The sequence below is a fragment of the Salmo salar genome, chromosome ssa06 (assembly GCF_905237065.1).
Source record: "Salmo salar chromosome ssa06, Ssal_v3.1, whole genome shotgun sequence".
NCBI lineage: Eukaryota > Metazoa > Chordata > Actinopteri > Salmoniformes > Salmonidae > Salmo > Salmo salar.
This window is the reverse complement of record NC_059447.1, coordinates 63307480-63884195: the sequence shown is the minus strand read 5'-3', so window position 1 is coordinate 63884195 and position 576716 is coordinate 63307480. Positions and strand designations below refer to the sequence as shown.

Below are 576716 nucleotides of genomic sequence, written 5' to 3'. Positions count from 1 at the left end.
ATGGTTGTATCTCCATATAGATACACTGCTCAAAAAAATAAAGGGAACACTTAAACAACACAATGTAACTCCAAGTCAATCACACTTCTGTGAAATCAAACTGTCCACTTAGGAAGCAACACTGATTGACAATACATTTCACATGCTGTTGTGCAAATGGAATAGACAACAGGTGGAAATTATAGGCAATTAGCAAGACACCCCCAATAAAGGAGTGGTTCGGCAGGTGGTGACCACTTCTCAGTTCCTATGCTTCCTGGCTGATGTTTTGGTCACTTTTGAATGCTGGCGGTGCTTTCACTCTAGTGGTAGCATGAGACGGAGTCTACAACCCACACAAGTGGCTCAGGTAGTGCAGCTCATCCAGGATGGCACATCAATGCGAGCTGTGGCAAGAAGGTTTGCTGTGTCTGTCAGCGTAGTGTCCAGAGCATGGAGGCGCTACCAGGAGACAGGCCAGTACATCAGGAGACGTGGAGGAGGCCGTAGGAGGGCAACAACCCAGCAGCAGGACCGCTACCTCCACCTTTGTGCAAGGAGGAGCAGGAGGAGCACTGCCAGAGCCCTGCATAATGACCTCCAGCCGGCCACAAATGTGCATGTGTCTGCTCAAACGGTCAGAAACAGACTCCATGAGGGTGGTATGAGGGCCCGACGTCCACAGGTGGGGGTTGTGCTTACAGCCCAACACCGTGCAGGACGTTTGGCATTTGCCAGAGAACACCAAGATTGGCAAATTCGCCACTGGCGCCCTGTGCTCTTCACAGATGAAAGCAGGTTCACACTGAGCACATGACAGACGTGACAGAGTCTGGAGATGCCGTGGAGAACGTTCTGCTGCCTGCAACATCCTCCAGCATGACCGGTTTGGCGGTGGGTCAGTCATGGTGTGGGGTGGCATTTCTTTGGGGGGCCGCACAGCCCTCCATGTGCTCGCCAGAGGTAGCCTAACTGCCATTAGGTACCAAGATGAGCTCCTCAGACCCCTTGTGAGACCATATGCTGGTGCGGTTGGCCCTGGGTTCCTCCTAATGCAAGACAATGCTAGACCTCATGTGGCTGGAGTGTGTCAGCAGTTCCTGCAAGAGGAAGGCATTGATGCTATGGACTGGCCCGCCCGTTCCCCAGACCTGAATCCAATTGAGCACATCTGGGACATCATGTCTCGCTCCATCCACCAATGCCACATTGCACCACAGACTGTCCAGGAGTTGGCGGATGCTTTAGTCCAGGTCTGGGAGGAGATCCCTCAGGAGACCACCCACCACCTCATCAGGAGCATGCCCAGGCGTTGCAGGGAGGTCATACAGGCACGTGGAGGCCACACACACTACTGAGCCTCATTTTGACTTGTTTTAAGGACATTACATCAAAGTTGGATCAGCCTGTAGTGTGGTTTTCCACTTTAATTTTGAGTGTGACTCCAAATCCAGACCTCCATGGGTTGATAAATTGGATTTCCATTGATTATTTTTGTGTGATTTTGTTGTCAGCACATTCAACTATGTAAAGAAAAAAGTATTTAATAAGATTATTTCTTTCATTCAGATCTAGGATGTGTTGTTTAAGTGTTCCCTTTATTTTTTTGAGCAGTATATATATATATATACAGCATTCTATTGGTTGCAAGAATTTTGTATAATAATTTAAATTGAAAAATTCAAAGTTTTGAATCTGGCATCATTTTGCGTAACAGTTCATAAACCATGTGTCATGGAATTGGTATATCGAAAATCTAATCCCAACTATTTTGCAATCTATATGGCACAGCTGGCATTTTTTTTGGTCCTTCAATTAAACTGGTACACTTTTTTATTTATCACAATTTTCTTTTACCAATTTTGGTCTTGAATGCAGGGCTGACAGACAAGTTCCTTACTTTTTCCCCCTTCCACTTACCTCTTCTTTTTTTGCGGTAATGCTGCAATTAGTTGGTTTTAATTTTGGGTAGAGCACATGCTTTTGTTAGCTGCATGTGTGACATAATTCCCCCAGTCCTATTTATGATATAATTTACAAACATACCGTTTTACATTTTTTGTTGTTGTAAAATAACAGTTTTTTATCAATTAGTGTAGTTGAGTTTAACCGCAATATTTGTTGTATTATTTGTTCTGTCTTTTCTGGTGGATTAAACTGAAATTGCAACCAACTTTTTATGGCTTGTTTTAAAAATAGCAATATTTTGGAGATGATTTCATCTTAAAATAACCGCTAGTGAGAGGTTGTAATCTGAATAAAGGGGAAAAGGCCATTCTTAACCTCTATGGGTTAGGTGGGACGCTTGCGTCCCACCTACTCAACAGTCAGTGTAATCCCGTGGCGCGATATTCAATTACCTCAAAAATGCAAAAACTTCAATTTTTCAAACATATGACTATTTTACAGCATTTTAAAGACAAGATTCTCGTTAATCTAACCACACTGTCCGATTTCAAAAAGGCTTTACAACGAAAGCAAAGTACCCAGCCAGAAATAATCAGACACCCATTTTTCAAGCTAGCATATAATGTCACATAAACCCAAACCACAGATAAATGCAGCACTAACCTTTGATGATCTTCATCAGATGACAACCCTAGGACATTATGTTATACAATACATGCATGTTTTGTTCAATCAAGTTCATATTTATATCAAAAACCAGCTTTTTACATTAGCATGTGACTAGCATGTGACTAGCATTCCCACCGAACACTGCCGGTGAATTTACTAAATTACTCACGATAAACGTTCACAAAAAACATAACAATTATTTTAAGAATTATAGATACAGAACTCCTCTATGCACTCGATATGTCCGATTTTAAAATATATTTTCGGTGAAAGCACATTTTGCAATATTCTCAGTAGATAGCCCGGCATCACAGGGCTAGCTATTTAGACACCCAGCAAGTTTAGCACTCACCAAAGTCAGATTTACTATAAGAAAAATGTTATTACCTTTGCTGTTCTTCGTCAGAATGCACTCCCAGGACTTCTACTTCAATAACAAATGTTGGTTTGGTCCCAAATAATAAATTGTTATATCCAAATAGCGGCGTTTTGTTCATGCGTTCAAGACACTATCCGAAAGGGTAAATAAGGGTGACGAGCATGGCGCATTTCGTGACAAAGAATTTCTAAATATTCCATTACCGTACTTCGAAGCATGTCAACCGCTGTTTAAAATCAATTTTTATGCCATTTTTCTCGTAAAAAAGCGATAATATTCCGACCGGGAATCTGCGTTTAGGTAAAAAGAGGAAAGAAAATAAAGCACGGGGTCGACTCGTGCACGCGCCTAAGCCCATTGTCCTCTGATTGGCCACTTGCCAAACGCGATAATGTGTTTCAGCCAGAGGCTGCCTCGATATCATTCAGCTTTTTCCCGGGCTCTGAGAGCCTATGGGAGCCGTAGGAAGTGTCACGTTACAGCAAAGATCCTCAGTCTTCAATAAAAAGAGCCAAGATGAACAACAACTTGTCAGACAGGCCACTTCCTGTTCAGAATCTTCTCAGGTTTTTGCCTGCCATATGAGTTCTGTTATACTCACAGACACCATTCAAACAGTTTTAGAAACTTTAGGGTGTTTTCTATCCAAAGCCAATAATTATATGCATATTCTAGTTACTGGGCAGGAGTAGCAACCAGATTAAATCGGGTACATTTTTTATCCGGCCGTGTCAATACTGCCCCCTAGCCCTAACAGGTTAAACATGGGGGGAGACATTCTTACTAATCTGCCAGAGAACCAGTTTGGACTTAAGTATAACTTTTGTATGACTGACTTTTTTAGTGAGAGGTCTAATTCTTTAATATTTAATCATTTCTGCCCTTTTAATTCATATTCATTATATAAATAGGCCCGTAAAATTTTGTCTCGCTTCCAAATAAAACTGAATAATCTTTGCTCATATAATTTAAAAAACAGGTCGCTAGGTGTAGGCAAGACCATAAGCAAATAGGTAAACTGAGATACGACTAAAGAGTTAAACAGGGTATTTTTCCACAAGTAGACAGGTATTTTCCTTTCCATGGTTTCAAGATCGTATCTATTTTTGCTTTCCACACTATTAAAATGTATTGCAGTGAGTTCATTTCTTTCTTTTGGGATATGTATACCGAGTATGTCCACATCACCGTCAGACCATTTTATTGGTAAACTACACGGTAATGTAAAAGTTGTATTTTTAGTGATCCAACATGTAATATAGTACACTTAATTGATTGTAATCCAGAGAGGTTAGAAAACGTATCTAGATTCTCTATAAGGCTGTGGCGGGATCCCAATTGTGGATTTAAATGAAAACATGAATCATCAACATACAATGACACCTTTGTTTTTAAGCCCTGCATTTCTAACCCCTTGATAATACTGTTGGATTTGATTTCAATAGCTAACATTTCGATGGCCATAATAAATAGAAATGCCGATAGTGGACAACCTTGTTTTACTCCTCTTGACAGTTTAATACTTTCTGAGAAGTAGCCATTATTTACTATTTTACGCCTAGGGTTACTATACATAACTTTAAACTATTTTATAAGAGATTCTCCAAAAGTGAAATATTCCAGGCATTTATATATAAATTCCAGTCGTACCTTATCAAAAGTATTTTCAAAGTCAGCTATGAATACCAGGCCGGGTGTCCCAAATTGTTGATAGTGTCTTATTGTTTCCAGTACTTATATTATCTTCAATGTATCATCCATGTAAAAAACCTGTCTGATTAGGATGAATAATAACCGACAATACCTTTTTAATTCTATGTGCCATGCATTTTGCTAGAATATTTGTATCACAACTCTAAAGTAGAAGGGGCCTCCAATTATTTTAAATGGACTTGATCTTAACATTTTCCACTTGGATCCTGTTTCAATAATAATGAAATCAGACCTTCTTGTTGAGTATCGGATAATCTACCATTTTTATAGGAGTGGTTAAAACATGCTAATAACTGTCCTCTGAGTATATCAAAAAGGTTTGGTGTACCTCCACTGGTATGTCATTCAGCCCTGGAGTTTTAGGTTAAAAGGCTTTAATTGCATCAATAAGTTCCACCTCTGTAATTTGGCCTTCACATGAGTCTTTCTGTACAACTGTTAATTTTTTTTATAAATTAGGAAACTACATGTGGGCCTAATCCGCGACCCTCTAGCAATCCAAAGGTTGCGTGTTCAAGTCACGTTGGGGACAACTATAGCATTTTAGCTAACCCTTCCCCTAACCCATATTCTACACATAACTCAATTCACCTAACCTGCTATGTAAATTCACCTAACCTTTGTCATTTTAGTTCTCCTAACCTTTTACTTAAATTATCCTAACCTTTTTTGTTAGTTCCCCTAAGCGCCAACATAAATTCTCCTCGTAATTCTCCTTTGTTATTATGGTGCAACAAGCAACCTGGTCTCAGAGAAAGATGTATAATACCATACATCCTCCAAGATGTATGATAAGTGATGTTCATAGGCTATTGTAGGACCGGGTAAGACATATGATACTATGCGTCCTATAATTCATATGATATTGTAGGACCAATATTCCATTCATAATGTAACCTAACATAACGTAGTATATCATACTAAAATTGTCACAGATTTACGAACAGAATAATCCGAATTGCCCTGAGACCGCGTTGCAAATTGATTGTGATAAATTGTTAATTAAGCTGATGTTTGTCTTTTAAAGTGGTCTATAACCATCTAACTACATGTTTTCTGAAATGACTTTAGGTATGCCTATTGAATTAGCCCTGATATATCATACATGGAGGAAAGTATTTCCTTTTGAAAAGTGGAGGAAGTCCATAGATAGTAAAGGTGCCCATTTGATCCATTTTCAAACATTTGTTAGTAATTAGCCCGAGCCGCAGACCGGACATTCTACAACATATGCACCCTCCGTCCCTCCCTCTTCTTTCCATCTCTTAGTCCCCCTCCCATCTCTCTCTCTCTCTCTCTCTCTCTCTCTCTCTCTCTCTCCCGCTCGCCCAGTCATGTTTCCCCATGCTGCACATGGTTACTGTCCAAGGTATAAGTTTCCTCTGGCTCTGAGGGAGAGGAGCAGCAGCCTTTCGCAGACTAACTGTAGCATGTAGCCAGGAATTTGTTCTTCACACACTAATAGACCTAGACTGTTTTATGTATGTGAGCTGCAGTTCAGTTGCTGGTGAGCGAGAGAGAGCCCATGGGCTGCCTGAAGAATTCCTACTGTAGTTGTTTGGAGAAAAGTCTGGCTGGATATACAGCATTCGTAAATTAACAAGTAAGTCCTGTCTCCTGCTCAGTGCTCTGGACACCCTGAACCATTTACAAGAGGGACCTGTTGCCTATGGATGAGTGTATACATTGTAAATTAGACACTGTTTTTCTGTCACTTCTGCTGTAGGAGACTGTACTGCAGAGAAGAGGACTGGGACAGTCAGAGGCTTTTGTCCAGACAAGTTCTTCACATCGTCACCAGAGCTGCCTTGAAGAATCACCATGAAAGGTTAGACGACTGTTGATGACTCTCTGTTGATGCTGTATTCAAATTCTACTGCTTACTGTGCAGGAATATAATATATTATGTAGGAGACGTGAAAGTGCACCGGTGGCACACAAATGTGCAGACAGCTCACTTTTAAGACCAGTACCTCACAGCGTCCAGAGAAAACGTTGGTTTGTTGATCTTGGATGTGGGACATCCACCCCTTTTGCTTTGAAAGATCCGTATTTCAAAAGCATGCTGTTTTCAGAAGCCACACGTTTGCTTTTTGGCTTACTTTAAGGATCTTATATGAGCCCTATTGAAAGGATAACATTTAAAGACTAACTTTTGTCAACTTTGCATGATGTATAAGTCTTCAGAGACTCTGAAGAGGCTTTCGAAATCTGAGGAGTCCTCTTGGAGGAGGAATTGAGTAGCGACATGTGGCTTTAGCTTTGGAAGGTGTTATAAAGTGTTGTGGTATTTACAGGGGAACACACAGGCAGGAGGTCTCCTCATCTCTTGTTTGGAGTGTGCTCCATTGAAGCCGGGCTACTAAACATGTAGACTAACACATTCCTAATGTGAAACAGGAAAGAGGCACCTCAGTAGGGGAAGCAGCAGGTGTGTGATTGGCACATACAGTACAGTAGAGAGAACTCTGACTGGAGACACAGACTGCCTTACAAGAACTTGAATAACTGTTCAACACAGTTCTCTTCTTTGGAAAGACAAATGCATTCCTTCGACAGGCATTCAATCATAAATCTTTGGCACGTGACAGTTATCAGATTAAATTGAAAGGTTGTAATTATACAAAACTACTGGGATTGCAAGAGAGAAGTTTGTGAGATTACAGAACAAGACCCTTGCTAGTATTGCCAGACATGCCAGGCTATTTCTATCACGAGATGTGCAAAGTGTTTTCCTGGAGAAAACGAGGGCATGTTTAGGGTAACATTTGATTTCAAGTCTAGACTCTCTCACTCCACCAAGAAGGGCTGCTTGAGATCCTTTGGAGCAAGACCATTTGGATCAACACATTCCAGGCATTTCACTGCTTTGAAAGCAACTACACATTCCCTTTTAAGTGCATCTAAAACAGTTGGTTGTCAACAGGGGCTTGGGGAGACACTAGTCTTTATCAGTTGCAGTTGGGGCCCTTTGTTGTTAGAGAAATCTTGTCTCTGTTTTCAAATTGGAGATTCAGGTATCCATGTTAAAAGCTTTAAGTCAACACCAATCAGGTGGACATTTCAAACAGTACAGTATAGTTGGTTGTCAGTCTTGGTATTTGTTTGGTTTGGAGAATGGATTGCCAGTTGCTTCTGTTATAAGACAAGAAAACATAACCTCTTGACCCAAAGCTTATACTATAGTTCAATAGTCAAACATAACTGGATATTCCCTGCTCCACATTTGAATGTGTGTGAAATCCAAACAGTGGTTTACATATTCATCAGCTTTTGTAGGTTGATAGGGAGAGATTAAGTTTAACATTTGAAAATCCTCTGCCAAGTGTAAATCAAAAAGGAACACAATAGGGTAACCACAAGCATTGACAAATCATGAGGTTTGTGGACATGAAGGGAGTTGACTGGTGTCATGTTCTTGCTCAGTGTGGCCCAAAGTTCACAATAACAATGAGGGTGGGAGGACTTAGACTTCATGTTGCCAATGAGAGACCACTAACATTCTCTTTGTTCACTGTGTGTTGTACATGCATATTGGCGATTGTTTGATACTTGAAACAAATGCAATGTGAATAGAAACACTGGGTTGTTGATTTACATTTACATTTAAGTCATTTAGCAGACGCTCTTATCCAGAGCGACTTACAAATTGGTGCATTCACCTTATAATATCCAGTGGAACAACCACTTTACAATAGTGCATCTAAATCTTTTAAGGGGGGGTTAGAAGGATTACTTTATCCTATCCCAGGTATTCCTTAAAGAGGTGGGGTTTCAGGTGTCTCCGGAAGGTGGTGATTGACTCCGCTGTCCTGGCGTCGTGAGGGAGCTTGTTCCACCATTGGGGTGCCAGAGCAGCGAACAGTTTTGACTGGGCTGAGCGGGAACTGTGCTTCCTCAGAGGTAGGGAGGCGAGCAGGCCAGAGGTGGATGAACGCAGTGCCCTTGTTTGGGTGTAGGGCCTGATCAGAGCCTGAAGGTACGGAGGTGCCGTTCCCCTCACAGCTCCGTAGGCAAGCACCATGGTCTTGTAGCGGATGCGAACTTCGACTGGAAGCCAGTGGAGAGAGCGGAGGAGCGGGGTGACGTGAGAGAACTTGGGAAGGTTGAACACCAGACGGGCTGCGGCGTTCTGGATGAGTTGTTGGGGTTTAATGGCACAAGCAGGGAGCCCAGCCAACAACGAGTTGCAGTAATCCAGACGGGAGATGACAAGTGCCTGGATTAGGACCTGCGCCGCTTCCTGTGTGAGGCAGGGTCGTACTCTGCGAATGTTGTAGAGCATGAACCTACAGGATCGGGTCACCGCCTTGATGTAGGTGTTAGGTCAGAGTAGTCTCCTAGAGTAGTCTCCTAGAGTAGTCTCCTAGAGTTATCTCCTAGATTAGTCTCCTAAGGGAAGGCTTCATGCCCAGGGCATTACACAGCAATGCCATCATTAGAAATGGGTCCGCTTACTAGGTGGCTGTCCTTTTGTGGAAACAGAAAGGAACCTTTTTTACTGACTCCAGTTTCTCTCCCTAGGGTGTCGTCATTTGGCCACTATTGGCAGTCAACAATGTCCTTGCCCTATCAGCAGTTCTGTATGGACCTTTCTTCCAGCCCAATGATGGCCCTTTCTTATGTAATAGGTTACAGAATTAAATAATTATTCTATTTAGCCTAATGTGCGATAGCTAGATTATTAGCCAACTTGTCAAACTTACCCTCATACCTACATAGGTATTCATATGGATGTGGTTACAAATAATCAACTATGTTTAGAGTAGCACCAAAGAGTACTATGTAACGCAATTGCTACCTCTAATGTTCTTGCTGAGATGTTTTAACAGAGCTCAAGGTGTGTTTTCATATGTGGCTGCGTACTGTAAGACATCTGGCCAAGAGACAAATGAACTGTATTGCTTCGGAGAGTCAAAGCTCTTCTTTCATACCCTAGAACTGAAACATTGTCAATGTTTTTCATCTTGAATCCTCTCCATACAGTACCATCACTGTATCAATCTTTTCTCACCACGTACATGTTTGTCAACTGTTGAAATGCAATCATCTCCATAGCTTTAGATGAGTCATGACAGAAGTATTTGGATGAACAACAAAGATTATTTTCATTACTATCAGGAATTGAAAAGTTTTAACACATTATGACAGTACCTGAGAGGTATTTTTGGCAAGTTCTATAGTGGACAGAGGTCTACATGGTTGTTGCCTTATACACTGTTAAAACAGAAAACATATCATCAAATTCACATTCCAAATAATCTATTATAAAAACTAATGATAGGTAGGGGTTATTCTGTTTTCAGTGCAATAACATTTATGTTTTTACCAGGCACATTAGACTCTTTAGCAATGCAAGAATGACACACCCTCTAATCAAGGAAATCTGCTGGACATACAGTACCTGCTGGATATACCATATAGACATTTCACTCCCCTGCTGGCATATACGTTATTGGATTACAAAGTTATCTAAATATTTAAAGATTTTTGGAGTGGACACTCGATTCATGAAGTGTTTGATGAAATATAAATGTTAGTTTTGTCCATTAGAATTTGCAGAAGTTTTTTTCTTCCGTTTCCTCCAAATGCACACGGAACACTGGTTCTACTTCAAACACCCACCACATTTAAATATCTTACATTCTAAAGACCACTGACCAATAGAGGCCTCACCTGAGTGCCTGATTCTATCTTAAAAACATGTCTAGTGATTATGCTGGTGAAGTGCCCCTGATTGATGTGAGGTGCTGATGAAGTTCCTGGTTGACGTAAGAGGCATGTTTTATACAGGGAAGGCAGGGCAGACCACTTCTTTCCTCCGTTGGCAGAGCCGGGAGAGCAGTGGAGGGCAGGCCCGGGTTTAGCTTACAGCCACCGGTATGGCTGACTGGATAATGTAAAGTCTAAGATCTGCAGCAGGCAGCTGGGCCCATTCCAGACCCCTTCCCTCTCTCTCTCTCTTCCACTGGTCTGCACATCTCAGCATTTCAGTCAGAGCCTTGGCCTTCAACAGTCTGACTTCAGCTGCTCCAACAGGCTGACTTCACATAAACACCCTCACCTCAGAGTTCCTCTCCCCGTGCACAAAAAGCACAGCCCAGCCCAGCAGAGGTGAAAACACCAGGGCTGCCTGAAAGCAATATAAAGGGGAAAAGACGGTGAAGGAAAAAACTCAACAGAGACTGTTCTTTACTTTTGTGGATGTTGTACCTTAGTAAGAGAGTTGTTGACATAACTCAGATGAGATTCTGAAGGATTACCTCACAAGAAATACTGAGGTTTGTAGCCTAAAATTGCATATGCCATTAATCAGTTGAAAGGCCTGTGTACATCTCTATTGCATCACAATGGTACAGTAAAGTAAGCTTTTCACGGTAATGTCTACACCTGTTGTATTCGGCATATTCGGAAAAATATAGTTGATTTGGTTTGATTAAATCACATAGATTATAAGTTATAGCTCTATTAGGTAAGCATTACTAGTTAATTTAGTAGTTAGAGCGTTGGGCCAGTAAACAAAAGGTTGCTGGATCGAATCCCCAAGCTGACAAGGTAAAAATCTGTCATTCTGCCCCTGAGCAAGGCAGTTAACCCACTGTTCCCCGGGCGCCGAAGACGTGGATGTCGATTTAAGGCAGCCCACGTACCTCTCTGTTTCAGAGGGGTTGGTTTAAATGCGGAAGACACATTTCAGTTGAATGCATTCAGTTGTACAACTGACTAGGTATCCCCCTTTCCCTTTCATTTGTGCCCAGCAATAAGCCATTTAAACCCAAGTTGAATCCAAATTCAGGTCTTGGCTTGAAGCTGCTTCTCTTTACCATCAGTGTACCATGTCCCCCTGGCCCCTCTACCACATAGAGCTGGAACCACAGCCAGCCCAGCTAGCATCACACACAATCCGCCTTACTATAGTGTTTCATATTAGGCTGCAATGGGGCCCTTTATCTGACAGCACATACATTTTCATTCCAGCCCACCATACTTAGAGAAGTGAATGATATATTGGTCAGAGACACAGATTAAACACTAGGAAAACAATCCCGTTTCCAATTTGCGTAATTGTGTTTCTGTGGCTGAAGGTGGCTGAAGGGGCTTATTGCATTTCACCTCGTACTTTGTGATTTATGACCACTTTAATAAAACGTGTGAGTTGTTCCTTCAAGTTTCATACTATTGACCTTCATCTGTGAACACGCATTTCAAGTCTCTCCATCTGTTTTTCAGAAATCTATTGCGGATACGAGAACCAGCTCTTTAAAGGTGAGGACAAACATGCGTGTTGGTTTTCTAAATTATCCTCTGGTTCTTGGACAGAATGGTGTGACAAATCTGTTTGTTGCTGTCCTGGCTTTGTCAAATCTAGTAGGCCTACTATTGCACGCTTGCATGGTGGGAGTAGTCAGATTAAGGACAGGGTTAAGGTGCCTAATGGGAAGCTGAGTTTAAGTAAAAAGTCAATGAATGCTGGCATGACCTGAACTTCTGTGTGCTATCAGATGTTTCCATAACAGTGACACATTTTTCTTTGCCGCCTTTCAGAGGAGGATCTTAGTGGGGAGGAGGAAGAGATGACTTCCTTTAGAGGTGAGAAACATGGTTCCAAATCTACAACCCACAGGCTTTCTTTCTTGCTGTCCACTTTTGTTAATTTTGCTTGTTATGTGGATAGACAAGCAGGTTCTATGACGTGTCCTTCGTTTTGATATTGTTTTGATATGTCGGTCATGAATCTCTCAGACGAAGAACCCAACAATACAATAACCCTTTGAAAAATAGCATCAGAATATCCATCAAGGGCGTATTGTGTACACATTTGGGCTACGTGTGTACAGTGTTTGTGTGCGTGAGGGCCTGCGTGTGTCTGCATACATCTGCCATCATTGTTTTGTTTGTGTGCGTGCATTGTACATCTGTTTCAGATATCCCTCCTTAATCCTTCTCTTTCCTCCGTCTGACCACCATGCTCACTCTACACAGCCTCTGCTGACCAAAGCCAGCCACTAGTCTGGTAGTTAGTCATGCACAGTCCACACAGTGTCAGGGTTAAGACAGGTATTTCCCCTCCTATCTGTTCTCTAACCACCTGATGTTATGGTAGAGAGACTAAAGCCCCATGCTTCTGATTGCAGGAAGAACCAGAGGTGGCTGTGTGAAATGCCAGCAGACACGTTCTCTGCAGCTGGCCGTTAAAGTGCTGTACAGTTTCTTTGCCTTCCTCATCATAGCAGTGGCAGTGCTGGCATCACTTGGTGAGTAACAATGATATTATACCAAATCTGGCGGCAGGCAGCAGGTAGCCTAGCGGTTAGAGTGTTGAGCCAGTAACTGAAAAGTCACTAGTTTGAATCCCCGAGCCGACGAGGTGTAAAAACTTTCAATGTGCTCTTAACTTCTGATATTGTTCTAATCATGTCAGCTAGCTACACACAGAGAGTGGGGTCACAGCCAGGGTCATAATTTCTCCAGCGTTGCTGTTGATAATGGCTGACCCTGGTTGTGACCCCACTCTCTGTTGGTGTCTCAGGGGATTTTGAGCTGTTAGGCCCACTTTTACACCACCACTTTGGTTGGGTTTGATGATATATAATAACTAAACTCATAAAGCCGTATTAAATCCAGATTATTGTATGAGTAGATTAAAGTCTGGGACTTGGTGTTTCTGCAGGTATCGTGTGTGCACAGACCTCAAGCTTCACAACAGCAGGCATTCTTCCCCAATCAGGACCTCCTCTCTTTTGTCATGCTTGACTTAACAATGTGCTCCACACTGTACAATAACAGATGAGAGGGAGATCTGGTTCAAGCCTACAGGGTTTCTGTTGTAAAAAATAAGGGACCTTTAATTTCCGACAAGGATCGATTGAACATACGACTTCAAACCGATTTGCCAGGTCTTACCTGACTGACAACTTTTTCAGTGCTTACAGATGTTACTTGCATTTAGGCAAAAATATTATTGCGATTCAAAAAGATAAATCTCATTTTCACAGCAGCTCAGAGCTCCCGGAGGGCCATTGTGTAATTCCAAGAGCGCTGATACAGAGGGTTGGGATTCCAACACTGCAGTGGCACTGCATTTTATTGGCGGGGTCTGCTTGAGTTTAAGTCAACGCAGAGCACAGCAATAATGAGGCGAAACAAGAGCAAAGCACTGTAAACCTTATATCGTGAAATGTCTGAAATGTTGTTTGGCTAAAACTCCCCAAACGTCGAGCGAGAACTAAAACATGAAGTCATAAATATAGAAATGTCCATATCATGCAGCACATCTGTTTTACATTGTTCAGAGTCCCCAATAATTAGTGTTATATAACAGGCATTCTGGTGGGGGAAAAACATCATATTAGAACCTAACCAACCTCTGTGTAGCTAGCTGACATGATTAGAACAATATCAGTAGTTAATGTCCACCAGTACACCATGATAATGTAAATGAATGTTGAGAAGCTGTGTAGAATCAACATCCCTGAGACCCAATGCAGCATAACTGGTGGTATGTAAATGACATCGTTAGTGAGTGCAAATATACTATGGTGAGCCAGTTATTAATCCCCAGAATCAAGGATTAGGAAATTATATGCAAGTATAAGTCCTTAAAAGTGTGCTTTAAGCACTGTTGTTCTTCTACTGGGGAACATAAACAACTGGGAAGTAACCAGCTGTACAAACCAATAGCATTTTTTGTGCAGTACTTTGTAATAGAAAGAAACTGTCTTGTTGTTATCGTACAAGAAGGTTCAAGGCGGCAACTTAATTCTGTTCACTGATGTGTATTGTCAAAGAACTGTTGTTGTTACTCTATAACTTCATTTGCATCCCAGTTTCTCAACACATGTATCATGTCTGTTTCAATCTCTATAGAGGAACCTCCATTCCCGTTATTCTGAAAGTCTAATTTACATAATTATCTAATTGTCTCATCATAATTGTCTCATCAGTATTTAGGAAGGTCGACAACTTATCAGAAAAGGAATCCTTTTATCATAAGAAGATTACCAAGGTCCAGGAAAGTATACAAGGTGAGAGAGTATGATTAATCACGTGACAAAATGTGCTATGCAAGCAGAGCCTCCCAATGTGGCTGCTGACAGAGAAGTCAAGAAGTAAACAATGACTAGTAGAGCATACTGGACATTTCTGCAGATTTCCAAAATGTATTTTGTCGAAAGAGGACCCCTCTGTTTAAAATAGGTCACCCATTGAGTGTAACTGCATGGGTGACTGAGTATGAAGTCTGGGCCAGTGAGGATCCACTCTTCAAGCTTCATGGCCTGCCTCTTCTGGGGTGTCAACTCCCTGAAGAGACATAATTTGCAGAGTCTACGACAACTGCCTCCATTGGCCCATTTATGAAAGCACTGCATCCGTCAGTCGACTACAATTTACAAATGGGAACTCTGATCATGATTAAATGATACATAAACAGATCACCATAATATTGTTGTCTATTCTTTCACAGATCTTAGCACTGTCAGCAACTGCTCGGACTGCTTCAATGTGGCCCACTTCAGCGAGGAGATCAGTAGGCTGAAGGGGGAGTTTGAGGACCTCCAGAAGATGATCCTGGGTCAGGAGCAGGTCCTGGACCAGGCCTCCCAGACCCAGCAGACCCTGAAGTCAACCAGCAGCAGGATGACCCGAGACATGCAGAACTACTCCCTGTCCATCAGGCTCATCAACCAGTCCCTGGAGCGTTACGTACACCAGGTGGACGGATGGAAGGTGGTCATCACCGAGACGGACGAGAGCATGAAGACTCTGTCTCAGGATCAGTATGACCTCAAGGCCACGGTGAATCAGGTCAACACCTCGGTGGCCCTCAGCTCCTTGTGGATGGACGCCCTGCAGAGGAAGACCGACGAGGAGACGCTGGTCCTGCAGAAGATGACCGCTGACTGGCAGAACTACAGCCGGGTGTTGAGCGGTCTGAAGTCTAACTCCAGCACCACCACTCAGATGGTGAGGAGCATCCAGAGCGGCATCTCGGCCACGCACCAGAGGATCAGCATGAGCTCGGAGATAGTGCACGACCTTACCCTGCAGGTGATGAACCTGCAGATGCAGCTAGACAACGTCACCTCCTTCATGGACGAGCACGAGGAGAACATGCACGACCTCCACTACCACTCCAAGTACTACGAGAACCGGACGGGCGAGAGGTTCATCACCATGGACGCCCGCATGAACTCCATCGAGATGGAGATCGACACCATCTCGTCCAGCATCAATGCCACAGTGAGCCACGTGCAGAGCATGTACAAGTACATCAACATCGAGAGCACTTCGTGCCAGACGCGGCTTGGTGGCCACACGGAGGACCTGCACAACCTGAACACAACGGTGCTACTGCTGATGCACCTGGCTGACACTCTGAGGCAGCAGTACATGCTGCTGAGCGTCCGTCTAGACGTGGACGTCAGGAATCTGTTCATGGTCATGGAGGAGATGAAGCTAGTAGACACTCACCACACCCATGTCATCCAGAACTTCACCATTCTGAAAGGTACAGCAAGAGATGTTCTTGATGTTTTCGCCAAAGGCACTTTTGTTTACGAGATCTTCATTTAGCGGTGTTGCTGTTGGCTGGTTTCATTAGTGCTCACTTGACTCTTCTCTTCCCCAAATGCACTTCTATTACTGTTTATACTTGCTAATATTGCTACTATCACCTGTGCTCACTCACACTACTCTTCTCTTCACAGGTGCACCTGGCCCACCAGGTCCAAAGGGCAACAGAGGGGAAGGAGGGGCCAAAGGTCCAGTTGGCCTGACAGGAAACAAAGGAGACAAAGGCCCAGCAGGGAACCGTGGCCCTCTGGGAGAGAAGGGCTTCATCGGGCCAGAAGGAGCTCAGGGGGAGCCAGGACCAATAGGAGCCAGAGGCGGAGTGGGGATCAAAGGGGCGAATGGTTCTGTGGGCCAGCCTGGCCCCCGTGGAGAAAGAGGAGAGAAGGGAGATATAGGTACTGTTGGTAAGGATGGACTGCCAGGCCCCAAAGGGCCAATGGGAATACAGGGCCAAGCAGGGCTCCCAGGGGTGCATGGGCTACCCGGTCCAAGAGGAAAGCCTGGGCCTGTTGGTCCACACGGAGCCCCTGGCCCACCAGGCCTACCAGCTTACCCAGCCACAGTGTCTTGAGGGGCCCATAAGGTCTGATCACTACAAGGGCAGGATTAGATGTACTGTAGTGATGTACTGGCAGCCTGACAAAGGGGTGGAGTGTAATTGAAGAGGATGGAATGGATGGATGGAGCATGGGAAAGCTCATTCTCAAACTTTCTGCTTCATGTTAGTCCATTGTTTTCATTGGACACTCAATGGACAACCCATGCTCTTGAGCATATACTGTACAGTACACATAGCCCTAAATGCATGTTCAGGTATGAAGGGTGAAGAGGAGACTGCAAAATTGAAGATAACATAAAGACTGCAAAAGTATGAGTTAAAAAAATGCATTGTAAGTTTTCAGTATTATATACAGCTGAATGTATGCTTGAAGGAACCACAAAACCCTCATGGGGGCTTCATAAAGATCTAGGTTTACATTGCCATGCAGTTTCATGAGGGTACACTTAAATAGCGATTATTTTGTACACACATTTGTGAAACATTGACACGTGAAGTTCTGTTTGATGGCACTTGACTGGTTTTATAAAGTATAGAAACTACAGTCTGTTTTTATGTGTTTGCTTTTGCATCTTTTATGTTTCGGAGCAGGTTCTCTGAATACTGACTGAAGTTGAGATGATTAAACAGGTCATAGTCATAATGGTAAGGGATGAATGAAATTGCTGAATAACCAAAGGAATCTGCTTGGGTAGCGCAACTCTGGATGTATTGTGTTTTAGTCAGCAATTGAACATTTCCTGAAATACTTAAAATGTATGGTTTTTGAATAAATATCTTTTTACAAGACATATTTGGGGTTTTATGCCAATATTTTGCTAAGTTACATTCAGTGTTTTCAGATTTTAAAGTGTATATAATATACATCATGTTTGTTGTGTGTTCTTGTTTACATTGTGACTATTCATATGAATCTCTGCACATAATCAGAGTTGTGTGATGATATGTGTATTTTAACAGTAAATAGAACATGTTAAAAAAAAAGGTGTAATGATAAGAGACAGACGCTGCGTACCGGGCACACACTAGTTGAATCAACGTTGTATAGACGTTGAATTGACGTCTGTGCCCAGTGGGTATTTTTGTAAACCTGTGTCATTCTTATAAACATTTGACTGGCTTGAATAGATGTTCAATAAATGCTACCATTCTACTTCACCAAAGTGTATTGACATCACATATTCACAAGTTCTGCTATTCTTCACATATCTGAACCTATTTTGAACTCCCGTTTGTGTCTGGTAGAATGCTCGGATGTAGCTGCCGGGAGAGTCAATCAGAGTTCTACTCAGTCCAAAACCCTGAACGGAAAAAGGAGTGGTTTTGCTGATTAATTAAGAACATGCAGTTTTCTCCCTCCAATAAAGTATCTTAGGATTTAGTGACTCAAACAGTCTTTAATTTCCTGTGTTACTCAATTGTTTTTTAATACAACTCATGCCTTAGATGTTTCAGCTATATTCCACATAGAATATTAGCTGTGGATATTATGGCTTCAAATTACGTGCTGATATCATGCAGTCTCATGAGATCTGAGGGACACGAACTCTAACAAAAACTTCCCCTAAAATCCACTCAAATCCCATATTTTTTTGGTCATATGGATTTGCAATGTGTGGAGGGATTCGACCACTTTATATTTTCACCTAAGCAATATTACAGAGGAAAACAGATTGTAAAATTAAATGGCTTTCAGACTGAAGATACACTATCAAATTATTCTTCAAAAGAAGGAAAAGACTGCAGTGTTTAAATTTGAGAAGGTGTGTCTGATTTCAGTGGCTGGCTGTGTAAAGATACTCTGTTAAAATGGCCTGAGCTTCTCCTTCACATGTGGTGTGCAAGCCGCCGCAAGATATCTGACCTCCAGCAGCTTTCCAAAAAAACATTACCACATGTGCAACCATAAATCACTCACAGCTCGTGTGTAGGGAGATATTTTGGCTTGATGCATTATTACAAATGGCACATTTAGGCAGAAACAGTGTTATTGACAGTCAATGTGGAGCCAGCATTATCGTTGTAGTTTTACAATAACAAAAAATGACGTTTTCCATTGTTATTGCTGCAATAACTAACTGCTACTGTAAATTAAACACATTGCGCGTTGAGCAAACATACACTCGAACATGTAATGACACTTGTTATTAGATGGTTACACTGAGTGTACTGTATACTCCAATGACATACACTGTAGATCCATTTTAATGTGAAGCACAGTAAATGATGAAGTCTGCGGAGAATACCTGCTCCATATAATATCTATTGTATTGGCGCCAGGCATATTGTTGGGGTCACAGATGCTGTCTGTTGCTGACGCACTCATATTTCACAGCAAAGACACATCTATACCACTGAACACCAGATGTACTCTGTTCTTCAAGAATATACCCCAAAATATATGAGGGAAGATTAGTGGCCGGAGGTCAACATGTCTTTTGAGCCCAATATCCCTGGTTTCAGTTTCCCTTGTACTGTAAGAGTTGCACAAAACTGCTATTTTGCTCCATTGAATATACATAACTCTAAACCCGCAGATTCAAATGATGGAGAAAAAAAGAGATCCTACACCTTTGTACTCAAGCCACCTCAATTACCATCATCTATTGCCTTATTTTTCACCAAAATACACGACAGCATTCACTAATGAGTAATGACTAAGTGAAACTTGTGTTTGGTTGTCTGGGTGTCGTTATGTGGCCGCTGTTGGCTGGGAAAACAGGCGTGGGGATTGTTTGGCCTCTTTATGAGCTCATGGCTGTTGCCCTCCTTTACCTTCAGTGTGTGCTAACTGCATGGTGAAAAAAAGGCCCCTAGTCTGGGTGTCTACAGCTGGCAGACAGGCCTGTAGCCTGCAGCAGGTCCATGCCACCACCGCCATCACCACCAACACACCATGTCACGCTGCTGTCCTGGCTGACAACTAGACCGGACTCCCCCTCCAAACCCAGACATACAGACACATGACGCTCCATGGATACGATCACCAGCCATGCAAAACACTCTGAGCCCACATGGAGGCAAAAGTAAAAGTCCACAATGAAAAGTTAGTGAGAAAAAGGACTAGTACTAGTGATGGAAGATTAGATAATGTGTACGTCTATAAATGTAAACATGGAGCTCATGTGATGCACCACAGCCATGTGTTGGTCTGAGCTGTCAGCTGCCAGGTGATTGTTGACTAAAAAAGAGCTGGATTTTAACCCTCATACTACCAACATATTTTACATACATGGATTGATTACCAACTAGGGTAATTTTGACCCCAAGAATAAACTATTGGAAAGAGCAACAATCATAGCAAAATACCAACTTAATCCTTGATAAAACATGCTCAGACATGTAAATAATGTTATCAGAATTCTTTTTTTTTTTTTTTCCAGAACACTGTTATTTTAGCAACAAAAATGTTCCCTTAAATAACATGCAGCTTTTTTCCGAAGTACAATCCACATTAGTACAAACAATCTTATTTACCATAATTTGATTGTAGTATGATTTTTTTTTTTGAATTTTTAAGTAAATATGAATTTTGTCATATTTATGTGGAAATAACGACTGCCGTTTAAAGGGGCGGTACACCAAAATTTGAAATATAATTAATTTTATTGACAAAAAATGATTCATCCATTGATGCTGAGAGACAATAGCTAGGTTTCCATCCAATTGGCAGCAGATTTTCATGTGAATATTCTAAAATCAGCATACAAACAATATGCGCATTTTCTCACCAGTGATGTGTTTCCATCAAAATGACCTATTGCGGATAAAAGGCTGTGCCTGATGAAGTAGTGCATATAAAAAAAAGTTTTGGTGGTAAATTCCCATGTACCGAATAAAGAATACAAGTTAAATGGGTTTCCATCGCATTTTCAACTCTAATGATGGTTTTGTAAAACAATGTATTGCGTTGTATTGCAATGTGCCCACTCTGGTTTTGGCATGTGCGCTCTAGCCAACAGCTTGCAGATACAGTGTGGGTAGGATATCCTACATAATGAGATTGTTATGGACAGATTATTTGTCAAAAGGAAGCCAAGCATCGATCATCATGTCTTAAGAATAAGACCCTCGATATTTGGATGAAATTGGATGCAGTCTATCACAGTGCCATCCGTTTTGTCACCAAAGCCCCATATACTACCCATCACTGCGACCTGTACGCTCTCGTTGGCTGGCCCTCGCTTCATACTCGTCGCCAAACCCACTGGCTCCAGGGCATCTACAAGACCCTGCTAGGTAAAGTCCCCCTTTATCTCAGCTCGCTGGTCACCATAGCAGCACCCACCCGTAGCACGCGCTCCAGGACGTATATCTCACTGGTCACCCTCAAAGCCAATTCCTCCTTTGGCCGCCTCTCCTTCAAGTTCTCTGCTGCCAATGACTGGAACGAACTACAAAAATCTCTGAAACTGAAAACACTTATCTCCCTCTCTAACTTTAAGCACCATCTGTCAGAGCAGCTCACAGATTACTGCACCTGTACATAGCCCATCTATAACTAGCCCAAACAACTACCTCTTCCCCTACTGTATTTATTTATTTTGCTCCTTTGCACCCCAGTATTTCTACTTTGCACATTCATTCACTGCATATCTACCATTCCAGTGTTTTACTTGCTATATTGTATTTACTTCGCCACCATGGCCTATTTATTGCCTTGACCTCCCTTATCTCACCTCATTTGCTCACATTGTATATAGACTTATTTTTCTACTGTATTATTGATTATGTTTGTTTTACTCCATGTGTAACTCTGTGTTGTTGTATGTTGTCGAACTGCTTTGCTTTATCTTGGCCAGGTCGCAGTTGTAAATGAGAACTTGTTCTCAACTTGCCTACCTGGTTAAATAAAGGTGAAATAAAATAAAATAAATAAAATGTATTGAAAAGGACCATCAATCACCACTTGCACTTTCACCACCCAGTGAAGTTCATCATAACTTAATGAATCTGTAGCCTAATAAACTGCATTCCTTCCCAAGTCGTACGGGAGGACCATACAATATATAGTATCATTTGGAATGTTTACAGACAAATGTGCTGTTTCCATCAGGCCTGTCATGACATTTCTTATCTGACAGGTACTTTACTCACATAAAAAGGTTGGATGGAATCCGGGTTAGTGACCATTTCCAATGCAATGTTTCACAGCATATCAAAGTTTCCCTTCTCACACTACAGTACATGGGGGATGAGAGATCGGAAAACATTGCCATGACAGGGGGATAATTAGACAGATAAATATAGATTATATTTACATTAGTGTTTCTAACCCACTGGTTAACCTTTTCTTGCAGAAGCAGGTCATACATTTTTGCTGCTGGGATTGCACACTGCAGAATTTTGCCTAACAGACACGGAAGTTAGTCAAAATTTGATAGGTGTTCGAATTCTTTGTGGGTTTGTGTTATTTGAGGGAAATATGTCTCTTATGTGGTCATACGTTTGGTAGGAGGTTAGAACGTGCATCTCTGTTTTCACCAGTGGAGGCTCCTCAGAGGAGGAAGGGGAGGACCATCCACAGTGAATTGCAAAAACATTAAAATTGTAAAACACTGAAAAGTTATCCTTTTTAGATAAAACTATACTAAATAGATTCAGGTTACCAAATAATTGATTAAAACACACTGTTTTGAAATAAAGGTCTACAGTAGCCTCAACAGCATTCTGTAGGGTAGCACTATGGTGTAGCCGGAGGACAGCAAGCTTCCGTCCTCCTCTTTGTACATTGACTTCAATACAAAACCTAGGAGGCTCTTGGTTTTTACCCCCTTCCATAGACTTGGATAGTAATTATAACAACTTCCGGAGGACGTCCTCCAACCTATCAGAGCTCTTGCAGCATGAACTAACATGTTGTCCCCTCAATCAAAGGATCAGAGAATTAATCTAGTCCTGGAAGCTTAAGCTACACCTAGCTAGCACTGCAGTGCATAACATGTGGTGAGTAGTTGACTCAAATAGAGAGAAAGACAATACTTTAACAGTTTTGAACAAATTAATTTCTTCAAAAATGAAGGAGAAGCAAGAGAGAGAGAGAGAGATTTTGTCATTATCTTTGTTACTTTCAGTTTCACTTACTTAGCTAGCAAATGCAGCTGGCTAGTTTAGTTACTCAAACACCTGGCTCAAATAAAGGGATGCTATGTTAGCTAGCTGGCTATGACTATCAAACACAATACTGGAGCTCTTCCAAATCAAGGTAAGCTTTTGGTTTTACTAATTTATTGCCACCGGGGCCCGTAACTGCTAACTGATTATACACTGTAACATTACTGCATGATTGTAGCAGGTTTACTAACGCATTAGTTCTATTAGCTATGTTGACTATGAAGTTACTTTAGATAATATGGGGACCATGATGTGGGCTGTGTTCCGGTTATGACATGGTTTGGCTTGGAAAAGTTTTTTGGCTTGGTCACACACACGTGTTGTGCATTGAAGTCCACAAGTGAAGGGAAGAGAACAAAGTTGTTGTTATGAGATTGAACACGTGACCAGGGGTGTATTCATTCCCACTGATTCTGTTGAAAAACATCTCTTAAACGGAAGCAAATGGAACAAAACGGTCAATAAACATACCTGAATTTGTCCAATAGAAACTCTCGTTTGCAACTGTCAGCTAGATGCAGGCAAGAGTATGCAAGGCAGTATTGAATGTCATTGTCTGTCCATGTGTCACTGTCTGTCACCTCAAATGTGTCTCTCAACCTGTGTGCACCTATGTTCTAAACTTTCATTCATAGGCTAGGTTGTAGCAACCTCATGATGGGTATAGGGAAAATTTGAGGATCATGTAGTAGCCTAAACCTATCGCTGTTACGTTGAACTTGGTGAATGGAATATGAATGAGAGTAATCCAATATGCTGTAATAGAAATAAGGCCATGCTCACGAAAATTAATTGTACTCCCTCATCTTAAACGGCACTGACCGCCACTGGTTTCCACCTCATTAATGAAAGTAGCGTCGGAGGGGATGGCTACTGTTTTACAGGCTCCTAACCAACTGTGCTATTTTGTTAATTTTTTCACATTACTTGTAACTTATTTTGTACATAATGTTGCTGCTACCGTCTCTTATGACCGAAAAGAGCTTCTGGATATCAGAACAGCGACTATTCACCTCGAATTGGACAAATATTTTTTCTTTAATGAGTCCAACGCAAAGGATATACTGCTCCTCCGAGACCAGGCCCAAATCCCCATCATTCGCGTGAAGAAAAGATGGAAATACAAGGGGCGGAGATCGGGGTGCCTTGTGAGAATTTGTCAGTGAGTGGGTAACCTGCCTCTACCATCCGTTCTCTTGGCCAACGTGCAATCACTGGAAAATAAACTGGATGATCTCAGTTCGAGACTATCCTACCAACGGGACATTAAAAACTAATATCTTATGTTTCACCAAGTCATGGCTGAACGACAAAACGGATAATATAGAGCTGGCTGGGTTTTCCGTGCATCGGCAGGACAGAACAGCTACGTCTGCTAAGACGAGGGGTGGTGGTGTGTGTCTATTTGTCAATAACAGCTGGTGCGCGATCTCTAATATTACAGAAATCTCGAGGTAGTACTCGCCTGAGGTAGAGTACCTCATGATAAGCTGTAGACCACACTATCTACCAAGATAGTTTTCATCTATAGTATTCGAAGCCGTCTATTTACCACCACAAATCAATGCTGGCACTAAAACGGCACTCAACGAGCTGTATAAGGCCATGCTCTCTCTAATTTTCTCTCTCTTCTTTCTTTCTTTCTTTCTTTCTTTCTTTCTTTCTTTCTTTCTCTCGGAGGACCTGAGCCCTAGGACCATGCCTCAGGACTACCTGGCCTGATGACTCCTTGCTGTCCCCAGTCCACCTGGCCGTGCTGCTGCTCCAGTTTCAACTGTTCTGCCTGCGGCTATGGAACCCTGACCTGTTCACCGGACGTGCTACCTGTCCCAGACCTGCTGTTTTCAACTCTAGAGAGAAAGCAGGAGCGGTAGAGATACTGTGAATGATCAGCTATGAAAAGCCAACTGACATTTACTCCTGAGGTGCTGACCTGTTGCACCCTTGACAACCACTGTGATTATTATTATTTGACCCTGCTGGTCATCTATGAACATTTGAACATCTTGGCCATGTTCTGTTATAATCTCCACCCGGCACAGCCAAAAGAGGACTGGTCACCCATCATAGCCTGGTTCCTCTCTAGGTTTCTTCCTAGGTTCTGGCCTTTCCAGGGAGGTTTTCCTAGCCACCGTGCTTCTACACCTGCATTGCTTGCTGTTTGGGGTTTTAGGCTGGGTTTCTGTACAGCACTTTGAGACATCAGCTGATGTAAGAAGGGCTTTAAAAAATACATTTAATTTGATTTGATGATAAGCAAACAAGAAAATGCTCATCCAGAAGCAGCCTCCTCGTGGCCGGAGACTTTAACGCAGGCAAACTTAAATCCGTTTTACCTCATTTCTACCAGCATGTCACATGTGCAACCACAGGGGGAAAAAACTCTTACTCCACACACAGAGACGCATACAAAGCTCTCCCTCACCCTCCATTTGGCAAATCTGACCATCATTCTATCCTCCTGATTCCTGCTTACAAGCAAAAACTAAAGCAGGAAGTACCAGTGACTCGCTCAATACGGAAGTGGTCAGATGACGCAGATGCTACGCTACAGGACTCTTTTGCTAGCACAGATTGGAATATGTTCCCGGGATTCATCCAATGGCATTGAGGAGTAGACCACCTCAGTCACCGGCTTCATCAATAAGTACATTGACGACGTCGTCCTTAGAGTGTCCGTGCGTACATATCCCAACCAGAAGCCATGGATGACAGGCAACAACCGCAGGGAGCTAATGGCTAGAGCTGCCGCTTTCAAGGAGCGGGACACTAATCCAGACACTTATAAGAAATCCTGCTATGCCCTCAGACGAACCATCAAACATGCAAAGCTGTCACGTCCTGACCATAGAGAGCTTGTATTTTTCTATGGTAGAGTAGGTCAGGGCGTGACTGGGGGTTTTGTCTAGTTTATTTATTTCTATGTTTGGTTCTAGTTTCTTTTTTCCTATGTTGGGGTTTTTGTCTAGTTTAAATGTTCTATGTTGTGTACTAGGTTATTTTTTCTAATTGGGGATCATATTTAAGTTGTTGTTTTTCCCACTAGTGTTTGTGGGAGATTATTATGAGTTAGTGCTTGTAGCACCTCTTCGTCACGGTTTGTTGTTTTGTTTATGGTTTATTGTATGTCTTGCATAGTTTCACATTATAATAAAATATGTGGAAGGATATTCACGCTGCGCCTTGGTCCGTTCCTACACACAATCGTTACAAAAGCATCAATACAGGACTAAGATTGAATCCTACTAAACCAGTTCTGACGCTCATCAGATGTGGCAGGGCTTGCAAACTATTATGGACTACAAAGGAAAACCCAGCTGCGAGCTGCCCAGTAACACAAGCCAACCAGACGAACTAAATGCCTTTCATGCTCGCTTTGAGGCAAGCAACACTGAAGCATGCATGAGCGCACCAGCTCTTCCGGACAACAGTGTAATCACGCTGTCTGTAACCGATGTGAGTAAGCCCTTTCAACAGGTCAACATTCACAAGGCCGCGGAGCCAGACTGATTACCAGGACATGTACTCAGAGCATGCGCGGACCAACTGGCAAGTGTCTTCACTGATATTTTCAACCGCTCCTTGCCGGGTCTGTAATACCTACATGTTTCAAGCAGACCACCATAGTCCCTGTGCACAAGAAAGTGAATGTAACCTGCCTAAATGACTACCGCCCCAGCACTCTCGTCGGTACCCATGAAGTGCTTTGAAAGGCTGGTCATGTCTCACATCAACAGCATCCCGGAAACCCTAGACCCACTCCAATTCACATACCTCCCCAACAGATCCACAGATGACGCAATCTCAATCGCACCCCACACTGCCCTTTCCCACCTGGACAAAAGGAACACCTATGTGAGAATGCTGTTCATTGACTTCAACTACATAGTGCCCACAAAGTTCATCACTAAGCTAAGGACCCTGGGACGAAACACCTCCCTATGCAACTGGATCCTGGACTTCCTGACGGGCCTCCCCAGGTGGTAAGGGTAGCAACAACACATCTGCAATGCTGATCCTCAACACAGGGGCCCCTCAGACTCCAACACCATCATTAAGTTTGCTGACGACACAACAGTGATAAGCCTGATCACCGACAATGATGAGACAGCCTATAGGGAGGAGGTGAGAGACCTGGCAGTGTGGTACCAGGCCAACAACCTCTCCCTCAACATGAGCAAGACAAAGGAGCTGATCGTGGACTACAGAAAAAGAAGGGCCAAACATGCCCCAATTAACATTGACGGGGCTGTAGTGGAGCGGGTCGAGAGTTTCAAGTTCCTTGGTGTCCACATCACCAACAAACTATCATGGTCCAAAAACACCAAGACGGTCATGAAGAGGGCATGACAACACCTTTTCCCCCCCAGGAGACTGAAAAGATTTGGCATGGGTCCTCAAATCCTTAAAAAGTTCTACAGCTGCACCATCGAGAGCATCCTGACCGGTTTCATCACCGCCTGGTATGGCATCTGCCCAGTACATCACTGGGGTCAAGCTTCCTGCCATCCAGGACCTATATACTAGGCGTGTCAGAGGTTTTGTGTTGTACTCTGAGGATATTTTTGCAGAATTCTGCATGCAGTATCAATTGGGTGTTTGCTCCTTTTTCTGAATTCTTGGTTGGTGAGTGGACTCCAGACCTCACAATCTGATTGGAGTATTTTTTGCCAGATCCTAATTGGGATGTGAAATTGTATGTTCTTTTGATGGCGTAGAAGGCTCTCAGATCGTTCACAGCCTTATGGAAGTTACCTGTGGTGCTGTTGATTATGCCGAAGTATGTGTAATTCTTTGTGTGTTCTAGGGCAAGGGTGTCAAGATAGAATTAATGTTCGTGGTCCTGTGTGCAGGGTGTATATGTGGTCTGTCATACTGTATTTTGGTAAGAAGCCAATTTGACATTTGGTCAGGACATTGTTTTCACTGAGGAAATGTTGGAGTCTGCTGTTTATGACACTGCAGAGGATTTTCCAGAGGTAACTGTTAACACAGATTCCGCAGTAATCATTGGGGTGAAATTTATCTCCACTTTTGTGGATTGGGGTGATTAGACCTTAGTTCCAAACATTAGGGAAGATGCCAGAGCTGAAGATAATATTGAACATTTTGAGTGTAGCCAACTTGAATTTGTGGTCTGTATATATTATAATTTCATTTAGGATACCATCAACACCTCAGGCCTTTTTGGGTTGGAAGGGTGTATTTTGTCCTGCATTTCATTCATTGTAATTGGAGAATCTGAAATTGTCATGTACTGTATATGTTTTTGCTGTTGGTGCTTTGTTTTATTGCCAAAAAGGTTGGAGAAGTGGTTTATCCATACATCTCCATTTTGGATAGCTAGCTCTTCGTACTGTTGTTTGTTCAGTGTTTTCCAGTTTTCCCTGAAGTGACTTGATTCTATGGATTCTTCAGTAACATTGAGCTGTTTTCTGACGGGTTGTTGCTTCTTTTTTCTGAGTGTATTTCTGTACTGTTTTAGTGTTTTCCCGTAGTGAAAGCATATGTTCTGGTTTTCTGGGTTTTGGTTGGACACGTTTCTCAATTTCTTTCTTAGGTTTTTGCACTCTTCATCAAACCATTTTTCATTGCAGTTCATTTTCTTAGGTCTTTTGCTTGAATGTTTTTAATTTCATATGTTAGCTGATATGTCAAATATACTGTTCAGGCTTTCTACTGCTAAGTTTACACTTTCACTATTGCAGGGAACCATTTTGTCCAGGAAGTTGTCGAGGAGGGATTGGATTTGTATTTGGCCAATTGTTCTTTGGTAGGTTTTTACACTATCTTCCTTCCATCTATAGTATATCCTAATAGCATGCAGTTTTTTGGGCTTTGATGCCTCATGGTTGAGCATTGCTCTGTTCAAGTAGGCTGTGATTTTTCTGCGATCTGATAGGGGTGTCAGTGGACTGACTGTGAATGCTCTGAAAGACTCTAGGTTGAGGTCTGTGATAAATTAGTCAACATTACTGCTGCCAAGGGATGAGCTGTAGGATTACCTACCTTAGGAGTCCCCTCAAAGCTTACCATTGACTATGTACAGACCCAGCATGCGACAAAGCTGCAGAAGTTGTGACCCGTTTTTGTTGGTTATGTTGTCGTAGTTGTGTCTAGGGTGTATATGGGGGAGGGAATGCTGTCACATCCAGGTAGGTGTTTGCCCCCCTGTGTGCTGAAAGTGTCAGCTTCTTGTCTAGTTCTGACGTTTAGGTCACCACAGCTTAGTACATGTCCCTGGGCCTGGAAATGGTTAAACTCCCCCTCTAGGATGGAGAAACTGCGTTCATTCAAGTATGGGGATATTATAGGTGGGTTATACAGTGCCTTCAGAAAATATTCACACCAATTGACTTTTTTCACATTTAGTTGTGTTAAAAAGTGGAATTAAAACTAATGTAATTGTCGTTTTTGTGCTGAAGATCTACACAGAATACTCTATAATGTCAAGGTGGAAGAAAAATTTGAACATTTGTAAATACAATAATGAAAAATAAAACACTAATATATCTTGCTTAGATATAGAATCCCCTTACCCAGAAAGGTTGGTATTCAACCAACCTTTCTGGGTAAGTCTCCAAGAGTTTTCAATCCTGGATTGTGCAACATTTGCCAATTATTATTTTTTTAATTCCTCAAGCTCTGTCAAATTGGTTGTTGATCATTGCTAGACAACCATTTTCAGGTTTTGCGTGAACTATTATGTGTGACCCTATAGGGTCCTCAGACAGCAGATCTAGGACGCGCTGAGTGTTGGGACACCAGAGTTTAGCCACTGTGTGTTTGGGGAAAAGTAAATCTTCTTGTATGTATTTCCCGTATGAGTCCATATGGAGTACAATCTGTGGTCTAACTCGCTTATGGGGGGTGGAGGGGGGGTAGTGTGTTAATATAGCACTGCGCCCTGCCAGGGGATGGTCTGTGTGGAAGATGAAGTTGCTTACGTTCCCATTTTTGTAGCAGTCAGCAAAAGGTGTCTCTGGATTGTCCATGGGGAGCTTATTTTTGTACTCTGTCCATGCCTTCTCATCTCTCTCTCTGATTATCTCTCTCTCTATGTATTTTTCTCTCCTATCTCTCTATTAGAGTACATACAATTCGCACCTGATGCTATTATTGTCTTTTGTCATAGAGACTCCAGGGATTGACTCCCTCCATAATGTCATATCCAGTCTGACCATTGAGGTAGGTGACAGAGACATCAGGAGACATTACCTAACTTGGAATCTGTCCACACCAATGGAAACCCATTACAGTTGCAGCTGTATAAATAGACTGTTCTGAGACCTGCATTAAAGGTGACCAAATTATTATTATTGTATATTCAGCTATGTAAACAGTGGTTGCACTTGCACCTGCCTTTCTATGTAGAGTATAGTGAGTCAACACTTTTAGAAAGTCTGTACATTGTGGTAAAATTACAGTATGGTAAAGACATTACAGAGGTTGAGAACATAATTCTACTGTATGGTGAGTTTTTGTAAGTGCAATGGGACCACTATTGTAGTCTATAATATATGGTTTAGATGTTCTTATTGGAAGTAACTTCATGGGGGAGGGAAACAATCCCTCAAGAATTTTCACGAGGATCGACTCTGATTGCAGTGTCCAATACTATTTCTCCAAGCTGTAGAAAAAGCTACGGCCGCAGAATGTCCACAGAGATTCTAATGTGCTCTTCAGTCTTGTTTTTTCAATCTGTAATGAAATATATAAATGGAGAACTAAATTCAAGTATTATCTATTTATTTGCTTTCCATGACAGAGAGAACAATATAGGTCCCTAGTTATTAAAACAATATGTTTGGAGAGAGGTCTATAGGCCAAATAAGGCTGATCCATTTTGTCTTTGGCAGTGCTATACTGTACGTATGCTGACAATTCTTTTTCTCCCTGTGTATTTTTGGGAAATTTTTTCAAAATTCCAATTTGGCACCAGGGATTTATATAGAGTGTTTCAATTTCAATGCTTATTTTAATTAAGTACATTCTAATAAGCAATGTGTCAAACATTATTAATTAGGATGTAATGGAGATTAATGCTCTGCAAAATAAGTGTTGGAAAACTTTTGCAGTTATGTTAGATTTGTTTCTGGCCATTTTGAGCCTGTAATCGAACCCACAAATGCTGATGATCCAAATACTCAACTAGTCTAAAGAAGGCCAGTTTTATTGTTTTCTTTAATCAGAACAACAGTTTTCAGCTGTTCTAACATAATTGCAAAAGGGTTTTCTAATGATCAATTAGCCTTTTAAAATGATAAACTTGGATTAGCTAACACAACATGCCATTGGAACATAGGAGTGATGGTTGCTGAAAATGGGCCTCTGTACGCCTATGTAGATATTCCATAAAAAATCTGCCATTTCCAGCTACAATAGTCGTTTACAACATTAACAATGTCTACACTGTATTTCTGATCAATTTGATTGTATTTTAATTGACAAAAAAAAATTTTTCTTTCAAAAACAAGGACATTTCTAAGTGACCACAAACTCTTGAACGGTAGTATACGTTGTTATGATCTGTGTGCTAAGGCACCCACTCATCCTCAACAAGAAATTCTGAATTAACCTATTTTCATTGTAATTTTGCAGTAACATGTTTTCAGCTAAACAGGTGGTCTTAAGGGGTCTCTAGTTATCCGCTTTGATCTGGATCCACATGGCTAACAGGTGCTCTGCAATCTGGGAGACATCTTGGAAGTGTCTTCCCTTGGTCAGGTCATATTGATGACCATACTCCACAATTCAGCTACAAAACATTGACTTTGAACCATTCTAACCTTACCCATTCTTAAATGCTATAGTTTCCAAGTTCCCTTCCTTTCAATAACAAATGTATTCACAGAGGATGCACAGAATTCCACAATAGAAGGGGGGCAAATGAGAGTGAGACGTGGAACTATAATATGCATTACTGTCCAACAATGTGGTATATTGCGAAACAATATCAAAGTATCATGTGAGGACAGTAAAAGTTAAACAAAGAATGATTCACATTTTCCCCCAGCTCTCAAAATGGTTCTGAATCCACCAAAACCAACCAGAGTTCATGGGAGGAGTACTGTAAATTGCTTTTTCATTTCCTTGTCTTAAGAATAACAATGTCTTTCCAGCAAACCTTACAAAGTCCAGCTCAGCTTCTTAGACAGACAACTCCCTGTTTTACAGTGAAGCAGTGGCACCTTGATTCAATATGGCAACTCAATCAAAGGGGGATGTTAGCAATTATATAAACAACCCCTGCAGGTTACGTAACAAGAATCAGACAATTAGATGAACATAACACCACCACAGAGGAAGTGGTAATCTGATGTTAACTAGCAGTTAGTGCTTTGTGATATCTGCTTGTCTTTGTGCCATTCCTGATCCTAGAGATTTGGTTGGTAGATTTTCAATACTATACACACTACAACTATAGGAACCCTAATCGGCGAGGCGTCCTCCTCACAGCAATTTAGGAAGAATGGAAGTGTGGGATGGAGCATTGGGGTATGGGCCTCTCCCCCCTCCTCCCAGGCATTTTCTGCTAAATTCATCATCTGTGGTTGCCTGTTTAGAGCCTTCGGGGAGGGCCAGGACATGACTGGCAAGGCAGGCTAACGCCATCCAGATGGAGCCACAGCAGCAGGAAGGGGGTCAGGAGTTGTTAAGACAGCTGCCTGTTTCTCTGGACTATTATGGATGGTGGAAACACCATATTATCATAGGAGCCAGTCAGCAGAGACAAAGGGGGAATGACTGGGCCGGAGGAGGTTGGTGGGAGGAGTTATAGGAGGACGGGCTCATTGTAATGGCTGGGATGGAATCAATGGAACAGAGTGAAACATTTTGTTTCCATGTGTTTGATGTGTTCGGTACCATTCCATTGATTCCAATCCAGCCTTTACAATGAGCCCATCCTCCTATTGCTCCTCTCACCAGCCTGCTCTAGACTAAGCACTTACGATTCCATTTGTAAAGTTGTTGCAAAACATTTTAACCTCTACGGAATCGGTGTCCCTATACCCGGACGGTTGAGCTAACGTGCGCTAATGTGATTAGCATGACAGTTGTTAGTAACAGCAAACTTTCCAGGACATAGACATGTCTTATATGGGCAGAAAGCTTAAATTCTTGTTAATCTAACGGCACTGTCCAATTTACAGTAGCTATTACAGAGGAAAAAAGACCATGCTATTGTTTGAGGAGAGTGAACAACAACAACAAAAAAGTATCACAGCAACTGGTTTGATACATTCACCTCTGAAGGTAAATCATGTACTTACATTCAGTAATCTTGCTGATTTGTCATCCTGAGGGTCCCAGAGATAAAATGTAGCATAGTTTTGTTTGATAAGATACACATATTGCAATACTGGACAATATTTTGTATCAAGTCTGCCCTAATGTGCCGAATTGATACAAAATATTGTCCAGTATTGCAATGCTTCACTAGATCAAGTTGAAACTTTACACACTAAATTGCACCTAAACTGCAATATTATATTTTGGTCATTCTCTTGCATAAAAAAAAAAATGAAAACGCATGTTTTTTGTTTGTATTATATTTTACCAGATCTAATGTGTTAAATTCTCCTACATTAAAAAAATCATAAATACATCATCAACAATAAGATGAATAAATATTTTGTTATTTAACAAACACTTCACAGAGATAGAACTACAGTATATACTGTACCTTGTGCAGCATTTTTAACACCGTAATAGTGAGGGATTAGGGGGAGGATCAAGAGTGAAAACCATGACATTAACCTGAGAATGATGCCAGAACACAAATCCCTAGACAATTTAGTGTAAAAGTATTTCAACTTCAGGCCACCAAGAAAAGTTATGACATGACACAAATGATAATAGTTACAAATAAATAAGCTCTCTTCCACAAAGATAATTGTTTCCAGGGAGAAACGATTATAACGAAGCGCCTCTAAATATGACAGACAGTTTCACCACAATGATAGCTGCGCAGCTGTGACTTTCTTGGAGTCTAGGGTCCCCAGGCATTTCACTTAATTGTGATTTATTTATAATGTCATTGGGTAAAACATGCAAACACAGCCAGTTTAGAGTTTGCTTTCCTTTGGCATGTAGATGATCTTTAGTATGCAGTATGTGGGTCCCAACTCATTAACTTAAAGGCCCAATGCAGGCATTTTTATCTTAATGTCAAATCCTTTCTGGGTAAAGTACCTTACTGTGATTGTTTTCAATCAAAATGGTCTAAAATAAAGAAAAATGCAATTTCTCAAGCAACAATTTTGCTAGGAATGTCTGGGAGTGGTCTGAGTGGGGAGGGGAAAACCGAAAAATATCCGCTATTGGCAGAGAGATTTGGAATTCACTTTCTTATTGGTCTATTAACTAATTTACCGGAGGCCAAAACTCCATCCCACCAAAACAGGCTGAAATTTCATGTGGTATTTTTAAACCGCTCTTACACTACAAGGGCATTATCCTCATTTTCACAATTTCACATGCTCCATGTGGTAAATGAGCATTCAGTTGTGCAAAAAAAGTGTTTTATAACTTGTAAAACAGTCCGGTTGTTTCCAACTATTCCCTCTGGCTCCACACCAATCCACAGATGCAGAGCAGCCCTGCCAAAAGGATGTCAGGGTGAAAGGCAGGAGATTGTGGATGAGCCAAGTGATCTTGGATAGAAGAAGGGCATCACATGGCTGGAATCTATTGTGGATTCCTGTGGCCGGGACTCACTCCTAACCCAGATGAGCACCCGCGCCATCCAAACTAAACAGTCATTATTCCAATATGCACTCATGCATAATCAGACAGGATCCTGGGGGTTGTTGCACAGCATCAGATCTCATTATTCTGGCCCGGTGGGAGAGCGATTAGTATTGTCCCAAAATGTGCAAATGTGTGAATGAATGCATCTACTTACGAACCATGCGCTGACGTGAGTTTATGAGCTCATTTGATCCAGAAAGACAATGTTCCAGACAAAGTCTGAGAGATGACACTAACAGAGTGTCTCATAAGAAGCCAGGCAGATCCAAGTATTTATTGAAGGAGGATGGAAAACATAAATGCCTTTGTCTCCAGTGCCATAATTGTGTTTTACTGAGGATAATTTCACTCTTGGCTCAGAAAAGCCTATTGGATGGGTCAGAGGAGCTGGAGGAATCCTTGTTGTTGTCCTGTGAGTGGAGCAGGTTGGGCAGAGGCCCGTCCTGCTGGTGCACAGATTAAGGACGTCTGTGTTCTCCTGCTGGGTCTGGGTGACTCAGCGGGGTGAAATATGCTGAAGGTAAATCCACAGGGAACTCTGGGCCCTTTCAGGGATGACTAATGTTATGAAACCTGATGCCTAGATACAGTACAATGAGATGTAACCCTTTGAGAGAATCATGGGTGTTCAATTATGAAGTGGGTTCTGTTTGATAGCAGCTGTGCAGGCAAAATATTTTGCAATGTATGGATAACAAGTCAAACACAATATCATGTAGGAACTATCTTTATGTGCAGTAAGTGAAAGCATTACCATGTTTATCTGTCAATACCACAAGGATGACGCAAGTGAAGTTAAGTTTAGTGCTGTAGGTTGGTTATCTTTGAATGCAGGTAATCATTCTCAATTAATTAGAGGCTAATTCGTTGAGTCTACATACCAAATCTGGAGTCAATCTGACTTATAGTTCATGAGAAGAAGATATTAAGTATTTTTAGCATTAGCATATGTGCTAACAGCCATATTTGAATGCAGTCTTTTTTTAATATCTCAAAACCATTAAAAACTTATGTAATAAGTCTAAATACAAAATCTGGATATGATGTATGGTTCATTAGAAGATGATTTTGAGCATTAGCGTTACATATTTAATAGTTTCCTTTTTTTACACAGCCCTTAGCTTTTCTCAAATTAAGTAAAAACAGGCACCATGGGCCTACATTCCAAATGTGGTGTCATTTGGTCATATGGTTCATGAAAAGATTTTGGAAGTACTTTTAGCATATTAACGTAAGTGCTAATGCATCAATGTTATTTTCTCAAACTCTTTAGGGACTATTGTGATGAGTCCAAAGAGCACATTTGGAGGGAATCTGACATTTAGTCCATGAGAAGAAGATTTTTTTATTATTATTTTCAGGATTAGCATTACATAGTCAAAAAAATGATTTGTTAATAGTTTATTTCTTAAGATATCAATGTCAAACTTAACATGGTTCATCATGGTAAGGTCTTTGATGACCCTAACAAGATTCAAATTGATAGGGCATTGTGGAGTGGATTTATAAAGGACACATAAAATCTGATTTCCTGATTTATCAATAACCGATTGATCACCAATCCCTTAGCTTAGAAAGTTTCAAGTTTCTAGGTCAAATGGGGCAGATTTAAGGGGTTTAAGTGAAACTGCTTATAACAGCGCCAGCTATAGGCCAATCGGCTCAATTTTTCAACCAAGTTACTCATGGCCTCGAGTTTCTGTGTGCCAAATTAGAAAAAAGTTACCGATCTATGCTTCAGTTATTTGACGAGGTTCAGAGGGAAAACAATTGAAACAGGTTTCACAGCTGTGCTGTGAACCCTTAATTAAGATTTTAAAAAGTCCTATCATATCTAAAGTCCTATAAGGCAGATAAACCAAAAAGAATCATGGTTTGGTAAAATATACTCAAGCGCTGGCACATCTAAGAGCAGAGGTTTAGTGATCCTGGTCAATAAATATCCTAACTTCACTGACACAAAAGTGATATGTGACCCAGGGAGCAGATTCATTGTAGTGAGGGGAAAGTTGATAGGTGTCCCAGTTCAGTGGCGATATTAGCATGTAAATCTTTGTGGGCACTGTTTGTCACCGTTATAGTGCTTCAAAGCTTCATGATGACAGTGGCAATTTTACCATGTAAATCTTGGTGGGGCAAACCATTTTTTTGATGCATGCCAGCAAAGCCACAACACAACACAACACTAAACAATACATTCATTGCACTATAACGGTGACAAACGGTGCCCACAAACTGTTAGGGCCTACATAAAGCTGTCCCAACAGCAGAGCTTTCTTTTCAGCACCATGGAGTGAATTCTTACCACCGCTACAACTGGCTATCAGCGGAGCCTCGTCTGGCAGCGAAACAGTTCATTTTGATGTCTTCACTATTATTCTACAATGTAGAAAATAGAAAAATAAAGAAAAACCCTTGAATGAGTAGGTGTGTCCAAACTTTTGACTTGTACTGTATATATATTTTTTCGTTTTCGTTGCATGTTATTTTGTCATTAATACGTGTCACATATCTGTTTTCAAGCAATGTAAAAAAAAAATATATATATATATATATATATATATATATAATCTTTTAGTTAATAAAGCCAAGTAAGTCTAGTGTAGTAAGCTGTTAGTAGCCCATGTGTCTCACCCTAATAATTTGGTCCCTTTCCCCCTCAGAACTTAGCCGACTTGGTGGTGCACATGTAGCCTGTAGCCTGTTTTAGAGAAATGTAATCATTGAATATTGTAAGAGCTTTCATTATCTGCTTATATGCCCCCTTTATTTATCCTGCAGTTCTGACTTGGTGTACAGGGAGAATACTGTAAGAACGGCCCATGTTCTGAGTTCTGTCGCTGTACATTTCAAAAGTGCTGAACAAATAATTATATTGACTACGTCAAACCTAGCTCGCTCATTAATGGCTTAATCGAACTTACGGATTGCCTCTTATCTGCTCGCTGTTCCCTTATTGTCACGTCCTGACCCTAGTAAGAAGATCATTTTCTGTAGTAGAGTAGGTCAGGGCGTGACAGGGGGTGTTTTGGGTTGTTCTATGTTTTCTATTTCTATGTTTAAGTTCTAGTTTTTCTATTTCTATGTTGGGGTTGTTTGGGTTGATCTCCAATTGGAGGCAGCTGATCCTCGTTGCCTCAGATTGGAGATCAGATTTAAGTAGGGGTTTTTCTTCCTGAGTTTTGTGGGTAGTTGATTTCTGTTTAGTGTATGTCACCTGACGGAACTGTTGTCGGTCGTTTTGTCGTTTTGTTGTTTTGTTTAAGTATATTCATTAAAGTAAATATGAGCACTCTACACGCTGCGCCTTGGTCCCCTTTATACGACCCATGTTACACTTATGCCATAGTTTGTACATCTCAATTGTCAGTAGAAACCACATTTGTATAAGAAAGTAGCCATATCAGCTATGTTTTTTAAAAAAGGCAGTAAATGGGGCTAAATTAACTGTTTCGCTGCCAGACAAGGCTCCGCTGACAGCCAGGTGTAGAGGTGGTAAGAATTCACTCCATGGTGCTGAAAAGAAAGCTCTGCTGTTGGGACAGCTTTATGTAGGCACTAACAGTTTGTGGGCATCATTTGTCACCGTTATAGTGCAAAGAATGTATTGTTTAGTGTTGTGTTGTGTTGTGGCTTTGCTGGCATGCATCAAAAAAATGGTTTGCCCCACCAAGATTTACATGCTACATTTTTATTTTTATTTGGATTTCATGTAATGGACATACACAAAATAGTCCAAATTGGTGAAGTGAAATTTAAAAAACAGTTGTTTCAAAAAATTCTAAATAAATAAAATAAAACGGAAAAGTGGTGCGTGCATATGCATTCACCCCCTCTACTATGAAGCCTATAAATAAGATCTGGTGCAACCAATTACCTTCAGAAGTCACATAATTAGTTAAATAAAGTCCACCTGTGTGCAATCTAAGTGTCACATGATCTGTCACATGATCTCAGTATATATATACCTGGTCTGAAAGGCCCCAGAGTCTGCAACACCACTAAGCAAGGGGCACCACCAAGCAAGCGGCACCATGACGACCAAGGAGCTCTCCTAACAGGTCAGGGGACAAAATTGTGAAGAAGATCAGGGTTGGGTTAAAAAAAAAATATCCTAAACTTTTAACATCCTACGGAGCACCGTTAAATCCATTATTAAAAAATGGAAAGAATATGCCACCACAACAAACCTGCCAAGAGAGGGCTGCCCACCAAAACTCACGAACCAGGCAAGGAGGGCATTAATCAGAGAGGCAACAAAGAGACCAAAGATAACCCTGAAGGAGCTGCAAAGCTCCACAGTGGAGATTGGAGTATCTGTCCATAGAACCACTTTAAGCCGTACACTCCACAGAGCTGGGCTTTACAGAAGAGTGGCCAGAAAAAAGCCATTGCTTAAATAAAAAATAAGCAAACACGTTTGGTGTTCGCCAAAAGGCATGTGGGAGACTCCCCAAACATATGGAAGAAGGTACTCTGGTCAGATGAGACTAAAATTGAGCTTTTTGGCCATCAAGGAAAATGTCTGGCGCAAACCCAACACCTCTCATCACCCCGAGAAAACCATCCCCACAGTGAAGCATGGTGGTGGCAGCATCATGCTGTGGGGATGTTTTTCGTCGGCAGGGACTAGGAAACTAGTCAGAATTGAAGGAATGACGGATGGCGCTAAATACAGGGAAATTCCAGAGGGAAACCTGTTTCAGTCTTCCAGAGATTTGAGACTGGGACGGAGGTGCACCTTCCAGCAGGACAATGACCCTAAGCATACTGCTAAAGCAACACTCAAGTGATTTATGGAAAAACATTTAAATGTCTTGGAATGGCCTAGTCAAAGCCCAGACCTCAATCCAGTTCAGAATCTGTGGTATAACTTAAAGATTGCTGTACACCAGCGGAACCCATCCAACTTGAAGGAGCTGGAGCAGTTTTGCCTTGAAGAATGGGCAAAAATCCCAGTGACTAGATGTACCAAGTGTATAGAGACATACCCCAAGAGACTTGCAGCTGTAATTGCTGCAAAAGGTGGCTCTACAAAGTATTGACTTTGGGGGGGGGGTGAATAGTTATGCATGCTCAAGTTTTCAGTTTTTTGTCTTATTTCTTGTTGGTTTCACAAGAAAAAATGTTTTGCATCTTCAAAGTGGTAAGCATGTTGTGCAAATCAAATGATACAAACCCCCCAAAAATCTATTTTAATTCCAGGTTGTAAGGCAACAAAATAAGAAAAATGCCAAGGGGGGTGAATACTTTCGCAAGCAACTGTATATTTAGACCTGTTGTGACATATATTGCATTATTTTATGGCTGATTAAGACACCTACATAAGAGTGTCAAAACCCACAAAACCTACCACACAAGGCAAAAGATTCCATTAAATTATCATTTTAATTGCGCACAAATTGATGTCAGGCATGCACATACCCCAATTCTCTGTTGCTGATGACTGGAATGAATGCAGGAGCAGATTTCAGGAGCAGGACAAGATACCCTCTTTTTGACTGATTACTGACATAAGGGCATGTACGTGATAGGCTTATCTGGCTTATATGATTATGATGGTCATAATGCTTCTTGACAGTGTCATAAAATTCATTTTCTTAGTCCAAGTAAAGTGACACAGGATGGTCATAATGCTTCATGATCAGCATTTGTGGGTTCAATTACAGGCTCAAAATGGCCAGAAACGAATGACTTTGTTCTGAAACTCATCAGTCAGCATCCCGGAGTCGCCTCTTCACTGTTGACGTTGAGACTGGTGTTTTGCGGGTACTATTTAAGGAAGCTGCCAGTTGAGGACTTGTGAGGTATCTGTTTCTAAAACTAAACACTATAATGTACTTGTCCTCTTGCTCAGTTGTGCACCAGGGCCTCCCACTACTCTTTCTATTCTGGTTAGAGCCAGTTTGCGCTGTTCTGTGAAGGGAGTAGTACATAGAGTTGTACGAGATCTTCAGTTTTTTGGCAATTTCTCACATAGAATCGTCTTCATTTCTCAGAACAAGAATAGACTGATGAGTTTCAGAAGAAAGTTCATTGTTTCTGGACATTTTGAGCCTGTAATCAAACCCACAAATGCTGATGTTCCAGATGCTCAACTAGTCTAAAGAAGGCCAGTTTTATTGCTTCTTTAATCAGAACAACAGTTTTCAGCTGTGCTAACATAATTGCAAAAGTTTTCTAATGATCAATTAGCCTTTTAAAATGATAAACTTGGATTAGCTAACACAACGTGCCATTGGAACACAGGAGAGTGATGGTTGCTGATAAAGGGCCTCTGTACACCTATGTAGATATTCCACATAAAATAAGTTGTTTCCAGCTACAATAGTCGTTTACAACATTAGCAATGTCTACACTCTATTTCTGATCAATTTTATGTTATTTTAATGGACAAAAAAATGAGCTTTTCTTTCAAAAACAAGGACATTTCTAAGTGACCCCAAACTTTTGAACGGTAGTGTATATTGTCCAATGTATAATAATGAATATGTGATTATTATTTATTTATTTACTTGGGGCAGAGGATGATGGTCCATATGTATCTGATGACCATCTTAACATTTATTTTGAAAGAATGACCTGTAAAAATTCTAGGCGCATCTCCCATGCATAGTTTTTTTCTATAGTTTTTTTCCCTGTTGTGTTGCTGATGTATGCACCTTCATCATTCAGTAGATCTATTGGCAGATTCATAAAATACTTTAGACCAGATTATGAACTGACGATTCATGAAATTGTCTCCCTTAATTGTAGGCCTGCCTACCTCTGGAGGGGATGGGGTGGGTGAGAATGTAAATAGTCTTGTTGATGTTAGGCTGCATATGTCTGTGTGTGTATCTTGTTTGTTTCTTTTTATCTCGTCTGAATAAAGAAAGAAACGATATATAAAAAAAGAGAAGCACAGTCCATTTTGTTGTGGGGGGTGCTCTCTATCACCCCCATGTGCAAGCCATATTTCCTTACATCAGAAGGAGGCCTTTCCAAGGACAGCACCCCGACTCTGCATTTTCCGACCTTGTTTGCTTTTGTTGGAGGCTTCAGCTGGTCAGGCTGGACACGGGGACCACAGCAGAGCAGGTGGGTCTGTTGGTCGGTGGGTCGGCACTACTGCTCAGTCTGCCCTCCAGAGCCAGACCCTCCATACGTGGCGGTGTGTGGTCCTCCTGCCTATGTCAGCCACAGGCAGATGTTATTATAACCAGCACAGGGGTAAAGCATAGCTGAAAGAAGCCACAGTTAGGGAAACTTTCCTCCTCTCTCTCTAAACAGGAAATTACAGGACTGCCTAGCTATAGATGACAATACATCCATATAGCAGAAATGTTTTGGGTACAATGGGCCACAAGTTGGGGGCACCATCGTTAGACTAGGTGGTACCCCACTGTGGTAAAGCAGTATCTGATACATGTTGTACTGCAGGGAAAGGGGGATACCTAGTTGTAACTGCCTTGCTCAAGGGCAGAACGGCAGATTTTTCCCACCTAACTGTCTCTGGGATTCCAACCATCTTTTGGTTACTGGCCTAACGCTCTTAACCACTAGGCTACCTGCCACCCTGAATGGGCTGGTTTCCTGGACCCAGAATAAGAGAATCCCCATTGAAAATACTATTTCTGTTCATGAACAGGGTTAATCTGGGTCCGGGAAACCACCAGCCCTAAATCTCAGCCATAAAGCATGTAAGCATCTGCCTCAATAGTGTACTGCACCGAAGCAAATGAACAACAATTTGCTCCCACGCTCTCTCTAGTCATTTCCACTCTCCACCCCACTGCTGCACTGTGCTTGGGTTCTGTGAGAATTGGGCTGGGATGAAGCTGAAGCTCTGGCAGGGTCATGGGCTTCTGGAGGAGATGACTGCATATTTCCAATAAACACATAAACCTGCCTTCTCCACATGGAGAGAAGAGGACCATCAGAGGTGGCAGCATTAAGAGGTCATTCTTTCCACAGGACCTTACGTCCTGCCAGCATGGCTGACGCCCTCCTCTGCAGAATAACTCCTTTCTCAGGCTTCCATTACTGTGTGTGCCATCTCTATGTTGTGTAGACCAGCTCTTCTGAAATGTACCCTCTTTAATGTACTGTGGGAGAAACAGTCAATTCAGAGCTGTAAAAGCTTTGTAAGGGATTAAACGGGGCTACCTTCAGGTCTCTGAAGCAAAAGTTCTGAGCACTGAGTTCAAAGTTATGGGAAACATAGGGCTTTTTGGCAGGATATTCACTCGTAAATATGAAATTAAACTATTGTGACAGAGCTGGAAATGATCCCTAGTAGAGGCCTGTCCGTATTTGTCCTGGTTAAGTGCTTTACTTTTGGAATGTCACTGCCAAACTATTATTTTGTGTGATTTGGGTAACCGTTGCCTCCCGCTGCAAATTACATATGGCCCACCAATTTTTTTATTCTTCCACAAATACAGGCTCCTGACACCAAATTCCAGGTTTTGTCAAACCCCCCCCCACAATTATTTTTTTTTAAGTTAAAAATATATTTTAAAAAATGGCACCAATTTGCTTTCATCTTCCTGTCCCAATTAACACAACATATTAATTTATGACAAAACAAGACAAAGGTGTAAAAATAGAGACGCTGACTTGCAGTATATGAGGAAAACATAGGCCTATAGCTTTGTCTCTGTGAGATCATATTGAAGAGACACTTCGAAAGAAACAAATCTGTAGTCGACATCAAGTTTGATTATTGATCAAATCAATCAATGAATGACAAATTGCACCATTTACCATGTCAGTGACCAACTCTGGCGTGATATTGAGTAAATGTGCACCTCAGGAAATAAAGCAATAACCTGCCATCTAGTGGTCCTAAAGAAAATGGATTCTCAAAATGTGAAATAAAGCAACAGTAAATATTTTTCAGACTTAGTACAAAGTACATGTTGTTACAATGGGTGTAGCATAAGTTCTTGACTCTGCACTCATAGCTGTAAATTTATGTAGATCTCATTATAAAAAGAACTGGGACGTCTTCTCAGTTCTGGAACTGACTCATACAACAGGACTAATAAAACGAGACAAGAATTACAAATTCTGGCTGAACTCTTAATGACTCCCTTGCAAAGGAATAACTGAACTGCCACAATACTATAGAGTGGTACCACTCAAGAAGTACATCTCTTTAGAACAATACAATGCAGGCTACTTCTAGTCAGCACTGAAACATGACAGATTCAAAGGAAATCTCTAGCCACCTTAATAATTGGATGTAATAAATTGATCACTAGCCACTTTAAACAATGCCACTTTATATAATGTTTACATACCCTACATTACTCATCTCATATGTATATACTGTACTCTATACCATCTACTGCATCTTGCCTATGCCGTTCGGCCATCGCTCATCCATATATTTTTATGTGAAATTGTTAGATTACTTGTTAGATATTGCTGCATGGTCGGAACTAGAAGCACAAGCATTTCGCTACACTCGCATTAACATCTGCTAACTATGTGTATGTGACAAATAAAATTTTATTTGATTCCCATGTAGGCCTGTCGTGATAAGAGCAATTTAAACACACAACCAACTGTCAGATCAGCTATAACTTCAATATCATGCCTTTGTCCAGCAGTTCATGTCTTGAAAATGTTTTAAATAAATGCCTCAACCATGAAACAACTTTCATAAAAACAATTATTGAAGGTGTACGCAATATTCCAGTCAGCTTGAAATCATACTTGCATGTGACAAATATGCATATTCACAGTTAGTTGTTGAAGTCAGAAGTTTATACACCTTAGCCAAATACATTTAAACTCCGTTTTTCACAATTCTTGACATTTAATCAGAGTAAAAATTCCCTGTCTTAGGTCAGTTAGGATCACCACTTTATTTTAAGAATGTGAAATGTCAGAATAATATTAGAGAGAATGATTTATTTCAGCTCCAGTAGGTCAGAAGTTTACATACACTCAGTTAGTATTTGGTAGCATTGCCTTTAAATTGTTTAACTTGGGTAAAACCTTGCAGGTAGTCTTCCACAAGCTTCCCACAATACGTTGGGTGAATTTTGGCCCATTACTCCTGACAGAGCTGGTGTAACTGAGTCAGGTTTGTTGGCCTCCTTGCTCGCACACACTTTTTCAGTTCTGCCCACATATTTTCTATAGGATTGAGGTCATGGCTTTGTGATGGCCACTCCAATACCTTGACTTTGTTGCCCTTAAGCCATTTTGCCACAACTTTGGAAGAATGCTTGGGGTCATTGTCCATTTGGAAGACCCATTTGCGACCAAGCTTTAACTTCCTGACTGATGTCTTGAGATGTTGCTTCAATATATCCACATAATTGTCCTTCTCATGATGCCATCTATTCTGTGAAGTGCACCAGTCCCTCCTGCAGCAAAGCACCCAAACAATATGATGCTGCCACCCCCGTGCTTCACGGTTGGGATGGTGTTCTTCGGCTTGCAAGCCTCCCCCTTTTTCCTCCAAATATAACGATGATCATTATGGCCAAACCGTTCTATTTTTGTTTCATCAGACCAGAGGACATTTCTCCAAAAAGTACGATCTTCGTCCCCATGTGCAGTTGCAAACCGTAGTCTGGCTTTTTTATGCCGGTTTTGGAGCAGTGGCTTCTTCCTTTCTGAGCGGCCTTTCAGGTTATGTTGATATAGGACTCGTTTTCCTGTGGATATAGATACTTTTGTACCCGTTTCCTCCAGCATCTTCACAAGGACCTTTGCTGTTGTTCTGGGATTGATTTGCACTTTTCACACCAAAGTATGTTCATCTCTAGGAGACAGAACGCATCTTGTTCCTGAGCGGTATGATGGCTGCTTGCGTTCTATTATTTCTACAGATGAACGTGGTACCTTCAGGCATTCGGAAATTGCTCCCATGGATGAACCAGACTTGTGGTCTACAATTATTAGGTCGGCTGATTTCTTTTGATTTTCCCATGATGTCAAGCAGAGGCATGGAGTTTGAAGGTAGGCCTTGAAATACATCCACAGATACCTCCAAATGACTCAAATGATGTCAATTAGCCTATCAGAAGCTTCTAAAGCCATGACATTTTCTGGAATTTTCCAAGCCGTTTAAAGGCAGTCAACTTAGTGTATGGAAACTTCTGACCCACTGGAATTGTGATACAGTGAATTATAAGTGAAATAATCTGTCTGTAAACAATTGTTGGAAAAATTGTCATGCACAAAGTAGATCTAACCGACTTGCCAAAACTATAGTTTGTTAACAAGAAATTTGTGGAATGGTTGAAAAACAAGTTTTAATGACTCCAGCCTAAGTGTATGTAAACTTCCGACTTCAACTGTATGCCATCCTGTCAATGAGAATAACCCACTTTTATTCATGTAGTGTGGAGCAAATCACATGCAGAGTGAAACAAAGGCCTTTTCTTCTGCTTTTCACGGTTGTTTGGAGTGAAATTGTTTATGCAGATGTGAAATGAAATGCAAGTCTTCTTGGAGAAGAATTAATTTGGACGCGCTCCTCATACCTTAACCTGCTCCACGCGTTTCAGTCTGTGTGATGTGGACCAGAGGTCAGCCACAGCTGCTTTCCATTCATACATACACAGCATTGAGAAATGAAGAGATGTCACGCTTTGTACTGAAAATCCAGCATGTTAAATCCTAGCTCTGATCATGACCCAGGAAAGAGAAACCTGATCCGTTACCCTGACAAAAAGCACTTGGAATAGGTAGGGGAGAGAATGGTACCCATATGACTAACAAAGGACCAAGTAACTCAAACCATTCAAATGTCTCACTCTTCATTAGCAAAGCTATGTCAACATGTTTTCTAAATAATGACCTGGGCAACTACTCTACCTTCTGGGCAGTTCAATTTAAAACAAAATGGAACTTTGCTTGGATAAACAAGGGGAGTTTTTATTAATAACGTCAGCTCTCTTTCGGCTATTACAAAGAAACATTGAAGATAAAACTTATTTTGCATGGCCTCATGGGGACACAATTACTAGGCTCCAGTCTCTGGACAGGACAAAGTCTGCACCATCAGCCAGGTAAATTATAATAGATGTAAAGTACATATTCATTTCACCCATAGCTAGACATACTGGTCAGGAGATCATATATTCATTCATATCATTAGGTCAACATGCACCAATACTGAATTAGATCATAGAGCGTGTAAGGAATAGCAGTCCCAAGACTAAATCCTTGACAGCACTTGTCTGAGGAATCTGGAATTGCCGTTACCCTCGTCAGTCAAGCAGAGGATGTAAAGTACAAGATACCAATGATGTTTGAATTTTTCCTTTGAAATTCAAGAAGCGTAGGGAAAACAAGCAGTTCACTATGGTCCTGAAATTGTGCATAATTGGCACGAGTACTGTTCCAAAAATACAGTAGCAAGTTTATCGATCTATACACACAATGTCAAAGCACTGTCCGGTATAACAGTGTGTATAACAGTGCAATCCAACAACGTTACATTTCAGGGGATGGTGTCTCTCCGATGTCCCATATTCTCCTTTTACATGAAGTCATCTGAATCATTTCCGTCCTGAAAAAGACTCCATTATCCATTTCTGACATAATGAATGGTCGTATTGCAACAACAAGTCATATAACCAATTAACAGGCCAGTCTATTTCTGAAAGAAACAGATTAATAACTCTGTTCGGATTTTGTTAATCAACTCACCTCATTTGTTGTCATATTGTCACTCGTCATCAGCGAAGAATAACTTCTGTTTAGGAACAATTACTGTGTAAGTTCATATCATTCACATAAGTGACTATTCACATGGTGTTTTGGGATGCCAGTCGAACATAGATGATGTAGCTAGGGAGATAACTTACTTGAGCTCCTCCAGCTCTCTTTTCTTTTTTATGTCATCTTTCTCTTTCTTTTTCAGATCTTGTATCTGGGCCTTCTTCTCGTTTCTCTCCTCCCTGTCTCTCGACTCTTTCTCTGCTGCTAGATCAGGGTATCGCTCGTCCTTTGTTTTCTCCACCCTGTTCACTATCTCATTGACCTTTTTCTCTACTGCCACAACCTTCACCTACAAAACAGTTGACAAAACAGGTCTAAATTATCGTTTCATAGAAATGACCAAAACATCACAATACGGTGCAGTGTTGGATTTGGCTGCTGGGGGGCAAGGAGACCCCCAGCTCTGCTAAAACCATTGACAACTATGTGCCGTTTTCAAAGGATTGTTAAATAAATGTTATAACCATTTGGTTTTAATGTCATCACCTCTTGAAGAGCATAGTCAGAACTACACATGTCCAATTATTCCACATTTAGCTCTATAATTAGACTTATACAGCATGTAACTGCATGCCTTTCATGATCAGTAAACATCAATTGACAATATATTTTCAGATATTTCAGGGTAGTCTATCCATTTGGCATGTAGCTAGCTACAACATGTGTCATTTAGCTTGCTTCATCAGAGATTAGGCTTTTGGAAAGAGCTCGACATCGGCAAATCCTCGTCCTGGTAAAGTTCTCAGTCGGACTACTGTCATCACCACTGAAAGTTAGCTCGTTAACTAGCCATATTGACGTGATCTGTTACTAGCTAGCTAGCCAATTTGACATGGTCCATCAATCAATGTAGCCTATCATGTCTGTCATGATAGGCTATAATAGGCTAAACACTCTTAAAAACAATGTTGAAGAGAATAATTTGTATGTGTTCTGCTGCTTCACAGGCAGAGCACACAAATTAACCTAAACCACACATACTTGTCAGGTATAGTTCACTTTAATCCAATTAATGGAGGACAATATTGAGAGATATCGTGAGTCTACCCTCAGGTATCTGAAATTACATGATCAATTGATGTTTACTGAACATGAAATCATGCAGTTACTTGCTGTATAACTCTGATGACAGAGCTAAATGTGGAATAATTGGACATTTGTAGTTCTGACTATGCTCTTCAAGAGGTGATGATATTATAACCAAATAGTTCACATTTATTTAACAATCCCTTGAAAACGACACGCAGTTGTCAATGGTTTTAGCAGAGCTGGGGTTCTCCTTGCAACCCAGCAGGCAAATCGAACGCTCTGCACCTTATTGTGACATTTTATTGATAACAACCTATAGAAACAAAGAACATATGAACAATAAAAGATGAGACACGTATAAAAGTGACAAATCTGAAAGTAACACAGATTCATTATGCCAGAGAGAGATCACTGACCTCCTTGTGTCGATGGAAACCTATTTGGCCTACATCCATGTCTCCTGTTTTCTTTAGGTTAGCCCATGGTGTGTAGACAACATTGATGTTGTTCATTTTACAACCTGTTAAAGAGTAATTAAGAGTTAAAAGGCTATCACCAAGTTTCCTGGAAATGCTTGTGATATTGTATTAACTACTCTATTATTTGTATCAAACTCACCAGGAAACTCAATGTATTACCTTGGATGCTGTTGTTTTTCACAAGCTGTGCACAGTCAATCAAGACTTCCTTGGGAATATCCTCTATTGTCAGTCCCTTAGGCATTCGCAGGTACACATGGGCAGAAGAGAGTTTATCCACATGAAACCTGTGGACACAATTATGATATAATTATTATAACAGCTTTAAGGCACACATACTAATATAATCAATGCCATACAGTACCCGTCAAATGTTTGGACACACCTACTCATTCAAGAATTTCTTTATTTTTACTATTTTTGACCGCTGGCTACGTCCCTTCCGTCTTCAAGAGAGCGAGAGTTGCACCCCTTCTGAAAAAACCTACACTCGATCCCTCCGATGTCAACAACTACAGACCAGTATCCCTTCTTTCTTTTCTCTCCAAAACTCTTGAACGTGCCGTCCTTGGCCAGCTCTCCTGCTATCTCTCTCAGAATGACCTTCTTGATCCTAATCAGTCAGGTTTCAAGACTGGGCATTCAACTGAGACTGCTCTTCTCTGTGTCACGGAGGCTCTCCGCACTGCTAAAGCTAACTCTCTCTCCTCTGCTCTCATCCTTCTAGACCTATCTGCTGCCTTTGATACTGTGAACCATCAGATCCTCCTCTCCACCCTCTCCGAGTTGGGCATCTCCGCGCGGCCCACGCTTGGATTGCGTCCTACCTGACAGGTCGCTCCTACCAGGTGGCGTGGCGAGAATCTGTCTCCGCACCATGCGCTCTCACCACTGGTGTCCCCCAGGGCTCTGTTCTAGGCCCTCTCCTATTCTCGCTATACACCAAGTCACTTGGCTCTGTCATATCCTCACATGGTCTCTCCTATCATTGCTATGCAGACGACACACAATTAATCTTCTCCTTTCCCCCTTCTGATAACCAGGTGGCGAATCGCATCTCTGCATGTCTGTCAGACATATCAGTGGGGATGACGGATCACCAGCTCAAGCTGAACCTCGGCAAGACGGAGCTGCTCTTCCTCCCGGGGAAGGACTGCCCGTTCCATGATCTCGCCATCACGGTTGACAACTCCCTTGTGTCCTCCTCCTAGAGTGCTAAGAACCTTGGCGTGATCCTGGACAACACCCTGTCGTTCTCCACTAACATCAAGGCGGTGACCCGATCCTGTAGGTTCATGCTCTACAACATTCGCAGAGTACGACCCTGCCTCACACAGGAAGCGGCGCAGGTCCTAATCCAGGCACTTGTCATCTCCCGTCTGGATTACTGCAACTCGCTGTTGGCTGGGCTCCCTGCCTGTGCCATTAAACCCCTACAACTCATCCAGAACGCCGCAGCCCGTCTGGTGTTCAACCTTCCCAAGTTCTCTCACGTCACCCCGCTCCTCCGCTCTCTCCACTGGCTTCCAGTTGAAGCTCGCATCCGCTACAAGACCATGGTGATTGCCTACGGAGCTGTGAAGGGAACGGCACCTCCATACCTTCAGGCTCTGATCAGGCCCTACACCCAAACAAGGGCACTGCGTTCATCCACCACTGGCCTGCTGGCCCCCCTACCTCTGAGGAAGCACAGTTCCCGCTCAGCCCAGTCAAAACTGTTCGCTGCTCTGGCACCCCAATGGTGGAACAAGCTCCCTCACGACGCCAGGACAGCGGAGTCAATCACCACCTTCCGGAGACACCTGAAACCCCACCTCTTTAAGGAATACCTAGGATAGGATAAAGTAATCCTTCTAACCCCCCCCCTTAAAAGATGTAGATGCACTATTGTAAAGTGGTTGTTCCACTGGATATCATAAGGTGAATGCACCATTTTGTAAGTCGCTCTGGATAAGAGCGTCTGCTAAATGACTTAAATGTAAATGTAAATGTATTTTCTACATTGTAGAATAATAGTGACGACATCAAAACTATGAAATAACACATATGGAATCATGTAGTAACCAAAAAAAGTGTGAAACAAATAATAAAAAATCTTATATTTGAAATTCTTCAAAATAGCCACCCTTTGCCTTGAAGACAGCTTTGCACACTCTTGGCATTCACTCAACCAGCTTCATGAGGTAGTCATCTGGAATGCATTTCAATTAACAAGTGTGCCATGTTAAAAGTACATTTGTGGAATTTCTTTCCTTCTTAATGCGTCTGAGCCAATCAGTTGTGTTGTGACAAGGTAGGGGTGGAATACAGAAGATAGCCCTATTTGGTAAAATACCAAGTCCATATCATGGCAAGAACTGCTCAAATAAGCATAGAGAAATGACAGTCCATCATTACTTTAAGACATGAAGGTCAGTCAATGAGGAACATTTCAAGAACTTTGAATGTTTCTTCAAGTGCAGTCGCAAAAACCATCAATCGCTATGATGAAACTGGCTCTCATGAGGACCGCCACAGGAAAGGCAGACCCAAAGTTACCTCTGCTGCAGAGGATAAGTTCATTCGAGTTACCAGCCTCAGTAATTGCAACCCAAATAAATGCTTCACAGAGTTCAAGTAACAGCACATCTCAACATCAACTGTTCAGAGGAGACTGTGTGAATCAGGCCTTCATGGTCAAATTGCTGCAAAGAAACCACTACTAAAGGACACCAATAATAAGAAGAGACTTGCTTGAGCCAAGAAACACAAGCAATGGACATTAGACCTGTGGAAATTTGTATTTTGGTCTGATGAGTCCAAATTTGAGATTTTTGGTTCCAACCGCCATGTCTTTGTGAGACGCAGATTAGGTGAACGGATGATCGCCACATGTGTGGTTCCCACCGTGAAGCATGGAGGAGGAGGTGTGATGGTGCTTTGCTGGTGACATGTCAGTGATTTACTTAGAATTCAAGGCACACTTAACCAGCATGGCTACCACAGCATTCTGGAGCAGAATGGACAATAACCCAACACAATCCCCCGACCTCAACCTAATTGAGATGGTTTGGGATGAGTTGGACCGTAGCGTGTAGGAAAAGCAGCCAACAAGTGCTCAGCATGTGGGAACTCCTTCAAGACTGTTGGATGGAAAATCATTCCAGGTGAAGCTGGTTGAGAGAATGCCAAAAGTGTGCAAAGCGGTCATCAAGGAAAAGGGTGGCTACTTTTTTGGTTACTACATGATTCCTTGTGTGTTATTTCATAGTTTGTCTTCACTATTATTCTACAATGTAGAAAATAGTAAAAAATAAATAAAAACCCTAGAATGAGTAGATGGGTCCAAACGTTTCACTGGTACTGTACATACTACCACAGCCCTATTAGCTGATATAGGACTACTGTACCTTTGCTTAGCTCTAGGTGCCACCATGTGGATATTTTTCAGTACTGCATAGAGTAATGTATCAGACAAATGTTCAGACTCAATGGTCAAATCCCAATAAGAGGCTCATGGTTTCAGTTATAAGCAGAGAGAGATATGAGTTTCTCACCAAATGTCTTCAGGCCATCCATATTTGATGAGATCTTCATCTAATTGTGAGAAAGAAGCAGACAGTTAGCTGGGTAGGCATCTTTACTGCCGCTAACAACATGAATCATGGTTTGTTAGAAAACAACACTTTAAATGACCAGCTACCTACTTTCATATTTGTCTTTCCCCATGTAGATAGTGTAGGGAGGTGTAACAACTGTACAATAAAAAACAAAACAAAGCAAAGGTTAATAGTTTTAGTTAGCTATATCAACAAGGCTTTGGGGCTAAATAAACACGAATAATATGATAATTTGCCTAGCTACACATAACTCCATTCTCAGAACAGGACAATAACTCTGCCATCATCCACTCCACATGATAATTATTCCTAATTAAATGCCTAGCTTCATCTGCTGACCTGAATATGACGAATGACAACTCGTGATTATATTTGTCAAGAAAACCTTCTAGCTAGAAATCAAACGTAGCTATCTAACAAAATGATTCAAGAAGATTCTCTAGGCTAGCTAGTTCAGCTGCTAACTATGGGCGGGATAGCAAGCTAAAGAAAAGCTCACTTACTCACCGGCACTCGTGAAGTAAAACACCATCTTGCATAAATCGAAGAAACTGTTTTAAACTTTAGAAACAAAATATGAATGGAGTACTTTACACACTTGCCAAATAACTAAATTTTCCTCATAACGAGATGATAACTGTGCTGACAGTCAATTTCGCATGGAAAGTTGACCCGGAAGTTGGCGGCGGTCACAAACCAACTGTTTCCGCTTAGGTCATGCTGCTCATCTTTTTTTTCAAAGTGGGACGCGCTCATATAGTCATTGGGCGCGCTGTTCAAAAACAGTCTGCACAGGAACCGCGGGGAAAACAAGCCACATTCCAGAACTTTGCTACATATTGGATCACTTCGGATTTGGTATGCATTTGTGAAGAACGATTTATTTGAACAAAGTTAGCTAACTGTTTAGATGGCATTTTACATTTTGTTTTTCCTGTCAGCTGTTTGTTTGCACCAGAACGTTGCAAGCTAAAATAGTTAGCTAGCTAACAAGCCAATAATCATTTCAACCACAATAATAACAACTTAGCTAAAGTTAATTTTTAAATTAGTAACTTGTTTAGTGAAAAGTTGCCGGCAAGTTTTCACACAAAGGACATTCCCACAAACGTTTCGTTAACTTTGTATGCCACACAGTGTATTTGTGTCAGATCCATCCCGCCAATAATTATTCACTCAGACACTCAACTAACGTTAGCGCAGTCTTTGCCAGCTGGCTGTCTACATAATACATTTATTTTCAAGATCTTAACCTTTTCATGTTGAAATGTTACCATTACGTTTGCATTGCAAGTATCTATTATTATAGCTAGATATGCTAGCTAGCTGATTATGCGTGGTTAATTTAACTATCTATTGATTATCCAATGCGGGGCCTAGCTAGTTAACATTTAATACTTCTATTTATTCTTCCAGTGAAGTTACAAACATGATGCCCAATACTACAAGGAAGAGGAAGCACTCTTCAGTTGATTCTGACAGGTGAGTGAAAATATGTGTATTAGTAAGTCATGTGTTTAAATCAGTTACTAATCAATCATTCATGCATATAACATTGAGTAGTGCTTAACATCCTTATAATTCTCCAACATTTTTAGTAACTCAACCAAAAGGCCTGTTACAGATGGAGGATCTCCCCTAAAAAGGAAGTCATCTCGGTTGCCCCAGTCTCCACTAAAGATGTCAGTCAAACACCAGGAGAAGGAGAACTGCCCATCTCCCCAGAGATCCCCAGCTCCATCTCCCCTAAAGATTGCTCTGAAGAGAGCCTCTCCGTTCAAGGCTGCTGTGGTAACAGGGTCCTTCTATGGTAAACGCAAACCTTTGTACCTGACACCCCTGGAGAGGAAGATGCTGAATGAGACCAAATCCCCCCCAAGGCTGACCAGTGTGGATCCTTATGGAATGCCGACCGCTGCTGAGAAGAAGAGGATGAAGATTAAAAGTACCAAGGCCAAAAAGGTGGCCACTGTACACGGAATGAAGACTGGCGTAACAGGAAACGCCAACTCCAAGTCAAGCCTGATCAATTCCTCAAAGCCTAAAGCACCCACCAGCACAGAGCAAGTGGAGCTGAAAAAAGGCATCACCTTGACCTTTGGCGGTTTAAAGCCTAAGCCTAAAATCTTCATTGGGGCTGCCTTTTTCAGCACAGGGAAAAAACCTTCCTCCATGTACAAAAGGTCTGCCCCAAAATCTACCAAGCCAGCTTTGAGATTTGCGAAAACAAAGGCAATGGTTCCTGCCTCAGAGGGAAAGCAAGAAAAAGTACAAGCCCCCTTTCTACAGCGATGTGCTGTTGTAGTGAAGACACTGAAGGAAGAGCCAGAGTTAACGCCCAGTGTGCAGGATGTACCAAAGAGTCCAGAGTCACTCGAGGCCCTGTCACCCAGCGCTATAGCAGAGAAATACGGCATGACCAAGGAAGTCAGGATTGTGTTAAGCCGATCTCCGTCTCCCGCATGTCCAGCATCCCCAGAAATAAACACTCAGGTGAGCTGTGTGTCACTGGAATAGCGTTTAGCGTTTTTCTCACTGTCTGTAAGCATAGTGTCTCTGTACTACATTTAGGATATTGTTCTTTCTGTTTGTAGGGGGACTTTATCACAGATACAGGTTCTGATGCAGTGTTTGATCTCAGTGATATTAGCCCATTAAACAGCATCACCAGTCCAGTCAAAGGTTGGTTGTTTATTGTTGGTCAATTAGCATAAATGTTTTTACTTAATGTCTTAATTTTCATTCATGGTTTCTCTCTCCCCTTTATGGAATCCTCAGCCGATGCTGTGTATCCAATCTTTGGATCTGGATCAAAGAGGTAGGCAATAACACTTCCGTAAAAATTTTTATATAGCTAGAATGGTTTACTGCCCTCCAGGGATGGTATTATTTTCGGTCTTGCATATGGACAAATAGTAGTAACTCCACACACTGTCAACAGATGTGTATATGCATTTATCACTGTCTCTTTTCTGCCTTTAGGCCCCAGAGGAAGGCAGCTCTGGACTCTCCAGTGAACTGCAGCACCCCCTCGGCCCTTAGTCACCCCCTTCCCTCTGCTGCCAGGAAGAAGAGGGAGACTAACAAACAGGCTGAGGCTGATGATCAACTCATCATCGTAAGTAAATCCTCTGGAAGATGATGGATGGAAACACTGATGACCGTTGACTGCCTCTCACTGTCATCTGTGAGCTTTGCTAATGCTCTTTGTTCTGTTCTGTTTACCTCAGGATGCTGGCCAGAAGCAGTTTGGTGCCACCGTGTGTGGGTCCTGTGGCATGATCTACAGTGCAGACAGCCTGGAAGACAACTTCCAGCACACACAGTTTCACCAGAGTTTTCTGGACGGAATTAAGTTTGTGGTACGTATGCCTAGGCATTTCCTCCCTCTCACCGACGCGTACAAGTTGCCCTAAGCATGTTGCTTTTAGAGTGGCTCCTTATTTTTTTTTTTCCCCCACAAAAGCTTAGCCAAAACCGTTGACGTGGTTTAGCGAAAAAAGTTCAACTGACCACTCACTCCTGATTTCTGACGGTTGCTTAATCAGGGTTTCCTTCTCGTCCCCAGGGCTGGAAGAAAGAGCGGGTGGTAGCAGAGTTCTGGGATGGAAAAATCATTCTGGTTCTACCTGATGATCCAAAATACGCTGTCAAAAAGGTTTATCAATCATATCAGTGCCTGGGTCTGAAATAGCACCCTATTCCTTTCATAGTGCACTACTTTAGGCCCATAGGGTGTGTTTATGCATTTTGTGTGAATGGAATCGTGAACGCACTTGCTCATGCTTAATGTTTTTTTTTTTTATCAGGCAGAAGATGTGAGGCGACTTGCTGACAACGAGTTGGGCTTCCAACAAGTGTCCCTCCGCTGCCCCAGCCAAGTTAAAACCTACCTGTATGTGAACAGTGACAGAATGGTGGTCGGCTGCCTCATTGCCGAGCACATACGACAGGTAACTTCTCTCTCCTCCTGTGCTGCTAATCCTTTGCACTCTGCTCCGATGTGTAACGCGCCAAACAAATGGTGGGTTTTTCAGGAATGGATCAGGAGTCTTACCACAATATGCTGATGTAAAGGCCTGTGATAATGTACTTTTTTTTTTTGGTGGTGTGCACGTGAAAGATTGTCTGCTTGGTCAGGACATTAACAAATATACGCTCAGTCAAATATGATTAATCGGACGTTAGCTTTTGCGGCCAGTGACGGGGTGGTCATCACAGAGCGTGTACAACATGTAACTACCAAGGGTCTCCTTCAGAGGTAGAAAGGTTGCACACCGGAGGTGACTGTCAGATCTTTGTAAACACTGGGTGTAGTTAACGAGTGAATTGCTATCTTACAGGGGTATTTAGCGGAGTGACTGAGTGATTAGTCTATCTTGCCCTTTGTTTCCAGGGCTTCAGAGTGCTGGAGCAGCCAGAGCAGACCAAGGACATGACCAGGGAGGACTTCATGGAGCACCACAGAGCCTGGTGCTGCTCTACCACGCCAGAAAAGGCCATCTGTGGGGTCAGCCGCATCTGGGTGTTCAGCCTGGCCCGGAGGAAGGGCATTGCCACACGCATGCTCGACACAGTCAGGTTAGGAAATTATTACAGCTTAGGTAGTGCAAACTTACTTTTGATTTGTTAAACCGAGAAGTGAGGAGCACAACAATTAAAATCAGCCAAACAGGCATACTGGTTTGAGGGCCAATATCAGGGATGTATAGCTAAATGGAAGATGTCATGTATGGCTTTTTTTTTATATATATATATATATACTTTTTTAATCGAATGTATTTGTCATTTTCAGAAACTCCTTCATGTATGGGGGCCACCTGACCAAGGAGGAAATAGCCTTCTCTGACCCCACCCCAGATGGCAAACTGTTCGCCACAAAGTACTGCGAGAAGCCTGCATTTATGGTCTACAATTTCATTGGTTAACTTAAAGCACAAGTTCAGATTTTATTTTTATGCTTTGAGTTTGATCAATGTTTTCCCCTTTTTTGAGAAGTTTAATTTAAGTCAGAAAGTTGAAGGTTTGTTGAACATGCAAGTTATGGCTGTTGCAGTCACGTTCCGTTAGTGTTGAACTCAAGTATATTCTCTTCTACAGCTTGTATAGTTTAAATAAAATTTTACTCACACTTCAAAGCCCAACTTCTTGACAAAATACATCATGGTCCATCAACACTAAATGGGTTTTTTTCTCCCCAAAATACACCCATTTCACTAGTAGTTTAATAACAGTTGTCCCACTGCTTTTCACAGAAATGCAGTGGGAGCTAAATATAAACAGTTAAAATAAAGATGAGTATGGCAGAGCATCTGAGCAATTTGTTTAATCACATGATTGGCATTCATGACACTTTACAGCCTTAATGTTCCAGCATAGAATGAATCTACACTACACATTCCATTTCAGATTATGCAGCACAAACCATGTATGCCCACAGGACGCTACTAAAATGCTCAAGTATCAGTCAACTCTAGTTTAAATAACCGGAAGAGAACCTGCTTCTTTGAATTCCTTCTGTTTTCATAGCAGCATACTGAAATACAAATCATTTTATTTACAAGTTTCACCTGACAAAGGAGTACAGGCCTAGAGAAGAGTACAGGACAGAATAATACAACAAAGGTCAAGGTTTCCAGACACTGGTCTAGTCATTACAGTATGGCTTGATGACTGGTCAGTCTATGACAATTACCTCGCTATTTTTGTTGTCCGTCTGCATGTTGGACTCCAGAACCTGAACTATTTGGGTAGCTGAGGGGCGTTTCTGTGGATTCTCCTCCGTGCAGAGCCAGAAAAGCTCCACCATTCTCTGGTAGGCTCCCCCAAGACTGTTAGAGTCCAGCACTGGCCGGGTGCCCAACTTCTCATAGTAGGCATCCTCATCAAAGTCGTCCTCCATTGAATCATCTGAGAATATAATGTTTGCACAATTATTTAAAACCATTATTGAGCTAATTCTTGTATGGGACAGAAGTCTTACATAAATCCAAAACAAGTGAAATTGCCTTTTAAATGAGCTCTAGACATATAGAACTCTCCTTACCCCCTCCTCCTCCTCCTCACTGTCCAAAATCTCCAGGTGAGGCATGGCCAGAGTCATCATCTCCCACAGGGTCAGTCCGTAGGCAAAGATGTCTGCCTTGTCTGTGATCACTCCTCCCTCCAGAGCTTCCTTGGGCATCCAGGGCTCAGTGCCAACATACTCTGCTTTGGGGTTACTCACTGAGAGAGGAGCAGAAACAGGAAGGGGTTTAAACATGTCATACAGTGATTAAAGCATGGGTATATTTGAGTATTGGTGGTTCTCAGAAAATCCAAAAGTAGAATTTAAAGATCTGAAAGTTGGGAACATATGTAAGAAACACTAAGAAAATATTTATTTAAATGTATTATTTATTTCACCTTTATTTAACCAGGTAGGCCAGTTGAACAAGTTCTCATTTACAACTGCGACCTGGCCAAGATAAAGCGAAGCAGTTCGACACATACAACAACACAGTTACACATGGAATAGACAAACATACAGTAGAAAAAGTCTATATACAAATGAGGTAGGATAAGGGAGGTAAGGCAATAAATAGGCCATGGTGGTGAAGTAATTACAATATAGCAATTAAAACGCTGGAATGGTAGATGTGCAGAAGATGAATGTACAAGTAGAGATACTGAGGTGCAAAGGAGCAAGGTAAATAAATACAGTATGGGGATGAGGTAGTTAGATGGGCTATGTACAGGTGCAGTGATCTGACAGCTGGTGCTTAAAGCTACTGAGGGAGATATGAGTCTCCAGCTTCAGTGATTTTTGCAGTTCGTTCCAGTCATTGGCAGCAGAGAACTAGAAGGAAAGGCGGCCAAAGAGGAATTGGCTTTGGGGGTGACCAGTGAGATATACCTGCTGGAGCGCGTGCTACGGGTGGGTGCTGCTATGGTGACCAGTGAGCTGAGATAAGACAGGGCTTTACCTAGCAAAGACTTGTAGATGACATGGAGCCAGTGGGTGTGGCGACGAGTATGAAGCGAGGGCCAGCCAACGAGAGCGTACAGGTCGCAGTGGTGGGTAGTTTATGGGGCTTTGGTGACAAAACGGATGGCACTGTGATAGACTGCATCCAATTTGCAGAGTAGAGTGTTGGAGGCTATTTTGTAAATGACATCGCCGAAGTCGAGGATCGGTAGGATGGTCAGTTTTACGAGGGTATGTTTGGCAGCATGAGTGAAGGATGCTTTGTTGTGAAATAGGAAGCCGATTCTAGATTTAATTTTGGATTGGAGATGCTTAATGTGAGTCTGGAAGGAGAGTTTACAGTCTAACCAGACACCAAGGTATTTGTAGTTATCCACATATTCTAAGTCAGAACCGTCCAGAGTAGTGATGCTGGACGTGCGGGCAACGATCGGTTGAAGAGCATGCATTTAGTTTTACTTGCATTTAAGAGTAGTTGGAGGCCACGGAAGGAGAGTTGTATGGCATTGAAGCTCGTCTGGAGGTTAGTTAACACAGTGTCCAAAGAAGGGCCAGAGGTATACAGAATGGTGTCGTCTGCGTAGAGGTAGATCAGAGAATCACCAGCAGCAAGAGCGACATCATTGATGTATACAGAGAAGAGTCGGCCCGAGAATTGAACCCTGTGGCACCCCCATAGAGACTGCCAGAGGTCCGGACAACAGGCCCTCCGATTTGACACACTAAACTCTATCAGAGAAGTAGTTGGTGAACCAGGCGAGGCAATCATTTGAGAAACCAAGGCTGTTGAGTCTGCCGATAAGAATGTAGTGATTGACAGAGTCAAAAGCCTTGGCCAGGTCGATGAATACGGCTGCACATTAATGTCTCTTATCGATGGCAGTTATGATATCGTTTAGGACCTTGAGCGTGGCTGAGGTGCACCCATGACCAGCTCTGAAACCAGACTGCATAGCGGAGAAGGTACGGTGGGATTCGAAATGGTCGGTAATCTGTTTGTTAACTTGGCTTTCGAAGACCTTAGAAAAGCAGGGTAGGATAGATATAGGTCTGTAGCAGTTTGGGTCTAGAGTGTCTCCCCCTTTGAAGAGGGGGATGACCGCGGCAGCTTTCCAATCTTTGGGAATCTCAGACGATACGAAAGAGAGGTTGAACAGGCTAGTAATAGGGGTTGCAACAATTTCAGCAGATCATTTTAGAAAGAGAGGGTCCAGATTGTCTAGCCCAGCTGATTTGTAGGGGTCCAGATTTTGCCGCTCTTTCAAAACATCAGCTATCTGGATTTGGATGAAGGAGAAATGGGGGAGGCTTGGGCGAGTTGCTATGGGGGGTGCAGGGCTGTTGACCGGGGTAGGGGTAGCCAGGTGGAAAGCATGGCCAGCCGTAGAAAAAATGCTTATTGAAATTCTCAATTATAGTGGATTTATCGTGGACAGTGTTTCCTAGCCTCAATGTAGTGGGCAGCTGGGAGGAGGTGCTCTCCAGATGAGGAATTGATGTGCTTAAAAGCCCAATTATATAATACATTGAGGTATTGTAAACTTTTTTTAAACCCTTTTTGTTCCTGCCCATGTTAATGTTTATAACTATAATTAATCACACACACATTGCTCAAAATATTTACCAAAAAAAAAGCATTAAAGTTACCATGATAGGATCGAAACTATTAGCAATTTTACTCTAAATACAAGTATCAATATGCAAACAAAGCTTTTCTGCATTTGGTTTGAGGTTAACAAAACTCTTATTGCATTTCACTTGACAGTTCAAATGATTCACTATTGTGTCTTGACATATGTATAGGCCTACAGCCTATTTCTGAAATACAAGAATATATAGACTTGTATTGTCCTGCCTTTTTCTTTGAGAGGTTCAACCTCATGGACAAGAGGAACACTTATGTGAGAATGCTGTTCATGGACTACAGCTCAGTGTTCAACACCATGGTGCCCACAAAGCTCATCACTAAGCTAAGGACCCTGGGACTAAACACCTCCCTCTGCAACTGGATCTTGGACTTCCTGACGGGCCGCCCACATCTGCTACGCTGATCCTCAACATGGGGGCCCCTCAGGGGTGCGTGCTTAGTCCTCTCCTGTACTCCCTGTTCACCCACGACTGTGTGGCCAAGCACGACTCCAACACCATCATTAATTTTGCTGAAGACAATGGTAGTAGGCCTGATCACAGACAAATATGAGACTGCCTATGGGGAGGAGGTCAGAGACCTGGCATTGTGGTGCCAGGACAACAACCTCTCCCTCAACGTGAGCAAGACAAAGGAGCTGATTGTGGATTACAGGAAAATGCGGGACGAACACGCCCCCATTCCTTGGTGTCAACATCACCAACAAACGAACACACCAAGACAGTCGTGAAGAGAGCATGACAACACCTTTTCCCCCACAGGAGACTGAAAAGATTTGGCATGGGTCCCCAGATTCTCACAAAGTTCTACCTCTGCACCATCGAGAGCATCCTGACCTGTTCCATCACCGCCTATTACGGCAACTGCTCGGCATCCGACTAAGGCACTACAGAGGGTAGTGCGTACGACCCAGTACATCACTGGGGCCAAGCTTCCTGCCATCCAGAACCTACAGCGGATTCGGAAAGTATTCAGAACTCTTGACTTTTTCCACATTTTGTTACATTATAGCCTCTGATTCAGAGCGGTTTGGTTAAATGCAGAAGACATTTCAGTTGAAGGCATTCAGTTGTACAACTGACTAGGTATCCCCCTTTCCTTATTATAAAATAGATTACATGTTTTTTTCCCCCCTCATCAATCTACACACAATACCCCATAATGACAAAGCAAAAACAGGATTTTAGAAATCTTTGCAAATGTATAAAAAAAAAATGTATTACATTTACATAAGTATTCAGACCCTTTACTCATTACTTTGTTGAAGCACCTTTGGCAGTGATTATAGCCTTGAGTCTTCTTGGGTATAATGCTACAAGCTTGGCACACCAGTATTTGTGGAGTTTCTCCCATTCTTCTCCGCAGATCCTCTCAAGCTCTGCCAGGTTGGATGGGGAGCATCGTTGCACAGCTATTTTCATGTCTGTCCAGAGATGTTTGATCGGGTTCAAGTCCGGGCCCTGGCTGGGCAACTCAAGGACATTCAGAGACTTGTCCCGAAGCCACTCCGGCGTTGTCTTTGCTGTGTGCTTAGGATCGTTGTCCTGTTGGAAGGTGAACCTTCGCCCCAGTCGGAGGTCCTGAGCGCTCTGGAGCAGGTTTCATCAAGGATCTCTCTGTACTTTGCTCCTTTCATCTTTCCCTTGATCCTGCAGCTGAAAAACATCCCCACAGCATGCTGCAACCACCACCATGCTTCAAAGTAGGGCTGTTGCCAGGTTTCCTCCAGACGTGAGACTTGGTATTCAGGCCAGAGTTCAATTGTGGTTTCATCAGACCAGAGAATCTTGTTTCTCATGGTCAGTCTTTAGGTGCCTTTTGGCAAACTCTAAGTGGGCTGTCATGTGCCTTTTACTGAGGAGTAGTTTCCATCTGGCCACTCTACCATAAAGGCCTGATTGGTGGAGTGCTGCAGAGATGGTTGTCCTTCTGGGAGGTTCTCCCATCTCCACCGAGGAATTCTGGAGCTCTTTCAGAGTGACCATCGGGTTCTCTGTCACCTCCCTGACCAAGGCCCTTCTCCCTTGATTGCTCAGTTTGGCTGAGCGGCCAGCTCTAGGAAGAGTCTTGGTGGTTCCAAACTTCTTCCATTTAAGAATGATGAGGCCACTGTGTTCCTGGGGACCTTCAATGCTGCAGAAACGTTTTGGTACTCTTCCCCAGATGTGTGCCTCGACACAATCCTGTCTCGGAGCTCTACAGACAATTCCTTCGACCTCATGACTTGGGTTTTGCTCTGACATGCACTGTCAACTGTGGGACCTTATATAGGTGTGTGCCTTTCCAAATTATGTCCAATCATTTGAATTTACCCAAGGTAGACTCCAATCAAGTTGTAGAAAGATCTCAAGGATGATCAATGGAAACAGGATGCACCTGAGCTCAATTTCGAGTCTCATAGCAAAGGGTCTGACTACTTATGTAAATAAGGCATTTCAGTTTTTTATGTTTAATACATTTGCAAACATTTCTAAAAAACTGTTTTATGGTTGTCATTATGGTGTATTGTATGTCGATTGATGAGGAAGAAAAGTTAAGTAATCAATTTTAGAATAAGGCTGTAACGTAACAAAATGTGGAAAAAGTCAAGGAGTCTGAATACTCTCCGAATGCACTGTATATACCAGGCGGTGTCAGAGGAAGGCCCAAAAAATGTTCAGACTCAAGTCAGCCAAGTCAGACTGTTCTCTCTGCTACCGCACGGCAAGCAGTACCGGAGCGCCAAGTCTAGGTCCAAAAGGCTCCTTAACAGCTTCTAACCCCAAGCCATAAGACTGCTGAACAATTAATAAAATGGCCACCCGGACTATTTACATTGACACCCCCTCCCCTTTCTTTTAACACTGCTGCTACTCACTGTTTATTATCTATGCATAGTCACTTTACCCCTACCTACTGCACATGTACTAATGACCTCGACTAACGGGTACCCCTGCACATTGACTCTGTACAGGTACCCCCTGTATATAGTCTCGTTATTGTTATTGTTTTACTTTTTATAGAATTTTTTTAAACTTTTGTTTATTTAGTAAATATTTTCTTAACTATTTCTTGAACTGCATTGTTGGTTAAGGGCTTGTAAGTAAACTTTTCACGGTAAGGTTGTATTCGGTGCATGTGACAAATACAATTTGATGAATAAAATAGATTGTTTACATAGCAAACCACCTGCACATTGTTTGTTACTCTATACCCTTCCCTACAGCATCCCTACTATGAATTGAAACGCTGTGTTTCCGAGAAAGCATGAGCATGATGTAAACACTGGACATGTGTTCCATTAGGCTCATGGCATGAGTGCGCGCAACACTGTGAAAATCATCAACAGCTATGTCGCAAGAACAACAGATGTTTGGCATTACACCCCAAGATCTAAACTAAAGAGGGCTAGGAATGCATTTTGTTCAGGTCCTAATCAGTGTTTATATCCAGCTAATTTCTCAGGTTCACACTTTCTAAACAGAGACAAAGACAGGTTGTCTAACAGCAGCAACAGATGGAGAAAAGAGACCAAAATACCAAGTTCTGCCTATTTTATTGTATTGAGCTCAGATGGTGATATCTACCTTTCATATTCTCATCCAACTGCAAGGAGACTCCCACATCACAGATTTTGACAGTCTCAAAGTTTCCCTTGATGACAACATTGCAAGACTTCATGTCGCCATGTAGTAGCTTCTTCGCGTTGTGAAGGTACTGAAGGTGAAACAAATATACATTTCAAGCGTTTCCTTAATATATTTTTTATACCAATTGTACACAGTCATATGCGTTTGATTCACATTAAAACATTTAATAACATGAAGCATCTGGTAAATGACAGTGAAAGAGAAAACAGGAAAATCATTTCCATTTAAGAGGGGCGTTTCATGGTGTTTTTTCAGTTTATTTGGTCATAGCTAGGCCATGAATCAAATATTCCTACACTCAGCAATGATGCTGTTTAAAAACTGCTGCATAAAGCAACACCCCCTCAGGGGATTACAGAACATTTGAAATCCTAAACCTGAAATGGTTGATGTAATGACACTAATGGAGGAGAAACTCAAATACCCTTCATCACCACGTATTATTCACGTCAGATGATTGAGTAGGGGAAATGTATAACTGCAATCTTGAATTACATTTGCTTACATGACCTCTCTGCCCCAAAGCATGAGAATAGAGCCAATCCATATCGATGAGCTGGATGATCACATCCAGTCTACACTACAGTACTCCTGGTATTACAGCTTTATGTTACAAGCAATATCTCCATTCCTCCCCCTGTAACCCAATCCAGATCAATACCAGGTGAAAACTGGATTCAAAAGATGAGTAGGATGTTACCTGTAGGCCACGCGCCACATGTAAGGCCACTTTGTCAATGGTGGCGGCTGGAAAAGCCTTCAGGCCCTCCTCTCTCCTCCTCTCGATCAGATCGTTCAGGGACTGCTCCCCACCATACTCCATGGCCAGGCACTTGGAGCCATCCTTGGCAGTGGTGAAGGCACGGAATCCAACAATGTTTGGGTGGTGCAGGTCTTTCAGGATCTTTGCCTCGTCACTGAGTCTTCTCTGGTATACACCCACCTGTTTTAAGGCACATTTGCTGTTGATCTTTTTGACAGCCCATGGAGACTGGTTAAATGTACCAAGTCTGCAAAAGAGCACATAGGAACATGACATACCAACACCATAGGTAATATTGAGAAGCTAAATGACAGAATATACTGTAAAGAGATGTATAGGAAAGATATACTAATGATGTGTATTTAACATATGGAAATATGTCTATAGTTGGCTGGGATTAAGGATAAATTACATAAAGGTTATCCCACAAAACAAACCTGTTCATGAGATAAACATTCACCCCAGTTCCACATCCCAGTTTCTTCATGAAAGGGGAGGCAGGGATGGTTATGGGGGTTCTAGGACTGGGTGCCCCATCAGAGAGCGGGCTTTTAATCTTGTCTGGTTTGCAGGGCGTCTTAAATGCATTCACGTCACTGGCAATAGAAGAGTCCATTCTTTAATCGATCTGTGAACACATAAGACAGAATCAAAGTACCTCAATGCTTGCAAAGCTGGCAGCTAACTTCAATAACAGTCAGTGATCTATCGCAAGGACCCAAAGTTAGCGATCAACGACCTAATTTATTCAAGTGCGATTATTATAATTTCACGTAACTAACGTTTCAGCATAATGTGATAAAGGTTTATGAACAGATTCAGTGATTATTCTTACCAATATTTATGTCTTGTATGTCTTGATCACAAAAGAAGCAGTAGAAAAGGCGCCCAACTTTTAAAAATCCAAAATGTTTTCGTACGTCAAATACAGGCGCCTTAGAAGGACAAACTGCAATCTGTCAAAATTACTGAAAAAAAGCGTTTCTAAAATATGTAGCCTCCAAACTATCTGAAATACAGTTCAGGGGCATAAACACATTGTTTGGTGTATAATATTAAGTACTGATGTAGCTAATGGTGTTTCTGGTTTGATTAAAACTCTGTTTATGCTTGTAGAAAATATTTGTAAAGTAAAATACGTTGATTACACCACCAGAGAGCAGACTTAGGCGCTAAATAGAGAGGAAAGTTGTATGTGGACTGTGGACACGTCTATACTGAGTGTACAAAACATTAAGAACATCTTCACTACGGAACATTTCAAGAACTTTGAAAGTTTCTTCAAGTGCAGTCGCAAAAACCATCAAGCGCTACAATGAAACGTCCTTTTTCTTACATTTTTATCTTTGGGGCTGAATCCTGGATTCCAGTAGTTTACAGATATCCATAATTTCAGATATTCTGCAGATCCAGGAACAAATTCCGTGTTTCATTTGTTATTTATCCAGCCACATTTGAGCAGATGTCTGCTGCAGCCTGCATGTGTGTCTAAAATCATCCCAAGCACAGTTGGGGCCCATTGATTGTGTCTCGCCACATTTCTCCACATAGCGATGGGCAGACCATGCCCAAGCCATATTGCACTTCCAGGTGGTACCGCATGATGTTTAATCCTTGGTAAAAACAGATATCAATTGGGACATACCTAATAAATTGTACAACTGAATGCATTTAACTGAAATGTCTTCTACATTTCACTTCTACAAGACACTTCTAAATGTCTTCTACATTTCAGAGTGGTGCCTTAATCAACATCTACGTCATCAGCATCCAGGGAACAGTGGGTTCACTGCCTTTCTCCGAGCAACAGATGTTTACCTTGTCAGCTCAGGGATTCGATCCAGCAACCTTTCTGTTACTGGCACAACTCTCCTACCCGCCAGGCTACATGTAGTTTCCTCTCTTTCCTTCAACCTGATATAGCAGAAACATAGTGTAAAATGAAGAACACAGTACCTTGGTTAGAAAACAAATGTTCAAATAAACCTCAGAGGGAAATTAGCAAATTTTTCTGTGCTTGCTACATGTTGTGGTTGGTTTTATAGAAAAGTAGAGTGTGTTCCTTGGTCAAACCTCAGCATGGGCTCTGGTTGGGGAGAAGGAGCTGTCCCCAGCTCTGCTCAAATTAGGTAGACTTGGGGAAATCCACAATTTAATAATTTTATGCATGTTTTCAATGTCAAACATTGTTCTGTAGACATGATTTATTTGTCCATTGTTTTACTTGAATAATCAACTGCATTTTGACCATGTATGGCTTATTGTTTAGCTTTACAGTATTTTGGATCATATCCAGTGTACATACAGTACCAGTCAAAGGTTTGGACACACCTACTCATTCAAGGGTTTTTCATTATTTGTACTATTTTCTACATTGTAGAATAATAGTGAAGACATCAAAACTATGAAATAACACATGGAATCATGTAGTAACCAAAAAAGTGTTAAACAAATCCAAATATATTTGAGATTCTTCAAAATAGCCACCATTTGCCTTGATGACAGCTTGCACATTCTTGGCATTCTCTCAACCAGCTTCATGAGCTAGTCACCTGGAATGCATTTCAATTAACAGGTGTGCCTTGTCAAAAGTACATTTGTGGAATTTCTTTCCTTCTTAATGCATTTGAGCCAATCAGTTGTGTTGTGACAAGGTAGGGGTGGTATACAGAAGATAGCCCTTTATGGTAAAAGACCAAGTCCATATTATGGCAAGAACTGCTCAAATAAGCAAAGAGAAACGACAGTCCATCATTACTTTAAGACATGAAGGTCAGTCACTACAGAACATTTCAAGAACTTTGAAAGTTTCTTCAAGTGCAGTCGCAAAAATCATCAGGCACTATAATGAAACTGGCTCTTATGAGGACCGCCACAGGAAAGGCAGACCCAGAGTTACCTCTGCTGCAGAGGATAAGTTCATTAGAGTTAACAGCCTCAGAAATTGCAGTTCAAGTAACAGACACATCACAACATCAACTGTTCAAAGGAGACTGCTTGGATCAGGCCTTCATGGTCGGATTGCTGCAAAGAAACCACTACTAAAGGACACCAATAACAAGAAGAGACTTGCTTTGACCAAGAAACACGAGCAATGGACATTAGACCGGTGGAAATCTGTCCTTTGGTCTGATGAGTCCAAATTTGAGATTTTTGGTTCTAACCGCTGTGTCTTTGTGAGACACAGAGTAGGTGAATGGATAATCTCTGCATGTGTGATTCCCACCATGAAGCATGGAGGAGGAGGTGTGATGGTGGTTTGCTGGTGACACTGTTAGTGATTTATTTAGATTTCAAGGCACACTTAACCAGCATGGCTACAACGGCATTCTGCAGTGATACGCCATCTATCTGGTTTGCGCTTAGTGGTACTATCATTTGTTTTTCAACAGGACAATGACCCAACACACCTCTAGGCTGTGTAAGGTCTATTTGACCAAGAAGGAGTGCTGCATCAGATGACCTGAACCTCCAAAACACCCGACCTCAACCCAATTGAGATGGTTTGGGACGAGTTGGACCACAGAGTGAAGGAAAAGCAGCAAACAAGTGCTCAACATATGTGGGAACTCCTTCAAGACTTGGAAAAGCATTCCTCGTGAAGCTGGTTGAGAGAATGCCAAGAGTGTGCAAAGCTGTCATCAAGGCAAAGGGTGGCTACTTTGAAGAATCTAAAATATTTTTGGCTTACCACATGATTCCATATGTGTTATTTCATAGTTTGATGTCTTCACTATCGTTCTACAATGTAGAAAATAGTAAAAAATAAAGTAAAACCCTTGAATGAGTAGGTGTCCAAACTTTTGACTGGTACTGTATATTCATCAATTCTGTAGCTATATGGACATGTTGACAGAATGTGTGTTCCAACACAGCTCTCAGCAGCATCTTCATCTGAACATTCAATCATTCATCCTCCCAGACACAGGAGACGGAAGATTGTTCAGGAAATCCAGGCCAACAGCCACCGATAACTCTCTCTAGTTTACAATAGCAAACAGCCTTTGTCGAATCTCAAGGGAGGACTCTTTCTTATAGAACCTATCCTGTCCAGAATACACATGGGCACATGGGGGAGTTCAGGAGGGCTCTGGGGTAGCTTACACTTCTAGCAGTGCTGATTACTGGAACTGCTCTTTCTCCCGCTGAGTTCTGTGACGTGCTCGTGCTAAACTGCTCTGAACAATGTAGTTTCTTTCTATAAATGGACTGAAGAGGTATAGTTATTGAGCCCACTACCCCTTGCACAAAATCTCTATACATGGTTGCACTGTTATTTCAAACCCCTCTTACAGAGCTGACTCAATGTGACAGTCATGGATGTTAATGCCAGAGAGAGGTCCTCTCGGAACTATAGAGGATAATGGAGTCCAACGTTTCCTGTGTCCATCTGTGACTTCCCCTGAATTATTGCTTCAAAAAAATTGTCCTCAAATAAAATACTTGTTGTTTGTCTGCGTTTGACATAAAACTGAGGGTAGAAAATAATTTGAGACCGTTCCAGATGCTAAGGACTTTTCACAATGGGAGTGTATGAAACAGATTAACCCAAACATTTCACAAACCAAAATGAAATATGTTCTATTACCTTCCAAAGAAATGTTTCCTCCAATAAAAGTTCAAACATTGATTCAAGCATCTTTCCCTCAGCCGTAATTCAGGGTCTTTGTTCTCCCTGGGCTCACCATATGCTGAGGTGATCAGGTGATTCTCCAGCAATCATTTCTATTTTCGTCCTTCATGTGGAACCACTTTTAAGGTAATTGCTTCTCATTTGTCAAACCAGAGATGACATACCCAACTTCCTCTATCTCTCCTCACCTGTTCTCTTGATGTACTGTATCTAGGGTATGGGCTAGGATTACTTAGCTTTCTACTGAACTGCCTCAACCATTTTCATCTTCATCAGAAAATAATCAAGTCCACATGTATAAACAAATGTATATTTTATTATTTCCATGGTACATGAACAATTTAAAAATCGGAAAAATCTAGTAAAAAGTATTGTCTAATGGACATATGAAATATTCTTGTCACATATTCACTGTATTTATTTATCTATTTCATACTACTTCAGGTATTGTTGTCTGGGTGTTATGACCAGAACAATCGATAAGCAGACATTTACATTCCTCAGCAGTCCCTTTGTCCAATAAAAGTGGTGATTAGGGCCACAGTACAACCAAGTATAACCATAGTATAACAAATCAACCAATCTCGACTTCACATACCAATCATACTATCCTGGCATTTGATAGTATGTTCCTAAAGTGGGAACCTGGGTTTGTGGTCCCTATTATACAAAGCAAATGTGTGCAGTCTGCTCCCTTAAATGTATGCGAAAAAGCATTGCATGACAGTGATTCATTTCCAGCACAGTTGAAGATCCATGCAATAATAACCTCTGCTATGTTCACAGACTAACTGCACCCTGGTTGAATATTTGAGACAGGATTATAATAGAGATGATCACGTACTGTAGGAATATATATCTCTACAAAACCAGAATAGATGTTTTGTATGAAAATATTTTAAATTGTTCTCCTTTCTTTTCTGTTGAAGGACCTTTCCCAAGAGGGAAGCATGATCAGTCTGAGTGAAAATATATAGAGATTGTAAGGTAGTCTCCTTGGCTGTTGGCTTAGAAAATGAGTGCATTGCAACACCTCTATGGCGCTTGTCTGCGCGTGAACCTAAGTTGATAAAAGTGAGGATCATTTCTGAGGGGAGCTGTTCCACTGCTCCAGATGAAATACTGAGGTAGTCCAGATTCTGAGAGTCTGAGAGTGGATCAAACCTAGTCCTCAGGACCTCAGCACATTTCATTGTTTATCCCAAATCAATATTTGGCAAGGGATCATCTACAGAAATATTTTTCTTACAGCCATCATATCATGTCAACACGTGATTTACATGTGAAAGTATCTTACATCAGGGCTTGGTTTTGTTTATTTCACACAATAATACATATTTCCCTGTTTCATTTCCTGTGAGAAACCTCAATTCATTGTGCATGTTTTACCATTTCACTTTATTTTCCCCAAACTGTAACTTGCCCTCTTAGGCTGTAATTTGTCTTACTTATCGTTAGAGTCATGGTTTCCATACATAAACCAAGCGTCAATCTTCAAACCGCCCATGCAATTATCGATGAAGAGGGTGACATTTTTGGCTGCGCTCTAACAATAAAAAACTGTTGGAGGGAGAAGCAAAAACGAGAGAGAGAGAGAGACTCTCATTCATGATGATAAAAACAATGCTTGGCTCTACAGGCAGAAATAGTAAAATTGTCAGACACAAACCAATAAATCATACTAGGGCCAAGTCATACATCCATTTAAAATGGCATCTCTTCCCCTTTCTTTTCTTTGTAATCGCTTTATCTATCAAAAATTTGACAAACATTTGTGACTGACCATTTTTTAAGTTGGTCCATTTTTGGCACTGAATCTAGTTCAGCTAAGAAGTATCTGCTATTGATAAACCTACTTTACATGAACAATAGCCATCCAAGAGGCCCTAAGGGGTCTGAAATCAAAGCATGTTTGCACATAACTGTCAAATCAGTTGCCCACAGCGGTGGGTGGGTGTAGGACAGCAGGATACAGCTCCTCTGCTCTACCTCACGCTGCCTGTCAACTGCAACTAATCTCAGCAGTTTGTAACTGAACTCGGTGGGGGTTCAAGTGGTGGGTGTTAGGTGTTGCATGTCACCCCCGCATCCTCCACGTGCCCACAGTTTGTCTTACCCCAGCCTGAGAACTTGCACTGGTGAATGGTGTCCTCGTTCCCAACGCAGGCCACATCATCCATCCAGATGAGCCCAGTACCTGTAGAGATAGAGATAGAGAGAGAGAGAGAGAGAGAGAGAGAGAGAGAGAGAGAGAGAGAGAGAGGGAGAGGGAGAGAGAGACACAGAAAGAAGGAAAGAAAGAAAGTGAGAGAGAGAAAGAAAGAAAGTGAGAGAGAGAAAGAAAGAAAGAAAGAAAGAAAGAAAGAAAGAAAGAAAGAAAGAAAGAAAGAAAGAAAGAAAGAAAGAAAGAAAGAAAGTGTGAGAGAGAGAGAGAGCGAGAGAAATGGAGAGGACAGAAATTCTTTAGTCAAGATTAACCTAGCAGTGCACATATGTCCTCTCAGCCTCCCACTGTTATTAATAAAAAAAACTTCCAGATCGACTCCAGTATTCAGGACTTACAGAAAAGTATGGTTTACAGCTAAGATGATAAAGGAGGGATATACAGGGAGGGAATATAGGGGCGGCCAAGTATCAGGCTCTGCTATTCTATTGTTTTTCTTCTTAAATCACAGCCTTTATCTGAATGAAAGAGAGTGTGATAGCAGAGTCTGGTCTGGTCATACTCAGGATCCTCTTATTCATCACACCACTCTCCTCTGAGAGCCCTTGGAAGCGTTAATGTGAGGCAGATATCTGGCAGAGGGATGAGAGCATGTCATGGCTCCACAAACACAGAGACTCTGGAGACTGGCGCAAGCCTCTCCTCTCTCCTCTCCCCTGTCCACAGGCACCAGGCAGGGTAGCCAAGAGCCACCAGAGGGGACCACTGGCATGGAATCTCTGTCTGAAATTGGGTTTATTGTGGTATCAATTACATTGAAGACAGAACTGAGAGGCCGACAAACATACGAGACAGCCCCCTCCAGTGCCTGTTTCTCGGTCCAAATTAAAATAATTTCAAGACCCAGTCTAAATCTCTCGATGGCTTAAATAATAATTGCTGTCTGAAGAATGATGTGCAAAATGAATGTCCAACGTATGAACACAAACTTAGGAACTCCATTGTTCATGATAATGAGTTGTGACTTACAATGGTAGACGTGGGACACTGAATTCATCATTGGGTTTGAGAAAAAAATTCACTTTCAATCGTTATGTATAGGTTTCAGAACATTTGTGAAACAGCACAGTTAAAAATATACGGCAAATAGAAAACAAAACTGCATGGTCTTCAGAGATAGATGGGAGGGGTTGAGGGTAATTGAAGGATTGGATTCAAAACAAACAAAAGATAACTAACGTAAAATACACTGTGTCCAATCTAATTTACCTACTTGCCAAATAAGCAGGTTTGAGAAAGACATAGGACCTTAAATATACAGTGCATTCGGAAAGTATTCAGACCCCTTGACTTTTTCCACATTTTGCTACGTTACAGCCTTATTCTAAAATGTATTAAATAGTGTTTTTCCTTATCAATCTGCACACAATAGCCCATAATGACAAAGCAGAAACAGATTTTGGAAACATTTTGCTAATGTATAAATATAAAAAAACTGAAATATCACATTTACATAAGTATTCAAACCCTTTACTCAGTACTTTGTTGAAGCACCTTTGGCAGCGATTACAGCAACGAGTCTTCTTGGGTATGATGATACAAGCTTGACACACCTGTATTTGGGGAGTTTCTCCCATTCTTCTCTGCAGATCCTCTCAAGCTCTGTCAGGTTGGATGGGGAGCATCGCTTCACAGCTATTTTCAGGTCTCTCCAGAGAGGTCAAAGTCCTGTTGGAAGGTGAACCTTCACCCCAGTCTGAGGTCCTGAGCCCTCTGGAGCAGTTTTTCATCAAGGATCTCTCTGTCCTTTGCTCCGTTCATCTTTCCCTCAATCCTGACTAGTCTCCCAGTTCCTTCCGCTGAAAAACATCACCACAGCATTATGCTGCCACCACAATGCTTCACCGTAGGGATGTTGCCAGGTTTCCTCCAGACGTGAGACTTGGCATTCAGGCCAAATAGTTCAATCTTGGTTTCATCAGACCAGAGAATCTTGTTTCTCATGGTCTGATAGTCCTTTAGGTGCCCTTTGGCAAACTCCAAGTGGGCTGTCATGTGCCTTTTACTGAGGAGTGGCGTCCGTCTGGCCACCCTACCATGATTGGTGGAGTGCTGCAGAGATGGCAGTCCTTCTGGAAGGTTCTCCCATCTCCACAGAGGAACTCTGGAGTTCTGTCAGAATGACCATTGGATTCTTGGTCACCTCCCTGACCAAGGCCCTTCTCCCCTGATTGCTCAGTTTGGCCGGGCGGCCATCTCTAGGAAGAGTCTTGGTGGTTCCAAACTTCTTCCATTTAAGAATGATGGAGGCCACTGTGTTCTTGGGGACCTTCAATGCTGCAGACATTTTTTGGTACCCTTCCCCAGATGTGTGCCTTGACACAATCCTGTCTCTGAGCTCTACGGACAATTCCGTTGACCTCATGGCTTGGTTTTTGCTCTGACATGCACTGTTAACTGTGGGACCATACATAGACAGGTGTGTGCCTTTCCAAATCATGTCCAATCAATTGAATTTATCCCAGGTGGACTCCAATCAATTTGTAGAAACATCTGTGGTGGCTAATTTCTGCATTACCAAATGAGGAGAGTTACAAACTTCACACACCAGTCAGAGTTATACTTAAACTACATCTTTAATAATAAGAGCTTTCCAAATCACTTTGACTTTCAATGATGAGCTATCTCTAATGAACCATTGAAAAGTGTCAACACAAAAGTACAAAGATCTTTTATAGCCAAGATACACCCCTCTCAACCTACATGACGAACCACAGATGTTAGAAACAGTTCACAAAGGGACTTTATAATTGAGAAAGGAGTATCCCTTAGCCAGATAGCATTCACTATAAATTATCGTTCAGTTTGGTCCCTATGACGAGGTTCTAATCCTGTTCCTGGTACGGTATAGCACAAAAACACCATCTTATCCAATGGCATAAATCAATTTACAACTCTAGATACTCCCATCTCAAGTAAACCCCCTCTTGACTCCACTCCTGGACAAGCTCACTGAGGGGAGTGAGCCTCTAGGTCATACACTATCCCAAGATAAGTGCAACATCAGAGGGGACATACAATGGTTCCAGACACTACCATACACCTTCCCCCAATGCCACAGGAGGGAGTGACTTGCGCACAGACATTGTGGAGACAAGTAATTGGTTTCCCATTAATCATGCCATCCCTTCACATGGTTTAAGAATAGGTAAAGACACATTCACATATGAAGACAATGTTCCATTCTGTCCTCTTCCCTTTCTGATATTCTGCATAGCACCAGGGACATGTAAAAGACAAGCCTGACCTCTCCCCTCTCTGGGCCCCAAGTGACTGAGCCCTAGCTAAGGGAAGACGTGCAACTGCCAACACCATAGTCCAAAGTGATACATTCTAATGACAAGTATCTCACATATGCATATTATGCAAATAAAACATCTTAATTATCTATGTTACCCAACTAATTCTGATTCATCCGCCACACATCTCAAGAATGATCAATGCAAACAGGATGCACCTGAGCTCAATTTTGAGGCTCATAGCAAAGGGGCTGAATACTTATGTAAATAAGGTATTTCTGTTTTTTTTATTTTTAATACATTTTCCAAAATGTCTAAAAAACATGTTTTCGCTTTGTCATTATAGGGTATTGTCTGTAGATTGATTTACATTTTTTTATCAATTTTAGAGTAAGGCTGTAACAAAATGTGGAAAAAGTCAAGGGGTCTAAATACTTTCCGAATGCACTGTATGCCTAACATAACTACAACTTTGTTTGATTTATAACAACAAGGGATAATATACATGCAGGAAAACCACAGTGAATCCAGGTGAAAGCTATGATCCTTTATTGATGTCACTTGTTAAATCCACTTCAATCAGTGTAGATGAAGGGGAGGAAACAGGTTAAAGAATGATTTACAAGTCTTGGAGACATGGATTGGGTATGTGTGCCATTGAGTGGGTGATTAGGCAAGACAAAAAATGTAAGTTCCTTTGAACGGGCTTTGATAGTGGGTGCCAGGCACATTGGTTTGTGTCAACAACTGCAACGCTGATGGGTTTTTCTCGCTCAACAGTTTCCCGTGTGTATCAAGAACGGTCCACCATCCAAAGGACATCCAGCCAACATGGGCCAGCAACCCTGACACCTTGTAGAGTCCATGCCCAGACGAATTGAGGCTGTTCTGAGGGCAAAAGGGGGTGCAACTCAATATTAGGAAGGTGTTCTTAATGTTTTTTATGCTCACTGTATACAGTTTATCAAACCAATCCAGAATAATATATGTTTTAAATGCAACATGTCATAAGGATATCACTCTCCCCACAAAAGGTTCCCACAAAGTTAACATTAGCATAAGCATGTCTGTCTTATCCCACATTTGAATCAGATTTCACGTTATAATTCCTGGTCTTCGTTTGCTTCAAGGTTATATTCGAATGCTGGCAACATAACGAGCACAAAAAGCACAATATGCTTTTTATATCCTGAATCAGACATTCATTTCTTTCACTCTAAGATGACAGTTTACAGATGTGCATGTGGGCCTCATTCCCATGGGCCTATCAGGGGCTGTGTACTGGTAAGGGGATTCATCGACAGATTTGATGAAAGATAAGAGGCCAAATATATTCTACACTGGCTGGAGGCCGCAGACTAGACCATCAACCGTTTTAATGCCAGGGCTTGTCTGATATATCGTATAAATATACGTCTAGAGTGAGAGCTATGTGTGTAGTTAGGAACTGATGTCTCCATTTCAGTTATTTTATTTGATGTATTTGTGTGTCTTCCCTCAAATGTAGTAGTATCACTAATGCTCAAAGGAGGCCCTATGTGTGTATGGAAATATCGTTCCATATTGTTTTCCATATACTTTATGAACAGCAGTAATGTTGAGAAGGGACCAGGACCTAGTAGGCCTACCGTCTATCTACTCTATCCGTTTGTTCACAGAAACATTTTGAACTTTGAGTGTGAGCAATATTTTCCCTCAGAATGTTGGCAAACACACTCTGTATGATCAGAGTTTCTGCTTTAAGGTCATTCTACCACATTTAGCACGATGAGAGAAGACTCCAAGTTTGAGCTCCACCAACTACATAACATTGAATAACTGAAACATCTTGAGTGCAGCATGAACTTGAAAAGGAAACTTGGCCAGGACCAGTATAGTATAGTATACATTCACCGCAGATGTTTGGACTGGGCCTAATATATCACTGTTGGGTTTATTTTAACTAGACATGCCTCCTAAACTGGTTTACCCAGCATCTCAACACTTATTTTGAGAATAATTTATTGTATTGACCATGTACAATGTCATGTCTAACATAATTATAGATACAAATATGGGTCAGGATGAGGTCAAGAATAAAGGAACAACATTTTGCTTCGCAAATGGGGTCTATGAAAGACACATTTACAACTGTTTAATTAATCCTCAAAAGTAAATGTAAATTATTGTTAATTTTAAAGAATGGTTCTTGGAATTAGATATATATTTTTTTTTTTCAGATTAATTTGAACTAGATAATATTAATACACCATAATATTTTGATTGGACCAAACATAGATGTGTGTGTATGCATGATGTAATGATGGTTGTGGAAAATAGGTCATAAGAGAGGAAACAGATGGATATTACCACTGGCACATTTTTGATGGCATCTGGCTCCTATGATGTTCCCTATAAACGTATATGAATCTCAATAGTTTTCAAATGCTTTGTGCACTAATACCCACCGTAAAAAAGTACAATTACAAAAACAAATGGTACAAATCCTAATCCGCCTCCACAAGTTTATCACAGTCTGCACTGTAGTTAGCTCAAATCTCGATAGAGATGAAAACAGCCAAAAGGCTTACCTTGTCCAAACCGGCCTGTTTTATGGATCTCGAAGGCTCCTTTGTAGCCAAGCATCCTGCAGACCACGTCGCCGTCCTTCTTGTCCCAGACGTCATCACACACCGTTCCCCAGCGTCTCTCGTGGAACACCTCCACTCTCCCCTCGTGAGGGCCTGATCCATTCACCAGCCTCACCAGTGTCTCATCCACTGAATCGCACGCACGCACACACGCACACACACACACACACACACACACACACACACACACACACACACACACACACACACACACACACACACACACACACACACACACACACACACACACACACACACACACACACACACACACACACACACACACACACAGCAGGGGAGAGAGACATGGATGGTGGTTCGAAAGGGGAAGCTGGTCATGGGCCAAACAAAACCCCTAGCCACAGACCACTGATCAGGTTGAGGTGGCTGGACTCAGTGTATTAACCTCAAAGATGGATCATAGAGTGCATTTCTGTAAAGTCATCTAAATTACAGTAATATTCAGAGGACACTGGCAAGTTGATTTGCTGTTGATTTCCCAACCAGCTTGGTTTACCAGCATGTCTTGGGTTAGTGAAGTCATACTTTTTGGATTAGTTTGTTAGTTTGTACATGAATCTGGAGGACAGACTCGAGAAGAGCACTGGAACAAGATCAGGAATTAGGTCAGAGAATGTTGTCGCAAGAAATAGAGATGCAGGGACAGGATATTAGCCATATCATCAAGTGAAATTATTACAGTTTGTCAAAATAAACTTTAATTGATCTTTTTGGTTAGGCATACGCAATCAGTGTTCTACCCTGGACTGTATGTGCCCCTGTTTCATATGCAAGACCTCACCTCCCAGAGATGGCCATCACAGGGACCAGTCTTTATGCTATCGTATCTGTGCTGAGACCATCTTCTCGATCTCAGGTCACCTCCGCTGTGTGTGTTGATGCTAGACTGCCTTGTTTAAAGAGGGTACTGGGTGGGTATTGTCATTATCCTTGTGTGTGTGTGTGTGTGTGTGTGTGTGTGTGTGTGTGTGTGTGTGTGTGTGTGTGTGTGTGTGTGTGTGTGTGTGTGTGTGTGTGTGTGTGTGTGTGTGTGTGTGTGTGTGTGTGTGTGCGCCCCACAAGACAGCAGGCGTCTCTTTCCCCCAGCACACACCATGGGAGGCTGATCCGAGGGACATCCCATCCACCATCATGTTTGGGAAGATTTAGTAAGAATAGGAAGGAGAGAAAATAGCCAGGATGTCATATTACAGCTCCCCTGCACATGAAGCCTAGTCCTGTAACGAAGCCTAGTCCTGTAATCCTGCAACAAAATACCTAATGAAAAACATGTTGCAGCCAGGTATGGACCTACCTTCAGGCCAGCATGAGGCTTGGTTTGTTCAAATAATTTTAGAAGTTCAGACAGAAACTTAAGTTAATCACACATCCAACAGAAAACCTCTTAGCAGACTTCTCCTGAGAGAAACTCATGCACAGTAATAATACAGGGCCTATTAAAGTCCAGCTAATTGATAAGATGAAAACCAGTACTTCCCATTTCTACCACCACACTCATGACATCTCTCTGTAGTTTCACAACTGAAGTATTTGTTCTAGAAAAAGAGTTGTTTAGTCTTATGGGAGAAAACACTAAAAACAGTGCTGTCAATACCTTATAAAAGTAGGCACGTTTCCAAATGTGCCTTTGACGATTGGAGCACTGGCCCACTTTGCTAGAATTTACATAATCAAAACTACAATTTGATCTAGGTCTTTTCATTATTAAAATACACTGGGGGAAAAATGATATCTGACTTGAATTTAGCATGTACTGTATGAGCAACATAATAAGGACAAAAACAATAACCGATTAAAGAACAAAAATGGCTACACTGACCTATGAAACTGTCAGTCAACCAAACTTTATACCTTCCTCTCTACTCTTAGGGGAGAGTAAGAGAGTGAATCTGAATCTTAGTGCAACAGCTTACAACATCTGGACCCTTTGCAACAACATTTCTGGACTAATGGACTAAGACAATGCTGTGCATTTTGGGGCGTGTGTGTGTGCAGGTCTAAGTGCACGTGTGAGTGTGCATATGTTCACAACTTCAGGTTGTTCATGTGTAAATGCACCTCCCATTGGAAGATTAACTCTGACTCAACTAGCCTTTATTGACCTTTTTAGGAGATGAATAGCCTGGGGCTCCAATGGCTGAACATGAATCTGGAGGATAGACTCGAGAAGAGCACAGGAACATCTTGTTAATGTGTTGCAGATTCTGCAGCCTGACCTCCGCTCTACTCTTAGCCTGAGACATGCAGCCAATCTGGCAGACTGAAACCATGTGTCTGCTGCAGATATGTAGGCATAACTTTACTCTGGTAATGGCTCAGGAAACTTCAATCTGTCCAGTGAGACGCAGACCCAGGCTATCTCTGATAGGGGTTTGATGGGGCTAGGCCAGAGCCATGGTGGTATTAACAGGGTAAATAACATGGCACAGTGGATGAGGATCTGTGTGCAGTAGGTAGCAGAACCGACATGGAGAAGCCCACGCTCTTATAAATGCCTAATTCAGCACAATGATGCATAGGTCTACTTGACTGGCACTATGTGATTGATTTAGCCTACAGAGCCAAATTAGAGATACACATACTTACTGTAGTATCACTAAAACTTAACAGTCATACAGCTGTAAGTGAATCATGAAATACTTCCTTTGGGGAAATGGGAAATGAGAAATAGAATTGAGTGCACTTTAGAGGGCCATGTTACACTGTTACAGAGAGACATTTATGACTATGTGCTGCAGTAGAAGGAAAGCCTTCCCTATCCGTTAGTGGAATTAGGTCCGAGAATGCTGTCACAAGAAATAGAGATGCAGGGACAGGATATTAGCCATATCATCAAGTGCAATGATTATCGCTTGTCAAGATAAACTGTCTAGCTGTAGCCTACTGCAGAACAAGGACAATATAACAAACAATCTCCCATGTTGAGTTTGTCTACTTGTACAGGCATTTACTCTATAATGTATCTCTGCTTGATATCTGTACGTCTGAATACAAACACCACTACATCTCTCTGGCTTTCATTGACAAAATGTGTTTGTTAGTACTTTGGTTAGGCAAACACAATCAGTGTTCTACCCTGGACTGTAGGTGCCCCTGCTCACGGTCCCTAGGGGAGTTTCATATGCAAGACCTCCTCTCCCAGAGATGGCCATCACAGGGACAGTCTATGTGATATCGTAACTGTGCTGAGGCCATCTCCTCCATACAGCAAATGATAGAGATGGAAAAGAAGTTCAAGAAATGGTCAGACAGGCCACTTCCTGTAAAGGAATCTCTCAGGTTTTGACCTGCCATTTGAGTTCTGTTATACTCACAGACACCATTCAAACAGTTTTAGAAAATTTAGGGTGTTTTCTATCCATATGTAATAAGTATATGCATATTCTAGTTACTGGGTAGGAGTGGTAACCAGATTAAATCGGGTATGTTTTTTATCCAGCCGTGTCAATACTGCCCCCTATCCTAAACAGGCTAACGTGACACTTCCTACGTCGTCCATAGGCGCTCAGAGCCCGGGAAAAACCTGAATGTCGTCATCCCAGCCCCAGGCTGAAACACATTATCGCCTTTCTCAAGTGGCCGATCAAGGGACTCTGGGCTTAGGCGCGTGACCCGACCGCCCCCGCCTTTGTGATTTTTTCCTCTGTTTGCCGAAAAGGAGATTCCCTGTCGGAATATTATCGCTTTTCTACGAGAAAAATGGCGTAAAAATTGATTTTAAACAGCGGTTGACATGCTTCGAAGTACGGTAATGGAATATTTAGAATTGTTTTGTCACGAATTGCACCATGCACGCGACCCTTCTTTACCATTTCGGATAGTGTCTGGAACGCACGAACAAAACGCCGCTATTCGGATATAACGATGGATTATTTTGGACCAAACCAACATTTGTTATTGAAGTAGCAGTCCTGGGAGTGCATTCTGATGAAGACAACAAAAGCTAATCAAACTTTTATAATAGTAAATATGATTATGGTGAGTGCTAAACTTGCCGGGTGTCTAAATAGCTAGCCCGTGATGCCTGGGCTATGTACTTAGAATATTGCAAAATGTGCTTTCACCAAAAAGCTATTTTAAAATCGGACATATCGAGTGCATATTCGGAGGTCTGTATCTATAATTCTTAAAATAATTGTTATGCTTTTTGTGAACGTTTATCGTGAGTAATTTAGTAAAATGTTAGCGAATTCCCCGGAAGTTTGCGGGGGGTATGCTAGTTCTGAACGTCACATGCTAATGTAAAAAGCTGGTTTTTGATATAAATATGAACTTGATTGAACAAAACATGCATGTATTGTATAACATAATGTCCTAGGAGTGTCATCTGATGAAGATCATCAAAGGTTAGTGCTGCATTTAGCTGTGGTTTTGGTTTTTGTGACATTATATGCTAGCTTGAAAAATGGGTGTCTGATTATTTCTGGCTGGGTACTCTGCTGACATAATCTGTTTTGCTTTCGTTGTAAAGCCTTTTTGAAATCGGACAGTGTGGTTAGATAAAGTCTTGTCTTTAAAATGGTGTAAAATAGTCATATGTTTGAAAAATGGAATTTTTCGGATTTTCGAGGAGTTTGTATTTCGCGCCACGCCTTATCATTGGATATTGGAGTGGTGTTCCGCTAGCGGAACGTCTAGATGTATTAAGTGTGCCTTGAGTTCTAAATAAATCATACAGTGTCACCAGCAAAGCAACTCCACACCATCACACCTCCTCCTCCATGCTTCACGGTGGGAATCACACATACGGAGCTCATCCATTCACCTACTCCGCGTCTCACAAAGACACAGTGGTTGGAAACCAAAAATCGTAAATTTGGACTCATCAGACCAAAGGACAGATTTCCACCGGTCTAATGTCCATTGCTCGTATTTCTTGGCCCAAACAAGTCTCTTCTAACTCTGGCTCTTCCTTTCCTGTGGCGGTCCTCATGAGAGCCAGTTTCATTATAGCGCCTGATGTTTTTTGCGACTGCACTTGAAGAAACGTTCAAAGTTCTTGAAATGTTCCGGATTGACTGACCTTCATGTCTTAAAGTAATGATGGACTATTGTTTCTCTTTGCTTATTTGAGCAGTTCTTGCCATGATATGGACTTGGTCTTTTACCAAAAAGAGCTATCTTCTGTATACCTCCCCTACCTTGTCACAACACAACTGATTGGCTCAAACGCATTAAGAAGGAAAGAAATTCCACAAATGTACTTTTAACAAGGCACACCTGTCAATTGAAATGCATTCCAGGTGACTAGCTCATGAAGCTGGTTGAGAGAATGCCAAGAATGTGCAAAGCTATCACGTTTCAGGAGAAGAACCAGATGCAGACAGTGTCAAAGTAACAAAAGTTTATTACTAGAACAGGGGGCAGGAAAAACGACATGTCAAGGGCAGGCAGAGGTCAGTAATCCAGATCAGAGTCTATAAGGTACAGTTCAGCAGGCAGTCTCAGGGTCAGGGCAGTCAGAGGTCAATAATCCAGGGTGGTGTGACAAGGTACAGAACGGCAGACAGGCTCAGGGCAGGCAGAATGGTCAAAACCGGGAAAACAAGAAAAAGACAGGAGCAAGGGGAAAACCGCTGATACGCTTGACAAACAAAACTAACTGGCAACAGACAAACAGAGAACCCAGGTACAAATACACTGGGGATAATGGGGAAGATGGGCGACACTTGGAGGGGGGTGGAGACAAGCACAAAGACAGGTGAAACAGATCAGGGTGTGACAAATGCAAAGGGTAGCTACTTTGAAGAATCTTAAATATAAAATATATTTTGATTTGTTTAACACTTTTTTGGTTACTACATGATTCCATATGTGTTATTTCATAGTTTTGTAAAGTAAAACCCTTGAATGAGTAGGTGTGTCCAAACTTTTGACTGGTACTGTATGTCCGTTAGTATTGGTATGTTATGCAGATCACATGTACCATCCTCCTCCCTTACCTCTTCAATGAAAATCACATAGGCCTCTACATTATGGACAAGGTATGTGTATGAAAACCACAATCAAAAGTTTTTTCAATCACATTTACCATAAAAACCAAAGTATGAATACGGTTGTGTTCGTGTTTTGTTAATCATCTGTATAATTACTATTTTTTGGATTAGACATCATCCTCCCTTCTGCTTTTCCACAAAATCATAATAAACACTGCCAACAAGAATACATTCATGACATCTCTCTGTAGTTTCACAACAGAAGTATTTGTTCTAGAAAAAGAGCCGTTTAGTCTTATGGGAGAAAACACTAAAAACAGTGCTCTCAATACCTTATAAAAGCAGGCACGTTTCCAACTGTGCATTTGGCGATTGGAGCACTGGCCCACTTTGCTATACTTACATAATTGAAAATCCAATTTTAACTAGGTCTTTTCATTATTAAAATATTGTAACGTCTGCTTCCAACTCACACTCTCAAACACATAGATCCCCTGAACACAGCGCACTCTCCAGCTCACACTCTCAAACACATAGATCCCCTGAACGCAGCTCACTCTCCAGATCCCAATCACCTGAATTCTGATCACCTGTTCACACACCTGTATGTCATTTACACACACTATTTAGTTCAGTTCATTGCATCCCATCATTGTGAAGTATTGTTTGTTTTTGTCCATGGTCTAGTTGGAGAGCTGTTTAGTTCCATATTAGTCCTCCTGTGTATCATAGTTCTTGGCCAGCCTCACTAACAATTTTTTTCCCCCTCTTTCCTGCCTGTACTTTTGCCTATCAGATTTCCTGTCATCAACCTCTTGCCTGATCTTCCAGACTACGTTATTAGCCTTTATCCCTGCCTGTACTGTTACCTTTTTGGAGTCCCTGTGTATGACCTTCTGCCTGTCCCTGCCCCTGGACCCAGCTACCTGCCTCCTCCTGTGGTCCTTTACAATAAACACCTGCTGTGCCCTGCGCTTGTAACAAGCACTCTGTCTCCCCTCATACTCATTACAAATACACTGGGGAAAATGATATCTGACTTGATTTTGGCATGTATGAGCAACATAATAAGGTCATAAACAATAACCGATTAAAGAACAAAAATGGCTACACTGACTTATGAAACTGTCAGTCAACCAAACTTTATACCTTCCTCTCTACTCTTAGGGAAGAGGAAGGGAGTGAATCTGAATCTTAGCGTAGCAGCTTACAACATCTGGCAGGGAACCGATGTTCGGCCCTTTGCAACAACATTTCTGGACTAATGGACTAAGACAATGCTGTACATTTTGGGGCGTGTGTGTGTGCAGTTCTGAGTGCACGCGTGAGTGTGTGTTATGTTCACAACTTCAGGTTGTTCATGTGTAAATGTGACCACTCATGCATGTGTATATGAGTAAAGTCTCAGTCAGTAACTCAGCACCAGGTTGACACTTCAAATGTGGAGAATGGAGCTTGTGCCTGTCCTGTAAAAATAATCTTTCCAATCCAAGCTGACTTCAGTTTCTGTTGGACTCTTGGGATATCGTATCAAAGTTCGGTACCCCCACCCTGAGAGGGATGTAGATGTTAGGGTGAAAGGCAACGCTATGGCAACAATTACCAAGTAAGCTTTAAAGCACCTGACATTTTACAGCTTGTCACGCTAGTTACGGTATATGGGGCTTTAGGTTCAACTGCACCCCCAACTCTCAGCCCCAACTCTCAGCCCTAACCCTCAGCCTGAGGTAAGCCCCGGCTCTCAGCCTTCTAGGAGAAGCATGGTTGTCAGTTATGACATTCTAAAAGTAAAGCGAGGTAAAGAAGATAAATGAACAAGGGGACTGGGGGAGAGCCCCACGGTGTCTGAGCTGTGACAGACCTTCCTCTCACTACGAGGACCTATACTTTGTGTGACACAACTGCTTTCCATCAACCACAAGCATGAGCGCTTGACAATTATGGAAACAAATCCAGACCAAGTAGCAGAAGAAAACCTCTTAAATCACATGGCTTTGAATGTGGAGTTCTGATCTTTTCCTGGTTGTAGCTAATGAAGAGAAATGTATTTCAGATGTTTGTAGCTGTCACTTTAAGAAGAACACCGTTCCAGCTCTCATCACACCAAAATGGGTTTAATGATGTCATAGAGAAAGAATAATATTTCCTGTGTGGGGGAAGAAATTGAGGTTTGCGGGTTTGTTTTCTTTCCCTGCTTGAAAACACATTGTGGTTTTATTGAAATTACCTGTCAGTGGGGGTGTGCGGGCATATACCGTACAACGATACGACAGGCCCACTCAGTACGACCAGGCCTACTAAACAGTTTGCCCATGCTTCAAACACTGTGAATAAATGTTTTGATACTTATTATTTGGTGAGGTAAGCCATATTGAGTGGTTTGGATACAGGAAGAAACCTGTAAAACGTCACACTAATAACTGCTTCAACATATGAGGTGACCTTTCCATGTACAAGTAGAGCAGAGATTTATGCCTGTTGTGGCTCGGTCCATAAAAATAGTTTATTTTTCTGTTTGATCTACTGGCATCCCTGTTTACAAGTGGGGTCTGCCAGGTGAGAGCCTCCAGCTACTGATGTAAATGAGTAATGAACTCACTAAACTGAGACCAGCATGTGACTTCAGCTCTGGTGCTGAGTTTTGGAATGTGTTGTGATGGAGTAAACAGCATTCCAAAGCAAAACAGAGAGGGAAAAGGCCTCAAAAGACCCTCTGCACTCCTTCACCCCCTGAAGTAGTGCAGAGGTAGTGAAAGTTGATTGGGAGGTCAGTTAGGGTTAAATTCTATAGCCTACCTGGGTTTTATAACAACCTATTCCAATAACCCATTTTACGATGCAGCAGTGTTAGCGATATGTATGCCGATAACAATGGACAACATCATCGACCAAGATCATTTGGAGGATGAGGAGGAATCAGCAATCCCATAACTCTTCACTGCTCACTGGTCTCACCTGTTTTTTCACCACGGTCACCTCGATCTCCCTTCTCGCCCTTCAGTCCTCTGTCTCCTTTGTCACCTTGGAAACGAAAGACAGACAACAAAATATTGTGTTACGCTCAGTGGCAGAAATAAGGAGTAACACAGATTAATAAATAACATCATGTAAGTACAGAATGAAACTGAACACAAGTGATCCACTTGAAGAAGAACAGTTTTACGTGTATGTCCCTAGAGAACCTTCTAGCATGCTACTTCTCCTCTGAGCGGTGCCCTCTCCGTCTGTCATGGTTGACTCTGTCATTGTTGACTTTATGTGGGTGGGCAGAGATTAGGCCTAAAGATAGGCTATGGTTTGAGGTTTCCAAATTGCCTTACTGGAATACTTGGGAGACATGAGAGGGTCTTTTTGCACTTGGTTGGGGGAACATAAAGTAGCTCTAAAATAGCCCCCCTCACCCTGAGAAGAACACCAGATATACCAACCTCAGGTCTGATATTAAACATTATCCCTCAGCTCAATTTCCCTTTGGATACCTTATTATCTTGTTAACCTGAATTGAAGCCTCACAAACGAAATGTAATCACCTTGTTATTAGACATACAAATTATAGGACAACCCCCTTGTGGACTACAGTCTCTTCGGCTTTTGGTTTTCCTAGCCAGTGCAGCGGACTAGAAACAGTACAAATAGCAAATATGTTCAGGGTGTATGTTTCCCCAAAAATCAACATGAACCCATATGTCCTTGATTCTCTGTGATCTGACGTCCATTGTTGTGGGCCATTGTTTTGTTTGTTGCTTCGCTCGCAACATCTGAGGCAACTCAGCTGTCTGTGGATTGTATGCCAAATCTTGAAAGACAAAAAGGGGTCAGGGCAAAAGACAACATCAATTTAACGATTAAAGGATATAATTAACAAAATGACTGGGATTGAGAGGCTGAAAGCACAGTTGTCCTGCATCTCCTCTTTCAGAGTGAACGGAGAGAATCGTTATGGCATCTTTCTGGCTTGTCCGATGACGTCATATGCTTTACAGACATAGAAAAGCCTCACTACTTGAGGCCAGTTAATAGTCTTATAAATGCGATTGAAAGTAGATCCTCCTTGAAGACATTTGTGTCCTGAATGAGGGCATCTGATGTTGATCTGATGAGGATCGGAGTGTGGACATTCTGGAGCCTTGCAATTTCAACTGAAATTCTTGATTTCAGATGCCAGCACCATACATGCAATTTACTGTCTGGACTTGAGAGAGGCTGTAGAAAATGAAGTAATCATTCCATTTCAATCTTTAATTCCACTCAATAAAATCTTCAGATTTGTTGTATTTTAATGTGTAATACCAGAAGTATGTCCATGATAATAGAGGACACCATGCAATAAGGCAAAAAGGAACATTATTGTACTATTTAGTAGAATATTCATAAAAATAACAAACTAAAGATATGCCTTTGATTGAGTCCTACCGCTCAGTTCTGTGGGAACATTTCTCTGTAATTACAAGTCTAAAACCCCAAGGCGTGGTTATGAGCTGTTACTGTAATAAAGTAACATTACACAATGATTATAAAGTGACCATTATCCCACGTTTACTTCCTGAATTATCATATTTAAAATCACAGGAAAGGGACCAATTGCAGTGGCGCCCAAACCGAACCACCAAGTGTCGGGTAGTGCTCTGTGCTGACCACATCCTCATCGTAGGTTGAGAAATTTTTGACACTCACTCTGGTTCAAACACCTACTGCAAACACCACTCTACCTCACAGAAAAACAGACATAATGAAACCGCCTGGCTATTCATAGGCCTGCTTTAACAAGCCCCAAAACACCTCTGCCTTTTCCACAAGGATCCTTTTGCAAGCATCACTGATATTTATCTAACCCTGTTAATTGCGTGTTGACGTCTCAGTGAGTCAGTCTAATAGAGCTAGGCCTGGGAGGCCAGGGCAGATAGACAGCACAGGGCATCCACATCCGATCTTAATGTTGTTGGCTCACAGAGGTTTGAGCCTCCAGCACCGGACAGTTCAGCCAAACTAAACTGATCCAGAACAGCTGTTTGGTTAGCATGGAGAAATAGAATAGGCCCATTGTGGAGAGTCAAATCTATGACCAATACGATAAGGTGCTGTGTCTCGAATCATGTGTGTGAGAGGAGTATCTCTCACACATATCTTTCAAAACAAGTGCTGCTTTCCAACACACAAGGTGACAAAAGGGGAAATTGCTTTCTAGAAGGCTTTGAGACATGGCTATAGACTCCTATGGTGTCGAGGCACCATAGGATTCTACAGCCAGTTCTCAGGGCTAAGGTTGGACCAATTAAAGCCCGGACCTGGCTTTCCTCTATTAGTATGGTAAGAGCAAGACATACACTATATACACTACCGTTTAAAAAGTTTGGGGTCACTTAGAAATGTCTTTGTTTTTGAAAGAAAAGCACATTTTTTGTCCTTTAAAATAACATAAAATTGATCAGAAATACAGTGTAGACATTGTTAATGTTGTAAATGACTATTGTAGCTGGAAACGGCTGATTTTTTATGGAATATCTACGTAGTCGTAAAGAGGCCCAATATCAGCAACCATCACCCCTGTGTTCCAATGGCACGATGTGTTAGCTAATCCAGGGTTATAATTTTAAAAGGCTAATTGATCATTTGAGAAGTTTGAGAAACAGGCAGCGTCATTAAATAGTACCCGCAAAACACCAGTCTCAATGTCAACAGTGAAGAGGCGACTCGGGGATGCTGGCCTTCTAGGCAGAGTTGCAAAGAAAAAGCCATATCTCAGACTGGCCAATAAAAATAAAAGATTAAGATGGGCAAAAGAACACAGACACTGGACAGAGGAACTCTGCCTAGAAGGCCAGCATCCCGGAGTCGCCTCTACACTGTTGACGTTGAGACTGGTGTTTTGAGGGTACTATTTAATGAAGCTGCCAGTTGAGGACTTGTGATCCGTCTGTTTCTCAAACTAGACAATCTAATGTACTTGTCCTCTTGCTCAGTTGTGCACCGGGGCCTCCCACTCCTCTTTATATTCTGGTTAGAGCCAGTTTGCTCTGTTCTGTGAAGAGAGTAGTACACAGCGTTGTACAAGATCTTCAGTTTCTTGGCAATTTCTCACATGAAATTGCCTTCATATCTCAGAACAAGAATAGACTGACAAGTTTCAGTAGAAAGATCTTTGTTTCTGGTCATTTTGAGCCTGTAATCGAACCCACAAATGCTGATGCTCCAGATTTAAACAGTATAACAGTTTTCAGCTGTGCTAACATAATTGCAAAATGGTTTTCTAATGATCAATTTGCCTTTTAAAATGATAATCTTGGATTAGCTAACACAACGTGTCATTGGAACACAGGAGCGATGGTTGCAGATAATAGGCCTCTGTACGCCTATGTAGATATTCCATAAAAAATCAGCCGTTTCCAGCTACAATAGTCATTTACAACATTTACCATGCCTACACTGTATTTCTGATAATTTTTTTAATTTAATGGACAAAAATGTGCTTTTCTTTCAATAACAAGGACATTTCTAAGTGACCCCTGAAGAGCTCAGTGACTTTCAACGTGGCACCGTCATAGGATGCCACCTTTCATACAAGTCAGTTCGTAAAATTTCTGCCTTGCTAGAGCTGCCACGGTCAACTGTAAGTGCTGTTATTGTGAAGTGGAAATGTCTAGGAGCAACAACGGCTCAGCCGCAAAGTGATAGGCCACGCAAGCTCACAGAATGGGACCGCCGAGTGGTGAAGTGCGTAGCGTGGAAAATTCAAACTGAATTGGCTGAATGGAAGCAAGTCCCCCTAGCAATGTTCCAGCAAAGGTGTAGGCAACTCCATATTAATGACCAAGATTTTGAAATTATACATGTGTCCACATACTTTTGGTCATGAAGTGCATTTCTATCTTCAAGGTTTTAGGTTGGCTCAGCACATCAGCTGATAAGGTAGGTCTGCTATGGGTTAGGATGGAAAGGCAGAAGGCCTGCAGATATAGTTGTCAATGAGACACAACAAATCAGACGGAATTGACCCTGATCCTCCATCCATCTGCCTTGGATTACCTTCTCTGGAGCCTGAGCCGAAGAGAGAGCACTGTGGCACAATCGGTGAGAGCACCCCTTTAAGGTTCAAAGAGACAGGTAGGTACAGATGATAGTTTAACTAATGATTCTACAGCTGTCAGACAGGAATAATATCAGACATACCTTTGGGCCCTTCGGGTCCCATATCCCCTTTCTCTCCCTGTAGGCCGTCGGGGCCGCTCGGGCCTTTTAGTCCCCTTGGACCCTGGATGCCTTTTTCTCCTGTAAAACCTGCCGGGAAGATATAGATAAAGGCATTTTCCCAAGACTTTTCAAACAGGATATCTGGCATGCATTTCGAAGAATGAAAACAACCTATCTTATCGGGATATTTGAGTACAATGGGCCCATTGCATGCCATAATAACATTTTCCAATGTTCTCTTTCTTTATTCATCATTTCATTATGTCATGAAAGACTATCAAAGGGAATGCCCTAACTCCCTTTCCCAGGATGCTTTGTGCCCAGTTTGAGGGGCTGTTATTAGGTTGTTAGCAAATAGAGTGGATTTATGGGTTTGGAACCACCAGTAGTCCTGTTCACTAGGTATTGAAGATATTGTCACTGCATTGCTCACAAGGTAATGTACTGGAGTACCCAACTCTTTAATGAGTAGGAAAGAGGAACAACTGAGATTTTGAATGTGGTAGGAGGAGTGTTTTGGGTGGCTATAACAAATGTCCCATGTTCCTAAAGGGAGGCTTGCTTTCAGCATTCTTCTTGGAAATAAGTCTTTGAGGGTCTATGAGGGTTTACATAATTCACAATTGTGACCCGGGCCAATTACAGTAAGATAAGTTTAGAAAAAATTGGTTTAAAAAATGGTTGAAGAAAGTATTGTATGTTGAAAGCTAGAATAGGACAAATGACAGTACTGTACAGTGTACGAACCTCTCATCCCTGTGAGGCCTGCCATACCAGGTGACCCAAGTGGCCCAATATCGCCCTTCTCACCCTTTGGTCCTGGAGGCCCTGTTGAAAACAACGTAATTAAAGCATTAAGTTGATCACAAGATAATATAAACAGATTAATATACTGTAATATGAAAACAATATGATTATTGAAGTTGTGTAATCCCATAAATCACTGGTTTCCTTTTGGTATGTCATTCTTGTTTCACCACACCCTCTGACTAAAGCAGAGGAGCTTAAGGCAAAATCTGAGTCTCAAACATGGTTAAGGGACATCGTTCAATGGTTTGTTGTACTTGGAACCAGTTGACTGACTTCAGACTTGTTTGTAGAATTAGCTTGGCCTTGATGGAAAGCACATGTTACACAAGGTACACCACAATGGAACCACAATGGAATAGTTAGACATTTGTCTTGTTTGTCCAACTGACATGTTCCAAAGTAACCTTTCACATAATGGTGTGATCTGATCCTCACAGATGTACGATCTTAATTTGAGACAGTTTGCTACAGCAGGAAGATAATGTGAATTATTATGTGGATTATAATGAATTTACATTTTTGTAGGGGTTGACATATTTTCCTTAAGGGAAAATCAAGTCTGACGTTTTAAAGTGGAAATTAAAAAACGTCAGAAGACTTTTTAAACCTCAAATACACGACAAGTTTTACATTTCCTGCATTGCAGGAAATTTCTCCTGCAACAGGGTGATCAAACTAAGATCCTACATCTGTCTATCCGAAGATAATGTCCTGGCCATGCTTTGAGCCACTTCCACATCCCCTGGCCTGGCCTGAAACTTTACTGGGAAAATCTTAATCTATCGGAGTGAAATAGTAACTAGTGAGAAGTCAGGTTGACTTGGAAGTCATATCACCCTGGGGGGCCTGAAGGAGAAAACACTGAATTGAATTGAGTGGTGACTGGTTTGTTTTAGTGGGATCAACGGTATCACTCATCACTTCTTATTTAGAGTCTTCTATTAATTAAATTGAGAATGTTTAACATATAATGGATCAACAAATCTGATTTGGCTGAGCAGAATCCATATGTTAGTAATGGGCTAATTGCATGTCAAGGGAAAATGTCTGCAATGCAATCAGTTTTGACACGTTTAATATCAAGCTGATAGATCGATTATTTAAAAACATTAGACTGCTTTAAAAAAAAAAGTTTAGGCTATTTTAGGAGACTGATATTGTTTTACACCAGGATGTCCATTTATCAAATTATCTAAAAGAACATTTTCCTTATTTTGTTTCACCATTTGTGAATAATGAAAACAGCGCTAGATCAATGTTATGTAATGAAAATTACATTTCCATGAGAATTAAGTCAATAGACACACTGCTCCTCCCAGCCTGAAGACACTTCACTAAAACAGCAAACAGGTCACTCCTGAGGCCATTACTGTTAATCAAGTGGCTGTGTGATGATTATAAATGTTTCCATGCTAACGCTCTCCTCAGACCAACACATCACAGTTTCTTAATCCACCTCTCAACTTTGCAAAAATGTGTGTTTTTGCAATATGTTTTTTTCCCTTCTCATTTGTCCACCGCTGCCAAATTGGAAGGTAGGCATGAAACATAAGCAAAAGGCATTGGGATGGAGGGAGGGAGAGGAGGCATCAGGCCAGAAACACCAAGTACCATGGCGAGGTGCAGCTTTCCTGGCTAAACCCACACTTAATGACAAACAAATGTGATGTGAGGGGGAACTAATGACAGGGCTGAGTTCCTTGGTTTTGGAGGCTTCTAAATGTAACCCACAATTGTTTCCAGCCTAGATAAACCACTGTCCCACCTACAAACAGTATACATCAGATACTGGTTTAAAGTCTTATTATGCAAAGATTAACATCACTCAACTCCTATCAACATGGAGGTGGACGTGCTAAGATGACATAAGGAAATGTTTAAAAATGGTCATACTATGGATAATTTAGCGATTTGATTCTGAATTTTAGGATGCCTTTAGGTATACATTTTTAATTTTTTATGTTTTCTTTTGATAAAATATTGAATTTGGCCATTGAATAGCAAATTCATAAACGGCAAAAAGGACAGTCAAAAAATGTATCATAAAAACAAGATTTGGAAGTGTCTGTCCTAAATCTAGGAGATACAGATTTAACCCCTTTTTTGGGGTAGGTACAAAACTACCATCATACTTCCGTTCGTTTTTTAAAAACTGGTACTGTGGGGGTCGTAGAGCAAGACGGAGAACACCATCATGTTTTTGACATCTTCCCCTTTCCATAGAGTGGCCATAATAGTTTGTAGGTCAAATCGTTCGGATGCTACAGACGTTTATGTGAGAAGACTGATTTTCGGGATGTGTCATGGTCTGAGAAACACTGCTCTAGCTCTGCCACCCTTTCACTGTGGAAGTGTGAGATATACAGTAACACATACTGTATCTCTAGCTTAAACTCACAGATTCTGCTGGGGATTTTTGTGTTATGTAACTTAGATTGATGCACCGGTGTGCCAATAGACTCTAGGGGGATAATAATGACATGAACTTCTAGCCAGTGATTACTGTTGGGGCCGTTATTACCTTCTAGGAAGGTGATGTTCTTGAGGATATTGGAGTGCTCCCAGTCCTTGAGCCTCAGGTCCTCTGTGATGGTGCTGAGGATCTCCACCTCGTTCTTCAGTGTCTCCTCCATTTGCACCTGTGTCTCCCTCATGTACCGTGTGTCCTGGCTCACGTTGCTGATCTGCACCTGCAGGTCCTGGATCTTCAGGTGATGGATGCTGATGTCACTCGTGAATGTGTGGTTGACCGCGTCCACCATCCAGCCCACCTCCTCGAGCCTCTCCTTGAGCTGGTCCACCTGATCCGCTGCGCTCTTCAGCAGTAGGTTGTGGTCGCGCAGCGAGACAGCGGCCTGGGCCAGCTGGTTGCTCAGCCCACTCACGTTCCTCTGGGACGATTGGTTCAGGGTAGAGACACGGTCCCCCAGCTGCTCCACTGCACTGTCTGTCGACTGGAACTGGCCCTGCAGATTCCTGATGTCCCTCTCCAGGCTGTGAAATGCCCGGCCCAGCTGCTGTAAGGACTCGCTGTGGTTCTGGAACAGGTTCTCCAGCTTCCAGATTTTCTCCAGAAGGTTTGCCTGAGAGGAGATGTCGCCCAGGGACTGCTGGAGCTCCCGGGAGCGGTCCCCCATACGGGTCATGTTCTCCATCAGTGCCTCCTGCTTCTCTGAGGACATCTGAGACCTGGACACTGAGGAGGACACATGGAGAGAGGAGAGAGAGGGGATTTTACGCTTACATAGAAAACGCTAAAGATGAACAATGCTTACTACAGTAAAAGTGTGAAAAAATTGGATCAATGTTATTTCCTGACATTTGCTGGTTGAACATACAATCTACATGATCTTCTAATCAGCAGGGTTTGAATGGGTGGAGTTTCGGCTTGCCTAAATAAGTTAATAGACCAATAACAAAGAGAGTTCCAAACCTATCTGCCAATTACAGCTAGTTTTCAGTTTTCAGGTGCCCTCCCCTTCCCATAAAAGCCATTGTGTTTCTTATTTTTTACCATTTTAATGGAAAACTATTACAGTAAGGATCTTAATTGTTACACAGAAATGATTTGACATTGATATAAAAACAGCTGCATTGGGCCTTTAAAGTTTAGGTTCTGTTGGAGGGAAGTTTCTTGGTAACAGTGCAATCAGCCAGATAGATACAGTATGTTGAAACCAAATCCTCTCAGCTCTGCAATGACAACATCCTCTCTTATACTTTCAATGTAATGTAATGTTGCTCAATGAGAGAAAAAGAGAATGTTTGAAAAATGGATGGAAATGGCTAATTCCCAGCACAGATGCTCAGAACATCTCTCATCCCTGTCCACAGCTATTATAACATTGTTGCCTATGTGTGTGTTGTGGGCCAGAACTAAATGAATTATTTCAATACGAAGGACATGTTGCCTACATGGCTGCACAAAAGGGACTTTATATTCCTTCTCATTTTATGTTGAGCACATTTCCAAAATGATAGTCTATCGTACAGTATGTTATTTCCACACGAAGATAAGCCTAATTGTTATTCATCAGGAATTCACTGACTTCGGTTCTAATGTGGCAAAAACCACAAAACCAAAACAGATGGATTTGTTTCCCAGCAGGATAAATTAAGAGGAGAAAGATGTGGGTTCCTTAACTAGACTCAGATGAATATAGAGTAGGTGAAGGTCTGCACTCATTTAGCATTCAATCACTCATCCTTGGTGACACCGAAGTCTCTGGTAACACATTGAGGCTCTTGGCGTGACCTGCTCTACCGAAGGCCAGTTGCAAGAACTCACACAAGAAAACAGACATTCCTTGAAATGCTCCAAAATGCACAAAGACTCCTATTTTTCTATTGCTCCTATTCAGGTATTTCAGTTCCAAGAATCTGGGAGCCCAATTAAGTTTCAAGCAATGCTCTGGAGGAGATCTAATGTATACATTTCAACATCGGAAACAGCCAGCAGGTGAGGTCAACAACCCCAATCCTCCACTAGACTACCTACCATGAGGACTGCGGAATCTGTAAAAGATATGGAGAGTCAATGTGTAAAACATCCCCTGTGAGAGTGTGGTGGCCGACCTGTTATTCCCAGAGTCCTCACTGTTCTGGTGCATCATGGAGTTTTACAGGATCTTACCGTGCAACACCATCTCTAGGACCAGGTGCTAGTCAGCTGTTTACTCTCAAACTAGTTTAAAAAAAAACAGGAGTCTGAAACATACAGGCCACGCTGCTCTCCTTTTCCTGTTTTTGGATTTCACATCCCCACACCCATGTTCCTGTTTATCCACTGTTGCCTCTTAACAAGCCTCTTCAAAAAAATAGTAGCCTCATACATGTTCTGTGTCCCAGGAGTTCAGTATGCAGGGGACTTTTGACCTCGTGGAAGTGTGTTATTGTCAGTAAGAACTGACATCCTCTTGTAAAATAATAACATTAATACCTCAATAAACAACCATATGTTTTTTTCAGCTACACACCTCCTCTACCAGTGGATGTACTGTAAATATAAAACCAAAACATACCCACCATAGCTCGTTATGGGTTCTATAACCAAATGACCTGGAACTAACAATAACATAACCACTATGATTGGACAGATAAAGTTGACTGGTCCCTGGAGGACCATGAGTCTGGGCGACTAGGGCTTCAACTCCTGAGGAGGGTTAGTAGAGGGAGAAGGGGGTACTTGCATTGCTAACTATCCATGGACAACCTGCTTTAAGCATGGTCCTCATTCCTGTCTCTGAGAAAAGTCCAAACAATATACAGGTTTTCGAAAAGGAGTAGTGGCAGTTTGCCAGTTTGCCAGGCTCATAGCACCTGTGTGCGCTCAGAGGCTCAAATGACCAAAGGGGGCTGAGGTTGGGGCCCCACACCCAGAGCTGGTCTGGAACCGACCTAATGGACTACACATACCAAGTGTGAGGAAGGCGATCGCCACAGCCTGCTGTGACTCATTTGTCCTGGAACAGAGCGAATGCAGCCTCAAACTGAGCGGCTTGGCCGACTAGTCTCTCTATCTAGCTCTCAGAGGATCACTGAATCTCTCCCTGAATGGGCCTTAGTTGAAGGGATAGATTACAACAGTGTCTAAAACTCTAAATATGTTATGTCACAATATTCTAACAGTACTGTCTGATGTGGCTCATGTCTCTCTTTTTGGCCTTGGGTGTTCGGGTGAAAATCAAAAGTTAAACAAAACGTGTCACTGATATTCGGTATTTTAAGAGTTAAAATATGTCAAACATCCAATTTAGAGAGTGTGCCAGTTAATGTTAGACCGCACTCTATCAACAATACATCAAGATCATAACACACTTATCTAAAGTTCAAGTCAGACGTTCAAGTTAGACAAGTTAAGCTATATCCTACAAGATCTTGTTCACAAGGACGAGTGATACATTGCTTCATTGTGTTATCAAATCAAATCCCATTTTATTTGTCGTGTACACATATTTAGCAGATGTTATTGTGGGTGTAGAGAAATGCTTATGTTCCTAGCTCCAACAGTGCGGTAATACCTAACAATACACTCAAATCCCCAAAAATGTTAAGAAAATAAGAAATATAGAAATATTAGAATGAGCAATGTCAGAGTCCAGAATATAAATATATATATACAGTATATGATGTTGTGTATAGACATTATGGACAGTATATGAATAGAAAAGGTGTGTTCAGCAGTAGTTATATAGGATGAGCCTTGACTAGAAAACAGTATATACATATGAAGTGGGTAAACAGCATGTAAACACTATTATAGTGACCAGTGTTCAATGACTATGTACATACTGTTGGGCAGCAGTGTCTAAGGTGTAGTTTGAGTACCGACTGGTAGTGTGATGTTGAGTTCTGTGTCACTGGACAACTGCTTACATTCCTGCTGCTGGAATCTTCTCATGGATTAAGTAAATTTCATTGAACCATTAAACTGCCAATATTATAATTTGCAATGCATTCCTCTACTGTCTCTGAGGACGTGTGATATTCATTCATAGTGGGATCTTTCTCAGTGGGTACCACATACAGACATGCATGACAACCATTACAAAATACACTGAGTATACAAAACATTAAGAACACCTGCTCTTTCCATGACATAGACTGATCAGGTGAATCCAGATAAAAACTATGATCCCTTATTGATGTGACTTGTTAAATCTACTTCAATCGATGTAGATGAATGGGTGGAGACGATTGAGACATGGATTGTGTGTGTGTGCCGTCAGAGGGTGAATGGGCAAGACAAAGGATTAAAGTGCCTTTGAATGGGGTATGGTAGTAGGTGCACTGGTTTGTGCCAAGAACTGCAACATTGCTGGGTTTTTCACGCTCAACAGTTTCCCGTGTGTATCAAGAATTGGCCACCACCCAAGGACATCCAGCCAACTTGACACAACTGTGGGAAGCATTGGAGTCAACATGGGCCAGCATCCCTGTGGAACGCTTTCGACACCTTGTAGAGTCTATCCCCGACAAACTGAAGCTGTGTTCCTAATGTTTGGTATACTCAGTGTACAAGTAGTAATGCAGTCAAGGAGGTTTTTCTCATCTCTATCTGAACGTGCCTAGAGGAAGGACGCAAATATATGAAGGTATCCATCACAGAATATATAATTTAATAAGTTAAAGGGAACCTTAACCTATGACCAGGTCAAATATCTCCATCATATTCCAGCATGAATCTAACACTTCAAAATATACAGCCTACAGTTCAATGTGAATATAAGGTAAACACATGGCTTCTACAAGTTTGAAACGTTCCACAGCAATGTTGGTCCATGCATACAAGATGGCATCAGCCTGTACCGTTGACACCAGGAAGGATGGGTCAATGGACTCATGTTGCTTACACCAAAACCTGACTCTGCCATCAGCATGACACAACAGGAACTGGGATTTGTCAGACCAGGCAATGTTTTTCCACTCATTCCACACCAGTGTTGGTGATCACGTGCCCACTGTGCCCACTGGAGCGGCTCCTTCTTGTTTTTAGCTGATAGAAGTGGAACCCAATAGCCCAACCGTGACAAGGATCAACGAGGTGTGCGTTTCGAGATGTCGTTCTGCACACCACAGTTGTACTGCGTAATTTTTTGTCTGTTTGTGGCCCGTTTGTTAGCTTGCACGATTCTTGCCCTTCTCCTTCGACCTCTCTCATCAACAAGCTGTTTTAGCCCACAGGACTGCCGCTGACTAGATTGTTTTGGTTTGTTTCCCCATTCTCGATAAACCCTAGACACTGTCATGCGTGAAAAGCCCAGGAGGGCAGGTGTTTCTGAGTACCTGGATCCGGCGTGCCTGGCACCACGATCATACCACACTCAAAGTTGCTTAGGTCACTCGTTTTGCCCAGTCTAACGTTCAATTAAACAGTAACTGAATGCCTTGATGCCTCTCTGCCTGCTTTATATAGCAAGCCATGGCCACGTGACTCAATGTCTGTAGGAGTTAACCATTTTCATAAACGGACGGTGTACCTAATAAGCTGGCCGGTGAGTCTATGTTCCACTGTACATCCATATGTAGAGTCTTTATCAATAAACATTCAATTACCCACATCAAAGCAACCCCACCAGCTGTTTCTCGGTCTTATCTGTTACCATTCTCCTCCTCTGACCCAAGGTCAAGGGCCCTTCAGAAGAAGGGTTAGGGCTTAGAGGCATGCATTTAAGTGAATCACCCTGATAGAGAAAGACACTGTGCAGGGCAGGACAGGGCAGGTGCTGACAGTGTTCATGCTCCAGACAGACAGACAAACAGTGCATCTGGACAGAGCAGGTTAACCTGAATCTAGGGAAGTTTAAAGGCCCATCTATCAGCCCTGACAGTTATGGCTCCCTGTCCTCACATTTATCTGTTATGTCTCTGACTGGTTCTGGGTTCTGCATAGGCTCTGTCATTAACAAAACAAATTATATATCACATTCAGATAGATTCAACATAATTTATCCTATATGAGTCATTTACTGAAAGAACTGGAATATGAGTATACTTCTGACAGTGTCTAGCTACCAATAAGCTGATTTACAGATGATCTTGCACCTGATTAAATCATTACAAATTCTTTCTCCATCATCGCTCATTGCATATGAGAAAGTTTTCTCTCCCAGTGACAGACAACGATGGAGCTTAGTTACAATCTCATGCACAGGTCTGGGTGTTTTAGACATCACTAAAGGGCTCTCTGGGGAGAATCAACAACCTCGTCCACCCAGCAATGCTCTGGAGCTCTGGTCTGGCCATGTCTTGGCAGGGACACAATAGGCCTACAACAGCGCTCTTGTTTTCTGAGGAGGACACAGTGTCACAGAATGTTTGAGTAGACACCAGGCCAGAGCCCAGTAGAAACCTGTACCACTACGTTAGCACCCAGGCCTGCACTCCCATGCTGGATCCATGGTGGCACACCCAGCCCTAGGGCTCAGCCAGCACCCACCCCATAATAGGACCATTGTCTCTGGGAGAGGAGGCCAGAGAGACGTCCATCCTAGATCCTGCTCAGACCAGCTCGGCTCTTTCATCCACAGTGTCACAGACTGGCCAAGAAGCAGCCCACTCTCAAATCAAAGGGATCTCAGATTGTTAAAGGGCTTTGAGAGAAAACATACTGATACAACCAGGCTCTTACAGTTGAACAACTTAATGTGAGCCATGGGACGCACAAACTGACATGACATTTACAGGGTGGCTCGCTGGGCTGGCTCCATCTGCGTCCACTTCACAGTGCCACTGTCAAGAAGATGCACGGAGAGGACTATTAGAGCCGCATTCCTCCGAGAGCCAATTTTGAAAGCAGTGAGTCAGTGGCATCATTTCGTTCTGGGAATGCGTGTCAGGGCCTCGTCAGTGTTGCTGAGTGCTCCTCTCGGCGCTGAGACAAGAGAGCAGCACTGAGCGCTGTCACAGGGTGCCAAGTCACTCTTTTTTTTAGCACATCAGAGTGTGTAGGCTGTGACATGACTGTCATCTGGAACACATTTCAGTTTGTGTTCTGCTCTCGGAGTCACGCGCACATTAAACAGGGCATTAACTTGTACTCAGGCTGCAGTAAAAGTGGTGGGGAGGTCAGGAAAAAGAGTCTCATCGGATTTACTCTGTATACTGCACAGTGCATGTACAGACCTGACCCTGTAGCCATAGATGCTAAGCTGGCTGTCTAGGCCTCTCAGGGTTTTCAATAAGGTAATTAAAAGGGCCTGCTGAATTTGCTGAGGTGGCCATGGAAATGTATACAAGCGTAATTTATTTTGGACTGTCTTTCCCCAACAAACAACGATATTGGACGCCTGAGTCAAGATGAATATCCCACTGGTGTCACATCTTCTCCTGCTCCTCCCCTCCCGCGTACGACGTTGCCAGAATACTAACCACCCGTCCTGGGATTCATCATTACGCACACCTGGCACTCATCATTATGCGCACCTGTTAATCATTATGATTCACACCTGGACTTCATTACTGTCACGTCCTGACCAGTAAAGAGGTTATTTTGTTATTATAGTATGGTCAGGGCGTGGCAGGGGGGTGTTTGTTTTGGGTGTTTGGGGATTTTGGGTTTGATCTATGTTATCTATTTCTATGTTTTCCTTTCTAGTTCTTCTATTTCTATGTTGTGTATGTTTGGGTTGATCTCTAATTGGAGGCAGCTGATCCTCGTTGCCTCTGATTAGAGATCATATTTAAGTAGGGGTTTTTCTTCATGGGTTTTGTGGGTAGTTGATTCCTGTTTAGACTATGCACCTTACGGGACTGTTTCGTCGTTTGTTTTGTGTAAGTGTTTTGGTTTCCTTCAATAAAAGAAGATGTTCACTATACCCGCTACAGTTTGGTCCACTACCTATAATGATGCATGTGACAATTACCTTCATCATTACCTCCCCTTTATGTCACTCCCTTAAGTTTTCTCACCAGTTGGTATTGTTCTTGTGTACCGACGTGTAGCCTTATGTAATTTGCTCGTTACTGGTTTTGTTTTATTAAATGTTTCACCTGCACTTGCTTCCCGACTCTCAGTTCCGTTATTACAACTGGAGAGATCCTTTTTGGGTCAACCGTTATCATATTGACGTTTGACTAAGCGTTCCTGTTGAAATTACCAACCTCTCCCAGGACAAAAATCCTTCGTCCAACTTTAATATCTAACAATAAACCTTCTCTAATCGCAGTGTTCGATGCCATTAAACCCTTCCCCACCCTGGAGCTTTAATTAATGATAAAAGTTCCTCTGTGTGCCCAAGTGCTCTTCAGAGTCTAAAAACATGGCCCATGCTTGGTTTACATTGGCCTTCACCAACTATGCTAAAAGCCAGTGTGTCACTTGAATGTTGACTCTGATACTGTCTACTAGCTATTTGTTATATCCACCAGCCAAATTGATGTGCATTTGAGCTGTTTGTGGGGGAGGATGAGTGAGCAGATCAAAAACAGCTGCCTGTGCTTCCAGTATGCCATCTATCCCCACGGTGTGAGTTCTGTTTGTGGTGGATACACATCAAGTAGTTCCATGTTGTGATGGCAACCTCCGAATGTAATACCCCAAACAGAGAGTCAGGTACTCCAGTGGACGTCTGCTACGAAGGGAGAAATCTCATCTGTGCACACTACTGAACTGTCCGAGCAACTAGAGCCGTTTGAGAACTATAGAGAGACCTTGACATTTTCCAGGTGGAATAATACAATTATGGGAGGTTAAATCTGTTTTGTTTCACATCGGTGAAAGCCATTATTCATACTGTCTGGACAAGACAAAGGCTCGACTTAGTCCTGTTCCTGGAACAACCTTTCTTACCCGTAAGCCTATGGGATTGAATGCGTAATTGAGGAGTGTAGGTTCGTTTGGACGGTATGTGCGCTAAACTGCTGTGGATTACATAGATCAGTCAGTGTCCCAGACAGGGAGTTACCAACTCTATCTGGACAATGTGATCCAGGAGTGGCTATGAAGGGACTGTCTGCTGGACAATGAGAAGGTCATACCTGACCAGCAGGCTGTAGCTAGCTCGGGATGTGTGGAATGGAATTTCAACCGGCTATCTGAAACCTAGCTGCTGGAATATAGAACCCAGGCTTTTGTTTGATTCTGCGTCACTTTCTCTGGTGTGAGAGGGATCAAAGCCAAGTCCTGCTGAAAGGGGGGTTGGCTGGTTGAAGGAATGCATTCTGGGACCACAGGGGGAGCTTTTCCCTGAAGCCCCTGAGGTAGAAAGCACCTGTTCTCGCTCTCTCCCGAGGGCTTTCACTATGGAAATTGAAAATGTCTTGTGCCTAAGGAAACTTAAATTAGAGTATTCTCTCTCAATTCATCTGAGCTTATCTCTGCATCTATTCATTACTACTTCTGACATTCAGGGAGGGAGGGCATTATCTACATCATTGCCTGTAGGTTTGTCAACACTACAGTTTTATGAGATACTGTGCCTTGAAGAAGCATTGAGGCAAACAACTTTGAACCACTAGTAAACCAAGTAATGAGGCAGATGAAATTTCCCTCTTCGAACTATTGTTTCCCTAGACTAAACACTATTTTTATAAGAATGCCACAAAACAACTTTTACAGCCACAATAGAAGGTAATGATGTTGATCTCAGAGGTTTACTGTAGAGTCAACACAAACAGATATCAAGTTCATGAAACTACTATTTATAACCTAGGGCTTGGACATGAGACAAACAATCCCTTCGGTTTTTGCTCTCCAATCGTTTGTTTAATTTGTCTTTGCCATCTAATCAACTCCCCATACACTGTTTGAAAGTAACAACTATGCAAACCCCTGATGGCAGCCATCATGCATTGTGTGTTTTCCCAGCAGTATAATCACTGAGGCTGGAAACCCTATGGCGGCCAAGACACAAACACAGCCCAGCATGAGGCCTCGGAATCTCTTGTGCTTAATTACCTCTTTGTAAAACAGAGAAACATTTAGAGGTTTAATTTTGTACCCTGCTGCGACCTTTGAGTGTGAAATACATTTATAGTCCTCTCCTGCAGACTTCTAGAATCACTGTAGTCATTTGTGAAAAGTTGTATCAATGACACTGCTGGTTTATTGGACGGGCAGAGCTTTGTTTTCCCGGTGTTATTTTTCTAAAACTTGTCTGTTGTGAACTACTTGAGGTCCTTGAAAGTGGAATAGTTTATATCCTATTAACCTCTTGACATGAAGGGGATTTGTCCCGCTCGGTTAGGAGGGACCACGGACCGCCAACGAAAAACTAAGATTCAAATCAACAATTCCCAACATAACTTTTTAATGAAAAGATATTATTAACATCCAGTCCAGATATGGTGTCAGAGCTAATCAGCCCTTTCGTCACTAACCCCTGACTATTTTTAATAGAACAGCTGACAAAGCTCTCTGCGTGGAATGAACTCAGCACATGGGGACAACTCATTATAACAGTCAGGAAATGCAAAGTGCACAGTCCAGCAACGGGCCAGACCAATTATGGCTACAATGTTAATTGACACGCTGTTTAGCTCTCTGTCTGAATGGGCATGTTTTTAGCATTCATGACTTCTTAGTAAGCCTATAGGGAGCAGGACTTATCCAACGGGAACCCAAGGGTTCATCCTTGTCTGTAATGAGTTCGGCACAAAGGAGCCTGAACGTCAGCTCAGAAGTTCATTAGAGGGGCTTTTCCAAAGAAGAATGGACGGAAACTGGGGCAAAAAGGGGCACTTGGAAACTAGAGAGGGTTCCAGCCAGGGCTTTAACTCTGTTGCCAAGCTACACGTGTTTGCGGAAAATCTTTGTCTTCTTCAGAATGCTTATGAAGCCCATATAAAAGTTCACTTCTCACTAATATCAAGCGTAAACACATAAAAATAAGAAATAACTTGCAAATGTGCACGGAAACCCAATAGTTTCTCAGAGTTGGGAGTGGCAGTTCTATTGATGTTCTCTTTCAGCTATGAGAAGAAAGTTATTCTATGGATGAACTGGGCATGACATGTGTTATAGATTCATGCTTTTTATCTTGTATCATGTTATATGAAATATGTAAATATGGTCATAAATAACTTCAGACATCGTAAAAAACTTGTCTGTGGTTATGCTAAGCTCAACTTCTCATTATTTTCCCAAAAACTCAGACTGGATTTGAATGTCTCCTGCCTCGCCCAAGTCCTATACTTCTAATAATTTGGCTGAGTAGTGCCTTTCTAGTTGGTCACAGATAATGAAAACGCCACAAGGTTGGCATCAGACCACAGACCTTCCTTTAATCTGTCAGTTTGTGGTTATGTTGGCCAGCAGTGTGGTTGAGAGTAAGCAGAGAGGTTTGGGACTAAGCTTTACTGCTTTACACAAACTGGGCCAAGAAAGCCCCAGTGCCAAGACCAGATCATATCCTACAAACATCATACCGAAGACAAGGAAGATGGTTTCATTGGTCCAAATTGACTTCGGCAAGGCAGGAGAAGTTCAATAGTGGACGGGTCTTTACAATCATATGACTTCACAATCACATATAAAACGAATGAAAAATTAAACCCTAGAAAGATTTTGCACCATAGAGTTGGGTGTGGTAGTGCTATTGATGTTCTCTTTGAGCTATGAGGAGCGGCTCAATTGACCATCCATGCAGAGTCGAGGTCCACCCCAAAAGGAAAACATCTAAGGAATGGCATGTCAGAAAAAAAACAAGTTAATTCGAAAACAAAATCAGTGGTCTGATTTTTCATAGCAGAAACCTACAGTATTATGGTAATTTATGCTAATCAGCAACTTGTCAGGAAAATCAGCAGCCCTCAACTTTTCCAACGATCCACTTCGGGAAAAAGCCATAAGTAAAAATGTGCACAAATTTGACTGGTTACATACAGTACATTCAAATGGAAAACATTACTCAAATGTATAGGGTAAACAGAGGCATACAGGAAATGGTTCCTGTGGTAGAGAATCATGCCACATAACATTTATTAATACACAGGGGTTGGAGGGTATTTCTAAACATTGTTTGTGGACGCCAACGATTAGCAATAGCCCAAGTCTACAGTATGTCTACAGTAAAATATTGTAGATGCCTGTATCTATAAAAGATCATTTCATCTCAACAGAAGGATGTAAGTCTCCATCCAGACAGCTTAGCGGAGAGGAGGTCCAAGAATAGGGATCCCTAAATATAGCAAAACTCTGATTCAGAAAAGCAAATAACTAGACACTGGTATCAGTGAACAGACCAATATGTTTTTTACCAAGACAATAAAAACATGGACAGTGAGTGGTGCCTTGATCTTGATCTCTCGAAACTGCTTCGACATAAAAACCAATATCATCTCAGGTCTGACTGCATTCCTTATAAAGTAGCCTCTGAGCATGTTAACCTGGTGCTGAGCCTGTAGAACTAAATCAAGTCACCATCGTTCCAACTAATAACCATCTGGGGAGAAGTGACGGTGAGGCCGTCATGACTCATGACAGAGCAGAAAGGTTTTCCTGTTGAATGTTCTCTCTCAGCAGTGCTTTTCTGTTTAACTATTTACACAGATGGATGAGGTTTAGTTCATGGAACTGGGCTTGCACAAAATTGAAACACGCCCAACAACGCTCTTTTAAATCTCTTATATTTCAAATGTATGCCAGACAGGCCTATGGAAAATGTTGTCCTACAGCTTCAAAAAAATCTGTTGCTCTCAAACCAGGGATTTGCTGGCTAAATGAGGTAAGTAAAAAAAGTCCTTATTTAATTGAATTAAGCGTGTAAGAAATACGAGAGGTAAAATACCGACGTAGTTTGGCCAAATTCGAGAACATAACATATGTCATGTCAGAAAGAAATGAGGTAAACAAAACATAAAGAGGACTTTAACCACTTCAATCAATGTGATGACATTGAATCAATGTGGAAAACTGCTTGGATTTGCAAAAAGTCATCAACTTAAGTGCATTTCGTCTTTTAACCTAAATCTAATAACATGGTGACATTTTTTATTGATTTCACGTTGAATTCACACTAGTTGAAAACTCAACCAAATGTAAATCAAAAGTACACATTGAACTGACGCCTGTGCGCAGTGGGTTATGACCGTATCAAGGAATAGGCAACTAGTCGGCCTTCAAAACAACAGATGATCTGAACAGGTCGATCTAGGTTTATTTCATATGTAGAGAGACTGTCCAGATGACCTGTAGGCATTTGGAACAGGACTATGCAGGAAAAGGTTTGGGGAGCGGTTATTACCAGCAAATCCTGGTGTTTTCACGCTTTGAAACATGAACCCACTGTAAGGGGGTAATGGCTCCCAATGCCTGAAGCTTAACTAGGCACTTGATTATGATTCATAGGGGCCATTTATACAGACTAATGTAGCCAAGTTAAAAACATTTTTTAAAGCAGCTGCAATTTGTTTAGCTATTGAAATAGGACAACTCTAACATGACACATTAGTTATGTACCTGGAATAGGAAGCTGCCTCTCTTCACGCTCACTTGTTGATAGTAGAAAAGCATGAACTCTCTGTGACATCCTCCTTCAAATTTATCCTACATACAGTTTTTGGGTTGACATTTCATTTATTTTTTTGCAGCCTTTTTCCTCTTGACTGCACCGGTTCCTTCCCATCTAAAAACACTGGTCAAACAAGTCCATTACTTTTACTCATAAACATGATCAAAACTATGAGAGACAGTAAGGATCCTAAAGGTTGCTAACTCACTGGAACACTTTCAGGCAGGGTCACTCGCTTCTCATATACTCTCAACATCATGTGCTAAGGTCAAGTAGCCATAGAACATGGAGTGCTTCAGTTTTACTTCACTGCTCTGCTAAGCTGAACTCTGAGAATTTAGACTGTTATACAGTATCCCAATTCTCTATTCTCTCCATATGTCCCTCCTTACTGTCCTTGGCACTTCCATTACATCTCAATTCCTGAGGAGGAGGGTGATAGTTACTGTGATTGTCAGAGTAATGTGTAGTTATACTAATCCTACTAAGTAGCAGATTTCTTTGATTGTACTGTATGTAAGCTGTTCAACTTTTTAACAGCTGCAACAGTCATTCTGAGCCAGTGTGCAGTGGCCAGAGGTATAGCAACAGAGGTTGTTTATGGAAAGTGTGTGAGAATCCTCTGATACAGTCCACAGGGTTCAGTTCTGTATTCACGCTGTGCCTTCTCCGACCTTACAGAGATGTAATCTCTCAGCATGGGTCAACGAGTACATCTGAAATATGGAGTGATATGACCCCTCTCTCTTACAGTATCTATCTAAAAGCATAGATTAAAGGTTCAGATGTCAGGTCTGCATATTTGTGCTGGCTAGGAGATTGAAGCCCAGGTCATATAGGGAGACCTCATAAATATTCACATATGAACGCAAAGTATATATATGAATGAAAGCAAATGTGTATTAAAAAGTGGACTGGGTGTTGTTCGTGTTCACACTGGAAACTTGGCAGGGTCCCTATGTAATTTCCCCCTCCACAGCGGTCCTCATATTATGTTAATCTCATTCAGCCTCTAATGATCCACATGTCATTTTATAGGGACTATCTGAAAGCTCTGTTTGATTACTTTTTAAATTAGCTTAAATCTAAACCACAAATGACTAAATACCTCCATGACAGTGTTTGTCTCATACAATTTTCAGGCTCCTTTTCAAATGATGTCACTGGTATTGCATGTCGGTCCCAATAATGCCTTTGCCTGTATCAACCTATAGAACTGCAGTTATTATGGTCCTGATGAAAGGAGTTGGAAAGGCCTGCATCAAATTACATAGAGATTACACAGAGTTTATCCATCCAGATTCCCGCTGTTCACCAACCCAAACGCTTAAGTCTGTGTCCGGGAACTTTCCCTCTTTACTAATAATGCAGAGGTGTGATTTACAGGGAAACACTGCAGGGTTTCACTGGGCTACAGACCTAGTATCGACCAGTGAAACATTATTCATTTGTCAGCCATGGCTACCAAGAGCCTCATTCTTTACAGATGCTTTGGATTTTTCCAAATCAATCAAAAAAGCTAAAACAAAAATGGTGCTTATGTTTGTACTATTTCACACATGTTCAAGCGTGTAATTCATTCGCATGTTGGAATTGGAAATGTGTTTTTTGCAGATCCCACTCTTCCTGAGACACCCTCGGAGAGTGGGGTCACAGCTAGTGTTAATCAATTCAAAATCGGTGTAAACGACAACAAAACACATTCACATAAATCCAACTTCAAACTTTCCACAGTTTTGCATTCATCCCACCAGAGTGGTCATTAGTTTTGAAAGACCTGTCAAAACAATGACTTCACATCACTCCCCTGTTCAAGCCCCTTTCTGTTAGTCCTGCTGCTCTTGTCTAAATAAAGCACCAAGGTGTTGCCCACGTCTGATATATCAGCATTACAGGTCACCAGGGTATTGGTTCTAACCCTGACAAGTCACGTTATAGACATCCTTCCACAGACACACGCAGACTCAGGCCTGGAGGAGGGGAGAGGCTCTGGGCACGGCTTGTCAGGAGAGTCGTTCCATATCATTTCATCAAGCCATGACACCCACCATCTCAAATTGTTCTGAAATTGTTTCCGTTTTTCGAAAAAGATAAGATTAGCATTCCTGCAACATCATTTTGTTGAAATTTAATTTGATCTGACAAATTAAGCTAATTGATTGAACCAAAATTGGCCCTTTTAATTTATAGGATTTGCATAATCAATATATATACACCCAGGGGCCAGTTTATTAGGTACATGTAGTACTGGGACAGACCCCCCTTTGCCTCCAAAACAGCCTGAATTATTCAGGGCACGGAAATGTTGCCTGTTTCAACCTAAAGAGCTTCAGTAATTATGGTCCTGATGGAAGGAGTTGGAAAGGCCTGTGTCAAATTACATTATTACATATACTAAATGAGACAGTTACTTAAATTTAAAGTGGGCTACAATTGCAAAGCACAATCCTTATGTATTACCTAAGACAGACTAACTGTTTTAATGTCGCAGTACCCATACATTTACCAATTCATTTTTAATCTTGTGGGATCACTGATGTCATTGGTTGCAAAAGGCTGAAGACCAGAGTTCTCAAGTGAAGTCAGATGGACTAACAATTTGGAATTTCACTTGAAGAACTTGAGAACTGAACACATCTGAACACAAGTCAACCAGAATACCCGCTTCAGACAGTGTACATCATTGATTTCAATCACATTTGATCCCACAAGGAAAAGTGTCAAGGATATTATTGTAACATCCACCATTCACCTCTTGGGAACTAGAATAACATCGACAGTGTCCAATATAGTCTTTTATCTTATTTTAACTACCCAGATAGGGTCGATGTGGTTGTTTATTTAAACTCACAAAGAGCCAGTTTAGCAACAACATGTTTTGTAACTCAAGTGATGGACTTACCTGCTAAACAGAGGCCAAGGATACAGAGGAGTACCAGGATGTATAGAGACATGATAGCATACTTGATGGCAGACAGGGAGTTCAGGTGGCTGCAGCAATTGTCTGACTTTCTTCTCCTCTTGGCAGAGCCGGCTGAAAAAGAAAACATCTCTTTAGAAATGGACGACAAAGATGGATATAAAGGCTCTTAGGTGAGGTCTGAAGTAGAGGATAAAAGACGTTGGATGAAATTAGGATAACATGTCATGAGGTAATAAAAATTTCCTACATGAAAATGCATGCCTGACCGTAGACTGAATTACTTATTGCATTGCTGCTGTCAGATACAATATGAGCTTCTCTCATACCATAGGACAACTTTATGAGTGCAAAAAAATCCCCCCAAATGATTGTGTTATTGCTCTATTAGTACTGACGTAGCGAGTTGGAGGCCTTGATTCTCCACTGGGCTGATATTGTAGTGAGCATGAGAGTCAAAACAAAGTCTGCAAGTCTGGCATTTGGCCTATTGGCCCCTGTTGCACCACCATACATCACAGTGCTGCCACACAGATACAGAGCAATATATACATTCATTAAACACTTATTGCACTGTCCAGGTCAAACGGATTCAGTGGAATTCATTTAGATAAAACTGTCATCGTGACATTCCAGTTGGAAGTGTGTGTGTTGTGTGTGTGAGCAAGCAAGGATTACTGAGAAGCCAAGACTCGACAGCCTTGGTTTCTCAAATGATTGCCTCGCCTGGTTTACCAACTACTTCTCTGATAGAGTTCAGTGTGTCAAATCGGAGGGCCTGCTGTCCGGACCTCTGGCAGTCTCTATGGGTGTGCCACAGGGTTCAATTCTCGGACTGACTCTCTTCTCTGTATACATCAATGATGTTGCTCTTGCTGCTGGTGATTCTCTGATCCACCTCTACGCAGACGACACCATTCTGTATACCTCTGGCCCTTCTTTGGACACTGTGTTAACTAACCTCCAGACGAGCTTCAATGCCATACAACTCTCCTTCCATGGCCTCCAACTGCACTTAAACGCAAGTAAAACTAAATGCATTCTATTCAATCGATCACTGCCCACACCTGCTCACCCGTCCAGCATCACTACTCTGGACGGCTCTGACTTAGAATACGTGGACAACTACAAATAACTGGGTGTCTGGTTAGACTGTAAACTCTCCTTCCAGACTCACATTAAGCATCTCCAATCCAAAATTAAATCTAGAATCAGCTTCCTATATCGCAACAAAGCATCCTTCACTCATGCTGCCAAACACACCCTCGTAAAACTGACCATCCTACCGATCCTCGACTTCGGTGATGTCATCTATAAAATAGCCTCCAACACTCTACTCAACAAACTGGATGCAGTCTATCACAGTGCCATCCGTTTTGTCACCAAAGCCCCATATACTACCCACCACTGCGACATGTACGCTCTCGTTGGTTGGCCCTCGCTTCATACTCGTCGCCAAACCCACTGGCTACAGGTTATCTACAAGTCTCTGCTAGGTAAAGCCCCGCCTTATCTCAGCTCACTGGTCACCATAGCAGCACCCACCTGTAGCACGCGCTCCAGCAGGTATATCTCTCTGGTCACCCCCAAAGCCAATTCCTCCTTTGGTCGTCTTTCCTTCCAGTTCTCTGCTGCCAATGACTGGAACGAACGGCAAAAATCTCTGAAGCTGGAGACTCATATCTCTCTCACTAGCTTTAAGCACCAGCTGTCAGAGCAGCTCACAGATCACTGCACCTGTACATAGCCCATCTGTAAACAGCCCATCTATCTACCTACCTCATCCCCATACTGTATTTATTTATCTTGCTCCTTTGCACCCCAGTATCTCTACTTGCACATTCATCTTCTGCACATCTACCATTCCAGTGTTTAATTGCTATATTGTAATTACTTCGCCACCATGGCCTATTTATTGCCTTAACTTACCTCATTTGCACTCACTGTATATAGACTTTTGTTTTCTTTTGTTCTACTGTATTATTGACTGTATGTTTTATTTATTCCATGTGTAACTCTGTGTTGTTGTATGTGTCGAATTGCTATGCTTTATCTTGGCCAGGTCGCAGTTGCAAATGAGAACTTGTTTTCAACTAGCCTACCTGGTTAAATAAAGGTGAAATAAATGAAATAAAAATAAATAAATAAATAAAAAAGGGAACATTCAGTGCTGGTCAAATAGGCCCAAAAAATGGTGACAGAAGACATCATTAGTCATGTTAAGAATATTTCAGTCAATAGGAATTTGGTATCAATTCCAGAGTGTATTATGCTATTAGGCCATGAAGCACATTGTCTTATTTCAAGGCGACATAAGCCCTGAGAGAGAGACCAAGGGGAAAGTATTACACACTTTGATTTTATGTTCTCCTGGCAACTCATTCCAGCCACAAGACAAAAAATGACTTGTTTTTAGAAACAGGCTGAAACATGGTTCTTCTATGTGCCTTTGGTCTTTCTCTTCCTCTCTGTGGAACATATAGCTCTGAAGTCACAGAGGAGCCTGCTTTAGAAGACAAGGCCCTCAGCCTATTTTCCATAAACAGTCTTGTGCCTGCTCTGCAGCCCGGTTTCAATTGTACTAAGACTGGTGATGTCATGTCAGTGGAGACAGGCAGTGGATCTGTGCTGCACACATGCTGTGGCTGCTGGGATTCTGTGTGAACAATAACCTTGCAGAAGAGCCACTTCACATCACATCCCACTAGGCTGAGCTCCATGATAAAGTGCCTTTTCTTAAGGCGAAATAAAAAACACAGCTGTTTAAGCGAGTCAAATATATGGAATGTATAGAAATTTAGAGGCCTTTGCATATTTGAGCTGTGCAAACGTGGACCTCAATGATACAAATACTAAGCATTTGTTTGTTGAAATGTGCCTTTTTGAATGTTAGTGTGAAAACATAAAAGTGCAAGACTTAAAATACATTTCCATTTTAGAAGGTATGTATGCTGTTCATGTAAAGGGTGACTCGTTATACATTTATCAGTAAAATTTGCCTGCTAACTAAATTTGCCTGCTAAATACAGTAGTTTTTCTGTGGAGGAGAAACACAGAAAAACACTGGTGCTTTAAAGTGTTTACTTCATGGCATCATGTGTATAATATATCCTACCATACACCCCGAGTATTTACCACATATACTGTACATTACAATATTTACTTATCTTAGACATTCATAGGGGTCAATAAGGTCTAAACACAAGCTGACATCAGGCAGCGAGACTGAATATTTATAGAGGAAGTGGAGCAGAACAGCTTCGACTTTCAAAAAATCCCTGCAAAATTAACACAGAAATTGTAATACGTTTAGACACAACACCAAAGACCACAAGTTAAAACGGCAGTACGTGGCTGCATGTACAGCCTAACTTTTTTAAAAGGGGGTGTGATGGCAACAATATCCTTCAGTGTTTACAGTGAGTATGCTTGGCAAGTTTAGGGACAAACTAGTTGACTTGGGCAAGAAGAGGCCAACAGAATTTTAACAATTTCACTGGTAACGCTCGTTAAGCCTTTCCCACCAGCATGGAATGCCGGAGGTCATAACTTGAGAACACTAAAGTAGATTTTCTCCGCTACAACTGTCCATGCCCAAAACCCTCACACATTAACACACACAACATACTATCAGCACTTAGTGTTTTTTCACCGCTCGCTGGGTGAGAGAACTCTTCAGTCCCCAGGAGGGACAGGAGTCAGATTTCTCATATTTATCTTTGCAGTTACAAGCATATCCTCTAAAAAGGTAATGACTAAGTCGGGTCAAAGCAACTCTGCATGCATCCCTTCATAAGCTGAAATATGAGCACATCACATATGGAGGCACTAAATTAATTCTTACATCAATGGCAGAATTCAAAGAGGATTCTAATATGCTGTGATTATAGGCCCATGTGTGAAAGGTCAAGGGGCAAGGATTTATATGGGACAGAAGGGAAACTGCTTCTTTACCGTTTTCACACAGGTTCAGCTTTGATAGGTTCCTGCCATCGTAGCCCTCCTCATAGAAGGATCCGTTCTCCCTCTCTTCGTATGTACTCAGGTACATGGCCTTATTCTCCATTCAGGAACTGTAGGGTGGACAAAACAGATGATTTCCATGCAATCAAAGCAATATGCAAGAGAACAATAAAAAGCTCTCTGAAATGCATGTACTTTCATAGTTATTCATGGAACAGACAATTACAGCCGAAATGTAATGTAAAGCACGTGAGCTTCATCATCTTGACATGCTGATTCTAACCCCCCTGGACAAGATGATGTATCTCCTTCAGAAATGCTTGTCTTTGGCATACAATAGCAGACACCAGACTAACCACACCACCTTCCAGTGTAATAACAGCTATTACAATCAGGCTGTAATGGGCTGGCAGTCCATAGCAGCTCAGGAGCACTAAAGAGACCAGACCACCGCTCTATTCTACTGGCCTATTTTAGATTTAGTGTGCCACTGCCATGCCCCTCCCCCCATTTGCCTGTTGTTCTGATTATGAACTACTTGGATGAAGTCACTGTCTTTGCTTTAGGGGAGAGAAAAAATACTTGCAATGAATGCACTCCAGATTGCATGAATAGATGAAATGTTCCAGTAAAACTTTTGGCAGGAGAAAGCTGACTTATTACATTCTATCAAGCTCTATTTCTCCCCACTCTTGTTTCTAACATTGATCTGAGTGATCTGTCTCTTATACGCCATGGCTGAGTGTCAATTAAAAATCTCAAGTTTTAAATCATCACCAGACCACTAATGTGGCTGGCTGTCAGTGTCAAAGCGTTCGTTATTAAGTTGAAGTTGAAGTGTGGATGTAGGGCTGTCGGTCGAGCACTGCACCTCTGTCTCTCAGACTGCTACATATTATTACAAGTATCCTTACCAATCTATTACCTTATCTTTTTAGCATGGAATACAAAACCAAGGTCATAACTTTTGTCTCTAAAGCAAACAGCAGAGAATCTAAAACATAAAGCAAGTGGCATGGGTTGAATTATAATAATCAATGACAAGAATGTAGAGGGTTCAAAGCCTCCTGTGCTGCCATCTAGTGCCATAAATCAGAATGTAGTCAGAGAGAGAGAGAGAGAGAGAGAGAGAGAGAGAGAGAGAGAGAGAGAGAGAGAGAGAGAGAGAGAGAGAGAGAGAGAGAGAGAGAGAGAGAGAGAGAGAGAGCAAACATTCCCATATGAACAGCTGTGAGAGAGAGAAGCTCCCCCACATTCCTGGGCCACAGCAGAGGCCGACCTATGGACTCCTCCCCCTATGAACAAGTAGCAGCATGAAATAAACCAGAACCTCATAAAATATTATAATAATCCACTAGATTTAGGAGAAAGGTGCATGTACATGTACAGTATGCTATGGCTGAGAAAACAGTGCCGTTTGGACTTTAGTGGGTGGGGAGTAGATCATTAATAACGCCGTAGTAGAGAATAGATAGTGAATACAGAGACGGATGTGGGACTGTTGAACAAAGCCACTGGCCTTTTTCATTACTCAGAGGGAGTGTCAGTTGTCAGTTGCCATTACCGAACCAGGCTGCTAGGAAACCTGTACAGTATGCTAACACCATCACTGATCATGGTCACCCCATGCAGGACTATGAGAATGTACATCCCTTCCATCCTGCCTTCATTCACATCTCTGTGTGTTTTTCCCCAGGGGCAGGGCACTGATATAGGTTACCACCATGGTATATTTCCTTTGCGATCGGAAGCTACAGTACAACTCCTCCATGGTATTGCTCTACCTGGCAATGAGTGAGCCTTGTGATGTCTCCTCAAATACAGAAACAAACCCTTGAGCATGCCCAATCTCCATGAGGTCATTATGTATCATGAAAAAGAAAGTCCCTATAGGCAAAGGGAGAAGATAGAGCTCTCCATCCATCATTGTGACAAAAAAGCCACACTGTGGGCTTTATATTTGCCTTCTCTCTGCCAGCCAGGTAGGTCTGAATAGACTAGACGCACTGAAAACCAGCATACATGGATAGTGATGGAATCTAAAGGAGAGAAAACAATTAAAATGTCCAATGTCCCCGGGTGCCCTTCACAGCTGAGTGGCGTCTCTCTGCAGAGTGCACGGGGTCAGCAGTACGTGTGGTCTCAGAGGTCTCACATCAGCGGAAACTTTTATAGAGACATGTCCATCCGTCCGTGGGGAATTAACCCATTTCCCAGTTAATTAAACGCGCGGACACTTCACCCATGAGTGGAGAAATATAAAACAAAAAAACGTTCAATGGTTTTGGATGTGCATTTTCTTGGCATGAAGTCAACGAGGAACACAGACCCCTTATTTTTGGGATACCAGAGCACAGGTGTAAAATAACCTGGCCATGCAATAATTTCATTCAGATGTCATTATGAAGAGGCTACAGGTGAATTGTCTCGTTTTCTTTTTTGCCATTTCAAGTCATGATGCAAAAAATACTGAAAATAATGTATCTATGGACATACATGAACGTAAGAAGGTCTGCAGGGTTAAAAGGCATTTCAGTTCCACTCTGTTGATGGTTTCAAATAACACACAGAACAGGTGTCACAATTACTCTACAGACATTAATGCAACATTTTGAAAAGTTGGTCACTCACCTTGTCAATGTTCTGACTAAAAAGTATTACAGATGCAAATCTCAAAATGTTATCTAAAAAGGGTGCATGTTTTGCCAATGAACTGACATCTCAATAAATGTTTCCTCTCAACATAAGACAATTCACTGAAGTCTCTCAGCAGATAAACGCAGGGTGGAGATCCGTGCAACAAGCCAGTCTGTGATGCTTGGGTGAATTAATCCCTGTTTAAAAATTGCAGTGGAGGCATGGAGACTACGATGTGACGAATACCGCTTCCTGGACAACTCTGATTAGATGTGTTCGTATCTCATTCTATATAGTATCTAGTTTCTCAATTCATGCGCCCGGGGCAGGGTCCAGTATAAATTATGTACCGCAGTAAAACTTTTTTACACATTTCTGAACAAATGCGCCCTCCTCTGGACATTTAAGCATGGCACGTCAGGCCTACAGAAAAGGCGCACTGTATCTCTACAGATCCTATACAAAGACTACCATCCTAATTGTTCATAAGATGCATACATTATAGATAGTTCAATATCGTCAGAGGAAAATAAACTATTCTTAATCGAAAGTAATTCGTCTGCAAAAATATTAGAATAGACTAATGTTAATTTCTGTCTTTAGGCTTATTTTGTTAACATGACTCTGTAGGCCCAGTATATAAATAGCCCATATTAAAGCATGTCCGTTATAAAATAGCCTTTATTGCCTCTGCGTGAAATGTGATTTTTATTTGGATGAATATGGCTGTGGTCCAAGATCACGTTTTAGTTAGAGTTCCTTCCACAAGAGGCCGCCCTCGAGTATCGGTTCTTCCTCCAACCAGGTGTGCACGGACCTGCACAAGCACCCACTGCAGGACGCGGGCGTCACAGGAAGGGTTGGGCAGGTAAGATATGACTGCCGATAAAACGATGAACTGTACTTGATTAAACTCTACAACAACTTTTGCTTTAACTGTTATGAATTTCTAGCCTAGTAGATAGTGAATAGTGATAGTGAAAGCAGGACATCGACAAGGACTAGTCTACTCAAGTCTGCCTTACCAGACCCAGGTTAACTTTACAAATACGACGTGGTAGGATTTACAGTAGATTGTATACTAGTGGCACTAGTAAACAAAGACTACCGATTTGGTGTCACCCTTTTTAGACCTTTGTCGGTCTTTAGTGCAGTTCAATACATTAGTGTGAATGGCATACTGTAGGCTACCATTACTGTGAATGGCATACTGTAGGCTACCATTACTGTAGAGGGAGTGGGGTAACGTTAAGTTGAGCCCTTTTTACGTTCAACGTCACTCCATCAAGGAGTAGAACTATAGTATTCTTCCAAACAATGATGTCTACATATATTTCAGGGTGTTGTGTATCCCTGAAAATATTCAGAATTCATATAAACATTACAGTTTATATGAATTTACAGTTTACATTACATTACAGTTTAACCACAAAGTTTGCCTGTATTGAATGAAATATTACCACTAAGGTTACCTTTTTAAAACCATGTTTACACCGAGCTCCAAAAGTATTGGGACAGTGACATATTTTGTTGTTGTTTTGGCACTGCACTCCAGCACTTTTTTGAAATGCTACAATGACTACGAGGTTAAAGTGCAGCTTTAATTTGAGGGTATTTTCATCCATATCGGGTGAACCGTTTAGAAATGACAGCACTTTTTGTACATAGTCCCCCCCCCCATTTTATGGGAATACATTTAAACTCTATATCTGACATGGTACAGGTGTCTTCTTTTAAACCCATAACCATGTGTGTGAGGTGTATACTTTTGTTACAAAGTAGATTTGTTTAAGACTACCAATAATCACTCTGTGTGACCCTGATTTAGCCCACTGCAATAAAAGCTTAATTCCATGTATACCTGTGTAGCGCTTGAACGTACAATATAACGTTAATGAATGACCGTCAGTACTAGAATTTGGGAGGTGAATGTTCTGTGATATTGCATATCACCACTAGGTGGTGTATTTCTCACATTGAGCCCAATGTTGTTCAGTAAAAACCCACTGGGAGTTCTGTTGGCAAAAGACTGTCCGTAATATATACTGCTCAAAAAAATAAAGGGAACACTTAAACAACACATCCTAGATCTGAATGAAAGAAATCATCTTATTAAATACTTTTTTCTTTACATAGTTGAATGTGCTGACAACAAAATCACACAAAAATAATCAATGGAAATCCAATTTATCAACCCATGGAGGTCTGGATTTGGAGTCACACTCAAAATGAAAGTGGAAAACCACACTACAGGCTGAGCCAACTTTGATGTAATGTCCTTAAAACAAGTCAAAATGAGGCTCAGTCGTGTGTGTGGCCTCCACGCGCCTGTATGACCTCCCTACAACGCCTGGGCATGCTCCTGATGAGGTGGCGGTCTGTGGTGCAACGTGGCGTTGGTGGATGGAGCGAGACATGATGTCCCAGATGTGCTCAATTGGATTCAGGTCTGGGGAACGGGCGGGCCAGTCCATAGCATCAATGCCTTCCTCTTGCAGGAACTGCTGACACACTCCAGCCACATGAGGTCTAGCATTGTCTTGCATTAGGAGGAACCCAGGGCCAACCGCACCAGCATATGGTCTCACAAGGGGTCTGAGGGTCTCATCTCGGTACCTAATGGCAGTCAGGCTACCTCTGGTGAGCACATGGAGGGCTGTGCGGCCCCCCAAAGAAATGCCACCCCACACCATGACTGACCCACCGCCAAACCGGTCATGCTGGAGGATGTTGCAGGCAGCAGAACGTTCTCCACGGCGTCTCCAGACTCTGTCACATGTGCTCAGTGTGAACCTGCTTCATCTGTGAAGAGCACAGGGCGCCAGTGGCGAATTTGCCAATCTTGGTGTTCTCTGGCAAATGCCAAATGTCCTGCACGGTGTTGGGCTGTAAGCACAACCCCCACCTGTGGACGTCGGGCCCTCATACCACCCTCATGGAGTCTGTTTCTGACCGTTTGAGCAGACACATGCACATTTGTGGCCTGCTGGAGGTCATTTTGCAGGGCTCTGGCAGTGCTTCTCCTGCTCCTCCTTGCACAAAGGCGGAGGTAGCGGTCCTGCTGCTGGGTTGTTGCCCTCCTACGGCCTCCTCCACGTCTCCTGATGTACTGGCCTGTCTCCTGGTAGCGCCTCCATGCTCTGGACACTACGCTGACAGACACAGCAAACCTTCTTGCCACAGATGTCCATCCTGGATGAGCTGCACTACCTGAGCCACTTGTGTGGGTTGTAGACTCCGTCTCGTGCTACCACTAGAGTGAAAGCACCGCCAGCATTCAAAAGTGACCAAAACATCAGCCAGGAAGCATAAGAACTGAGAAGTGGTCTGTGGTCACCACCTGCTGAACCACTCCTTTATTGGGGGTGTCTTGCTAATTGCCTATAATTTCCACCTGTTGTCTATTCCATTTGCACAACAGCATGTGAAATGTATTGTCAATCAGTGTTGCTTCCTAAGTGGACAGTTTGATTTCACAGAAGTGTGATTGACTTGGAGTTACATTGTGTTGTTTAAGTGTTCCCTTTATTTTTTTGAGCAGTGTATATACTTCTTGTATACCCAGGTCCTTCAAAACATTAAACAGCTGTTTAAGGTATGTTCAATTACTTGGCAAGTTTGATTAATTAGCTGAGCAAGGTGAACCTACTGTATGCACCTCCTCACATAGAAACGTACTGTATCATCTCCCGCTCTCATTTTCCCTCCTTCTCCTCTTACGGTCTCTCTGTGTCTTTATTCCACCAACCCATATAATGTTTATTGAACCTTTTTCCTATAACATTCCAGGCCCGCAGAGCTTTACTCTAAAATTGATATATAGTATTTGATTAGGTCAGTCTTAAGCGAAATTGACTCCAAACCTTGCCTCATACTCCATCTGGTCCGTGGTCTACTCTCCAAGAGTTTGTGAAAACAAACAGAAGGGAACTGCCCAAGGGGAGATTTGGGGTTGGGAGTAATGGTCAATATGCACAGGATGTCTTTTTCACTACTTAGATCCTATCTCTCCACTATCATGTGATTAACCTGGGTGTATTGTAAGAAATGAAATACTGTAGACTTTGAATCACACAAAACAACGAATTACACACCAGTCAGAAATGCACTGGGTCAGATTATGTGGTTTAATTCCGGTCAGATCAGGAAGATGGTGATGTAATCCTTCTGGAAAGCAGCAAGTCCGATAAAGAAAGGTGCTTCTCTGCTCAGACTGTTTCATACAGGTTGTCGTGAGGTTTGTGGACAGATGTCAAAGTCTCATCCCACTGCCCCTAGCTCCGGAGAGAAGATCTTACTGCAACATTGAACAGTGTTTAGAGCTTTCTTTATGTGGGCAGGAAGAACTCCTGCCGATACATACTATACAGATGTGGATCTTAATTTGAGCCAGTTTGCTACAGCAGGAAAATAATCCTGCAGTAACAGGAAATATTAATCATGTGGATTATAATTAATGGACACTTTTGTAGGGGTTGATACATTTTTCATAAGGGAAAATCGAGTGTGAAATGGAAATTACAAACTTCAGAAGCCTTTTTAAACCTTCAATACACTACACGTTTTAGACCCTGTAACACGGCGATCAAATTACATCTGTACAAGGAGAGAGGTTCTCACTGTCTGGTCTGGCTGTCCAGTAATTACTCATATGGGAGCTCATTCCATCATAGATCAGTCTCTTTGTTAAATCAGAAAATTACATTCCTATATATCCAACATCACAAAAACAATACTATGCCCCACAGAATGTAAAGGCCAAATAAGTATTGATGTAGTTTTAGCTCTATAAAAATGACTGGTTGAACCCTAGGTGATATGCCTGAGGAAATAGTGCTATAATGAAGATGATTTACGAAAGCAACAATCTCACTGTCATAACATTTGCGAATGCAGTATTCATTTATTTTCTTACCTTTGTTTTAGCAGGGAGTCCCATTGAGACCAAGGTCTCTTTTACAAGGGAGCCCTGCATATACACAGTTCACTAGTCCAACATAATACAAATATACACCATTTCAAAACACACTCAAGAGAAACATTCACATTCCTCAGCAAAGATGTCCCCAATCAACATTTTGAGCTGCCTGAGAGGCACCAGTACATCGAGTTGTAGGGAACTCTGTAGATTGTTTGCGCCCCATGTATGGAACAAACTAAAAGCAGATTTACCTAACTCTGTGGAGACCAAAGGAATCTCCAGAGTTAGCCATCCCTAACACCGGGTATGGTAATTTGTACGTCTAAAGACGGAGGTTTTTGTAAGAGAGCTTTATACATGAAAAGACCACAATGAATCGACCTACTGTACATGACTTCAAAGAGGACCAGCCTACTTTCTGGTATAGAATGCAGTGATCTACTGAAAGTGGGTTGCCACTTTTTGAGGAATGTATCCAAGGATCCATTGTGTGATGCTAATCTCAGATTTATACTAGTTTCTTATGCTGTTTATTCCTCACCTGGCATATACAGTGCAGCCCATGCTTGAAATCCACAATGAGCCTCCCTAAAAGGGTCTCCCTCTGGACCATGGTGGATGTGTTTGACTGGGTCAAGGAGAAGCACCCCTACCAAAAGAGTGTCCTCCAACTGGCCATTGTGAAGCATGACATATCCGGTAGCTATCTTCAGTAGCTTCTCTACTTACCAAATCTTGTCTTAGAACAAAACAACCTATGGTCATGTTTATCAGTCATAATTAATACACTGCTTTGATCTTACAAAAATGGTGAATATACGTGATATTTTATCCCTGGCCTACTCCAGCCCTGTACTGTATGCATCGGATGCCCTGCAGACAGTTCACCACAAAATGACATGGAACATTAACTGCCTCCAATGATTTCCCCAATTACTGTTAATCATACCGAAGACAGAGCTCATTCACAGTGTCAATACTGTTTTAATGTTTCATCAGCAAATCCTTCAGAGGTGCTGACCAAAAACATGCAGTAAAAACAACTGTTGCATGACAAATAAAACCTTGTGTCCTAAGGCTTGGGTCTGGGACTGTGGATTGTCCACCGTGGTTTCCTGAGTTGGGGTCAAATGCATTTGAATTGAAGTCAATTTAGGAATTTAATTTGACATGTTTGGCACCAATAAAGTATATCATGCAATTCAGCCAATGTTCAATTTCAAATCCATGCAACCAGCCTGAATTGACAGGCATAATTTTGCCCCCAACTCTAGTAGCCTCCCCTCACCACCTCTCTTGCCTCCTTGCTCTGCCCCTCCCCAGGCCGAGCTCTACTGATGATGGGTGAGCACCAGTTGGAGAGGATGGGGGTGAAGGGGGAGCATCTTCAGAACATCCTACTGGACCATCTTCGCCTCAGGGTCCAGGAGGAACTGGAGAACCTCAACAACATCTTCTCTGGTGAGTCTCCTCTTAAAGAGATAGTTAGACATGTAGGCAGTTAAGCCATTTTGTAATCTTACCCAGAGTCAAATGAACTCCTGGATAAGGGAGAGTGGGGTAAGTTGAGTCAAAAGGGTTAAGTTGAGCCATCCTTGATTCTAGGAAACCATACACAAAAGTAATAATTTGACCAAAATGTAGGAAGAGGTCATCATTTCATTGGAGTCTAAAGGAAGAAATCACATGGAAAAATTGGTAAGCAAGTTAGGTCCAAAAAACTGATTTTCAACAAGTCAAATTAATTTATTGTGTTCGATGTTTCATGATGCTTTTTATCTAAACCAAAGTAGATCATTTTAAGATCTTCTATGCATCAGTTGGGGTCTCTATAAGCTTCAATATGAGGTCCTAAACCTAGCATGAAAGTGCATCCTTGTAGCTGTGTGGGATTATAGTCAAAATGTTTTCCTTGGGGTAAGTTGAGCCAATGGTTGTGCCAATGGCAAGTTTAGAAAATGGAAGTGTTTTCTTCCCAGGCATAATACAAGGCATTATCGCTGGGATATGAGGTACCAACAGGGCCTAGCCTATATTAAACATTATTTTTTTGTTAAGTACAAAGGGTTTGGTAGTTGTTAAGCCTGTTTTAAATGATGCTTAAAATTATTAAAAGACAAAAAAATGATTGTGATTGTGTTAAATTGTGTTTGGGGGAAGTAATGATAGACATGGTTTTAAAAAGGTGGTGGTAACATTTCATTCAGTACAGAAGTTTGTAGGTGGCTTAACTTAACCTATCCCGTGGCTCAACTTAACCCGTAAGTTGTGCCAAGAGACCACTTTTTTTGGACAAGCTATGTTTTCAAAACTGTAATGTTTACATGAATTCTGATTATTTCCAGGGATACACCACAACCTGAAATATATATAGATACAGTGTCTTTGTTAGAAAGAATACTATATTTCTGTTGATGGAGTGATGCTGAATGTAAAAAAATGACTCTACTTACTCCACTCTACCATTTTTATGTCTGAGTGCAGTTTGAAGGAAGTTGAAGGTCGTTTCTGGATACATTGCTAACTAGCGTTAGCGCATTGACTGGTCCTCTACTGGAGCAGCTAGCATGATTTCATCTGACTCTGAGTAAGTCGAAAAAAGGGTTTGATTGCCAGAATGACGAACTATCCCTTTAAACTGTATCAGGAATTCAGTTGTAGCCTATATCCACGACGTCTTCTTTGATGAAGAAGTAACTACTGTATGTCTAAAACTGTATCATGAAGGGACAGACATCTACTGTGTCCTCTTAGATTGCATAAAAAAATTCATTTGTAGCCTATATCAGTTGGCTCATATAAACTCACAGTGCAAATACTGTGAGAGAGCCATACAAGGTTCCATCATCAGCCAACATGATTGACAGACATGTATTTCATCAAGAGGGTTAGCTTAGAGATACATATCTCCTGCCAAGAATAGATTGACATCGAAAGAGAAGAGAAAGCCTCTGATGGATTATTCAACAGAACTGAAAAGAAAAGACAGAACAAGTTACGTTATTTGGCGTGGATACATAAAACAAGTTCAAGTTCAATACTATAGATGAAATACGTTCACCAGGGTTTTTGTTCACAGTGGGGTATGCTTGCATTTAAAATGTTTTTTAACCAAAGGTTTCTTTATCGCTTTCTCTTTTGAGTGTTTCTCTTCATGACTAGGAGAAGATGTCTCTGATATTCTTATGTTCCCCATCTACTATGTGGAGGTCTTGAGAAGACAAAAGCATTTGCTTTCAGGAATCATTGACCTGAAGAAAAAAGGCCAGATTGGTTTTGGCACAGTGGTATTTTCATGGACACTTCTGTGAATCAAGTCCTTGCCTCTCGCTCTGTGCTGCTCTTGCAATCTTATTTTTTCACAATACTCAATACACTATGTGGCAGTTATTACAGAGGGAGAATATAATTCCTCATTGAACAGGGGATACAGTGCATCCCTCATCTGGACTAAATGTTGCCTTCCCTTACTCAGCGCTGATTTGGCTATCTAATGGCCTGTTATATTACTCCCAGGAGACCCAGTGTGAATTAGAAGTGAGAGTAAGTAAATTAGTCTTGAGTTAAATGTAGGGACACATGGCCATAATTTAAATAACATCCCAAATGCTGCTCCAAGCTATTAGGTCTTTCACAGGGAAGGTAATGGGGGATCATTTAATGGGAGGTTTCCGGCAGAGACAAAATGTCTAATGTATTTGCTTATAAGTTCGATGTTGGAGCAAAGATGTTGTGTCTTCTGACTGAAATTGGTGTCGTCATCTTTATTTGTCTTTTGTTGCTCCGAACCTCATGCTCGCTTGTAAGATGTCGGCTGTGCTTTTCTGTCGATCACATACAATGCAATCACTGACACATCTTGGAATGGAACACAATTATATATAGAAACCGTCCAGACAGAGATGTACGTATAGGCAGAGATTTCCTCTTTTTATTTGGTGCCGAATCATATTCATATTACTGTAACAGTCCGTTGTGTTATCATGTGTGTATTACATGTGCTAGTTTAAAGTGCATAGAGATACTGGTTTGGCACATTAAGGATGTTTTCAAGTTGAGCAAATAAAAGTGCGACGTTTGCAAATACTAAGTCTGTTTCTTTCAAATCCTTCTTGCTCAGAGCAATCCCTCCCCAGACTTAAATGTTCTGCCCATAGTATAATGATAACATTTGTTTGCTCCAGCTTGAAGTATTTTGGTGTATCCCTAAGGTTCTCCACATTTCACTAGACAGTATATGCACATGAAAAACTGCAGGACTGTCAAATCTGAAGCTCATACCTTAGTGTATTTTACAATGCAATCCAACTCTAAACCACTATACCTGTATTATAGTGTAGTATTTTCAAAAACAGGAAGACATCCATTTGCTATATCCAGCCTTGAACTCAGGAAAGAAACAAGGTATGGCATTTGTGAGCTCAATTTAGTGGAGGAATCTGACTTAACACCTTATTATCTAATGAAGACCAAGTCTGATCCTTGTTTGTTTGAAATAATTGTCTCCGCTGATAATTATCTAAAAATCAATATGTAGAATCAGCCAGTGGCCTAAATCTTGAGAGAGATACTGTTGCCCTAGACACACTGTCCATTTGTCTTTATTACATGACTCACAATACATCTTTCCACTTCCCCACAAACTTGTCAGACAACCCAAACTTGCAATCTCCTCGTTATTCTGAAGGGCAGACCAAAAAAATTGAGGACAGCTGAATGTAAGCAACAACATGTTGTTCAGTGAAAGTAACACCTCTACGGGAATTTCAGATTTGTTTTTCTTTGTTCAGTAATCCAGCCCCTGAAAAGTGTAGCCCAGCCCTGACGTGCTGAATCTGATGTGCCCCATAAAAGGAGTGTTTACATTTCCTCACCTTCCATGGACATTAGCAAGTGCTGAGCCTGTGGCTCTAGGGTCCCAGTGGGGGGTACACCAAATTAGATGGGCTGATTAATATCCCTCAGAGATGCATGGCATTTGATTTCTTCCATTCAGGGCAGTGGTGCATCAGGAAAGCGCTGACTCACATTAAATGTAAATATACCTCGGGGAGAGATACTAAATCATAGCTGACAGAAGGAGGGCTGGCCGAATATTCCAAAGGTTAGCAAATCGTGCCGTCGACCCAAAGAAATTAAACAAAAAATATGGAACTGGGCTGTGTATTGTTTGGCATGCAACAAATGAGGGGTTGAAAAACAAAATGTTCTGTTGTTTTGGGTCCGTACTCCAGCACTTTGGATTTGAAATGATACAATGAGGTTAAAGAGCAGACCTTAATTTGAGGGTATTTTCATCCATATCGGATTAACCGTTGAGAAATTACAGCACTTTTTGTACGTAGTCCACTCATTTTAAGGGACCTAGAGTATTGGGACACATTCACTTACAGTACCAGTCAAAAGTTTGGACACACCTACTCATTCCATTTTTTTTTTTTTTTTTGTATTTTCTACATTGTAGAATAATAGTCAATACATTACAACTATGAAATAACACATATGGAATCATGTACAGTCGTGGCCAAAAGTTTTGAGAATGACACAAATAATAATTTTCACAAAGTACGCTGCTTCAGTGTCTTTAGATATTTTTGTCAGATGTTACTATTGAACACTGAAGTATAATTACAAGCATTTCATAAGTGTCAAAGGCTTTTATTGACAATTACATGAAGTTGATGCAAAGAGTCAATATTTGCAGGGTTGACCCTTCATTTTTCAAGACCTCTGCGATCCGCCCTGGCATGCTGTCAATTAACTTCTGGGCCACATCCTGACTGATGGCAGCCCATTCTTGCATAATCAATGCTTGGAGTTTGTCAGAATTTGTGGGTTTTTGTTTGTTCACCTGCCTCTTGAGGATTGACCACAAGTTCTCAATGGGATTAAGGTCTGGGGAGTTTCCTGGCCATGGACCCAAAGTATCGATGTTTTGTTCCCCAAGCCACTTAGTTATCCCTTTTGCCTTATGGCAAGGTGCTCCATCATGCTGGAAAAGGCATTGTTCGTCACCAAACTGTTCCTGGATGGTTGGGAGAAGTTGCTCTCGGAGGATGTGTTGGTACCATTCTTTATTCATGGCTGTGTTCTTAGGCAAAATTGTGAGTGAGCCCACTCCCTTGGCTGAGAAGAAACCCTACACATGAATGGTCTCAGGATGCTTTACTGTTGGCATGACACAGGACTGATGGTAGCGCTCGCCTTGTCTTCTCCAGACAAGCTTTTTTCCGGATGCCCCAAACAATCGGAAAGGGGATTCATCAGAGAAAATGACTTTACCCCAGTCCTCAGCAGTCCAATCCCTGTACCTTTTGCAGAATATCAGTCTGTCCCTGATGTTTTTCCTGGAGAGAAGTGGCTTCTTTGCTGCCCTTGTTGACACCAGGCCATCCTCTAAAAGTCTTCGCCTCACAGTGCGTGCAGATGCACTCACACCTGCATGCTGCGATTCCTGAGCAAGCTCTGTACTGGTGGTGCCCCGATCCCGCAGCTGAATCAACTTTAGGAGACGGTCCTGGCGCTTGCTGGACTTTCTTGGGCGCCCTGAAGCCTTCTTCACAACAATTGAACCGCTCTCCTTGAAGTTCTTGATGATACGATAAATGGTTGATTTAGATGCAATCTTACTGGCAGCAATATCCTTGCCTTTGAAGCCCTTTTTGTGCAAAGCAATGATGACTGCAGGTAACCATGATTGACAGAGGAAGAACAATGATTCCAAGCACCACCCTCCTTTTGAAGCTTCCAGTCTGTTATTCGAACTCAATCAGCATGACAGAGTGATCTCCAGCCTTGTCCTCGTCAACACTCACAGCTGTGTTAACGAGAGAATCACTGACATGATGTCAGCTGGTCCTTTTGTGGCAGGGCTGAAATGCAGTGGAAATGTTTTTTTGGGGATTCAGTTTATTTGCATGGCAAAGAGGGACTTTGCAATTCATCTGATCACTCTTCATAACATTCTGGAGTATATACAAATTGAAGAAAAAAAAATATGAAAAAAAAACTGCCTAAAACCTCCCCCCATATCTAGGTCTGTTGTCACTAAGACCACCAGACCATCTCCCTGACTCATGACGCACTTTTGCGTCCTAAAGCAACCCCTTGGCCGCCAAATGGCGTTGGCCAGAGGGAAATATGGGCAGTCCCATGATAACATAATTATCTATGAGGGTGCTTATGAGAACTAACCAAATAACATGGAAAACAGTCAGGAAAAAAATAAATAGTAACAATAATATATCATATTAATATAAATAATAACAGCACAATCTTAAACATGCATGCTCATATTTAGAAGTCCTAGCAAGGCTATAAGCATGTCAGCCCAGCCTGCTCACTTCATTGGATTCAATTGTTTGTAAATGTAAAAAAAAAAAAAAAGAGAAAACAACATAAATATATCGCAAGACCAGTCCCCCTTTTTTTTTAGGTCCATTACATGCAAGACATATTTCATGTAGTACTCATTATATCCTGTTGTATTCCGACCAAAAAAGGAAGAAGGTGAAAGGACCATAGATTCTAACGGCCGCAAGTAAAAAATTTGTCTTAGGCATCACATTATATCATTGTCCTGTGGTATCGTGCCATGGCTGTGCCAGAGCCGACCGCAAGCCAACCCCGGGCACTCCCTTATGGGAAGGCATACTCAAGTTCAACTCACAATCGATTCCGACACAGCCATGGCACGACAGCCAAGAACACATGTAGTACTGACAACCCAGAGCAAGTAAACCTGTAAAACCAACCCTCTCTCCACCCTACACATAGTTTTTTATTCCAGGGTCGTTGCTCCGTCACCTCAGCTGTTTTACACCTGGGCCGATATCATTAGGATCAGGAATATAACAGGTAGCATAAATAGCTTATATAGAATATATACTATACCTTTCTCTCGCTTAGAGAAGTGCTTCCATAAGCCAATTATTGTATTAGTTCTACCTTTAACTTTAATCAGTTTATCCCAGTGTTAACCAGCCCACACACACTAGAGACAACAACCCTGTTGACAATACCTAATCCATCCATTTGCCGGTGTGCATCGGAAGAATAATCATCCTTTTCATTTTTTATATTGAGATGTATTTTTTAAATGTAAAAGGGTAATAGCAATTATTTTAGGATCGTATAAGCCTATTCCAATAGAGAACCTAGGCAGGTTTTAAATTATATAATCATTTATCCTAGCCTTATAATACATCTATACATATTTATTAGGTTTTATCTTAAAAGCTAATCATTCCGATTCACATTGGCGAACAAGGGCCGCACTATATAACATCTTTTAAGTCATAATATACCCGACCTCTTCAATTAGGACATATTATATTAAACTAAAAAAAGTACCTTGGTATTTCTGATGTACAATCTTCAAATTAAATACATAAAAAATCATGAAGAAAGAGAAGGTCAGCCATACCCATCCTCACCTTCCCCTAAATCAAAACCTGATATTACATCCATATAGTCCAAAGTTCCATATTGCCTAGATAGAAAAAGTTCATCATACCCATTCTGCATTACCACAAATCCAACCTTATTTTAAGTCCACATAGTCCACGGTTCCATAATGCATACATTTAAAACAAAACAAAAAGTACTTCATGCAAAAAAAGAGTTTTTGTAAAAAAACAATGAATCCATATTTGTACTGTGTAATGCGGTGCAAATATGTATCGGGGACTACTTCAACAGGAGGTAGCGATCACTCACAGCCACGTTGTAATCTTTGAGTCCTTGAACATTTGATTATTTACGTATAATATATCAACCACGAGACAAACATTCTGCTTCTCGGCTCGGAGCCTTATGAAAGTGGGGTACAGGGCACGTCGCCTCGCCACTATTTCATGAGGAAATTGTTAATTAACAGTGAATAAATAGAGAATGGGGTGTTCTTCAATTTCCTACCCTGTTGTAACAAGGCAATTTTCATTTTGTAGTGGGTTAGCATAGCTACGATCGGACGGGGCCTTCTCTCTGCTCTGCCACCGAAACGGTGAGCTCTTTAAAAATCAATTGTTTCCACCTGTTTGTCCGTCATCTTGAGATTACATTTCATGAACACCTTTTTCCTCCATTGACTGATACTTTTCATCCTCCTTTATTCCATTATTTATTCCCATTATTCCCATATTATTTCTCATACTTCTACACTTTAGATCAAGTAATTGGGCTTTCATTGTTTTATTGTCATACCGTAGCCTCTCTGTAGTGTCTTTTAGGGAGTCCACGGTAGTTTTCAATATCTTATTTTACGCTCGTATTATTTCCATCATTTATTACTGTAATCCATTCCTGTTTTTAAGGCCTCAACCTCCCCCAGTAGCCCAGGCAACAGCTCCAGTTTTTTGAACTGCTTGCTCATGCTTGTAAGCAATGCTCCATCTTCTGGAGAGATAGTTATAAAAACGCTCCCCTCCAATGTTAAGTTTAGAATTTTAGACTGCGGCTTTCCTCCCGTTTCGCTCACAGAACTCGAGGAAAGATCCTCTCATTCGCTTCGATGTATCCGTTTCTTTTTCGAGCATATCAAAATGCTGATCAATAAATACTTCCAGAATCTCTATATTATCCAGAATGTTTGTTTCGTAGTTATCAGCTAATCCTCTATTTTTGTGATTAATTCATGGAACAAGGTGTGCCTACCACGATGCCACCTCCCACGTCATCCACCCTGTGCTGAAATGTCTGTGCCTTGAGCCTTCTTGGATGGGCACTTCTAATGTAACTCTATGGCAGCACTTGCTTTGGCCAAGAAACACAAGCAATGGACATTAGACCGGTGGAAACCTGTCCTTTGGTCTGATGAGTCCAAATTTGAGATTTTTGGTTCCAACCAGCGTGTCTTTGTGAGACGCAGGGTAGGTCAACAGATGATCTCCGCATGTGTGGTCCCACCGTGAAGCATGGAGGAGTAGGTGTGATGGGGTGGGGGTGCTTTGCTGGTGACACTGTCAGGGATTTATTTACAATTAAAGGCACACTTAACCAGCATGGCTACAACAGCATTCTGCAGTGATATGCCATCCCATCTGGTTTGTGCTTAGTGGGTCTATCATTTGTTTTTCAACAGGACAATGACCCAAAACACACCTCCAGGCTGTGTAAGGGCTATTTGACCAAGGAGAGTGATGGAGTGCTGCATCAGATGACCTGGCCTCCACAATCACCTAACCTCAACCCAATTGAGATGTTTTGGGATGAGTTGGACCACAGAGTGAAGGAATAGCAGCCAACAAGTGCTCAGCATATGTGGGAACTCCTTCAAGACTGGTTGAAGCTGGTTGAGAGAATGCCAAGAGTGTGCAAAGCTGTCATTTTGATTTGTTTAACACTTTTTTGGTTACTACATGATTCCATATGTGTTATTTCATAGTTTTGATGTCTTCACTATTATTCTAGAATGTAGAAAATAGTAAAATAAACCCTGGAATGAGTAGGTGTGTCCAAACTTTTGACTGGTACTGTATATGAGCTACCATGATTACAGATAAATGCTAACCTCCCCTGTTATTGTAATGGTTAGAGGTTAGCATGTCTTGGGATGATGTTTGTGCATCTAACTTTCTCACACATTATTAATCATGGTAGCATCCACATTAATGTAGAAGGGTTTAGAAACATATTATATTATTATTTACAATAAAAGTGACTCCAAAATTATACAATACATTATTTACCATTCATTTATATTGGCTACAAAATAATCTGAAACACAACCAAAACAAACTGCAAATGCATCCAACAAGTTTGTAGAGTCACAAGCTTGATGCAATTATTGTGTGCTAGGAATATGGGACTAAATACAAAACCAAAGTGCTCGAGTACAGAGCCAAAACAACAACAAAATTGTCATTATCCCAATACTGTTGGAGCTCAGTGTACAGACTCGGTAGTAACAGTCTTACTGTAGTTAGACTGAAGTTTCCTGACCAACATAATGTTCCAATCATTTCTGTAACCTACAGTACTGGTCTTGTTTATTTTGGACTCAAATTTCAGTTCAAGAATGCCATCAGGGCTTTGTTGATGTGGAGTCTCTGCAAAGGCCTGACTAAAACCTATACTTCCCTCTACTAAGAGATAATGCATAAACAGTTCATTGTCTGCACCACTGGATCAATATTTAATGCAGGCAGCAAATAAAACGGGAAGCTTTGTAGCATCTACTTAATTATTAAGGGTTTGTTGAACTTTTAACATGACCTTCAGATTCTCATTTTAGTTGAACATTAACAAGATGTTTACAAAATTACTTGAACCAGGAGTCAATTAAAGGTTATACGTTACTCATTCTTCATTATGCAGCTACAAAGATATTTATTTCCTGTCTCAACTTCATGCCATGATCTTATTGGTCAGGTTCCAATCTTAATTCAGTCTGCCGTGCAGCCCGATGTAGCGGGGCTGCACGGCAGAGCAGACGACTCACAGATTATCCTCAGCCACACTGAGACAGACAGAACATCAGAGGAATGCCATTACAGATCTTTGTGCATGTTGATCATGACTGCATTGGGTCAGCACATCGCCATAGAGACGTGTTTCTAATGGGATACCTGGGGAGGTTCAGAGGAGATGGGCCTTAAATCTCAGCCTGACAGACATTGCTTTTACTCTAATGACACTACTGATGCCTATCGGTCACACAGACAGGCAGCCAGGGGTTGGGGAGACTTTAGATTGGGAAAAGGATGACAGGGCTCTTTTCAGAATAATGAACCAATTAGTCCCCTTGTCTTTGAAAGTGGGAGGAAAAAACACTGTTGCTGGACAAAGTAGTGACATTTCTCTCAGCAATTAAATCATTTGCTGCCAGTAAGGGGCTGAATGTCGTTGTTTTTCATCATAACCCTGTATTTTTCCCTCCGCTCCCTGTTTGCTGTGTTCGCATTGTAGAAATGGCAGTGCATCCCATCCCTATCACCCCCAAGTCAGCTAGCCAGCAGTACATCCATCTGATGCTACTGCAGACTGTTTGTCACTGTCTTGTAATTTATTCATAGCTGCAACTGCAAGAAAAAGAATCAATACATTCTGACAGAGAAATGAGTTAGTGGCAGGGCATGAGATGCATCCATCTTTGGATTAGAGAGAATAAACAGTTGAAGTGATATTGAGGTTGAAGAGGCCATGCCAGGAAGCTGCTTTATTTTGGCCCCCTAAAGTGGAGTGAGCAGATTTAACCTGTTCCCTGCTGATGTGTTTTATGCCAAAGAGATAACTCTGACGTTGGTGACCAATGTGTTAGTCACTCCATACACCCACAAGGCAAACCATAGAACCCAAGTGAAATTATTTTCAAATGTTCCATGGAGGAAATGTATGTGTGCATGCCCTAGTGTGTGTGTGTGTGTGTGTGTGTGTGTGTGTGTGTGTGTGTGTGTGTGTGTGTGTGTGTGTGTGTGTGTGTGTGTGTGTGTGTGTGTGTGTGTGTGTGTGTGTGTGTGTGTGTGTGTGTGTTAACATACAGAGAGAGAAGCTACATTAACATGTAGGTTTAGAGTGCAGGCAGACAGTGACGTTATAACAGAATGAACCACCATAACACGTTGTACTGCACCCAAACTGTCACTCTGAAGCAACAAGATAGGAAATCATATTTATTCGATTTTCTCTGAGTGTACCTGCTTATGAAATCAAGCTGTGTTCACTGAGGCCTGGGGGCTGGTAAACTGTAGAATTAGACTGTAAATTAATTTATTTGTGAAAAGTAACAAATATCCTCTCATATCCCCTACATGCTTCTATACGTTTGCTGTCCTCCACATGAGAGATGCATATGAAAGTATATGTATGTATGATCTACTGCATAGGAAAAATAAAGCATGGAGGTCGGTGCATCCGTATGCCTACAGACAATCTACACCTTGCAGTTTATTCATTTGGCCCTAAATATCCTATAAAAAGGAAAGCTATGGAAATGACCTCCCTTGCTATTGCTAACATGACAAATAGTTTGAAAATATCGGAATTGGAACATAAATGAAAATGATGTATGGCGTCTGTATCGATGACATCCTTTCTGGGTTTCATCCCATTAATTGTTAGATTAAGCTAGGTTGAGATAAAGCTTGAAGAATGGAAATCTTGAATCCTTAGTTCTTAAATCCATTTTTGTTACATCCGTTAATTATATACTGTATACCCATTGATTCTTGAAGAAAATAAAATGCCTCAAGAGCTTAGTTCAACTATCATACCCCATCAGAACCCCAAAAATAAGCTGGTTTTACTTCAATGTTTGTACGCACCCAAGTCATTTCAACAATAACTAAAAAAGTGATGATGTTGAATCAACGTGGAAAACTGATTGGATTTGCAAAAAGTCATCAACATAAGGGAATTTCTTTTTTTCCACTCAACATCTAACCTAAATCCAATGGCAGGGTCACATTTTTGGTTGATTTCACGTTAGTTCACAACTCAACCAAATGTAAATCAAAACTAGACATTGAAATTACGTCTGTGCCCAGTGGGAATGTAAATGTTAACAAACACTGGTTATGGTTAAAACTACGTAAAATATTTTGGTTAAAACTACAATTTTGATATCATGAATGGTCAGTCCTTGCATTCATAGCTTTTTCTGTGAATTTGAGTGCTTACATTTCTCTAGGCCCATTCCTCAGCTTTTTAACAAAACTGGGGGGTCACCGCTTTGCTATTGTTTCAATTAAGGACTCTAGCTTTAAGGTGGCATACTTAATTTTGACTGACATTAATGGTTATTAAACCGTTTTTAAAGTAAAACCCATAAAATCTTTGGAAAGTATTTGGCAGTAGGGCAGAAAAAGCTACATTAACTTGTTCCTTGTTCTGATGTTTATTAGGATTCTTGAAATTCTTATTGGATTCCTGCTGCAAGGCTGCTTGGCGATTGAATTTCTGTGGGGAGCAAATCAAGTTACTCCAGCAGACATTCTGAATGGCCTCCATATCCTCATAAGACATTGGTTCGATGGGTTCTCTGTGATTAATGTGGCGTAATTTGCAAGTCATCCATGCATTCACTCAAACCTTCACTCCAGGTGAGAGGAAAGGAGAGGGGGAAAGAATTTATGATTGAAGGAAGCAATCAAACAAGACATTGGTACTTTTATTAGCATAGAGTACACCTAGAAGCAGTCTGCACACTAACTCCAGGTTAAAGAGCACAGCCTGTTATTGAATATGTCCATTTGTCAAGACAAATGAGGTACACAGCTCTGGGTCTGATGGGCAGGCTTCTAGCAAGGCCAAACTACCATGTAGTTTATTCCCGGGGTGAGGAAAACTAGTTCTCTCAAAACACAGGCAAGGGCAATTTAGTTGCCTAACATCAATGGACCTTTGGCAGATAATTTATCTTTGGTGTATTCAAACTGATTGTGCGAGAGCATCTACAGGTGGCTTGTTGGAGAAAGGGTTTCAGGGCAGAACTGCCTTGGCTCATTTGGTTGTTGTAATTTATAGTTGCAAAGCCTTGCAAAAGTTCTGATAGAGAAATCTTCCCTTTTCATTGGCTTGGCATGTCCTGTCTATATAAAGAAGAAAGGAATGCCTCTGGTCAAGATGCTGTATATATTTGGCAAAATCTTATAAAAGTCTATCTAATAAAATAATGGCTATACAACATGTTACAAAGCTGAGCAACATGGACATCGTTTTTTTGGGGGCTTATTTTTAAAGGATGTATAGATATTCCGCTATCAAGTGTTATCATCGATCTTTACCATCATACGCATGTTTGGCTATAATATTTTCGGCAACTTGAATGCCTAATATGAATGAATGCCTAATATGAATGAATGCCTAATATGAATGAATGCCTAATATGGATATCTCCTCAATTATTCTTGTTTCCAAACTAATTTCAAATGTATGAATATGCCATTCATATGGCATTGCATAAACATTTTACAGCGGTTGGTCAGTGAAGCACATCATATGCAATACATTTTGCACATGAAGCTCAAGGGGGAAAGGAGGGTTTGAAAAATGTATGGTGGCAGGGAGACACGTTGTAAAGTGTTGGAGGTAATTGGTGCTCTGATATGGGTGCTTCATTTTCTAATTATTTTACAGTTAGTATATCAGGTCTAGTCCTTAGTGGCAAATATCTTTATGGAGATGTTTAGAAAATGCTATATCTTGTTGAATGATGATACAAAAATAGTCTGAATAGTCATAGTTCTCAAATTATATGTTTGCATCCAGTTTCTGTTTTGAGTTTTTGAGTGTTCTTGTGTTTGGGAGAATTAAAATTTCATTCCCATCAGCTTCTTGACAGCATTGACAGATTCTGTCAGTCTGAGACATGATCTTCTCCCAGTACCTCTTGTTATTGAAAATTAAACTTTAGAATCATCTCTTGTCTGATGTGAAAGAGATACTGCCTTCACAGGGCATACAAATCAAGCTTCAAGACCTGTCATACATGGGATATAGCACTTAATGTCCCTGTCAAAAGTGGGCATGCTAATGAGAATGGGTGAGTTTAATTCAAGCTGAGCTGTCAGAATGAAGATAAATATTCACGACTGGTGAAGAGGGATTGCACACTAGAGAAAGAGAGAGAGAGAGCGCGAATGAATGAGTGAGTGAGTGAGTGAGAGAGAGAGAGTTGTACTTTATTGAATACAAAACATGGATTAAATTCTCCTGCTCACATCACCCTAGTGAACGGACTGTAATAATACCAGTATAATCTTACATATCCTGTTGGAAATTCCTGTGATCATCCCACTGGAGCTCTGAGGGGATATGTGAGATCAGGATCTCTCATTTCTGTTAATTACGTAATCCCTTTGACCGAGTGTCTGGTTAAAATGAAATTAAGAAAACACAAGATGTGGTGGTCATCTGTTTTAGGTCAAGTGTCCAAATGTTTTACTTGGATTCATGCTGTGAATAAAACCAAGTGAAGTCTGAATTCTTAAGTCTTTATTTTCATGGCTTTTCATGAGTAAACTGAATTGTTACGCTGCTCTATGTTCGCTACATAAGTCAGTCTGAGACTACCATCGTTGAAGTCGTTTGGGGATGTCAAAACAAGGGCTGTTGTACAAAAGAAAGTTGTACCAATAAGAGTATATAAGCCAGTGACACATTTTAAAAACGCCGCATTACCCACGTGTTCTGGCTCTGGCCCTACGCATCAGTTTCTGGGACTAATCAAAACTGTTAGAATGTGTTTGCGTTCTAGAAATCATCAGGGAGTAATTCAGATCCAGACTCATTGCGGAGAAGAAACTAGCGTCCGTGGGCATGGTGTAGAGTTAGGCCGGAGCAAGGAGTCTGGGTAGCCAGGCAAGAGTATGAGAGCATTTCCACTGATAAGTGTCCATATCAAGCAGTGACCACACACAGAGAAGTAATACATTCTAAGGCATTTGAAACTGGGTTTCAACCAACATTTACTATAGTGCAGCACATTCAAGTCAGGATTCAATTGTAAGAAGACATCTCCACAGGTAAAAACAGCCTGACTCTAACTACCTTGTTGATGTCCCGTCAGTCCTCTGCAAAAATATAAAGTGTCACAGCACCAAACATTGGGAGTCCACCCCAACACAAAGCACTTTCTATCCTCCAGTTATGATATGAGGGGCTATGCTAGCATCCACAGCTCTCACTGTAAAACAAAATGCCTTTGTTATGAAAAACATTATCCATTCTCGGAATGTAAGACTTTCCCTGGCTTTTAAAACATGAAGAATGAATAGTTAGCTCTATCTTTGGTTCACTGCCTCACCCTTATTTTCCTCTCAAAATGTCTTCATTCAATAGCATCCAGATGGCAATGTTTGGTATATGCAGCCACTATTAGCCTCATAGAGTAAATATAACAATTATATATATGTTAAGTTCACGTTTGTCCTGACCTGAGTTTGTAGTCCCTTCCACTATTTTGTCAGAGCGCTGTCAGATGTTTGCAGGGGAGAAATGGCTATTGGTTCATCCGTAATAAATACCGTCCTACAATATGTATGTATGTTTTTGCCAGTGGTTACAAGCCTCCATTGTGATTATTTTGTGTGATACACAGTGTACAAGTAGCCCATGAGCAAAGACATCAATTTGGCTCCCCACTCCTAAGCAATGACAACACTGAAGCACAGATCATCAGCACAGGCCTGTACTCAATGCTGTGAAACATTTCAAGACAATCTTTTTCTAACACAGAATAAATATCTCAATTTCAGGAAATCCTGTCTGAGGCTCCCTGCTGAGAGTACATGCAGTTTGACCAGGTGTTTGTAGCTGTTCTGGTGCTGGTCTGGGAGTGGACCCCACAGAGCTGTACAGGCTCTCCCAGTGAGTGTGAGAGAGGGGTGTCTAGATCACGGGTGTTGGCCAGGGGTACCGCTGGCGTCTTTGCTGGCCCCGGTGCTTTTCACTGGGAAGGAGAGAGACGCGTGCTGTGGCCTTGTCTGGAGGGGCCAGATGGTCTGGCTTCAGATTTCATCTTCCTATGCTCCTGGGCAACCATACATACTTGTAGTGTGCAAAGAGCTGCATGGTAGGCTGCATGGTTTTCATAATTCAAATTGACATCCAGCATTGAAACTATATATCTACAGTATATCTTCATTCCACATATGGAATTGTTTAGTTTTTTTGCATTTTGTGTAACTTATTTTTTAACTTATTGTGTACGTAATGTTGCTGCTACCGTCTCTTATGGCCGAAAATAACTTCTGGACATCAGAAAAGTGATTACTCACCACGGACCGGAAGAAACTTTAACGAGTCCGACGAGAAGGATATCCTGCTTTCACTGGAACAGGCCCAGATCCATGCCTTTTGCGTGAAGAAAATACGCCGGAAAAGGGGACGCAGATCGGGGATCCTTCTGAGAAGCCAGAGGCGAGCGAGTAAACTCCCAATGCCTTCCATTCTCCTTGCTAACGTTCAATTGTTAGAAAATAAAATTGATGACCTACTATTAAGATTATCCTACCAACGGGACATTAAAAACTGTAACATTTTATGTTTCACCGAGACGTGGCTGAACGAAGAAACGGACAATATAGAGCTGGCGGAATTTTCCTTGTACCGGCAGAACAGAGACGTTACCTCTGGTCAGACGAGGGATGGGGGTGTGAGTCTTTTTGTCAATAACAGCTGGTGCACGATGTCTAATATTAAAGTCTCGAGGTATTGCTCGCCTGAGGTAGATTACCTTATGATAAGATGTCGACCACAATATCTACCAAGAGAGTTCTCATCTGTATTATTCGTAGCCATCTATTTACCACCACAAAGCGAAGCTGGCACTAAGACCGCTCTCAACCAACTCTATAAGGCCATAAGCAAAGAAGAAAATGCTCACCCAGAAGCGGCGCTCCTAGTGGCCGGAGACTTTAATGCAGGCAAACTTAAATCAGTTTTACCAAATTTTTACCAGCATGTCACATGTGCAAACAGGAAGGAAAGAAATCCTAGACCACCTTTACTCCACACACAGAGATGCATACAAAGCTCTCCCCCGCCCTCCATTTGGCAAATCTGACCACAATTCTATCCTCCTGATTCCGGCTTACAAGCAAAAACTAAAGCAGGAAGTACCAGTGACTCGCTCAATACGGAAGTGGTCAGATGACGCAGATGCTACGCTACAGGACTCTTTTGCTAGCACAGATTGGAATATGTTCCGGGATTCATCCAATGACATTGAGGAATAACCCACCTCAGTCATCGACTTCATCAATAAGTGCATCGATGACGTCGTCCCCACAGTGACTGTACGTACATATCCCAGCCAGAAGCCATGGAGTACAGGCAACATCCGCATCGAGCTAAAGGCTAGAGCTGCCGCTTTCAAGGAGCGGGAGACAAATCCGGACACTTATAAGAAATCCCGCTATGCCCTCAGACGAACCATGAAACAAGCAAAGCGTCAATACAGGATTAAGATTGAATCCTACTACACCGGCTCTGACGCTCGTCAGATGTGGCAGGGCTTGAAAACTATTACGGACTACAAAGGGAAACCCAGACGCGAGCTGCCCAGTGATGCGAGCCTACCAGACGAGCTAAATGCCTTTTATGCTCGCTTTGAGGCAAGCAACACTGAAGCATGCACGAGAGCACCAGCTGTTCTGGATGACTGTGTGATAATGCTCTCGGTAGCCGATGTGAACAAAACCTTTAAACAGGTCAACATTCACAAAGCCGCTGGGCCAGATGGATTACCAGGACGTGTACTCAAAGCATGCGCGGACCAACTGTCAAGTGTCTTGACATTTTCAACCTCTCCCTGACCAAGTCTGTAATACCTACATGTTTCAAGCACACCACCATAGTCCCTGTGCCCAAGGAAGCGAAGCTAACCTGCCTAAATGATTACCGCCCCGTGGCACTCACATCAGTAGCCATGAAGTGCTTTGAAAGGCTGGCCATGGCTCACATCAACAGCATCCTCCCAGACACCCTAGACCAACTCCAATTCGCATAAAGCCCCAACAGATCCACAGATGACGCAATTTCAATCGCACTCCACACCGCCCTTTCTCACCTGGACAAAAGGAACACCTATATGTGAGAATGCTGTTCATCGACTACAGCTCAGCGTTCAACACCATAGTGCCCACAAAGCTCATCACTAAGCTAAGGACTCTGGGACTAAACACCTCCCTCTGCAACTGGATCCTGGACGTCTTGATGGGCCGCCCCCAGGTGGTAAGAGAAGGCAACAACACGTCTGCGACACTGATCCTTAACACTGGGGCCCCTCAGGGGTATGTACATAGTCCCCTCCTGTATTCCCTGTTCACCCACGACTGCGTGGCCAAACACGACTCTAACACCATCATTAAGTTTGCTGACGACACAACAGTGGTAGGCCTGATCACCGACAACAATAAGACGGCCTATAGGGAGGGGTCAGAGAACTGGCAGTGTGGTGCCAGGACAATAACCTCTCCCTCAATGTGATCAAGACAAAGGAGCTGATCGTGGACTACAGGAAAAGGCGGGCCGAACAGGCCCCCATTAACATCAACGGGGTTGTAGTGGGAGCGGGTCGAGAGTTTCAAGTTCCTTGGTGTCCACATCACCAACGAACTATCATGGTCCAAACATACCAAGACAGTTGTGAAGAGGGCACGACAAAAACCTTTTCCCCCTCAGGAGACTGAAAAGATTTGGCATGGGTCCCCAGATCCTCAAAAGGTTCTACAGCTGCACCATCGAGAGTATCCTGGCCGGTTGCATCATCGCCTGGTATGAAACTGCTTGGCATCTGACCATAAGGCGCTACAGAGGGTAGTGCGAACGGCCCAGTACATCACTGGGGCCAAGCTTCCTGCCATCCAAGACCTATATAATAGGTGGTGTCAGAGGAAAGCCCATAAAATTGTCAGAGACTCCAGTCACCCAAGAAATAGACTGTTTTCTCTGCTACTGCACGGCAAGCGGTACCGGAGCGCCAAGTCTAGGACCAAAAGGCTCCTCAACAGCTTCTACCCCCAAGCCATTAGACTGCTGAACAATTCATAAAAATTGCCACCGGACAATTTACATTGACACCCCCCTCTCTTATACACTGCTGCTACTCGATGTTTGTTACCTATGCATAGTCACTTCGCCCCCACCTACATGTACAGATTACCTCAACTAGCCTGTACCCCTGCATACTGACTTGGTACCGGTGCCCCCTGTATATAGCCTCGTTATTGTTATTCTTATTGTGTTACTTTTTATTATTACTTTTTATTTTAGCCTACTTGGTAAATATTTTCTTCTTCTTGAACTGCACTGTTGGTTAAGGGCTTGTAAGTAAGCATTTCAAGGTAAAGTCTACACTTGTTGTATTTGCACGTGGAAAATAAAGTTTGATTTGATTTGGAAAATGTCTCCTTGAGATGACATTTGTATTCACACACAGAATATGTTCTAACATGGTAGTTCCCTAAAGATGATCAAACATACAGTAGCATCTCTATCTGAACAACCAGGATGACCAGACCAGCTCTTTTATAACCCAGATCTGCACCGATCATGTCATATGAATTGTTCTTTTAAATTTAGAATGACTCTTTAGACTGGCCTATGTCTCTATATTATATTGGGGAGATTACTACAACTATAATTGCCTATTACTTTTTACATTATTATCAGAGGGACCGCAGATGATTTACTCTCCAAATCAACGGTAAAAGATAATCATGCTAGGGTAGTTAGTAGAAATAACTAAGGTTCTGTTATCCGAACACCTGCAGCGTATAATTTATCTGCACCACATAAAACAAAAGAAATTAGTGACAATTAAATGTGTCTGAAGGCGCTTTGTTTTTCCAGAGCCACTTTTTCATTTTGACAGAATGCGTGTCTGTGCAAAGATGAACTCAATGACACACCACACTGGTTTTAAAAAGTAAGATAACATCTTCAGTAGGCGTTCAGTACAATTACTGAAGTGCTGCCACTACTCAGAATAAATTCATAGACTTATGAAAAGTGCAAGAGCATTTGTGACATTTACACTCACTATATACTTTATACAGACATTGTTATTGATTGATTTGGTGGTTGTCCATTTCATATTGATTAAAATCACATCCATTTTCAAATCTTAGGTTATTGCCAAAATCATGTCTAGTTTAAATGTAGCTGGACCTTGAATAATAATAATTTACTGGGTGCTTATGTCATATTTGTACAAGTGTGTATTATATGCATGTGTTTTTTTGCATTTCCCAACTCCCCCTGAGACACCCTCGGAGAGTGGGGTCACGGCCAGGGTCAGCCATTACAACAGCGACCCTGGACCCTGGATTCAAACTAGCGACCTTTCGGAGTCATCAGGCATTGAAATGTCTTGATGGTTGATATTTCACTGCACCAGCTGAGACTTCCTCGACCGAGGAACGCGCCCTGGTGTACTCTGACATTTTCTTGGGAGAGCTAAAGGACACCACTCGAGGGACAGTATTCAGAGCTGGTTCTGCTCTTTTTATTGATTGACCCAAATATGTTGTGAGTTCCTCGACATGGCGCTTCTTCTCCCCCAATGGCACCAGCGGTGGCAACACGAGAAATCAATTTACACCATGGCTGAAATGCAGCAGGCCCCTTTGCGCAACAGAGGCGAGAAGTACCCTGATCCTCCATGTAATGCAGTAACCTCACAGCTTCAGTGCATCCATACACTCTCCAAGTCCTCATAATGCAGTAAAGCTACCCTGAGAAGAGGCATGCATTTTTAGCACCAGAATAGTTTATCATTGGAAAATAATAGAGGATGTATTGTTTATGCTTGTGGTGGTTTTATTCAGTGTAAATAATATAAATCAGTTATATAACCCAACTCCCTCAAATCCAATTTTGCAAGGTTTTCAGTGACAAATGCAACACATCACATTTTCTGTCACTTTTACCTTACTTTCAGCATAATATAGTTTACTTGCTTTGCTTGTTCTTCCATTTCTGATGGCATCCATGTGGTTACGACAAAGATGTGTTGTTTTTAGTGCTATCAAACATCAGTCTTTAAAGTGCTAAATTAGCCGGCAGGGTGTACTAATGCATTCCAATCTTTTAGAGTACATTCTGGGGTTTGAACTATGAAGGTCAATTAAAGTAGAGCACTAGAGAAATGACAGTGTGGCATTACAACCAGCTTGTCAATTCTGCATGTACTGTATGTCTTCAAACCACTCTGTTCATGTAATCTGCACTCCAGTCACAGATAGGACAGACTATCGCTGGGTGTGTCCCCACTTCAGCAAGCGGTATGTCTGAGTATGAATTCATCCTTTGCCCGATAGGATGTTCTGCTACCTGTTCCACCCTACTGTTTGTTGGAAGACTCTCTGGATCAAGTGGGTTTAGCCTAGATGTTGTTGAGCTTAATTATGGGGAATATCACAACTTTGAGTACAAGCAGATGGCCGTCAAACAAAACAGCACATTATTTCACTGATGTTTACGCTCAAAAACCATTAATCAAGTATCCAAACAAAAGAAACTACCGAAGTGGCCACAGATGGCTGTTGGATATTTTCTCATTTTATGATGTGTGGCTGACTGGCTGGATGTGTCATTGAAACAAATAAACATAACTGAGAAAATGTTCTACCTGAATTCAACAGGTTGGAACATCAGATTAGACATATGTGCTACATTATTCGATTTTTGATTCAGTTAACGTCTTTGGATTTTACATCACTATTTCAAATAGAATTCTTGCAAGTCAAATTCTTTTCTGAGAGTGAAAACTATTCCTATCAGTATATCAAGAATCCCAAAACTATGTGGATCTTTTTTACAATGCACCAAATAACATGACAGGTGTATGAGTTGATCCCTTTCAGAGGACAATATCACACCTCTTAATGCAGAGGAAAATAGGGGCAGTAGCAATACTACTTTTGACCAGTCAGATACTTGTCACAGTCAGTGTAAATGACATGCCAGATACATTTAAAATGGGATACCTTACATCCTAAGGCACCATTATCAAATGAAAAAGTCCAATCATGTTGGTGTCATGAACTCATCTGGTCGAATGTGATTTTTAACAAAAAGTAGTGTTACGCGGAGTGGAACAAGGAAACCCAAGAGCAGACTCAGACAAGGAGACTGGGATGAAGTAACCGAGGTGTTTATTGAAACACGGGGGAGATGGAGTGCAGGCCAGGGGAAGCAAGGGGCGGGTTGCAGGAATCCAGGTGCGGAGGCTGAGGCTGGAGCGAGAGGGGTTGGGACAGGGTAAGCAGGTCTGGACGGGAATCCATGGGAGCAGTAGAGTGGGGAATCCAGGGCAGAGTAGCAGGATGAGGAGATGTGGGACTGGAGACAGGGACCAGAGTCAGAGCGGGCAGAACTGTAGCAGAGAGGAAAACTGTGTCAGGCAAGGAAAACAGGCACAACAGGATCTAGATAGTAACAAACAGCTACAAACGTGGACTGACTGAGCAGAGATTACAATCTGGCAGTGTGGAAGTGACAAGACTGAGTATTTGTAGAGTTCTTGATTATGGACCAGGTTGCAGCTGGTGGGGATCTGCTCTGACTCCAGCACACCTGTCTCCGCCCACACAAATCACACACACAGAGAGAGGGAGAGGAAGAGAGAACTGGGGGAGTGACGGCAGGTCAAGGAGACACAGGATGAGCAGTAGAGGGCGTGGCAGGAGCAGATGTAACAAGTAGCCGGCAAGAGATGAAATGAACATAGTGCATTAGTGAGTCAACCAGTGTTGTTTTGATGAATTCAATCTTTGTATGGAGTTTGAAGTGGTTCATCCTCACCTGACTCCAGGAGGCCTTAATGAATCAAAGACATGTTTTCTTGGAACATCTCATCAACATTCTGTCTGCTCTCTCTCAAATCGTATGTGTACTCTGATAACTTTGTGTTTCAGAAATTATTTATACAGCTAATGGGAAAGGAGTTGGGAAGGTGGATCAATATTTCATGAGGGATATTTATTTTGTCAAGACTGAGGCAGACACACAGGACCCAAATCGCTACTTTGTTTTTAATAATCTGTTAACCCAGGAGACTGCCAGAGGAATCTCAACAGAACAACCGCATTGATAAAAGGCCCCTCAATCCATATGTAATTCAGTTTAAAACATCAGTACTTTGTCTTGCTTTACAGTTTCCAAAACAGTCTAGTCTTTTGCCCCTCCATTAAATATGGGTATTGCACTGTAATACTGTGCGAGACAAGACAGCATCATTCTCAATTTATCCATTATTGTTTGCTTGACATTTTTTTCAAGACTGTAAAAAACCAAGACTCGAGCAGTGGGTTTGTGAGATCATGCTGCACTGTATTTTTTTCTTGACTTCAATATCATGTGCCTTGCAGCACATTCCATAACCATTCAAATATATATTCTAAGTTTAGGCCTATCTAAAACTTTGTGTGTAAATCCCTTTCAAAATTCTTACAAGACCCAGTCCTGCTTATCTTGAAGGTAAACACAATTTCACCGGATTGTATCAGAGCAACAAGGTCAGGTTTTAGGCCAGCAGGACTGTTTGCAGGGAAAATTGTTCTCACTGTCCCACAGAGTATATAGTTAGCAATCCAGAATCAACCGCAGGTAGACCACAGGCTAGTGTCCCTGCACCTATGGGAATCTCACTGGCAATCTGCCTCGCTTACAGCCTCCCATGACCTGATTAAACAGGACCTTCCCAGCATTACCGTTCATGGGGGACACGTTCAAAGCCCTATTCGTGTAGAGTGAAGGAGGGATGAATGTGGGCACTTTGTCACAGGTGAGAGGAAGCTTCACAAGGCTCTCTCATCCGGCAGCAGTACTGAATGTGCACTGTGCTTGGGTGATACAAAAAAAAAATAATCCCAAAGTGGATCCAAATCCTGCCTTACAGATACATTCTCATTAGGTATGTTTTAATGGTCACCCCCTAGGACATCCTTATCAGTATGGCTGGAAGACACGGGCACAGTGGGGTAGAATAATAATTTTCTTATGAACCGAGCTCCGGGTGATGTCCATCACATACAGTACCTCTGAACCTAGAGGGTGTCAATGCTTGTTCTCAGGACAGTATTAAAACCTGAAACCTTCAACTGTCACCAGGGGTTGCTGAGAAGCACCAGGAGGAAGCTGGTACAGGCTTTATCACATGATTTCCTCACCAGATGATAGAGGACTATATTTGCCAGAAAGGATACAGCGGCTGTGGAAACAGATGTATATATTATAGAATGAGCCAAATATGTGAATTGCTAATGGTGTGGTTTAATATCCTAGACAGTTGCATAAGAATTACACAATAATAACTAAAGGATTTTCAGTCAGGTAGGTAGTGCATTCCTGCAGTAAAATCTCAAAAATGAAAAAATTGTTCACAGAGCATTCTAAAGCAGAAAGAATGAGTAGCACTGAGCTGAACTTATAACATGTTGGTGAATGGACACTGCTCTACAGATTGACACACAGAGCTTGTCTAAACATGCAGGTCCAACACGGACACCAAGATGACAATGATGTATGGCCTCTGTGTAATAAACCACCCAAAAACAATGCACTGAATATTTTTCGATCAGCTCCTAAACAGCACCTGACGGCTGGCAGGCTTTCACACTGCCTTATACTGAATACACTAATGTATATGGCTCTGGGACAGACTTTCATTCGTCACTCCAATACCCTGTTGCTGTGTTTGCATTCTTGATGTATGTATACAATATTTATTCCTCTGAATTAAAAGACTTATGGAGACATTATGCCTGACGTGAATAGTTAATTGCTCTTAACCAAGACAATTCCGTCTTGTTGGATATTATTTTCATTCACAGTTGTGATCTAGATCAATGGAATCAACTCACTTGGACAAACAGCAAGTACTGTAATTGTGCACAAATACTGTGGGTATTTGTTATTTGATAGCACCTGATTTGTCTTGAAACCCACTTGCGGTTCCGCTGACCTGTAGCTGTTACTGATAGAGCTGAGATGCTCCACTGAGCTCTCTGTTGCCCTGAGGATGGTGAGCTCCCATGTGGGCTGATCCCTACTGTCCCTGGGCCACTGCTCTGCCATCAGGGCGTATAACATGCACCCCAGACGGCCAGCATATACTGTATAACCCTTGGGGCCAACCTCTGTACTATAGTTTACCTGCCACAATATATATCTTCAGGTCAGCTGATGGTCACTTAGCACCAGTTCCTGAGAGCTCTGAGGCACGGCTGATGCTATCATCCCATTGGAGGGAGATGGGGTAGTTAAGGGTCAGCTAGCAGCCACAGCTGAGACCTTTGACCAATGAGGAAATCCTGCTGGCCACACATAATGGACAGGTTGAGGAAACAGTGTGAGCATAAACAGCCTTCCAATGCAACACTACAGGGGAACATTCACAACAGTGGTGGTTGTTTAGACCCAAAGGCAGTAGTGAGTATTCCTCTCAGTAGAGCAGAACGGAGATGATTCAGCTTCTTTCTGTAAGTGTTGACAAAATGCTCCCTCATAGCATCATAGCGGTGGTGCATGGCCTACCCTTGTGCCTGTGGTCATGGCTTGATAAGCCCAATGAACCCATACGTGGGGCAGAATGCAAAAGTAAAATGGGATTTTCACTTGAGCACACAGAATATTATAAAATGTATCATTCAGGCACTAAATAGAACTCTCAAGTTACCACATTTCATGCAAAAATAATTTGCAAGTCAGTGTTATTTTATGTGGATCGATTTCAACTGAGTGTTATTACATGTTGTGAACAGATGTTCAAGTCCGCTTGTACAGATTTCAATGCATGTACATTTGATTCTGCCATACATTACCTTTGAACATAAATAAAAATAGACAATAATTAATTTACCACCTGTTGATCTCGCTTACCAACAGTTACACTCACGAGGACAGTGATCCAAGGCTTTTTGAATTATGCATAGATTTTTTTTTGCTACATCTCAGGCCACAAGATGGCATCATTTATTGCATTTGAGCTGATACGTGAAACGTACTCTTAGCACCTCTATCACTAATTGATAGAGCTTAAATGAACTGTTCTAATTATATTTCAGAATTATAATTCAGAATGACAATTTTGAATAGTTTCTTCAAAAGTACCATGCATCATGAGCAATCAATTAATCTAACAATCTTTATTTGAATCAACATTAGCAACTTCCTGTATAAACACGTTGTGTATCTAATGAAGCCAGCTGTAACAAGTTGAACTGTTAAAGTACACTTACCAATAAATCAAAAAACAATATTGAAATCCAATAAAAATTATAGAACAATATCCAGCGAGCATAACATGGCATCAAGCAAAGGTCAGCATCTCTTTAGTCATCCTTTAAGTGTCAATAATATGCTAAATAAAAACGTTTAACTTTCACTATGTTATACATGTGGCATTCCCAGATCTCCTTATGGTTTATTTAATAGACTTGCAATGAATCCCGCTGAATGTCTCGTGGCTTAAAAGATTTGGAAATGCATTATAACCTCCCTGAAAGCTTGGAGCACATACTACAAGCTGTCAAGCTTGTGACACATTTACAAGTAAATCTCTAGCATGGGGTGTTGCTAAAGTCATAGCGAACTACAACGATGACATACTGGACCATATTACAGAGTTATTACATTATTATCACACATTTCTATGCATTATCATCATCATTATGAATCAGCCATTGAATCATCTACTCAACATCTAGTTCTCAGTCTGTGCATTCCGGATTCACTCAAATAGGCTATAGCTACAGGAAGACATCATAGAATATGTTGTTAAGGTTGAGATAGAAAAACGCATGTGCAGGTGTGCATCTGCAATATTTCAAGCACACCCCTAAATAGTTAATATGGGCGACTGATACAAAAAGGGGCTCTGGGCACGTCATGAGTAGACTACCATACACCACCAACTTCTGATAGCATGCTTTCTTATCGAATAGCTATAGTTGCTGCCAACGCCTCTTGAAATGATCGACGCTTCCACCATCCATTTCCATTGCTCACCGCGCATCCTCTACCAATAACCGCGGTCGGAGGCGCAGCCTCTCGTTGTGGGAGGTTCATCGCATGGTCCTCAGCTCTGAATGAGAGTGGAGGGGGATGCAGAAGGATTCGTAAACTCCACAGGACCCGTGGAATATGTAGAATGAGCCCCTATCTGCGAACTGTGGTTGTATTCGTAGTGGTTCACAGCCCGGTGAATGAAAGACGGAGAGATTGCAGCTTGACGCACTACATTACTTTGGAGTAGATTTGACGCGTGATCGTTGCAAGATTCTGTGCTCGACTGCCGACTGTTGAGGCGCGTGTCGTTCAGGTGACACACACACGGTTAACTTTACGGACTGTGTATCATTTATCTACGATCTAATCGGGAGCAAGTGGATGTAGTCTACATGGGATCCCTAAAATGACGATCATGTGGATTTATTGAACTGTCACTCATTATTTCTGCGTGCATTTATAGAGATTGAGAAAATAACCCCATAAATAAATCTCAGTAGAAATTCATGCACGCTTTGTGAATCTGACTCAGTTGGATAGACATAATCATGGACTGTCATCAGACGAAGAATGTGCCAATGCATTGTATGATCCACAATCGTAGCGATTGGAATTGACATAGCCAGTCTACGCGGGCCGGAGAAGTATGGAGAGACGGGTCTAGATTCACTGGTTCGGATTCACGCGTTAAGAGCGCACTTTGGAAACTAGTGTTTTGCTCGGAAACTTTTATGCCGGAGTCCGACGCACACAAAGATGACAGCAAACCGCTGTAAACACCACTATAAAATTGCATGAACACAGAAAATATAGGTTTCTAAGTAAATCATATGGGGGCTTGCTTATGGAAATACACTCGATCAATTGCTTATGATAAAAACAATACCTTTTAGCGGTAAATGTAATGAGCATGGAATGAGTCTCCCATATGGGAAGGTGACCTTTATCGCAAGTGATGACATGTTCATCAAGAAGTGCGACTCAGAGGCCCTTGAGAATTAAATAACAGTATTTTGCATGATTTCTCTGGGATATGATGTAAAAGTACCACATTCTACTTTCTAGGTAAGGAAAAAAGTGACCCTTCATCGGATGGCTTCCAATGCCTCTCCAACTTTGGCTTTTATCCACACGAATAATGATTTCTGTTAGTTAAGTGGCCCCAAAGCTATTCGGATCATTTAGGATGCTGTGTTTACATCGTGTTCATCCGGGTGAGAGGGCATCAATCAACGCTGGAAGCTTCGAAAACCAACAGTATCGCAGGTGTTTGTTACAAAAGGTAGGGCACATGTTTTCACTGATACATTACTTAATTCACCAAACATTTGGTTTTCCTTCGAAGTTGAATGAAATTGATAATGAGTGACCTGAAATAATTCATTATTAGACTTTTGTCGAATTGCTTTGGCGTTAGCCTCGTCCCCGCAGGCTAATTGCGCATGGGTGGAAGTGTCTGAACAATATTGCTTTGGTGTGGCACTAGCTACAGATTGTTACATCAGATAATGTGTTAGAAGGAAACATTTTTGTGATCCATAACTGGGTGTTACAGGTTTGCCTATACAAAACATTGCCAGAGATTGTTCAACTAACCAGTTATTGGCGATTCGTTCTTGAGTCGGGCAAACATGTATCTTCTAAAATGTCCTGTCCAGTTGCAGGTGGTGCGTTTTGAATTTAGAAAATGCTCCATTATTTAAAAAAATGTATTATTATTATTATTTTTGCTCCATGAAGTAATCCGACAATGTGTACACCTCCATCTTGTCTATTTCAAATCTCATTGATTGAGACAGGTGGGTCCACCCCAAAGGGCTGCATGTCTCGATGATGGTCACCTGTCTCAGTCAATGAGAGAAGATTTGAAATAGACAAGATGGTGGCATACACATTGGACTACTTCATGAAGCACAACATTTATTTATTTGAACAGCATTTTCTAAATTCAAACGCACCATCTGCAACTGGACACTGACATTTTTGGCTGAATCGAGAATGAAGATAGTATTGCAAATACAAGGGTAGTTGAAAAATATGTGGTGAGATTTTGTATAGGCAAACCTTTAATGGCCAATAATGGATACCAACAATCTTTGTTACACCAGATAATGTGATATGACCAATCTGTAGCTAGTGTGGAACCATTGATTCTAATCATCAGACAATATGAATATTGATTTGTCTCAAATGTGCTGTAAAACAAGAAGCAAACACTGTCAGTGATACCAAATGCATCTCTTGTCTCTGCAATCCATCATAATGGTAATCTCTGATTATCTGAAACGGAGTCCAGTTATAACGTGATTTTCACGCTTTCTGTTCTATCTTGTGCACACAGTGACTCAGACCAGCAGCATGCTTACCTGTGGATAAGAGTGAGCCCCGTGGGTTGAGTGTGGACCCCCACGTCCTCCCTGCTCCTTCTCCTGCCTCGGTTCCCATCATCTTCAGCCCTACTGTCCACATGCAGGCCAAGAAGAGGTACCTGGTCGTGTCTCTAGGGGCCTGTCTTCTTCTGGTTGCCTACCTGTGGGGACTTCAGATTGGGGAGTTCCATCATCAAAACCACCACCAGTACCTCTTCAGAGTCGCCCAGAGCCCCGGCCTCAGCCTGCTCAGACAGCGTTGGCCTGAGTGGACCCACCCGCTCAACACCTACCTGGAGGACGGAGAGCAGGAGGCAGACAGCCCTCTGCTCCACCACCAGCACACCTCTCCCAGGGAGAGGCGGGAGATCCGCAACAACATCTACAAGAGCAGGAGATGCCGCATGGACACATGCTTCGACTTCAGCCGCTGCCAGAGGGGGTTCAAGGTGTACGTCTACCCCCTGCTGAAGGGGGAGACGGTGTCTGAGAGCTACCAGAAGATCCTGACAGCTGTCGAGGATTCCCGCTTCCACACCACAGACGTCAACGAGGCCTGTCTGTATGTGCTGGGCATTGACACTCTGGACCGGGACCAGCTGTCCAGCCAGTACATTCACAATGTCAAGGCTAAAGTACAGAGCCTCCCAACGTGGAATGACGGGAGGAACCACCTCATTTTCAACCTCTACTCTGGCACCTGGCCATATTACACGGAGGAGCTGGGCTTTGATATTGGCCAGGCCATTTTGGCCAAAGCCAGCATTGATATGGATAATTTTAGGCCATACTTTGATGTGTCCATTCCTTTGTTTTCAAAAGACCATTCCCAAAAAGGAGGGGACAAGGGTTATTTGACACTCAAAAATGTCCCTCCATCAAGGAAATATTTACTGGTTTTCAAAGGGAAGAGGTATCTGACTGGTATCGGTTCAGAAACCAGAAATGCTTTATATCATATTCACAATGGGGAAGATATCATTCTACTGACCACCTGCAAGCATGGGAAGGACTGGGAAAAGCATAAGGATGCAAGATGCGACCGGGACAATGAAGAATACTCCAAGTAAGTTCCCCTCTTGTATGTCCTTTCGCTGGTTTCACGTATTTCAAAATGGTATGTTTCTCACTCTACAGCACGAGATGTAGACTGACAGTCTGACACAACATATCAAGGGGTTAATCCCTATTTCTGGATGACACATTCCTAGCAGCGCTGTGGATATTATCAAAGTACAGTTGCTCATCCATGTTAGTTGGATTATCCTGACACGTTGTTTTTCCTCTCAATGTTTGCATCCAGTTTTACTTTCATATCTTTCTACAGTTTACAGTATCTACCATTATTTTAAAGCAGGTTTGTTTGTTACAGGTTGGGTGTGATGCTGTTTTAAAATAAGAAAAATACTTTAGAATACCCATGAGAGTACTGCTAGTCTGCTATAGAGTCAAACTATATTATTTTGCTCTGCAGCCTGAGTAAAAGCACAGTGCAACACACTTGAGAGATCTGTGTACAAAAAAACCCTCGCTGCATAACAACTCGGCATCAACAGCAGACAAATGAAAGGAGTTTGTAAGCAGTTGAGCAAAACGTTATGGGCCGGGTAGAGGAGTTCAGGATGACAGGAATGTACAGTACCAGTCAAAAGTTTGGACACACCTACTCGTTCAAGGGTTTTTCTTTATTTTGACTATTTTCTACATTGTAGAATAATAGTGAAGACATCAAAACTATGAAATAACGCATATGGAATCATGTAGTAACCAAAAAAGTGTTAAACAAATCAAAATGTTTGATGTTTGACATTCTTCAAAGTAGCCACCCTTTGCCTTGACAGTTTTACACACTCTTATTTTTTTTATCGGCATGTATCTAAAAACATGTTTAAAAAAAATAATCATACTCTCATATGTTGTAGCTTAGACCGTATTTCACATCATCTGAGGTTTTTGTGTTGTGCCCGCCATCAGTTCAGACACGGCGTGCTCTTGAATACAGGGTGGGTGTCACTTCAATCATGGAAATCATTTATGGAATGGACCTATCCATTTAGAGCACTGCAATTTAGCTGGTACACCATTTGACATTTTTGTTGTATTGAAACATCTAATTGCCACCACAAAGACGAGCCTCAAATGGCAACTTGAATGGTAATGCGTTTTCTATCTACATTTCAATAGGTTTCCTATGGAGGATTGACAGTATCATTTAAAACAACAGATATTCCCATTCAAGTCAACGTTATCTGATGTGTGGACATCCAACCATCTTTGTGGTACCATTTTGAAAGTTTGAAATTTCAATTTTATTCCCATTTTTAGAACATTTATCAGCCAAAACATGACACCCACCCTGTATTCAAGAGCATGTTGATTTAACCGATGGCGGGCACAAAAACCTCAGATTATGTGAAATACGGTCTAAACTACAACATATGCAAATAGGGAAAAAAATAAGTATATGTGTTTTAAGATGATTGACATTAAAGGTTTAAATATGACAGTTTCTATTACAAAACATTATTTTCAAGAAATAATACAATAGTTTGACAGCACTGTAAGCTTTTAAATTATATCAAGCTCAACCGTTTATCTTTTCCAGTGATGAAAACAACATGCATGTCTATAGGTATGGTGGGGTTTTCAAAATGGGTCAATTTTAAGCACCTTTATCTCTGGAATGTTTTGGCATTCCGGTCCAAAAAGTAAATTTCTGAGCACTCCTTCAGTGGGCAAATATGTATGGATGGTTTCATTCAAATCAACGGGGGGTGCTGTCAATAAGCTATTAAATTCCCCAAAACGAAACCATGTGACTGTTTAAACTTGCCTCATTTAACCTGGATCGACATGGGAAGCACTGACTCCCATTGTATCAGGCTCTCCTGATTTGTTTTGTATGGCTGGGTTTTTCCCCGCTTGCCATTGTTGCAGGACGGGCATGTTTGTGCAGTGAAGACAATGTTATCACTGGTAATGCTCAGTCTTACGTACATTTTTAACTTACATTCCAGCCCTCACTGTTATTTCACTGCCTGGCTCGCCCTCATTGGTTATTAGTATGAATGAATGTCCCACAGGTGTTTTTAGAATGGTCAGATAGTTGAAGTGTGGAACACATCCTGTTAGATCTTTTAGGGGGGTTTTATTACAGTTCAGGCTCTGTGCCAAATCATATCACAAAACTTTGTTTGATTTTGACAGCTGGGCTCATCTGGAAATCGGTAATATTAAACATCAGATTGCCTCCATCTTAAAAATATCTTCAAGCTCACAAAGAGAAAGATTGAATAGCACTGTTTGAAGAGAAACAGATGTGGCCTACAGTAGAAATCCAAAAGATTGATAACCAAAGATATCAAATAACACTCTGACAGTTACAAAACATTCCACAATATTTTGTATATCAATACAGATACATTGTGGGCAACACAAGGTACCCACTTGAAAATACTCACTGTGTGAATAAAATTGAAGGGGATTTCAAAGCCTCAGTCAGAAGAGTCAATAATTGGCTACCAATTGAATTAAACCAAGGCTGAGGAATCGAGGACGATCCCACCCTGTGCTGGGCAGCCATGGATTGAAGTCAGATGATTTCACTATACTGCGATAACATCCCCAAGAACCCCACACGACAGGCCCACGTGTCTCAGTCACAGTTTAGATATGAGGACGCAACGTTCCTATTTAACATGGAAGATTTACATCATGACACTTATTTCATTATCAAAATGGTGTGGAAGAAGTCATCAAAGCTTGTGCGTCTCAGAAGCCAGTCAGATTTATTTGTCTGGTCCTTGTTCTTTTCAGCCTTAGGCTAGAGAGACCCTGCTGATAAGATGTATAGATAGGCTCTAAATTAGTTTCTCACTGTTGGGTGCTTTCTGCAGATCCATCACCAGCCATGCGAGTAACGGTCCTCCGACAGTGTTTTAATTACAGACTACAATTTAACATGTTGTTCCCCAGCCTTGCTAGCAGTGAAAAGGTCTAGACTAGTTCCTGCTATTACTGTAAACACATGTTACATGACAAACCTGTTTGAATGGATTGTAAGAGGCCTTGGAAAGACTATAGACATTTAAACAAAATTGGGAACGTTAAGAAACAAATCCATAAACAAAAATCAAAAAAAATAATAAATAAAAGAAATTCTTAACAAAATCAAAACTACCACTATCAGGTCCCGATCATCATCATAAAGGGGAAAATAGGAGGAGATGTGCATCTTTCAATTTATTTGCCACGGACATAAAGCGCTCTGCACGTCATCGTCGGTGGAAAAAGGGCAGAGTATGGCAAGAGACAGCAGCGAAGTCCTGTATGCCAAATCCTTGAGAAGTTAAATGAGAAGGTGGTGAAATGCAAACTTTGCGAGTTGAAATTGAGGTACGGTAATGGTAGTACAGGTGCAATGCTTAACCATCGGAAACGGACGCACCGTGAGACCCAAACCTGTTTCTGGCAGCAACAACAGACAGACGGCTTCACACAAAAGAAGTGCGATAAGGGACAGAGTTAGAAAATCACAGCGCTCATTACAGAATCGGTTGGTATGCAGCCGTTGTCAAAGGTTGAGCATGTCGTCTTCAATGCCCTGATGGCATGTCTAGAAACAGACTACAACGTGCCATGTCGGGAAACTGTGATGGCCCGGGTGACCAAATTGTACAATGATTTCTCTGCAAGTACAAAGCGCGATCTCTCAAAAAAAAACATACACGGCGTTAACATCAGGTTGTTGGACGTCTATGAACATGCTGTCATACGTCACTGCAACGAGCCATCGTATTGATGAGAAGTTGGACATAAAGTCCCATGTACTGACCACTGAAAACATGGAGTGGCACCTAGCAGAGTGGGTGGGGGACAGCAGTAAGGTGAGCGCCATTGTCCGGAAGATAGAACTTCATTGCCCACTAGCAATCCTATGCAGTAGGTCACAGTAGGACCATATTTAGCATTGTGAATTCACGTGAAATTATCTGAATTTTTCTTAGTTTTAGCAGGAAACCGATGAAAAAAAAATTTGCAGTTTAAACATTAAGACAATTTATTAAAAAATTTTTGGTCATGTCTCTATTTCCAACTGTCTTTCATGCTGTTGAACTAACATCTCAATTTGATATAGCAGAACAATGATATTTCCTGTGGTCTAGTTTTGTCTGAGGTCCAGTTCTAACCCGATTGCAGAGGTGTACTAGATGTGCAGTAATTAACTTTCTGTCTGGTTTATCCTGAGAAAGGCAACTTAAAGACCAAGCAGGGATGCTCAATTCCCTTTCATAACAAGTTTTTTTTCCCCGGACAACTGGAGTCGACGCCTGCACTAAAATTGGCTTACATTCAATGGACAACTGCAGACTACACATTCAGTGCTCTATATTTTTGTTTTGTGCATATATCTGACACAGTAAATCTTAATATTTTAGCCAAAGATGCAGATCTTTGAGACGTAAGTTGACAGCTGAAAGAAAAACTGAGAATCTTCTATTCTGCAGAAATAGACGCAACATTTTGGGCATTAAATAAATACAGTGCCTTCAGAAAGTATTCACACCCCTTGACCTTTTCCACATTTGTTGTTACAGCCTCAATTTAAAATGGATTACATTGAGAATGTGTGTCACTGGTCTACACACAATACCCTATAATGTCAAAGTGGAAATATGGTTTTAGAAATGTGTATAAATTTTGTAAAAAATCAAAAGCTGAAATGTCTTGAATCAGTAAGTATTTAACCCCTTAGTTATGGCAAGCCTAAATAAGTTCATGAGTAAACAATTGCTTACCAAGTCACATAAGTTGTATAGACTCGCTCTGTGTGCAATAATAGTCATTCAAAAAACCTGTTAAACACTATCCCATCTCTCTACCCCACACATACAATTATCTGTAAGGTCCCTCAGCAGCAAGCATTGAATTTCAAACACCGATTCAACCACAAAGACCAGGGAGGTTTTCCAATGCCTCTCAAAAGAAGGGTGGCTATTGGTGCAGACACTGAATATCCTTTTAAGCATGGTGAAGTTATTAATGACACTTTAGATGGTGTATCAATACACCCAGTTACTACAAAAGATACAGGCGTCTTTCCTAACTCAGTTGCCAGAGAGGAAGGAAACTGCTCAGGGATTTCACCATGAGGCCAATGGTGACATTTAAAACAGTTTAATGAGCATTTGTGTTTAATGGCTGTGATGGGAGAAACCTGAGGATGGATCATCAACATTGTAGTTACTCCACAATCCTAACCTAATTGAAAGAGTGAAAAGAAGGAAACCTGTACAGAATAAAAAAAATTCAAAACCTGCATCCTGTTTGCATCAAGGCACTAAAGTAATACTGTAAAAAATGTTGCAAAGCAATTCTCAGTTTTTGTCCAGAATACAAAGTGTTATGTTTGGGGCAAATCCAATACAACACATTACTGAGTACCACTCTCCATATTTTCATGCTCTGGGTATGCTTTCATGTTATGAGTATGCTTGTAATCGTTAAGGACTGGGGAGTTTATTAGGACAAAAAAAGAAACGGAATAGAGCTAAGCACATTCAAAATACTAGAGGAAAACCTGGTTCAGTCTGCTTTACAACAGACACTGGGACCTTTCAGCAGGACAATAACCTAAAACACAAGGAACAAATCTACACTGGAGTTGTTTACCAAATAGACAGTGAATGTTCCTGAGTGGACAGTTTTCACTTAAATCTGCTGGAAAGTATATTGTTGTCTAGCAATGATCAACAATCAATTTGAGCTTGAAGAATTCTGAACTTAATAATGGGAAAATATTGTACTATCCAGGTGTGCAAAGCTCCAGAAAGACTCACAGCTGTAATCGCTGCCAAATGTGATTCTAACACGTATTGACTCAGGGTGTGAAACCTATATATTTTTTTTATTCAATAAATGTGCAAAAATGTCTAAAGGCATGTTTTTACTTCATCATTATGGGGTATTGTGTAGATGGGCGAGATTATTTTTAATATACATTTAAAAAAATATATCCATTTTGAGTTGAGGCTGTAACACAACAGAATGTGGAAGAAGTCAGGGGGTATGGCTACTTTATGAAGGCACTGTATGTTTCACAAGTTTGGATAGCGCAGTACAGGACTGAGTGTAGCACACTACAGTACACTCTACAATACAGTCGGACAGTACAGTAAAACACAGTGAGTAGAGTACAGTGTACTGTACTGAACTATACTTGAATTTACTTTACTGAACTCTGTTCTGCTGTACTGTACTCTACTGTGCTGCACTGTGATGTCAACTTATGAAACATGAGGAGAATGACATTCATATCCATAATTATGCATTTCTGTGTAGAACAGATCAGGGACCCATGATGTCATTCCATTACCGTAATTTCATTACCGTAATTCCTTACTGTATTTCAGTAACCAAAATAGATTTTTTTTCAAACTCAAGGTGTCATGTCATAGCTGACACCCCGTTTTTTCTGCAGAGATCTTTGAATCCTAATTCGGAGCGCATCTTTAAAGGGAAACTTCTCAATTTTTCAACTTCATATTCATCATCTCCAGCACCACCCCAACATCAACAAATGTGAAAATGGTTCATTTCTATGTTTTGTAGTAAAAAAGATAGAGAAAGATAAGTGTTTCCAATGACATCACTGGTGTGCAGCATGTGATTTTAGCCAATTTTGAGTAGGTATTGCTTACTAATTGGTTGATGTCATTGGAAACACTTATGATTCTTAATCTTTTTTACTACCGGACATGGAAACGTGCCATTTTCACATGTTGGGGTGGTGCTGGAGATTATGAAGTAGAACATTTTTGAAATGTCCTTAAGCGTTTTATGGAAAACGTGGTCGCATAACTTGAGAGATATTTTATTGTAGTTCTGTTACCAAAGTCTGCATCTGCACAGTTTTTCCACTAAATTCATTTTTGTAAAATGTTCAGTGGAAATTGTTAAAAGTAGTCCTTGTGCATAGTTATATGGTTTGTTAAACATTGAAATCAGTGTTTTTTTTGTTTGGCATACATAAAAGCATAATTACATTATTGTGGAATTGCCCCTTTATCAGTATGTGGGTTCATTACAGGGTCTTTAAAGACAAACTACAAGCTGCAAAGGCTTATTGGCTTAGGAGACGTCCACACTGACTGGGGTACGAATATGATTTGAGAAATTTTGGAAAGACTTATTTTGGTGCTTCCTCATGCAAGTCCTATGTACTTAATGAGACTATTGTACTGACTCAACACCTTGAAGGTAGCAAGATGATTATTATTGAGTGATTGACAATCACCTTCTACCTTTTTTAGTTGAGAATATCAGCGTCAAGATCAATACTTGATCAACAAAAACCAAGGAGTGCATGAAAAGACCTGGATTGCTTTGTACTGTAAAATTTGTAATTGCGTTTTCTGTCAAGTGGATATGATGCCATCTCGACTAACTCCATAATCTCCAAAAATTATAGTGTAGCAATTTTAACTGGATTTTGAAAGTGTTAATATGTGTTTGTTGTCTGTAACTTACGCCTGCCCATACCATAACCCCACCGCCACCATGGGGCACTCTGTTCACAACATTGACATCAGCAAACTGCTCGCCCACACGACTCCATACATGCCATCTGCCTCGTACAGTTGAAACCGGGATTCATCCATGAAGAGCACAGAATTACAGCGTGCCAGTGGCCAAGGTGAGCATTTGCTTACTGATGTCGGTTACGACGCCGAACTGCAGTCAGGTCAAGACCCTAGTGAGGACGACAAGCACGCAGATGAGCTTCCCTGAGACGGTTTCTGACATTTTGTGCAGAAATTCTTCGGTTGTGCAAACCCACAGTTTCATCAGCTGTCCAGGTGGTGGTCTGACGATCCCACAGGTGAAGAAGCCGGATGTGGAGGTCCTGGGCTGGCCGGTTGGAAGTACTGCCAAATTCTCTAAAACAACGTTGGAGGCAGAGAGAAATTAACATTAAATTCTCTGGCAAAAGCAATGGTGGATATTCCTGCAGTCTGCATGCCAATTGCACGCTCTCTCAACTTGAGACATCTGTTTTCATTGTGTTGTATAACAAAACTGCACGTTTTAGAGTGGCCTATTATTGTCCCCAGCACAAGGAGCACCTGTGTAGTGATCATGCTGTTTAATCAGATTCTTGATACGCCACAACTGTCAGGTGTATGGATTATCTTGGCAAAGGAGAAATGTTCATTTTAACAGGGATGTAAACACATTTGTGCACAACATTTGAGAGAAAAAAGCTTTTTGTGCTTATTGAACATTTTTGGGGATCTTTTTTTATTTCTGCTCATGAAACATGGGACCAACACTTTACATGTTGCATTTTATATTTTTGTTCAGTGTATATAAAGTCTAGCCAACTTGGCTCTATTTGCTTGCTAACAAATTGAACTGTTAGGAATACACCCTCCTCTGTCTCCAACTGTTTGAACAACCCAGCCTTTCAGAATGAGAACGAGTTGCCAATTACTTACATAAATGCGTCTTTTTATGCTCTTGAAAATGTATAAAACGCAAACTACTAGACAGACAGCACATAAGTCTGTGGCCAAAAAAAAGGGTATCGTTAGAGACAAAAAAGGTGTCGTTAAAAAGTTATTCATTACAGTAAAATAATGTTTCGGCGTCCATATGACTGACTCTGGACCAAACCTCAAATGAAAATAGTGAATTGAAACTGCTTGTAGTCAGAGAGGAAGTGATCTTTGTTGTAAGGGGTCTTGATTCTTGCAACAAAGGCATTTGAATGTCGTTCTAAAACATGAGTTAGAATTAATCAAATGAATTCGATATACTGTGTCGCCCAGCCCTAACCTCGACTTGACTCCAAATAAGTAATAGAGGAATGGGACTTGACTCAATCACGGGTTTTTTTTTTCTCGCTCTTTCCCATCTGGACAGCCAAGTGCCAGGCTTTTTTATATTTTTTATTTCTATGTTGTGATTGGTGAATTACTTGGGCAAGTTTGTATAATTTAGAGAACTGTCAATACCATATGCTTTATGCAATTCAATGCAAAATAATAACATACTGTAATTCCAATTCTTACTTTTGGCATTCTGAAGCACTATCCAATTAACATTTGCCAACCTTTTATGTTGATAAAATGCAAAATGCACTATCGAGTGTAATTTTAGAGCCATTTTATAAATGTTGAGAAAAGCAAACAAGCGGGATACTTTGATCCTAAACTACTTCATCAAGGCACACAAATTGGCTCCAACAATTAGTGCATGTATGCTTTCATGTCAAAATAAAGTGGGTCTAAAGAGGCAAAGCATCATGTGCCACTCACTGCAGTTAAGGTGAGCTGATTACATTTAAGGATCAAGAGGTTTGGACCTGCGAATATGTGAGTGAGTGTTTTTTGGGTTTTACTGTCCTTGTGGGGATCAGAATTCCTCACAAGGATAGTAAAACAAGAACAATTCGAACAAGTGGGGACAATTCGTCGGTCCACACAAGAAAAAGGCTATATTAGGCATAGGGGTTAGGGAAAGTAGGATTTTTAAATATAAATCAATTGTCTCCACAAGTATAGTAAAACAAATGTGTCAAATAAAATGTAATTTGCCGAATACAACAGGTGTCGAGCTTACCGTGAAGTGTGTGTGTGTGTGCACATGCGCTTGGTGTGTGTCTCTTTGTTAACATCAGCTGGGGCGTGAGCTCTGATATTAAGGAAGTCTCGAGGTTCTGCTTATCTTTTTTTATTTAACCTTTTTTTTTAACTAGGCAAGTCAGTTAAGAACAAAATATTATTTACAATGGCGGCCTACCAAAAGGCCTCCTGCAGGGATGGGGGCTGGGATTAAAAATAAATGAAATAAAAATATAGGACAAAACACACATCATGACAAGAGAGACAACACAACACAAAGAGAGACCTAAGACAACAACAAGGCATGGTAGCAACACAGCATGGTAGAAACCTAACGTGGTAGCAGCACAAAACATGGTACAAACATTATTGGGCACAGACAACAGCAAGAAGGTAGAGACAACAAAATTGTTATGCTGTCTGACTGTAGCCTAGAGCACATTCTCTATATTAGCGGGTTAGGTCCGGGTGCGTCAGATTTTCACTTATAGTATATTATCACATATAGTCGTGCGGATGGGTTATTACCAATTGCGGATGGGTGCGGGTGAATAAATGGCTGACCCGCACACAACTAAAAGGCTAGAGTTGCTGCTTTCAAGAAGCGGGACAGTAATCTGTACGCTAATGAGAAATCCCGCTACGACCTTCGATGAGCCATCATCAAAGTGTCAATACAGGACTGAGATCAAATCCTACTACGTCGGCTCTGACGATCGTTGGATGTGGCAGGGCTTGATAACTATCACGCATTATTAAGAGGAACCCAGCCGCGAGCTGCCCAGTGACGCGAGCCTACCAGACGATCTAAATGCCTTCTATGCTTGCTTCAAGGCAAGCAACATTGAACCATACATGAGTGCCAGCTGTTCCGGGCAAATGTATGATCATGCTCTCTGTAGCCAATGTGAGTAACACCTTTTAGGTTAACATTCACAAGTCCGAAGGGCCAGACGGTTTACCAGGACGCGTACTCAGAGCATGCGCTGACCAGCTGGCAAGTGGCTTCACTGACATTTTCAACCTCTCCCTAACCCTGTCTGTAATACCTACATGTTTCAAGCAGACCATCATAGTCCCTGTGCCTAAGAACGCCAATGTAACCTGTCTAAATGACAATCACCCCATAGCATCATGAAATGTTTTAAAAGCCTGGTTATGGCTCATGACCATCATCCCAGACACCATGGACCCACTCCAATTCACATACCGCCCCAACAGATCTACAGATGACGCAATCTCTCTTGCACTCCACACTGCCCTCTCCCACCTGGACAAGAGAACACCTATGTGAGAATGCTGTTCATTGCCTATAGCTCAGCGTTCTATACCATAGTGCCCTCCAAGCTCATCACTAAGCTAAGGACCATGACACTGTACACCTCCCTTTGTAACTGGATCCTGGAATTCCTGACGGGCCGCCCCTTAGGTGGTGAGGGTAGGCAACAACACACTTATGGGGGCCTCTCAGAGTTGTGTGCTTAGTCCCCTCCTGTACTCCCTGTTCACCCACAACTGAGTGGCCGCAACTCCAACACCATCATTAAGATTGCTGACAACACGACGGTGGTAGGCCTGATCACCAATGACGATGAGACGGCCTATAGGGATGTCAGAGACCTGGCAGTATGATGCCAGGACAAAAACCTCTCCCTCGTCATCAGCAAGACGAAGGAGCTGATTGTGAACCACAGGAAACGAAGGGCCGAGCACGTCCCCATCCACACATCACATTGACTGTAGTGGAGTGGGTCGAGAGCTTGAGGTTTCTCAGTGTCCACATCACTAAGGATTTATCATGGTCCACACACACCAACACAGTCATGAAGAGGGGATGACAATGCCTCTTCCTCCTCAGGAGGCTGAACAGATTTTGCATGGGCCCTCAGAGCCTTTAAAAGTTCCACAACTGCACCATTTGAGAGCATCTTGAATGGCTGCGTCACTGCTTGGTATGGCGGCAACTTGGCATCCGACCGCAAGGCGCTACAGACTGTAGTGTGTACGGCCTAGTGCATCACTGGTGCTGAGATCCCTGCCATCCAGGATAGAGGTTGGCATGGGAACAGTCCTCCTGCGTGTCCCGCAGGATTCTGTCAGGAATGGGAGTGAAGTTCTAGAGTCAAGTTCGGGACCGGATCAACAGTCCACAGGAACGGGGAGTGCAAGAATAGTTATAAACAGTGTTTTTGGGGGGCGGGAAATATGTGTGGAGCATTTCATAAAAAAAACTATTGTGTAGGTCTCATCATCCTCCCGCTTAATCAATCTACATTTAGGTCATTATCCAGAGTGACTTGGCCTACAGTCAGTGCATTTAACGAAGACCGGTAAGACAACCACATCACAGTCACATATTGCATTACTGAAGTCATTTTCAATACTTCCTAAACAAACACAATAACCTACATATTTCTGCGTGCAAAAATGAGCACAAAAAATGATTTTTATTTTAGCAATAAGACTGCTAAATAGTTAATCCAAGTAGCTATTTCGTTAACTTCTTAACTATCTGCATTGATGCTTTTGGCCCTGACTTTTTGACTGCTGTTACTTTTTATTATTTATCCTGTAGCCTAGTCACTTTATTCTTTAGTTATAAACTCAGCAAAAAAAGAAACTGTCAACTGCGTTTATTTTCAGCAAACATGACGTGTAAATATTTGTATGAACATAAGATTCAACAACTGAGACATAAACTGAACAAGTTGAACAGACATGTGACTAACAGAAATGGAATAATGTGTCCCAGAACAAAGGGGGGGGGTCAAAATCAAAAGTAACAGTCAGTATCTGGTGTGGCCACCAGCTGCATTAGGTACTGCAGTGCATCTCACCAGGGGTGAATCCGACCATCACCCCTGGTGAGACAAAACCGCGACTCGTCAAGTGAAAAGCACTTTTTGCCAGTCCTGTCTGGTCCAGTGATGGTCGGTTTGTGCCCATAGGCAATGTTTTTGTCGGTGATGTCTGGTGAGGACCTGCCTTACAACAGGCCTACAAGCCCTCAGTCCAGCCTCTCTCAGCCTATTGCGGACAGTCTGAGCACTGATGGAGGGATTGTGCGTTCCTGGTGTAACTCGGGCAGATGTTGCCATCTTGTACCTGTCCCGCAGGTGTGATATTCGGATGTACTGATCCTGTGCAAGTGTTGTTACAAGTGGTCTGCCACTGTGAGGACAATCAGCTGTCCGTCCTGTCTCCCTGTAGCGCTGTCTTAGGCGTCTCACAGTACAGACATTGCAATTTATTGCCCTGGCTACATCTGCAGTCCTCATGCCTCCATTCAGCATGCCTAAGGCACGTTCACGCAGATGAGCAGGGACCCTGGGCATCTTTCTTTTGGTGTTTTTCAGAGTCAGTAGGAAGGCCTCTTTAGTGTCCTAAGTTTTCATAACTGTGACCTTAATTGCCAACTGTCTATACGCTGTTAGTGTCTTAACTACCGTTCCACAGGTGCATGTTCATTAATTGTTTATGGTTCATTGAACAAGCATGGGAAACAGTGTTTAAACCCTTTACAATGAAGATCTGTGAAGTTATTTGGATTTTGACGAATTATCTTTGAAAGACAGGGTCCTGAAAAAGGGACATTTCTTTTTTTTACTGAGTTTATATACATATCTATCTCAATTACCTCGTACACACATTGACTCCATACTGTTACCCAGTGTATAGTGCCAAGTTTTCGTTTCTCATTGTGTGTTATTACTTTTCTATTTCTTTATTTTATTTCTCTCTGCGTTGGCGGGGAGGGCCCGCAAGTAAGCATTTCACTGTTAGTTTACACCTGTTGTTTTATGAAGCATGTGACAAATACAAATACATTTTATTTGTGTGTGAGAGTCAGACTCACCCATACTGGAGGCAGAGTGCAGCTCTGCTCTGTATGCTGGGGGGGGGGGCTACTTCTAGCTCCTCAACAGCTCTCAGTGTGGACGAGGTGAGAGCTATACAGAATCACCTGGCTCATTAAAACAACCCTTGAGCGTGTCATACTGGAATTGTTGTACTTAGCAAACCTGCGGAAGTAGTATTCCCTCTGTGTGTCAACATCTCTCCAGAGGCATTAAAAAGGCCTTGTTCTCAGGGGTCCTTGCTGGACCAGGTACAGCACAGTAAACCAATGAATGAGATGTGTAAGGAGGACAGGAGGGCAGCAGTCAGTCAGTCGGTCCTGAGAGGCCTTCAGGTGCTGGCAAGGTGAATCTCTATCTATAACCAGCCATGGTTTGAGCACTGAGTAAACATGCCAGCCTCTCCATATTTTACCAAGGCTGCTAGGTCAATCATCTTTACAGCTGCTTTATGAAGAGTGACACCTCAAGGAATAAACTCTGGCTTAATTCCTCCTGTCAATTCAAATTTATCGAACCTATCTAACATTTCATACAAGAGAAACCAAACAGCCCTTCCCTTATTTTCCCCTGAAGATGAAGGCAGTGGAGTGAAACATTTGCAGCACATTCACATTAATTGTTTTTACTGCTAAATATGAATTACTTTAAAAAACATTTGGAAAGTATTTAGCCCCCTTGACTTTTTCTACATTTTGTTACGTTACAGCCTTCTCCTAAAATTGATTTTCATCAATCTACTGTACACACAATACCCCAAAATGACAAAGTGGAAACAGGTTTTTAGAAAATTTAGCAAATGTATTAAAAATGAACTGAAATACCTTATTTACATAAGTATTCAGACCCTTTGCTATGGGACTTGAAATTGAGCTCAGTTTCTACAACTTGATTGTAGTCCACCTGTAGTAAATTCAATTGATTTGACATGATTTGTAAAGGCACACACCTGTCTAAATAAGGTCCCACAGTTGACAGTGCATGTCAGAGCAAACACCAAGCCATGAGGTCGAAGGAAATGTCTGTGGAGCTCCGAGACAGGATTGTGTTGAGGCACAGATCTGGGGAAGGGTACCCAAAAGGTCTGCAGCATTTAAGGTCCCCAAGAACTCAGTAACCGCCATCATTCTTAAATGGAAGAAGTTTGCAACCGCCAAGACTCTTCCTAGAGCTGGCCACCCGGCCAAACTGAGCAATCGGGGGGTAAGGGCCTTGGTCAGGGAGGTGACCAAGAACCCAATGGTCACTCTGACAGAGCTCCAGAGTTCCTCTGTGGAGATGGGTGAACCTTCCAGAAGGACAACCATCTCTGCAGCACTCCACCATTCAGGCCTTTATGAATAGAGTAGCCAGACAGAAGCCACTCCTCAGTAAAAGGTACATGACAGCCTGCTTGGAGTTTGCCAAAAGGCACCTAAATACTCTCAGACCATGAGAAACAAGATTCTCTGGTCTGATGAAACTAAGATGGAACTCTTTGGCCTAAATGCCAAGCGTCACGTCTGGAGGAAACCTGGCATCATCACTTCTGTGAAGTATGGTGGTGGCAGCATCATGCTGTGGGGATGTTTTTCAGCGGCAGGGACTGGGAGACTAGTCAGGATCGAGGCAAAGATGAACGGAGCAAAGAACAGAAAGACCCTTGACGAAAACCTGCTCAGGACCTCAGACTGGGGCAAAGGTTCACCTTCCAAGAGGACAACGACCCTAAGCACATAGCCAAGACAACGCAGGTGTGGCTTCGGGACAAGTCTCTGAATGTCCTTGAGTGGCCCAGCCAGAGCCCAGACTTGAACCCGATTTGAACATCTCTGGAGAGACCTGAAAATATCTGTGCAGCAATGCTCCCCATCCAATCTGACAGAGCTTGACACGATCTGCAGAGAATGGGAGAAACTCCCCAAATACAGGTGTGCCAAGCTTGTAGCATCATACCCAAGAAGACTTGATGCTGTTGTTGCTGCCAAAAATGCTTTAACAAAGTACTGATTTAAAGGGTCTGAATACTTGTGTAAATGTGATACTTCAGTTTTTTTTAAATTCTAAACCTGATTTTGCTTTGTCATTATGGGGTATTTTGTGCAGATTGAGGAAGGAAAAAAAACAATGTAATACATTTTAGAATAAGGCTGTAATGTAACACAATGTGGAAAAAGTCAAAGGGTCTGAATCCTGTCCGAAGGCACTGTATATACATGGTCTAAACAGCAATGGAATTATTGATGACAAACATATCCAGGAAAGATGCTGAATAAACAAAATAATCAATGGTTGTCGTAAAAAATCTGCAGCTTCTAATTTTGGTATGATCTGAAAACCTTGTGGCAATGTAAGTTTTGCATAATTGAAACGTGTTGGTCATAAAGTGGAGCCATAAAACATCAAGCTGCTGTTTTGGCATGGATTCAGAAACTTTCATTGTTCCACTAATGCTGTCGTGTCACAGAGCGCTTGCTTTATGTTTTCAATATAAGGTGATGAGCCGTACTAAGACCATAACTTAGTCGGAACGGATTTATTGCGCGTTGACCCTTTATTATAAAAAAAAAAGTAATATCCTCAACTACCCTCGGCCTACTATTATCCATTTACAGTGTCATGTTTTTGACTCCATGTTTCCTAATCCCTATTGTCCTCTCGCAGTATGCATTGTATGGATCATTTGAGAGCAGAATTATCTAAATGTTCCCTGAATACCCTCGTTGGTCAGATTATGAGCAGACCTCTCCAAGGCTCTATTATAGGATGTAAGTACTGAAATTGCCTCTAACTATCTCTATAATTATACACATACAAGGTTCCATATTTTTTTCCCCCCATCTGGCTGTTTCTGATACTCTGTTAGGTCATAGTCTGTCATAAAGTATGCACGGACAGGAAAGCTCTGCAGAGCAGAAAACAGGTTTGTGTAAATGCTCTTTGAGTGTGTCATCAGTGTAGATTACCTCTCATCCATTTTCACCAGTGACAAATAAAGCTTATCGTGTATTGGCACATTCAACAGCAGAGCAGAGAACTCTGTCTCTAGATCCCAGGGATATGTGTTGCCTGCTGCCTCCCAATGAACTGCTACACGATCACAACTACATATTCCCGTTCCCATAAATAGCAACTCAGGCAATCCAATATTCACCCCCGATGGACACGCATGTGTCATACGAAACCACATGAGGTGCAGAAGTTAACAGACAATGTTCATGTCACCAGTGTAGCCTACTGTGTGCACAAGTTAACAGTGGTATCGTGGAGCAGTGGAGTTGTTGCAGAGGGTGCCTTCATCCTTGTGATGGGATGTGAAAATGCCATTGTTCAACCCACAGATCTGACCTGCCTCCCCTCTGTGGGATCAGGCTTTATTAAAGTGGCTCACAGGGGGCAGGGAGGTGACAGACATCCTTCACAGGAACTCATCCCACCTCCAACCACAAAAGGAGCAATGCTCTACTCTTTCTCTCCTTTTCTCTTCCTCTTCTTTCTCCCAACTTTGACTTGCCTCAGTCTCAGGTGTGTGAAGAGGTGACGCAAAATGGTTGCCGTGCATCACCCAAGTGGGTGCTACACATTGGGGGTGGAAGTGGGGAGTTTGAAGACTTACTGTAGGCAGAAAAGCGCAATATAAATGCAATCAGTTATTATTGTTATTATTATTGGTAATTTCCATGTGAAAGGACCCATGTGAATGAACGTGAAGTCTATATTTGTGAGAAATTAAGGCATATATACATTTTTCAAACATTTTCTATGTAAAAATGTGGAATAAGCAAAGGCTTTGATTTCTGGTCAAACCGATGGAAAAGGGGTCTTAGATAACACCTACTGGAAACGTGTTAGAAATACTTTAAAACACAATAATGTTGAAGTAAAGGCACCTGCCAACTAATATCAACATTTTATATTTCACCAAATCTAAATATATTTGCCTTCTGTAAGTTGAAGAGACTTTGCCTTGTGCCTTGAAATTCCAAAAACCCACATCTTTAAGATTTTTTTTTATTTCTCTCCCTCATGAGGGAGGATAATGAAAGTTCACTGAAGTAACAAGTAAAGGTAGTTAGTCATTTTAGTGATATCAATTTTGTTTATGAATTAAGTGATTAAAACCCGAAATTCCGTTACCAAATCGGTAACGTAATTTCTGAAAAATCGGTAAGAGTTTCTGTAATTTTAATTTGCTACAATGGGAAATCATAGTAGTGAACCTGTGGTTTGTGACAAGTTTGGACAGTACAGCACAGTAGAGTACTGTAAAGAAAGGTAGAGTACAGTACACACTAGAGCACACTAATGTACTGTTGTGCTATACTCTACTGATCTCTACTGTGCTGTACTCTACTGATCTCTACTGTACTCTACTGAGCAGTACTTTGATGTCTAAACTTGTGAAACATAGATGTCTATGATTGGTTCAGATATGGTCTGGTCTGGAACAACCAAATCTGGTCTTGTTTGGGGGCAGAGCTCATTAAAATAATAGCTAGTGTGTAGAATAATACCCAAATATGCAAAGGAGGATATTGCATACAGTTGAAGTCGGAAGTTTACATACACCTTAACCAAATACATTTAAACTCAGTTTTTCACAATTCCTGACATTTAATCCTAGTAAAAAAATCCCTGTTTTAGGTCAGTTAGGATCACCACTTTTATTTTAAGAATGTGAAATGTCAGAATAATAGTAGAGAGAATGATTTATTTTATTTCTTTCATCACATTCCCAGTGGGTCAGAAGTTTACATATACTTATATTTGGTAGCGTTGCCTTTAAATTGTTTAACTTGGGTCAAATGTGTCAGTTAGCTTTCACAAGCTTCCCACAATATTTTATTTATTTTATTTCACCTTTATTTAACCAGGTAGGCAAGTTGAGAACAAGTTCTCATTTACAATTGCGACCTGGCCAAGATAAAGCAAAGCAGTTCGACACATACAACAACACAGAGTTACACATGGAGTAAAACAAACATACAGTCAATAATACAGTAGAAAAATAAGTCTATATACAATGTGAGCAAATAAGGTGAGATAAGGGAGGTAAAGGCAAAAAAAGGCCATGGTGGCAAAGTAAATACAATATTGCAAGTAAAACACTGGAATGGTAGATTTGCAGTGGAAGAAAGTGCAAAGTAGAAATAGAAATAATGAGGTGCAAAATAAATAAATACAGTAGGGGAAGAGGTAGTTGTATGGGCTAAATTATAGATGGGCTATGTACAGGTGCAGTGATCTGTGAGCTGCTCTGACAGCTGGTGCTTAAAGCTAGTGAGGGAGATAAGTGTTTCCAGTTTCAGAGATTTTTGTAGGTCGTTCCAGTCATTGGCAGCAGAGAACTGGAAGGAGAGATGGCCAAAGGAGGAAATGGCTTTGGGGATGACCAGAGAGATTTACCTGCGTGTGCTACAGGTGGGTGCTGCTATGGTGAGCGGAGATAAGGGGGGACTTTACCTAGCAGGGTCTTGTAGATGACCTGGAACTAGTGGGTTTGGCGACGAGTATGAAGCAAGGGCCAGCCAAAGAGAGCATACAGGTCGCAGTGGTGGGTAGTATATGGGGCTTTGGTGACAAAACGGATGGCACTGTGATAGACTGCATCCAGTTTATTGAGTCGGGTATTGGAGGCTATTTTGTAAATGACATCGCCGAAGTCGAGGATCGGTAGTAGGGTCAGTTTTACGAGGGTATGTTTGGCAGCATGAGTGAAGGATGCTTTGTTGCGAAAGAGGAAGCCAATTCTAGATTTAACTTTGGATTGGAGATGTTTGATGTGAGTCTGGAAGGAGAGCTTACAGTCTAACCAGACAGCTAGGTATTTGTAGTTGTCCACATATTCTAAGTCAGAACCGTCCAGAGTAGTGATGCTGGACGGGTGGGCAGGTGCAGGCAGCGATCGGTTGAAGAGCATGCATTTAGTTTTACTTGTATTTAAGAGCAGTTGGAGGCCATGGAAGGAGAGTTGTATGGCATTGAAGCTCGTCTAGAGGGTTGTTAACACAGTGTCCAAAGAAGGGCCAGAAGTATACAGAATGGTGTCGTCTGCGTAGAGGTGGATCAGAGACTCACCAGCAGCAAGAGCGACATCATTGATGTAAACAGAGAAAAGAGTTGGCCCAAGAATTGAACCCTGTGGCACCCCCATAGAGACTACCAGAGGCCCGGACAACAGGCCATCCGATTTGACACATTGAACTCTATCAGAGAAGTAGTTGGTGAACCAGGCGAGGCAATCATTTGAGAAACCAAGGCTATTGAGTCTGCCGATGAGGATGTGGTGATTGACAGAGTCGAAAGCCTTGGCCAGGTCAATGAATATGGCAGCACAGTATTGTTTCTTATCGATGGCGGTTACGATATCGTTTAGGACCTTGAGCGTGGCTGAGGTGCACCCATGACCATCTCTGAAACCAGATTGCATAGCGGAGAAGGTGCGGTGGGATTCGAAATGGTCGGTAATCTGTTTGTTGACTTGGCTTTCGAAGACTTAGAAAGGCAGGGTAGGATAGATATAGGTCTGTAGCAGTTTGGGTCAAGAGTGTCCCCTCCTTTGAAGAGGGGGATGACAGCAGCTGCTTTCCAATCTTTTGTAATCTCAGACGACACAAAAGAGAGATTGAACAGGCTAGTAATAGGGGTTGCAACAATTTCGGCAGATAATTTTAGAAAGAAAGGGTCCAGATTGTCTAGCCCGAATGATTTGTAGGGGTCCAGGTTTTACAGCTCTTTCAGAACATCAGCTGACTGGATTTGGGAGAAGGAGAAATGGGGAAGGCTTGGGCGAGTAGCTGTGGGGGGTGCAATGCTGTTGACCGCGGTATGGATAGCCAGGTGGAAAGCATGGCCAACCGTAGAAAAATGCTTATTTGAAATTCTCAATTATAGTGGATTTATCGGAGGTGACAGAGTTTCCTATCCTCAGTGCAGTGGGCAGCTGGGAGGAGGTGTTCTTATTCTCCATGGACTTTAGTGTCCCAGAACTTTTTTGAGTTTGTGTTGCAGGAAGCAAATTTCTGCTTGAAAAAGCTAGGCTTGGCTTTTCTAACCGCCTGTGTATATTGGTTTCTAACTTCCCTGAAAAGTTGCATATCACAGGGGCTGTTCGATGCTAATGCAGAACGCCACAGGATGTTTTTGTGTTGGTTAAGGGCAGTCAGGTCTGGAGAGAACCAAGGGCTATATCTGTTCCTGGTTCTAAATTTCTTGAATGGGGCATGCTTATTTAAGATGGTGAGGAAGGCATTTAAAAAAAATAACCAGGCATCCTCTACTGACGGGATGAGGTCAATATCCTTCCAGGATACCCGGGCCAGGTCGATTAGAAAGGCTTGCTCACTGAAATGTTTCAGGGAGCGTTTGACAGTGATGAGTGGAGGTCGTTTGACCGCTGACCCATTACGGATGCAGGCAATGAGGCAGTGATCGCTGAGATCTTGGTTGAAAACTGCAGCGATGTATTTAGAGGGCAAGTTGGTTAGGATGATATCTATGAGGGTGCCCGTGTTTACGGCTTTGGGGTGGTACCTGGTAGGTTCATTGATCATTTGTGTAAGATTGTGGGCATCAAGCTTAGATTGTAGGATGGCTGGGGTGTTAAGCATGTCCCAGTTTAGGTCACCTAGCAGCACGAGCTCTGAAGATAGATGGAGGGCAATCAGTTCACATATGGTGTCCAGAGCACAGCTGGGGGCAGAGGGTGGTCTATAGCAGGCGGCAACGGTGAGAGACTTGTTTTTAGAGAGATGGATTTTTAAAAGTAGAATTTCAAATTGTTTGGGTACAGACCTGGATAGTAGGACAGAACTCTGCAGGCTATCTCTGCAGTAGATTGCAACACCGCCCCCTTTGGCCGTTCTATCTTGTTTGAAAATGTTGTAGTTAGGGATGAAGATTTCAGAGTTTTTGGTGGACTTCCTAAGCCAGGATTCAGACACGGCTAGGACATACGGGTTGGTAGAGTGTGCTAAAGCAGTGAATAAAACAAACTTAGGGAGGAGGCTTGTAATGTTAACTTGCATGAATCCAAGGCTATTACGGTTACAGAAGTCATCAAAAGAGAGCGCCAGGGGAATAGGAGTGGAGCTAGGGACTGCAGGGCCTAGATTCACCTCTATATCACCAGAGGAACAGAGGAGGAGTAGGATAAGGGTACGGCTAAAAGCTATGAGAATTGGCCGTTTATGACATCCTGAATAGAGAGTAAAAGGAGCAGGTTTCTGGGGATAAAATAGCTTCAAGGTATAATGTACAGACAAAGGTATGGTAGGATGTGAGTACAGTGGAGGTAAACCTAGGCATTGAGTGATGATGAGAGAGATATTGTCTCTAGAAGCATCATTGAAACCAGAAGATGTCATAGCATGTGTGGGTGGTGGACCTGAAAGGATGGATAAGGTATAATGAGCAGGGATAGAGGCTCTACAGTGAAATAAGCCAATAAACACTAACCAGAAGAGCAATGGACAAGGCATATTGACATTAAGGAGAGGCATGCTTAGCCGAGTGATCATAAATGTCCAAGTGAGATTCAGACAGATAGCAGGGCCATAGGTAGCAAGCTGGCAGAAGATGGAGGGAGGTCTATTTTTAGTCACCTCGTGCGTTTCCGTCTGTAGATTAGTGGGGTTCCGTGTGGTAGGGGGGACCAGTCCAATTGGCAAAATAGTTAGTGGCCCAAGAAAATTGTCCGATAGACCTATTAAGATAGCAGCCGATAAGACAGCTAACGATTAGCGGGCCGCAGATGGGCGTTCAGGTTACGTCGCGACGGAGGGGCCAGTTGGATAACTCCCTCAGGCAGATAACGTCAGTAGTCCAGTCCCGATGGGGCTCCGCATCGGCAGTAAAACGGGTCCGGATAGGTGATTGTAGCCCAGGAGTGGCTGATGGAACTCTTCAGCTGGCTAGCTCCGGGAATAATTGACCGGGACCGACGTTAGCCAATAGTCACTCGGGTAGCAGCTAGCTAGCTGCAAGATCCAGGTGTAAATGTCCAGAGCCTGCGGGAGAAATCCGGTAGTTAGTCTTGTCCCATCGCTGCAAGTCCTGTATGGACTCGGGTGAGGCGAAGGTCGAGAGCCGTGCGTCCTCCGAAACACAACCTAGCCAAGCCGCACTGCATCTTGACACAATGCCCGCTTAACCCAGAAGCCAGCCACACCAATGTGTCGGAGAAAACACAATACACCTGGCGACCGTGTTAGTGTGCATGCGCCCGACCCGCCACAGGAGTTGCTAGAGCGCGATGGGACAAGGAAATCTCGGCCTGCCTACCCCTCTCCTAACCCGGATGACGCTGGGCCAATTGTGCACCGCCTCATGGGTCTTCCAGTCACAGCCAGCTGTGACACAGCCTGGGATCGAACCTGGGTCTGTAGTGACACCTCAAGCACTGCGATGCAGTGCCTTAGACCGCAGCGCCATTCGGGAGGCCTCCGCAAATTGATTTTAACAAATAATTGGTCCTCCAAAAAATGCGTCCCTCCGTTTGAATTTCAAAATCCCGATGTGGCCTCTCGAGCCAAAAAGTTTGCCCACCCCTGTCATAGACCCTTAGTAATTATGCTACATCACAGGAGAGCTTCCTGTACAGTTAAGCATGACAGTTCTCTCAGGTGGAAGGTTTTCACACGTTTCCCTGGGCCGACCAATCACTATGATGGAGACGGGAGCGTCCCCTCAGAGCCGCTGACACCATGTTGAACCTGAAAAAAAGATTGATTCCTGCCAAAATTCAGTCATTTGAAAACCTCCTGTTTCATTGACCCCTCACACATACCTCTGCATGTGTGAGTTACTGTGGCAGCCCACAGCGTGATTTGGTTTGAGGTCATCTGAAGGTTGTGGTCTGACCAGCGGATGGGGGTGTGATGCTAAGGCTCTTTGCCATCTCCACATGACACCTGTCAGTTCACTGGAGCATGCTCGGAGCCTAAAGTGCCCAAGGCGAGGAGAGAGGGCTAACCTTTTTTCTAGGTGGGTTAGAAAGAAACTTCCAGAGGAGTGAAGGTGCCAGGGGATAGCCTGAGGGTTTGATTATGGAAATGCTAAGTACTGTACCTTTTCCTCCTAATGACTAAGGTATTCTTTGAATGTCAATGGCCCTCTTCCAGCCTCAATTTGTCGGGGCATGAACTCTACAAGGGGTCGAACGCGTTCCACAGAGATGCTTGCCCATGTTGACTCCATTGCTTCCCATAGTTGTCAAGTTTGCTGGATGGCCTTTGGGGGGTGGACCATTCATGATACACACAGGAAACTGTTGAGCAGTGTTTTTAGTTCTTGACACAAACCGGTGTGCCTGGAACCTACTACCATTCCCTGTTCAAAGGCACTTAAATATTTTGTCTTGTCCATTCACCCTCTGAAAGGCACACACACAATCCCTGTATCTACACTGAATTGAAGTGGATTTAAGTGACATCAATATGGAAAGAGCAGGTATTCTTAATGGTTTTTATATACTCAGTGTACATTCTTTGGGTTGATTAGAATAATTATAATTCTGTCTCATTAGAAGAAAGATGTCTCTATCTAGACTACCTCATAACATAATTTATGAAACAAATTGGCATTTCTGTGCAGATATTATCCTGAAATGTTAAAAACGTACTGATCAAGTTGTTCACCTTGGAATTGGGAGACATCTCAGTAGATCATGCCAAAATACATTGTGTTCTCTTCAGATTTTTGGGGCTCTCTTACCCCTTTTTTACAACGTTCATTTCAAAAACACGCCGGTGTACCTGCCTTCCGTGGGAGAACACCGTGATGTACTCTGACAGAGCCGCCGCACAGAAGTTCAGAGTGAGATGATGCACAAATTGGAGCCAGTAGCACAGCGCCAGCCTGCTGGTATATAATTCAACCTCTAGTCTGTTCTCTGCAATTTGAGGCTGACAGTCTCTGTATTAGACCATGTTTCAATCAATTGTCCACTCTGAATTCAAGAACTGAAAGTGCACCGAAATTGATCACAATTGTAGTTAAGATTGGGAGGAAAATATAGCTGTGAGCTCAGATGCCACAAGATAAGAGGTTGGAGTGCAGGCAGATGTACATTCCTGTAGTCTCATCTACAAGCTTTACTTCACACTGCAACGAGTATACAATGACATGACAGATATTGATTTGTGAATTGCTTAGCACACGGTGTGTCTGTGTGGATGAGAGTGAGTGCATGCGTGTCATTGAAATGACCTTATCCATTATAAGTGGAGGTTACGTATACCCGTTTTGTAATGTGTATCCTTCTCTTCCTGTACATTAACAGACAGGCTTTACTACAGTGTTGTGGTCTCTCCTCTCCATGTCTCTCGGATGGCAGATGAGGCTCCGGAGAGCAAGAGGGCAACGTTCAGCCTTGCCAGTTAAAAAGAGATTGTTTGTTACCAGGTCAGTTCTGTCTGTCTGAGCTCAGGAACGTGCCAATGTCTACAAAGCTATGTGCATCCTAACCTGTCGGATCAATGCCAGGACACAGAGAAACAGTAAATTAGACAGACAGTGGATACAACAGGAATATGAAATGCACTGTGAGATTTCTTCTCTCCGTTGGCACTGTGCTGAGGCGGTTTTACAGGCTGTTTGATTTGATTCTGGTGCCGGCACTGGCCTTCTAATGGGTCGGAGTAGCCAGAATTTACTCTGATGTTAAATCCATCATTGTGCCAAATGTCTCCAGGACATTCCGAAGTGCAATAATGTATGTTGCATGTGTGAGATTATTTCAGGTGAAGAGCTTGTTCAGTAGCCTGAGATAATGATCCAGCCAGCAGTCTCTGCCAGCCTCACAGCATGTCACAGAAATGATGGCAGGTAGCAAGTAACAGATATGGGAGAAGCTTGTGGCGAATAGGAATATAGGTATGATTAATTCATTCTCTCTGTTGATTGCTGAGGCATCATGGTCTGCATTGTGTATTGAGAGTTTACCTTGTAGATTCTACACACATGATGTGTGAGGCTGAGGACCAGGCCTGAAGGAGTTGTAAAATATGAATGAGTTTCTCTGGCACTTGTGTTTACAGTCAACCACTGCATGTAATTTATGCAATAGAGATTTTTATGTATTCCTTTAAGTGTGGATGGTATTAATGTTGGCAAATATTAATGCACATGGCTGTACTTATATTGTGTAGTTTGCGTTATATTATTGCAAATCCTATTGCCTAAAAGGTTGTACAAATGAGAGACAGAGGGAGAGAATCAACTGGTGTGACCATTTGTATCTACGGTAAAGTACAGTTCAGTATAAATCTCAAAGCATAACATTCTACACAAGAGCCTCACAAGTGTATGGATCTCAGTGCTTTGAGGAATGTGATGACACCGCATCTTGTCCGCATCATCTGGGGAGGGGTTGGACTTATAAGAGAGGGGGGGGGGGATTACATTGTTAGCATAAGCAGATGTCTTTAAACGTTACAAGTCATCCTGGTAATCAGTGATCTAAAAGACACAACTGCTCTGTGAGGCTCACTGAGTCTCCGTGATCACAGAACAAAGGCAGTGGCTGCCATTGGAGCTTTCCTATCTCTTTTAACATCCCGCAAAGACTCAATTGCCTCTCTTACAGAGACATATCTCCCTATTTAGCCACATCAAAGACAGAAAGCTTTGACTGAAGGTGAAGCCTGTAAATCTTGTACAGTACCCAGAGGTGCTTACTGTACGTAATGTAACGGGGGGGGGGTGACAAGCTGTAGAGGATGTATAGGAGCTGTGAGTGACGCTGCCAGGGCTAGCCTGTAGAGGATGGGAAGATGGTAGAGAAAGTAGACAGTGATGGAGTGACAGGGAGCTGAACACAGGGAGATTACTGTTCAGTCCTAACAGGGCTGTGATGATACCAGTATCGCAATAATTTTTCCATGGCAAAAATGAAAACATGAAGCAGACCAAACTCTTTGGTCCTTTTTAAAAACCTGTTGTATGTAAAATATTGTCAGCTGTAGCTTTGAAAAGAAATCGATGCGACTCTGGATAACAACACAATGTTTGTCTCCAACATTAGGCATGTTTTCCTAGAGAAGTTAAATCCGCATAGTTTTTTTTCCTTAACGCGATATTCGTTAGTATGGTGGCATCGTCCTGGCGCTAGAACATATTTACTTATTTACTACTTCTCAGTTCTTAACAATGTGTATTAACCCTAGATGACTGACAGGGGGTGCTGTTTTGAAGCCGCCGAGCAGCCATTTTGGTATTCCTCCATTGTAAAAATATTTTGGAATCTATAGAAATATGAAAACATATTCCTTGAAATAATGTTTTTGTCAGAGTACTAATGTTACTGTCCCCACTAAAACAAATAGGTACTTAAATACATGTAGTTTTGTCATGAAACATTTAGGGTCTGTTTGTAAATTCAATCTGGGGTGCCAGAATGCGCTCTGAGTGTATGTAAATTAAGAGAGTTTTGCTCTCGGAGCGTTCAGAGCGCACTCTGGAGGCTCTGGGTGAAAAGTAGGGTTGATCCGAGCATTCTGACCTCACAACGGCAGTCAAGCACCCAAGCTAACTGGTTAACGTTGGCTAGCTTGCTAGCTACATCCAGACACAATGAGAGAACATCTCACTCTGACCATTTTACTAGCCCTAGCCGAGCTGGTTAGGTTGTTTTCATGTTATCTAGAGTGTTGGTGACTGTCACTGTGATGCTGGCAGCAATTGAATAATGTTTTTTTTGCCAACGTTTACAGACACCGGTCATATTCAACTGGTGTTGAGCGTTTTGTAAATTCATCAGTTATTCTGTGTTCTGGCACACTTAGACGAGAGTTCTGAAATCGGAGTAGAAAGCCAGAGTGAATTTATGAACGCGCCCTTAATTGAAATACTGTAGAATTCCATTAATTCCTATGGAGCACTGCTCCTTCTGAGTACCACCAATATGGCGGCAGGTGGCTTCAAAGCCCCTCATTGGCCAATACATAGCATCATTAATCCAGGGTTTTTACACCACTGGTTCTAACACATATTACTCAGGCCTACTGTAACACTTTTTCCACTTCCAGATAGATGATTTACCTTTTTCTGTAGGCTGAACACACACCAGGACAATGGACAGGTTTGTTCATGGGTTTTTATTACTTTCATCCCCAAACGAATCACCTCTTACAGCTCTCTCAGGAGAAAGAATTTTAAGGCCAAACTTAAGCCTGGTTCTTGTTGCCAACTGGCACAGCGCTTGAAAAGTCATCTGTTTCTCCTTGGATTTTCCAAATTTCTCTCTCTTGAGAGTAAGGCACAGTGATCTGGCTATCCAGACTCAGTCAGCCATGCATTCTTAACAAGTGAATCCCATACCTAAAGGCTGCTGCTGGTGTGAAGTCCCAGCCATGATTGTACTGTAGAGAGAAGCCCAGATTGTGTTTGCTGAAGTTGGATGCCTCAGTCAGAGGCCTCAGACCTGGCGTCTACACAGAGGGAAACACTGTGTGGTTCTGGTAGTATGTTTGAGGGGCCGCTCTTCAAACTAGCCAACAAAGGGAGACTGACAGGTGAAGAGGTGACCAGGTTTAAAGTTGACCTCTGTATGACCCCCAGTGCATTCCGGGAAGGTTTTGTTTGAACTACATAGGTTGTGTTATGAAGACAATCATTATCTTGTCTTGAGTTCTCTCTTCCTGACTGTGGTTTCATGCTGATTGGAATGAACTGCTCAACGACTTGTGTTGCTGAATTTTTACCCAGGCTTTGTCAAACTGAATATGGCTCTATACGGCCCAGCATATGGCATTGCCGGTTCCTCTCTAATCTAATCGCTTGTAATGGCGTTTTATACCGTTGTGTTTTATGTACACAGCTGTTGTTCCGCATCCCTCTGGCATGTCATCCAGCATCTGTCACTGTGCAGCCGTTTCATGCTGCTTCCTACATAGCCCTCTCTTTCTTTAACTCTCTGTCCTGTTATCTGTCTCTCTCTCATGTTCTGTCGATCTCCCTTAGGACTGGGCGATTTCTATAGAATTAGTTTTATAAATTCAAATGTATGTTTTTGCGCAATGTTCGAAATGCCTGTATGGCAAGAATCAAGGCTGACATTTCTTCAGTTTTTATTTTGTTTGTCATTTTGTCTCTCCTTCGCTCCTTCTGTGCTGTGTGCACTGTCTAACTTCGCACACAGACACCAAGCACCTCACCCAGCCACTCAAATCAAATCAAAGTTTGTCACGTGCGCCGAATACAACAGTGAAATGCTTACTTACAGGCTCTAACCAATAGTGCAAAAAAGGTATTAGGTGAACAATGGGTAAGTAAAGAAATAAAACAACAGTGAAAAGACAGGCTATAACAGTAGCGGCTATATACAGTAGCGAAACTATAAAAGTAGCGAGGCTACATACAGACACCGGTTAGTCAGGCTGATTGAGGTATTATGTAGATATGGTTAAAGTGACTATGCATATATGATGAACAGAGAGTAGCAGTACCGTAAAAGAGGGGTTGGTGGGTGGCGGGACACAATGCACATAGCCCGGTTAGCCAATGTGCGGGAGCACTGGTTGGTCGGCCCAATTGAGGTAGTATGTACATGAATGTGTAGTTAAAGTGACTATGCATATATGATAAACAGCAGTGCCGTAAAAGAGGGGTTTGGGGGAGGACAATGCAAATAGTCCGGGTAGCCATTTGATTACCTGTTTAGGAGTCTTATGGCTTAGGGATAAAAACTGTCGAGAAGCCTTTTTGTCCTAGACTTGGCACTCCGGTACCGCTTGCCGTGCGGTAATAGAGAGAACAGTCTATGACTGGGGTGGCTGGGGTCTTTGACAATTTTTAGGGCCTTCCTCTGACACCACCTGGTGTAGAGGTCCTGGATGGCAGGCGGCTTAGCCCCAGTGATGTACTGGGCCGTACGCACTACCCTCTGTAGTGCCTTGCGGTCAGAGGCCGAGCAATTGCCGTACCAGGCAGTGATGCAACCGGTCAGGATGCTCTTGATGTTGCAGCTGTAGAACCTTTTTAGGATCGCAATCTTTTTCATTTTCTGAGGGGGAATAGGCTTTGTCGTGCCCTCTTCACGACTGTCTTGGTGTGTTTGGACCATTCTAGTTTGTTGTTGATGTGGACACCAAGGAACTTGAAGCTCTCAACCTGCTTCACTACAGCCCCGTCGATGAGAATGGGGGCGTGCTCGGTGCTCCTTTTCCTGTAGTCCACAATCATCTCCTTAGTCTTGGTTACGTTGAGGGATAGGTTGTTATTCTGGCACCACCCGGCCAGGTCTCTGACCACCTCCCTATAGGCTGTCTCGTCGTTGTCGGTGATCAGGCCTACCACTGTTGTGTCGTCTGCAAACTTAATGATGCAGAGGGAGGTGTTTAGTCCCAGGATCCTTAGCTTAGTGATGAGCTTTGAGGGTACTATGGTGTTGAACGCTGAGCTGTAGTCAATGAATAGCATTCTCACGTAGGTGTTCCTTTTGTCCAGGTGGGAAAGGGCGGTGTGGAGTGCAAGGGAGATTGTATCATCTGTGGATCTGTTTGGGCGGTATGCAAATTGGAGTGGGTCTAGGGTTTCTGGGATAATGGTGTTTATGTGAGCCATAACCAACCTTTCAAAGCACTTCATGGCTACGGACATGAGTTCTACGGGTCTGTTGTCATTTAGGCAGGTTTCCTTTGTGTTCTTGGGACAGGGACTATGGTGGTCTGCTTGAAACATGTTGGTATTACAGACTCAATCAGGGACATGTTGAAGATGTCAGTGAAGACACCTGCCAGTTGGTCAGCACATGCCCGGTGCACACGTACTGGTAATCCGTCTGGCTCCGCAGCCTTGTGTATGTTGACCTGTTTAAAGGTCTTACTCACGTTGGTTACGGAGAGCGTGATCACACAGTCGTCCAGAACAGCTGATGCTCTCATGCATGCCTCAGTGTTTCTTGCCTCGAAGTGAGCATAGAAGTGATTTAGCTCATCTCGTAGGCTCGTGTCACTGGGCAGCTCACGGCTGTGCTTCCCTTTGTAGTCTGTAATAGTTTGTAAGCCCTGCCACATAAGACAAGCGTCGGAGCCGGTGTAGTAGGATTCTATCTTAGCCCTGTATTGACGCTTTGCCTGTTTGATGGTTCATCGCAGGATTTCTTGTAAGCTTCCGGGTTAGAGTCCCGCACCTTGAACTCTAACCCGGAAGCTTACAAGAAATCCTGCGACGAACCATCAAACAGGCAAAGCGTCAATACAGGGCTAAGATAGAATCCTACTACATCAGCTCTACCCTTTAGCTCAGTGCGAATGTTGCCTGTAATCCATGGCTTCTGGTTGGGGTATGTAGGTACAGTCACTGTGGGGGCGACGTCCTCGATGCACTTATTGATAAAGCCAGTGACTGATGTGGTGTCCTCCTCAATGCCATCGGAGGAATCCCAGAACATATTCCAGTCTGTGATAGCAAAACAGTCCTGTAGTTTAGCATCTGCTTCATCTGACCTCTTTTTTTTTTTTAATAGACCGAGTCACTGTTTTTTTCCCCTGCTTGTAAGCAGGAATCGGGAGGATAGAGTTGTGGTCGGGTTTACCAAATGGAGGACGAGGGAGAGCTTTGTACGCGGAGTACAGGTGATCTAGAATTTGTTTCCCTCTGGTTGCACATTTAACATGTTGATTGAAATTTGGTGAACTGATTTCAGTTTCCCTGCATTAAAGTCTCTGGCCACTAGGGGCGCCGCCTTTGGGTGAGTGGTTTCCTGTTTGCTTATTTCCTTATACAGCTGACTGAGTGTGGTCTTAGTGCCAGCATCTGTCTGTGGTGGTAAATAAACAGCCACGAAAAGTATAGCTGAAAACTCCCTAGGCAAGTAGTGTGGCCTGCAATTTATCACAATATACTCTACTTCAGGTGAGCAAAATCCAGAGACTTTCTTAGATTTCGTTTACCATCTGTTGTTTACAAACATGCACAGACCACCCCCCCTCATCTTACCGGAGTGTGCTGTTAATTCTTGCCGGTGCAGCGTATATCCCGCTAGCTGAATATCCATGTCGTCATTCAGCCACGATTCCGTGAAACAGAGGATATTACAGTTTTTGATGTCCCGTTGGTAGGATATTCGTGATCGTACCTGGTCTAATTTATTGTCCAATGATTGCACGTTGGCGAGTAGTATTGACGGTAACAGCAGCTTTCCCACTCGCCTTCTCCGGGTACTGACAAGGCATCCGGCTCTTTGTCCTTTGTACCTGCGTCGCTTCCTCTTGCAAATAACGGGGATGTCGGCCCTGTGGGGTGTTTGGAGAATGTCCTGTGCGTCCTCCTTTTGTAGAAAATATCTTAGTCTAATCCGAGTTGAGTGATCGCTGTCCTGATATCCAGAGGTTATTTTTTGCCGTAAGATACGGTTGTAGAAACATTATGTACAAAATAAGTTACAAATAATGCGAGAAAAAAAACCATAATAGCACAATTGGTTTGGCGCCTGTAAAACTGCTGCCATTTCTTCCGGCGCCATTTTAGACTAAAGATCACTTTCTCTCTGACAAAAAGCAGTTTCAACTCAATATTTGCATTTGATGTTTGTTCAACAGAATCAGTATATGGACACTGAAACAAATTGAAACATTATTTGACTGTAATCTTTCTAACAATACCCTTTGTGTCAACTCCCAAAAGTTTGAACAGAGCAGACCCTACTGAAACGGGAGTATCAATTAACATGGTTGTGGAAAATGAATGCTCAGTGTCAGTTGTGCGTGGCATTGCGGTAGCAGCATTTTAGCCACAGACTGTTGCAGTGCCTTCGGAAAGTATTCAGACCCCTTGACTTTCTCCACAGTTTGATACGTTACAGCCCTTTTCAAAAATGTATTCAATCTTTTATTTTCTTCAATCTACGCACAATATCCCTTAATGACAAAGCAAAAACAGGTTTTTAGAAAATGTTCCTGATTTCATAAAAATAAAAACACATTCACATATGTATTCAGACCCTTTACTCAGAACTTTGTTGAAGCACCTTTGGCAGAGATTACAACCTCTAGTCTTCTTGGGTATAACGCTACAAGCTTGGCACATCAGTATTTAGGAAGTTTCTCCCATTATTCTCTGCAGATCCTCTCAAGCTCTGTCAGGTTGGATGAAGAGCATTGCTGCACAGATATTCTCATGTCTCTCCAGAGATGTTCGATTGGGTTCAAGTCCGGGCTCTGGCTGGGCCACTCAAGGACATTCAGAAACTTGTCCCGAAGCCACTCCGGCGTTGTCTTGACTGTGTGCTTAGGGTCGTTGTCCTGTTGGAAGGTGAACCTTCGCCCTAGTCTGAGGTTCTGACGGCTCTGGAGCAGCTTTTCATCAAAGATCTCTATGTACTTTGCTCCGTTCACCTTTGACTCGATCCTGGCTGCTACCACCATGCTTCACCATAGGGATGGTGTCAGGTTTCCTCCAGATGTGACGCTTGGCATTCAGGCTATCTTGGTTTCATCAGACCAGAGAATCTTGTTTCTCATGGTCTGAGAGTCTTTAGGTGCCTTTTGACAAACTCCAAGCAGGCTGTCATGTGCCTTTTACTGAGGAGTGGCTTCTGTCTGGCCACTACCATAAAGACCTAATTGGTGGAGTGCTGCAGAAATGGTTGTCCTTCTGGAAGGTACTCCCATCTTCAAAGAGGAACTGTAGAGCTTTGTCAGAGTGATTTTTTATAATGTGCAAAATTTCTACAAACCTGTTTTCGCTTTGTCATTATGGAGTATTGTGTGTAAATTGCTAAGGAAATACATGTATTTAATCACTTTTAGAATAAGGCTATAAGGTAACAAAATGTGGAAAAGGTCAAGGGGTCTGAATACTTTCCGAAGGCACTGTTATGTGTTAGCTGTCTAGTCTGTGTTTTTATTCATGTGCAATGAGCATAAAAATGCACATTTTATATAAGGAATTGGCAACTTGTTCTCATTCTGAGATAAAAAGCGTCTTCTTATCCAGGTAGGCCACTTGATTTCAACGTCTAACAAAGTGAACAGGCCATGTTGTTGAAACAGTTGGAGACGGACAGGAGGGTGTGTTCATAACAGTTCAACTGTTCTGTCTCAATAAATATTGATCCATGTTGGTTAGACTTTTTAAATACACTGCTCAAAAAAATAAAGGGAACACTTAAACAACACAATGTAACTCCAAGTCAATCACACTTCTGTGAAATCAAACTGTCCACTTAGGAAGCAACACTGATTGACAATACATTTCACATGCTGTTGTGCAAATGGAATAGACAACAGGTGGAAATTATAGGCAATTAGCAAGACACCCCCAATAAAGGAGTGGTTCTGCAGGTGGGGACCACAGACCACTTCTCAGTTCCTATGCTTCCTGGCTGATGTTTTGGTCACTTTTGAATGCTGGCGGTGCTTTCACTCTAGTGGTAGCACGAGACGGAGTCTACAACCCACACAAGTGGCTCAGGTAGTGCAGCTCATCCAGGATGGCACATCAATGCGAGCTGTGGCAAGAAGGTTTGCTGTGTCTGTCAGCGTAGTGTCCAGAGCATGGAGGCGCTACCAGGAGACAGGCCAGTACATCAGGAGACGTGGAGGAGGCCGTAGGAGGGCAACAACCCAGCAGCAGGACCGCTACCTCCGCCTTTGTGCAAGGAGGAGCAGGAGGAGCACTGCCAGAGCCCTGCAAAATGACCTCCAGCAGGCCACAAATGTGCATGTGTCTGCTCAAACGGTCACAAACAGACTCCATGAGGGATGTATGAGGGCCCGACGTCCACAGGTGGGGTTGTGCTTACAGCCCAACACCGTGCAGGACGTTTGGCATTTGCCAGAGAACATCAAGATTGGCAAAATCGCCACTGGCGCCCTGTGCTCTTCACAGATGAAAGCAGGTTCACACTGAGCACATGTGACAGACGTGACAGAGTCTGGAGACGCCGTGGAGAACGTTCTGCTGCCTGCAACATCCTCCAGCATGACCGGTTTGGCGGTGGGTCAGTCATGGTGTGGGGTGGCATTTCTTTGGGGGGCCGCACAGCCCTCCATGTGCTCGCCAGAGGTAGCCTGACTGCCATTAGGTACCGAGATGAGATCCTCAGACCCCTTGTGAGACCATATGCTGGTGCGGTTGGCCCTGGGTTCCTCCTAATGCAAGACAATGCTAGACCTCATGTGGCTGGAGTGTGTCAGCAGTTCCTGCAAGAGGAAGGCATTGATGCTATGGACTGGCCCGCCCGTTCGCCAGACCTGAATCCAATTGAGCACATCTGGGACATCATGTCTCGCTCCATCCACCAACGCCACGTTGCACCACAGACTGTCCAGGAGTTGGCGGATGCTTTAGTCCAGGTCTGGGAGGAGATCCCTCAGGAGACCATCCGCCACCTCATCAGGAGCATGCCCAGGCGTTGTAGGGAGGTCATACAGGCACGTGGAGGCCACACACACTACTGAGCCTCGTTTTGACTTGTTTTAAGGACATTACATCAAAGTTGGATCAGCCTGTAGTGTGGTTTTCCACTTTAATTTTGAGTGTGACTCCAAATCCAGACCTCCATGTGTTGATAAATTGGATTTCCATTGATTATTTTTGTGTGATTTTGTTGTCAGCACATTCAACTATGTAAAGAAAAAAGTATTTAATAAGATTATTTCATTCATTCAGATCTAGGATGTGTTATTTTAGTGTTCCCTTTATTTTTTTCAGCAGTATATAAAGATTAGCTGGCTATTCACTAGCACATGGACTTGTGCTTGAGAGATTGTTTATGTCACCCGTGTTAATTTTCTATAATGCCTGCTACCAGAAGTTGGTCATTATTAGTGGATGTGCATGGTTCTGCTTAAATTTGTACCAAAAATGCCATTTTCATAGACATCACAGCCAGTGTTTATTGTAAAAAAAAAAAAAAAAAAAGATTAAATAATGTCATTGTTAGTGAGTTTTATGTTTGTGGAAGGCTTATATTTAGCCTAGGTATAATTTTACAAGCCCTGAATTCATTAGATTATTCCTGACTTTGAAATGAGGTGTACTGTCCATTGCCCCCCCCCCCCACACACACCACTGCCACTCTCTGTTGTCATCTATGCGTAGTCCCTTTAATGAACTCTACCTACATGTACATACTATCTCAACTAACCGGTGCCCCCGCACATTGACTCTGTACCGGCACCCCCCCGTATATATTGTTATTTTTTTACTGCTGCTATTTAATTACTTGTTACTTTTCTCTTATTCTTAGCTGTATTTTTTTGAAACGGCACTGTTGGTTAGGGGCTCGTAAGTAAGTTTTACTAACATCTACACCTGTTCTATTCGGCGCATGTGACAAATAAAATCTGATTTGATATAGATTTTTTTTTAAATAGAAAACCTTACAAAAAAATGGAGATATGAGCCCTAATCTCTCATGTTCTGTCCATCTCTCTCTCTCCTCCCCCTCTCCAGAAAGTCCCCATGCTACCCTATGTTATTTGGGTCCGTTGGGAAGATATGGCGCTTGGTTGGTCAGTTGGACTGTTTCTCTTGAGGCCCAGTAAAACTAGTGTAACCTCATTAAAAGAAGAGAATGAACTACAAAGGAGTTGTAAACCACAGTTTACTCTTAACGAGATGCCTCTCTATGGTATAGCTGATTTGTACACCAAAGTAAGAAGCACGTATCAGAGCAGCTCCCTTTCATTAGCTGGGGAAGTAATTAAGAGGTTTTTTTTCTCCTTTTTACCAGTGTGGCGTTCCCTGATTTATTTATGAATTCATTCAATATTTATCTTCATAATAATATTCCCACTCTGGAGCTGCCAAATAGTGTGCACAGAAGCTTTTTTACCAACCCAGGTTCCCTGTGGGGAAAGCGGGGTGAGACAAATATTTTATTAGCCAAAGATGACAGGGAGGCGCGGAGAGATGCAAGGAATACCCCCATCTACAATCTGTTCATATATACGCCGCACCATCCAATCCCTGTCATACCTGCATCTCATCACTGAAATGTACATATGCCAGCTGCTTGTCAGTCAGCTGCTCCAATGTGACTGGTTCTGTCCTTTGTGAACATGTCAGTTAGGATGACAGCTCCTTTGTTGTTGTTTATTGCCCATTATCACATCGCGCCTCTCCGAAGATCCAATTTTCCCTCCAAAAGAAGAGATGTGCATTTCCCTGAAAGTCAATGCTAGTCTAGAAAACCGAACACATTTCACTTAGTGCAACAAAAAAAAGCACCACCTTTTGACACGCTTTTCTTTTGTAAACTGAAAAACGTAACGCTGTAACTAAATTCTCCACAGTTCTGCAGCTCACCTGGAGAGAGAATGAGGAGAGAGGAGCGTTTAATCTGAAAGTCCAATCTCCATTCTTATTGCCTTCCTCCGTGCTGGCCTGTGTTGCTCCACTAAACGCTGTAGTCCTCGTCTGTCTCAGGGAGGCAGATGGACCCTGACAGCTCTGACTTGTGTTCATCACAGCTCGTCACATTTCACGCATCACAGGGATAACCCCTTGGCAGCCTCAATCACAACTTAAGCAAATCCCCTCTGCCTGTGGGCCTGGCTGCTCGGGCTGTCTGATAAAAGGGGACGGATGAAGAGATTTAAAGGCCCTATTTCTTTCTTTTTACTTGGAGATTGTAAAACCCCAAGGTCTCGCCGTAGGCGAGGAGGGGTGAAAATGGCTTGTAACGTTAGTTTATGTAGATGTGTGAGGAAAGAGATTGAAAAATACATCATGGCTTAAAGGCCTTTAAGCATTCTATCAGAGATGTAGATGGTATATACGGGTCATTAGGAGGCACTTAAGAGCGATATTAGTGATGCTAATGGTTCTGTCCTTCCACCACTGCTTCCTTCTATAGCAGTCATTTTGAACAAACCTTTGTGGCACATTGACAGCCATTCAGTAAGCATTCAGGTACAGTTGAAGTGGGAAGTTTACATACAATTAGGTTGGAGTCATTAAAACTCATTTTTCAACCACTCCACAAATTTCTTGTTAACAAACTATAGTTTTGGCAAGTCGGTTAGGAAATCTACTTTGTGCATGACACAATTCATTTTCCCAACAATTGTTTACAGACAGATTATTTCACTTATAATTCACTGTATCACAATTCCAGTGGGTCAGAAGTTTACATACACTAAGTTGACTGCCTTTAAACGGCTTGGAAAATTCCAGAAAATGTCATGGCTTTAGAAGCTTCTGATAGGCTAATTGACATCATTTGAGTCAATTGGAGGTATCTGTGGATGTATTTCAAAGCCTACCTTCAAACTCAGTGCCTCTTTGCTTGACCTCATGGGAAAATCAAAAGAAATCAGCCAAGACCTCAGAAAAAAATTGTAGACATCCACAAGTCTGGTTCATCCATGGGAGCAATTTCCAAATGCCTGAACGTACCAGTTCATCTGTACAATCAATAGTATGCAAGTATAAACACCATAGGACCACGCAGCCATCATACCGCTCAGGAAGGAGACGTGTTCTGTCTCCTACAGATGAACATACTTTGGTGCGAAAAGTGCAAATCAATCCCAGAACAACAGCAAAGGACCTTGTGAAGATGCTGGAGGAAACAGGTACAAAAGTATCTATATCCACAGTAAAACGAGTCCTATATCAACATTAACCTGAAAGGCCGCTCAGCAACGAAGAAGCCACTGCTCCAAAACCGCCATCAAAAAGCCAGACTACGGTTTGCAACTGCACATGGGGACAAAGATCGTACCTTTTGGAGAAATGTCCTTTGGTCTGATGAAACAGAAATAGAACTGTTTGGCCATAATGATCATCGTTATGTTTGGAGGAAAAAGGGGGAGGCTTGCAAGCCGGAGAACACCACCCCGACCGTGAAGCACGGGGGTGGTAGCATCATGTCTTGGGGGTGCTTTGCTGCAGGAGGGACTGGTGCACTTCACAAAATAGATGGCATCATGAGGCAGGAAAATTATGTGGATATATTGAAGCAACATCTCAAGACATCAGTCAGGAAGTTAAAGCTTGGTCGCAAATGGATCTACCAAATGGACAATGACCCCAAGCATACTTTCAAAGTTGTGGCAAAATGGCTCAAGGACAACAAAGTCAAGGTATTGGAGTGGCCATCACAAAGCCCTGACCTCAATCGTATAGAACATTTGTGGGCAGAACTGAAAAAGCGTGTGTGAGCAAGGAGGCCTACAAACCTGACTCAGTTACACCAGCTCTGTCAGGAGGAATGGGCCAAAATTCACCCAACTTATTATGGGAAGCTTGTGGAAGGCTACCTGAAATGTTTTACCCAAGTTAAACAATTTGAAGGCAATGCTACCAAATACTAATTGAGTGTATGTAAACTTCTGACCCACTGGGAATGTGATGAAAGTAATAAAAGCTGAAATAAATCATTCTCTCTAGTATTATTCTGACATTTCACATTCTAAAAATAAACTGGTGATCCTAACTGACCTAAGATAATTTTTACTAAGATTAAATGTCAGGAATTGTGAAAAACTGAGTTTAAATGTATTTGGCTAAGGTGTATGTAAACTTCCGACTTCAACTGTAGCTCTCATATGGCTGTAGCCCCCATTGCTATAGTGTCTTTTATCAGGGCAAGTGTGCATTGTGGAAATGGAAGGCCAGAGCAGACACCCAGGTTTGAGGATACAACAGTGAGTCAGTCTGCGGCTTCACATTCTTCAGGCCCTGTGTCTCCAGCTCCTTCTCCCTCCTTTTCTGCCCTCCTCCTCCTCCCTCATCCTGCTCCTCCATCCTCTTCTGCCTCCGTCCTCCTGATCCTCCTTCTCCACCACCTCCTTCCTACTCATCTGCCCTCTTCCTGCTCCTCCTCCTCCCTCTTCCTGGTCCTCCACCTCCTTCTCCAGCTCCACCACCTCCTCCTTTCTTCTTCTCCTCCTCCCTCCTCCACCTGCTCCTCCTTCTCAATGGACTGATTCTCCCTCTTCTAATCGTCAGGGTGGGGAGCGTCCAGGTATGTATCAGAGAGGAGCTCACCCACACATCTGTCCCCGGCTGCCTGGGCCGCGCTCCGCTACCGTATCACACATATTCCAATTCAAACCTGAAGATGAGAGAGACTGGATAGTGTTTCCTCCTCCCGAGCACGGTGCTGACACACTCGTATCACACACACACACACACTGTTAGTACACTGTTAATATATAATTTTGCCTGAAACGGTGTACTCAGAAGTGTCTCAACAGAGATGGAGACCAATAGAGAGACGGTGGATGAGCTTGTCATCATCCATGCTCATCAGGACTGTGTAAGTGTGCTGTTCCACATTTGTGAGCATGTTAGGGAGTGTGTTGCTTGAGAGCTCTTGCATTATTTGCCTATGGAGCTGAACATACCGTACGCTGAATGTACAAAACATTAAGAACACCTTCCTAATGTTGAGTTCCGCTTAATTTTGCCCTCCAAACAGCCTCAATTCGTCAGAGCATGGACTCTACAAGGTTTTGAAAGCGTTCCACAGGGATGCTGGCCCATGTTGGCTACAATGCTTCCCACAGTTGTGACGGGTTGGCTGGATGTTCTTTGGGTGGTGGAACATTCTTGATACACACGAGAAACTGTTGAGTATGAAAGACCCAGCAGCGTTGCAGTTCTTGACACAAACCAGTGCGCCTGGCACCTACTACTAGAGGTCAACCAATTATGATTTTTCAACGCTGATACCGATTATTGGAGGACCAAAAACAAGCCGATACCGATTAATCGGACGCTTTTTATTTATTTATTTGTAATAATGACAATTACAACAATACTGAATGAACACTTATTTTAACTTAATATAATACATCAATAAAATCAATTTAGCCTCAAATAAATAATGAAACATGTTCAATTTGGTTTAAATAATGCAAAAACAAAGTGTTGGAGAAGAAAGTAAAAGTGCAATATGTGCCATGTAAGAAAGCTAACATTTAAGTTCCTTGCTCAGAACATGAGAACATATGAAAGCTGGTGGTTCCTTTTAACATGAGTCTTCAATATTCCCAGGTAAGAAGTTTTAGGTTGTAGTTATTATAGGAATTATAGGACTATTTCTCTCTATACGATTTGTATTTCATATACCTTTTGACTATTGGATGTTCTTATAGGCACTTTAGTATTGCCGGTGTAACAGTATAGCTTCCGTCCCTCTCCTCGCTCCTACCTGGGCTCGAACCAGGAACACATCGACAACAGCCACCCTCGAAGCAGCGTTACCCATGCAGAGCAAGGGGAACAACTACTCCAAGTCTCAGAGCGAGTGACGTTTGAAACACTATTAGCGCGCACCCGCTAACTAGCTAGCCATTTCACATCGGTTACACCAGCCTAATCTTGGGAGTTGATAGGCTTGAAGTCATAAACAGCGCAATGCTTGAAGCACAGCGAAGAGCTGCTGGCAAAACGCACGAAAGTGCTGTTTGAATGAATGCTTACGACCCTACTGCTGCCTACCACCTCTCAGTCAGACTGCTCTATCAAATAGACTTAATTATAACATAACACACATAAATATGGCATCCCTAAGTCTAAATATTCCTGTTACATTGCACAACCTTCAATGTTATGTCATAATTACGTAAAATTCTGGCAAATTAGTTCGCAATGAGCCAGGCGGCCCAAACTGTTGCATATACCCTGACTCTGTGTGCAATGAACGCAAGAGAAATGACACAATTTCACCTGGTTAATATTGCCTGCTAACCTGGATTTCTTTTAGCTAAATATGCAGGTTTAAAAATATATACTTCTGTGTATTGATTTTAAGAAAGGCATTGATGTTTATGGTTAGGTACAGTCGCGCAACGATTGTGCTTTTTTCGCAAATGCGCTTTTGTTTAATCATCCCCCGTTTGGCGAAGTCGGCTGTCTTTGTTAGGAAGAAATAGTCTTCACAGTTCGCAACGAGCCAGGCGGCCCAAACTGCTGCATATACCCTGACTCTGTTGCAAGAGAAGTGACACATTTTCCCTAGTTAAAATAAATTCATGTTAGCAGGCAATATTAACTAAATATGCAGGTTTAAAAATATATACTTGTGTATTGATTTTAAGAAAGGCATTGATGTTTATGGTTGGAGCAACGTGTACCTAAGCGATTATATGTAACGCAGGACAGGCTAGATAAACTAGTAATATCATCAACCATGTGTAGTTAACTAGTGATTATGATTGATTGATTGTTTTTTATAAGATAAGTTTAATGCTAGCTAGCAACTTACCTTGGCTTCTTACTGCATTCGCATAACAGGCAGGCTCCTCGTGGAGTGCAATGTAAAGATTGAATCCCCGAGCTGACAAGGTAAAAATCTGTCATTCTGCCCCTGAACATTTACATTACATTTTACATTTGAGTCATTTAGCAGACGCTCTCATACTTTTTTTCCTAGGCCGTCATTGAAAATAAGAATGTGTTCTTAACTGACTTGCCTAGTTAAATAAAGGTCAAAAAAAAATATATATAAAAAAAAAACATTCTGCCAAATCGGCGTCCAAAAATACCGATTTACGATTGTTATGAAAACTTGAAATCGGCCCTAATTAATCGGCCATTCCGATTAATCGGTCAACCTCTACCTACTACCATACCCTGTTCAAAGGCACTTAAATACACTGCTCATAAAAATAAAGGGAACACTTAAACAACACAATGTAACTCCAAGTCAATCACACTTATGTGAAATCAAACTGTCCACTTAGGAAGCAACACTGATTGACAATAAATTTCACATGCTGTTGTGCAAATGGAATAGACAACATGTGGAAATTATAGGCAATAAGCAAGACACCCCCAATAAAGGAGTGGTTCTGCAGGTGGGGACCACAGACCACTTCTCAGTTCCTATGCTTCCTAGCTGATGTTTTGGTCACTTTTGAATGCTGCCGGTGCTTTCACTCTAGTGGTAGCATGAGACGGAGTCTACAACCCACACAAGTGGCTCAGGTAGTGCAGCTCATCCAGGATGGCACATCAAATGCGGGCTGTGGCAAGAAGGTTTGCTGTGTCTGTCAGCGTAGTGTCCAGAGCATGGAGGCGCTACCAGGAGACAAGCCAGTACATCAGGAGATGTGGAGGAGGCCGTAGGAGGAGCAGGAGAAGCACTGCCAGAGCCCTGCAAAATGACCTCCAGCAGGCCACAAATGTGCATGTGTCTGCTCAAACGGTCAGAAACAGACTCCATGAGGGTGGTATGAGGGCCCGACGTCCACAGGTGGGGGTTGTGCTTACAGCCCAACACCGTGCAGGACGTTTGGCATTTGCCAGAGAACACCAAGATTGGCAAATTCGCCACTGGCGCCCTGTGCTCTTCACAGATGAAAGCAGGTTCACACTGAGCACGTGATAGACGTGACAGAGTCTGGAGACGCCGTGGAGAACGTTCTGCTGCCTGCAACATCCTCCAGCATGACCGGTTTGGCGGTGGGTCAGTCATGGTGTGGGGTGGCATTTCTTTGGGGGGCCGCACAGCCCTGCATGTGCTCGCCAGAGGTAGCCTGACTGCCATTAGGTACCGAGATGAGATCCTCAGACCCCTTGTGAGACCATATGCTGGTGCGGTTGGCCCTGGGTTCCTCCTAATGCAAGACAAGGCTAGACCTCATGTGGCTGGAGTGTGTCAGCAGTTCCTGCAAGAGGAAGGCATTGATGCTATGGACTGGCCCGCTTGTTCCCCAGACCTGAATCCAATTGAGCACATCTGGGACATCATGTCTCGCTCCATCCACCAACGCCACGTTGCACCACAGACTGTCCAGGAGTTGGCGGATGCTTTAGTCCAGGTCTGTGAGGAGATCCCTCAGGAGACCATCCGCCACCTCATCAGGAGCATGCCCAGGCGTTGTAGGGAGGTCATACAGGCACGTGGAGGCCACACACACTACTGAGCCTCATTTTGACTTGTTTTAAGGACATTACATCAAAGTTGGATCAGCCTGTAGTGTGGTTTTCCACTTTAATTTTGAGTGGGACTCCAATTCCAGACCTCCATGGGTTGATAAATTGGATTTCCATTGATTATTTTTGTGATTTTGTTGTCAGCACATTCAACTATGTAAAGAAAAAAGTATTTAATAAGATGATTTCTTTCATTCAGATCTAGGATGTGTTGTTTAAGTGTTCCCTTTATTTTTTTGAGCAGTATATTTTGTCTTGTCCATTCACCCTCTGAATGTCACACATACACAATCTATGCCTCAAGACTTAAAAATCCTTCTTTAACCTGTCTCGTCCCCTTCATCTACGCTGTTTGAAGTGGATTTAACAAGTGACATCAATAATGAATCATTGCTTTCACCTGGATTCACCTGGTCAGTTTTTCATGGAAAGAGCAGGTGTCCTTAATGTTTTGTATACTCGATGTATGTCAACAGGTCATATGTTTTTAACTGTCAAGCTAAGCATTGTTCATTGTGCTGCAGTAGCAGTAATGTACACGGTAGCATAAACTGGAACATGCTAATACAATGTTTGTATTAGCATGTTATATTGAGTAATTATATTGATACAGCACAGGTAGGCCAAAAGAGTATAGTGTTACAAGAAATGCCTTTCAATCAGGGAGTAGACTCAATCTGGGCCTGGGAAACCAGCCCCTTAATATATAGAAACGGATTAAACTACCACGTGGCTTTTTCATCGTTTTTTTTCTTGCATCTTTGTTGACGGGTGACTCTGTTTTCTGGGTTTTTATTGGTTTGTTATTCTATTAGTGGGTTTTTACTGGTTTGTTATTCTATTAGTTGGCGCTTGTCAGCTCATCTAATAAAACGATGCAGCAGATATGGAAGAGGGAAAAATAAAAAGGCCTAAAAAAACAAATGAAGAGAGATGAACTGTCAGCAGTTTGGCTGGATTAGGATTTATGGTTAACAAGCTAGCGTTGTGGGATGGGATTGGATTGCACTACAGCAGTGTGCTGAGACAAGCAGATGTAGGGAAGGGTTAAGATTCCTCACTGTGGCATTTTGTGATCTTTATGCAGAACTAATGACTGAAATGTCCTTGAGATTCTTCTACAAATGATAGCTAGTTCCATTTTCTCCTGTGCAGCTGGAGATGCATTTTAAATGTGTCATTCCCCTTCTCCACTCCCCTCTCACTGTCACGCACGCACGCACGCGCACACACACCACACACACCTATAGACATGCACACGTGTGGTGTGTGGAATGAGGGAAATATGGTGCCTTGCAAAAGTATTCAGACCCCTTGGATTTCATCACATTTTATTGTGTTACAAAGTGGGATTAAAATTGATTTAATTTTCATGTTTTGTGAACAATGTACACAAAATACTGTCAAAGTGAATAGTGTTTTACAGATTTTATAAAAATGTAATAACTAAAATATAGTCGTTTCATAAGTATTCCGCTCCCTGGGTCAATACATGTAAGAAACACCTTTTTGGTGTCGATTACAGCTGTGAGTCTTCTTGGGTAAATCTAGAATTGAGCAATATTTTCCCATTTTATTATTTTCATAATTCTTCAAGCTCTGTCAAGATGTTGGGGATCATGGCTAGACAGACATTTTCAAGTCTTGCCATGCATACCCATAACATGATGCAACCACGTTGTCGAGGAAACAAGGAGGCAGTTACTCAGTGACGTGTTGTTGGATTTGCCCCTAACATAAGGCTTAGCATTTAAGCCAGAACGTGTATTCGTTTTGCTGTGTTTTGTTGTTCCATACATCTAAATGTATGTGAGACACCAGACCTAGTGCCCGGAGCCTTCAGAACAAAACCAAATAGTGATTTTATTATTCTATATGTCAGAGGTGCCTTGTTGCATATAAGATGCATGTTTTGGAATTGAGTATCTAGGTCATTATTGTGGAGTCACCACAATGTTGTTGATCCATCCTCAGTTTTCTCCCATCACAGGCATCTGTAGCTGTTTTTAAAATCACCAATGACCGCAGTTTCACGCTGTCATGGTGTAACAGCTCTCCCCTCCCACAGAGCGAGCGTGCGACCAGTGTCAGACCAGACAATGGAAAAGAACCAAAACAGCCACATTAAACGTTTCCCCACTTTTCCTCCTCGTTATAGCGTCGTCGTCGAGCTGTTGAGTGTGTCGGCGACGCAGAAGGCCGTAACCTTGAATTGATTTATTTACCTCTGCTGTTTTTCTACAGCATGCCACCGACCTGCAGCTCAGCCAGGTAAGGTAATCCTGCATGCCATTAGGAGCATCTTAAATGTCTCTCAAATGGCTTGTGAATCCTTGTTCCAGCGCAACCCGACCAGGCAGGGCTCCCACTGCCTCCCAGGCAGCCCAGTGATGAATAGTCTTGACCTCTTCTTGTTCCGCTCCCCAATTGGTGGCGCGGCGGCCTGTCAGGGTGGCGTGGCAAGGCCATTGATTCTGCTGTAATTGAACAGCATCAACAAAACGTCTGCAGCTACTCGGGTCATTTATTTACAGATTCTTTCATGTCCAGTTCATTTGCCCAGCTGATGGCGAGGGGTAGAGATGCTCAGCGCTCATTCTCAAACTTAGAGAGAGAGAGAAGTTCTGAACAGGGTATGGTTGGTTGGGGGGGGGGGGGCGGTTCCCCTGGATGGAGAGCCAGGTCTAACGGTGTTGGAGACCACGTTGTTTTAACGATGCACTGACGTGTGTTTAGCACTGTGTACTGTATCTGGGCTGGCGTTCTACTGTTTGAGACACATGGACTGACTGTAAGAGGCAGTGAATGATTTATGTCCTGCATGTTGTTTGTGAGAGGCACACGGACCTTTGTTATTTGTGGTAGGAGTATATCAGTGTAGGTGGGCGTTGCTAGCATATACCATAACAATGTATTACCATAACAATGTCTAGTGGCCTTTTATGTTGGGCATGTACTCATATATGGCTGTAAATACTTGTGCTCATTCGTACTCTAGATATGTTGTGTGGAAATGGAACGTCCCTCTGTAATGTACAGTAGTAGCTGGTCCATTTTTAAAGATTATAACTTTTTTTTATATAAATAATGTAAGTATTCTCTGACCTCAGGCCCATTTTGGGTGTGGTATGATGTTCCATTTGCACCTTCTTATACTGCGCTATCTGCTGCGACGATTTTATTTGCACATTGATTGACACCAATCTGGTGTAAATTGAGTGAGCAGCCGATGATGCTATGATACATGTGACTGACGTTTCATTTTAAACTAGAGACGGACCAAGTGCGCTTCTCCAGCTGAGTTGCTATGCATCTTGAATCACAAGGAGCCATTCAACCAGCAGCCTTGCTTCCATGGTGCTCCTAATCCTGGGGAGTTATTGCTCAGTCTTTGTTGCTGCTCGACACACATAGAGACATTAACATGATCCCTCTGCGTCCCCCCCCTCCCCCGCCCGCTAAAAGTCCCAAGAGTTGATAATAATGGATTGCATTAATATTGCACCTTTTCTCTCTAGATTTAACTCAGGAATGTTGATGATATTCTGCACGTTGTCGAGGAAGCAAGCCATGGCTCACTGGCAGGGTTTAATCTTCAGGAATGATGTCGAAGCAATGAATAAAGCGATAGTACAGACCTGAGCTTTGGTTGTGTTTTTAAAACTAGATATGGCCGTCATGGGATATTTATGGTACCCAGTCAGATGGGGACCGGCAGCGTAGTGGTTCCCTGTCACCTTTGACCTGCAGCTGTATAAACTTCATACCCCCAGGATAGATTGATGTATGGTGTCTAAACAGTTGGCGTGCCTTGGCCTGCCGGGAGGCGCTGGTAAGTGGTTGGTGAGTGGTTGGTGAGTGGTTGGTGAGTGGTTGTGAATAGGGCTGTGGCGGTCGTGAGCCAGTGATTGTCAAGCAAATAAATGGCGGTCTCACGGTAATTGACCGTTAATTAACAATTAGCATTTAGCATCTCCTGTCTTCCACACACAGCCTACAAGCCACTGATGCAGACCTTTTGGAACATGTACATTTTAAAAAGTCTAGTAAATCCATGTAATATAGCCCACACTATCACAATAAATCCATGTATTTATTTTAGACAGGTCTAAAGAAACATGATATGAAGAAACTGTAGTCTATTTCAGAGGAACAGAATAGCATACTCTGAGTTGTCTTTATGTTAGGCCCTGATCTGGCTATGCCATATGGCTGTGGGCTACACTAGTTCATGTAGCAGGTCCTGATCTGGCTATGCCATATGGCTGTGGGCTACACTAGTTCATGTAGCAGGTCCTGATCTGGCTATGCCATATGGCTGTGGGCTACACTAGTTCATGTAGCAGGTCCTGATCTGGCTATGCCATATGGCTGTGGGCTACACTAGTTCATGTAGCAGGTCCTGATGTGGCTATGCCATATGGCTGTGGGCTACACTAGTTCATGTAGCAGGTCCTGATCTGGCTATGCCATATGGCTGTGGGCTACACTAGTTCATGTTGCAGGTCCTGATCTGGCTATGCCATATGGCTGTGGGCTACACTAGTTCATGTAGCAGGTCCTGATGTGGCTATGCCATATGGCTGTGGGCTACACTAGTTCATGTAGCAGGTCCTGATCTGGCTATGCCATATGGCTGTGGGCTACACTAGTTCATGTAGCAGGTCCTGATCTGGCTATGCCATATGGCTGTGGGCTACGCTAGTTCATTTAGCAGAACATATTTGCTTAGAATTCCATGGCATTGTTTTATAATATTTTATAGTATAAAGAATACAATTGAACCAAGCTGAATAAAATAGAAAACATATTTTCTCTAAGATTTGAGGGAGTGTGCACATGCGGCTGTTCTGTGTCAAGTGGTTAACAAAGAAATAGGTACTCCTATGTACCTAATTTAGAGTTATTTATGTAACTTTAGTTGTAATACAAACAATGGGCTATATGTTTAGATTTTTAATACATTCTAAGGCTGCATGATGCGTGTCACATCTTTCGTAGGTATTGGACCAAGGCGCAGCGGGTTGAGTGCTCATATTTGCTTTATTGAACACGAAAACAAGAAAACGTACGAACGAACAGGATGCAGGCTAAACACAAAGCTATGCAACTACAACTACCCACAATACCCCATACAAAACAACCCCTATACATAGGACCTTCAATCAGAGGCAACGAGAAACAGCTGCCTCCAATTGAAGGTCAAATCAATAAACTGAACATAGACGTAAACAACCTAGAACTAACATAGAATACACTAACCTAGAACCTAAACCTAAAACCCCGGTACACTAAACAACACCTCTCTACATAAACACACAGCCCAAAAAACCCCGAAACACTCTAAACAAATACCCCTTCTACATAAACACATAATATAACAAACCCCTAAACACTCTAAACAAATACCCTCTGCCACGTCCTGACCAAACTACAATAACAAATAAGCCCTTTACTGGTCAGGATGTGACAATGCGACTAATGATGATTTGAAATAAGTATAATAATTATAATTCCCTTCTGCCGGATGCGTGCTCCGAAGCACCTCTCACTCGCATAACTCTCTCAGATAGCTCAATTATTATTAGCCAATGCCCGTCACGTGATCGGGTCTTTCTCACAGGCTACAAGTGAAGACAGCCACATCGGGGACGCAACTGCGCATGTCCTTATCGAATTCCGAGGCGCGTGTTGAAGATATTGGAAAACTGTCCACATTTACTTTTCATCAGCCAATAAGATGAGTAGGCCTAATGAACAGCAAAAGCACTAGCCTATGTCAATCTACTATCCCCCATAGTACAAAAGTTGACCTATTCTGTGCCAGAAATAAATATTCCAAACATAGTCTGGGACAGTTGTGGGATGCGATAGATCCCAAATGAATACATTTTAGATTACATTTGTATTGATTAGAGGGACAATAGAGTGCTGAGTACCAGGCAGTTAGAAAGTTTGGTAGGCTACTAATGACCATCAGCAGCATCAGAGCTTGGAGAATCCTAATGACCGTGACTAAATGGTAACGTGGAATTTGACTTCGGTCATGACTCGTGTCCGCTGATATGGCGGTAATACGGTGAACGTAGCAGCCCTAGTTTTGAACAGGTTTTGGATAGGGGAGGCTCATAATAAGAGAGAGCTCTTCCTCCATCTGCTCTGTGGATCTGCTGTCTGCTGATGACAGGCTACCCAGCTGCCACCACACTACACACTGCTCACTCAGGGCCCCTCTCCTCTCATTGTCTTTCTCGCTTCTCTCTCCCTCTTCTTTCTCTCTCTCTCTCTCTGACTCTATTCCCCCGATCTCATGTCTCTCTCTCCTCTCTTTCTCAACTGCAGTATCTTAGGCTCTCTTTCCCTCCTCCCCCTCCCCCTCTATTCATACCCTCCCTCTCTCTGTTGTCTATTTCTCTCTGCCAACACCCCGAGCTGATTACACCAGATATAGCAAGCAGATGGGTCAACAAGTCATTTTAACAAGGTGGGAATGTATTACTCAGGGAAAAAAAACTTGAGAGCGAGAGCTAATTAGTTGTTTTTTTTCCTATTGCTCTCCGATGACACGGCCCGTGTTTATGTTGTTCACAATAAAATAATCACAAAGGGGTGGAGATCAGATTAAGACAGAAGTCAGTGAGTGAATGCACCTGTGAACTCTGGTGTATCTCTCCAGAGTCAAATCAGCTGTGAAAGGGATTATTGGAGATGATATCAGAGGGAGTGCATAACAAATGCACATTAAAAGAGGTCGGGTATTTAGTTATTTAAACCTTGTGCTCCAGGATAAATTCTTGAGATGCTACGTTTAATTTTCCAGAGGTGCTCAGGGGATTGACGATGGTAAAACATTCATACGGCTGTGTGGATGGCCTAAATTGCACGGAGGCTTGTCTTTAAAACATGCATGACGCGCCATCACAGTTTGAAGCAGTGTCTAGCTGTGCTGTAGGTAGGTGACTCGTCTCTGAAATATGTGACGAGCAGATGAACCCTAATTATGTTGGGTGACATAAATCCAAGCATTAGGGAAAACATTTTGTCATCCTTTGATCGCACTTGGTAATGAAATTACACTGTAACGGGAGAATATAGCTTTGTTCTGTCTCTTAAGGCGCTGAGTAATTTCAGCTACCACAAGTTTATTTAGCACCATGGCCAATTTAATGGCAATTCAAAATTCTAATGATTAATTGCAGCCTCAGCGGGAGGGATAAAGACGGCGGAAGAGCGGTGTGTGTGTGTGAGAGAGCGAAGCTCTGATCCACTGTCACTTATCTATGCTAGGTGTGTTCAGTGGACCTTTAACAGTGAGCCAGCCTTTACCACTGTCACTGTTAGTGCCGCGCCACTACCTCGGTAGAAGTTAATGAAGGAATGTTAACGTGCATTCGGTCATAGCAGAGGAGGACTCCAGCTCCCATGCCCAGTGTGTTAGAGGTCCACAATACTTTACTCTTCAAACTCTTTGCCATCCACCTCTTAGGAAAACGCTTGATACGGGGTTTGTTTAACGTGATGGGGGTGTCAAAACATTTCAGATGGAAGGGTTGAAAATCCAAAATAACAGTGCTGAATTTTGTCATCTTACATTTTGTTGCTTGTTTGAAGCTTACATGGTAGACAATGAATTGGGCTCTTGAGGATTACTGTACGTGTAGCTGTCTGACAGTTTGAATGAAATCTAAGCACAATACAGTCTAGCTGAGAGATCATGGAATACTCAGCCTACATCCCTCTGCTGTCTCACCACAGCACGTCAGACACAATTACCCACAAAGCACCTCTACCTGACCCTTGTTAGCTTATCCTTCATCTTTACAGCCGGCTGGCTCACTTTTCATAACATGTACTTGTGTTCGTTAAAGCTTGCACTACTTCTACAGCACAGCAGCTGTTCAAGGGTGAGTGAGAATTAGGAGGAGGAGAGACTGATAAATAACTAATTGTGTGAAAATGAGAGGGAGAGGGATGGAGCGCGAGAGAGAGGGTTTGGATCCAGGGGTACTTTTATCTGACTCCATTTGTTGCTTTTTGAACTGTCAGGCCTATGGAGGTGAAGGCAGCTGTGTAATGAGACAATCTGACAGGCAGGAGGTTCTCTTCTTGATTCTCCCTCTGTATCTCTGGCAGTGCAACCCTGCTGTTTCGCTCCACTCCTGACAGCAGCCCCTTTGCTGTAATGCGAAAACTGAAGCTGTGCTGTATCAAAGTGTGAGGTGGAGAGTAGGACCCTTTGTGAAGTGGCAGATTCCCCTTCCAGGAGCGCGTGGCCCCTAGTACAGCAGGCCAGATGGGCCTCGCTCTTTCTGAGATTAATTTCTTCTCATCCCAAGACAGTTGTGTGAACTGAAATCAGCCTTCTAAGACATGCTCTGAGAGAACATCAATCCCGTGCAGGCAGTGCACTGACAGAACCTCAGAATGAACAGAAGAAACGAGCGTCTTACAGATTCCCAGGCCGACAGATTCATGAGCATTCAGTGGAGGAACATTTTTTTTCTTCTCCTGTTATTACCTACGTTCTTGTAGTTAATGCAATGTCAGATTCTCACTAAATCCTGTGTCCTGCATTACCTTAGCTGGTTAATGCCCGCAGCACAGATTACTCAATTCAGCTGATGACTGTATTGAATATTCAAATCCCAGTGCGACTGTTTTTCATAATAATGACTGGAAATACCATACCCCGTTATGCATCTCTGTGGTCTGTGATTGTCCTTGACCTTTTGGTTTGTGCTTTGTGTGGCTCAATTTACCTGTTGACAACCATATCTCGTCTCATACCATCACCACCTATTTCCGGGAACACAAATTTGATTGATGTTTTTAAAAGCTGGATCTGCTTGTGTTTTTGCGTATTCATTTTCAATGTCATGGCAAATGTAGGGACCCAATGGACTGATGGTTCCACTGTAAATCTATAGCCAGGAAGAAGAATTCTCAATCTAGAACCATTATCATGCCTGTTAAAGCAATATAGTGGCGGAATGGTCGGGGTGATGACATGAGTAATTGGATGTTAAATCTTTGACACGGGAGAAGGAACTCGGATCACATCCTCCTTGCAGGATAAGCCTTTTTCGAACATCTTCAAGAGGAACGTTACCCTTTCCTGTTGTAGTCCTATCTCTACCTTTCCACCAGAATTCCCTGAACATTTACACTGTAAGAGCACAATATGTGAGAGTCGTTATAGGCAGTCCTATCCAGGCCTGTTTGATGAAGTGCAGTAGTTTAGCATATTTGAAACAATAAATAGTTGTCATGGTGAGCATGCCAGGTATTGATTGTGTGTGTGTGTGTGTGTGGGGTATTGATTGTTCCCGGGCTGTACAGAAGGAGGGCCGCATAGCTAATCGAAATGGTTGCGCTTCGCGGCTGAAATGAATCAAACCCCTGAAAAGGCCAAGCTGGAAAAGTAGACTCTCCCTAATGGAGGCTTGGTAAATGTATTGATATGTTTATCTCTCCCCCCATATGCTCTCTGTCATGCAGTTTAGTAAAGGTCTATCAATGCATTTCTGCTGCTGGGTTCACTCAGTTGTAATAATAGAGGGAGAAATACTGGAATTTTTATAGAGAGCTTTTTGGATGTTATTCTATAGTCAGGATATGTCTGATAATTTTATAATACAAGTTTATTACATAGTCATAACTTTTCGGAGAAATGTATAGATTTTCCTGTGAAATAAAAATGTTTACCTGGATATGAGTTATTTTGAAAAAGGTCTGTTCAAGGCCTTCAAGGCATTAGCATTTATCTCCTTTGTTATACACAGGAAAGAGCACTTGCAGGGTTGTTGTGATCCATTTTTTACATTGAAACCCTTTGCGGGAGAGAGAGGCTGGGTTGTCACAGTTCAAGGTGGAAGTCATTAGAGACTAAAGAGCCATTCATCTGCAGCCAGGTAACCTCTGACCTCTCCATTACTCTCCTGCTCCTCCCACCAACTTCTCCCCTTGTTGATTCTGTGATTAAACGGTCTCGCCTACTGACTGGACGTGTCATCCTCTGTCTTGTCTGTGCTCCTACCGGAGAGGCCAACTCACTCTCAGCCTCTCTTTCACGACTCCAGGCAGCACGGGATAATGCTTCTGTCAAAGACGGAGAGAGTCATGACATGTTGATCACGGTGGATGACTTCACATTAGCTGTGTGCTACTTTCACAGATGTATTATATTTTGTGTCGGCGTGATGAGTGTTGCCAAGGAGAAGAGGCAGACGGGAGGCCTGGTGGACTGTGATCTATGAAAAGAGATTGCCTCTCAACTTGTAAAAGTGAGATCTTACAAGTAAGATCTGAGGTGTATTATAGTACTAGAGAAGATTACATAGGCTCAGATCTCACGAAGGAGAAAGGTCCAAGATGAACATCTGAGTAGTAGCCATAACTTAGCATCTAAAGAAAATATTTTCAAACCGACACGTTCACTATACTATCTTGCAAGAACCCACATCGTTTTATGTTTTTCCAATTGAGCTACTTGCTGAATGACTCTGTCCATTCACTACAGCCACCGGTCCCATTTGTTGTACTAAATATTAAACCTGTTCCATACCTCCTCTCCTCTAAACAATATAAATGAGGGGGTAATTGCCTGATGTAGATTTCTCTAGGCTGAAGAGCGTAACAGGAAATCAATGCGTGGGACTGTTAGTTAGCAGATGTCAATGGGAAAGTCATTATGTGAACGTGGCGATACATGGCCAGTGTTCAGTATTCATGAGGCTCTGATAGCAACACATATCAGGACATGGGAGGCCTGTCCCCTCAGCACCTGTCCCCCCGCACCAAGCCTGTGTGGCTTGGTGCGGACGCACTGATCGTTGGACACTCCTAGCAGGGAGACTAGGAGAGGAGAAAGTTTGGGGCTTGGAGCAGATTTTCCTCTTGCAAAGTTGTTTCTCTACCTTTTCGTTATTTGAGGCAGCAAGTTTCACAGTCTTCGTCAAGGTCTTTGGGTTGTCAATATGTCATAATTCTATAGCCAAAAGGTTTGAAATATTGTGTGCATGAAGTGCATTTTCTACACTTGGCTAGACTTTTCTAGAATGTAAACTGAATAGAACTTGCATTTCAAACAGTCTGTTTCTGTCTTGATAGCACCTCCACCCAGAAGTCCATATAAGGCAATATCAGCCTGTGTTATATCCAAGGACTCCAAATCTTTGGATCACTATTGGTCCTGACAAGCAAGAGTTTAGGGAAAGCCTTAATGTCCCCACAAACTGACCTTAGACTAACCTTTAGAATCCCAGGCGACTGGAGAGAGTGCTTCCACTACTTCCTTATTCCTGTATTATGCTTAGACTACCACAATATTCCAGACCCATCAGATTTAATCTGTTTTGAAATGATCTGTGATGTATGTAGGTTAATTCCCCATGTAGCTCATCGGTTAGAGGAAAGATTCACCCATTTTGAACGTTTTATATTGTTTTTGTGCATCGATTCCCGGGGTCATTTCATGTTTTCACGTGCATCTGAGCTGTTGACCAGAAATGCAGCCGTTATAACACGTTTTGCATCATTCCTTTAACAATAAAGTAGGAGAGTCATTCTGGATCAGCTAATGCATACATTTTCCCATTACATCAGCCATGTATCTCCTTTACTTTACCACTAGCTTCACACCGCGTTTTATTTTTATATAGTATAACAGATAGTTTATGTTTCTTAAAAGTTGTCATTTCCTTTTTGGAGTGTTCAGGAAATAAGAATTGTGGAGATTTCACTGAACGTCGAGTGACGTTATGTGGAGGTCTCCTCTTTCTTTATGAACCACAGTATCTCTATCTTCCCCCACCAGGTTTTATCTTACAAAGCTGGCTTAACAGGCTGAGAGAAGGATGGCATGAAGCATCTGCAGACCTCTTTAGTGCTGGCAATTAGTCGTACATACCCACAATCCTCTTCTTGGAGATGGCCTTGCAGATATGACTGTTACCATGATGGAACATTGAGACACTTCCAATTGCTGAGAAGCCTTGGTTTGTGGGAATAAACACCTGTTTGGAATTGGCAGTGCGTCGTCAGGCATGCCAATGTAAAGGTTTATCTGAAACGTACTTGCCAGCAACAGCTTTGTAGCTCAAAGAAGTAGCTTTCAGCATCTTTTTTGAAAAATCACTTGCGTATCAACTGAGAAGCAAATCTCTTAGGATTAGAGACTTTATCTTTGCAATTGCTTGCCTCCTTTGCGGTTGTTGACTGTGGTACCAGTGTGAATGTATTATTAGTCTTATTTTTGTTGTGTAGTAGTAAATAGCATTTACTGTAGGAATAGCACGAGTAGAAATCAAGCAGGGGGCTCATCCACCTCAGAGTAAGTGTTCGCTCTGTGTGGTCAGTGGCATTACTTCATTTTAAGCTTTTAAGTACCTGCCACTCCATTAACTTTAATTGGGGCGACTCTTCGCAAGCGCCTAACTTCCTCCACATCCACCAATCAATTCACCAGGGGGAGAGAAGCGTTGAGAAAACAGACCCCCCTCTCTCTTCCCAGGTTACCCTGCCATCTGTGAGCTGTTCTCTTGACGGACGGGCATAGCTGCCTGCTTGAACAGTGGCGAGCAGCGACAGGAGGAGGAGGAGGAGGAAGAAGAAGTGTGAAGACCGGCGAGCTGTGATCTCTGCTTATTAATGTAGCGGCGGTGGTGTAAGACCCCTTCACAAACACGCCATCCGTCCATTACTCTGCCATGGGAGCCAGCTGATTTAACAAATGTTTAGCAGACCCATCCAGAGCATTAATTAGCTGTACTGTACAGGTTGAGCATGCGCTGATATGTCGTGTTGGACACTCCAACCATCAAACTGAGCTGCGTGTCAGCTCGATCTGTCTCTGTAGAGGGTGCAGCCCAAGCGCAGGCCCGGGCCTATGTTTTGACAGTAGTGCTCTGTTTGGAGGGAAAGGATGAGAGGAGAACAGGATGAGGGGCGAGGGAGCGGCCTGTCCTTGTTAGAGCCAGCCCTCCTGGCAGAAGAGGTGTTCAGGATTATAGAGGCTCGCTGGTGCTCGCGCCTCTCGTACACACCGCCTGCTGCTCTCTGCACTCACCCAACCTCACCCCCTGTTTTGTGTGTGTGTGTGTCCTTGCTCCTTACATGCACAATCTGAATAATTTCAGTAATGAGAGAATGTCCTTATAAGGGTGGTAATGCATGTCTGAGTTGGCTCTAACCTGGTATTCTAATCTAACCTCATGAGTTAATGACCCCACATTAGTACTACAACAGGACAAAAACCGCATGATGGTTCCCGTCATTTGTTTACCCATATTAGCCTGTTTGTTGTGTATTGTGGTTGGTATTGTCTTGCTGTGAGAAAGCTTTTCTGCTTGCCAGTTCACCCAAGCTTGGGTTTTCTCTCTCTCCATAATTTCCCACTAGTTCCTGGCATGCACATGGGTCGACATCGCCAATGGGGAGAGTTACAAAACAATCCTCCAAATTCAGACTTTCAGTTCAGTATCTGCTCTTGTACAAACCCCAAAGCTTTGCCTTTGTGCTAGAAGCCAAAGATCACCACTCCACACTGTTGATCGTGAGGGTACCACTGATTGTGAGGGTACCACTGATTGTGAGGGTACCACTGATTGTGAGGGTACCACTGATTGTGAGGGTACCACTGATTTGTGAGGGTACCACTGATTTGTGAGGGTACCACTGATTTGTGAGGGTACCACTGATTTGTGAGGGTACCACTGATTTGTGAGGGTACCACTGATTTGTGAGGGTACCACTGATTGTGAGGGTACTATTGATTGTATTTGATGATATCTTGTCGGTCATCTGTGTGATTTTGGAGCGTCACCATGGCAGTGCTCAGGATGTCTGGACACTGAGATGGAAGACACTGGTGTGTGCAGGGTTGCTTGTGTGTGTGTGTGTGTGCTTGAGTCGTGTGTCAGCACTTAGCAGTGTGTTCCAACGCACATCGTGATGCCAGGCCTGAGAGTTGGTGGGTGAAGGGAATGCTGGGCAGCACACACACACACTCTCTCCATGGGAGCCTGACAGTGGGACAGTACTCACCTGGCAACAAAGGGACAGACCTATAACCACAGTCATTGACAATATGCTGCCATTAGAGGATTTCAACTGCACTCAGATGTAAAAATGGCTTGGATGGGACCTGGGTTTCGTTGTCTGTTTTCATTTGAGTTTTAAAGGCATTGGATTTCACTGCCACGAATTGCAATGGCAGCAAGGCAACATAAGCATTATTGGAATGTTAGGCTAAACATTGTTCTATTTTCAAAACCGCCCCTACCCAAAAAAACGAATCAAAAGAAGGGACTAAAAGAGAGAACTGGGCCCATTTTTGTGAGCAAAGCAGTGTGGATCTTGTTCAATATTACATGAAGACTCACTGCTCCCTGAGAGCCCAGGGCCGGCCGAGCTACACTATCGGTAATTCTTAAGTGTCTGCCCTCCATAATTCACACTTTGCCTCAGATAACTTCAGTTTTGGTGACGCCTCTATCAGTAGGTGATGGGAATCCCGCTGAACCCCGGTGATAATGGCACTCGCTTCTCTAATGAACCAGTTGAGAGAAGTCCAAGGGCAGACTACAGGCAGGGTTGTGATGGATTAGACGTCCTGGGCTAAGTGGAGGCAGCTTGCTCCCCTGCTCTCTCTCAATCTCCCCAGCTGGCTGCTAGCTGCTGCCCTGATAAGGACTGGTACCTTGTATCATTGGAGACGCCCAGAGGCTGGCATCAGGGGAAATCCAGGGTGAGCTGTTTTTCATCCCTGACAAATGGCAGACTTTGACATTTGACAATTTTTCTTCCTCTGCCACCCTCTTAACTCTTCCGACTGCTATACTGCAGAAAATTCATCATTAGGCAAAGCTAAGCAGAACTTGGCCAGTTTGTCCACCTGTGGTACAAAAAAAAGGAAACATTTTGAATCTCTGATTATGGTGTGATGTAATTGTTTAGATTAGAACCTACAGGGACAATCTAGATTAGAAGGTGGTCTTGCACTGCCACAAACACAGTTCATATATAAAGAGACTGTATTCATTGTATCATGCTGCTGTAATCAACCCTTTCTTTGAGTTTATGGTCTGAAAATGTCCATCAGAGAATATGATTAACAACAGAGGTGAAAGATCACTGTTGACCCTTTTTATGTAATTGAAAAAGTAAGCCACTGAGGCACTTTGCCTCCTGACATCCCCTACTGTGCTTTACAGATAACATTATATAGTCCACCGTAATTGTTTTATGTCCTCTACGACTAAAATGGCGTCATGAAGTGCTTTAATGATTGCTACATGTTTGTCTTCAGAGATTATATCATTTGTTCCAATATAACTCCTTATCCCAGTGAACCACCCCTCATCCCAATGTATTTAAATGGAGAACCTCAGTCCACTGAAACGTACTACTATGCTCGGCAACTGGTTATTAGGATTGTTCTCATTCTAAATGTCCTCAAACCAAACCTGTATCTTGTCAGGTGGGTCGTCGCTGGGCTCTACCGTTGGAGCAGAGAGCGGAGTCGCTGTTGATGTCGTGGAGTTGCAGCCAAGTGTGTTACAGCCAGCCAGTCCATCTGATGAGATTGTGGGGTCGAGGCGCTGAGACACTCGGCGTCGTGTCACAGTGTCTCTCTTCCCCTCAACAGCTGGTGCCACTAATGTATTGAGTGTGGCTTTTCCCTCGCTCGGGGTTCCACGAGAGGCTTTATCATTTTTATGGGCTTATAAAATACGCAGGACAGCCGCAAGTTTCTTTTAGGGCGGCGTAATACCATGAAATATGATGCTCATAGGACCTGACGTTTGGGGGGCAGCAGCCGGGCTTTATCTGACTATGGGTGACCGTAGAGAAAGCCTCTTTTAAAAATCACTCCTTGATGTATTACTGTCAACACAACTGATTGTTGGCAGTGGAAGATGCTCTAAGAAGAAGAGCTTTACACATGTTGGGACTGCCATTGCTCTATCTATGGAGGGACAAATGGCTTGATTACATACATACTGTTGGTTGTCAGGACATTTTTCAGAATACAGTAGTGATTTAAAATGCTGTAATTTGTCATATAGCTGTATGGCATCGAAACTGAAAATCAACATTTAGAAGAGGTATGCCATGCTTACACTAAAACATTGTAAAAAGCAGAGTGGGAACAAATAACTGTACTCATTAGCCACTACAAAGCTTAGAGTACTTATCCTATGCCAGTAGACAGCAGTGAGTACATGCATTTGCCTATGGTCAGAGGAGTGCTGGGCTGCTGTGTACCACTGTGTACCACTGTGCTCCCCAGGAAAGGCAGTCTGTCCTCCAGTGCGGGCCGGGTGCTAAGTGGCATGTGAAACAGAGTGTTAAACTCTAGTGCCCTGTAAAGACCCCTTTCATTGTGGGTGAGAGATGCATGGTCAGTTGACCAGAGTCCAGTCCATTTAAGGCCAAGCTCCTTGAGAGCACGGTGTAGCGATGGCATCGTAAAAAATGTTTTTATTATGTTTTTGTTGAGTCAAAGACCCGAAGCCAATTGGACACCTGTTACCAGGCCTTGAATTTCCCGGGCAACATCGGGTGTCAATGCCCCCTTGTGTGGACGTAATGCTGCCTTCAAAAATCCGTGTCTTGCGGCCAAAGTGTCCGTTGTGCCCTTGGGCTGAATATAATAATTATAATTAACTTCTCCCAGCTGCCAATCGCCATCCTCCGAAGCATCTCTCACTCACATGGCTCTATAAGATATCTATGCCAGTCACGTGATCTGGTCCTTCTCACAGGCATATCAGCTCCAATGTAGGCTACAAGTGAAGACGGACACATCTGGGATGAATTGAAGATGTTAGAAGAACACATTTACTTTTCGTCAGCCAACAAGATAAGTAACGAACGGCAAAACCACTAGCCTATGTCAATCCCATAGTACAAAAGCAACAAAACAAAAAATATTCAAAACATACTCTGGGCCAGTTCTGGGACGCGATAGATTCCAAATGAATACAACCACTGTACATAAAAAAATAAACATTTTAAAAGCAATGAGCCTGATGCAACAGATCAGAACCTTTTTTAAGCTTAAAATGTTAAACTATAAGGCTATTTCTTCACATTATAAGCGCAGAAATGCGCACACGGCAGTAGGCTATAAGTGTGAATGTTCCAAAATGCAATTAGCGGGAAAAGTTCACCGCAAATGCGAGTGTTTTCATGTGACAGAGATTAAAATATCCTTCAGAAATGTAGAAAGAGGGAATATCTAAAGACGCATCAACTAGCATGGGTTGTTAATATAACTACGATTGTGTCTTTGGCTGCTGGACAATGAAAGAAAGTCGAACATAGGAGAAATACTGGTTTCAATCGCATATGAGAAAGTGTTTAAAATAATCCGCTTAATATATCTGTGGTCTCAACACTGTAAAACATGCCTCATAAAATGACAAAGCTTCCAGGTTTTAAACAATTCCGTTTATGGTTAAATAGTTAAATAGGCCACTTCCACTCAGATTGCAAGGTGGGGGGTGTTGCGGTGCTCAACAGGCAGTTCTCTCCTATCTGAACGAACAGTCCCTCAAGTATGTCGACAGAATCAAGCCTTCATTAATAATGATCCTATATTATATTGGTCAAACATGACTGGTCTTTAGCCTATACGGTGCATTCGGAAAGTATTCAGACCCCTTGACTTTTTCCACATTTTGTTACGTTACAGCCTTATTCTAAATTGGATCTAAGTTTTTTTTTCTTTCTTTTTCTCACCAATCTACACACAATACCCCATATGACAAAGCGAAAACAGGTTTTTAGACATTTTTACAAATAAACTGAAATATTACATTTACATAAGTATTCAGACCCTTTACTCAGTACTTTGTTGAGGCGCCTTTGGCAGCGATTACAACCTCTAGTCTTCTTGGGTATGACGCTACAAGCTTGGCACACCTGTATTTGGGGAGTTTCTCCCATTTATTCTCTGCAGATCCTCTCAAGCTCTGTCAGGTTGGATTGGGTGTGTCGCTGCACAGCTATTTTCAGTTATCTCGAGAGATGTTCGATCAGGTTCAAGTCAGGGCTCTGGCTGGGCCATTCAAGGATATTGAGACTTATCCCAAAGCCACTCCTGCATTGTCTTGACTGTGTGCTTAGGGTCGTTGTCCTGTGGTCGTTGTCTGTAATTTGATCCGTTCATCTTTCCCTCTATCCTGACTAGTCTCCCATTCCCTGTCTCAAAAAAAACATCCCCACAGCATGGTGCAAGGTACCCTCCAAACGTGGCGCTTGGCATTCAGGTCAAAGAGTTCAATCTTGGTTTCATCAGACCAGAGAATCTTGTTTCTCATGGTCTAATAGTCATTTAGGTGACTTTTGGCAAACTCCAAGCAAACTCCAAGTGGGCTGTCATGTGCCTTTTACTGAGGAGTGGCTTCTGTCTGGCCACTCTACCAAAAAGGCCTGATTGGTGGAGATGTTTGTCCTCAGGTACTTTGTCACCTCTCTGACCAAGGCCCTTCTCACTGATCGCTCAGTTTGGCCAAGCGGGCAGCTCTAGGAAGAGTCTTGGTTCCAAACTTCTTCCATTTAAGAATGATGGAGGCCACTGTGTTCCTGGGGACCTTCAATGCTGTTTAATAATTTTTTACCCTTCCCCAGATCTGTGCCTCAACACAATCCTGTCTCTAAGCTCTACTGACAAATCCTTCAACCTCATGGCTTGGTTTTTGCTCTGACATGCGCTGTCAACTGTGGGACCTTATATAGACAGGTGTGTGCCTTTCCAAATCAATCAAATTCAAATGTATTTATAAAGCCCTTCTTACATCAGCTGATGTCACAAAGTGCTGTACAGAAACCCAGCCTAAAGCCCCAAACAGCAAGCAATGCAGGTGTAGAAGCACAGTGGCTAGGAAAAACTCCCTAGAAAGGCCAGAACCTAGGAAGAAACCTAGAGGAACCAGGCTATGAGGGCTGGCTAGTCCTCTTCTGGCTGTGCCGGGTGGAGATTATAACAGCACATGGCCAAGATGTTCAAATGTTCATAGATGACCAGCAGGGTCAAATAATAATAATCACAGTGGTTGTCGAGGGTGCAACAGGTCAGAACCTCAGGAGTAAATGTCAGTTGGCTTTTCATAGCCAATCATTCAAATTATGTCCAATCAATTTATTCCACCACAGGTGGACTCCAATCAAGTTGTAGAAACATCTCACGGATGATCAATGGAAACAGGATGTACCTGAGCTCAATTTCAAGTCTCATAGCAAAGGGTCTGAATACTTATGTAAATGAGTTATTTCAGTTTTTTTAATTTGTAATACATTTGCAAAAATGTCTAAACCTGTTTTTCGCTTTGTCTTTATGGGGTATTGTGTGTAGATTTAGGGGGGAAAAAATAATTGAATCCATTTTAGAATAAGGCTGTAACGTAACAAAATGTGGACAATACTTTCTGGATACTTTCCGAATGCACTGTATATACACTGAACAAAAATATAAATGCAACATGTAAAGTGTTGGGCTGAAATAAAAGATCCCAGTAATTTTCGATACGGACAAAAAGCTTATTTCTCACAAATTTGGTGCACAAATTTGTTTACGTCCCTGTTGGAGAGCATTTCTCGTTTGCTAAGATTATCCATCCACCTGACAGGTGTGGTATATCAAGAAGCTGATTTAAACAGCATGATCATTACACAGGTGCACCTTGTGCTGGGGACAAAAGACCACTCTAAAATATGTAGTTTTGTCACACAACACAATGCCACAGATGTCTCAAGTTTTGAGGGAGTGTGCAATTGGGATAATGACTGCAATAATGTCCACCAGAGCTATGGCCAGAGAATTGATTGTTAAATTCTCTACCGTAAGCCGCCTCAAGTTGTTTTAGATTATTTTCGTGGGCAGTTTGCTGATGTCAACGTTGTGAACAGAGTGCCCCATGGTGGGGTTATGGTATGGGCAGGCAGGAAGAAGCTACGGACAACAAACACAATTGCATTTTATCGAAGGCAATTCGAATGCAGAAAGATACCATGACAAGATCCTGAGGCCCATTGTTGTGCCATTGATCCGCCGCCATCAACCTCATGTTTCTGCATGATAATGCACGGCCCCATGTCGCAAGGATCTGTACACAATTCCTGGAAGCTGGAAATGTCCCAGTTATTCCATGGCCTGCATACTCACCGGACATGTCACCTATTGAGCATGTTTGGGATGCTCTGAATTGACGTGTACGACAGCATGTTCCAGTTCCCGCTAAAATCCAGTAACTTCCCACAACCATTTGAAGAGGAGTGGGATAACATTCCACAGGCCACAATCAACAGCCTTATCAACTCTATGCAAAGGAGATTTGTCGTGCTAGATGAGGCAAATGGTGGTCACACCAAATACTGACTGGTTTTCTGATCCACAGATGCGTATCCGTATTCCCAGTCGTGACGTCCATAGATTAAGGCCTAATACATTTATTTAAATTGACTGATTTCCTTATGAACTGTAACTCAGTAAAAGCTTTGAAATTGTTGTTTATTTTTGTTCAGTATATGAATTAAAAGTGTGGCCCCAATGTCAGCATCGGTCTGGACATGACAAACTGTAGACAATACGCATTGACTATCACCTACACTTTACATGTTGGCTAAATACTTATGTACATAGTCCTACACTTAGTTTTTCTTAACCAAAACAACACTAGATATTCAGTTTTCAAATCAATTTAATTGGCTGTTTTGGTTAATGGCCTTAGTTCCCTAACAGATGGCCTTTGTGCCCTGGCAGATTGGGCACCTCTTCAAGGCCTGCCTGTTACACTCCAGGATGTATCCTTTGCAGGAACCTTTGGAATGAGGCAAACGTCTACACTACATGGCTACGCAATCTACTCCCCCCCCCATGCAAACAACAGGTAGCCAAGTCTGGATTTTTCAGGTTTATTTACCAGGCTTAGTGCATACCATCATCCAAGGATGTGTATTCTACAAAATGCCATAAATTAGTCCTCTCTCCTCAGACATTCACAACCGTTTCCACAGTGATTCATGCCACTGCGTCGTTGTCAACACGGCCGTCATTAATATTCCACCTGTAGTTCTATTTCAGGCAAATTGCTGATTTCCTAATGTAGACCTTACACAATTAAGGGGCCTCTGGCTGAGCCGCCATGCGTAAACGATAACCTGCAGGATAGCGAGAGAGCGAGCTCACTTCCTCTCAGCAGCACAGCCGTTGCGCCCCCCCCCTGGATACAGCCCATTCAGCGTGCGTTCAACCACAGATCCCTATCTGACTTCATTATGGCAGCACCTACAACATTACAGGAGCAAGACTCTGGCTCATCAGAGACCTCCGGCGTAGTCTAGGCAACCGTCTCCATATTTATCACGTCTTCATCTGCGTGGTGGTGCTGCATCATAACAATCTTTAACCCACCGAAAACGGTCTCTCCGTCCTCAGACACTCACAAATCCGAAATCCCAGTCGTCTCACTTGAAGTTGTTGAAATGGTTCAGACATGGCTTACCTTAGAACTTTTCTAAGATATCTGCAGTATGTGGTTTAGGTGTGAGCCTCGGAGCTGGATGAAAAGTTCAGTATGCAGGCAGAGGATGGACCAGCTCTCTTACCCTCTCCTTTGAAGATGGACAGGTGTTAGAGGTTGTCCTGTAGAAGGCAGACACTAGCCCCAGGCATATCTCCTCAGGCCTCATTCTTACATGTCTTCTGGGCTTCTCCTTGTCTCTGTTATAAATCCCATACATACTCTCTCAGCTCAGTGCGCCCTCCTCTCAAGAATCCCCTCTGGCTTTAAGTTTAGCCGTAGCGCAGGAGGACAGCCAATGGACATTCTTCAAGTCCAAGGCTGTCTGTGAAGCTTCCCTTCCAAAACATACCACTAGAATCAAATCCTATGCGCTATTTTGTCATTCTATGGCTTGTGAGGAAACATGGTTTCCATTTTTCAAGGAAATTGGAATTAGGCTGGATGCAGAATGTAGCTTTCTTCAATATAATTATTTTAAAAAATCATCATCCCTTTGAATGGGATTATCTGAATCGTAGACAGGCCACATTTTTTTCAGTACAAATATTTCCCCCTTTACATAGGCTACTTTAGATAAATGGGAACAAAAATAAACAAGATTGTATTCCAAAGGCTGATGTAATTTGCACAATGCACTGAGTTTACAAAACATTAGGAACACCTTCCTAATATTGAGTTGCACCTCCTTTTGCCATCAGAACAGCCTCAATTCGTCAGGGTATGGACTCTACAAGGTGTCAAAAGTGTTCCATAGGGATGCTGACCAATGTTGACTCCAATGCTTCCCACAATTGTGTCTAGTTGACTGAATGTCCTTTGGGTGGTGGACCATTCGTGATACGCACGGGAAACTGTTGAATGGCACACATACACAATCCATGTCTTAATTGTCTCAAGGCTTAAAAATCCTTCTTTAACCTGTCTCCTCCCCTACACTGATTTGAAGTGGATTTAACACATGACATCAATAAGGGATCATAGCTGTCACCTGGTCAATCTGGCATGTTCCTAATGTTTTATACACTCTGTACAGTATATGTAGGAATATAGTTCTATAGTGTGAAGGGGACTGTGAGCAGCAGGTGAGACAGAACACATCCCAGCCTGTTTTTTTAAATGAGGGCAGTGAGCAGTGTATCTGTGATCCTCACAACAGAAGAGAGACTGGAGATGGAGGAACATGTTGACTGAGATGACACTCCTACGCAGTTGCTGCCTGGTCCCAAGTGGCACAGAGTTAAAGCACCGTTCCCAGAAGACATTCCTGAAAAAGTCCTCCCCCATACGCAATCCGCTTAAAGAAATCTGGAAAAATAAGCAAGATGCCACACCCTTGTCACCCAAACCTTCGGTACTCCAGCTTTGTACCTTGTGCTTTGTTTGTATGTGAAGACAGACTCACACAACAACTCTGACTACCAGGAAATAAAATAAGAGGTTGGTGATATGCTGACGCTAGGGTTTCTGGGCTTTTATAAAGACTTCTGCTCAGCTGTTTACTTTTATATTGGATGATGTGCAGAGAGTGAAATTATAGGTATCTCTGCCAATGTGATGACGTCTGATGTAATGGTTTAGAAACAACAGATTTAGTTTAATTAACTTTGTGCTGTGCAGATTGCTGTATGGGGGATGAAGTATAATTGGTATCATCGGGTTGATGTATGTAAACAATAGTCTTGGTGGTGAGGATGTCTAAGATCTGATGGTGCACAGGCAAAGTTTTGCTAGCAAGATCACTGCCATTCTCTCCTTAGAATGCATGCCTCTATGTGCAATACGTGAGAGCAATTAACTTGTTGTGACAAAGATATCTCAGACAAATCTTACTGCTTTACTGAATTCGACATCTAACAATGACCCATTTTGCTTCTTTAATTCTTCTGTCCCCATTAAGATGTTTACTAGCCTCTCATTCACCCCAGCCACTGCATGATAAATGGGATTGCCACACCATGTGATATAAAGGCAGATTATACGTCACCTTGCCTCGAAATATGCATATTTAATGGTATATACTTTTCCCAAAATGGGCCATTTTTAATTGTGGGTTCAGTTACAACCCATCTATACCCAGAGATACTAGCTGCTGCTGCCGTCCTATGGCAATCCTCTATCTGGCTATAATCAATCTTCCAGACGCTCCATGCCATTTACTAATGCTCTTCATGGTGCTTTACCGTAAAGGCCAGTGTGAATTAAACCTGAGTCTGATGCTTTTCATGGTGCTTTACCGTAAAGGCCAATGTAAATTAAACCTGAGTCTGGTATTTTAACCCTCTCACTGCCTGGCAGCCCGATACCTTCACATCCACCAATAGATGATGAACTGCAGCGATTCCCGTACTCTGTCAGTTTGGCTACAGTTTGTTGATTTTGTCGAAAGCTATTAGATTCTCTTTTTATTTTTTTTTACTAATCTATTTCTGTTTCTTGCGCAAAAATAGACATGAACGATTCAATGGTTCGACGTATTCAATGTAAAGTAAGGATTATTTACCATTCTTTTTATGTACTTCTCATAAAGACCCTTGAATAAAAAGTGTAACCATGGAGTAAGAAATAGACTTGACAAAGTAGATCTTCCACTTGGACCGTCTTTGGTGAAAAGTGGCCTGATATTTTAGTGCCAGCAGCTCCTTTCCTCCACTGTATTAGCAGTGATCACACTGCAGGCGTTTAGGGATTACATTTTTTTAAAGAATTTAATGCTGTAGCAGTTTTACTGCTCATACCCTTATATCATTACCTGGCTGTACTCACAAACCAGTCCCAGGAAATACTGAGCCAGGCATGAAACTGCTCCTGCTTTGGTTTTCTCCCTCCCTTGTTAGCGTTTTATAAAATGTTTCTTTGAATCAATAACTGAACATTTCTTTGGAATTCGTTGAATTAAGGATACTTATTTTCCAGCAAGAGAAGCCATACATTACTGTGATTTTTGATACAATGGATAAATATGATGGTCCTCTTCCTCATAAATCTTTGATAACTTTCCCTTTCAGTGAGTCATTATGGATGCCATGACGGTGTACTTCTCGTCCACTCCATTAGCGTAATTAGACTGTGTGTTGAGAACGCCAGTCTCTGGCCTCATGCATCCCCTGCCTGTCTGTACCAGCCCCATCATCCCTGTGTCGGAGCTGTGCTACCTTCCACTACATAGAGTACAAGTAATCGTTGTACCGGGCTGGGTGGGTGGGGACCAGCAACTTGTGTCTCACATCATTAAATTTAAAGGGAAGCCTGTCCTTAGCCAGTCTGCTGGAGTACAAGACATAGCGGGTCCCCCCCCATTAACCTTTACAGTTATTTTGTGCCCGCCTGCCCCGCCCAGCTCCAGTCTGCAGACAGAACACTAATTAAAGCACATCTCACCCAGTTCACACCAGGGAAAAAAACAAGATCTACCCTCCCACCGCCCAGTCAAATATCGACCTGACAAAAGGCCTAAAACGTAAATACTCTACATTTGTATGCGTTGTATAGGCAGTGTTCTATCTAGGTGTACAGTGCATCCGGAAAGTATTCAGACCCCTTGACTTTTTCCACATTTTGTTACGTTACACACAATACCCCATAATAACGATGTGAAAACAGGTTTTTAGACATTTTTGCAAATGAATTACAAATTAACAGATACTTTATTTACATAAGTATTCAGGTCTTTTGCTATGAGACTCGAAATTGAGATCAAGTGCATCTTGTTTCCATTGATGTTGATGTTTTACAACTTGATTGGAGTCTACCATCATTCTTAAGTGGAAGACGTTTGGAACCACCAAGACTCTCCCTAGAGCTGGCCGCCCGGCCAAACTGAGCAATCAGGGCAGGAGGGCCTTGGTCAGGGAGGTGACCAAGAACCCGATGGTCACTGACTGAGCTCCAGAGTTCCTCTGTGGAGATGGGAGAATCTTCCAGAAGGATAAACAAAGGCGTGTGAATCCTTATGTAAATGAGACATTTCTGCATTTCATTTTCAATACATTTTGGAAACATTTCTAAAAACATGTTTTCACTTTGTAATTATGGTGTATTGTGTGTAGATGGGTGAGGGAAAAAAATAATTGAATACATTTAGAATTCAGATTGTAACACAACAAAATGTGGAAGAAATCAGGGGGTGAATACTATGTGAAGGCACTGAATATGGTGGGTTCGCTTAGTACACTGAAGATTGTCTTTGAGGAGACCTTAGCTACATGCAACAATAAATCAGTGCATAGATTGCCAGCTAATCAGGGCTACGTAGCATCCTCTCTTAGGTAGGTTTTGTATTCAGTTAGCAGCCATGAAAAGAGGCCTCATTAGCAGCCCTTGTTCAGGGTGGTCATTAAGTGTGTGCTTCCTGAGTTATTTTAGAAACTACGGAGATGTGTTCGTAATTTTGTAGTGACAAAACTCCATTGACAAAGCAATTATGATCGATTTTTTTTTTTCTTCTTCTTCTTCTCACTCCCATTCTTCAACTGACAAAGAAAGGATATCTCCAAGATATCTGTGACAGCTTTGATATTGTATTGCTGTTTATCTTCATGCTCAGTAAATTACAATTAATGCTGCTGATTTGCAAGAATACAAAATCATTCGCTGGAAGAAAAATGCCTCAAATGTTTGCTGTACCACTTCAATCAGCGAGTCTTGGTGTTAGAAAGTAACACGACTATAAACGCTGCCCCTGTAAAGCCGTGTGCACGTGGATGTATATGTTGTGAATGCATTTCTCACCATGAAGAATGTCTTCTAGAACCCCCTCTCTTGACAGATTATGGAGGAGAGCGAGCCAACTGATTCATGGTGCTTCAGAGCGTTTGCTTCTATTTCGCTTCCTCTTGATTGCAGAACATTGACCACTTTTGGATTTCAGAGCAAGGAGGGCTTGACAAATGTGTCTTTTTTTATCTGTATTGTTTATTAAGGACCTGGTTGATTCTTCACAGAAAAAAAACTCACTTTGGGCTGAAATGAGTCATTTCTTACTGAATGGAATCAGCAGGCGCTCTCACTAATCTTCTCCTTACGACATCGCTGCTCGTATTAGTGGCATGAAATGATACAGCCCTGCAGTTATATCATGTGGCACTGAGAATACCTTTTTGTTCTCCCAATTCTCCACACTGCAGTAGGGAGAGAACTGATTTTCTTTTTTGCACTTTTGAAAAAGTATCCATACTTCCCGCCAGCATGCAAGTTAATTGAAATTATTCATTTGAAACCATAATGAAATCATTCCTGGACTGTTTTCAGATCTATTCCGGTCCCTGTTGTGCATTAAAGTATTATTTGTCATTACAGAACCTGTTCAAGAGCCAGTTTAATAAGATGAATGAAAAGAAAGAAGTAGCAAATGCATTATCAGTGATCACAGTTAAGTTTGTTGTGGCTTGAGTTGAATCGGATTCCATCAGTGGACACCATTATGAGCCTCACGCAAAAACAAGTTATGGACTAAAACTGTTGTGAGTTCCACGCCTTCACTAGTCCCACTCCTAAAATCACCAAGTCCCACTCCTAAAACCACCAAGTCCCACTCCTAAAACCTATAGACCATGTCATCTTTTAAGTGACTCACAGACACCGAGATGGAATGTGATTTAAGCAGTTGAGTCCCCTTTGTTCCTACAGCTGAAGGGAAGGAACATTTCCTGGAACCATGAGGCGGTCTGCTTGTATTGGCTCCACTGATCTCTGGCCCGCTGCCCACAGGGAGTGGAGTCATTAGCACAGTTCAAATCTTTTAAAGCTGATCTTACTTTTCCATTTCATATCCCTGGGCTGGCTGGCTGCGTGTCTCTGTGCCTTCCGGAGCTAGGCAGGGCCAGAGAGAGAGAGAGAGCCCTTGCTGTTGGATGTTTTATTAGCATAGCTGGGGGAATGGTAGAAATTAAGGCATCTCTGAGAGAGAGAGTGCAGGGTTAGAATGGGCTTCCTGGTGCTCCCCAGTGCTCCTCATATGTGGTTCATGGATCTTCACAGACAACATGCTGGGTCTGGGTGAGTAGGCCCCTTGCTGGGCTATATGGAAGTCCAGGGATCCCTGGTGGATAAGACACCCTGTGCTTCTTAAAGACCTGGGCCTCGTTTCCCCGAGCTTTTCTAGCGTTGAGATTGTTAGAACTATCTTATGATGGATCTTTAGTAGCCAAGGCGCTTCACAGAGCCTTCGTCAGGCCTACATTTCACATTAAATGTGGGCTATTAGTCGTGTTTGCTTATGATGCAAGCCGCATCGATTTCCGCACCAGGGAACTGGACAGCTCCCCCAACGGGATCATGTGAAATACCGAACATGCCCCAAACAACGATGTTAGCTATCGCTGTTACAGGTTCACTCTACGTGCTTGTTTGGGAAACACTCTTCCATAATTCAAATACTTTCAGAACTCATATCTCAAAATTCATAACATACCAAAATGTAAACCTTTTGGAGCGTAGGCCTATTTATCTCTGAAATAACACACTCATCACATTGTAAGCAAGCTTGTTACAGTGCCTCCTAAAGACATGATTGACATCAGGAAAAGAGGGTGGGCTATCGGCTGATCGTTGATGATTGATGTAAATTTGCTATTGGAGTTAGCTAGCTCGATTATTATTACATTTTTGTGCTGATTTTGTGATTTATCTTCAATACTCTTAAATAATAACTTAGAAGATTATGAATCTTATATTACCAACTCAAGATATATTGCTGGCTGACTAGTGGCTTGTGTCGATATTTTACTAAATGGTGCCTGTGTTGTTACCTGTGTCACTACCTGTGTTGCTGCTGTCAACTGAGGGAGTTTGGTCGGAGCAAGGGCCGTTGATGCAGCCGCTCCTCTCTGTCTTTCTGCCTCTCTTTGCTGCATGTCAACCAACAGTACCGAATATTGATGATGATGTAAATCAAGTGTTATCAAGTGTTGTGGCAGTACTGTTGATATTTTGATTTAGGTAGCTTGCTACACACACTCAACCAGTGGGCGCATCTCAAGCAATGCTTGTTTGGATACCGGGCGTGCGCATTCTCCATACAGGGCAGACCAATGGACAGGGTAGGGGTGGGAGGGTGGCGAACTTGACAGTGTCATGACAACTTTGTGGAAGTGGGTTCAGGACAACAATAACAAAATGTATACAAGATTATACAGTGCCTTCAGAAAGTATTCATACCCTATGACTTATCCCACATTTTGTGTTACAGCCTGAATTCAACATCTATTAAATATAAATGTATTTATTTTTAATCTCATCCATCTTTCCCAGTAAAGCAATGAAAACAAGTGAGCATCCCAGAAGAAAAGTGCTGAAAATAGCCCACGTTAATGTACAGTTAATTCGGCAAGTATTTAGACCCCTTGACCTTTTTACGTTACAGCCATATTCTAAAATTGATTAAATCGTTTTTTCCCCCTCATCAATCTACACACAGTGCCCCATAATTAAGCAAAAACAGGTGTTTTGACATTTTTGCAAGAATAAAATGCATATGTCACATTTATATAAGTATCCAAACCTTTTACTCAGTACTTTGTTAAAGCACCTTTGGCAGTATTTCAGCCTCGAGTTTTCTTGGGTATGACGCAACAAGCTTGGCACATCTGTATTTGGGGAGATTCTCAGATTTATTCTCTGCAGATCCTCTCAAGCTCTGTCAGGTTGGATGGGTAGCATCGCTGCACAGCTATTTTCAGGTCTCTCCAGAGATGTTGATCGGGTTCAAGTCTGGGCTCTGGCTGGGCCTTGTCCCGAAGCCACTCCTGCGTTGTCTTGGCTGTGTGCTTAATGTTGTTGTCCTGTTGGAAGGTGAACCTTCGCCACATTCTGAGGTCCTGAGCACTCTGGTTTTCATCAAGGATCTCTCTGTCCTTTGCCCCGTTCATCTTTCCCTTGGTCCTGACTAGTCTCCCAGTCCTTGCCGCTGAAAAACATCCCCACAGCATGATGTTGCCACAACCATGCTTCACCGTAGGGATGGTGCCAGGTTTCCTCTAGACGTGACGCTTGGCATTTCTGCCAAAGAGTTCAAACTTGGATTCATCAGACCAGAGAATTTTATTTCACATGGTCTGAGAGTCCTTTAGGTGCCTTTTGGCAAACTCCAAGTGGGCTGTCATGTGTCTTTTACTGATGAGTGGCTTCTGTCTGGTCGCTCTACCTAAAAGGCCTGATTGGTGGAGTGCTGCAGAGATGGTTGTCCTTCTGGAAGGTTGTCCCATCTCCACAGAGTTGGTAACAGGATGATTGGTTGTCTATTTGAGCCAGTAAATGGGGCATTACTATTCTTAGGTAATATAATTACTTTTGCTTCCCCCAAGGCCTGTGGGCACACACTTTCTAGTAGGCTTAAATTGAAAATACGGCAAATACGAGTGGCAATATCGTCCGCTATTATCCTCAGTAGTTGTCAGACTTGGATGGAAAAGACTTTCAGTACGCTTATAGGGAAGGACATTCATTAAGCACAGTAGTTAAACAAATTACTGATTGACTGAGAGAAATTGATGATAAAAAGATTGGGGGGGCTGTCCTGTTAGACTTCAGTGCGGCTTTTGACATTATCGATCATAGTCTGCTGCTGGAAAAACGTATGTGTTATGACTTTACACCTGCTGTTTTGTGGATAAAGAGTTACCTATCTAACAGAACACAGAGGGTGTACTTTAACCTGTTGGGTCTAGGGGGCAGCATTTGCACGTCTGGATAAAAAAAATGTACCCGATTTAATCTGGTTACTAATCCTACCCAGTAACTAGAATATGCATATACTTATTATATATGGATAGAAAACACTCTAAAGTTTCCAAAACTGTTTGAATGGTGTCTGTGAGTATAACAGAACTCATTTGGCAGGCAAAACCCTGAGACATTTTCTGACAGGAAGTGGATACCTGATGTGTTGTATTGACTTTAAACCTATCCCATTGAAAAACACAGGGGTTTAGGAATATTTTGGCACTTCCTATTGCTTCCACTAGATGTCACCAGCCTTTACAAAGTGTTTTGAGTCTTCTGGAGGGAGATCTGACCGAACAAGAGCCATGGAACGGTGATGTCCCATTAGACACCTGGCGCGCTACTTCATGTTGGGTACCCTCGTTCCAATACGTTATAAAAGAGTATGCATTCGTCCACCTTGAATATTATTCATGTTCTGGTTAAAAAAGGCCCTAATGATTTATGCTATACAACGTTTGACATGTTTGAACGAACGGAAATATATTTTTTCCCCTCGTTCATGACGAGAAGTCCGGCTGGCTTACATCATGTGCTAACGAGACGGAGATTTTTGGACATAAATGATGAGCTTTTTTGAACAAAACTACATTCGTTATGGACCTGTGATACCTGGAAGTGACATCTGATGAAGAGAATCAAAGGTAATGGATTATTTACATAGTATTTTCGATTTTAGATCTCCCCAACATGACGTCTAGTCTGTATCGCAACGCGTATTTTTCTGGGCGCAGTGCTCAGATTATTGCAAAGTGTGATTTCCCAGTAAGGTTATTTTTAAATCTGGCAAGTTGATTGCGTTCAAGAGATGTAAATCTATAATTCTTTAAATGACAATATAATATTTTACCAATGTTTTCTAATTTTAATTATTTAATTTCTGACGCTGACTTGACTGCCGGTTATTGGAGGGAAACGATTTCCTCAACATCAATGCCATAGTAAAACGCTGTTTTTGTATATAAATATGAACTTGATAGAACTAAAAATGCATGCATTGTCTAACATAATGTCCTAGGAGTGTCATCTGATGGAGATTGTAAAAGGTTAGTGCATCATTTTAGCTGGTTTTATGGTTTTGGTGACCCTGTCTTTGACTTGACAAAACATTACACACAACTCTTGTAAATGTACTGTCCTAACATACTCTAAATTTATGCTTTCGCCGTAAAACCTTTTTGAAATCGTAAAACGTGGTTAGATTAAGGAGATATTTATCTTTCAAATGGTGTAACATAGTTGTATTTTTGAAAAATTTGAATTTTGACATTTATTTGGATTCAAATTTGCCGCTCTTGAAATGCACCTGCTGTTGATGGAGTGCACCACGGGTGGCACGCTAGCGTCCCACCTAGCCCCAAGAGGTTAATGGAAGACTCTCTAACATAATCCAAGTAGGATCAAGAATTCCCCAGGGCAGCTGTCTAGGCCCCTTTTACTTTTTTCAATCTTTACTAAAGACATGCCACTGGTTTTGAGTAAAGCCAGTGTGTCAATGTATGTGGATGACTAAACACTATACACATCGGCTACTACAGCGACTGAAATGACTGCAACACTTAACGAAGAGCTGCAGTTCATTTCAGAGTGGGTGCAAGGAATAAGTTAGTCCTAAATATTTCTAAAACTAAAAGTATTGTATGGGACAAATGTTTGGGACAAATCATTCACTCAACCCTAAACCTCAACTAAATCTTGTAATAAATAATGTGGAAATTGAGCAAGTTGAGGTGACTAAACTGCTTGGAGTAACCCTGTGTTGTAAACTGTCTCTTTAAGGGTTGATCCAACCGTTCTGTATGAAATTGCCAGCTACTTCCAGACATCTGAGGGAGAGATCAGCTCACTGAACATTATTTGCCCTATCGCTCTGTGGTTTCGCGTTCAAAGCGCACACTGGATGCTATGGCCAATAAGTAGGGTTGTTCCGAAAGCTCTGACCTCACAACTACAGTCAAGCACCCAAGCTAACTGGCTAACATTGGCTAGCTGCTTCCAGACACATAATGAGAGAACACCCCACTCTGACCATTTTACTCGCCCTAGCAGAGCTGGTTAGACTTTTTTCATGTTATCCTGCGCGTTGGTGACTGTAACTGTGCTGCTGGCAACAATTTGAATTACGCTTTGTTGCTGATGTTTACTGACACTGGACATATTCAACAGGTGTTGAGCGTTCATAAATGCATCAGTTATTCTGCGCTCTGGCACACTAAGACGAGAAATGTAGCTAGATGGCTTGCTAGGTGAACAATGAATCCCAACGCATGATGTAACGTTAGCTAGCTAACTTGAAATTAAAATAATTTGTCAAAATTAGAGTAGAGTCTTTTAAGACATGTAGCTAGCTAGCTAAACAATGGACCATGATCACAACTTAGGATGTTACTACCTTGCATGAATCTGCAGGTTGTAACCAACCAGGTTCTATGGCTTTAACTAGTCAAGCAAATGTGTTTGAGATACGAAGAATAAGATCATGCACAACTTTAGCTAGCGACCCAGCCAGCTAATGTTAGCTAGCTAACAGTACATTTGAAATGAAACCACTTTCTGTCAAAATTAGAAATGTGTAATATCTGAAAATCTTACCAGTATACATCGTGGTTGGACGTGTCTCCTGTCTGATGCCATGCATGGTTGCCTTAGTTTTAAGATGTAATCCAGACTAGTGTTTTCTCCATCTCCTTAGCTATCATACTCAGATTCTACTGATTTCAAAACTCGGTTCTAGCGAGCCAGCCAGCTAACGTTAGCTAGCTAACAGTACACTAACTTGACATTAGGTTTATTCAGTTTTACTACGCAATAAAAAAAATTTAAAAGCCACATTTGACACGATCACTTAAACATACTGACCAGCTTCAATAGACAGACGCGTGCTATATGGTAGACCAATCCAAACTTATCTCTCTGCATATCCAGCCCACTCATTACCTCAGCCAATCATGGCTAGCGGGAAGGTTGCGACCTTTTTCTGTGGCTAAACCAACTAGGCTCGTAATGTAACAATTTTATTCGTATTTACAGATGGCATACAAGTTTGATATTAAGGCACATGAAAGTTCACATGTTCGAGAAGGCATTTCTGTCCAAAAACGCATTTTGATGAAAAAAATGTTTTACATTCAAACAGCTCTCCTGTGAAGTCGGGACTTGCAACATACGTCTAGTTTCCTGAGTTAGATCACGTATGTGGTAGTGGTAAAGTAGGGGCCTGAGGGCACACTGTGTTGTGAAAGTGTTCTGTTTTAAAAATGGTATAACTGCCTTAATTTTGCTGACCCCCAGGATAAATAATAAATACAATATAATTACACTGCACCATAATTACAAAGTTTTATTTGTATTATTATACAAGTACCTAATTTACAAAGGTATTCACATCCCTGAGTCAATACATGTTAGAATCACCTTTGGCAGCAACTACAGCCGTGAGTCTTTCTGGGTAAGTCTTTAAGAGCTTTGCATACCTGGATTGTATAATATTTGCAAATTATTGTTTTTGGTGGGTTGATCATTGCTAGACAGCCATTTTCAAGTCTTGCAATAGATTTTCAAGCCAATTTAAGTCAAAAACTGTACTAGGCCACACAGGAACATTCAATGTCGTCTAAGGTAAGCAACTCCAGTTTATATTTGGCCTTGGTGTTTTTTATATTTTTTATTTAGCCTTTATTTAACTAGGCAAGTCAGTTAAGAACAAATTCTTATTTACAATGACGGCCTACCCCGGCCAAACCCTAATCCAGACGACGCTGGGCCAATTGTGTGCCACCCTATGGGACCAATCACAGCCGGTTGTGATACAGCCTGGAATTGAACCAGGTTCTGTAGTGACGCCTCTAACACTGAGATGCAGTGCATTACATGGAACCCAACCGGCTGTGTGCGTGCGCCATTGTGCATAAATGTATTTTGTCCCCCTACACCAAACACGATCACAACACGCAGGTTAAAATATCAAAACAAACTCTGAACCAATTACATTAATTTGGGGACAGGTCGAAAAGCATTAAACATTTATGGTAGTTTAGCTAGTTAGCTTGCACTTGCCAGCTAATTTGTCCTATGTAGCTAGCTTGCTGTTGCTAGCTAAATTGACCTGGGATATAAACATGTCGTGTCTTTGGGGTACCATTAAACTGAAGACATGTTTATCAATTAACTCCCTGTAATTATTATCACGCGATCAAACTGATTCATCGTTTAATTGTAATTAACTAGGAGATCGGGGCACCAAGGAAAATATTCAGATTACAAAGTTATAATTTTCCTAATATAACTTTCCTATATTATAACATTATATATTATATTCTATTATAGTATAGGCCGATTATCTTCTGGTTTAAATGGTGTATTTTACCTCGCGTCCAGTCTCATTCCAAACATCGTAAATTGTTGTATCTGCACGAACCCAGTCTTTACTAAGAGTCATCCATACATCAATTGTCTTAAAATCATTTATTTACTAAACTAAGTAATTCACATAAAGTATACAAACAGTAATTATCATCACAAAGAATTGGTAGAGTAATGTGCCCTAGTGGTCTAAACAGGTGTGGCTGGTGTCTTGTAGAACAATGGGTCATAAAATGTTCAGCTGAGGAGGTACACAGTTCATTAATATTAACAATTGACATGCTAATCCTTTGCACATGAACGCTCACTCATTTGAGAACAATTGCAATCAATATATATTTACGCTCAGTGTGTCGTCGGGATCCTTGTTGAAGCGTCGTTCGGTTGGAGAGTTCTCTCTCTCTCTCTCTCGGTTAGAATGGATCTTTCAAAGCGACATTCATTAATGTCGTCATAGAATGGATGTTTCGTTGGTCTTCGCGTTCAATGATATAATTTACTTAGCTGCAGACTAATAATTAATATCAAAGACATGTTCTTATTCTGTCGGTATCAATAGTCTAAAATTAACCACGTGGTATAGTTCACTTTCAGTAGAGTACTTGGATGGTCAAACCTATTGGCCAACTCGCAATGGAGTGGAGGCCGGGTCTGGAGAAATGTAAATCAGGGTATAGTTTTATAGTGAACATGTCACATGACGCCTGGTCCTGTCTGTGTCCCTGGGGGCGTGCCGATGACTGAGTTAAGCTTGGTACAGAAATATAATTCTATCACATTAACATCAGTACATAGCATCTCAATGTATTACAAATAGCTTTATCCTTATTAATACATTCTATACAACCATGTGAATGCAAGTCTCAAGGCTGAGGCTATTATATAAACCGTTTTATGGTAATATGGCTATATTGTCTCTTCTGAGTATCACAAAATTGTACCAAGCGGACCAGTTCGTAGCTGGATTCTTCACCAGTCTTCCATACCTTCTCCAGAACACAAATGTCGCTTGGCTCCCCAATTCTGTGAGTTGGAAGAATTTCCTGTGTCTCTCTATGGGCCATGTGGCCAGAGACTCTCCTGGAATTTTACCACTCCTTCACACAGGGACTGGGTGGGGGAAGGTAGGTTGGGGGATGGTGCAAAGGGGGGGAGTGGGTCAACTGTCCTCCCTGTACTCAAAGAGGCCAACGTCATGACAAACATTAGGTTGTTATTTTACCTGAAATGCTCAAGGTCCTCTACTCCGACAATTAATCCACACATAAAAATGGTCAACCGAATCGTTTCTTATCATCTCTCCTCCTTCCAGGCCTTTTAATCTTTTAACTTATCTGGTGAATGGCATCTAAACTTTCATAGTATTACCACGACAACCGGCAACAGTTCGTCTTTCAATCACCCACGTGGGTATAACCAATGAGGAGATGGCACGTGGGTACCTGCTTCTATAAACCAATGAGGAGATGGGAGAGGCAGGACCTGCAGCACGATCTGAGTCAGAAATAGAAAGGACTTCTATTTTATCCCTTGGCAACGCAGACGCTCATTGACGTGCTCGAGCAGTGTGTGTGCAATAATTGAATAACATAGATTCCTAAATGTATTTTTGCAATGCTCGTGCACGCGACGCGAGCGGTGTAGTCAGGGTATTAGACCGCTGCGCCGCTCTGGAGTCCTGCTGAAAGGGGAATTTGTGTCCCAATGTCTGCTGGAAAGCAGCCTAAATCAGGTTTTCCTCTAGGATTTTGCCTGTGTGTATCTATTCTGTCTCTTTTTAACCTTAAACTCCCTAGTCCTTACTAGGGCTGTGGCAGTCACAACATTTTGTCAGCTGGTGATTGTCAAGCGAATAACTGTCGGTCTCCCGGTAATTAACATAAACACATTTAGCATCTCCCGGCGTCTACACACAGCCTACAAGCCACTGATGCAGCAGACCTTTGGAACATCTACATTTTAGAAAGTAATAAATCCATGTAATATAGCCTACACCTTCACAATAAAGCCATTATTTTAGACAGGTCTAAAGAAACATGATATGAAAATGTTTTATATTTCAGAATAGCATACTCGGAGTTGTCCTTATGTTAGGTCCTGATCTGACTATGCCATATGGCTGTGGGCTACACTAGTTAATTTAGCACACCGGATTTGGTTAGAATTCTGTGGCATTATTTTATATTATTTTATAGTATGTAGAACACAATTGAACAAAGCTGAATAAAATATAAATTATATTTTCTTAATGATTTGAGGGAGTGCACTGTCGTGTCTTTGGCATCATTAAACTAAAGACCTATTTTTATCAAATAAATTCTCTGTAATTATTATTACGTGATTAAATTAACTTAATCATGTAACTGTAATTAACTACGTAGTCTGGGCACCAAGGAAAATATTCAGATTACAAAGTTATAATTTTCCTAATATAACTTTCAGGTATTTTAATATCTGATCAATTAGTCTTCTAATTAATGAATTATTCTTTACCTCACGTTAGTCTCATTCCAAACGTCGTAAATTGTTGGTTATCTGTACAAACCCAGTCTTCACTATGAATCATCCATACATCAATTGTCTTAAATCATTTATTTACTAACTAAATAATCGCAGAAATGCACAAACAAACAATAGATATAGTTACAAGGAAATGATAGCGGATCTGCTCTAGTGGGCTAAACCGGCATGGCGGCTTGGTAGACAAAAGGGACTGAAGGGCACAAAAGATAAGAGACGCTGCAAAGATGATAATTATAACAATTGAAATGCTAATCCTTTGCACATGAACGCTCACTCATTTGGGAATAATTGCAATCAATATATATATATATATATATATATTTACGCTCAGTGTGTCGTCATGATCTCTGTTGGAAAATTTGTTTCTGTTGGAGAGTTTGTCCACCCTCTCTCTCTCTGCCATGGTTAGAATGGATAGTTCAGAGTAACATTCAGCAATGTTGTTATAGAATAGATGCTTCGGCGGTTGTCGGCCTTCGCGTTCACGGGTACATAATTCCTAGCTGCAGACTAGCAATTAGTATCAAAGATTTGTTCTTATTCTGTCGGTATAGATAGTCTCAGAGTTTAACCATGTGGTATGGTTAAGATTTCAGCAATCTACTCAAACCTTAGCCCTCGAGGTTATCGAGGTAAGCTGGTCTCTACTCAAACCTTAGCCCTCGTAATTGAGAGAAGCATGGTCTGAAGATAAATTCCCAAGGTGGGGATTATATTCGGAAGAGCAGAAAGGGGCTGTCCCATGATGCCAGATCACTGTCTGTGCATATGGGGCGGGCCAATGATTGCGTTAAACTCCAAAGGGAATTGGAGTTTCCTTCATTAAACAGTTTAAAGTCACATGACTTAATTTCACAAATAGTTTCATCTTTACTCATTCATTTTATACAACAATTAGATGCGAGCCTCACAACTGAGTGTCTTGTATAAACATGGTGATGGTAATGTGGCTGTATTGTCTCTCATGAGTTTCACAAACATTAAACGAAATGGAACGGTCATAGCTGGATTCTTCCCCGACGGTGTACACCTCCAAAACATGTACATTGTTCCGTTCTCAAGTTCTATGCTGGAGAAGAGGTTCTCCTGTGAAACCTTTTCTCTCTCTATACTGTCTGGCGATGAGGAAGAGAGTCTCTTCCAGGAATTTACGACCTGAGAAAGCAGCAGCCTGGGTGTAGGCGAGAAAGAGGGGGAAGGCACGCTATATCCAAAGAGGGCCACGTCATGACAGCACACATGCAGCTATTCTGTGTTGAGCGGTTAACAAAGAAACAGGTATTCCTACAGATGAAGTCGGAAGTTACATACACTTAGGTTGGAGTCATTAAAACTTGTTTTTCAACCACTCCACATATTTCTTGTTAACAAACTATAGTTATGGCAAGTCGGGTAGGACATCTACTTTGTGCATGACACAAGTGATTTTTCCAACAATTGTTTACAGACAGATTATTTCACTTATAATTCATGTATCACAATTCCAGTGGGTCAGAGGTTTACATGCACTAAGTTGACTGTGCCTTTAAACAGCTTGGAAAATTCCAGAAAATTATGTCATGGCTTAGAAGCTTCTGATAGGCTAATTGACATCATTAGAGTCAATTGGAGGTGTACCTGTGGATGTATTTCAAGGCCTACCTTCAAACTTAGTGCCTCTTTGCTTGACATCATGGGAAAATCAAAAGAAATCATCCAAGACCTTGTGAGCAATTTCCAAACGCCTGAAGGTACCACGTTCATCTGTACAAACAATAGTCCGCAAGTATAAACACCATGGGACCACGCAGCTGTCACACCGCTCAGGAAGGAGACGTGCTCTGTCTCCTAGATATGAATGTACTTTGGTGCGAAAAGTGCAAATCACTCCCAGAACAACAGCAAAGGACCTTGTGAAGATGCTGGAGGAAACCGGTACAAAAGTATCTATATCCACAGTAAAACGAGTCCTGTATCGACGTAACCTGAAAGGCCGCTCAGCAAGGAAGAAGCCACTGCTCCAAAACTGCCATAAAAAAATCCAGGCTATGGTTTACAATTGCACATGGGGACAAAGATTGTACTTTTTGGAGAAATGTGCTCTGGTCTGATGAAACAAAAATAGAACTGTTTGTCCATAATGACCAGCGATATGTTTGTAGGAAAAAGGGAGAGGCTTGCAAGCCGAAGAACACCATCCCAACCGTGAAGCACGGGGGTGAGCACATCATGTTGTGGGGGTGCTTTGCTGCAAGAGGGACTGGTGCGCTTCACAAAATAGATGGCATCATGAGAAAGGAAAATTATGTGGATATATTGAAGCTCAAGACATCAGTCAGGAAGTTAGGGCTTGGTCGCAAATGGGTCTTCCAAATGGACAATGACCCCAAGCATACTTCCAAATTTGTGGCAAAATGGCTTAAGGACAACAAAGTCAAGGTATTGGAGTGTCCATCACAAAGCCCTGACCTCAAGCCTATAGAATATTTGTGGGCAGAACTGAAAAAGCGTGTGCGAGCAAGGAGGCCTACAAACCTGACTCCGTTACACCAGCTCTGTCAGGAGGAATGGGACAAAATTCACCCAGCTTATTGTGGGAAGCTTGTGGAAGGCTACCTGAAACATTTGACCCAAGTTAAACAATTTAAAAGGCAATGCTACCAAATATTAATTGAGTGCATGTCAAATTCTGACCCACTGGGAATGTGATGAAAAAAATGAAATCTGAAATAAATCATTCTCTCTAATATTATTCTGACATTTCACATTCTTAAAATAAAGTGGTGATCCTAACTGACCTAAGACAGGGAATTTTTACTATGAATAAATGTCAAGAATTGTGAAAAACTGAGTTTAAATGTAATTGGCTGAGGTGTATGGAAACTTCCGACTTGAACTGTATATGCTTAATTTAGTTTAACTTTAGTTGTTTTACAAACGTTGGGCTATGTGTTTTGATTTTTAATCCATTGTAAGGCTTCATGATGCGACACTAATGATGATTTGAAAAAAGTGGCTTGAAAGGCATGAGCTTTGTTTTCTGCGCAGGCTATATATGCACACTTTGTCAGTCTCTCATTCACAATTTGACAAACACTTGATAATGCCTTGAATTTCCCGGTGGCATCCCTATTGTGTGGTCGTAATGCACCTGCCTTTTGCGGCCAGTGGCTGTTGTTCCCTTCTCCCTGAGTGCTGCTGCTCTGAAGCACCTCTCACTCACATGGCTCTCCATCACGTGATTGGGTCTTTCTCACAGGCTACAAGTGAAGACTGACACTTCGGGGATGTAACTGCTTGCATCCTTATCCAATTCTGAGGTGCATATTGAAGATATTGTAAGAACTGTCCACATTTACTTTTCGTCAGCCAACAAGATGAGTAGGTCTAACAAACAGCAAAAGCACTAGTCTATGTGTCACGGGTGTCGTAGGGTTTAGACCAAGACGCAGCGGGAAAATGTATACTCATCTTCTTTTATTAAAGGACAAAGAAGGAAAACCAAAACAAACACGTATACAAAAAACACGACGACAAAGAACAGGCCGGTAAGGCACAAAGCTATACACAGCAACAATCTCCCACAAAATCCCCTGACAAACACCCTCCTAAATATAGGACCTTCAATCAGAGGCAACGATAGACAGCTGCCTCCAATTGAAGGCCCCAATCCCCATTACCAAAACATAGAAATACAAACACCTAGACAGAACATAGAAATAAACTAACATAGAACGATTACCAAAACCCTGGACTAATAAATCAAATACCCCTCTACATACATAACCACCCCGAACCATATAAATCAAATACCCCCTCTACATGAACACATACACAAACACACCCTGAACCACATAAAACAAATACCCCCTGCCACGTCCTGACCAAACTACAAGAAGAAATAACCCCTTTACTGGTCAGGACGTGACACTATGTTGATTTACTATCTCCCGTAGTACAAAAATTGACCTATTCTGTGCAAGAAATAAATATTCTGGGACAGTTGTGGGTTGCGATAGATCCCAAATTAATAGAATCACTAGCATTTTACACAATGAGGCTGACGCAACAGATCAGAACGTTTAGCTTAAAATGTTGATAAACTATTAGGCTATTTCTTCACATTATAAGCGCAACAATGCACACACGGCAGTAGGCTATAAGCGCGATTGTTTCATTAGCGGGAAAACACCATTATCAAAAGTGACCGCAAATGGGATTATGCATGTAATGCTTTTATTATAAAGGTGTATTTTATGGTGAAAATTATCTTCCCCAAACTTGAAACTCACACTCTGCTTATGTATGCCAGTTAGGCTCTATACCCCTTGTAAAGCAGATTAATGTGCTTCATTTTTTAAGAGGTTATTTGGCCACTTTAGTTGTGATACAAACCTTATCAAAACATATAGGCCTATGGGCTAGGCTACATGAAGTGTGTGACTATGATTCGAATAAGTCACAAAAAAAAGGCATTATTTCTTGCCTTATGCTGGGCATCATTCAGAAGTGGTAATATATAATTCACAAGTGATAGGCTAATATTGTCACTCATCAGACTATTCTTGATTTAATATTCTTTACATATACTAAATAATATATGTGTGAAATCTGTTTTGATTTAGAATAGACCATTTTCATGCACCTGTCTCGAAAAGAGGAGCAGAGGAAAAAATACACGTCATCTATGAACCTAAATAGCGAATGGAGGATGCTTTTCCCCGTGGTTTATTTTCATGCCAGCCAGGTAGGCTGTACTCCTGTTGTAAAGATAAGTAATGTGCGTAATATTAGGAAAGTTGAGAAATAAATATAGTAGGCCTAGCCTATAGAAAGCTGATGAGATCCTCCTTTTTTTAATAGAGGCCATCACTCTGTTTTCTCTTGCAATTGCATGGCTTATAGACGTGTTGCGCAACATGAGCTCATGGGCTCTCATGAAGTGTTTGATTAGATTTCCGATGACATTTGCATTGATGTTAGAGTGATTATACGGACAATAGAGTGCTGAGTACCAGGCAGTTAGCACGTTTGGTAGGCTACTAATGACCATCGGCAGCATTCGAGCTTGGAGAAGCGTAATTACCGTGACTAAACGGTCACATGGAATTTGACTGCCTTCATGACTCGTGACCGCCGGTGTGGTGGTAATACGATCACTGCAACAGCCCTTGCCAATGACAAGTATACCCAAAACTTGATGCAGCCACCAACATGCTTGAAAATAAGACGAGCGGTACTCTGATGTTCTGTTGGATTGCCCGAAACAACATATGTTTGTATTCAGGACATAAAGTACATTTCTTTGCCACATTTTTTGCAGTTTTACTTTAGTGCCTTATTGCAAACAGGATGCATGTTTAGGATCTTTTTTTATTCTGTACAGGCTACCTTCTTTTCATTTAGGATCTTATTATGACATCTCAATTTAATCCATTTTTAAATTCAGGCTGCAACACAACAAAATGTGGAAAGTCAAGGGGTGTGAATTCTTTCTGAAGGCACTGTATACCACCACCCAAAAGGGCACTTGGCGAGTGGGAGGGCAAGGGGGCAGGTGCTCGGGCTACAGGGGAGTCGGGGCGCTTAATGGTCAACAGACAGCCAGGCAGCCATTTAATTTCCTAAATACCGCTTCTCAATGTATTTGACTTTATATACCCCCTGCAGTAAGAATGACATTTTGAATTCCTTAGTTCGGTTTTGAATACTCCTACAGGTATTACACCAGTATTCAAGGAGTATAATTTTTATATAAACATACTTTTTTTATAAACTGTACTTCATTATCTGTTTTAAGTGTGGTTTTCTGCCCACGCACACAGTCACCCTGTAAACATCATTACATAGTGTTCAATATAGGAGAGAGCAGCAAGTATTGTTATCTGTTGAGAAACTGTGTTTTAGTTTTCCTGGCATGACCTTTGTAAATGTCACAATTTGAGGTTTTATGGATTTCAGCAGAGAAAAGACAGAAAACATTCCTAAAATGGGAGTGTGATTGATGTCGAGTGATTATTTGTTATTTTGAAGTGAAAATATGAATGAGTCTCTCTTAAATCCACCAGCGACGCTACAGTACATATATTTTCTTGGAATGAGAGCCATGGCCGCTAACAGCAATGAAGTCATTTTTCCATTTGCTGATAACTCCACTGTACTTGGCCACTTAGGGCCACTTTTTTGGCCTTCAGAAGTTCTTAGAGTTTGATTTTCCATTCCCCACCCCCTCTCTCCCAGCAGGCAACTGTAATGTATGGAAAGCCGTTTTAACATACACCGAGTGTACAAAACATTAAGGACACCTTCCTAATATTGTGTTGCCCTCAGAACAGCCTCAATTCGTCGGGGCATGGACTCTACAAGGTGTCAAACGCATTCCACAGGGATACTGGCCCGTGTTGATTCCAATGCTTTCCACAGCTGTGTAAAGTAGGCTGGATGTCCTTTGGGGGGTGGACCATTCTTGACAAACTATTGAGCGTAAAAAACCCAGCAGTGTTGCAGTTCTTGGCACAAACCGGTGCGCCTGGCACCTACTATCATACCCCGTTCAAAGGCACTTCAATCTTTTGTCTTGCCCATTCACCCTCTGAATAGCACACATACACAATCCACGTCTCAATTGTCTCAAGGCTTAAAAATCCTTCTTTAACCTGTCTCCTCTTCATCTACACTGATTTGAAGTGGATTTAACAAGTGACATCAATAAGGGATCATAGCTTTCAAGTGGATTCACTTAGTCAGTGTGTCATGGAAAGAGCAGGTGTTCATAATGCTTTGCACACTCAGTGTATAGTCATATAATTTTGGATCATACAGTAAGCAGGCATTGGCCGAACAACACTCTTAAAGGCCCAGTGCATACAAAAACGGAATTTTCTTGTGTTTTATATACACTACCGTTCAAAAGTTTGGGGTCACTTAGAAATGTCCTTGTTTTTGAAAGAAAAGCATATTTTTTTGGTCCATTTAAAATAACATCACATTGATCAGAAATACAGTGTAGACATTGTTAATGTTGTAAATGACTACTGTAGCTAGAAACAGCTGATTGTTAATGGAATATCTACATAGGCGTACAGAGGTCCATTATCAGCAACCATCCCTCCTGTGTTCCAATGGCACGTTGTTAGCCAATCCAAGTTTATAATTTTAAAAGGCTAATTGTTCATTAGGAAACCCTTTTGCAATTATGTTAACACAGCTGAGAACTGTTGTTCTGATTTAAAGAATCAATAAAACTGGCCTTCTTTAGACTAGTTGAGTATCTGGAGGATCAGCATTTGTGGGTTCGATTACAGGCTCAAAATGGCCAAAAACAAAGCACTTTCTTCTGAAACTCGTTAGTCTATTCTTGTTCTGAGAAATTAAGGCTAGTCCATGTGAGAAAATGCCAAGAAACTGAAGATCTCGTACAACGCTGTGTACTACTCCCTTCACAGAACAGTGCAAACTGGCTTTAACCAGAATAGAAAGAGGAGTGGGAGGCCCCGGTGCACAACTGAGCAAGAGGACAAGTACATTAGAGTGTCTAGTTTGAGAAACAGACGCCTCACAAGTCCTCAACTGGCAGCTTCATTAAATAGTATCTGCAAAACACCAGTCTCAACATCAACAGTGAAGAGGCGACTCTGGGATGCTGGCCTTCGTGGCAAAGTTCCACTGTCCAGTGTTCTTTTGCCCATCTTAATCTTTTGTTTTTGTTGGCCAGTCTGAGATATGGCTTTTTCTTTGCAACTCTGCCTAGAAGGCCAGCATCCGTAGTCGCCTCTTTACTGTTGACGTTGAGACTGGTGTTTTGCGGGTACTATTTAATGAAGCTGCCAGTTGAGGACTTGTGAGGCATCTGTTTCTCAAACTAGGCACTCTAATGTACTTGTCCTCGTGCTCAGTTGTGCACCGGTGCCTCCCACTCTATTCCGGTTAGAGCCTGTTTGCGCTGTTCTGTGAAGGGAGTAGTTTTTCTTTTTTAAGAAGCTATTTTTATATGTTTTTGACCCTTTTAATTGAACTCAATCACAGTAAGGTACTTGTTACTCAGAAATGATTTGATATTGAGGTAAAAATGGCTGCATTGGACTTTTAATAGACCAATCACCACAGAGGATTGGGCAGCGAGTTCACCATGGCCATTTAGTCCATTTCTCTTTTGTATTTCTGAGTTTCTTTGTTGTGACATCGTTTATTTGGACAGTTTGTCCAGCTGCGTTAGCCCCCAGCACTACGTGTAGTTCTGACAGGCCTGGAGCGCGGCCGCCACGGCGTCATGGTGCGGACATTTCTGGCAGCCAAGTAAACCCTTTCTGACTCGTTTTCCAGTGTGAGGTCAGCTCTTTGAACCATTACAGTGTCACAGACCTCAAGTTGACGACATCTGGCTAATGCACGGTCACATACTGCAGGTATTAGTCCGTGGAGAAATGACAGTGGAAGTTGAGTGGGATAGGGTGGAGGCCTTCTATCAAATTAAACTTTATTTGTCACATGCAACGAATACAGCATGTGTAGACCTTACTGTGACATGCTTACATACAAGCCCTTAAAACCTGTTTGGGATAGGGGGTAGTATTTTCACGGCCGGATAAAAAATGATTTGGATAGATTTGGATATAAAACACTCTAAAGTTTCTAAAACTGTTTGAATGGTGTCTGTGAGTATAACAGAACTCATATGGCAGGTCAAAACCTGAGAAGATTCCATACAGGAAGTGCCCTGTCTGACCATTTGTTGTCCTTCTGTTGCATCTCTATCGAAAATACAGCATCTGTGCTGTAACGTGACATTTTCTAAGGCTTCCATTGGCTCTCAGAAGGCGCCAGAAAGTGTAATGGGGTGTCTGCTGTCTCTGGGCGAAAAACAGCAGGAGAATTTGTTAGTGGTCAGCCTGGGAACAGTGAGACTGAGAGGCGCGTTCACGAGAATTCTCAATTTTTTTCTTTCAGCCTTTGAATGAATACAACGTCGCCCGGTTGGAATATTATCGCTATTTTACGAGAAAAATAGCATAAAAATAGATTTTAAACAGCGTTTGACATGCTTCGAAGTACGGTAATGGAATATTTAGAATTTTTTTGTCACGAAATAACGCTCGCGCGTCACCCTTCGGATAGTGACCTGAACGCACGAACAAAACGGAGCTATTTGAATATAACTATGGATTATTTGGAACCAAAACAACATTTGTTGTTGAAGTAGAAGTCCTGGGAGTGCATTCTGATGAAGAACAGCAAAGGTAATCCCATTTTTCTTATAGTAATTCTGAGTTTAGTGAGCACCAAACTTGGTGGGTGTCAAATTAGCTAGCCTGTGATGGCTGAGCTATCTACTCAGAATATTGCAAAATGTGCTTTCGCCGAAAAGCTATTTTAAAATCTGACACCGCGATTGCATAAAGGAGTTCTGTATCTATAATTCTTAAATTAATTTATGTTTTTTGTGAACGTTTATCGTGAGTAATTTAGTAAATTCACCTGGAGTTTGCGGTGGGTATGCTAGTTCTGAACATCACATGCTAATGTAAAAAGCTGTTTTTTGATATAAATATGAACTTGATTGAACAAAACATGCATGTATTGTATAACATAATGTCCTAGGAGTGTCATCTGACAAAGATCATCAAAGGTTAGTGCTGCATTTAGCTGTGGTTTTGGTTTTTGTGACATGTATGCTTGCTTTGAAAATGGCTGTGTGATTATTTTTGGCAGGGTACTCTCCTGACATAATCTAATGTTTTGCTTTCGCTGTAAAGCCTTTTTGAAATCGGACAATGTGGTTAGATTAACGAGAGTCTTGTCTTTAAAATGAAATTGAAGAAATTGAGAAATTGAAGTTATAGCTTTTTTGAGGTATTTGTATTTCGCGCCACGCTCTACCATTGGATATTGGTGAGGCATTCCGCTAGCAGAACGTCTGTCCCTAAAAGGTTACCTACAGTGCAGTTCAAGAAAGGGTTAATAAAATATTTACAAAATTAAAAGTAACACAAAATAACAATAACTAGGCTATATACAGGGGGTACCGGTACCGAGTCAGTGTGCAGGGGTACAGGTTAGTCCAGATCATTTGTACATGTAGGTAGGGGTGAAATGACTATGCATAGATAATAAACAGCGAGTATCAGCAGTGTACAAAACAAATGGGGGGGGGGGGGGTCAATGTAAATATATGCCAGTTGATTAATTGTTCAGCAGTCTTATGGCTTGGGTGTAGAAGCTGTTAAGGAGCCTTATGGTCCTAGACTTGGCGCTCCGGTACCGCTTGCCGTGCGTTAGCAGAAAAAACTGTTTATGACTTGGGTGACTGGAGTCTTTGACAATTTTTTGGGCTTTCCTCTGACACCGCCTAGTATATAGGTCCTGGATGGCAGGAAGCTTGGCCCCAGTGATGTACTGGGCTGTACGCACGACCCTATGACTGGGTTACAAAGACTGAGATCCCCCTTCATACTGTCTCTGTGGCCCAGCCAAGGCTCTCTTTATGGGTATGCTGAGAGAGATTCCTGGGTGAAATACATTATTATAACACTGAGGCCCTTAATAGGATTTGCAGGTGAGGTGTTTTGAGGAGGCACCTCTCTCGGATCTAAGGCACTGGATGAGCGCTAAACCAGGTACAGTAGACCAGCAGGGCCCATATTTGTTTTTTTGGGGGGGGGGGGGGACACCAAGGAGTTTCTCTGCCGTACCTATTCATGGTTTCCTGTGAGAGGTGTGGGACAGTGACCCGTCTCTCAGCAGGCTCCGTACAACCCCAACCCCTCAGCTCACTGGGGAGAACAGGGCTTGTTTAGGCGGAAACACCCTCAAAGTCAATCAAACCATTGGGTTTCTCCTCGGTGGTTTTCTTACATTGGTTGAAAAGGTTTATGTTAACATACAGTGCTGTTGTTGAACTCATACTCTGTTGTCTACCCCAGGATATCAAAAAGACCCCCTTCTGTGAAAAGTCTTGTATAAAGTGTGAATAAAAGTGGCATTCCCATGGTCTCCCTACTTAAATTTGCTAAGGGTCAAGCACCAATATATTACACCAGAGTGGGGAATTTGAAGCATTGTCAGACCATTCTATCAAGACGTCGATTCAGCAGAGAAACACCAGAGCATCCCTGTGGCCCCAAGCAGGATGACACAGTCTAACCGAGGAATCAGCCACACCTCAGCCCAATACAACGCACACTATGTAGCCTGTGACTCAGCCAGCCCTGTTACACACACACACACACACACACACACACACACACACACACACACACACACACACACACACACACACACACACACACACACACACAGAGCGACTCACAGGACTGGGGTTAAAGCAGGATGAAATTATTCAGAAAGAAAGCCTTGTTTCAGCCAGCAACCTCACCCTCCCAATATACAGCATATGTGACTAATGCTCATCCGTTTATGTATCTGTGTGTTTGGCAGGGAAAACAGGCCCAAACCCCCACTGATCCCCCCAGCAGAAATCAATCAGTGGAGGAGCGCAGAGGCTTTAGCGATTCTCTGCCGCGATCCTCCATGTCCCATTAACAAAGGCGTGACAGACCGAGCGCTGGCAATCCCTGCTAAGACCCTGTGCCTTTCTCCTCCTCCTGTGCGAGCAGAAAAGCCTGCACCGAATACCATTGTAGGACACACAATGAGAACGTCCCCACTCGTGTCAGGAGACTGAATGCACTATAGTCAGGAAATTCACTGCTGCGAAGAGGTGACAATGACAGTTTAATTGAGTGAATCTGTGTAATCTGTGTGTGTGTGTGTGTGTGTGTGTGTGTGTGTGTGTGTGTGTGTGTGTGTGTGTGTGTGTGTGTGTGTGTGTGTGTGTGTGTGTGTGTGTGTGTGTGTGTGTGTGTGTGTGTGTGTGTGTGTGTGTGAGAGAGAGTGTGTACAACAACATATTTTCAAGGCAGGTTCAGTTCACTTGTCTACTGGCTAATTTGTCCTGCTGCCATGACGTTTGTCTAAATCTGGCTCTACAGCTGCCTGCTGAATTGAAGAGGCAGCTGTGTGTCCTTACCTGCCACAAGGGAGTTAACAATCTATCTATTTCCCTGTCTGTCTGGCAGTGGGTCTGTCTCTCCAGATGTACTGTATGTCTCTCTTTATCCACATGAAAACAGAAACATCACACACCACTCTTATGTACACCACTATACCTTGTTATTTCCCAACATGGCCAAGGATGTCTTACCTTGAAATTCCTCACTAAATTAGATTATTCTGTTTTGCACTTTGTTTCCTCTGCAAGCACTCATCATCGCTCTGCCTTCACTGTTGTAACAGACCGAAAAGAACTTCAGCTTACCTTCCGCCTTTATTTCACATTATCTCGTCTCGTCATTTGAATTGTGCACTTCCTGTGAAATAGTGACGGGCAGTAAACCAGACTTTGGTGAAGCTGTACGGGACCTACAGTATGACCTGAGTTGACATACTGTTACTGTAAAGGCCTGGGTTGGAGAGACAGCCAGCTCTCCATCACTGACACATTAGTCTCACCACAGTCTCTCTGGTTGAGACAAGTGACCAGAGACCACTAATTACCTAATTGCACTTTAACAGCTACGAGGCACCGACTCACCAACTCATACAGCGCCAATGTGTTTATGACTCAACTCCTATGAGTCTCATGTTAAATTATAATACCCTCGTATAAAAATAACTCCCCCACATGAATGTGCTAGGTTTTTATTTTAACTTCTCCATGCTTAACCGCAACCTGTGTGTCACCAGTGTTTAGTTTCAGTGCTGTATTGTTTTAGTGCCTCACACTGTTTTAGTGGCTCACACTAACCAATGCTTTAAATGTGGGCTTTGTCATGGAATCATTACCAAGTGTTCCACTGTGTTGTCCTTAATATCAGGTATTTAAACAGAGAAAAGTTACCAAGAGCAGATGGTGCAAAAGGAAGCAAGCACACACTCCACCGTTGTCACGTGCCGTACACACACACACACACACACACACACACACACACACACACACACACACACACACACACACACACACACACACACACACACACACACACACACACACACAGAGGGTGGCTAAGGGACTAGGCTCAACAGGCTCAGTAGGTGGTAGTGCACAACATTATAACGGAACTCATGGCCTGCTAACCTCTACACACGCCTCTGAGGAATACTGAGGAAAAGCTCCCAAGAGTCCTTGGGAGGCTAGAAAGAAACTAGGTGACAGCAGGGAGCCTCATTATCGTACAGAACACCATCAGCTGCAATCACACAAAGCCACATGAACCATGAGACTTGTTAAAACAGACTGTTTTTATGTTATTGTGTTTCTGATTAAACTCTTTGGCTCTTTCTGATAAAACACCCACTGTACATGTACTGTTATGTTGTTTGGCCACTTTCATTTTTCACAGGAGACTGTGGTGACCATCTGTCCTCATTACCTGCGTCTTTGTTGACATCAACCCCATCAAAAAGGTTCAGATACCATTCTTATTTTCCAAAAGATATGCACCGTATTGCTGTCGGTTTGATTATCAATTTCTGCCCCAACGGTAATGAAATTGCGAGTCAATTCTATTTATAAAAAATAAAAAAAACCTGGCTTGGGTTGACATTGGAGTGTTGAGCCCAGGCTCAGAGGGCGCCGATGGATTTGGTGAGAAAGCCGTAAATAAGAGAGAGGGAGAGGGGGAAAAAGCATAATCCTCAAGAAGCCCTCATCTGTCATTTTGGGTTTGTGCTGGCCAGATGATAGGATTACTCTGTGAACATGGCTGCCAAACGACTCTTTTCCTCTTTTGTGTTTGGAAAACAAACACATTTGCCCCGGAAGTCAGCCGTCTTAGCCCAGCAGTGCCAGGTGGGCTTGCGGTCGACTTGGCTAAGCACGTCTCCATCCTGCATCTGACACTTCAGCTACTCTTCTTCATGTCAGCGTGAGGACACATCCAGCGTCCCCCATCTAATAGCTACCTCCAGGAGGGCAGTCCCTTCTGAGTCTTCAGCTCATAGGACATGGGAAGGCTTTGATTTCAGATACTCTGTAAGGGAGTGATTTAGGGAGACTGTGTACATTTGTATGGCACACACACACACACCTTCAAGAGAGGCTTAGGGTGCAGTATCAAAATGCTAGTGCTCACTTTCGCCGTTTCAGTTGCAAATTGATCTTGAGAAATACTACATCAAAACACATGAACTACTGGCTGGTTTTAAATGATTGTGGCATCGTCATTAGGCATAGATGAAACACTGCGGATCAGTTAACCGTGTGTCTCCAAGGACTTGATTAATAATGTTGTATTCTCAGACATGCAGTAGGCCTAGCTCAAAGACATGGTTAATGTTCACTACAGAGCAGGCGCTAACAAACGGCTCCATTTCTTTTAATGAGTTATTTCATTTGATAATAGCTGACGATAGAACGATTAGTTATTTCAGCAATAGTCTATTCTACATCGAGGTCATGCTGGTTTTGCTCAAACACATAAAATACTTCCACTTTACACCCATACTCTAGAAACAGACTGAAGCTGAAATCATTTTGGGTAGTTACATCAGAAGGTCTTAGTTAGCAGTCTTATCGTCAGTTATTATAAAACGAACTCGCCCTCCCAGCCAATGTAAACCCACTGTAGAGCTATTAGTGTGGTTTTGGATGGCTGCAGCACTCGCTTGCTTTTAGCTGTCTCTCTTTCTCTGTCTCTCTCTGTCTCTCTCTGTCTGTCTGTCTGTCTGTCTGTCTGTCTGTCTGTCTGTCTGTCTGTCTGTCTGGCTGTCTGGCTGTCTCGCTCTCTCTCTGTGTCTCTCTCGCTCTCTCTCTGTGTGTCTCTCGCTCTCTCTCTGTGTGTCTCTCGCTCTCTCTCTGTGTCTCTCTCGCTCTCTCTCTGTGTCTCTCTCGCTCTCTCTCTGTGTCTCTCTCGCTCTCTCTCTGTCGCTCTGTGTCTCTGTGTGTCTGTCTCTCTCTGTGTCTCTCTCTGTGTCTCTCTCTGTGTCTCTCTCTCTGTCTCTCTCTGTCTCTGTGTCGATGATGATTTCAACAGGTTTCTCTTAAGATACGCCTCATAAAACATTTCCACAAATAGAGCTCTTGTGACTAGCTCCCTGGAAGACCCTGGCTGGCCCTGGTATCACGGCAGAAGAGCCCTGCTTTGTTTCGCCTCGCCTGGCGTAGCCGTAGATAAATAAATAAAGGGAGAGGTCACAGTACAGGTGTAGAGCTCTGTAAATCACTGCTCTTATTGTCTGCCTAGCTGCTATCTACATCCATTACAGTGTCTGGCAGCGCCCCAGGGGCCCAGAGCGGCTAGCTTGGACTGCATGTACAGATGGAATCTGACTGTGTTTCACCAAGCAGTAAATTACCTTGCTAACATTTGTGTAGGGAAAGGGCCCTCTCTAAATGGTTTGTGCGAGCTGTTAACCTCAGTGATGCATTTGAGTGACGTGACTATCCCCCTGCCAGAGTGTCCAGGGGCAGGGGCAGAGGGAGACAGAGGACATGCGGGATCACACACCAGGTCGGGGTAGCTTTGAGGGCTAAGTGGGTAGCTCTTACTGGGGGCAAAATGCGGAAGCTGTGTCTGTATACAGAGTGGCAAGGTTACAGCTGGTATGTCTATGTAACCGAAACATAAAGGAAGATTTGTAAACGTCTCCGTGGAGATAAGTCGGTGGTATAAGTACTTCGGTGGTACAGTATGTGTGTTGTTTCTGAACCGCGTACTATATACTCTCCCATTTAGAGGGGAAATATTTCCCCTGACTGTCTCAAAGATATAGTTCTGAAGAGCATAGGTTTCTAAGATCTGTGTAATCTTGTTCTGTCCGTCTTGTACGTCTAATGAAAGTGGAAGTTAGAGAAGCACCAACCTGAACCGAGTGTCTGTCTGCATTTACAGGTCTAATGGTGGTGGTTCCTCCTCACCGACTCAGACAGCTGCACTTGAATTAACATGTGGAGAATATTATGTTATTTCTTTCTCATCCATTTTGTGCAAATGGAACTGCTTAGAGTGTTTTCAACTCTGACTGTATCGCAATCAAACTGAGCACACTCTAGTTCTCGCCTGTTTCCGACCAGTCCCCATTGTAATTTCATTGACCTCAGGGATGCCAGTCACATGCTTGCTATTTGGTGGTGTTCTCAGTGTTCATCACCTTATGATAAAAATCCATCTGGGTGCTATCGTTTCCTGTTGTACTTGCAAGATTACCCAATCAAATGAAGAAAACTGGTGTTCAACTTCAAGACGAGAGTCATCAGTACACTGAGATGCAGTATTCAAATACATTTAATTAGTCATTCCTCGTTTCCAGAGTCATTCTGCTAGCAGGATATTTGAGGGATTATATTTCCACACCGTACCTTAGGTAATACACACGACTGCAGTTTTGGGGGTAATTATTGTAATTTTAGCAGCATATTCTATCATAATTTCACAGCTTGTTATCCAGGATATCCGGCTTTGCTCCGGAATCGCCAGCTGTGTTGGGTGTCGGGAGGGTCAGACAGTTTTATTTAATGGGCATCTTATTACTTCCTCTTTCCGATGACTGGATTGGGAGATAAAACACTACTGGTTGCCCACATTTGATCCAAAGTACTTTGACGTCATGCATCAAAAGACAAATAATACGGTAAGATGCTTTTCACTTCAAAAAATGTTTTTTGTCGGCATTGAAGGTGATGGAAAGAAAATAAGCTGAAAGCGGCCAAGCTTAAGTTATATCACTTTATTGAAAAGGCTTTCAACCAGAAAGCCCTCCAAAGCGGTGGCTTTTCTGTTTTCATAACTGTCAGAGTGGCAGTGGAGAGAGGTTGCCGCCTGCCTGCTAGCCACTCTGTTGGACATTTGAAATACTGGGTAATGAAGAATGAAGAAACCCTCCTTCAGTTTTGACTGAAATCAGGTGTTCTCTAGTGGCAGTAAATCAATCATACACGGGCATTGTTGTAGGAGCATAGAGTAGACCTGCTGTACACGGCGAAGTGCATATGGAAAGGACATGTTTAACGTGACAATGAAACACAGTACCTGACCTTTTTAGCTGCCTTGTAGTTACACTAGTACAGTCCTGTAGGAATGTGTTCTTATTCAGTGGTGTGCAACCAACCTGTCCAAAGAACCCTGTCACCATGTTAAATATCTGCTGTCAAATTAATTTCACGTTTCTCAGTCAGATGGGAAATCACAATGCTCCTCTCTCTTTTTGCAGCATTCCTTTTTGTTTTACCTCACTCTGTCATCATACTGTATCTGATTGCAACCATGCTTTAAGAAAGTACAAGCTGTCATTTTGCTGTGTTTGTCTCAACTTTTGTGATGGTCTTTGTTGTGTTTCCTTGGTTTACGGAGGCTTCGATTCTGCTCAAAGCCAGATCCGTGGTGATGTCCCTTTGTTGCTGCGCATAGCTGAAATTCCTCTGGGGAGAAATTGGGTGTAGCTGTGCAGGCGGTGGGCGGAAACAGGTGTGCACTGCGCAGGGCCGGCCCGCCCATTAGGTTGGATTAGTCAGCCGCCTAGAGGGCGGCATTTTCCAAGCAAAACTGACCAAGACGCACCTCCAAATTGAATTGTATGTCACATTTCACTGTTAGGTGTAAACTAACAGTGAAATGCTTACTGACGGGCCCTTCCCAACAATGCAGAGAGAATATTTTTGAAATAATAATACAGCCTGAATTTATAATATATTAAGATGAGATTTCTTGCCACTGGCCTACACACCATACCCCATAATGTCACAATTCCTGACACTTAATCCTAGTAAAAATTCCCTGTCTTAGGTCAGGTAGGATCACCACTTTATTTAAAGAATGTGAAATGTCAGAAAAATAGTAGAGAATTATTTATTTCAGCTTTTATTTATTTCATCATATTCCCAGTGGGTCAGAAGTTTACATACACTCAATTAGTATTTGGTAGCATTGCCTTTAAATTGTTTAACTTGGGTCAAACGTTTTGGGTAGCCTTCCACAAGCTTCCCACAATAAGTTGGGTGAATTTTGGCCCATTCCTCCTGACAGAGCTGGTGTAACTGAGTCAGGTTTGAAGGTCTCCTTGCTCGCACACACTTTTTCACTTCTGCCCACATATTTTCTATAGGATTGAGGTCAGGGCTTTGTGATGGCCACTCCAATACCTTGACTTTGTTGTCCTTAAGCCATTTTGCCACAACTTTGGAAGTATGCTTGGGGGTCATTGTCCATTTGGAAGACCCATTTGCGACCAAGCTTTAACTTCCTGACTGATGTCTTGAGATGTTGCTTCAATATATCCACATAATTTTCCTGCCTCATGATGCCATCTATTTTGTGAAGTGCACCAGTCCCTCCTGCAGCAAAGCACCCCCAAGACATGATGCTGCCACCCCCGTGCTTCACGGTCGGGATGGTGTTCTTCGGCTTGAAAGCCTCCCCCTTTTTCCTCCAAACATTACGATGGTCATTATGGCCAAACAGTTCTATTTTTGTTTCATCAGACCAGAGGACATTTCTCCAAAAAGTACGATCTTTGTCCTCATGTGCAGTTGCAAACCGTAGTCTGGCTTTTTTATGGCGGTTTTGGAGCAATGGCTTCTTCCTTGCTGAGCGGCCTTTCAGGTTGTGTCGATATAGGACTCGTTTTACTGTGGATATAGATACTTTTGTACCGGTTTTCTCCAGCATTTTCATTAGGTCCTTTGCTGTTTCTGGGATTGATTTGCACTTTTTGCACCAAAGTACGTTCATCTCTAGGAGACAGAGCACGTCTCCTTCCTGAGCGGTATGACAGCTGTGTGGTCCCATGGTGTTTATACTTGCATACTATTGTTTGTACAGATGAACGTGGTACCTTCAGGCGTTTGGAGATTGCTCCCAAGGATGAACCAGACTTGTGGAGGTCTACAATTTTTTTCTGAGGTCTTGGCTGATTTCTTTTGATTTTCCCATGATGTCAAGCAAAGAGGCACTGAGTTTGAAGGTAGGCCTTGAAATACATCCACAGGTACACCTCCAATTGACTCAAATAATGTCAATTAGCCTATCAGAATCCTCTAACGCCATGACAACATTTTCTGGAATTTTCCACGCCGTTTAAAGGCACAGTCAACTTAGTGTATGTAAACTTCTGATCCACTGGAATTGTGATACAGTGAATGATAAGTGAAATAATCTGTCCTAACCGACTTGCCAAAACTATAGTTTGTTAACAAGAAATTAGTGGAGTGGTTTAAAACTAGTTCTAATGACTCCAACCTAAGTGTATGTAAACTTCTGACTCCAACTGTATTTGCCATGTCTATTGGCGCAATGCGTAGGGGTTTACGCCGGAGACAAGGGATCGTTTCCCGTTCACTACATTGGTGTCAGAATTGGTATGGCGCTGTGAGGCCATCGGAACGCATGGGTGGACGTGTGAAGGGGCTTGAAAGAAAGTCGAAGCACAGGGACTTGCCTTCTTGTTCGGAGGGGGCTGTGCTATATGAACCACATAAGAATTCTCACCAAGTGGGTTAACCCTATTGGGGCGATGCGTAGGGTCTTTTGCTTTTCACGCCGGAGACCCAAGTTCGCTTCCCGCTCCCTCCGTTCGCTACAATACAAATCAGAATTAAAATTATAAATATCTAAAAGTTAAAATGTGACCGACCGCCTCGATTCGGTCTTAAATTGTGTTTTTTACATGGATAAAAGCAAAGACTCAGAGCTAGAAAATGGTGTATCATACACTGCAGTTGAGGAACAATGGGAAAGTAATTCTGCTTTGAAAGTTGATAAACTTGTAACCCTATTTTTGAGAAAATGGCACTTCAATGTTTTGGTACACCTACAGAAGAGCCCTTCTTTGTCTACACCCATTCAGCATCGCTCACACCCTCTTAAGCCTTAGCCCACCCATATCTTTAAGGATTCACGTGAGGCCGTGTTTATTTGTCACATGCACAGGATACAGAAGGTGTAAACAGTACAATGAAGTGGTTACTTGCATAGTAGCAATATCAAAAACAGAAAGTGTCCAGATGCAAATCTTTAATAAATATCTTATCATTATTAGATGATGCTTACCTGACACACTTGTCTAAATGTATGGATCATGTGAAGGAAATTCTATTACCACCCCCTCCCAGCCACATCTAACTAAGTGGATGGATCACTATTGTCTAGACATGTACACATGTTCATGAAATACAATAGTTGGGCGTAATCACCCCCAGACACAAATGGCTAATTTGATGGGTAATGTAATCATCTGGGTAAGTGGTTTAGACATGTAGCTAGACATGTTGCTAGCATGTAGCTAGCTAGCTAGATAAACAATGAACTGTCATAATCCCAATTTATACTACAACCAATACAAAAATTGTCATAGCTCTAGTATGAATCTACTGGTAGTTAAAACTAACGAACTAGGTTCAATGTTAGCTAGCTAACATTAGGCTATAACTAGCAATGCACATGGGTTTCTGATTTGAGTAATATTACTACACAGATCATACACGTAACGTTAGCTAGCGAGCCAGCATGCTAACGTTTGTTAGCTAACTAACAGTACGTTTTAGCTTGCAATAAAAATGACATTCTGACGAAATTAGAAACGTATATCTGAAAATGTAGCTGGACTGTTATATAGTACATAGATGAACGCTTCACTGCAGACTGCAACCATTTAACTTGTTTGGCCGGCGTTGTGTCAAGTCACTACGGTTCACACTGACCGTGGCGTGTGCAGAAAGTAGCCCATCACTTTTTCCAACTGATTGATCGATAGTGCCTGCTAAATTCAGGACATCAATGCTGTTGAGAAACATAGCAAAACTTTTGTAGTTCTCGATGGCTAACGTTATATCTTTCAAAAATGGTGTGGTAGCTTTTTATGAAAGATATGGCTAGCGGGAAGGTTCCACACTTTTTCCATGGCTAAACCAATTACAGTTGTATTTTTAACAATTTTTATTCGTATTTATAGATGGTATACAAGTTTGTCGGGGCGGCAGCCTATCCTAGTGGTTAGAGCATTGGACTAGTGTCATAACGTTACCCTCTTTGAGTACAGGGAGCACAGTTGACCCCCTCCCCCTTGCACCATCCCCCTACCTACCTCTCCCTACCCAGGCCCTGTGAAGGCGGTCGTAAATTCCAAAGGAAATGTCCTGCCTAACAGGCCACAGTCTTGAGACAGAGTGGGTTTTGTATAGAGAACAAAGGATTCTTCCACCTCACAGGATTGGAGAACCGAACGACATTTATGTTCTGGAGAAGGTATAAAAGATTGGTGAAGAATCCAGCTACGAACTGGTCCGCTTGGTACAATTTTGTGAGGCTCATTAGAAACAATATTGCCATATTACCATAATAATGTTAATATAATAGCCTCAGCTATGGGACTTACATCTAAATGGTTGTATCAAATGTATTAATAAGGATAAAGCTATTTGGAATATGTTGAGACGCTATGTACTGATGTTAATGGGAGAAAATTGTATTTCTGTTCAAAAGCTTAACTCAGTCATCGGCACGCCCCCAGGGACACAGACAGGACCTGGCGTCATGTGACAGGCTGTTCTATGTTAAAGTATAAAACCCCCACCCTGATTTACTTTCTTCAGACCAGGCCTCCACTCCATTACGAGTTGGCCAATAGGTTTGACCATGTATTCCTCAACTGAACTTTAACCATACCACGTGGTTAAACTATCGATACAGAATAAGAACAAGTCTTTGATATTAAGTACTAGTCTGCAGCTAGAATTCGGTATCATCGAATGCGAAGACCGACGACACATCCATTCTATAACGACATTAATGAATGTCACTTTGAAAGATCCATTCTAACCGAGAGAGAGAGAGAACGCGAAAAAAACTCTCCAACAGGACAAAAGGATCCCGACAACACACTGAGCGTAAATATATATTGATTGCAATTGTTCCCGAATGAGTGAGCGTTCATGTGCAAATGATTAGCATATCAATTGTTAATATTTATCAACTCTGTAGGGTCTTCTCAGCTGACCCCCCCTTGTTGGTTTAACAAGCCGCCATGCCGGTTTAGCCCACTAGGGCACATTACTCTACCAATTCTTTGTGACGATAACTACTGTTTGTATGCTTTATGTGAATGACTTTGTTTAGTAAATAAATGATTTTAAGACAGTTGATGTATGGATGATTTAGTAAAGACTGGGTTCGTGCAGATGCAACAATTTACGACGTTTGAAATGAGACGGACGCGAGGTAAAATACACCATTTAAACCAGAAGATAATCGGCCTATAATATAATATATAATGTTATAATATAGGAAAGTTATATTAGGAAAATTATAACTTTGTAATCTGAATATTTTCCTTGGTGCCCCGATCTCCTAGTTAATTACAGTTAAACGATTAATCAGTTTAATTGCATGATAATAATTACAGGGAGTTATTTTGATAAACATGTCTTCAGTTAATGGTGCCCAAAGACACGACACTAGTAACGAAAGGTTGCAAGATCAAATTGCCGAGCTGACAAGGCAGTTAACCCACTGTTCATAGGCCGTCATTGAAAATAAGAATTTGTTCTTAACTGACTTGCCTAGTTAAATAAAGGTTAAATAAAATTAAGGCACATGTTCCAGAAGGCATTTCTGCCAAAAAGATAAAAAATATCGATGTTTACGTTCAAATGCCGCTCCTGTGAAGTAGTGACGTGCGACATAAGCCTAATTTCCTGAAACTTATCACAAATTCAACTAATGCGAGAGCACCAGCCTCTGCCATATGGACACATTGCTAGGCCTACACCGTGAGCCGTTGGCAGCTAAATAAATGAGTGCATGAGCCAAGGCAGCAGTAGGCCTATAACTTCCATTGTAAACTAAGTTAAAAAAAATACATAAAGCCGACTAATAAAGTAGAAAATACATTCAGGTTATTTCAATCACATTCATCTCTCTACTCCGCCTGTCTGCCTCCCTTTCTATCTGCCTTGACTTGAGCTATCGCTGGTGAAGTGCTACTATTCTGGGCCCTCAATCAACTATTCGGGGCCCTCAGAGTTTCCCGCCAGTGAGCTCGGGACAGACAGCTGTTTTTACTCAAGGGAAAAGAGTTCAGGCAATTTATGACATTTCCACTGGATATATTGGATGCTCAGAGCATGACATTTTGCTTTCACACCGAGGTCTGGTGATTATCGAGGGAGAGAGTGTTGGAAAGATTTTTCAAATACTGTGAGGCGCTATTAGCCTATCACTCGCAATGGATGTTCAAAAAACACTTTGTTCACTTACTGTATAGGTGAAGAAACATTACTGAGAAGCTCAGCTTATTGTTAGTGTTGGTCAGAAATCAGGCATCCCTTGGCGCTTACCTACTTTGCGCGCAGCAGGCCAGGTAGCCTACTTTATGCTTGCTCAGGCGTGTACACATTAACAGGACAGAGAAATAAACCAGATTCCAGACACATGCTCACATGGAGCGCTCCAAACAAAAGACACTGAAATTGACAAAGCTCGTAGGGCTTTATTAAATAATCCAAAACATGGTTCTCACAAGTTTAGCAGGTTGTGAACTCTGCAAACAACGTTTCCACTCCGAGAATGAGAACGGTAAATGACTGATTAATACATGCATTCATATAAATGAATGAAGGCCTAAGCAAATGACTGGGATTAACGGTAAATTTACTACTGTTGACATATGTAATGGGGAATTGATACAAATTAACAATCAAAGGTCAAACCATTCACTCAATGAGACAATTAATGCAGCAAGAATTGGTGGGAAGACAGCTGAGCGCATTCTGGAGTGCCGAGTGCATTCTGGAGAGAGATGCGCCTTCAGAAAGTATTCATACCACTTGACTTATTATGTGTTACAGCCTGAATTCAAAATTGATTAAATAGATTTTTTTCTCACCAATCTACACACACTACCCCATAATGACAAAGGGAAAATATGTTTTTAGACGTATTCACACCCCTGAGTCAATACAGGACAGAATCACCTTTGGCAGTGATTACAGCTGTGAGTCTTTCTGGGTAAGTCTCAAAAAGCTTTGGACACCTGGATTGTCCAATATTTGTACAGTATTCTTAAAAGCTCTGTGAAGTTGGTTGTTGATCATTGCTAGCCAGCTATTTTCAATTCTTGTCATATATTTTTATAAGCCGATTTAAGTCAACTGTAACTAGGCCGCTCAGGAACATTCAATGTCGTATTGGTAAGCAACTCCAGTGTACATTTGGCCTTGTGGTTTTCGGTTATTGGTCCTGCTGAAAGGTGAATTTGTATCCTTGTGTCTGGTTTTCCTCTAGGATTTTGCCTGTGCTTAGCTCTAATCCGTTCCTACTAAAATACTCCCTGGTCTTTGTCAATTACAAGCATACCCATTACATGATGCTCCCACCAGCATGCTTGAAAATACACTACAGGCCAAATGTATATGGATACCTGCTCGTCGAACATCTCATTCCAAAAGCATGGCCATTTAATATGGAGTTGCCCCCCCCCCCCTTTACTGCTATAACAGCTTCCACTCTTCTGGGAAGGCTTTTCCACTAGATGCTGGGTCATTGCTGCGGGGACTTGCTTCCATTCAGCCACGAGCATTATTGAGGTCGGGCACTGATGATGGGCGATGTAGGCCTGGCTCACAGTCGGCATTCCAATTCATCCCAAAGGTGTTCAATGGTGTTGTCAGGGCTCTGTGCAGGCCAGTCAAGTTCTTCTACTCCGATCTCGACAAACCATTTCTGTATGGACCTCGCTTTGTGCACGTGGGCATTATCATGCTGAAACAGGAAAGGGCCTTCCCCAAACTGTTGCCACAAAGTTGGAAGCACAGAACTGTCTAGAATGTATGTTGTATGTTGTTGTATTAAGATTTCTCTTCACTGGAACTAAAGGGCCTAGCCCGGAACCATGGAAAAACAGCCCCAGACCATTATTCCTTCTCCACCAAACTTTACAGTTGGCACTATGTATTGGGGCAGGTAGCATTCTCCTGGCATCCGGCAAACCCAGATTCGTCCGTTGGATTGCCAGATGGTAAAGCGTGATGCATCACTCCAGATAATGTGTTTCCCCTGCTCCAGAGTCCATTACCAGCGAGCTTTACACCACTGTGGTGTACGGGTATGGCTGAAATAACCAAATAAACTAATTTGAAGGGGTGTTACCTACTTTTGGCCATATAGTGTAGGTAGAGTGGTACTCAGTGACGTGTTGGATTTGCCAAAAACATAGCACTTTGTATTCAAGACATAAAATAGATTTCTTTGCCACATTTTCGTCAGTTTTATTTTAGTGCCTTATTGCAAACATGGTCCATGTTTTGGAATATTTTATTCTGTACAGTCTTCCTTCTTTTTGCTCTGTCAATTAGGTTAGTGTTTTGGAGTAACTACAATGTTGTTGATCCATCCTCACTTTTCTGCTGTAACAGCCATTAAACTCTAACTGTTTCAAAGTCACCATTGGCCTCATAGTGAAATCCCTGAGCTGTTTCCTTCTTCTCCGGCAACTGAGTTAGGAAGGACGCCTGTATCTTTGTAGAATGCACAGAAAAGGTGTGTACAGCAGTAGAGCTTTGACTAGAATACAGTATATACATATAAAGTGGTAAAACAGTATGTAAACATTCTTAAAGTGACCAGGGTTTTATGACTATGTACATAGGGAAGAATAGGTCATCTATAGGTCATCGCCCACCTTTCTGGGACAGTCAGTCTGCCTCTAAAAGCATCTGTCACAGTTGGGACCATCTCAGAGGGCTGCAAAATAGAAGCGCCTGAAGTGACAATATGTCTCAAAACCTACTGTCAGTCCCCTGACGCTTCTGTGTTATTTCTGGTCTGCTCTCCAGCGTGCCTTTGTTTGGTTTTCTACAGGTGTCTCAGTCAGGAAACAAGTATTGTATTCAAAATCACTGATTAGTTAATTATATACATTCTCTTGCTTTATTGACTTGCGTTTACTTGATCTCTTTTGGAATAACAACTGGTTTTATGAATGATACCCCATTCCAGTTTGACTTCATCCGTCCATCCATCCATCCATCCATCCACAATGTAAATAGTTGCACATTCAGGCATCTGGTTAATGCTGACAGTGGTTGTGGCTGGTGGCTCTGAACTTCCATTATGAATTTAAATAGAAATCCTCAATCCCTTAGCCCCGCTCTTTTTCACCTTAAAAGGCTGCAAGGTCACAATGGCCACTGGTAATTGAGTACAGAGTAAAGTTCATTAAGCACAATACCCAATATTTTAAGGGTTTTAGGCTGCCGGCTAAGAAACGCATTTCATACATCATTTAACTAATGTTGCTCTATTAATCTATTTTGCTTCGGTGCTTCCACACATGATTTAATTCCTCTTATTTCCACAGCAAATCAGACCTTTAAAGTGCTAGTCAGTGACAACGGGCTCTCGACAACAACAGAAAGTGGGGACACGAGTGAAAAGGTTAACCAAACCCCCTCAGAGAACAGACTATGCTAAGGTAGTGACTGGTGACAGGCAGACCGATACAGGTAGATTCACATTCATACACACAGAGCATAATCCCTTTACCTCTGACAATGTCCTGGAGCACTTTTTTACAATAATCAGCAAATGGGGGGAAAAAACTAAATGACCTGCGGGGATGTGCAAAGCCCCAGGTATTAGGGAAATGGTCCCCTTTCCCCAACCCGAAAAGGTGTGGCACAGCTCGTAGCTTTGTTACCAGGGAACTGCTGTAGTCTGCTGAACGTGAGCTCTCTTGGTCCCATGCAAATGCTCTTAATAAGGAACACAAGTGTGCCAGATCTTATTTGTTAGCCCCTGGGGCGCCGGGAGACCACTACAACTTGCTGAGCTGACACTTTCCTCCCATCGTTGTAGCTTGCAGACATCTGGATGTCAGGGGCTTGTGATCGGAGTTTTATTACATTTGAGGGTTTGATTGGTCCTAGACATTCATGCAGCCTCTTGGTGAAAACACAGGGAAGAAAAACAAATATATAATATTAAACCCAAGCTGGGAATAAAATCAGGCCTTTACGTGCTTTGAAAGAGGAACTCGATTTGGGATTTGTTTCAGATGCTCTGCTTCTCGGGTTTCCCACACTTTGCAAATTATTAAAAACCAGCCATTTATTGTGACCATCAGTCTTGTAGTGTGTGTGTGTGTGTGTGTGTGTGTGTGTGTGTGTGTGTGTGTGTGTGTGTGTGGCTCAGTTGGTAGAGCATGGTGTAAGCAACGCCAGGGTTGTGGGTTTGATTCCCACGGGGGACCAGTATGGAAGAAAAAAAAAAAAATGAAATGTATGCATTCACTACTGTAAGTCGCTCTGGATAAGGGTGTCTGCTAAATGACTAAAATGTAAAAATGTGTGTGTGTGTGTGTTTTGTTTATTCCAAGCACAGAAAAGGCCTACAAGTGGCGCGATATTTTTAAGTAAGATATCATCTGTCCTTGAAATATCAAACATTTTGTATGTTAATTTTCATTGTAGATGACATTCACAGCACATAATATTCCTCCCACAGTTCTCATTTGAATACACTTCGAAAAGATTGGAATGCCTTATACGTCATGCACCAATGGAAAATAAACACTCATTCTATGTCTCGGTGACAAGGGATTTTGGATGCTTGAATATTGAAAGATTTTTAGTTTAAAAGCCTGAGGCGTGACATTGCTTTTTGGGTAATGCTGGGGGGACCTTCTTCATCCTCAGAAGGAGGTACTGTAATTTACAGCTCCAGGGTTCAAATCAAATCAGTGTTTTTGTCATGTGCGCCAAATACAACAGGTGTAGACCTTACAGTGAAATGCTTACTTACAGGCCCTAACCAACAGTGCAATTTTTAAGTAAAAAATAGGTATTAGGGGAACGATAGGTAAGTAAGGAAATAAAAAACAATAGTAAAAAGACAATGAATAATAACAGTAGCGAGGCTATATAACAGTAGCGAGGCTATATAACAGTAGCGAGGCTATATACAGTAGCGAGGCTATATAACAGTAGCGAGGCTATATAACAGTAGCGAGGCTATATAACAGTAGAGAGGCTATATACAGGCACCGGTTAGTCGGGCTTATTGAGGTAGTATGTACGTGTAGGTATGGTTAAAGTGACGATGCATATATGATAGAGTGTAGCAGTAGCGTAAAAGAGGAGTTGGTGGGTGGCGGGTGGCGGGACACAATGCAGATTGTCTGGGTAGCCAATGTGCGGTGGTACCGGTTAGTCAAGCTAATTGAGGTAGTATGTACATGAATGTATAGTTAGAGTGACTATGCATATATGATAAACAGAGAGTACCAGCGGCGTAAAAGAGGGGTTTGGGGGGGGGACAATGCAAATAGTCCGAGTAGCCATTCGATTACCTGTTCAGGAGTCTTATGGCTTGGGGGTAAAAACTGTTGAGAAGCCTTTTGGTCCTAGACTTGGTGCTCCGGTACCGCTTGCCATGCGGTAGTAGAGAGAACAGTCTATGACTGGGGTGGCTGGGGTCTTTGACAATTGTTAGTGCCTTCCTCTGACACCGCCTGGTGTAGAGGTCCTGGATGACAGGAAACTTGGCCCCAGTGATGTACTGGGCCGTACGCACTACCTCCTTCATGGGCCTATAGGGCAACAGGTTAAGGCAGGGGGCAACAGGGTGAGACTGGAGTGAAGTAGTCATAGATGACAGTTGAACACTACACAAAAAAATCAACCAGAAGCAGTGACGACAGAACATTAACCACAGATCAATATAAAATATCAAAGCTACAGTAGTCCATTCATTTGGTTCATGTGCGAACAAAACGATCACAGTCATTTGTATGCAAGTACGTATTCATATGTATGTTCACACATGGTGGTTCTCAGTGCAACCTATGCCAGCCCCAACCTGTTCTGTGAAGAAATGGTAGAGGTAAACACATGGCTTTAAGTAATTAATATCACTGTAATTAGTTCCAGATTATTGTCATTAGCAGGTGGTGAATCTGGATGCTATAAATGTCTGTGCGTATTTACCTCTGGGATTGAAAACACTGGAGTGTGACCACCATCGCTGTTACAACAGAGTGAACATGCAGTTGTGTTTGAGCTACACACTGTTGCACTGTTTCAGGTCTGTAGAATGAGAGATGCATCTCATTTAGTGCTACTGTATGTTCTTTGGCACCATTAACTGTACTCTAGTCATCTGTAACAAGCCAATGGAATGTGACCACCCTCCAAAACAGAAAGACAGTACTGTGTCCAATAGGTTAAGATGGACCAACGTTCCATTCACACGTCACCTCAGCACCTCAGACCGGTTCTGACTGTGATAGCTGTTGGCATGGAGAACTGCGTTGTCCCTTCCTGTCTAAGCCTACTGCTGCCACCTCACACAAATTGACAAGCACCTCCTCCCTGTCACAGCATGGATCACAAACAAAATCATACTATGTTCTGATGTCATGTGTGGCTTGACGCACCACTTATATAAAATATAAATTCTGTAGGAATACATTTCCTGGAAAAAGTGCCAGTGTTGTTTTTTTAGTAATGAAAGGGTTAATGTTGCATTGTATTTCATGCTGTCTGTGTATAAATTTTTTTTGGAATGATTTATGAGGTGATGAAAAGTTTTCTAAGCGTTTGTGAAACGGCGCCATAGCTGACACAGATGCTGTTTTCATATCATCGGGACAGCCTATCATTAGGCACGTTAGTGATCAGTTAGATTGAGCCACAATGTCAGGAAAATCAATGAAGCCATTATTACCGTGGCACATCGGTTCCCAGTCGGAAGCTGATCAGTCGACAAAACACAGAGCACATATGGACTCAAATGTCCAACCCTCTCTGCCTTTACTCAAGCATAGAAAAACAATTTATTGTGTGCACAGTTCATTGTTTGGAACATATTGTGAGTATAGGACAAGGGAAATGAGAGACGGGGAGAGAGAGAAAGGGAGAGTGATGGGAAGAGAGACGGGAAGGGAGACGAGGGTGGAGAGCGAGATACATACATACATACATACATACATACATACATACATACATACATACATACATACATACAGTTGAAGTCGGAAGTTTACATACACTTAGGTTGGCGTCATTAAAACTTGTTTTACATACACTTAGGTTGGCGTCATTAATTTCTTGTTAACAAGCTATGGTTTGGGCAAGTCGGTTAGGACATCTACTTTGCATGACACACAAGTCATTTTTCCAACAATTGTTTACAGACAGATTATTTCACTTATCATTCACTGTTCCAGTGGGTCAGAAGTTTGCATACACTAAGTTGACTGTGCCTTTAAACAGCTTGAAAATTGCATAAAATGATGTCATGGCTTTAGAAGCTTCTGATAGGCTAATTGACATCATTTGAGTCAATTGGAGGTGTACCTGTGGATGTATTTCAAGGCCTACCTTCAAACTCAGTGCCTCTTTGCTTGACATCATAGGAAAATCAAAAAAAATCAGCCTAGACCTCCACAAGTCTGGTTCATCCTTGGGAGCAATTTCCAAACACCTGAAGGTACCACATTCATCTGTACAAACAAAAGTGAGCAAGTATAAACACCATGGGACCACGCAGCCATCATACCGCTCAATAAGGAGACACATTCTGTCTCCTAGAGATGAACGTACTTTGGTGCGAAAAGTGCAAATCCATCCCAGAACAACAGCAAATGACCTTGTGAAAATGCTGGAGGAAACCGGTACAAAAGTATCTATATCCACAGTAAAACGAGTCCGATATTGACATAACCTGAAAGGCCGCTCAGCAAGGAAGAAGCCACTGCTCCAAAACCGGCATTAAAAAAGCCAGACTACGGTTTGCAACTGCACATGGGGACAAAGATTGTACTTTTTGGAGAAATGTCTGTTTGGAAAATAGGACTGTTTGGCCATAATGACCATCATTATGTTTGGAGGAAAAAGGGGGATGCTTGCAAGCTGAAGAACACCATCCCGACCATGAAGCACGGTGGTGGCAGCATCATGTTGTGGGGGTGCTTTGCTGCAGGAGGGACTGGTGCACGTAACATAATAGATGGCATCATGAGGCAGGAAAATTATGTGGATATATTGAAGCAACATCTCAAGACATCAGTCAGCAAGTTAAAGCTTGGTCGCAAATGGGTCTTCCAAATGGACAATGACCCCAAGCATACTTCCAAAGTTGTGGCAAAATGGACAACAAAGGCAAGGTATTGGAGTGGCCATCACAAAGCCCTAACCTCAATCCTATAGAAAATTTGTGGGCACAACTGAAAATGTGTGTGCAAGAAAGGAGGCCTACAAACCTGACTCAGTTACACCAGGTCTGTCAGGAGGAATGGGCCAAAATTCACCCAACATATTGTGGGAAGCTTGTGGAAGGCTACCTGAAACGTTTTACCCAAGTTAAACAATTTGAAGGCAATGCTACCGAATACTAATTGAGTGTATGTAAACTTCTGACCCACTGGGAATGTGATGAAAGAAATAAAAGCTGAAATAAATAATTCTCTCTACTATTATTCTGACTTTTCACATTCTAAAAATAAAGTGGTGATCCTAACTGACCTAAAACAGGTAATTTTTACCAGGATTAAATGTCAAGAATTGTGAAAAACTGAGTTTAAATGTATTTGGCTAATGTGTATGTAAACTTCTGACTTCTACTGTACATACATATGCTACCGGTCATAAGTTTTAGACCTACTCATTCAAGGGTTTTTATTTTTACTATTTTCTACTTTGTAGAATAATAGTGAAGACATCAAAACTATGAAATGGCACATATAGAATCATGTGGTAACCAAAAAAAGGGTTATACAAATTCAAAATATATTTAGTAGCCACCCTTTGTCTTGATGACAGCTTTGCACACTATTGGCATTGAATCAAACACCATCATGAGGTAGTCACCAGGAATGCATTTCAATTAACAGGTGTGCCTTGTTAAAAGTACATTTGTGGAATTTCTTTCCTTGTTAATGCTTTTGAGCCATTTCAGTTGTGTTGTGACAAGGTATGGGTGGTGTACAGAAGATAGCCCTATTTGGTAAAAGACCAAGTCCATTTCATGGCTCAAATCAAGTTTTATTGATCACATACACGTGTTTAGCAGATGTTATTGCAGGTGTAGCGAAATGCTTGTTTTTCTAGCTCCAACAGTGCAGTAATATCTAACAATTTCACAACAATACACACATCTAAAGTAAAGGAATGGAATTAAGAATATATAAATATTTCGATGAGCAATGTCAGAGTACCATAGACTAAGATACAGTAGGATAGAAAACACTATATACTTATGAGATGAGTAATGCAAAATATGTAAACATTGTTAGTCACTAGTGTTCCATTATTAATGTGGCCAGTGATTTCAAGTCTATTTATATAGGGCACCAGCCTCGAATGTGCTAGTGATGGCTGTTTAACAGTCTGATGGCCTTGAGATAGAAGCTGTTTTTCAGTCTCTCGGTCCCAGCTTTGATTCACCTGTACTGACCTCGCCTTCTGGATGATAGCGGGGTGAACAGTCAGTGGCTCGGGTGGTTGTTGTCCTTGATTATCTTTTTGGCCTTCCTGTGACCATGGGAGCTGTAGGTGTCCTGGAGGGCAGACAGGCCTTCTGCACCACCCTCTGGTGTGCCCTGCGGTTGCAGGCGGCACAGTTGCCGTACAGCCCGACAGGACGCTCTCAATTGTGCATCTGTAAAAGTTTGAGGGTCTTAGGGGCCAAGCCAAATTTCTTAATTTTCTTGAGGTTGAAGAGGTGCTGTTGCGCTTTCTTCACCACACTGTCTGTGTGGGTGGACCATTTCAGTTTGTCAGTGATGTGTACGCAGAAGAAAATTAAAACTTTCCACCTTCTCCACTGCGGCCCCGTCGATGTGGATAGGGGGTGCTCCCTCTGCTGTTTCCTGAAGTCTACGATCAGCTCCTCCATCAGGACCTCAAGCTTAATGATGAGCTTGGAGGGTACTATGGCATTGAATGCTGAGCTTTAGTCAATGAACAGCGTTCTTACATAGGTATTCCTCTTGTCCAGATGGGATAGGGCAGTGCGATGGCGATTGCATCGTCTCTGGATCTATCAAGGCGGTAAGAAAATTGAAGTGGGTCTAGGGTGTCAGGTAAGGTAGAGGTGATATGATCCTGGACTAGTCTCTCAAAGCACTTCATGATGACCGAAATGAGAGTTACCTTTGATTTCTTGGGTACAGGAACAATGGTGGACATCTTGAAGCATGTGGTGACAGCAGACTGGGATAGGGATTGATTATGTCTTTAAACACACCAGCCAGCTGGTCAGCGCATGCTCTGAGGACGCAGCTAGGGATGCCGTCTGGGCCGGCAGCCTTGCGAGGGTTAACACATTTAAATGTCTTACTCACGTCGGCCACGGAGATGGAGAGCCCACAGTCCTTGGTAGCGGGTCGCGTCGGTGGCACTGTGTTATCCTCAAAGCGGGCGAAGAAGGTGTTTAGCTTGTCCGGAAGGAAGACGTCGGCTGGTTTTCCCTTTATAGTTCGGGATTGTCTGTAGACCCTGCCACATACGTCTCATGTCTGAGCCGTTGAATTGCGACTCAATTTTGTCTCTGCTAACAGAAATGACAGTCCATCATTATTTTAACACATGAAGGTCAGTCTATTCGGGAAATTAAGTACTTTGAAAGTTTCTTCAAGTGCAGTCGCAAGAACCATCAAACACTATGATTAAACTGGCTCTCATGAGGACCTCCACAGAAAAGGAAGACCCAGAGTTACCTCTGCTGCAGAGGATACGTTCATTAGAATATCTGTACCTCAGATTACAGACTAAATAAATGCTTCACAGAGTTCAAGTAACAGACACATCTCAACGTCAACTGTTCAGAGGAGACTGTGTGAATCAGGCCTTCATGGTTGAATTTCTGCAAAGAAACCACTACTAAAGGACACCAATAAGAAGAAGAGGCTTCCTTGGGCCAAGAAACACAAGCAATGGACATTAGACCGGTGGAAATCTGTCCTTTGCTCTAATGAGTCCAAATTTGAGATTTTTGGTACCATCCGCCGTGTTGCAGAGTTGGTGAGCGGAGGATCTCTGCATGTGTAGTTCCCGCCATGAAGAATGGAGGAGGTGTGCTGGTGCTTTGCTGGTGGCACTGTCTGATTTTATTTAGAATTCAAGGCACACTTAACCAGCATGGCTACCACAGCATTCTGGAGCAGAATGGACAATGACCCAAAACACCTTCAGGCTGTGTATGGGCTATTTGAGCAATAAGGAGATTGATGGAGTGCTTCATCAGATGACCTGGCCTCCCCAATCACCTGACCTCAACCCAATTTGGGATGAGTTGGACCACAGAGTGAAGCAAAAGCAGCCAACAAGTGCTTAGCACATGTGGGAACTCCTTCAAGACTGTTGGAAAAGCATTCCAGGTGAAGCTGGTTGAGAGAATGCATAGTGTGCAGAGCTGTCATCAAAGGGTGATTGCTCTGAAGAATCTAAAATATATTTTGATTTGTTTAACAATTGGGTTACTACATGATTCCATATGTGTTATTTCATAGTGTAGATGTCTTCACTATTTGAATGAATATGTCTTCACCCTTGATATACACACACACAGTGCCTTCGGAAAGTATTCCGATCCCTTGACTTTTTCCACATTTTGTTACGTTACAGCCTTATTCTAAAATGTTTTAAATAACTTTTTTCCTTATCAATCTACACAAAATAGCCCGTAATGACGAAGCGAAAACAAGGATAAAAAATGAGAATATATTTTTTTTAACCTTATTTATGTTAATATTCAGACGCTTTGCCATGAGACTCAAATATTGAGCTCAGGTGCATCCTGTTTCCATTGATCATCCTTGAAATGTTTCTACAATTGGAGTCCCGCTGTGGTAAATTCATTTGATTGGACTTGATTTGGAAAGGCACACACCTGTCTATATAAGGTCCCACAGTTGACAGTGCATGTCAGCGCAAACACCAAGCCATGAGGTCAAAGGAATTGTCCGTAGAGCTCCGAGACAGGATTGTGTCAAGGCACAGATCTGGGGAAGGGTACCAAAACATGTCAGCAGCATTGGTCCCCAAGAAGACAGCGGCCTCCATCATTCTGAAATGGATGAAGTTTGGAATCGCCAAGACTTTTCCTAGAGCTGGCCGCCCAGCCAAACTGAGCAATCAGGGGAGAAAGGCCTTGGTGATGGTCACTCTGACTGAGCTCCAGCGTTCCTCTGCTGAGATGGGAGAACCTTGCAGAAGAACAACCATCTCTGCAGCACTCCACCAATCAGGTCTTTATGGTATCGTGGCCAGACAGGAGCCACTCCTCAGTAAAAGGCACATGGCATCCCGCTGGGAGTTTTCCAAAAGGCACTTAAAGGACTCAGACCATGAGAAACAAGATTCGCTGTTCTGATGAAACTAAGATTGAACTCTTTGACCCAAATGCCAAGCATCATGTCTGGAAGAAACCTGGCACCGTCCATACAATGAGGCATGGTGGTGGCAGCATCATGCTGTGAGGATGTTTTTCATCGGCAGGGACTGGGTGACTAGTCAGGATCGAGGGAAAGGTGAACAGAGCAAAGTACAGAGTGATCCTTGATGAAAACCTGCTCCAGAGTGCTCAGGACCTCAGACTGGGGTGTAGGTTCACCTTCCAACAGAACATTGACCCTAAGCGCACAGCCTAGACAACACAGGAGTGGCTTCAGGATAAGTCTTTGAATGTCTTAGAATGGCCCAGTCGGAGTCCGGACGAACCTGATTGAACATCTCTTGAGACCTGAAAATAGCTGTGCAGCTACGCTCCCCATCCAACCTGCCAGAGCTTGAGAGGATCTGCAGACAAGAATGGAAGAAACTCCCCAAATGCAAGTGTGCCAAGCTTATAGCATCATACCCAAGATGACTCGAGGCTGTAATCGCTGCCAAAGGTGCTTCAACAAAGTACTGAGTAAAGGGTCTGAATACTTATGTAAATGTGATTTTCAGTTTTTCATTTTTAATACATTTGCAAAAATGTCAGTCAGTTTTTGCTTTGTCATTATGGGGTATTGTGTGTAGCTTGATCAAGCAAAAAACAATTTAATCCATTTTAGAATAAGGCTGTAACATAACAAAATGTGGAAAAAGTCAAGGGGTCTGAATCATTTCCGAATATATCAGAGAGAGAGACACATGCAGAGAGTTGGAGAGAGGACTGAGGCTGTTATCTATCCGTCTGCTCTGTGCTGACGGCTCCCAGAGAGGGTCTCTTTCCTGTGGACGGTGGACCTGCTGACGTTGGCTCAGTGCCACCACAACGCTCTGCTCCAGCTCTCTCTGTAAACACACAGTACAGCTCACTAAAGATGGCTCAGGAACGGCAACGTCGCCCCCTAGATAAGGGAATGTTTCCACACACACTTCTCTCTCAAGATACATTCCCTACACCACTACCACCACCGTCCTAATTGAGGTCCTATTGATTCTGCTGAGGAGTGACAGGATCCGGTTCCTTCTGGTTTCAGTCTGTTTTCTACATGTGTTTGTTAGGCTGGGGTGAGTGGGATCAGTGGTACTGTGTGTATCGACAGCTTGTTTGCTGCAGTTCTGAAATTAGCAGGACTCAGCATTAGCATCGAGCCACCACAGTGAACGTGATGAGGATGTTGTATGGGGAGAAACTACAGTAGTGTTATAGCTACAATGTACAAATCAAATTGTATTAGTCACATGCGCCTAATACAACAGGTGTAGACCTTACAGTGAAATGTTTACTTACGAGCCCCTAACCAACAATGCTGTTTAAAATAAATACAGATGAGATAAAAGTATCGAGTAATTGAAGAGCAGCAGTAAAATAACAATAGCAAGACTATATACAGGGTGGTACCGATACAGAGTCAATGTGCGATGGCACTGGTTATTTGAGGTAGTATGTACACGTAGGTAGAGTTTTATTAAAGTGACTATGCATAGATGACAACAGAGTAGCAGTGGCATAAAGGGGGGCGGGGGGGTGGGGGGGTGGGCACTGCAAATAGTTTGGGTAGCCATTTGAACATCTAGTCAGGAGTCTTCTGGCTTGGGGGTAGAAGCTGTTTAGAAGCTTCTTGGACCTAGACTTGGTGCTCCGGTACCGCTTGCCGTGCGGTAGCAGAGAGAACAGTCTATGACTAGGATGGCTGGAGTCTTTGACAATTTTTAGGGCCTTCCTCTGACACCGCCTGGTATAGAGGTCCTGGATGGCAGGAAGCTTGGCCCCAGTGATGTACTGGGCCGTTCGCCCTACCCTCTGTAGTGCCTTGCGGTCGGAGGCCGAGCAATTGCCATACCAGGCAGTGATGCAACCAGTCAGGATGCTCTCAATGGTGCAGCTGTAGAACCTTGAGGATCTGAGGACCCATGCCAAATCTTTTCAGTCTCCTAAGGGGGAATAGGTTTTGTCGCTCCCTCTTCATGACTGTCTTGGTGTGCTTGGACCATGTTAGTTTGTTGGTGTTGTGGACACCAAGGAACTTGAAGCTCTCAACCTGCTCCACTGCAGCCCCGTCGATGTTAATGGGGGCGTGCTCGGTCCTCTTTTTCCTGTAGTCCACAATCATCTCCTTTGTCTCGATCACGTTGAGGGAGAGGTTGTCCTGGCACCACACGGCCAGGTCTCTGACCTCCCTATAGGCTGTATCGTCGTTGTCGGTGACCAGGCCTACCACTGTTGTGTCATCGGCAAATTTAATGATGGTGTTGGAGTCGTGCCTGGCCGTGCAGTTATGAGTGAACAGGGAGTACAGGAGGAGACTGAGCACGCACCCCTTAGGGGCCCCTGTGTTGAGAATCAGCGTGGCGGATGTATTGTTACCTACCCTTACCACCTGGGGGCGGCCCGTCAGGAAGTCCAGGATCCAGTTGCAGAGGGAGGTGTCCCAGGGACCTTAGCTTATTGATGAGCTTTGAGGGCACTATGGTGTTGAACGCTGAGCTGAAGTCAGTGAATAGCATTCTCACATTGGTGTTCCTTTTGTTCAGGTGGGAAAGGGCAGTGTGGAGTGCAAGGGAGATTACATCATCTGTGGATCTGTTGGTGCGGTATGCAAATTGGAGTGGGTCTAGGGTTTCTGGGATGATGGTGTTGATGTGAGCCATGACCAGGCTTTCAAGGCACTTCATGGCTACAGACGTGAGTGCTATGGGTCAGTAGTCATTTAGACAGGTTACCTTAGTGTTCTTGGGCACAGGGACTATGGTGGTCTGCTTGAAACATATTGGTTTTACAGACTCGGACAGGGAGAGGTTGAAAATGTCAGTGAAGACACTTTCCAGTTGGTCAGCACATGCTCGCAGTACACATCCTGGTAATCCGTCTGGCCCTGCGGCCTTGTGTATGATGACATGTTTAAAGGTCTTACTCACATCGGTTGGGGAGAGCATGATCACACAGTCGTCTGGAACAGCTGGTGCTCTCATGCATGTTTCAGTGTTATTTGCCTCGAAGTGAGCATAGAAGTAGTTTAGCTCATCTGGTAGGCTTGTGTCACTGGGCAGCTCTCAGCTGTGCTTCCCTTTGTAGTCTGTAATGGTTTGCAAGCCCTGCCACATCCGACGAGTGTCAGAGCTAGTGTAGTATGATTCAATCTTAGCCCTTTATTGATGCTTTGACTGTTTGATGGTTCGTTGGAGGGCATAGTGGGATTTCTTATAAGCTTCCGGGTTAGAGTCCCGCTCCTTGAAAGCGGCAGATCTAGCTCATTGCGGATGCTGCCTGTAGTTCATGGCTTCTGGTTGGGGTATGTTCGTACAGTCACTGTGGGGATGACGTCATCAATGCACGTGTTGATGAAACCAGTGACTGATGTGGTGTACTCCTCAATGCCATCAGAGGAATCCCGGAACAAATTCCAGTCTGTGCTAGCAAAACAGTCCTGTAGCTTAGCATTTGCTTCCTCTGACCACTTTATTTATTGATCTAGTCACTGGTGCTTCCTGCTTTAATTTTTGCTGGAATCAGGAGGATAGAATTATGGTCAGATTTGCCAAATGGATGGCGAGGGAGAGCTTTGTATGTATCTCTGTGTGTGGAGTAAAGGTGGTCCAGAGTTATTTTTCCTCTGGTTGCACATTTAACATGCTGTTAGAAATTTGGTCAAACGGATTTAAGTTTCCCTGAATTAAAGTCCCCGGCTACTAGGAGCGCTGCCTCTGGGTGAGCGTTATCTTGTTTGCTTATGGCGGAATACAGCTCATTCAATGCTGTCTTAGTGCCAGCCTCTGACTGTAGTGGTATGTAAACAGCTACAAAGCAATAGCTCGAGACTTCCTTTGATATCGTGCACCAACTGTTGTTTACAAAAACACATAGACCGCCGCCCCTTGTCTTACCATTTACATTTTACATTTTAGTCATTTAGCAGACGCTCTTATCCAGAGCGACTTACAGTAGTGAATGCATACATTTCATACATTTTCTTTTCCGAACCAGACACTGCTGTTCTATCCTGACGGTACATCGTATAACCAGCCAACTGTATGTTGATGTCGTCGTTCAGCCATGACTCCGTGAAGCATAAGATGTTACCGTTTTTAATGTCCCGTTGGTAGTTCACTCTTCTTCATAACTCGTCGATTTTATTGTCCAAAGATTGCACGTTTGGTAGTAGAATTGAAGGAAGTGGGGGTTTATTCGATCGCCTACGAATTCTCAGGAGGCAGCCCGACCTCCTCCCCCTCTTTCTCCGCCTCTTCTCGCAGATCACGGGGGTCGGGCCTGTTCCCGAGGAAGCAGTGTATCCTTTGCGTCAGGCTCGTCAGAGTCGTGAAAGGAAAAAGAGGATTCTGCTAGTCCGTGGTGAGTAATCGCAGTCAGAGGCCTGTTCAGTGCACTGTTCTCATATTTACTGTATGATCACTTAAGGAATGCTGAGCAGTACTGTTGTCTAACTCCCTGACCTTGGTTGGTACTCTGAAAATGGCTTTGTATTGTTTCTGATCAAATTCCTCCTGCTGATAAGGCAGCATCTCCAGAGCAGTGAGGCTACCGCTGAGCCAGAACTACTCTCCCACCATTTACTCTGTTCTACCCCTAACATCTGCTGCCCTATTTGTGGGCATTACATATACCGCATACCAAGGTCCAGGAGTTGATCCTGGTCTTTTAACATGGTCAGGAAATAATGTATGTTACCCAACATGTTACTCACTATACCTTGTGTACAGTAGCGATTTTAGCATGTAAATCTTGGTGGGGCAAATTTTTGTTGTTGTTTTGCATGCCAGTAAAGCCACAACACAATACAAATATTTGCACTATAACGGTGAGAAAACGGTGCCTTCAAATATTTAGGGCCTACATAAAGCTGTCCCAACAGTAGAGTCCCAACGGCAGTCCCAACACCTTACCACTGCTACACCTGGCTATCAGCAGAGTCTTGTCTGGCAGCAAAACAGTTCATTCAGCCTCATTTTCTGCCTTTAAAAAAACATAGCCGATATGGCTGACTTGCTTAAACAAATGTGGTTTCTACTGACAATTGAGATGTACAAGCTATGGCATAATGGGACGACGAGCGGATAAGAGGCGATCCGTTATTTCGATTAAGACATTAATGAGCGAGCTAGGACGGACGTAGTCAATATAACTATTTGTTCAGCACTTTTGAAATGTACAGCGACAGAATTCAGAACATGGTCCGTTCTTACAGTATTCTCCCTGTACACCAAGTCAGAACCGCAGGATAAATAAAGGTGGCATATAAGCAGACAATGAAAGCTCTTACAATATCCGATGATGACATTTCTCTAAAACAGAACAGTTTGTGAAATTAAGAGGGGGGAAAAGGGACCAAATTATTAAGGTGAGACACATAGGCTACTAACAGCTTACTACATAACATACACTTAGTCGTTACTTTCTTAGCTACAGTATACATATCTCCCTAGCATATAACATCATTTATGCAGCAGCATGAAAGACATTTTTTCTACTCACCTTCTTGTGCTGTGATCACTTAAACAGGAAGGTGGTGCGGCGGTTGAACAAGGTTGAATCATGATGACGTCAGTGATCTTCAGGTCGGAGCTCTAGAAAAAGAGGCCCGAGTTCCCAACTTGCAATTCCGAGTTCCCAACTTGCAATGACCGTTCAAAACGTATTTTCTTGGAAAAGAGACCCTTAAACCCAGACTTGGGTTGTTGAATTTGCGATTTCCAACTTGTTGTGCACCGATACGTTTCATCTATAATTTATTTTCATTATTTCTCTTCATATGATAAGGACTAAAAATTATTTTACAGTAGATTGTCTACTTGATTCATGATGATGACTGCTAGCTTGCTAGCTAAGATTTTGAAAGTATGATGTTTACATGATCAGTCCAATCAAAGCTACTGTAGATATAACGTGATTTGATGTAATTTAATCTGTGGCCAATGACCTTGAGCCTTTTTGGATGCTGCCTTACTCAAGATAGCAAAAAAGAGACTGTTTGTATGCGGCTTTATTAACTCAACAAAAAATTCTACATTTTGACACGTATTAATGTTAAAATAACATGCAAAATAGGCAAAAAAAAAAGTTGGTTCTCAAAACAGGAGGGCTCTTCCCCACCTGCCCTGAATGACGGGTCCCCACTGCTTGTGTAAGTGAATTATATCTTTACAAACCTGGATATGAGTTTAAAGTTGGATTCTTGCCTCCTATTAGATCCCATGTGTTGTTGGCTTGGCCCAGGTCTTGGCGTCTGGTCCTTGGTTGGGTCAGAGGAGGGCCCAGGTCTTTACTCCTGAATGTGCAGAGTCGGTGTGGACTTTGGACAGGACATGTCCCCAGGTCCGGTGTCCATCTGGTGGGCCAGTTGGTTGCTCTGCTGACGGTGCCAGAAATGGCTCCATTGTCCCAGAACAGTTTCACCAGAGAGAGCTAATGAGGGATTGAACTGCCAGGTGGCACTCTGTAGCGATTTACTTTTTGTATTTGAGCAGCACAGGTACACACCCTCCCTTACCTACCAAAAAAATGCATTTTTGCATTGTGAAAAGAGTTTCCTCTTGCCTACAATCTTTGGGAAAGGATTTTTGAATAATTGAAAAGGCCAGTCTGTATCCCAAGATGTTTCTTAATTGGTTAATTGAATATAATTGCTACAAATGTTAGCTAGGCAATCCGTCATCTTTGACTGCATAATTTGATAGATTTTATTCAGTTGGAACAGGTCCCTCTATTGAATTACATCCGGTATGCATACAGTAAATGCACACATGACATTTAAAGATAACTGGAAGGTTAATGTGTCCATCCTCAGAGGGTTTTCATGTTTTTTTACTCTTTTAACATCAGTCTTGCTCACTTAAAACATTCTAATGGGAATAACAACATTCTTTCCAATCAAACAAAGCAGTTGGCTAAAAAAGCAAATTGAAATTAGGGTATATTGATTCAATACTGTACATTAGTGGAACGTTTTAAAATTGAAATACGTAGGGTCAATTATTTGAAATTGCTCAGCATAATCTGTTGCTACAAAACTCAGTCCCATTCCAGTATCACCATTGTAGTCTGAATTCCTCCATTTATTAGGGAGTATTTGAGGTCTAAGTAAAGGCCATGGGAAAATATGAAGACTTGGACTTCACGGCTGAATGACCGTTATTGGCCTGTCTGATAGGCATCTTGTGTTGTGTTTCTACAGAACACGGACAGCTGGCTGCTTCGTGAAAAATAAGAACAATAACGTCTCTGGATTTATATCCATCATTCTCTATGAGGATGCAGATAACGTCAACAGCTGCAAAGTGAGCCTTAATCAACCGACTCCATAATCCTTCTCTGTTATAAAATAACACGTTTTTATTTTGACCCTTATTGCCTTATAGAAGGCTTTCGGCAGCCGGCAGTAATAGAAAGGTGTCTCCATGTCTGCCAGGGGCTACATCAAGCCATCACACACTGACTGTTGAATGGGCTAAAGAGGTGAGATTAAACAACTTTGGAATTGTCTTTAAAAATTGAAAGTGGCAACATTTGAATAGACTATTAAAGAGATGCCCATAAAGCTGCCAACTTCTCTCTTCTCTGGGTGGCTGAAGAGGCTAGGGTTCTGTGCCAAGTATTGAAGTGTGATGGAGTGTGTTTCTGGGTGCGTTTGGATTAGGTGGGCGTTTTGGGGCCCAATACGTCACTGCTGACTTCCACATGCACTTCTGCCAGCATCTATTGAGTTTCTGGAATATCACCATTTATGTGCTTGCTTTCTTAGTTGAGAGAGTTCAAAACTACTCTAAAATATTTACTGTGTTTGAATCTCTTCAAAGAAAGAATTGTTGTAATATGTATGTTATGTAGTTACATATTTTATGTTAGACAAGGCCGGGTTTTTAATGTGATTACATGTCAGCTAACCCATTTTCTTTTGCAAAGGATGAGCGAATCAAAGTAGCTTTGTAAAGCACTTCTTTGAGATGCCACAGGAAGCCTAATGTATGCGTCCATTAAATATGACGAGCTGTTTCAATGAGTTGCATAAATAAACATGTTTTTTTAAAGAATGTAGTCTATTACTTCCATCTATTTAAAGACGTAATGTAGGAACACTTAGGGTCACTAATATCCTCTAATGCACTATTCATCCACATTGAAAATACATTCCTGGTTCCTATCTTACAAAGTCCGTCAAATCCAAGTGCAAGTCTATAAATTAAACAGGGAACAGTTAAATTGAGATGGATTAAAGCAAATAACCAGCCCTAACATTACCTAATTGATGAAATACGTTTTTAAAAAACAGTGTTTTTTCCCCTTAGATGAGAACAAATGTTTGAAGAAAACAACATCTGTTGGCGGTGGGTCCCAGAGGAAGGACAAGGTTAGGGCTGTAAACAGTGAACACCTGAGAGCTCCAATGGTACAGGATCAGTGATAGCTGGGCTGCCTGGTGGCACTGTAAACAACACTCTTATTAATGATGGGGACTCGGTCATGCAGAATCCAGCCAGGAAACATGGTATCAACCTGCGTAGTCATGCATATTGGCAATATGGTTGTTTATGATTTTATTGTACCATGTTATTAATTGGCGTACAGTGAAGCCTGATGGTGAAATATCGTTCTAGGGCCTAGTGTATAGATTTGAACCTATCATTCCAGTGTTATAGCATTGTGTTGAATCTTTTAGCGTTTAGCATTAGCAGTATACGTGTTTTGTCACAGGGTTGCAATCCGGCTCAGCTGAGGAGTTTATTGATTCCAGGACACTGAGCACGGTGGTTAATATGGTACTGTTGAAGATGCCGTCTGCCACTGTGCGGAGGTGAGTAGCACACTGCTAATGATGAACCACCCCACTGGCACACACGAACCTCGTTATTAGTAGCAGAGGCCTGCGTGTGGCACCTACATAACTAATATCGGCCGAGCTGAATGACTAGCACGTTCGTATGGACGAACGTTCGCAGTTCTCTGTGTCAAATGTGAGCAGCTTGTGTTTTTCTTTCCAAAATTGAATTTCTGAAGGTCAAACAGCTTCCGGCTGTTTTTATTTTTTCATATCTATTCTCATCATTCTTCCTTTATACAGTACACCCCACTGCTCCGCTCCTATTCACTGTCTCTGTTGCTTCTTCCTGTTGCTGCGCTGCTCAGTACTGATGGCATTGGCAACCACCACTGGGCCCACAGACTACTGACTTGTATTTGAAGCAGTGTCTCTCAAACTCATTTAGATTAAGATTACTTTAAATGAATCCCATGGTCATGCATATTTACCATAATATAAATAACACAACGTGATCCTCTGCTTTTGCGTTATAAAACCCTGTGGCTATTATCTTTGAATGTGCTGATGGTAATCTACAATGACGTCACATGATATTACACTAAGCGTCCTGACCTTTTATAGCAAAGTCTTTCTGACACTCGGATGTTTCCAGGAACATTTTGTCACATCAGGATGTTTTTCTTAGTTCGGTCTTGCGTTTCACTAACCTTCATTCGTTCATTGTGTCATTCTCATATGTACGAATGTACGTACTCTGCTGCAGTAGAGATGAGGTGACACTGAGGTTCTATAAACATTCCTGTACTGTACCAGTAAAGGCCCATGCCATACATGAAGTAGTCAAAGACCTGCTTCTTCTGAACCAGTAGGACCTTCTGCTCAGTGTTGCTAGCGGAGGAAGATAGATTTTTCTCCAGAGTTGCAGTACTTTATATTCTCTCTGATTATCTGTTGATTGAGACCATTACACACTCCAGCATGCTATACAACCATGGGCAGCTGTAATTACTGTCTCTCCAGACATTCTCAGCTTGCTATTTATTTAAGGCACATAAGCATTTCTGAGTTTACCGTACTAAATTGATTCCTAATCACAGGCTCGCGCACACAAACATGCACACACTGTTGCATACGCACACACACACACACACACACTCACACACACACAGAGAGAGAGAGAAATCTAAACCAGATGTGCAGACACAGGCTGTTGTTTCTCCCAGCTAGTCCTCTTTATGTCTGAAGTTGATGAGTATTTCTTTTGTTGACCTCAGTGGAGGACCGTACTGGTCTGGCCTCTCCTCTACAGTACACTACCACAGTATGTGGGGATTTATGAGGTTTGAGCTGGGCGCTGAGTCTTAACTACCTTTATTGTGACAAATCATTTCCGGGCCTCTCTCTGTTTTCTAAACACCGATGTGCTTTAATGCGCTTCATGCATAATGAGGCGTGGCTTTAGTTGTTCCCCACACAAGCCTGGCGTTGTTCTCTGCACAGTTGCACTCCCCTTAAAGGTTGCCTTCATAACTCTTAGATATCTTGTTTTTTCCATGACACTTAGGGATACCATCTTTAGGTATTGAGGCTGGACGACCGCAACTAAGTACAAGTAGTTGATTGATTGATCATACAACTTTAATATTCATGTATTCCTCTCTAGCCTTTCTGATGTGCTGCTGTACAACTCAGACAATACTAATGGCCAAAGTTGCCTGCATGTCGGTCAACTTCAATAATGAATATGTCATCATGTCATTATGGCAGAACTGACCTAAACGGCACATGATAGATGTAAAGCTCATAATAATTGATAGCACGGTTATACAGATTAATATGTATATTATTTCCAAACCCTGCCGCAACTATCGCTCTGAGAGTTAGGAGCTGATTTTGCATGTTGCTGTAAAGGTTACGTCCTCCATTGGCAGGGAGCACAGGGTCATTATTTGTTAATATCCTGCATCTGCTCTGCAGAGGGGAGAAATAAAACAAGGAGGTTTTTAAGGTGCTGGTATATAGAGGAAGTAAATGTCCTTGTAGCGGAGGAGACAGACGGAGAGAGGGATAGAGAGAGGAGAGGGGAATTGAGGGGCATAAATCCATTAGTGGGTGCTGTTTACCTACGGCCCATGAATGTCTAGGTTCACCGCAGTTCATCTGCTCTGACGGCAACATGAGCCAACGACACCAGCCTCTCTCTCTCTCTCTCTCTCTCTCCATCTTTAAAAAAAAAATCTTTCTCTCGCTTTCTCTTCCTGGGGCTTGCCAGTAAAAGGGTCTGCGTCATTGTGAATGAGGTGCTTATTTTGCCACGAGTCCGTCTGACTTATTCCGATGGGACTGTCTCGTTGATGAAGTGGCTCAATTCTCCAGTATGCCTCATAGGGAAGGGAGCCACATGCATACACTTGCCTTTGTTCCTCGAGCACTTCCGGGCAGATTGGGTCAGTGGAACGACTCTGCATTTGCTAGTCTACTGCAAGAGTTTTTGTTGTTTATCCTCGTGCTGTCTCCTGCTCCCCTCTGTGACCTCACGTTATCAGTCTTGGAGCTGTCGCTGGCGTCGGGGCCCATGCCTAGAGGCTCAATCAACAACCATTTGATTTGCGTTTCCTCCTCTTTTTGTTTCTCTTGGAAACACCTTAGGTTCCCAGGTTCTCATGATAAAAGAGCCCAGCGTTTTGGGATGACTAATCCTCGGCCGGGCTGCGCCAGCTGATCAATACAAGATGACACCAGCTTGTAATGGAAAGTTGTGCGCTCATCAGAACCTGATGTATTGTGGCTCAGACGCAAACGCGCTCCTTTTTTCTCTCCTGGCAGGCCTATTTGAGGCTCCATTTCGCTCTACCCGCCTTTGTTTCCAGGGCTAAACATGCATCTCCTTGGTGACAAAGTGCAGGCAAGAGAAGTATTCTTCCTCCACCTAAGGATTCATATGACGCTGTAACCGCCGACGGTCTCATTCCCTATTCACAGCCAATGCCCAAGACCTGAAGAGAGAGAGAGCCACACACAGCACAGCACAGGGGGTGCCTTTATAGTGATCAAGTCTATTCCATTCCCTTGAAAAGCATTAACGTCAAGAGTAATTGCGTTCATATAAGATGGAGTATGACATCGATGGCTCATGAATTGCCTATGTTTCCTGCATGTTCAGTGCTGGGTGTTTTCTCTGGGGGAGGTAGGCCGCTCTGACAGGGCCAGTCCCAGGGAAGGGATCGGGGATACCTAGTCAGTTGCACGACTGAATGTATTCAACCCAAATGTGTCTTCCGTATTTAACCCAAACCCTCTGACTCAGGGTGAGGGTTGAGGAGAGGATCCAGAAATGTCCTTAGATACCATTACAAGAGGAACCTGGGAATAATTGATTTGAATAGAATTAGAACAAGTCCCATTATCTCCATTACCCTGTGGAATCAAAGTGCCGATACGGGCGGTGTACCTGTAGATGTGGGAGCGCATACGTTTATGGCTACAGCTGTTATGGCGCTGTGCTGCAAAAACACAGTGCACACGTTTGTGATGATGAACATGCTAAAACTAAAGGACCGAGGATGAACTTTGCCCTCACATAAGCATGGCCACACGCAGGAGGTAGAGATGCATGCACACATGCTCAATGATATATGGCTTCCTTAACATTTTAAGAGGGACTCTCAAAATCAGGATTCAGAAATAGTGCTCAAGGACAAATCCAGGCTGCTCTGTCTTTAGAAAGGAGTGAGGTATGTTATTTTTGGTATGATGGAAATATGTAGGTTTTCAAAAAAGGGAAGGTATCAATTAAGTAGTTTTTTTGCTTGTTTGAGATGGAAATATAAGGGTTGGGATTAATAATGCATTCTCTCTGAGTAACAATTTATCTTCTGCTTATACTAATCTCGTTCCACTTTTTTCCAGTGTGGCCTATCATTATAATTCATGCGAAGTCTTAAACTGTGTCTGTAAGGAATTATTCCACAGAACTGCAATAGCTCCTCAGGCCAAATCCATGCAGAGTTGGAGCGCGTCCAGCCAGTCACCTGATTCTCATTTGGCTTCAGGAGACTACTCCTCCTGAATCTTTCTCTCACCCACTCTTTTTTTTTCTCACTCTTTCATTCCTTTTCTCCTCCCTCTATTTCTTGGCTGCACAAAAAAGATTGATCTCACCACATGGCCTGGCTACCATTCTTTTCTCTCTTCTTTTTTCTCTTTCTTTCTTTCGTTGGGTTTTTAACTGGATGGCCGGAGAGCTCCCACAGCAGCCACCTCTGAAATGAGACAAATGTGTGTCTTTTTCCACTAGTCACGTTTTGCATTTAGCCAGCCTCCTTCCCTGGCTCTGGGCTGCTAAACTGCTGGAATGATGGATGAGTAATCAAATCAGTGGTTAATTGGAGTCGGCAGCACCGCCCTACAGTTTAGTCCAACAGGAACAATATTGATGCCCAATGTAGCAGGCTGTTCTAGACGTACTGCAGGTAGGTAATGAGGTAGACTGTTGTGTTAAGACTGCACCGACATTGCCATCTGAAAAGTCCTCTTTAATGTTGGTACACAATGAAGTGCAGCAGGGTACGTGTGTGATTTTTGCGACGAGCCTGTTTGTCAGCCATGAAGCCAAATTGGTGTATTGTGACTGTTTTGTGTGTGTCTGCTTGCGTTTGGGTGTGTGGCGCGGTGGCTTCTGTGCCGCTATTGTTGATTGGCTGTTGGCATGTTTATAGCACCCTGCTGGATGTCCTGTGAAGAACCTGAAGTATGTCAGGAACACAAGGCCTCCTGGAGATCAGGGACACATGGCAGACTGACGTCCTCCCACTACTCTCCTCATCCTCCTCCTCAGGATTAGATTTAATCTAATCAACCTGTGAGAGGCATCTCGTCCATTTCTACCTCCCTTTACCTGGGAAAATGATACTCTTGGCTGCACTAGTACCTAACCAAAGCGCTTTACTGAAGTGGAATATATTGCAAATGTCTTTGAAACAGGTTGCAATAGTGTAAGTATAAAGTACATTTACAACAATGTATAATGGTTCGTCATTGGTAAAGAAAATATTGAAATTAATACCGTTCAGCCTGTTGACACTCTGATTGTATCAAAGTCAGAGTCCATAAAGGTTTCTCTTATACCGATGAGAGTTAAGATAATTCAGCCCCTGAGCAGGGACTCTGTCGTTGGGTGGCAGTGGTTGGATCAAGATAGGCTTGTTTTTTGATTTCCTGACAGACGCAGGAGTAGAGTTGGAAAGCAATCTGGCACTAAGTCCCCAAGCAGGCAGCCAATTCATTTTGGACAGGAGGGATTTGAAGCCTCTGCTGTTATTTGGGACGCCAGAGTGCAAGCTGCCTGCTGTAGGTAAGAGCAGGCTAATCCCCAACAAGATGGATTGCCATAACTCTGATATGGTATATTCACCTTGCTCTACTCTGCTGGTGGCCATGTGTGTTTAGGAATTGGGGTTGGAGTGTGTGTGTGTGGGGTGGGTTGGGGTGTGTGCGTGCGTGTGTTTATTCTCTAGCATGGATGATCCAAAAATATATACAGTAGATACACTGCCTTCAGAAAATATTAAACCCCCTTGACCTTTTTCATATTTTGTTTTTACAAAGTGGGATTAAAATGGATTTAATTGTCATTTTTCTGTCAGCAGTCTACACAAAATACTCTGTCAAAGTGGAACAAAACTTCTAACTTTTGTATTAAAGAAAAATTCAATAGATGTTAGAACCACGTTTGGCAGTGATTACAGCTGTGAGTCTTTTTGGGAGTTTGCACACCTGATTGTACAATATTTGCCAATTATATTATTTTTTTAAACTCTTAAAACTTAGTCAAGTTGGTTGTTGATCATTGCTAGACATCCATTTTCAAGTCTTGCCATAGATTTTCAAGACGATTTTAAGTAAAAACTGTAACTAGGCCACTCAGAAACATTCAATGTCGTCTTGGTAAGCAACTCAAGTGTATAATTGGCCTTGTGTTTAAGGTTATTTTCCTGCTGAAAGGTGAATGCATCTCCCAGTGTCTTGTGGAAAGCAGACTGAACCAGGTTGTTCTCTAGGATTTTGCCTGTGCTTAGCTCTATTCAATTTATTTTTATCCTGACAAAGTCCTTATCGATGACAAGCATACCTATAACATAATGCAGCCACCACCATGCTTGGAAATATGCGGTGTGGTACTCAGTGATGTGTTGTGTTGGATCTGCCCCAAACATAACGCTTTGTATTGAGGACAAAAAGTGTATATCTTTGCCACATTTTTTGCAGTATAACTTGAGTGCACACAGCATGCATGTTTTGGAATATTTGTATTCTGTACTGGTTTCCTTCTTTTCAACCTGTAATGTCACCCTCAGTTTTCTCCTATCACAGACATTAAACTGTTTTAAAGTCACCATTGGCCTCAAGGTGAAATCCCTGACCGGTGTCCTTCCTCACCAGCAACTGAGTTAGGAAGGACTTTAACTTATTTAGGCTTGCCATAACAAAGGGGTTGAATACCTATTGACTCAGTACATTTCAGCTTCATTTTTTATTAATTTGTTGACATTTCTAAAAACAAAATTCCGCTTTGACATTATGGGGTATTGTGTGTAGATCAGTGACAAAAAAATCTCAGTTTTATTCCATTTTAAATTCAGGCTGTAACACAACAAAACGTGGGAAAAGTCAAGGGGTGTGATTACTTTCTGAAGGCACTGTATGAGTTTATTTATAACAACTGTTTCTTCTGAACTTGATGAAATTATACTGAATGTGCTCTGTTCTGACAGCACTGACCTCAGCATTTCTTTTCTAGGCAGTGATCAGCACACAGTTAATGAAGTCCTCTCCTACATATACTGTCTTCTCAGCAGCTCCTGCCAAGCACACATGGAGTGGGCTACCTACCTACTTCCCTATATTTTACCTTCCTGTGGTCTTCTAGCAACCAATTACATTTCTGATAATGAGGAATACCACAACATTGTAGCACTCTCTCTTTTGCTCTCGCTCTCTCCTCTCCCGCTCTTTCCCGCTCTCTCTCCCCCTCCTGGATGATTAAACATAATTCAGATTTCAGTGTTTTCTGCCCTTTATAAATATTGTAGTTCCTTTGCATTGTAAATTCCTAATGAGTGTCATGCCTTCTGCCGTGTCAACCACTGAGGTCGAGCCAGAACCGTCTGGGAGGGCCTCATGTATAATGAATCAGGAGTGTAATTAATCTGTGTGGATGATGCCAGAGGAGAAGAGAGGAGAGGTAGGCAATGCGGTGCCAGATGCATACCTGGGCCTGCCTGTCCAGGGGAAGCACTGGTCAGTGGCACACTAGGATTAGCTGTTCTATTAGTCTGCTCTGATATGGGAATGCAGCCTAATTCAAACCACCCTCTTGCAGAGTAAGACTAGCTTCGCTGTGTCGTTGCATTGGTGTTTACTGTGTGATTGTGAAGAATGCACTAGAGAAATGAGATTTTAGATTTTTTTTTAAATAGTATTCTCTTTTGTATTTACATTTTCTGGTGTATTTCCTATGTGTAATTTGTTGTGTAATTGTACGATGCAGGGCTCCAGTGCAAAACAGACCTTGTTCTCAGTGGGACTCCCTGTTAAAATAAATCCCAAATAACAATGGAAGATGTCATAGCTCATTAGATGGATCCGTCTATCTGATTGATACAGCATGAAAGGCAGGAGTGTTAAAGCAGAACGTAGTATTGGCTCAAAATGTGTTGGAGGTCTAGCTTAGAAGATGCTTTGAGGCACACTGTTCCTCTAGCACCTGTGTTACTTTGGTCTCAATGTGTCTTCATTCTCCCTGATTGGTCTCCGATGTTAAAATAGAGTTGTGGTACAGTAGAGGGGATACAGACTGAAAGAGACACCAGGCGCAGCAATTGACCTTTTCAGATGCACTGCCTAATAGGGGGCTGGTACAATATCGACAATTACAGAGACAGGCAGAGTCAATTCTATCCTAGTGTCATTTTACTCAAACAAGGACATTATACCCAGCTAATGAGGAAAATTTGTTTATTCAGTAGCGGATAGTTCTAGGAGGAATATCTTAACATTAAGCTCCTTGCGCCTGGGTGTGTGAGTTAATTATAAATGTTCTGCAGCAGCCCGGGCAAAGGGGCATCTATTTCTCCCGAAGAGAGAGTAGTGGGAGAGAGATTTTGTTTTGGGTCTTGGAGATAATATCTTGGTCTGAATGAAGATAACACGAGAGGGATTGTGGCAAGGCTCGGCAGAGGCTCCCTGAGGTTAGAGTGCTGCCCTCTACAGAGCAAGAGATGCAAACATCTCTGTCTTATCGCTCTCACTCGCTCTCTCTCCCAAGTCCTCATTTACACACAGAGCCCTATTGTACCAACCCTAACAGCTGTGGTTTAAGGGGCCAATATTACTTAAGTATTTGTGTACAAAAACCTGGCAGGCTCTGCTCATGTATTATTCAATTTCTGATGTGCGGCAGGCTCTGTTGACAAGACTTCCTGATGGACAAGAAAGGAAATCAATAACTTTATGATGGGCAGAAATCTTTGGGCCTATCCAGTGAAACCCCATGTAAAGTGATCAGCTCACCAACTGCTGAGGAGTCTGAAATCGAGTCCGACAGGCCCGACTCGCACATGGGGCCGTTGTATTTGGTGTTTCTGTGGTTAGCTGACACAATGCTGCTGAGATTCATGTCTCGCAGAAGGCACTGTCTTTCATTCCCTGTTTGTCCTCAGAAAGACAGGTGATCAAAAATGTTCATCTCTTTCTTTCTCTGATCTAAATTTTCTCCGGAGCTCTAAAGGTGGGATTACTTCATTTAATTCTCTGACATCTTGAAAATCCAACCACTAGAGTTGGTCTTTTGATGTTGCTACTCTTATTGAGGCTGGAACCTTTCATGGTTGTGGTAAGATACTGATTATTTGTTCTCTATTGACATACTCTGTGGTAACCGTACAGTGTAACTTCTCATTAATGTGGGATACACGGCTGAGCTCCTGCTGCTGCTTCTGAGCTCACTGAAGGTTAGAACATAACAGTCAATAACCACCAAGGATGTACTGGCTTGTAAACCTATGGTCCTATTGAATATGACAGACTAGCTGTCATCTTCAGACCATTTTGGGCACAGACTACAGAATATTATTCCAATTTTTGTTGTTGTTGTTGGTAGCAATAAGCAGGAGCATTCTGGAAATCATGTTGTCTGCGTGGGTTCTGATGTTGGCAACAACAACAAAAAAGACCCTCCTAATTATGTTGGGGTTGAGTGAGGATCATTATGTGGACGTACAATGATATAACCACCAGGAGGTTGTGCAGAACCTTTCGAGTCTCCCTCTTTGTCAGCCCCACGGGCAGCATGTGGCCCAGAGAGGGGCCTTGGCCCGGCTACACAGCTCCAAATTGGGCCCATGCTGAGGTATTATGAAACACAGTCATGCCAGGGTAGGAAAATCAAACCCCTCTTTTTGAACTAATTATTTGATGGATTTGCTCGACGGGGGTTGTATTTGTGTGAGCTTGAAGAGTTGGAGGAGGTCTCATCATGTGTGCTAATTACAGACTGCCTTTCCTTCCAGGGGAGGAAGTGGACAGAACGAAACAAGCCCAGTGTGAAGAGGTGGTAGAGGGAAGGGAAAGAGAAAAGTCAATGAGTGGTAGTTACGGTTTTATATTACTCTCCTCCTTGCTGTTTCCTGTGTGAGAGAGAAAAAAACATTTGGCACTTTTAACTTTGCAAACTCAAATGACAAAAACACGGGAGGTAGAAAACATCTAGCAAAATGACATCTCTATAATAGATAGCATGCCAGCAGATACCCATCGACTTCCAGTCATTGTGCTAACGATAGTTAGCATTGGCTTGCGTAAAAATGGTATCTACAAGTTCATCTCAAACTCTGGGGATGTAGATAAAGGGCTTCATTGCCAAAAACCTGGTGTATCCCTTTAATCAAGTATTTTTAAGCAAACTCAAAATGTCACACGATTGGACCAAAAACTAGGCTTCTAATTGGCAAAACCAAACCAGATTACTTTACTTCAAATAAACATAAAACCTCAAAATAAGTAAATGGATGGCATATTACAGAATTCAACCAACAGTGACTCTCAAATGATTGACATGTTGCGTCTTTTGACGTTTGCACATGAAAGTTAACACGTGTTTGATTGATGCAATGCAAAATAACAGGCTCAACAGCAAAGGCTGTAGTACAACGTAGTGTTTCTAATACATGGTTTTAACAGGGTATTACAAGTATATATGTATACTATATACTGTAATAGTTAAACATGGGATGGTATACCAGTAAAATGTTACTTCATATCCTAACACAGCATGTTTCTGGCTCCTGTCCCTTATGGTTGACTGCTTTCTCCAGCGCTCCCTTGCTTCCCTGCCCTCTCACCCGTTTGGATCTTTCATTTAGCAATCTGTTAGCCCTGGGCTGCTAATGAATGTTGTGACCAGACCCACCTGTCCGTCTGAACTGACATGTCCACAGTAACGATGGCCCCCGCTGAGTGGAGATGCATGTCCTGGCTTACAGCACTTACAGCCAGATTGATTGTGTTTTTAGTGTAGTCTAAGCCTCTCTGTTCACTAATATAGCCTGGTCTCTGGAAAATTAACAGGCTGCTCGATTGAGAAGGAAGGACAAAAATTGTCGTCACAACTCAGCAATCCATCGGTACAAGTCACATTTATGAAGCCCATCGGTCTTGATAGCAGCGCAAGGCCGGGATAGTGACCTGGCATGGCTTCAATGTTTTGTTTTTATCAGAGCGGCTCTGCCCTTCGAGACATCGTCTGAAGATTCCTGCAGAGGTACAGTAATTGCTTCTGGGATGGTTTTCGCCGTCAGCCATCTTCAGGGGGGATTTGTGTGACATCCAGGTTATTGATCAGTAAATTTAACACTGCCTATTTGACCAGGAGCCCCACACGGGAGTCAGCAGCACAGGGCACCATTCTCACCCAGCTGGAATGGCAACCCGTGTCGAGAGTAATGATTTGATGCTGCCTCCATCTCAGCCAGCATCCTTCTCCCATCTTCCTATACATGCATTCCTCTCTCTCTTCCGCTTTCCCTCTCTCACTCCCTCCCTCTATCTCTCTCTCACTTTCAACATGCAGGTTTTTGATATACAAGGAAACTCTAAACAAAGGGGAATATACAGAAGTATAGAGATTAATTCATTACATCTGCAATATGTAACTTTTTGGGTGACCCGACCAAATTCACATTGATATACATATCTATGACATATTTCTTTCTTATTGAAAGAGAGTCTAAAAACCGGTAGATATGTTCTATGTGCGTTATATCTATGATTCCCGTTCTTAAGTTACATTTTTGCTTCTTTTACTTTCGCTTTTGTACACCAACTTCAAACAACTGGAAATGCAATATTTTTGGTTATAGAAAATATATTTCACAGCAGTATAGATGGTACAATGATTCTCTACACTATACTTGCTTGTTTTGTCACATAAACTGAAATTAGGCAAACTATTAATTTTAGCAACCAGGAAATGGCAGAGTGATTTCTACATAGTGCATATTTAAGGCCATGATACATTTGACATTTATTTCCCCATTAATATAAATATGTTTTGTATGTTTAAATGTCAGAGATCTGGGCCAGTTTGTACATTTTGCAATGGAATTACTCCCCCAGACACCTTACAAACTCTGCAATAACCAAATTGAATAAAACCAAACAGGAAAAGCGAACGTTTACAAAATTCACTATAGGTTCTGCTCTCTGGGTTTCAGACAAATATGTTTGTAGGAAGAGCTCTAGTAATTCTTTAAGGAAGTGAAGTCACACAGAGGGAGTCAATTAAAAACAAATGTGCTCCCTCCGTCTGTGTCTACAGCCATTTGTCATGGCTGCCACAGAGTTCAAACACCTGGGCTGCAAAACACTCAAATCACCCAACTTCTTTCTTTCCTGCCTCTTCAGCTACATTTCCTGACTTTTTTTTTGATTGGCTATAGACTATAGGTATATTTCACTGTTGTTATTAGCTTACTATATGTATTATCCACCTCTAGGAAGAGCAGGTGATCATGACAACCACTTGGAATTGTAGTGTTGTAAGTGAAACTTCTAACACTGAGGGCCACGGTCACAACTTTCACTTTCTAATCTCATGAATAATAGAGGACCAGGGACTAGACCGAGGAACAGGGGGCCTCAATGTTTAGCTGAGTGGGAAAGGTCACCAGATTTAGCAAACAAACAATCATAATAACACAAAGATTCAAATTGACCTATATTTACTTGGTATTGGAATAGTCATTTAAAATCCACTTGAAGTGACCAATATTGATCACTCATTTAATCATTTTGATGGGCTGCTCCCAGTGACGATTAAAGGACTTCAAACAGTTCCTCTCATCTTAAAAGGTGGGTAAGGGGATGGTGATCCCCAGTCCCGTTTCTATAACATATCGACAGGGATCCTGTTTCGCACTCCGCCCATGTTTAACCTTGGAGGAGCTCTCTGGGGCTGGCGGTGTGGGATGGAGCCCAGGGGCTAGCAGAGCAGAGCTGCTGTTTGATCCAGTGTCATGCCTTCTCCATTATTCAACAGACATCGCCTGGGGAAGATTTGTATACGGCCATTAATAGCCCTGAGTAAACAACTGGTACAAATGACACTGGCGACCTGTCTCCCTTCCACCAACCTTAGGTCAATTTTAGATTTCAGTACGTTTACGATACACACTGTCTGGCAAACCACGTCTGTCTGTTTGTTTTAGTTAAATGAGGTGATATCTGACAAGTATAGAGCTGTGTTGGTGTGTGGGGGTTTCTGCTATCTTGCCCTAAAGCCAGTCCAATTTATTCAGAGACCCAAAATCCCTCTCATGTTTACTTCTTTGCGTCTCTCACTTTGATCATGAGCTTTTAGTAGGTGTCATTAACCCGTTTTAAAACAAGAGTGAGTAGACGTGTTGAAGTCGGGAAGCGAGCACCCTCTGGTAATAGATTCCCTATTGTCTCTTCACGGGTGCATGCTACTTCTGCCTCCATGTCTGTCTGTGTGGATGTGCTGCTGGGGCGGCAGGTAGCCTAGTGGTTAGAGCGTTGGGCCAGTAACCGAAAGGTTGCTAGATCGAATCCCTGAGCTGACAAGGTAAAAATCTGTCGTTCTGCCCCTGAACAAGGCAGTTAACCCACTGTTACTAGGCTGTCATTGTAAATAAGAATTTGTTCTTAACTGACTTGCCTAGTTAAATAAAGGTAAAATTAAAAATTAAAATTGCTTTGTCTTACTGCTGCCACTTTACAGTAGAGCACAGCTGAGTGTCAGAATACTGGTCTGTCAGGTGACACCTTTTGAGTTTACACATCACTTACAGTGTTATTGACTTTGGTGAGCCACATGCCACAATGTATTATAGTTCTGTGTGGAATGAACAGGTTCGGCAAGCTGACGGGTCCACAGGAAAACAGTCAAGACAGTCTGGAGCACAAGCCTCATTCCTCAAGCACATCACAATAGGCAAACAACTCATGAAGTCTCATAGAAGTTCTGAAACAGGGCCTGCGTGTGGTGATTTAGCGTCCTTGTATTTTCAATGAATTTTGCATGGCTGGTCCGTTCTGTGATGCCACACTTACTTAGATTGTGCCATGCATAGAGATATCTACTGGCACTTATCAAAGGAGACTTCTCTCTTGTGTTCTGTCTCTTGTAATAAAACAGTACACAGACCACACGTTTTTATATAACATTTGAATGAAGTAATGATTCCTGCTATTTGACTGGAATGTCATGGGCTTTACATGTTTCAAATGTTGATGATGCTTTACTTTTACCTCATAGAGCTTTATGGGAGATATAACAGCAAATATTTGTTATGCTGCCTGACAAAGGGAAAGACATTTTCTAAATCCCTGGAGGAATGAATGCAGTGATTGATAGAGAACGTCAGGAGTTTGAGGCAGACGCAGTCACATCCTAGCAGGGGGGTTGAGATGGCACCCCATACCCGCCCCGCTCCCCTCCCACAGCCCGCCCCACCAGCTCCGAGCAGAGAGAGTGCTGGGTAATTGAGTTATGAATGGTAATGAGATAATGATCAGGTTTGAGGGATAATTTGTCTTCTCTGACTTAATGCAATCAAATATGCTGTATGGAGCCGATGCTGGGGGCTGTTCCAGGGTAAAGAGCCTTTTATTATAAACTGTAAATACCACTTAATGTTCTGCAGATAAAACACGCACCGGATGCAGAACATCCACAAGTGCAGTCATTGAATTATTCAGAGTTATAAGTAAATAGAGGGTGGGGATGTGTAGAGGATGTAGTGGAGACAGACTGATAACCAAAGCTAATAAGTTTAATATATACAGTACCAGTCAAAAGTTTGGACACACCTACTCATTCAAGTGTTTTTCTTTATTTTTACTATTTTCTATATTGTAGAATAAGTGAAGACATCAAAACTATGAAATGGCACATATGGAATCATGTAGTAACCAAAAAAGTGTTAACCTCTTACATCTAGACGTTCCGCTAGCGGAACACCTGCTCCAATATCCAATGATAGGCGTGGCGCGAATTACAAATTCCTCAAAAATACAAAAACTTCAATTTTTCAAACATATGACTATTTCACAGCATTTTAAAGACAAGACTCTCCTTTATCTAACCACACTGTCCGATTTCAAAAAGGCTTTACAGCGAAAGCAAAACATTAGATTATGTCAGCAGAGTACCAAGCCAGAAATAATCAGACACCCATTTTTCAAGCTAGCATATAATGTCACAAAAACCCAGAAGACAGCTAAATGCAGCACTAACCTTTGATGATCTTCATCAGATGACACACCTAGGACATTATGTTATACAATACATGCATGTTTTGTTCAATCAAGTTCATATTTATATCAAAAAACAGCTTTTTACATTAGCATGTGACGTTCAGAACTAGCATACCCCCCGCAAACTTCCGGAGGAATTTGCTAACAATTTACTAAATTACTCACGATAAACATTCACAAAAAGCAAAACAATTATTTTAAGAATTATAGATACAGAACTCCTCTATGCACTCGATATGTCCGATTTTAAAATAGCTTTTTGGTGAAAGCACATTTTGCAATATTCTAAGTACATAGCCCGGCATCACAGGGCTAGCTATTTAGACACCCGGCAAGTTTAGCACTCACCAATATCAGATTTACTATTATAAAAGTTTGATTACCTTTTGTTGTTTTCGTCAGAATGCACTCCCAGGACTGCTACTTCAATAACAAATGTTGGTTTGGTCCAAAATAATCCATCGTTATATCCAAATTGCGGCGTTTTGTTCGTGCGTTCCAGACACTATCTGAAAGGGTAAATAAGGGTCGTGCGCATGGCGCAATTCGTGACAAAGAAATTCTAAATATTCCATTACCGTACTTCGAAGCATGTCAACCGCTGTTTAAAATCCATTTTTATGCCATTTTTCTCGTAAAAAAGCGATAATATTCCGACCGGGAATGTCCATTTAGCTAAACAGAGGAAAGTAAACAAAGCTTTCGGTCGACGCGGGCACGAGCCTGAGTCTCACAGTACTGTAACCAGCCACTACCCAAACGCGCTACTTTTTTTCAGCCAGAGCCTGCAAAGCCACGATCCAGTTTTTTGCCTGCCAAATGAGTTCTGTTATACTCACAGACACCATTCAAACAGTTTTAGAAACTTTAGGGTGTTTTCTATCCATATGTAATAAGTATATGCATATTCTAGTTACTGGGTAGGAGTGGTAACCAGATTAAATCGGGTATGTTTTTTATCCAGCCGTGAAAATACTGCCCCCTAGCCATAACAGGTTAAACAAATCAAAATATATTTTAGATTCTTAAAAGTAGCCACTCTTTGCCTTGATGACAGCTTTGCACACTCTTGGCATTCTCTCAACCAGCTTCACCTGGAGTTCCCACATATGTGACCCGTTTCAGGAGACTAGGTGTATATCGCTGGCCACTACTTCACAGGAGAGTTGTTTGAACGTAAACTTTTTTATCAAAATGTTTTTTGGGGGGGGGCAGAAATGCCAACTCGAACATGTGAACTTTCAGGTGCCTTAATAACAAACTTGTATGCTATCTGTAAATACGAATAAAATTGTTAAATTACAAGCCTAGTTGGTTAAGCCACATAAAAAGACAGCAACCTTCTCGCTACCCATTATTGGCTGAGATAATGAGTGGACTGGACATGCCGGGAGATGAGTTTGGATTGGTCTGCCATATATCACGCTTCTGTCTATTTGAGATGGTCAGTTTGTGTAGGTAATCCTGTCTAACTCTGTTTTTTTTTGTATGTATCGTGTAGTAAAACTTAACGTCAACTCAACTATTCAGTATCCATTTCAATAGAACGTCACTACAACAACTATTTGAGAGCACTCTCCTCTGAGTGTGCCAGAGTGCAGAATAACTGATGAGTTTACGAACACTCTACACCGGTTGAATATGGCCGGTGTCAGTAAACGTCGGGAAAAAAGCGTAATTCAATTGTTGCTAGGAGCGCAGTTAGTCACCAACACTCTGGATAACATGAACACAGTTTAACCAGCTCTGCTAGGGCGAGTAAAATGGCTGGGGGTTAAAGCTTAAAATGATTCTTATGGCATTGCACACGGCCAGTGTGAACCAGAGTGACTTGACACAACAACTGGCCAAGCAAGCTGTACAAACAAAACGGACAGCAACCCCTTATTTGCTGTCTGCTGTGAGTTCGTCCATGTATAGTTAACTAAGGCACTTTTGTACATTGCGCTGTAACATACAATTTACCTTATTTTAGCAACCAGAAAACATAATACTTCCAGGTTGCGCAAATTTGTACAGAATGGGGTTAGTTAACCGTATAAGGGTAAGAGTCAAGCAACAGTTTCAGATATTATAAGTTTCACATTTTTTCAAAGTTGTTTTCATTGCAAGTTAAAGCGTACTGTTAGCTAGCTAGCTAGCTTGCAGCGAGTGGTGAACTTCATCAACAACTATGCAGAGGATAATGCAATAATATTACCAGGACGCCACCCAGGACACAAACACTTTTGTGGAAAGCTGCTGCCATCCCATGTGACAAAAGCAGCAGTGTGCCGCATCTACAAGAATCGATGACAACACTTGGTATGTAAAGCATAAACAACACGTTTTGATTATTTAATTGACCTCCAACATGATTGGCACTACTTTTATTGATCTCACATTATTTCTGTATTTTCCAGAGGTACGTGTAGTCAGGCTGTGTGTTATCATTTTAACTTCCAGTTTCCAAGATCATGTTTCTGTATGCAGTGCTGCTGCTCTGCACATTTGTAGGTAAGTCAAACTTACATGATAAGGATGCATTAAAAAATGATATTACGTTTTATGTTACATTTTCTTTTCATTAACTTATCTTAATGTTCTTTTGTTGTTTGCAGGTGCGCTATCCTTCTGACCCTATGCAACCAGGTCCCATCTACTTTTTAACTCCTCGCAAGTGTGGCTTGTTTGGTGTCTGCTGTGAGGGAATACCACAACAAGTCAACTACTTGATTGGATGAAGGCATGTCATCCAGCAAAGGCAGCAGCACCGTCAACTACATGCACCATTTCTTCACCAGCTACGGAGTTGGGGAAACACGTGTGGACCTGAATTGTGATAACTGCAGTGGCCAAAACGAGAACAAGTTTGTGCTCTGGTATTGTGCCTGGCGGACCACGCACAACTCCACCAGAATCTGGACCTGATCACAGGCCACACCAAGTTTTCCCCCCCGACTGGTGCTTCGGCCTCATCAAGCAGCGCTTCAGAAAGACCAGAGTGAACACTTTGTCTGAGATTGCTGGTGTTGTGAAGGACAGCACTTTGACAGGAGTCAACATCCCACAGCTGGTTGGACTGGAGGATGGTACGGTGCTGGTGAAAAGCTATGGCTGGCAACAACACCTGACTCCGTACTTCAGTCTGCTGCCACAGATCAAGCAGTACCAGCACTTAAGGGGAATATCATTTTCATTGTATGAGGTTCTTTTTCTTATCTAAACTTGGGAGGTGAATTGATGTTGTGGAAGGTTGTAATGTCTTACATTTTTTGTTATTTCCTGTTTTACAGCTTCAATGCTCTGGAGCCTGGTGTTGTTGTCGCCAAGGAGCGTTCAGACTCAGTAGGGACCAGGTTTCAGCTGCTGCGCAACTTTGACATCCTTCCTCACATAGATGGTCTGCCTGTACAAGCACCACCTGGACTGAACACAGCCAGAAAAACGTATATTTTTGAGAAGATCAGGGAGTTTTGCAACGAAGAGGCTATGGACATAACATGTCCTGCACCAAAGTCACAGGCAGGACAGAAACAGGCTCTCCTAATAAATATTCCCTTGTTCGGACGGACTATCTGCAGTGCTTCTATTCAAATGACTCTCTCCTAACACACACGCCATACTGTACGTTGCTGCTACTATTTTAATTTTTACCCCTGATTGTATGCATAACTACCTCATCTATCACTGATATTGTTTTGAATATTGTTCTTGTACATACTGTATATTATTTTCTTTGTATTGACACTACCTATTTCTTATTTTGTTACTATGCAAGTAACCATTTGGCTGTACCGTTTACACCTTCTGCAGAGTCCCATCCACTTAGCAAGATGTGGCTGGGGGTTACAGCATTTCTTTAACATGACCCATCAATTTAGACAAGTGTGTCTTGGTAAGCGTCATCTAATATTTTTATCTGGACACTTTCTGTTTACCTGGAATTTTTCCTTATTGTAGGCTACTACTTCATCTTTACTACACTACTCACTGTTTAGCACATGACCTCACATGTGAATCCTTAAAGAGATGGGTGGGGCTGGCTTAAGAGGGTGTGAACAATGCTGAATGGGTGTAGACAAAGGAGAGCTCTCCAGTAGGTACCAAAACATTCATAGGGCATTTTCTCAAAAGTGAGTTAACAAGTTTATCGATATTCAAAGCAGAATTACTTTCCCAATGTTCCTGAAATGCAGTGTATGATATACCATTTTGTAGCTCTGAGTCTCTACTTTTATCCAATGTAAAAAACACAATTTCAAATTCTGCTACATAAGACTGATTTGATCCGGTCGGTCACATATGCTGAGCACTTGTTGGCAGCATTTACTTCACTCTGCGGTCCAACTGATCCCAAACAATCTCAATTCGGTTGAGGTCGGGTGATTTGTGGAGGCCAGGTCATCTGATGCAGCACTCCTTCACTCTCCTTGGTCAAATAGCTCTTACACAGCCTGGAGGTGTGTTTTGGGTCATTGTCCTGTTGAAAAACAAATGATAGAACCACTAAGCACAAACCAGATGGGATGGCGTATCACTTCAGAATGCTGTGGTAGCCATGCTGGTTAAGTGTGCCTTGAATTCTAAATAAATCACTGACAGTGTCACCATCAAAGCAACCCCACACCATCACACCACCTCCTCCATGCTTCACGGTGGAAACCGTTCACCTACTCTGCATCTCACAAAGACATGGCGGTTGGAACCAAAAATCTCCAATTTGGACTCTAGACCAAAGGACAGATTTCCACCGGTCTAATGTCCATTGCTCATGTTTCTTGGCCCAAACAAGTCTCTTCTTCTTATTGGTGTCCTTTAGTAGTGGTTTCTTTGCAGCAATTTGACCATGAAGGCCTGATTCATTTACTGTAGTCTCCTCTGAACAGTTGATGTTGAGATGTGTCTGTTACTTGAACTCTGAAGCATTTATTTGGCCGGCAATTTCTGAGGTGCAGTTAACTCTAATGAACTTATCCTCTGCCGCAGAGGTAACTCTGGGACTTCCTTTCCTGTGGCGGTCCTCATGAGAGCCAGTTTCATCATAGTGCTTGATGGTTTTTGTGACTGCACTTGAAGAAACTGTCATTTTTCTTTTTATTATTTGAGCTGTTCTTGCCATAATATGGACTTGGTCTTTTACCAAATAGGGCTATCTTCTGTTTACCACCCCTACTTTGTCACAACACAACTGATTGGCTGAAACGCATTAAGTAGGAAAGAAATTCCACAAATGACTTTTAACAAGGCACACGTGTTAATTGAAATGCATTCCAGGTGACTACTTCATGAAGCTCGTTGAGAGAATGCCAAGAGTGTGCTAAACTGTTATTATTCTACAATGTAGAAAATAGTACAAATAAAGAAAAGCCCTTGAATGAGTAGGTGTGTCCAAACTTTTGACTGGTACTGTGTGTACTGTGCATTTGGAAAGTATTCAGACCCCTTGATTTCTTTCCCACATTTTGTTACTTTACAGCCTTATTCTAAAATGGATGAAATTGTTTTTTCCCCTCATCAATCTGCACACAATACCCCATAATGACAAAGCAAAAAAAATGTTTTTGCGACTGTAATAAAAATACAAAACTGAAATATCATGTTTACGTAAGCATTCAGACCCTTTACTCAGCGATTACAGCCTTGAGACTTCTTTGGTATGATGCTACAAGCTTGGCACACCTGTATTTGGGGAGTTTCGCCCATTCTTCTCAGCAGATCCTCTCATGCTCTGCCAGGTTAGATGGGATGCGTCGCTGCACAGCTATTTTCAGGTCTCTCCAGAGATTTTCGATTGGGTTCAAGTCCGGGCTCTGGCTGGGCCACTCAACGACATTCAGAGACTTGTCCTGAAGCCACTCCTACGTTGTCTTGGCTGTGTGCTTAGGGTCGTTGTCCTTTTGGAAGGTGAACCTTCGCCCCAGTCTGAGATCCTGAGCACTCTGGAGCAGGTTTTCATCAAGGATCTCGCTGTACTTTTCTCTGTTCATCTTTGCCTTGATCCTGACTAGTCGCCCAGTCCCTGCCGCTGAAAATCATCCCCACAGCATTCTGCTGCCACCACCATGCTTCACCGTAGGGATGATGCCAGGTTTCCTCCAGATGTGATGCTTGGCATTCAGGCTATAGAGTTTCGTCAGACCAGAGAATCTTGTTTCTCATGGTCTGAGAGTCCTTTAGGTACCTTTTGGCAAACCAAGCGCGCTGTCATGTGCCTTTTACTGAGGAGTGGCTACCGTCTGGCCTCTCTACCATAAAGGCCTGATTGGTGGAGTGCTGATGTTTGTCCTTCTGGAAGGTTCTCCCATCTCCACAGAGGAACTCTGGAGCTCTGTCAGAGTGGCCATCAGTTTCTTGGTCACCTCCCAGACCAAGGCCCTTCTCTCCCGATTGTTCAGTTTGGCCGGGCGGCCATTTTTAGGAAGAGTCTTGGTGGTTCCAAACTTCTTCCATTTAAGAATTATGGAGGCCACTGTGTTCTTGGGGACCTTCAATGTTGCAGACATTTTTTTGGTACCCTTCCCCAGACCTGTGCCTCGACACAATCATGTCTCGGAGCTCTACGGATAATTCCTTCAACCCCATGGCTTGGTTTTGGATCTGACATGCACTGTCAGCTGTGGGACCTTATATAGACAGGTGCGTGCTTTTCCAAATCATGTCCAATCAATTGAATATACTACAGGGGGACTCTAAGTTGTAGAAACATCTCAAGGATGATCAATGGAAACAGGATGCACCGGACCTCAATTTCAACTCTCATAGCAAAGGGTCTGAATACTTATGTAAATAAGGTGTTTCTGTTATTAATATTTACATATATATACATATATATACATCCAAAAACAGGTTTTTAGATTTGTCCAGTTGTCCATTATCTTTACTACAATGGCTAGAAAAAGAGATCTCAGTAACTTTGAAAGAGGGGTCTCAAAGGAGCATAGGGAGTTTTAAATTGTGTGTGCGTGCATTTATGCTTGTCTCAGTCACCAGAGCTCAACCCAATTAAACACTTATGGGTTGTTGGTGTTTACTTGGCAGTTAACTGTATGTTGTTTTGTCCAGCAAACCTAACTTTACTCAAAGTCAAAGGTGCTATTGCTAAATCTTATAGATCCTTGCTGACTTGCAGTAGAATGTCTTCAGTACAAGACTGTTTATTCAGTTATTTCATTAGGTTACTGTTTCTTCATAAGTTCCAGCAATCAATCATATACTTTCATACTGAGAGATATGTATGAGTGTCTTGTTTTGTGAAGAGGTAGGCTAGTCATCTAGACACAATGATGTAGGCCTGCATCAGAATTTCCCATAAACATTTTTGCTTGTGGCACCTCTCATGTCATTTCAGTATGCCCTGTTTTCTCCAAAGTGAGAAAATGACAGGGAACAGAAGAATTTAATTAACATTTCGATGCTTATTGGTATATAAACTAGTTTTCAAATCCTTGAGGAAGAGTGTGCGTGTGAGTGCTATTACTTCACCTAATGAGGGGTTTGATATTTCCCATGCTGCTTTGAGCCCGCTTCTCTGAGTCTGGCTCCCTTCCAACTCCATAATGCCAAGACGAAGTTTTCATCTCAGCCTTCGGCATCTGCCTCTCTCTCCTCTCCTCCACTCTCCTGCTCTCCTCCGTAACAGCTCGGACTGAAGGACAAGCAAAGAGAAAGTGGGAGGGAGTGGTGGAGAATGCCAGATGTTAGTGGGAGAGGAAACAAAACAAAGAATTTAGGCTTGGATGGAAAGTGATGCGCAAAATGGTGGAATAACTCTCCTAGGAGATTTCAAGATTCATTACCTAAAACGCCCAAGACGACAGGGGCATCAAGCATGTCTCATCCATGCGTTTAATTACTCTCAGGGGTTGGTGAAGTAACCATCACGTCCACAGAATCACAGCTGAACACTTTTCATATAGACGATCGCCTAATAGTGTTTCGTAGATAAAATACATGTAAATATACACAGTAGGAGGCTGTGTTTGTATGACTCGGGATTGAAAGGCTTGACTGCTACTGAATATAATGGAAATCAGTCAGGCGACCCTGGTCCTGGACTGACCTAGGTTCTTCAGGTTTTGTCTGACCTTTTTTCACCTTCAAAGTCCAGGTAGCAGATAATGGACAACATATGTTTTTGTTGTTGTTGGTGCTGTATATGAACTGTTAGTATACAATTGTACAATTTATGCTCCCTGCATATAAAAACCACGGAGACCGCCGGAAAGCACCAAACACGCTGGAAAAACCTGTAGCCTACTGTACATGGTAAGCTGGTGCGCATTAAATGCCACCTCACTTTTTAATATGAAAACAGATGTTCTTTCAACATATATTCACAACATATCGACACAATTACAATCTTTTTATAGGATAAAAATCTAATTTCAGTGATTGCATGTGGAAAAACTTATTTGAGTGAACATTAGCAAGCCAGCAGCAGATGAAACAGAAAGTGAATTCTCTCCTCCCTCTCTCCACGGTTTTAACTTGCAGCTATCACTGTCTAACTGGCTAGGTTTAGAATATTTACCATCCCATACCAATGACAACTTAGCTATGTTATCGACATATGGCAGTACACAAACTAAATCTAACTCATTTATTTTGCCAGCTAGAAAGAAATAGCCACAAATTCATTCAGAAATGGAGGAAGAGGTTTATAACTAGCTACAGTTGAAGTCGGAAGTTTACATACACTTAGGTTGGAATCATTCAAACTCGTTTTTCAACCACTCCACAAATTTCTTGTTAACAAACTATAGTTTTGGCAAGTCAGTTAGGACATTTACTTTGTGCATGACACAATTAACTTTTCCAACAATTGTTTAGACAGATTATTTCACTTATAATTCACTGTATCACAATTCCAGTGGGTCAAAAGTTTACATACACTAAGTTGACTGTGCCTTTAAACAGCTTGGAAAATTCCAGAAAATGATGTCATGGCTTTAGAAGCTTCTGATAGGCTAATTGACATCATTTGAGTCAATTGGAGGTGTACCTGTGGATGTATTTCAAGGCCTACCTTCAAACTCAGTGCCTCTTTGCTTGACATCATGGGAAAATCAAAAGAAATCAGCCAAGACCTCAGAAAAAATTGTAGACCTCCACAAGTCTGGTTCATCCTTGGGAGCAATTTCCAAATGCCTGAAGGTACCACATTCATCTGTACAAACAATAGTACGCAAGTATAAACACCATGGGGCCACACAGCCATCATACCGCTCAGGAACGAGACACGTTCTGTCTCCTAGAGATGAACATACTTTGGTGCAAAAAGTGCACATCAATCCCAGAACAAGAGCAAAGGACCTTGTGAAGATGCTAAAGGAAACCGGTACAAAAGTATCTATATCTACAGTAAAACGAGTCCTATATCGACATAACCTGAAAGGCCGCTCAGCAAGGAAGACGCCACTGCTCCAAAACTGCTATAAAAAAAAAGCCAGACTACGGTTTGCAACTGCACATGGGAGCAAAGATCGTACTTTTTGGAGAAATGTCCTCTGGTCTGATGAAACAGAAATAGAACTGTTTGGCCATAATGATCATCGTTATGTTTGGAGGAAAAAGGGGGAGGCTTGCAAGCCGAAGAACACCATCCCAACCGTGAAGCACAGGGGTGGCAGCATCATATTGTGGAGGTGCTTTGCTACAGGAGGGACTGGTGCACTTCAAAAAAATTGTTGGCATCATGAGAAGGAAAATTATGTGGATTTTTTGAAGGACCATCTCAAGACATCAGTCAGGAAGTTAAAGCTTGGTTGCAAATGGGTCTTCCAAATGGACAATGACCCCAAGCATACTTCCAATGTTGTGGCAAAATGGCTTAAGGACAACAAAGTCAAGGTATTGGAGTGTCCATCACAAAGCCCTGACCTCAATCGTATAGAACATTTGTGGGCAGAACTGAAAAAGCGTGAGCGAGCAAGGAGGCCTACAAACCTGACTCAGTTACACCAGCTCTGTCAGGACGAATGGGCCAAAATTCACCCAACTTATTGTGGGAAGCTTGTGGTAGGCTACCCGAAACCTTTGACCCAAGTTAAACAATTTAAAGGCAATGCTACCAAATACTAATTGAGTGTACGTAAACTTCTGACCCACTGGGAATGTAATGAAAGAAATAAAAGCTGAAATCATTCTTACTATTATTCTGACATTTCACATTCTTAAAATAAAGTGGTGATCCTAACTGACCTAAGACAGGGAATTTTCACTAGGATTAAATGTCAGGAATTGTGAAAAACTGAGTTGAAATGTATTTGGCTAAGGTGTATGTAAACTTCCGACTTCAACTGTATATCTGCTGCCTCTTCAACAAGAAGCAAATGTGATCACTTTGATCCTAAGATCCAAAAATAAACATTCCCGTGGACCACAATCCACCCCTCCAAAGAAAGCATGGCTCCGGGGCTTCTCCGAAATGCCACCCGATCCGCGATCGAATCCATTGCCGACCTGTCGCATTTCAGTTTAGCCCGCACTCGGCAGACCATTTATGTTTTCTTGGAGTACTCTAAGTTACTATTATATACATTTCTGGCATTGAGAAATAGTTGCTACACTACCTTTTAACTTGGGCGAGCAGGTAAGCTGATTTTACCTTTTAATTCATCAACACCAGTCATTGGCTAAGTCGGTGAGGTGATGAGTTGAGTCAGGTGTGTTGCTTGGTTGTAAAACCCTGCTGGACCTACAGTATGTCCTCCACAACCAGGGTTTTCTTACAGTAGCTCTGATGGACAGGGCATCTGGATTAGTATGCGGTGTCTGTACCTCATAACAGCTAAAGTGTCCACCCATGCCAGCTCATGTCAGACGCAGTGAGCATATCGGTAATGCTGATTTACATGGAGGTCATAAATCCCTGAGGAGAGCGACTGTAAATCGTACCCTCCCTCTCCTGTAGAGCCAGCGGTCAAGGCCTGTCACCCCCTTGCTTTAACCAGCCAACCTCGCATCAATTACTGATAATATTTACTCGCACATCACCCAGCCAGAGAAGATCCTCTTACTCATGCCCCGTGACTGTAGCTAGAGAGAGAAGGGGGGGAGGGAGACTCCTTCCACCTCCAACCAGCTGACGTCATGCAGAAGCCACCTGAGAACGCTTTTAAGGGAAACACCGTGCCTCATTTGTGTTAACGCCGTTTTGTCCCTCTGCTCTGCCTCCTGAAGTTAACACATTTCAAGATGACTGCTCTGAGGAAAGAAAGGCCTTAGGACAAATAGATCCTGTAAAATGATTCCCCCTTTGAAATGAAACAAATTCTGTATTTTTTGCAGTTAATGAGGTGTATATTTACTGTTGGTTTTAATGACTTTAGATCGTTTTTCCTTTTCGTCATAGCTGTGCTTTCATTGAGGTTTTTCATAAGCAAAGTTAATGTCATTGAATCATTGTTTATTTTCAAATGAGGTCTATTGATTAGCTTTAACGACTGCATACCCTAAATCGCGGCAGGATTTCTCCCTCAAATCTATATTCTCTATGTAATAGTAGGCGTAGTGATAAAATGTTTTTCTCTGCCGTCTCTCTCGAAGTGGCAATTGATGACCAGTTTAACCAGAGAAGGCATTCCATCATTAGGCCAATTACCAGTGACATTTACAGATCATTTGTTATCAACAGTTTACAGACCTTTAGTGTGTCCTTCAAGCTTCACTTGTCCAGCGAACTGCCCTGGAAAATTGGTTCATGATGTAATTACTGTGTCATTATTTGTGTTTTAAAGTTACTGGGGAAGAAGAGGGTTCTTTGATTATATGCCTCAATCCATTTGTCATGGGCTGGGGATTCCGAGTGATGAGTATTAGACTCCCGGTGTGGATTCAGGCTCCTTTTTCAAAGGCGTCAACACAGCAGCATCAGAAGTGTATCGCCTGATCTCCAGACGTTGTGGGTGAAGGATTGATTTAACATCAAGCCCCCTGTGGCTATACATCTCCTGCTCCTCTACCGATGGAGACTGAGTGGGTTACAGGGAGATATGATGGAACAATGTGAGGAGAGATGCACACTACAGCTGAATGTGATGTCTGTCTGTTGAAAACAGAGTGTGGTTAACTAACTCTCTTCACTGGAGCCAATAGTTCTATTTATTATCCCCTGTGCTCTCCATCTCTCCCACTGATCCTCTCGACAGCCAATCTGGGACCTGCCGTGTATCGACAGTCGACACATAATGTGGTCTTTCGACACACACATAATGAATGCTAATATCATGTCAAGTACCTTATCACCGCAATCATTTCCAGTAAGCTATGGTTTTCTTGTTTTTCTTTCCCCTTTCTATGTTTGTATTCATTTGTATTCCTATTCATTTCTGCTATTCGTTTTTATTTCTGTGCAGCACTGCTCTTTCCCCTGAATCCATAAATGATTAGATTTGAATTAATTAAATCTGGCCCCATGAAATGTCATTTTTTCGGACGTATTTGCTTTCTCTCTCAAGGGGCATGCTCCGCTGGCTGCATTCTGTTTACCAAAGGCCCCATGGCCCTCTCTCTCCCCTCCCTCCTCCCACCTCTGCCTCCCTTCCGCTCCACACCGGGTAGAAAATGTGACTTGACGTTCCAGCCACTGGCTTCCATTTCAGAGTTCTAGATGGCTCAGAGACGGGAAGAAATAATAGTTTCTATTGGATTCCCATGTTGCTTTATGGTTAGACTTTAATTGAGTGGTACCAATGTGTTATTTTAAGCATATTTATTTATACACACAGGACAGGAATAAATTGTGCTTTCTGTCATCATAGTACTTACTGTAGTGGACATTGCTTTGTTACAACAGGAAAATAGAAACCTATTAAATACTTTTTTAAGGGTTGTGATTAGTAGTGATTAATTTAATGACTGTTTTCTGATGTATTGCATTGTTAATGGAGAGAGAGAGAGAGCCTGTCAGGTAGGTAGGCATGGAAATAGATAAGTGGTTATGTCTGAGTAAATGCATCACTCTTTTTACAAACCACGCATCCTCATTGATTTCGAGAGCGAAGAGGTTCAACTTCCAGCCATGACTAGAATTTCCCCTTTCAGCTTGAAATCTAAAGGTCTCACAATAACAAAACGGATGACCAGAATGTTCCAAATCATGTTAATAGACACCAGAGTATAGACCTTTGGATATTGTACTTGCTCTACTATTTGGTGTGATTTTAATATTAATGTGCTAGGATCGGAAGGTTGGGATAGCAGTGTTTTACTGTATGGCTCAATGCAAACCCACTGTTGTAATGCAGAATGTGTACAAGGGTTAGCGTTACTCTGAGTCTCTCGTTTGTAAAGAAGCTATATGTCTGGGCCATACACATTATCATTAGTATGCCGAGTATTGTGTATGTGGACTCATTTTCTCACTTGATCCCGTAGATGGTAAAAGAGAATGTAGCATTTAGAGTAAAGCCAAATGTCCATAGCCGATGGAAAATGTATGAGGTATTTAGGGCAATTCCATGCCTGAACCTTACAGAATGAAGGAGAGAGGTATTGGTTGCAATTGAAATGAACGAATGGCGATTTAACGTTTCATTAAGTGTCAATGATCCATGTTTAAGTGGTTAACCCTCCAAAACCATATTCACTTCATGCATGTTGTGTTGTATAATACACAAGGTAGGGTGTAGGGAAACAAATGTGTAAATTAGTAATGATCCAACGCTGATCATTTAACTCCTTTGTTTGCTTGCTCTTGTTGTCCAATTATATGGAGAAAATGCAGCCTAATGTCACAAGCCAAACAAAGCGTCCACAAGGTGAGCCACCTTTGCGACACTGCTCACCTCCACAACAACCACTCTGGAAACGATGCTGGAGTTGTTTCCGTCTCTTTCAGGAATAATTATACGTCTGCCACAAAACTTCCCAAATACGTCCTTATAGGAACGGCAACCCTCTCAGTATAGCAACGCAGGCCTTTAGATGTTGCACACATTAAATTGGGTCATTCCGCTCTTTATCCAGAATGTTGTATTCCACTTTGTTGGACTTGAGCAATACTTTTCCATGTTCAAGATTTCTTGTTCCTCATATCACTAGCATGGGAATGGGTCAATGAGTATTCAAAACCATTTGTTATGGCCAGCCTAAATAAGTTCAGGAGTAAAACTTGACTTAACAAGTCGCACAGTAAGTTGCATGAACTATGGGTGCAATAATAGTGTTTAACATGATTTTTTTTATGACTACCTCATCTATATACCTCACACATGCAGTTATCTGTAAGGTCCCTAAGGTCGAGCAGTGAATTTCAGATACAGATCCAACCTCAAAAACCAGCAAGGTTTTCCAATGCCTCACAAAGAAGGGCAGCTATTGGTAGACGGGTAAAAATAAAAACCATTATATGACTTTGAGCATGGTGAAGTTACACTTTGGATTGTGTATCAATACACCCAGTCACTACAAAGGTACGTCCTTCCTAACTGGTGTGAATACTTTCTGAAGGTACTGTAAATTCTATGAGTTGTGCCCACTCAATATATAAAGCAGAATGTTTGATTGGACTAGCAATATCATAGGATATTTAGCAAGTAAAGTTTGAACCAAAACAATCAGTCCATTTCTGTGGGGGAATATGGAGGGAAATGACCATGTGACGCATTTTCACATAATCCTGTTGCACTTTGCGTTTTCCAAATGTCCTTCATAGACGAGCGGTCTGTTTTCCCACTACTCACATTAGACCTCTGTATTGGGTTGGGTATAAGAAAGGGCACACTGGTCAGGTTGAGGGTAACCCAATGAAATGTCTTGGTTTATAGTAGCTTGCATTTTTATGTTCCTAGCTTAATAGCCTCTATGTTTACATAAGTACATTCCTCATCTTTATGATGGGAGAATAGAATGCAATTTCAGACAACAAATTGTCTGGCAAATTATGTTCCATTATTTGCATTGTTGCCGCTCTTTGGCATCATTTTGTCTGTCCCCCATGGGAAGAGGTGTCACGCAATCCTAAATAACAGAGCCATATGCGTTCTCTTTCTCTTGGAAATGTACAAACACGCTTCCATTGTAGCCTTCCCATCCCCATCCACATACAATGCTTTATTCAGTTGCCCCAGAACAGAAGAGGCTCGGGGGCCAATTCGGTATGTAAATATAGTAATCCTGTCCAGCTGCTGACACCCAGCTGTTGTCCATAGAGCCCATCGTTTGGCAGCAGAAGGTTAGTGGCTGGGTGCGGGGCTAGCGGCTAGAAATCACTGCCTTTTTATTAAACATGTCTTCTGACAGCAAAAACAGCTTCATTACACTGAATACCAATCAGCATATCAGGGCTCCATGTGGCACCAGCACCTGATGTATTCATTGCAGATGGGAGTGGGAGTCCCTCTGCACACCCTACATCAGGATTAATGACAAATCCGTTTTCAGAGATGACAAAGGGAAGCAGCTGCCATTGGAGCTTTTAGTCTGTTTTGGTCCACCTGTGGGCAAAGAGGTTTATATCACATAGGCACTACAGTTTGTGTGTTGTCTTTCGTTTGTCTGCCTTATTTCACTGGAGTAGACTTTCTCCCCGCAAAAACAGTACTTGAGACGAAGTTCAGGGATTTTAACCTTAGTCTTTTTAATGAATGTCTGCTTTTTCGAGCAGATGTGCTCATCAAATCTGACCCAGAAAAGACTCTCATGCTTCCTGTAGTTTGGTTGGGGGCCGCTGAGTAAAACTCCCTGGAAACATAATAGGCAGGTTAAAGGTTTTTGTCAAATGGTCAGGACAGAAGGGTGTTGGTGCTGGTGAGGCCCAGGCAGGCGAACACAGGACTGTTCAGATAGGCCGCTGCACGTTGTAATGATTTATTAGTGGATCTCTTGTCATTAGAGCCTGCCACTTTGAATGATGAAATCATTTCACCTCCAGCCCTCGCCATTGTGGGTTTTGGAGTGAGCGACTGCATCTTGGCTCTGCTTGTAGTGTGCCCGCCCGCCCGGTCCTCTCTGAATGTCAACTGTTGAAAAGGAATTCCGTTCGGTGGAAATCAGGAGCTGTAGTGCTATTAAGTGGGGTGCTTGGCAGGTTGTTTGGAGTATGTGTTCTTGTTTCATTGGCAATACCACACCCCTCCATGGTGAAGGAAGTTTATGAGGAACTTTCTCAGTAAACGTTGGTCAGATACAACCGCCGACTGTTTGCTCATTGCTGTTGCTCTAAGATGGCAACTCAGAGCAAATGCGCATGTGCCAATTGAATCTCAACAAGGAAACTGTTGGTGGTTGTATTTGATACATTTTTGAAGAAGTATGGGTTTCAGCAAACAAAGGCAGGTAACTACAGAGGACAAACATGGGTACATAGTTAGAATTTCATAATTACATAAAAAAAAAAGAAGAATTGTATTGACCCTGGGCGAATTGATGTAGTCGGAGCTGAATTCCACAAAGCCGTGTTTCTGCTCCACTCCATTGGAGTTCATCAGAAGTTTCCTTCACCGTGGAGTTTAGTCAGCTAGAGAAATGGATGGCAGTATACACTACTACAGTAGCTATGGAAACTAATGTAGTGTTTTGTTCATTGGTTCATTCAGAGAGCAAGTTTAAACCCCATTGTGATGTAATGCTCATGTCAGTTCATCACAAATGTTGCACAAACTGCATCAAACTAAGCTATTGGAGTGATTAGACCCTCGTGATTGTCGTTTTTATGGGAAGTGAGAGTGGTCGACTGAACCTTTCAGTAAAGAAACTTAAGGAAGATGGACAAACCCATGCCATTTTCTAAGATTACACGCTGTCTTATCTCCTGTCAGTGGCAGAGCCCCTGTTCCAGTGACGGCTATGACTAAATGAGTATGGGCAGTGTGTCGTGGCTGGTCTAGCTGCATCGCTCTGCACTGTGCTCCTCCTTATCGAACCTCCTCTAACCTACTCTCATAACAATGGTCCCTGGGCCATGAATAGCCCAGTGCAGCTAGAGGTGCTGAGGGATGGATGTAGGTAAGGACCTTAAGCTCCAGACTCCCCCCTCCGTGTCAGGTCTGCCCAGGCTGTCAGGGACAGGTACCCTCGCTGCTCTCTGAGGTCTCGCAGCACTGTGGTGGTGGAGTCCACAGCAGTTTTATTCGGACTCGTCTCGAACATGTCAGTGCATACCTGAGACCTTGAACACGTATAGGAATGTTATACCTTCCTTGTTTTAGTCTTTCTAGTTCTATACATCAAATTGTTTATTTCTGAGATAAATGCATGAAACGCTCATGTCAGTTATTGAAATAATGTTGTCTCATCCTGTGTGTGCATTCAGATGCATTCAACTTGACAATCCTGGAAAAGGGCCAGATTGTCTCTCTATACAGATATTTTATTTATTGTGTATGTTATTATATTGTTTTTTACTTTGAGGGAAAATGGAGGACCCTGTCCGTTATTGAAGTCAGTTTTCATCCAGGAGAGTGGCTGATGTGCTGACAAATGAGTTTGGATTTAAGGCTTTGTGCTTTGCCCCTTCTGCTTGCATCAAGCATACGGCTCCAACAAGTGGCAAAGGTGGAGGTTTATGTGCTTGAGAAGGATCCTGGTGTAAACCCATATGTGCTTGCTCAGTAAACTCAGGCTGCAGAACAGCCAACTCAGGAGAAAGCAAGGCCACACGAGAGAGCTAGGCAACCAAATGACACCCTAGTTCCTATATAGCTAATAATGCAGTACTTATAGGGCTCTGACCAAAAGTATTTCATTATAGGAAATGAGGAAGGCTATCATTTGAGACAGGGACTTTGACTCCTTTTCCCCCCCCCCCATCAGTCTCCATCTATAGCTGGGTTTCTGTCCAATTGGCGACAGATTTACATGTGACTCTTCTAAAATACGCATAAAGAAAATATGCACATTATCCCATCATCGAAGTTAGTGCGTGATGACATAGTGCAAACAAAATGTACTTTTTCGCTTAATCTTTCATGTACTGAAAAAAAATCGAAATCTAACATCTCTAGTTTTGTCACAAAAACTGTTGCGTTAAATGGCAAGTGTGCCAACTCTGGTCTTGGAACGCGCGCTCCAGCCAGCAGCTCACTGATGCATGGATAAGAGCGAGACTATTTTTATTTGTCAAATGGCATTCAAGCATCGATCCCCGTGTCACCAGAATATGACCCTCAATATTTATTAAAGGTGCATCGAGATACCTGTGCCCTTTCACCACGGGTGAAGTTCAGCATTATTCATTTCATCTGTAGCCTAATAGACTGCATGGTTTCCAGAGTCGTAGTCGGAGGACCACACATCATATCACCACATGACTCCAAGTTTACTTCGGTATGATGGTTATTTCTCGCATAATTCATTTTACAGACAGAAAAAGATCTCACCGTGTCGAACGAACAAATTATCTTAGTTATACAATTATACGGAAACTTCCTGTTTCCATCACAGCTGTCGTGATTTTTTTTTAAATATAAGGTATGAAAACTCATAAACACTGTGGATTGAAACATGGTTATTGAGAACCTGGTTTTGTCTGTTCTGAGGAGCGTGCCTTGGCTGTTGTGTGTTCATTTCACAGCGATAACATGGCTCCCTGATGACTGCATCCCAAACAGCTCCCAGGCTGTTTACACGACGTCTCCTACGACACTATCCCGGAGTCTGTATGCATTATGCAAGCTTCAAGTGCCTCACAGGTGGTCAGTGTGAAAAAGAGCCAGCATGGAGAATTCCAACCCAAAGACTGCTCTAATTGATCCCCCATCGGACACTCAGCATAGCTCTCTGGGACAATATGGGCCCAACCTGGCAACAAGGCTTTAAACTGGGCTGTAATACCCTGCTGACCATATTGTGGTCTGTTTTCATCACCACAGAGAGATGATAATCTGAGAATGTTTACCTTGTATTTAAATATTACACAGTATGGGATTTTCTCATTCGTTAGACATACTGTACATACTGCAAATGACCAACTTTACTGTTGATCAGTGAATAAAACACACTGATGATAATGGTATGGAATAAACTCTGCTGTTCTATGTTATCCCTTTCATATACCCATATCAGAAAGATGTGGTATATTGTCTGTAAAAAATATAAGGCCCTGCTTATAGGACCCCCTTTCAAACAGCCCCTTATTTACCACTTTCTTGCAGGTATCCCCTTTTTTATGGAAGTGTTTACAAGCTCTGTGAAAATGCAGGAATCTTGACTAGGTCTTAAGGTGGGTTTTAATAAACCCAGGTTTTTTTTTTTTACCTCTACCCCTTTCAGATGTACAAAAAAAAAAGCAAGCATGGTAAAATAGTGAGATTTTGGTCTGAGTATGAAAGGTATATACACTGAGTGTACAAAACATAAGGAACACCTTCCTAATATTGAGTTGCACTCCCTTTTGCTTTCAGAACAGCCTCAATTCGTCGGCGCAGGGACTCTACAATGTGTCGAAAGCGCATCTGCCTTAATTTTGCCAGACCCCCTTGGCAGCAGCTAATGGGGATCCATAATAAATACAAAATACAGTTGTGTGCCATTCACCCTCTGAATGGCACACATACACAATCCATGTGTCAAGTCTTAAAAATCCTCTTTAACCTGTCTCCTCCCCTTCATCTACACTGATTTGAAGTGGATTTAACAAGTGACATCAATAAGGGATCATAGCTTTCACCTGTCATGGAAAGAACAGGTGTTCCTAATGTTTTGTACTCTCAGTGTATAATAAATACAGTATGTTTGCACTCTAAAACAGCCAGAGGTGTCATGTCAAAGCCGAAATAATTGAAGGAATAGAGTACAATGAATGAACACATCATTTTTGCATATATATTTTTTTTTTTCTTCTCAGAAAATATGCTTTTAAGTAACCGCTTATCTCACACAAGAATGGAGCACCTCTCTCCTGGCAGCCTATAACATTATAGTCAAAGTGTTCATTATTAATGTAGCAGTCCCCTTGCCTGTGCCGTGTTTAAAAAAAAAAAAAGCATGTTTCATGAAGCACGGCAGTCATTGAATAATGAATCATTGAAACTCAGCTCTATTCTAATCCCCCCCCTTGAAAGCAATTGTTTGCCTGCTTCTCCAGCTAAAGCTTAATCCCTGGTGGAGTAGGAACAGGGGATTGATGTACCTGAGGTGAGTGGCTGTACAGCGGGACACAATGGTACTGAATTGAAATATGGTGTTACCCTTTGTGTAGCCGTTTGCTAGCTGTAGCATTATAACTATGTCTTGTTTGGGGGTCTCGTTTGAGGACGATGTGAAGCAGAATCCAGGGATTCTAGTGAAGACCACGTCGGGCTTAAATATCTGACCTCTCCATTCAATTTGATGTTCAGGAGGAAATTGCTGGTATGTTCTTGATCAAAGGCTTTAAAAACGACTCCTGTTGGGTCTAGCTGCTGACGGCTAGTGGTGTAGCTCAAGCTTTCAAGGCCGATTTTTATTATTTATTTAATTATTATTATTATTTTTTGCTTTATCCATTTAAATCTGAAATATTTTCCCATTTGATGTAAATGACATGGAGTGAGCGGGATATCAGATCTTCTCCATAGCCCCTGAAGGTCTCTTCTTCTCTGAGGCCTTTGATATGAGGCGCCATATCATCCACAGTATACTGTACTCTCTGTACATACTCCACAGCAGGTTGTCAGGTATTGCATCAGCTTTCTGCACATTTTGCCTCTAAAACTACAAGGTGAGAATGGAGGACAATAAGTTCCTTTGGTCGACCTCCATTTCCACTTTAGCAGTCAAGTAAATGTCTCTGTCCATAATTGTTGCAGGCTTGCAGCATCATAGTCATTCATGTGCCTTCATGCAATACTATTGGGTAACAGTACCATTGACCTGATCCCAAATCAGTCATCTGATCTGTTCGCTAATATACCTTATTTCACCTTTTGTGAAATAATTATTTCAAATATTGTGTGTAACACTTGTTGCAACCAAATCATCAGTGACACTGACAAAGAGACCTGTAGGAGGATAATGTATTGCGATAATGGAGTTGCTTTTATAGGGATGAAAAAGCACATCGATTTAATAGAGGAGAGATGGCAGAGACGACAGATGGTTGAAGGTCGAAATGAGCTGACGAAGATCCTTGCCGGATTGAAGCGGTTGTTTGTTTGTGAAGGTACGTGGTGGAGCTCACAAGTGTTCCGGCTCTATTTCTTTTCTAGAGACAACAGATGTGCCTTCTGATGAGATGGGAGGTGTCAGTGATGTGTCTGATAGCAGCCGACAGACACCAAGTCAGTGATACACACGCCGATAATACACACGCCGATTATTGGCGCCGCCTCCGAAGCACGCCAGCAGACGCCGTGTGTGAATTAGACCTGTTGTATCGGATGAAATGCTTTCTTTATTAACATGCACCTACTGTGAGCCATATTTCAAGGTGCTACCGTCGGATTTTCATTAGTGAACTAATTGAATAGGTACACTTTATTTGCTGTTATGCGTGTACAGTGCCTTCAGAAAGTATGTATACGTGTTGACTTATTCCACATTTTATTACAGCCTGAATTCAGAATGAAATATCTATTTTCCTCTCACCCATCTACATACAATACCCAATAATGACTAAGGGAAAGCATGTTTTTGAAGTCTTTGTACATTTATTTGAAAATGAAATCTCAAATTGACATAAGTATTCACACCCCTGAGTCAATACATGTGAAAATCACCTTTCTGGGTAAGTCTAGGAGCTAGGAACAGAGCTGTCATATCTGGCAGCGCCATTATGGTTGATTTTGATTTGATTTAAGTCTCTAAGAGCTTTGTACACCTGGTTGGACAATATTTGCCCATTATTTTCAAGTCTTGCCATAGATTTTCAAGCCGATTTAAGTCAAAACTGTACTAGGCCACTCAGGAACATTCAATGTCGTCTTGGTAAGCAACTCTAGTGTACATTGAATGTAGAAAACATTAAGAACACCTTCCTAATATTGAGTTGCACCCCCTTTTGCCCTCCGAACAGCCTCAATTTGTTGGGGCATGGACTCTTAAAGGTGTCGAAAGCATTCCACAGGGCTTTTGGTTTACTTCCCACAGTTGTGTCAAGTTGGGTGGATGTCCTTTTGGTGGTGGACCATTCTTGATACACAAAACTGTTGATGGTGAAAATCCCAGCAGCGTAGAAGTTCTTGACACACTCAAACCAGTGCGCCTGGCACCCACTACGGTACCTTGTTCATCTTTTGTCTTGCTCATTCACCCTCTGAATGGCAAACATACACAATTCATGTCTCAATTGTCTCAAGGCTTCAACATTCTTTAGCCTGTCTCCTCCCCTTCATCTACACTGATTGAAGTGGATTTACCAGGTGACATCAGTAAGGGATCATAGCTTTCACCTGGATTCACCTAGTCAGTCTGTCATGGAAAGAGGAGGTGCTCCTAATGTTTTGTACACAGTCTATATTTGTTATATATTTGTTGTAAGATCTTGTCCTGCTGAAAGGTGAATTTGTCTCTGTGTCTGTTGGAAAGCAGACTGAACCAGGTTTTCCTCTTTGGCCTATGCTTTTGGCCTATGCTTAGCCCTATTCTGTTTATTTTTATCCTAGTCCTTGCCGATGACATGATGCAGCCACCACCATGCTTGAAAATATGAAGAGTGGTACTCAGTGATGTTGGATTTGCACCTAACATAACGCCTTGTATTCAGGACATAAAGTACATTTCTTTGCCACATTTTTTTGCAGTTTTATTTTAGTGCCTTATTGCAAACAGGATGGATGTTTTGGAATAGTTGTATTCTGTACAGGCTTTCTTCTTTTCACTCTGTCATTTAGGTGAGTGTTGTGGAGTAACTACAACGTTGTTGATCCATCTTCAGTTTTCTCCTATCGAAGCCATTAAACTTTAACTGTTTTAAAGTCACCGTTGGCCTAATGGTTAAATCCCTAAGCGATTTCCTTCCTCTCCAGCAACTGAGTTAGGAAGGACACCTGTATCCTTATAGTGGCTGGGTGTATTGATACACCATCCAAAGTGTAGTTAATAACATCACCATGCTCAAAGGTTTATTCAAAGTCTGCTTTATTTTTTACCAATAGGTGCCCTTCTTTGCGAGGCATTAGAAAACCTCCTTGATCTTTGTGGTTGAATCTGTGTTTGAAATTCACTGCTCAACTGAGGGACCTTACAGATAATTGCATGTGTGCGGTACAGAGATGAGGTAGTCATTCAAAAATCATGTTAAACACTATTATTGCACCCATAGTTCATGCAGCTTATTATGTGACTTGTTGATAACAATGTTATTCCTATTTAGGCTTGCCATAACAAATGGGTTGAGTAAATGTTTTATTAATTCCATTTCAACATATTGCGTGTGGTATTGTGTGTAGGCCAGTGACACAAAATCTCAATTTAATCCATTTTGAATTCAGGCTGTAACACAACAAAATGTGGAAAAAGCCAAGGGGTGTGAGTACTTTCTGAAGGCACTGTATGTGCTCTGTAGTTGCTTTTTAAAACAGAAATTGCACTATATTAATTCTCAAGTCCCGACACATATTTTTGTCATACTCTGAGTCGTCTTGAGTATCTGTAGTGCCAGCATCAGAATCCAAAATGGCACGTGTTATGAGTAAAAAAAACGTGTGTATTTTAACAGCTTGCACCTTAGAATGGTTCATTACTCCACTCCTGAATTTTCTTTGGATGTTTTCCACAGTGTTCTGATTATTTAGAAATGCATATTTCTCTGGAGTTTAAAATAACCATTTGTCAAAAGACATCCGTTCTTCTAGAACCAGCTTAAACACAAGCTCTCACATCCCAACTCGGGTGACACTTTTAGACAGAGAGATCGGTTCTTCACTTGATCACACACTAGAACAAACCTAACCTTGTGGGCCAGGCCTCCATGCTCCCCTATGGTTTAGGAACCCAAACTAGGACTCTGGTTCTTGCTGTATTACATCAGACGTGTGAACTTGCATGAACAGCAGAATTAATCATATCGTCACTTCCTACGATAGAGGGGTGAGCAACAGCCTGGTTGTGGTGGAAGACTGTGTGATGATGATGATGATGATGATGATGGGCAACCGTTCATTTGAATTACAGTCACTGAAGCCACTGCTCTCCTGGCTGGGTTGGAACTGAAGGTGCAGGATATTCTGAGTGTGTTATAAGGATGATATGGAAGGTGGAATTGTCTGGGCCGTGCCGAGATGACAGGCTAACGTCATGTTCTTCTGAATCTGTGTTTGAGTCAGAGTTTAGCTCGATCAGATCACTGATTGGTCAAGAGGAATGGGATCTACTGTCTCTGACGCCCTCATCAGCTTCCTGACAGACCATGAAGAAGATAACTGAAGTCAGGCCAGCCCAGAGATCCTCCATCATCTGAGACTGACTTCACATATATCAGACGGAGAAATTCCCCTCTACAGAGCCGAACATATAACAATCTGGTGGAGACAGATGTGTACGTATGTTGATATAGCAGACGGCAGCTAGTCATACCTCGCTTAGCATCGTCCTGTGACTTGAAGCGCTGTTGACTCTCGCCATCTATCATCTGAAGTCATTATGTGCTTTTGGTTCCGATGTTCAGTACGGAGTGAGAGGATTTCTTGTGACCACCCATCAGAATACATCATACGTCAGCCTCATCAATATGAATCAGTATAATGACCATAGAGAACAGTCATTAGTCACGCCTGGAAATCCTAAGCTTATTTCCTAGCGTGTTTAAGGAAGGCCAACGTGCATGTAATTAAAACTCCCTTGCTATTTTTTTTTTTTTTACTTTCTGAAATGGGGGATTAGTCAAAAAGAAGTGAATCCTTTTGCACTTTATATAGACTGAACAAAAGGACAATGTTAAACTGTATAATTTCCCAGAGTCTCTTTGTTCTGTTGGATCAGGTAGAATTATTTCTTTAGTCAGCCTGAAAGGACCGTATCAAAGTCAAACCTCCAAACTACATCATCAAGTGAAAGAAATTATATATATATATATACACACACAGACAGACAGACAGATTCAAAAGCAATGCATTTCCAAACCGGCATCTGTTTAGCTGAGAATTCACTGTTCAGGCAGCAGCACACCCATGCCACATCGTCAACTTCAGAGGAGAGGAGGGAAAACCCAGAGGTATATGCTTTAGATTTTTAAATAAACTGTGTTTGGATTTCAGTTTTGCTACAGTGGAGTGTGAAGCAGCCTATTATCTGCATCATTACAGTGGGGAAGAGGAAGGAAGGGGAGGATGAGGCTCAGCGGGTCCGCCTGAGCCCCACGCCTGCCGCCGAGGGCTGCTCAGAGAATGCCAGTGTGCCAGGCCTATAGAGGGGCTGCTATTCCAGATAGGATTGGCTATGTAAATTGGCATTGTTCACATTACAGTGGTAATTAGGGGAAGCACTCGGTGTGAAATAAGAGGCCTGCTTTTTCTGAGAGGATAAGGAGACATCTGAGTGACTCCACAATTGAGAGTGACAGTTGACTGTGCCACAAGTCCCTGGCTTATTGTGAGCTGTTTTGTTTATTCCCGCCTAGTGAACCGTTTCCCCGGCATCGGGCCATATGGAATAGGGCATGGTCCTGTATAAGCCACATTATAATGGGCTGTGTTAAGCCACTGCAGAATGCTTTACACTTTCATTTACTGAATGGTTTGCTTTTTTTCAGTAGCATTAATTGCCTCTGCTGTGCATTGTCTTCCGTTGTTTCTCACAAAGGCAGACAGTATTGTAACCTCACTTCTGGTTACAGAGGAGAGCTTCTTGCATGACAAGTTACTTCAGCAGGGAAACTTGTTGTAATATTTGTAATATTTGCCACTGCTCTATGAAGTGCTGTGTTTAGAATAAGGATGGGAAGTTTCTCGAAAGATGGGAAGTTTCTTGAAGGAAGGGAAGTTTCTCAAAGCAACTGCTGCACCCATATCCACAAAAGACTTTGACTCCAGAGCTGGAAATATATTACAATGTCGAATAGTTTGAAGGGGAAGAAAGTGGACCAGACCTAAACTTCAAGGGGGTTATTTTTGGCACCAGAGATGGCTCCCCTGGAGGGTTGATGTAAAATACCACGCTCCTCGTGATGTTTGCAAATATACTACCCTCTGGGTATGTGGCAAAAAAATATTAGCACCGCCGCTCAAATAACCTGTCTGCATCTCAAGCTAGCTCCAGACATGGAAAAAGACTAACTTTTGGCTTACATACAAATATACAGTACCAGTCAAAAGTTTGAACTTTTGGGGTTTTTCTTTTATTTGTACTATTTTCTGCATTTGTAGAATAATAGTGAAGACATCAAAACGATCAAATAACAGATATGGAATCATGTAGTAACCCAAAAAGTGTTAAACAAATCAAAGTATCAGACTGCTTGACGACATCTCCATAGGCCTATAAACAAACCTGTTCTCCTCAAATCAGGGACGCATGTCAACAACAGAGGTTATACCCTCCCTCCATTTCCCAGTCTAAAACCGCTGTGTTTCTGTGAGCTCTGGACAGGACTGTGCGCTAACGCTAGTCGCACCTCAACACAATGGGCGCTGGCTGGTCACGTGGGGTCTCATCTGGTGAGCACCTGTGTGTTAGTCTGGGTGGTTCTGCTCTACTGGCCATGTCATCAGCCTGTATCGGGCCAGCAGCACCATGGACCAACTAGATTGATCCTCCATGCGCCGTGCCCTCTAACAGAGACACAGTCAGTCACGCACCGAGCACTTCTTTCCACAGTAGCATTCTCTCAAATAAACACAGATTTTGACGTCCTCCCTCGACGAACACTGTATCTCAGGATTGTGCGTTCCGAGACCGCTTACGTTGAACCGCGGCAGGCAGACGTATGGGCCCTGCAGTAATTGAGAACCCACTCACTGAGCTGCGCTCTCCCAATGGTTATCTCTGCTAGTCAACCGGTTTTAAAAAGAGATTCATGTCTAATCCAACATGGTTGGAAGAACAAAATACTCTGCTCATTAGGTAATGTCAACCCTCACTCGGAGCACCATGAAAAGAAAAAAACAGCCCAGTTTCCTCAATATAAAAAAAACTTGAATGTAGGTTAAACATTCTTAGAGAAGCGAGTCTTCAATTTATCCATAATCGTTTTGTACTACGTACGGAAGAGTTTCAAGTAAATTATTCAGTTTTCTGTTCTGTGATGACAAGAAGTATGTGATTATGACAAAGTGTGCTCCTTTAGTTGGAGATGACCACAGAGGCTTTGAGCGATATGAGTGTCTATGTCACTGCTTCATAGCAATTTGGCCATTAAGTGTCGGAACGGAGTGCGCTGATTCCGTGTACTGAAAGTATCGTCTGAAAGTGCTTTCCACAGCAGTTTTTCTGCGAATCCTCTGAGAAAACAAAACACAACCAGTGGCTCATTTGAAATAACTGAGTGAAAAAATAAACACGTCAACTCCCTGCTATATTGAAATGTTTATATCCGATTTAGTTAACGTGGATGTCCTCCTGCCAGCAACACACAGAGCCGCGGCTAAACATCTGAGGCTACCGCCACTCAACTCAACACAGAAAACACACAGCTCAGGCTCCAACGGTTAACTCAAGTTTGTGTTTCTCATTTGCTTCTGCTTTGTTTTGTGTGGTACAGTGCAGTGTTTACCTGACACAGTGGATGAGGCTCAGGGTAGGAGATCAAGGCCATGTTGACAAGCATAGCTCTGATTCCAGCCCCGTCTCCACTGTAGGGGTCCCTTTTCTATCTGAGCGAGCAGTTTCGTATTGAGAGGCCACCCTGGGATGGCAGTGAAATCAAAGGCTTGTACCCTGGAGCATATCCCCAGCACCTCCGGGGCGCTACTATCTAGCATTTACACTATCTAGCCACTCTAACCCCTTCAGGGTATACCAGGCTAGCTACTGTGGCTACTGCCCAAATCTCCGCGGCCTAGTCATTGGGTACTCTGCCATCCCCGAGTAAACTCTCTGAACTAGGGACGGGGCATTTCAAATGATTTTACTATTTAAACAATATCATTTAAATATCCAGATAGAATGTTAAAAAATGAAATGGAACAATTGCTCTTGACTCTCTTGACCAATCAATATGACGCAAATGCACATAGCAGAGGTAAACAGTGAACAGGCTGCTTTTCTCTGCTGGTTTTGACTGACAGCAACAGTGAAAGAGAATTTCACCATAATGTTATTGATTCTGATGCAAAAGGTTGTCTGGTGAGTGTTTTGCATTGATCTGTGTCAGGTCTTGTGGAAACTCTTTTAGGTGGGTTCCTGTAATTGCTTTTTGAAGTGGGGAAAATAGTATACCAATGAAGTACTGCCCAGCACCATTATAAAAACATTCAAAAGTTTGTTGTTTTATTCAATTAAGAATTACACATGTCATGGTATATGCTTGTAGGTAACAATGTCACAAGGATAATTCAAATTTAATTTAGACAGCTTTTTCATTATTAAAATAGTCCTATTGTTTTTCTCCAAAAATTAACACTCACTCAAGTAATCGAATACTATGCCAATCCCTACTCTGTACTCAATGAATGTTTAACATTTCAGCATGTTGACGCTCTTAACATTCAGAATAGATAGTGGATACGGGGGTTCAGAGTAGAGGACAGAAGGGGAATAGGACAGGGAATAGGACAGTTTATACTGTAGGGCTTGAGGCCAGTGAATCTATCCTTATATTCTCTAATAAGTGACATCTTGGAAAGAAGTAGCATTCCACAACCTATGTAAAAATGCATGTCATGTTATATTAGCATGCAGTGCAGCATAAATAGCAGGTATCATATCTCTGTCACTACCTCCGTACTGTACTGTCTCCTCAAATGACATCTCATCATGACCACCTTACTGAATGCTAACAAGTAGCTAGCCAGATAGCATGCTCATATGCCTTGCAGGTGCCTTGTTGCACAGAGAATAGGTTCAAAGAAAGAAAAATAGATTTTCCTGGCAGTGCTCAACCCGTCGTAGCCTTCAGTCATGGCCGGTGTGCTGTGTTGCACAGGGCCAGGCGATGACACTTCGTTCTTGGTTGATGTGTGTCTCCTCAGCCCATACGTCTGCAGAACAGCGGCATGTTGAATGTCTGATTAATGCTGTGGCTCCAACTTCCCCTGAGCACATCCTCTGTCGCACAGGGCCAGCTTCCCTGACAGCATCCTAATGAGCAGGCCTCTGTGTTTTATAACGCTGAAAAGGCCACTAAACATCTATGACTATCTGATCCTGCCTTGACGGGCCTCTGCCAGATTTATTCTGCTGACATTTGCATAAATTGAAAGCTACTCATGAGAGATTGCCAACAATGCAGATTTGGCAGATTGGGCACCGGGGCGACAGCTCAATTTGATTTGTTAAAATTATTAATTTAATCATCCCCCTAAAAGTTTCTTGATGAAATCATTGCTTTCCTTCCAAGTTTTCATTACTGAAATGTGATCTGGATTACAGGTACACTGGCGTTACTGAAATGATCTCCATATGTTGCTGGTGACTGTATGAACCTGTGTCTGTGAGATCTGCGAATGGCTTGTGTGGTTGTTGTTTTGTGTCAGATCCAGAGGTTGAATTGAGAGGGGAACAGAGAGAAACCCCTCAGGGTGGGCGACATTGTGGGAATTGACTAGAGATAAAAAATATATATATATATGATGAGGAAAAATATATATATATAATTGGGAAATTATGTTGTAGGAGACTGTTTGATCCTAGGCAGTATCCCTACCAAGTGATGGTTGTGAGAGGATCCCAATTTGAAGAACATTCTCAGACGCTTGAATATTTTCGACGCTTATTGCCAATTACTCTTCACACTCACATATTTCTCTACTGAAACGTGTTTAATGTTGTTTTTCTTCTACTCAGTGGAAGTAATCTGATAGTTTCAAATAAACAGCTGTAATGACACAGAAGTAAAAATAGACACGCGACATGACTGCCTTCACTCTGTGAGTTTATTAATTCTGAAGGCAGTTAATCTTTTAATGTAGCCACCTGTGCGTCGCTTGTCATGTACCCATCAGGAATAACAGATCTAGTAGGGGAAGGGGGAACTCATTGTGAATCAGTGTCTACACTGTCAGGCCTAGCTGTATTATTTAAACCAGAGTCTTTGCTTATTAATAATGCTGCAGACCAGTTGTCTGATGTAACAAAGGAACAGGGAAGATAGGCTAGCCCTCAGAGGGGCTGTGCACTTTTACTGTACTCTACAGTACACAATACAAACCCTCCATAGGAAAGGTTAACAGCCAAGAGCATAAGGAGAGTGAATGGGAATAAAGGAAAGACTTCCCGCTGGGCACACACTGGTTGAATTACTGTGGTTTCCTCGTCATTTCAATGAGATTACGTTGAGCCAATGTGGAATTGACGTCTGTGCCCGGTGGGTTCTGTATTGATTCAATATGGCCATGCCTGTATGGGTCAGAGTGTATTAGGGTATTGACCAGGGAAAGAAGTTGGGGTATCTACAAATAAAGAGGGATAGGAAGTGCTACATGGGTACTCAATCGTTAAGAGTAGCAGCTCTTTGGTTTAGAGGTCTACCAGACTACTAGTCTTCATCCTGCAGGAGACTGGATCCCCTGGGGTCTAAAGTGGGTCCAGCCCACAGAGGGCCACTCTCCTGAAATAGTCCTGCGTCATTCGAGCAGTCACACCATCAAACACAGGACATGCATTCAAGTGGCTCAATGAGAAGTGGCCAGTGACTCCATTACTGCGGGGCACATAGGAAGGCAATTACTGCTTGTGTGCTCTAGATCGACTTCCTCATTTAAACTGCTTCTTAGCAGACCTGTACATCTACGTATGTAATAATCCTGCAGTACTTTCCATCTGATGCAATACGTCTGTAACTGTCATCTTAATTGGCACCATTAATGTGTAATTTTGATTCATTACAGCAACTATAAGATTTATTAGAACACGTCTGAATAATTCAGAATTTATTATTTTCAGCTTTATTATTGGGCATTAGAACGCACTCCACTCTATCCCTGCGATGAAGAAATAGCATGGTGAAATGGTCATGTGGTGTTTTAAGAGTTTGTCCATGGTGCTTGCTTTCATCTCTGTGTGACTTCTTTATAGATTGGGGCTTGAGTAAATACAATAAAAGGAACAAGCAGCAGACCCAATGTGAGGCATTGTAGCTATTTATTTGACACCTCGAGCCCTAAAAATACATTACGAAATGTCACAATGAGGAACATTTTTTGTGAATAAAAAGTTTAGATGGAATTCCATTTCAAAAGAAAAGAGGGCATTAAAAGATAAAAAAAGGGAACAGAAAAAAGTTGCCCACAAAAGGACTTGAGTCAGAGTCTGTGGCAGATGTAGTTGTGTAAGTATGGATGGATGAGGGAGCGCAGGCAGGCAGGTGTCAGACATGGTTGAAGTGAGAGAGGAGAAGAGAGGACCATAGTAGGAGCTACTGTGTGGTGCCCTCCCCTCATTAAAGTGCCCTGGGGGACAACTTGCAAACAGAATGATTTAGTAGCCAGAGATGCGAGGAGTGGCTGGGCCGGCAGTGTGTATCCAGCACTATCCTAAAACGAGCCAACGATCCCCATCAATTACCCAGCTAAATGAACAAAGAAAAGCACAAAATCAAGCTAATTTTAATCAATGGAGACATGCTGTGTAGGGGGCGAGCTCAAAATTAACACGGAGAGCAATTAATCTTGGCCCGAGCACACTGTGCCAAAGTGGTGGTCCTCTCCTCACCCTCCTCACCCTGGTGTAGTGTACAGTCGTGGCCAAAAGTTTTGAGAATGACACAAATATTCATTTCCATAAAGTTTGCTGCTTCAGTGTCTTTAGATATTTTTGTCAGATGTTACTATGGAATACTGAAGTATAATTACAAGCATTTCATAAGTGTCAAAGGCTTTTATTGACAATTACATGAAGTTGATGCAAAGAGTCAATATTTGCAGTGTTGACCCTTCTTTTTCAAGACCTCTGCAATCCGCCCTGGCATGCTGTCAATTAACTTCTGGGCCACATCCAGACTGATGGCAGCCCATTTTTGCATAATCAATGCTTGGAGTTTGTCAGAATTTGTGGGGTTTGTTTGTCCACCCGCCTCTTGAGGATTGACCACAAGTCCTCAATGGAATTAAGGTCTGGGGAGTTTCCTGGCCATGGACCCAAAATATCGATGTTTTGTTCCCCGAGCCACTTATTTATCACTTTTGCCTTATGGCAAGGTGCTCCATCATGCTGGAAAAGGCATGGTTCGTCACCAAACTGTTCCTGGATGGTTTGGAGAAGTTGCTCTCGGAGGATGTGTTGGTACCATTCTTTATTCATGGCTGTGTTCTTAGAAACAATTGTGAGTGAGCCCACTCCCTTGGCTGAGAAGCAGCCCCACACATGAATGGTCTCAGGATGCTTTAGTGTTGGCATGATACAGGACTGATGGTAGCACTCACCTTGTCTTCTCCGGACAAGCTTTTTTCCGGATGCCCCAAACAATCGGAAAGGGGATTCATCAGAGAAAATGACTTTACCCCAGTCCTCAGCAGTCCAATCCCTGTACCTTTGCAGAATATCAGTCTGTCCCTGATGTTTTTCCTGGAGAGAAGTGGCTTTTTTGCTGCCTTTCTTGACACCAGGCCATCCTCCAAAAGTCTTTCGCCTCACTGTGCGTGCAGATGCACTCACACCTGCCTGCTGCCATTCCTGAGCAAGCTCTGTACTGGTGGTGCCCCGATCCCGCAGCTGAATCAACTTTAGGAGACGGTCCTGGCACTTGCTGGACTTTCTTGGGCACCCTGAAGCCTTCTTCACAACAATGGAACCGCTCTTCTTGAAGTTCTTGATGATCCGATAAATGGTTGATTTAGGTGCAATCTTACTGGCAGCAATATCCTTGCCTGTGAAGCCCTTTTTGTGCAAAGCAATGATGACGGCATGTGTTTCCTTGCAGGTAACCATGGTTGACAGAGGAAGAACAATGATTCCAAGCACCACCCTCCTTTTGAAGCTTCCAGTCTGTTATTTGAACTCAATCAGCATGACAGAGTGATCTCCAGCCTTGTCCTCGTCAACACTCACACCTGTGTTAACAAGAGAATCACTGACATGATGTCAGCTGGTCCTTTTGTGGCAGGGCTGAAATGCAGTGGAAATGTTTTTTGGGGATTCAGTTCATTTGCATGGCAAAGAGGGACTTTGCAGTTAATTAATCTGATCACTCTTCATAACATTCTGGAGTATATGCAAATTGCCATCATACAAACTGAGGCAGCATACTTTGTGAAAATGTATATTTGTGTCATTCTCAAAACTTTTGGCCATGACTGTAGTGTATGCTCTCTGGGTGGGCCTAATTACTATCTACAGTACCTCTGGATTATCACCCTGTCATTATAATCCCATTTAATTTTAAATCACGGTATTTTAAAGTAATCTGATGAATTACAACAATAATCCAGAAAGGGAATCATGGGAATAATGACGAAGACGTGTGTGTGGATAGATTATATCAGAGATTTTTTTTTAGAAAGTGGTTTTGGAAATCTGATTTTAACATTGGTGATGATCAGCCTGTTACTCTGGCCCTCTGAATTGTTCAAAATGAAGTTTTTCCATCAGAGCTCCAATTCCATCTTGAGCCCATCAATGAAACATGGCCGAAGGACTACCATTAAAATAACACAGACAAAAACATATATATATATATATATATATATATATATATATTCTATATATATATCCCAACAACTTCAATTAACCATTTGAACAGAAAAATCTATATGAAACGGATGATAGCCAAACCCAAATTTTCTGTTGGATCCTAAACGTTGATTCCACGTCCTGCCTTCATTCATCGATAATGAGTAATGATTCCGGGTATAATTGCAAGAATCACCAGCGAGCAGGCTAACCAGTGAGGAAACCAGATGTTGGTGAGGGAATGTCATCAATATTTCCTGATGTGCTAGTGTTACTATGACATGCAGGATCACAGGGAAATGCCTACACTCTTCGGTCACTTTGGGTTAAACTGTTTGTGCTGAATCAAAAAGAAAATCACTAGAGGTTGGTGGCATCTTAATTGGGGAGGATGGGCTCGTAGTAATGGCTGGAGCGGAATAGTTGGAACGGTATTACATACTCCAACACATGGTGTCCATGATGTCATTCCATTGACTCCGTTCCAGCCATTGTTATGAGGCGTTCTCCCCTCAGCAGCCTCCACTGGGATTCAGATAACTGAGCCGATTCTGAACATACTCTACTGAAGGAACATGTACCGTACACCATTAGATTGAAAATGTGTCATGAGAGCTGTATTAATAAAGTAACCTCTCTCTCTCTCTTTTCCATGGCCTGCTGCTGTTTTGCTGTTCTCTTCATTGACCTACTTTAAACAGGTGAGTAGCTCTACTCTTCTCCTTTGACATCATTTGATTGAAATGCATGAAACGTTGACCAGCATCATATAGCTTAGTCAACTCAACTCCATCCAACGGAGTTGAGTTGCGATGGGTGTCGGCGGCGTGTACCACAGACTACATGGAATCGCTATCAGTCGATAATGACATTCTTCTAAGGCTTTCCTTGTACCTATGTTTGTCCTGTGTGACTGCAAGCTTTTCCTTGGGTGCTGAAATCCATCGGTTTTGATAAAAGTAGCGTTTTACCCGACCTCTGCCCAGGGAGCCATTGTTTGTTAACGGAGAAGAAGCAGCCCGCCTTTGCACCCGTCTTTGGTTTGTTTTTTGGGCAGGGGGCACATAGAATGCAATGTATTATGAAGAGCTATGGATTCCAAATCTAACTGTCAGCTCTATAACAGTCAGTACGAGCACAGGTACACAGTAAGCATTAAATAATGGATATTTATAGAGTGGTAGTGCACGCTTGAAGTCGTGACTTTCTACTCCATTGGAAAACAGTGGGTGCATTTTGACAGACGTTTTCATTAAGAACTACAGATTTCAGCACCCAAAGAACAGCACACAGTTATACAGGACAAAAATAGGTACAAGGAAAGCATTAAAGAATGGATTTTCTTTTTCTTTTTTACAAGTATTGACTTATAGTGACTCTGTAGTGGTGGTATACTGTTCTGGGCGCATCGGGCTAGAACCCTGTATGGAAGATATCCATTTTACAGGGATGTAAACTAGAGCTAAACACCATACAGAATAAACAAACACTGATCATTACTGTAGGTGGAGGCAAACGGAATGCAAGCCCAAAGTATGGTCACGCCTGGGCCCGGCACACTGATAGCCTCTAGTCTCTCTGTCAGCTACTGTCACCGGGGAGAAATAGGAACATTTATTATCTGACTCATCTGGAGACTTGTCTGGAATTCCATCTGCGGCAGGTTTCTCCTAGACCAGGAGTATTGTGATTTTCCATTGAAAAGCGCTGCCGTTGTACCATTCAATAATTTATCAGCAGGAACAGCACTGTCAGATCTCAGGTTCCCTGCATTGCACCTGCTCTCTCTGGGGTTTTGATGTGGCGAGCGAGAGGAAGGAAGACAATGCCTGTATCTTTATCTCATACCAGTAAATAGGGAGCCAGTAACACCACCAGGCACTCTGTGTGTGTGTGTGTGTGTGTGTGTGTGTGTGTGTGTGTGTGTGTGTGTGTGTGTGTGTGTGTGTGTGTGTGTGTGTGTGTGTGTGTGTGTGTGTGTGTGTGTGGTGAAACTATTCTAAATATGGCATCGCTCAGCATGTCCTCCGACACCTTCCCACACAGTCTCTCTTCTTCTCTCTCCTTCTCTCTCTTCTTCTCTCTCTCTTCTTCTCTCTCTCTCCTCTCTCTCTTCCTTTCTCTCTTGACTCTCTCCTTTCCCATAAACACCAGAGAGATGTGCTCATGCTCTATTGTTGACTCCTTAGTCAAGCGCAGCCTGCTTTCATGGGTCACTGTCCTTATAGTGCAGCCTGGTCTTAGAGCAAAGTGTATTATATGTTACTAAAATCCATGCAAATGTTAGCAAAAATGTGTAACATATCATACATATTGCAAATTTGTAATTTAAAAAATATATATTATTTCACCTTTATTTAACCAGGTAGGCTAGTTGAGAACAAGTTCTCATTTACAACTGCGACCTGGCCAAGATAAAGCAAAGCAGTTTGACACATACAACAACACAGAGTTACACATGGAATAAACAAACATACAGTAGAAAAAGTCTATATACAGTGTGTGCAGATGAGGTAAGGCAATAAATAGGCCATGGTGGCGAAGTAATTACAATATACCAATTAAACACTGGAGTGATTGATGTGCAGAAGATGAATGTGCAAGTAGAGATACTGGGGTGCAAAGGAGCAAGATAAATAAATAAATAAATACAGTATGGGGATGAGGTAGTTGGATGGGCTATGTACAGGTGCAGTGATCTGTGAGCTGCTCTGACAGCTGGTGCTTAAAGCTAGTGAGGGAGATATGAGTCTCCAGCTTCAGTGATTTTTGCAGTTCATTCCAGTCATTGGCAGTAGAGAACTGGAAGGAGAGGCGGCCAAAGGAGGTTTTGGCTTTGGGGGTGACCAGTGAGATATACCTGCTGGAGCACGTGCTACGGGTGGGTGCTGCTATGGTGACCAGTGAGCTGAGATAAGGCGGGGCTTTACCTAGCAAATACTTGTAGATGACCTGGAGCCAGTGGGTTTGGCGACGGGTATGAAGCAAGGGCCAGCCAACGAGAGCGTACAGGTCGCAGTGGTGGGTAGTATATGGGGCTTTGGTGACAAAACGGATGGCACTGTGATAGACTGCATCCAATTTGTTGAGTAGCGTGTTGGAGGCTATTTTGTAAATGACATCACCGAAGTCGAGGATCGGTAAGATGGTCAGTTTTACGAGGGTATGTCTGGCAGCATGAGTGAAGGATGCTTTGTTGCGAAATAGGAAGCCGATTCTAGATTTCATTTTGGATTGGAGATGCTTAATGTGAAGGAGAGTTTACAGTCTGATATATCATACTAATTGCAATTCGTAACATATCATGCAAATTGGAATTCGTAACTTATACAAATTGTAAATCGTAATGTACTATACGTCCGACAATTCATATATTGTAAGACCGCTTTTTCATTGGTAGGCCAAGGTAATGTAACATATCATACTAAATGGAGTGGCAAGGATTTTAGTAACATATATTACATTTTCCTCTCAGTCCAGGTTGCATAGAGAGAGAGAGAGAGAGGCTGAGAGAGAAAGAGAGAGAGACGAATGACAGAAAATGTGGCAATAGCAATGTTTAAAAAAAGGGTAAACTGATGTTAGACCTCCAAATACCAAACCAGTAATAATTAGGGAAGGAAACTATGTGTTTGATTTCCCAGTGCTCTTGTTAATGCACTGTTTCTACGACGAGAGCTAGGAGGAATAGCACAGCGTCAGCGACTACGAAAGCGTTAAGTGGTGCGTATTCACAGCCCTATTGATTTTCAGCAGCCTGCACTGAAAGTAACCTCTTGAGTATGGGCCCGCCGTACATATCCGTCAGTCTCAAAAAGTCGCCAGATGCCAAGAATTCATTTTCACAACCAGCACCATTTAGGGGGACATATTTAATGTGCCAGGGGTCTGGAGGAGCAGACCCTGACCGGAGAGTGAACCCTGGCTGCTCGCACAACAAGCCCATCTCCTTCTCATTACTGTGTTCTGTCCCGATCCCCACTAACGTGCATATTCACTGTGACCGGATCAAGATCCGTCTGAGGTGACTGCCCAGTCAAACAAGGCCGGGTTTGTCCTGAAAATGCTTTTAGCCCGCTCACGTCCACTTGAGCGTCACCACGTGGAGGACTGTGTTTCAGTAGTTGGTGGGGGGAGAAGTGTCAGGATATTAGAGACTTTAGGGAATACCATTAAAAGTTTGGTTGCATGCCAATCTTTAAAAACAAGCAGATCTGGTACATTGACAGGTGACTTGAAGTCAACTTTGAAGTTTAATCCCAACTTTGATATCCCTTTGTGAACTTGTCTAATGCCAGTGCAATTGGATGAATTCTTTCAAAACACTTGAACGAAAAGTAAATGGCACATTTAATGAATAGTCTCCGCTATGATGTTAGGACTTAGCATTGACTATGCCTGGTGAAATCATAATGATATACTCTGAGGTCCATTGAGCTTTTATGCACCTTTTTTATTTAAGCATGGAGTGTTCTGTTCGTGCACTTCAGACAGAGCATTCCATTTAAAGATTCTCTCTCTGGTAGGTTCAGGTCTAGCAGGTATTGTGGAGTCATGATAAAAACCCATGTGCTGAGACAATGAGATGACTGCTGACTGCACACTGTTCTCCTGTAGAACGTCATCTCCCCCGCTTCTTTCTTTCACTTTTTTTCCCTTTTAACCAAGTGCTCCCCCTCTCACACAGTACATGTTTGTCATGGGGAGATAGAGAGGGTTATTTCGGCAAGGCTGCCTTATTGCGCGTCGTATAAACAAAGTAGCCAGCCGTGTGCTCTCGTTGCCGTGACGCTAGGTTAGAAAAATGTCATGTTTTTCCATTTCTGGGCCTTAAAATAACTCAAACATATATATTATCTCAAAAAGGTTTTTTATTTGAATCAAGGTGTTTCTGCTCTGACTTGATGTGGAGGGTAGCTAAGAGAGGAAGCCCGCCACCTACAATCCAACACCACCCACTGGGCCCAGCCATTCAGAATGAGGGGCCTGGACAGGGGAACCCCAGGGGGGTTATGGGGCGGCTGTGTGAAGCCCCTCAGCGGTCCCTTCACACCTCACAGGCCTGGCTGATTACTCTTCCTCCTCCTCCGTGGACCCACAGGGGCTGGGGCAGCTGGAGGCAGGGTGTTAATGGCCTGGCTGGGACATCATACCGTCTCCCACTGGGGCATCGCTACATGTCTACCTCCCTCTGGGGGCTGTCTGGACAACTATCTATACATAGTATAAGGATGTGATGAGCCCAGACATGGCACTTTAATATCTTTCTATTCTTCATAAGAATACATTGAATGTCTTGTGATGATTGCTATGCGTTGGGTTTTCTTATTTGGTCAATCTTTGTCATACAAATGTGTTGCTAAACGTCAAGGCTTCTTCCAGAGATTTTTGACAAAGTGACAAATATGCAGTCATGTTCTTATATTCAGGATTTGCTCATCCTGGTACTTGGGATGCTTTGACCTGTGGTCTGTAGGTAGCTTCTGCAAAGGTAGACATGTGTCTCTCTGTTTTCATCAGCTGAACATCTCATTCCACTGAAACAATTACCACTGGCTTATATCATCCAGACTGTCCTGGAAACTGTCCCTGAGGTACTTTAAATGCATATTTTCTACGTGTATAGAGAGACAGATCCTGAGGGTATTGTAGCACCTCTTGTATAGGATGTAAATCTCATCGGATTAGAATAAGGGGATTGGCTTTGTTGAAGTATCTGAGGGCAGCGTCCATCTGTCTGTCATGCAGTTTGTGTCATTACTGTAGAAAATACAAGGGATTCAATGCTTGATTACATGTTGTCTCCCAGAGATTTGGAAAAGGCCACACCAGCTTGAATGGGCATGCTGCAAACAGCAGGCTGTCTTGTCATCTGTTGGAATGTGTGTTCAGGGGCATTACTGACAGGGGATAATGTGGGCCAGCCAGCAGCACTGACAAATCACTGGGAGCCAGGGAGGATGTCTATCCGCCTTTTTGTGCGAGGGAATTCTCTGGTGGTCTGTCTCTCAGCGGGGGGCTCTGTCTGTGCCCACATGCAGGGGGGGCAGGCATGGGAGGATGTGATGTGGCCAGCTAGGGGGGGATATTGTGGTTAGCCCGCCAGAGGACAGAGGACAATAAGCAGCAGCTAATCATCTGAGGGTCCTGGCAACTCCTTTGAGATGTCGCCTGCACTTCCTAATCCAACACTTCTGCTCTGTTTTTTCTCTTTAGGCTCAGTGAGAAGTTTATGCTTACACTCAATCTGTACTGTCTTACAAAGCTACCCAGAGGGGGCCAAATATCCGTTCACGGAGAGAAGGGAGGAGGCAAGCAGTATTCCTGGTTGCCCAGAGGTCTCTGGGAGCTGCCAGAGGGCTGTATCAGAGGAAGCAGAGTGTGTGAAGTCAGAGAGGATGCCTAGTGTGGGATAAATGGGAGGAAATTAGTGCAAACAGCAAACAAGGCCTTAGGGATCCCTTGCTCCCCATAAGCAGCTGTCTCGCTAAAGGCGAGTCAGTGGGAGACGTACAGTACAGTACAGTACAGTGCTGCGCAGATCTGAGAATATTTCTATTCTCACAGCTCTGTCTCCCAGGCCCACTCATTTAGCCTTCTCGGTCTCTCTCGCGTTCTCTTTCTTTCTTTCTTTCTTTCTTTCTTTCTTTCTTTCTTTCTTTCTTTCTTTCTTTCTCTCTCTTTCTCTTAACTTCCATAAGCGCTGCCGTCTTAGCTCACTCTTACAATGTATTGAATTATTTTATTGTGCCACTCATGATCCGTTTGTGATGTTAGTTTCCGTTCACATAATTTACTGCCAACGCATCTGAGAAGGACATATCAAAAGAACACAAAGGCGTAGCGTTTCCTTGACAATGTCTTAGTTAAATTAAGGCCTTCACTCACGCTTCAGAGGTATTTTGAGGATGATATTCATCTACAAAATGGAACTGTTTTTATCTCTCATGAAATGTACATTAATGTGAGTTATGTTATGCTCGTTAACCAAATAAGGGGGACAGTCAGTTCTGCACTATTTAAGATCTTGCACAAATGATCTAAACATTTTCTCTGCTTTATAATTGCAGGGGCAGGTAACCATAATGGCGAGTGTATTGAAGGCTATTCAGCCCAAAAGGCCAGTCTAAAAGCCTTTGATACTCAGACTTAACTGAATAGCTGTTCCTGCAAAGTTAAAAAGAAGTTCAGAAGTCCAGCTTAAAAATCCTTCTTTAACCGGTCTCTTCCCCTTCATCTACACTGTTTGAAGTGGATTTAACAAGTGACGTCAGTAAGAGATCATAGATTTCACCTAGTCAGTATATGTCGTGGAAATGTTTTGTACACTCAGTGGAAAGTGTGCATGATTTCCTATCAGGTGGTTTACGATTTGTAACTTTTATACATTTTTATTTAACCTTTATTTAACTAGGCAAGTCAGTTAAGAACAAATTATTATTTACAATGATGGCCTACACCGGCCAAACCCGGACGAGGCTGGGCCAATTGTGTGCTATGGGACTCCCAATCACAGCCAATTGAGTCCTATGGGACTCCTCAATCACGGCCGGTTGTGATACAGCCTGGATTCGAACCAGGGTGTCTGTAGTGACGCCTCTAGCACTGAAATCCAGTGCCTTGGTCCACTGCGCCACTCGAGAGCCCCGATAACCGAGTCAATTGTTCTATCAAAGAGAGAGTTGGGTACCCCTGGCCCACTACACTACTAGAAAAAGAGGTGCTATCTAGAACCTAACAGGGTTCTTTGGCTGTCCCCATAGGAGAACCCTTTGAAGAACCCTTATTGTAGCACCTTTTCCACAGGGGGTTCCACATTGAACCAAAAGAGTTCTACACGGAACAAAAAAGGGTTCTCCTATGGGGACAGCCAAAGGACCCTTTTGGAACCCTTTTTTATAAGAGTGTAATGCCAATGAGACATAGCTTGGTGACTCATGCAGTGTCTGTGCCATGCAGTGCCTTATATAGATAGCCTGGTGTCTCATGCAGTGTCTGTGCCATGCAGTGCCTTATATAGCCTGGTGACTCAGGCAGGGTCTGTGCCATGCAGTGCATTATATAGATAGCCTGGTGTCTCATGCAGTGTCTGTGCCATGCAGTGCCTTATATAGCCTGGTGACTCAGGCAGGGTCTGTGCCACGCAGTGCCTAACTTCCTAGCCTGGGGTCTCATGCAGGCTATGTGCCACGCAGTGCATAACTTCCTAGCCTGATGACTCATGCAGGTTCTGTGACATGCAGTGTCTTATATAGCCAGATGACCCATGCAGGTTCTGTGACATGCAGTGCCTTATATAGCCTGATGACTCATGCAGGTTCTGTGACATGCAGTGCCTTATATAGCCTGATGACTCAGGCAGGTTCTGTGACATGCAGTGCCTTATATAGCCTGATGACTCATGCAGTGCCTGACTCCCAAACAAGAGGACTAACAGCACCACTTCTGACACAGCTCTGCTTAAGAAAATAAAACAGTCCACATACTCAAAAATTGAACTATATTTCAATTATCTTCCTAGTTAGAGACTAAAAAGCATATATTGTTGTGTATATGACCATTAAAAAACATTGCACCCTGCCACCTGATGCCATGGCAACATTTCTGGGACGTAGTTGAGCTGTATCAATGTCTGCTGTGTGATTGCCTTCTCATGAACCCTGGTCATGCGCCCTTGACCTTTCCTCTTAGCGTGTGTGTGTGTGTGTGTGTGTGTGTGTGTGTGTGTGTGTGTGTGTGTGTGTGTGTGTGTGTGTGTGTGTGTGTGTGTGTGTGTGTGTGTGTGTGTGTGTGTGTGTGGCACGTGCATGTTCTGTTCAGGGGCAGAAGTTGTATCATGAAAAAATCAACTCTGAAACACTTTGACGTTGTTTCTGAGAGTACATTATTTGATCTGGCAGCCAGGTGTATGTAATGTGTTGGTTGTTGTGGGTTTGTGTTGGAGGGGCAATGCTGAGAGCAATGTGAGTCAAGATGTTTCTAAAGCATTTCTTCAGGGGAGATCACAAGGAGCTTTTACTGTACATGTGCAGGGCTGTGAGAACCGTGTGTGTGTGTGTGTGTGTGTGTGTGTGTTTGTTTGTTTGTGTGTGCTGCTATTCAAAGGATTTTGTAAGAATAATTAATTCAAACTATTGAAGTGCCATGAAGCTTTCAGCTGACAGAAAACACTCTTAATTACATTAGTATGAGCATTGAACCTAACATAGTCTCAGAACTAAGAACACTCAAAAATATTGTTAATCATTTTCTTATGGTCTCTCTTTGTACTTGTATCCACTCCGTTTTATCTTTTAAAGCTTTGTTCTTTCCCTTTTAGTGAGGCTCCAAAATTGGTAATTTATCATGGAACATTGATGTACTGAAAGGGAAAATAAAAAATGTGGATGTTCATATCAATTTGAGAGAAAAAAACTGTATGCATTTCATCAACATTCAATAACCTACATGTCCTGATATTCCCTCTGCGTTTGGCCTGTAGTTCATCTTTTAAATATGCCATAACAAAAAAAATAGCAAAAATGCTGATGTGAATGTTTCAAACATAATGTCACTAATGTTCCCCATTGTACTGATAGCATATGCAATAATTGCTTACCTGCTCTGAATGGAAATGTCAAATGTCTGCCTGCTGATTGTTTCACAGATATTGTACACATGCTGTGGTTTGGATTTGTTTTTCTGCATTTATCACCATTTGCTGGCAGAGCTGAAGACCCTAAAGGTCACGGTTGCTTTGTTAGCAACAGAAAACCATTTATCTCCTCATTCAGAGAGAATGTCTACGTGGTGATTGCTGCCTTGTTTACTGACGTGGGCCTGTTTTGGTGGGTGGAAGTTGCCTCTACTACACAAATGCTCTCTGAAGGATCTAACACTAACACATAAATCAGAAACATTTGCATGTACACTGAGTGCACAAAACATTAGGAACACCTGCTCTTTCCATGACATAGACTGGCCAGGTGAAAGCTATGATCCCTTATTGATGTCACTTGTTAAATCCACTTCAATCAGTGTAGATGAAGGGGAGGAGACAGGTTAAGAAGGATTTTTAACCCTTGATACAATTGCGACATGGATTGTGGGTGTGCTATTCAGAGGGTGAATGGGCAAGACAAAAGATCGTAGTGCCTTTGAACGGGATATGGTAGTCGGTGCCAGGCGCGTCAGTTTGAGTGTGTCAAGAACTGCAACGCTGCTTGGTTTTTCATGCTCAACAGTTTCCCCTGTGTATCACGAATGGTCCACCACCCAAAGGACATCCAGCCAACTTGACACAACGGTGGGAAGTATTGGAGTCAACATAGGCCAACATCCCTATTGAACACTTTCTTCACCTTTTAGAGTCCATGCCCCGACAAATTGAGTCTGTTCTGAGGGCAAAAGGGAGGGCAACTCAATATTAGGAAGGTGTTCCTAATGTTTTATACACTCAGTGTATGTGTAGCACAGTCCGTGTTTAGATGCACTTCCTGTGTTTTAAGATGAAGTTTGCGGGGGAGAGGAAAGGCCTTACACTGATAACAGCTCTGGTGAAAACGGATGAGGTGGAGCAGAACAGAGATGCACATCTAGGACATTCTGTTACTGAAGCCAAATGTAATCTTTCTATCCGTAATGACTACTTCTGCTGTACCGACACAGGCAGGCCTGAACCATTAGACCCAGTCTATTCTCTGCATGCCTGTTTTGCATTGGAATACGAGGTCGCCACATAGAGACGGAGTGTCAACACTCCACAGCAGCTCTCTCTGTGTGTGTGTGTGTGTGTGTGTGTGTGTGTGTGTGTGTGTGTGTGTGTGTGTGTGTGTGTCTCTCGTCCTGGGTGAAAGCTGGTGGTGGTGATGAGTGCTTCATGCTGACTACATTGCATACAAGCTACAGGGTTCTCTCTAAGCACACCAGTGTCCTTGTGTGTTGTTTTGTGTTTTAAGTCTTTCCTTGTCAGTATTAAAATAAAAACAGTTGAGTTCATAATTTGCTAACCTTACGAATATATTAGATTAGTTGAGTTGCGTGCATTAACCCCGGCGCTAGCCATGTAAAGGAGACTCTTCTGATGTGCTTCTGTAGCCTGTTATCATATGTACCCGACCAGGTTTTCCGTGTTGAAGGCGACCTGAAGGTACAGTGGGGAATGGATGATTGGGATTAGCTCAACGGCAGATCCATCCTGTGCCCAGTGATGTCAGTGCTCCGCTGCAGAGCTAAGCAGTCAGCGTGGCAGCCTCTCAATGAAACACATCCCTTAACTCCACTTCAACCGCCAGCGCAGTCATGGATATGAAGATCCCATATATCATGTCTACACGGATTACTCTGAAGGCAGCTAAGTCTTGGCTTAAACAGCTCTGAGAGTTTAATTCTGCCAGTCAGAGCCTAACCAGGGCGCTGTTTCATTATCAGACATGCACCAGTGATCAGGCAGAACTCTGACACCCGGACCAGACTGCCTGGGAAAGCCTTTATTTTTTTATTTATTTTTTTCATCTTGGGGGGGGATTGGATGGTGGCAAGCTGATCAAACATTTATCTCCCCCACACCATCTCTTCATATCGATCAACTCCCCTTACCAGGCATGGTATCTTCACAAAACCTGTTCATTTCTGCCTGTCTGGGCCTCCAGTGAATAGAATGTGTGAAGCCTTGTCCACCCGCCACCTCCTGTCTCCACACCCACCACACACACACAATGTCAAACAGTCACACAACCCTCACACCCCTTCCCGCTTTTGATTCAATGTGGCCGGCAATCTCACACCGTGATGCTACATGCCCTGTCAATCATTGACAATCATCATCCTGTGCGAGTTATCTAAATGTGAAGCATGCGCTCTTCCCCCCCGTTGCCCTGGTGACTGTGATCCGAGCAGACCGTAATGGATTAGCCAGTGGAATGGGGACTAGGGTCTCCTGGGGGAATAGGGGGCAGCCGAGACCTGCCTGCCACTGATGGGGTTTAGACTAGAGCCAGCGACCTACCGTGGTGGCTCAGTCACGTCTAGCCCCGCCACCCCCAGGAAGAGCAGGTTGCCTTACCGTGGCGTCAGAGTCACCTTGGAGGGGAAAAAAAGGCTGTTTCCTATGAAAACGGAAAAGTTGAGTTGATAATGTGTTTACTGTGTGACTGGCTGCATCTCCCAGACTCCTTCACTTCAGAAGCCTGTGGCTCATTTGGTGGATCTGGGCGACATCTGATATTAATCGCAGGCTGTGACTCAGTGACGCTATGTTGACTGGGCTTAGACAGCCTTCACCAAGAAAAATAAAACAATTTGGTCTGGCTTTTTGTCTCTGATGTGTGTTCTGTTGTGTTTTATAGTTTGATTTCCTGGAATCAGGCTTTAGTGTGTTTTTTGTGGGGAGGGGGGTTTTGTTGCGTATTTTGCAGTGATTAGGCACTGCAATTAAAAAGGAACAGTTTGGAGATGATGGGACCATTATTAGACTAAAGGTGAGGACACAAAAGTTCACCTGACACAAGACTGAATCCAAATATTACACTGTTGATTTTCTGTGCATTTGACTTTTACTGTACTTTTCGCCACATTTGTTGATAACACTCTGGATACATCCATCCAGTAACTAACTAAGAATATCCTTGTAAAATTGGGGGCAGGTGCAACATAAGACAAAATGACAAGGGTTTGAGTGAGAGGTCTAACTGGTGTTTCCAAGTGGCCACACACCTCTCTAAAGTTTGCACAGTTCCTAAGTCATTTCAATGTACTTTTATGACTCAAAGAGTAGTCTTCAACTATAAGGTGCTTATTTGAGCTCTCCTACTGTAGCAGTGTCGTTGAGGAACTAGAGCGAGCACACTTGTAGTTGTTCTGATTGTAACACAGCACTGCATCCCCGCAATTACACAATTACTGTTGTTTATGCAATCCAAAAATGGTCCATTTATAAATCGCAATCTGGGTCAGGTGGGCATAATTTGGAAGCTTGTTCTTTTGCCAACATTACTAGCTCCACTTTTAAATAGGATCTTACAGTGTTAGGCTTTCACAATGCAATTCACTTTTAAATAGGATCTTACAGTGTTTAGGCTTTCACAATGCAATTCACTTTTAAATAGGATCTTACAGTGTTAGGCTTTCACAATGCAATTCACTTTTAAATAGGATCTTACAGTGTTAGGCTTTCACAATGCAATTCACTTTTAAATAGGATCTTACAGTGTTAGGCTTTCACAATGCAATTCAGAGAAGCAGTTTATTTTGATGCACATAGAATGGAGTCATGACTGCATTATCCAATCCAATTGTATTCGTCACATCCGTCATAAACAACAGGTGTAGACTAACAGTGAAATGCTTACTTACGGGTCCGTCCCGACAATGCAGAGAGAAAGAAAATAGAGAAATAATAGAAAAGTATAACATGGAATAATACAAATAAATACACAATGAGTAATTATAACTTGGCTATATACATGGGGTACCGGCAGGGGTAGTAGGTAATTGACGTAGATATGTACAGATAATAAACAGTAGCAGCAGCGTATGTAATGAGTCAAAAGAGTTTGTGCAGAAAGGGTCAATGCAGATAGTCCAGGTAGCTATTTGGTTAACTATTTAGCAGTCTTATGGCTTGGGGTTAGAAGCTGTTCAGGGTCCTGTTGGTTCTAGACTTGGTGCATCGGTACCACTTGGTGCGTCTATGACTTGGGTGGTTGGAGTCTTTCACAATTTTTAGGGCCTTCCTCTGACACCGCCTGGGTTAGAGGTCCTGGATGGCAGGAAGCTCAGCCCCAGTGATGTACTGGGCTGTACGCACTGCCCTCTGTAGTGCCTTGCGGTCTGATGCCAAGCAGTTACCATACCAAGCGGTGATGCAGCTAGTCAAGATGCTCTCAATGGTGCAGCTGTAGAACACACAGCCTAGTTTCAACGGAATATACTAGAGAAGAAAAACGTTTCAACTTATATCTACCAGTAAATGCTAACTAAGGCATCAATGGGTCTGCAAACCAGGTATTGAAAAAGTTTTGTCCCGAAGTCTTTGTTGAATCTCTGCAATGCGCAGTTCAGTCATTGTGCTGAATGAAACATTTCTGAAGGCTTTCACAAAATAACCTTCCCAATTAAATTATGACTGCAAAGTAGGCCTTCTTGGCAGAATGATATCATATGATTTCTATCAATCGGTTATGCAAGTTCTGCCATCACATGTACACTGTAGGCCTACATTGTAGACTACAGTACAGAAACAAAGCTAGCCAAACGTCTCTTGCAATGTGCTCAATTGACAACTACACCCTCCCAAAAATATATTTTTCCTAGACCTCAAAAAGGATCTCCTGGTGTGGTTTAAGCATTGTTGTGGACTTAGAATATTACATTTGTCGTTTTTCACAAAAAAAAAAGTGATTTTGAGTGAAAACCGGAAAGAAAAAGAAAAACGATAGGAAAACATAAAAGGTTTACTTTGGGACTTCCCACTGGGCACAGATGTCAATTCAACGTTTATTCCACGTTGATTCGTAATTTCATTGAAATACGGGCCCATTATTGAAAAAATGGGCCCAGTGGGTTTCCTTCGCCAGGAGGGCCGTTTGGGATGTTTTTTAGCCAAATTAGAATATACGCACATCTCCAGGCACCACTACACCACTGCCTGATGGGCCCCCGTGTTGAGGGTCAGCGTGGCAGATGAGTTGTTTCCTACCCTCACCACCTGGGTGCGGCCCGTCAGGAAGTCCAGGATCCAGTTGCAGAGGGAAGTGTTCAGTCCCAGGGTCCTTTGCTTAGTGATGAGCTTGGAGGGCACTATGGTGTTGAATGCTGAGCTGTAGTCAATGAACAGCATTCTCGCATAGGTGTTCCTCTTGTCCAGTTGGGAAAGGGCAGTGTGAAGGGCAATATACTGTAGATTGCTTAATCTGTGGATCTGTTGGGGCGGTGTGCGAATTGTAGTGGGTCCAGGGTGTCTGGGATGATGGTGTTGTTGTGAGCCATGACCAGCCTTTCAAAGCATTTCATGGCTACAGATGTGAGTGCTATGGGGCGATAGTCATTTAGACAGGTTACCTTGGCATTCTTAGGCACAGGGACTATGGTGGTTTGCTTGAAACATGTAGGTATTACAGACTGGGTCAGGGAAAGGTTGAAAATGTCAGTGATGACACTTGCCAGCTGAGTCCGCATCCTGGTAATCTGCCTGGCCCTGCGGGTACGAGTGTAAAGGGCTAGCAAAGTGTCTGAATAGAGCAGTTGTGGAGCCTACCTACCCATAGGTAATCAATGGCTCTTAGAGCAGGGCTGAGCCCAGGTATAAATATTCAGTGGATGGCTCTGCAAATGAAGCATTAATAAGAAGAGACTTCTGTTTCAACTCAGCTGGAAAGCAGACACTAGGCTTGTTTTGGCTGAGGTGTTGTTTTGCTCAGGCATCTGAAGTCCTAGCACCAGACATTGTGGGAGCTGACAGGCTGCTACTGTGAACCTTGATGACCTTGTAATGACAATATTCTCCTCAGGAGCTTTTAAGAAAATTACAAACGTGGAAACTCTCCCTCCCTCCCCTCCCTCCTTCCACCCCAATCTATGCCATCTTCCTAGTGACTACTTTTTACCTTTCATCGTCTGGAACAGTACTGCCGTTGTGTCAATAACAAAGGCAATGCAATTGCTATCACATGAGTAGAGTCCTGTCAAAGCCAGTTATGCCTAGGGCTTTGATGCTGACTGAAGAGTTTTCTCTCTCAATATCAATGTCAACACTGACTTCAAATGGTTGTATCACAAACACTCTCTGTTCTTTTCATTATATATAAAAAAAAAAAGGTTTCAGTGCGGCCAAGGAGGCCGAGATGCTAAAATATACTTCATTTAATCCATGCTCGAAAGAATGCATAGGTGAAAGTGGAAAGTGCCCCCAAAAAAAGGAGCATACAAAAAAAAAATCTTCACTTTTTACCTTTTGTATTTTTTCGAGGATGGATTAAATTAAGTACATTTTAGCATCTCATCCTCCTTGTATTTTTTTCCTTTTCATGCTCTGAGCGCGAGAGCACATTGAACTCTATAGATGCTTTTTCTCTTCCACACTGGCCACCTTTAATTGTAGCCTGAGCGCAGACCCTCATACTGTTTTTTTACATTATAGAACGGTGAAGAGGCTCAACTTGTTGAAATCATTTAACTACCAGTTCTTTAACCTCAGACACAATGTTGTTGTACACTGAGTGTAGAAAACATTAAGAACGCCTTCCTAATATTGAGTTGCACCTCAGAACAGCCTCAATTCATTGGGGCATTTATTATTTATTTTATTTATTTAACCTTTATTTAACTAGGCAAGTGTGGAGTCCATTTGGCATGGACTCAACAAGGTGTCGAAAGCGTTCCACAGGGATGCTGACCCATGTTGACTCCAATGCTTCACACAGTTGTCAAGTTGGCTGGATGTCCTTTGGGTGGTGGACCATTCTTGATACACAAGAGAAACACAGCAGCATTGCAGTTTTTGACACACTCAAACCGGTGAACCTGGCACCTACTAACATACCCTGTTCAAAGGCACTTCAATATTTGGTCTTGCCCATTCACCCTCTGAATGGCACACATACACAATCTCTCAATTGTCTCAAGGCTTAAACATCCTTTAACTTGTCTCCTCCCCTTCATCTACACTGATTTGAAGTGGATTTTACCAGGTGACATCAATAAGGGATCATAGCTTTCACCTGGATTCACCTGGTCAGTCTGTCATGGAGAAAGAGTTCCTAATGTTTTGAACACTCAGTGTCTAGGGGTCTGTTGTGGTCCAACAAACACTCTATTACAGAGAGCTAATCTACAAGAGTCAGTCACAAGATTTAAGTATTGTTTCTCATTTGCTTAATGGTGCAGTGATATATAAAGAGTATGTAACCCCTCTAACAGCCGACAGTAAAGCTCATAGGTCACCAGATCAAAGCTTAAAGGGAAACGTTGGGGTTTGGGAGATGAGGCCCTTAATCTACTTCCCCAGAGTCAGATTAATTTGAAGTTACCATTTTATGTCTCTGTGTCCAGTATGAAGGAAGTTCTAGGTCGTTTTGTGAGCAAATGCTAACTAGTGTTCGAGCAATGCCTGGAAGTCTATGGGTATCTGCTAGCATCCCGAAGTATCCCTTTAACTACATAACCATATTTGGCACAGCTCCAGCACCAAAGTGGATTTGAAGTGATGCACCCAGAGAAAATGCTCATGTGAAAGCGCTCCTCTGGTTTCCACAGTCTGTGCCACCAGGCCTACTACTGTTATGTCCCCAGCCTGGAACAGAGCAGACTTTATTATTACACCTTTATTTAACTAGACAAGTCAGTTAAGAACAAATTCTTATTTACAATGACAGCCTACCCCGGACAAACCCTAACCCGGAGGACGCTGGGCCAATTGTGCACCCCCCTATGGGACTCCCAATCACGGCCGGTTGTGATACAGCCTGGAATCAAACCAGGGTCTGTAGTGACACCTCTAGCACTGAGATGCAGTGCCTTAGAGCGCTGCGTCACTCGGGAGCCCAGGCTGATCTAACAAATAACAGATGCTTGAGCCCAGCCTTGGTGAAACGTCTTTTCTAGTGATTCCCATTTAGAAACAAATTCATCTGACCCCTTTCAGGGGAAAGTGTGGATAGTCTAGTAGGAGGCATCCTTCACGGCAGTAAATAATACGCAGGTACAAATCCGTTGTGATCGTTCACGCTTGCTACCTATAGGTCACCCTGGCCCTGGGAAGAGAACCCCCATCTAATTACTATAGTAACTGACAGCGTTGTGGTCTGGTAATTTGATTTATATAGATTTATACAAGGAATGGATTAATGTCTTATAAAAAATTCATAGCTTCGCTCGCACAGATGTTGCATCTGTCCCGCGCCCTGCTTTTTTTTGTTAACATTTGCCCTTTATGTCGCACGTCACAAAGAGAACGAGAAATAGAACTGTGGTCTCATTTTCACCCAATCACCTGCTATTTTCCTCTGTTAAGGAAACACTGCTTTGAGAGTTGTTGAAACAGCAGCCTCAGAGGCGATGTGTCTCGGGGCTTCCCACTATAGGTCCATAACACTGGGATGTCAGCAGGGAAAACTGGACAGTTTGCTGTGGGAAAGTCTGGTCCATATTATTATACATCCACATGTTCTCTGTCATGGCTTTATTCCGTTTCATTAGGTTGCTGTTGTGATTCACCGAAATAATCACCCAAATAATAGGCCAATTAGTGGATAATAAAAGTGGGTTGCTTTTTGTCTAATTAAAATCCAAAGTATTTTCCGTTTTTCTTTGACTATTTCATTTGACTATTTCAAGCTTCAGAGGGGTTGGGTTAAATGCGGAAGGCACATTTCAGAGGGAGGCATTTAGTTGTACAACTGACTAGATTTTCCCCTTTCATTTTGAATGTGTTTATTCTTCTCACACAAGGTCTTCTGTAAATGTTGTTGTGCACTGTAATCAAGGTGAACTACGCTATAGACATAACCCAATTACACAAAGGGTTATTTGTCTCTGTCTGTGCTTTTCAAAGCGTTTCACTTCTGTTGTTTTCAGTAGCGTACATAGATAGGGTAATTATGTTTTATTTACTGTTCATAGCAATACACATTATGTCATATTGTGCTGATTTATGTTGAGTATATGACTCATTAGTTGATTGTATAGACATTGGATATGTCTGGTACTATTATACAGTGTATTTATAAGGATACAACATGCCCATTTCTTTAGTATGGTTACATTTGTGAATCAACATCCATTTCTAAAGTATTTTCAAAGCTTTTATGCCTCAACCTGTCCATATTTATTTATTTTTCTTCTCGAACGAAAATGGCAGGCTAACGGTTTCACAATGCGAGGCATCAACCCACAATACACATTAATGTCACCTATTTTCCAGAAGTCTTGGCCAATGTCCTGTGAATTGGTACTATAATACATTGGTTGGCAGGAGCAATCTCAGTGAATAGTAATTATTCTTTCCCAGTGACAGCATTGAGCAGGTTGGAGGGGTTTTTCCTATTGTTTTGAACAACTGTAAGAAAGTATATCAGAAAAGGTTGTGAGCCTCGAGCACAAAAGTTGGTGCCTTTTGTCATTCTCTGTAGACCTTCACTGTGACATTTTAGTGCTCTCTTGAATGTGTGTGGTGTATAATCATCTGAATAAGGAGCAATGTGTCTCACTTGCAGGGCTTTAGTTTAGCACATTTTGTGTTGGTGCTTTGACTGCCAAACAGTTCTCTAGTATTTTAATATAACTTGCGTCCCTCTCCAAAAAGCACCGAAGAGAATCCCTGCTGAAGCCTTTTCAGCTACTTGTCTTTTCACAATGGGAAATATTGTAAGTGATACTGCAATTTCAAAGCTTTGACGAGTTACAGTTCATATAAGGAAATCAGTCAATTGAAATAAATTCAAAGGCCTTAATCTATGGTTTTCACATGACTCGGCAGGGGCACAGCCATGGGTGGGCTGGGGAGGGCATCGGCCCACTGGGGAGCCAGGTCCAGCCAATCAGAATGAGTTTTTCCGCACAATAGGGCTTTATTACAGAAATACTCTTCTGCACTCCCCCGTGAGGCCGATTGGACGTACTGCCAAATTCTCTCAAATAACGTTGGAGGCATCTTATGGTAGAGAAATGAGCATTCAATTATCTGGCAACAGCTCTGGTGGACATTCCTGCAGTCAGCATGCAAATTGCACGTTCCTTCAAAACGTGAGACATCTGTGGTATTGTGTGGTGGGAGGACAAAACTGCACATTTTAGTGGCCTTTTATTGTCCCCAGCACAAGGTACACCTGTGTAAAGAGCATGCCGTTTAATCAGATTCTTGACATGCCACACCTGTCAGGTGGATGGGTTATCTTGACAAAGCATAAAATGTTAACTAACAGGGATGTAAACAAATTTGTGCACAAGCTTCTTGTGCATATGGAATATTTCTGGGATCTTTTATTTCAGCTCATGAAACATGGGAACAACACTTTACATGTTGCGTTTGTATTTTCGTTCAGTGTCCATACACTACATGACCAAAGGTATGTGGACACCTGCTTGTTGAACATATGGAGTTGGTCCCCCCTTTTCTGCTATAACAGTCTCCATTCTTCTGGGAAGGCTTTCCACTAGATGTTGGAACGTTGCTGGAGGGACCTGCTTCCATTCAGCCACAAGAGCATTAGTGTCGGGCACTGATGTTGGGCGATTAGGCCTGGCTCGCAGTCGGCGTTCCAATTCATCCCAAAGGTGTTCGATGGGGCTGAGATCAGGGCTCTGTGCAGGCTAGTCAAGTTCTTCCACACCGATCTCGACCAACCATTTCTGTATGGACCTCGCTTTGCGCAAGGGGGCATTGTCCTGCTGAAACAGGAAAGGGCCTTCCCCAAACTGTTGCCACAAAGTTGGAAGCACAGAATCGTCTAGAATGTCATTGTATGCTGTAGCGTTAAGCCCGAACCATGAAAAACAGCCCCAGACCATTGTTTCTCCTCCACCAAACGTTACAGTTGGCACTATACAGTCGTGGCCAAATGTTTTGAAAATTACACATATTAATTTTCACAAAGTCTGCTGCCTCAGTTTGTATGATGGCAATTTTCATATACTCCAGAATGTTATGAAGAGTGATCAGATGAATTGCAATTAATTGCAAAGTCCCTCTTTGCCATGCAAATGAACTGAATCCCCCCAAAAAACACTTCCACTGCATTTCAGCCCTGCCACAAAAGGACCAGCTGACATCATGTCAGTGATTCTCTCGGTTACACAGGTGTGAGTGTTGACGAGGACAAGGCTGGAGATCACTCTGACATGCTGATTGACTTCGAATAACAGACTGGAAGCTTCAAAAGGAGGGTGGTGCTTGGAATCATTGTTCTTCCTCTGTCAACCATGGCTACCTGCTAGGAAGCACGTGCCGTCATCATTGCTTTGCACAAAAAGGGCTTCACAGGCAAGGATATTGCTGCCAGTAAGATTGCACCTAAATCAACCATTTATCGGATCATCAAGAACTTCAAGGAGAGCGGTTCAATTGTTGTGAAGAAGGCTTCAGGGCGCCCAAGAAAGTCCAGCAAGCGCCAGGACCGTCTCCTAAAGTTGATTCAGCTGCGGGATCGGAGTACCACCAGTTCAGCGCTTGCTCAGGAATGGCAGCAGGCAGGTGTGAGTGCATCTGCACACACTGTGAGGCGAAGACTTTTGGAGGATGGCCTGGTGTCAAGAAGGGCAGCAAAGAAGCCACTTTTTTCCCGGAAAAACATCAGCGACAGACTGATATTCTGCAAAAGGTACAGGGATTGGACTGCTGAGGACTGGGGTAAAGTCATTTTCTCTGATGAATCCCCTTTCCGATTGTTTGGGGCATCCGGAAAAAAGCTTGTCCGGAGAAGACATGGTGAGCGCTACCATCAGTCCTGTGTCATGCCAACAGTAAAGCATCCTGAGACCATTCATGTGTGGGGTTGCTTCTCAGCCAAGGGAGTGGGCTCACTCACAATTTTGCCTAAGAACACAGCCATGAATAAAGAATTGTACCAACACATCCTCTGAGATCAACTTCTCCCAACCATCCAGGAACAGTTTGGTGACGAACAATGCCTTTTCCAGCATGATGGAGCACCTTGCCATAAGGCAAAAGTGACAACTAAGTGGCACGGGGATCAAAACATTGATATTTTGGGTCCATGGCCAGGAAACTCCCCAGACCTTAATCCCATTGAGAACTTGTGGTCAATCCTCAAGAGGCGGGTGGACAAACAAAACCCCACAAATTCTGACAAACTTCAAGCATTGATTATGCAAGAATGGGCTGCCATCAGTCAGGATGTGGCCCAGAAGTTAATTGACAGCATGCCAGGGTGGATTGCAGAGGTCTTGAAAAAGAAGGGTCAACACTGCAAATATTGACTCTTTGCATCAACTTCATGTAATTGTCAATAAAGGCCTTTGACACTTATGAAATGCTTGTAATTATACTTCAGTATTCCATAGTAACATCTGACAAAAATATCTAAAGACACTGAAGCAGCAAACTTTGTGGAAATTAATATTTGTGTCATTCTCAAAACTTTTGGCCACGACTGTACATTGGGGCAGGACGCGTTCTCCTGGCATCTGCCAAACCCAAATTCATCTGTCGGACTGCCAGATGGTGAGGTGTGATTCATCACTCCAGAGAATGCATTTCCACTGCTCCATAGTCCAATGGTGGCGAGCTTTACACCACTCCAGCCGACACTTGACATTGTGCATGGTGACCTTAGGCTTGTGTGCGGCTGCTCGGCCATGGAAACCCATTTCATGAAGCTCCCGAAGAACAGTTATTGTTCTGACGTTGCTTCCAGAGGCAGTTTGGAACTCGGTAGTGAGTGTTGCAACTGAGGACAGACGATTTTTACACACTTCAGCACTTGGCGGTCCCGATTTTATACACCTTTCGGGCAAGGGGTGTGGCTGAAATAGCCGAACCCAGTAATTTGAAGTGGTGTCCACATACTTTTGTGTGTATAGTGTATTTCTGTATTTAAAACAGTTGAACAATTTAATCTTGTTCAGTGCATCAACCATGTTCTTTATCATACCCATCTAAACATCAATCCATTGAGTTATGTAGTCTACAGTCTTCTATAATTCAATGAAGATTGTAATTATTTCAGCAGATTATTTAGCTGTGTTGCATTTGTTTCATTTCAAGTCATTGTTGTAGATTGATATGATGTTGGTATTATGGTGTTAGTATGAGTGTGTGTATCATATACAGTAGCTCAGCTCCTTTTGTTTCAACCTCTTGATGAAAATACGCCGTGTAAAAAGTGCATTTTCAGAGAGTATATGATCCTCTGTGGAGACTGGTAGAGTAACTCCCTATAGGTCAGTCTTGTAATGTATGGATAAAATAGATTCTATTGACCACGCCTGAGCCATTGTGTGACAGCAGCCCGTCGTGGGTCGTCATCAATTCGGGGGAAGGATTTCCAGTGGCTCCCGATCAACTTTTTTTTTTTTTTTTTTTCATTACTTCTGCATGTCTTCTCTCCCAGTAATCGCTTAGATTTATTCACCTGACAACTCCTTCATTCCTCCGTGAAGCAGAATGAAAGGCAGGTGGTTGGCCTCAAATAATGCTGAAATAATTAGATTGGAAAATGTGGGCTTTGAACGGGATTAGAGATGAGTAGAGTGAGAACAATGAGGAGAAGATGAGAGGGTCAAAGCAAATAAAGGAAGAAGATATCCCTTGCTCTTTTCTCATTTTCTCTCTCTGTCTTAGTGTTTAATTCAGGCCCGTATCTGATTTGTCATATGAAATGGGAAAATGGGTACTGAGTAAAGACTAGCTCATTCAGAAAGTACTTCAGAAAGTAAAAAAGGCATAATGACTAGAAATATTTAATGATCGTATCGTTGTGTTTACAGATGCTACACTGCTATGAAGAGGGCTGAGTGCTTCACTACTGTATATTTGACCTCAGCATTCTGTTAATGAAATAATAATGTAACATTATACTGTAGTATCACATACAGTAGCTTTGGCTTGCATGTGTTCAGAATGTTCCTCCCTCCTGATCTGAAATATCAAAATGACACCACAGCACTATATTTCAGGGTGAATGTCTGTATACTGTTGGACGGCTGTTCTCTAGTTGACGTTTTGTGAAATTAAGAGCCATTTGGTTATTGACTTGAAACGCCTGAGGCCAGTCAGAATGGAGTGATGAAATGCACCCTGGGATTAGGGCTTTTATGAATGAAACTGATGGGAGGAATTTTATCTGAGGGAAAGGGTGGGGTGGAGGTGCTACCCGGTAGGGCAGTTGCTCAAACAGGTGCCACACACGTATACACACGTATATTCACATGCGCGCACAGAGGGAGCCCGAACGCGGTAACTAACTGAAGTCCGGACACTGCACAATATGACGAAAGATATCTTTCAAAAATCATGTTGATGAGTTAAGAATTAAAATGGGCTTCCTTTATAGGAATAAGTCATGCCTTTAGTTAAATAGCAGAAAAGATATCATTCAGTCGGCATTCATACCGTTTATAGGTTATGGCGATATCATCTATATGAATGCAGCTCTGCCACTGCATGGAAGCAGTTTATCATCGTGCACTCTGCTTTATTACGGGCGAAAGGTTCGGTATGCATTACTGCGCTCTGTATCAGAACGTAGGCTGTCCCTCTTTGACTTCTCGTAGATCGATGCATTGCACTCTTTTTGTTTATAAATCCCCCGTGCACAAACTACCGCCGCACCTTACTTCATTGTTAACCTACAGACTTAGGAGCTACCAGACTCGGTCTCAGGGATGGCTAACTCTGGAGATCCCGTCGATCTCCACTGAGTTAGGTAAATCTGCTTTTAGTTTTATTGCACCTTGAGGAATAATCTCTAAAACTAGATGATTTGGTACCTCTAGGACAATTTATATTCATTTTGTATTTAACTAGGCAAGTCAGTTAAGAACAAATTCTTATTTACAATCACGGCCTACCCGTCCAACCCTAACCCGGACAACGCTGTGCGCCGCCCTATGGGACTCCCAATCACGGCCTGGAATCGAACCAGGGTCTGTATTGACGCCTCTAGCACTGAGATGCAGTGCCTTAGACCGCTGCGCCACTCTGGAAGTGTTTTTGAGACAGCTGATTGAGGATATTTTTTATTGAAGAATGTGTTTTGTTTTCTATGATTTGTTTTTTATCTCTGTTTTGCTTTTCATAGTGTATTGATGCGTATAGTTGTGATTATATTTTTGTAATTACAAGGCTCATCTGTAAAAGGCTCATCTTACAAGACTTCTTGTCAAAATAAAGGTGAAAAATAAAATAAAATACCTTAGGTACTGTTTAAGTTTGGTTTTATAATTATTCAGTGCAACTTAAATACAAAGCATGTCTACACATGTTCAATTTATTGTGACGCTTGTATTTTAGAAGTGTCTGCTACTAATTTCTTTCTTTAGTGCCGCCATCCCAGTGTAATTGGATTTTGACATTTGTCGGGGCTATCATCTTGACAGGACCTATTGATTCCCCTCTGGATGTATTTCACATGTCATGATGTGAGCTCTGACTACAGTAAAGGGTGAACCCTCATTTATTTCTGCCATATAATCCATAATGAAATTAAAGTAATATCACTGCCTCTGATTTCTTATGCAGCAACTGTTGCTAGGAGGTAGCCTCTCTCTATTCAGCAGGGTTTGCAATGAGGACATTGATTCATAGATGAATATGCGTATTGCACAATGTGATGTGACTGGCTGTGAAGGATACCAATTAACAAATGACCTTTAGAAAGATAATGTAAAGATAATGAATGCACTGCTCACTGTTTGCCTGCTCTTGGAGTAGGCAGGTTACAGACAATACAATCAGTACACTTGTACAGAACAGTACCACCTGTTATTAAATTCTATATTGCTGCTCCTATACAATCCGTAGGGCATAGGCCTTCAGTACACCTACAACCTTTGGCTGAATCTCTCAGTAATGGCTGTAGTCCTGAGCGGTAGGTCAGGGATCTAGCAGGGCTGTTAGACAGACAGTTAGTTCCCCTCTGGACCCAGGCTAGTCAGTCACAGCAAGAGAGCCTTGGCCTGGAGCTTCATATCTATCCGCACAATAATCAGGTCCGGTATCTATCCGATCTGATGAGAGGCAGCTGCGGGCACCGAGTCAGGCCTCCAGACTAAAATAACCATTAACTGTAGCCTTACTGTGAGCGTATTATGGCCTCTGGCTACAGGTCCAGACCTTTATGTCACAGGTGTGCACTAGCCAGGTAATTAAAGGGCCAGTACAAGCCAGCAGGGTTCAAGCCCCTCTCCCTTTTTCCCTGCCTCGATTGCTACAGTAGCCTCCGACGCCCATTTCTAACGCATATAACCTGAAGACTGAACAATTTGACGTTTGTTTGACAGCTGTTTTGTTAGTGTACGGCCATTGTTTTTGAAATATGCAGACATTTCTGATTATCACTATGCATATCAACTCTCTCCCAACCTGTAGCTGTAGTTTTCAGTTGTTGACAGGTGTCTAAGGTATTGCATGAGTCCCCCTAGTGGCAGCAATATGCACACCAGCAATGGTCTGACTGAGTGGCTGTGTGTGGGCAGAGTTGGATGGGATGTTGAATCATGCTACCACGATGAGTGAATAAAAAATGGCCGAGCATATTTTGTATTTAGTAAAAAATATGCTTTTGTATTCTTGAAAATGTGTGTTTTAGCTCATCTATGATTAACCTGGCTGGCATGGAATTGAAACATCACATGCCGTGATCGACTGGAGTCCGCCTTTTGAGACCGACGATGTTGTTATGTAGCTGTCTGAGCAGAATCCTAATAGGGCAGAATAACAAGCTGTGTGTTCTCTATGATTGAACCTCAACATTCTTGCCACATTACTGTATCCATTTTCTATAGGTTGCTGTGGTTGACCTTGTGCTCCAGTCTGATGTCATACAATGACACCTAGTAGTTGTTTTTTTAACAAGAAAAAAAGGGATGACTGTCACGTGCATCACCTTTTCAGCACACATATACAGATGGTTGGTCCCGCCCGAGGCTGTGGAAGCAGTTGATCCCCAGACAGATTAAGCTGTAATCAGATGTCTCTGTGGGCCAGGGCTCAATCAGCACCTCTGGGCTCTCCTCAGGGTGGTTGAAGGATGGCTGGAGACAGAGACAGCCCTATGGGGATTCTAACAACCCACTGTGAGAGGGAGAACATAGACATACACTACTGTAAAATACTGCTATATTTATGTATGACATCGTGGCGTAGCCTAACACTGGATGAAACATATGCAATTATCGTCTCATTAACGAAATGATCAACCGCAGTCATGATTCCAGGCTAGCCGGTTGATCACAGAAACACAGATTCCAGAGACAGCCTGGTCTCTGTTGAGAATTAACCCTCTTGAAAATATCCCTGTCTTGTTTAATGACAAAGAAAGTTTTATGTATGTTTCCGTTGAAGTGCCATGAATCATCCTTAGCCTCTTTTTAAGAATTCCCTGCCTGATATTTGTCATACAATATGGGTTATGAGGATCATAGACAGAATTGGTTATAGATTGCAGGGCTTCACAGGTAGCGACAGGCTGGTGTGTTCTGGGATTGATTTATGTAGCTTAAAAGCTCTCCTATTATTTCATGTGATTTAGTGTCAGATAAAACAGCTGCTCCTCATCATTATTGGATGGGCCTTGGGATGAGACGGTGGTGGGGAGCAGGGGCATAAATTACCTCTCTCTCTCTCTCTATTGGCCTGCAGTGTGGGAAGTGGGGGAGAAGGGATGTGCTGCCTGCTATAGAGATGGGCTGACGATCCCCTGGCTTGGCTCACTGGGAAAGACTGGGAGTGCTTAAGGAGATCAATCTCAGAACGTCTCCCTTTGTAATACGCTCGTGGTGTAACATTGATCATACTGTAGGTCGGAGTGGAGTGGAGGACCTCGTTCTAGACTAAACCTTTCTTTGTGTATAGTGCGGTCTCATTGTTGTGATTATAAGTCTTGAAACGTGTAGTTGACAAGCGTTTTGAAGTTTGCCTAATTTCTCAGAATGTGTGGGTTACGGAATGCTTTTCCTCGATTTCCCATATCTGTTCCAGCTACTGAGACATCGCTTTGTTTGTGATTGTCTTGTTTTTGAGCGAGACAATGACTTATTCAAAGCAAATTGTATTCGTCACATCCTTCGTAAACAGCAGGTGTAGACTAACAGTGAAATGCTTAATTATGGGCCCTTCCCAACAATGCAGAGAGAGAAAACAGAGAAATAATAAAAAGGTAAAACATAATAATAAATACACAATGATTAACAATAACTTGGCTATATAGATGGGGTACCAGTACCAAGTTGATGTGCTGGGGTACGAGGTAATTGAGGTAGATATGTACATATAACTAGGTATAAAGTGACAGATAATAAACAGTAGCAGCAGCGTATGTAATGAGTCAAAAGAGTTTGTGCAGAAAGGGTCAATGCAGATAGTTAAATAGTTAACCAAATAGCTACCTGGACTAACTATATAGCAGTCTTATGGCTTGGGGTTAGAAGCTGTTCAGGGTCGTTCAGGTTTCTGCGGTAGCAGAGAGAACAGTCTATGACTCTGGTGGCTGGAGTCTTTAGGGCCTTCCTCTGTGACCACCTGGATGGCAGGGAGCTCGGCCCCGGTGATGTACTGGGCCGTACGCATTACCCTTTAGCGCCTTGCGGTCTGATGCTAAGCAGTTGACATACCAAGTGGTGATGCAGCCACTCAAGATGCTCGCAACGTGCAGCTATAGAATTTGTTGAGGATCTGAGGGCTACTGCCACATTTATTTCAGCCTCCTGAGGGAGAAGAGGCGTTGTTGTGCCCGGACCATGATAGATCCTTAGTGATGTGGACACAGAGGAACTTGAAGCTCTCGAACCGCTCCACTCCAGCCCCAACGATGGGAATGGGGGGCGTACTCGGTCCTCCGTTTCCTGTAGTCCACGATCAGCTCCTTTGTCTTGCTGACGTTGAGGGAGAGGTTGTTGTCCTGGAATCACACTGCCAGGCCACACTGCCAGGTTTTCATCTTTTCCAGGTGGTAGAGGGCAGTGTGGAGTGCAATAGAGTTTGTGTCATCTGTGGATCTGTTGGGGTGGTATTTAAATTGGAGTGGGTCCAGGGTGTCTGGGATGATGGTGTTGATGTGAGCCATGACCAGTCTTTCAAAGCATTTCATGGCTACAGATAGTAATTTAGACAGGTTACCTTGACGTGCTTGGGAACAGGGACTATGGTGGTCTGCTTGAAACATGTAGGTATTAAAGACTCGGACAGGGAGAGGTTGAAAATGTCAGTGAAGACACTTGCTAGCTGGTCAGCGCATGCTCTGAGTACGTATCCTGGTAATCTGTCTGGCTCTGCGGCCTTGTGACTGTTAACCTGTTTAATCCTTAAGTCTATTGATGCACCCGTGTGTCAATCTATACTGAACAAAAATATAAATGTAACGTGCAACACTTTCAACGACTTTACTGAGTTACAGTCCATATAAGTAAATCAGTCAATTGGAATTAATTAGGCCCTAATCTATGTATTTCACATGACTGGGCAGGGGTGCAGCCATTGGTGGGCCTGGGAGGGCATAGGCCCACCCACTTGGGAGCCAAGCCCACCCACTGGGAAGCCAGGCCCAGCCAATCAGAAAGTTTTTCCTCACAAAAGGGCTTTATTACAGACAGAAATACTCTTCAGTTTCATCAGCAGTCTGGCTGGCTGGTCTCAGACGATCCCACAGGTGAAGCAGCCAGATGTGGAGGTCCTGGGCTGGCATGGTTACACGTGGTCTACGGTTCTGAGGCCAGTTGGACATACTGCCAAATGCTCTAAAACAAAGTTAGAGGCGGTTTATGGAAAATAAATTAACATTAAAGTCAGCTTTCCAATTGCACGCTCCTTCAAAACTTGCAATTGTGTTCGTTGTCCATAGCTTATGCCTGCCCATACCATAACTCCACCGCCACCATGGGGCAGGCACTGTGTTCACAACATTAACATCAGCAAACCGCTCGCCCACACGACACAATACACGTGGTCTGCGGGCAAGAGTGTTGGGCCAGTAATCGAAAGGTCACTGGTTTGAATCCCTGAGCTGACTAGGTGCAGAGGCCTGTTGGACGTACTGTCAAATTCTTTAAAACGACGTTGGAGGTGGCTTATGGTAGAGAAATGAACATTGAATACTCCGGCAACAGCTCTGGTGGTCATTCCTGCAGCCAGCATGCCCATTGCACACTCCCTCAAAATGTGACACATCTTTGGCATTGTGTTGTGTGACAAAACTGCGCATTTTAGAGTGGCCTTGTATTGTCCCCAGCACAAGGTGCACCTGTGTAATGAGCATGCTGTTTAATCAGGTTCTTGATATGCCACACCTGTCAGGTGGATGGATTATCTTGGCAAAGGAGAAATGCTCACTAACAGGGATGTAAACAAATGTGTGCACAAAAGTGGGAATAAAAAGCTTTTTGTGCGCATAGAACATTTCTGGGATCTTTTATTTCAGCTTATGAAACATGGGACCAACACTATACATATTTTGTTCAGTATAAGGAACATCATTTATAAAAATCCCCATTTTTTGCATGGTCTGTGTCTCAATCCGCAGCATCCGCCTATGTGGGCCTTCCGCATCTGCGGTGGAAAGTGGCCGAGCTACAGCAGTGTTTGTCAGACCATGAGACATCCCGAAAATTGGTGTTCTTTATTTTTATTTAACCGGCAGTGTTTTTTTGGGGGGGAGGGGACACATGAATCAAGGTGTGAGTCATGTGTCCGAAGGGAGAATGGTAAATCATTGTAGAAAAGAATGGTACACACCCAAATCTGTGCCCAATGTCTAATTTGTCAAGAATACAACGCAGGGAAGCAAGTACCGACCTCTTTGTCAAGCCTACCAGTCCCCTGGGGCCCTTTAATATGCAAATTGATTTTGTTCACCTGTCTGTAAAATGAAAAAAGATATGTTGGTAATGGTTGACAGTTACTCCAAATGGGTTGAAGCCTTCCCCACATCAAATGAGGATGCAAAGACTGGGGGTAAGTGCCTGTTACAAGACATTGTTCCATGATTCGATGTACCACAAAGTTTAGATGGCGTTAAGGGTGACCGACCGCCTCGATTCTGAATAATGTAGCAAAATTTGAAATTGTGTTTTTTACATTGGATAAAAGTAGAGACTCAGAGCTAGAAAATGGTAAATCATACACTGAAGTTGTGGAACAATGGGAAAGTAATTCTGCTTTGAAAGTTGATAAACTTGTAACCTTTGAGAAAATGGCCCTTGAATGTTTTGGTACACCTACTGGAGAGCTCTTCTTTGTCTACACCCATTCAGCATCATTCACATCATCTAAAGCATTAGCCCTACCCATCTCTTTAAGGATTCACATGAGGCCATGTTTATTTGTCACATGCACAGGATACAGAAGGTGTAAACAGTGCAGTTTGGTTACTTGCATAGTAGCAATATCAAAAACAGAAAGTGTCCAGATAAAAATCTTTAAATCTTTTATCATTATTAGATAACGCTTACCTGACACTTGTCTAAATTGATGAGTCATGTGAAGGAAATGCTATAACCACCCCTAAGCCACATCTAGCTAAGTGGATGGGTCACTTAGCTAGATGTGAAAAACACCCCCAGACACACCTGTCTAATGCTAACAAACTTTGTCTAGACATGTACACATGTTCATGAAATACAATAGATGGCCAAAATCACCCCCAGACACACCTGTCAAATTTGATGGGTCATGTAACAATCCGGCCGAAGTGGAATCTTTTGTTTAGACATAGCTATCTAGCTAAACAATGAACCGTCATAATCCCAACTCATACTACTGCCAATACAAACATTGTCATAGCTGTAGAATGAATCTGCAGGTAGCTAATGCTAACAAACTTTGTTCAACGGTAGCTAGCTAACCTTAAGGCTATAACTAGCAATGCAAATGCAAATTTATGATTCGAATAATAGATCATACATGTAACATTAGCTAGCGAGCCAGCAAGCTAACATTTGCTAACTAACAGTATGCTTTAGCTTCCAATAAAAACTACATTCTGACAAAATTAGAAACGTATATCTGAAAATGTAGCTAGACTCTTACCAGTATACATGGATGAACGCTTCACGGCAGACCTGAACCATTTAACTTCATTTTGTTTGGTCAGCTTTGTGTCAAGTTACTCCAGTTCACAATGACCGTGGCGTGTGCAGAAAGTAGCCCATCACCTTTTGCAACTGATCTGTCGATAGCTCCTGCTAAATTCAAAACTTTTGTAGTTCTCGAGGGCTTACGTTATATCTTTAAAAAATGACGCAGTAGAAAGGACTGTCAACACATCCTGAAAAGCTCACATTATAGACAGAAGCAAGCTACATGGCAGACCAATCCAAACTCATCTCCCGGCATGTCCAGCCCATCCATTATCTCAGCCAATCATGGCTAGCGGGAAGGTTCATGGCTTTTTCCACGGCTAAACCAACTAGTCTCGTAATTTAACAATTTTATTCATATTTATTGATGGAATACAAGTTTGTTATTAAGGCACATGAAAGCTCACATGTTCCAGAAATAATTTCTGCCAAATAACGCATTTTGATCAAATGCCGCTCCTGTGAACTAGTGAGGTGCGACATACGCCTAGTTTCCTGAAACGAGTCACGTATTTCACATCGATGATAATGAAAGAACTGTGTGACATGCTGCACGTTAAGAGGAATTTACATGTACTGCTTCACCCGGAAAGGCCTGGACTTATAGAACGCTATAATGGTGTTCTGACAAATAAACTGTAAAAAATATGTGCCCAAACAAGACTTACCTGGGTGGATGCATTATCAATAGCAATCAGCTGCAGGGGAGATCTACCTCAGATTTCAGAGGAAAGAACTCGGAGTGAATGGTTACATGAATGGTGTGGTTACATGAACGATTACATGTCCCTTATGTAGTGGGAGGTGATAATACAATCACATTGTTTACACAGCCGTTATTTTATACAAGCAACCGTTCCGGAACAGAATGGCCTTGTGTTAGGGTGCAGACATATCAGGAGTCTATGAAAAGCATAACATCACGGTCCAACACAGAACATATCCCTTGAAGTTACAACAGCTCACCCCAGATGGTTCCACCATTAGGGTGTGCCAGTACAGAGAAGAGCTTGGACTCGGCTGAGCGTCTGGATTAGTGGCCCGCTCCTTGAAAACGGCAGCTCAAGCATTTAGCTCAGTGTGGCTGTTGCCTGTAATCCATTTCTTCTGGTTGGGATATGTACGTATGGTTACTGTGGGGGGGATGTCGTCGATGCACTTATTTATGAAGCTGGTGACTGATGTGTTTAACTCCTCGATGTCATCGGATGAATCACGGAACAATTCCAGTCTGCGCTAGCGAAATAGTCCTGTAGCTTAGCATCCGCTTCATCAGACCACTTCCGTATTTGAGTTTTTGGTTGTAAGCAGGAATCCGGAGGATAGCGTTATGGTCAGATCTGCCAAATGGAGGGCAAGGAAGAGCTTTGTATGTGTGGAGTAAAGGTGATCTAGAATTTTTTCGCCTCTAGTTGCACAGGTGACATGCCAGTAGAAATGAGGTAAAACAGATTTCAGTTTCCCTGCATTAAAATCACCAGCCACTAGGAGCGCCACCTCTGGATGAGCATTTTCTTGTTTGCTTGTGGGCCTATACAGCTCCTTGAGTGCAGTCTTAGTGCCAGCATCGGTTTGTGGTGGTAAAAAAACAGCTTAAAAAAATACAGATAAATACACTGCTCAAAAAAATAAAGGGAACACTAAAATAACACATCCTAGATCTGAATGAATGAAATAATCTTATTAAATACTTTTTTCTTTACATAGATGAATGTGCTGACGAAAAAATCACACAAAAATAATCAATGGAAATCCAATTTATCAACCCATGGAGGTCTGGATTTGGAGTCACACTCAAAATTAAAGTGGAAAACCACACTACAGGCTGATCCAACTTTGATGTAATGTCCTTAAAACAAGTCAAAATTAGGCTCAGTAGTGTGTGTGGCCTCCACGTGCCTGTATGACCTCCCTACAACGCCTGGGCATGCTCCTGATGAGGTGGCGGATGGTCTCCTGAGGGATCTCCTCCCAGACCTGGACTAAAGCATCCGCCAACTCCTGGACAGTCTGTGGTGCAACGTGGCGTTGGTGGATGGAGCGAGACATGATGTCCCAGATGTGCTCAATTGGATTCAGGTCTGGGGAACGGGCGGGCCAGTCCATAGCATCAATGCCTTCCTCTTGCAGGAACTGCTGACACACTCCAACCACATGAGGTCTAGCATTGTCTTGCATTAGGAGGAACCCAGGGCCAACCACACCAGCATATGGTCTCACAAGGGGTCTGAGGATCCCCTCTCGGTACCTTCTGGCAATCAGGCTACCTCTGGCGAGCACATGGAGGGCTGTGCGGCCCCCCAAAGAAATGCCACCCCACACCATGACTGACCCACCGCCAAACCGGTCATGCTGGAGGATGTTGCAGGCAGCAGAATGTTCTCCACGGCATCTCCAGACTCTGTCACGTCTGTCACATGTGCTCAGTGTGAACCTGCTTTCATCTGTGAAGAGCACAGGGCGCCAGTGGCGAATTTGCCAATCTTGGTGTTCTCTGGCAAATACCAAACGTCCTGCACGGTGTTGGGCTGTAAGCACAACACCCACCTGTGGACGTCTGTTTGTGACCGTTTGAGCAGACACATGCACATTTGTGGCCTGCTGGAGGTCATTTTGCAGGGCTCTGGCAGTGCTCCTCCTGCTCCTCCTTGCACAAAGGCGGAGGTAGCGGTCCTGCTGCTGAGTTGTTGCCCTCCTACGGCCTCCTCCACGTCTCCTGATGTACTGGCCTGTCTCCTGGTAGCGCCTCCATGCTCTGGACACTACGCTGACAGACACAGCAAACCTTCTTGCCACAGCTCGCATTGATGTGCCATCCTGGATGAGCTGCACTACCTGAGCCACTTGTGTGGGTTGTAGACTCCGTCTCATGCTACCACTAGAGTGAAAGCACCGCCAGCATTCAAAAGTGACCAAAACATCAGCCAGGAAGCATAGGAACTGAGAAGTGGTCTGTGGTCCCCACCTGCAGAACCACTCCTTTATTGGGGGTGTCTTGCTAATTGCCTATAATTTCCACCTGTTGTCTATTCCATTTGCACAACAGCATGGGAAATTTATTGTCAATCAGTGTTGCTTCCTAAGTGGACAGTTTGATTTCACAGAAGTGTGATTGACTTGGAGTTACATTGTGTTGTTTAAGTGTTCCCTTTATTTTTTGAGCAGTGTAGTATAGTCTACAGCTTGTCATGAGGTATTCTAACTCAGGCGAGCAGAACCCCGAGACTTCCTTAATATTACAGATCGCGCACCAGCAGCTGTTAACAAAGAGACACACCAACGTTTTTAATGCTGTAATTGTTGTTTGCATCCGTTTCATCTAAGGACACATTTACTGTAAACTAATTGTCTCTTTCTGCTGTACAATTTCTCTGTACTTGTTCCACAAAACTCACTGACAGGGTTTTTGAAAATATTCGTTCTTTGGACCTCAAAGGAGTACATTTTAGCTCGTGTGATGTCTCCATGAGTCTGACAAAGTTTATTTCTGTCTGTCTCCAGGTTTGACTACCAGGAGCTGCTCCACAACTCCAGCTTCTGCCTGGTGCCCCGCGGTCGCAGGCTGGGTTCCTTTCGCTTTCTTGAGGCCCTCCAGGTATGTAGTTTGTCGTTTCCCCGTCAAAACCCTGTCCCTCCGAAGCTCCAAGTGGTTTCCTTGGTAACAGATGCTAGTCATCGGCACAGCTGCCGGGATTGGAGCCTGGGAGTTGTGCAGGTCCTGCAGGCTGCCAGGCCTGATGCTTGGATTATTGGTATTGACAACCTGTCATCTTTTCAAAAACAGCCGCAGACGATTTCTGTGCTGTAGATAAGAGTAGCCCTATTTTTATATCTTCCAACACCTCCCACTTCCATTAACACCTGGTCTTCTCATCTCCGGCATGTTTATTTGGACTGACAGAAGCCTCTATAGAAGTATTTTAGGATTGTTTATGACTTGGAACCATCCCATTATGGATATGCATGTGTCTATATACGCTGAGTATACAAAACATGAGGTAAACCTGCTCTTTCCATGACATAGACTGGCCAGGTGAATCCAGGTGAAAGCTATGATCCCTTATTGATGTCACTTGTTAAATCCACTTCAATCAGTGTAGGTGAAGGGGAGGAGACAGGTTAAATAAGGATTTTGAAGCCTTGAGACAATTGAGACATGGATTGTGTAAGTGTGCCTTTCAGATGGTGAATGGGCAAGACAAAATATGTAAGTGCCTGTGAACGGGGTATGATAGTAAATACCAAGCGCACCAGTTTGTATCAAGAACTGCAACACTGCTGGGTTTTTCATGCTCAACAGTTTCCCTTGTGTGTCAAGAATGGTCCACCACCCAACGGACATCCAGCCAACTTGGAATATTAGGAAGGTGTCCTTAATATTGTGTACTGTATACTCAATGTGGAATCTAATAAGAAAGTATAGTGTTATCACATCCAGATACACTGAGGCCTGGGTAAAAAGTAAAGAATGAAGGAAACCGCCTAGTCATTTCTACCCCACTCTCTACAAGGGGTCAGTGCAGCAGTTAGGCAGACACACTGTAGGTAACAATTCAAATGTGGAAATAATCATCTCACAGAGTGCCGACTGAGAGCTAGTCGGAATTGCGGTCCCCAAATGGTGCGTTCTGTGCTGCCTTTTAAGTGTGAGGCAGTTGCATTCCGCACCCAGATTTCAGAGGGGACACTTTGAAACAGGAACATCAAACAGGTTTTAGACATGACACAGATTGAGCTTTCATATTGTGTGAGGGAGCTCTCTCCTATTTGTCATCTCTATCTGTCAGCGAGGCTCAAAGGAGGGCTGTTATGTAGATGGTGGAAGGGAAAGACAGAGATTGGTTTGGCTGCAGACAACGTGTTTCCCTCCAACAACACAGGAGAGAAGAGGAGGAGAAGGAGGATAAGAGAGGAAAGGGGGAGGGGAGAGGAGAAAGGAGGGGAGGGGATGGACGAGGCCATGACACTGAGCCAGGCCAGGCAAATCACTAAAGAGTAAAAGGGATTTAAACAGACAGACAGGCCTCCAATCATGGACTTGGCATTTCTCAGAGTCTCCTTAAGCCCCAAATGAGTGTCAACTTTTAATGATGGAGATCCAAGTCTTAGTTGAAAATTCATGGTTCTGTACAATTCAGTACGCAGCCTTGGTTTTATTATTTTATAAGTCTGCATGCATGGTTGATGACTACAACCCACACCAAATTAGATCCCACTAATGCAGTGCCACTGTATAGGAAATTAAAAAGGATTCTAATGAAGTAGGCAATATTCATTTATCCATTAGTGCTAGCGCACCCAGTTGATTCCCCCTAAACATGGTTGCCACTTCGCTTTTCTCACCTTTGAACATCCGTTAATAGTGAATCCTTTGTAAATTTAGCTCTGTAGAGAATGTGATCCCTGTAAAAGCCTGGCTTTAAGTGATTAACTGGTTTATGTGTTGCTATGGTATTTCTTGTAATTGAATTGTGTAAAGAAGTTTACAGATTAAACTATTTCTCATTTCCATTTCATTATAAAGGTGCTGCTTTGAGGAAAACCACATGTATTTCTGAATATTAAAACAGGCTTGACGTTGTATGTTCAACAAACAAAGAAAACAAAACTCAAAATAATATTGTGTAATTGTTTGCGTATTTGTTTGTGTTGCTAGTGACTCATTCTCTGCACTATTGATAAGAACCAATGGCTTCAACTAAGAAACTTTATACAGTACGCCCTACCGTTGTGTGACTAATAGTCCACCTTTTACTCTGCGTGAAAGGCATTCAGATTAACCTGTTTGTAGACATGACTGCAGAAGAATCTGATATTTCACTTTCCCAGAGAGAAATCCCACAAAATACCAGAGGAGTGTGTAAAGTAAGACTAGCTCTTGGATAACCTCACCTATTTCTTAACAGTCCAGTAGAAGTGTAGAGTGGTAACCATAATAAAGGTGTCTGTGTATATCCTATTACCCCTGACCCTTTCTGTGCCTCCTCTGCCTGGGCTACCCCCCGTCCTCCACCTCCTCTTCCCCCAGGCTGCCTGTATACCTGTCATACTGAGCAACGGCTGGGAGCTGCCTTTCTCTGAGATCATCGACTGGAGCAAAGCGGCTGTCATCGGGGACGAGAGGCTCCTACTGCAGGTAGCTACTGATGGAGACCTCCTCCCTATGACGCTGATCTCTCTCTCTTTTCACTGCTCTTATACTGCCCCTTAGGCTAGAACACAAGGGCCTCACAACTCACTTTGTGCTTTTAGTAAGGACCACTGTGGTGGATAATGTTTACCTCTCTCTCCAAGTGAATATATTCCTAATTCTTTGCAAATGCGCTATAGTAACTTTTTTTGGGGGGTGTCAACATTTTGTCCTATCACAGCACTGTGAAATTGTGTTACCTCAAGCTACTCTCTTGTATCACTCCGCATTAGTCAGGCATTCCTACAGTTAACCTTTGTTAGCCTCATTGACTAGCCGTCCTTAGAGGAAGTGATTCCTCATCTTGCCAGCCACACCCACGGTTTCAGAGGCGCTTGTTTGCAGAGGGGTGTAATGAAATGCCAGTGTACCTGCACATATTAATCCACCGCACCCCTGCCTGTCTCCCGTAGCCAGGTCCCTGTATCAATAAACTCTCCCATTAATTATGTCATGCAAGGTGTATGATATTTAGATTATTTCATTACTGCGTTTATTAGTAGCTGCTACCTATCTGCCCTTTCATGACTCTGAGCTTGCCGGTTATTAATGTGGTGAAAAAGAGACGGGTTTGAAATACGACAGCCAAAATGTCATGTGGACATGAAAGTGAAGAGAATGAGGAAAGGATGTGTGCCGAGATATAATGACAGGATTTAGCTTGAAGGTGCCATTCCACTTCTTGTCAGCTCTACCCCCACTTATGAAATCAGCACAATTAATTAGCCCGTTGCCGTAAAGGAGCTGCACTGACACATTATAGAAACTTGACACATATTTGTCATACTACTGATTCACACAAAGATTGGATTTGAATTAGATTTACAATCAATTGCACTATTGAGACCACACAATGGAAAAAGCAGCCTGTTAAAAGTCATACATTTTTTTATAATGCAAGTCCTGTAATTATTTGTGACTATACGCTGTTGAATGAAAAACATTCAGAGAAGCAAATGTTTTTTTCTCTCCCTCTCCACCCTCTCGTTAAAAGTCCCCGTCCTAAAAGCATGCTAATTGTTGTCAGATACACTATATATACAAAAGTATGTGGACACCTCTTCAAATCAGTGGATTCGGCTGCTTCAGCCACACCCGTTGCTGACAGGTGTATAAAATCGAGCGCACAGCCATCAGTAGCGGAGCGTGGGTAAAATCACTGGGGAAGCCCCCCACCCCCCCAGAAAAAGCCGTATTACGACTTGTTGTGATTTATTGCTTTGTTTGCGCTATAACCTGTTAATTCATATGCCTTGCGACCGTGATATATAGGCCTAAAGGCCCAGACAATAAGAAAACCGTAGCAGAATCAATTCAACAACACCTTTGTTTTATCACAAAACCGGATAGCAACCCCTGTCCAGTGAAGTCCACAAAGCATATTGCATGTAACAGACCTACAGTATGGTCAAGCAAGTGAATGTTTCCGACATTTTCAGACCACTGAACAACTATTGATTTAGAGCCACAGAGTTACTGCAAGTCAAACAGAAAACAGGAGCTGCCTCCACTATTCCAGCAACATTTCAACTTCAACATTTCAACTATACCTATAAGATACCAAAAACAATTTAGTCCAATCAATTTGTGTGTGTGCGTTCGTGCAAGTAGAAAAACATGTTGACTCACCCTACTCGTAGAGAAACGCCAATCTCATCCTCCTCTCTTTCATGTTGATGGTATCACTCTGTCATACAGTACACACTTTTATTTGTGGTTGTCCTAGACTACCTGGCTAAAATGCTTGCTCGCTAGCCTAACTTTCATTAATGGGCAATGTTAGCTAGTTAACATTAACCTTCTACATCTAGCTACATATTGAACTTCCATTCTCTCAGGCCAGGGACACAACAATTAATGAATTAATGGTTGGATCAGAATTGCTGTTATAATCATTGGCCAGTACAAAGAATTAAGTAAAACCACAAGTCCAAATCCCCATCTCCATCCATGGCTAATTTAGGAAAGGGACAATTTTAGCTAGCTGAGTAGCTAGCCATCAGAGGACAACAACACAACGAGATGCACAACGAATTCTAGTTTTTCTGTCAATGGTGTATGCTCTCAATGGGATTTGATAGGAGTGACGCCAAATCCAAGCTGGCTTCCATTGGCACTTTTTTGGGGGTGTGCCAGGACCATTCACAGTTTAGCTCAACGCTGATTGGCAAAACATTTTCAAAAATGTTTTTGTCAAAGGAGGCCAGATGCTTGCTGGCTTTCCTTGCCTTCAATGCTACGGGCGGCAACAATGTCATACTCGTTTGGACCAGACAGTATCAGATAGATGGCCAACACGTAGAGAGACAGAGGGGTGCTTTTTTCGAAAGCCCGAATGCTATCTTGCAAAAATGTCTACCTTTATTTAACTAGGTAAGTCCGATAAAAACAAATTCTTATTTACAATGACGGTCTATCCCGGCCAAACCCGGACAATGCTGGGCCAATTGTGCGCCGCCCTAATTGAAGGAAGATTATGAAACACAGAGAGACGAAAGATAGATTTACATTTTTTTATTTCTCTATTTTTTGGGGAAGCCTGGCTTCTCTTGGAATTCATGAATACACGCCACTGACAGCCATGCAATCTCCATAGCTAAACATTGGCAGTAGAATGGCCATACTGAAGAGCTCAGTGACTTTCTACGTGGCACCGTCATAGGACGCCACCTTTCCAACAAGCCAGTTCGTCAAATTTCTGCCCTGCTAGAGCTGTCCCAGTCAACTGTACGTGATGTTATTGTGAAGTGGAAACGTCTAGGAGCAACATCTGCTCAGCCACGAAGTGGTAGGCCACACAAGCTCACAGAACGGGACCGCGTGAAAATTGTCTGTCCTTGGTTGCAACACTCACTACTGAGTTCCAAACAGCCTCTGGAAGCAACATCAGCACAAGAACCGTTTATGGGAGCTTTATGAAATGGGTTTCCATGGCCGAGCAGCCGCACACAAGTCTAAAATCACCATGCGCAATGCCAAGCGTCAGCTGGAGTGGTGTAAAGCTCACCGCCATTGGACAAGTGGAAACGCGTTCTCTGGAGTGATGAATCATGCTTCACCAGTCTGGCAGTCCGGCGGATGAATCTGGGTTTGGCGGATGCCAGCAGAATGCTACCTTCCCCAATGCATAGTGCCAACTGTTAAGTTTGGTGGACGAGGAAGAATTGTCTGGGGCTGTTTTTCATGGTTCGGGCTAGAGCATACAATTATATTGTAGACGATTCTGTGCTTCCAATTTTGTGGCAACAGTTGGGACAGATGTTGGGACAGATGTTGGGACAGATATAACAGATGTTGGGAAGGCCCTATCCTGTAATACTAGAACTGTTAGTAATAATAATGGCAATTTGTTAAGTTTAGTTATGATTTTGATTACATTTGCTAATGATTATTTCGGGCGGCGGTGTGTGGTTGCCTGTCATAGCATAGCAATTGTTTTTTTATTTTTATATATCAGTATATTGGGTGGGACATTTTGAGCATATTTGAATATTGGGGGGATGTGTCCCCCCCCAATATATATTATAATTACGGCCCTGGTTCCAACATCTAGAAGAGTGCAGCAAGGGGGGGGGGACCAACTCCATATTAATGCCCATGAGTTTGGAGTGAGATGTTCGACGAGCAGGTGTCCACATTCATTTGGTCATGTAGTGTATGATATGCTGTGACGGGATATGAGGCACTTAGGGACATTTTGTCTTCAGAAGAAAATTAAAAAACACAATGACAGTAATCATGACAGTATTTGTGCATTAAAAGCACAAATAATTGTTCCATGTAATTAAATGATTTCCTTACAAGTTGTGTAGAACTGCATTCACACTGGCGTCAGAAGAAAAGCCATGGAGCCCTCAGGCATTCAGAGTGGGAGTTAGATACAAAAGGATGCTAAAAGGTGAGGAACGTTGTCGAAGTTAGAAGGGTTAAAACACTTCTGATTTGTAGTTCCATTTTGTGTTTAGATTGTTCCATGTAAATGTCAGTGGTTTTCTCTGAGAAAATGTATTTTCCATTTAAATCTAATTTCCTATTAAAACCCAACTTGCTTATGATGAAGATTTGCATGAGTTGTTTATGGAAAAGAACCAGCTAACTGTGTTTGATTAAAAACAAATCAGAAACATTTGTGACGGCACTGCAACTTTTATACACTCCAAAAATTACAAATAAATGGCTATTGAGATTGTTTACATGTATCGATTATCTTCTTACTTCATTGTAAGTAAGATAAGCCATTGTGCTCTTTATATGCATGTAAGATAAACTCCTATGTACAAACAGAGATATTAACATGGTTATTATTGTCAAGATAATAACTTAAAGTGGGTCCGGAATTATTGGATCACGTGCTAAAGATGGGCAAAAAATACTATATAAAATAAATATAACAAATACTGAGCTACAGTATATTGTATGCTCAAAATAATTGAAGAATTATATTCTTTTATACTAATACATAGCAAGAGAGTTTGTTTAACAAGTAATACAAAAAATCTCTAAAAGTTAGGGGTCAAAATGATTGGATTCTGTGTTTCCCATACTCCAGCACCCTCTCCTTGCGAGGATAACGACACTGAGCCTTTTTCTATAATGTTTTGAGATTGGAGAACACATTTGGAGGTATGTTAGATCATTCCTCCGTATATAATCTTTCCAGATACTTGATATCATGGGAATGAGATGTGTTCTGCATTATGTTCTTGTGCGTGGCTAAAGAACTCTATTTTCATGTCATGATCACCATAGCACCGGTGCCAATCCAATGCCGTTTAGTAAAATCCAGGTGATCAGATGACATGAAAATAGAGCTCTTTGGCCACGCACACCAATGGTGGGTTTCGCCTTTGAAAGAACAGTGCATGTGCAGAAAATACCTCATCCCTACTGTAAAATATGGTGGTGGATCTTTGATGTTCTGGGGCTATTTTGCTTCCACTGGTCCTGAGGCCCTTGTTAAGGTCAACGGCATCATGAACTTATTTTAGCCAAAAACCTGGTTGACTCTGCCAGGAGGCTGAAACTTGGATCTTCCAGCAAGACAATAACCTCAAGCACAAAGAAATGGTTAATTTACCACAGAATCAACATTTTGCAGTGGCCCTCTTAGTCTCTGGTCTTGAACCCTGTTGAAAACCTGTAATTTGAATTGATGAGGACAGTCCATAAGCACAGACGAAGGATATCAAGGATCTGGAAAGATTCTGTAGGAATGGTCTAAGATCCCTCCCAATGTGTTCTCCAATCTCATAAAACATTTTAGAAATAGGCTCATTGTAGTTATCCTCGCAAAGGGAGGGTGCTGGACTATCGAAAACAAGGGATCCAATAATTTTGACCCTTAGCTTTTTGAGATTTGTTTAATTACTTGTTAAAACAGAATCTCTTTCTCTGAGCAATTGTATTAGTATAAAATAATATATTCTTTCCATGTTTTGGATCATAAAATATAGCTCAGTATTTTAATTTTTTATTTTATACAGTGTTTTTTACTCATCTTTAACAAGGAACCAAGTAATTCCGGACCCCACTGTACATCCGTCTTTGTACCCAGAGTTTGTAAATGGCTCCCACACCATACTGCTGTGGCTGTGTGGTGTGTGTTGGGACATAATGAGAGTGAAGGAGAGTTTTTAAGTCAATCCACTGTTTTGGTTTTACACGACAATCAAGTTGCTGCACCTGCTGTGAAAATGGAATCTCATTGCGTTCAATTATGTTGAAGAATGACATGCAACAACTCAGCACAACATGTGGAGTAGCATATTCCCCCACAGTGGAGACACATAAACACTAATGGAGAGAGGGGGTGTGATTCGATTGCCGTTATTTATATCCTGCCTCTGACTGTATTAAAACTAGAAATACTGTCACTGCCAAACATCAGCTCAAACAAACATTGTTTTCAGGCTTCAGGTGGAGGGGGGTTGTCTTTGTGATTTGGGGGTAAGAAATGTGACGTTCATTGTGACAACGCTGATTTGTCTCTCTTGCCCCCTCTCCTGCCACGTGTCACATTGTCAATTGTATGTTTCGATGTTTGTATAATTGATGAGGAGACTCAGAGATGAGAAGTGACAGGACAGAACAGTGATGCAGTGCTGTCTGTTAGTTAGCAGGGTTTGATAGCGTTGTGTGTTTGCCACAGGAGTGACATGATCCCTAACTGAGGGGCTCACCCTCTCTCACACAAGGCTGGTTTACCAGTACATACCAACACCTCTGTTTCTCTCTAGCAGTATGGCCTGTGCTTGGAGATACCACTGGAGAGGATAGTCCTCAATTGGAACGATATGACAGCAAATTCCATTAGTCCTCTGACACACAAATGACAGTGTAATTTGACCGTTGAGTACCATCGTTAACGATGTCATTGGTCCCTCAAGTAGTAGCCACTAAAGGGAGGTTAGAATCCTACAGAGAGTGTTGCTATGGCTCCCAGGGGAGGAGTCAGTGTGTCCATGGGCCTCCCTCGGGAAGGAGGATTTCACCTAATCACATCTGTCCAGAGAATAACCCATGTTCCCCCACTCCCTCACACTCATTAAATGTTTTACTCTGTCCTTTTTTCCCCAGGTTTCTTCAATTACCAGATCTGTGGACCATGACAAAATATTGGCGCTCAGGCAGCAGACTCAGTTCCTCTGGGATGCTTATTTTTCTTCGGTAGCAAAAATAGTATTAACTACGTTAGAGGTAAGCTCTCCCGTTTCTAGAACTGTTGATGTGAATTGGGAGTGGGTGGGAGCAGGTTGGGAGGATTGCAAGGCCAGACAGCCAGCAGCCAGGATAACGGATAGCCTTTTCTATAATGTGCACAAGTGGCCAGGATGAATTGATGGTGACTGTACAACAGCGTTCCCCAACCAAGTTCTTAATTTCCCCTGTTTGTTTTTTTTCTTACTCCTCCTGACAGTCTGGCTCTTACTTTAGGAGTGTTTTCACTATACTCTCTCTTCTGTCTCAGTCTCTGGGGGGAAACCGACACAAAAGGCTTTCATCAGGCTCTTCCCCAGAACAGACAGTTAGTCAGAACCTGCCATGATCAAAAGAGACTGCAGTGTAACAGTTTCCTCTGGCAACTTAAATGTCTGGGGACTACAGTACGTAGACGGGTAGCTGGGGTTACTTAAAAAAACGTCCCCTTCTGTTATCCTGCTACCAGTTATTGTTGTCACACCCTCAAATATAGTGTCCCCTCAGAACAAAGTTTAAATAATGATCATGTTTCCCCTAGAAAAATCTGAAATCCCATTTTTTGTTTGATGGTAAGATGTGTGGAGAGGAAGCCCAGCTGTGAAGTGTTTTGGCCTGCAGGTATGAGAGGTACAGTTCAGAGCAGGGTAACATCTGAACATTTTCATAGGCTCTCTGTGCACCCCTCTGTCTCATTCAACTGTTTAGCTTTTGTCTTTTTCTTCTGGGGAGAACGGTTTTACTTTGGTCTGATTTTTTTCAATTCATTTTTATACACTTAGTGTACCAAACATTAGGAACACCTGTTCTTTCCATGACATACAGTGACCAGGTGAATCCAGGTGAAAGCTATGATCCCTTATTGATGTCACTTGTTAAATCCACTTCAATCAGTGTAGGTGAAGGGGAGGAGACAGGTTAAGAAGGATTTTTAAGCCTTGAGACAATTGAGACATGGATTGTGTATGTGTGCCATTCAGAGGGTGAATTGGCAAGACAAAAGATTGAAGTGCCTTTGAACGGTATGGTAGTAGGTGCCAGGTTCACCGGTTTGAGTGTCTCAAGAACTGCAACGCTGCTGGGTTTTTCATGCTCAACAGTTTCCTGTCTGTGTCAAGAATGGTCCACCACCAAAATGACATCCAGCCAACTTGACACAACTGTGGGAAGCATTGGAGTCAACATGGGCCAACATCCCTGTGGAACATGTTCGACACCTTGTGGAGTCCATGCCCTGATGATTTGAGGCAGTTCTGAGGGGAAAGGGGGTGCAACTCAATATTAGGAAGGTGCACCTAATGTTTTGTACACTCAGTGTATGAACCTACTTACACAATTGACTGTATCACTTACACATTCAGAAACTACTCTTGTAAGTTAGAATAGTGGTGGAAGCCCTAATTTAGAACTCACTCAACAGACACTCCAACCTGTCACCTATATGTCTTTGTCCCTGTTGTTTATTCTTCTCTTCTGGAGGGTGTCAGTGTTTCATTTCCCCAGTCTCTGTCTTTACTCCATTCCTTGTACTATACCTACAATTCACCACTTCATATCAAAGGAAACAATGACAGAAGGAGGGGGAAAAGAGGAAGTGAGTCGGGTATATTTTAGGCATTCCGTCATGGTTCTTCAAAGGGAGCCACAGCAGCACTTTGTGATGAATTGGGTTTGGGATTAGGGCCGAGTGTTGGTTTTATGTGTTGCCGGGCGAACGTCACCACCAGGTGCCTAGTCCAAATCCAACAGGGACAAAATTAGGCCCGTCTCCATGCATATTTACCATTGTGCAGAAGTTCTAAATGCTCGGGCTACATGCCGACTGACAAAATGGGGGAAATGAGGCATCCTAAATATCCCCAGGCATACACAGTGCTGTTGTGAGGCTTGCAGGAAGTGCCAGCTAACTCTCCATATAGATCAAAAGGCATCTGTCATGTCAGTGTTCCTGGTACTAGACGGCCACATGGACTGTAAACTGTTATGCAAATCACCCCGAGGAGGCCGCATTACAAACAGCCAGACGTTACTCTTCCCTCAGCCAGGTTTATTAGACCTGAATCTGTCAATGGAGTTTTCAGATACATTTTGAGAAAGTGTAAACCAGACAGAGGAAACTGTAGCAACTGGAAGAGAAGGTGCCTTTGTACTACGGAGGTATCTTTAGCAACAGAAATGAAGATCATCACCTAGCAGTGAGTAAACAGCAGTGAGGGGTCGACCCCTCGCCTCCTTTAACTCAGGGGGTGCTTATTAAGGCCTATCTCACAACCTCATTAGGAAACCACAGTAGAAACGGTGGAAGCAGCCTGGAAAGGACCAGGCTCTGAGAGGCAGGAGAGGAGACATATGGTCTCTGGCAGTGGAGCTGTAGCCTTTCTATATCAGGACAGGCAGTGAGTCAGGGGTCCATTGGAAAGAGCAATCAAAAGAATATGGCTGATATGAAATAACTGTTAATGTTAATGACTTTGATTAACGCTGTATTTTGTCTCCATTGACACAACTAGTATCGGGACCCATGGCTGATCTTTATGTAAAGCATGACCACTGCATGCAAATAACTCCTTACAGACTAAGAAACGGTGCAAGTTGTTGCTGTCAGATAAACTGTCAGCAGCACAGTCATCATACTTATCATATATTGCGACATGGGAGGAGATACAGGTCCAATCTCCACAGTCAACATGCAGGGTAACAGTTGTACCTGGGTGAGTGGGAGTCAGTCCCAGCTGAGGGTATGAGGCGTATTCTGCGTCAGAGACGCTGCTCGACAACATGGCCACGTCCATCAGACCCAGCCTCCTGCAGAGCGAGCAGCTTCTAAACACTAATCCTCTCTCTCTCTCTCTCTCTTCTCCTCTCTCCTTCTCTCTGTGTTGTTTCTTTTTCTGTAGCTAATCCAAGACAGAATAAATTCACACATATCCAGGAACAAGTTGATGTGGAATTCGTTGCCTGGTGGACTGTACGTTCTGCCTCAGTTCTCCACCGACGCTGCCGTGTTCCCCTTCTATTACTCCTCACTGGGTGAGTTGGAGCCTATTAATGACCTGGTATTATGTGTCTGTATAACAGACTCCTCTTCTATACGCATGGGAGCTGTTGAAACACAATCACAAAAGGATCAGACCTTTGCTCGGTCCTTTAGGTCTTCATTCACAGCCAGTTCATTGCGGAGGCACTAACGTCAATGTGCGCTCGTCACCTCTTCCCCCATCCTGTTTTCTATTTCCCCCAAATGCTACATTCCATGAAATTGTTGCTCATGCTAACCAACCATAGACACATTGTACATTAACTGAAGTTCATGTTTGGGGACCGACCAATGCACTTTACAGCTGAAAGTGTAATGGATTTAACCTTTGGGAACTGGTGTATAGTATCCCATATTCTATCTGCAGTGCCATTAATGGGCGAGGGTCAAGTCCTTCCTAGAGTCAGTCAGCCAGGCATCACTGAGATGGAACAGGGCTGTAGCAGAGCAGTCAGTGTCTTGTGCATTCCCTCCTGCATGGAGCGCCTTGGAGCTGTGCACTATGAACTGTGCTGCTGCCGCGGTTCTGCGAGGAGAACTGGGATGAAGCCATAACTCAGATAGATGCTTGTCTTTCTCTAAGGTGTTAAGGACAGGAGGAATGTGCAGTTTGCTTTATGCTACCGCGGTAAATGAAGTTTTTGCCAGTTCTGGAGGAATATCTTGTCGTCAATGCCGGTAATACACAGGCGTTATTAGTCTCTCTTTCCGTAATTCTGAATGGCGAAGGGGTTCAAAACTTTTCTACGTAGTTCAAAAGTTCACATCTGCGGTTTAGGCCTATGTAAATTCTGTAAATGTACTGTTTTTAAAGCTTTTATTTGTCTCTGTGGAATTTAAAGTTGATGTTACAATATTTTGCTATTAGGACAGCATCTGTGCCGAATATATTTTCTCTGAGAAGTAGAAAAGAAGGCGATGTTGGGCTCCATCTCTGGGGGTCTTGATGACTGGGTATACCGCCTCAAAATCACAAATTGGATTTCCAACTTGTTAAGTAGAGAGTCCAGATGCTTTGGCACCTCCTATCATGTACTTCACAGGCTGTTTGCTTCACAATTCTCTTTTAACCGTGTTTAAAGCTACTGGGAATGTATGAAGACATGCCAAAGCAGTGGATGAGAAAAGATAGGCCCATTCACTGCAAAAAAACTGTTTGAATGTTCGCTGTAGAAACTCTGCTTGTTATCCGCAGTCATCAAAACCAATTCTCATCGCCATTTGAGTTCAAATTTTTACTCATGAGATGTAATGTCTCAACTGAATTTTGTTTGAACTCAAATATTTTGAGTGAAAATGATCAGCAGGACCATGTTGAAGCACTCTTTATTATTAGCAGGAATTGTTGTCAATCTATCTTTCTTTTCTCTGCAAGCTATCCAGCAAACAGTGACACTAATGAGCTGTCAATCAATCTCAATCGGAAGCTTCATTATAGCCTTTCACATGAGGGGGAAAATATATCTTGTCTAAATCTTTGGATTAGATTGGCAGTGCATCAAAAACAATGTGAATTAATCTGACTGCTGCATATGCGGTTCCACACAGTCTTCTCTCATTGCATTGTGCCAAGTCGGCATCGTGGAGAAGGACTAGTTCCAGGAAGCTGCTCGAAGAAACTGCAAGTTATTGCTGTTAGATAAACAGTCAGCAACACAGTCATCATACATGTCCACCACCACTTTGTGTGAAAAGGCGGTAACACTTGCCCACGTCACCACACCTCCTCACTTCCCCGGCACTACTAATTATTTTCAAGGTTACCACGACGACGACTACAGCAGCTAGATCTCAGCGAGGTTCAGAAACCCCTAACAGCTTTCTCCTCTGCAGTCATACCACTGCTCCTTGTGAGGTAGTGTTAATTATGCCACAGGGTCTGCAAGGTCTGTGTCTGATTTGAGCCAACCTGGCTTTCTTTTATGGTCCGGAAAACCCTCAAAATTGCCTCGTTTGCTGAGCATGATTGTTCCGGTCCATTGCGATGAGTGTGATTTCCCCCCCCCCATTACCATAGTACAGTTTGACTTCGTTCTGTCAATATTAGGGTCTACTTTCTGAGCACGTTCCATACCACGTTGAACCTTTCTGATTAACATTTCTAGAGCTCCTTCGCTAAGGCCAGTAACCAGCGTAAAGGCCAGTAACCAGCGTAAAGGCCAGTAACCAGCGTAAAGGCCAGTAACCAGCGTAAAGGCCAGTAACCAGCGTAAAGGCCAGTAACCTGCATAACCAATCCAGCGACACACACCTCCACTAGGCTTACAGTAGTAGGGTAACCTGCAAAGGGCAGTCACTCAAGATAAGATGGGACCACGAAATGAGGCTCCTTTTTCACAAATGTGAATGTAAGAGCGTACTCTGCTGCAGTTGTTTAAGGTGTGTTATATAATTATCGAGCATTTAAGCCAGTGGAGTGGCAATAAATATTGGATCAATGCAAGAGCATACCTTGTTGGAATGTTAAATATTTTCCCCCCATCTTAACAACAGTTTGGGAAACTTTTCAAGCAACTTTGATCACAGTTCTTTCAATGAAAGTCATTTGAAATATTATTGAGCCTGTTCTGCTTGGTATATTTGCAGTTTAATGTTTGATTCGAACGTTTGTTTGAACTTAAAATGGCTACCAGAAATGACTGTGGGGTTTCCCGAAGGAAACATTTCTTCTACACAAGCGTTGCCAGAGTTAAACACTTTATCAAGGCTTTCGATGACAGGATGAGAACAAGGTCCTAATGCAGTACAGAATCCCTCTGAAGATTTTCACAGATATGTTCTACAGCTTTCTTTGCTCATTCAACAATGTCTGCAAAGGGCAATCCTCCTATTCAGGCAAATGTTCTGCTCCAAAAATAGAGACATCCGAACGGTCAGCACAAGTAAGCTATCACATCCCACGTCAAGGGGGCATCCTTGTGTGACCACACAGCCTCCACCCCCATTAACAGGAGTAGATCCATAAATGGAGGCCTGTACACTAGAGGCCGGAGAGACCCACAGCCCCGTGTCAGAGAGATTGATTGGGATGCTGTAAGTGCACTAGGTGCCCATTTAGGCGTGAGGAGGTAGATGGACTGGAGAGTCCGGTCTCAGTCTATTCTGAAGCTGTGGGTCAAAAGGTGAATGTGTTGAAGTGTGTCTCTGAAGGTTTGTGTTAAGGTGTGTGTCTCTCTGTGTGGTTGCAGGGAAGAGCCCGTCCCAGGAGTTCACTGCTGTTATCCAGGCTGTGACTCCTCTCCAGTCTCAGCTGCAGCCCGTAGTCAAGCTCATCATCGCAGTTGCCAAATCGAAGTTCTGTGCACAGGTGAGAGCTCAGCATAGAGAGCCTATTAAATGAAATTAGTATCTAATTGCTAATTCTATGGAGCGCAGACCCGTGAGCTGAGGCGGAACTGCAGGGATGGAGACCATTGCTTTTTATACTGTAATTAATGTATGAAAGAACAGAATTCAGTTGATGTAGGATAAAGCTTTACAACTATACTGTAGTCATGGCATGCCGCCGCGTGTTATATTGAACTAGATATGATCAAAGTTTGCAAGGAAAGACCGACTCAACTCGGCTGTGTATCCGCTGCTACAAACCAATGGCTACATGTACAGTGGGGTCAATGCTCTTTGAATTGAGATTCCACTTTCTTGTTTTATTCGCAGATCATTGTGCTGTGGAATTGTGACAAGCCTTTACCTCCGAAGAGCAAGTGGCCCTCCACCACCGTGCCTATCACTGTCATTGAGGGAGAGAGAAAGGTACGAGTTTTCCTAGTTATGCCGGCGTTGAGACGACATGTTTCGCTATCGATTCTAATGTGTTTTATTGAGTCTTGATCATTCAGCGGGAATGAGCGGGGTCGTTAAAGTCAGGGGAGATAAAATGCAGTCGTAAATGCCTCATAAAATCCATTCAAGCTTTTCGTTCATTTCTACTTTTTGGAATTGGCCATGACTGAGTGTGGCTGCCTCCTGGGATCTGAGCTAAGCTTACCCTGACTGTTGAGCCATGACACAGCATGAGGCTGCTTCCAGGAGCGTTCCAGGAGGTCTCTAGTTGAAACACACAAAGGGCCATTACTGTGCCAAGCCTCAGCTGAATCGTTTTAGTAATGCTATAGTAAGGTACACCTTTGCGGTGTTCTTATGAGCTTTGAAAACAATAGGAGTAAGTACACCAGACATCATACTTCCAAAGAGGACAAATGCTCTTACTGAATGCAAGCATTTTATAACACACTAAAGGACCCTGGATCTAAACACCTCCCTCTGTAACTGGATCCTGGACTTCCTGACAGGCCGCCCCCTGGTGGTACGAGTAGGCAACAACACGTCTGCCACGCTGATCCGCAACACTGGGGCCCCTCCGGGGTGTGTACTTAGTCCCCTCCTGTACTCCCTGTTCACCTACGACTGCGTGGCCAAACAAGACTCAAACACCATCATTAAATTTGCTTCGACACAACAGTGATAGGCCTGATCACCGACAACGATGAGACAGCCTATAGGGAGGAGGTCAGAGACCTGGCAGTGTGGTGCCAGGACAACAACCTGTCCCTCAATGTGTCCCCTGATCGTGGACTACAGGAAAAGGCGGGCCGAACAGGCCCCCATTAACATCAACCGGGCTGTAGTGGAGCGGGTCGAGAGTTTCAAGTTCCTTGGTGTCCACATCACCAACGAACTATCATGGTCCAAACACACCAAGACAGTCGTGAAGAGGGCACGACAACACCTATTCCCCATCAGGAGACTGAAAAGATTTGGCATGGGTCCCCAGATCCTCTCAAAGTTCTACTGCTGCACCATCTAGAGCATCCTGACCGGTTGCATCACTGGCAACTGCTCGGCATCTGACCGCAAGGCGCTACAGAGGGTAGTGCGAACGGCCCAGTACATCACTGGGGCCAAGCTTCCTGCCATCCAGGACCTATATAATAGCCGGTGTCAGAGGAAAGCTCCAAAAATTGTCAGACTCCAGTCACCCAAGTCATAAACTGTTTTCTCTGCTACCGCACGGCAAGCGGTACCGGAGCGCCAAGTCTAGGACCATAAGGCTCCTTAACAGCTTCTACACCCAAGCCATTAGACTGCTGAACAATTAATCAAATGGCCACCGGACTATTTCCATTGACACCCCCCATCCATTTGTTTTGTACACTGCTGATACTCGCTGTTTATTATCTATGCATAGTCATTTCACCCCTACCTACATGTACAAATGACCTGGACTAACCTGTACCCCTGCACACTGACTCGGTATCGGTACCCCATGTATATAACTTTTTATTATTATTTACTTTTAGTTTATTTGGTAAACATTTTCTTAACTCTTTCTTGAACTGCACTGTTGGTTAAGGGCTTGTTGTATTTGGTGCATGTCACAAATAATGTTTGATTTGATTTGGTTTCAATCTAACAATTTTCATAAAAAATGTATACAGTACGATTCTTCCAACCGTTCATTGAGTCCAAATAATCACTCAGATTGTGTTATTTGGAGCATTCCATTTACAAAATAAATATTACTTGAAGACAAAGTGGAATTCCAATCAGCAGTGTCATGCTTGCTGCGTACCACAGAATTCCACAAAATCTCTTGCTCGCTCTCTTGCTCTTTCTCGCTCTCTCTCTCTCTCTCTCCCTCTCTCTCTCTTTAGTCAAATCTCTCTCTTTCTTCAGTCAAATCTCTCTCTCTCTCTCCAGTCAAATCTCTCTCTCTCTCCAGTCAAATCTCTCTCTTTCTTCAGTCAAATCTCTCTCTTTCTCTCTCTAGTCAAATCTCTCTTTCTTCAGTCAAATCTCTCTCTCTCCAGTCAAATCTCTCTCTCTCTCTCTCTCTCTCTCTCTCTCTCTCTCTCTCTCTAGTCAAATCTCTCTCTTTCTTCAGTCAAATCTCTCTCTCTCTCTCTCTCCAGTCAAATCTCTCTCTCTCTCCAGTCAAATCTCTCTCTTTCTTCAGTCAAATCTCTCTCTCTCTCTCCAGTCAAATCTCTCTCTCTCTCTCTAGTCAAATCTCTCTCTCTCTCCAGTCAAATCTCTCTCTCTCCAGTCAAATCTCTCTCTCTCTCTCTCTCTCTCTCTCTCTCTCTCTCTCTCTCTCTCTTTAGTCAAATCTCTCTCTTTCTTCAGTCAAATCTCTCTCTCTCTCTCCAGTCAAATCTCTCTCGCTCGCTCTCTCTCTCTCTCTCTCTCTCTCTGTGTGTGCGTCTCCGTCTCACACACAAATACACACACGCACACCCTCCTCAGTTGTTTCATACCCAAGCAGCAGCCCAGCTCTTGTCCTAACACACGAGTAGTGCTGACTGCAGCCCTCTCCATTCTGCCCCATAGAGGCAGGAGCAGGACCCTAAAACCCTATGGCAGCTCCCTTAATTGATTCTGTTTATTCCCATGTAGTAAACACAGCAATGGAGAAAAATGTGTTTCCACTATAACAATAAACAGCTTTTCTAAAAGGCAGCTATGGGCCCCTAATTACTCACTCTGAGTATTCTAGCCTAACAAGACAGCTGTTCCAGAGTAGTAATTCTCTGCAGCTCTATCCCCAAACAATAAAAGCTTTGCTGTGTTGAAACGTTCACATCACACTGAATCAGAGTGCTGCCTGGAGACAGAGTAATAGCCAACGGCAGATGTGTTCCATGTACTGCTGTTGTGCAACTTTTCTTGTCCCTCATGTAATCTGCGAAATAAAGGAAAGTAATTGTATCAAAAATAAATTAAAATGCCTTTGTATGGCGTGTTCAATGGAACAAAGTAATTGTATGTTAGTCAGGGCGGCTGTGTATCTAGAGGCTTTTATTATCTGGTGTGTCCTTAATGGTTTACATCTCATCAAGGCCGGCATACTCTTTAAACAATTAGGCTGTGTTTTCCTAAATGCATGTCACCTATTTATTTAGCATGAGGACTACAGGCCCATGAGTTATTACGCAGTAACCATTTATTGTGTTTTCGGTCCTGTACTCACCATTGTGTTCGCACTGTTTTCATTTTTAGCAAGCTACCGATGTAGGATCTTAATTTGATCAATGTCGCAAGAAAGCTTTCTTGCAATGCAGGAAATGTTAAACGTGTAGTGTATTTGAGGTTTATAAAGTCTTCTGAAGTTTGTAATTTCAATTTAGAAATTTCAGGCTTGATTTTTCCCTTACGAAAAATGTCCATTATTTATAATCCACATAATAATTCACATTTCCTGTAATTCAGGAAAAAACTTCTGCTGTAGCAAACTGGCTCAAATTAAGATCCTACATCTGTAGTGTGAAAAGCAGGGGAATCATTTTCATGCTACTGCATGAATGCATTGTGTGATAGACAAGGGAAAACACAGGCTGCTGTGAAAGGGCCTTGATGAACCACAGGCCCTCTCCTCTCCGTCGTAATCTATCATTCTCTTTTATCTTTTTTTTTCTCCTCCTCTCCATCATTCTTTCATTTCAATGGAGAGACTGCGGCTCCGTAGTACACGCTAATCAGCCGTGAGTAGAGGTCACCGGCACCATTCAATTAAATCCAACCTATTATATTATCGATTTTTCCTCCGTGTTTCTATCCTCAGGAAAGTAACACGTCTAACAATAGGTCCCCTCATCTTTTTCCTTCAAGTGGGTTTCAATTTGAAGGCTAATTAAGTTGACCCGCATCCGTGCCATGGATCACATTATATCCAGCTGACATTAAATCACAATCCTTACTCTCTGTAGACCTGCCACTCACTCCCAGGGCCTGACGGCTTGGAGTTAAGCCCTTCACTGACGTGTGTGTGTGTGTGTTGGGGGGGGGGGGGTGCGTGAGATCTCCACAGTAGCATCTCCACAGCTGTGTGTGGGTGGCTGGCTGAGTGTGCTCCTCTCCTGCAATGTGACGCCTCAAGAAGGGCTCACTGTCTCATTAGCACCTCTCCATCTCCCCATCCTCGTCAGATAGCTATTTTCATCACCTGCTAAATTCATATACAGCCTGGATCACAAGATGTCTCATCAGAAGGGAACGTGGTTAATAAGAACAGATAAAGAAATTAGGTGGAACTTCCAAGTGTTAGATCTACTGCAAAGCGTTGAATCGTTGCGTTGGAGTCCAATGCTTTTGAACACTGCCAGTTTCTCTTCAACTAAAACTTGATCCTCAGAATCAATTCAGTCCATTCATTTATATTTGTGTTAAATGTCGGAAGGGAAAATTCAGAATTTACTGAATTGCGTCATTAGGCTTCTCATTACTCATCAATATTTCTTATGTTCACATTTTACAAATTCACAATATCCTTATCACCTAACCATGCAATCAAATCAAGCTGTAGGTTACGTTTGAGGAATGATGGCACTTGATTGCACTTTGAATGCAAATTTGTCTGTTTTTTAAGTATCCTGAAAGTGGAGGAAATCTATTTCTATTGCAGAAAAGCATGCCTACATGGTACAAATAAGCTGAACTATCTCACTACACTTCCCCTTAAACTCCAATCACAGCCTGTGTAAACAGCAGTGGTGAAGGAGATGGGTTTCTGTGGACCTGTTAGGGTTTCTGGGTCAGGTTGAGGTTATCCCTGGTCGGTACTCTATGGTGGTGTCTCTGGCCCCCGTGGCCCATGAGGTGGGTGGCTAATGATCCATAATGCATTGAGGTCAGAGGAGGCCAGAACACACAGTCTCCCAGGCAGGCTATACACAGGGTGAGAGAGACTGGTCAGACTAAGGACCAAGGGCCACTAGAAAACAGATGACAAAGACACTTGATTTGTGGCTTTATATTTAGCCATAACTTCAAAATTGTTTATTTGGGATTTTTATAAAACATAATGAAATTTTAGTTTACAATAATGCGATGCATATTTAATCTCAGATTATTATTTTTTTTAAATGTATCTTTACCCCACTATGACAGCACTTGAAGTACATTTTATAAAGAGATGGGCTATGACAAAAATGAATCTCAGAAATGATACTTGAGCCATTGAAATACTTTTCTCTGCTGAGCTTCGAAATTTGACTATGAGTGTACCAGGCATCAAATCGGATTAACCCATAACGAAAATAATTGAAAAGCCTCTAAAGATTGGCCTTGAAGTAGCAGGAGTCAATGGAGATGAGAATGATGCCACATCTTCACCAGGTGACTCAGAGATACATCACTGTATATCTGCCTAGGGGGAAAATCCATTGACACAGACCAGAGAGAGAGGAGATGGAGAGAGAGGAGATGGAGAGAGAGGAGATGGAGAGAGAGGAGATGGAGAGAGAGGAGATGGAGAGAGAGACGAGAGGGGGGGAGAGAGAGGAGATGGGGGGAGAGAGAGAGGAGATGGCGAGAGAGAGAGAGGAGATGGCGAGAGAGAGAGAGAGGAGATGGGGAGAGAGAGAGAGGAGATGGGGAGAGAGAGAGGGAGGAGATGGGGAGAGAGAGAGAGGAGATGGAGATGGAGAGAGAGAGAGAGGAGATGGGGAGAGAGAGAGAGGAGATGGGAGGGGAGAGAGAGAGAGGAGATGGGGGGAGAGAGAGAGAGGAGATGGGGGAGAGAGAGAGAGGAGATGGGGAGAGAGAGAGAGGAGATGGGGAGAGAGAGAGAGGAGATGGGGAGAGAGAGAGGAAATGAGAGGAGAGAGAGGAAATGAGAGGGGAAAGGATAGGAGAGGAGAAAGGATAGGAGAGGAGAAAGAATAGGAGAGGAGAGAGAGGATAGGAGAGCAGAGAGGAAAGGAGAGCAGAGAGGAAAGGAAAGGGGAGAGGAAAGGAAAGAGGAGAGCGAGGAGAGCGAGGAGAGGAAAGGTGAGGAGAGAGAGGAAAGGAGAGAGAGGAAAGGAGAGGAGAGGAAAGGAGATGAGAGGAGAGAGAGGAAATGAGAGGGGAAAGGATAGGAGAGGAGAAAGAATAGGAGAGGAGAGAGAGGATAGGAGAGCAGAGAGGAAAGGAGAGCAGAGAGGAAAGGGGAGAGGAAAGGAGAGGAAAGGAAAGAGGAGAGCGAGGAGAGGAAAGGAAAGGAAAGGGGAGAGGAGAGCGAGGAGAGGAAAGGTGAGGAGAGAGAGGAAAGGTGAGGAGAGAGAGGAAAGGAGAGCGAGGAGAGGAAAGGTGAGGAGAGAGAGGAAAGGAGAGAGAGGAGAGGAGAGGAGAGAGAGGAAATGAGAGGAAATGAGGAGGGAGGGGAAAGGAGAGGAGAGGAGAGGGGAAAGGAGAGGAGAGGGGAAAGGAGAGGAGAGGAGAAAGGAAAGGAGAGGAGAAAGGAAAGGAAAGGGGAGAGGAGAGGAAAGGAAAGGGCAGAGGAGAGAAAGGAAAGGGGAGAGGAGAGGAGAGAAAGGAAAGGAAAGGGGAGAGGAGAGAAAGGAGAGGAGAGAGGAGAGGAGGGAGGAGATGGAGAGAGAGAGAGGAGATGGGGAAAGAGAGGAGATGGAGAGAGAGAGGAAATGAGAGGAGAGAGAGGAAATGAGAGGAGAGGGGAAAGGATAGGAGAGGAGAGAGAGAGGATAGGAGAGCAGAGAGGAAAGGAAAGGGGAAAGGAAAGAGGAGAGCGAGGAGAGGAAAGGAAAGGGGAGAGGAGAGCGAGGAGAGGAAAGGTGAGGAGAGAGAGGAAAGGAGGGAGGGAGAGGAGAGGAAAGGAGAGGAAATGAGAGGAAATGAGGAGGGAGGGGAAAGGAGAGGAGAGGGGAAAGGAGAGGAGAGGAGAAAGGAAAGGAGAGGAGAGGAAAGGAAAGGGAAAAGGAAAGGGGAGAGGAGAGAAAGGAAAGGAAAGGGGAGAGGAGGAGGAAAGGAGAGGAGAGGAAAGGAGAGGAGAGGAAAGGAGAGGAGAGGAAAGTTAAGGAGAGGAAAGTTAAGGAGAGAGAGCGAGCTCAGAACCCTGTGCCTCTGTCTCAGTGGGACCAGTTAAAGCAGCCCTGGGGCAAGGACGAAGGACGGTGGGCCCTAGGACAGAGGAGGCGGAGAGGGACAGACACGGGGGATGAGAGGGAGAGAGAGAGATGGGCAGAGTGGAGGACAAACAGTCCCTGAAGATGTGTATTGGAATCGGAGTTCCAGACTATATAGAGATCTGAAGGCAGAGCTGTGGGTGAAACAGAGGGGTGAGCGATATTACAACAACAACAGCTGGCCTGACATCCAGAGCAGTGTGTAATCATCACAACATGGGGATGGGGAAATTAGAGCAATAAGTACATTATACTGAGTATGGTAATTGTCAATGCAGAACTAAATGAATGCCACTGTTGTGAATAGTATGTTGATCATTTTGACCTCTAATTACTGAGGGAGTTTTGTTTGAGAATGCTTTAGTAGGTGTCCTCCAGGCTTTACTCTGAAAAACGCCGTGAAATCCATACGGTATTACTGGCATGCTGATAGACAAACTGTAAACTTATTGACATTAAAGGAATCCATGTCACGTAGAATCTTTTCAAATTTGGCCCTGTTCAATTGATGAAATGATTCTCAACTAAAGAGGCATACTCATTTCACATTGTGATATTTTCTATTAATTTCTATTTTGACCAAATATATATTTGCCCTTGGATATCCGAGTTCCTGTTTTCCACAGAGGGAATCTAATTAGCTCGTAATAGCGATGGATTCATTAGGATTTTGCGAGAGTACTTTCAGTCTCTGAACGTGGAGCTATTAAAGCTGGAGTCCCCTTATTTCCTCGTTTATAGAAATACACTTAAATAATAAAAATCCTCTAATTGTGAGTCAATAGCAGTATTACAGCCATCTCTGTGAAGCCTGTGTTTAGTGTAATGGATTAGGGCATCCACGTCGTATTAGCCTGGTCTGCAGATCGATAGCTCCTACAGAACACGGTGATCCTGCAGACCTGTGGTTGGAGAATTAGCATAGAAATATGCATTCCTCATGTAAAATGGATTTGCAGTCCCATGAGGGTTAACGCTGCAGCTCAAGTATTTTATTAAACTGGTTTTATTCAATCAAGCCCCCAAGCACAGAAGACAGATAGGATAAATATACATCATTCATATTTAACATGACAGTCTGAAAACATAAGATAAAGAATCACGTTGGCAAATCCCGGAGAACAAGATCAACGGCTTCCTCTGCCTCTTCAGGAAAAACTAGCCTCACTCGCGATTCTTCTGAGCACTCTTATGAATACCAAAACGATTCTATGCACAGGTATAACCTTTTAGGAGCTAACCTATATAGTGTAGCTACCTATCAGAAGAAGCAACCCCCCTCCACACCCTTCTTTCTCAGGAACGTTGTCTTGTTACTTGATTGTGTATCGTTGTCATTGAGAGTCAGGTCTGATTGCTGTCATTCATCCCAAGGGCCCTCCACAGCTGATAAATGGCTGATTACTGAGTGTATAATAGTTATACTGAAAGCCTGTACTTTGCCACTCTGTCTCTCTCAATATGTTCCTACGAGAGCTTTTTACCACACGACTCCTAAACGACTCTTAAAGTAACCAAATGCTCCTCGTTTAATCAGCTGCTAAATGATTTTTCAAAAGGCCCCATGAAGGGCTCTCCTGAGCCCGGAGGCTCGGCTCCGTGATGTGCGGCCATGCCAGCGATACGCTGTCACTATTATCCTGCTATGACACACCAGGCAGGGATAGTTAAAGCGAATAGGAAATAATGTTGCATTGGAAAGGGCCCATTAAGCCGCGGTGATGTGAGTCCACAGCACCTCGAGTCATCCGCTGCAAAATAATGACGAGAGGCCCTGTCGAAAGCGCGGCCAGGCCCACTTGCTCTTGAGCAGCCGACCCGAGGCGAGGCTAATCTCCAAGTCAACAGGTTCCTATCAATAACTTTCTGATTTGATGAATGAGGCAGCAGCCAGTGAAGTTCAGGAGGGAGAGAGAGGGCAGTATTAACCCCTTAAGCTTGGTGTCAAGAGCATTGCAGGCAGGCAGGCAGGCAGGCAGGGGGAGTTTTAGTGAAGATGCATCACACCACACACTCTGGCTGGCAGCCTCCCAGAGAGAGAGAGAGACAGTGAAGAGGATTACCCTGAGATCCCTCTCAGGAGGCCACTGCTGACAGTTCACTTCTGCGATGTGTGTGTTCCCTAATATTATAGGACATACTTTGCAGCAGGCAATCTACCAATAACGCTGGCCGCAGAGAGAGAAACAGCCATCAGTCGTTTCAAATAGAAACAGCGTCAATAACAGGATATATAGTGGAGGCATTTTATTCATAGTATGTCATATAATTGCAAATACATTTTTCCATTGTGTACCTACACTGTAATTGCACTGTATTTGTTAGTAGGACAAGTGTTATTGTGAAGTGTTTTTTGGGGCAGAAGATACTGCCAGGCAATTGTGGTGTTTTTAATGTCTCATTGGCCTTCACCCACATACTCGACAGAACAAGGTTTTTCATCCAATAATCAGAGAAATATTTCCTCCTTAAAATGAATAGTCCTTCAATAATAGAATCTTTCCAGAAGTAGCCTACAGAGGAGTGGAATGTGAGGCCCGAAATAGCAAAGACTGGCCTTCTATGGATGAGCTGTTACGGAGAGCTAAAGAAATGCAATTATGTTTCAAACAGAGAAGAAGGTTAAGGTTACTCTCTGGGTGCGTCAGGATGAATTGATTAAACGGTTTGTTCTTCTTTTCACCCAGCATGAAAAAGTGACTCCACTCCAACAATTTCTAGCCAACCCCATTCAAACATACTGCACCTGAAATACTTCAACTTGTGATTGAATAGGTCCCCACACAGTCAGAGGTGCTGACATCCGAGCCAGTGGATGGATTCTTGGAGTTTGCGACTGCAGCAATTGACCACATCTCTCCCTCTTCCCCCCCCCCCCCCAGACAATGAGCAGTCGCTTTTCCCCCCATGACGTCATCCTCACAGATGCTGTCCTCAGTCTGGACGAGGACTCCGTCTTGTCGACCAATGAGGTAGGAGGATGACTTATTATTCCCCCTCTGTCTCCCTATTCTGCCTGGGGCTTTAACGTCCAAAGACCAGATTCAATCAATCCTCATCTAGCAATGTTATGCAGTATCTTACCCATGCACTCTTCTTATTGTGAGAACTGGAAGGTAACTGTGAGGGGAGTCTACAAGTAGAATTTTATAGTACCCAAAAACATTCTCTGATTTCGTTTGATAATGGGGGAAAAAAGCTAGGCGGGCTTGAGTCCCAAGCCTGTGTGTGAAAATTAGCCAACAATTAACATTGTATGATCAGCTTCAGTGTTTCCTGTCTCTTATCTGACATTGACACCCACAACAACACCAACTGGTGAGATCGAGCAGCATCTGAAGAAGTAACAGAACTTCCAGACAGTTTCTTGGAAGTAGTCCCTATCCCAGGGGTGTGGAGATGTACACCAACTGACTTCCTTCATCTTCAAAGCAACTCCTTGTTTTGTTTGTAGTCTGTTGTTATGCAGAGCGCGTTTCGCTCTGCTTGTTGCTATGCTCTGTCTCTGTGCCTGCATTTTGTTCCTGTTAAATCTCATTTCTGATATTCAATTAGGCTCTGTATAATATTTGCACATTGCAGAATCAGCAAAGCGCTAAAGCTCTATTTAATTGCTTGTTCCCATATAATTTGATCAGGAATTAATATTACTCCGTTAGAACATGGCCTAATGGAGTATCTCAGACTCAAAGTTGGCTCTTTCAGAGTAACTGCTCTGGCCTAATGTTCAGACTGGCACTGGGGCCTGGGCTGCACTCTACAGAGAAAGTCAACGCTGGTATCATGACCTACTGTAGAGGAAACAAGACAGAGGGAGGTGAAACGTGGTGGCAGGTTATATTAGTAGATCAAGTCTGTGGTCCAGGTGGATGCCCACCCCATCACACTAGCCATTCACGGTAAAGTGTAATTCATCCTCTCTAACTAATACATCTCAGCCTTTTGAGCCACGGGGATGTCTTGCCTCATAGGAGGCTGTTGAGGGGAGGACGGCTTATAATAATGTCTGGAAGTGAGCAAATGGAATGGGTTCAAACACATGGAAACCATGTGTTTGATGTATTTGATACCGTTCCAGCCCGTCCTCCCCAATTAAGGTGCCAACAACCTGTCTTGCCTTATCTGTTAAATTCCACCCCTGTGTTTCTCCATGAAACAGTATCAGTGAAATGGTCTGGTATCTTGTCTCCAAGTTTCTCTCGCCCTATTGATTTTATATTGCATGTTAATATTGATGAGGTCATTTCAACACATCTTGTCCATGAGAGAAATCCCTGCAATGGAGTTAATTTCTCAAGCATAGCGTAATAACTAATTCATCTCTCGGGGTCGGGACGGATTGATTGCCCCCTCTAAAGGAAATTTGCTGTATTTAAGATTCCTGTTATTGAGTCACTGACTAGCAACATCTTGAACGAGGGTATTTTTCTCCTGATGATTTCATTATCTGGATGCAGTTAGCTAAAGGATCTTCCCATGCTGTGAAATGCAAATTCGGTGACCATGGTGCCAATTCAAAAAACATGTATTCACCATCTGGCCTGGAATGAGAAAATAATGAAAGCCCAAGTTGTTTCAAGCAATCAGGAGGTTTGTGAAACCTATTACCTCTCCGGCATGCTAGTCTCTGCGATGATCATTAGACTGTCAAACCATGAAGTCCCAGTTTGATTAAGCTTCACGTCTTTGGAAGGGAAAAAGGGCGAGAGTGGCTCATTTTGCTGGCAGTTGTAAAAAAAAATCACTAAATGAACCAAAGCAGCAGTTGCCTCTCAGTGTGAAGATTATGTTCTCTCTTTCTTTTTTTTTTAATCAAAAGTTTCAAACATTTGCAGAGTTCTTTTGGCTGAGCCCTTGGAAATGTCGACGTTGTTTGTGTGTGACGCAATGTACATGTTGGATTTGCAGTGTTTTATTGTGTTCCAAATATTGAACTTGTTAAATCAAGCTCGTTAGGAAATCCATTGTTTTCTGCATCAAATTGGAGTCTTGGTGGTTGAGTGATAATAGTTTCCTGCACCTGCTGCTTTCCATTCTAAGCACATGTTGTATTGTTTCGGTGCGTATCAATACACATTTCTGCTGTGAATCTAATTAAGAAAAGGTTCTGCTTTGGGAAATGTCACATTTCTAAACTGACCAACATGTCGGTGTAATGATTACGTTCCACATGTATTTCCGTCATACCTTTTGGACACATGACAGACAGACAGACAGACAGACAGACAGACAGACAGACAGACAGACAGACAGACAGACAGACAGACAGACAGACAGACAGACAGACAGACAGACAGACAGACAGACAGACAGACAGACAGACACAGAAGGCAATGTTTCTCTTTCTGGTCTATTTCACCCCATCCAATACCTGCATTAAGAATGAGACCATCTGCAACCATGAGGCTCGAGCCCCAACAAGGCTTTAATGAAGATGTTTCATGCTGGTGAAAGGGAAGGGTTTTGCCAATAAACACCTTTCAGACCGCAGCTATCCAAATTTGAAGCTCCCATAAGATTTCGGTGAGTAAAGACCTAATCCTTAGTGAATTGTGAGTCTTATCAGCGTATAAGAGACCTGCAAAATATCATTTATCTATTTGAGATGTCAATCTTCACCTTCCAAGAGGATCCATTTAAATTGTATAGCGGTGTAAGATTACAGAACGGATGTTACAAAAGTTTTATGAGGTTATTTTAGAAAAAAGACAAATCCTATAGATGTCTGTCGAAAAGCCAAGAACCAGTCAGATGCAAATCCCTCTTCTGCTTAATAATCTGTCTCAGTAATTGCCCTTTAAACATTGAAAGCATCTTAATTGAAAATAACTGAAATGTGAGCGAGTAGAGCATTTTTAATGGGACTTTTCATATTACAATAACTACATAGAACAGTGACAGGACAGAATTCATAATTGCATTGCTTCAACTCATTAATCACATGATTATGCTTTAAGAGAGGATACGGTGTGGAATATGAATGTTCCTATCATGACACTGTCTGGCTGCCCATGGGGGAGCAGGGCACAGATAACAGTAAAACAGTCAGCCTGTCAAATGTTCTCCAGGGATCCAGTGGAATATATCAACTGTTGATATGAATGAATGGAACACAACGACATGATCTTGGTCATTTAACAAGATCTAATGTCACAAGTTTACTTTCCTTCCGATCATGAGAACTCAATACTAGTGAATATGCTGGAAACCAAATGCTGCATGTCTTTCTTTCCTATATGACTATACACTCTTAGACAAAAAAGGTGCTGTCAAGAACCTAAGGGTTATTCAGCTGTCCCCATAGGAGAACCCTTTGAGGAAACCTTTTTTTGTTCCAGGTAGGACCCTTTCCACAGAGGGTTCGACATGGAACCCAAAGTGGTTCTATGTGGAACCAAAAAGGGTACTCCAACGGGGACAGCCGTAGAACCCTTTTGGAACCCTTTTCTAAGAGTGTACTTTTCTATTATTTAATAACATATCACATCAAATGCCAAAGGTAATTTATATGCCGGTAGAGATTTGTGATGTAGACTCTTAGCAACCCATATTCAGAAACCATCTTATGTATTAAATGGGATTAATGTATATTGCCCTTGGAAAGCCTTTCTGCAAGGGATAGCATTTCCCCTCTGCGTATGTCATTAATCTCCGTCCCTATTTCCAATCCATAATTAACTAAGACACATTGTGAATGTGCCAAATCAGTCTGTCACAAAGGATGCGAGGCACAATCAGGGCATTATAAGGGCGTAATTCCAAAAGGCAAAATTATTTGCATGGTATCATAAATCCTGCACTGAGGTAATGGCTAACTCGGCGATTAATCAAATGCTACATTAAGAAAGATGTTTTCAACCTTTTTCCCAGGTTTGTGGTCTCATTTCTTCATAATTGCGCACACATGCATCATGACACAGCTAAGAGGTGTGTGATTGTTTTAAGGGACCTTCTGTTTTTTGGGCTCTGTACTCTCTTGCGTTTTGGAAATGAATTCGGTGCCACTCTGCCAACAGAAGTCAGTGAGTGTATTCTACTATGTGGTATTCTTCATATTCTCCGGACTTGAGCGACTGTCTTTTGACATTTGGTGTTCCTGAGAAGAAGACCTTTGGAATTCAAACCTACTCTTTTGCTACATTGTACTGTAGTTGACATAGCTGATTTAATGCAGAAGTAAATCTGTCTATTAGCGATTTTGAAAGATGTTGTCTTTTCATCTGAACCACAGGTTGACTTTGCCTTCATCGTCTGGCACAGTTTCCCAGACAGGATCGTGGGCTACCCAGCACGCAGCCATTACTGGGACAGCAGCAAATCAAGATGGGGCTACACCTCCAAGTGGACTAACCAGTACTCCATGGTGCTCACAGGGGCTGCGTTCTATCACAGGTACAGTAACATGGTGCTCACAGGGGCTGGGTTCTATCACAGGGGCAGATGACATTTTATTTTCCTTGTCAATCTACACACAATACCCCAAAATGACAAAGCAAAAACAGGTTTTTAGATTTTTTTGCAAATGTATTACAAATTAAAAACTGAAATATCACATTTACTTTGTTGAAGCACCTTTGGCAGCGATTACATCCTCAAGTCTTCTTGGGTATGACGCTACAAGCTTGGCACACCTGTATTTGGGGAGTTTTCTTCCCATTCTTCTCTGCTGATCATCTCATGCTCTGTCAGGTTGGATGGGGAGCGTTGCTGCACAGCTATATTCAGGTCTCTTCAGAGATGTTCGATCAGGTTCAAGTCCGGGCTCTGGCTAGGCTACTCAAGGACATTCAGAGAGTTGTCCCGAAGCCACTCCTGTGTTGTCTCTGCTCTGTGCTTAGGATCATTGTCCTGTTGGAAGTTGAACTTTCGCCCCAGTCTGAGGTCCTGTGCTCTCTGGAGCAGGTTTTCATCAAGGATCTCTCTGGACTTTGCTCTGTTCCTCTTTTCCTCGATTCTGATTTGTCTCCCAGTCCCTGCCGCTGAAAAACATCCCCACAGCATGATGCTGCCACCACCATGCTTCACCGTAGGAATGGTGCAAGGTTTTCTCCAAACGTGATGCTTTGCATTCAAGCCAAAGAGTTCAAACTTGGTTTCAAGACCAGAAAATCTTGTTTCTCGTAGTCTGAAAGTCTTTAGGTGCCTTTTGGCAAACTCCCAGCGGGCTGTCATGTTCCTTTTACTGAGGAGTGGCTTCCTCCTGGCCACTACCAAAAAGGCCTGATTGGTGGAGTGCTGCAGGTTCTCCCATCTCCACAGAGGAACTCTGGAGGTCTGTCAGTGACCATCGGGTTCTTGGTCACCTCCATGACCAAGGCCCTTCTCCCCCGAATCCTCAGTTTGGCCCGGGGGCCAGTTCTAAGAAGAGTCGTTGTGGTTCCAAACTTCTTCCATTTATGAATGATAGAGGCCACTGTCTTCTTGGACATTATAAAGACAGGTGTGTGCCTTTCCAAATCATGTCCAATTAAGTTGTAGAAACATCTCAATGATGATCAATGGAAACAGAATGCACCTGCGCTCAGTTTCGAGTCTCGGGGGCAAAGGATCTGAATTAAAAAAAAAACTTTTCGCTTTGTCATTATGGGGTAATGTGTGTAGATTGCTGAGGATTTTGTTTTATTTGATACATTTTCGAATAAGGCTGTAACACAACAAAATGTTACTTTCTGAAGGCACTGTACATTCAGAACCCCTGCACATCTGTGAGGGGTGTAGGGGCCATGATAATAGCTCAAGGAGGGGAATGCGGTAACACATACCAATTACTTTGAGCACATACAGGCAGGCAGGCACGCATGGTGGTTATAAAAATCCCTAATACATATCGAGACCTGTTAACATTCTCCCACTGTATAGCAGAAACTCTCCTGCACTTGTAACTTACTCTTACCACGGAGGGGTGTGATCAGGTTTTTATTGTTCTGTACCAGCATCACATGTTGCCACAGACACACACTGGTTCATAAACTCAGCAAATAAAGAAACGTCCTCTCACTGTCAACTGCGTTTATTTTCAGCAAACTTAACGTGTAAATATTTGTATGAACATAAGATTCAACAACTGAGACATAAACTGAACAAGTTCCACAGACATGTGACTAACAGAAATGGAATAATGTGTCACAGAACAAAGGTGGGTCAAAAAGTAACAGTCAGTATCTGGTGTGGCCACCAGCTGCATTAAGTACTGCAGTGCATCTTTTCCTCATGGACTGCACCAGATTTGCCAGTTCTTGCTATGAGATGTTACCCCACTCTTCCACCAAGGCACCTGCAAGTTCCCAGACATTTCTGGGGGGAATGGCCCTAGCCCTCACCCTCCGATCCAACAGGTCCCAGGCGTGCTCAATGGGATTGAGATCCGGGCTCTTCGCTGGCCATGGCAGAACACTGACATTCCTGTCTTGCATGAAATCACACACAGAACGAGCAGTATGGCTGGTGGCATTGTCATGCTGGAGGGTCATGTCAGGATGAGCCTGCAGGAAGGTTACCAAATGAGGGAGGAGGATGTCTTCCCTGTAATGCACAGCGTTGAGATTGCCTGCAATGACAACAAGCTCAGTCCGATGTTGCTGTGACACACTGCCCCAGACCATGACGGACCCTCCACCTCCAAATCGATCCCGCTCCAGTGTACAGGCCTCGGTGTAATGCTCATTCCTTCTACGATAAACGCAAATCCAACCATCACCCCTGGTGAGACAAAACTGCAACTTGTCAGTGAAGAGCACTTTTTGCCAGTCCTGTCTGGTCCAGCGATGGTGGGTTTGTGCCCATAGGTGACGTTGTTGCCGGAGATGTCTGATGACCTGCCTTACAACAGCCTACAAGCCCTCAGTCCAGCCTCTCTCAGCCTATTGCGGACAGTCTGAGCACTGATGGAGGGATTGTGCGTTCCTGGTGTAACTCGAGCAGTTGTTGTTGCCATCCTGTACCTGTCCCGCAGGTGTGATGTTCGGATGTACCGATCCTGTGCAGGTGTTGTTACACGTGGTCTGCCACTGCGAGGACGATCAGCTGTCCGTCCTGTCTCCCTGTAGCGCCGTCTTAGGCGTCTCACAGTACGGACATTGCAATTTATTGCCCTGGCCACATCTGCAGTCCTCATTCCTCCTTGCAGCATGCCTAAGGCATGTTCACGCAGATGAGCAGGGACACTGGGCATCTTTCTTTTGGTGTTTTTCATTGTCAGTAGAAAGGCCTCTTTAGTGTCCTAAGTTTTCATAACTGTGACCTTAATTGCCTACCGTCTGTAATCTGTTAGTGTCTTAATGACCGTTCCACAGGTGCATGTTCATTCATTGTTTGTGGTTCATTGAACAAAGTGTTTAAACCCTTTGCAATGAAGAAGTTATTATCTATTACCCTTTGCAATGAAGAAGTTATCTGTGAAGTTATTTGGATTTTTACGAATTATCTTTGAAAGACCGGGTCCTGAAAAAGAGACTGCTGGAGTAGTCTACTTCTTTCAGTACAGTAAGTGCCATTTACAAAACTAACCCGAATTCCTCACACCACTGACAGTTTTTGTATATAAGCAGCATAATAGAAAAGGAAATAACGTCAGTTTTTTTCTTTCCTTTCTCCATAAAATATTTGATTGTAAATGCAATGCCTCAACACAATGAATACAAACTATTAAGCCATGCAGCAAATTGAATTGAGAAGTATTTTCCTCTCATGAGAGATTTGAAGTCATGTCTTATCGGGCAGTTGCAGATAAACTACTCTCATAGAACATGTCATTGTTGTAATCTATTGTGTGGTTTCAAAATGCCTCTATTATTCAGCTCTCAAGGCTCTCAAGGGTCTGTCTACTGAGGCATTGTGATAATAGTCAAGTGGCAAGTGTTTCTACCATATTGTCACCAGTAGCAAGTGTTAAAAACAATCCTATCAGATGAGCGCAATTAACAAATTTGTGTCATTAATTAGATGGCTATTCTGATGAAAAATATAAACGCAAAATGCAACAATTTCAAAGATTTGACTGAGTTACAGTTCATAAAAGTAAATCAGTCAGACAATCCCGCGGGTCGTGGTCTGTGGTTGTGAGGCCGGTTGGACATACTGCCAAATTTTCTAAAACGACGTTGGAGGTGATTTATGGTAGAAAAATAGACGTTCAATTCTCTGGCCATAGCTCTGGGGGACATTCCTGCAGTCAGCATGCCAATTGCACTCTCCCTGAAAACGTGAGACATCTGTGGCATTGTGTTGTTTACAAAACTGTACATTTTAGGCTGGCCATTTATTGTCCCCAGCACAAGGTGTACCTGTGTAATGATCATGCTGTTTAATCAGCTTCTTAATATGCCACACCTGTCAGGTAGATGGATTATCTTGGCAAAGGAGAAATGCTCACTAACAGGGATGTAAACACATTTGTGCACAAAAGTAGAGAGAAATAAGCTTTTTGTGCATGTGGAACATTTCTTGGATCTTTTTATTTCAGCTCGTGAAACATGGGACGAACATGTTTACATGTTGCATTTATATTTTTGCTCAGTGTACATTTCCCATCCAAAGATATTAACATGAACAAAGATATCAGGCAGAGTGTGATATTCAGATCTGGAAAATGACAACGTTGACAAGATAACTTACAACACCACATAGATCAATAGCTTCGCAGAGAGAAAGCCACAGAGTTTGTCTCCATGGAAAGTCCTTGTGCTCATCTTCCCTGCGCGGATGAGACCGACATATGGTGCTGACGGCAGACCTTGGCTGTGACGCCTCACCTTCACGAGGCTGACAGTAATAGCTGAGCTGATGCTGTAGAGGCCAAGAGCCCAGCGGAGCTACCAAAAAGGAGGAGGAGAGATAAGGCATGAGTCAGACTGCCTCTGGATCTAAATAGAGTGCCACACACTGACTGACTGACTGACTGACTGACGCCCATCCCTTAGCACAGACGTACAGGAAATGATGCGCCTGCCTTTGTCAGCCATACAGCCAGGGCCCTCAACATAATAAACAGACGGGAAATGAGACATGGTACAATCAGGGCTGCCAGAAAGAGAGGGGCGAAGTGTCTCACTGAGAAATTAAAACATCCGTCTCTGGGTGTCGTCAGGCGGGTGGATGAGGCCGCAAGGGAGGGTGGCTCTTCTCTGGGCTGGCTCCCCTCATTCTGCCGGATGGCTCCACCAGACAGATTACCATCCATATTCTGTGACTCTCAGTGAATAGAAAACAACAAGGGACATTATCCAGAGAAATGGTGAACCTTCGGGAAATGGCACTGAGAATGGAATTAAGGAGATTTGATTTCCTGTGTAGTCACTGCTGTTTCCATTTGCAATATTGCACTATGCAGTATATCAATGTGGTGTCCTTTTATGAATGTATCCATCCCTCTTTCTCTCTGTGTTTCTAGGTATTATCACTACTTGTACACTCACTACTTGCCAGCCAGCCTTCTCACCATGGTGGACCAGATGGCCAACTGTGAGGATATCCTGATGAACTTCCTGGTGTCTGCTGTCACTAAGCTCCCACCAATCAAAGTCACCCAGAAGAAGCAGTACAAGGAGACAATGATGCAGCAGGTACAGTAGGTCTTTGTGGTAACAGTGTGTGCTTGCATGCGTTTGTGCGTACGTGTGTGTGCCTGAGCATGCGCGTTTGACCTGACAATCCTAGCTCGTTGAAGATGCCATCCGTGAAACCCTGTGTTTACCCAGCATACATCATTAACCAACGGCCAATTTCAATAGATATCAGGTATCCAGTGCTTGGGTCAGGGCACAATCTCAAGCATTGGCGGTCGGTGCAATTTAAGATTCAGGAGTAAGATTTCCGATATCGTACCATGAGCATGGAATATTTCGATTACATCAGATTGGAAGACTGTCATTCATATTCCATTTATCCAGCTCAATGTAACATCGATAGGTTTAGGCTACGACATGATGCTAGAATTTGCCCTATGCACATCATGAGGTAGCCACAACCGAGCCTACAATTGAAAGTTTAAGGCGTAGGTGCACACAGGTCATGAGACAAATTTGAGTAATCAAGGTGTCAGACACTGACACATTTAATACCGCCTTGCACGCTCTTGCCTGCATGTAGTTGATCTGAGGTGTAATCATTAGTCCAAAAAGTTGTTTTGCAACTAAAACAAGACTTTCTATTGGACAAATTCAGATAGGTCCATCCCCATTTCTTTCCGTTTAAGAAATGTTTTGCAACATAACCAGGTGGAATGAATACAACCGTGATCACCCGCACACAGTTCATTTTCATAGCAGCCACCTACAGTATCATCACTTTGCTAGTTTTACAATTCCTTTTCCCATCTACACGCTTTCCTCCTCTCACCTTTTCCACCTTGGACTTCAGTGCACAACTGAACAGCTGTCTCTGACCAGCCGAAAAAACCTCTCCATCGAAACCTTCATACCATAACCGCAAACCGCTACATAGCCTACGTCGTTGTCACCATATTAACATTCTAGTCAATCAACTAGAACTAACGCGTTAGTAAACCCACAATCCAATCCATGTGTACATTCATGCAGTACAGTGTACAGCAAGCAGTTTAGCAGTTACTCTGGAAAACATTATTTTTTTTACCTTGACTTAAGAGTTGCGGTGTTGGATAACCTTAGCCGGTTAGCTAACATAAATGGCATTCCTCTCTGTTTGAGTCAGGTTGAGTAGAACAAATTAGCTGCATTAGCTAAGTAAGTGAAAGGTAAACTAAGAAGAATGATCCTTTGATTGGATGGACAACTTGTCAGTACATACTGCAAAAGCTCTGATAGGTTGGAGAACGTCCTCTGGAAGTATTCATAATTACTGTGTTTCTCCTGGGTTTTGTATTGTCAATGTACCCAGAGGACTGAAAATAGCTGTCCTGTGGCTACACCATGGTGCTACCCTGGAGGGTGCTGTTGAGGCTACTGTAGACCTCCATTGCAAAACTGTGTGCTTTAATCAGTTATTTGGTGACATTAATATATTATTTTTATGTTTCACTACTTTTATTTTTATGAAATTCACTGAGTAGGATGGTTCTCCCATTTTTCCTCTGAGGAGCCTCCACTGATCTCAATGTGCCTGCTAGTCTGAAAGGAGCCTGAAATTGCAGCCAGAGGAGCAGCCAGACACTGGCCTGTGATCCGTGCTGTGAGGTGGGATATGAGAGAGGAGGGACTGCAGTATTCCAGACCGGTTCACTCAGGAGCCTCCAGAGAGAGGTGGAGGCGGCTGCAGCGCACCAACAGTCTCCCTGTGTGATTCCCCGTCCGGTTGGTGTGCACGGGCTGAGCCGGGGCCGGCCCACGTCAGGCCTGATTGATGGCCCAGCTCGGGGCAGCCCGATGACTCGCCTCTATCGGCTCTGTGATTAATGTCTTAATTGTGTAGGCAGCAGCGTACCAGTGGTGGATTTTCTCCCATCTCTCTCAACACATAGTATCTTCAGACCCTTTCCAGGCATATTTTTCCACTGCAGTCATCGGTGCTGTAACATTTGATGCCCTGCTTCAAGATCACACAGGAAAGTTAATCAGAAACACGGGGACGTTTGCTGGAGACTTATGGAGATTTTGGCCGGCACTTTATCAGTTGAATGGGAGTTAAAAGGCAACAAAATATAACCTTTCTTACATGTAGTTTTATTTGTGTGTATGTATACAGTAAATATGAGCTGTTCTCCTAATGCCCTGGGTTCCACTCCATTCAGCAACCTTTTTATGTATTTCCAGGACGTCTTTGGAGGGGAAACAGTTTACATCAGACGACACAGCTCTAATGTACCATCCTCCACACAGTACATGCTTCTACTTTTAAACTGATGCAGAGTCAGTTCGTACCGTGACCTGTGTGGGGTTGGTGTGCTGAACTGACGTACCTCCTCTGTCTGTGTGTCTGTCCACAGGGTTCTAAGACGTCCCGGTGGGCCGACCCGGACCACTTTGCCCAGAGACAGACGTGTATGAACTCGTTCAGCAGCTGGTTTGGGTTCATGCCCCTGCTGCACTCCCAGATGAGACTGGACCCTGTGCTGTTCAAGGACCAGGTCTCCATTCTGAGGAAGAAGTACAGGGACATCGAGAGGCTGTGAACCCAACACACACAAACTCATACACACAGAAGAAACTTGAGTGGTGTGGGTTTGGGCCAAATCTCCTTCCCAGCTGCAAGTGAAAAGAACTGCCTTTTTTGACCAGCCTGTTCAGTCAGTCAGACTGTCCGAACCATATGTGAAATCTCTACAGAGTAATTTATTATGAAATATGCAACACCAGGACTGTTACCCAGAGGTAATGATCTTGGCTATTGAAGATGATTCATCTTCCATGTCAGTGAGTTGGACTGTGTCGATGTTGTCGTCGTTGTTGTCAAAAAAAATAATATTGTGACTTTTCACACGCTTCAACATCAGACAGATTGTCGTTGTCAATTCCTTCTCTGACAGAGGAACCAGGAAGTCAGGTCACAAAAGCCTGCAATGTGCACTCCTGTTTGGTTTCAGATATTTTCTGTGGCAGTGTGATCTTAAACAAAAATGAACACAGTGCATTGTGTTTGTCCTCCATGAGATCTATAAAGTTTTTCTCTAACATTGTATATGTTGCTTTCCATTATTCATTTCTGGGGCTTATTGGGCTTTCAATTTGGAATTGTTCGATTTTTTTTTTTTTTTGGTTGCTTCGTTCTCCTATGAGCTTTAAATTGCCAAAAAAGCTAATCTGATAAAATATGCTGAAATGTATACAGCCTATTGTATTTATTTTCTCTGTTTCAGCGATGATGGCGGTATACAACCTGTTTAGAAGGAATAACTCCCATGTTCTTCCGCCTTGGTGAAATGTTAAATATGCAAAAGTTGAACAAACAACTCTTCCCATCAAAGACCACCTCAGGACACCATCCTGATTCTCTACATCTGTTTGCTGTTCTCCTCCAGGTTGTCAGTCTAAATGCTGGAGACATGCCACTCACTGTGACCCTGCCTAGCTATAAACAGAGTGTGGGTTTCTGCATCCGCTGCTGGATTTACTAGGTAGACATTGGATACTAGGTAGATGGTGCTTAGCCACGGAGGTAGGCGTGGGGATGCTACTGACAGGCGTCTTTGATTTCTGTTCGAGGTTTGAAGCATCTTTCGCCATGTCCCTCCAGAGAACCAACCCAACCTACCAACCCAACCAACCAACCCAACCTACCAACCAACCCAACCCAACCTACCAACCCAACCTACCAACCCAACCTACCAACCAACCCAACCCAACCTACCAACCCAACCTACCAACCCAACCAACCCAACCAACCCAACCTACCAACCCAACCTACCAACCCAACCTACCAACCCAACCTACCAACCCAACCTACCAACCTACCAACCCAACCCAACCTACCAACCCAACCTACCAACCTACCAACCCAACCAACCCAACCTACCAACCCAACCTACCAACCCAACCTACCAACCTACCAACCCAACCCAACCTACCAACCCAACCTACCAACCCAACCTACCAACCTACCAACCCAACCAACCCAACCTACCAACCCAACCTACCAACCCAACCTACCAACCTACCAACCCAACCTACCAACCCAACCAACCCAACCTACCAACCCAACCTACCAACCCAACCTACCAACCTACCAACCCAACCTACCAACCCAACCAACCCAACCTACCAACCCAACCTACCAACCCAACTTAGTAAAACAGTAATGAAGTAAACTTGATTTTGAATAACACTGACATGAGCTTACCTTTGCAACCAGGGATTTCTTTCTGAAGGTAATGGGTTTTACACTTTGGTCTCGACACCATGCTCTGCCCAGCACATAAACAACCAATGATTTAATGAGGAGCCTAATGGCAGGCAGGCAAGAGTGTTTTTGTTTCAGTTTGGCCAAGGGGATATCTCTCGCTTGCCTTCTCACGATGATGCATGATAATGTCGACGCTCCCCCAGAACTTATTCAATACAGCTTCTGAGGGACCTGTCTCCTACGAGTGCCTCTCTCTCAAGTGGGACCCAGACAAGGCTATTTTACACCGAGTCGAGTCCATTCTGAATACGAATGGATAGATTTAGAATAGATGTATTGATCTCTCTCACCCCACATAAGGGAGGGAAAGAACATTTGATAGTATTTTTGAAGGCGTCTGCTCTGTTCAGAGGTAACACAGGAGAGATGAAGAACGAGAGGAGAGAAGAGGTGGTGGTGTAGGAAGGATACTGATACATACTACCAGTCATTCTGCCTGTAGTGCCTGGGGGAATAGGAATGAGGACACAGAATGAGACTGCCATTGATCCACATTGATCCAAATGGAGAGCCAGCCTTTATTTGGTTTTTTTAGAGGAAGAGCAGGGCTAATGTCTGTGTTCATGAATCTATTTCTGTGTCTATGAAAATGTCAATGTTCTGTCGTCGAGGGGCTATTCTGAGTGTATTGGTTATAATGGCCTGAATTAGCTCTGACACATTTAGCACGTTCGACTATCATGCAGCTTGCTTTTTATTAGATTCCCTTTTCTCATTCATTACTGTGCCAGTCGAGATGGTTTAGTATATGTGACGACATACAAGAACAGCATTTACAATTCCAAACTCTTATTTGATATCTCTGAAATGAACTTGTCCGCCCTGCAAAGTAGTTGATTCACAATGAATACAAATGTGACTGCATACTTCTAATTTAGGCGTTAGTGCAGGCTTGGTGTCATACACACTCAGTGCTATACATTCATATTCTACTGCCTTAATATTGAAATAGTAGTAGGTTTGCACTTATTCTTGTTTTAGCGCTTTCTGCCAGTCGAACACCATGTGGGTCGTTCCACCAATTCGGTGCCTTTTGAGAAGTGTAACTTGGTCAATTATTTTTAGGTTTCACATTCTATCAAACAGAGCACATGTTCAACTTAATAAAAAAAAACACAAAAAATAAGTTAAGTTAATTGCCTATTAAGTTTCAAATATAGTAACAGAGTTGACTGTACCAGGGTTGATTTCTTCTTTAATCAGCCACAAATCCCCTTGTGACGGAGGAATGGAAGCTTGTTGTGTACAACAGGGAGTGGCAATTGTTTAAAAGGGAATACTTTCACCGTATTAAAATGAGAGCTCAGTTCACGTAACAGGGTTGACCTCAAAATGAGGGACAGATGTAAATGAATCACATGGAATACATAATAATCTTCAGAAATGACTGTCAAAGCAACAAAATTACTAGGCCTTTACAATGATGGTAAAACTTGAAGAAATGTTGGCGTTAAAAGTTAGTTCATTTTCCTAGAAGTGACACAGGGTTGACATTAGCAAACCTTTTTTCATATTCAAATTTGATTGAATAAACTGTCTATAAAAATGTTATATTGGTGCACAATTACTAAAATAGAAAAATGCACTTATTTTCGTGGAACGACCCATGTTTACAATTTGTTTGTGTTACTTTGTTGAGTAAAAGTAGCGTGACATTTCCTGTCAGGTGTCTGCTATCTTCAGAGGCCTAGCTACCCTTCGCTGGTCTCCCCAAAGTTGATGTATAGCTGTTATCTCCAGCTTGGCTGGGTGTGAGGTCAGGGAGCTTCAAATACCACCAGGCTTGGAGCCGAGGAGTTGTCAGGAGAGGAGAAAAAAAGCCAATGACTGTAGACATCAAGCCATCCCATCTCAGGGCGGTATGGCAGCAAAGCCCTTTGTGACATATCTGCACAGCGCATGCCACACCGGAGCACCCAGACATAAAAAATAAAGACCCAATTCTCCACACATCAAATGAGAGGACAAGCAGACAGCAGCTGACATTCCCTCGCCTCATAACGGGCAGTCTAAGCCCTAGATGTGTTTCGGCACATAGGTGTGCATGCAGTGACGTCTCCTTTATGGGCCCTGAGAAACCCTCTCCAGAGCCCCATTACCGTCGCAGATGGGGTTTTATCAAGGTCTGTGCCTGGAGACTCATTGTGTGAACCAAAAGCTTTTCTCTCTGTGATGGTCCAAGCTCACGTTGAGGATGGCTCAGCCGTGGACCATTTCTCCAGAGAGTGTTGCATCATCATGGCCATTGTTATATGTCTGTGCGTGTCTCCCTGGGGCTCAGCCATAGAGTAAAGTAAACTAATTGAATAGGTGTAAATGGAAAATAACTGGAAGTGCTCTGTCTTTCTCTGTCTCTCTGTCTTTCTCTCTTTCTCTCTCGGTCTCTATTTCTCATTCCTTTTCTCTCTCCCTCTCTTTTTTCTCTGTTTATATCGCACTCATTTCTCTTTTTCTCTCTCTGTTTCACACTCTGTCTCTCTCTCTCTCTCACACACACACACGTACATCCATAGACAGTCCAGGAGGTGAGAGAGGAAAGGCCGTGGCATCGTTATGGAGTACGGTATGTGAGTCTGTGTTCCTGCAGCACTGGTGTCAGACAGACACGGGTCAGTCATGACTCTGGACACCTATTACAGCTACACTGTGGAGAGGAGAGAATGCTGATGGTTAATCCATCTGTCTATAAATATTTCTATCTACAGTGAGCTCCAAAGGTATTGTTTTGTATCTGTACTCAAGCACTTTGGATTTGAAATTATACCATGATTATGGGGTTAAAGTGCAGACTGACAGCTTTGTTTTGAGGGTATTTTCCTCCATATCGGGTAAACCGTTTAGAAATTACAGCACCCTTTGTGCATAGTCCCCCCATTTTATGGGACCAAAAGTATTGGTACAAATTCACTTATGTTTATTAAAGTAGCCAAACGTTTCGTATTTGGTCCCATATTCCTAGCATGATATGACTACATCAAGTTTGTGACTCTACAAACATGTTGGATGCATTTGCAGTTAGTTTTTTGGTTTTGTTTCTAAACACTTCTACATTAATGTGGACTCTACCATGATTGGACGCTACCTCTCACCATTACAATAACAGATTAGCACGTCTTAGAGGAATATCAATCAACCAATCAAATGTATTTATAGAGCCCTTCTTACATCAGCTGATGTCACAAAAGTGCTGTACAGAAACACAGCCTAAAACCCCAAACAGCAAGCAATGCAGGTGTGGAATACATATCATACCCCCAACTTTCCTACTCATCATTATTCCGGATTCATTCAGGATTATCCGTAACCATGGTAGCGTCCACATTAATTTAGGAGTATAAAATATTCTATTCTTATTCACAAATTAAAGTGAATTCAAAATGACACTACATTGAAACACATCCAAAACAAACTGCAAATGCATCCAACTAGTTTGTAGAATCACAAGCTTGATGTCATTGTGTGCTGGATGAATGGATGAAAATACCCTCATTAAAGCTGATAGTGCTCACTTTAACCTCATAGTCATTGTATCATATCAAATCCAAAGCGCTGGAGTACAGAGCCAAAACAACAACAAATTGGTCACTGTTACAGTACTTTTGGTGCTCATTGTATCTTTATGTCAATATGGTTAGCTGGCGGCCTGTTTGTCTAGCTGCACCAAACTGTTCATCTTTACTTCTATGCAGTGCTGTAAAGTACTTAAGTAAAAATACTTCAAAGTACTACTTAAGTCATTTTTGGGGGTATCTGTACTTTTCTTCACCATTTATATTTTTTTAAACTTACTTTTACTTCACTACATTCCTAAAGAAAATTATGTCCTTTTTTACCCAATACATTTTCCCTGACACCCAAAAGTACTGATTTACATGTTGAATGGCAAGCAGGACAGGACCATTGTCTAATTCACACACTTATCAAGAGATCGTCCCTGGTCATCCCTATTGCCTCTGATCTGGTGGACTCACTAAGCACATGCTTCGTTTGTAAATTATGTCTGAGTGTTGGAGCGTTCCCCTGGCTTATCCGTAAGTAAAAAATGAATAAAAAAATGGTGCCGTCTGATTTGCTTAATATAAGGAATTTTTTATGATTTATACTTTTACTTTTGATACTTAAGTATATTTAAAACCAAATACTTTTAGACTTTAACTCAAGTACAGTTTTACTGCGTGACCCACTTTTACTTGAGTCATTTTCTATGAAGGTATCTTTACTTTTACCCAAATATGAAAATTGGCTACTTTTTACATCACTGCTTGCATGTTGATTATAATTTCAAAAAGTGTAAATATTCATCCTTTTTGAAATGGTGCTCTGGTTGTGAACCAACACGGCAAATAACTGCATAAATAATATTTAGAAAAACTGCTGAGATTCATGGAACTTGAATTATAATTCCATTTTGATAAAACTGTTTGTTTTCTGAAACGTCAACAGTTTCCATGGCGTCAAATTGATCATTTTCTGTCCCTCACTGGAGACTGAGGGGCTCACCAAATTGCTGTGGTGACAGGGGGGAAGGACCATGGAAATCCACACAGCCCAAATTGAGTTATGATTGCAAGTAGAGCACAAATACTTCTTCTTCCTCCCCAGATATTAGTTATGGTAAGTTTGGAGCTGATTCTGTAGCAGGGGAGATGCGATATGGCTCCTCTGCTGTAATTGTGTTATAAAAAGCCATTATACCTCTATTTCTTCTTATTGGAGTCCCACAATATTACTCATCATGGCCTGTCTCTTTACATTTGTCAGATTGGGACTGCAGGGATGGCTGTTCTGTAATGGACATCAGGGATGGGGAGGCCAACAGCCTAATTCTACTCTCTGCTATAGCCCTGTTGTAGGCTGCAGCAGACCGGCTCCGTCCGTAGCCCAGAGAAACACCATCATCCACCGAAGCCAAGACGGACACTCCTCACATTGATTGTGACTGAGACTGAAAATAATTTTTACTTTAAGCACTTTTTCCTCATCAGTGGGTGGGTGGAGAGCATCATCACTTTGAGGATTTGATAGCACCATGTCTCTTGAGAGAGATCCTAGACGCAATCACTTTACCAGGAGGGTATTATGACTGAGAGAGTGCTGATGTGGTGATAGTCCAGGCTTTGACAGGCGATGCTGTGTCTGAAGTCTATTCCTCTGATATTTCAGTCTAGGGTGCAGTGTTTTGTCAGCTATTCTTCCTGGTGATATGTGGATGCCCTCCTCCGATGCACCTTATACTCTGTCGGAGCTTGATATGAGTGAATTGGGTGTAGCCAAGGTCTGACATGCCAAAATGGTGATTCATAGGACAGAATTACTTCTCCAGAGAGAAGTTGCCATTTGCCATCTCCAGGTCCCTCAATCGCTTAATAAAGCCCTCCTCTGGCTGGCTGTTCCCTGGGACACTGAATCAAACCTGCCTGCTGGGGCTCACAACTTTCAGTGAAAATCATGTACACAGCAATTCAATCTACACTGAACAAAAATATAAACGCAATGTAAAGTGTTGGTCCCATGTTTAATGAGTTGAAATAACAGATCCCACACAATTTTTCCACATGCACAAAAAGCTTATTTCTCAACTTTTGTGGACAAATTTGTAAACTTCCCTGTTAGTGAGCATTTCTCCTTTGCCAAGATAATCCATCCACCTGACAGGTGTGGCATATCAAGAAGCTGATTAAGCAGCATGATCATTACACAGGTGCACCTTGTGCTGGGGGACAATAAAAGGCCACTCTAAAATGTGCGGTTTTGTCACACAACACAATGCCACAAGTTTTGAGGGAGTGTGCAATTGGCATTTACATGTTGCGTTTATCATTTTGTTCATTATACATTAATTGTCAAAAAGGAAAAACCCTGGAAACTTGAAAAAAAAGGTTGATTCTGGTCTCATGTATTTCATTAACATGGGCATCAATACAGTACCATGAAGCTATACTAGAATTATGTTTTAAATTAAAATATATACTCCTGTAAAAAAACAATTGAATTCTCTATCCTGATTTTCTGTGATTAAAGTGTAATATGTAGGATTCAGTCTCAACAAGATGGGTACAACAAACAAAGCACACAGATGAATACATTTCCATTGTCCCCTCTGGCCTGCTACTGCCACAGACTACTCAGTAGCAGTCCTTGCTCACTGGGTGAGCTAAGCTATTCTGCTAAGGTCAGGACTGCCAGTATCCTACCTCCTCCTTGCTTCGTCTCACTGAAATGAAAACAAGTATTCATTACTGAGCAACTGACCATGGGCTTTGTGGCAGCCTTCCTGCTATTCCCCCCAGATCTAACTTGGAGAAAATTAGATCTGGAAAGGAAATAGAATTCTCATATACAAAAAATAAACAAACAACCTGAAACGTGTGTGTGTGTGTGTGTGTGTGCGCGAGTGCGTGTGTGCGAGTGCGTGTGTGTGTGCGGTGCGTTGCGTGCAGGACCAAGAAGGAGGAGGTGGGAGTCGTGAAATTATCTACACGTTGCAATTTCTTTGCCTCTCAGTGAGGTGTGATTGTGGTAAATGAAAAAAAGACGACAGAATTACCTCTCCACTCTGATACTAATGGTCCTAAGCACACCGCATGTGAGACTGGTGTTTCCAATCAGTGCTTTCAATGGTAATGTGACATTTATTTTGTTAGAGCACACAGATACCATTGAGGAACGTATTCAGACGAACAGTCCACGACATTGTGAAATTTCCATTAAGAGCATGAAAAAACAACATTCTCAATCTATTTTGAATTCCCATTGTCAACTTTGAAATGCTCAGGGCATCTTTGTCATTTTAGCATGTGGTTCAAAAGTAACCTATAGTTGAATGTTTAAAAAAACTATACACTATTGTTCAAAAGTTTGGGGTCACTTAGAAATGTCCTTGTTTTTGAAAGAAAAACACATTTTTTGGTCTTAAAATAACACCAAATTGATCAGAAATACAGCGTAGACATTGTTAATGTTGTAAATGACTATTGTAGCTGGAAATGGCAGATTTTTTATGGAGTATCTACATAGGCGTACAGAGGCTCATTATCAGCAACCATCACTCCTGTGTTCCAATGGCACATTGTGTTAGCTAATCCAAGTTTATCATTTTAAAAGGCTAATTGATCATTAGAAAACCCTTTTGCAATTATGTTAGCACAGCTTAAAACTGTTGTACTGATTTAAAGAAGCAATAAAACTGGCATTTAGACTAGTTGAGTATCTGGAGCATCAGCATTTGTGGGTTCGATTACAGGCTCAAAATGGCCAGAAACAAAGGACTTTCTTCTTTAACTCGTCAGTCTATTCTTGTTCTGAGAAATTAATTCTATTCCATGCAAGAAATTGCCAAGAAACTGGGGCACCGGGGCCTCCCACTCCTCTTTCTATTCTGGTTAGAGCCAGTTTGTGCTGTTCTGTGAAGGGAGTAGTACACAGCGTTGTATGAGATCTTCAGTTTCTTGGCAATTTCTCGCATACATATATATAAATATCTTAAGGCTATAAATGCAATGTAAAAACTATTGGTCGCTAAATCTGTAGAAATGAATGACCATGTAAAAAATTGTTGGTCACTAAATCTGGCTAGAAGGACAATGTAAAAATGGTTGGCAGGTATGCCCTCAGTTGTCTGAGCGGCCGGCTGTGAATACCCTCACCTGCTATATACTTATAACTGATTGGTTGGTTCTGCCCACTATAGTGCTGTCCAGTTAGAACATGATGTTGAGGTCCATCACAAACACACACAACTGTTTCCATTTGAAGATGTTTGTATGACTGTGGTAATCCGAATTACTTGCAATCTTATTGTTGTGGTTATTTCGATGCAACATTCAGACATTCGTGTTACTGTCGACAATGAAAAAAGTTCTCAGAAACATGCCTTCTCCCTCAGACGATGATAACGCTGACCTGACTGGGCGGATTCAGTGTCCAGATGCTCATTTCCAAGCGATCTGATTGGTTGGAATGGCAGGGCTATGATGGGTGAGGGATAACTAAGGTGGTGGGCTGAGCAGCCAAACTAATGGGACTTATAGGAAACTGAAGGGACTGTGAGGGGAAGTTAGGTAGAGAGTAGAGGAGCAGGACAGCCTTTTCTTACGTGCAGTGTAGACAACTTTCAACTGTCAAAGACATCAAAAGCATTCCAAGGTCAAAAGTATTAATTACATATAAAATAGACAAGTCATGGCTTCACATCATGAAAAGAAATGCAGTGATTTCTTGCAAATGTAATGGGAAAAGACAGCCATTCCAGCATTAGCATGTATGCCCTATGTCTGCCTTTCATGCTGTGGGATGAGAGGCCTCTGTTGCTCTACCTGAACCTATGAATTGGAATTGAGTCACAGACACTGAGTGCATACTTTTATCGCTCTGCAGAAATCGAAGTGCTGGAGAATATTCCAGACTCACTCCAGGGACCACTGTTTTTTTCCTAAATTCCAGCAAAATCTCTGCTCCCATCTCTCACCCCATACTATCTTGCCAATTTTCTGCATCTGTAGATCTGTAGATCTGTTTCATGCGTTTGCTGCCTCACTGCAGGGGCCCTAGCTGGCTGCCACCAGTCCTGTGCCTTGTGTCGGAGACGCGTGCGTGAGATGCCCTCGGACATTTTCTGCTCGGCGGCGCCCGATGTCCTCCGAGTGGTCCTGTAATTAGCTCTCCTGTGTTTACCCCCACTTTCTGCTGAGGGAGAGAGAGTGTGCAGGGCCATATTAAAAAATGTTCCAGGCAAAAGGTCAACAGAGGAGCTCTCTGGACCGCAAATTAAACAGGAGGGCCGTCCTGTGATCTGAATGAGTGATGAGGGAGGGAGGGAGGCTGTTGAATTAAAACTTCATATCTTGAAGATTCCAACTAGGTTTATATCAGGCTGTTTGGTGTTATGATGTTCCTATCATTCTGTTCTATATGCTGTACAGCTCTGGCATCATGTTCCTCAGTCGTACATCTCTTAGCAAACATCATCCAGTCCAATAACATTAGAGAGGGCATGGTCTTCCCTCCATGTGACTGGACTCAAAGTAAAGTGAGATGAAAATGGGGGTGACAAGAACCATTTACAATATGAACAAAGAAAGGTATTTAAAACTGCGTAGTATGTATATTCATTTATTGACTATAGCAGGACTGTTGCATTTGTATTTAGTATAATATGTTACATTACATTATGAATGGAATAGCGGTCGTATAATATCATACGAATTAGAGGATGTTATCATACGTCTTGCAGCAAGTATGGTACTATACGTCTTTCTCTGAAACCAGGTTGCTTGTGTTCTATCAACAAAGGAGAATCGTGGGAATGGTTAGCAAAAATGCTACAGTTGTCCCCGAAGCGACTTGAACATAGATGGTTGTGGATTACGCCGACCCATCTTCCCCGACCAACCACACAACTTTAGTTTCTGTCTAAAGTAACTAGACCATTAGTAGGTATCATATGTCTTGGAAATGCTTAGAAATAAACACAGCAAAAAAAGAAACGTCCCTTTTTCATGACCCTGTCTTTCATAGATAATTCATAAAAATCCAAATAACTTCACAGATCTTCATTGTAAAGGGTTTAAACACTGTTTCCCATGCTTGTTCAATGAACCATAAACAATTAATGAACATGCACCTGTGGAGCGGTCGTTAAGACACTAATAGCTTACAGACGGTAGGCAATTAAGGTCACAGTTATGGAAACTTAGGACACTAGAGGACTTTCTACTGACTCTGATAACACCAAAAGAAAGATGCCCAGGGTCCCTTCTCATCTGCGTGAGAGAGGCTTGACTGATGGGCACAAACCCACCGTCGCTGGACCAGACAGGATTGGAAAAAAGTGCTCTTTACTGACGAGTCGCGGTTTTGTCTCACCAGGGGAGATGGTCGGATTCACGTTTATCGTCAAAGGAATGAGCGTTACTCCGAGGCCTGTACTCTGGAGCGGGATCAATTTGGAGGTGGAGGGTCCGTCATGATCTGGGGCGGTGTGTCACAGCATCATCAGACTAAGCTTGTTGTCATTGCAGGCAATCTCAACGCTGTGCGTTACAGGGAAGACATCCTCCTCCCTCATGTGGTACCCATCCTGCAGGCTCATCCTGACATGACCCTCCAGCATGACAATGCCACCAGCCATACTGCTTGTTCTGTGTGTGATTTCCTGCAAGACAGGAATGTCAGTGTTCTGCCATGGCCAGAGAAGAGCCCGGATCTCAATCCCATTGAGCACGTCTGGGACCTATTGGGTGAGGGCTAGGGCCATTCCCCCCAGAAATGTCTGGGAACTTGCAGGTGCCTTGGTGGAAGAGTGGGGTAACATCTCATAGCAAGAACTGGAAAATCTGGTGCAGTCCATGAGGAGGAGATGCACTGCAGTACTTAATGCAGCTGGTGGCCACACCAGATACTGACTGTTACTTTTGATTTTGACCCCCCCTTTGTTCAGGGACACATTATTCCATTTCTGTTAGTCACATTTCTGTGGAACTTGTTCAGTTTATGTCTGTTGTTGAATCTTGATATGTTCATACAAATATTTACACATGTTAAGTTTGCTGAAAATAAACACAGTTGACAGTGAGAGGACGTTTCTTTTTTTTCACGTAAAGTATGTTTTGTATGGCTCTGAGGCCAAGCTAACATTTGATGTTCAGGATGAGGTATGCATTTTGAATCAAGATGTTAGCATGGGTTTCAATGAATATAGGTTCTTGTGACTCTAGTAATATTCTTCTTGATGTAAATAGTGTACATGCTATTGTTCTTTGTTTATTCAAGAAAAATCCATTGAGATCATGGTCTCATTCCCAAGGGTGCCCTGATCACAACAATACAACAACCAAAACAATGTCAAACAAAACAGCAATCAATACAAAACACAACATTTATGAAAAACACATTTTTCCAGCAGTGAGGTGGATTTGCCTAATTCGGTGGAGACCCGAGGAACCTCGAGTTAACCAACCCAAAGTTAGGTGATTCGGAAGATTATGTAGTAGAGCTTTGTAAACAAAAAGGGAATAGTGAAGTGATCTATGGGACTTTAATGAGGACCAGCCAACATTTTGATACAGGATGCAGTGAGGAATATTAAAACTGTCCCCTGTGATAAAGCAAAGGGCGCTATGGTAGACGGCACCCTAAGGTTTAAGAGTAGTGGCTGCTGCATTCCGGTAAATTGTGTCACCATAGTCAAGAACTGGCAGGAAAGGGGACTGTACAATCTGCTTCCTGCTATTATTTTAAAAGAAGCCCACTTTAAATCTTAGCTTTTTAACTAGCTTATCGGTACGTTTTTTATTGGCGGGAACGATGATGTAAAGTATAACTCTGTTTTATACCAAACTCCTAGTGATATCCAATTATCTTATTGATATCCTAGGAGTAATACCCCACTGGGCACTAATGGCAGTTCAACGTCTAGTTTTGATTTACATCAGATTTACAACTATTCAACGTGAAACTAACAATCAGTTTTCCACATTGATTCAACATCATCACATAGATATCGGGGGTTGAAATGGCGTGGAAACAACGTGATTCAACCAGTTTTTGCCCAGTAGGATAATGCTTCAGGGACCGAAAATCACAAACCCTTTCTCTCTCTCTGTTCTCCTTCTGGAGAAAATGAGGTGAGGTGAGAAAGAAAAGGACTGTGGCAAAATTGAAACACACATGTTTTTTTTCTCAAATTAATTTCCTGCAGTGGAGGTTGCTGAGGGGAGGGCGGCTCATAATAATGGCTGGAACGGAGTTAGTGGAATGGCATCAAACACATGGAAACCATGTTTATGTATCTGAAACCATTCCATTTATTCCGCTGCAGCTATTACCACTCGCCCGTCCTCCCCAATTAAGGTGCCACCAACCTCCTGTGATTTCCTGTTATGGGTCTGCACACAGTTTATTTGTCTCGTTGTTGACAGATGGCAGAAGGAGCTATTATTACCAGCTAGATACTGCCATTTTATCAGGTTTATGAGAAAATATTGTAAGATATAGTCTTTATGTCAGGGGAGAGTGTCTGTTAAATTGCTGAGTTGTGTGTGTAACAGGGAGATACCCTTACTGACTGTTAAACAAGCGCAGGTCTCCACACAAGCCCAGAAGTATTCGTTTCATCGTAGGTTCTGTCTGATGTCCTGCCATGTTTGAGTCATACTTGAATGATGAATGAGGAGATTACAATTAGACAGACCTCTGTTTTTACTGTATGAGAACTTTTTCCCACAAGTGGCAGCCAGTGGCGTGTATTCATGGATGCCAAGGGAAGCCAGACTTCCCAAAAAATGGACCAAAAATTATTGAAAAAAACGACATAATTTATCTTTCGTCTCTCTGTGTTTTATAATTTTCCTTCAATTCGCAATAGGCTGAATGTATTTCACAGGAGAAAGCATCCGAGCGAGTGAAACAGCAGGCCTCTGTTTCTCTACGTGTTGGCCATCTATCTGATGCTGTCTGGTCCAAATGAGTATTACATTGTTGCCGCCCGTAGCATTGAAGGTAAGGGAAGCCAGCAAGCATTTGGCCTCCCTTGATTAAAAAAAAGTATAAAAATATGCCAAACAGTGTTGAGCTGAAGTGAGTGACCTCAACTTTGAATGGTCCTGGCGCACCAACAAAAAAAGTGTCAAGGGAAGCCAGCTTGGATTTTGCCGTCACTCCTGTCAAATCCCATTGAGAACATACATCATTGACAGAAAAAATTGAATTGTTGCATATCGTTGTGTTGTTGTCCTCTGGTGGCTAGCTACTCAGCTTGCTAAAATTCTCCCTTTCCTAAATTAGCCATGGATGGAGATGGGGATTTAGACTTGCGGTTTTACTTAATTCTCCATACTAGCCAATGATTATAACAGCAATTCTGATCCAACCATTAATTCATACATTGTTGTGCCCCTGGCCTGAGAGTATGGAAGTTCAATATGTAGCTAGATGTAGAAGGCTATTGTTAACTAGCTAACGTTGACCATGAATGGAAGTTAGGCTAGCAAGCAACCATTTTAGCCAGATAGCCTAGGACAACAAAAAATAAAAGTGTGTACTGTATGACAGTGATAGACTTTCGTCAACATGAAAGAGAGTATAGCATTGCCGTTTCTCTACAAGTAGGGTGAGTCATGTTTTTCTACTTGCTCGGACGCGTGCACACACACACATAGAAATCAGAACCATGGACAGCCACATATTTAGCTTACGTTGATTGGACTAAATAGTTTGTTATCTTTTAGTTGTCACTGTATTAGATTAAGCAGAGGTGATTTAATGATGTTGAAGTTGAAATGTTGCTGGAATAGTGGAGGCAGCTCCTGTTTTCTTTGCGACTTGTGGTTACTCTCTGTGGTTCTAAATGTCACGACTTCCGCCGAAGTCGGTCCCTCTCCTTGTTCGGGCGGCGTTCGGCGGTCGATGTCACCGGCCTTCTAGCCATCGCCGATCCACCTTTCATTTTCCATTTGTTTTGTCTTGTCTTCCCACACACCTGTTTCAATTCCATCATTACATGTTGTGTATTTAACCCTCTGTTCCCCACATGTCCTTGTCCGGAATTGTTTATTGTAAGTGCTTGTGCACGTTATGTCTGGTGTGCGTCGGGTTTTGTAACCATTTATTGATTGTTCTGTTTTCCGGTGGTTTTTATTATTAAACTGCGCCGTTGGAAACACAGTTTTGCTCTCCTGCGCCTGACTTCTCTGCCGCCAGTACGCACCCCTTACAGAATTCCGGATCAAAGAGATGGAGTCAGCAGGAGCAGGTACCCCGGGTACAGGGGTGGAGCAGCGCGTCCAGGAGCACGCAGCAATGCTCCACCATCTTGGCACCGCCATAGACCGCATTGTCCAGACAATGGACCGCTGGGAGAGACAGGGAGTTCTCCCAGTGCCTCCACCAGCACAACTGGGGTCACTACGCGCCCCTCCTTCTCCTGGTCCCAGTGGGATTCGTCTCTCCCTTCCCCAGGAATACGATGGGACGGCTGCGAACTGCCAGGGGTTCCTGTTACAGCTGGACTTATACCTGGCAACCGTCCACCCGGCTCCTTTGGGCCGTGAGAGGGTGTCCGCCCTCATCTCGTGCCTCACCAGGAAAGGCCTGGAGTGGGCCAACGCCGTGTGGAGAGAGGGAGAAGCGGCGTTGGACCAGTTTGAGGAGTTGAACGCCTCTTCCATCTTAGGCAGGGGACGAGGAGCGCCCAGGAGTTCGCCCTGGAGTTTCGGAACCAGGCTGCCAGCGCGGGATGGAACGACAGGGCGCTGATCGACCATTATCGCTGCAGTCTGCGCGAGGACGTCCGTCGGGAGTTGACCTGCAGAGACACCACCCTCACCTTCGACCAGCTGGTGGACAACCTGCTGTCTACCCACGGACGTTCAGATCGGGGTCTGGTGGTTACATCCCCCCGCACCCCCTCTCCGATACCCATGGAGCTGGGAGGGGCGGTGCGCAGGGAGACCGGAGGGGGTTTCAGCTCGTGCACCATCTGTGGCCGCAGAGGTCACACTGCCGGTCGGTGCCGGATTGGTTCCTCTGGATATCGAGGCAGCAGGCAGGGCGCTCTGGCGTCACCCCAGGTGAGCCGGCACCATTCTCACCCAGAGCCCTCTGTTGCACATATGTTTGTGTATGTCACTATTCCTGAGTTTTCCCCGCATAAGGCGCTCGTCAATTCAGGCGTGGCTGGGAATTTTATAGATAGATCGTTCGCCCATAGGTTAGGGATCCCCATTGTTCCCATGGCTATGCCCTTCCCCGTTCACGTCTTAGATAGTCGACCATTAGGGTCAGGGTTGATTAGGGAGGCCACCGCTCCTCTGGGCATGGTGACGCAGGGGGGTCACGAGGAGAGAATTAGTCTCTTCCTTACTGACTCTCCTGCATTTCCCGTGGTGCTAGGCCTACCCTGGTTAGCTTGTCATGACCCCACTGTTTCTTGTCCACAGAGGGCTCTCACGGGTTGGTCGCAAGAGTGCTCGGGGAGGTCTTTAGGGGTTTCCGTTGGTGCTACTACGGTGGAAAGTCCAGACCAGGTCTCCACCATGCGCATTCCCCCGGAATATGCCGATTTGGCTCATGCCTTCTCCAAAAAGAAGGAGACTCAATTACCACCTCATCGACGGGGCGATTGTGCGATAAATCTCTTGGTAGATGCTGCACTTCCCAGGAGTCACGTGTATCCCCTCTCACAGTTGGAGACGGAGGCTATGGAAACATATGTCTCCGAAACCCTGCGTCAGGGGTACATTCGGTCCTCCACTTCACCCGCCTCCTCGAGTTTTCTTTTTTGTGAAGAAGGAGGGAGGTATGCGCCCGAGTACTGACTATCGGGGTATTAACCAGATCACTATGAGGTATAGTTACCCTCTACCGCTCATAGCCACAGCGATTGAGTCAATGCGCTTCTTCACCAAACTACATCTTAGGAGCGCTTACAACCTGGAGCGTATCCGGGAGGGAGACGAGTGGAAGACGGCTTTCAGTACCACCTCAGGGCACTATGAGTACCTCGTCATGCCGTACGGGTTGGGGTTGATGAATACTCCATCAGTCTTCCAAGCCTTTGTAGATGAGATTTTCAGGGACCTGAACGGGCAGGGTATAGTGGTGTATATCGAAGACATTCTGATATACTCCGCTACACGCGCCGAGCATGTGTCCCTGGGCGCAGGGTGCTTGCTCGCCTGTTGGAGCATGACCTGTATGTCAAGGCTGAGAAATGCCTGTTCTTCCAGCAGTCCGTCTCCTTCCTAGGGTATCGCATTCCCACCTCAGGGGTGGAGATGGAAAGTGATCGCATTTCAGCCGTGCGTAATTGGCTGACACCACGGTAGAGGTGCAGCGGTTCTTAGGGTTTGCCAACTACTACCAGAGGTTTATCTGGGGTTTTGGTCAGGTAGCGGCTCCCATTACCTCACTGCTGAAGGGGGCCCCGGTACGTTTGCAGTGGTCAGCTGAGGTGGACAGGGCTTTTAGTCACCTGAGGGCTCTGTTTACCTCGGCTCCCGTGCTGGCCCATCCGGATCCCTCTTTGGCGTTCATAATGGAGGTGAACACATCCGAGGCTGGGATAGGAGCTGTGCTCTCTCAGCGCTCGGGTACGCCACCGAAGCTCCGCCCCTGTGCCTTCTTCTCGAAGAAGCTCAGCCCGGCGGAGCAAAACTATGATGTGGGGGACCGGGAGCTGTTGGCTGTCGTCAAGGCATTGAAGGCGTGGAGACATTGGCTTGAGGGGGCTAAACACCCTTTTCTCATCTGGACTGACCATCGCAATCTGGAGTACATCTTGGCAGCGAGGAGACTGAACCCTCGCCAGGGAATGTGGGCCATGTTTTTCACACGTTTTGTGTTCACCCTTTCCTACAGACCAGGCTCCCAGAACGTGAAGGCAGACACATTGTCCCGGCTGTATGACACAGAGGAGCGGCCCATGGATCCCACTCCCATACTCCCCGCCTCCTGCCTGGTGGCGCCGGTAGTGTGGGAGCTGGACACGGACATTGAGCAGGCGTTACGTGCAGAGCCCGCTCTACTCCAGTGTCCCGCTGGGCGTCTGTACGTCCCGTCTGCTGTTCGTGACCGGTTGATCTATTGGGCCCACACGTCACCCTCCTCTGGTCATCCTGGGATCGGTCGGACAGTGCGCTGTTTGAGCGGGAGGTACTGGTGGCCTAGCTTGGCTAAGGACGTGAGGGTTTGTTTCCTCCTGCTCGGTGTGCGCCCAGTGTAAGGCTCCTAGGCACCTGCCCAGAGGGAAGCTACACCCCTTACCCATTCCACAACGGCCTTAGTCGCACCTGTCGGTGGATTTCCTTACCGATCTTCCCCCCTCACAGGGTAACACCGCGATCCTGGTCTTTGTGGATCGGTTCTCTAAGTCCTGTCGTCTCCTTCCTCTGCCCGGTCTCCCTACGGCCCTACTGACTGCGGAGGCCTTGTTTACGCACGTCTTCCGGCACTACGGGGTGCCTGAGGATATAGTGTCTGATCGAGGTCCCCAGTTCACGTCTAGGGTCTGGAAGGTGTTCATGGAACATCTGGGGGTCTTGAGCAGCCTTACTTCAGGGTTTCACCCGAGAGTAATGGGCAGGTGGAGTGAGTAAACCAGGATGTGGGCAGGTTTCTGCAGTCCTATTGCCAGGACCGGCCAGGAGAGTGGGCGGCGTTCGTGCCCTGGGCCGAGATAGCGCAGAACTCGCTTCGCCACTCCTCCACTAACCTCGCTCCCTTCCAGTGCGTACTGGGGTACCAGCCGGTTCTGGCGCCTTGGCATCAGAGTCAGACCGAGGCTCCTGCGGTAGACTGGTTCAGGCGCACAGAGGAAGCTGTCCGTGTTCACCTTCAGCGGGCCATGCTGTGCCAAAAAGAGAACGCAGACAGCCACCGCAGTGAGGCCCCGGTGTTCGCACCGGGGGACCGGGTCTGGCTCTCGACCTGAAACCTGCCCCTCTGCCTGCCCTGCCGGAAGCGGGGTCCGCGGTTTGTGGGGCCATTTAAAGTCCTGAGGAGAGTGAACGAGGTTTGTTATAGGTTACAGCTTCTCCCCGATTACCGTATTAACCCCTCGTTCCATGTGTCTCTCCTCAGGCCGGTGGTGGCTGGCCCGCTCCAGGAGTCTGAGGTGCGGGAGGTTCCTCCGCCCCCTCTGGACATCGAGGGGGCCCTGGTGTACTCTGTTCGCTCCATACTGGATTCGAGGCGTCGGGCGAGGGGCCTTCAGTATCTCTTGGAGTGGGAGGGGTACGGTCCGGAGGAAATGTGCTGGGTTCCGGTCGAGGACGTGTTGGACCCTTCAATGCTGCAGGAGTTCCACCGTCTTCGTCCGGATCGCCCTGCGCCTCGCCCTCCGGGTCGTCCCCGAGGCCGGTGTTGGCGCGCTGCTGGAGCCGTGCGTCAAGGGGGGGTACTGTCACGACTTCCGCCGAAGTCGGTCCCTCTCCTTGTTCGGGCGGCGTTCAGCGGTCGACGTCACCGGTCTTCTAGCCATCGCCGATCCACCTTTCATTTTCCATTTGTTTTGTCTTGTCTTCCCACACACCTGGTTTCAATTCCATCATTACATGTTGTGTATTTAACCCTCTGTTCCCCCCATGTCCTTGTCCGGAATTGTTTATTGTAAGTGCTTGTGCACGTTATGTCTGGTGTGCGTCGGGTTTTGTACCCATTTATTGATTGTTCTGTTTTCCGGTGTTTTTTATTATTAAACTGCGCCGTTAGAAACACAGTTTTGCTCTCCTGCGCCTGACTTCTCTGCCGCCAGTACGCACCCCTTGCACTAAATCAATAGCTGTTTAGTGGTCCAAAAATGGCGGAAACATTAACTTGCAATATGTTTTGTGGACTTCGCTGGACAGAGGTTTCTATCCGGTTTTGCGATAAAACAAAGGTGTGGTTAAATTTATTCTGCCACTGTTTTCTTATTGTCTCGGCCTTTAGGCCTATATATCACGGTCGCAAGGGGTGCTTGGCTTCCCCAGGGATTTTACCCATGCACTGCTACTGGTGGCAGCCAGTCACCGGTTTTCCTATGCATGGAGGGTTGTCACCAACAGCATATGTTCTGTCAACATGTCGATATGGTGACATTGACAATGATGTAGGCTGTGTGTAGTGGTTAGCGGTTATGGTATGAAGGTTTGCCTTCAAAAGTTTTTTTTTCGCCTAGTCACAGACAGTTGTTGTGTTGTGCACTGAAGTCCACAAGTGTAGGGAAAAGGTGAGAGGAGATCGGCGTAGAGGCGCAAAGGAATTATAGAACGAGCAAAGTGATGATGCTGTTTGTATGTGGCTGCTAGGAAAGTGAACTGTGTTTGCGGGTGATCAGGGGTGTATTCTGTTGGATTCTGTTGAAAAATATTTCTTAAACGGAAGCAAACAGAACGAAACAGAGATAAACCTACCTGAATTTGTCCAATAGAAACTCTGGTTGGCAACTGTTTGGACTAACGATTACACTTCAGATCAGCTAGATACATGCAAGAGTGTGCAAGGTGGTAATGAATGTGTCTGTCATCTTGATTACTCCAATTTGTCTCTCAACCTATGCGCCTACATTATAAACTTTCATTCGTAGGCTAGGTTGTCGCCACCTCATGATGGGTATAGGGAAAATTTGAGTGTCATGTAGTAGCCTAAACCTATCGATGTTACATCGAGCTGGGTGAATGGAACATGGAATACGAAATAAGGCCATGATCATAAAAAAAAAATTAATCCTGCCTAATCTTAAACGGCACTGATCGCCACTGATATATACAGTGCCAGTCAAAGGTTTGGACACACCGACTCATTCAAGGGTTTTTCTTTATTTTACTATTTTCTACATTGTACAATAATAGTGAAGACATCAAAACTATGAAATAACACATATGGATTCATGTAGTAACCAAAAAAGTGTTAAATTAATCAAAATATATTTAGATTTCAGATTCTTCAAAGTAGCCACCCTTTGCCTCGATGACAGCTTTGCACACTCTTGGCATTTTCTCAACCAGCTTCATGAGGAATGCTTTTCCAACAGTCTTGAAGAGTACCCACATATACTGTCCACTTCTTGTCTACTTTTCCTTCATTCCGCGGTCCATATCATTCCAAACCATCTCAATTGGGTTGAGGTTGGGTGATATTGGAGGCCAGGTTATCTGATGCAGCACTCCATCACTCTTTTTCTTGATCAAATAGCCCTTACACAGCCTGGAGGTGTGTTTTGGGTCATTGTCTTGTTGAAAAACAAATGATAGTCCCACTAAGCTCAAACCAGATGGGATGGCGTATCGCTGCAGAATGATGTGGTAGCCATGCCGGTTAAGTGTGCCTTGAATTCTAAATAAATCACTGACAGTGTCACCATCAAAGCAACCCCACACCATCACACCTCCTCCTCCTTGTTTCATGGTTGGAACCACAGATGCGGAGATAGTCCGTTCACCTACTCTGCGTCTCACAAAGACACAGCGGTTAGTGCCAAAAATCAAAAATTTTGACTCATCAGACCGACAGATTTCAAACGGTCTAATGTCCATTGCTCGTGTTTCTTGCCCCAAGCAAGTCTTTTCTTCTTATTTGTGTCCTTTAGTAGTGGTTTCTTTCCAGCAATTCGACCATGAAGGCCTGATTCACACAGTCTCCTCTGAACTGTTGATGTTAAGATGTGTCTGTTACATGAACTCTGTGAAGCATTTATTTGGGCTGCAATCTGAGGCTGGTAACGCTAATGAACCTATCCTCTGCAGCAGAGGTAACTCTGGGTCTTCCTATCCTGTGGTGGTCCTCATGAGAGCCAGTTTCATCATAGCGCTTGATGGTTTTTGCGTCTGCACTTGAAGAAACTTTCAAAGTTCTTGAAATGTTCTGCACTGACTGACCTTCATGTCTTCTCTTTGCTTATTTGAGCTGTTTTTGCCATAACATGGACTTGGTCTTTTACCAAATAGGGCTATCTTCTGTATACCAAACTCATTAAGAAGGAACAAAATTCCACAAATTAACTTTTAACAAGGCACACCTGTTAATTGAAATGTATTCCAGGTGACTACCTCATGAAGCTGGTTGAGAGAATGCAAAGAGTGTGCAAAGCTGTCATCAAGGCAAAGGGTGGTTACTTTGAAGAATCTCAAATATAAAACATGTTTTGATTTGTTTAACACATAATTCCATATGTGTTATTTCATAGTTTTGATGTCGTCACTATTATTTTTACAATGTAGAAAATAGTAAAAATAAAGAAAACCCCTGGAATAAGTTTGTCCAAACTTTTGACTGGTACTGTATATATGAATTAATGGTTCAATTTCCAGTCAAACACTGCATATATCATGTGTATGCACAAAACACCTGGATTTATTAGCCCAAACGTTAGATCCATTGGACAAATCCATTATATCTTTATACCCATCTGCATTATGTTGCTTTCTCATACGGTGCATTCAGAAAGTATTCAGACCACTTTACTTTTTCCACATTTTGTTACATTACAGCCTTATTCTAAAATGTATTAAATAGTAAGCTCCTAGGTTTTCCTCATCAATCTACATACAATACCCCATAATGACAAAGCGAAAACAGGTTTTTAGAAATGTTTCCAAATGTATTAAAACTACAAAACAGAAATACCTTATTTACATAAGTATTCAGACCCTTTGCTATGAGACTAGAAATTGAGCTCAGGTGCATCTTGTTTCCATTGATCATCCTTGAGATGTTTCTACAACTTGATTGGAGTCCACCTGTGGTAAATTAAATTCATTGGACATGATTTGGAAAGGCACACACCTGTCTATATAAGGTCCCACAGTTGACAGTGCATGTCAGAGCAAAAACCAAAGAAAGAATTGTCCTTAGAGCTCCGAGACAGGATTGTGTTGAGGCACAGATCTGGGGAGGGGTACCAAAACATTTCTGCAGCACATTGAAGGTCCCCAAGAACACAGTGGCCTCTATCATTCTTAAATGGAAGACATTTGGAACCACCAAGACTCTTCCTAGAGCTGGCCGCCCGGCCAAACTGAGCAGTCAGGGGAGAAGGGCCTTTGTCAGGGAGGTGACCAAGAATCCGATGGTCACTCTGACAGAGCTCCAGAGTTCCTCTGTGGAGATGGGAGAACCTTCCAGAAGGACAACCATCTATGCAGTACTCCCCCAATCAGGCCTTAATGGTAGAGCGGCCAGATGGAACCCACTCTACAGTGAAAGGCACATGCCATCCCGCTTGGAGTTTGCCAAAAGGCACCTAAAGACTCTGACTATGAGAAACAAGATTCTCTGGTCTGATGAAACCAAGATTGAACTCTTTGGCCTGAATTACATTTTACATTTTTTACATTTTAGTCATTTAGCAGACGCTCACTTAACAGACGCTCTTATCCAGAGCGACTTACAGTAGTGAATGCATACATTTCATTTCATGCATTTTTTGTACTGGCCCCCCTTTATTTCATGCATTTTTTGTACTGAATGTCAAACCTCACATCTGGAGGAAAACTGACGTCATCCCTACGGTGAAGCATGGTGGTGGCAGCATCATGCTGTGGGGTTGTTAATTTAATTTGTATACATTTGCAAAAATGTCTAAAAACTTGTTTTTGCTTTGTCATTATGGGGTATTGTGTGGAGATTTATGAGGGAAAAAACAATTTAATCCATTTTAGAATAACGCTGTAATCAGAATGTGGAAAAAGTCAAGGGGTCAGAATACTTTGTACTGTATACTCTAACCTAGGAGCTTACTATGTCTTTGTGATTAACTGACGATAACCTAGATCAACTGGGACAGTCCTCCCTGAAATGAACATGTGATTCAGTCAACCAGGATTACTGTGAATATTAAAGTTAATAAAATGAGGACAAGTTCAGGCTCCTATACAGTAGCTATAAACGTAATTACTTCTATACAGTAGATATATACAGTGCCTTCAGAAAGTATTCACATCCCTTGACTTTTTCTTTATGTTACAAAGTGGGATTAAAATTGATAGGATTGTCATTTTTTTGTCAACAATCTACAAAAAATAGTTTTTTATAGTTTACAGTTTATGCGCCGTTAGTCAGCACCTCTACACTAAATAATATTCTCTGGGTGTGCACCAGCTCATGTTTTGTATTAGCACATGACTCTTTTTTTAATTCTTCAAGCTCTTTCAAGTTGGTTGTTGATCATTGCTAGACAGACATTCTTAAGTCTTGAAGTAGATTTTCAAGCCGATTTAAGTCAAAGCTGTAACTAGGCCACTCAGGAACATTCAATGTCTACTTGGTAAGTAACTCCAGTGTCTAACTGGCTTTGCGTTTTAGGTTATTGTCCTGCTGAAAGGTGGATGTGTCTCCACATTTTTTGCAGTTTTACTTTAGTGCCCTATTGGAAACAGGATGCATGTTTTGGAATATTTTTATTCAGTACAGGCTTCCTACTTTTCACTCTGTCATTTAGGTTATTATTGTAGAGTAACTACAATGTTGTTGATCCGTCCTCAGTTTTCTGCTATAACAGCCATTTAACTGGTTTAAAATCACAATTGGCCTCATGGTGAAACCCCTGAGCGGTTTCCTTCCTCACCGTCAACTGAGTTAGGAAGGATGCCTGTATCTTTGTAGTAGCTGGTTGTATTGATGCACCATCCGAAGTATAATTAATAACTTCACCATGCTCAAAGAGATATTCAATGCCTGCTTTTTTTACCCATCTACCAATAGGTGTCCTTCGTTGCGAGGCATTAGAAAACCCCATTGGTCTTTGTGGTTGAATCTGTCCTTGAAATTCACTGTTCGACTGAGGGACCTAACAGATAATTGTATGTGTTGGGTACAGAGATGAGGTAATTCAAAATAGCATTATTGCACACAGAGTTCGTCCATGCAACTTATTATCTGACTTGTTAAGCAAATGTTTACTCCTGAAGTTATTTAGGTTTGCCTTAACAAAGGGATTGAATATTTATCGACTCAATTTCGTATTAATTTGTAAACATTTCTAAAAAAATAACTCCACTTTGACATTATGGGGTATTGTTTGTAGATCCGTTACACAAAATCTACATTTAATCCATTTTAGATGTAGTCTGTCACACAGCAAAATGTGGAAGAGGTGATGGGGTGAGAATACTTTCTGACGGCACTGTAGCTGTAGCTGTTGCTATCAGAATCTCAAGTATGCCTACATGGGTTCAGTAAATGCAATGATGGTGTCAAAACTAATACAGAAAAAAGAAAAGAACAGCTCTGCCGATAACCAAGAGGTAAGATAAATAAAATCCATTACTCCTTGGCTAACAGGTGTTGCTTTCAGGGTAGGAATGACATGACCATTGGGTTTAACTATGGAACATTGATGTCAGTGTTAAATGTTTTTTCAACCCATTCACCATCTCTCAGGTGATGAGATATATATTCCCAATCAACCCTCCAGCTATAATAGCTTTAGTATTAGCAACTCCTTCTAGATTATTTACATTCAACACCAGGCCTTGAGGTTTATCATACACTAAGCAACAAAACATAGAATATCTACCATACTGTTTGTCTACGGCCGTCCACTGAGGAGAGAAGGCAACAGAAAATTAATCAGTATTCAAATTGAAAGAATCAGGTTGTCATCACAGAGAAATTTGTGTGAAGATTGTATCTGATACTATTAAGCCCCAGGGTATATGTGGCTCAGCCATCCACTGGAGAGGGTTCATTGTTATGCCTCAACATTCAATTTAAGAGTAATTTGTTTGGATTATCCCTTTTTGACAGCCAGGCTGGTGTTGGTGTATCTAATTCTGATTATTTATCTATGTCGCGTCGCCTTTCCTCTCCTCCCTGTCCTGATTGAGGCCAAGTCAGTACGGTGCTGTGACTGTTTCTGTAACGAGAGCCTCACTAAATTAACTAGCCAGGGCCGACATGGGACCAAGCCTCTCCATACTGAAAGGTCAAAGTTTAGCTCTACCATTTTTTCAAACCGTAATTGTTCACCACTCAGAAAAGACAAAAACAAAATTGACAAACTTGATGTATCCCATTTCTGTCTCCTTTTGAAATTAATCAAGGGCTTGTATATGGGAAATGAAGTGGCGTTTCCCAATAATGAGAAAAACAATTTCCTGGCCCCAAAGACCAAGATTGGCATTTTCCATTACAAACTTAAAATGTACATATGTTCGTCCATCAGTGTGTTGGGTGCGGTTGATTTTGTCACACGGTGCCGGTCAGGTCATCAATCTTCAGTAACCAGACGCAGCCCTGCAGAGGAATGAGAGAGTGGAAACCTGTGGTAAGGGAGCCCTGTAAATCCTGATAAAACTTGGATAAATGCAATTTAATGCCATCAATCATGCAATAGTGGGGCTGTAACATAACGGGGGGAGGGTCACACTCACAAAAGCCTGAACTGGGAAGTATCCATTTTACCTGAACTCTACACAGCCTCCCGTGTAGAGACACATACTGGACTCCTTGTAACAGATTTAACAGATTCATTCACTTTGCAGGTTCTGGTTATTTTATAGATGAATCACTTGAGTGTATGTATTTCTGTTATTCAATACATGTGAAAGTATTAAACGTTTAAATTAAAAAAGGTATTATCTTATGATCTCTTGAGGGAATTGTTGGTATTCACATAGGTCCCAAGGTGTATTAAGTGGGTGATTTGTTGGATGACAAGATTCCATCTATCAATGGATTTCTGCTTGGTTATCCTGGAGTTGAAGGAAAAAGGTAGTATTTTCCTTCTGACTACAAAGTCCAGGGACTTACATGCCTCATTTCATGCCTTAGACAGAGCATATTCTCATACCAGGGATGAGCCACCACCTTGGCTTCTGTGTAGAATAGTATATATTCTTCCCCACAAGTTGCTCATCTGCTTCCCAAGCAGGATTTGCTTGGGGAGGACTTGCTTGGACAATGGGTCTTTTTATTGGACAAGCCAGAGTGGGGAGGCCTTGAGAAATGTTTTAATTTACTCTACCAGGCAGTAAATCAAAGTACCTGCATTGCGTATGCAGCTGGATCAGTGATGTGAAACATTTAGCACAATGCTACTTTCTCCTGCAATGCAAACAAGACAGATTTATATTAGTATTTAAGCAGCAGGCATTGAACTTCTGAGGCCTTTAATCCTAGTGTTTAATAGAGAGGCTCTGGGCCATGCCAGGATAGAGCGGAGCTTGATGGCAATGACACATGAAGTGATTCATCCTAATAAACACACCCTGACATTAACGATACGAGTCAACCTGCTCACTGCATGGCTGCAGATGTCTGAACCATGTGTGCACCAAATGTGTTCATTCTGCTCCTCATGTGTAGAACAATAGATATTCATATTAAGACGTCTGTCTAGTGGGCCTAGAGAGTATAGATTTCTTTGCTAAATCATTGCAGCCAGAGGGATGACTCTCAGTGTGAGTCATGCTTCCCCAACGATTAGCTGATGTTTATCCTCGCCTCTCATCTGGCATCCTTCAATGTAAGGGAAGTCATGCAGAATAAACATAGTACCATCACCTGCAGTAAGATACACACCTCCTTTGAAATGAGCCTGAACTACCGCCACCTGTTAACATTGTAAATACAGCTCTTCTACCAGCCCGATTCAACATGGGACGAGTCAGGACCAAGACGGTGAAAAAAGCCGCCCGGGTCATCATTGAGAAGTACTACACCCGGCTGGGAAATGACTTCCACACCAACAAGAGGGTGTGTGAAGAGATCGCTATCATCCCCAGCAAGAAGCTGCGTAACAAGATCGCTGGGTATGTGACCCATCTGATGAAGCGCATCCAGAGGGGTCCCGTCAGAGGCATCTCCATCAAGCTGCAGGAGGAGGAGAGGGAGAGGAGGGACAACTACGTCCCAGAGGTTTCTGCTCTTGACCAGGAAATCATAGAGCTGGACACTGACACCAAGGAGATGATCAAACTACTGGACTTCGGCAGTCTGTCCAAACTGCAGGTCACCCAGCCAACTGTCGGAATGAACTTCAAGACACCCAGAGGAGTCTAGCCATTTGTAATATATCTCTTAATAAATACAAAATGTACAAAAAAAAAAAACATTGTAAATACAGACAACCAGTGATTCACACACCAACAGCTAATCACTCTTACCAACCCCTCAACCCGTAAAGCCCAGGTATTTCTTCCCCTGTAGGGGAGACTGGGTTTGGTTGTCTCAAGGGTTGGTTTTCATAATGCTAATTACTCCCAATCTAAATGGTGTGTGAATTTGGGCCTCCCGAGTGGTGCAGCAGTCTAAGGCACTGCATGGCAGTGCTTGAGGCGTCACTACTTTTATTTTTTTTTACATTTTTATTTCACCTTTATTTAACCAGGTAGGCTAGTTGAGAACAAGTTCTCATTTGCAACTGCGACCTGGCCAAGATAAAGCGTAGCAATTCGACACATACAGCAACACAGAGTTACACATGGAATAAACAAAACATACAGTCAAAAATACAGTAGAACAAAAGAAAACAAAAAGTCTATATACAGTGAGTGCAAATGAGGTAAGTTAAGGCAATAAATAGGCCATGGTGGCAAAGTAATTACAATATAGCAATTAAACACTGGAATTGTAGATGTGCAGAAGATGAATGTGCAAGTAGAGATACTGGGGTGCAAAGGAGCAAGATAAATAAATAAATACAGTATGGGGATGAGGGGGGTAGATAGATGGGCTGTTTACAGATGGGCTATGTACAGGTGCAGTGATCTGTGAGCTGCTCTGACAGCTGGTGCTTAAAGCTATTGAGGGAGATATGAGTCCCCAGCTTCAGAGATTTTTTCAGCTTCAGAGACTACAGACCCGGGTTCGATCCCAGGCTGTGTCACAACCGGCCGTGACCGGGAGTCCCATAGGGTGGCGCACAATTGGCCCAGCGTTGTCCAGATTAGGGGAGGGTTTGGCTGGGGGGGCTTTACTTGGCTCATCGTGCTCTAGCGACTCCTTGTGGCGAGCCGGGCGCCTGCAGGCTGACTTCCGTGGTCAGTTAAACAAACAGTGTTTCCTCCGACACATTGGTGCAACTGGCATCCGGGCTAAGCGGCCGGGTGTTAAGAAGCACGTTTTGGCGGGTCATGTTTTTTGGCGGGTCATGCAACTGGATATCATGAAATTGCGGAGAAAAAGAGGGTAAAATACAACAACAACAAAAATTGAATGTGTGAATTCTCTGAGAGAACTCATCCACCCGGTCAATTCATGTCAGCATCACAAAACATTGAGGTGAGGGGAATTTATGTATTTTTCATACAGTGCCTTCAGAAAGTATTCAATACCATTGACTTTTTCCAAATGTTGTTGTGTTACAGCCTGAATTTAAAATGGATTAAATTGAGGTGTTTTGTCCCTGGCCTACATAACTGGCCTAAATAACCCCATAATGTCAAAGTGGAATTATGTTTTTAGATTTTTTGGGGATTAATAAAAAATGAAAAGCTGAAATGTCTTGAGTCAATAAGTATTCAACCCCTTTGTTATGGCAATCCTAAATAAATTCAGAAGTAAGGCACTAAAATAATACTGCATAAAATGTGGCAAAGCAATTACATTTTTGTCCTGAATACAAAGTGTTATGTTTGGGGCAAATCCAATACAACACATTACTGAGTACCACTCTCTATATTTTCAAGCATGGTGGTGGCTGCATCATGTTATGGGTTTGCTTGTAATCGTTAGGGACTGGGGAGTTTTTCAGGATAAAAAAGAAGGCAAAATTCTAGAATAAAACCTGGTTCAGTCTGCTTTCCACCAGACACTGGGAGACAAGTTCACCTTTCAGGAAGACAATAACCTAAAACACAAGGCCAAATCTATACCGGAGTTGCTTATCAAGAAGACAGTGAATGTTACTGAATGGCCAAGTTAAAGTAATGATTAACAACCAATTTGACAGACCTTGAAGAATTTTAAAAAGAACGATGGGCAAATGTTGCACAATCCAGGTGTGGAAAGGTCTTAGAGACATACACAGAAAGACTCAAAGCTGTAATCCGATTGCTGCCAAAGGTGCTTCTACAAAGTATTGACTCAGGGGGTGTGAATACTTATGTAGTAAATTAGATATTTCTGTATTTCATTTTTTATGAATTTGCTAAATGTTCGGAAAACATGTTTTCACTTTGTCGTTATGGGGTATTGTGTGTAAATGGGTGATAAAAAAATATACTTAATCCATTTTGAATTCAGGTTGTAAATGAAATGTGGAATAAGTCAAAGGGTATCAATACTTTCTGAAGGCACTGTAGGTGAAATAAATATTTTTATATATTGGTATTTTCTTTGTAAATGTTTGAATTGTTATCCATGAACAATTATGTTTGTTGAAAAAGGAAGGGGAGAGCTACATTTCAAACCTATTTCTGAGTTCCTGGGTCATGTGGTAACGAGCGTCGTAATGGTGCTTGGGGATGGTTGTCACATGGAATGTGGAGTTGGTTGTCACTATCAACTCCCTTCGTTGCCTTTTTCTGTCACTCACCCACACACGCATCTGCAAACACATGCAAGCACACACACATTTACTCAAAATGTCATATGTTATTCTCACGGCATAAAATGCAGAATTTTGTTAGGAATATCATTCGATCAAAGAAAGGCTATTTCTAAGACTGCGTGCAATATTGCTTAATTTCCTGTTACAAAAGGAATAAGCTACTAGCACACAACCAACCCCACACTCTGTGACATCCAGCTCTGCGATGGGGCTGGTTGTCACAAGTGGACAGAATGTTTTTGACAGTTTATAATTCCATGTTGGAATAAGATATGAGGATTAAAAGGGTTCCCATTTCACCCAAGACCTTGGTCTTTTAAGATATACTGGTGCTGAAGATATACTGGTGCTGAAAATACACATGGGAGTAAAAAGTGTGACAACCAACCCCGGTCTTCCCTATCTCCTGTAAGCTACCTCTCAACCCTCCTTTGATTAATATTTCATGGTTCGTCTAACCTGGATGAACAGTGAGGAGACACACCCTGTTGGAGGGACACACTGTCAGACACAACCCTTTCTAACTGTCACTTCTGAGCTGAGGGCGCTGACAGCGCTGACAGATGTCGCTTTTCCCTCCCCTGGGAGCACCATTACCTGGGAACCATCACACCACCAGACGACAGCGTTCAACAAGGCCAAAAACTTTAGTGGAGTGAGACAATGATCTTGTTTGCGTGCTGCTTTTGAGGAATTCCCTGTCGGGTGAAACTCTGAGTTCCATTCTGTGTCAGGGGTACAGATTAGGAAAGATTTTCTAGAGTGGAGAACTTCTTATACTGACAAACTTCCAAACTTGAACATTTATGAACACCTACAAGCGTCTTTATATTCATGGATTGATTCAAATGTGTTCTTGTGACATGCGCTTCGGTTCTCGAGTGGCGCAGCGGTCTAAGGCACTCCATCTCAGTGCTAGAGGTGTCACTACAGGACACCCTGGTTCGAATCCAAGCTGTATCACAACTGGCCATGATTGGGAGTCCCATAGGGCGGCGCACAATTCGCCCGGGTTTGGCCGGTGTAGGCCGTCGTTGTAAATAAGAATTTGTTCTTAACTGACTTTCCTAGTTAAATAAAGGTTAAATAAAATAAATCAATAAAAATGTAGTAACTGTAAATAAGCTAGTACAACTGTAACAGATGCCCATCTTCATGGAACCAAGTGGATTGAACTGTCAAGGCAAAAAAATATGACAACACAGAGAAGCCAGCAGATACCACTTCTTGGAACACTGAGTATACATACAGGCTCATGCTGTACTATTAACCATGAAGTTATTAACCTATTGGCCTTGGAGTCATACAATAATAGCATTAATAGCATTACGTGAAGTTTGAGGACAGGGATCGAGAGTGCAGCTGTGACCCTCTAGCCATCTGCTCATGGTTTTACTACATGAGACTGAGCTCAGGGACTCGGCCCCCTCCAGTAGTGTCCCTGTACTCCCCACACCACCTCAGCAGCCTGTCTTTCTACTGCTGCCCCTCACTTCACTGATGACAGAGGCTGACCTCTTGGGGAGGTGAGGCACACAGCGCACTGCTTCACTGCAGCATTCAGATAACCTTGCCCTGTCATTGCATTCTTAGAACAAATCTCCTCTTATCGGAATCTTGTAGCAGCAGCAAATGCAATTTCCCAAGCTCTCCTGGGTGCACGCTTCAAATCCACCACAGACAATCTGGTGGTTTGATCTGACATCTTTAAGAGGGACCTGAACCGTGCCAGTATTAACCCATTTGACAACGTCTGCTGATGCGCCGGCGCGCTCGTTTTGTTCCAGCCCACAGATCACAGGCGCACATTAGCAACTGCAAAGACCCTGTCACTGTGTGTGACGGGAACACTCTCAAAGGTAGAGGAAGAGGGTGTGTGTGCGCATGTGTGTATGTGTGTGAATAGGATTTTTAATGGATATAAATATAAGGTCCCCACAAGGATAGTAAAAAATATATTGTGTGTATGTGTGCTTGCATGTGTGCGCCAAGCCTGTGCGCATGTGTCTGTGCGTGGGCAGCAGGTAGTTTGCTGGTTCGAATACCTGAGCTGACTAGGTGAAAAATATGTTGATGTTGCGCCTGTAAGTCGCTCTGGATAAGAGTGTCTGCTAAGTGTGTGCACGAGGCACTCTTTGTCACATTGCAGAGCAGCACTTCATCTTCTGGGCGCCCCATCCTTCCATGAGAACAGCAAATCAGTCGTGGAGGAAAGAGTGATGTATCGGGTTGCTTGCCCGGGGTGTTCAAATAAACTACTTGTAAAATTGCCTTACTCATCATTTCTGGGTTGTTCCAATTCCTTTTTTATGATTATTTTTTTTGTCATTTTTATCCACGTTTCCCTCAGATGAAGCTGATAAAGAATGGAGCTATGGAGAGAGAAGAACCGAAATGAACTGCCTCCTTTCTCATCAAACTACTACCCTTGTGGAATAACATTAAAATATTTACTTGTGAAAAATGTGTGCATCGTAAATTACATTACACTAAAACAAGCATTGAATTTAACAAACATATATAGCTTCATATTCAAATGTGTGTGTAAATGTCTCTTTGGATTGAAAAGAAGTCATATTTACGGATGGAGATATCCAGTGGGAGCACAAAGCGATATCAATCAGGGACCTACTTTTAGCTGGCTTCCTCTCTCTCCCACATACATTCCCAGACATTGTCCGGGAGGAAGAATAGAGTCCATGCGAGTCACTCCCCATCAGGCCATCTGAACATTGATGATGACAAACTCATATTCCTCAGCATACAGGATGCAACGTCAAGTTGGAATGGGAGAATAGTAGAAGGTGAATTGTCTGCAGTGAGAAGACTTCACTATCTACCCCAGTCTACTACCAGAATGCATCACTGTGGCATCTGTTTAGCCTGTAGTCACTGGAGCTGACATAGAGAGGCTATAGGACCTGTGTTTTTTCTGGCAAGGGGAGTACAAAGTCAATTAAAACAGCCAGAGGTTGTTAGTGGATGTATGTACTAACTGTACAAACAAGGATAGACATGCTATCCTGCAGACCCTATTCAATCAAACAATTCAAACATCACCCAACCTATCATGTCTCTTGTCAGAACCATATTTAAAACTGATTACAATTTCTTCAACTGATCCAATTGAACCCCCTAGAGTTGATTTACATGCCCGCGCATAATAACAAATCCCCACAAAGATCCATCAGTTTAAGCAAGAGATAGCTGGGGTTTTTGCATTGGATGCGTCTCAATTAGTGACGGTCGATGCCGTTTAAGATGAGGGAGGATGATAATTATTTTATGAGCATGACCTTATTTATATTACAGCATTTTGGATGACTGTAATTCATATTCCATTCACCCAGCTCAATGTAGCATCGATAGGTTTAGGCTACTACATGATACTCTAATTTTCCCTGTACTCATCATGAGGTTGCTATTTATTTATTTCGCCTTTATTTAACCAGGTAGGCAAGTTGAGAACAAGTTCTCATTTACAATTGCGACCTGGCCAAGATAAAGCAAAGCAGTTTGACACATACAACAACACAGAGTTACACATGGAGTAAAACAAACATACAGTCAATAATACAGTAGAAAAATAAGTCTATATACAATGTGAGCAAATGAGGTGAGATAAGGGAGGTAAAGGCAAAAAAGGCCATGGTGGCAAAGTAAATACAATATAGCAAGTAAAACACTGGAATGGTAGATTTGTAGTGGAAGAAAGTGCAAAGTAGAAATAGAAATAATGGGGTGCAAAGGAGCAAAATAAATAAATAAATACAGTAGGGGAAGAGGTAGTTGTATGGGCTAAATTATAGATGGGCTATGTACAGGTGCAGTGATCTGTGAGCTGCTCTGACAGCTGGTGCTTAAAGCTAGTGAGGGAGATAAGTGTTTCCAGTTTCAGAGATTTTTGTAGGTCGTTCCAGTCATTGGCAGCAGAGAACTGGAAGGAGAGACGGCCAAAGGAGGAATTGGCTTTGGGGGTGACCAGAGAGATATACCTGCTGGAGCGCGTGCTACAGGTGGGTGCTGCTATGGTGACCAGTGAGCGGAGATAATGGGGGACTTTACCTAGCAGGGTCTTGTAGATGACCTGGAGCCAGTGGGTTTGGCGACGAGTATGAAGCGAGGGCCAGCCAACGAGAGTGTACAGGTCGCAGTGGTGGGTAGTATATGGGGCTTTGGTGACAAAACGGATGGCACTGTGATAGACTGCATCCAGTTTATTGAGTAGGGTATTGGAGGCTATTTTGTAAATGAAATCGCCCAAGTCGAGAATAGGGAGGATGGTCAGTTTTACGAGGGTATGTTTGGCAGCATGAGTGAAGGATGCTTTGTTGCGAAATAGCCAATTCTAGATTTAACTTTGGATTGGAGATGTTTGATGTGAGTCTACAAATACACCTAGGTATTTGTAGTTGTCCACATATTCTAAGTCAGATCCGTCCAGAGTAGTGACGCTGGACGGACGGGCAGGTGCAGGCAGCGATCGGTTGAAGAGCATGCATTTAGTTTTACTTGTATTTAAGAGCAGTTGGAGGCCACGGAAGGAGAGTTGTATGGCATTGAAGCTATAACCTAGCATATGAATTCAAGTTTACAATGTAGGTGCACAGGTGACAGACAGTGACACATTCAATACCGCCTTGCACATTCTTGCCTGCATCTAGCTGATCTAGGGTGTAATCATTAGTCCAACATTTGCAAAATAGACTTTCTACTGGACAAATTCAGGTATGTTTATCCCTGTTTCCTTCCACTTGCTTCCGTTTAAGAAACATTTTCAACAGAATTGGAAGAATGAATACACCCCTGATCACACGAAAACAGTTAACTTTCATAGCAGCCGCATAAGAACAGCATGATCACTTTACTCATTGTATATATAATTCCTTCTCGCAACTATCTACGTGCTCTCCTCCTCTCACCTTTTCCTTTCGCTTTTGGACTTCATTGCACAACATATCAGCTGTCTGCGACCAGGCGAAAAAAACTTTCCAAGCCAAACCCTCATATCATGACCAATAACTTCCCCGGGCACAGTTGGCCAACAAACTATTATGACCCCTCTATGGAAAGATGAGACTCTCACAAACACGATGGTGCTCTACAACCCCGACAAGTGTCTTGGGACTCATCTGAAGTCGGTACAGCCAATCTGCCAACTTCTGTACAGCCAATCTGCCAACTTAAAGCGTCTGAACAGTTTGGGCAACATACTCATGTTGGTTGTTTTTCTCTAGGACACCCACAGGCCTCACAAGACTCGTCTGAAGGTCCCCTGGTACCAGTTGAAAAAATGGAAAGTGTTGGTCCCATGTTTCATGGGCTGAAATGAAAGATCCCAGAAATGTTCCACACACACAAATAGCTTCTTGGCATATCAAGAAGCTGATTTAACAGCATGATCCTTACACAGGTGCACCTTGTGCTGGGGACAATAAAAGACCACTCTAAAATATGCAGTTTTGTCACACAACACAATGCCACAGATGTCTCAAGTTTTGAGGGAGCGTACAATTGACATGCTGACTGCAGGAATGTCCACTAGAGCTGTTGCCAGAGAATTTTATGTTCATTTCTCTACCATAAGCCACCTCCAACATATTTTTTGAGATTGTGGCAATACGTCCAACCAGCTTCCGCACCTAGTCCGCTCAGGGATTCGAACCAGCCACCTTATCACTTACTGGCCCAACGCTCTTAACAGCAGACCACCGCAGACCAAATGTATGGCATTGTGTGGTCGAGCGGTTTGCTGATGTCGACGTTGTGATCAGAGTGCCCCATAGTGGCGATGGTGTCATGGTATGGGCAGGCATAAGACTAGGACAATGAACACAATTGCATTTTATCGATGGCAATTTGAATACACAGAAATTCGTGGCGAATTCCTAAGGTCCATTATGAGGCCAAAAAAAGGGGTTAAATACATGTAAAAAAAACTTTTAAAAAACTAAAAGGTTCCTTATCTTTCTTATTTATTTATTTTAATGTCACATTTATTTAACTAGGAAAGTCAGTTAAGAACAAAATCTAATTTACAATGACGGCCTACCAAAAGGCAAAAGGCCTCCTGCGGGGACGGGGGCTGGAATTATAAATAAAAATATAGGACAAAACACACATCACAACAAGAGAGACACCACAACACTACATAAAGAGAGACCTATGACAACAACATAGCATGGCAGCAACACATGCCAATGCAGCATGGTAGAAACAACACATGACAACAACATGGTAGCAGGACAACATGGTAGCAGCACAAAACATGGTACAAACATTATTGGGCAGACAACAGCACAAAGGTAAGAAGGTAGAGACAACAATACATCAGGTGAAGCAGCCACAACTGTCAGTAATGACTGAGTCTTTGAATGAAGAGATGGAAATAAAACTGTCCAATTTGAGTGTTTTTTGCAGCTCGTTCCAGTCGCTAGCTTCAGCGAAATGAAAAGAGGAGCGACCCAGGGATGTGTGTGCTTTGGGGACACTTAACACAATGTGACTGGCAGAACAGGTGTTGTATGGGGAGGATGAGGGCTGCAGTAGATATCTCAGATAGGGGGGAGTGAGGCCTAAGAAGGTTTTATAAATGAGAATCAACCAGTGGGTCTTGCAACGGGTATACAGAGATAACCAGTTTACAGAGGAGTATAGAGTGCAGTGATGTGTCCTACTGTATAAGGAGCATTGGTGGCAAATCTGATGGCCAAATGGTAAAGAACATCTAGCCGCTCGAGAGCACCCTTACCTGCTGATCTATAAATGATGTCTCCGTAATCTAGCATGGGTAGGATGGTCATCTGAATCAGGGTTAGTTTGGCAGCTGGAGTGAAAGAGGAGCGATTACGATAGAGGAAACCAAGTCTAGATTTAACCTTAGCCTGCAGCTTTGATATTTGCTGAGAGAAGGACAGTGTACCGTCAAGCCATACTCCCAAGTAGGGGATCCTGAGTGGTACAGGAGTCTAAGGCACTGCATCGCAGTGCTAGAAGCATCACTACAGACCCGGGTTTGATCCTGGGCTGTATCGCTACCCGCTGTGATCGGGGTCCCATAGGGCTGCAAAATTGGCCCAGCGTTGTCCGGGTTAGGGGAAAGTTTGGCCGGGGTAGGCCATCATTGTAAATAAGAATTGTTTTTTAACTGACTTGCCTAGTTAAATAAAGGTTAAATAAAAGTACTTGTATGAGGTGACTACCTCAAGATTTAAACCCTCAGAGGTAGTAATCACACCGGTGGGAAGAGGGGTGTTCTTCTTCCCAAAACACATGACTTTTGATTTGGAGGTGTTCAGAACAAGGTTAAGGGCAGAGAAAGCTTGTTGGACACTAAGAAAGCTTTGTTGTAGAGCGTTTAAACCAGAATCCGGGGAGGGGCCAGCTGAGTATAAGACTATATCATCTGCATATAAATGGATGAGAGAGCTTCCTACTGCCTGAGCTATGTTGTTGATGTAAATTGAGAAGAGCATGGGGCCTAGGATCAAGCCTAGTGTATTCCTTTGGTGACGGGCAATGGCTGAGACAGCAGATGTTCTGACTTATACATTGCACTCTTTGAGATAGGTAGTTAGTAAACCAGGCCAAAGACCCCTCAGAGACACCAATACTCCTTAGCCGGCCCACAAGAATGGAAAGGTCTACCGTATCAAAAGCTTTGGCCAAGTCAATATAAATAGCAGCACAACATTGCTTAGAATCAACGACAATATGTCTCAGATATAGGACAGACACTTAAGAACAAACCTATTTTAGATTGTATTTTGTTCCATGTAGTGAATATGTTATTCAATGCGTATGTATGGGCTAATAGCAGCAAGGCCAAATTCATTTTTTTATTTTTTATTATTCAAAGTGTCTTAGAAATCTAAATCAAATAGCTAAAGGATCATTGGCATGACTGACCCCCCCTGTCCTAGAATGTTTCAAATGAAAGTTGAGCAAACCATTATGACAGTACAGCTCGGGAAGGCTTATTTCCATATTTTATATATAATCACTCCACAACTTCAGACTGATATTCTCCTCCCCATATACTCACGCCTCTGGAGACCGAAAAAAAGAGGATCAATGTCATTGTAATTATGAAAACTATTTTGGCAGCTGAGTGCACTCATAAAACGAGAGGGGAAGTTTACCTATCCACTAATTTTAATTAACTAAGGTTTGCTATTCACTTAATGAAAAGGCTCATTGAGACCCAATGGAACTCATTTCGTCATGCTAATTGAAAGGCCACAGCCAGCGAGCCTAATGCTGTGTACCCACTAATTTGAATTGTGCTGATCAACCTGCTGCTTTGTAATTTCATAATTACATTTCCAGAAATGCAGTTCTGTTGCCTGAGGGTACGGCTAGGCAATGCATCATCAACAGACTGATTAAATATAGCGCTGGTATACAGGAGGTGGGAGGAGGAAATCTAGCAAAAGTTAACTCCAGGAATGTGCTGCATGTAGCCTACAATCATTGGGCAGGCTAGGAGAGAGGATGTGTATATAATTAAACAATCCAGAGGCGCAACTTTGGTTTTAGAAGTGGAGGGGGGAGGGGGGGGGGATATTTTAATCGGAGTCGTCTGCATGGTCCTAAAGCACCCCTGTTGCCTCGCTTTGTATCACATTCCAATGATAAAACCGAGGGGGACAAAAATGCTATTTCAGAAAGTTGCACCCCTGAAACAATCTGAGCAATACCCACCAAATGAAAATCTATGAGCTAATTTCAGTATAAGAAATGGCTTCCTCTCCTCCTGAGCCATAGTGAATACAAAAGATCATTAGATGTAATTTGTTCTCTGTGGCTTATGCACTTAACATATACAACTCCCCATTGTGCCCAGCAATCTGCATTTTCCCTTGAATAACCAAAGCAGGAAATAGTTTCATGACATTTTTTTTTCTTATACTGGGAGCATATTACTCCATAGGGTAGAATGAATATAGTGTATTTATTACAATGGGAGGTATGAGTTTAAGAGCAAAATGCAGGTGCCTTTACAATAAATAGATTTCACATTATCTCTACCCATTCTGTACCTTCATTGTACCTTCAGAGCTGAACAGACTTCTGTGATCCTCATGTCTCAGTATTGGAAAGGAAATAACTAATTGAGGTGTTAGTTAAATAGTTAACCAAACTCACCACTTAAATTAGATTGTATTGAATTTTATTAAATCGTCTCCGGGCTCACTTCATTGCGGTCGCCATCCGAGGATTATTATTTATTTTCCTGTCAAACTGGCATCTCCAGAAATCCCTCATAGCTGACACGCTGCTCTGAGAAGGGAGAGGATTAGAGGCCGGTGTAAGAAATTACTGCTAATGGATACACTCCCTGGTGTAATTTAATACAATGTGTTCAACAACGTGGGACATTCTCACTTGGAAGATATCTTGGAGTGGCTCTCTGCCAGGGGTGGACTGACCGTCGGGAAGAGCGGGTCTATTCCCGGTAGGCGGTTTGAGCCGCGTGGGCGGCGCTCCTCGACTGGCCTTTTTTTAAACTCTCTCTCTCTCTTTCTCTCTCCCACACACACACACACGCACACACACACACAACGGCCTCTCTTGGATGGACCGATATTGATATTGCAATATTTAAGGGGGAAGGAGTGAACCCTCCATAATTGAACTTGCAGAACGGGATTGGTCAATAGCCTAAGCAAAGTACATTTTTGTATTCGTTCAGGCTTCCGCATGTTTTGCAAAGAACTATTCTGAGTAGCCTTGTGTTGTCATAATGGAGAGGAAAAGAAAAGGTGGTGCGGAGAAATTAAGAGAGAAAGGCAACGGTCTCGGGAGGCAGATGCTGCCAAGCGCAACAAGATAACGGACCGACCAGACATGTTCCATAGGCCTAGGCTGGCTGCTGCCAATAGGGATTGCTAGGGAGATGCTTCTTGTTCCCAAATCAGTCAGCCCAAAGATGGTGTGCCTGTGGCAGGGTGGAGTACAACAGGGCCAATGAGAACAGATGCAGCAGCATAGATCGGACAATAAATATCACACTTAAATATTCCTCCTCACTCTGTCTGTCGCTCAAGTGGCATGTGAAAGGAGTTTGTCTACTCTGAAGTTTGTAAAGAACAGACTGAGAAGCACCATGTCCCAAGACCACTTTGGCCGGTGTTCATGTTGATGGCTACAGAGAAAAAGATACTCCTGGCCCTAGACAGTGATGGGGTTATTGACAGGGTTGCAGAGAAAACTGCACTGCTGCGCCACCTGCTGACCTTGTAAGGTAGGACAGTCTTCCAAGGAATTTGGATGAAAATGCTGACTATTTTGAGATATGACTCTGTATAAAAGCCCCTTAGATTTTAATTTAGAATCCTCTGAATTGAATTATATCCACAAGGACACGTTATTGATCTACCAGTATTTTCATTTTGAGATTCTGGTAAACTCTTTGACGTTTCCTTTCATGTGACCTACCAATTATTATTGGATTACTCACCATGGCAACCACATGTTAGTATAAAAATGAAATTTTCTCAGTTCGGTTGGCTTTCGTGGAGATTTTCATTATATGTGTTTGTTTTTGAACAAATGTAAGTCAGAACAAATACTTACTTCACTTTTATAATATTCCTGTTGCTATTGTTATATGTAAATACAAGAAATTAGTGTGTAGAGGGGAAACTTTCTTCACCACTTCTCTTACCATTTTGTACAATTATGTGATTAGCCTACCAGTTGGTGTAACTGTAATGTAATGTTTTTTTTAAGGAATTATGGTGTGTTATTTTTCTCTTATTGTAAATTGTGTACAGAGATAGCTGACATTACTGATTAATGTCATATTGTTTATTGGATTTACATTGTAGTAATTCTCTATTTATTTGATCCTGTTTCCCTCTGTATACAGACCACATGTATACTCTGTTTCATCATTAAACTCCTAGACTGGGCTTCTGTGCCTATCATCACTCTTTGACCAGAGTGCATTAGAGACTCAGTTTTAGACTCAATGTGGACTCAATTGAGTGAATGGTTTCTAAAATGGACAAATATGACAGAAATTAGTCTACCTGTGATGAGAATTCAATTTACTGTCTTGTTATTACGCCTGCTATTGACAGACCTACAGGCTAAACTAAGGGAGTACAACAGCAAACAGTGCCATGCCACTATCCGCTGGGCTGGTACACTTTACATTTCCGAGGCTATATCTGGTCCCAGTTTTCCCCTACTCTCTGCCATATCAACAACTCTCTCCTAATGCAATGCTTTCACTGACTGTTTCATGCAACAACATTTGAGTCTTTTGAGTCTTCAAGCTACTCCCTGCTGTTACAACCATGGTGTGAGACAGCATAGAAAGGTTGAATCTATTATTTTTCTCAACCGCAAAGCATTACATCACTGTCATACATGCTCAGGTGGATATTACGGTGCAAGGTTACCTATGAAAATTGCCAAGGCTTACAGTGTTCATATTTATGCTGGAAGTACTCAAGGAAATGAATGAAATCAGTCAGAGACTGGCCAAGGTTAACTACAAGGCAACGACCCCTGGGGAGTGTTTCAGTGAATATCTCACATTAATGATGAGGCCACAACTCCCAGGAGCACACTACCACAAACCCAGTACAGACCAAATTAAGAGGTGGGTCGGAAGAATGGCCTAATAGGAAAAGCAAAGATTGGTGTTTAAAACAATAAACACCATAGATGTAGCTGGACAGCACACCTGGCCTAATCTGTTCTACACAGAGCAGCAGCACCCCAGTTGAACATCATTAATCTGGTTCAAGGCCCTTAAATAAAGTATGTCATGAGAAAGAAATAAAGTGCTGATATACTGTAGCTGTTAAAAGAGCTCAGAGGGCTGGATTGAGAAGGTAAAATAGTGTGTTTGAGGAGTGTGGTGACTTTAGAGAACCCAACAGTTTGTCAGAGAGAAATGGATGGAAGCTGGGGGATTGGCTGACCATATTTTCTTACTCAGCGGCATGACCACAAAACAATATGATGAAAAATACTTCCCTGATATGACACGTCCGTCCACATTACTTCCCTGGAAATCGCCAACAGTATTTCATAGAAAGAGAAGCAAGCCTGCCATCTATGGGCAGGTCATAAATACATTTCTGCCTATAGATAACCACAACACTGGTGCAGTGGTCTAAGGCACTGCATCTCAGTGCTTGAGGCGTCACTACAGACACCCTGGTTTGATTCCAGGCTGTATCACAACCGGCCATGATTGGGAGTCCCATAGGGAGGTGCACATTTGGCCCAGCGTCGCCCGGGGTAGGCCATCATTGTAAATAAGAATTTGTTCTTAACTGACTTGCCTAGTTAAATAAAGGTTCAATTTAAAAAAATGGATTAAAAATAAATTGTAAAAAATTACACAGAACTGTCAGACCATCTAACATTAGATTTCTAATCTTATTTTTTAAATGTGACATTTTTGGCCTGTAGATCTACTTCAAAAGGCATCATTGATCACGTTTTTTTTAACAGCATCATATAGTTAAATGTTACTGTACAGCAACAGCAGTCACTAATGTTAGAACAACATTAATTCCACTTCAAAAACACACATACACATTGCACCACACTGTAACATGTAAATATATACTTTGGCAGGAAACCAGGAGTCCATGCATCTGCTGGACTTGGTAACAAAGATATTTGTAACAGAGACCATGGTAATATTCTTCCTGTTTTTGTCAAATCTGCAGTTTAAACACAGTCATATCAAAACAGTTTAGAAACAGGCAGTAGAGAATATGACAAATCCTCAGTGGTCGGGTTACCTGTGTGATCTTAGGTCCTAAATTGTAATTGAGTATTACACAATAGTCGTCATATATCAGAGTAACAATGATGTAACAATGATGCTACAGAACCATAGCAGTTGGATATGTAATGCTGCCTATGTGTATAAAACAGATGTAAACAACATATGGCTCTCATGGAACATGTTTGGATATTTCCCCTCAGCATATCTGATGAAATCATCACAAACCTTTTGGCTTTGATCACAAGAGGGGGTGTCACTTATTCCAAATCTGTTTTTCTAAAATAATAAAATAGTAAATACAATTTCTTATCTAGCCAGTGTTTACTTTATCTTAATAGGCTGGTATCCTCAATTGGGTCCATAAACAACATGATCCGACCAACTTTTGGAACAACGGTTTCCCCGATAAACACATACAAAGGCAATGATCCCAGTGGAGGAGAAAGGGAGAGGTCCACACCACCCATAGCCACGAGAGTAGGGGTTCTGAGGGTTCTGCAGCACCCCCTGAAAAATCTGAATAAAACAAATATATATTTTTCCCCCCTAAAGTAGTGCACTGGGCCTTTACTAGTCCTGTATTAGCGGCCCGATATAACCATCTGTAGTGCAGGCAAACATTTTGGTTGGCAATTTGGTTGGCAACCTCCAGAAATTATTCAAGCGTTGTCATATACAAAATTCGAAGAGCTTGTGTGTATGAAAAGTGTCCCAGATGGTAGCCCTGTGAAGTCCCTTTTAAAAAACGATGACAAACAGCCTTTGTAGTTGGCTAAGCTTTGCTCTCCTGGAAAATGTGGCATTATGGTAATGAAGGCAGAGTTTACTCTCCAGAGTTTTCATTGGCCCACGAAGTGAATGAATTACAGTCGAGCATGGACAGCTTTCTGAGTGGGACATTTTCTCCTGAACAGAGAGAAAAAAAAATACCATCAGGACTCATACACTTGTGTTGTGTAATGGAAACACACTATAGGTTAGCTGTCATGCATGTGCCAGTGCCACATCATCCAAAGTGGGTCATAAAAATTTATGTAACAAAAAGTATAAGCAGGCCAGCCCTCAGTATTATCATAATGTCTTCTGAGGAGAAACATATGCAGCCATTTGAAATGAAACAGCACTTAACAAGCCTATGTGACCCAAATAGCATGAAATACTGTATACCATCATCTTATCTAACTTCCTGTCAACCCATCTCTATACATCTCTTCGACTACAGTAATAAGCAGGAGACTGATCTGACTCTGATTGATATGACTGATAATTCCACTCTTACCCAGTGTATCTTCTAAAGAGTTCACAGCCATCTTGTTCACTTTGAGAGTGACTTGATCAGCTCTGAAGTTAAAGAACAACTTGTTAATTGGGTAGGGGGCAGTATTTTCACGGCCGGATGAAAAACGTACCCAAATTAAACGGCCTAGTACTCGGGCCCAGGAACTAGAATATGCATATTATTAGTAGATTTGGATAGAAAACACTCTGAAGTTTCTAAAACTGTTTGAATGATGTCTGTGAGTATAACAGAACTCATACGGCAGGCAAAAACCTGAGAAAAATCTAACCAGGAAGTGGGAAATCTGGAGCTTGTAGTCTTTTCAAGTCATTGCCTATCCAACACACAGTGACTTAGGGTTCATTTTGCACTTCCTAAGGCTTCCACTAGATGTCAACAGTCTTTAGAACCTAGTTTCAGGCTTTTGCAGTGAACAGAGAGCGAACAAGAAGGCCGGGGAGTTGGTGACTCAGGGAAGGACATGAGTTCATTGGCGCGCATTCACGTAATGAGGTAGCTGTGTTCCAAAACGTTTTTCAAGACATTGGAATCGTCCGGTTGGAATATTATTGAAGTTCTGTTAAAAAGGCCCTAAAGATTGATGCTATACAACGTTTGACATGTTTCAACGAACGTAAATATAACTTTTTTTTTACTTTTTGTTGTGAAATTGTGGGCGCGCTTCCTACATTTGGGGTAGCTTACTGAATGCGCAAACAACTACGAGGTATTTGGACATAAATTATGGACTTTATTGAACAAAACAACATTTATTGTGGACCTGGGATTCCTGGAAGTGCCTTCTGATGAAGATCAAAGGTAAGTGAATATTTATAATGCTATTTATGATTTTAGATGAATCTAAAATGGCGGGTATCTGTATTGCCTAGTGTATGTTTCTGCGCACGTACTAAGATTATTGCAAAGTGCGCTTTCCCCGTGAAGCTTTTTTGAAATCTGTCACAGCGGTTGCATAAAGATGTTCATCTAAAATTCTTTGAATAACAGTTCAATATTTTATCAACGTTTATGATGAGTATTTTTGTAAATTGTTGTGCTGATTCACTGGCAGTATTGGAGGCAAAATATTTTCTGAACATCACGCGCCAATGTAAAATGCTGTTTTTGGATATAAATATGAACTTTATCGAACAAAACATACATGTATTATCTAACATTGAGTCCTAGGAGTGTCATCTGATGAAGATCGTCAAAGGTTAGTGCTTAATTGTCACAGCTGTCTTCGTCTTCAGAAGAAATAGAAAAGTCCTCATCTGACAAAGTAGACCAATACGCAGCAGAGGTCGTGTTCATCTTTGAATTGAATTAATCAATGATGTGAACACTATACAAAACAAGAAACAACGACAGTGCAACAGTTTTGCAGGCCATACAAAAACGCAGTGCAAACACAATTCCCCACAAACACACCCAACTAATATAGGACTCCCAATCAAAGGCAACACCACACACCTGCCTTCAATTGGAAGTCCACCCCAATTAACAATACATAGAACAACAAACCTAGAACCTATACCCACAACTAACTAACTAAACCTAGAAATAAATAAACACAGAGCAGTGCCCAAAACCCCCGGAATGCATAAATAAAACAACCTACTACCTACACCACCACCCCTAACCATATAAAACAAATACCCTCTGCCACATCCTGACCAAACTACAACAACACATAACCCTTAACCCTTAACTGGTCAGGACGTGACATTAATATTAGCTGAATTTCTGGTATTTGTGACCCCTCTCCTGCTTGGAAAATGGCTGTGTGGTTTTTCTTGTCTTGTACCTATCGTAACATAATCTAACTTTATGCTTTCCCCGTAAAGCCTTTTTGAAATCGGACACTGTGGCTACATTAAGGATTACATTTAAAATGGTGTAAAATATTCATATGTTTGAGAACTTTGAATTATGACATTTTGTTGATTTGAATTTGGCGCTCTGATTTTTCACTGGCTGTTGAATAGTGTGAACCTAGCGTCCCACCTGCCCAAGAGAGGTTAAAGAACAACTTATTCAGTCAGTAGGGGAGAGTGGGGTAAGTTGAGCCACCCCTTTTTCCTAGGGAACCATACACAAAATGAATCATGTGGCAAAATACTTAGGCAGAGGTCATCATTTCATAGAGTCTGTGAAGGAGGAAACAATATGGGAAAAAAGGTAAGCAAGTGCAGTAAAATAACTGATTTTCACAAAGTAAAACTAATTTGACCTAGGAGCTACAAAGATTGTTCAGACTTTAAAACAGCCATCCCTGCCTTCCCGACCAGCCTAGACAGGTAGCTAACATAGCTTACTCATACGCCTTATACACAAACAAACAAACACACACACACACACACACACTGTAATTCACAGAGGTTCCACCTCCAACAACTCAGAACATGACATCAATCACATGTACCGCATCTTCACTACAAGGACATGTCAAGTTACAGAGTTACATCCAACCATTGGCATGTTTAGTCACAGAGTTACACCCAACCAATGGCATGTTAGTTACAGAGTTACACTCAACCAATGGCATGTACAGGAAGGGACTAAGCACGCACCCCTGAGGGTCCTCCGTGTTGAGGTCAGCATGGCAGATGTGTTGTTGCCTACCCTTGCCACCTGGGGGTGACCTGTCAGGAAGTCCAGGATCCAATTGCAGAGCGAGGTGTTCAGTCCCAGGGTCCTTAGCTTAGTGATGAGCTTGAAGGGCACTATGGTATTGAATGCTGAGCTGTAGTCAATGAACAGCATTCTCACGTAGGTGTTCAATTGCCCAGGTGGGAAAGGGTACTGTGGAGTGCAACAAAGATTGCATCATCTGTGGATCTGTTGAGGCGGTATGTGAATAGGAGTGGTCCAGGATTTCTGGGTTGATGGTGTTGATGTGATCCATGACCAGACTTTGAAAGTATTTCATGGCTACAGGTGTGAGTGCTATGGGACGATATGCATTTAGGCAGGTTACCTTGGTGTTCTTGAGCACAGGGACTTTGGTGGTCTGCTTGAAACATATAGGTATTAATGACTGGGTCAGGGAGAGGTTGAAAATGTCAGTGAAGACACTTGCCAGCTGGTCAGCGCATGCTCTGAGTACGCGTCCTGTTAATCCATTTAGCCCTGCAGCCTTGTGAATGTTAACCTGTTTTACCCACATCAGCTACAGCGTGATCACACAATCGTCCGGAACAGCTGGTGCAGTGTTACTTGCCTTGAAGCGAACATAGAAGGAATTTAACACGTTTGGTTGTCTCGCGACACTGGGCAGTTTGCAACTGGATATCCCTTTGTAATCAGTGATAGTTTGCAAGCCCTACTACATCCAACGAGCAACAGAGCCAGTGTAGTCGGATTTGATCTTAGTCCTGTATTGATGCTTTGCCTGGTAGATGGTTAGTCAGAGGGTTTAGCAGGATTTCTTATAAGCTTTGTATGAGTCTCTATGTAAAGGCGAACTAGAGATTTTTTTCCTGTAGTTGCACACTTGTAGAAATTAGATAAAAGAGATTTCAGTTTTCCTGTATTAAAATCCCCAGCCACTAGGAGCATTTTCTTGTTTGCTTATGGCCGTATACAGCTTGTTGAGTGCAGTCTTAGTGCCAGCATCGGTTTGTGGTGGTAAATAGACAGCTACCAAACATATCGATGAAAACTCTCTAGGTAAATAGTGTGGTCTACAGTTTATCATGAGATACTCTATCTCAGGCGAGCAAAACCTCGAGACTTCCTTAATATTAGAGATTGCGCACCAGCTGCTGTTGACAAAGAGACACACCCCACCTTCCCTGAGGCTGTTATTCTGTCTTGCCGATGCACGGAAAAGCCCAGCTAACTATATAGTATCCATGTTCTTGTTCAGCCACAATTCAGTGAAACATAGGATATTACAGTTTTGAATGTCCTGTTTATACGATAGTCTAAAATGGAGCTCATCCAGTATATTCTCCAGTGATTGCACGTTTGCCAGCAGAATGGAGGGTAAAGGCGGGTTATCCACTCGTCAGGTATCCCGCTCGCAGCCCTCTTTTAAAAAATAACGGGGACTTCGGCCTGGTCCAGGAAGAGCAGTATGTCCTTCGCTTCCGACTCAGTGAAGAAAAAATCGTTGTCCAGATCGAGGTGAGTACTCGCTGTTCTAATGTACAGAAGTATTTTTAAGTCATAGGAAACGATGCTGGAAACATTATGTACAGGATACGATCAAATCAATGCAAAAAAACACTAAATAGCACAATTAGTCAGGAGCCCGTAAAACGGTCGGCAATCCCCTTCAGCGCCATCCAGTGTTAATATTGTTTAAAATGCAGTATGTCAATGTTCTAAAAAGAGTGCCCCAAAGGACACTGTTAAGGTCCTAAGTTATTTGCAAGACAACTACTGGTATTATTTAGTCACGCTACACGTGTTTCACTCAAAACCCTGCATTTCTTCTTCTCTCTCTCACTCTGTCTGTCTCTCTCTCTCTCTTTCTTCCCTCTCAGTCTGTCTGTCAGTTTGTCTGTCTCTCTCCCTCTCTCTTCATCTCTCAGAGCTCAGGGGACACAGAGAGCTTAGTGACCTGGCAAGCAGCCTGTTGAGAACCAACTGAGCTTCAGTCTCAAACCTGAAGAGGACACTGGGTAAAAACAACTCTGTTTATACTGTTTACACTGTGCAGGCCTTGGTCAGATGCATTAAAAGGGAATGTGCCACCACTTACAGGCAAGACTGCCATGACGTTCCAACTTAACAGAAACTGTGCCAACACTTCTAATGCATTTCAGCTATGTAGTATGATTTGATACATTTAGTAGGTACCCCCATCCCATCATTGACCCTCCTCTCCACCATCTCTCCGTCCCCCATCCTAACCTCTACCTCTCCCTTACTCCACGTTCATCCCCTCTCTTTCTCCTATTCCCCACCCCACTCTCTACCTCGCTAGCCACTAGACGGCAGTTTTCATTGTGTCATATAAACCAAGAGCAAGAGTGTAGACATGAAGCCAAGGTAAGGGTTATAGCTATGGCTAAGGTAAGGGTTCAGCTAGGGTGTAGACATGAAGCTAGGATTAGGGTTAGGGCTGACCCAGGATGTGGACATAAAGCTAAGGTCAGGGTTAGGGCTAGGGTTAATGGATAGTAAGTTAAAATGATGTTGACAGATGAACATCTACTGAACATCTTCAAACTATTAATTTAGGACAATCCAAATAAAGTAACGTTCAGGTTTGTTGTAAACTAGAGTCGTCGTCCAGCTGACTGAACCCAGACCACACTCAAAACTTTTCAGAGAGTGAATTGAAGGTACCTGCTTGGATGAGTTATACAGCGAAGCTGCGGACAGCAGGGATGTACTGCTTCTCTGTAAGGCCCTCACTGGCCTCCTCACAGAGGTACTGACATACCACCTACAGAGGACACACACACACAGGAATTCAACACCACAGTTAACTCACACACAGCCTCTGAAAAACACAGAGTGGCACTATCCAGAGGAATGTGTAAGTGGAGTGCTGCTTTGTAGACACCCAGTAGTAACACTATAATATGACAATGCTCTGGTTATAGAGCTCCCTCTACTGGAGACTGAGCATGAAACAAGTTCATATTTCACAATATAGGCAAGACAGTTTGCCACTGTGAAATGCATTTGAAGCTTTTCTTACCTCTATCAATGTCCACAATACTGCTCAATCATCAGGTCACTACAAGTCTCTTGAGCACTTTGAGTGAAATGTAAGAAAAATGTTATAAAGCTATTACAAAGTATCATGCTCAGATAGAAACATTACATTAGTGCTAGACAGAGGGCCGGCGTACCTGGTAGAGTTAAAGGAATGGTTCCAGCAAGCCATTGAAGAAGGTAAGTAGGGGCTGACCTCTGTCTGTCATCACTATGTCCTGCTGCAGCATCTGAACAGCACCAGTCTTCACCAGCAGGTAACCCGGCACCTCAAAGTCCTGCAGGGATATTTCCATAGGCTGTTGACAACATGTAAACTATACTTGAAAAGATAATTACATTGGCGCAATGAGCACTTGTCTTCTCTCAAATACATCGTTACAGTTGTTGGTTAGCTAGCTAGCAAATTAGCATAGACATGACATCAGTCATCACCTCAAAACAAGACATGCGTCAATAATAACAAGATAGAATGAGCTGAAACGAGACACCTATGATTCCCCACATGGCAGCTTCTTATCATTGTTGCTAGCTATCTGACCGTTCAGAATCGTAACGCACGCCTTCCAGCCACCATATATTAATAACAAAAATCATCACTCTGCATCTAAGTATTTCCTGGACAGTGTCCACAGGACAGAGGATGAAAGAGACCGTGTGAAAAACACACATTCAGAACCTCAGCCATGCACCCTATTGGGACGACATCAAAGCAGGTATATTGAGTGGAAACAAACTGGGACTATACATTTGATTTCAACCCTAATAAAATATTTCTAGTAAGTTTCTTCGGGTCCATGAAAAGCACTATATAAAACCTGTGTATTATTAAAAATGAGAGCAACAGCCAGGTACTCACCCTTCTTGAAGGAGGCTGCGGTGTGCATGGCCACAGCCAGCATGGTGGGCCGGAGGAACACGTGGGAGACCTGGTTCCTGTAGGAGGCACAGGAGAGCACGCTGACGGCCCAGTTAAAGAGAGCCTCCTCTGGGGTCACTGGGCCCTGGGGCTCCCCCACCACCAGAGTATCCAGGCCCCCTGAGACACACCAAGCTCCTATGAAGAGCCAGGCAGGACAACACCACCTTAGTTGTGGGAGCATGGTCTGGAGGAGAGAGAGAAAAGACAAAGACAGAGACAACGAGAGACAGATAGACAACAGAAAAGGGAGTCAGACAAAGTAACAAGGTGACATGAGGCCCAGCAGTGAGCTCCGTCTGGACGGGCACGCATAGGGTGTCTAACTGAGACGATCCTTCAGACACAACATCCTGTCACAACACCAGTGACTCATTAAGGATGGCAGGTGACATCTCCAAAGCAATGACAAGGGACTCATCTGAGGCCTTGAAGGGCCATGAGAGCACCAGAGCACTTGCTCTGGTTAGCAAACCGAGAGGTTCACACTGAGCTAATTCTATATTTTGACATCAAAGGGAACTGGATATCAAACATCATATTGCATCAGGAGCAATGGGTGTAATAAATAATATGAGTCCAATCAAAGTCAATGAGTGAACTGAGATTCTGAACATTCAGAAGACTCATGAAACACTTTTGTCTGAGAAAGACTTTGGTGTCACGCTCTGACCATAGAGAGCCTTTTATTCTCTATGTTGGTTAGGTCAAGGTGTGACTAGGTTGTTTTATTTCTATGTTGGCCTGGTATGGTTCCCAATCAGAGGCAGCCGTCTCTGATTGGGGATCATATTTTGGCAGCCATTTCCCCAATGTGTTTTGTGGGATCTTGTTTTGTTTTTGTGTAGTTGCCTGTGAGCACTCCAGAACGTCACGTTTCGTTTGTTCTTTATTTGTTTTTTGTGCGGTTCACTTCAAATAAAATGTTGAACCGATTTCATGCTGCGCTTTGGTCTGAATGTTCTTACGACGATCGTGACATTCGGCAAGGAAATTAAGATTCATTCCCTGGCTAAATTCCAATACGACCATATTGCGATCAATCCTCTGATTACATATCTTGGGTTTTTATGGGGCAGTTTTTAAAAAAAGATAATTACATTGCCTTTGATTATATTCTAAAACAATGTGTATGACATTCACTTGTTGCCTGGAGTGGCACCAGATGTGCTGCATTTATATTTAGGTTAAGTTGTGCTGAGGCTACATCAATGACAAAACACTAAGCAACAGCAACTACTATTACTGTATCATTAGAGGTCAACTGGTGAGTTAAAGGCAGAAGCACAATAAATGTGGAGTTAAGATTGAGTTAGCGTTAAAAGGAACAGTTACACTGGGATCAATGTGTATTGCCTTTGGCTGGGTGTGGATCCTACCAGGCCAGTCCAGGAAGGCACCATAGGACAGGGCCAGGTTCTGCAGGAGAGAGGCCATCAGGACACAGGGCTTCAGCACCATGTTGTCCTCCTGCAGACGCACTATCCTGTAGGCCGTGTCGTTCACAAACTACTGGGTCTCCTCCAAGGGCTTTATAGGGATGTGTCTGTAACAGGATAGGACTCAGTTAGGAGGACCAGTGATTACTGAAGAACATGACAAACCAACTCAAATTAAACAGGGTCTCAATTCAACAACAAAAAATTACAAAAACTGAGAGAAAAATACACTTAAGTGTTAGTGGAGAGTTATCAGTTATCGAAAGTTATGAGTGTAAGGTTTGTCCGACATAGTCCGTGATATGGGTCCGCTAATACAGGTCTATTAAAGGCTCAGTGCACTACTTTTGTGAAATATATATATTTTTACAAAATATACAGTCACAGTCAAAAGTGTGGACACACCTTTCTACCTTTAAACTCGGACAAAACAGAGATGCTTGTTCTAGGTCCCAAGAAACAACGAGATCTTCTGTTGAATCTGACAATTAATCTGGATGGTTGTACAGTCGTCTCAAATAAAACTGTGAAGGACCTCGGCGTTACTCTGGATCCTGATCTCTCTTTTGAAGAACATATCAAGACTGTTTCAAGGACAGCTTTTTTCCATCTACGTAACATTGCAAAAATCAGAAACTTTCTGTCCAAAAATGACGCAGAAAAATGTATCCATGCCTTTGTTACTTCTAGGTTGGACTACTGCAATGCTCTACTTTCCGGCTACCCGGATAAAGCACTAAATAAACTTCAGTTAGTGCTAAATACGGCTGCTAGAATCCTGACTAGAACCAAAAAATTTGAAAAAAATAATACTAAAATTAAATAAAATAAAATAAAAAATAAAATATGATCATATTACTCCAGTGCTAGCCTCCCTACACTGGCTTCCTGTTAAGGCAAGGGCTGATTTCAAGGTTTTACTGCTAACCTACAAAGCATTACATGGGCTTGCTCCTACCTATCTTTCCGATTTGGTCCTGCCGTACATACCTACATGTACGCTACGGTCACAAGACGCGGGCCTCCTAATTGTCCCTAGAATTTCTAAGCAAACAGCTGGAGGCGGGGCTTTCTCCTATAGAGATCCATTTTTATGGAATAGTCTGCCTACCCATGTGAGAGACGCAGACTCAGTCTCAACCTTTAAGTCTTTACTGAAGACTCATCTCTTCAGTAGGTCCTATGATTAAGTGTAGTCTGGCCCAGGGGTGTGAAGGTGAACGGAAAGGCTGGAGCAACGAACCGCCCTTGCTGTCTCTGCCTGGCCGGTTCCCCTCTCTCCACTGGAATTCTCTGCCTCTAACCCTATTACAGGGGCTGAGTCACTGGCTTACTGGTGTTCTTCCATGCCGTCCCTGGGAGGGGTGCGTCACTTGAGTGGGTTGAGTCACTGACGTGGTCTTCCTGTCTGGGTTGGCGCCCCCCCTTGGGTTGTGCCGTGGCAGAGATCTTTGTGGGCTATACTCGGCCTTGTCTCGGGATGATAAGTTGGTTGGAGGTATCCCTCTAGTGGTGTGGGGGCTGTGCTTTGGCAAAGTGGGTGGGGTTATATCCTACCTGTTTGGCCCTGTCCGGCGGTTTCATCGTATGGGGCCACAGTTTCTCCTGACCCCTCCTGTCTCAGCCTCCAGTATTTATGCTGCAGTAGTTTATGTGTCGGGGGGCTGGTGTCAGTCTGTCACATCTGGAGTATTTCTCTTGTCTTTTCCGGTGTCCTGTGTGATTTTAAATATGCTCTCTCTTTCTCTCTCTCGGAGGACCATGCCTCAGGACTACCTGGCTTGATGACTCCTTGCTGTCCCCAGTCCACCTGGCCGTGCTGCTGCTCCAGTTCAGACTGTTTTGCCTGTGGCTATGGAACCCTGACCTGTTCACCGGACGTGCTACCTGTCCCAGACCTGCTGTTTTCAACTCTCTAGAGACAGCAGGAGCGGTAGAGATTCTCTCAATGATCGGCTATGAAAAGCCAACTGACATTTACTCTTGAGGTGCTGACTTGTTGCACCCTCGACAACTACTGATTATTATTTGACCATGCTGGTCATTTATGAACATATTGGCCATGTGCTGTTATAATCTCCACCCGGCACAGCCAGAAGAGGACTGGCCACCCCTCATAGCCTGGTTCCTCTCTAGGTTTCGGCCTTTCTAGGGAGTTTTTCCTAGCCACCGTGCTTCTACACCTGCATTGCTTGCTGTTTGGGGTTTTAGGCTGGGTTTCTGTACAGCACTTTGAGATATCAGCTGATGTAAGAAGGGCTATATAAATACATTTGATTTGACCTACTCATTCACGGGTTTCTTTATTTTTACTATTTTCCACATTATAGAATAATAGTGAAGACATCAAAACTATGAAATAACACATATGGGATCATGTAGTAACCAAAAAAGTGTTAAACAAATAAAGTTGTATATTTATATTTTATAGTTGTGATTCTTCAAAGTAGCCACCTGTAACGGCTGTCTTCTGAAATGAACCAAGGCGCAGCAGGTATGTGAATACTCATTTTTTAATTACCCAACAAAAGGAGTAAAGCATCCACAGGAAACAATAAACGTGACAGCAGCAACAGTTTGCAGGCTTAAAAAATAAAAAAATTTAAAAAACGCAGTGCAAAACAACCACCCACAAACCCCAATGACAAACAACTCCTACATATATGACTCCCAATCAGGAACAACGATTCCCAGCTGTTCCTGATCAGGAGTCACAAGACACACACAAGACTGCGACGTCCTGACCCCCAAACTACTACACCAGCTCCATCTGCTGGTCAGGACGTGACACCACCCTTTGCCTTGATGACAGCTTTGCACACTCTTGGCATTATCTCAATCAGATTCATGAGGTAGTCACCTGAAATGCATTTAAATTAACAGGTGTGCCTTGTTAAAAGTTAATTTGTGGAATTTCTTTCCTTCTTAATGTGTTTGAGCCAATCAGTTGTGTTGTGACATGGTAGTGGTGGTATTCAGAAGATAGCCCTATTTGGTAAAAGACTAAGAACAGCTCAAATACGCAAAGAGAAACGACAGTCCATCATTACTTTGAGACATGAAGGTCAGTCAATACGGAACACTTCAAGAACTTTGAACGTTTCTTCAAGTACAGTCGCAAAAACCATCAAGCGCTATGATGAAACTGGCTCTCACGTGGACCACCACAGGAAAGGAAGACCCAGAGTGTCACGACTTCTACCGAAGTCGATGCCCCTCCTTGTTCGGGCGGTGCTCGGCGGCGACGTCACCGGTCTTCTAGCCATCATTGATCCATTTTTAATTTTCCGTTGGTTTTGTCTTGTCTTCCTACACACCTGGTTCCAATCCCATTCATTACATGTTGTGTATTTAACCCTCTGTTTCCCCTCATGTCCTTGTCAGAGATTGTTTGTTGTTATGCTCGTGTTTATGGATCGGTGCGCGACGGGTTCTTGTACCCACGTTTATTTTATTATGTACTTTGGTTTTGGAGTTTTTGTTTTACTTTATTAAACTACTCCATTTATACCAAGTTTGATTCTCCTGCGCCTGACTTCCCTGCCACCTACACACACGACATGACACAGAGTTACCTCTGCTGCAGAGGATAAGTTCATTAGAGTTAACTGCACCTTAGATTACAGCCCAAATAAATGCTTCACAGAGTTCAAGGAACAGACACATCTCAACATCAACTGTTTAGAGGAGACTGCGTGAGTCAGGCCTTCATAGTCAAATTGCTGCATAGAAACCACTACTAAAGGTCACCAATAAGAAGAAAAGACTTGCTTAGGCCAAGAAACATGAGCAATGGACATTAGACCGGTGGAAATCTGTCCTTTGGTCTGATGAGTCCAAATGTTAGATATTTGGTTCCAACCGCCGTGTCTTTGTGAGATGCAGAGTAGGTGAGAGGATGATCTCCGCATGTGTGGTTCCCACCGTGAAGCATGGAGGAGGTGTGATGTTGTGGGGGTGCTTTGCTGGTGACACTGTCAGTGATTTATTTAGAATTCAAGGCACACTTAACCAACATGGCTACCGCATCATTCTGCAGCGATACGCCATCCCATCTGGTTTGCGCTTAGTGGGACTATAATTTGTTTTGTCAACAAGACAATGACCCAACACACCTCCAGGCTGTGTAAGGGCTATTTGACCAAGAAGGAGAGTGATGGAGTGCTGCATCATATGGCCTGGCCTCCACAATCACCTGAGCTCAACCCAATTGAGATGGTTTGAGATTAGTTGGACCGCGGAGTGAATGAAAAGCAGCCACCAAGTGCTCAGCATATGTAGGAACTCCTTCAAGACTGTTGGAAAGCATTCCAGGTGAAGCTGGTTGAGAGAATGCCAACAGTGTGCAAAGCTGTCATCAAGGTAAAGGATGGCTTCTTTGAATAATGAAAAGTATATTTTATTTGTGTAACACTTTTTTGGTTACATAGTTTTGATGTCTTCACTATTATTCTACACTGTGGAAAATAATAAAAAATTAAGAACAACCCTTGAATGAGTAGTTATGTCCAAGCTTTTGACTGGTACTGTATATATTTCCTTTTCTATTCAGATTTTTCAGGGGGTGCTGCAGCACCCTCAGCACCCATACTTCCCGCGGCTATGATGACAGGCAGGGCAAGGTCATAGGTGTACAGAATGTAGGACATCAACAGGAAGTCCATGTAACTACAGTGACTGGGGAGCAACACCACAGGATGCTCCTGGATGGCCTGTTGGAGCTGAAGAAATGAAGAATGTGTGGATATGAATTAACTTTATTAACAGGGAAAATAGTTAATATCCCACATGCCCCATAATCCTTAATGTACTACTTTGCATTACATTCATAACAGACCTCAGACTTAGAATAGTTGCATTAATACAGACATGTTGTAAGAGCGTTTTGAAGACCTTGCTGAGGGTGAAGGCAAAGAAGTGGACGATGCTGATCTGGAGCCGGTAGGCCATCTCCTCCAGAATGACACAGGGCTCTTCCTGGATGATGTCATGGGCTTCGCCAGACTCTTGTGACACCTGGGCATGATCATCAACCAGAAGACAGGAGTTATGGATAATACATGCATTGCCTAACCCCAAAGACAGTTTCAGAGAAAGTTGTCAAGACATTAGTCATTGGTGGTCAAACTGGTTTAAACACTGAAGGGATGGAATTAACCCTTGAGTGATAAGGTCAAGTATGACCCTGCATGCAAAGCAATACAAAGTTACATTCCTGCACACTTTGATCAACACATTTTGTCATCTACTCATGTTGACTAAAATTGTGGATCAGAGGGGTCGAGATGTCACTGTGGTGTGAGGCTCAATAGAAACACTGAGATTTTAACACTTCACAACCTATAACAACCATGACAACCTTTGCACATGTGGCCAATGGTATGAATTACCTACCTGATTAATCACATAGCGTAGCTGATCAGAATAGACGATATTCTTGAGCATGTTTGCATTGCAGGGAGTGAGTCCCTTGTAAAGAACCCGTGAATAGCACCCGAATGCATATTTCAAGTCGCTGGAGTTCCTCCTCTCTTCCAAAATGTCTTCATAGTTATCTCTCTTTTTTAGCATCGGTTCCCTTTGCTGTAACGTTAAAAACACAATGGCAGCTAAATATGTTCTCAAATCCGATCCAAGAGTTGAACGAGCACTAGATTGCGCGCGCGAGCAAGATGAAACATCATTCTGCGAGCAAACACAATCGAGAGAAGAAAATGGGCACGCGAGCAGACGGGTCCAGCGAGTGTACAGGTCAGTCAAGAGCGCACATTAAACTTAAGCGCTTCATTGTCACAGATCAAAAATACAACTTTCTCAATTGATCAAATTGCTCTCTCAAGTCTTGGCACCTTTGGGTTTGGATTTCAGGCTGATGGAGGGTGGGTTTACTGTGGATGGGTGTCTAGAAACCTTCGATTGGTCACTTTCACTGGAATGATGGATGATGGATGAACTAACAAAATGCCTACCATTGGCCAGTCCAGTGTTCGCCAGTCCAGTAGCAAAGTGTTGCCATGTTCGTAGTTTTTCAGTTAAATTGGGATACTTTGAGAAAGATATCCTGGGTGAACAAGTATTGGTCACGGGTTGCTGGGCTATTTCTAAATTGCTATGAATATATATATATATATATATATATATATATACACACACACTACCGTTCAAAAGTTTGTGGTCACTTAGAAATGTCCTTGTTTTTGAAAGGAAAGCAATTTTTTTGTCCAATAAAAGAACATAAAATTGATCAGAAATACAGTATAGATATTGTTAAGGTTGTAAATTACTATTGTAGCTGGAAACGGATGATTTTTAATGGAATATCTACATAGGTGTCACGGCCATCGTATGAATGAGACCAAGGCGCAGCGTGTGTATCGTTCCACATCTTTATTTATCTGTGAAACTATGCAAGACATACAATAAACTAATAAACAAAAAAACAACAAACCGTGACGAAGAGGTGCAACATACACTAACTCAAAATAATCTCCCACAAACACTAGTGGGAAAACAACAACTTAAATATGATCCCCAATTAGAGACAATGATGACCTCTAATTGGGAATCATTCTAAAAACCCAACATAGAAAAAAGAAACTAGAACAAACATAGAAATAAATAAACTAGACAAAACCCCCCAGTCACGCCCTGACCTACTCTACCATAGAAAAATACAAGCTCTCTATGGTCAGGAAGTGACAGTACCCCCCCCCCCCCCCAAAGGTGCGGACTCCGGCTGCAAAACCTGAAACCAAAAGGGAGGGTTAGGGGGGGTGTCTAATGTTGGTGGCCTCATAGGAGGCGGCTCTGGTGCAGGACGAAGAACCCTCTCATCCTGCGAACCCGCCAGCATCACCGGAGGCTCTGGACCGCAGACCGTCGCTGGAGACTCTGGACCGCAGACCGTCACAGGAGGCTCCGGGCTGTGGGCCCTCTCAGGAGGCTCCAGGCTGTGGGCCGTCTCAGGAGGTTCCGGACTGTGGGCCGTCTCAGGAGGTTCCGGACTATGGGCCATCTCAGGAGGTTCCGGACTGTGGGCCGTCTCAGGAGGTTCCGGACTGTGAACTGTCGCCGGAAGCTCTGGACTGGGAACTGTCGCCGGAAGCTCTGGAACGGGAAGGTGCACTGGAGGCCTGATGCGTGGGGCTGGCACAGGTGGCGCCAGACTGGTAACACGCACCTCAGGGCAAGTGCAGAGAGCAGGCACAGGACACACCGGACTGGGCAGGCGCACTGGAGGCCTAGTGCGTTGAGCCGGGACAGGTGGCACCAGACTGGTGACACGCACTTCAGGGCGAGTGCGAGGAGCAGACACAGGACACACTGGACTGAGGACACGCACTTCAGGGAGAGTGCGAGGAGGAGGCACAGGACATACCTGACTGGAAATACACACTTCAGGGAAAGTGCGGGGAGCAGGCACAGGACGTACTGGGCTGTGGAGGCGCACTGGAGACCTGGTGCGTAGAACCGGTGCAGGATATACTGGACCGTGAAGGCGCACTGGAGGTCTGGAGCGTAGAGCTGGCACAACCCGTCCTGGCTGAATGCTCACTTTAGCCCGGCAAGTGCGGGGCGCTGGCACAGGACGCACTGGGCTGTGAAGGCGCACTGGCGACACAGTGCGTAAAGCTGGTGCAGGATATCCTGGACCGAGGAGACGCACCGGAGACCAGGACCACTGAGCCGGCACAACCCGTCCTGGCTGAATGCTCACTTTAGCCTGCCAAATGCAGGGCGCAGGCACAGTGCACACCGGGCTATGAATGCGCACTGGAGATACAGTGCGCATCACCGCATAACACGGTACCTGACTGGTCACACGCTCCCTACGGTAAGCACTAGGATTTGGCTCAGGTCCCAAACCTGACTCCACCAAACTCCCCGTGTTCCATGCGAGAAATTCCAAGAAACTGAAGATCTCGTACAACGCTGTGTACTACTCCCTTCACAGAACAGCGTAAACTGTCTCTAACCAGAATAGAAAGAGGAGTGGGAGGCCCCGGTGCACAACTGAGCAAGAGGACAAGTATATTAGAGTGTCTCGTTTGAGAAACACACGCCTCACAAGTCCTCAACTGGCAGCTTCATTAAATAGTATCCGCAAAACACCAGTCTCAACGTCAACAGTGAAGAGGCGACCTTCTAGGCAGGGTCTTCTAGGCAGAGTTCCTCTGTCCAGTGTCTGTGTTTTTTGCCCATCTTAATCTTTTCTTTTTATTGGCCAGTCTGCGGCATGGCTTTTTCTTTGCAACTCTGCCTAGAAGGCCACCATCCCAGAGTCGCCTCTTCGCTTTTGACGTTGAGACTGGTGTTTTGCTCTGATCGATTGGATAAATAAAACCCTCCAATGTGAAGAAATGAAAACAGTGATGAAGAGTTGCATTTTTGCTGCATTTCTAGGAGTTTTGCATGAAGATACAGATTGGACAATTGATGTCCAAGCCTCAATCAACATAACCCCAGGAAGACTACAGAAAAAGATACTGACGAGCCCATTCATATTTCATCACAGTTACTAATTTATTAATTTTAAAAAAGGAAAAAAAATACATTGCTTTTTGCTTTTCTTTTACACTGTATAATATGAAAACAATGCCAAGTACAACGCATTTCATATACAAACCACTTAGAAGTACAAAACGTTTACATTGTAGGAGAGATGAGAACTAAAGAACATACATACACATGAACAGAATTCTAGAAAAAGAAGCACAGCTTTTTGTGGACACATACTGTGGACATAGATGCCACAGTGTCCTAAAGGACCAGTTGACATTCCCCATGAGGTTTGGTGTTGCACCCGGCCTAGTTCTCTGGTAGTGTGGCAGTGAGGGCAACAGGCACCACAGGGCATGAGATGCGTGCCTGCCTTTAGAAGAGAGAGATGCCCCACAGACACTGCAACATCTCCTCCCCCCACATGCCATAGTCAGGGTGGGAACAGTAAACATGGGAAAAATAAAAAGATTCAAATGCAAACGTAATCTGACAGTAGTGACTTTCTAGCACAATTTTTTGGTTCTTTTTTGGGGGTTCACATTCAGAAGCAGGCTACCATGTTGGGGAAGGGAAATCCATGCCAAACACACTAATATACAACACTTAGAGAGGATAAACTACTATCTGCATTTACTACTAAGGTTCTTTTGATATTATGGTCTGCACCTGCAGTGTTTTTTTGTGCCATTTCCATAGTGATTGCTGAGAGGCTACATGGACCCCATTTTGTTTGCCTTTGGGGTCTGTTACACCTCACACTTCCCTATACTGTAGTTGCCGTCACAAGCACTAATTCCGTTTTATACGAATGTCTTCATAAAAGGGATGGTTCTGTAATTGAGAACATTCACTTGGAGACATTTAATAACTCAATACACGCTGGAACCTGATGCATTGGCTTTTCTCTATACAAAATGGCTCTAGCCAATTATCAGTCCAGCCTAACAGCTGTCAACATTTCATGTACATTTCCCATCCATTCTATTTACCCCAGGAATGGTCACCTCCACATTTTAGCTTTGGACATACTTTAGTTCCATCAGACAGTCTGCTCTACATCATATCAACATGTTTAATGTACAAGGCAATGGTTCTGTTCAGAAAACACCATTAACACAGCTAAATAACCCCCATATTAGATTTAAAGACTATTAAAAAATGCCAGTACTATATTTGGTGTTTTTACAAAGAGAAAATATTACAAGAGCAGTACAAATCATTTTCACCAATAGTGTACCACAGTGCTTCAACACAGACTCTGAGCAGAATCTTCTTCTAATGGCAATAGCTTTGGTATCCTTAATCCAACAACATATTACCATTTTGGATTAAGGGCACATTACTTTGAAGCAACACTTTAACTAGCAGAAAGAGATCAGGATGTTCACAAAATTATAATTAAAGAATATAATACAAAACTCCTAACTCCATCTAATGCAGATTAATGATATACCAGTACGTGAACTCAAACATAATGAGGACATGGTCAAATGTAAATGTGGGATAATAAACCTGCGTAGTATCTACAATTCCATAAAGATTCCTTCTGACAAATCACAAATGCACTGCTTAACCCTCTTCATTCATTTTGTCATCTGCCATGGCATGTTAATATGCTTTAGCCCCATAAAATGATTTAACTTGTCACATAAAGGTAAAAGATATACTGTGGTGAAATGAATGTGTAATGCTAACTCAAACTCTAGGGGGCAAACTGTTATTGTACTGTAATAGGTCGTCTGAAAAGCTTCCGCATAGCACTGTTGTGCATTGTTTTACTATATACAGATAGAGTTTTAAGTAAACTAGTTAGCTTAGAATACATGCTTGGGAGATAGTCGTATTTACAGTTTCCTTACATATCATGCAAACTTGACCCTCTGGTGGTCTGTCAATACAATACTTTTAACTGATTTAAAATACCTTTAACAATACCTGTTCATTCAAACATCACATGAGCATACACCCTCTTAATAAATATTTCAATAGTGTAGTAAAAGTCAATGCATTAAACAATAAATACTTTGAAAGAAGATACTATCTACTGTATGTAGATAGTTTGACAAAATATACATGGCAATGTTACATCTCAATGTCACAGTGGTTTGGCTTCACTTCGAACCAAGATTTGTCCTCTAGCGACAGAATTTTGTGTTTGATAAGATACAGTTTGTCCTCTGATTTGTCCCTTATACTGATTTGTCCTTTATACTGATCTGACCACCTTTACTCTCTTATTGAAAGCGAGGCTGGGGTGAAATCCATTTCAATTTCATGAAATGGAATTTATAGGGTATAAAACCCCCAACACGTAATTTTCAATTGACCAGAATTGAAATTGTATTTACTCCAACTCTGGCAAGGCTTTGTAAAGACAGTACAGTATATCACCAATAATATGTCTGAGAAAAGCTCTATTAATCTCTACTTATGAGTTAGATAGGCTGACGTTCAGTTTCCTCTAAAGAAATAGGAGTATACAAACTCTCTATGAACTAACCTGAGAGAAGAAGATGAATACAGTAGAGACATTGTACTGTAGGGCATCTCATGACTCTACCCTAGTATGGGATTTTGTTCCAGAGATGCACTTCATTAAAGCACCCGGTGGCATTTTGACTGTAAACACAGAATCTGATTGTAAGGATTGAGATGAAATTAAGACTTTGAAAATTATTTTAAAAAACAATATAATTGATGTACAAAAGTCCCTTGTATATAAGATTCCCTCTAAGGGTGATATTTGATCATAGGCATTGAACAGCATAAGATATACAGTAGTACTAAGGGGGGGCGCAGGAGGAATCCATGTTGACATTGGTGGGACTGTGCCTAGACACCTTGGGAGGCTACTGCTGCTTAATATTCTTTGGCACCTCCATTCCTGTTAGTAGGGTGACCTGCGAAGGACAAACAGTTCCAAATGAGATCATGACAGATTAAACTGCTGACTCGAGGTCCAGGATTTGAACCACAGAGCTCATTAACTCAGCATGATGTATATTTGCTGGTTAGTAACAATTGAAATATATATATATATGTGTGTACAGCCTATGCAGTTTAGCATATCCTTAATCTGGAGATTCATTTCATTGATAAAATAATCCTTGAATTTCGAGACAAAACTATCTGAATGATTTTCTGAAATCTAATCAGCTCTCTGACTATCAGTGCTCACCTGGACATTTCTGTTGATGCTGACAGCAGGCATGAAGACTCCCTCCAGGTTCTCAAAGGCCACGGGGCCATGCTGCTCTTTGTTGATGAAGAACGTTAGAGTGTACTTGTTCAGGTCCAGCAGGATGCCCACAGTGGCACCCTTGGAGATGCCCCCCTCGGCCCTGCAGAACACACACACACACACACACACACACACACACACACACACACACACACACACACACACACACACACACACACACACACGCACACACACACACACAGAGTCTAGGCTTAATGTACTCTATCAAAACAGATCACACAGGCCCTTTGAGAGTGGTCTGGGATCTGAGATGGGTAGAGGGATCCCAATAAGTCCAAATACAGTTCGGAGCAAATGGCTTTGAGCGGATAATCGTTTCCTCTATTCAAGACATTAGATTTGACCTAATTGCTAAATCTTTCGTGTTTGTATGTAGGTTATGTGTGAATTGATGTACAGTAAATCCCTAATATATTTGGAATACTTGTAGTCTAACAAATATATGAAAACATTCCCAAGCTTCTCCTTCAGGGTGTATATCTTTTCTCCCTTCCAATAGGATAAAGAAAACAACCTTAGGCACTAAGTCAATAAATGCATCCATATCCAAACATCTGAAACACTTTGGCAGTGCAAAGCCGTATGTAAATAGTTACACTCAAACCAGTCAACTCATTGGAAACCCCAAAAGCCAGCAGTGTTTTTGTTTTTGAGAGTGAGCAGCTCAAACAACAAAATGGTGGAAGTGTGAAAGTGTGCCCCCAGTCAAACAGCTATGTCACAAAGCTAACAGGGGGTTCCAGAGAAATCCGCTAGGCTAAAGAAACAAACAAGCAGGATTGCGGCACGATCAGCCTTTGATGATTACCTGACATACAGTACATGTATCGTTGGCACTTTAATGAGGGAAATGAGTGAGTCATTTTGGTTGATAGGCTCCAACTTAACAGCTGGCAGGAAGATAAATAATGAGGTTGGAGAAACAAAAAGATGATGTGCTATGAAAGACAAAAACAGGGAAACTCTTTAATCAGCGACTGAAAATAGTAACTACTACTGTATTATTGGTTTAACGAGGAAGGAGGATTCTGCTCTGGATATTCATGTCCCTGGGGCTACTGTAGGTTGCTAAGCCTGTGGCCTCTTTGTCTTTGAATCTATGTGTAATATTACTCTATGTTACCCTGTGTCAAATTTAATCAAAACGGATATTCACAAAACACAAGAGCACTGCCCTGAGAATAATCTCTTCCATTTCCAACTAACTGCCTGTCACACCCTGATCTGTTTCACCTGTCTTTGTGCTTGTCTCCACCCCCCTCCAGGTGTCGCCCATTTGCCCCATTATCCCCTGTGTATGTATACCTGTGTTCTCTGTTTGTCTGTTGCCAGTTCGTCTTGTCTCGTCAAGCCTACCAGCGGTTTTTCCTGTACTCCTGTTTTCGCTCTAGTCCCTGTTTTCTAGTTTTCCTGGTTTTGACCATTCTGCCTGCCCTGAACCTGCCTGTCGTTCTGTACCTTTCGGACTCTGCTCTGGATTACTGACCTCTGCCTGTCCTTGACCTGTCATTTGCCTGCCCCCCCCTGTTTTTGTAATACACTTTTGTTACTTCAAACGGTCTGCAACTGGGTCTTATCCTGAGGTCTGATACTGCCTGCCAAGTATTGTAAGTGCATACGTGTTTTAGTCCTGACAGTATGACACACAAAGCACATGATGGCTATTTCTAAACTCTGAAGCTGTGGAGGAGCAGGAGTCAGCCTTCCTCCCCAGAGATGTGTCACCTACCTGTTGGTGTGGGAGTTGTTGTGCATGAACCAGCTGCGGTTGTTGTCCACGTACATGGCCCAGGCCTTATCATCCTTCCCCAGCATCATGTCCTTCATCGTATTGATCCTCGCCACCCCGAACGCAGGGTCCGGGTGGTTGTCATAGCGATCCACCCTGAGCTCCCAGTAATGGACCCCCTTGGAGAAGGCGGCTGTCCCCAGGACCACACGATCATCGTAGCTGTTGCAGCTCACTGTCCGGTTCTCATTGGTCAATATGATGTCCCTGTGAGCCGAGGTGGGGTCGAAGGTGAACCAGGCCACTGCAGGAGAGACAAAGTAGAGCAGTAGGAGGAGTCAGAGCAAGATAAGAGCATTTCCAGGTCTCTAGGCCATGGCTGTCTGAGTGAACCTCATTGGAGGATGGAGCCCCATGAAAGCATGAAACATGATGCCATTATAGAATGGCACAGTCAGCTAGGACCCCATGCTGGGCTGCATACTGTGAGATGGCACATGAAATATTCACAAAGCACCACAATGAAAAATTCTACTTCTCATTTAAAAGTCAAGCACTGGATTAATTTTAATTCAGTAGCTCCTTGCCCATAAGGCACTGCTGTATCAAACCATTGCAGTGTATTGCCTTAATTAGCCCCATTCCTCAAAGAGGCACTGCTATGTTAGAATAAACAGTTAACTGGCACACGACAGGCACTCACTAAGGCCTCCACACGCAGAGATCCATTGTTATTGCAGCTGGCAGAGGCAGAGTTGGAGCCGCCTGTTCTCTGCTCAGTCTAAACTCTCTCCTTGTCCTGCTGCTCTGTCAGCGCAATCAATGGCATCAACAGCCTATCCTCTCTCCCGCTCCCTGTCCATCCCTCCACTCCCCATCCCAGTAATGGGAGGACAGGGAGAGGGAGGAGAGGGAGAGAGGATAGGCAGTTGATGCCATTGATTGAGTGTAAGGCTAGGATGGGGAGTGGAGGGATGGATGGGGAGAGCACGGCAATGCGCTGACAGCTGGCAGGCTAGAGTAATCACAGTCTGGCATGCTCTCGCTGTGATACTTTGCTAAACTGCGAGACCACTTCCACTGTCTGTCAGCCCTATATCTGGACTGGACATTTCTTTAGTGGAGCTCCTTCAGCTCTGGCTCTGGCATGGTGTTTACTGCTCTAAACCTGGAGGTTTCTGGGGACCCAGAGCTGACTAGTACCACCACACCCAGCCAGGACAGTGACAGATTGCACCAGTCGCCTTCCATTAAAGTGGGATCTGGGATACCATTTCTGTGGATTAGAACTCCGTAGTTAAGGACACAAACAAGAGCGTTGATGGGAGGGCGAGGCTTTGTCGGTCCCCAGTTGGGTGGGGCGGGGGGTTCTCTTCCTTCCCTTTCATGTCTACAGTTAGGTCAACACAAAGTGAGAGAATACAGAACACCCACCATCAGATGTCTTCAGCACCACAGTCTTGCTATAGGGCCCCACCCCGGTGGAGTTGTAGGCCTTGACTCTGGCGTTGTAGGAGCTGTTGAAGTGGAGGCCGTCCACAGTGCACACGGTCTCCTTCCCTACATACACCTCCTGGGACACAGAGACATACAGTACAGCACAGGACCATCTGGCGTTAGTTAGAGCTCTGACTGCAGCATGTGCACTATGAATAATAAAATACGTTGCAGAGGCGACAACTGTAATCTATAGGAAACGGGTAGGACACCCTGCTGCACATACAATTACAGTGGAACTGTATTACGCATATTGAAATGAGCCTGGCTAAATAAAAGACAGCTCATGCAAACCTTTCATTGCATAATGAGCATCAAACGTTTACATTCTTTGACTTAATCTACTGCTAAAACACCCGAGCGTGAAGTGCTCCATCCTAGTGTCAGACTACATGGAGCGTCGGACATGATGACACGTTCTCTAATGTGTGAAGTGAAGGATTATCTGACCCTGTATTGACCCCCGTTGCCGTCGTCCAGCTCCAGGATGTAGCCTTCGATGGGGTTGCTAGGGGGCACAGTGACCCTCCAGGCCAGGGTGGCACTGTTGTTGCGGGTGCAGCACTTCTCCAGCTGTAGCAGAGGGGCCGGGGGCACCGTGGCAGACTCCACTTGAATAGAAACGGATGGCAGGAACACCACAGAGGAGTTAACAGCTATCTCTGCATGGATAGGTTGTGGTTGATAGTTGTTGTTGTCAGGCAGGTGAGAATATTGTAAGGGAAGAGTACGGTAAAACATGCATGGGAGGAGAGCACTCTATCCTCTTAACGTGGTGGGCTGGTGTGGGCTGGCAGGTCTCAAGGAGGAAAAGGGGATTTGGATGATCATATAGCAACTCTGAAATACCTCCTGCGCTCTCCGTCTCTTTCAATCCACATGCATGCATTTGTTTCAATAATGGAGTCTCCTGAATATCTGAAACATGATATTGGACATGGGTTGATGTGTGGTGCTCGACTTAGTTTGCAACATAGTGGAACTGATCAACTACTGTGCTTTCTCAGGGGAATGCTGGTTACATTTCCCATGGTTTCAAATCTCATTTGGTTTTATATGACGTTGTATTTGGAACAGACTAAGTTGGTAACTGTGTATGGGAAAATCTTGTCTGCTTCAGTAGACAGATATGGAAACGTGTTGGAGCGAATTGAAATACATCGTATTTATATGAAAAATATATCCTGGTATTCTAGGACATTGCCAGGGGGTATACTGTACACTACAAATCTTCCTCAGGTTTAGTCAAGCACAATATTTAAATAGACTCATGAAAAAATTGCTGTGGACACATAGTATGTCTTAATCAGATACTCAGAATATTGAACTTGCTCACATCAACTAAGCATTTGGAGTGTGAAGCATGGAGACCTTTTTGGTCAGTTTTGCTAAAGCATTTCTACCACTTCAACAAGCTATAAAGCACAGAATGAGTACAGGTGATGCATTTCACAAGAGACAAGTGCGTCTACTTAACTGCTGAACAGCCATACAAAAAATACATTACAGACACACTTGAAAGATGAGTCCACTGCAAGACTATCTAACAATGTAACAATATACTGTATGAAAATGTGTATGAATAGACTCACACTACGCAAACAGTAGCAAGTATATGAATATGACTTAGAAATGAACACATATTGGTTACCTTTGCTCTGGACAAAGTCCAGCTGTAGTATGGTCTGCAGCAGGGGGTCTGTGTTCAGGGTCAGGTCAAACTCGGGGCCCACCTTGGGCTCCAAAGCCCCTTTGACCCACTGGTCCTGAGACGACGTCACACGTTTGATCAGCGCATCTGAGATCTACATAGAGACACACAGTAGGGGAGAACCGCTTCAAACCAGCTACAACTCCACTAAAAGATTCAGCTACAGTGTAATATACTATTACAAAGTGCAACATGGTTTTAATGGACTTTTATGGTTTCTCTGAGGCTTTGTGCTTCTGGAAAAATGCCAGCTGGAAATGTGCTGCATTAAGGAATAGCCAACCCTGTAGGTTACCAGCTTTTGTAAGGATTTATATAAGCTTTTATGATACAGAGCACAGATTTTGTTCAGGGGTTAGAAGAAACTGTACAATCAATACATCATAAACATTTCAAGGGGGGAGGGAAGCACCAATTTACAGAAGAGAGTCTTTCATCTCTATTTCGTCTTATTCAGACCGTTCTTTTAAAGAAAAGAGGAGAATCAAAGGCTTCCAGCTAATGGTGAGAGGAACTAAATATAACACATCAACGTTTAACTCGATGAGGGTGTCACGTACCAATGTTAATCATTATCAGGTTAACCTTTTTATTGCCTATTAAGTATCAATATCTTCATTCACATTTAGCCAACAACACATTTTAATCAACATCTTGCTACAAGCTTATCGTATGCACTCTGAATCAATATTTATTAGCATAGTAAAATATAGAAGTCTTGATGTTAAGAATTTTTATGGCTAGAGTTTTCTAATGATCTTTAAATGATTTGTTTTCAACCCGTTTTAGGAAAAATGTTTGGGAAAAATAGTTGTTGGCCTTAGCCTTTAGCAGTAGGAAACAAGGACATCTGAGGGGAATGTGAGGGAAGTCTCATTTGTGTGAGAGGCAGGCAGGCTAGCCTCATCCACAGCCTGTGACGCCCTAATCTGTTTCACCTCTCTTTGTGATTGTCTCCACCCTCCTCCAGGTGTCGCCCGTTTTGTTCCTCTAACCTACCAGCGGTTTTCCCCTTGCTCCTGCCTTGTCTATATTCCTGTTTTCCAGTTTTCCCAGTTTTGTCCTTTCTGCCTGCCCTGACCCTGAGTCTGCCTGCCCTCCTGTACCTTTGCCCCACTACTCTGGATGACCGACCTCTGCCTGACCCTGAGCCTGCCTGCCGTCCTGCCTGGGCCTTACCTTCAAACATGATACAGCCTACGAGCAGAGCTCCAGCCCCATTCATCCATACATCACTACTGTACCTGCAGGAAGCCACTGGGGTCATTCTCTTTGATCACCTCCAGACAATACTCCATCATGCCCGTGGTCTGACGCAGCTTCATAGTGCAGTGTGTGATCTGGTCACGCACCACCTGAACACAGAAGAAGCCAGGAGGACACAGACGGGCACCCTTTAATGTAATATTTACACTGGGCAGGCATTTCACACACACATACAGACACACACACATGCACACGTACACACACACACACACACACACACACACACACACGCGCGTTTTTCCTTCTGGCTAAACACAAAGCACTGGGGAAAATGGATTTGGGCGGGTGTCAAAGCCATTCATTCACAGCTAATTGAAATTCAGTGGACTGTCAACATTTTATGAGCCTTTGTTTGGGTAGACCACTTATACTTGCTCATGTGTTTTTAACTTACCTTTGCATTTTGTGAAAAAGTATGGATATTTGTGTTTATAAGATTATAAATGGAAAGGTCAGAAAAGGTTGATTAATTGGAAGGTATTTAATCAAATGAAGCCTTAGAATTCAAAACTAATGTAAGAAATAATTAGATTAAGCCACTGACACATTCAGGCCATTAGCCTATCATGAATTAAATGTTCATAAATGATTCACCTGTCAACCGGTTTCATTATTTAAATAAATCCATGAAAAATATTACAAATGAAATAAGCATAGAATGAGCATTCCTGAATAGTAGACGGAATAAAATAACCCCAAAATATAAACAGACCAGAGGACAGTCTGGAACAGTCATGTCAATCAAATCATAATTAATATACATCTAGGTAAATCAAATGATATATAACAACAAATAATCATGGCCTCCAAACCCTCAAGCTGCATACTGGACCCTATTCCAACTAAACTACTGAAAGAGCTGCTTCCTGTGCTTGGCCCTCCTATGTTGAACATAATAAACGGCTCTCTATCCACCGGATGTGTACCAAGCTCACTAAAAGTGGCAGTAATAAAGCCTCTCTTGAAAAAGCCGAATCTTGATCCAGAAATTATAAAAAACTATCGGCCTATATCGAATCTTCCATTCCTCTCAAAAAAATTTGAAAAAGCTGTTGCACAGCAACTCACTGCCTTCCTGAAGACAAACAATGTATACGAAACGCTTCAGTCTGGTTTTAGACCCCATCATAGCACTGAGACTGCACTGGTGAAGGTGGTAAATGACCTTTTAATGACGTCAGACCGAGGCTCTGCATCTGTCCTCGTGCTCCTAGATCTTAGTGCCGCTTTTGATACCATCGATCACCACATTCTTTTGGAGAGATTGGAAACCCAAATTGGTCTACATGGACAAGTTCTGGCCTGGTTTAGATCTTATCTGTCGGAAAGATATCAGTTTGTCTCTGTGAATGGTTTGTCCTCTGACAAATCAATTGTAAATTTCGGTGTTCCTCAAGGTTCCGTTTTAGGACCACTATTGTTTTCACTATATATTTTACCTCTTGGGGATGTCATTCGAAAACATAATGTTAAATTTCACTGCTATGCGGACGACACACAGCTGTACATTTCAATGAAACATGGTGAAGCCCCAAAATTGCCCTCGCTAGAAGCCTGTGTTTCAGACATAAAGAAGTGGATGGCTGCAAACTTTCTACTTTTAAACTCGGACAAAACAGAGATGCTTGTTCTAGGTCCCAAGAAACAAAGAGATCTTCTGTTGAATCTGACAATTAATCTGGATGGTTGTACAGTCGTCTCAAATAAAACTGTGAAGGACCTCGGCGTTACTCTGGACCCTGATCTCTCTTTTGAAGAACATATCAAGACTGTTTCAAGGACAGCTTTTTTCCATCTACGTAACATTGCAAAAATCTGAAACTTTCTGTCCAAAAATAACGCAGAAAAATGTATCCATGCTTTTGTTACTTCTAGGCTGGACTACTGCAATGCTCTACTTTCCGGCTACCCGGATAAAGCACTAAACAAACTTCAGTTAGTGCTAAATACGGCTGCTAGAATCCTGACTAGAACCAAAAAATGTGATCATATTACTCCAGTGGTAGCCTCCCTACACTGGCTTCCTGTTAAGGCAAGGGCTGATTTCAAGGTTTTACTGCTAACCTACAAAGCATTACATGGGCTTGCTCCTACCTATCTTTCCGATTTGGTCCTGCCGTACATACCTACACGTACGCTACGGTCACAAGACGCAGGCCTCCTAATTGTCCCTAGAATTTCTAAGCAAACGGCTGGAGGTAGGGCTTTCTCCTATAGAGCTCCATTTTTATGGAATGGTCTGCCTACCCATGTGAGAGACGCAGACTCAGTCTCAACCTTTAAGTCTTTACTGAAGACTTATCTCTTCAGTAGGTCCTATGATTAAGTATAGTCTGGCCCAGGAGTGTGAAGGTGAACGGAAAGGCTGGAGCAACGAACCGCCCTTGCTGTCTGTGCCTGGCCGGTTCCCCTCTTTCCACTGGGATTCTCTGCCTCTAACCCTATTACAGGGGCTGAGTCACTGGCTTACTGGTGTTCTTCCATGCCGTCCATGGGAGGGGTGCGTCACTTGAGTGGGTTGAGTCACTGACGTGGTCTTCCTGTCTGGGTTGGCGCACCCCTTGGGTTGTGCCATGGCGGAGATCGTTGTGGGCTATACTCGGCCTTGTCTTAGGACGGTAAGTTGGTGGTTGGAGACATCCCTCTAGTGGTGTGGGGGCTGTGCTTTGGCAAAGTGGGGGGGGTTATATCCTGCCTGTTTGGCCCTGTCCGGGGGTATCATCGGATGGGGCCACAGTGTCTTCTGATCCCTCCTGTCTCAGCCTCCAGTATTTATGCTGCAGTAGTTTATGTGTCGGGGGGCTAGGGTCAGTCTGTTATATCTGGAGTATTTCTCTTGTCTTATCCGGTGTCCTGTGTGAATTTAAATATGCTCTCTCTAATTCTCTCTTTCTGTCTTTCTCTCGGAGGACCTGAGCCCTAGGACCATGCCTCAGGACTACCTGGTATGATGACTCCTTGCTGTCCCCAGTCCACCTGGCCGTGCTGCTGCTCCAGTTTCAACTGTTCTGCCTGCGGCTATGGAACCCTGACCTGTTCACCGGACGTGCTTGTTGCACCCTCGACAACTACTATGATTATTATTATTTGACCATGCTGGTCATTTATGAACATTTTAACATCTTGACCATGTTCTGTTATAATATCCACCCTGCACAGCCAGAAGAGGACTGGCCACCCCTCATAGCCTGGTTCCTCTCTAGGTTTCTTCCTAGGTTTTTGGCCTTTCTAGGGAGTTTTTCCTAGGGAGTTTTTCCTAGCCACCGTGCTTCTTTCACATGCATTGCTTTCTGTTTGGGGTTTTAGGCTGGGTTTCTGTACAGCACTTTGAGATATCAGCTGATGTACGAAGGGCTATATAAATTCATTTGATTTGATTTGATTTGAACTCAGATTGAATTTACTATATAATCCTCACATCACGCAACATTAAAACAATGCCACTCCAGCGGTCTATGGATTATGCCTGGACTAGACTGTCACGAGTCACAAAAATGACTCTCTCGCTGGGAATGTGTAGTGTGGCGAAAGAGACCACTGATAAAAATACTGCTGACAGATTAATGGCTCGGATGAAATGAATTAGAGTAGAAAATGACGTTCACCGGCACACAAACACAACACTCCAGACTATTGAACAGGGGGAAACAAATGCCCTCCAGTTGGGATTGCATGATACAAAAAAAACATTGTCCTGTAGATTACATAAAGTAGTTATTCTCAACAGATTACCGTCACGACTGTTCCTAAAAAAAGGACTTCATCAAACAAAGCTAACAATCCAGGCTCTCTTGGCTGAGAGTTGAGGAAAGACAGTCTGCACCGCTTCTTTTTTTCTAAGAAACAATAATGTGTTGGAAATTCCAAATTATTTGCATAGTCAATTTACACACAGCACTGACACACATGCCACCAGACATGCCACCAGACGTCTTTTCACAGTCCCCAGGTCCTGAAGAAATTCAAGGAAACGTACAGTATTATACAGAGCCGTGATTGCATGTAACACCCTTCCATCTCATATAGCGCTAGTGAACAGCAAACCTGGTTTAAAAAAACAAATATAGCAACACCTCACAACGCCTTTCCCCATGTGACCTACTGTTTGTGTGTATGTACTGACATGTATGTGTAACTGATAGATACACACACACACACTACATGTTCATGTTCTTAAATGTATGTGAGTTGGATTTTGTCTGTAATGTATTTTTATTTTGCGTCGGACCCCGGTATGACTAGCTGTCGCCATTGGCATTGGCTAATGGTGATCCTAAAAAATGTCATAAATCCAAGTTAATCACCAACCATCTATCTCCACCATACTGTGGGAGATAAGATGCTATTGATACAGAATGCTGTCACGACAATTGCTCTTTACTGGTGTTACCATATGGTTGTGTACTAAACTCCATAAAGCTCTTATTTTCCCACTGTAATCTTCTGAAAAGGACACATCAGTTTGACAGCCTTCGTCATAGTGAAATGAAGAGACCTTTTTTTTCTGCTGTGTGATGCTCCAACAGTCCTAGCTGCTCTTCAGCTTCAGCCCTGCTAAACACAACAGCTGTCCTCTGGAGCCCCAATCCCCCAGCCTGCACATTGAGCCTGGGCTTGGATCCATGTGACTCACTAAGAACTTAACACCAGCCAGCCTTCAGACCCAGGCCCTCAGCTGAGGCTTCAGGGGGAGAAGAGAGGACAGGGAGGCGGAGAGGACAGACATCTGCGTCCAGATGCACCTCGACCTGGGCCTAGACAAGTTCACAACCTTGGATGCCCTTTGTGTCATGAAAGAGCTGCCAGCTGAGGTTAAAGAGGCAGTCTATCACTACTTAGGGTTGTAATATGAATAATATGCATCTATTGATCATCTGTGTTAAGTATGCAAAGTATGGTTAACATATCTGATGCAGAGAGAGTACTGTGATTATTGTTAACAATAAACCATGGTCCTGCTGTGTTTGTCCGCCCATCTAAATCCTGCCACCTGTATGTTACGGTCAACATGACCTTGTCCCCAGGATAACGGTGTACATACAATCTGAGCTTGTGAAGAAGTGTCTGGGGCAGTCAACATGATGTCGTTATCCATCAGCCATCGCAGCGTCCATCCTTCTGACCCACCTTGAGCTTGTACTCCCTCTCCTTGGTGACCTTGGTGAGGAGCTTGGCTTTCTGCCTCGTCAGAGCCTCAATCAGGGCGTCACACTGAGCCACCAAGCAGGCCTCGAACTCCACCCCGTTCTCCTGCGAGGGACACAACACAACACATCGCTCAATAAAAGAACAGGAGGTACAGGAAGGTACAGGGTGCTAGGGCCAGGCACAGAGGGGATGGGGGACGGGGCACGGGGGGACGGGGACGGAGGGAGGGGGCGGGGCAAGGACACTAGCGGATTACATATGATAACACCACAGTGATTGCTGCTCAATCTTCCATCATCACCACTGCATATCAATAATCTACCTAGGCGCAGATGAGATAGTGAATTCTATTCTAGCTACACTCTGCACCTCGGTCCAAGGATGAGGAAAATGGTTAGAGACTCTAACTCTACTGAGCTGAGCAGAGCTGGGATTTTACTCAAATACAATCCCCTCAACCCCAGAATAAGAGTCTTAATACACAGCATTGCTGCGACTGATAAGACATGGCAGTGCAGTAAGTGTATAAAAGCTGTGATAGGCGGTGGCAGTCCGTGTGGACAGCAGCCCTTTCCTACTTTAACTCTTAGCGTGGTCACAAAAAGATACTTTTGTTCCCACCGGGCGATAAGAAGCGCTTTAGATGTAGCGCCAGTGTTCGTTGCAGAATAAAAAGAGTCCAGAAAGTGACATTGTATGATTCTGGAGCCTCCTTCCTCTTTCTTTTCAGTATTTGCTAAAGCTGACAGGCACAGGTAAGTAGGCTATGGGGAATACAGGTTAAATTGATATTTCGCTACATGTTGATATTCTCATTTGCTCTACAAGACACGTAATCAAAAAGAGAATGTTACCTGTATCTGCTGAAGCATGTTCTTCAACTGCATCAGGAATTCCTTGGCATCCTTGGCTTTATCCGACACACCATTCAAAGCTTGGGAGAGTTGACACTGTGAATGAAAAACGTATTAATCCAAAACGAATCAAAACACTCTCCATGTCACTTCTCTAACATGTTATGATTAAAGCCAATTGTCCCAGAAATATACAGTATGGGCAGTAATTTAAACTAATTAACCCCATACTTAAACCCAATCACACAGCAACGACCTCTGAGGTCATAGTAATCAAGGAGATTACAAATTCAAACGAGGGCCTCAAAACCATGTTTAGAGGTCAAACCTTTCCGCAGATCTGCTCTGAGCTGAGGCTCATGGACCATGAGTGAAGGGTAATCATGGTGTACACCAACCCTGCTGTGATCAATCTGGCCCGGATCCACACCCCCCTCCTCCCACCTCCCTCCTCCCACCTCCCTCCCGCTCCTCCCACCTGCCCCTATTCCTCTGGGCTTCTCTATCAGTCTCAGTCAGGGCTTCTCTGGGGCTGGGCCTCTGTGGGCCGCGTGCGTCGGGTTCAGGAGGGACACAAATCAAGCCAGCCCTCCACGGTTCATTAATGTGCCATCTGGCCCAGCAAGCTGTCTGTCCGCGCCGCTAACAAGGGGATGAGTGATTCCGCTCCCCTGTGTGGTTTCTTTCCACCAGGGCCCCAGCCACAGCTCCAGACAAGACAAGGGGGCAGTGCCAGCCCAGTGTTTATCGGCTCAGCCCTTTTTCTCTCAGTGACACTGTGTCAGGGTGACCTCCAGGGGTTAGGGGGAGGGGGCTGGTGGGAGCCTGTCACTTGACCACCTCCTGCATATCACCAATTCATGTCTTTTCACTGGGTTGTGCTCGTTTATCCTAACAGTGTATAATGTGAGAGTTTGATTCGATATGGCCCAGAAGGACGCTACTGCTTAACATGAAAACATCATCAAGGGACCCATATCGTCAAGGTTTTATCAGTCTTGCCATGAGCCCCCCTTGTAAGATGTAGTTATTCTTTATGAGCTAATATTAAACTTCAGAGTGTAATTAGGATCGGGATGCTGCCCTCGTGTGACTCAGAACTGGCAGTGACCTCATTAGTGGTGGTGGAACACAGCCCCAGCGGTAGACCTACAAACCCCTTCACTGTCACTAAGGATGACAGGTCAGTTATAGCAGGAGAAACCTGTTAGAGTAGTATCCCACTGGGCACAGTCGTCAATTCAACGTCTATTCCACATTGGTTCAGCGTAACTTCGTTAAAATGTCGTGAACAACGGCGCTGATTCAACCAGTGTGTGCTCAGTGGGAAGGGTCCTAAGATGCAAGGTGAGGCTCTATTTAAATGACTCATTTTAAATAAGTACCCTTCATTGTAAATGTGTTTCCTCCAGAAAAAAAAGGAAGAGGAATTATTTTTCCTGTCAGCAGCATTCTTCCTCTGAAGGAGCCCCAGTAATGGCATCAGTGAGAGAACACTTCAGTAATGTGCGTGACATTCAAGAGCAGAGGGTTTCAAGTAGCGGAGAAGGTGTGTTATCAATTTCTAACCCAGTGTTTGGGGATCGGAGTAAGACAATACATAGCTGCAGTGTTGATCTGCGGCGTTGACCTTGATTCCAAATAGGTCCTCAGGTACACGCCAGGAGGACTGGGTCAGATTCAGGAAGCCCCACTGCCTCCACCTCTTTCTCTTTCCCCTCTTTTTCCTCCATCTCCTCCGTTCCTCTCCTCCCTCACTCAGCAGCTGTGTCATTAGCGCTCCACATCTGGATGAGAGCAGAACCAATCTCCCTCCCCTGCTCAGCCTCACACAAATCCTCTGGCCGTGTGGCACACTACTCCACCACTGATATTTTACAACATAGACATCACAGCCCAGCATGGCCAGCACAGCCCCAACACAGACCAGCACAGCACCGCCAGCACAGCCCTGCTACACCAAGCCTCTTGTTTCATTTGAAGCATAGCATCAGAGAGAGCGCACATGCTGCCAGGCAAATTAGGAACAACCCAAATAAGGCATGAAATCAGAGCACACACAATATTTACCAGTTTAGGAAAATCTCCAGAGGATGATTCAATCGAAAATGTAGTAAAAGTAATATTGCCTTAACAATTGATCAAATATTGATAGGATTTGCTACATGAATATATTGTGTGTATGAATATGCAGAATATGGACACATTTCATGATATTAAAAACCAGTACAAATGACATTTGCAAGGAATAATTCACTCTTTCTTTTTTCATACTAAGTGACAGTGTTACAATCATTGATAAACGCAATGTATAACATCTATTTGAGATATCACATATTGTGAAGCTCGTTACATACATTTCAAAAGGTAGAGTCATGTTATCCATTAGGCCTCATTTTCAGCAACCGTCTGGTAACTTGCCTCCATGTATCCATGGTAACCCTTGAGGTATGCGCACACCGCACAACACAAAGGTCTTGTCCAAGCACTCATTCTTGCCTCTAAAAATAGCTCCAAATGATTCTCCTGTTCCTATGCCTTTGGTTACAGTAGTTGCACACATACAGTATACTCATCCTTTATGCCTGGCTACCCCATCACCAAATGCTTATTCGACACAACATGGACCAAGTCTAGTGCACTGGGTACTATGCAGCTAGAGTATGGCACAGCACAGATATTCAATGGGATGGGAGATACTGCGCTGTACTTAACCTACATTCTGGAGCCAATGCCGTTGCAGGGTCTGGGAGAGGGGCTCTGTATGCCTGAGGTAGCAGAACAACCTGTCATTAGCTACAGTACCATCTGAATCTAGGCTAGCCAGCCAGCCAGCTGACCCGGCCAGACTCTGTGCTCTAACTTGGCTAGCGCCTTCCTGTACTGTACTGTACTGTACTGTACTGCACAAGCTGGGGGCATCCTCTCCTATGTGAATCTCTTTCAATGGTCAAAACCACAGACTTCTGTATCTATTCTTATCCACATAACCACACTGGAATGTAGCCCCATCCACCATTATCCAATAGGACTCTACAAATGCGTTGATCAGATTCGATCCATGACTATGACATTGGTCCATAAATAGGTTGATGTAGTTGAAATGTAGGCCTTCCCAATATGTCATCCTTTCTCTTAATGACAGGATAACAACCCCATTTAACAAAATGTGGAATTGAAAAGAGAGGAACCATGGTTTCTTTTATCTCCTAAAAGGTTATTTGTGGTCATGTATAATGTGCGGTATTTGGGAATTCAGGACAAAACTAAAGGACCTGAGTCAGTTGTAGTGCTGAGTGATTAGTGCTTTTTGAGGTCAGTTCGGTTTCGGTTTTATAATAAAAAAAATAATAATGTTTTTTCAATTTCGGATTCAATACTAATTTTTTTTACATTAAATGCACTATGCATTACGTGGGTTGAATGCTGTAACAACACGGAATAAAACAATGAATCCAATCCCACGATGGTAGAGACTGCCCATTACTGCTTATTAACCATAATTTATTCACATGACTAATTCTGTTGTTGTGTATATTACATTTGATTTATTTGGTGACTATGTTTTCATTCCAAGTCATCATCTCATCTCTATAGAGCTGCTGCCTGTGCTGTCTGATAAAGTCACTATTCAGTAGTTCTTCAAAGTAAATAAGGCATACTTTTATGACTGCTGAATACCAACTATCAATCACATATGTATTTTCAGGTAGAGATACCGCAGCTCGCGAAGCGACTGCTCTCTATCACTCTCAATCATCTTATGTCTCTTTTCTGATGTCGGTCAATAAGTTAAAACTTTTTTTTTTAAACACTGACATTTCGGTTAATTGCTCAGTACTAGTCGGTTGTAACACTCCATTTGACGACTTGATTTTTCATCGTGCCGGCGAGCTGCCCTTCACTGGACTTGGCAGGGCCCAATTGCTTATGCCTGCTGCAGCCTGGTGAGCAATGCCCTGGCCTAGTGTACGCATGTGCAGAGTTTGGTACCAGTGTGTAGTGCGTGTGTGGGGGCTTTAAATATACTAAACACTGAATCTGGGTGTTTCTGCTTGGCTGCCCACAGGACATCCATAGGAAAGTTCACTACCGTGACTTTTCATCCAATCCCTTATCTGCTAGTAAATACATATTCATGATGTATTCCCAGCAAGCATTTTTGTCACTCACTCACACTGTCACTGTTAAAGGGGAGACAAATGTCATTGATACCCTAAGGCAGTCCCTTGTTTTCCGTTTGTTCCATTTGACATACTGTAAATAACATAAACACAACTTGACTTTACTTTCAAATCATGTTTGTAAAAGCATCCCCCAAGGAGGAGTATAAGATTGACTACTGAAGTTCCAGCAAAACACGAATGGGGGCTCTCATTCCCAGTGGACGTGGGTCAGCCCACACAGGCGTCTCCATTATCAGTACCATTATCAGGATCTCTGCAGCATGGAGGATGACAACTGCCTCGGAGACACAATCTATCTGTGGTCATAAAACAATCCTCGGAGGAGTAGCCGTTCTCTCTCTCTCTCTCTGTCTCCTTTCAACACTGCAATCTCCAAGCCCTCCTACCCTAACTAACAGACTGCTTGTTGAATCTGTTCAACTGAGTTTTCTGTCAGCTCCTAGAAGAGGACAGTTGATAGGAAAGCATGTCAGAGCTTGAGGGTGGATCTGGAGCTGCGGATGGGAAGGAATGTGAGTAATAGGTTTGTATTAGTCCCCAGTGTCACAACAAAATCCCATCCAAGTGACAGTGGCATAGATAGCTGCCTGGTGCAGTGGAATCATTCAAGGGGAGGCATGCAGAGTAGACCCAACCCAATATCTACAGTGAAGAGGGATAGTGTAGCTTCAAGAGGACTCAGAGATAATTTGCCATAATAGTAGGCCAATACATTCATGTCCTTTTCATCACCTAATGTCTCCCTCCATCTCTTCCTCCCTCTCTTTCTCCCTCTCCCTCTCCCCCTCTCTCTCTCACACACACACACACACACACACACACACACACACACACACACACACACACACACACACACACACACACACACACACACACACACACACACACACACCCACACACTCCCTCCAACCTGAGCAGAGCTCACTTGACCATCCCATTCTTGTCAATACAGACTGTTGGCCATAAAATACAGCACAAAATGGACAGCATGCTGGAGTGTTTCGATCTCACTCAACTCCAGGAAATATATTAGCTAAGCACTTCTGCATCTTGTATTTATAGGGCTCGTCACTTATAAACACAGCTTCACACTTACTGTATGTGATTTCCATGGTCCATTTGTGGGACAGTAGGCTAGTGTGATAAAGGGGAACTGTGCTCATAACAACCCTTGTCAGTGCCTGGGAAGGAGGCACGCTGTTTGATGTGAAGAATACCGCAGGACTCTCCAAATCACACAAAATGTACGATTTGTGACCCAGTTCGGCTTTCAATTTAATTGGTGAATTTGGGTGTGATAGCTCAATGTGCATCTCTACTATCTATCATAGTGTCAGTCTGCCTATAGGCATCCTATGCCTCCTACTCCTCTTCACCATGTAGTGGGCACTGAGGAAACCATGGGGCACTGTTACACAGTGCCGGTGACCTATTCACAAATTCAAATGGCAAACCCAGAGCTGTTGGCAGGAACAATCTGGGATAGAAACTGGAGAACAGTGACCTGACACTGGTGAGTCAGGCTACTGGGCTGCTTTTTATTCTTTCTCTGTGATTAGGCCATACAGTGTTGCTGCCTGATTACTGTAAGTAAAGGCTCCCAATGCACTCAGTTGGAGTGATTTGATGACATGTGATGATGTGATGCTGCAGAGCAGCTTATTATGATGCTGGCCAAGGCCATCCCCACCGCCTTCATCCTTACCTTGTGCTGTTTCCACATGGCAGCTAAAGGTTTTAAATCATGACTCCCGTGCTTGCCACCCTCAAGACACTTCATACACAGTGGAGTCTTGCAGTTGACGCAGTACATGCTAAAGTTCTCCATGTCATGGTCTGCACACGTTCCCTGTTTGCGTATGGTGCCGGCGGGCATCTGCTGGCTTCCAGCCGCGGGCGATTGGGTCGGTGGCAGTAATCGATGTTTGGCCAGCGGTCCACGGGAAGGGTGGCATCGCTGCTGGCATGGTGTGCAGTAAAACACGTCGCACTGTTCGCACATCACAGTGGCATCGACAGGGTTGCGGTCACACAGCTGACATTTCACGTTGGCAGAGCGGCTCTGCTGATAACGAGACACGATCGCCTCCAGTAGCCGGTTACGTGGGAAGCCCCTCAGTCCCCGCTCATCCAGAGAGACACTACGGTGACAGAGAGGACACGTTATGGAGCAGTGGCGGTGCACCAGAGTCGGAGGAAACACCCGTATCCCATTTGGAGACTTGAGGCACGGCGTGTATGATCCATAGCCGCTGTCCGTTTCACTATACATGCTCATTTTGTCCATATCCAAATAATCGTAGTCCGAGTTCCCGGAGGCACGGCTTTGCGGAGGTGTTTCGCCTTCTGGGGTCTGTACAATGATATTTCGGGCGCACGCCAAACACACATTGTGTGAGCAGGGTAAAAGAATAGGATCCTTGAAAAGAGAGCCGCAAACGGGGCATTTTAATTCTTCATCCATCGTGTCTTCTATAAAACGCTCCTCACACAGTACACAAGAGCAGCGATCAATGAAAACAGACCAGCACTATATGATACGAACAGCTCCCTCGATTGGTTTACGCAGGCGCGCGCGAGGGGGGGTTGTTGGCGTTGTAGTCCGAGTGGATGGGTTCTGAAAACGCATCTTTACAATAACAAGTTCACTTTGAACAAAAAACTACAAGACCCGTAATCCAAGTGAGCAGCCGTGAAAAGTATTGTGGAGCCAAGTCACACCTTGGTAATAAATCTGTTATTAACCAGTATCTAACCCAAAGGGTAGCAGTGGCACCTGCCCTGCACATTTCCGAGTCTATTGAATGTGCAATGCATATGTTGGTGGTGATTTTATTTTATTTAGTTTCAACCTAATCTTTTAATGAAATTCAAGATGCATGTTCTGAATTAATAAAATTGACAATTTTCCCAGAACATTTCCCTTTTCTCACTGGCATACATATGGACAGAACTACACTATATATGCAAAAGTATGAGGACACTCATTCAAATTAGTGGATTTGGCTATTTCAACCACACCCGTTGCTGATAGGTGTATAAAATCGAGCACAGGTCATGCAATCTCCATAGACAAAATTTGGCAGTAGAATGGCCTTAGTGAAGAGCTCAGTGACTTTCAACGTGGCACCATCATAGGATGTCACCATTCCAACAAGTCAGTTCGTCCAATTTCTGCCCTGCTAGAGCTGCCCCGGTCAACTGAAAGTGCTGTTATTGTGAAGTGGAAACATCTAGGAGAAACAACGGCTCAGCCGCAAGGTGGTAGGACACACAAGCTCACAGAATGGGACCACTGAGTACTGAAGCACGTAGCACATAAAAATAGTCTGTTCTCCATTGCAACACTCACTCCCGAGTTCCAAACTGCCTCTGGAAGCAACGTCAGCACAAGAACTGGCCGAGCAGCCGCACACAAGCAGTGGAAACACGTTCTCTGGTGTGATGAATCAGGCTTCACCATCTGGCAGTCCAATGGACGAATATGGGTTTGGCAGATGCCAGGAGAATGCTGCCTGCCCCAATGCATAGTGCCAACTGTAAAGTTCGGTGGATAAGGAATAATGGTCTGGGGCTGTTTTTTATGGTTAGGGACCTTTAGTTCCAGTGATCGGAAATCTTAATGCTACAGCATACAATTACGTTCTAGACTATTCTGTGCAAGTGTTTGGGGAAGGCCCTTTCCTGTTTCAGCATGACAATGCCTTCATGCTCAAAGCGAAGTCCATACAGAAATGGTTTGTCTAGATTGGTGTGGAAGAACTTGACTGGCCTGCACAGAGCCCTGAACTCAACCCCATCGAACACCTTTAGGATGAATTGGAACTCCGACTGCAAAGCCAGGCCGAATAGCCCAACATCAGTGGCCAAACTCACGAGTACTCTTGTGTCTGAATGGAAGCAAGTCCCGGCAACAATGTTCCGACATCTAGTGGAAAGCCTTCCCAGAAGAGTGGTGGCTGTTATAGCAGCAAGGGGTGACCAACTCCATATCAATGCCCATGATATTGGAATGAGATGTTTGACAAGCAGGTGTCCACATACTTCATGTAGTGTATATCTATCCATGATTCATATGCTTTGCATACGCACCCGTTGTTCTTTCCAAATTGGTTGGCATTACTGTGTCACTGTCATTGAAATGTGCAACTGTCAGGCATAATTAACCAGTCAGGACAATATAATGTGTCTCCTGGCCCTAACATGTGCATTGCAGCAGTTACATCCATTGTGGCAGTTTATAAATCAATTGGTCTCAGATTACCTGAGATCCACTCAAAGGGCTGTCATATTAGGATTCTAATTGCTTCATACAATGGGAAAAACATCACAACATGAACAATTCATAATTAATGTTTAGTATGACACAATCCCAAATTAGAAAAAAGACTAGGCTATCTTTAATTTAATGATTTCAAGAGTAATCTTTGATTCCAATTATGCAGGAAATATGGTAGCTGTCACAATTCTCTCCCCAAAAATGTCAATCATATCCATAGCAGTTATTTCAAATGGAAAATAATTGTCTCTCGAAAAGCTTCATCACACAGAATATGATTTATCACCTTGCCTACTACCTGAGTTTGTTACAATAAGTTTCACTGGTTCATTTGGTTTGGTCAAAATTAACCACTCAGCAAGTGGCTGAAGAGCATCCCTGAAAGATCTGCACTCTTCGTGTCCTTCCCCAAAACACATGTAAATATTGGACGATAAATTGTGCCTTCCTGTATTATACCTACAGTTGAAGTCGGTAGTTTACATACACTTAGGTTGGAGTCATTAAAAGTCGTTTTTCAACCACTCCACAAATTCTTGTTAACAAACTATAGTTTTGGCAAGTCAGTTAGGACATCTCCTTTGTGCATGACATAAGTAATTTTTCCAACAGTTGTTTACAGATTATTTCACTTATACACTCTATCACAATTCCAGTGGGTCAGAAGTTTACATACACTAAGTTGACTGTGCCTTTAAACAGCTTGGAAAATTCCAGAAAATGATGTCATGGCTTTAGAAGCTTCTGATAGGCTAATTGACATCATTTGAGTCAATTGGAGGTGTACCTGAGGATGTATTTCAAGGCCTACCTTCAAACTCAGTGCCTCTTTGCTTGACATCATGGGAAAACCAAAAGAAATCAGCCAAGACCTCAGAAAAAAATGGTAGACCTCCACAAGTCTGGTTCATCCTTGGGAGCAATCTCCAAACGCCTGAAGGTACCACGTTCATCTGTAGAAACAATAGTACGCAAGTATAAACACCATGGGATCACGCAGCCGTCATACCGCTCAGGAAGGAGACGCGTTCTGTCTCCTAGAGATGAACGTACTTTGGTGCGAAAAGTGCAAATGAATCCCAGAACAACAGCAAAGGACCTTGTGAAGATGCTGGAGGAAACAGGTACAAAAGTATGTATATCCACAGTAAAACGAGTCCTATATCGACATACGTGAAAGGCTGCTCAGCAAGGAAGAAGCCACTGCTCCAAAACCGCCATAAAAAAGCCAGACTACGGTTTGCAACTGCACATGAGAACAAAGATCGCACTTTTTGGAAAAATGTCCTCTGGTCTGATGAAACAAAAATAGAACTGTTTGGCCATAATGACCATCATTATGTTTGGAGGAAAAAGGGGGAGGCTTGCAAGCCGAAGAACACCATTCCAACCGTGAAGCACGGGGGTGGCAGCATCATGTTGTGGGGGTGCTTTGCTGCAGGAGGGACTGGTGCATTTCACAAAATAGATGGAATCATGAGAAAGGAAAATTATGTGGATATATTGAAGCAACATCTCAAGACATCAGTCAGGAAGTTAAAGCTTGGTCGCAAATGGGTCTTCCAAACGGACAATGACCCCAAGCAGACTTCCAAAGTTGTGGCAAAATGGCTTAAGGACAACAAAGTCAAGATATTGGAGTGGCCTTCACAAAGCTTTGACCTCAATCCTATAGAAAATGTGTGGGCAGAACTGAAAAAGTCTGTGCGAGCAAGGAGGCTTACAAATCTGACTCAGTTATACCAGCTCTGTCAGGAGAAATGCGCCAAAATTCACCCAACCTATTTTGGGAAGCTTGTGGAAGGCTTCCCGAAAAGTTTGACCCAAGTTAAACAATTTAACAGCAATGCTACCAAATACTAATTGAGTGTATGTAAACTTCTGACCCACTGGGAATGTAATGAAATAAAAGCACAAATAAATCATTCTCTCTACTATTATTCTGACATTTCACATTCTTAAAATAAAGCGGTAATCCTAACTGACATAAGACAGAGAATTTTTACTAGGATTAAATGTCAGGAATTGTGAAAAACTGAGATTAAATGTATTTGGCTATGGTGTATGTAAACTTCTGACTTCAACTGAATATGTTCGTATTCTTATATTTGATTATTTCTTATTGTTGTTGCATTGTCGAGTAGGAACCTGCAAGTAAGCATTTCGTTGGACGATGAATACCATGCGTATCCCATACATATGACTGATAAAACTTGAAACCTTTCTCAGAACTGCAGTTAGAGGATTTTAAGGGGTGGGGTCAGGTCATCCCCAAAAGCAAGCTTCACTCTCATAGCCTAATCCCAGCATGTAGTTCAAGGCAGGGCACAAATTCAACCAATTGAAATATTTTAAATATCCAATCCATTACCTATTTTGAAAATCATGAGATTTGCAAAGCCTAGGTCCAAAGCTATATTATAAAGTTTAAATCCTTTTTTACCATTTGGCTCAATAATCCTTAAAATTTCAATTTTCTTGCAGAAATCAAACTGTATATATAAACAAATAGTTTTTTCAATAAACTGGACAAAATTGTTATAATGCATTCCCTTTTTATTTTGTGAGAGAATTTGCGTGATACCAGTGTTTTTCAGAGGCGCATTTGTACAAATCAATAACATTGTCAATGCATTAGGATAAAACATTAATCAGTCATCCTATTGCAGTTAGCCTACTATTCATAATGCTATATCATCAAGCATAGAAAAGAATAAGGGAAATTCAAAATTACAAACTATCTCGGTGTCCTTTTCTTCAACATCATATTAAACAGAAAGAATCATCACTGGATAGCCTATACGACAGAATAAATAGATTTCATAAATTCTGGCCAAAGATTTGAAGTTCAACAGTGTCATCAAAGTGCTGTTCACACCAGGTAATCATACACCCACTAGACCTGAGACATAGTACTATCAGGATTGACACGAATGGTCCGTGCACTCTTTCTCAAGTCTTGTAACTGCTTAGCAGGTTTCCCCACTCCTTCCTCAAACCTCTTCTCCACCACAGGGAGTACAGTATCATGTAGGAATGACGCATTTTGTAGAATGAAAGCTTTCTTCTCTGCCTCCTGTTCACAACGCAGGCTGTAATCAACGTGCTGTACAGCCACAAGAATGATCTCCCTCAGGCTCTCCAGCAGCACCATGTGCAGCTCTGGGAAGTAGAGCTTCAGCCCCTCCTCTAGGAAAGCCATCATCTGTTTGGTGAAGGCCACGATGGTGTAGCTGAGGTTGACCCAGCAGTCGTCTCCTGTATACTGATTGAAGTTGCTCATGCCGCAGCAGCACATTTCCTCCTTCAGCTTTGTCAGAGCCTCTGGAGTCATCAGGTTCATCTTCCTCCACATCTCCTCAGAGTTGCGGTGCTTGGTGGCCTCAATGATGATCTCCTTGTAGCTTTGCAGGGCTGACTTGATGTCTTTAACCAAGAGGGACTGCAGTGTGAAGGTGAGGTCCAGGCCAATCTCACTGAGCTGCTTGCAGTGCTCCTTGGCCACCTTGACACACTCAGCTGCAGTGGAGAGGCTCTCTTTGCTGTCAAACACCTGCCCACTGAATGCATCCACAAACATCTTCATGGATGACCGGGACCAAACCACAAATGCAGAGTAGCAGCCTGTGTTACCGGCAAAGTCCATCTCAAATTCTTTGGCAGTCTCCAGCAAGCTAGTGAAGAAGATGTTGCAAAGCTTGTGTATGTAGAGCAGAGTAGCCCCCTCAATGCGCAGCTGGCGGATGGCGGTCTGCACAGCAGCGGCTCGGTTCTTAAGGAAGAGCTCACAGGCTTTGGTGGGCTGCCCCAGCCGGATTAACTGAGACACAGCTCGACGGGTCGCTTTGGGTCCTCCGCGGAGGGAACGGTCAGGAGAAAGCTCAAACACCAGCACCTCCGTCAGCTGTCGGACACGCTCATCCACCTTCACCCTGAGGTTTTTCACCCTCAGATTGACAGGCTGGTCCTTCAGGTACTCATTCAGCTTGTCCAGGAGGTCCACGCCACCTTCAAAGTCCCGCTGGGCAATGCACACGTCCAGGTCCTCGGGAAGCTCCTGGATCCACTCCAAGCTCAGATCCACTGCCTCCTCTGAGTCAAAACGGTTGGTCTCTTCGTCATCAAAAGGGTTGGTCGAAACCAAGGCTTCTGGTCTCACAGGTGAGTTGGGAACCTCTACCTCTTCCTTCTTGTGTTTTTCTTTTGTCACTTTGTTTTTCTTGGTCTCATCAAGGATCTCCAGCCACTCCTTTTTAATCTTGCTGTTCTCTGCCTGAAATATGCGGCTTTCGGGGAACATCAGGATTTTGAACATGTCCTTCATTGGAGGGTGGTCCTTCACGTTGACAATGGCAAAGCTCTCGAGATCATACAGTGCATTGTATTTGTACTTCACTGTACCACGACGATTCGCTAACCAGGTGGCAATGAGAAGGCAGTCATTCATCAGGAAGGCATGCACTTTTTGAAGTTGTGCCATGTTGTCCACATCATATTCAACCAGGTCACCATTGTACACTAAATACCTACCTGGGGTGTCCATAATGTTTTTGCACCCCTCCACTTTCTCAAGCAGTGTAGTCAGTGTTCTCTGTTTCACTTCCTCTGTGTCTTTAGGGAATGCTGCCAGCATCTCCTTCGCAGTTTCATCCTTATCTGTTGAGAGCAAAGACTGAGTAATGCTCTCCATTATACTTTTCTGTTCTGTCAAAATATGACTCAGTTGGTACATCTCACTCTCCAAGTATGAAATCTCTTTGGCAGTTTCGATGAACTGTCTGTAATTCTTGTAGACATTTTTCTTCAGGTTTTGAGCCGTTTCATCTGCCAGGGTCTGTATTTTTTGACGATGTTCCTGCAAATCTCTGTCGCCATCAGATTGTTGTGAGAGATGCTTGACATAATTCTGCGGGTCGAAATTAGCTGATTCTAATTGCTTGCGCAGTCGGTTCGCCTGCTCTGCCATCTCCCAGGTTACTGGGTGTCTTCTTCTGATTAAAAAAAATATGTCTTCTTCTGATTAATATACATAAATATGTGCTGTTTTTTAGCTGCTGCGCTAACAGGAAATATGTTAACACCCAAAACACAGACAGAACAACATCTTTGCCCAAAACGTCACGAGACGGAAATTAGGTGGCCAATAGAACGTCTATGGGTTAAAAAAGGAATGTAAAATAAAATAAATAAAAATAAATTGTGCGCTTAGTCATTTAAGTTATAGTCATATTGAGAGAACAAAATTACAGTCAACATTTGTATTTTATAAATGTTCTTTCATTTCAACGTATTTATATAACATCTTGAGTAACTATTTAGTTGGACAACATTTATTCGCGAGTGCCACTGTGGCGGAATAACGTATCCCAGAATTCTCAACAGTACCATAGAATGAAGGATATCACCGTAAACTAGGAAAGCACGTAAACAGGAAGTATTTTGAAAAAGAGCGAAAACGTTTTTTTTCTGTAGTATTGCCAGTTAACTATCTAAATAATTACAGAAATGAATCTACATTTAACTTAAGCTGAATATTGAGATACTCTTACGTAGATATAGCTATATGACAATCAAATTGATTAGACCGCGATGACAGTCGTCTGATGTTGCTAAAGTTAGAGCGCCAAATCGTATGATTGGGTTTTGGTGCGTTCATTAGCCTACTGGCTAACGTTAGCTATTTAGCTAGTCAACGTTACATCACAAGTTATCTAATTTAGCTATCTTATATCCATCTAACTTGAATTATATGTTCATCCATCAGTAGTTGAACATGGACGAAGATTTCCTGCTTGCCATTCAGCTGCAAGAGCAATTTAATTACGAGGCATCCATAAATTCAACAAATGATGACAACAGCTATGGCCAAACCACCAAAAAACGAAAAGTTGAGTCTAGCAGCGATGTCATTCCCTATTCACGTCCATCTATTGCTCCAGAGAAACCCATGTCAATTGTGGATGAGTCGTGGGAGACGCTTGACCCAATCCCAGATGTGAGGGCGATGTTCCTGGAGTTCAATGACACGTTCTTCTGGGGAAAGCTCAGTGGTGTTGAAGTCAAGTGGAGCCCCCGAATGACACTGTAAGTCATTGTTGTATCAATCATCAGATATGATTCACGTGTTTCTGATTGGAGCTCGTACATTAGAACATGTTGCCCATTCACTATCCATTTATAACTCGAACTGTGATTGTTTTCTTGTGGTTAGAGTATTCCCTTATGTTATATTATTCAATGCCTGTCCCCTCATAAAATCTTAAATTGTAGGTGTGCAGGTGTGTGTTCTTATGAAGGACGAGGTGGACTGTGTTCTATTCGACTCAGTGAACCTTTACTGAAACTCAGACCCCGTCTGGATCTTGTACAGGTACTTTGACTAACCAACCTGAACCTTCTCAGACTGATTACAATTGTATAAGATTTAACACATGCAAAGTGGCTGTGGTGGCATTTCTTCAGTATGGCATAACATGAAAAATACTCTGTTAATTATTCCAGACACTTCTGCATGAGATGATCCATGCGCTGCTCTTCGTGACTCTAAACAACAGGGATCGTGATGGGCATGGACCTGAGTTCTGCAAGCACATGGACAGAATCAACCAAGCTACTGGCACTAAAATCACAGTAGGTTCTTCTCTGTCTCCGGTCAAAGTGTACTTTGTGTTGATATGCATCTGACTTCTGAATCAACGGTGTTCCACCAGGTCTATCACACGTTCCACGATGAAGTGGATCTCTACCGTCAGCACTGGTGGCGCTGTGATGGGCCCTGTCAAACTCGCAAGCCTTACTTTGGATACGTGAAGAGGGCAATGAACCGTGCCCCCTCAGCCCAAGACACATGGTGGGGGGACCACCTGCGCTCCTGTGGGGGCACCTATACCAAGGTCAAGGAGCCGGAGGGTTATGGAAAGAAAGGCAAGAAGACAGACACCAGCCAAGGCAAGACAAACACCAGCAAAGACAAGAAGCCTACAGACAAGCCCACAAGCAACAGCAAGCCTTCCAGTACAGCTATTGCAGGTGATACATGTCTCTTTCTCGTTTGATGAATGCTGAGAGCAGTAATATCATTTATCATTCAAAATATGACTTAGTGAATGTGTCTTGGTGAATCTACATTTTATTTCGGATGTTTTTGTCTCAGGCTCTGGTTTACAGGACAAAGGGAATATCATCCCATTCAGTGGCAAAGGCTTTCTGCTTGGAGGGAGTTCGCAGCCATCGTCATTTCAACTCAAGAAACCTATTGTCAACAGTCCCACAGCACCCTTCACTACTCCTGTGTCCCCCAGGCTTGTGCTGTCACCTCCAGCTCAAGCGACGGCAAAAGGAATTGACTCGCCTGGACGGCCAGGTCTGAGCTGCCCACAGAAGAAGGGGAGCACAAGCCCCACAACCTCCATAGCAGGGGGAGCACACGGTCCATTCAGAGGACCGAAACCCCCTGTTAAAAAATCTGTCAGCAACACCAAGGCATTTGTCAACATCAGTGGCTCACCTGTTAGGATTTACAAATCCAACACCACTGTGTCCAAGCCACATAGTGACTCCTCAGACACTTTCAAGACCAAAACAGAGCAAAGGTCTGTCCAAGACTTCTTTAACGCCAGTGGCTGGAAGTCTGGAAGTGCAGCTAGTTCTAGTACCTCCACTGTCTCAAAACCTCCAGATGAGACTAAAAGTGCATTTTCATCTGTGGGTGGTGGACAACCAGCCAAAGCTGTCACTTCCTCAGACACCAGACAACTGGACAGCCATCACTCTGGTGTTCCGGCCACATCAAAACCTGCCGTGTCCACGGAGCCGCACCCCTCCAAATATTTCAAAGGCCCTAAAAAGCCTAGTGGAGTCAACATTCCAGTTTCTAGGAAGAGGCCTTGGGAAGACCGCACCTCTGCTCACATCTTTGACTTCTTTCAGCAGACAATTGGTGAGTCATCACCATCAACTTCAAGGAGTACAAGGGAGGACATTGCCATGGCGACTACCCCAGCAGCCCATCCTGCAGTTCAGAACAACTCTGCCAGCTCTGCAAGCCTTACTGTGAACGTCAGCTGCCCTGTATGCCAAGCCATGGTGCAAGAGACAAAAATCAATGAACATTTAGATTCCTGTCTCATGTGAGAGAACTGAAATGTGAGGAGAATGCCCTGCAGCTGTTTTATATTGCACAACCTCTAACAGGTCTAAGCATAGGTTAAGTTGTATAGAGTTTGTTTCCCTGAATTCAAAGCCGGTTTTGCTAATAAGTTGAAATATCATTTGTATCTCATGTAGTACTGCTGTAATTAGAGATACAGTTTTGAAGATTTCCAGTTTGCATCTCCTACATCATGTAAAACCCTCTGAAAAACCCTGTTGGTTTAAGTCTTAAAGAAGAACATCTGGACTGCACCGAGTTGTTACGTTTATGGTAGTTTGCAGAGAGACTTGTGCCTTAGTAGATCCATGTAAATATTTCCAAAAACTTTGATCAATTGTGAAATGCTACCTCAGATAACCATGTTTAAGAAAATGTTCCAAATGTTTTAGCATTGGTCTTCGCTCATGAATAATTGATTTCATTGGTGCCACTTTGACTTGATGGGTCAAGGCAATGTTGCCATTGCATAGGCAATTTGCTGCGGTCTTGAATTTGGAAAGTGTCTTCCTGGTATGCTGATCGGGCAGTATTGAATTTCACACGTGCTTGCTATTCACTTCTCTAGCCCTTAGAATTCGTCACATTCGACAGGGTCAAGTATTTTACAAGGGCATATGCTGACTCATGTCATCAATAATAGTTTAATGCCTTGTTCAATGGAAGCACTAATGTGCATTTCTCTTAAGCCTCTGTAAATGATCCGTAGTAGTAGTGTGTAGCCAACCAGTAACAAAGCTGTTATTGAAGATATTTAGTGTTTTAGTTGTATTGTTTTTTATTTTCATTAGTAATACCATCATTGAAATAGTATTAATGTATTTGCAGATTATTTTCTGCATGTGTGCTGCTGGTATAAATGTTAAGTTGAATGTTGGATTTGTTTTGTTTCTGATGAAATAAGACCAACGTTCATGTTTTAATAGGAATGTTTATGAAGGGAAAATAAAATGTTCTTACATACCTTCTATGTGTCTTTTGACTGAATGTGACTTCATAGTCCTCCTTCCTCAATGGCAGACTAATAGAAATCAATAAGATGATCTCATACCATTTCATCATATAACGATACTAATTCAATTGACTGAAAAATGACATAATTCTCAGACACACACTTCAATGCCCTTACCTGCTTAGACACATGAATAGATTTCCTGCCCTCCCAAGGGCATAGAGCATTGTTGAGAATCCTCTTTTGATTCGCATTCAAAGAGTACAGGAAGGTTTTATGGGGACGTAACTAGACCGGGCCAAGAGAGCAATGACCGTTTCCGAAAAGAAAAACTGCTTGTGCAATATTACCAATAGTACTATTTTTGTCTGTGGTCTTACATGTACAAAGGAAGGTTTTCCCTGTATGGTTTCTGGTTCATTCTGGAATAAAATCAAGGCATATGTTATTTAGGGAAGGATGACGCAGGGGCAGTGGGGTGAGATATGTCATGGCAGAGAGGGAGGGCAGTAGAGTTCAAGGCACAACAATGAGGCAGGCAGCTGTATGTCACAACTTCTGCTCATCCTGGCCTGCTAGATTCTGAGGACATCCCAGACGATTAGCACAGTGAAAAATAGCATACAATGCATTTTAGTGAGAAGACAAACAAATGAGAAGCTCTAAGATAAGTTGCACCTGTTTCCTCTAGCCTGTTTTTAAAGCACATGTCCACAGGGGTAAATTCATAATCCGTTCATCTTGAGTACACTGCAGTCAAAAGTCACCAACACTTAGGAAGGCCTAATGGGGTAGTCACCCAATAACTGTCCTTGTCTTGACTGTACAGTGTATCATCAAAAACACACCGTGAGTACATTTCAACTCGTATTGACGCACTGCCAATTCATAGAGTATAAAATAATGTTTTTTAAGTAAGGGAATACATCGATGATTTAGTTTTTCACATTTACAATTACACATAATTTGTTGAGACCTTGCTTCTTCAATGACATCTGCCCTTGTATAGGCCACATGTGCCTCTGTTGGGTGGGCTTTGTCTCTTTGTTGAGGGGCTGTTAATGAAACAGGACCATGGTTGGAAATCCCACCATCTGTCCTTCATACTGAAAACCTTTGTTCTGCAGACACATGTCATGAAGACCTCAGCCTAAGTAATGCCTTTTGAACTATTCTCAGCAGTATTCATGTAACATATGTCATGTTTGTTTCTTTGCGAAGTGTGCCATTATACTAAACAACATTATATCAATGCACTTGTATCCCACAATTGGAGAATTGCAAGAAAATAAGCTTGATAACTTTCATTTGATAAAATATTAAATTATGGCTATTTGGTGGTTCCTCATCATCATTGGTTGCGTTTACACAGGCAGTCCAATTCTGACATTTTTCACAAATTGGCCTTTTGCCCAATCACATCAGATCTTTTCACAGCAGCTGTTTTTCAGAGCTGATCTGACTGGTCAAAATACCAATTAGTGAAAACAAATATCAGAATTGGACTGTCTGTGTGAATCCAGCCAACTGTCTTATAAATAAATCAAATCCCCACACTATAGAGCTGTGACTCACTTTAGCAATAAACAGCATGAATTAGATTGGAGCGTCTCTAACACCCCCCCCCAAAAAAAACTACTGGTAGAGGCTGTAAATATTCAACCACACTTTCCTGTCCGTCACCGTGGGTGACGCCCAATCCAACTACAACTGGGTTAAAGGGACAGGAAGTGCGAGCCAGAGCCATAAAGGAGATTACGGTTGTTGGCATCAACGAAAGAATTATACTGTTGCATGGTGCTCGTCGGAGAGGCGAATTTCTTTACCGAATGTGGTTATTTATAACCACTAAAACGTCTTCCCACTAAAGTATCGAATTTAAGTTAAAGGTATAACGATGAACGGTAAATCGGCGAACGGCACAGCGGGCGGAACACTGGCCTTCATTGAGGGTCTACCCCCACTGCCGAAGAGCCTAAGCGGCTTGCTGAATTCAAGCGGCGGGTCTTGGCGAGAGATGGAAAGGCTGTATGCAAAGAAAACCATGATCCAAGACGACCTTAGTCGTGGGCGAAACAATTCCGACAATCTGCTTGCGAATAAACCGGCCAACCTTGATGCGGCTTTAGCACTCCTCCGAAAAGAAATGGTAAGTGGAGGGGATGTGATTTATGATTGCAAACAGGATCGTGATGGGTTGTTTTCCTTCTCATTTTACAAGGCAGAATGGTCAAATCATGGGAACAGCTGTTCTGACAATCACTAAATTACTCCAAATGACTAAATTAATTCATGGTCTAATTAGTACTGTAGCTCTTATAGTCAGCTGAAACATGTCAACAGAAATTTGACACTGGAAGTTGCCAATTTCTTTGATAAGATTTGCAACACTGTAGCCAATACTCAACGGTGACAAGACCAAGATGAAACATTGATACATTGTCGCTTGTAGGATTTCATGTCAGTTTGGATTTCTTTGATAGCCTACAGTCGATACTAAATTTGTGAATTTGATTTGTGAACAGATGTTTCTTTATGAGTAGCCATTTGACGGCTTACAAATCGAACTTTCAGCCTCACTGTAGGCCTATCTTATGATGAATATTTTATCCCATAAAATATTGATTGAATGGAGAGAAATTAATATTTCTAGCTGAAGGCAGGAAGTAGCCCTTTATCATGACTGTTCCATTACACTACCCAACTCACTGGATGAAGTTATCTTCTGTAGGGTGGGAGCCGCGACGCTCGGTCTGAACATTAACAGGCATCACTTGCAGTACGGTTTTGGAAGCATAAGGACTTTCTCATTTCTAATATGAAGGACCTATTATCGGCGAGGCACAATACAAAAAATGTTACATTGATACATAACGTTATAGGGTTAGGGTTCCCACACGGCCATATTTTATGTTACAGCAGTTGTTACGAAAACAGATGGAATACAGAGTTAACTACCTGTACTAATTAGCTATCCGCGTCTAATTGGCAGTCTGCAGAAGACAGAAGCCATACACGTTGTCACTGAAATACTGTCTGCTGCAACTGTTAAAATCGGGTAAGTGAACAGTAAGTGTCTATTTTGCACTTGTGAAATTATTTAATCTATTATGAAAGTAGGGGGATTTATGTTTCAAGGACCAAACTACAGTTGGGAACTGATTCACCTTTTTAGATGGAGTTTTTGGCTTCCTGAGCCAATTCGCCCTTTAAACAGACCATTTAGATGCATAGACTGCACCTTTACTCCTTAGTTGTTGGGTAGAGAAGAAGCGATGTTGGGCTCCTTTAGTCCAATATTGGGCTAGGCATGAAGCACCATCTGCTCTTTTGTCTAATCTCTAAAGTTTAGGTATAGTATAAAACACCCTTTTGAGCACTTCAAATAATTCAGGTTTAATTTTGTATTTTCCAGGTGGGGTTGCGTCAGCAGGATATGTCTTTGCTGTGTCAGCTCTGGTCCCTCCACGAGTCAATCCAGGAGTACAAGGGCAGCTGCCACGACCTCAGCGCCGGGCACGGGATAGAGAATGGCTACTTTGATGAAGATGATGAATACTACCAGGAGACGAGCACAACACCAACTGACCAACCGGAGGGAAGTGAGGCGACATCTCCCAAAAACGGGACTAGCAAGGACTCCTGGCTAGGAGACTCTTTCCACATCACCATCTGAGAGACTCAAGAGCTGAGCTCCTCGACTCCACACGTTTGAGGCAATATGCTTTTTTTAATAAAGAGCTGTGCCATGCATTGTTTTGCTGGCTTATAGTACTTTTTCAGCAGACCTTTTCATACAAATATATAAACAAAAGGTTCATTATTTATTATAAATTATATGGTCTTTTCTTTTACTATGGACATTTTGAGTTGAGTTTTTTTAAAATGATTTGTTGTGAGTACTTCCAAGCTCTGTCAACACAATGTTTACAGGGTTGAAATCCCAGAGACTGGGAAGGTCTTAATTAGCAAAAGGGATGGGATACCTGTCCCTGCAATCAGTGAGGGAGGAAATCAACTTTTAGATGACATGTAGTGGCAATGTTGACTGTTATGAATTTGTGGTCTGGGGAATAGGCTGGAGAAAAGTGTAGAAATGTGAAAAAGTATTAAAATGCTGGAAACGCTTGCTTCTGGAATGGTTTTATACTGGGGTAAGTAAGCATGTGCTTCTTTGAAGCCCTATGGTGTGCTTAATTTCATATTGTGCTGTGGCTCTTCATACCTTTTCAGTTAACAGTTCTTCAATTAAACTAGATTGTCGACTTAAGTACATTTATCACCATTGTTTTCATTTAACAAAGCAATACAGGGTACTCATGAATTCATATATTGACCCCACTAGGACATGCGTTTAGTGCACGTATGGCAATTGTGTCCATTACGGTGTTCTGTAGCCAACTGACACCAAGTCTGCACTCGCAACATTTAGCTGCATAGACTGCTCATCAAAATAATATAGGCTAGGAAGTAAATTCTAGAAGTGAAATTTTGCTTTTGTAGCCAGACTTTTTGTTGTGTAAACTGGTCCACAATTCATGTGTTTGTGGTACGCAAACCAAAGAGTATAATTGACGCACCTGGGCTGAATTGTAATAGTTTTAGGAATGGTACTGTGCAATGTTCTTCTAGATGCTCCTAGTCAGTTTTATTTTTCTCCAATGTTACACAATATAATGAATGTTTTGTAGTACAGGAGGTTGATCTGTTTAGACATGATTTCTTGACTATGATTAATGCCATTTGACAATATACACACCAGAGGATGACTGGAGGTAAGCTACAGCAAGTTTTCAAAAGGGGGAGTTAAAAGAAAATGTCCTCGGTAACTCCTATGCCTCAATGTGTTATGTACTGAATTGTCTACCTCCAGCTTCACCGTAAATGTATATATTGCTGCCACCAGCCCCACATTGAAAGTCAGTATTACAGGATAGAAGTCTCTTATTTTTCTGCATCACACTAAACAGAAATCTCCACACTTAGTGCCTTTTGTGCCTTTAGGTCTCCAACCTTGACTATTGCTGTTATCTGTCCCTTCATCTCACAGCACTTTTCTCAATCTGGTCATGTCTTTCGGGCGGTCTGATGGCACATGTGGTGCATAGTATGCTGTAACTACAGCACAGTTACTTGTTCAATTCCCACCTTAAAGGGAAACGAGGTTTCTTCACCAGAGTCAGTAATACAGATATGAAATGTATACAACTGCATCCCGATAGGATTCGGTTTCATGTGGCGATATCCAGATAAACAATGTCTTTGTGCATCTGCATTGCTTGCTGTTTTTTTTTTTTGGCTGGGCTTCTGTATAGCACTTTGACATCTGCTGATGTAAAAAGGGCTTTATAAACACATTTGATTGGTCTTGATTTCATCCAATCAGAAAGCTGTTCTTTTACCACAGTCATTTCAAGGAGTTGGTGCTGAATCAAAATCTACAGAGAGCCAATATAGGCCTCAAGCCAAGGAAATTAAACTTCAATCTTAGCAAACATTTTATGATAAAAGTGTGAAGAACATTGTGTTTTAGGTTTAGATTTGCTTCTCTACCCAATGATTTCAGTCCATATTTTGAGTGAAAAAGGTCAAGATGAATGAATCTGTTAACTATGTAATAATTTCATCTATGATGTATATTTGATTGTTCCCTCCTACAGAACTCAAAGACAATATTTGAAGGGTTTGTTTTGTTTCAATCCATTCCTCATATTTGATATTTTTCAGTGAATGACCATACTACTGTTTTTGGAAATTTGGTTTTATGCTCTTTTTTGTGATAGTTATACTTATGCATTTAATAAAATGACTTTACTCAGATTTCTCCGTTATTCCTGCATGAATCTGTCATTCACAGGCAACTGAACACAACTGTCTCTACTTTGTAGCTCTAAAATTTGCTTTGGCTTTACAGGTCAGCATGCACCACTTGATAGGGTATTGATCAAATGCCACCTTTGGCACTAACAGAACATTGCATCATTGCACTTTAGAGTGACTGGATAGTTTATTATAGCTGCCATAGAGACTTTCTTCTTTGGCTGTGTTTGGAGTGCTATTTCAACACTATTGCTGTTTGACATAGTTTAAAGAATGATTGTCTTGTTCAAAATAAGCACCAATTAATGTATATGTGTGACATGTAACTAGACATCTACTGTATATGTACTGCTGAAGATAACATTGTTTCTATCTCATAGTGAAAACTGAGAAGCAAAGCTTCTGGAATGTCCTGCTCAGATAAAGTAGCGAGCTATTGCACAATCTGGCTCTGCAAGTGTTTTCTTGTTAGGTCAAGGCTCCGTAGACAAATCATGTGAACAACACTGGTGGGCCAGATAGTTGCCCTGTTACTGTATCTTCTCACAGACAGTGACCGTCAACCGTCGTTGTCATATACCAAGCAACCCAGCTGGGCAGCTAAAATCAGGGCAGAACTAATCCCCTCTCCACACACTCCGACTTAACGTGTGTTCCTCAGAGTACAGTATGGGCTGCACGTACTCAGATGAGAAGTGCCCTTTTGGAATGCAGCCTGTACTGAACACGCCTCTGTGCTGTGCTGTGCTGGGCTGAGCATCTGTTTAGGAGATTGTGGTGGATTAACATAATCTTGGTACATAATCCAAGGTACAGTATGCGTGACTCTGCCACACAAGCACTGGGCTACGTGCAACCGGGCTGTGCCAACACTCAGACCACAAACACACTACTCACCTCAAAGCTTAATCAATTAATGGGAAAAAAACAATGAAATTCCCTTGGTTTTACTAACACCAGAAAACACTCTGAAGTATAAACCATGTAACTAGTACAGTTTAGGAGTTTTCAGATGAAGTAGTATACACCATTCATTTTTCCCATAGGGGATTTCACAAACACTTAAAATAAGGGCTGGTTTCGTGTAGGATCATAATAATGGAGCACACTTCTTATTGCTTATTTCACAATTCTACCATTGGGCTGCAATAGAATTAAGAATGGAGTCAATGGAATGGCATCAAACACACGGAAGCTATGTGTTTGATATATTTGATACCGTTCCACTAATTCCGCTCCAGCCATTACCACGAGCCGTCCTCCTTTTGTTTTTGCCTTTAGTATCCTTCTGTTTTATGTTACCATATCATACTAATTTGTGTGTTCCGGATTTAGATTTACTATGTTATGTTTAGTCTATGAGACCAGGTTGATTAAGCAGAACAATTAGAGTTAAGGGCCTTGCTCAAGGGCACATCGGCAGATTTTTCACCGAGTCGGCTCAGGGATTCGAACCAGCGACCTTTCGGTTACTGGCCCAACTCTCTTAATCGCTAGGCTACCTGCCGTCCACTAGGCGACCTACCTTCCTTGGTTAACTTGTCTAGAGCTCACAGCTTGGCTTTGGCACAGAACAGTCAGCTCTGCTTCAGTGATCCTGTTTGACTTTTACTCTCTGAGCCCTGGACCTGGCTGGAATTATCATCATGAGCTTACACTGAGCTCTTGTTCATCTCCTTCACTGACATAGAGAATTATAAATCACACATTATCTATTCTTCATGACATCTTTTGTCCCGATGAATCAAATGTTCTTTCCCTTCAAGGGCACATTTATACACTGGTTTCAAAATTGTAATGCCTCTGATGTGATTCTTGTTATACTAATCTGATTATCCAGACTCATGATCAATCACTTCACCAGAGGGGTATACTGCAAAGCAGGATCAATAAGCTAGCTAACGTTGACAAGCAACCAGAAATTACTATTGATTTTCTGATTCATTAACAAAGCTAAACTTAGATACACTATATCACCAAAAGTATGTGGACAGCTGCTAAGTATGTGGACAGCTGCTTGTCGAGCATCTCATTCCAAAATCATTGGCATTAATATGGAGTTGGATTCACCTCTTCCCTACTGTATTTATTTATTTATTTTGCTCCTTTGCACCCCATTATTTATATTTCTACTTTGCACTTTCTTCCACTACAAATCTACCGTTCCAGTGTTTTACTTGCTATATTGTATTTACTTTGCCACCATGGCCTTTTTTGCCTTTACCTCCCTTATCTCACCTCATTTGCTCACATTGTATATAGACTTATTTTTCTACTGTATTATTGACTGTATGTTTGTTTTACTCCATGTGTAACTGTGTTGTTGTATGTGTCGAACTGCTTTGCTTTATCTTGGCCAGGTCGCAATTGTAAATGAGAACTTGTTCTCAACTTGCCTACCTGGTTAAATAAAGGTGAAATAAAAAATTTAAAAACTCCAGAGAACGCTTTTCCACTGCTCCAGTGTCCAATGGCGGCGAGCTTTACACCACTCCAGTCGACACTTGGCTTTGCTCATAGTGATCTTAGGCTTTTGTGAGGCTGCTCGGCCGTGGAAACCCATTTCATGAAGCTCTTGACAACCAGTTATTGTGCTGACATCGCATCCAGAGGCAGTGTTGCAACCAAGGACAGACAATTTTTACGCGTTACGCGCTTCAGCCCTCGGCGGTCCCGATCTGTGATATTGTGTGGCCTACCACTTCAAAGTTGAGCCATTGTTGCTCCTAGATGTTTTCACTTCACAATAACAGCACTTACAGTTGAACGGGGCAGCTCTAGCAAGGCAGAAATTTGACGAACTGACTTGTTGGAAAGGTGATGATGGTGCTACGTTGAAAGTCACTGAGCTCATCAGTAAGGCCATTCTACTGCCAATGTCTGAAGATTGTCTATGGAGATTGCATGGCTGTATGGTAGATTTTATACACCTGTCAGGTACGGGTGTAACTGAAATAGCAAAATCTACTAATTTGAAGGGGTGTCTACATACTTTTGTATATATAGTGTACATGTTGTTGTTTTTAATCAATTAGACCAAACCCACATATCTTAAAAAATATACAGTACCAGTCAAAAGTTTGGACACACCTACTCATTCAAAGGTTTTTCTTTATTTGACAATTTTTTATACATTGTAGAATAATAGTGAAGACATCAAAACTATGAAATAACACATTTGGAATCATGTACTAACCAAAAAAGTGTTAAACAAATCTAAATATATTTTATATTCGAGATTCTTCAAAGTAGCCACCTTTTTGTGGAAATTCTTTCCTTCTTAATGTGTTTGAGCCAATCAGTTGTGTTGTAAAAAGGTAAGGGTGGTATACAGAAGATAGCCCTATTTGGTAAAAGACCAAGTGCATATTATGGCAAGAACAGCTCAAGTAGACAAAGAGAAACAACAGTCCATTATTACGTTCAGACATGAAGGTCAATCAATCCGTAAAATTTGAAGAACTTTGAAAGTTTATTCAAGTGCAGACGCAAAAACCATCAAGTACTATGATGAAACTGGCTCTCATGAGGACTGCCACAGGAAAGGAAGACTCTGAGTTACCTCTGCTGCAAAGGATAAGTTCATTAGAGTTAACTGTACCTCAGATTGCATCCCAAATAAATGCTTCACAGAGCTCAAGCAACAGACACATCTCAACATGAACTGTTCAGAGAAGAGGCTGCATGAATCAGGCCTTCATGGTCGAATTGCTGCAAAGAAAGCACTACTAAAGGACACCAAAAAAAAGAAGATACTTGCTTGGGCCAAGAAACACAAGCAATGGACATTAGACCGGTGGAAATCTGTCCTTTGGTCTGATGATTCCAAATTTGAGATTGTTGGTTCCAACTACCGTGTCTTTGTGAGACGCAGAGTAGGTGAACAGATAATCTCTGCGTGTGTGGTTCCCACCATGAAGCATGGAGGAGGAAGTGTGATGGTGTGAGGGTGCTTTGCTGGTGAAATTGTCAGTGATTTATTTAGAATTCAAGGCACACTTAACCAGCATGGCTACCACAGCATTCTGCAGCAACACTCCATCCCATCTGGTTTGCGCTTATTGGGACTATCATTTGTTTTTCAACAGGACAATGACCCAACACACCTCCAGGCTGTGAAAGGGCTATTTGAACAAGAAGGAGAGTGATTGAATGCCACATCAGATGACCTGGCCTCCACAATCACCCGACCTCAAACCAGTTAAGATGGTTTGGGTTGAGTTGGACTGCAAAGGGAAGGAAAAGCAACCAACAAGTGCTCAGTATATGTGGGAACTCCTTCAAGACAGTAGGAAAAGCATTTCAGATTAAGCTGGTTGAGAGAATGCCAAGAGTGTGCAAAGCTGTCATCAAGGCAATGGGTGGCTACTTTGAAGAATTTGTTTAACACTTTTTTGGTTACTACATGATTCCATATGTGGTATTTCATAGTTTTTATGTCTTCACAATTATTCTACAATGTAGAAAATAGTAAAAATAAAGAAAAACCCTTGAATGGGTAGGTGTGCCCAAACGTTTGACTGCTACTGTATACTGTATATGCCACCACCAAGCTGCCACCACCAAGCTTCACTGTAGGGATGGTGCCAGGTTTCCTCCAAACATGACGCTTGGCATTCAGGGCAAGATTCAGAGAATCTTGTTTCTCACAGTCTGAGAGTCTTTAGGTGCCTTTTGGCAAACTCCAAGAGGGCTGTCATGTGCCTTTTACTGAGGGGTGGCTTCCTTCTTGCCACTCTACCATAAAGGCCTGATTGGTGGAGTGCTGCAAAGATGGTTGTCCTTCTGGAAGGTTCACCCATCTCCAGAGGAACTATAGAGCTATGTCAGAGTGACCAACGGGTTCTTGGTCACCTCTCTGACTGCCCTTCTCCCCCGATTGCTCAGTTTGGCCGGGCAACCAGCTCTAGAAAGAGTCTTGGTAGTTCCACACTCCATCCATTTAAGAATGATGGGGGCCATTGTGTTCTTGGGGACCTTCAATGCTGCAGACATTTTTTGGTACCCTTCCCCAGGTCTGTGTACCGATAGAATATTGTCTCAGAGCTCAACAGACAATTACTTCGACCTCATGGCTTGGTTTTTGCTCTGATATGCACTGTCAACTATGGAACCATATATAGACAGATGTATGCTTTTCCAAATCATGTCCAATCAATTGAATTTACCACAGGTGGACTCCAATCAAGTTGTAGAAACATTTTAAAGATATTCAATGGAAACAGGATGCACCTGAGCTCAATTTCGAGTCTCATAGCAAAGGGTCTGAATACTTACAGTTGAAGTCAGAAGTTTATATACACCTTAGCCAAATACATTTCAACTCAGTTTTTCACAATTCCTGATATTTAATCCTAGTAAAAATTCTCTGTCTTAGGTCAGTTAGGATCACCACTTTATTTTAAGAATGTGAAATGTCAGAATAATAGTAGAGAGAATGATATATTTCAGCTTTTATTTCTTTAATCACATTCCCAGTGGGTCAGAAGTCTACATACACTCAATTAGTATTTGGTAGCATTGCCTTTACATTTTTTAACTTGGGTCAAACGTTTCGGGTAGCCTTCCACAAGCTTCCCACAATAAGTTGTGTGGATTTTGTCCCATTCTTCCTGACAGAGCTGGTGTAACTGAGTCAGGTTTGTAGGCCTCCTTGCTCGCACACGCTTTTTCAGTTCTGCCCACACATTTTCTATAGGATTGAGGTCAGGGCTTCCTGATGGCCACTCCAATACCTTGACTTTGTTGTCCTTAAGCCATTTTGCCACAACTTTGGAAGTATGCTTGGGGTCATTGTCCATTTGGAAGACCCATTTGCGACCAAGCTTTAACTTCCTGACTGATGTCTTCAATATATCCACATAATGTTCCTTCCTCATGATGCCATCTACTTTGTGAAGTGCACCAGTCCCTCCTGCAGCAAAGCACCCCCACAACATGATGCTGCCACCCCCGTGCTTCATGGTTGGGATGGTGTTCTTCGGCTTGCAAGCCTCCCCCTTTTTCCTCCAAACATAACACTGGTCATTATGGTCAAACAGTTCTATTTGTGTTTCATCAGACCAGAGGACATTTCTCCAAAAATTACAATCGTTGTCCCCATGTGCAGTTCCAAACTGTAGTCTGGCATTTTTATGGCGGTTTTGGAGCAGTGGCTTCTTCCTTGCTTAGCGGCCTTTCAGGTTATGTCAATGTAGGACTCGTTTTACTGTGGATGTAAATACTTCTGTACCTGTTCAATCCAGCATCTTCACAAGGTCCTTTGATGTTGTTCTGAGATTGATTTGCACTTCTCGCACCAAAGTACGTTCATCTCTAGGAGACAGAACGCATCTCCTTCCTGAGCGGTATGACAGCTGTGTGGACCCATAGTGTTTATACTTGCGTACTATTGTTTGTACAGATGAACGTGGTACCTTCAGGCGTTTGGAGATTGCCCCCAAGGATGAACCATACTTGTGGAGGTCTACAATCTTTTTTCTGAGGTCTTGGCTGATTTCTTTTGAATTTCCCATGATGCCAAGCAAAGAGGCACTGAGTTTGAAGGTAGGCCTTGAAATACATCCACAGGTACACCTCCAATTGACTCAAATGATGTCAATTAGCCTATCAGAAGCTTCTAAAGCCATGACATCATTTTCTGGAATTTTCCAAGCTGTTTAAAGGCACAGTCAACTTAGTGTATGTAAACTTCTGACCCACTGGAATTGTGATAGAGTGTATTATAAGTTAAATAATCTGACTGTAAACAATTGTTGGAAAAATTATTACTTGTGTCATGCACAAAGAAGATGTCCTAACCGACTTGCGAAAACTATAGTTTGTTAACAAGAAAATAGTGGAGTGGTTGAAAAACGAGTTTTAATGACTCCAACCTAAGTGTATGTAAACTTCCGACTTCAACTGTATGTAAATGTATTTCTATTTTTATTTGTAGTAAATTTGCAAAAATGTCTAAAAACCTGATTTCTCTTTGTCATTGTGGGGTTTTGTGTGTCGATTTATGAGGATTTATTTATTTTTTAATCCATTTTAGAATAAGGCTGTAACATAACAAATTGTGGAAAAAGTCAAGGGGTCTGAATACTTTCTGAATGCACTGTATATATATCAGAATATTTAGGCACGATAGTTGGCTAACTCGATGCTGCTTGATGCTGCTTTGTAGTATTACCCTCAGGTTGAATAATGCTAGTACAACACTCACTACAAGCTTGCTAATCTCACCCACCAGCTTGCTGGAACACTTTAACTTTCTCAATTACCAACACTGAGCTAGGTATGTGTATTTTATTTGGAAGGCTTATTACAGGGGTTAAAACCAGTTTTGACATGTCCTTAAGGCACATCGGTCAATTTCACAAGCAGTGGAATCTTTCAAAGCATGGATCTACAATTACCCGCGACCACCTGAGGCCATTCATAACACGTTCCCACTGTTTGAAAGCACTGGGCTGGGTCAGCATGCCAGGCTTTAGATCTCTGTTTATTGGTTTTAACAGTATGTGCCCTGAGAACATGTGGGGATGAATCTTTGTTCTAGCACTGCAGACTGCTGGTTGTTAGCTTCTACTTGACATGCCTTCTTGATTGGATAAGATACCGATACTCAGTATTTATTCAGGATACACCTTTAATTCTTCTCTCCTCTCATTCCACATGTGCTTGCAAGGCAAGCGGTCTAAAAACAATGACTGTTCGTCTTCCTGGACCATTCAGACTGGCAGATGCTCAGATCCAGTTGAGGTATCCAGGTAAAGATACCAAACAAAACATTCCAAGGCAAAGTTCACTCAACAATGTAAAGTCCTGTTACAACTTGTGAGCACACCATGCATCTTGGCATTACATTTGAACCCGAGTTATGGCAGGAATGAGAAACATGTATTTTTTCAATTTTTTCTATCACTGTAAAAAAAGGAAGAGAGAAACAATAAATGAGACCTGCTGGAAAAAAATCAGTGAGTTATCAAAAATATACTTTTATTCACACTGACTTTAGGCTCTGTCTGCATACAACAACAGCATTTCCAGTGGACAGATTTGTGTGCTTTATACAGTTAAGAAATACCAACAAAGCAGCTGGCTTTGGTCAGGAAATATGCAGACTGATATGCACTACATAACCGATTAGAAGGTCTCAAGTGGCCTTAGCACATAAAGCCAGCCTCTGTGAGCATGTGTGTCAAATGCTTATCATTCCACAGTTCCTAGTCTTAATCATACAGGCTTGATTACCAAGAGAGTATTGATCTTTTTTACAGCTTAAATTCAAAACAATTTAAGACAATAAATGTGATTACTGTAAAGCCCATCAATGCAAGTTCTTTCTGTAACACACACACACACCTGTTCCATATCAAGGTATGTTTTGCTTATACACAGCTTGTGGTTTTTGGCATTGCATGGAATTAAGAATACATTCACTATGTGCTACCTCCCTTTCTATAATGGTAGATATTTTCACAAATAGCCTCAGGAATGTCCCGTGGCCTCAGTAACTCCAATCCCAACAGAGGTTGTTGTCAGGTCCACAGTGTCAGTATTTGCCTAGAAGTGTTTGGACAGTGACACATGTTTTGTTGTTTTGGCTCTGTACTCCAGCACTTTGGATTTGAAATGATACAATGACTATGAGGTTAATCAGCTTTTTTATTTGATTATTATAAATGTTTTGGGTGAACCGTTTAGAAATTACAGCACTTTTTGTACATTGGTTCCCTAAAAGGGAGGGACTAAGTATTTGGACAAATTCACATATGTGTATCAGCAGTTTAGTATTTGGTACAATATTCCAAGCACTCAGTGACTAACTACATCAAGCTTGTGACTCTACAAACTTGTTGGATGCATTTGCAGTTTGTTTTGGTTGTGTTTCAATAGAAATGAATGGTAAATAATGTATTGTGTCATTTTGGAGTCACTTTTATTGTAAATAAGAATAGAATATGTTTATAAACACTTCTACATTAATGTGGATGCTACCATGATTACAGATAATCCTGAATGAATCGTGAATAATGATTAGTGAGAAAGTTAGAGGCATAAATATCATACCCCCCCCCCAAAAAAATGCTAACCTGCCCTGTTATTGCATGTCTTGGGGGTAGGATATTTGTTCTTCTGTAACTCTCATTCATCATTATTTACGATTATTTACGATGAAGATTATCCATAATCATGGTAGCATCCACATTAATGTAGAACTGTTCTGAAACATATTCTATTCTTATTTACAATAAAAGTGACTCCAAAATGACACAATACGTTATTTACCATTCATTTCTTTAGGCACAAAATAATCTGAAACACAACCAAAACAAACTGCAAATGTATCCAACATGTTGGTAGAGTCACAAACTTGATGTAGTCATATCATGCTAGGAATATGGGAACAATTACTAAAGTTTTGAATACTTTAATACACATAAGTGAATTTGTCCAAATACTTTTGGTTTCCTAAAATGGGGGGACAATGTACAAAAAGTTCTGTAATTTCTGAATGGTTCAACTGATATGAATGAATATGGCCTCAAATTAAAGCCGACAGTCTGAAGTTTAAAGGCCCAATGCAACTATTTTTTATAACAAGATCAAATCATTTCTGGGTAACAATTAGGTACCTTACTGTATTAGTTTCCCATCAAAATTAACAAAAATAGTTTTTTTAGCAAACAAATATTTCTCAAGCAGGAATTTTGCTAGGACTATCTGGGAGTGGTCTGAGTAGGGAAGAGAAAACTGAAAACTAGCTGTTATTGGCAGAAATGTTTGGAATTCTTTGTTGTTGGTTTGTTAACCAATTACCACCTGCTGATGTCACCAGGCAAGCCAAAGCTCCCGCCCATGCAAACCTGCTGATTTAGAAGGTCATGAGTAGATTTTTATTTTCAACCAGAAACAAATCAGGAAATAACACTGATAAAATGGTTTGCATTACAGTGTCAGTTTCATCAGCTGTTGTACAATATGATACAAAACAGGGAAGAAAAAAAGTTTCACTGCACTGGACCTCAGTCATTGTATCATTTCAAATCCAAAGTGTTGTAATAGAGCCTCCCCAAAAAAAACTGTCACTGTCCAAATACTTTTGGAAATCACTGTATATTCCTAGGCACACTCCACACAGCACTGCCAGTTGGTCCTCACCACTCTGGTCCAGGGTATAATAGGTGCCATTGTAACAGTGTGTTCTTCAGGACTGGCCTTAAACAGGTCAGTGGAACGGCAGGATGTCCTGTATGCTCCATGGAAGCATCTGCAACGCCTGGGCTACACACGTTTCTAACAGCAGACCCACACACACAGCCATCAGGGAGAGCCTTCTGCTGCAGTTTAAAATGACTGGAAAAGAGAGAACAGAAAATAATCACAAACACGACAATATGCAGGAAAAGTACTTCTGAACATCTTTGGAATCATGTTAAACTCCTACTTGCTGTAGAATAGAAAAACATTTATACGAATGAGATTAAAGCCCTATTCGCACAGGACTAGTATTACTAGAGAACGTTGATTATGTAATTATTACCCCAGAATGTCCGTTATTCGAGGACAATTTGGACGGGATTATTTTTTCCCAAACTGCAGCCAGTAATTCTCTCTTTTTTTCAATATATTGACAGTTATGATGGAAACCTGCAGTTTTTTTTCTAGGTGTGAAGATATTTCAATAGGTCCAGGCCATAACAGGGCAACAATGAGAACTTGAGCTTGGTTCCCGAGTTTCTAAACCATATCAGCCATCATTGGTATAGTGTCGCCATAATATTTGAATTGAGAAAGTGTGATCATAATCATTCGGATATTTTAGCGATCAACAGTAGATGTCCTAAATGCCCCCCAGCCTTCAGACGTGAGCTAAACAGTGCACTTGCACTTGAGATGCGTTTTATGGATGAAAAAGTTAATTTATCATTTCAAAAAGTTTATGTCAGTTGTATGCTGCATTGCCATCTATTAACAGCAAGGGTTACATTTAGTAGGCACAATCTTTTTTAACTGATGCATTTGGTAGTATTCAATTCATACACCCAAAACATCAGAAAGTATTCAGACCCGTTGACTTTTTCCACATTTTGTTGTTACAGCCTTAAATCTAAAATGGATTAAATTTGAAAAAAATCCTCAGCAATCTACACACAATACCCCATAATGACAAAGCAAAAACAGGTTTATAGACATTTTTGCAAATTTATTACAAATAAAAAATGGAAATACCTTATTTACATAAGTATTCAGACCCTTTGCTATGATTTTATTTTAAATTGTATTTTTGTTTATTTATTTAACTAGGCAAGTCAGTTGAGAACAAATTCTTATTTACAAGGACGGCCTACGCCGGCCAAACCCTAACCCGGACAACGCTGGGACAATTGTGCGCCGCCCTATGGGACTCCCAATCACGGCCGGTTGTGATACAGCCTGGAATCGAACCAGGGTCTGCAGTGATGCCTCTAGCACTGAGATGCAGTGCCTTAGACCGCTGCGCCACTCGGGAGCTATGAGACTTGAAATTGAGCTTAGGTGCATCCTATTTCCATTGATCATCCTTGAGATGTTTCTACAACTTTATTGGAGTCTACCTGTGGTAAATTCAATATATTGCACATGATTTGGAAAGGCACTCACCTGTCTATATAAAAAGGTCCCACAGTTGACAGTGTATATCAGAGAAAAAACCAAGCCATGAGATCGAAGGGATTGTCCGTAGAGCTCAGACCGGATCGTGTCGAGGCACAGATCATTCTTAAATGGAAGAAGTTTGGAACCACAAAAACTCTTTCTGGAGCTGGCCGCTCGGCCAAACTGAGCAATCGGGGGAGAAAGGCCTTGGTCAGGGAGGTGACCAAGAACCTGATGGTCACTCTGACAGAGCTCTAGAGTTTCTCTGTGGAGATGGGAGAACCTTCCAGAAGAACAACCACTTCTGCAGCACTCCACCATTCAGGCCTTTATGGTAGAGTGGCCAGACGGAAGCCACTCCTCAGTAAAAGGCATGACAGCCTGCTTGGAGTTTGCCAAAAGGCACCTAAAGGCTTTCAGACCTTGAGAACAAGATTCTCTGGTCTGATGAAACCAAGACTGAACTCTTTGGCCTGAATACCAAGCATCACGTCTGGAGGAAACCTGGCACCATCCCTACAGTGAAGCATGGGTGGCAGCATCATGCTGCGGGAATGTTTTTCAGCGGCAGGGACTGGGAGACTAGTCAGGATCGAGGGAAAGATGAACAGAGCAAAGTACAGAAAGATCCTTGATGAAGAGAGCTCTGGAGCGCTCAGGACCTCAGACTGGGACGAAGGTTCACCTTCCAACAAGACAACGACCCAAAGCACACATCCAAGACAACACAGGAGTGGCTTCGGGACAAGTCTCTGAATGTCCTTGAGAGGCCCAGCCAGAGCCCTGACTTGAACACGATCGAACATCTCTGGAGAGACCTGAAAATAGCTGTGCAGCAACGCTCCCTATCCAAACTGATAGAGCTTGAGAGAATCTGCAGAGAATAATGGGAGAAACTCCCCAAATACAGGTGTGCCAAGCTTGTAGCGTCATACCCAAGAAGTCAAGGCTGTAATCGCTGCCAAAGGTGCTTCAACAAAGTACTGAGTAAAGGGTCTGAATAGTTATGTAAATGTGATATTTCAGTTTATTTTTTACAAATGAGCAAAAATGTCTAAAAACCTGTTTTTGCTTGTCATTGGGGTATTGTGTGTAGATTGATGAGGAAAAAAAAACAATTGAATCAGTTTTAGGAAAAGGCTGTAACCTAACAAAATGTGGAAAAAGTCAAGGGGTCTGAATACTTTCTGAAGGCATTGTACATAAAAGCATTCACTGTGAAAGTTGATACATGTAAGCCGTTCATATATAAACTATGTGCAGCACTTTGTTCAATTTATCGAATCAGTTATTGTTTTCCTGCTCAAACCGTGAGCAACACCTGTCAAACTCAGACATTACTCTCAAAACACTGTGATGTCTATTCGCAAGGGACTAGTATTATCAAAGGACTTGGAGTTTACCAAAAAACAGTAGGTTATTCTGTCTGGAATTGTTACTCTCCTGCCATCCAAAAATTACTGACATGGCAGATTTGGACGGGACTAAAATTACAGACGTGGTGTTTTGTGCTCGTGCACACAATTACATTACCCAACGTCCCCCCAGTAAAACAAATCCCATACAAATAGGGTTTAATGATTAAATCACCTTATCCAATCCATTGCAGAAATACTTCCATTTAATCATTATCGTCAGGAAACTGAATAACCCATCAGTGCAATAAACAGATACAAAAATCCAATAGGGCATTATCCTGTGAAATGTGACAAATCACAGCGGCACACAGAGACAAACGCTTGCCTTGCACGGCTGATTGTTTAACAAAAAAAAAGCATAACGCAAGAGTAAGCCAGTTAATTAATGGGTTAGCTTTGGACAGTTTTGGAACTATTTATAAACTGCCTATTTTAGTAACTCTAGGGAACAACTGCATTCATGTTCTAACATAGATTCAAGCTAGGAGTAAGAGCTGCCATCTGCTGGTGCACACTAGTGCTCCTAGCCTCCCAATCAATACCCTGTGAGCTGTCCATTTACCCTTTAATTGAAAATGTGATATCTATGGTGATTTATGTACACTCTATATACAAAAGTATGTGGACACCCCTTCAAATTAGTGGATTTGGCTATTTCAGCCACACCCGTTGCTGACAGGTGTATACAATTGAGCACATGGCCATGCAATCTCCATAGACAAACATTGACAGTAGAATGGCCTTACTGAAGAGCTTAGTGACTTTCAACGTGTCACCGTCATAGGACGCCACCTTTCCAACAAGCCAGTTCGTCAAATTTCTGCCCTGCTAGAGCTGCCCCAGTCAACTGTAAGTGCTGTTATTGTGAAGTGGAAACGTCTAGGAGCAACATCTGCTCAGCCACGAAGTGGTAGGTCACACAAGCTCACAGAACAGGACCGCTGAGTGCTGAAGTGCGTAAAATCTTTGTCCTCAGTTGCAACACTCACTACCGAGTTGCAAACTGCCTCTGGAAGCAATGTCAGCATAAGAACTGTTTGTGGGGGGATTCATGAAATGGGTTTCCATGGCCGACAAGCCTAAAATCACCATGCAGAATGCCAAGCGTCGGCTGGAGTGGTGTAAAGCTCGCTGCCATTGGACAATGGAGCAGTGGAAACGCGTTCTCTGGAGTGATGAATCACTCTTCACCATCTGGCCGTCCGACGGATGAATCTGGGTTTGGCGGATACCAGGAGAATGCTACCTGCCCCAATGCATAGTGCCAATTGTACAGTTTGGTGGAAGTGGAATAATGGTCTGGGGCTGTTTTTCATGGTTCGGGTGAAGGGAAATCTTATCGCTACAGCATATGACATTCTAGACGATTCTGTGCTTCCAACTTTGTGGCAACAGTTTGGGTAAGGCCCTTTCCTGTTACAGCATGATAATGCCCCCGTGTACAAAGCGAGGTCCATAGAGAAATGGTTAGATGAGATCGGTGTGGAAGAACTTGACTGAGCCCTGACCTCAACACCATCGAAAACCTTTGAGATGAATTGGAACGCCGACTGCGAGCCAGGCCTAATCGCCCAACATCAGTGGCCAACCTAACTAATGTTCTTTTGGCTGAATGGAAGAAAGTCCCGCAGGCAATGTTCACACATCTAGTGGAAAGCCTTCCCAGAAGAGTGGAGGCTGTTATAGCAGCAAAGGGGGGGACCAACTTCATATTAATGCCCATGATTTTGGAATGAGATGTTCGACGAGCAGGTGTCCACATACTTTTGGTCATGTCGTGTATGAAATAGGTTATATTCCAGGATCAATAATGAGAAATTAGAACTTTTCAATCAATTTTCCCTCCAAATCGCTCGCTGAATTGTCAAGAACAGAGATGAAGCTAGATGTGAGTGACTAATGGGAGCATTGCAACACTGATGGAGGAATTGTTTAATGTACCTCTTATGGCTTGAGAGTTGGACGTGAGCACAAACAGCTTGATGAGGCTGAAGCAGAGCGGGGAGTAGTCATGCTCCCATATGACTGCAGGGATGAGCAGGACTTTGCCATAGCTGGACAGCAGGAGGGCTTTCAGCAGTAAGCTCAGTTCAAAGTCAAAGCCAAGCAACCACTGAAACAGCCACAGGAAGGACAGCACTCCGACAGAAAACGCACCCAATTCTGTGGACAAATGAACGTGAAATCAGTACCAACCATCAGAAGGCTGTCATTTGTATGGAATCAATGTGTAAAGAAAGCAGGATTTGTCACTTCCCCTACACTTGGAAACATTGTTATAACATTGCTATTAACATTGTCATATAATAATGTGCCTGTCCTTTTTCCATGCTTTATATACCCACCAAGAGCTGCCACCCCAAACATGCCATAGAAATCCCATTCCTTGGTGTATCTAATGATGTCTGCAGGGTCATTGCTCTGCTCAGATCCCTGAAGTTGTGACCACCTCAGGTAGGCCTCACACAGCAGGCAAAACACACACAGCTTCCAGTGAATCTGTGGAAGAAACCATCAACAGGACATGGCATAATTTCTTGAGTCCTCTGTCTGGAGAGTAAATGCAATGCAATGTAGATGAAGTTGCATACATTGTCTAAAGCGTGCACTGTACTCTGACTCTAGTGAATAGTTTGTGTCTTACTGTACTTACGTTCAATGTAGTGTTGAACAGAATGTGTCTGAATGCTTGAGTTTTGCATAAAATGGCATCAATCAGAATAATGACAGGATCATATTCAATGTACTTGTCTACAGGCTTTTGGCAGGATCCCTGAAAGAAATAGAGACAGACCACAAGCACTGACATGCCTAGTTAAATAAAGGTTAAATAAAAAATGTTAAAAAGCATTTCTCCAGCTTTTATGGCTAAACTAGATAGCTAGCTTACTGTTTTCTCTGTTATAAGGGTAGAGTCCCAACCACTAACCACTTACTCTATATACATTTCAGCTAGCTAGCCATCATCAGGCATCATAACTTGAATAAAAACAGAGCAGAGACACCCAGCTAGCTAAGTTATACAGCTGGCAGTCACAGGTCCCTTTGGCTTCATTTCTAACTAAGCCTAGTATCACCAGTTAGCTAGCTAATATCTTAACCAATAAATCAACATGAGCCAGCTAGTCAACTCACACATATGGTTAACTTCAAGATCCCATTACTGTAATCTCTGTGAAGCTCGTGCGCGCCCTTATTGCATTCAACACATCTAAACCGCTTTGCCATTCTGTTTTTTGTTGGTAACGATGGAGAAACCGGCTTGAAAAACCGGACTTCCTGGATTTGTGCGTGATTGGTTGGGAGTTGTAGTCGTTTGCAGTTTGACTGGTAGTTAAGTTCACGATGGGGAGTAGGAACACGGGAACTACATTACCAAAGCGCCAGCGCTCCTTACCTACACATCAAACACAACATGGCACCTGCTGGCAGTGTTGTTGTGGTAGCTCTCTCACTTCTGTACTTATCCCGTGCTATATTTTCCACGGAATACCTCTCTACACTCACTTTCTTCAATAGCGAACTGCACAAACATGGTTGCAGCTCTCCGTCAGAGTGGGAGGAATACACAACGGATTGCGGTAAGCGGTCTTTTAACCCAGTTTTGCCACGTCCTCGTAACTCGCTGTGTATGCAGCTAGCTAAACTAACCAAACCTATTCTTCCGCACCCGTTGACAGGAAGTTACATAGCAAGCGAGAGAGAACTCGTTCTCTCGTAGAGGTTAGGATTTGATTGTAAAGGTCAGGGTGGAATCAGAGACCCCGCAACTAATATTTCAAGACTAACAGAAAGTACTTAGACAAGGTCCCCAGTTTCCCCGAATAATGCAGTACTATCCTTATGTATCTTAAGTTTTTTATCACGATGCCAGCAAGTACAGGCTCTCTGCAGTGTACGCCTTTCCTGAGCGTAACCCAGAGCGCACCTCAAAGCTCGCGCTGACTCATTCATTGTCTTGCTGGAACAGGTTATGTATTGGAATGTGCATTGTAGCGAAAGAAAATCAAATTGCTTTGCAAATGAATAAAAAATATCCAGCTGAATGAATGAGATCATCCTATGGGTTTCCCGCTGAAGTGTCACAACTTGTTAAGGCTTTTATGACTCAATTAACAATACAGGATTAGTATTTGATGAGCAGGCCCTTCATTGCAGGTAAAAGCCTTGAAGCCTGCCAATGTTTGATCCTTATTCACTCAGGGCCAGTTTATTGGGTACACCACCCTGTTCACGAACATGGTTCCTCCTACAGTGTGACGTGGCCATGGCTTGCTATACAAAGCAGGCATTGAGTTACTGTTTGATTCAACGTTAGACTGGGCAAAACGAGTGACCTAAGCGACTTTGAGCGTGGTATGATCGTCGGTGCCAGGTGCCCTGGTTCCAGTATCTCAGAAACGGATGACACGCATGACGGTGTCTAGAGTTGACCAAGAATGGTGCATAAAACATCCAGTCGGCGGCAGTCCTGTGGGTGAAAACGGCTCGTTGAAGGAGAATGGCCAAGAATGGAGCAAGCTAACAGGCCGGCCACAAACAGGCAAGTAACAGTACGACAGTGGTGTGAAAATCAGCACCTCGGAACACACAACTCGTCGGTCCTTGTCACATATGGGCTATTGCAGTAGACGACCACACCGGGTTCCACTCCTATCAGCTAAAAACAAGAAGCAGCAGCTCGTGGGCACGCAACCACCAACACAGGACAAATGGGGAATGGAAAAACATTGCCTGGTCTGATAAATCCCGGTTCTTGTTGCATCATGCTGATGGAGTCAGGATTTGGCCTAAGCCGCATGAGTCCATGGCCCCATTCTGCCTGGTGTCAACGGTACAGGCTGGTGGTGGTTGTGGTGTAATTGTGTGGGGAATGTTTCCTGGCACTCGTTAGGTCCTGTACCTGCGGGACAGGTACAGGATGGCAACAACTGCCCGAGTTACACCAAGAACGTACAATCCCTCCACCAGTGCTCAGACTGTCTGCAATAGGCTGAGAGAGGCTTGACTGGGGGCTTGTAGGCCTGTTTTAAGGCAGGTCCTCACCAGGCATCACCGGCAACAACGTCACCTATGGGCACAAACCCACCGTTGTTGGACCAGACAGGACTGGCAAAAAGTGCTCTTCACTCAAAAAGTGCTCTTCGCTGACGAGTCGCGGTTTTGTCTCACCAGGGGTGATGTTTGGATTCGCGTTTATCGTTGAAGGAATGAGCGTTACACCGAGGCCTGTACTCTGGAGCGGGATCGTTTTGGAGGTGGAGGGTCCGTCATGGTCTGGGGCGGTGTGTCACAGCATCATTGGACTGAGCTTGTTGTCATTGCAGGCAATCTCAACGCTGTGCGTTACAGGGAAGACATCCTCCTCCCTCATTTGGTAACCTTCCTGCAGGCTCATCCTGATTTGATCCTCCAGCATGACAATGCCACCAGCCATACTGCTCGTTCTGTGCGTGATTTCCCGCAAGACAGGAATTTCAGTGTTCTGCCATGGCCAGCAAAGAGCCTGGATCTCAATCCCATTTAGCACATCTGGGACCTGTTGGCTAGGGTCATTCCCCCAGGACATGTCTGGGATCTTCCAGGTACCTTGGTGGAAGAGTGGGATCCCGCTCCATCATACAGGCCTCGGTGTAACGCTCATTCCTTCAACGATAAACGCAAATCTGACCATCACCCCTGGTGAGACAAAACCGCGGAAGAGCACTTTTTGCCAGTCCTGTCTGGTCCAGCGACGTTGGGTTTGTTCCCATAGGTGACGTTGTTGCCGGTGATGCCTGGTGAGGACCTGCCTTACAACAGGCCTACAAGCCCTCAGTCCAGCCTCTCTCAGCCTATTGCGGACAGTCTGAGCACTGATGGAGGGATTGTGCGTTCCTGGTGTAACTTGGGCAGTTGTTGTTGCCATCCTGTCCCGCAGGTGTGATGTTCGGATGTACCGATCCTGTGCAGGTGTTGTTACATGTGGTCTGCCACTACGAGGACGATCAGCTGTCCGTCCTGTCTCCCTGTAGCACTGTCTTATGCGTCTCACAGTACGGACAATGCAATTTATTGCCCTGGCCACATCTGCAGTCCTCATGCCTCCTTGCAGCATGCCTAAGGCACTTTCACGCAGATGAGCAGGGACCCTGGGCATCTTTCTTTTGGCGTTATCAGAGTCAGTAGAAAGGCCTCTTTAGTGTCCTAAGTTTTCATAACTGTGACCTTAATTGCCTACCGTCTGTAAGCTGTTAGTGTCCTAACAACCGTACCACAGGTGCATGTTCGTTAATTGTTTATGGTTCATTGAACAAGCATGGGAAACAGTGTTTAAACCCTTTACAATGAAGATCTGTGAAGTTATTTGGATTTTTACGAATTATCTTTGAAAGACCGGGTCCTGAAAAGGGGACGTTTCTTTTTTTACTGTGTGTGTCACCATAATGACCAAGTTGGCAGCAGTCTGGGTGCTTTGTTGTCTGATGCTGTATATTTCCTTACAGAGTCCTTTATTCTACAGTTGGAGGACCCAGACTGTGAGGAAGGAAGCAACCCACCATGCGAGTCTGTCTTCTCTCTCAACGCAGAGAAAATCCTGGTGAGATGCACCAAATTCACTGAGATCTCAGTGCTTTTGCCTGGGCGTTTCTGTTTGACTGACTCATTGTAGTGGAATAACTAGCGTTGTCTTCGTTCAAACAGAGACAAGCCAAGTTGTTCATAGAGCAGAAGCGATTCCCTTTTGCAGTGGACAACCACAACACAAATGAGGAGCTTGGTAAGAAGTTATTCCTGAAAGAGTTTGGTTTGTGGAGTGTTAGCTATACATTGCTTGACTCTCATTATTCATTTCATTGCAGCTATAGGATATGTTCTTATTGGCAATGGCCTGTACGATGAAGCCATCAAACACTTCTCCTTGTTACTACAGGTTGGTTAACATTCATAAGATGCATGAATTACAACACTCATCTTTATACATGTCTTGGTCTGGCCTTCTTGACAGTTTGAATAATGCGTATTTTTTGTTTAGACAAATATATTAATAGTAGAGAGACAGACGTACAGACTTCATTGTTCCCCACGATTAAAGACTGTTGATCTGTCTCCGTTCGTCACACTCAATCTCTGACAGCACTGGCGCGATTTTGACTAAACTTGGGTGAATGATGCATCTTGCCGTAGAGATCCTGCATTTACTAAATTACACTGATTAGCCACATGGTGGCGCTATAACAAGCGACTGAAAATGCAAACTTTGAAATGTCACGCCCCTCACCCCGTTTGAGCTAAAGTTATGAACTTCAGTACATAGGTCCCTCTCCTCACAAGGAAAAAATGCGCCTCAGGGGCCCCTAAGGCCCGCCATGATGGCTTTTCCACCATTTTGAATTTTTTAAACACTTAAAACAGTACTCTTCTAGCAAAGAATGACCAATCCGCACGAAACTTATGTGGCATCTCAGGACAAAGGTCTCCCAATGCAATATTTTCCAGACTAGTACCTAAAATAACATGACCAATGAACCATGACCAATTGACCAATGAACATTCACGTGGGCGTGGTCTGGCAAATAAATGCATATAAATCAGTCACAGATAATCATACTGTAACAACATTTGGTACACATGTTGCGAACACTGTCAAGACACAACATATGCAAGAACATTCATATCGACTAGAACATTCATGGCGCTATAACGGGCACATGTTTTGTTACTGTCAGTATAGTCTGCTTTGAATTGTTGTCACTGGTTGCATCATTCGTGGGGGACGACATGTTTACTGTTGCCTTTTTTACGTTTTACGTCCCTGCTTTGAATATGTTGTGATGTTTGCAATGGAAGACATATCAGTGTGTTGTCCTCTTCTAGGGGGATCCAGAGGTGGTCAGTGCCATCTACGGGAGAGGGATAGCATACGGGAAAAAGAGTCTGCAGGTAAGTGATCACAGCGGCATGATACTAGTTCACAGAATGTTGATACCAGCAGTTTTATTCACAGCAAATGTTTTCAGTATGACACATCATAAATAAAAATCTAATCTGCAATGCTCAGCAGTTAGCATATGTGCTTGTCATTGGACGTGATTGATGAAGGCTGCGAGTGGCCTTTTTTTTTTTTGTCCTGGATCGTCCAATAGGGGTGACACTGTCTCTTCTTTTCTCCTTCTATGGAAGGACATCAAGAATGCAGACTTGGCGCTGTTCGAGTTGAGCCGAGTCATCACTCTGGAGCCCAACCGCCCTGAGGTATACGAACAGCGGGCAGAGGTGAGGATAATGCTAGGCCTGTTAATGCTTCATGGGTTAACCCGCTGTTTGTGTTATACCTTGTGTTAGGGTATTGGTTTTCATTGGTGTTTACTATCATGCTTGAATTGCATGCCTGTTTTTAAATGGAGCAAGTTTCTGTGTCACCCCATGCAAAATTGTTACAAATGAGTGACGGCGGTGTTATTCTCTCAAGCAGGCTTTTAAAAAAAAAATCTTACACGGGAGGCAACTGCTGTTGTATTAACGCTATGCCTTGAAGTAGCCTAGTTACTAGACCATTGGACCATTTGGATTTCATGCGTTTCAAGTTTTACTTGAATAATATACTTGCAGATCCTTTCTCCGCTTGGAAGGATCAGTGAGGCTCTGAGTGATCTCTCCAAAGCCATCCAGCTCCAGCCCTCCGCCCGCCTCTACAGACACAGAGGAACTCTGCTCTTTATCGCCGAGGTCAGACTGACAGACCATGATCTGTATACGGGGTCTCTGATTGGTGGTGTTAATATATAAAGTTCTCATAGTTGGTTTTCTGATTTTTGTTTTTCCCCCAAATAGGATTATGTGGCAGCTATGGAGGATTTTCAACAGTCTTTGGATCTGAAGAAAAACCAGCCCATTGCCATGCTATACAAAGGTCTAACATTCTTCCACAGAGGAATGCTAAAGGTGTAGACATTTTTGTAGAAAACCATAGTTGCTCAACTTTGAGTACTGCCAGTGTAACCCGCTTTTGGTTAAATCACTGCATGTTTACGACACAATCTTGTCCCCCATTCAGGAAGCCATTGAAACATTCAAGGAGGCCCTGAAATTAAAATCTGACTTCATAGATGCGTACAAAAGTCTCGGACAAGCCTACAGGTACAGTGGGGAGGCTCTATGACCTGTTTTGGTTTCAACCTGGTCAGTTCACATCGTGGTCAGGAAAAGGTCAGGGCCTTAGTACTCATGGGCCAATGCAGTGAGTGATCCCTGTGTCCTGTCTGTAGGGAGCTTGGAGACTTTGAGGCAGCTATGGAGTGCTTCCAGAAAGCCCTGATGCTCAACCAGAACCACATCCAGTCTCTGCAGCTGAGAGGCATGATGCTGTACCACCACGGCAGTCTCCAGGAGGCAGTCGGCAACTTCAAGGTAATGGCCGCGTCGCACAGCTTCTTTCTCCGGACACGATATCAGTCTACCAATTACAGTACAGCTGAACTAGTTATTCTACATCTACCCTCATGATAACGGACTGCTTTACTGTGGACTGTATGTGCAATAGTACTGGCTAGGATGGGGCTGGCCTGCCATTCAAATGATACTCATTTGCATCAGTTTTTCTAAGCATGCTGTCTAGAGAGAACCCCCCCCCCCCTCGGATCAATACTTGTCCCACTCCCTTTATAACATCAATCCAGCCGTTACAAGCGATTCTGCTGATGCTTTGTTTTCACTGTGGCATCAGGCGGTTGATGGCATCGCAGTCTAACGAGCAGCAGTGCCGCGCTCCTGATCAGACTCGTGTCACGTAGGCCACACTCTGACTGTCGTCATCATTCCATATCCTCTCTCTGTCCCCATGATAGCATTTGGCAGTGTAAACGCCCTGCCTATTGGCCTACTGTCCCATCAGCAGCCCCGCTGTGGCGATTCAGTAGGCCTCACGCGTTACTATGACGGTTACTATTACCTCCCCCAAAACATCACCTTGCATGACCGTGTCGTGTGCTTCCCAGGCTGCCTGTGGAGAATGTGTTTTGGTGGGGTCATGACTCACCAGGCTAGAGCTGTTAGCCTCAGGCCGTTCACACCGTCAACACCGAAAGGTTGAGTGACTGCGGTGACATCCACTTTGAGTCAGAGTTACGCATGTGTGAATTTGAGGTTCCCTCCCTCCGTTTTTTTAAAATTCGTACACCTATGTGTCATTGGACTTGATGTGTAACACCAAGTGTTGTGTTTTTCAGAGGTGTCTACAGTTGGAGCCCTACAACGAGGTATGTCAGTACATGAAGGGTCTGAGCCACGTGTCCATGGGGCAGTTCTATGAAGGAATCAAGGCTCAGACTAAAGTCATGTTGAACGACCCTCTGCTGGGCCAGAAGGCAAGCTCGGAATATCTCAAAGTGAAATACCTCCGAGGTGAGCGTAGCATTAGTGACCTTAGCTGACTAAACTCCACAGTGAAGGAAGTTTCTGATGAACTTCACCAACGGAGTGGAGAAGAGACCAGGCTTTCTGGAATTCCGCTCAGCTAAAATCGATTCACCCAAGGTCAATTCTTTAAAAAAATAATGAAATTCTTACTTTGTACCTATGTTTGTCCTCTGTAGTTGCGTGCCTTTGCTGAAATTCATACTTTTTCTGTAAACGTTAATCAAATACAACCACCGACTGTTTCCTTGTTGAGATTTAGTTGCCGCATTTGCGCTGAGTGGTCATTTTAGAGCAACAGCAAAGAGCAAACAGTCGGCAGTTGTATTTGATTTGTTTGTTGAAAAAGTGTGGATTTCAGCAAACGAAGAAAGGCACACAACTACAGAGGACAAACATGGGTACAAGGTAAGCATTTCATAATTGAAATGTAAGTATTGACCTTGAGTGAGTCGATGTAAGCTGAATTCCACAAAGCCTGGTCTCTGCTCCACTCCTTTGGTGGAGTTCATCAGAAACTTCCTTCACCGAGGAGTTTAGTCAGCTATAGTGACCTCTGAACTAACATTTCAACCTGAAGCGGAATGTTGTGTCTTTGATCATTTCCTGCCTATGGAGATATGGTTAGAATTTTCCTCATGTCATTTCACCCCACAGAATACTCTCGCTACTTGCACTCGCATCTCGACAAACCTGTAGCAGAATATAATGTTGATCAGGATCTTCCAGGAAACTTCAAAAACCACTGGGCAAAACACCTTCCTTTCCTTATAGAGGACTATGAGGAGCAGCCAGGACTGCAGCCTCATATTAAGTGAGTTCAAAGGGATAGAACCTGCTGCTGACTGAACATAGTAAAGTATTTTCTGTCAGGTAGTATAGGCTAACTGATGGGTAATGGAGCAGGCTCATTTACAGCAGATGACTTTGATCTACTGAGTGTTTGTGCTATCCAACCCATTTGTAACCTGCCCAACTGATCTTGTTTCGTGCCTTGCCGTTGTAGGGATGTTTTACCTCAGAACTTTGAAAGCTACAACACTGAAGTTCAGAAGCTCATTTGTGCTGCTGATCACCTTGGTGCCCTTATGCAATACGACACACCAGGATTTCTTCCCAATCGCAGAATACACAGAGGTGTGTGAGATACTGAGCACATTTGAGTTCAGCCTCAAATCTGTTGTACATTCTTGGCTGAAATCAGATGAAGTAATTCTGTCAGTTTCAATGTGACTGTGACTATCAGCCCTGAACAACATGTCCTTTGTTAAAAACAATGTGCGTGCTGGAACTCATGTGAAGATAACAAACTAACTATTGTACATGTTGGTCTTTGTGGAATAAATATTGTCTCACCCCATCCTATGGCTTTAATCCAGTAGCTCCATAACAGTATATTTCCAAGTTCTGAAATTGAATGTGTGCTGTGTTTCAACTCAATAGCCATGGGACTAGCAGCCCTGGAGGTCATGCAGGCTATGCAGCGCACCTGGAGCAATTCAAAGGTGCGAGTCAACGGCAAAACCAGGCAGATGCAGTGGAGAGACATGTTCGATATTGCCGTCAAATGGAGGAGGTGAGGCTTGGGTGTGAGATTTGTTTTATAGTAACTTTTTTTTAAACAAAATGTTATTACCACGATGGGCATCTGCAGTATCAATCAGCACCCTGTCTACTGTTTCTGTTTTGTCAGTCTTGAGGTTTGGTACACGTTTCAAGTCATTGTGATGTACTGTCCCTCTGAAGGATCGCTGATCCAGACCAGCCTGTTCTGTGGCTGGACCAGATGCCTGCCAGAAGTCTCAGCCGAGGGTTCAATAACCATATTAACCTTATCAGGTAACCGAAAGGAAAATGACATCGTCTCAAAGATGGCCGCTGTGTAAATCTGACACAACTGTTGAGTCAAGTTGTATTTTTAGATATTCCTTTTGATTATGTGGTTTTCCTGTTTTTGTTTGTTTCCATAGAGGACAAATCATCAACATAAGATACTTGGCCTACTTTGACAACATACTCAATTTCATCAAAGACAGAATATTGGTTTACCACAGGTGTGCCTTTTAAAGAAAATACAGATTGTTTATTAGAGAAATATTTTCTACATGGTGATATACAGTGCATTCGGAGAGTATTCAGACCCCTTGACCTTTTCCACATTTAGTTACGTTACAGCCTTATCCTGAAATGGATTAAATTGTTTTCCTCATCAATCTACACACACAACCCATAATGACAAAGCAAATGTATACAAAATAAACGTATACAGACCCTTTACTCAGTACTTTGTTGAAGCACCTTTGCCAGCGATTACAGCCGCAAGTCTTCTTGGGTATGACACTACAAGCTTGGCACACCTGTATTTGGGGAGTTTCTCCCATTATTCTCTGCAGATCTGTCAGGTTGGATGGGGAGTGTCGCTGCACAGCTATTTTCCGGTCTCCAGAGGTTTTCAATTAGTTTCAAGTCTGGACTCTGGCTGGGCCTCTCAAGGACATTCAGAGACTTGTCCCGAAGCCACTCCTGTGTTGTCTTGGCTGTGTGCTTGGGGTCCGCAGGGATGGTGCCAGGTTTCCTCTAGACGTGACGCTTGGCATTCAGGCCAAAGAGTTCAATCTTGTTTTCATCAGACCAGAGAATCTTGTTTGTCATGGTCTGAGAGTCCTTTAGTAGCCTTTTGGCAAACTCTCAGTGGGAGTCCCAAACTCCTTTTACTGAGGTGTGGCTTCCGTCGGGCCACTCTACTATTAAGGCCTGATTGGTGTAGTGCTGCAGAGATGGTTGTCGTTCTGGAAGGATCGCCCATCTCCACAAAGGAACTCTGGAGCTCTGTCAGAGTGACCATCAGGTTCTTGGTCACCTCCCTGACCAAGGCCTTTCTCCCCTGATTGCTCAGTTTGGCCTGGAGCCAGCTCTAGGAAGAGTCTTGATGGTTCCAAACTTCTTCTATTTAAGAATGATGGAGGCCACTTTGTTCTTGGGGACCTTCAATGCTGCAGAAATTGTTTGGTACCCTTCCCCAGATCTGTGCATCGACACAATCCTGTCTCGACGCACTACAGTCAATTCTTTGGCCTCGTGGCTTGGTTTCTATAATAACATACACTGTCAACTGTGGGACCTTGTACTGTAGACAGGTGTGTGCCTTTCCAAATCGTGTCCAATCAATTGAATTTACGACAGGTGGACTCCAGTCAAGTTGTAGAAACATCTCAAGGATGATCAATGAAAGCAGGATTCACCTGAACTCAATTTTGACTCTCTCAATTTTGAGTCTCATAGCAAAGGGTCTGAATACTTATGTAAATCTTTTTTTTTCAATAAATTTGCAAACATTTGTTTTCGCTTTGTCATTATGGGGTATTGTGTGTAGATTTATGGGGGGGAATAATATAATCCATTTTAGAAATAAGGCTGTAACTTAACAAAATGCGGAATAAGGGAAAGGGTCTGAATACTTTCCAAATGCACTATGTTGACTTACTGATGCATTGTCCTCAGGGCATACAACCCAAGAGGCCTACTGGAAGTCAGACAAGCACTGGAAAATGTGAACACGGTGGAAGACCTTCTCCCTATAATGAAGGTATTAAGAACACAGGGTTAGACATACAGGGGAGGTTTAGGAAACCCTCTCGGACAGTCGATAATACCCGTCAGTGGCCCGCTTGGGCTAGTGATTTTTGTTGTAATAACGCAATTTTTAATCTAGGCTATATAATTTATTCAAAAAACTAAATTCCCGAAGCTGTTTGATTATTTATCACATGCGCGTTGCACACGCACAGCCTAGATAATTTGTCAGGCAGAGAGAGTGCGCAGCTCTCAAACAGCTGGTTGTTTGGTGGAGCAGCTCACCAAAGAACGTCAGTGATACAGTAGGGTGACACAAACACACTAATGAAGTCTGTCCATGTGGTAGCTTTCCTCAGTCTCGCCATTTGAGAAGAGTTATTGAGGGGTTATTGTATCACGTTTTAAAATGAGAAAGCGAAATAAAAACGGGTACCCTTTGTAATTGAACGCTTTGTATGGAAAACCAAGTTGTAGCCAACATTTGACGTTGTCTTGCGCATAATGCTCGGCTTTACCTTAATGAAAGCAACAGACTAGCCCAACACCCGTCAATTGAAACAAACAAAAGTGGCAACATCCCTCTTAAAAACTGATCTGAAATTAAATCACGGAGTAAGTATATTGCTATTGGAGCAGCAGAACTTCTAAATTGCCAATAACGTCAAGGACTTTTCAAGGTCCAAATAGCATTGAGGAAATGTCTGATTTTCATGGTCGGCTATTCAATGATGCTTGCATTGTGCATCGCAAATATTCAACCAAGACTTTGAACTTCAAATACCTTACCTTAGCGTTTACTGGTGAGCTACATAACATAACTTGGAACATATTTCCTACACCTATGGGGAATCTATTGGGGCATGCTGTATTTAGTCAGTCAATGCCCACATTATTCTGACATATATTTTAGAATGTAAACATAATGTGAATGTCAATGCATAATTCCATTGGGTAGGGATATTAAAAATGCATTATTCTTCAAGTGGTAATGCATACTTGTTTTGTATAATGTGTTTTTTGTTGGGGGTGGGGCGGGGCTCTATAGACTAACAACAATGAAATGTAAAATGTAGGTCCTTGAATTTGGCTTGCCAGTATGAACTGTGTATAGGCTACTTGCTCAGCCTGCAAATGAAATATAAAATCACTTGCTATTGAAATTATGGGAGCATCATTCACTTTCCTGTCAGATCTTGACTCTGGACAGTGTTGTTTTCCCATTTGCATCAGTAGTTTTCAGTTGGCACTGTCCTGGTGAGCCACTGGCAAATTTACCTGAATGTCGAGCCCTGGAACAACACCCTGATAAGAAAATATTGACTCCTCAAAATAGTATGATAGTGTTTTCGGTTTAAGGTCTGAAGTATTCATGGGAATAGCATCTAGGAACTACTGAGTGGTGTGTGTGATATCATGTACATCAGAGTTGAGATCTAGGTCAACTTGGCATGTGTTTCAATGCTGATAGAATGTCTGATTTACTGCTGTTTTGCATTTCTATCCTGAAGCAGTTTAACAGTAAAACGAGAGATGGCTTCACGGTTAACTCCAAGGTGCCCAGTCTAAAAGACCCTGGCAAAGAATATGACGGCTTCACAATCACCATAACAGGAGACAGGTCAGTTTATTTGCTTCTAATAAATGAATAAAGAACTAAGCTATTGACATTATAGTCTACCTCCATCAGTGGTTTACCTAAGATTTTCCAATCATAAATGAAATTTGAGAATTTTTCCTGTCATGGAACATCATTTAATGTGCAAAAACATCATTTAATGTGCAAAAACCACAGCTGTGGTTCCACACAGCTGTGGTTCCTGAGTTAATTAAGCAATTATCATCCATCATGCTTAGGGTCATGTATAAAAATGCTGGACAGGCCATTATTTTGGCTACCATGACTATGCCCCCATAGGATGACAATGCCCCCATCCACAGGGTACGAGTGGTCACTGAATGGTTAGACAAGCATGTAAATGATGTTAACCGTAATCCATGGCCGTTTCAGTCACCAGATCTCAACCCAATTGAACACTAATGGGAGATTCTGGAGTGGCGCCTGAGACTGCGTTTTCCACCACCATCAACAAAACACCAAATGATGGAATTCCTTGTGGAAGAATGGTGTCGCATCCCTCCAATAGAGTTCCAGACACTTGTAGAATCTAGGCTAAGGTGCAGTGAAGCTGTTCTGGCTCGTTGTTCATTTGAATTCACAGCTCAGATGTTTCTGTTAGGGAACTTCTAACAAATGTTCTAGGTCTGTTTGTTGACATTGCATTCCAGTTACATTATGTAGTAGAAACAACTAATCCTTTCCTTGCTAAAACCATGTTGAACAGGGAAATAAAATCAAACTTTCCCAAAAGCCCCGTGATGGGGAAAGAACCAGACAATCAGGCCATTTGGTGTTGCAGAACAAAAACACAGAAACTGCAAGAGGCAAGAGCTGCAGTGAGAAACATATTGTATAGGATTCCTCAAGTGTGGAATATTATCAAAGAAATATTGGTTGCGTTTGAGAAATGAAATATAAACAGCCTAGCCCCTACGGTGTAGTCCATCATTGTAAATAAATATTTTAGTTCTTAACCGACTTGCCTAGTTAAATTAAATCATTTGAACCAATATGAATTCTTTGTCATTCAGCTCGAACTTTCTAAGACATCTTGAAATGCAAGGCTTGAAATACTATGATTCAGCTTATTCTCAGCTCTAACCCTGTAGCTTTCACTAAAGTGCACCTTGTTGTCTGTTCCTTGATGAATGTTGATGTACAGTACCACAGCGGTTATACAGACCATGTTACAGACCACAGTGTTTGTTCAGACGGCGTGTATTTGTGTGGCCTTAGAGTGGGCAACATGCTGTTCTCAGTGGAGACCCAGACCACAGAGGAGCGCACTCAGCAGTACCAGTCTGAGATTGAGTCCATCTACAAAGACCTGACTGCCAAGGGCAAGGCTCTCATGCTGTCCACTGAACTTGGGGTATTCTCTCTCTCTCTCTCTCTCTCTCTCGATCACTTGTTCCCCGTTCCCTCTGTTTTCTTTTCTCTGACTGTCAATGTTGGCTTCCAGTTGTGAAATGAATTGCCATCTCAACAATCCGATCCATAATGTTGCTCTACTATCTGATGTAAATCAAAAATTGTCCTTTTGTTGTGTTGATTCGCTCTCTACCACTGAAAAATTGGGAGCAGACAGTTTTGCATGAGGCTACCTAACCTGTTCCGTTCCTTATTAAACTCAGTAGATCCCTCCCAAGTTAAAATTCAGTTAACAAACTTCAGACATGACTTAATCATATCAGTTTCCCATTGTTTTATAATGATATTACCTCGAAGTGGATCCTGTAGTATGAATTGTTTTTGTTTTCTCTCTTTCAGGATGCAGATGCAGTGTGTAATTTAATTCTCTCCCTGGTTTACTACTTCTGTAATCTTATGCCCCTCTCCAGAGGGTCTAGGTAAGGTGTTATCCAAGTCATATTTTCTGCTGTAACCATCAAGACAGGATGTAATGACAGTTTTCAGTTTGGTTCTGTCTAAATTGTGATTTTACTTTGTGAAAAGGTTTTTTTAGTTATGAAATCAGTTTAATTTCTCTATATTTTGTCCCCATTTCCCTTTACAGTGTTGTGGCATACTCTGTTGTCATGGGAGCACTGATGGCCAGTGGGAAGGAGGTGATAGGCAGAATCCCCAAAGGGAAGGTAATACTGCTGAATAGTTTTGCTCTACTTTACACCACGTCATTATAATATGTTACATTTTCCAGTGGTGGAAAATGGTTTATTCGTAATCATGTATACTATATGTAGTTATCAATGAGCCTGTTTTTTAAGAATTTTCCTTGTTTATATATTTTTTATTTTATTCCTCCAGTTGGTTGATTTTGAAGCCATGACAACACACAGTCCTGACAGCTTTAGTAAAACAGCAAAAAACTGGATGAATTTAAAGAGGTGAGTAGCTCGGCATATCCACTTGCGTCACCTTTAAACACATAAGTTGGCCAATTATTTATTTCTATGTGTATTGAACCATATACAGTACCAGTCAAAAGTTTGGACACACCTACTCATTTTCTTTATTTTGACTATTTTCTACATTGTAGAATAATAGTGAAGACATCTAAACTATGAAATAACATATATGGATCATGTAGTCACCAAACAAAGTGTTAAACAAATCAAAATATATGTTATGTTTTAGATTCTTCAAAGTAGCTACCCTTTGCCTTGATGACAGCTTTGCACTCTCTTGGCATTCTCTCAACCAGCTTCATAAGGAATGCTTTTCCAACAGTCTTGAAGGAGTTCCCACATATGCTGAGCACTTGTTGGGTGCTTTTCCTTCACTCTGCGGTCCAACTCATCCCAAAGCATCTCAATTGGGTTGAGGTTGGGGGATTATGGAGGCCAGGTCATCTGGGGGCGGCAGGTAGCCTAGTGGTTAGAGCATTGGGCCAGTAACCGAAAGGTTGCTGGATGGAATCCCCGAACTCCCAAAGTAAAAAAATCTGTTCTGCCCCTGAACAGTTAAGGCAGTTAACCCATTGTTCCCTGGTAGGCCATCATTGTAAATAGGAATTTGTTCTTAACTGACTTGCCTAGTTAAATAAATAAAAATCTGATGCAGCACTCTATCACTTTCCTTCTTGGTCAAATAGCCCTTACACAGTCTGGAGGTGTGTTGGGTCATTGTCCCACTGATAGTCCCACTAAGCTCAAACCAGATGGGATGGTGTATCGCTGCAGAATGCTGTGGTTGCCATGCTGGAATTCTAAATATATTCTAAATAAATCACAGACCGTGTCACCAGCAAAGCACCACCACCTCCATGCTTCACAGTGGGAACCACACATGCGTAAATCATCCGTTCACCTACTCTGCATCTCACAAAGACACAACGGTTTGAACTAAAAATCTCAAATTTGGAATCATCAGACCAAAGGACAGATTTCCACCGGTCTAATGTCCATTGCTTGTGTTTCTTGGCCTAAGCAAGTCTCTTATTATTGGTGTCCTTTACTAGTGGTTTCTTTGCAGCAATTCTATCATGAAGGCATGATTCACACAGTCTCCTCTGAACAGTTGATGTTGAGATGTGTCATGTTACTTGAACTCTGTGAAGCATTTATTTGGGCAGCAATTTCTGAGGCTGGTAACTCTAATGAGCTTATCCTTTGCAGCAGAGGTAACTCTGGGTCTTCCTTTCCTGTGGCAGTCCTCATGAGAGCCAGTTTCTTCATAGTGCTTGATGGTTTTTGCATCTGCACTTGAAGAAACTTTCAAAGTTTTTGAAATGTTCCGGATTGATTGACCTTCATGTCTTAACGTAATGGTGGACTGTTCTCTTTGCTTATTTGAGCTGTTCTTGCCATAATATGAACTTGGTATTATTATTACTATGGTATTTTAATAAATAGGGCTGTCTTCTATATACCACCTCTACCTTGTCACAACACAACTGATTGGCTGAAACGCATTAAGAAGGAAAGAAATTCCACAAATTAACTTTTAACAAGGCACATCTGTTAATTGAAATGCATCCCAAGTGACTACCTCATGAAGCTGGTTGAGAAAATGCAAAGCTGTCAAGGCAAAGGATGGCTACTTTGAAGAATCTCAAATATATTTTGATATATTTATAACTTTTTTGCTTACTACCTGATTCCATATGTGTTATTTCATAGTCTTCACTATTATTCTGCAATGTAGAAAATAGAAAAACCCTTGAATGAGTATGTGTCCCCAGCCTTTTGACTGGTACTGTGTGTATATTTTTATTCTCTTAGCCTACCAGTGTGGTACCAGAGTCTTCCATCAGTAGCAGGAACCTTCCCAATGACTAGAACCATGATTGAGGTCCTCAACACAGACTCCACATCGCACTGTCCAAAGAAGTCCTAACACTTCTTCTGATGAGAACAAGGGCCTGTCTGTCTGCTCATAGTCTCTGGCCGAACTCAACCCCCAAAGCACAATGTCTGTCTAAACATGATTCAGAGCAACTACATGTTGTTCAGCTATGGCCCTATGTATGCAATACCAGCAAAACCCTATTAGTGTCTAGTATGTAAAAGCTATGAAATGTAACTAATTACATTCATTTGAATGATAGCTAATCTCTCGATTGTGATTGGCACAATTCTGTTTTTAACAACCCTCGCAGCTATTCAGTCTATAAGCAGAGAACACGTGGGATGAGATTCTAAGATGTAAACTTCAGGGCTATGCAGTTCCACTTGGGATACTTGAACATTTAGAAAAGTGAAGCAATCTTTTTATTTAGTCTTGTTGATATTGGACAGTGTTACTCTGTGCCATTTTCTGGAATTCTTTTTAACTTGACCCAAAAAGGGCATGAGGAAGGGTTGGTTTCGGGTTGTGTCCAACTTGTTTTGGGAAAAGAACATTGTGCCATGATATCATTCCTCTCATATTATTTTGAGACATCTGTGATTTTCATTGTTGCGTTTCTTTCTTTTTTTTCTGTAAAATGTTTGTAAATAATTTGACCGTGGTCTTATAGACACAACTTTCGAACAAACGTTCAGGGATACATTTGGGGGATTTTGTTCAATTGCTCTGAAGAACCTCATGTCAGGACAAGCTTTGGTTTTCAGTTTATGTTCCCCACTTACCCTTTTACTGTTAATGACAGAGTAGAATATGCATTGCCTGCATGGGTCCTTATTGAATGAGCTCCAGAAGATCACATCCAACAACAGAGATCACTGCTTAATTGTCTTTTTTGGCAGAACTACTGTTTTTACGATGTTTCCATATCAACAATTGTGCTGAATTGCTGGGATTATTTTATTTTAGCACTGGGTGAATTAGCTATGTTTATTAAAGCTCAAATGTGGATTTTTAAGTGAGCAATATGTCCCATCTTGAAGTTTTAAACTTGAAGGAATGAAATCTGGAGATTTTGGGGAAATTGGTATGTTCAATACAATTGGTTGACAAATGAGTGGTTTGTTTCTTATTTCAGTTCAACCAGAAGTGATAATTATGTTTATCTACAGTTAAGCCACATCACCCTCAAAGGTGTTAATGAGGTTGCTTGCTAACACACCTTACTTGTACTTCATGATTCAGGTCAGCAGATGTCGCACAAGTGCTCTTAAATACTGTAAACCACCATCCTTTAGCCAAGTCATGTGCTGTTAGATAAGCAAGAATATGGTTTGCTTGCTTGCTGCACAGTAGCAGTTAACACTAGTGATTCTGCTCTGCTGAAGGAGGCTGACCGGGTCCATACATGGCTGAAGATATCAGTGAGGCAGAGGATACTCTTATTTATGGTTTAACAGGCTTGAATACTATGGGAAGAATCCTACTTGAAAATGGCAAGCAAGAAGCAGCAGGTACAGTATATAACGCTACTACCAGTATTTCTGTAGCTATCTTGTTCCATTATCTAGCTAACTCACATGTAACCTAAGCAAAATGTTAAAGTGAGCCAAGAGCAGCGGACTAGAAATAGCTATAAATGTTGACAGTGGTATCTGTAAGCACTAGAGTGAATTTTCCTACCATAATTGTTTTTTTAAAATCCCCCTGAAATCATCTGATACATTACGTGTAGCCTACAGGGCATGTTCTTTAAGTAGGAAAGTGTGTTAGGGATTAATAATTGAACAATGGGGAACTAAGCCCTGTCATGCATTTGCCAACACTGACATTTGCACAATCGGCTGGCTGTTACTTTGTCATTCCTCAGGTTCCATTGAAGATTTTGTCCCAAATAAAATTACAACATTATTTGGACTAATGACTTGCGCTGCCAACTTCTACAACAGGTGGGTGCATTTTAGAGACGTTCGGCCTACTTTATTTTCTTTTCCTCATTTGTTTTGCTGACATACAGAGGGTTGGGGTCATTTTGGTTCATTTCTGCTGAATCATTTTGTTAACATTTGTTAGTATTGGTGTGAAGAAGAGGATCGATGCTGAAGACCTGTGGAAGAAGTCTTATCAGTGAGTTTGAAGATCAAATATCAAAGAACTGTGTGACTCAAATCTGCAAACAAATGTTATTTTAGATGAAACTGACACCTCTCTTTAACAGACACCTCTCTCTCCCAATATTTCACCAGCCATGCCAAGGTGCAAGAGCAAGTAGAGGAGCTCTTGCAGTTGGAGGTTAGTCTTCCAGTCTGCACAATGGTCCATTGTTATCTGTGGTTGAGGTGTACCCTTGGAAAGACTTGAGACATGAGGGTGTGTGTGTGTGTGTGTGTGCGCTTTTGCTCCTAAAGGAGGAATGGGATGCCTTTCTGGACCGCATAGACACTGAGCTGAAGACAAGTGACAAACGGCTCACAGGAGGCCCAACTTCACAGAATCTGAGTGCTGATATACCCCTCACAGATGCCAGGAGTGGAGAGTGAGTCAACATAGATAGATACTGAACAAAAATATAAATGCAACATGCAATAATTTCAAAGGTTTTACTGAATTACAGTTCATATAAGGAAGTCAGTCAATTGAAATAAATTCATTAGGCCCTAATCTATGGATTTCACATGAATGGGAGTACAGATATGCATCTATTGGTCACAGATACCTTTAAAAAGGATTGGGGCATGGATCAGAAAACCAGTCAGTATCTGGTGTGACCACCATTTGCTTCATGCAGAATGACAAATCTCCTTCACACATGCTCAATGGGTGTCTGGTGAGTATGCAGACCATGGAAGAACTGAGACATTTTCAGCTTCCAGGAATTGTGTATAGATCCTTACGACATGGGGCTGTGCATTATACTGAAATATGAGGTGATGGTGGCGGATAAATGGCACGACAATGGGCCTCAGGATCTCGTCACGGTATCTCTGTGTATTCAAATTGCCATCGATAAAATGCAATTGTGTTCATTGTCAGTAGCGTATACCTGCCCATACCATAACCCCACTGCCACCATCGGGCACTCTGTTCCCAATGTGACATCAGCAAACTGCTGGCAAAACACGACACCATACACATGGTCTGCGATTATGAGGTTGGTTAGACGTACTGCCAAATTCTCTAAAACAACATTGGAGGTGGCTTATGGTAGAGAAATTAACATTCAATTCTCTGGCAACAGCTCTGGTGGACATTCCTGCAGTTAGCATGCCAATTGCATGCTCCCTCAAAACATGAGACTATGGTGTTGTGTTGTGAGAAAACTGCACATTTTTAGAGTGGCCTTTTATTGTCCTCAGCACAAGGTGCATCTGTGTAATGATCATGCTGTTTAATACACTTATTGATATGCCACACCTGTCAGGTGGATGGATTATCTTGGCAAAGGAGAAATGCCCACTAACAGGGATGTAAACAAGAAATAAGAGAAATAAGCTTTTTGTGCGTATGACATTTTTGGGGGATATTTTATTGGCTCATGAAGCACGGGAACAACACTTTACATGTTGCGTTTTATATTTTTGTTAAGTGTATTTAAAAAAATATATAAACTCCGAAGAACTAGGAGAAAGTTACAGAGAAAATCGTGTCTGCTATTTAGGCAGAAATTACCCAAACAGACCATCTGTTTTTGTTTTGTGCAGGAATGTGACTCTGGGACTGTACTTTGGGAAAGGGGAGAATCTGCTGCTGGTCCTGATCCGACACTTTGGATGACTACCGTGACGCGAGCACGTGGCTGAGCTTGCGACCCAACAGGTCAGTCAACCTGAGAGGAGCGTATCGCCTATCATCTCTCAGTGCTTCTGACTTCATGTAACATCACCTACCATCTTTCAGTGCCCTTAACTTGTAACGTGTTCTAGCAGCCCAGTGTCAGTGCCCTTAACTTGTAAGGTCCTCTAGCAGCCCAGTGTCAGTGCTCTTAACTTGTAAGGTCCTCTAGCAGCCCAGTGTCAGTGCTCTTATTGTGCTATGTATCTTCAGTAGGGATGGGCGCGAGTACTCAAATATTTTTGAGTACTCGATTCAAGGTTTGTATTCAATTGCTAATAATCAAATACAAGTACTCAATGTACAAATGCAACTATTTAGCCGGTTGAATTGATAAGCACTGACAAATAGTCAATCTCTAAGATGTTTGTTTGTTGAGTATGTAAAATGCAGTGAAAACATTTTACATTTCATTTTCAGTTGTGTATCGGAACAACCAGTAGACCTAATTGGAACAACCGATAGCATAGCACAAACTTATTTTGCATTTCAGACCCATTTTATACGCTAACAAGCGAGTACTTGAGTACATAAAATGATTTGCACAAGAGCACTCGAAACACAGACATTCTTTCAAATGCCCATCCTTCATTTTCAGGGACTTTTAGATTCTCAGTCAGCTCGGGTACTGGTGATCTCCTTTGGCTGTCGGGAAGGTGCTCAGATTTGGCTAGATCAGACGGGCTGCAAGTACGACATGCTGCTTGACCCAGAGAGGAAGGTAAGAGCTGTGCTGCCGCTATCGAGGGTCACTCAGGGTTGATCATGACCTATTGACCTCTGGTAGCTGAATGTAAAGCTTTTATGTACTCAGTGTTATGCCAATGTTTAGACAACTGGATACATATTCTCTGTTTCAGATTTACAAGGCATTTGGCCTGGGATCTTCCTATTCAAATGTGATGAATTTCGACTCCTTGCTTCAATATGCAGAGTATGTTGTGTTAGGCCAAGAGTTTCCTGACATCCCACCACGTTTCCTGGAAGACTTCTATCAGGTATTTAGATATATAATTGAACATATTTAGTCCTACTTAAGATACGGCCTACAGTAGCAATACATTAAACACATAAAATATTTCCTCTTTCGATGAAAGATACAATGCCCAATTATTTTGGGATAGGTTTGTATAATCCATGTCCTCATTCTAACTCAGTTTTTGATATGATTTCAGATGGGCGGGGACTTTGTCCTGGATGAAGGCGGGACAGTGATCCTCTCTCATCCCTGCAAGAATCCAATGGACAGGCCTGAAGTAGCACAGATGGTGGCTACCATCTCATCTGTTGGCTGTCCTACCAGCTTCTAATGTAGTAGTGTCTCACTCCATCTGAGTAGACATGGCACTGACCCCTCAGAGGAAGCGCACCACCTTGGCTTATGTGGATGAAGACACTGATCACACTCATGACCTCATGAAGAGCAGTGTCTGATGGGAACTCACAAGCCAATGACAACCGCCCTTCCTAATGAGGGATCAGTGCTGTGCTACTGCTATTATTCCTGACTGAATTCTAAGATTGTAGATTCAAATGTTTACTGACATTCTATTTAAATTAATTCAGAACTCAATTATGATTTTTAAGGATAATCATTAACTGAGTAAAAACAATCCAGATCTTGATCATATGAAAAAAATGAGCCTTTTCAAATATTTTATTGCACAATATTTGTACTAGAACTACGCTGTTCTTGGATTTACACTAACTGTGAGAAAGTACAGTAGCAAATGGTATACTTTTAATCATGATACCTTTAATAAATATATTGATAATAAAAACAATTGTGTGAGTCTTCGATCCAAAGTATTCAGCCAAAGAGACTGGCTTAGCTTACTGTGAGTAATGAGTTCCGGATGTTTCTTTTTTCAGTGTGGACTAATATGAGCACCATCTGTCTAACTTGTGTACAGTATATTGTGAACAGTATGTTAAATGTGTTGTGGATTATTATTCAATAGCACCATCAGCTAGTAAACTAACATTTTCTTTGTAGATCAGCGACATCCCCTATTGCTTTTTAAACAAACAAACAAAAAGATTTGACATGAAATATATAAGAAGATGCATAACTACTCATGATAGACTATCCACTCAGAAAGTTGTCGTCAAGCTTGGCTGGATTTGTTTTTCTGAAATTTCTGATACTTTTTGAAGAAAAAGGATCAGGCATCAAACTCACAGAGGTAATACATGTTCCTGTCACAATAGTTGTCCCACCAGTCCCCATCATCTGACGCCATGGCCACGCAGTTCTCCCGCTTGCCTCCGTCTGGCTGGCTGGAGAGGAAGTGCTTGCGCCACTGGAAGTAGGTGACTCGTGTGTTGTCCTCAAACAGGTAGAGTCCCTCAGAGCGCAGGTCATTAATGCCCAGCCACACAGGCCAGTTCCCCGGCTGGAAGAAAGCCTTGACGTACTCTGCCAGGGCTTCCTGCTCCTTCCTGTCCTGAGGCATGGCCATCCTGCCGCCCCGCTCCATGCACTTCTGAGCTGCACCTGGGTACGTCTCATATGTGCGGTAGATCAGATAGCACTTATACCCCACCCGCCGGCCCTTCTGACATCCTAGGAAGTGGAGGAAACATTTCACCTTTCCTTTTTCATGATTTGGTACTTGTTTTTCAGTATTCCATTATAAAACATTTGAACTAAACAGAGGAAAAGGGAGGTACACGAAGACATACCCTCCAAGCGGCCAATCTCTTTGCGGTTCTCCTTGGTGAGGAGGGATATCTGTTGCATGGTGTCCTGTACCTCCCCGAGGGTGCCGTCCAGCTGGGACACTCTGTCCACCAGCTGGGTCACCTTCACGTCCAGTGTATAGTGGCCCACATTCAGCCTGTGGATGGCCTGATCCATCGCTGACAGCCTGGACACTGTGCAAGAGAAGAACTCGCAAGATGTTAATGTCTGACAACTCAGCAATAATTTGTACAGTGTGTAGCATATACTTTTGATGAGTTTGTGCCAGACGTACAAATATAGTTGTATGTGTTGTCAAAGTCTGAGACAGGACTGGTTGGCTCTGGCTCCTCCGGTACATCTCCTCTTGCCTGTTTCCCCTGAGTCTCTGGGATCTGAAGGAAACAGTTCAGAGTAAACCGTGGAACCGATACTCCTGCTCCTTTGATGATTGTCTTTATAATGGTGAGGCTGTTATACTTATTCCACAAAAAGACACGAGTTAAAAATACATAAAACTAGTCTAGGGGTTTCTATGTAATTATGGCAATATCATGAAGATGTTACAGTACTCTATTTGTGTTTATGTGCAGGGTGCTGCTGTACCTCAACTGATTTGACGTCTTAGCTCAAAATTTGCAAGCGAGTACTCACCTCAGTTGGTGCTGCATCGACAGGATCTCCAACTTTGCTGTCGCCGTCCGGAGCACTCAAGCTGAGTGAACACATACACAAGACGGTGACTAGGATGGCTGCTATTCCCATTTTCCTCTGTAATAACGTTGTTTTTCCTCAGTATCCCTCCTCTGTCCTGCCCTCTCTTTTTCAATCTCACTCCCTCCACACTCTGTCGTTCTGACTTGTCCTGAGCGCACCACCCCAACAACAGGAAATCTCTTTGTTTTTCCTATCACCTCCCACTTCCACGCTTTGTATTAAGTGTACTTTTACAGAGAAGGACCTTTGGTGGCACACATGTTCCTACAGTCCACATTTAATGGTCTTATTAGGGCTAACCTGCAAGGCTTTGCCAATGGAAATAAATCATAGAGGCAGGGTTGTGGTGATTAAATTGCAGGGAAAATGAGTCAATGTATCCCTATGCTGAAGCGATGGCAGACATTAGGAACGCCAGTTAAAATGTCACACAAATCAGTTTACATTCCACCGACCCCAGGACTTGGATATGAACTAGCTAGGTCTGCTAGCATGTGGCTACAGCCAGACACTGAAAGGGCTGGGTGTGTGGCTTAACTGAAATGTTCAGATTGCTGTGAGAGAATAACTCGGCAGAATACAAAAATAGGATTTGCGGTATCCTCCGTATGAATGGCTTTGACAGGAAATACTTCTGATTGGAGGAACTTGACCAATAGAGAAATAAAGTACCTATAGGTCTGATGCTTTGCTGGTTTTACATCTCGATTTCCTCAAGGCAAGGGAAGTTCTGTTTAAATGTTTGCCCTTTGCAATAATTGATAGTTCATTCTCTATTTGTGGATTTAGAGATTTTCTCAACTGAACCCACAAGTTTTCTGCTGCAACATGGTGGACTGATACTGTCACTGTGTCTAAAAATAACTTCATCCCTGAACAATGACCTGGTTCCATTTAATTTATTTGCTTTGAATCTGTGGTTTTCAAAATGCATGAGTGCAATATAGCATATTATGATACAATGAATATAGTTTACATACAAAATTCAGTAAAATAGTACTCTCTAGTATTGTAAAATGGTTGTAGATCTACATTGCAAGTGGTATAAATCACTTATCATGCTGGCTTACCTAAACATACCAATTTGAGTGCTTCTCATTAGTGTAAACTACTGTAATGCTTAGCACTAATACAAGGTCTGAGTAATAAAGGTAGAGAAACAGTTGGAAGGTGGGGGTTCTGGCAGTGGGGAAACAAAAGCACGCATGTAGTGAGATATGCCATAACAAGCCATTTAAGATAAATAGACATGGTCAGTTCAATAGTTGGCTTTCCTTAATACATGTATTAAAATGGTCATCACAATGGTCCTTCTAGTGTTGAGTTGATCCAGTCACTCAAGTTGTGTTGCTTGAAGCTGCTGTTACCAGTTGTCAAGAAAGTCAAATCCAGTCTTCAGGAGGTTACTGCTGGTATTAAACTGGTAGGAGAAAATAGGAAATCTCAATTAGAACTGAGCATACAACTTGAAGTAAATGTACTATGTCACATGTTATTTCAATGTTGTTAGTAGAGTAATTACACTGTTAATATACAGGTAAATGCTGTTGCCAATTTCACTGGATCAAAATATCTTTGACCAGTTTTACCATTTACATTTTAGTCATTCAGCAGATGCTCACAATAGGTTGTTCCAGAAACTCACCTGAGCAAAGGTGGGACTGGTGGCCAGTTGCGACTCAGTCTGAGAAGCAGCCTTTTCCTCTCTATCTCTGGCAGTGTTGCTTGAGCGGGCAGGGGACTTGGTGGGCAGCCCCGGGGATTTGTTGGCTAGCCCTGAAGTGAAGACTTCCTCCACTGTGTTGCTGACTGAGGGGAGGGTGCTCTGAGCACGCTCCCAGCCAGCCACTGTGGATGACACACTGATAGGTGCAGGGGTAGGGGTCACGCTCATAGGGGTCACACTTATGGCTGTTAGGGGGGGCACACTGATGGGTACAGGGGGAGGAGGCGCAGGTGGCCTGGTGGCTCGCTGCTTGGTTACTCGTGGCGGAGGTGGAGTCTCCTCCGTCTCCTTGGGGGTGGGCTCCTGACGGAGATAAGAGGGCAGTGGCTTCTCCCCCTTCTCCAGGGACTTGATTTGGCTGGGGGTTAGGGAGTGGAAGTCTGCCTGTTCACCTTCCAGCCTGGATCTTTCAGCACTGATCTTCCAGAAGGAGGAGGACTCCTCTTTCCTGCCCAGGCCGAGGCTCTCGCCATTGGACACCTTGCTGCTCTGGGTCACCTTGCTCAGCTGGCTGCTCTGGGTGACTTTGCTTGGCTTGTAATCAGCTGTCGAAGAGGAGATGCCCTGCACAGATTCACCTGTTGTCAGGTTGAAGTCCAACTGGCTCTGTAAAATGAGGGGAGATGATGTGTTGACAGAAAATAAAATGTGTAGTCCTACATCAATTTAAGGGCATCTTGTGAATGATAGAAGAAAAGCCACAGTCATACACACCTTGGTCTCCCAGGAGAATGGGGAAGAGTGCTCATCTTGCCAAGTTATGTCCTGAAATTGAACACAAAAACAGATGTTTTCGTAAAAGTGTGATGATTCGTGATAAACCACTACTCTTCACATGCAGAACCAGTCTGCCAGTCAGATTACTGGATTATAGGGCTGTACTACCTGGCTGTCTGAATATTTTGATAATCCAGCAAATTGAGACCAAAACATAAAATGTCTATTTCCCCAGATTTGTCGAAATCAGACAGCGCATGGTATCGTATAAATAATCATTCACATTGGGAAGGCAAAGACCATGATGGAAATTGCCATCTGATCCAACTCGCTCTCTTGCATTGTGTTGTTGGTGTGACGTTTAGCACCAGCCCAAATATTCGTCGTGGCTAGCTAGCTAGCATGCTACTTCAGCTATTTTAACTAGCTGGAATCATACAAGAAAACGTAGCTAATTCTCTGAAATTAATATATGTGGCTACCAATGCAAATGTGGTGAAAGTCCATACCTCGTCACCAAAATGGACTATTTTCTGTCCTGTCTGAATGAGTAATTTAGGATAACAAATGACTTCTTCTCGGTCAACCCTATGCATAGCATATCGAGAACGAATATGGGGGTCCATCATTCCATTGTCGATGGCGCTGTCTTGTTCATTCGGTGTCATTTTCTCCCAATCGGATCCATGTCTCTCCTTGATGTTCTCCCTTTCTTGCATTATTTTCCTGGCCATGGAGTTGATGGATGAGAAATACTCCAACTTTTTCTGCTCCATCCTATGGACATCGGCCCCTTCCATGGAAGCCGCAGTCATTTTTCTACCAGCTGTACAGTACTCTCCGTGGGCGTTGAAATGGAGCCGTCATTGATGACGTTTGCATGTAAACATTATCATTTCATGGATGTGCAAGCGCCATCTGGCGCCAGAATAAAAAAATGCCCTGTGTGCATTTTAGGAGAGGAAGTAGTTTCTTAAAATCATTCATCGCAACAAACAGTGTATCATTTAAAGCTACACTAAAGACAGATTTAGAAACGATGTGGCTGCATTGCAGTTCCGCTATCTCTCTCTGTGGAAATGTTTGTTCTACGGTAGTCCATAAGGAATAATAGCGACATCTAGTGTCCAGTTGAGCTAGTTCTACGGTAGTCCATAAGGAATAATAGCGACATCTAGTGTCCAGTTGGGCTAGTTCTACGGTAGTCCATAAGGAATAATAGCGACATCTAGTGTCCAGTTGGGCTAGTTCTACGGTAGTCCATAAGGAATAATAGCGACATCTAGTGTCCAGTTGGGCTAGTTCGGTAGGAATTAATAACACAATGGAAAAAGTGTAACAGCGCAACATCAAAGGCTGATGATGGACTGTCTAGTATTCATTTTGTTGTGCTCTGAGAATACAAAGAGAGCATAGATGAAAGGTGATTTTTAACCCCATTTCATTTGGCTGTCTTTTGTTCCTCCAGACATTTGCTGTGCTCTAAATTGAAATCTATGTTTTCACGATGACTCATGGAAGGTCATACCACGTGACGTCTTCTTTCGCGTGTTGAGTTTATCATGTGATTCACCTAGTTCCTGTAAGACTACCCGAGGACTTCTGCTGGATGATGTCGGACATAGTGCACTAGAGTCTAGTTTAGAATACTGGATACAAAGCATGGACTCACCGTGCGATTGTAACAAGGCGGCGCCTTGGAAAATCGTTTTAACGTTACTTGTGTCGTTCACAACGGCCCTGGTTACATTTCCCTCGGATACAACGGGCTCTGATGTCAGCCAGTGGTACCAAGACCTCTGCAGGTAAGGCACTGCTCGCTCGAGCACTCATGGCAATAAAGAAGTGCGTATAAAGCTTCTTAGCAAATGGAAGGTGTATTTAGCAACAAACGCAACTTATACAGTGCATTTAGAGTGGTACAATACAATGATACAATGTTTCCATATGTATGTATGTATGTATGTATGTATGTATGTATGTATGTATGTATGTATGTATGTATGTATGTATGTATGTATGTATGTACGTCTGACACGAATGTTTAATAAAATTATATTTGAACTTTGTCTATTGTCAGTGGTGATGGTCCTTCAGCTGGTCGAAATTAGACACATCCACAGGAAATGGTTATTAAACCAACTTCAAAACGCGGGTATATTTATGTGGCAATCAAGATGTTTGCTCACGACCGAATGTAGACGCTCAAGATGTACACGCACGCGATGCATGCATACTAACAGGTGTTTACATTGGTTTGTACAAGTGCCAGGTGATAAAATATCCACATGAAAATATTGTTTACCCGACTTTTTAGAACGCCAGTAGGCCTACTGAACTTGACATTTCTGTCTCAAATGTCGAGCAGCTGAAGGACAACAGGTAGAGTAAGTTCAAATGTAATTGTACTCAACATTCTATCTTGTAAGGCACATTCCCACGATGTTGCAGTGCATTGTTTGACTGTATCCAAGATCCAATTGGTATTAAAAGTCTGATTTATTAGGCAAGCGTAGTTCCTGGTCCAGTTTTGACAAGGCAGTTTGGATAGAAAGGTGGTGTCTCTAATCAGTTGGCTGATCAGGGTATTATGAGACACTTTTTATGTATTTTGTATTGTGTAGTGATAGTGGTCGTCTAGCCTGGCTATCTTGAAATGAATGCACTAGCGGTGGGCCCCTCTGGATGGGAGCATCTTCTAAATGACTAAATTGTGATGTAAATGTAGTGTTATGTATTTTATTTGTTGTGTTTTGATTTCTGTTTGGACCCCAGGAAGAGTTTTTTTTCCTTCTCCATATTTTGAGGACACAGACAACTAAACAGTAGAATGTGTGCTTTATGTAAGCTTTGAGATTGTGTGAATGTTTACAAATGAATTTTACATGTGATTTAACTTTTTTTTTTTCTCTCCACTTTTGCTCAAGTTACAAATGGGAGGCTATAGACCAGGACAGCAAAGTGAAATACACGCTGAAGCTCTGTGATTCCTCACCTAACACAGGATGTGGAGCCGGTAGTGCTGTCTGTGCCCGCAACCTCACCAGTCAAAAGAATCAGTCTGTGGGTGAGTATATTTAAGGACAGGAGTTTTTCCTGATAAGGTGATCTGGTCAGGACCAACTGGGAACAGGCCCTTGTAGCTCCTTAGAAGGCTCCGGAGTTTTTCCTGGTCTGGTAACTTATGCTGCGGGAAAACTCTTGGCCCTAAGCAAGGCTCTACATTATCTTTATTTATCATTGGTAGCACTGGTGCTCCAAATTGGAACAAGTAAGGCGCACCAGAACAAAATACAATGTTTTTTTACTGCAAATGACTGTCCTATCAATTCTTAATTGTCATCAGTTGTTACCTTGATGATGTAGAACGCATCGCTAGAGATTGAGCAAGACATTAGAATAAAAACATTTAATAATTATTCAAAAGTGCAACAGCAACCATATTTATATAGGTGATTAGAACGCAACCTTTATTGTATTTAAAAGTGCAACTGTAAACTGTTATCCATTACTGCATCCAGCTAATATAACTAATAATCATAAAACTAACAACACAAAACAGTGTAATAATATTAATGTTGTAACAAGGAAACATGCTGACAGAACTTATACCTGGATAATTAAATAAATGTTTAATCTCCTCTCAGAATAACTAATCAACTTGCTTTTAGGGTTTAGAGTAGGGATGTACCAAGGACCCCGGATAGCACTAACCCTCTTCCCGTATAGTGTCCGCAATGGTACCCATAGTGTTTTTGCAGGACACTTTCCACATGTAATCCATAATTTTTCTGGGTTGGTAACATGGGTCTGAATTTCGTAAAAGCCATCTCCTTTTTGGCAATGCAGTAAGCTGTGTTAAATTGAATTTCTATCTCAATTAGCTCTGCCTGTTGACCGGCTTGGGCTGCCACCTGTTTCATGTCAAATACGGCTGCCTGGTAGTGTAGTTCCTCCTGCCAAAATTGGTCGCACTTTAAAGCACTGGCCCAAAGTCTAGTACAGGGCTCTGCCTCTGTCAGGAGAATGTGCCGATGGTTCATTAAGTGAGGTTGGCATCTGATGAGCTGCCCTGCTAACAAGGCAGAATGTTTTTCTGATGGAAAATAGATCACTGTAGGAGGTGCTGCTGTCAGGACACAGTTGGGGTCAGCAGTAGCAACATGAGCGCCTTGTAAGGATGGGCCTTAAAGGCTTCCAGTCAGATGCCAGTCAAGTCATGATGTCCTTTGATTCAGTTTGTTTGTTTCAGTCATCTGTCGGTTTAATGCTGTTCCACGAAGACACAATTTGTGATAAAGGACAACGTTTGCTTAATGATTATATGTTAAGAGTAAGGTCTGGTCAGTCAAACAACTTAAAAGGTAGGCTACCTTTTTTACTGGGAGTTTATCTGATCAGACTGTTCCTCAATGATGACAGAAGCTTGGCTTTTCCTGTAGTATTTGTAATCAATGTCATAAAATCCCCCAAACTGAAAACACAGGAGCCTTATCCTCAGCTTTTGCTGTAAACAGAGGAAGCACTGATATCAAACTAATTGAATCACACAGCTTGGTACTTAGCTTTGCTTCACTTTAGTGCTGATGTTGCGAAGCATTTCAGAGAAGTGGTTTTGCTCGTCAAATATAGGCTAGCTGTTTCAGCTATAAATCTTTGGTGGTTTACATGGACTTACTCATACAAATTTATAAAGCTCAAATGAATCTGTAGGAATGAATGTACATTGTAAGAAGACCATGTCAGAGAACAGGGCTACTGGGCTAGGCTACTCCAAAACATGATGACTATACGTCCCAGCGCGGGGCACTTGGTCATGCCCTTCGCTCAGTGACAAATCCGTGTTAGGTCACTCTCAGGAAGAAACAGTTGGGGTCGTGTGACCTCATGATTAAAGTCTACATGAGATAAATGCCTGCAGCTGGTATGACACCATGGTCTCAACTCGGCGATCTCTCAGTGTGAGAGTAGGACAGGAAGGGGCTCTTTGTGACGGATCTAATGCTGATAACTCCTGTAGCGACTAACCTGTCTTTTGTGTAGGAATAATCAGAGGTTAAAGGTGAACCAGAGCAGCTGCCTGTTCACATGACTGTGACTTCATGCTATTGAACATAGAAGCACTGATAAGCATGGAACAGGCAATCGACCTTGCATAACATGCGTTAAAATCCAACAAAAAAGAACCAGAGAGAAACTGCTTTCCAATAGAATTTTATTTGATATTCTAGGACAAAGTAGAGCCCCTATTTACTCAAATGACAACATGCCACTCAATTCAGTGCTTCCGAGTTCAATGTATCAAACAGTAATTTCAGTTGTAATAAAACCCTGCAGATTAGACCCATAAATGTAATCAATTGAGACAATAACAAAACTCATAAGCAACAGAATGGCAAAAGTATTACCAGACTTGATAAATATTACTCAAACAGGGTTCTAAAAACCAAGATGTAGATTTATCAATAATTGGTCTTAATTCCAAAAGGGCTTTGACCGTCTTGGAGTGGCCTTTTTTTAATAAAAAAATTGGAAGCATTAAGCTTTCCGGCTAAAATAATACATGTCATAAAAATATTATATAAATATCCTAAAACAAAAATATATGCAAATAATACATTATCTTTAAGTTGCTTTTGAAAGGGGTACGAGACAGGGATGTCCTCTCCCTTCTTGCACAGGCAGTTGAACCGCTTGCAGAAGGAATTAGATAGGACCCAAGCTTAACATGTATCAGTATTGGTAAGCATGAATATAAACTAAACTTATTTGCTGACAATCTCCTGATATACCTGACTAATATTGTAAAGTCAATGCCTCCCCTTGTTAAAAATATTTTCGAAATAGTCTAAAATATCAGGATATAAAATGTACATGATAAAAAAAAAAACTAAAAGAAATGTCAATAAGAAGAATAATAACTCATGATCTACAGCAATACTTTAAGTGAGCCACAAAAAAATATTAAATGCATAGGATGCTTAATAAGTGACAACAAACAACCAAGTATATAACGATGACTTTATCCCATTATTCAACAACATGAAAGCAGATCTAATTAAATGGAATAACCTCCCAATAAATCTTACAGGTAGAGCAAGTCTTAGAATGGCATGGCTCACAAAGTTTTTACATTTATTACCCCATGAAGACATTCTTTTAAAAAGTATACTCGTCCATAACAGACTTCAACTGGGCAAATAAAACTCATAGAATAAATAGGAAAGTTTTGCAAGTGCTTAAATCTGAGGGTGGTTCTAATCTTGCAGATTTAGAATTATATCAATTCGCCACCCAAGACTTTTACTTGTGATTTATTGTTAAATGCACTAAAGATTAACAATGGGTATGTATTGATGATGCGCATGCTCATCCCCAGAATCTTTTTGCATGTTTGTTTTCAAAGGATGGAACTAAGATAATTAACAACTTCATAGTTAACAACATGGAAGAAAATGAAACGGATTTTACAAGAACCAATATCACTCCCTAAAAACACACCCCTATGGAACAATCCTTGGATAGCTTTTATGAATTTACTGATAAATTGGCCCACATGGAAAACTAAAGGCATAGAAACTGTAAATGACATGGTAATAGGAATTACAATTTCCATGACAGATTTAAAAAGCAATTTTGTACTGTCCAATGTAGACATTTTCAAGTATATGCAACTTTTTGGGCAACTTGACCAAATTCACATAGAAATGATCTGTCATTGTAATTGAAAGCAACTCTAAAAAGCAGTAGATCTGTTCTATGTGCGCTGTTTCTATGCTTCCCGTTCTTAAGTTTCATTTTTGAGTCTTTTACTTTCGGTTTTGAACTCCAGCTATATTTCACAGCGGTTTAGATGATACAATGATTCTCTACACCATACTTGCTGGTTTTGTCACATAAGCTGAAAGGCAAACTATTAGAATTTTAGCAACAAGGAAATGGTGGAGCGATTTCTGCATAGTGCACCTTTTAAAAGTTGTAAATCATGATTTCGACCTGAAAGCTTTTGGACATCAGAGCAATGTTGAGGGAATCCTATTTGACTCCGATAAAGATACTCATATGATATGTAAGATAAAAAAAATCTTTCAGAGAGCCTATCCAACTGACAATCTCTTAGAAAAAAATATAAACTATTGGAATCAAGACTTAAAAAGAAGTGATCTAGGCACAAAATGGAGTGTTGGAACATAACTAATGAAATTACAGTTAACGAAAATGTACTCTTAATCCAGTATAAACTAATGTATAGAATGTATTATACAAATTCTACAGCACAACGGCAGAGTCATGTCTTAAGTGTAAAACTAACAATGACTCAATAATTCATGCCTTCTGGGAGTGCTATAAAGTCCAAAGGTTATGGGCGGAGTTAGAAAGTTGGCTCTCAGAAGTTTTACAATGCAAGTTTACTTTTAATCCCTCTAACTGCATATTTCAAGACATGGCATTTGAGGGTGCAGTGAGATACACAATGGGGTAGACCATATTTTTCTCGTCAAGGATTTTGAGAAAAATTCTACTTCAAAAAACTGGAAATCAAATGATCTTCCATCACTACAATAGTGGATTAATCAAATGTAGTTGTATTTAAATATTGAAAGCTGTGGGCTACGGAGGAAAATGGAACAATGCAATTTAATGGCATAGAGTGCTACAACTACTGGAAAGTTACGGGGGAAGGATGAGATGGAGTGTGGTTGTGAGATACGTGATGTGTATGCTTGCGGAGGGAACGTGGGTTTGAGCAGGTGTGATGTCGTTGATTTCTGTTGGAATTTTTGTGCGTCTGTTCATTGTCTTTTGTTTATGTATGGTTGTTATGGTTTGAGAAAGAATATGAATAAAATTGAACAAAAAAGAATCTTCCAGGTCACCTCTAGTAATTTATGTTACTGGGTCAGCTGAGTAGCAATTAGTCAGCTCTAGGCTCTGCTGAATAGCTTTTGTTTATGACACTGCAGATATCTGATGATATGTGAGCGATAAAGTATGGTGCAGTAAGGGGATTACAATGGAACTTGTGAGTGTGACAGTGTTCACTAACACAGAGGTGGATACAGTCACTGCAATCAAATTACAGTACAATCAATAAAAGCTAATAGCGGTGTGTCTGTTTATTCAGTGCTATCTGGGACAAGCGGTAGAACATGTTTAAATAGACTAGTGATGGTTACATACGGCTTTGCGGTTGGTGCTGCACCCTAAACCTCATCACCTATCCCTGAGAAGGAGTTTTCTGCTGTGAAAAGCAGTTAGTCCTTGCTGTGTTCTGCCCCTGGGAAACAGAAAGTCCAGCCAATGTGGTTAGAAGGGAATAACTGGTTATAACTGGTCATAAAGTTTGTTCTCTCTGCTCTGTTCTCTCTCCAGTTGGAGTTTAGCTGTAACTGTATGTATGGAGCCTGCCCAGGGGCCAGGCTGTTGGCAGACCAGACAGAGATAGGCAGTGTTGTCCAGTGGGTCATATTCCCATGCTGTTTATCTCTCTGGACTGTTCACGGCCAGACAGCTCGGCAGAAAAATGTCCTCGACTACTTAACCTTCCCGACCCCGTGCCGTAATGCTTTGACCCCACCACTGTAGGGACTGTGAGAGTTGGTGGAGGCTTCAGATTCAGTTGAAATCTGTATTAATCATCCGCTAGAAACCACTGGGAAAGTTTTGGGTTTTGGTGAACTGTTGTTTGTTTTGTAGGTAGTGCAGTGTTCAGTATAGCCTACTGAAATAAATCCTTAAACATTTATATGACTTCTTTTAGCATTTGCATGTTTAAAGAGGCATGTGTTTCTCACTCATCCACTTCTATTTTCAGGTGATCTGTCCTTGAAGAAGGCGACTGAGAGCAGCGTGATCGATTTCAACAGCACCGAGAAGTGCCCAGGCAGTAGTGGGACTAATGTCCAGAGCAGCATTAGTTTCCAGTGTGGGAAGACTATGGTAAGTCACCCAGTCACACCTGTCATTACAAATGAAGAGTAGTCATGGAAATTCTACGTATTGAAGGCTGCTTATGAATTTCCTGTCAAATCGCACTTGTGGGTTTAAGTTGAGAAGGATTTTACCGCAAAAGCATGTCTGTTCTTTGTCAGTCTGGTGGTGAAACGAAACTACAAATACTGTGGTGGTCTCTTTATTGAACATTTTAAAGTTCTCTCTAGAAACAGAAGCGTGAACGAAACATGATATTAAATAGCATATAGTGATGTAATATGTTTAGAATGAATACCTGGCCTGCCTGTTGATAAGCAGAGGTGTGTAACCATGTGATCGCAGTATTGACAGTGATCATAGCTAGAATGGTAGCTTTGCAACGGAACAAACACAATTATCATGGTAGTCCAGTTCCTCTAGTATTGACTTCCTTGTATGTCATCACATGTATTGTAGCAGAGAGGAGATGAAACCCAACTGTCATGTCATATGTCAACTAAAACTATGTTTTTGCTCTTACCCCCCACCCCCCAGGGAACACCAGAGTTTGTAACTGTGGCCCAGTGTGTTCATTACTTTGAATGGAGAACATATGCAGCCTGCAAAAAGAATAAATACAAGCCCGATAAAGAGGTATGTCTGAATAGCGAAGTGCAGCTGACACTACAGGATGTATGTGTGTGTCAGCTCTTAGTGGTCTGTATGCAGGCACGCGCGCGGGAGTGTGTGAGGCCGCAGTGTGTGGGGGGAGGTGAGTCTGTGACAGGCACATTCTCCAGTGTGGGAAAAGTCACTTGCTGTCTCTTGTGTATTTTTATTTATTATTTAACCTTTATTTAACTAGGCAAGTCAGTTAAGAACAAGTTCTTATTTATAATGACGGCCTAGGAACAGTGTACAGTGACTTGTTCAGGGGCAGAACGACAGATTTTTACCTTGTTAGTTCGGGGATTCGATTTAGCAACCTTTCGGTTACTGGCCCAACGCTCTAACCACTAGGCTACCTGTTTCCATTTAAATATCAACTCATTCCACTATTATATTGGACTTCAGTTACAGTATGTGCCAAAACACACTGAAAGTCTTCCTGTCATGTTGTAATTCTACCGTTTTAACTCTGTGTCTAGGTCCCCTGCTATGTCTTCGACACGGATGGGAAGAAGCACGATCTGAACCCACTCATCAAACTCACAGATGGTTACCTGGTGGACGACTCCGATGATGAAGTTCACTTTTATATTAACATATGCAGAAGCCTAAGTACGTTTCCTTAATAGTATTAATTGTCCTATGATTAAATTAAGATGTTAGTGGTTTTTGTTATTGCTTCGTATTGTGGTAAAAATGGCTCTGCTTCCTCCCCAGACCGTCAGGAGAGCCACTGCCCCGCGGGCTCTGCTGCCTGCCTGACCACCAGCAAGGGCTCCTTCAGCATGGGCCTACCCACTACCCAGCTAGAGCTGGCCTCCAGTGACAGGTATAGCCATGCTAATGCTATACTGTCCACGCACAAAGACCATGCTAACCGCTAGCTAGCATCCTCTGTCTCTAGTCTACCTCAAGCTTGATAATTGCTGAGCGACCTTCATGCTGACCGGTTATCGACCGGCCCCAGAGCTGCATCGCCTTTCTGAATGGCTGATTTCTCTCTTTTTCTCACCGTGCCAGATTGAGGCTGCGATACGAGGAATCCTCGGACAGCACGCCGGACTTCTGCAGCGGCCACACCCCTGCTGTTACCATCACCTTCATCTGCCCCTCACGCAGGCAGGAGGTAAGAGAGACCTGGCTGTCTGACCCATGGGATCATCCATTGATCAAACCATACTATTCATCATACCACAGAATTAACACACCGAATAGTGGTAATTCATCAAATAGAAGTATGCTCCACATGTCAACCTACACGTGAACACTTTGTATTAAAGTACAATATCTCCTCAATTTTTGTTGTGTGTGTGACCTTTGACCTTACCATTACAGGGTACTGACCCCAAGATGACAGCCAAGTCCAACTGCAGGTATGAGGTAGAGTGGGTGACGGAGTATGCCTGCCACAGAGACTACCTGGAGAGTCACAACTGCACCCTGACCAGCAAGCAGCACAACATCAACATAGACCTCACCCACCTCACCCTCGGCTGTGAGTCCGTCCAGCCCCACACACAGGCTTTGAGAAACATTTGACAATGCAATGCTATGCGTAATCATGTGACCTTTCTAATTCTCACTGACTCTGGCTAATTCAATTCACAGTTGAAGCCAGTTCCTCTAACAGTGAATGATAACGTGTTGAGAGACACGTAACTAATATCATTGTGTCACGTTCTGTGTGTGTAGCTGCAGACAACCCTTATATGGCTGAGGCCAAGAGCAGCGATGGGAAGGACAACTATTTCTACTACCTGAATGTGTGTGGGGAAATCAAGGCAGGAGAGTGTGGTGGCGACCCGCACTACGTGTCCGCTTGCCAAGTCAAAGCAACGGGAGATCAAAGCAAAAAGATAGCTGGGAGATACCACAATCAAACACTAAGGTTGTTTTAATAGGAATACATATTTTCTCTTCATCTCTCTCCATCTCAGCTTGTCTCTCCTTCTCTTTGTAATTTGGAACATTACTAAGCGTTTTATTTGGCTCTATTCCAGGTACTCCGATGGCGACCTGACACTGATCTATCCAGATGGGAGCAGGTGCAGCTCTGGCTTTCAGCGCATGACCATCATCAACTTTGAGTGCAACAAAACAGCAGGTGAGCATAACCCATAGCATGTCTAAGGAGAAAACGAGGCCCTTTTTTTTAAATGAACAATACTTTCTTCTGTAGAGGTCACTCGCCTAAGTCTTATCTATCACATTCTCATTATTCCTCTTCCTCATTTCCTCACTTCCTCGTTTGTGTGATTCACAGGAAACGACGGCAGAGGCTCGCCTGTGTTTGCTGGTGAAACAGACTGCACTTACTACTTTGACTGGCAGACAGCTTCCGCCTGTGTGAAGGAGGAGGAGGATCTACTCTGCAGGGTCAGCCAGTATAAACACTATGACCTGTCCCCCTTAACACGCTACCCTGGTAAGATGGAGTCCTGGATAATCTCTATTCACAGAGAGATGTTGCATGGGCTATAGCAGACATAGTACTGAAACCTTGAGTTGAACATCATTATTTATGAATGTAAATGCCCAGGACCTGACTTCCAATTTTACACTTGAAGTGAAAGTGATCCGAGCCCTAACACATTTAAATATGGAGGCTAAACCACGTGACATTCTGTTGGTGGTGTTATCTGTCTTTCAGAGTCTGAGTCGGCCCAGAACTGGGAGGCTGTGGACGCCAACGCCCCCAAGTCAGACAAAATGCGCTTCTACGTCAACGTGTGTCACAAAGTCCTCCAGCAGGGGGACACCAGTACATGCCCTGAGGACGCTGCCATCTGCGCCGTGGGTAAGTCTGGAGAAGATCTGGGTCTGTTTTCGTAAAGCATCTCAGAGTTGGAGTGCAGATCTAGGATCAGTTTAGCCCTTTAAATGATGAAAGAACAGGGGCACCTGATCAGTTCTACTCTGAGACGCTAATCTATACACAGCATTCTATCAAATCTGAGAAACAAAGATATTTGTCGTCCTTAACATGTATTCAATCCTCTCTTTTAGGAAAAGACAAAGTTATCAGCTTGGGCAAATTCCTCACCTCCCCGACAAAAAGAAATGACAGCGACGACATACGCCTGGTCTACACAGAGGGAGATGAATGCAGGAAGAACATGAAAATGAAGAGCATCATGATTCTGAAATGCAAGCCAGGTGAGTGTTAGATAGACTTGTAAGTTAGCTGCAGAGTTGAAGGTGAACAAGGAGGTGCCTGAAAGTGGAGCTAGCTAGCGTTCAGTCTACTTTTTCAACTCCTAACTTTCTTTGTGTGTCCCCTCTTCCCCCCCCAACCCTCCTGTCCTCCTATCCAGGTGATCTAGAGAGTGCCCCCATCATGCGAAGCGTGTCCAGTGATGGCTGTGTGTATGAGTTTGAGTGGTACACGGCTGCAGCCTGTGTCATGTCCAGGACAGTGGGGGACAACTGCAAGGTGGAAGACCCCCAAGCTGGTAGGTCACACGGACCCACTGGACCCAGATGCCTACCAGCGATGGTGATATGATACACTATTTGCTGTTTAATGCAATAATACTACTGATTCTCTTTTGTCTTCGCTCTACAGGATTCTCATTTGACCTGTCCCCCCTGTCTAAACCTGGAGGAGGCTTTTACAACATGTCCAACGCTCATTATGACTACTTCATTAACGTCTGTGGCTCTGTCACTGCAGCCAAATGCCCTGTGAAAGCCGGGGCCTGTCAGGTGGACCAGAGGCATGTTTTATCATACTAAATAAATCCTTATGAATATAGAGGAGGTGGACATGCCCACCAACAGTAGTAGGAAAAGCTTGTATCTGGACTTTGTAAATGTGCTTTTAGAGTTCCGACTGTTTGAGGTGGACTGAATGTTTTAGCTTCTGTTTTTCTGTTTGGTGTGTCTGTCTGCTACAGTGGCTCTAACTCGTGGAGCCTGGGGGAGTTTAACTCTCAGCTGTCCTACTATGACGGGATGCTCAAGCTGTCCTACAGCAACGGCTCTCGGTACAACAACGGGCAACACACACTGCGCTCCACCATGATCTCATTCCTCTGTGACCGAGAGGCCGGCGCCGGCAAGCCTGAGTTCCAGGTACTGACTGGGTCCTGTCATGTGCTGCTGACAGAGCTCATCCAATCTCTTATAAGTAGCACCTCGTATGGTTCACCTATGCAGTGATTCAACTGTAAAATCATTTACCGTGAATATACCATTTTCATAACCGTATTGATCCTCACAGGTTGAGGACAGTTACACCTATAACTTCAGGTGGTATACGTCCTACGCCTGCCCAGAGAGGCCACATGAGTGTGTGGTGACAGACCCCAACACACTGGACCAGTATGACCTGTCCAGGTGAGACCCCTGCACAAAGATATGTTATGACTAGACCCGGGAATTTTCCCGGATCACAAAGCTTGATCTGGAAAAACTCCAGGTATAGACATTAACCACGTTTACATGCACACTAATATCCCGTTATTATTCGGGTTACTCAAGTATAACCCATATAATCATCATATCCCGTTTACAGTAACCCGAAAAGGCTTGTATCCTGGTTATGAGAAACCTGGATAAGATGCCTGAGATATGCTATCTTAAACGGGATACTGTGGCATGTAAACATCTTATCCTGTTTACTGTTGTTTTTCGCGGTCTGCGTAGGCTCAGTTTCGCATAGTATGGGTGTTGTGTGATGTTTTAATCTGATTGTCAAACAAATAACTTAAAGTAGGCTACCTGCCCAGTTACTGTATATCCACCATAATAATAGATTTTTCTGATACTCTGTACTGGACCGTATAGCCTACTGGCTACTTTCCCCCTTAATTTAGGAACGTTTCTGCTTATAATTTCCGACATTTGGTAGGCAATATTATATTTTCCTACTTTTGGTAGGCCATTTGTTTGTCAACTATACTGCCCTACCAAGCAAAAAGGCAGAAACTGCTCATTTGGTCATTTTTGCTACATTAAATATATGCTTAATCATGTGGACAAGTATCCTGCCTCGTATTGTGTTTTGGATAAAATGCGGGTCATGTTAACAGTAACTGCATAAAGTTACTGTGAAACCAAGGTAAATAAAAGCAATTTTTCTCAGTTCCATGCTACTGCTTTTTTGCTTGGTAGGGCAGTATAGTTAGTAAGATATATGCAGCTTCTCTTCTGTCATAACTTGTTCCCCCAGAAGACTAAATAAAGGTGTGCTTACAAGAATAATGTCTAACATTGAAAAAATGAATATATTAGTGATCTAGTTAACACCGGTAAAGTCTGTTTCGTTTAGGGACCGTGGAGGAAAATCAACAACTTCAAAACAGATTGTTTTGTTGTGCAAAAGATTGTTCCTGTGCAAAATGTCCAAGTGTCATCAGTTTGACCGGTTTTAAGGAAATGAAAAGCTGAGAAAACAAAACACTTTTCTGATAACCTGAAGTCTTATCTTGGGTGCATATTTTATGTTTGAAATACTGTCTGCTTGCATAACAGTGTCGAAGATAACATGTGCATCCACATTTTTTCCACTCCCGTTCCCTGATATATTTCAGTTACTGTTCCATTTAATCCATATGAACTTAAATGAGGAACATTCTGTTTATTCATGCATACAGGGATACTCGTGAGTGGGATATCAACGGTGCATGTAAACCGCTTATCCCGAATAACACCTTAAGCGGGATATGAGTTACCATTTGGAATACTGTGCGCATGTATACGTGGTCAATGACTACGGCTTAGAATTTGTACTGGTCAGGTCACGGGGTCATGGAAAAACTCCCAGTCCTAGTTAAGGCAGACATGAAACAATATTTGAGGAATAATGTGTGTAACCCTCCTCTCTGTCCTCTCTCCCAGTCTCTCCCGGTCTAGTGGAAGGAGTAACTGGCAGGCCATGGACCTGTCTGACCCTAACAACCTGAGGAAGTACTACATCAACATGTGTCGTCCTCTGAATGCCGTGCAGGGCTGTGACCGCCAAGCCTCTGTCTGCCAGATTAAATACCAGCATCAGCATGTTAGTGTCAGAGCTGTGGGATATCCTGTAGGACGAGTTTTACACACTAGGATGTGTGTTAAATATTGTTTGGGTCATGGAACGTCAATTTCACAATTTCTGACAATAGCTCATTAATAAACAGTATTAAAAAGTTCAGAGACTATTCCTAAAAAATTATTACAATTTTAGTTGTTGATATAAATTGAAGGTAAGGTTGGTAGTGTCCCTCTTCTGGATCTGGTAGCCATCCACTGTGGGTCTGGCTTAGTACTTGTAGCTCGATGTGACTCTGGACTTTCTCTGTGTTGTCATCAGGGCATCCTGTCTGAAACGGTGTCTGTCAGTAACATGGGCCTGGCTAAGAGAGGTCCAGCGATCGAGGAGAAGGACCGCCTGCTGCTGGAGTACACAGACGGCTCCGAGTGCATCTCAGACGGCCTGAAACTCACCTACACCACACGTATCCACCTGGTCTGCTCCAGTGGATTTGTGGTAAGTGGAATGGCATATTTATAGGGCTCTGTGTCAAAAAGAAATCAGATTTTGTTTAATCTTTGTCATTATATCTGCCTAGGATTGTAACACTGATCTGCCTGTCTTTTTCTGTATTTGCAGTCGTCCGGCCCTCGTTTCCTCAATTATGGGAACTGTACTGCCAACTTCATGTGGGAGACTGGGGCAGCTTGTGCCATCAGTACTGCTGATGACCAGAACATGGTGAGCTGTTACATTCCACATCAACTGGCAGCATTATAGTGTTTGTCATGATGTCTAACCTAACATAGCAGGTGTAAAAGAAACGCCTGAGTGGGGTTTCTTTCTAGTAACTGTCGGGGGAGATTCTCTTCTTCACTGTTCAACCAATCCAGTAAATGTGGAGGTGTTAAGATGGAGTTTCGCTTTGTTAAGTCCAAAAGCGGAAGTTGCGTCACAGGCTCTCTTTCCATTTCCCCTGAAATGGGCGCATGATGTCTGTAAAGACCTGTTAGATTGGCCGAGGGCTCATCAATAATTTTTGTTGATTGTTCTATTGTATGGCAGACCTGCTCTGTGAGGGATCCCAACACTGGCTTTGAGTTCAATTTGCTTCCTCTGGCCTCCAAGACTGGCTACAAGGCTGAAGGCAATGGGAAAACATTTGTGGTAAGTCACAGTCAAGCACTCTGTGGTGTGGCCTCAGGTCATAGCAGAAATTGTGAATAATGTGCATTTTCTAATCCATTTCCCCGGGCATCCACTTCCTGGGGTAAATTTCTTGTCTCCTATTGGAGACAAGAAATTAGTGTAGTAGTAGAGTTGTTGGACACTGTGCCTGACCTATATGACACCCCCCCCAGGTGAATATCTGTGGTGAGGTGGCAGAGTGTGGGAAGGACCAGGGGAAGCCTGTAGCTGGCTGTGAGCTGGACAATAGCCTGGTTGTTGGTCCTGTGGGAGTGGAGAGATCTCTACAGTACTCTACTGACGGCCTGCTCACACTCACATACAAAGGAGACGTGAACAGGCCTACAGGTACAGTCAATGGATCCAACCATCATCACTCACTAAGGGCTGACCCTGGGGCTCAATTAGCATTGCTGGAGTATGGAAGTCTGAACGAAATGCATGTTGTGACACTAAAGTGTACTAAAGTCAGGTTATGAATGTTTTAGTCTGAGCACTAACTTGTTTCCTCCCCCCCCAGGCACCAGGGACACCTTCACCATTCGGTTTCTTTGTGACCAGGACGCCCACGTCGGCACTCTGAAACTGGTCCGAGAGGAGCTCAGCTCGTCCACACTCGTCACACACGATGTCTTTTTTGAGTTTTCCACAGCCCTGGCATGCATCCCTGCCCCTGTGGACTGTCGTGTCACTGGTAGGAACAAAACTGTTAATGCAGCAGTTCCCAAACTAGGGGTCGCGAAACCATGTGGGGTCGCCTGGTATGAAAATGGATTTGCGGGAGAATTTCCAAAATCCCGCCCCAAAAAATAAATTTAGTAAAAAAGGTAGCGTTTTTATATCTCAAAATCATTGTAATGTGGTTAACCTTCAAAATCTACGATTTTTTTTGTATTGAAATCTAAAATCTACAATTCCACCGTAGAGAGCCCTTAGATGGTGGGAAAAGGCCGCACTTCACCTTTGCGCTTGAATCAGAATGATTCAAGTGCACAGTCAAGTGGGGCCTCTCAAGCTGTCATGTGACCGAATGCTGCAGACAATGGCTTCACGGGTCACTACAGAGGACTTCTGGTTCCTGACTCAAAGGGAATAATACCCTGCCTCCTCCCACAGAGCGTTAAAACCCATAGTACCCTTCGCCAGCTCATATCTGTGTGAAGCTGGATTCAGTTCTCTGGTCTGCATTAATACCAAATATCAATCCAGTTTGGATGTGACAGCAGAGATGAGGTGCGCACTGTTGACCACGCCCCCTGACTTTGAGAAGCTCTGACGCAACATGCATCAAGCCACACCCATCTCATTAGTGGTGGTGAGATAATGGTGCTTTCAAGACAACTAGGTCAAATCATGACATCAGTGATCTTCAGGTCGGAACTTTAGAAAAAGGCACGAGTTCCTGAGCTGGAATTCCGAGGTAGATGACCGTTCAAAACGATATTTCCCAGTCGGAGTTGTTTTTTCCGAGTTGTCTTAAACACTCGGAAGTCTGAGATTTCCTAGTTCCCAGTTGTTTTGACCGCGGCATTAGAGACATGTTAGACTAATTTGCAATTGACTGTCATAGCCCCACATTAAATGTACTGTATGTGATAGTGAGTTGAGAAGACAATCAGAAATACTGTTATAATGTTTTGTAATCGACTGCCATAGGCCCAAATAAAGAAAGTCAACATGGGCTGTTAGTGACAGATTTCTTTCACATGGTTGGGATCGCGAGAATTTTGAGAACCTCTGTATTAATGTCTTCAAAACGTTATAGATGTCTTCAGTATGGCGCTAACATGGCATATCACTTTATCAAACTATGGTCATAGAAATGGGTCTTCATATTAATTGAAAGATATTGTTCAGCTTCTCATCCTGGATTCACAGAGTGACGTTCTACTCTTTCAGATTCCCACGGTAACGTGTATGACCTGAGTCACCTGAGCAGGGACAGTGAAGACAGTCCCTGGGTGGCCATCGACACGTCTGAGCAGGCCAAGAAACGCCGCTTCTTCATCAACGTGTGTAAACCTCTGCCTCCAGTCCAGGGATGCCCCGGTGAGTCGCATGCAATTAGCCTATGTGAAGGCCAGGAAATGAGTCATCGCTTGGCCTTCATGAGGATAGAAAGGGAGCTGTTCCATCAGTATTAATTGATGTTCAGCTTTTGCGTTTGACTACATGCATACAGTATAGAAGTGTTTAAGTGTTTGTCAGACTGTATACAAACATATGAGTGTCTTGTCTTTTTATACGTTTGTACCACAATGGAGTCGATTAGTTTGTCTCGCCGTGTGTGAGGTACTGTCAGTGTTAATGCCGTCCTTTGCTAACTGTCCTCCTCCATCTGCAGATGGTCTCCTGGGTGCATGTGGCACCATAGAGGGTAAAAGTGTAAACCTGGGCTACGTCCAGTCCAGCCCCCAGGTGGCCTCTGACGGCTCCATCAGCATCGTCTACCTCAACGGGGACCGCTGTGACAAAGGCCACCACTCCACACGTATCATCTTCCAGTGTGACGACAACCCTGTAAGTACACTTGCTCTCTATGGGAATGCTCTTCCATGTTATGGCCGTAGAGTGGCAAGAATCCGTATGAAATGTTACTTATTGATGTTAATGATCCCATTTACCATATATGTTCCCTCCTAATCCCTTCAGTACCAGTCAAAAGTTTGGACACACCTATTCATTATAGGATTTTTCTTTATTTTTTACTATTTTCTACATTGTAGAATAATAGTGAAGACATCAAAACTATGAAATTACACATGGAATCATGTAGTAACCACATAAGTGTTAAATAAATCAAAATATATTTGCCTTGATGACAGCCATCCTTTTCCTTGATGACAGCTTTGCACACTCTTGGCATTCTCTCAACCAGCTTCACCTGGAATGCTTTTCCAACAGTCTTGAAGGAGTTCCTACATATGCTGAGCACTTGTTGGATGCTTTTCCTTCACTCTGCGGTACAACTCATCCCAAACCATCTCAATTGGGTTTAGGTCCGGTGATTGTGAAGGCCAGGTTATCTGATGCAGCACTCCATCACTCTCCTTGGTTAAATATCCCTTACACAGCCTGGAGGTGTGTTGGGTCATTGTCCTGTTGAAAAACAAATGATCGTCCCACTAAGCGCAAAGCAGATGGGACGGCGTATCACTGGAGAATGCTATAGTAACCATGCTGGTTAAGTGCCTTGAATTCTAAATAAATCACTGACAGTGTCACCAGCAAAGCACCATCACACAACTTCCTCCATGCTTCACGGTGGGGAACCACACATGCGGAGATCATCCGTTCACCTACAGTACTCTGCGTTTCACAAAGACACAGCGGTTGGAACCAAAAATCTCAGATTTGGACTCATCAGACCAAAAGACAGATTTCTACCGGTCTAATGTCCATTGCTCGTGTTTCTTGGCCCAAGCAAGTCTCTTATTCTCATTGGTGTCCTTTAGTAATGTTTTCTTTGCAGCAATTCGACCACGAAGGCCTGATTTCACGCAGTCTCCTCTGAACTGTTGATGTTGAGATGTGTCTGTTACTTGAGCTCTGTGAAGCATTTATTTGGGCTGCAATTTCTGAGGCTGGTAACTCTAATGAATGTGTCCTCTCCAGCAGAGATAACTCTGGGTCTTCCTTTCCAATGGAGGTCCTCATGAGAGCCAGTTTCATCATAGTGCTTAATGGTTTTTGTGACTGCACTTGAAGAAACTTTAAAAGTTCTTGAAATGTTCCAGATTGACTGACCTTTGTGTCTTAAAGTAATGATGGACTGTCGTTTCTCTTTGCTTATTTGAGCTGTTCTTGCCATAATATGGACTTGTTCTTTTACCAAATAGGACTATCTTCTCTATACCACCCCTACCTTGTCACAACACCACTGATTGGCTCAAACTACAATGTAGAAAATAGTAAAAATAAAGAAAAACCCTTGAATGAGTAGGTGTGTCCAAACTTTTGACTGGTACTGTATATTTTTCATGTTTGGTTCATTTACCAACAGGGCTCTCCTGTATTTGACCGTCAAGACGGCTGTGAGTATGTGTTCATGTGGAGAACCTCCGAGGCGTGTCCTCTCACCAGTGCTCAGGGTAGGTTTTGGAGGAGGAGGCTGCCATGTTTAGTGTCGTGGCTCTGGCTAAGACTGATACTTTTCTCCACCGGTGTCATCATCATGCTTAAGGTAACTCTCCTCTCCCTGACTCCTGCAGGTGAAAACTGTAAAGTCAAGGACCCCAGAAGTGGCTACATGTTTGACATGAGTTCCCTGTCAGGGAAGGACTACATGGTGAAGAGTGGCCAGTACCAGTACCACTTCTCTGTCTGCGGCGGGCTTCAGAGAGGGATCTGCACACACAAAGACACAGGAAATGACCAGGTTTCAGCCTGTCAGGTGAAAGACAGCACCCACAGAATCGCTGGTATGTAAAATCTGTCCAGAAATATCTTGAGTTGGTTCAACTTCTTTAGAAAGCTTTGATTTTCTTTTGGTAGTAATTGATAAAACCTCTGAGAAACAGCTGTTTGGTTATTCACCACAGGGATGGCCTCACAGACTCTGAGCTATGTTGGAGATCAGATCGTCCTCAACTACACTGGTGGGGAGACATGTCACAAGATCTACCAGAGATCCACAGAGATCTACTTCTCCTGTCATCCTAAAATGAACCCTGTGAGTCGAAGTGACGCTGAAAAGCAAACGTGTAATATGACATCTATGCTCGTCCCACAGTGTTTGTGAATGTGGGAGTTACTGGGTTGTTGTGGTGTTTCTGCCTGTAGGGGGTGCCAGAGTTCATCAAGGAGACTGCGGAGTGCACCTACCTGTTTACCTGGCGTACTGCTCTCGCCTGTATCCCAGTCAAGACTACCAGCTGCTCCTACCAGTATGGATAGTCCTGTTCTATTCTGGGAGCTCTCTTCCCAACACAACCTCCTCTTTCTCCCATACAATGACTAGTTTCCCCTTTGTCAGTTATTTTAAACTGACTGTTTGGTATTTTTCCCCCCACAGAGATTCTAATGGCAACTCGTACGACCTCTCCTCTCTGGCCCTGGACTCCAGAAACTGGGTGGTTGAGCCCAGCACTGGGAAGCAGGAGCGTTACTACATCAACGTCTGCAGGTCTCTGGTGCAACAGGGGGGTAAGTGCCTATCCTCAACACCGGCATCCTTTATATGAAGGACACTGGTGGTTCCTGTGTAGTTTTAATTTCCCCATTTGTGTGAACTAACATCAACCTTCTCGTAAAGTCTTCAATCACAGTTTGAATGTGGTGCAATTATGCTCGCCTTCTGAACCTTTCTTTCCTCTCCTCATGTTGTAGGCTCCTGGAAGTGTCCGTCCAACGCAGCTTCCTGTCAGAAGAGCGGGGAGCACTATGTGAGTCTGGGAGAGGCCGAGTCGGCGCCACAGTGGGACCAGAACATCCTGGTTCTTAGGTACACTAACGGAGAGATGTGTCCCGGTGGACAGAGGAATAAGAGTACCATTGTACGCTTCAAATGTGACCCGGACAAAGTGGTAAGGGATCATAGACATCACACACACACACACACACACACACACACACAAGGCTGAGTAGACTGAACATGTTTCCCCTGTCCCTGCCCCAGGACTCGAGGCCTACACTGATAACGACCATAGAGGAGTGTGTCTACACCTTTGTGTGGTTCGCTGCAGCCGCCTGCCCCCTCAACAGCAGCCAGCACGGAGACTGCAGAGTCACCAATCCAGTCACCGGTGAGTCCCACTCCAACACTGAAAAGTGAAAGGGGTCTGCCTACACTAGGCCATGTTACCATTCTGAAAAGGTATTTGCGTTAAGTATGATTAACATGGGAAAATACCACCGTTCTCGTAGGATCTCAGTGCAGTCAGGCACCCCAGTGCAAAGAGTTAGTGAGCAACTCCTCCATGTGCTATTGTTTTGTTTTGACACCTGTACTGTGCTGCCCTCCTGAACCCAGGCCACCTCTTTGACCTGAACGGACTAAGCCAGGAGGGAGGCTACATTTTGTACGACAACCTGGACAACCTGCACCTTAAGAAGATGTTCCGGCTCAACGTGTGTGGGGAAGTCACCAACGCAGGCTGTGGACCAGACACAGGTACAACAATGTTATATCTCACAGGCTCTGGTTTGGCTGGGAAATCTCTGCCCCTTACTGGTAAAAGCCTGATTCCCACAGCAATCATTTAACAGTCCTGCCAATGTCAGCTGGCCAGCAATGATGAGGTCACTGAGCCATGGACCAGACACGGGTCCCAAGACAGCTGTTTAAAGATTAAACCCACTTTTCAAGAAGATGGTGGTTTATGCAGCTGGGTTATGTAATGGTCTTTGGCTCTGCATAAAATGTAGTCCCTATTGTCTTGAAATGTATCAATGAAGACGGTCACTTATGGTCGTTTTGATGTGTGTGCAGGTGTGTGTATCAAGGACACCAAGAGTGCTCTGAGTGGCGGGCGGGCCAGCAGGAAGCTGTCATACCTGGACCAGGTGGTGGAACTGACCTATGAGGGTGGGGCTGTGTGTGCCGCCGACCCCGCCCTCACACACAAGAGCATCATCAGCTTTGTGTGCAAGGCCCACGGTGAGGCCAGCACGGGGCCGGTACTGGTGGACTCGGACAAGAACACGTGCACACACTTCTTCTCCTGGCACACGCCCTTGGTGTGTGAACACCAGGTAATGACCGGTGGCGCTTCCCAATTCCAAAACAACCCCGTAGCCTCCTACCCCTTAAACATAGTAGATCTGAAAGAATTGGATAGATGTAACCATTATGGCAATTTGCATTTGAAACGCTAGCTAGAATTTCTTCAACCGTGCTTACCAGTCGTGCCATACAGATCAGGCAACCAGTGAGTCCTTGACGTAAAGTCAGTGTGCTGCTTGATAAAGTAGCAGTGTGGTAGACATCAGATAGAGGCCCCATCTACTGTAACTGATTACTGAGGCTAACTAACTGTCTGTGTTGACTACCTAAACTAAGTAGTTCATGTGCTATTTACGTAAATGACTGTACACCACGATGAGGTGGAAGAGAAAAGGCTATGTGAATACATCATGTTTAGTCTGCTGAATGGTAGACCTTTACAGATGACTTGTATGTTGAGTTTAACCTGAGGTGTACAAATCTTAACAGCTGTCAATTTTGTATTAGAATTTGTTTACTTTGATAGGTGTGTTATATCTGTACATTTTTTGTAATAGCAACTTTAATATGTAAACATCGACTTTGCTGCCTGAGGTATGCCTTTTGTCTTTGCTAGCCCCCTCGTCTGTCTCACTTTCGTACTGTGTTCCGTAGGTCAAGTGTTCAGTCCTGAACGGCTCTACCCTCATCGACCTGACCCCTCTGATCCACGTGACGGGTTACTACACAGCCACCAACGAAGACCTGGTGGACAAGAACCAGTCCCCTAACTTCTACATCAACATCTGCCAGCCCCTAAACCCCATTCCTGGGGTCACATGTCCCCCAGGGGCCGCTGTCTGCATGAACCCCTACCAAGGGCCCCCCATAGTGAGTCGACAAACACAGAAACGCGTGCATACACACACACACACACACACACACACACACACAGAAATTAACACTCATCCATAGTATTCCCTCTGTGTTTACAAACCAACATGTTCAATTGTATATTTCCCTGTGTCTCTCTCTTGCTAACAGGACATTGGTCGAATCACCTCCGGCCCGGTGTTCAACAGCGTGACCAATGAGGTGTCAATCACCTTCAACAGCACCACTGCCTGCCCCTCTGACCCCACCCAGAACTACACCTCCACCATCATGTTCACCTGCCAGAGAGGCCTGGAGCTGGTCAGTACCACACCAGAGGCATAGATGACGTGTCTGTATGTTAGAGACCTCTCATTGTCTTGTTTTCTCACTGATGGCTCTTGTGTTGAAAAGAGTTTTCTTCGAAAATGAGTTTTGGCGTCTTGGAAAACTTGTGCATGTTTAGTCTTTGTGGTATTAAAGCCTCTGTCCTGTCCCCCCCAGGGCTCGCCCCAGATGATCAGGAAGCACAAGTGTATGTATGTGTTTGAGTGGGCCACTCCCCTGGTCTGTTCTGACGCCACGCAGACCAAAGGCTGCACCCTGACAGACTCACAGCTGCAGTTCACCTTTGACCTCTCACCCCTCTCTGGGGAGATTCAGGTGGTTTGACCTTTTATATATACGACCTCTTACCCTCAACATATCTACATGTTCTGTTATACTTAGCTATACGTGTTATCTATGCATTAACACATGTATTCAGTGGAAAGTAGTCCTTCTTTTTCATGATGCTTTTTCATCCATTTGTCTTTCTCTTCCAGGTGCCTGTCGGCTCAGAGACCTATAAGATCAATGTGTGTGGGGAGGTGGCAGACCCCAGCTGTAAGAACAGTGCAGTGTGTGTGCAGTCGCCGGGCGGATCAGCGTTCTCCTATGGCATCAGCCAGGCCATGACTATGGACTACAAACACGAGGAGCAGGCTGTCATCATGCAGTACGGAGGAGGAGACATCTGCCCTCCAGGTTAGACAGGCTATCCTCAGTCCCACACCCTGGTGTCTATGGGCAAGTCAAATGAGAACCTTCATGCCACAGATATTGCACAATGTTTGACCAGTGTCCAGTGTTGCAGTGGCTTATAGGGTGTCACATAAGACTGCAGCCTCTGATGCTTTGGTGAAGTGTTTATCAGCCTGTTGTTGTGCTGTATGTCAAAGTGAAGCTCGTTTGGGCCTTATGGTTTCCATTTCTCCATTTCAGTGACTGAGAATGACGAGGTTTGCGTTTTTCCCTTCAACTTCCTGAAGAAGTCGTATACGGCGTGTACAACCAAGGGCAGGATGGACAATAGACTATGGTGTGCCACCACCAGTGACTTTGACAAGGATAAGAAATGGGGATTCTGCGTTCAGGGTAATGACTGTGTTGAAATCTGTGTAAAAAGGAAACTATTTTGAGTGTGTGTCTCCTAGAGGCTCTGGGCTTAGCTGTGCTCAACTCTGCTGTGTGGGTCGTGTCTCAGGGACAGGGAAGAGGCAGTCGTCCATCCTGTTCACCTGTGACCAGTCAGCCGGCCATGGCACCCCACAGCTGCTGAGTGAGACAGGGGGCTGCGCTGCCACCTTCCAGTGGAAAACCATGGCTGTGTGCCCACCGAAGAAGATGGAGTGTAAGCTGGTGAACCAGCACCAGACCTTCAACCTGCGCACCCTCTCCTCTCTCACCGAGCCGTGGAAGTTCAGCCACAACAAAGCAGCGTATGTTTAGCTTTTCCCTACTGCTTCTCTTTCTTTCTCCTCCTCTCCCTTTCTCCCTCCTCCTTTCCCCTTCTTTCTTCCTCTCCCTCTGTACCACTTGATGAGGATCGAACATGCACAGTAGTGGTTAGGCGCTAGAAAACATTTTGCTATCTCCAGGTACTACATCAACCTGTGCCAGGGGATCCATGGGGGCCTGCCAGGCTGCCCCGAGGGAGCCACGGTGTGCCGGAAGACCAGCGATGGGAAGACCCAGACCCTGGGCCTCGTCTACACCCAGAAGATGGCAGTCTCTGGTGGGTTTTGCAGACTTACTTACTGACACTTACTTCAAAATGGCATGTTTGTGTAATGAACTGAAACTTCTTAGGTTTGTGTGTTTTTGTTAAGGATCCCAGTAATATTAGTCCTGGTAGACTTAACCCCTGTAAGGAACCCAGTAACATTAGTCCTGGTAGACTTAACCCCTGTAAGGAACCCAGTAATATTAGTCCTGGTAGACTTAACCCCTGTAAGGAACCCAGTAACATTAGTCCTGGTAGACTTAACCCCTGTAAGGAACCCAGTAACATTAGTCCTGGTAGACTTAACCCCTGTACGGAACCCAGTAATATTAGTCCTGGTAGACTTAACCCCTGTAAGGAACCCAGTAATATTAGTCCTGGTAGACTTAACCCCTGTAAGGAACCCAGTAATATTAGTCCTGGTAGACTTAACCCCTGTAAGGAACCCAGTAATATTAGTCCTGGTAGACTTATCCCCTGTAAGGAACCCAGTAATATTAGTCCTGGTAGACTTAACCCCTGTAAGGAACCCAGTAATATTAGTCCTGGTAGACTTATCCCCTTTAACCTCTTACATCTAGACCTTCCGCTAGCGGAACACCTGCTCCAATATCCAATGTTAGGCGTGGCGCGAATTACAAATTCCTCAAAAAAACCCAAACTTCAATTTTTCAAACATATGACTATTTCACAGCATTTTAAAGACAAGACTCTCCTTTATCTAACCACACTGTCCGATTTCAAAAAGGCTTTACAGCGAAAGCAAAACATTAGATTATGTCAGCAGAGTACCCAGCCAGAAATAATCAGACACCCATTTTTCAAGCTAGCATATAATGTCACAAAAAACAAAACCACAGCTAAATGCAGCACAAACCTTTGATGATCTTCATCAGATGACACTCCTAGCACATTATGTTATACAATACATGCATGTTTTGTTCAATCAAGTTCATATTTATATCAAAAACCAGCTTTTTACATTAGCATGTGACGTTCAGAACTAGCATTCCTACCGAACACTTCCGGTGAATTTACTAAATTACTCACGATTAACGTTCACAAAAAACATAACAATTATTTTAAGAATTATAGATACAGAACTCCTTTGTGCAATCGAGGTGTCCGATTTTAAAATAGCTTTTCGGTGAAAGCACATTTTGCAATATTCTGAGTAGATAGCCCAGCCATCACGGCTAGCTATTTTGACACCCACCAAGTTTGACCCTCACCAAACTCCGATTTACTATTAGAAAATGTTGATTACCCTTTGGTGTTCTTCGTCAGAATGCACTCCCAGGAATGCTACTTCAATAAGAAATGTTGGTTTGGTTCCAAATAATCCATAGTTATATCCAAATAGCGGCGTTTTGTTCGTGCGTTCAAGACACTATCCAAGGGTGACGATGGGTTACGCGCCCGACGCGTTTCGTGACAAAAAATGTCTAAATATTCCATTACCGTACTTCGAAGCATGTCAACCGCTGTTTAAAATCAATTTTTATGCCATTTTTCTCGTAAAAAAGCGATAATATTCCGACCGGGAGTGGTTGTTTTCGTTCAAAGAGAGAAAGTAAACATGGAGTCGACTCGTGCACGCGCCTCAGTCTCATAGTACTCTGACCGACCACTATCCAAACGCGCTAATGTTTTTCAGCCAGGGCCTGCAAAGCCACGATTCAGCTTTTTGCCGCCTTCTGAGAGCCCATGGGAGCCGTAGGAAGTGTCACGTAACAGCAGAGATCCCCTGTTTTGGATAGAGATAATCAAGAAGGCCAAGAAATGGTCAGACAGGGTACTTACTGTACAGAATCTTCTCAGGTTTTGGCCTGCCAAATGAGTTCTGTTATACTCACAGACACCATTCAAACAGTTTTAGAAACTTTGGAGTGTTTTCTATCCAAAGCTAATAATTATATGCATATTCTAGTTTCTGGGCAGGAGTAATAATCAGATTAAATCGGGTACGTTTTTTATCCGGCCGTGAAAATTCTGCCCCCTATCCATAACAGGTTAAGGAACCCAGTAATATTAGTCCTGGTAGACTTAACCCCTGTAGGGAACCCAGTAATATTAGTCCTGGTAGACTTAACCCCTGTAAGGAACCCAGTAATATTAGTCCTGGGAGACTTAACCCCTGTAAGGAACCCAGAAATATTAGTCCTGGTAGACTTATCCCCTTTAACCACCCCTCCTTTTCCCAGATAAGAAGATCCTAGTGAGCTACGCTATGGGAGACAATGTGTGTGGGAACGGCCTCCAGGCCAAGACAGTGGTCCAGCTGACATGTGGTCCTAATATAGGCCAGCCCAAGCTGCTGAGGTGAGTGAGCTGTGAGTAGCTAGCCTGGGAGAGCTTCCTCTCTTGTAGCCCTGTCCCAGATCTCTTTATGACTTATATAACCAACTTGTATTGTTGTTGGCTATTCAGCACAAACAGATCTGGGACCAGGTTACCTCCCCGACAGGGGAAAGCCAACTGGCCTCAAGCTAGCAAAAATATGTGGCCCTGTGGGCAAAATAAACCTCTATCCAACTGAATAACACTAGGAAAAGTTACTGAATGTTCAAGTTGAAGAGGCACATCTAAACTCCTTCCGAGTTGAAAATTGACCACTTAAACGTCAGTTTCAATTCTTGAACGTCATGTTTATTTTTCTAGTTAAACTTTTCCATCTCTCACGGTTTCATTTGTCACTCTTTGAAGGATACTTGTTAACTCTCACTGTACCACACACACACACACTGTGTCTCTGTCTCTTTGTGCGTAGCGTGGATGATGCCATGTGTGAATTCGTGCTGGGCTGGGAGACACGTGCGGCATGCGCTGTTCAACAACATGAGGTGGTGATGGTCAATGGAACCATCAAAGTCCCCGATACAGGGGCCAACTTCAGCCTGGGGGCCCTCTACCACAGGTGACACCTCTCATCACCAACACAGTTCAATCAACCCACTTTGTCACAACAATCCAGGCCATTTATCACATTCACCCTTCACATCCACTAACGAGGGTATTGAGATGCAGTAACCATCATACACCCAGAGTTAAACCATTAACTCTGACCATCTTATGTTGAGACCTGTTATGAGTCAAGTTCATGTGCTGGGCCAAAAAAATGTTTTTCTTCAGGTCATTGAGGTTATATATTGCTAAACAAGCTTCTTTGCATCCTATCGGTATCATATAACAACCTCACTTGCTAAATGAATGCAAACTCAAGTTGGGAGTGCCTGTGACTGGATTCACATCAGGATTTCCTAAACCCAGACAGAGCGAGATCACAGGTCAAAGCCTCTTATATCAGCTAGTCAAATGACGCTCCGAACTGCATGAAAGCCTATCACAACAACAGTGGGCCGCCTCAGACGCAGTTGAACCTCTCTACAGTTGCACCAGGGAACAGAAAGCAAACATTTGTCAATGTACTAGAGGAAAGATGAAATAAGCCTTTTATAAATGTACTCAGACCAGGTTTTTTGTCCCCCTGTCCACTCTGTAGGCTCTACCAGGCCTCTGGGGACATCCGCGCCAACGGGGACCAGTACATCTATGACATCCAGCTGTCAGGCATCACCAACAGCTCCTCCTCCAAGTGTCTGGGGGCCAACATTTGTCAGGTGAAGATCAATGGAGACCACAGGAGGAAGATCGGCTTCTCCAGCATGGCCAAGTACTACGTCAAAGGTAAAAGGCATACGTGCCAGACACAGGTTTACTCCAAAGTGGTCTGGGCTTTTGGGTAATACAGTGTGAGTGGGTTTGGGGAATAGTTTTGAATGTCCTCAGTGTCTCACCTTGTGCTTATTAAAGATGAAACGGATTTCAACATCACTCACAAGATACAGTACTTGGCAATCAAGTAATGATACTTACATTGACGTCAATGACTCAATGAGCTCACTCCATTAAGCTGCTTGTGATTGACGGATGGACTCTCTCTCTCTACTCAGACGGTAACCTGGACGTGCTGGTCCCATCTGACTCTGTGTGTGGGAGGGACAATTCCACGACGGTGTCGTCGGCCATCTTGTTCCACTGTAACCCCTCAGCAGGAGAGGGCATCCCAGAGTTCCTGTTGGAGACGGATGGCTGCCAGTACCTCTTTACCTGGCACACCGCCACTGTTTGTGGTCTAGTGTGAGTCAACAACTCTTTACACACGGACATCAGGGTAGTGTTCAGTTGTCTCGATACGGAAGAAATAGCTTTGAAACAGAGGAAGTACTACCTAAAGTTGTCCTATAAAAATGCTATGATTTTCATCTTCCACTTTTAAAGCGCTTTCTTCCATTCATTGAATTGGACTTTGAATTTGAATGAAAGGTGCTGAATAAAGTAAAGAGGTGTGACATTTTGTCTGGTGTACCATACAGAACCTCCGTGTCCATGAAGACTAACGACGATGGAGGGCAGGACAGTACGGTCTTGTCTGGAAGGAGACGGGCAGTCCTGAGCATGCTATTGGTTGTGCTGGCCATCTGTCTGCTGGTTCTGCTACTGCACAAACGAGAGCGGAGGTAAGAGATACCTACCATTCTTCTCCTCCCCACAGCTTTGTACTGTTATTACAGAGTCTATATGTTTGAAAACTAAATATAGAAAAAGCTCCTCTATAATATTTTCCTATATCTCCAATGTTCCGTTTCCAGGGAGCTGGTGATGCAGAAAATCACTGGATGTTGTAGGAGAGGAAATCCTGTCTCTTATAAATACTCCAAGGTATGCATCTTAATAAATACTATAGTACACCAATCAAACCAACATAGCTATGTGCTTCCATAGACCATACATCAGGATTCTATATCTATGGGAGCTACACTATTGTTCTCAGGCGTGAGCTGCACTTCGAAATCTTGAAAATGGAACCGAAGCGTAAGTTGGAGCAGTACGAGCCTCTTGATAAGCCGGCGCATGCTCTGCAAACATCCGGTGTAGCTCCTATGTTAAATCACAGTATGCTACAGAATCTCTTTCAATTCAATGTTTATTATTTCACAGCCATTGATTCTATGTCAATGTAGGTGTTGGTGTGGTGAGTGCCCAGTGCTAAATCTCACCCCTGTCTGTCTTGTCTGTCTGTCTTGTCTGTCCCTGCAGGTGAACATGGATGATGAGGGAGGGGAGGATGAGATGGAGTGGCTGATGGAGGAGATTGAGGCCCCAGCCATGTCCTCCCGCCTGGGGAAGGAGCACCAGGAGAACGGCCACATCACCACCAAGCCTGTCAACGCCGACGCCCTACGCTCCTTTTCCCTGGAAGAGCAGGAGGACAGCGAGGAGGAGGTCCTGTCCGTTCCCGGGGTTCGCGTCCTCGGTGGCCGGACCACCCTGCGGCTCTCAGGATCCAGGACCCGTTCCTCGGGGCCCCTCCGCAGCGCCCTGTTGGAGGTGGAGAGTGACGAGGACCTGGTGGGGCTCCTGGGGGACGGGGACAGGAGGGGTAGGGCCAAGCCTCGCCGTGACAACAGACCCCCCCACAGGAAACAACAAAACCCCCAGGATGACAGTGATGAGGACATGCTGACAGTGTGAGGGACTCTCCATCCTCCCCATGTCCACCTAAACTATTATCGCTCTCCTCTTCTCTCCTCTCTCTTTGAACGTCTCCACACAACGATGACAACGCAAGAAAGCAGAAACCCTTAGAGGCTTGTTGTTTTTCTCTCTAAAGGAAACGATGCAGAATGTCTGTTGGCTGTTTTAAAGAGCAGGTTTGTTTTTGTCCCCTCTTCGAAAGAAAGTTGATGCCTTCCTGATGACAAATGGTGTTTTCATCAAATAATTGTTTTTGGACTATATGATTTAGTTAATGTACATAGGTAATGTTATACAGTGCCTTCAGAAAGTATTCATGCCCCTTGACTTATTCCACATTTTGTTGTTACAGCCTCAATTCAAAATGGTTTAAAAACACACAATACCCATAATGATCACGTGAAAACATGTTTTTAGACATTTTTGCACATTTTTGGAAAATTAAATGCATACTGTAATTGGACAGGGAAATGTGCAATACCGAGTTTTATTAGACAAGTTTAAAAAGATTGATGTTTCGGCCTTCAATGGCCTCCTTCAGAACAATCAAACAGGGAATGTAATATGGAAAATGAAATTCAGATATATACCATTTACATAAGTATTCACCCCTCTGAGTCAATACGTGTTAGAATCACTTTTGGCAGCGATTACAGCTGTGAATCTTTCTGGGTAAGTCTCTAAGAGCTTTCCACGCCTGGATTGTTCAATATTTGCACATTATTCTTTTTAAAAATTCTTCAAGCTCTGTCAAGTTAGTTGTTTATCATTGATAGACAGCCATTCTCAAGTCTTGCCATCGATTTTCAAGCCTTTTTATGTCAAAACTATAACTAGGTCACTTAGGAACATTCCATGTTGCCTTGGTAAGCAACCAGTGTATATTTAGTCCCCAACTATTTCATGTTAATATCCTGCTGAAAGGTGAATTAATCTCCCAGTGTCTGTTGGAAAGCAGACTGAACCAGGTTTCCCTCTAGGATTTAGCCTGTGCTTAGCTCTATTAAATTTATTTGTATCCTAAAAAAAACTCCCTAGTCCTTGCCGATGATAAGCATACCCATAACACGATGCAGCCACCACCATGCTTGAAAATTTGAAGTGGTACTCCCTGATGAGTTGGATTTTCCCCAAGCATAACGC

General features: G+C 42.7%; 18 protein-coding genes across 23 annotated transcripts; 9 read left to right on the top strand and 9 right to left on the bottom strand.

Moving 5' to 3' along the window:
* The first annotated feature begins 5972 nt into the window (after nucleotides 1-5972).
* Nucleotides 5973-17939, top strand: LOC106607813 (scavenger receptor class A member 3-like). The gene is made up of 8 exons (XM_014205181.2): nucleotides 5973-6251; nucleotides 6375-6476; nucleotides 11879-11914; nucleotides 12194-12238; nucleotides 12784-12903; nucleotides 14593-14673; nucleotides 15114-16157; nucleotides 16357-17939. Exons 2-8 carry the CDS (start codon nucleotides 6470-6472, stop codon nucleotides 16791-16793), a joined length of 1770 nt encoding a protein of 589 aa, XP_014060656.1. The 5' UTR covers nucleotides 5973-6251; nucleotides 6375-6469; the 3' UTR covers nucleotides 16794-17939.
* A 28572-nt stretch (nucleotides 17940-46511) lies between these two features.
* On the bottom strand, nucleotides 46512-53209 carry ccdc25 (coiled-coil domain containing 25). The gene is made up of 8 exons (XM_014205180.2): nucleotides 52996-53209; nucleotides 52576-52623; nucleotides 52426-52465; nucleotides 49049-49176; nucleotides 48827-48930; nucleotides 47468-47670; nucleotides 47310-47355; nucleotides 46512-47169 (listed from the first exon to the last, which is right to left on the bottom strand). Exons 1-8 carry the CDS (start codon nucleotides 53018-53020, stop codon nucleotides 47140-47142), a joined length of 624 nt encoding a protein of 207 aa, XP_014060655.1. The 5' UTR covers nucleotides 53021-53209; the 3' UTR covers nucleotides 46512-47139.
* Nucleotides 53210-53295: 86 nt separating this feature from the next.
* esco2 (establishment of sister chromatid cohesion N-acetyltransferase 2) lies at nucleotides 53296-57619 on the top strand. The gene is made up of 11 exons (NM_001139969.1): nucleotides 53296-53346; nucleotides 53905-53970; nucleotides 54087-54981; nucleotides 55083-55170; nucleotides 55267-55306; nucleotides 55471-55606; nucleotides 55719-55850; nucleotides 56057-56146; nucleotides 56298-56441; nucleotides 56885-57069; nucleotides 57284-57619. Exons 2-11 carry the CDS (start codon nucleotides 53918-53920, stop codon nucleotides 57414-57416), a joined length of 1896 nt encoding a protein of 631 aa, NP_001133441.1. The 5' UTR covers nucleotides 53296-53346; nucleotides 53905-53917; the 3' UTR covers nucleotides 57417-57619.
* A 180-nt stretch (nucleotides 57620-57799) lies between these two features.
* LOC106607811 (lymphokine-activated killer T-cell-originated protein kinase homolog) lies at nucleotides 57800-66450 on the bottom strand. Of its 2 annotated transcripts, XM_045720816.1 has the most exons (7): nucleotides 66331-66450; nucleotides 65933-66123; nucleotides 65433-65742; nucleotides 64670-64799; nucleotides 58535-58713; nucleotides 58184-58399; nucleotides 57800-58024 (listed from the first exon to the last, which is right to left on the bottom strand). In XM_045720816.1, the coding sequence occupies exons 2-7, from the start codon at nucleotides 66109-66111 to the stop codon at nucleotides 57962-57964; spliced, it is 1077 nt and encodes a 358-aa protein (XP_045576772.1). In that variant the 5' UTR covers nucleotides 66112-66123; nucleotides 66331-66450; the 3' UTR covers nucleotides 57800-57961. The 2 variants fall into 2 exon arrangements, with proteins under 2 accessions (XP_045576772.1, XP_045576773.1); XM_045720817.1 differs by having other exon boundaries at nucleotides 57800-58399.
* A 3974-nt stretch (nucleotides 66451-70424) lies between these two features.
* On the bottom strand, nucleotides 70425-117981 carry LOC106607810 (scavenger receptor class A member 5). 2 transcript variants are annotated; one of them, XM_014205177.2, is made up of 9 exons: nucleotides 117641-117974; nucleotides 115001-115119; nucleotides 111029-111160; nucleotides 94698-95372; nucleotides 92114-92194; nucleotides 91346-91453; nucleotides 87134-87199; nucleotides 78162-78350; nucleotides 70425-72325 (listed from the first exon to the last, which is right to left on the bottom strand). In XM_014205177.2, the coding sequence occupies exons 2-9, from the start codon at nucleotides 115110-115112 to the stop codon at nucleotides 72192-72194; spliced, it is 1497 nt and encodes a 498-aa protein (XP_014060652.1). In that variant the 5' UTR covers nucleotides 115113-115119; nucleotides 117641-117974; the 3' UTR covers nucleotides 70425-72191. The 2 variants fall into 2 exon arrangements, with proteins under 2 accessions (XP_014060652.1, XP_014060653.1); XM_014205178.2 differs by lacking the exon at nucleotides 70425-72325 and adding an exon at nucleotides 76124-76479 and having other exon boundaries at nucleotides 117641-117981.
* Nucleotides 117982-150919: 32938 nt separating this feature from the next.
* LOC106607809 (exostosin-1) lies at nucleotides 150920-401718 on the top strand. Of its 2 annotated transcripts, XM_014205174.2 has the most exons (13): nucleotides 150923-151794; nucleotides 152088-152304; nucleotides 153364-154457; nucleotides 362660-362753; nucleotides 365187-365294; nucleotides 371925-372044; nucleotides 374942-375074; nucleotides 378270-378388; nucleotides 378739-378834; nucleotides 388865-388954; nucleotides 393214-393374; nucleotides 398371-398542; nucleotides 400882-401718. In XM_014205174.2, the coding sequence occupies exons 3-13, from the start codon at nucleotides 153490-153492 to the stop codon at nucleotides 401065-401067; spliced, it is 2247 nt and encodes a 748-aa protein (XP_014060649.1). In that variant the 5' UTR covers nucleotides 150923-151794; nucleotides 152088-152304; nucleotides 153364-153489; the 3' UTR covers nucleotides 401068-401718. The 2 variants fall into 2 exon arrangements, with proteins under 2 accessions (XP_014060651.1, XP_014060649.1); XM_014205176.2 differs by lacking the exon at nucleotides 388865-388954 and having other exon boundaries at nucleotides 150920-152304.
* Nucleotides 401719-428841: 27123 nt separating this feature from the next.
* Nucleotides 428842-429322, top strand: LOC106607915 (40S ribosomal protein S17-like). Its single transcript, XM_014205394.2, has one exon. The coding sequence runs from the start codon at nucleotides 428868-428870 to the stop codon at nucleotides 429270-429272; it is 405 nt and encodes a 134-aa protein (XP_014060869.1). The 5' UTR covers nucleotides 428842-428867; the 3' UTR covers nucleotides 429273-429322.
* Nucleotides 429323-458349: 29027 nt separating this feature from the next.
* On the bottom strand, nucleotides 458350-459693 carry LOC106607808 (dihydroxyacetone phosphate acyltransferase). Its single transcript, XM_014205171.2, has 3 exons — nucleotides 459231-459693; nucleotides 458730-458852; nucleotides 458350-458557 (listed from the first exon to the last, which is right to left on the bottom strand). The coding sequence occupies exons 1-3, from the start codon at nucleotides 459405-459407 to the stop codon at nucleotides 458381-458383; spliced, it is 477 nt and encodes a 158-aa protein (XP_014060646.1). The 5' UTR covers nucleotides 459408-459693; the 3' UTR covers nucleotides 458350-458380.
* Nucleotides 459694-462334: 2641 nt separating this feature from the next.
* Nucleotides 462335-484541, bottom strand: trim67 (tripartite motif containing 67). Its single transcript, XM_014205170.2, has 10 exons — nucleotides 483698-484541; nucleotides 477806-477901; nucleotides 476931-477053; nucleotides 471782-471892; nucleotides 470478-470631; nucleotides 469277-469437; nucleotides 468764-468902; nucleotides 467330-467633; nucleotides 465517-465679; nucleotides 462335-465238 (listed from the first exon to the last, which is right to left on the bottom strand). The coding sequence occupies exons 1-10, from the start codon at nucleotides 484454-484456 to the stop codon at nucleotides 465188-465190; spliced, it is 2061 nt and encodes a 686-aa protein (XP_014060645.1). The 5' UTR covers nucleotides 484457-484541; the 3' UTR covers nucleotides 462335-465187.
* Nucleotides 484542-488809: 4268 nt separating this feature from the next.
* Nucleotides 488810-491410, bottom strand: LOC106607806 (exocyst complex component 8). Its single transcript, XM_014205169.2, has one exon. The coding sequence runs from the start codon at nucleotides 491235-491237 to the stop codon at nucleotides 489168-489170; it is 2070 nt and encodes a 689-aa protein (XP_014060644.1). The 5' UTR covers nucleotides 491238-491410; the 3' UTR covers nucleotides 488810-489167.
* A 248-nt stretch (nucleotides 491411-491658) lies between these two features.
* sprtn (SprT-like N-terminal domain) lies at nucleotides 491659-495388 on the top strand. The gene is made up of 5 exons (XM_045720815.1): nucleotides 491659-492355; nucleotides 492542-492641; nucleotides 492773-492901; nucleotides 492982-493300; nucleotides 493425-495388. Exons 1-5 carry the CDS (start codon nucleotides 492045-492047, stop codon nucleotides 494402-494404), a joined length of 1839 nt encoding a protein of 612 aa, XP_045576771.1. The 5' UTR covers nucleotides 491659-492044; the 3' UTR covers nucleotides 494405-495388.
* A 1689-nt stretch (nucleotides 495389-497077) lies between these two features.
* LOC106607804 (protein FAM89A) lies at nucleotides 497078-501192 on the top strand. Its single transcript, XM_014205167.2, has 2 exons — nucleotides 497078-497521; nucleotides 498788-501192. The coding sequence occupies exons 1-2, from the start codon at nucleotides 497270-497272 to the stop codon at nucleotides 499046-499048; spliced, it is 513 nt and encodes a 170-aa protein (XP_014060642.1). The 5' UTR covers nucleotides 497078-497269; the 3' UTR covers nucleotides 499049-501192.
* A 7962-nt stretch (nucleotides 501193-509154) lies between these two features.
* arv1 (ARV1 homolog, fatty acid homeostasis modulator) lies at nucleotides 509155-517655 on the bottom strand. The gene is made up of 5 exons (XM_014205166.2): nucleotides 517371-517655; nucleotides 516889-517008; nucleotides 516581-516734; nucleotides 516177-516398; nucleotides 509155-511536 (listed from the first exon to the last, which is right to left on the bottom strand). Exons 1-5 carry the CDS (start codon nucleotides 517461-517463, stop codon nucleotides 511409-511411), a joined length of 717 nt encoding a protein of 238 aa, XP_014060641.1. The 5' UTR covers nucleotides 517464-517655; the 3' UTR covers nucleotides 509155-511408.
* Nucleotides 517597-535189, top strand: LOC106607802 (tetratricopeptide repeat protein 13). Of its 2 annotated transcripts, XM_014205165.2 has the most exons (23): nucleotides 517597-517816; nucleotides 520721-520815; nucleotides 520920-520995; nucleotides 521078-521148; nucleotides 522093-522158; nucleotides 522399-522491; nucleotides 522828-522944; nucleotides 523050-523160; nucleotides 523273-523355; nucleotides 523484-523625; nucleotides 524444-524618; nucleotides 525288-525444; nucleotides 525637-525767; nucleotides 526074-526206; nucleotides 526377-526469; nucleotides 526601-526684; nucleotides 528132-528216; nucleotides 529715-529824; nucleotides 531061-531196; nucleotides 531595-531674; nucleotides 531842-531920; nucleotides 532093-532172; nucleotides 534009-535189. In XM_014205165.2, exons 1-23 carry the CDS (start codon nucleotides 517651-517653, stop codon nucleotides 534121-534123), a joined length of 2478 nt encoding a protein of 825 aa, XP_014060640.2. In that variant the 5' UTR covers nucleotides 517597-517650; the 3' UTR covers nucleotides 534124-535189. The 2 variants fall into 2 exon arrangements, with proteins under 2 accessions (XP_014060640.2, XP_045576770.1); XM_045720814.1 differs by lacking the exons at nucleotides 531061-531196; nucleotides 531595-531674; nucleotides 531842-531920; nucleotides 532093-532172; nucleotides 534009-535189 and adding an exon at nucleotides 530215-530290.
* Nucleotides 535190-535446: 257 nt separating this feature from the next.
* selenol (selenoprotein L) lies at nucleotides 535447-539656 on the top strand. The gene is given in 9 exon segments (NM_001193454.1): nucleotides 535447-535586; nucleotides 535943-536021; nucleotides 536146-536199; nucleotides 536319-536364; nucleotides 536481-536608; nucleotides 537774-537888; nucleotides 538502-538624; nucleotides 538764-538901; nucleotides 539079-539656. Coding segments are annotated over 9 exon segments (924 nt in total). The 5' UTR covers nucleotides 535447-535480; the 3' UTR covers nucleotides 539214-539656.
* On the bottom strand, nucleotides 539640-541519 carry clec11a (C-type lectin domain containing 11A). Its single transcript, XM_014205164.2, has 4 exons — nucleotides 541241-541519; nucleotides 540882-540981; nucleotides 540589-540780; nucleotides 539640-540469 (listed from the first exon to the last, which is right to left on the bottom strand). The coding sequence occupies exons 1-4, from the start codon at nucleotides 541349-541351 to the stop codon at nucleotides 540069-540071; spliced, it is 804 nt and encodes a 267-aa protein (XP_014060639.1). The 5' UTR covers nucleotides 541352-541519; the 3' UTR covers nucleotides 539640-540068.
* A 668-nt stretch (nucleotides 541520-542187) lies between these two features.
* cssa06h1orf198 (chromosome ssa06 C1orf198 homolog) lies at nucleotides 542188-544636 on the bottom strand. Its single transcript, XM_014205163.2, has 4 exons — nucleotides 544256-544636; nucleotides 543744-543794; nucleotides 542949-543635; nucleotides 542188-542723 (listed from the first exon to the last, which is right to left on the bottom strand). The coding sequence occupies exons 1-4, from the start codon at nucleotides 544559-544561 to the stop codon at nucleotides 542667-542669; spliced, it is 1101 nt and encodes a 366-aa protein (XP_014060638.1). The 5' UTR covers nucleotides 544562-544636; the 3' UTR covers nucleotides 542188-542666.
* A 613-nt stretch (nucleotides 544637-545249) lies between these two features.
* On the top strand, nucleotides 545250-576489 carry igf2r (insulin-like growth factor 2 receptor). Of its 2 annotated transcripts, XM_014205162.2 has the most exons (48): nucleotides 545250-545551; nucleotides 546674-546813; nucleotides 552562-552686; nucleotides 553215-553313; nucleotides 553808-553940; nucleotides 554046-554157; nucleotides 554349-554454; nucleotides 554664-554823; nucleotides 555021-555216; nucleotides 555329-555432; nucleotides 555592-555753; nucleotides 555979-556125; nucleotides 556335-556484; nucleotides 556643-556780; nucleotides 556894-557044; nucleotides 557225-557402; nucleotides 557551-557666; nucleotides 559170-559329; nucleotides 559627-559803; nucleotides 559927-560028; nucleotides 560353-560454; nucleotides 560649-560823; nucleotides 560996-561169; nucleotides 562375-562524; nucleotides 562820-562995; nucleotides 564479-564566; nucleotides 564687-564896; nucleotides 565017-565147; nucleotides 565258-565361; nucleotides 565490-565620; nucleotides 565804-566000; nucleotides 566093-566219; nucleotides 566447-566587; nucleotides 566906-567168; nucleotides 567794-568009; nucleotides 568163-568312; nucleotides 568496-568654; nucleotides 568816-569017; nucleotides 569255-569407; nucleotides 569517-569751; nucleotides 569911-570047; nucleotides 572240-572357; nucleotides 572806-572952; nucleotides 573538-573722; nucleotides 573989-574175; nucleotides 574412-574555; nucleotides 574688-574757; nucleotides 575136-576489. In XM_014205162.2, the coding sequence occupies exons 1-48, from the start codon at nucleotides 545409-545411 to the stop codon at nucleotides 575568-575570; spliced, it is 7506 nt and encodes a 2501-aa protein (XP_014060637.2). In that variant the 5' UTR covers nucleotides 545250-545408; the 3' UTR covers nucleotides 575571-576489. The 2 variants fall into 2 exon arrangements, with proteins under 2 accessions (XP_014060637.2, XP_045576769.1); XM_045720813.1 differs by lacking the exons at nucleotides 545250-545551; nucleotides 546674-546813 and adding an exon at nucleotides 551253-551497.
* Nucleotides 576490-576716: the final 227 nt, after the last annotated feature.

Bases quoted from the DNA above. Each gene is read 5' to 3' on its own strand.
- sprtn (XM_045720815.1), top strand. From the start codon at position 492,045: ATGGACGAAGATTTCCTGCTTGCCATTCAGCTGCAAGAGCAATTTAAT. The intron at 492,642-492,772 runs GTACTTTGACTA...TAATTATTCCAG, and splicing joins CCCGTCTGGATCTTGTACAG to ACACTTCTGCATGAGATGAT. The intron at 493,301-493,424 runs GTGATACATGTC...TTTTTGTCTCAG, and splicing joins TTCCAGTACAGCTATTGCAG to GCTCTGGTTTACAGGACAAA.
- LOC106607811 (XM_045720816.1), bottom strand. From the start codon at position 66,111: ATGGACTCTTCTATTGCCAGTGACGTGAATGCATTTAAGACGCCCTGC. The intron at 58,714-64,669 runs GTAGATATCACC...CTCCTCTCTCAG, and splicing joins GTTGGATGAGAATATGAAAG to TGAGTAACCCCAAAGCAGAG. The intron at 58,400-58,534 runs GTAAGGAGAGTT...ATTATATTCTCA, and splicing joins GTGAGGAGGAGGAGGAGGGG to GATGATTCAATGGAGGACGA.
- LOC106607802 (XM_014205165.2), top strand. From the start codon at position 517,651: ATGGCACCTGCTGGCAGTGTTGTTGTGGTAGCTCTCTCACTTCTGTAC. The intron at 523,356-523,483 runs GTACAGTGGGGA...TCCTGTCTGTAG, and splicing joins AGTCTCGGACAAGCCTACAG to GGAGCTTGGAGACTTTGAGG. The intron at 525,768-526,073 runs GTGTGTGAGATA...TCAACTCAATAG, and splicing joins CAATCGCAGAATACACAGAG to CCATGGGACTAGCAGCCCTG.
- LOC106607810 (XM_014205177.2), bottom strand. From the start codon at position 115,112: ATGGAGAATAAGGCCATGTACCTGAGTACATACGAAGAGAGGGAGAAC. The intron at 87,200-91,345 runs GTATGTCTGATA...TTCGTTTCCAAG, and splicing joins GGGACCCGAAGGGCCCAAAG to GTGACAAAGGAGACAGAGGA. The intron at 72,326-78,161 runs GTAAGCCTTTTG...CTATCTCTACAG, and splicing joins AACAGGCCGGTTTGGACAAG to GTACTGGGCTCATCTGGATG.
- igf2r (XM_014205162.2), top strand. From the start codon at position 545,409: ATGGACTCACCGTGCGATTGTAACAAGGCGGCGCCTTGGAAAATCGTT. The intron at 545,552-546,673 runs GTAAGGCACTGC...CTTTTGCTCAAG, and splicing joins TGGTACCAAGACCTCTGCAG to TTACAAATGGGAGGCTATAG. The intron at 566,001-566,092 runs GTAAGGGATCAT...TCCCTGCCCCAG, and splicing joins AATGTGACCCGGACAAAGTG to GACTCGAGGCCTACACTGAT.
- LOC106607813 (XM_014205181.2), top strand. The intron at 12,239-12,783 runs GTGAGAAACATG...TTCTGATTGCAG, and splicing joins AGAGATGACTTCCTTTAGAG to GAAGAACCAGAGGTGGCTGT. The intron at 16,158-16,356 runs GTACAGCAAGAG...TTCTCTTCACAG, and splicing joins GAACTTCACCATTCTGAAAG to GTGCACCTGGCCCACCAGGT.
- clec11a (XM_014205164.2), bottom strand. From the start codon at position 541,351: ATGGGAATAGCAGCCATCCTAGTCACCGTCTTGTGTATGTGTTCACTC. The intron at 540,982-541,240 runs GTGAGTACTCGC...TGTTTCCTTCAG, and splicing joins TCGATGCAGCACCAACTGAG to ATCCCAGAGACTCAGGGGAA. The intron at 540,781-540,881 runs GTACGTCTGGCA...TCTCTTGCACAG, and splicing joins CAACACATACAACTATATTT to TGTCCAGGCTGTCAGCGATG.
- cssa06h1orf198 (XM_014205163.2), bottom strand. From the start codon at position 544,561: ATGACTGCGGCTTCCATGGAAGGGGCCGATGTCCATAGGATGGAGCAG. The intron at 543,636-543,743 runs GTGTGTATGACT...CTCATTTTACAG, and splicing joins CATTCTCCTGGGAGACCAAG to AGCCAGTTGGACTTCAACCT. The intron at 542,724-542,948 runs GTGAGTTTCTGG...TTCTCCTACCAG, and splicing joins CCAGTCCCACCTTTGCTCAG to TTTAATACCAGCAGTAACCT.
- esco2 (NM_001139969.1), top strand. From the start codon at position 53,918: ATGATGCCCAATACTACAAGGAAGAGGAAGCACTCTTCAGTTGATTCT. The intron at 55,851-56,056 runs GTACGTATGCCT...TCTCGTCCCCAG, and splicing joins TGGACGGAATTAAGTTTGTG to GGCTGGAAGAAAGAGCGGGT. The intron at 57,070-57,283 runs GTTAGGAAATTA...TGTCATTTTCAG, and splicing joins CGCATGCTCGACACAGTCAG to AAACTCCTTCATGTATGGGG.
- LOC106607804 (XM_014205167.2), top strand. From the start codon at position 497,270: ATGAACGGTAAATCGGCGAACGGCACAGCGGGCGGAACACTGGCCTTC. The intron at 497,522-498,787 runs GTAAGTGGAGGG...TGTATTTTCCAG, and splicing joins CACTCCTCCGAAAAGAAATG to GTGGGGTTGCGTCAGCAGGA.
- trim67 (XM_014205170.2), bottom strand. From the start codon at position 484,456: ATGGATGAAGAATTAAAATGCCCCGTTTGCGGCTCTCTTTTCAAGGAT. The intron at 469,438-470,477 runs GTAACCAATATG...TTTCTATTCAAG, and splicing joins GGACTTTGTCCAGAGCAAAG to TGGAGTCTGCCACGGTGCCC. The intron at 467,634-468,763 runs GTGGGTGTTCTG...TCTCTCCTGCAG, and splicing joins GGTGCTGAAGACATCTGATG to TGGCCTGGTTCACCTTCGAC.
- LOC106607806 (XM_014205169.2), bottom strand. From the start codon at position 491,237: ATGGCAGAGCAGGCGAACCGACTGCGCAAGCAATTAGAATCAGCTAAT.
- arv1 (XM_014205166.2), bottom strand. From the start codon at position 517,463: ATGGCAAAGCGGTTTAGATGTGTTGAATGCAATAAGGGCGCGCACGAG. The intron at 517,009-517,370 runs GTGAGTTGACTA...TATTTCTTTCAG, and splicing joins TCTTGAAGTTAACCATATGT to GGATCCTGCCAAAAGCCTGT. The intron at 516,735-516,888 runs GTAAGTACAGTA...TTTCTTCCACAG, and splicing joins TGTTCAACACTACATTGAAC to ATTCACTGGAAGCTGTGTGT.
- ccdc25 (XM_014205180.2), bottom strand. From the start codon at position 53,020: ATGGTGTTTTACTTCACGAGTGCCG. The intron at 52,466-52,575 runs GTAGGTAGCTGG...TCTCACAATTAG, and splicing joins GGGGAAAGACAAATATGAAA to ATGAAGATCTCATCAAATAT. The intron at 48,931-49,048 runs GTAATACATTGA...ACTCTTTAACAG, and splicing joins GAAAAACAACAGCATCCAAG to GTTGTAAAATGAACAACATC.
- LOC106607915 (XM_014205394.2), top strand. From the start codon at position 428,868: ATGGGACGAGTCAGGACCAAGACGGTGAAAAAAGCCGCCCGGGTCATC.
- LOC106607808 (XM_014205171.2), bottom strand. From the start codon at position 459,407: ATGCTAAAAAAGAGAGATAACTATGAAGACATTTTGGAAGAGAGGAGG. The intron at 458,853-459,230 runs GTAGGTAATTCA...GATCATGCCCAG, and splicing joins TACGCTATGTGATTAATCAG to GTGTCACAAGAGTCTGGCGA. The intron at 458,558-458,729 runs GTCTTCAAAACG...TCATTTCTTCAG, and splicing joins TTGCCTTCACCCTCAGCAAG to CTCCAACAGGCCATCCAGGA.
- LOC106607809 (XM_014205174.2), top strand. From the start codon at position 153,490: ATGCAGGCCAAGAAGAGGTACCTGGTCGTGTCTCTAGGGGCCTGTCTT. The intron at 362,754-365,186 runs GTATGTAGTTTG...CTCTTCCCCCAG, and splicing joins GCTTTCTTGAGGCCCTCCAG to GCTGCCTGTATACCTGTCAT. The intron at 393,375-398,370 runs GTACAGTAACAT...CTGTGTTTCTAG, and splicing joins GGGGCTGCGTTCTATCACAG to GTATTATCACTACTTGTACA.